The sequence below is a fragment of the Cricetulus griseus genome, chromosome 2, assembly GCF_003668045.3.
Source record: "Cricetulus griseus strain 17A/GY chromosome 2, alternate assembly CriGri-PICRH-1.0, whole genome shotgun sequence".
NCBI classification, from domain to species: Eukaryota; Metazoa; Chordata; class Mammalia; order Rodentia; family Cricetidae; genus Cricetulus; species Cricetulus griseus.
The window spans coordinates 241,173,683-241,750,398 of record NC_048595.1 but is presented as its reverse complement, the minus strand read 5'-3'; the positions used below and the strand labels follow the sequence as shown (position 1 = coordinate 241,750,398).

Sequence of the window (576,716 nt, the reverse complement as noted above, 5' to 3'; positions counted from 1 at the left end):
ATAGTCCTAAGTTTGTGTCAGCACTTTGTACAGCAACCTTTGGAAGTAATTCGTAAGAAATTTTCACAATCTCTTGTTTATCATTACATGGATGATATTCTTTTATCAGATTCTAATAAAGAAACTTTGGAACGTATATTTGAAATGGTGATATAAGTTCTGCCTCGTTGGGGGTTACAGATTGCCCCAGAAAAGATACAAAGAGGAGATTCTATTAACTATTTAGGTTATAAGATAGACTTACAAAGAATCAGGCCACAGAAGGTACAGATTAGAAGGGATCACTATCAAACTCTTAATAGTCTTCAGACGCTGCTAGGAGAAATTTCTCAATTACAGACGATTATTGGAGTAGAAGGACATGACTTAAAGAATTTAAAAATGGCCCTTAAAGGTGATAAGGACTAAGCAGTCTAAGAATATTATCCACTGATGCAGAAAAAGAATTACAATGGGTAGAAAACAGAATATTGGATGCAAATATAGATCGGATAAGCCTTGATTTAGACTGTATTCTGGTTATCTTGCCATCCAGAGAATACCATTCTGAGATTCTGATGCAGAGGGATGACACCATATTGGAGTGAATATTTCTGCCACATAAACAGAATAAAAAGTTAAAGACATATATAGAAAAATTTTGATTTGATTTTAAAGGTCAAATTAAGACTTTGTCAACTGGCTGGAAAAGATCCAGCAGAAATTATAGTACCTTTAACTAATGAGGAAATTTCCTTCTTGTGGAAGGATAATGAATATTGGCAAATAGCTCTTACTGACTTTTTGGGAACGATTAGCAACAATTATCCCAAAACTGACAGAATTAAATTCATAAAAAAGACAGTCTGGATTCTTCCACTTATTGTAAGACAAACTCCCATTTCTGGAGTTCTTACCTTCTACACTGATGCCAACAAATCAGGTAAGGCAGGTTATAAAGCAGGTGAGGTAAGTAAAGTAGTTCAAAGTCCGTATACATCTGTACAGAAGGCAGAATTATATGCAATTCTCATGGTACGCAGGGATTTTATAGAACCTATTAGTATAGTTACTGATTCTCAATTTGCAGAGAGAGTCATGTTACACATTGAGACTGCAGAATTCGTTTCTGATAATACAGAGTTAACTTCACTGTTTATACAATTACAGGAAACAATCAGAAACAGAAGCAATCCTATATACATTACACATATAAGACCCCACTAGCACAAGGCAATGATGAGATTGATCGTTTATTAATTGGAAGTGTGCTAGAAGCCTCAGAATTTCATAAGAAACATCATGTAAATAGCAAAGGTTTGAAAAAGGACTTCTCCATCACTTGGCAACAAGCCAAGGAGATATTGAGAAACTGTCCTACTTGTTCCTTTTATAATCAAACTCCATTGCCAGCAGGCTGTAATCCTAAGGGCATTTGGAGAAATGAGGTTTGGCAGATGGATATCTTTCACTTTGCAGAATTTGGAAATTTGAAATATGTGCATCATACTATAGACACATTCTCAGGGTTCCAATGGGCTATTGCTCTTAACTCTGAAAAAGTTGATTCTGTTATTACACACCTGCTAGAGGTGATGGCAGTTATGGGTATACCTGCACAAATAAAAACTGACAATTCTCCAACATATGTCTCCACAAAATTGAGACAGTTTTTCAAATATTATAACATAAAGCATGTCACCGGTATACCACACAATCCTACAGGACAAGCAGTGGTTGAGAGATCTAATAGAACACTTAAGGAGATGCTTGACAAACAAGCTTGGAAGACTAAACCCTCCAAACATAGTTTGCATAATGCTTTATTAACACTAAACTTTCTTAATGCCAATGAAAAAGGACAAACGGCTGCAGAACAATACGGAATGACGGAAAAAACTGCTGAATTCAGTCAGTCAGTATACTTCAAAGATGTACTAACTTCTGAATGGAAACCAGGACATGTGTTACATTGGGGTGGGATTTTTGCATTGGTTTCCACAGGAGAAGAAAAACTTTGGACACCATCAAAGTTGATCAAGATTTGAGTTGAAAAGGAAAAACCTCTTGACGACGAGAAATGACAGGTATTCTACTAAGGTATATCTCAAACTAAATAGAAACCTCCCAAAGCAAAGGGAAGTGTTTTGCTTTTTATCTTTACAGGAAAACTCATCTCCAGAAGTCAAAGGACACTGCATGGTAGATACTTAAGAAAAGAAGGTAGCTATAACCATCAAACAAAAGGAATGTACCATACGGTAAACTTTATAGCTGTCCCTCAGAGAACTTTATTTCTCTTTTTTTCCTAGTCCCTATTCAATTAAACCAATGCTGGATTTGGAGGTGGATTTGACTTTCTTCCTCTAAAATCCATGCACATTGTTTAACTAAACTTTAAAGTTTCTGTATTGTATCAAGGAGCCAATTGATGTAATGTAGAATAAGAGAAGAATTTGAGGACTGTCTTTGTCTTTTCTTGGCTCTTTCCTTCAAAGTGTACACCTGTCATAATTGTTATTATCCCATGGTTGCCTTTTCCAGTATGCATACAACATTTCTCTGATAACATTTATGTTTGAGTCCCACACAGTTAATTAAGACCTGCCTGACAGCAATCCCTGGACACCCTGGAAAGAAAATGGGCCACACCTCCTCCACTGCACTGGATCCAACTTTCTCCATTTCAACTGACACTCTGGGCAAAGCTTTGGGTACTGACCTCAATCAAGTTGAGGATTTCAATCAAGTGAATCCCATCTAACATGGACTGGATACAATACATTCAATACTTCCACTATACTAACATTTTCTTGCTACAGGACCTCACAAGGCTATCGCTGTCCCATTTCAGCAGGAAGTAACTTGGAGGATGCTATGTCCTTTCCCCCCGTTGTTGTCACTTAGGATAGTGTATATACCTAGTTAGGGATAGCTTCCTATTGTTTATGGTTGGGATTGGAAGGAGGTGTTCAGGCTTGGACACCTCTTCTAGATGATTTTAAGGTTTAGTTAAAATAGATAGTTAGGATGTGACATAAGCAGATTGTTGTATCTTCTTATATGTCACCTTTATGATTGTTAATTTTGGATACTTTACACTGTTAAGTTTTAATCCTCTTTTAGACTAAAAGGAGAATTGTAGGGGATGCTGTAGCCCTGCCTGCTTAAGGGCTGGATACAGGTGTGCCTGACCACGTCTGCGAGGGTGTGGTCAGTGTGAGGTAGGAAAAGGTTAAGAGTGAGGGATGCTTATGTGGTGGTACTGCTTTCGCTTTCATCTTTGGCTTGCTGTACTTGCTGCTGCCACACCAGCTGGCTAGGTTGCTCTGTAAGTGAGGCTTTTCCCTATTACATTTCCTTGTATTTTTACCTGGCTCCATATTGGTGATTTCCCACATTGGAAATCTGTTGTGGCTTTTGAAGACACACAGTAATGCAGTCTATTTAAAAACATGCGGGAAAGCTGAATACCCTTGTGTCTTCATCTAAACAAATAATTAACATCTCTTTATGTATCTTTCTCTGCCTCTGAATACATTAATGCATAGTATCATGAGCTGTACCTTGCCAAAATTAGTAATCAGACATAAAGCCCTGCTTCACATGCTTCCTCTGAGGTAATATATGATGCGGCTAATTTATCACACTTGAGAAATTAAAAGTAATTATAGAAAATCACTCTAAGTCAGAGATCCACATTTCTTTTGTCATGATTACTATCAGAATGTCTTTCTAATGATTTATGCGCAGTTTCCACATTGCAGCTGGCAGAAGTGCTATGCTGTGTGACACAGGATGAGTTTGTTGTTCTAGCCTTGGATGTGCCTCTTTCCATTCCTGGCCTATAGTGCAATCTCTCATACAGTCTTAAGTTCTGAGAATCTGAGTTCTCTAATTTTGTAGCTTACTTTTAAGGAGCATAGTAATAGAAATGTCATATAGTAATTTGACAGGACCTAATAAACCCTTGAATACAAAAGCAAAGTATTCAAGTGAGACTTTAAGTGCTCAGGAAACCTGGGCTCCCTCCCACGGAGGTTTTGAAGACTACAGGGATGATGTTACTGCGCACTACCAGGATAATGTCACTGTGTACTATAGGGAGGATGTCACTGTGTACTACATAGATGATGTCACTGTGCACACAGAGATGATGGCTGCAGATAAAAGAAATGAGGCTGCAGATACAGACTGCTTCCCAGAACAGGAAATATAACTTCCCTGACTCTACTCAGAGAGGAAAGCCTTAAATGTCTAGAATAACATCTCAGGCCAAAGTAGTGAAAAAAAGTGTTAAAAATCATTTTAAGAGCATTTCATTTTGTGATAATTTTAGGCTTTCAAAAAATTATAGAATTAAAAACTGAGTGGAGATTACTCTACACCCAGCGCTCCAGATGTTTGCTTTTGCATGGCTAAAGCGTAATAAAAACTCTTTCACTTTTACTTTAAAAAATGGTTCCTTTTTGCTGGGCATTGGTGGTATACACCTTTAATTCCAGCACTCAGGAGGCAGAGGCAGGCAGATCTCTGAGTTCGGGGCCAGCCTGGTCTCCAGAGCGAGGGCCAAGATAGGCTCCAAAGCTACACAGAGAAACCCTGTCTCAAAAAACCAAAAAAAAAAAAAAAAAAAAAGGTTCCTTTTTAACCCATAAGAAGTAGCTCCATCCAGTTTCATAGTAGACGGTCCGGCAGTCCCCAACTCTAAAATTCTGATGTCTGGTCCCCAGCTGGGTAGACATCCTCTCTCACTCTCACTCTTGTCTAAAGATAGGTCGCAACACATCTCTGGTACATTTTCTTAGAAGAAGCTTGTGAAACACTCAATGTAGGATAGGGTGAAGATTGTGCCTTTTATTTAAGCATAAGGCTTTGTTTCGGAGAACTATTATAACTGAACACATGGGGGAAAAAAGCAATAAGACCCTTTTATGGCATGGTTGGTTGCAGACTCCAGAAATGAGTGCTGGTATCTTTGCATTTACCAAGTTAGATTTAAAACAAAACAAAACAAAACAAAAACACCAAAATAAACTATATTGCCTAGGTATGCTTAGAAGGTCGTGGCTTTTACTTTCCCGTTTAAGAACTAAAATGTTCTGAAAATAATTTACATCCAAACTGCTTATTTTGTCACTTTTGAGATGAATATGTGATGTTTAAATAATGCTGAGAAAGAAGTCTTTTATTCCTGTGGCAGCTGTAGCATACGTCCATACATAAGCATTTTACTTTTTATTTCAGTGTGTTCCAGATTAAATTATGCTTAGCAATCTCAAGTAAAACATTGGTGATCTAATTGTAATTAACCTTGACTCTGTTATGATTTACAATTAGCGTGGGCCTTTCCATTACTGGGGCTGATTTGATAGGTTCTGACATGTCTTGATAAGCTAGCTCACAGACAGTCTTTTGGAAGTGGTCTTGATGAAAAACATGGCTTCAGATTTAGTAGTGTTGAAGTTCTACAGATCCATTGAGAATTTCCACTTTATTTTTCAGTGTATAATTGAGAGGTTTCAGAATTCAATAGAATGTTTTTACATGAGGTTCAACATTATGTCCATCTTCCTTGGAGCATTAGTGAGATTAGGAGAATAAGACTAACACAAAGTAAGAACCTAAACTGTGAACAGCAAACAGGCTTCAACTAGGAAGTGCTATTAGGGAAGTTGAGGGGAAAAATTAACATAGGATAGAAAGTTGTATATAGTTCTCTCTTTTTTCTTTCCTTACTTTTTTACATTTTGAGACAGGGGAAACGTTTCTTTGGTCAAAATTGGTATGGTTGGCTCTCAGTAAATACTGTGTCCTCATATTCCATGCCTGTAAGAACATGTAGTTCTTCAGGTAGAATGCTGCAGCAAACATGAGGACTAATCTAAATAGGATCCTGATGAATTGATCCAAGAGTTTGATTTATGAAGACTGTTATGACCAATTAAGTCTTGTGATGGGTAATGTGACATGTTCGCTGGGTGGGAGGAGAAAGCGGTCCCTGTGGGTGAGCTTGGAAATGATGAACCAAGAGACAGAAAACCCTGACTTCAGATGGTCTAAACAATGAGATGGCTTAGTATCTCACAGAGCACCAAGTGCAAATGTGGGGCATCTCCTCACTGGTTGATTCAGTTTTCAACATTCTAGACACCTATGTTTTCGTTTTCCTCTGTTTTGTCACCCTGGAACTGTTGGCTTAGGTTTTCCTGGTGATTTCAAGATGGCTACAATCATCACGAGCTCCACAGCAGTTTGTTTTCAGACGTTCTCTCTGCCTGTCTCTGTGTCTCTGTCTCTCTCCCTGTGAAAAGAGAACAATCCCCAGATTTCTTACACATTGTAGTAACTGGAGATATGTCACACACTCATGTGCAAAAAGGCATCTTGGCAGTAGGAGTAGGGAGACAGGATGGGGTGTGGTGGATCCTCCTTCTCTAGAGCATTTGAGCTCACAGAGGAGGAGGAGAGGGAGCTCCATCTAAACAACAGGCATTACTTTAGGGAGGGGGTAAAAGGAAGAACTTGTGTTGATTATAGCATTTCTTTTACTAAGGATAGCGTTTTTCCTCACGTTTGATTTTTTTTTTGGGGGGGGAGGTTTTTCAAGACAGGGTTTCTCTGTGTAGCTTTGAGCCTAGCCTGACACTCTCTGGAGACCAGGCTGGCCTCGAACTCACAGAGATCCGCTTGCCTATGCCTCTCAAGTGCTGGGATTAAAGGCGAGTGCCACCAACGCCCGGCTTCCTCAAGTCTGATTTAACTTAAATATTTTAACTCAGATATTGGGTGGAGGGGGGAACTAGTAAAAAAGTTTGCCGTGTATGAGCACATAAGTTCAAAAGTCAGGGTGTTCACGTGAACTCAGCTTCCAGCCACTGAAGGGAGAAACAGGAGTTGCTCCAGTCAGTGGTTAAAAGGCAGCAGTGCTCTGAGGCTGAAGCGCCTTTCTGCTGTGACCCACAAAAGAGCCGTTAACCTTGTTCTTAGCAAATCTTTCTTTAGTTATCTCTGGGAGGAAATTTCTATTTTAAACCACAGAGCCTTCAACACAATATCTGTCTGTGGAGTTTATGAAAAGGATTCAGAAAAAATAATGTGTTTGTTCTTATCTTAATAATATGTACTATCCTGAGGCTTTTGAAGTTGGTAAGCACAAATGTGGCTTCCAGAGGATATTTTGGGGTCTATAACTCTGAGAAATGTGGGGAACTTAAGGACTCTTGAAACATAAAAATATAATTCCTAACTTATCAAAGCACACTGAGGACAGAGAATGGGATTCACACTGCCTGTCCTTATTTGAAATGTTGTCTCATGGCTTGGTGCACACCCTCCTGACTTTCCACAGTGGCACAGATGATCTAACACTTCAGGCAACGTGACACATTATATCATGTTAGCTAATTGCCTGTCCATTCACACTGGAATCTAAGACACTTTCTGACTTTTTATATAGGATTCCTTTGAAGGGAAGGTTGAAGTTAGTTTTCCCAGGTCTAAAATAAATAACCACAAAAATTCAAAACCATACTTGTGAGGGCTGCCATGGTGAGTTTTAGTTAAGATTGGAACTTAGAACACAGCCAGACAATCCCTTACTTATGGTGAATTCTTCAAATGCAGATCCCGGTCTGTTTACTATTGTCTGTAGCAGCCAGTCAGTGATGCCCTGTCCTCAGCATCACGCACAGCCTCAACAGTGTGATCTGGAAGAATTCTCCAAACTCTACTGGATGTTGAAAATACTAGAATCTGTCTGTTCATGGTAAACAGGGAGACATCAAGTGACTTGTGACAGCGCTGAGTGACAGCTCTGTGCTTGCCAGCTTTGGGAGGGATGGTGGCCTGCCTTCTGTCTGAGGTCTCACTCAGATGTCCTTTTCTTTAGTCCTCATGTGGCCTCTGTGAACATGCTACAAAGGAAGAAACTATCCTCAGCCCCTTTGTGTCTGAAAATACTTCTATTTATACCCTTGCATTTGATAGGTTCCTTGGGTTTTGAATTCCAGAGAAATGATTTCCTTTCTGAATTTAAAATCTTTGTTTTGTTGTCTTCTACCATATATACACCATACATACATACATACATGCATACATACACAAATATATGTTCATATATATATATCACATAAATATGAAATTATCCAAGTCAAAGAGGCCATCCATGATTTCAAATGATTTTCATCTCTCTTTGTCACATCTCATATAGTTGAAGGGACAATAGACTTCATGTCGGAAATTCAAAATTACAAGGTCAGTACAGGCAGTAGTTTAGTGACTGTAACCTTGAACTTTGAAGTCAGACACACTTGTGTTTGAGCCCTAGCACCCCCTGTTTCTCACTAGCTGTAGTGTCTTGGGAAATGGTGATTATTTAAGGCTTTGTTTCTTCCTACATGAAATACAGGAGAGAAGAGTACTTATGTCATCATACCTGTGATCATTCAGAAAGAGTACTCATTTAGTTGTTAGCACATAAAAAACCTTACTGAAAATTGGCTATTGTTCATTATTAATATTATGTATTAATAACAGTACTTACATAAATGTCTTGACTAGGGTTTGAAGCATCCTAAGTACACAGAAGACAAATTTATTTTTCAGTTCTAAAAGCATAAGAACATTTGATAAGAATTCAAGCAATATAAGATATAAGCAACATAGAAGTGGTATTTTGCTACTCCCCAATCTTTACAGCACTTTTCAGAATAATCCACTTAAAAACTTTAAAATTAAAATTTCCATGGCATGGTAGTGCATGACCTTAAGCACCGAACTCAAGCAAGCAGAGGTAGAAACAGGCAGATCTCTGTATTTGAGGCCAGCCTGTCTACATAGCAAGTTCCAGGCCAGACAAGACTATACAAAGCAAAGCAAAGAAAAACAAAACAAACTCCAACCAAATTAAACCATAGCAAACAAATAAAAATTATTTTTATGTAAATAATTTATCAACTTTCTAAACAGTGCCAGTTGACTGCTGTGAGTCTGATGAAGGTAGTGTACATGCTTTCTTTCTAGCCCTGTAAATATTCATATAAGGGTTCTTATATTTTAATTTGTCTGCTGACTGCTCTTTATAACTGAATTATATATGCAATTACATATGCACATTCCATTTCTTGCCACCTCAAATATTAGACAGAATCTTAGTTTCCCATTATGATGTGAGAAAATTAGCCTTCCATCTTTCTTTCCAATTCCCCTACAGCCACCTCCCACTTAGGATGGGCCATGCTACTACTGTCACATTGTCAAGAGAGTGTTCACTAGTTGCTTTTCTTGCTCCTGTGACAAAACACTCAAGGGAATCCACCTAAGGGAAGAAAAATTGATTTTGCTCTATGGTTTAAGAATGGATCCATCCTAGATGGACTGAGGCAGCTTAGTCACATTGCATCTGCAGGCAGGGAAACAGCAATGAACGCTACTTGCTGTCCATCAAGCTTTTCTGTTTCCTTCTACCTTCGTGTCAGTCTGGAATCCCAGACCATGGGATGCAGGTGCATTCAGCAGTGAGTCTTTCTTTCTTAGCTAACCAGCTCTGAAGCACCATGACCAACCTATGCAGAATTGTGTCTCCTAGATGACTCTAAATCCAGTCAAGTTTACGATGAAAGGAACCATTACAACATAGCATATTTGTGCTCTGTCTGGTAATTCATCAGTGTTCTACAGGTCAACTCTCAGCATTGACATCAACCATGAGCCTTTGTAATATTAGGGCTATGTAAATCTTATTCTCTGAAGACTGAGTGATACGATTAGCTCTGTAGAGAAGATACACTCTTAAATGTCACAGAGTTTATCTTGTTGGGAAAGAACATTCTAAGTAGAAAGCTCAAGTTGATTTCAGATTTTTAAATCTGTTGTGTGATAAGAAGCATTTCAATGTTTAATTAGGTCATATACTTTTTATATATTTTTTGTCTTCCTATTTTGAATTTTCTATTTTACATAAACATAGATGTGGGGGGAAGAATAGCAGGAGAGAGAGACCAGAGAGTGACACTGTATTTCTTTGGGTTGTCTAGCTGATTAATTATAAGTTTTAAAAACATAAATAAACCACATTGGGCACATGTTAGGGCAAAGAGCAGCAGACTTTCTCAATCCTTTTTGTCTAGAGGAACCCGTGTCTCCCTTGCTACTGAATTTCAAGTTTCAAATTCCTTTCTCCACATCGCTGTTCTGCTCTCGTTTGTGCAATGGTTGCTAAGTCTGATGTGAGCCTGGCTCTTACTCCCATGAAAGCAATCTGTAATTTATTGGTTTCCTTTGTCCACAGGGAAACATTTTTCTGAACCTTCCTCTTCTTCTCAAAGTTCTTAAATTTCACAAGAATTTGTTCTGCTTGGCTTTTATGAAGCTTGCAATAGAAAGACCATATTTCCATTTTCTGGGAGAGTTCCCTCCATTGTTTATTCGATTATTTTGTCTTGTTCATTCTTTCTGGAAACTTTATGAGATGAATGTGAGCTCTTGAAGGTTTGTTCTCTGTGAATCAGCTTTTTTCATATTTTCTTTGTTTTAAGTTTGATTCTATGATGTATCATCTTTTTGTCTTATCAAGAATTCTCTCTTTCCAAGAGTACTTTGCTGTCTGCTGCCTTGTTTGACTGCCGTCTCAAATGTCCCTGGAATCGTCAGCATTCTCTGTGTTGGTCAGTTGCTTTCTCTGTTCATCTTGGTCTTTCTCTTTTGGATTGTTGGTGCACATTGGGCTCTGTAGAGGGTCCGTCCTTCTGCAAGTCAGAGAGATTGGGAAAGAGATGCAGAGTTGGCCAGAAAAAACACCGACTTCTTCACGGAAGGGTAAAAGCTTCTTCTTCATCTTTTTTTATTTTTCTTTCTGTTGCTTGTTCTACTCTACTTTTTCTCTGTTCTGTTCTTCCCTGGTTTTTCCCTTCTTTTCCCTCTTCTGGTGAGTTCCTTCTCACTACTTCCTGATGTCTTCCTGATGTCTTCCTTCTAACCTACTTTATGATGTCTTTCTTTTCCATCATTCCTTCTATACCTTTCCTGGTGTTTTGTTTCTATTTTTTCTTTTTTTCTTTATAGCTTATATACCCTAGCAGAATCTTTCAAGTAATATAAAAATTACAATATGGTTACATTCTATTTTTTAAGTGAATGATTACAATGAGTACAAGTAAAAAACACATTTCCTATTTCCCTAACATGATTACACATTTTATGTATTACGGGTGAAAAATTACCCTCAATAACCCACATACAGTTAAACATTCATCTGTTAGACTTCCCACAAATCAGGAGCCTTTCAGACATAACCGTTTACATAGGCAGTAGTTTTTATAATTGCTGGAAAAACAAGTTGCTAGTTTTACTGTTCATATTTAGAGTCCAGTCTAATCATCTTAACTAACCATCCAATTCTTTGTTTTCTACTTGTATGAAGTCAATTGTTTAAAGCTTTGTTTAGCTACGATGCGCACTGAAACCTGTGAGCACACTTTTCAATATCAGAAAGAAGTTGAGTTAACTCCTGGACTGATTGTTTTCCTAATCATTAACCTATGAGAAGGTACCATTCCCCTGTTTTAGCAGCATGACAGGCTAACATGTATTCACCTGACCTTGCCCTCTTGTCCTGGCTATTTGTAAGGAGGTCAGATGCCCTCCTGTGGCAAGGAACCAATCAGAAATTAGCTGGTAGGACTGTGCTTTATGACTCTGGGTGTGCTTTACTGACAAGTGCACAACAGTGACAGATAGAGCATAGCAACCGCCCTGGGAGGGCCTATGGGCCATAACAACCAGTTGACTAATCAACACAGGGCAGGTCATCCACAAGTGCACCAATCCTGAGCCTATGCATACCCCTAGACATTCCCCTTACGGTGCCCTATAAGATCCCTGTCTCGTGGTTTCTCAGGGTCTTTCTCCAGCCATCCGCATGGTGGATGGATGAAGGGCCTGAGCTAATGGGGTTAGCTTGTTAAACAACTACAATAAAAGACTCTTTGCTTTTGCATCGAAATGGGACTCTTGGTGATTTTGGGGTTTCAGAATTTGGGCACAACACCTAAACCACAGTCTACATGGCTCCTCAAGAGAAACTCATAAACGGTAGCTGTGTGACACTTCTTTGTTCTTATTTTCTATCCTTTGCTTTATCAAGGGCAGGGGCAACACTTTACACAGTACAGCTTAAGAGGAAATCATCTTCATAGTAATCCATAGGTAAAAGTGCCCAGTAGAACAGGATATTTCCAAGAGATAATTACATTACATTAAGGTCAGTGGGATCCCCTCCCCCATCCACATCATGCCAGATACCAGAGGAAAATGGCAGTGGCAAACAAGTAAAGGCACAGCAGAAGCAAGGGACATCCTGGGGCTGAGGTCCTCAGGGCCTTGCTGATCTCAGATTCATCAGCAGTGCCTTGCATTCTGGTAAGGCAAACTCCTGAAGCTCAATTGCTACCTGCTGTTCCTCCAACAGGGCCGCTGGCAGGGCTCTATTAGCCCTTGATTGCTCTGATTAGTGAGTGAAAAGCAAAGATTGTTAAAGTTGGAGTAGTTAAGGATTTTCCTTATTCTGTGCTAAGGCACTGATTTTTTTTAAGAAGTATTTTTAAGTAAAAATTAATTCATATAAGAACTAAAGATGAAAAAGCAAAGAATATTACAGAAGGTACATCTATTTGCCTCAAACCACCATTGTTTCAGAAGGCACAGCTGTCAATTACTGTTTCTCATTCCCTGTTGCCTTCTGAAGCCAAGTATATGCATATATGATTACAGGTATGTATGTATGTATGTATGTATGTATGTATGTATGTATGTATGTGTGTCATACATTCATCTACCCATTCTTACGGGTACTTTAAAGAGTGTGCATATGTGAGCATTGCCGCATCCAGCTCATAAGGCAGTTTGTTGCTGTGTTAATTTAGTTACAAGACTGTATTCAGTTCCTCCATAGAACCTATGATCCCCAACATTGGAATTTTTTGTTTGTTTTGTTTTTTGCAACAGGGCTTCTCTGTGTAACAGCTCTGGACATCCTGGAACTCACTTTGTAGGCCAGGCTGGCCTCAAACTCACAAGATCTGCCTGCCTCTGTCTCCCGAGTGCAGGGATTAAATGTGTGTGCCAGCCACACCTGTCTAATGTGTATGTATTTGTAGCTGATTAAAAAAAATTCCAGCCAGGTGGAAATAGAGAAAGACAAAAACCCAGAAGCAAAAGGTAGATGGGATAATTTAAATTAAGAAAAGCTGGCTAGAAATAAGCCAAGCTATGGCTGGGCATTCACAAGAAAGAGTAAATTTCCATGTGTTTATGTGAGAGCTGGGTGGTGGGCCCCTCTAAAGAGCAAAGAGGAAAAAAAAAAAAACAACCCAACAACACAGAGCACCCCTAACAAATTCCTCTTGGTTGCTGACCAGGGCTTGAAGTTTTGATTTCTTAGATGAAATCTTGCTACATTGAATTCTTGAATTCTTGATTATTCTGCCCCAGCCTCCCAAGTGTGGGGATTATAGGAATGTGTCAGCAAGAGTTTGCCATTATTGTGAATAAGCAATCTTGTTTGTGGAGACTTTTCTCTTTCCTAGTGGTAGAGTCTTATACTGACAAGAAGTTAGAGTCCATTTAATCTTTCGTATTATAAATATTGCCCTGAATATTCTTGTATAGACGTTCTGGTATTTATTTGCAAATATATTCAAATTAGGAATTTCTAGGAGACAAAGGATGTATATAGGAAACGCGGTTTAAAGAGACTACAGTTTACATACATTGTACTAGTTTTGTGAAAATCTAATAATCTCACTGAATAAATACTGAAGGTACAAAAAGATATAATACAAATTAAATCAATTTCAACTCTTCTTTCTCTATTAATCCTTCTTACCACCCTTCTTAGTGTCAGCCACTGTTCTCCCTATATGCTTGAGGGAGATGTGTGTGTGTGTGTGTGTGTGTGTGTGTGTGTGTGTGTGTGTGTCTGTGTGTGTCTGTGTGTCTGTGTCTGTGTGCTTCCTTTGTGGAGATAATTTCCTAGAGGGGTCACAGCTGAGTCAAAACTCTGGAGGCAAAGTGAGGGATATTTTCTCCTATGAAAAGTATTTGCATTTAATTTCTTTTAAATTAAGCCACCTGAGCTGTCCCTGAAGTGTGTCATGCCATATTACAAGAGGTTGTCCCATTTCTCCTTCCTCCACTTTAGCTATTCTTGGTACTGTATTCTACATGGATATGAAAGGTTTTGCAGGGTCACATTTTGTCTTCCTTTGTGTGAGAAGAGACAGGGTTTGTATGGACGTAGAATCTCTGCTTCTTCCTTCCCTTGTTGGAATCAATGGTGAATGACATTACTGCAGGAAGGAAGGGCTGATAGATGGTTCAGTGGTTAAGAGTGCTGGCTCCTCTTGCAAGGACTGGGGGTTCAAATCTCAGCACTCATAGAGTGGCTTATAACCATCTGTAACTTCAGTCCTAGGGGATCTGTCACCCCCTTCTAGCCTTCACTGGTACCAGGCATACATCTGGTGCACAGACACATATGAAGCCAAAACTTGTATACCTTAAGAATAAATCAATTAAATCAGTAAGTAATTTAATAAGGAAGGCTACTTGGGTGTTTGGGTTCTCTTTGGTAATGGACAAGGTAAATGGTGCAACTGGAGTTTTGAGGACAACACAAAGGGGCCAAATTTGATGAGCAGCTTCTTGCACAGAGCAAAGATGAGATGCTGAGAGGCTGTTTGTCTTCCCACCTCTCCGTCACTATCACTTTCAGTTGAGTCCAACGCTTTTTTAGTAGCCATCATTCCTCTGTCTGTGAATAGTCTTCAGAGTATGAGGTTTACAAAACAGTTACCTACAGAGACCTGGAAGAAAATGGTATTGAGGAAGCATAGTTTTTGTATCAATATGCTAAAAGTAGGCCATTTATTTTATTAAACTTTACCATGAGTTTTGATGATCAATGGGGAGATTCACATCTACAAATGAAGTGAGCCTGGGTAGTAAAATGCTAATTGGATTTTAAAGTCAGATCTGGGATTGAGAACCATCTGTACTCCTTACAAAATGTAGGACCTTAGCAAAATCAAAGTAGTTTTATTGGGCATCTATTTCTTTATCTGCAAATGTTCACAAGATTGTTGTGTGGATTAAGGAGATAATATAAGCAAAGCACTTAGTGCTATGTGTTACAAAAATTGCAGTCATAATGTTACTGTGAGAAGTGGGCAAGCTTATTAAAATCAGCAAAATAGATAATTATTATGATCATGTTCAACAATGCATATCATTCTGGGGCCTCAGATGTGTAAGAATTCAATGACGAGACAATGGGAACCCCAAATTATGTCTTTAGACAAGGAATTTCAGTGACTCAGATTCTTCTGAGTCTTAATAAAAATTACTAGCAGCCCACTGAGGCCAGAGCCTCACAAAGGAACAGAGGTGTAGTGAAGACAAGGCCAGAGGGACTGGGGAGAGCCATGAATGACAACTTCAAGAAGTATGGAATTTATTTATTAGCTCCTGGAAACCTGTGGGGCAGTCAAGTTGGGAATGAGATATCAAATATAGAAAGTGGTCAAAAGGCTCAACAAGAAGATGAAAAGCTCTTCAGTGACACTGAATCCAGTAAAATACTCATTTGGTGGCAACTACATATAACAGTGTTCCCAAGGTAGAGTCATGGCTTTTCAAGTTCCTAGCGAGGTCATTACTGCTGTAGATTTGATGGGAGCTAGAGACTTATGTTTTCATTCTCACTGTTTCCCAGCTTTCTCACTGTCTGCCTGACTGTGCAGTGGACCCTGGCTCCTCAGGAGTAAAAAACCACACCAGAAGAAAAGTTCATCCTACCCATGGGCCTTTATGGAAGAAACTAAGGGATGAGTGATGTACCTCACTGACCAGGTCTTTCAGTCTATTGCTACAGGGTGCAAGGAAAGGAGACACATCAAAGACTGTGGAGAAGAGGAAGAGGCTGAAACTTTGGGGTTGCCGCAGGGCAAGAATGAAGCAGCAATGTATCAGGGATGTGTATGGGGAATGGGGAGGCACAACCAGAGGCAGAAATGTGGAAGAAGAATCAGAACTAGCAAGAAGGATGGACCAAGAATCATGTTAAATTCCACACCCTTTCACATGCCATAGGCGGGGGAATGGAAATATCCTAACAGGAAATTAGGAGAAGGACAAGATTTGGGCAGCAAAGAGAAGTGGTAATGTCCCCCAGGACACTGGAAATGCAGAACGAATGCGCAGACCTTGAGAAAGAGTAAATGAGCTTGAAAGCATTATATCTGGAGGGAAAACTTAAAGCTTTGGTGTTACAAACTATACAATGAGACAAACACTTTCATGTAAAATTTATTCAGATTAAAAGGATGTGGTATAAGTAACAGTGTTCAGTGTTCAGCAGCTTGTTCTGGCTCAAATCTTGTCTTGCCTTGTTGTGGACCATGGCAGAGCTGGCGGTAGCACTTAGAAATACTTGGTGAATGGATAAATGGGATTTCTGGCAGATCATAAAGCAGCCATTTGCATTAGGTTGGACTCATTAGTTTGAGTAGACATACACTTTTTGGCCATCATGTGTTCTAGTTGGCTGAGTATTAGAATGATGGGGGGAGTTTTAAAAAGTCCCAAGGCTAGGCTGAAACCCAGACCAATGGAATCCCTCACTCACAGTTATTTAAACTTCAATCCAAGAGCAGAAACACTGGCAGATCTCCCTTTTGCATGTGATATTGTTTTCTGGACAGTTCCATGTGGAGTTACTTGATGGGGGATGTCCTTCTGTATGCTGTGAATATGTTCCTCTTATTGGTTGATGAATAAAGCTGTTTCAGCCAATGGGCAGGAAGGGTGTAGCTAGACAGATAGTATAGGCAGGGCTGTCAGACGAGGAGAATTCTGGGAAGAGGAATGCAGAGGGGAGTCATGAAGAGACGCCATGTAGCTGCTGAGGGAACAAGAAGTCTGGACATCACTGATAAGCCAAGACCATGTGGAGACACACAGATTATTAGGTATTGGTTAATAACTAAGAGATTGCTGGTCAATAAAAAGCCTGAGCCACTGGCCAAACAGTTTATAATTAATATAAACCCCTGTGTGTTTATTTGGTACTAAACGACTGTGGAACCTGGCAGGGCAGAAACTTTCATCAATAGTTTCTTGTCCAAGTATTCTCTCCATATGGACATTCCACATGTATGAATCTCTTAGTTTGGGTTTTAGTGGCTGTGATGAGTCACCATGACCACACAACTCTTATAAGGAAAACATTTAATTGAGGGGGCTTGCTTACAGTTTAGAGGTTCAGTCCATTATGGTGGAGGGCATGGAGGCATGCAGGCAGGCATGGTACTGGAGAAATAGCTGATATCTTGTAGGCAACAGGAAGTCAACTGACACACTGGACAGTATCCCGAGTATATGAATCCTCAAAGCCTGCCCCTACAGTGATGCACTTCCTCCAACAAGGACATACCCACTCCAACAAAGCGACACCTCCTAATAGTGCCAATCCCTATGAGATTATGGGAACAATTTGCAATCAAGCTAACGTAATGAATAATATAAATAGAATCATTAAAGTAGTCAGAATACAAAATGTGAAGTCAAAGTAGTTGAAGAAGGAATGGACAGAGGGAGGAAGGGAACTTGGAAAATGATTTAAGGCCGTTTGAGTAAGGCATTACTGTCAATCACTGTGCCAAATGCTGTGGCAGTGAGGGCTGATGAGCACAGGGAAGAGACCCAAGTGTCACACTGAGGTTCATTCCTTCTTTAACTTGTGGTTGCAGAACTAGGAGTTGGACACTGAGCATGTGGAACAGACAGGTGTAGGCTGTCTCATGCCTCCCACAGGTACTTTGACACATCTACATATCAATAGTTTTCAGTTTCAGAGCTTAATTTTCAATACCCCAAAGTTGAAAAGTTAGTATAAATCTTACTTATCTTAAAATAAATCAGAAATGATGATACTGGGTCTTACTGGTTGTCTATTTTAGGAATAATGTGGACCATCCGTCATAGTTCATGTCCACAGTGGTTGGCTTTTCATTCATTTGCTTGACTTCCATGGCCTCTGCAGGCACAGGATTGGGGGCTTCAGTTTGGTCTAAATGTTGATCAGATGGATTTTCACTAAAGAAAAAGGAAACCCTCTGATCATCTTTGTAGGAGGGAACAGAGAGGCAGGGGGTGAGGTGGACAAAGAAAAGGAGTTTCAAAATTAGCCTGGATCATAAAGGCATGAAGGGTATATGTGTGACGGTAAGATTTGGGGGAGGAGAGACAGGAACATGAGAGGCTGTTAGCTTCAGTAAAATAAATGCAGCATTTTGAATCGGAAGACACAACACTGGCCTGGGCAACATGGGGAGATTCAGGATAGTTGCACGGAGCCCATTGAAGAGAAAACCAGCTCTGCTGGGAGATGAGACAAGGACCCTTAAAAGAACTGACATACGACTTATTTGGAAACTGTCTTTTTCTACTTATTTGCAACAGCAAAATAAAGTAGAAAATTGTGTTTTAGAGTTTTAAAAGTCATCCTATTATGTTTAAACCAGTCTTTTTCAAGTATTTCATTTCAACAGCATTAAGGAGTAAGCCCTGAAAAGGCTATGACTAGAGCAGCGAGCTTCCCTTTCATTTGACTTCATGTTTCAAAGTTTTCAGTCCGGTCATTTAGCCAACTGTAGCACCATTTTTATGAAGTCACACAAAGGGATGTTTTAAAAGTACTTATGCAAAAGTATTCATATGTTGTGTTTCAATGCCAATATTTGTGTTTGACCGAACCTTTTCAGATAACATAAAAGCAATTTGTTTTATTGACTGGAACAAATGTTTGTTTCTTAGGGACATTTTTGTTTGTTTGTTTGTTCAGGTCTGCTTACTTTTAGAGACGGAAGGCATGCAAGCTGAAATGATGTTGCATTAAAATTATCCTTCATCAATTTGTTTTACACCACTTATTTTTAATTGATGCCAGCAAGTTCTGAGCTGCTCATGGGTAAATTTGTTTTGCTGATTTATATATTCAGAGAATGATACAGAGTATTTGGAGAGCATTTGTAAGTCCAGAATCTAAAGTTGAGAAGGTAAGACTTATAAAAAATGGGAGGGTCAAAAATCACACTGTTTTATTGAGGACTTTATGAGTTATGGAGAAAACTGATTTTCATAGTGAAAATCTACATACTTATTTTTCTGTTTCTTATACGAGGCACTAACTGGACCTCTTAATTTTATTCACAAAGGAGGAACATTTTCTGTGATTTCCAAGGTAATCTCACAAATGATGACTAAATAATGTAATTCAAGGAGATGCTAGGCATTGGGATCTGAAGAGGGTAATTAGTTCCACCTCACTGTGAATTCTGAACCAACTGCAAGGTAAGTGTAAAATAGACAATGAGAACATAACAGAAATACCCACAGAAAATTTTATTATGGATAAAACTAGAGAATGTGATGATGGAGGAGGTCCTTCTGTGTATGTTTATCTTATTGGTTGTTGAATAAAGTACTGTTGGCCAGTAGGGGAGCAAGTTAGGTGGGACTAGGAGTCGAGGAGGATTCTGGGAAATGTAGTAGAGACAGCAGCCGCCATGTGATCCCAGGAAGACAGGACACATTCTGCCAGCGTCTTCAAGATAAGTTTATAAGAATATATAGATTAATAGTTATGGGTGATACTTAAAACAGAGCTAGCAAATAAGAAATCTTAGTCATTGGCCAGCAGCATTGTACCTAATATAAATCTCTGTGTGTTACTTGGGGCCCTAACGTGGCGGCGGGCAGAACTTGGGCAGCTGCCGAAAGACTTATCGCTACAATGTGGCTTTGATGTGGTACCTCAAGGGATCTCCCACTCTCCTCCACACTTGTGACTGGTGGGACTTGTGGGCCTTATGACTGGGTGGGGAATGGGCTGGGCTTCAGAAAGGTGCTATCTTAACCATGCATTGGAATTACTTGGCTCATCCCACTGGATTCAGTGAGAGGTCACTCAAACAACAGCATCATTGGTTGCTTTCCTCCCCAGGAAACTGGCATAGCACCTTCTGTGAAAGCTAGTCCTCAGGGTAAGGCTTTCGAGTCAGATACAGATCAATCCTCCAGGACTTATGTGTTCAGAAATAGGGACTTAATTTTAACCTCTGGGAGGTAGTCAGTAGCAACAGCAATAATGTCGATTGCTGGGAGTCTCTTGAACTCCTATGGTCAACTTGAATGGGAAGGTGTTTCTTGTGCCTGGTCCTGGGATTTTTGTTAATCTGTGCTCTTTGTCAGTTCACTTGGGATAGCATCATTTGAATTACATGTGGACATGTACATACATAGAATTCTATGTATTGTATGTAAGTTAAGTAAATAAACAAGATGAATCCTTATGGACCTTTCAGATATCCTTAGTGTTATTTTTACTCTCTTTTCCTCTCCTTCTTTATTGACCTCCATTGTCCCATCCAATTAAAATGTCCCCTCCCCCATTCTACTCCGTTCCCTCTTCAAATCACTTGTATTTACCTTTTGACTCTCTAGTGGTCCTTCCTCCCCCGTGGTCCCTTTTATTTGTCCTGGTTTTTGCAGTTACTCTGTATTATATACTCACATCTGAAGATCTGAGCTAGGAACTAGAGATGAAAGAGAATATGAGGTCTCACCAGACCAGGGCTCAGGTAAGAAATTTCTACTCTCCCCCTGTCTGCCACTTCAGTTTCTCTGGTCTTCTCCTTAGCCCTGTGGCAGACTGTTTGCAGGAATTTCTCCTTCCCTCCCTCCCTCTTCCCTTCTCCCCCAACTCTCTTCTTCCCTCCTTCCCTCTCTGGGAATTCTGCCAAACCATGCAGTGGACCTATCTTTACCCTACCCATCCCTTTGTGTCAGCTACCTATATCTAGAAACACTTTCTATGTGGGTACCCCAGTAGCCATACCTTGGTTAGGTAGGTGAATCACTATCCTTCCTATGCTCCTTTTGGATCTCTTTATTCTCACCCCCAGTCTAATAGCAAACTTCTTACAGGTGCCCCCCTCCTCAGCTCTCATTCACTGGAAACTCCAACTCTTGGTATAGACCCAGGGGCCCCTACCTTTCCATCCCCGTCTCTGCAGACAATTCATTGTTTTACTGCAATGAATTGGGTCTCCTATTCCCACTGCATCCCAACTCTCTGCAGAACCCACTTCTAGGAGTGAACAGGATCCTTTTTGCTCTTTTCTCAAGCCCACCTCAGTTCCTCTGTGCTGCCTACCAAATTGCACAACTCTCTGCTACCCAGAGTCAGAACACCCAGAGAGGGTGACAGAAAACAAGGAATGGGACATCCATCCAACAAAGATAAGATCAAATATCAACACCTGAAATCATCCCAATCACCTCAAACCCATGTGCCTAAATACCAGCACAATCAAAACACAACAAAAAGCTTACAAACTCATGGAAATTGAACTATTCTCTACCAAGTGAAAAAAATAGGTCGTCATAAATTTTAAAAAAATGTTAAAAACATTTTAAAATTGAATGGCACCCAATGAAAGTGATGCAACATCATAGCACCACCACCACCAAAAAGCACACGAACAGACAGATTCAGCACGGAATGCTACCAGACCTTTAAAGAAGAATTAACACAAAAATCCTAACATAATCCCCCCAAATAGAAACAGAGGATGATTGTCCAATTCTGTTCTGAAGCCAAAATTACTCTGATATTTAAACCATATAAAGACCCACCAAAGAGAGAGAATTACAGACCAATTTCCCTTGTGGACATATATGTATTCTCAATAAAATTCTTTCAAACAAAATGCAAGAGCATGTCAAAAAGATCACTCACCATAATCAAGTACTCTTCACCCTAGGGATTCAGGGATCATTCAACATAAGTAAACTGGTAATGCAATCCACCATATAAACCTTATCATAGTGAAAAGCTTCTGTATGACAAAGGACAGCATTCTACAGAAAATGACAGGCTACAAAATGGGGAAAGATATTTACCCATTACAGTTCTTCTAATAGAGGGTTAATATACAAAATATACTAATAACTAACAACTCAAAAAAACTAGATATGGGGAACTGTGTGGAAGAGGACACAGAAGTCTTTTGGTGCACTGTAAATATGTATTACTCTCATTGGTTAGTAAAGAGCTGGCTGGCCAATAGCGAGGCAAGAAAAGGATAGGCAGGACTTACAGACAAAAGGAGAGTCACGGGAGGTGCCAGGAGACAGAGAGAAGCAAGATAAGCATGCTGTACTGAGAAAAGGTACCAAGCCATGTAGCAGAACGTAGATAAGAAGTAAGAGTTCATTTAAGTTGTAAGAGCTAGTTAGTAATGAGCCTAAGCTATTGACAGAGGGTTTATAGTTAATATTAAGTCTCAGTGTGGTTATTCGGGAGCTGGCTAGGACAGAACTGACTTGCAGAACAGAGAACTCTGCCTACATGTGAGAACCAGAGGGGCTGGATAATAGCAAGGAAATGGTGTATTTCAGACATAACCGGTCTGATATTACACAGGGACTGCACATGTTCTAGCCAGATGGGGGTTCTAGTTCCAAGAGGAGGAAGTAGACATGAACTCCCACTCCTAACCAAGGAACTATCTCTAATTAACAGTCACTTACAAAGAAAAGATTAGTTTTCTTCGTACCAATCCCAGCTCCCTCTCCCTCCTGCCCTCCTGATCCCCATTACCTTCTCCACCCCCCAACCCCTATCCACTCCCAGAGAGGGTGACATCTCCTATGGGGGATCAATAAAGTCTGTCACATCACTTGAGGCAGGACCAAGGCCCTCTCTCTACATCAAGGCTGAGCAAGGTATCCCTCCATAGGGAATGGGCTCCAAAAAGCCAGTTCATATACTAGGGATAAATACTGGTCCCCTGACTAGTGGTTGGCCAGCTCTTGTTGTATGACCTGAAGGTGTAAACCAAAGCTCATTTACACACACACACACACACACACACACACACACACACACACACACAACGACCAAGTCAATTCCTACATATTTGCAACTAAGTACTGTAATGCATGAAGGTTTGTAATTAGAGACTGATTTGTGTGGGCCAAATAGTTTTTCATTTGTTTCTGCTCCTGCAATTTAAAATAAATTTGATGGAGGGAAGGGAGTCATGTATGTGCTCTGAGGTACTGTCCTCCATGCCAAATAGCTTTTGTGGACATTGGGAAAACGTAAGGTAACATGGCACATGGTTTTTGTCCCCTCCTTCCTCCAGCTCTCTCTTTGTACATCCTTGTGGCTAGTATAGCGGAGGCAGGAGCAAATCCACTATTTGGTGGCCTTTAACAGAGGCCCAAGACTCATGTTTGCAATTTAACAGCTGGTTAATGTAACATCGTCCTTTTACTCTTGTTCTGAATATTCTAAATTTAAACTCAGAAACAAAAATTAATGATTTTTATTTGTGGAGAAAAAGACCACTTTACAAGTTTATCTTTTAGCAGAATCTTATTTTTCTAGAACGTGATCTGATGGGTCCACAAATTACCCACTAGAAATTACCAGCCAGGTTCAGACTTCTGCTTTCCTGGCCTCAGAGCTGCCTCTGACTCCTACTTCACAGGTCACCAGTAAAAGGTACTAAATCAGGGGCTGGAGAGATGCCTCAGAGGTTGGGAACACTGACTGCTCTTCCAGAGGACCCAGGTTCAATTCCCAGTACCTACATGACAGCTCTCAATTGTCTGTAACTCCAGTTCCAGGGGATCTGACACCCTCACACAGACATACATGCAGGGAAAACACCAATACACATAAAGTTTAAAAAAGCATTAAAAATTTTAAAAAGATTTATAAAAATGTTACTAAATTAGGAGAAGAAACTGAGGAAAGGCAGGACAGTGTTTAGGGTAATGGTTCCTTTGGGGCGAGGGTGAGATGGGCAGGGGTAGAATTTGGGAAGCTCTTGTGAGGGCATCAGAGCTGGAGGTATTTTAAACTTGGGGGATATATACTCATGTTCACAACATCGATGTCCTGTCTTCCACAAACATTTTAAAGTAAAATTAATACTTTATACTTTGAAATTATAAAAACAAATTTTAGAAGCATGGGTCCCCTTCCAGCTGTCCTCTAAATCTTCTGCCCAGAATCTGGGGCTGTGACATCAGCACGTGCACAGTGTGCCAGCCAGATGGCTTGGAGGATAAGGATGCTTGCTCCACGACTGACAACTGGAGTCCAGTCCCATGGAGGAGGGGAGGACTGACTCCCATCTCCCATTGTTCTCTGGTCTCTGTGCACATGCTGTGGAACTCATGTGTCCCACTCCGGGATGAACAAATGTAACAAAGTTATTAAAAACTACCCAAACTCGACCATCAGTCTTTATGAACTCAGTACACAGGCTGTGCTACTCAGCACTCCCATGATAAGAGCCAAGGATCCAACTCAAATTGTTGAAGTCTTCTTTCCCTGAAAAGGGAAAGGGAAAGAGGAATCTGTCCACTTGTGTGACAAGGAGGGACAGGCGTGCAATTATTTTGGGCCCCACCACACTAGAGAGCTCAGACACTAAACACCATGTCTGTCTCTACTCTTGGCTATCCTCTCTAGTAATGTCCTTAGCTAGACATCGGCTTGTTTTTTTGACTTATTCTTCCTCTATGATCCTGTGATTTACACGTTGTAAATTGTTTCCACTGACTGACCATAAAGTGTTTTGTGGTATATTAACTGTCTAACCATAAACCCATAACATGTACCTTTCTTGTGATCATAAAAATAGCTACAAAATTCCACTTTGGTAATCACTTGTGCATTTTCTATAAAAAGGCCCTTGTGCTTCTGGCCTTGGCTGCTTCATTCTCTTACCATGGGAGACTATAAGTTTGGCCTGGCCATAAAAACATTTTACCTTTTATCATCTTGGTGTTAGTGCCTGGTGTTCCACACCACAACAAGCAGCTTACATGGAACACATCTGCTTGTGCTTATCCCGAGTCTCCTGTAACTGCCACAAAGAGGGTGTCTGCCAGGATGCCGCAGGTAAACTGTATAACTGATGGGCTGTGCTCACTACATGCCTTAATTGTCCACTAGACTTTGTTTAAAAAAAAACTGTAAGGGTAAAATTAATGAGAATTTCAAAGCAGCATCAGAAAACTGTAGAACTAAGTGCAAGACCTTTTTAAACATGGGCGTGGTATAACCAAGGAGTCACATATGTGATGCTTAGTTGGTGATTACTTTTATGGAGATTCTGATTGTTCCAGGTTGGGCCTCCATCTGTCCTTGAACTTATCACATGACTTAAGTATATGAAACATTCTGATAGGACAGTCCTGGGTTCTATATTCCCAGCTGACACTGGGCCAGCTAGGAGGAGGGTCCCTCAAAAGAAGTAGTAATATGTAGATACATTTCACTTAAGATGAAGAACCTCACTCTGCCTCTTTCCTGACCTTTTTTATTCCCTGCTAGCATTTTAATCTCTTAATTCTCCACAGAATTTCTGGACACTCCCCGATATCCAACATCCAACCTGTTGCATCTGGCTTCTTGCAGGATCATACCTCTTTCCTTCTGTCTTGAAATAGATTTCCTCTTCTGGAAACTTCTAATTTGTCAGCACACAGTTCCAATTCACTTCTTCAGACAGAACGTTTGCTCGGATGTTAGTCAGTTACAGGGGTTTGTTTCTGGACACAGCACTTCCTACTCCTGCTCTGACTCCTGTAATTTGCTCACTAGACTCCAGACCCTCAAGAGGAAGGCTGTCTCTGACCCATTTCACTGCTCAATGAAAAGCGATTTTGTTACATAACAGGTCCTGCATAAGGCCCTTTGAATACAGAAATGAAAGCTGGTGTCAGAAAATAGTGTTTTCAAAATGTCTTATGTAACATCAACTCTGGGCCCAACTGGGCCCCTGGGCTTTCATAAATGAACCCCACATTTAGGATAACACTGGGTTCTATTTCTCAAGGATCATGCTGTCTCTTGAGGAAAATGAAGCATTTTTTTTGGTTAAAACTGTGAAAGAAACCAATTAAATACAGATCTTAGCAAAGTAGTATTTCCAATTCAGGTAGATTTCTGTGAGTCTATCCCTAAAACGGAGCTTACTGCCTTGGGTCTGTTCTTGGACTCTAGATAAGGTCAAGTGCTGTCTGTGGACGTGCCCTGGATGGCTTCTTCACCTTGCCCCTGGGCAGATCCGTTCTGGCGACATGGGATCCAGGAGCTACAAGTGTCAGGAATATGTGATTGGCCATTTACCATCTTTTGCCTCAAAACATCCTCTTAGTTTAGTTTAGTTTAGTTTTGCTTTGTTTTTTCCTGTCTGGGCTGAGGGAGAACAAACAACAAACAATCTGACCTTGTGCTCACTTACTTCAAGATCCTCTTTGCAGCACCAAGTAGTTAAAAACCTCATTCCAGCCCTTAGACTAAAACACTGCTGCTCAAAACAACCTTGCCAACTGTGCTCCAGGGAAGGAGCAGCCACTGGAACAATGTGAGCAGTTTAATCATGCTGGGAGCAGAGGAAGCCAGGGTCTTGAGGCTCTTCTGTAATGGAATGTAATCCCTGCATCCCAACAGGGAAAATGAAAAATGGGACTAAGGTGGACAACAAGAGGCAAAGTCCAAAATGGCATACAAATCAACCGCCCAACTCAATGAATTATCCACTAGATAGTGGTATAAATGTGTGTAAATTAGACACAATAAAAAGAAATAATTCAGAACTGTGGTATGAAACCTTTTTACTGCACCATAGCTGTTCTGCGTAACAAAACCTCCATCTATTTCTTTCCATTTCTCCTTCAGTTCAGTTTTTAAAATGTGGTTGTTCTCCATGGAATTGAAGCATGTACGGACCATTGCACACAGCTGTACTTAGAGTACTGTTTTCTCTGTTATAATTCATACTCCTAGTTGTTTTCAGTTCAACCTGAGACTAAAGAGCAGAAATAGCTTCGTGCTTTAATTTAGATATATGTTTTATTATTTTATAGTGGTAAAAATGAGTGGATAAAAAACACTTAGCTATAAGCCAAACTAGAGTTCATAATTAAGATTATCAGAATAAAAAAAAACCCAAAATGGTTATGTGTCTGTTCCCATTGTTAGACCCCCGAAAACTCAAGTATCCGGGGTCTCAGGCCAGGTTCGCGGTCACCCCAATCACCAGGCGGATTCGAGAGCTTGCTGCAAACTGCACGAGGCTTTATTGTAATTTAACGAACTAACCCCATGTTAGCTCGGGTCTTTCACCCACCCGCCATGGCAGACAGCTAGAAAAAGACGGCTCCTAAGGTCTCCCCAAAGATCTTATAGGGCAGCGTAAGGGGAGTGTCTAGGGGTACGCACAGGCTTACGATTGGTGTGCCTCCAGGCTTGGAGGGCTTGCCCTGTGTTGATTGGTCAACTGGTTGTTATGGCTCATAGGCCCTCCCAGGGTGGTTGCTATGCTCTCTACGTCATTGCTGTGCGCTTGTCCGTAAAGCACACCCAGAGCCATAAAGCATAGCACCACCAGCTAACTTCTGATTGGTTCCTTGTCACAAGACAGGCATCTGACTTTCTGGTTTCTAGGACAAGGTCATAGAAGCACATGTTCAACCATTATGGCTGCCAAAAGGGAAGCCGGTTCCTTCACCATACTTCTCATCCTAAATATGTGTTTTGAGCCAGTTTATTTAAACATAAAATGTTCAGTGGCCATCATACTATGATAATATCACAAACAATGACTATTGCAACCTGTATTTGATTGGTTACAATGTGGTGTCCTGGGTTAATGGCTCAATGGTTAAGAGCACTTGCTACTCTTCCAGAGGACTTGAATTCATGTCTCAGCCCCGATGTCAAGTAGCTCACAGCCATCTGGGATTCCAGCTCCAGGGGACCAATGTCCTCTTCACACATGAGGAAACACATACACACAACTAAAAAAGTCTTTTAAAAAGAAAAATTAATGGCTAATACAAACTTTGAATTTTGATATATGGTTAGGATATTTAAAAATGATTTCTCTAATCATTCTTGGTGATTCTACTAAGTCTTGAAAAAAGATGCATGTTATCTTAGTTAGTGACATCTGACTTGCTGCACCTTGTGACTAACAGTCACCAGGGAGAGAAAGTCCACTAAAGGAGGCAAAGGAAGGCATGTGACAAAAATTATTAGATTTCGGAAAGGCCAGGCTCTAAAGTGATAATAATGACTATTTTTCTTTTACATAGCAACAGCAATCTATCACCTCCCACAGCCTTCACAGATGAAGAACCTAATTGGCCTTGGAGATAGTGTCTACTCAGTGTAGTGTCAGAATAGTAGGTGGTTAGAAATGTGTTAAACAGCATACTAATTAAATTAATGTCCGTGTCTTCTCAAGTGTTTAAAACTTATCATTAAATGCTTACATATATGTGTGACTTTATTTGCAGGGGAGACATTTTAAATTCAGATATAATTGAAAGTTCTTGTTGACTTACTTAAATTCAGAGTGAAGGAAAACTCACTTTTGCCCTTATAATACTGTGTAACTAGAAGGAGAAGGGATTCTTGATGGGAAAAAAGTTTTGGCAAACAACTGAGTGCTCCAAGTTTTCTTGCATCCATGTGTATGCGGAGCACCCGTGATCAAGCAAACACCATAGTGCCACCCTGCTACTAATCTTCTTATTGGCATGGGGACCAACAGTGCATCAGAGGGCTTCTACTTCCCAACTATTCGGAACTTAGTGTGGCTTGATGACTTTGATTTTGGCAGTCCAAGTCATTCCTCTAGGTACACAGCCAAGCATGAGTACTTGCTACTGTTCTGAGGTGATCAGAACACATGCTTCAGAAGGAGGGAAACCATGTCGTTCTCCTCATGCTTGTCTCTCCTGTACTGACAGTGACGGGGAAAGTGGGGCTTTCTTCACTGGTTTTTTACACAATACCTGGAAAGGTAGTTATCGACACTTGCTTGCCAGGGAACCTTAAGAGGTGCATGCTGTGCTGTGTTCCTCTCTAAGATGGAAGTCCGCGCATGGCAGTTGCTCCATTAGACTCTATCTTTGTTCACAGGGTGGAGGAATACATTGCCCCAAACTACCTTTCCTTGTTTTAACAGTGGTCAGAATCTGAAGTGGAGACGAGGAAAGAAACACCTGTTTCTATCCCAGGCCCAGGTAACTCTCAACTCTAGGTTCAATATGCTTTCTGTGTGCACGGGATGGGCTCTGACAGACTGGACAGCACAGGGTAGAAGTCTCAGAAGCTTGTCAGGAGTGGAGGAAACTAGGGGGTGCTTGGATGTGTTGCTTCCATGTTACATTTTGACCCCCATATGACATCTTTACAGCTTCACAGATTATCCTATAATATTTATATTATTTTTATCTTTACCTCTGCCAATTAGCAAGAAGTGAAGGTCAAACCAGGATGTGCTAACATCTCTTCAGGGCTTGAGATGAAACAGGGACCAGTTCTGTACTCCAAGGAATCTGCTTCTCCTTACTGGATGAAGAGAGCTGACAACAGACAGAATCAAGACGTGCAGATGCAGTAGAGATTCATCTAGAATCCTGACACAATGCTCTCTTTATTCTAACCATCAAACACAGCAGTATAAGAGTAATGTACTCTGGGGGTCAACAGGTTCATTCATCGTAAGAGCAATACTTTTTCAGGGGTTAAAAGTTTCCTGCAAATGTTTCCAGATGTCAGCTAGGTCTTATAATTTTAAGTTAACTTAGCAGCTTGCCTTCCAGGTTAGGCCAAGCCAAGCCAAGTTGGGGTGGCACCGTACCATTTTCCTGAGTGAATCCTCTTAGAGACTCCATTTCACTCCTGTATCAGTTCTTCCCAAGCCCTTCTCCAACATTAGGGCTTGGAGTCATCGGTGAAACAATTTAACACGCCAGTATTTTTAGCAAATTAGATGTATGATTTGTACATATATGCAGATGCATTTTCTTAATCATATTGAATCGAAATCTCTAGGGATGAAGGACCTGGGACATGTGCCACATGTGATTTTGATTAAGCTGAATGGCTTCATTTTTCAAGCCAGGCACCAGGAGATAATTCACTACCAGCTTACTCTCTTTTATGTATGATTTTTTTCTGTCTTATCTTCACATGTTTGAGACTTTACACAACAAGACATGTGGCATTTGAGGAGTCAGCCCACCTTTCCAGTTTCAATGTACATTGCCTCACACCGGATACCCACTGCTTCAGTAGAACCCATTGGGTTCTATGTACACTCCTGCATCTGTAACTTTCTGTGCCTTTCCTCAGGGTTCTCTTTCTTCTGTGGGCTTGTGTTCTTTTAAGATCTATTTAATTCTAATCTGTGATATCAAAATCTCAGCCTACTTTATCCTTTCTGACCCTTCCAGCTTTTATTGTTTGAATCACCAACTTGCAATCTGCACAATAGTCACTTGTGACTCAACAGGTGTCTCAAGTCTGGGGAAGCCTTTTAAGTGACTGGCATATATGACAAGCCATTTATAACATTTTGCTACCAATAAATTCATAAGAGAATCTGACATTACTCCCTGTTGATGTACTAATCTTTCAGAAGTTCGGGAATACAGTGGATCCCCACACCACACCTATCTTGTTCCTTGGGACAGAGTTCAGGTCTCATACAGACCAATGACCATTGTGGACTCTGGTTGGGGGAAAATCATTTAATCGTCTCAAAACCTTTGGCTTATGTGTGGTAACTGCTCAGCGCCTGCTGAGAAGTATGTGAGGCTTTAATTTCCACACTTAGTTCTTTCTCTTTGCTTTCTATAGAGTAGTGGTAGTGTAACCTGCCCCTTGACTCCATGTGTAGTTTTGCCTCAGAAGGAAACTGTTTATTGTGTCTTCAGAAGGTAAGCAGAGGAAATCAAATCACTCTGTCATTAAAGTAATGCGTAGGGTGTCAGGTTACCAAACAGTTAACATTCCATAAGCCCCCTGAAACTCATTGCTGTTGCTGTCTGAGAGCCACTTTGAAACTCAGATCCTAACTTACTAGAAAAATTTGGGGTTTATTATAAAAGTTGGGGAATTGGGCGTGGCAGGTTAGGGAAGTAGGGACGAAGAAATCTCAAGGCTGCTTCCTGCTGACTTGAGGTGTTGACTGTCTTTGGGGGGGATCTGAGAAGGTTGGGGTGCTGCCATGTCCTGGGGTAGATGGTTGTTTTCATTGCAATCCGGGCTGTATGGTACTCCCTGGAGCCTTTTAGACCTAGCAAGATGTTCACAGAGCAGAGGACAAAGTTAAGTTTAAGAAAAAATTTTCCTAGGTCCTGGTATTTTAGGGAAGGGAATTTGGGACCAGGGAAAGGTTGAATATCACCTTTAGTGAATCTGACCTGTTTGGATCTGTTTCAGCTCCCTGGAACTTATAAGAATCCTTAAAGTTTGTGAAAACATAAAGATTAGACACATTAGATCATATCTAGGTTGTATGGAATCTTTCTGGTTACTTTTACCCAGAAGGCACAAACATTTGGTGGTCCTTGTATCTTTAGATCCATGGCTTTTAGGCTGGCATTCCTGTAACAACAGCTAATAGGTTGGATTAAGAGTTTTAAGTAAGTTACTGTGGGATACTTAGGAAATTGATGAGCAGGGTGTAATTAGAAGCAGAAGAGTTTAAATCAGTCTTGTAGAAATTGAGCCTTATTCTTCTGAAATGGGAGCCAAAGTAGATGATTTCAGTGTCCTCTGAAACCTAAGGGAACAGGGTCCTGTTGCAGAAACTGTGTATGAAGGGTGAGTCTCAGGTGGAGAAGTAAAGGGCTTGAGGTGGGATAAGTGAATCCAGTGGGGAAGGCCCTCAAGCTTAGCTGCTGTTGGAGTGACAAGAATTACTTTGAAAGGGCCCTTCCACTTAGGAGACAGGGGGGAGGGCCTCTGGCCTGGAGGAGAAAGAAGTACTTGATCCCCGATATTAATTGGGTAGGTACATGGGGTGGCACATGGTCGAGGTAGAGAGTGGTCAGCAAATTCCCAAAGGAGGGGTCAGAGATGATGAAGTAAAGGTGTAAGCAGGTGGTCAGGGAGAGGTGAGAGTTTAGGTGAGAGGTCAGGTGTTAGAGCCGGCCACCCATACATGAGTTCAAAGGGTCAAATGAAAAGCGGTTGTTTAGGGAGAGCCCTAAGCCTGAAAAGGGCCAGAAGCAGAAGCTTTACCCAGTCAAGGTGAAGTTCCTGTGACATTTTAACTAGAACAGTCTTTGAAGAACGGTTAGTTCGCTCTACCTTCCCTGAGGACTGGGGGTTGATATGGAATATGAAAATGCCAAGGAATATTGAGAGCTTTAGACAGGGTTTGAGAGATCTGAGAGGTAAACTGAGGACCATTGTCTGACTGAAGAGAGGATGGAATCCCAAACTGGGGAATAATTTCCCTGAGAAGGATGTCAGAGACTGTCTGAGCTTTCTTATTAGTAGTAGGAAATGCCTCTACCCACCCTGAGAAAGTATCTACTAGTACCAGGAGGTATTTAACTCACCTGACTGTGGGCATGTGGGTAAAGTCAAGTTGCCAGTCGGTCCCTGGGAGAGAGCCCCTAGCCTGTTGTGTGGGAAAAGGGGAGTTACGATATTTGGAGTTAGAGTTTGACATCTGACAGGTTTTAAAGAGGCAGTGATAGTTTTTAAGAAATTTAAGTCCTCAGAAGTAGGTTGGAGATGAGCCTTGACAAACAGAGAAAGAGCCTTACTTAATGTTAGGGTAGAAGAGCTGGTGTAAGTAGGACAGAATTTGTCTCATGTCAGGAGGTGGCTGTGAGGATGTGGGTTGTAGTGTATGAACTCCCTGTGGTGGGTGAGGTAGATCTGGGCCTCAGAGGGCTGCAGCCCTAGCTGCTTTATCAGCCCAGTTGTTGCCCCTATAGATAACAGAGCTGTCAGTCTGATGAGACCTACAGTGAATAATTCCTATAGCTTTAAGGAGGTGAGAGGCCTTTAGCATGGCCATAATATAACCTGAGTTAGCTATGGATCCACCTCTTGTAGTAAGTAGCCCATGTTCCTTCCAAATAGCTTCGTGGGACAGGAGGATATGAAAAGCATATTTAGAGTCTCTGTAAACACTTAGAGAATGTCCCTGTGCCAATTGGAAGGCACAGGTGAGGGCTATTAATTCTGCCTGTTGGTTAGTAGTGTGGGCAGGAAGTGCCCGTGCTTCCACCACCCTGGTGTCTGACACTATGCCATAGCCTGCTTTACGGGCCCCCTCATGTAAAAAGGAGCTGCCATCTATGTACCAGGTATAGGTGGCCTGAGGTAGTGTGCCCTCCTGTATGTGTGAAGGATGGGGCAATAGTTTCTCCAAGGTTTCAATGCAGGAATGAGCTGGAGAACAGTTAGTATTACGTTGAGGTAGAAGATTTGAGATATCAAGGAGTGGGCAAGATTGGAAAGTAAGCGTGGCATCTTCTACTAATGCCACCTGAGGGAAAGAACTCGGGCAGGAGTTAGAGTTTGTAAGCCTCTGTAGGTTAGGAGATGAGACAGGTTGTGGTGGGAGAGGACAGTGATGGGTGACCCAAAGGTTAGTTTCTTTGACTCACGGATAAGAAGCTCAGCAGCTGCTAAAGCACGTATGCAGGATGCCCATCCTTGAGTAGTTAGGTCTAGCTTCTTCAACAGATAAGCTACAGGTGCAAAGGAAGGTCCTAGCTGGTGACCTAAAACTCCAAGGGCAAATCCTTCTTTTTCTGTTACGTAGAGGGAGAAATGATGAGTTAAGTCTGGTAGATGAAGAACAGGGGCCTCCAAGAGAGCCTGTTTAAGTCTCTGAAAGGGCTTAGTAACAGGGTTAAGGAGAGGTTCATGTGGAGGTCCGATAGCCGCCTCATACAGGGGGTAGGCAAGGAGAGAGTAAGAGGGGATCCAGGTACATAAGAAGCCAGCTATTCCTAGAAACGATAAAATCTCCTCTTTAGTAGAAGGAACTGCAAGAGACTCAATTAAGTTTTTTCTGTCTACAGTAATAGCTTTGTGGGTTGGGGTAAAGGTTAGTCTCAAGTAGGTGACCTGAGGAGTAGACAATTGAACCTTAGAAGGTGAGACTCTGTAACCCCTGCTAGACAGGAAATTTAGAAGAGTGTAAGTGTCAGTCCAGCTAACTTCCTAGGAGGGGCTACAAAGTAAAATATCATCTATATACTGTATTGTAGGGGAATGAACTTAGATTTAGGGAAAGACAGAGAGAGCAGGTCAGAAGTCAGGGCCTGACCAAAAAGGTGTGGACTGTCCCGGAAGCCCTGAGGTAGAACAGTCCAGGTGAGCTGAGTGGAGGCATGAGTATCAGGATCAGTCCAGGTGAAAGCAAAGATGTCTTGAGACTGGGTGTGGAGGGGTATAGAACAAAAGGCATCCTTAAGGTCTAAAACTGAGAAGTGAGATGTCCCTGGGGGAATAGTAGAGAGGAGTGTGTAAGGGTTAGGAACCACAGGATGGAGGGGCACTACCGCAGAGTTAATGAGCCGGAGGTCCTGAACCAGACGATAAAACCCATTAGTTTTTTTTACTGCCATTTAGGGGTGTTAAAGGGGGAGGAGGTAGGACGAAGCAACTTTTTTCTTAGGAGGTCAGAGATAATAGGTTTAAGTCCCTTAAGGCTCTGGAGTGGGAGTGGGTACTGAACTTGACCAACGTACCTCAAGGGGTCCTGTAACTGAATGACAATGGGGGATGGTGTCTAGCCACAGAAGTGTTTTGGTTGTCCCAGACCTTGGGGGTCTACCTGAGAAGCTGGTAAAGGAAATGACGTACTGGAACCTGTAGGGTGAGTAGCTAGGAGGAGGAGGAGGAGGGGAGCCGCTGGCAAGTCTGGAGTCAGGCGAATGTGGGGAGCAAAAGAAATAAAAGCTCCTACCTTAGCTAAAAGATCCCTCCCTAGTAAAGGCACTGGACAAGTTGGTATAACCAAAAATGAATGAGTAAGGGGAATCCCCCTAAAAATACAGCTAAGCGGTGGAGTCTGCTGAGGTAAGTAAGGCTGTCCTCTACCCCGACAATAGGAAGACGAGAAGGAGAGGTGTGTTCCCAAAACTCCTTTAGGACTGAGTATGTGGCACTGGTGTCCAAAAGGAAGGAGATGGATTGCCCTGATACTTTAATGTCTACCCGGGGCTCCCATTCAGAGATGATGGTAGTCGGGTTAAGAGAGCCTGGGCCCCATCATTCATTGTCCTCGTCCATAGCCAGGGCTAAGAGATCAGCTGGAGGGCAGTCTGTGTTTGATGTTTTCTTGTCATGTGGGACACGGGGACAGTCCACTGACCAATGGCCCTCTTCCCGGCATCTTTGACACAGCTTGTGTGGAGTGTCATGGTTTGGGCAACCCTGGGCCCAATGCCCTTTCTGACCGCATTTGAAGCACGGACACTGCCATCCTCTGGCCCCAGAGGGCAAGGGACCCCGGGCAGACGCCGAGGCTGGTTGGATGGCTTCAGCTAGCATCTGGAATTTGTGCTTAAGGGCCTGGTTATCTCTCCCATGGTACACCTTAAACGCCACTCTTAGGGCCTCATCCTGTGGAGTTAGGGGTCCTGTCTCTAAATTTTTAAGTTTAGCTCTAATGTCAGGGCAGCTCTGAGTGAAAAAGTATGTCATGAGAAGTTGTCTTCCCTCTAGTGTCTCAGGGTCTAAGTTAGTATACTGCAAAAAGGCCTGTTTCAGGTGCTGCAGGAACTGAGAGGGATTCTCCGATTTGTCCTGAACTATATCTAGGAGTTTGTCATAATTTATGGTCTTTAGGGCAGCCTCACGGAGACCTGTCATGAGGCAAGTTATAAATTGATCTCTAGCAAAAATCCCACCTGGGGTGTTGTAATCCCATTTTGGTTCCTGCTCTGGGACAGCATTATTCCCAGTAGGGTGAGCTGGCTGAGTTTGATGTATCTCATCTGCATATGCCTTCACGTAATCCCAAAATTGCTTGTGCTCCTCATGTAGTAAGTTGTTACTTAAAATCATGAAAATATCATGGAAAGTAAGACTGTAAGACTGAGCAATGTACTGAAATTCCTTTATAAAGGAATAGAAAGGTTAGAGGCATAGGATCCTAATCCGTGCTGAATCTGAGAGAGCTCTGACAATGGGAAGGGAACATGGACTCTGACCACGCTGTCCACACCGGCTACCTCACGCAAGGGGAGGACTGTGGCCGGATCGGCTTTGGCAGATCGAGATCCCGTTTGAGAGCGAGTAGCAGGAGGGGTGAAGGTGGGAGCCAGGGGTGGGCGTTTGGAAGAGGCTGAGTCAGAGGAAGCTGGAGCAGGAGTGGTTGGAGCAGAAGAGATAGGAGGGTCGGGGGTCTTAGCAGTGACGTCAGAGGGCTTGGTTGGAGGTTGGAGACAAACTGGTGGAGGTTCGTCGGCTGGATCTAAGTCAATAAGATAGATTTCATAGCCAGAAGAATTGGATGAGGAGGGAGAGAGTGTTTAGCAGATAGATAGAAAAAAACCTGTACATAGGGTAACTCCTTCCATCTTCCGGTTTGCTGACAGAAGTTAGATAAATCCCGCAAAACCTCGGGGTCCAGAGTTCCGTTTGGGGGCCAGTGAGACTGGTTCTCTAAGGAATACCTAGGCCATTTTTTAGTACTGCGATATGTGAGTCTAGATGTCTTAACAAACGGCATTAGGTGTAAGGGTTTTAAGTTCTCTAAAAGACATCCCAGTGGAGTGGATGGGCTTATCTCCTTATTTGGTTTATTTCCCATCGGTGAACAAATTACAAACCTGTAAAAGCCTCTCTCTGAATGCCCGTCGGCTCATGGGGGTACGGAAGGGGCTTAGCCCCATAGATAGACCCTGGATCTGAATAGGGACTCAGCTGTCCCAAAGAATGAAAATAAAACAGAAGAACCCAACAGTCCCACAGCGGCTAACCACCGAGGGAGCAAGCAGGTACTGATGGGGTCACCCATAGGAAATAAGCCAAGAGCGATTGTCAGTGAAGGGGGTCGACCGTGACCGTGAAGACCGTGGCTGGGTGCTCCCCCGCCTCCAAGAACACCAGAAGGATGCCGGACACTTAATGGTCACTCCTTTGGGTTCAAGGAGACGTTTACTCCAACTGAAAGGGGGTAGCCTTACCGAATAGGGTCCAGTGTTGGATGCAGAGTCCCAGCAAACCAGTGAGGTGGAGTGTGGGTTGTAAGGGTCTCCTTACTTTCTCATGTGCCCACCAGCAGGCCGGGGGAGAAAGGAAAAGGAGAGAGCCTTTCCACGTCCAGGCACCAAATGTTATTATTTTGTTTAAGCTGCAGCTGCTGATATAAAGAAAGGAACAACGGATGAACAATCCACATGGAGTTTATTTATCTGAAAGGGGCGGGGAGATGGAGCTGGGTTGTCAGCCAACCCAAGAGGAGCCAAAGAGAGAGAGAAAGATGGAAGGCTGGACCTTTTAAAGGAAAGGTTGCACCTGCGCACTGGGGTTTCGCATATGCGCAGAGACCTCACGCAGGCCTCATGCATGGCGGGTGACGTGGTGATGACTTAGCAAGTTTTCCTGTTCGAGCCCCGCCAGTCATTGGGGGGCGGGGTCATCCAGGTGTATTGTCCTTACACTACCAACTGTCTGTCCCGTGACAATTACATGCACACTATGCCATGTGCAGGTTGAGGTTATAACCCAGTTGGTGGAATATTTTCATTTTAAGCATGAGGCCCTGGGTTTCAGCCATAGCATCACTACCAGGAGAGAGAGAGAGAGAGAGAGAGAGAGAGAGAGAGAGACAGAGAGACAGAGAGACAGAGAGAGAGAGAGAGGAGATCTGCTTTATATTCTTCCCAAGAACACTGACTTAAATCCTGATTTTAATTTTGTTCATGCTGTATAAGAGGCTCTGTGTTTGCTTGATATGATTTTGTGATGAGTATTAGAAGTAACCTGATTGTGCTTGAAAGTCAACATTTCATCAACTCGTACATGAAACTGGAAGAAAGAAACACTTGGAGAAGAGTAGTTGTCACATATCTGGATCTAGAAAGTTCTTTTCTTCTGCCAACTTGTCCTTCTAAATGTCCTTTGGTAAAAAACACACCTTGTGTTAATGGCGCCTAGACTTTGCTGAGCTGGAGTGGATATTTACAAGTGGGAAAGTGCTTTTCCGCACGTACATTAGACCATGTGATGAGTATGCTTTGATTCTAAAGGGATCCTTGATGTCTAGGATCTTTTTTCAGAGGTAAGGACATAGATCCCAATAGTTCAGCAGGCAGCAATCAAAGGCTATATTTGTAATATAGACAGCAATATTTTTAAAATACCATTCCTGTCAGGAGTCATGAGAGGTCCTGGTATACAAAGATAAAACAACTGTTTCTTTGCCCCAAGGGAGTGGTGGTTTTTCCAGATGGAGCTCTATGGTTGTGTCCATTCCTAGTGTGACAGTGTGCAAAATGAAAGTCTCATGCCGTGAGAGCGTGTAAACATCTTCAGCTGGAGCTGGTGAGTGGAGGGGAGCATGGGGTGAAAAGTCCTCAGAAAAGCCCTTCAGAAGGGCTCTGATTTACTCTAAGGTTTGAAGCACAAGAGGTGGAGTTACCGATGTACAAATACAACAATATGGATAGACCTGTCAAACCACATGTGGTATGCCTCTGACTCCTCCTTTACAGTGTGTTGTCACTGATAACAGGAAGAACTGTATGGTTCGTAAAAACATCACGTATGTATCTAACTTATGAAGAATTACAGTGCAGTTAAGGAAACTTCCAAGGTGGAAGGCAGGGATGTAAATGTTTGTAGAGAGAAAGACGCCTGTGACAGACTTCACGTGGGACCTCAAACCATTCATACATCATTAAATAAAGTGGAAGAAAGTTTTCTTTGGTATGTTTCTTGACATAGTGACATAATTTGACATATGATGGATCAAGTCGTATCCAATGCATTTTCAGCTGTATGATAGTGATTAGCATTTTTCGTGTCTATTGAATTAGCTTGCCTTCCCCATACATCCAAGGTATTATAGTTCAGCTAGGTATTATAGGACAGAAATATAGAAAAAGACAGGAAATCAGAAGAAAAGAACCAGACAAAAAGATAGAAACCAGACAAAAAGTTAGAAAACAGCAAATGTAACAGATTACTCTATAAAAATGTATTTAAAATCAAGTAACATTGTTTTCATTCTCTTCAGAAAGTCAAGTATTCTTTAAGAACCAGAATTATCTTATATTGGCAAGAATGGTCAAGATATGCTGATTACAAAGTGCGTATTCTTCTCTCTCTCTCAGTTTGGACTCACTAGCTCTTTGGTGTATCCATATGTAGTTCCTGTGTTGTCTGTCCCCTATAGAGGCTGCACTAGACTTAAGAGCCACAAAGTGAGCAGATACTCACTCACATTGCAGTAATTTCAGATGGTTGGAGGCTGCCATCTTCTGAGCTGACTGATTGACTTAGGCTATTGAATTTAATTCTAGCAACAGTTTTTACTCACGGGAGAACCAGGGCTTGCAGAGATTAACTAATTTGGTGAAGTAGTTATTTGAGCCAGGATTCAAATGTAGTCTAAACCCCATTTTATTATTTCTTTTAAATTAAACAAAAATGTCTCTCCCTCAAAGAAAGAGCACCTGCTTTTCTTTATTGTTCTGGATTAGTGGCTGTCTATAATACTCTGGAAAGTCTCATAAAGGTACACTTACATCTGGCATGTGCTTCAAAGAGTTTTCTAAGCTAAATGGTAAACTGTTCCTTCAAAGAGCTGAGTGTAGAGACAAAAGCTGGATTAATAATGGTTTTCTTGTTTATATATATATTAAAATTACATCTATCATTACAGTAATAAAGTTTATTTTTTCTAGAAAATTAGGAATACATGGGGCACAAGGGGAAAAATAACTACATGCCACCAATCTGAAGACAGTTGTTTTATTAAAAAATTTTTCACATTTCCTCCTAGTCTCTTCACTTTGAATATTTATTTTTCCAAATGCATTCATACTACATCACATTTTATGTTCTGCCATGGTATAATGTAGAAACCAGCTTGTGAAATAGTCACTTAATAAATGTTATCATGTTTAGAATTATTAAAAGAAATAGAAGGTACTGTAGGATGAAAGCTTTCTTTTAGTGAAAATCTCCTCTGAAAGTAATTTGCTGCAGATCAAGCTATTTGCTAGATGGGATGAACTCACAGCAAATTTCCTAGGGCAGGTTTGTGTATCATTCACAATGACTTTCAGAGAAAATTTTTCTGTGATTCAGGATGAGGCATTTTCTGATGTTTCTGCTTCTTAAGATAGGTTTGGTAGGGAAGCTTTCTTCCAGTTGGCTGGAATAAATCAGTGATTTTGGAAAATAACAAGCATATATATTTTTGTTTTAGGCAAGTGCTGAGCCACACCCCAGCTGTACTTCTTCACTTTGAATGAATAAGTATTTTATCTTGGACCTCCTGAAGCACTAATATTCACTTCCTGGTTGTAGAACAACCTGTAGTTTGACATTCCTTAACCTGTCTAGTGAGTTTGGAACACATATTCTAGATTTAGGCAGTGTGGGGTCAAATTTTCATCCAACTACTTAGGCATTATACAAATTTGATCAAGTTATTCAAATTCATATCTCATTTCCTCATCTGCAATGTGCATGTAAATATCACCTAGAGTTTTGTGGGGATTAAATAAATTACAGTCATCCTGTGGCATCTGTGGGTGCTTGTTGTTCCACGAACCTCTGTGAACACCAAAATCTGTGGGTGTAGGTTACTTACAGCGAGTACCTAATATACTTATAAGTGTTATATTAATGGATTTTATATTGTAATATTTAGGGAAAAATGACAAAAAACTCCATATGTTCAGTGCAGGTATAGTTTTTTTCTCCAAATGCTTTTGATTAGCAATTAGTTGAATTCAAAGACAAAAAACTAACAGATATGGAGGGCTGTATGCCCACAGAGATGGAGGACTATATGCCCACAGAGATGGAAGACTATGTATCCACAGAGATGGAGGACTATATGCTCACAGAGATGGAGGACTATATGCCCACAGAGATGGAGGACTGAATGGAAACCCTTTTCAGATATTATACTTACTAAACCTTTATCTTTAATATAAAAGCTGAAATTTAGTTAGCCTGGTCTTCAGTTAAAATATGCCATTTTCAATTAAAACTTGATCCATTTGGAAACACCCTGAAGTCATAGAATCTAAAACATTCTGGCGGGGCTGCTTGCTTTTAGTTCATCACTGAGTGTCGGGTTGTGTCCTTTTTTAATTTAACATTTATTCTTCTCTCATACGTTACTGCTCTTTCCTCTCCCTCCACTATTCCCCTAATCCTTCTCCCCGATTCCCCAGATCAACTCCTCTTCTGTTTCCCTTTTTGTTGAAAAAAAAAAAAAAGCAGGCTTCTTGGGTTATCCATGGGACATGGCCTAAAAAGATATGATAAGACTGGGCACAAACCTTCATACCATGGCAGCTTAAGGTGAGGAGTTACAATGAGTTTACCTAACCAAGATGAATGATAAGTAGGTGTTTATTTGGGAGTGGACTTGTACAGGTAATAGTAAGTGATCATTGACGTCCTTGCTCGAAGGGCTCTCATCCCCCACTCCCCCTTAACGGGTCACATCTGTCAGCACCTGTAACCACACCCAGAAGGCGTGGCTACTGTTACAAGTTCTCAGGCAAGATATCGCTACAGCAACCCAGTAGAAGGGAAAAGGACTCAAGAACAGGCAAGAGTCAGAGACATCTTTCTCCTGCAATACTAGAAGTCCCACAAGAACACTAAGCTACAAGGTATATGCAGGGGACCTAACTCAGACCCAAGCAGGGTCTGTGTTTATCTCTTCAGTTGCTGTGAGCATCTATGAGCCCTGCTTAGTTGATTCTGGTGTCCTTGACCCCTGTGGCTCCTACAATCCTTCCTCCCCCTCTCCTAGTGTTTGGCTGTGAGTCTCTTCGTCTGCTCTCATTGGTTGCTCGATGACACCCCTCTGTTGACAATTGGGCTAGGCATGAATCTACAAGTACAGCGGAATAGCATTAGGGATCATTTCACTGACATCCCCCACCCCGACCCCATACACACCAGTCATGCTTGGTTCTATCCTGGGTGTCTGGGCTGTCCTGCCTTTGGTTGCTAGTCATCCAGGCAGTGTCAGGTATGGGATTTCTCTTGTGGTATAGGCCTCAAATTAGACCAGTCATAAGTTGGCCACTCCCACTGTTGTGGGGTATTTGTTTAACTATGCAAAGATGTGTTACATTTGTCTAATTATGTAAACATGTGTTGCTGTTTTACCTTGTCTGCCTAAGGCACATGATTGGTCTAATAAAAAGCTGAATGGCCAATAGCAAGGGAGGAGGTATAGGTGGAACTTCCAGGCAGGGAGAATAAGTAGGAGGAGGAATTTAGGCTGGAAAAAAGAAAGAAAAGGAGATGACAGGGAGACACCAGAGGTGGTCCAGGCAGCTAGACAGGGAGGAAACAGAATGAAAGAAAAGTAAGAAGCCCTGAGGTAAAACATAGATGAATAGAAACAGGTTGAATTAAGTTAAAAGAGCTATGGGGACAAACCCAAGCTATGACTGAGCATTCATAATTAATAAATTTCCATGTCTTTATTTGAGAGTTGATTGGTAGCCCCCCCAAAAATTCCAACTACATAACCACAAGCTCTGAGTTACCATTGTCCAGGCCTGTTTTGCAGGCAGTACAGATTGTAGGTAGAATATTTTGTACCTGGGTTGATCTCCTAGTCCCACTGCTAGGAGTGTTGCCTGGTTATAGAAAATGGCCAGTTCATGCTGCATATTTGCCATTACTAGGAGACTTTGATAGGATCATGCTCATGCATTCCTGGAGTTTCCACTCCAGGAATACATCCCAAATGCCTCCCCCATTCCAATTGTCTCTCCCAGTACTTTCTCCCTCCATCTCAAGGGAGCAGGTGGAGGGTGTGAGCTTCTAAATGTTTATTTCCCAGTGATCTTTGGCCAAGTCATTATTCTGATAATTGACAATATGACTTGAACCATTTGAACTGACAATACAGGTGTGGAGATGTCACTTTAGTTACAGCTGATTCTGTAGCAGCTTTCAGCAGAATTTCTGCTGTGTTTATCTCACAATTGGAGCAAATGAGGGTGAAGACTGTGCTGGCCTGACTGGAGTAAAGTGTTCGGTGTGGAAAACATGGGATATGAATGGGCACTGTCAACTGGCATTAGATCATAGAGGACCTGCATAGCTTGGGTCAAGCCATTGAGTTCTAGTATTTTCTCTTCATATTGTTTAATTTCAAATGAATGTGTTTGTTAACTCTAAAGCAGAAAGTAAAAGAACAAATAGCAAGTAGCTAAAAATTCCATCAAATCAGGCATTTGTAATACCCAGCAGAAGCCACTGGTTTAGCCCAATTGGGAGAAAAGATGCAAGTAACAGCATCAAACCAGGGGCTTACAACCTCCAGCAGAGATGACTGGGGGTACCAGAGTTCCTAACTGAGAGATTTCTGGGTAGAGCAGCATTGTCTCCATGGATGTAATTTCATATTCTGGCTTCCTCTAGAGGCATTTTTATACCACCAAATAAGCAATAGTAACCTTCTAGGTGTTCTCCAGGGCACAATGTTTTTATGACCTTAGTTCTTTGTTTTTTGTCCTTTTCCTTGTTACAGAGTTAGGGGCCTGCTTGTCTTAGGGTAGGAAATTTAACAGGACATTGGAAATCAACATGAAGGGAGTCCTTCTGACTCTTAGAGTATGCTTTTGACAAACTGAAACAGCACATGGCAGCTTATCAATATAAAATATTTTACAAATATAGTAAAGCAAAGGATGGAAGTCAGCCCTATCATTACTCCCTGAAGTAATGTGCTATTTAGCTAACATGGTGTTTGAAAATATTAAAGACAGCTTTCTGAAAAACCTGGATGATGGGTAATCATCCACCCAGACCACGATTCCCCCAAGTCTTGTGGTCCTTGTTGCTTTCTCAATTGAGGCACATAAGCAGGGGTTCATCCAAGTAGCCTGGTCACCAAAAAATATAGTTACCCCAAACAGGCAACTCACAAAATCTGCTATATTGATAGATGAGTAACCCCTTCAGATGGCCAACTCTTTTGTTCCTGTAATGTTGATCCTGCCTCCCCAGAATTTGTTCTGACTGTTTTATTCTTTGAGAGCTGAAAAAATTTTCATTTGGCATCGAACAGGCATGATTATACATATTATTTTTCACCCCTTAGCTATAGTGGACTCTTAGGAAGAGTAATTTTCTGGGTTTTATGTACTGCAGAGACATACAAAATGGATAGAGGGTCTATCTTTTTTACGTGGCCAGAATTCCTGAGATTTGTGCCTATCGTAAGTGACTGCCTCAATGTAGAAGGTTAATCATTTTATCTGCTAAAGAGGTTCCCAAGCATCCCCTGGAGCAGGAATGTCTATGACAACATTTCTGGATAATGAGGGAAACATTTCCATAATAAGTGAGTGCAGAATGGGAGTCAAGCAGTGAGGTGAAGAGGTAGGAAGCCAGCACCAGAAGGAAGTAGTTAATGAAAAGCCCATCTAATTTTTATTGTACTTTGCAATAACTCTGTGGAGATTTTGTGTGTCACCTCAGAAAGAAAATGTTAGAAATTAATTATGTCCAACTCTGCATTTTCACAATTTGTTCATGTCTACATTTCAGCAAGTCTATGCCTAATCCAAGTCACATCTGTCTCCACCACGCTGGCTTGCTGTCACTGGCCACCTGTCTTCTGGTCTCTAGTGTCTGACATGAGCGTGGTACGTAGTGTAAACTTAGTAAACCTGGGAGATTCATGGAGTGTGATTGTGCATTTATAGAAGCCACTGTAAAATTGTAGATGATCACCACCAGATTAAAATAAACCAAGCATGATGATGGGGAATAAGACTCAGGAATGGATGCCATAGGCAATGGCAGGGACTGGAGCTGACCCTTTATCTATTCTAAGATGTAGAGGAAGATTTGTTAATATCCACAAAGAGTGTCATGCAGCACTTTGGGGTGTAAAGCAGATACAAATAGTATGAAGATGATGGATGGATGCATGCATGGATGGATAGGTGGATAGATGCAAGAATGCATGGATGGACAGGCAGACAGACGGACGGACGGACGGACGGACGGACGGACGGACGGACGGACGGACGGACGGATGGATGGATGGATGGATGCTGTCTCAGACGATCTGTGAATAAAGTCCTACAGTACTGCTCTTCCCACGGAACAGATTTCCTTGACCAGGTGGCAACGAGGCAGCAGCTATGGCAGAATTCAGTTGTGATTTTTTTCCATGGGTGACAGAGTGGCTTTCTGCTCTGATGGTTGAAGTGGGTCTGCAGAGGAAGCCCATATGAAAATAAGCCTGGCCTCCAGCCTCACTCCAGTTATTACATGCTCTTAAGACTCTCCTCGATCATGCCCCCCTCTGTGGCATAACAATACATGTCCAGCCTAACCACTGACTTACGTTTAGAGAAGATGCTTTGGCAACCACAGGCAGAGGAGAGAGAACTCAGGTAGCATGTTCTGATGGGTCGTAAATGAGATTCCCTTAATGTTTGTCTGTCTGCCTCCATCTCTCTCATCCTGTCATTATCATATCTACAGTAATGAGTGCCCACTTGATGTCTGTGCTATGTGATGTCCTTTATAGGAACTGTTCTACAGAATCTTGACAAGGACGCTGAGAAGAAACCCCTCCCCCTACCCAGTACCTGTAGAAGCTTCTTGAAATCGGTCAGGTCAGTGTGAGTTCAGGGAGCAAGCATTTCCCCAAAGAATAGCAAGGTAAAAGGCTGGAATGGAATGCTATTTGCATGACTGAATGCTGGCCGCTGAACTCCGCCCGTCTGAAGCTCATTGGGGTTAGAGAAGGAAATCCCAGTGAGGACATTTAAGCAGGAGGAAAAGCCCATGATTTATGTGCTTTCCTCTCCCCATTTACACAGTGCCAATGCTCATCTAGATGGAAACCACGAAGGGAAGCCCCGGTCTGAAATGTCATTTCTCTCCAGTCTCTTTAGTGCTCTTCCCTTCGGTTGCAAGACACACTGAAATGGAAATTTAATGCTGTTGGATTCTGAGAAGCAATCACAGGTGCTTTTGTAATCTGTGCATGCGCTTTCTGTTTACTGTTAAATAACTCCATATTCGTCATTGATTCAATCAAAGATTGATACACTGACATTGAGAAGATGGAGCAAGATTATATCGCCAAATAAAACACGAAGGCTAGGAAATGGAAACTCAGAAATAAATTCGAGTGTCTGTGAACAAGAAAGCAATTTTCAGTTTGCTTTACATGACTTTTTTTTTTTTTAGGAGCTTTCATGTTTATATTGGTGCACATTATTTCTCACTACAAAACTAAGGAATGCTTGTTTAACACCTCCAGATAAAGGTGATGCTTTACTGAGGGCCTGATTGTGCAGAAAGCCAAAAATAACAGTAACAACAAAACCAACCAACCAAAGAAAAAACAAAAAACAAATAAAAATAAAAACAATTCATTAAATCACTGCCTACACCACTTCCCAATCCCTTCCTCACTTAAAACATTTTTTAAAAAAAGGTTTCTATTTGTTGCAACCCTCCTATCAAAGGACTGATGGGCTCAGTGCAATCGTGTGTGGTGTATGTGCCCTCCAAATTATAGGCTATGGCTGTCATTTGTGTCTCTCGTGTGACATGAAACCCGCTTACAGATTTGCCGCTCCTCACTCAGCCTCTCCTTTTTGCTTTAAAATGACAAAGAAATGAGATGCAACTGTCGTTTATATTAAAAAAATGTGAGATTATTATTATTGTTTGCACAAGTTGAAACATTTCTTTTTCAAGCAGAAGTATCTGATACCACCTGTATCTTTAGGCTTCATACAGCTGATAAACAGCTCCTGGATTATACAAAACAACTGCATTTTCATTGTCACAAATTTCAGCCTGTGGGCAGTGTTGACAGTAGTGACAGAGAGCAGGCAGCTGTCTTCTTTTTAAATCCTTAAAACAAAGCCATGATTCTTGGTACTCAGTTGAAATAGAAAACGACCATGATCGGGCACAGCAGGATGCTGCAGCCTCCTTTTCTCCCTCCCTGTTCCAGCTGCAATGAGTGTGGACTCTCCCAGGACCCAGAACCGCGGGCGGGTGTGGAACTGAACCTCCACCCAGCCACCTTTTTTAGAGCCAAGCCATTGTCTTGCTTCGGGTCATCTTTTACTTTGTATTTTGATTTCATATGACAGACTCATTGTTAAGATGAGTGTGTCATGACAAGTTAAAAGGTTTTTACTTACCTACCAGTTCCATTTAATACTGAGTCTTGGGAAACATGGTTGGACAAAGAAAAGCCTGTCCTGGAATTCGCTCTGTAGCCCAGGCTGGGCTCAAACTCATAGAGAGCCACATGCTTTCTTCTGTCTCCCGAGTGCTCAGATAAAAGGCGTGGACCACCACTGCCCAACACATAAAAATCCTTTTTTCAATGATAATAATGGGTAGAAGAAGTGGATTTGACCTGGTTAATTTAGTTTTTCTCCTTGAAGAAAATATTTAATGAATGGATGTGTTAGCTATTTTTTTCCTCTCAATATTTTTATTAAGGAAATACCAGATCTTGAAGTAAATTTTAACAGATCTCTTTGACAGCATACATTAGTAAGACACCCTTCTATTTGGCTTGGGTTTTTAGAACTGTAGAATGGATTTCCAGGTTATTGAAAGAGGGGGCATGGTCAGTCTCAGAGAAGATTCCTAGGGTCCGCCCCTGCATCCATGTAACGCGACTACACTGTAGTGGGTACTCTCTGGAGGAGGCAAAAAGAAGGCAAATTCCCCATGGTTTGAGACCATGAGAGTTCTTTCTTGCCTGAAATTTCTAACTTGAATAATTAATGCTATTACAAACTAGCCCTACTTATGTGAGAGCTAAACGCCACAGCGAAGATTACCAGGGACTGAGCCGCCTCCTTAAGCTTTCTGTCTTTGCTGTTGTTACTTCAGGTAATAGATTTCCTCTCCTTACTTGCCTTTCTTCCCACATGGATCTCAAGCTCTGTGTGTTGGTGCTACCCTCCCGAATCCCCTTTTCAACAATTCTCAGAAGGTTAAATCAAATACTTGCCTTGTTGTCCCTCTCTTAGGAGCTGTGTGGCTCTGGGGAGGAGTCTTGTGGATTTGCCCAGCTTTGTCTGGACAGCCCAGGAGCAGGGGCATAGTGAGCACTCTGTGTGCACTGGTGAGAGACCTTGAAGCTCATGGATCCTCTGACTGTATGTACAACTGTCTCCCCATATCCACCCCCGACCCCCACAGGGCTATTTTTTTCCAGAGACTACAAAGAATTGCAGGTATATGGTCAAAGATATATTTTAGTCTGAAATAGACTAATGAGCCACTAAAAATGTCCCAGTTCCTCTGTGATTTGATTTTCTTAGTGCCTTTGGATTCTCTTTGGAGAGCAGGTCAAATTTCTTAACTAAAACATTTAATTAAAAAAAAATTGCTTCAAGGAGTTCATATGCATTTGGCAAACAAACCTCTGGCTAAAGGCCTTTGCTTGTGTCATTTTGGACTCTCATTTGAAGCCAGTTAAGTGAAACATAGCTTGTTCTTGGAAGGTTACAATTAACCTCGAGTCAGGAGTGTGAAGAGAAAGTGATCAAAATGCTCATCTGATTTTACTGCTTGCTCAGAACTTCCAGGACCTGGTAATGGACTTCGGTCAGTGACTGTGGCACCTATCTTGTTTGACAGCTTTAAAACAGTAATGGTTCACATGAATGCTTCAATTCATGGGGCAGTCTTAGAAAGCATGGAACTTCTATTACTCCAAAAACCTAGTGCTTGTTTTGTCCTTCATAGACAGCAGAGTAGGTACAGTCCTGGTGATTTTAATATAGGGATTTTCTTTTTTTTTAAATTTTTTTATATTGGGATTTTCAATATATAATATTTTTTTGAAGGACTGTAGAAGGGAAATGAGATAATAGTAATTTCCGACTCTGGTTTAAAGTCAACCCAAAGAAGTGATGCTCAGTGAGCAACGCCTGCACACCAGGCTGGGTGGGACAACATGCAGCCTTAGAGGAGGCTGGGCAGAGTGGGACTGAAGTCAAAGACTGCACCATGAAGAAGTGGCTGCAGATGTTTACTTCTGTTGCCATGTCTAAGCTTTTACCAAGCAAAGCTGCCCTCATTCCAGGGACTGTAAAGAACTGTAGGTATGTGGGCAAGGATAAAGAAACAATCATGTGAAGAGTCCATCAGGGTTCCTGTTGAGTAGGTCACCTGGGTGACCACAAAGACCGACAGTTCTGATATGAGATGTTACTGTGAGACCTTGGGTGACTGTCCAGGCAGCCTGCTGTTTCTGTCTTCATTTGCACCTTTAGGAAGTCTCAAGCTTGCACTTCTTGCTTAAGATAGTAATGTTGTTTTCCTTCTCAGGTCTCTGATGATGTTGAAGACTAGACAGTCACAGCTAATATCCTCTCTTCTCTTGGATAGAAAAGACTAAGCACAAGGCTTAGACTTTCCAGTTAGGACAGCTGTTGGAGTACTCTCTGTTATATGCCATTACCTGCGACAGACATGTAGAATGTGTCTGTTGCTTAATGTTGCTCTTGCTGGTTGTAGGTTTTAATTTGTGTATGATTTTACAATTCCTTCTCCTGGAATATACTTGATATTTGTTATCACTTTATATAGCTTTTGTATCTGGCTTAAAGCCTTCTTTAGAAAAAGGGGAATTGTAGTGGCATCTTGCCTTGCCAGTGAACTTGTAGTGGTAGCCACACTCTTTGGGCTTGGTGCAGACATGACCCATTATAAGGTAGAGGAGGGGCTGGTTCTCACTCTCGTGGAGAGCATCAGAAGGGCAGAGACTGCATCTTCTGGAGCAGGATGACCGAGGCAGTTATTTACTTTTATCTATGTAAGTGATTCCCTAATAAATACCTGTTTATCATTTATCTTGGGTCTTGTGGACTCACTTAAACCCTGCCTTCATACAGTAGAGGGTTACTTGGACTCCATTTAAGCAAATAAAGGTACCAACTGAAAATTATTAAATCAATCCTGTGGGATGTGAATTGGATGTCTTTATTATAATTTTAGTTGAAGTGAGATAATATTCATAAAAAGTAACAAAAGTTATGTCAGGACACCCTATTAGTTTCTGGCCCTTTTTGACAGGGTGGATGGTTCTTTTCCTCTTAGTCATCATGCAATGGTCTATGCTGTGTTCCAGCTCTGCTTGCTCCTGTTTGGGGACTGCTTGGTGTCTCTCTGCCTTCTTATTCTCTGAGCTATTTTATTCTGGTCCAATTCATTTGCACAGGAATCAGACCCTTTCTTTGCTAGAACCCATGTGTTAATTAGAGAACCTTTATTGTTTGTGTCAGAATTTACTCAAGTTTCAGGCTTGCTCTCATGCAATCCCACTTGGGTTATCTCTAGCACACAAGATACCTGTGCCATTGGTACTTAACAAGCAGCTTTCTGTTGCTTTTCCCTCTTCTACCTTTTCCTGCTTGGTTTCCATCTGAGTCATTTTCATCTCTCTGCTGAAGAGCAGAGGTAGTTTTGGGCTCCTTAGGCTCTGTAGTAGGAAGAACAATTTCCACTTTGGATTTGAACAGACATGGAGACATCACTGCATTTTGGTTTAGTGGGATTTAACCCTTTCTTTGGAGAATATATAACATGTCTGCCAAATACAGAGGGTTCAAAAATCTCATGGGCCATCTACCTGTACACACATATGTGTGCACACATATTCTGATGTTGTATGCAATATTTTCATACAAGTAGTGAATATGAACACATGAGATTCATATCTGCTTTGCTTTGCTTCCTGAATGTGGGTTTTTTTCTTTTTTAGTATGTTGTTTTGGAGAATTTGTTCTAGAAATAACTGTTCAGCCTGTTTGCCTGCCCCTGACAAGACATGTTGATTTTTGGAGACACTAGAAAGCTGTGGTCTCATTGAATACAAGTATGTTGGGCTCAAGGTGAAACCTTCATCCCTTTGCCTCAGTGTGGGTATCAGAACTACAAACCAGGCTTTATTTCAGATGTCAATTGAGAACACCTGTTCTCCCTTAATTGCATTTATAAGTAGACTCTAAAAATGCTTGGAGGTCTCTTCTCCAATTTGATGATCTAAAATTGAAATTCAGAGAACAGCTTCCAAAATCCATTAGTTTATAATAATTTCAGATTTACAGAGGGCAGGAGATGACAGTGCAGGGAATTTTTTTTTTTTTTTTTTTTGTGTGTGTGTGTAGTTTTCAAGCAGCTCCGGCCAATGATGATATTTTACATGATCAAGTAAATCTGTCAATCTAAGAAATTGACATGGAAATGCTATTCCAGGCTTGAAAGCTGGTTTAAAGATTATTTATTGTTACTATGTGTGTGTGTCTGATGTGTGTGTGGGGGCCCACATGTGCCATTGAGCTCAGAGAACAGCTCTTTGGAGTCAAATATCTCCTTCTGTTTTTATTTGGGTTTTGGGGATTCAACTCAGGCCAGAAGCTTTCACCACAAGAACTTTTCTCACTGGCCATGAAAGACCAGTTTTAAAATAATTTTTATTTATGGTGTAGAGTTATTTTTACTGCCAAAAACTCAGTAAAATGTTCTGTGTAAGATACTGGGGCCAGGAGATGAGTCTCGGTAAGAGTGTTTGCCTGCATGCACATTGCCTTGAATTTCAACTGTAGCATGGCCAAAACCAACAAGCGAACACCACAAAAACAAACAACCCCAAACAACCAAGGGATTGGACAGTCAAAGTGAAATAACATTACAATATGTTAAAATTTTTCACCTAAGCCCATTTTTCTGACCAGCATTTATACTGAAAAGGATGATAGGGTGTTTCTTTCACAGTGAACACACTTCCACTTCTATAGAAATCAGAAGTGAGACTATGAGGAAATTTCCATGGGAATTTTTCCTTTGTCTTTCAATAATCCACTGACTGTTTCACAAGCTTTTCCCTGTATACATCATAAATTTTGCACACTGTAGAAAATACCACTAATACTGGTGAAAGCTTAATTTTGTGTGTGTGTCTTAAGACAGTATAAACAGAACAAGAGGCAATCTGATAGACAATTAAGGTAATTATTTGAGTGATGACAGGATGATTTAATTGCATTGTCTTATAAGAAGATGGGTTGGGAATCCTATTTGTTCACTTTAGACAACAGCTTAGTAACATGAATGCAGTTTGTAAGACCAGTGCTGTGTCCTACTTTACTGTTTTGTTCTTACTTATTTTGTGTAGTTGTAATGCCATGAGATGGTGGGTTTTTCAGATGTTCTCTGTTCATGACTGCCCTAGCATAGGCTCAGTGGAGTACAACACCATCACGTGTGATGCCAAAAACAAAATAAATTTCTACCTTTTCAAAGCTCTTTCTGACGTAGTACTCTAGACAGGGGAGAAGGTTTCACTGGTGAAGCCTCTAATAGGATATGAGGCTTCACATGCATCTATTATTCACATAGCAAATATTATATTCTTGTGTTGATATTAAAGTGAAATTAAATATATGTACTTAAATATTTCCTGGGAGACATGCTGTAGTTTTCAATATGAATGAGTGATACCAAATGTTAATTTTGAAATGGTTCTCAGGAAGGTAAAGTGAAGGTATCAGTGAGTCAGAGATTAAAAAGTAGATCCCTAAACTTGTACTGAAACCGGCAAAGGGGACTTTAAATTGTAATTAGATTTCACCAATTGTGGATGAGGCATATGAGAGAGAGATTTACAGGAAAGGTATGCTCTTTCATTGCTTCTGATAAAACTCATTTGTAGAGGGAAATTGTAAAAGCTGGCAAAGGTGATGGCGGATTGTTAGGACCCGATTCTAATTTAAGCATCCTTACTTGGCATTCAGCAGTGCCCCAGCAGAGAGTCTGGCCTTAAATCTATGGCTGTTCCCGGAATGGAGACCTATTTAGGAGAACAGTTGATGAGAGGTTAGGTCCTGCACTGATTTTTATGTAGGCCAGTGTTGGGAGAAGAAATGAGGTGGAGGCAGGGGAATTCTTGTAGGCGTCCCTCCTTTGGCTTGGCTTCAAGTGAGGAAAGAAAGCTGTCTAAGGTCTTGTAGGGCATGCGTATGTGCATTTGTGTGTGTGTGTGTGTGTGTGTGTGTGTGTGTGTGCGCGCGCGCGCGCGCACGCATGCTCTCATGCACGTGCCTGTCTTTGTATCTGGGGTTCCTCTGTAATATTGAGCTGCCTCATTAAATTTACAAAGCCTGATCTCACTGCACTTGCTGTGGTGGAGACCTACTGTGTAGCCCCTCAGTGCTTATAGCCAGTGACAGGTGCTATATAGGGACTGTCTCTTTTGATTAGCATTGCACATGGAAGCAAGCTTGTATCGGTTTTGCAGAAGTTTCTTAGTTTTTCAAAGATAAGAAGGGATTTAAGTTTAATGATAGCTCGTCTTTGGCACACCTAAACAAGTTTTTATTACAGACATGATGCTTAATGCAAAAGTAATTCAGTTTGAATGAGAAAGTATTAATGATGTTAATTGGTTTAATTTTCTTTGCTGCTGTTAGCTGGGAGTTTATCATATTTTGTTTGCCTCTGTGAATGGTGATGTCATTAGAATCCTCTGGGGACCAAGCACAGTAGGGTGTGGCTGTGACACTCCTGGTCACTGAGAGGTTGTGGGCATGCTTCTCTTCTCTGTGTGGGAGGGAATGGTGGATCCCTTGGTTCCCTGAGCTTAGCAATACCCAAACCAGAAAATCATCAAGGTGTGACTGGCTGAGTAATTAATTAAAATTATATACAACAGATTCTTTCCTGGGGTTGTTAATTTCCCGTGTGATATTATGAGATTGAAATAAGAATGTAATGGAATTTAATGGCCAGCTGCTAATATCTTTACTTTGATGCCTGTGTACACCGTTCCGACTTGGCCCCATTCTTAGCATTTGCTCAAGGAGGCATGGGGAGACAGAATTTTACTTTATAAGCAGAGTTGGGGAAACGTAAAATGTCAAAAGGATGCAGGCCACAGCATGAAAGTGTCTTCTTTATGTGTGGATCAGTTTTCTACTGCTGAGTAACATGCTACCTAGAAACACATTGGTACCTTAAAGCACTGAAGCTCTGTCATGGCTCAGTGTCTGTGGGGAAGGAACGCAGATGTGTCTGCCTCTGCGCCAGTTTCTCTCATGATACTGCAATCAAGTGTCGGCTGGAAATGCAGTCCTTTCCAAAGGTTGCTGAGGAGGACCCCACTTCCATACTTACATGTGTTTGCTGACAGGGTTTAGTTCTTCTCCATTTCTTGCCTCAGTTTCTTGGCTTCTCCACATGGCTCAAAGAATAAAATCTGAATTCTCTTGGAGTGAACATACAAGCAAATAAGACAGGGTATGTAAGATGAAAGCCACTAGCTCTTTGTACTTCAATCTCAAAACCAATTTTTCTCTTTTCTGCCTTGTGGTGAATCTGTCTCCAGATCCAGGCCATACTCAGGAAGGAGGATTGCATAGGATTCCAGGAGATTGACATCACTGATGGCCACCCTACACCACCGGGTGTATTAGCTTTTTCTGCTGTAGGAGAAAATGAAACGACTAGTTGGTAGAATGTTTCTATAGAAGACACTCGTTAAGAAAATCCCACGTCTGAAGTGAGAGTACTGAAGAAAAGCAGGCCAAAGCCGGGGCATCTTGCTAACCATTTCAGTATATTCCCATTGCTTCTCCTTCTCTTAGCTCTACATCTGTTCTTTACTGCTCCCAACACCTCAGATCCTTCCTGCACAGTAGATAGAATCTATTTTTAGTCACATATTTCTATGAGGTGATTGGCTAAAAATTCTGCAAAAATCAATTCAGAATGAGACCTTAGAAAAATCATAATTAAAAATCCCTGTGATTTACCTATATTGTAGCCATATTTTGGTGTGGGACTTCCAGCTTGGCCCTTTGTCATTCACATATGTAAGTATGGAGATGCTACCACCTCAGTGTGCTCTATATGCCTCTGTGCTTTCTCTCTGAAGTCCCATATATCATCTTTCTAGAGCTTTCTGTTTTTTGAGATTACCATTTCATGTCTACTTTTATTCATTGCCTTTCTTCTCACTAGACACGAAGCTTGAGAGGGCAGAAACAATGAGGGCAGAGACACCAACTTTGTGTTGTGCAAACAAATGTGAATCAAAATGAAATCAAAACAGAATTATGGACATCAGTTTGGGCCAAAATAGCCTAAAGGCACTGCTGTCACACCTGTCTGCTACTATAATGACCTGGTCGTTTTCTTTGGATGGTTCTATGGTGGACGTAAATGTGCTTACTGACACATTGGCACTCCATGCTCAGAAGCTCAGGCATGTCATGGTAACCACTGCTCTGTTCATAGTCCTGGATCTCACAAAGATGTGTTAGAATGTCTCCAGCCTTTAGGTCATGATTCAAGTGTACGGCTATGGAGGAAGGAATCAATCACCCTTTGCAATTTAAGCATCTTCTATTTTTCCAATGATGAGTCTGCTCTCTTGTGCCATGGCCACATTTTGGGGCCCCTTGAGAAACTGTCAGAGGGCATGGGAAGTGACAGACTATGGACAAAGCATAAGTACAGCTCTTGATGGCGTTTGCCCATGGTGCAGTGCAGAGACTCCAAGTTCAAACTGAAGAAGAAAGGAGAGAAGAGAAACCCCGCTGAAGATGGCGGTCACCCCACCCTGTTCTTCTCTTGTTCTGGTTTCATTTTCACACAGCAAGAAGTGTGACTTGATTGTTGCTTTTCGTGGTTTAATACAACTCATCAAGTTTTTTTTCCATTGCAGCAAAGTGGGCTGAAAGCTTGAGGGATTTCTTCTTCAATAATTCCCCAGACCCCATTCCTGGCCGACACTACGCAGCTCATTTCTATTAGGGAGATAGCCTCCCTTTTTCTTTTTTGCTTCCAGACTCATAATTCTCTGCTTATCTATTCCAAACCTCATTTGCATTTATTAGCTGGGTAGGTACTTGAAATATCTAAACCCTTTTTATCTGCCTGCTTTGTTTCTCATTATTTGCTGTCTCTTCCAATTTAGTATTAACTGCAAACTTGAAATGTTTCTTCTGAAACTGTTGTTCAAATTCTTTGCATACCAATGTGGTCCCTTGAAGGGCTGTCTGCCGGGATCTGAGGCAATAACCTGTTTCTGCCTCACACAGCTATAACTCTTGCATTTAGTTTGTCTCCCTTGAATGGCTGAGTGTGAGCAGTTCATGCTGGCCCAGCAAGTTCTGTTGAATACTGTGGTAATTTTCCTCTCCACAGAGGTAGAGACTGTGTCCTCATGGAGTATACATCTGTATTGTGGATTTGAAGACTGTGCCTGCCACCCAATTTTTATAAAAAATGTTTCAGCTCTTTATTGAAAAATGTGCAAAATGACGTTGTGAAACTAGGATTATTTAAAAGTCATGTTTTTTTTCTTTCTATCTTAACATTTATGTTCTTTCTACGGGCGTCTTGAACACCACTGGTTTTATTTTGTTCTGTGTTTCAGGAAGACATTGGGCTTACTTTTGTGCTTGTGTCAAGTAGTTTATAGGCAAATGTGTAATTCAGTTCCAGAAAATTCACATGTCTTAGCACAGTGCTTTAAATGTCCCCAAGGATTCCAACTTGCCTCTTTTTGGCTTCCCTGCTTCCATTGTAACCCACAGCCCCTATATCTCAACCTTGTAGGATTCTTTATTAACTCTATCAAAATTAGTCTTTTCTTTTTAAAAAAAAACTTTTAATAAAATACTATTTTATTTTATTGTTAGTTCATAATTTTTTATCAGTTTTATGACAGTTTTAATGAAATGACCCTCATAGACTCATATATTTGAATGCTCGGTCCCTATTTAGTAGAACTGTTTGAGAAGAAATTAGGAGGTGTGGCCTTGGAGTCTTATTTTCTTTTAAGTGTTCTCCAAGCCACCCTGAGCCCTTTCTTAGAATGTCAGCAAATCACTTGGGTGCCACTGTTGGGGCTGAGGCCCACGTTAAGATCACGGGGCTCCCAAACTGATGCTCCCAGATGGACCTGTTGCTATGAAGAGCTGTATAAATTCCTTGATGCACCTGACCACTCTTGCTTCTATGATCCTTGCATGCAAATGAAAAGGATTTATTGGTTAACCCTTTAACTTTGTCTTTAGCATTGAAATTTTATTATCGAATACAGATTCGTAATATCATTAACATGCTCACTTCTCATCTTGTAACGGAGTCCACTTCTTGTCTGAATTTCACTCACTGAGTGCTAGAGGCCATGGGCAGAGGTCGAGACTCAATTTAGGAATCTTTGGTGTGTAGAGGCCTAACAGAGAATTAGAAGGGAGACTCCTTTGCCTAGGGTCTGAGGTGGCGGCCTGAACAAGCTGGGAGGGCCACACACCCACAGGAGAGGCCAGACTCAGACCTCAGGAGCAGGAGGAGACCAATAGGGGACTGCGATCACTAGGAGGTAAGGAAGCAGTCTACCATGAGGATGTAACCGCTCCCTGGAAGCTACATTTGCCAGTGTTCAAGCCAGGAAATTCTGGTTTCTGTTTCAGCAGCAGCAGTTTCGTTCCTGTGGAAAATGGATGAAGTGGGGGGTGACACTGGACAGCTAACAAAAAGTTGAATATTGAAAGGTTGTGTGTGTCATTGGGTGTCGTAGCAGCACTTGGAGAGTGAGAATGAGAGAATTGAGTTTGAGGATAGCCTGGGCTATATAGCAAGTCTGAGGCTAGGCTAGTGTATAGAGTGAGACCCAACCCCCAAACAAGCCCTCTTAACAAAGTCCTGGCCAGCAATTGGTTGGGTATGCGTGGCTGAAATCTTTGAACTTCATGTGAAGACCAAGGTAGTTTAAGGAGGGGTTCTAAATGAGGTGAAGAAAGTAAGCTGCTCCCTTTGTACAAATATGGATGATAGTCTATGGATTATCCAGCAAACAGACAACAGACAAACACAGCCCCAGGGAAGTGAGCAGGTGGAGTGGGTTGATGTGAAATAGAGTAGGAAGAAAGGAAACCTCTGCTTCAGGCGGGCTGAGTCTGTGGGCTACCGGGATATTCACATTTGGATGACCCGGTGGCTTGAAATCAACAGACACTAATAATGATTGGGTATGTACTCAGTGCCGATCCCTTCATAGGTTCCATCTTAGAGACTCCTTTCAGTATCTGTGATTTTACTCACAGATGGCAAGATTCAAGTCTGGAAAGGCTAAGCACCTTGTCTAAGGAAGAAATCCAAGCGTCAAGTAGAATCTTTGAATATTGGTGTCACCAGACACTGAGTCATTCATGGGGATGCCTGTGTTTTTCTTTTAAAACCACAGTATTACTCTGAAAGCTGTTCTTGAGTCCCGATCAAGACAGGTCTGTCAATCCTCTCTGTGGCTGAGGACCATGAGCCGCCAACAGTAACTGCTTTTCTACTTCAGGACAGAAAGGAAGGAAGGAAGTTGAGAATCGTAAGAAGGTGGTGAGGAGCTGGAATTTGCAAATGCTACAGGGAATTAGATTGGTAAGGGAGACAGCATGGCATGTGGCTTATAAACACAGAGAGTAGAGTCCAAGGATTTTAATAACTATGAAAACAGAAGGAAAACATTTCCCCCAGTCATGCATCTGCTATTAATTTTACATTACAGAGAACAAATATCCATGGTATCAGTTCTCTTCAGAATCAATCACAGTGAAGTCTGCGAATTATGAATGCCAATACCATTGAAACACAGCGCCGATCATTTATAATTACTTGAAAATAACACTGCCTCAAAAAAGCATTAAAGTTTCATCTCAGAGAGCATTAAAGTCTGTTGAACATTGATGATCAATGAGGGAACTGGACAGGTGACAAAGGGGAGTGTGGCTCAAGATTCCATTTCCCTTTGTTGCAGTTTTCTCCCCTCCCCCATCTCAGTGTCATTTCTCAGAAGTCAAGTCCTGTAGGGACTCCCAGATCTAAAGAAACCTTTGACTTTGAGTGGCCATGTTTCTCTTGGTGGAGTCCTTGGCATCGGGAGGTTGCCTGTGCCTTCCTCTTCGCAAATGTTCTCCTCTGTGAGGTTTGATTTTTTTTTAAATGTATTCTTTGTGTTTTGCACATCATGCCTCCCAATCCCAAGAGACAAAAAAGGAAAAAGGAGGAAAGAAAGAAAGAAAAGAAAAAGGGAAGAAGGGAAAATCTCATCATGAATGAAGGCTGCAGTGTGACACAGTAAACCCCTTTATCCTTATATTTTTACATGCAGGCTTTCAATGAAAAGAATTGTTGGTCTGGCTCCAGGCCCCTGGTCTCTGCTACACCATAGATGCTAAGCTTTCACTGTAACTCTTCTTGTATGTCTAGCTGCTGCCTCTGTGCAGTGAAGATCCTGTAGCCCTGGGGCCACAGCACTGCCCCCCTACTCCCCTATGCTTCAACAGATCTCAGATGGGGTGGGCCAACAAATAACCCTGGTTCAGGGCCTGGGGAGTTGCAGGGTTGGTTAGCCAGACAGCTCTCTCTAGTCTTCACTACCCGGGTGGGCTTTGCCCAGGGCATTGCCTGGCTAGTTCACCCCATGCAGTGATGACCAAGGGGTGGAGCCAGGTCTCTAGCTCTCACCTACTCCCACACCTCGGCCTTCAGGGACAGCTCTGTTGTGTTGCCCAGGTGCAGGGGCCACTGTCCTGAGTGCTACAGCTGGTGAGGGGCAGGGCAGCTCTCCTGCTCTTATGACCTCAAGATCAGCTTTCCCACCTGCCTCAGGCATTGATGGGGGCATCTCTTCCCCACCCATGCCACCATAGGACAGATGTGCAGTGGGGGCAGTGCTTCCATGCTCACAAGATGGGGACTGGCTGACCCACATCTTTGCCTTGTGTGTCTAACATGAGAATCTTCCAGTTTCAAAATCATGGCAACTAGCTAATCGAAACTACCATGGAGTGGAGCTCCTATAACACTAGCTTACCAGTGATATATATATATATATAATATATATATAATATATATATATATATGTTTCAATTTAGAAAATATTGGCCACACTCACTATGTGCTCAGCCAGGCAACCCAAAAGCCAAGCACATACATTTGGGGCACAGTTTTGGAACCAACTGAGTGTGTGTTTGTGCATGTGTGTGTAACTCAGCATTTCAGGGATTGAGAGACTATTTAACCCCAGTACCCCCTTTTAAAAGTAAAACAGCTATTCTAGAAGAGTCTAAGTCAAGGTCTTGCCTTACCCTGCCTGTTGAGTGCCAGAGTCCAGTGTTTTCTGTGGTGATGACACTATTGGAGTTTAGAGGGTGAGAGGACAATTGAGCTAAGAGCATAAATGGAGGATGGGAAAAAGTCAAAATGAGGTAATAAGTCAGTTGTCATGAGTGAGATACATGGAATAATAACAAAACTAAAACCAAGTTACAACCAGAAGGGGAGACTGCTGTGTGCTGATTCACCTGTGTGCGCTGGACAAAGCCCTTTTCTAGTTTTTGGTGAGCAGATGGACACACAAATGTTGGTTTTAAGAGAAAAGATCTTTCTCAGGAGCAGACTGAGAAAGGTAGCAATGAGTCAAATCTTGAAGCTCGAGATAGTTCTTATAGCAGAAAGGCATGACCAGAATTGCAAGGTAAATTTAATGTCAGCCCCTTCTATCATTCTGCATGTTGACATGAAGTTTTATTTGTCAGCTTTTACAGGGAAAATTATTTGCATTTGCTGGGCAAAGAAGACTGGCCTATAAATAAATGTTTAGCAGCTCTACTTATATGATACTTTATGAAACACGCAATTCCCGTGACATAGACCATGCTGTGCTTCTGTCCATGTAATGACTTCCTTACAGTTAATGTGTACTCACTGTTGGCATCACAGATTGACTGGCTGGTGAGAATAACCTTTCTACAGTTAATGTGTACTCACCGTTTGCTTTACAGATTTGATTGGCTGCAATGTCATGCAGGTTTCATCAACATGTCATTTATAATAAGATCTTGCTGCTACCTTTTTGTGTACTAAGCCAGCAAATATTGGTGATTTATAAATATAAAATGAAAAGGTTTTCCTTTTCCTTATGCACCTGTTGGTGGCTGTGGGTCCTTGGCCTTGTTCCCATGTTTCAGCTTTGGCCCAGACTGGAGAGCAGCCTTTGGTGTTTGTTCTTCACACTCAATAAGAGTTCTAGGTTTGAAAGCAAAAAATCTATGAAAGACAGAGTCATACTCATGACAAGGGGCCCCGCTACAAGCAAACTACACCACAAAGATCACCCAACTGAGTTAGCAGCTGTCCCACTGGTCAAAGAAGTTTCAAGAGCAGGAAAGTATATTCTTTTGACTGGAAGTATCAGTCAGTGAATGTTTAAACTCAAGAGGAGCATTTTCTAGAGTCTTTATGATAGCTGGTTTTATGGATCAGCTCGCCTAGGTTGATCAACTCACCCTGCTCAATTCTCTCTTAAGCAGTAGTCTTGGTACTGCTGTGTAAGTGCTTGTAGACTCAACTACATTTATAATTAGTCCACTTTAAGTAAAGGAAATTCTTTGATAAAATGGGTGGGTCTCATCAATCAGTCGGAGGATAAAGACTGAAGTCTCCTATAGAAGGTGAATTCTGTCCTAAAAGTATAACAGAAATCCTGCCTCTGTTACTAGAGCCGTGGTTCTCAACTTTCCTAATGCTGTGACCCTTTAGTATGTTTCCTTATGTTGCTACTTCATAACTGTAATTTTGTTACTGTTATGAATTATAATGTATGTGTCTGACATGCAGGATATCTCATATGCATCCCCCATGAAAGGGTTGTTTGACCCTTGAAAATGGTCTCAAAGCATGGGTTGAGAACCACTGTTCTGGCCTTTCAGCCTTCCCATAAGTTGTGGGATTTTCAGTCCCTTCTGAATCTATATGTCTATATATCTCTTTATATAGTTATGTATATCTGTTTATATTATATAATTCTTAAGATGGATGTATAAAATGCTACATGTCTATGGGGTACCATGTTATATTTTAATATAAGTCCACACTATAATGTTGAAGTCAAGGAAGGCAGATCTATTATCTCAAACATTCGTCAATTTTGTTACTTAAACATTCAAACTCCCCCCCACCTTTTTTTGCAAATTGCATGAGGCTTTATTGTTGTTTAACGAGCTAACCCCATGTTAGCTCACCCGCCATGGCAGACAGCCAGCAAAGATAGCTCAAAGGGGCTGCAGAGAGATCTTGTAGGGCAGCGTAAGTGGAGTGTCTAGGGGTATGCACAGGCTCAGGATTGGTGTGCTTCCAGGCTTGGAGGGCTTGCCCTGTGTTGATTGGCCAACTGGTTGTTATGGCCCATAGGCCCTCCCAGGGTGGTTGCTATGCTCTGTGCATCATTGCTGTGCACTTGTCTGTAAAGCACACCCAGAGCCGTAAGCTTTTTGAAACACATTGCTTTACCGTTATTTATAGTGCATTGCTATTATCTATCTATATGAGAAATTATTTCACTTAATTGAAATTTATTTACCAGCCTCCTCTCATTCTGAGTTTGTATTTTATCCAGTCCCCACTAACAGGTAAATCCATTTCTGTACTTATATTTATCAAACATTTTTAGGTTCTATATCAGCAGGATAAAATAGTTGTTACCCTTCTTTTCTTAGATTATTGTTTCTAAAATAACTTGTCACAAAGAAGTTTTCATCCCTTTAAGTCACTGAGTAGCATTTCCTTGTGTGTGTCCCACATTTTCTTCCTACCTCCATCTGCTGGATCTGCACTGCTTCCATGTCTTCCTCATAGTGAACGTGTGGGTACAGAAATCTCTTCTCCATCCCATCCCATCCCATCCCATCCCATGCCATGCCATGCCATGCCATGCCATCCCATCCCATTGCCTTTGGCTATATACCCAGCAGTGGGATTGCTGGCCATCTGTTGGTTGTATTTTATTCTATGTCATTATTAATCATTTATTGGTTGTTATTCTGAAGAGATCTGGCTGCAGTCTTATTGCTCTTGGTGAGCTTTTTGTCCTGTTTTCCCTTTTCCAGTAGAAAGCAGAGGTAAAGTATAAGAAAGAGCACTTCCCTGGTAGCAGTGGGATTCGCCTTTAAAGGATATCACTTTCTAGATCCCCAGGCAGACTCCTGTATTAGCAGTGGAACATAGAGTTAAACGATTAATAAATGGAAAAACTAAGTGAAGAACAAAACAAAACAAAACACCAACAACTCACAGGGTCTTCGTTGCAACCTAGTAGTGGGAACATGGAACAAACGGAAAACCCAAATACTTAAACTCTCTAGCAGGGTTCTGAAAAATGCTATCATGACTGGTACCTGTGAAGCTGGACTCAGCCCTCGTAGTACAAAACAACCATACAGACCACCCTCCTAAAATAACCATATAAATCACCCTCCTAAAATAAACAACCATACAGACCACCCTCCAAAATAAACAGCCATACAGACCACCTCCTAAAATAAACAACTATATGGACTATCCCCTAAAATAAACAACCACATAGACCACCCTCCTAAAATAACCATATAGACCACCCCCCTAAAATAGACAACCATACGGACTACCCCCTAAAATAAACAGCCACACAGACCACCCTCCTAAAATAACCATATAGACCACCCTCCTAAAATAAACAACCATACAACCACCCTCCTAAAGTAGACAACCATACAGATCACTCCCCTAAAATAAACAACCACATAGACCACCCTCCTAAAATAAGCAACCATACAGACCACCCTCCTAAAATAACCATACAGACCGCCCCCTAAGCCCCCTAAAATAAACAACCATACAGACGAACCTCCTAAAATAACCATACAGACCACCCCCTAAAATAAACAACCATACACACCACCCTCCTAAAATAAACAATACAGACCACCCACTAATATAAACAACCATACAGACCACCCCCTAAAGTAAACAACCATACGGACCACCCTCCTAAGATACAGATTCAGGTTTAACAAATTCATTTGGACATATTTGACACATCAGAGGCTCTATCCTTGTACACCTCTCTTGATACCTGACACAGCGTATAAATCTAGACTCTGTTATACACATATGCATTTCACCATTTTATTTACTGAGCTGGGGACCAGCCCTCAGGGTGTGGTAGGCAAGTGCTGTTATCTTGATTTACATTCTTCAGCCTTAATAATCTTTCAGTACTATCTAGTGGGCTTTGTGCAAGGTGCTTTCAGGAGGCTGTAGTTAACTAGTACGTAACAGCCACAGGGTCCCTCCCCACAGAGTGTACATTCTAGCAGAAGAATTGGAGTTGAGACTACCAGAGACCCAATCTGTTGTTTTTCCAACTGTGGCGTTGCCTAAAGAGTCAAGAGTGCTGTGTGAGAAGAGAGAGAGAGAGAGAGAGAGAGAGAGAGAGAGAGAGAGAGAGAGAGAGAGAGAGAGAGATGGAGGATGACAAGTGAGCAGAGATGTAGATTTGGGACAGATGCAGATTTGGGACAGAGCTGGGGGAGTGTTGGAGACACCTGAGGCAAAGCAAGATGGACTTTAATTCATTGTTGTTGTTTTTACTCAAGGTCTCACTATGTAATTTAGGCTGGCCTTGCAATCCTCCTGCCTCACTCTTCTGAGTGCTGAGAATACAAGTATGAGCCACAGTACCAGGTAAAATTTTTATTATTATTTTGTCTTTTGAGATAGGGTCTCTCTATATAGCCCTGGCTGTCTTGGAACTCACTATATACACCAGGCTGGCCTCAAACTCATAGAGATTCTCCTGGCTTTGCCTCTCAACTGCTGGGATTAAAGGCGTGCACCACCGTATCCAGCACATTCATTTTGAGGCAGCAATTCATCAAGTATTGTTGGAGTTCAGAGAACTCCAATTGGAGGGTGCAGTCTGAGGATGAGCAGGAGCAGCAAACCCATCACACTCTAGGTCAATAGGCAGTTGTCTGTATTCAACAGCATCTGGAGAGATGAGGCATTGAAGGGTGTAAGGAGAGGTGGGAAGTGTTGGCAAAGGGATGAATTAGCGTGTAGAGAGAGCTGCATGGGTTACAGATTTGAGAATTGTGCTAGTGCAGGGAGAGTTGAGGTTTTGATGATTCCATACAATTGTCTTTAGTTTTAGACAGTAATTTCTTTAGCAGTACAGAGTGCGTTGTTTGTGTGTGTGTGTGTGTGTGTGAGTGTGTGTGTGAGTGTGTGTGTGTGTGAGTGTGTGTGTGTGAGTGTGTGTGTGTGTGAGTGTGTGTGAGTGTGTGTGAGTGTGTGTGTGTGTGTGTGTGTATGTGTGTGTGTGTATCTGTGTTGTGAATGTGTGTGTCCACATGGAGCTATCTCTCTACAGAGGTAAATTTTTGTTCTTTTGATCCATTTCCTACACTTCTTTGGTTATGAAAATAAGGGTCAAGTTTATGATTTATATAAATGAAGAAAATAACACTAGTCACAAATAAAAACTTTTGCTAAAGAAACTGTAAAAAATGTAAGAACATAAGATAAATGAGAGAAGATTTTCCAGGGTGATGATACGATTTTTATTTGGTGAAAATATAATAACATCTTTACTGAAGTATAACTGACTAATAAAATGGTATGTTTTAAAGGTATACATTGGAAAATATTCACTGCTTCAAGTTCATCACCACGTTCTGCAATGTGTAAGGATTCTTGGTATCGTCAACACTTTCTCTATTATAAATATAATAAAGCAACATATTGCACACTGTTTATGATTCATGGTTGCATCATACATAGTTACAGCTAATCAAAATCCATTACACATGTATTTAACTCTCTTTAAACACTTTCATATTTCATACAAATAGCTGATTGAATATTTCTGCATCCATTATAGTATCATATTTCCTTTCTTTACTGTTAAGATTTCTTGAAGAGCTACTGTGTAATAGTAGCAACTATACATTATAAACATTTCATCACCTCTCTGTGGCAATGCATTTCTCATTTGTTTACTGAGAGTTATGCAGTGCTTATTAAACATTGGTTAATATTGTAGCACACATCTGAAATACTGTTTTCTTGCCTGAAAGTTGGTGATATTTTAATCTGCATTATCATGTCTTCTTAATTCATTATAAGCAATGAATATTGCCATGTTACTGGATGGGGAGAATGAATTATTCCAAGGGAAAGCTTGTTATGTACAACGAGGTGTTCCAGGGTGAGTAGCGGGCCAATGTTCTTTTCCACTTAGAAACTCATGGATTCCGGGAGTATTCAGCCCTATTTTGTCCTATTTTCGCTATACATTTTCCTTACTGTGAATCTGTCTTCTGTCAAGGTGAGTACCATCCTCTTCAGTGTTTCTAGTCAGTGACTTATATCATTCTGTTGTGAATTGAGAGAAAGATGTACTCACTATAGCAAATGGAACTCCTCCTAGCTAGTTAGTGTAAGGGTGCTGAATCACTTAATGTGGTGATTATAAATTTATATTACAATGTCCTTCATTGTAGATATCACTAATTATATAACTCTCTTTCCCTGTTTAGCATGGATTCAAGCTGAGAACAGAAACCCTGCCTCTTGGGTAGTCATTACTTGCTTACTATCGTGGGACTTTGATTACTGTCTCTAACCACACCAGAATGTCATGCTGGAGACAATGAAATGGAAGTGGAATCACTCGGTCAGTCATCCTGGGTAGGATCAGGGCTGGGTCTGCCACCCTTTCCATCTAAGTGACTGGTTTTATTCTCGTATGCAGTGTAGTGCCCTGAACTCATGATTTTAATCGTGCCACCACCTTTCCGCCTTTTCTTTCTAAACTGATACTTCCCAGAGAAGGCTGTAGATGCAATCAGTGCGAGTGCTTAGTACAGTGGAAAATTATGTCTTAAATGCATGCATATCTGATATGAATTTATTTATATGCAATTTTTACACTACAACCACTTAGTTCCAAGTTCAAATTTATTTCTAATGAGCAACTAAATGAAGGATTTTACTTTAATTAGTGAAATATTTTTAGGAAAGCAAGCGTAATTGCCTTCTTTATTTATAAAGAGGGATGAAGAGTTATACATAATTTATTGAGAAAATCTGAGACCATAGGATGTCACCTTCTCTTCAGAGAAGGGCAATGAAGGAACCATTCTGATTATGTTTAAATGGATTCTCAACTTTATAGGTCCTGAAAATAGTAATGGCCCTCCTATTGACTATAGTCACATTAACCCTCTATTGACTGTAATGATTTCTGTCTCCTGGAAGTTGGGATTATTTCTGTATACCATGTGGGACTTATTACCCTGAGGGAAGGTTAATAAGTCCTCTTCCAGACCCACTTTGCCATGAAGCCTTGTTAAATGCTGAGACCAATAGGAAGGGGAGTGAGCTAATAAAAAGACACCTAAAAAATCTTGATGAAGAACTTGAAAGGCCATTAAAGGACAACGGTCAGCATTAACTGTGGAACTCAAAATGATTATAAATATACAATTTGTTTGTCCTGATGATTTGCACATGCCTCCACGTTATCTGAATTAGCCCCATGATGAACTGTTTGGGACATGGTCATGGTCACCAGCAGTTAAGAAGTTGCTTGCCAGTCAGCACCAAGTGTGGGCAATTAACTTTCTAAGACACTCTGATTGTTGGGTGGAAAACAGACTGGATAAATTTATACCTCGTCACACAGTGTGACAAATGATGACTTGCCCTCTGATTTCAAATGTGATACTAGAAGAGGCGGAATTTCTTGACAAATATAATCCCAAAAGGACATTTACATAAGACTAATTCATTTTATAACAGTGATGACTCACTTTGAGAAAGGATGGATTCTAACAAACTTTGAGATTATTTTGAGCTGACTAGGGCTGCAAACTTGTTAATTTGACATTGTTTTCAGGGACTCTTGGGAAAATGAAATCTAAGGCACAAGAAGCCTAGGGAATTTCTGTGGCTATTTGTGGATGCCTGGGGAGCTGAAAGAGGAGAAATGTCATTTCTACAACTCATGATAGATTGGTTGGCACAAGCAGCATGTTAGGAATGTAAGGAAAATGAGAAAAAGACAGTTTCTTGTTATTTTGAAATAAAATGAAAAAATATCAGATGCTTCATTAAAAGGTTAACAAAAGTAAATACTGCAAAAATCTCTTCTCAGAGTGACAGAGTTTTAAAAATAAATTATTTTATTTTATTTTTTAATATGCAGGTGCTCTACCTGAACATAGGAGGACATGCTGGAAGAGGGCATCAGATCTCATTATGGATGGTTGTGAGCCACCGTGTGGCTGTTGGGAATTGAACTCAGAACCTTTGAAAGAGCAGCCAGTGCTATTAACCACTGAGCAATCTCTCCAGCCCAAGAGACAGATCTTTAAAATTAAAGGAATTAAATCACAGATAATGCTCTTCTTAATATATTTATTAGTCCAGTTGTGTGGAAACTAAGTCTGTTCATTTTCTTTTTGAAATAGATGTTTATTTTATGTGTATGTGTGTTCAGCCTGCATGTATGTGTGTGCACTATATTCGTACTCGGTGCCCACAATACCAGAAGAGGTCATTGGATCCCCTGAAATTGGAGTTGCAGATGGTTTTGAGCTGCACTGTGGGTGCTGGCAGCTGAACCCAGGCTCTGTGAGAGCAGCAAGTGGAGTTTGTTTTTATTTTATGTGTATGTGTGCTTTGTCTGCATACATTTTGTGTGCCACATGTGTGCCTGGTGCCAGCAGAACCCGAAAGGCATCAGATCAAGCACTTCCTTAGTGGCTGAATCATCTCTCCAGCTCCCCCTGTGGCTGTTGCTTGAACTACTACATTTTCCTTCGAATAGCAATGGCCTAAGGTTGATGGTGCAGATGGTTCTACACGGAGATAACTTTGGACATGCCACATACTGTTGAGTTTTTCTTATCTTTGTAATGCAGTCAATAGTACCTGCCCAGCTTTAGCTCCAATGCTGGGATGTCAAATGAGTTGAGACCTATATAGGGAATTGGGGATCGATGATGAGCTGGGAAATTCTATTCAGAATTTCAGCTGAACTTGAATTTTGCCTGAAGGATTGCAGTGAATTTCTCTGTGTATTCCTTTTTTTCCTAACTTGTGTTTTTTTCCCCCGGGACTCACCATGCCTGCCAAGTGTTGCCTCAAAGAAGGACTTAGCAATTATGAAATCTGAGAAGCTAAATGGTCAAATGTCTGTGAAGTGTTCTACATATTCTTCCCTGTTCTATGGTAATTCTCTTTTTATTGTTGTTTACACCTTACCTTAAAACATCTTTGAGGTGAATTTACAAACAGAAAAAATATCAGTACTTTTTGAGAAGTGAGGTCATCTACTACTTAAGTAGTGAAAAAGCCAGACAGCAGGTGTATCCTAGCTCTGAGGTCAGTTACATAGGACAAGCTCACAATCATTAAAAAATAACATAAGTCAGGGAGAAAGGAAAAGTCAACTCCAAATCTTGGTGTTCTAAAATGCAACCTTTGTGACAATGGAGTCAGTGTGGTAGAAGAAAGGGATCTGGCCACCTTTTGTCCTGCCTTCTTTACTTGTTTTTGAGTCATTCCCAGGACAGCAGTACAAGTGGCAAGTAGCCCTCAGGGCAGTGTCATGTGTGCTCTGTCAAGGACGCCTAAGGTGCAACTCATGTTTGCTATTCTAACAGTTCTGTCAGACTCCACTGTTTTACAGACTAAGGAGTGAGACTTGGGGAGACGAAACGACTTACCAAAAATATGTAGCTGGTAAGTAGAGCTGGCAGGAATATGGGGCCAGCCTGGTCAGATTCCAACAAGCCTCACAATTCAAAGCTTTCTGCTGCATCGTCAGCCCCCAGAGCTGTTAGGGCCTTTTTATTTATAGTCTGAGATACTAACTTCTGTGCAGCTTACTGGGTGGGATCCAAGTTCTACCCATCATTTCAGATTTATTTCCTTTTGTTTTTCCTAAGTCAATAACAAGAAGGAAGGAAGGAAAAAAAAGGAAAGAAAGGAAGGAAGGGAAGGAGGAGGGACAAGGGGAACGAAGCACCCACTAGGTGGAGTTAGTTTTTGAGGCCTTATTTATAAACAATATGGTTACATTTTTTTAAATCGTCTTTTCTCCTTCAGAAACAATCTGTAGATGATGCTCTGGTGACTGCCCTTTGGCACATTTCCCAGAGACTTTAAGTTGACTGCTAATGAGCACTAACAAGTCTGTGTGCTATGCGGCCCATTATTATTCATTGACAGTATTACATAGAGTTAAACTTTTAGAAACTGCACCAAACACATCGAGTTGGGGATGAAAGCAGCTGAATTTCCATTTCGTTTGCTTCTAGCTGAGCCTTCAAATTATAAAGTGAAGCAAAGCCAAAAGATTAATACAATGAAAACAAAGATTGGGAAATTAAATGACACGATGCAATTTTCTGCCTCATCGGGCTGGCACCAATAATATGCAGAGGAAAGCCTGCTTAGCGTCGGTGAGCTGCTGTATAAATGCAGAGCTATCACTCTCCTTCTCGAGGGAGACTATTTTCTTGAATCATACAGCCATTGACTCTTCCAATTACCATAGCCCCCACGCACAGCTCAGCTTTCTCTGTTTTTTTTTTTTTAACTGCTGCTGTGCTCTGCACAGCATTATTATTAGCGTTTACACAGGTACATGCGTTCATACTATCTGAAATATTTCAGTGATAGCTTCAGGGCATTCATAAAATCCTGGAGCCTGCTGCCATGTTCATAATTAAATAACAATAATATTTTAGAAAATGGATCTTTATGGGTGCTTGAAGGCCACAATGGGTTACCTTTAAATCACACCTATCCGAGGAGCATTAGTTCACGGTTGATGCCTCGCTTTTGTGCTTCTATTGACACACCACCCGTCATGTATCACTGCTGGTCATTGTCAAGATTCATTCAAAAGTGATTTGGGTGATAAGAAGCAGCTCTAAGCCACTCCTAATGCTATTTGAAATTACTTCTCTCACAGTTGTAGTCAAAGACTGTCACATCTATACTACCCAAATTTTCTAGGTGAGTCTGAAGTCCTCTGGAGAATTAAATTGTGCATTAACTTTCAATTGTCTCTCTAAATCTTCCAGACAACCCGATGCAGTCTATACCAATTGCTCTCCTGTGGAGTGTGGAGCGCCATGCTTGAGCTGAGGATGTCAGGGAAGGGTCTGCCACAGGCGTCCAGAACCTACTAGAAAGATGGTTCTCTCTGATGTCCCTTCTGGATCACTTGCAGAGTCTGAGTAGGAACCATGAGAATGGTCATTGAATTAATCAGCTTCCTGTCACTGTAACAAGTGCATGGGGTGTTTGTTCGGAGCATTTGACTCACAGTTTTTGTGCTTTCAACCCTAACCTATTCCTTTTATCCCATGGTGTATCCCATGGTGGTAGGAGGTGGGCTGGACAGCATGGCAAGAAGGCAAAGTGTAGCAAAACTGACCATCTCAAGGCTGTGAGCTGAAAACAGAAAGGAAAAGACAAGACCAGGTTCTCACAGTCACTGTCCAAGGCACACTTCCAATGACATCACCCCCCACAAGCCCAAGCTGTGCAAGTTTCTCTTTCCTCTCAAGAGCAACACAGGGAACCTTTAATGACATTCCAGAGCAATCTGCAGTGGCCAGCCATGCATCTTCTCTGTGACTCACAGCCTTCAAGAGAATGTCTGCTCACTGCTTTGAAGACAAATGTTTTCTAACGGGAAGTATGTGCTTTTGTTTGCTTTTGTTCATATGACTTTCATTAGAAAGTCAAGAGTATGAAGGAAATACTGCTGTAATCTGCTCTCTACTTGACTAGTTTGCTCCATCCACCTTGGTATTCTGTTGGGCAATTTTCTATATCAGCTTAGGTTTAGAAATCAATTTCAGTGTCTGGCCTTACTGGTACTGCATATTCCCCTAGTACTCAGGGGGCTGAGCCTGGAGAATTGCCAGTGGGAGGCCAGACTAAGATCTACTAAGTTCCAGTGGACAGCATAGGCTACATAGTGAGACCCTGTTTCAGAAAACAAAAATAAAATAAGTAACTGGTCAGATCTTGTTTTTCTCTTCGAAGATTGGTCAAGTATCTCTGATGATGATTGATTTTTGAATTTCTCATTTAATAATAACAATGTTTAAATAATCTGTAAAATGCTTATGTCTATACCTATTTTGAGGTATTTTTCTTAAATATTCCTTTTAATTAATTAGTTATTTCACAGCCTGATCACAGTTTCCCTTTCCTCCCTCTCCCCACACCCCCTCTACCTTACTCACCATCCACTCCTCCTCCTTTCTCTTTAGGAAAGGGCTGGCTTCCCATGCATATAAGCCAGCCATAACATGGCATCTCGCAGTGAGGCTAGGTACCTCCTTTCCTAATGAGGCTGCATGAGGCAACCCAGTAGGAGGAAGGGCTCCAAATGCAGGTTAATTGATTCTGTAGGTTTAGATCAAGATAAAAAAAAACCCACCAAAATATAAGAATATAACAATCCTCCCAATGATTAGAAACAGGTTTTCCAGCCTGTGAATGGTCCTTTCTATTTTCTCTACCTAATATTTCAGAGATTCTTGATGCTTTCATTATTTTTTGGTGGAAGAGAAAAGGAATGCTATGTAGAAACACAATACTCAGATAAGTGTATATTTTCTCAGAAGAAGGAACAGGGAACACCATTACAGCTTCAGTCTTCACATTGTCTACGTTGTTGAACTAAATTATAAAACACATTAATAAAGGACAAAAGATCTTGTAAGTTTCCAGACATCGAAAGGTTTCTCCAGGGCTCATAATTCTTCTCATAAAAGACAATGATATCCTGAGGGGAAAGGAAACAGCATCTTTCCTAACTTCCTAGAACATATCTAATGATGGTCTTTGACTGTTACTAAAATGGTTGTGTATGGTATGTGTAGAAATTGCTCCAATTCCCTTGGCTCCATCTGTATTTTTCTATAATTTGTCTCTATGGTCTACAACCTAACATGGGTGTGTCTATTCTCAGCCATGCTTGAGTGACCCCATTGAGATATTTTTCTATAAGGTGTGGATTTTTTTGTTTCTATGGCAGTGGTGAAGTTACCAGAACTATTCTTGAAATTGTAGAGCGATTAGGAGAAGCTAAAATTATAAGTAATTTCTGTGTAAATGAGAATATATTTTAATAACAGCTTTGCAGATGACACCAGTAAAATCAGCACTTGTTTTGGTTTGTGACTGTAAGTGGTGGCTCAAGATAGGATCATCTCAAAATCCATTCAATCTCAGAAGTGGGGCTGACCCTACAAGAGGCTACACTCTTCAAGTCTGTAACTCCAGGAACCCCAAGGCCTGACTCCCCTAAGGTTATTAGATAGTTCATTAAGTTCGGACTTTTACATCAGGAAGACTATCAATCACTGAAGGGTTAAAGATGTGCTTAGGACAGGGAAGAGGGGCATTTAGAGGCCATTTTCCCCACTGTCAGTATTCCTGCCTGGCAGGTTGAGTCACACCAGTCTTTATTAAATGATGCATAATTTGGTGATAAATCTAGGTTTAGCTCTGCCTGTTGTAAGTCAGGCCAGAGGTTTCACAGGGGTCAGTATAGAGGCACTGTGGCTGTTTCATGCCATTAGTTTTCAGCCTGCTACCATGTGTAACTACTCCAGCACATGTCTTTCATTAGGGTCCTCAACACACTCTTTGTGTGTGACCATTCTTAGATGCTAAAGGAGGATTTAGAGCACTCCCATCTTGCTTTTATGTCAGCAGACTCCATCAGACTCACACGTGTGTGCAGTGCTGGGGTCAGGCTTATTTCCCATGCCCTGCCCTGCCTATCCAGACTACATGTTCTCTCTGAAGTTAATGGATGCTGAGCATGGGGGAAGACCCTTCCTCCCTACTGGACATCAGAAAGCTCTTATAATCCCTCTTCCTTTATAAAGCTTTCTTTTGCTAAGTGGAAGACAGTGTTTTGTAACATGATACAAAACTCTAAATAAACTAACAGAGTAATTAATGCTTGGCAGTGTTACTGAGTGTGTACCAGAACTTACCTCCATTTTAATCAGGTTCCCGAGGGCACACCCAGCATCTGGCACTATTAAGCTCATTTTGTGGATTGACGACAGTAACAAGCACACAGGTGTCACCCAACATGGGTGGACATTGTGCTTTCTGTCTTAGTCTCTGGACCTCATTCTTAGAACTATCTCTTCAGTGAAGAGTAGATTTACTTGGAAACAAAGTAGTGTAAGTGCCACCGGGGAGGTGCGTGGGAAGACAGCTTTGAGTTTGGAACCATGGGTCACATCTGGCCTCTATTATTCCTTTGATGTGAAATGGTTTCTTTTTTTAACAACTAAAAAGCAGTTATTGTCACCCTCTCTTCCAGTTCTTGGAGTGTTAAATGAGGTATTGTATATAAATGTGCCCAGTGGTACTTGGCACACTGATGGTACTTTTCATTCAGTCATTTATTTATTTTTGAAGACCTAATATGTAGTATTCTAAGCATAGAGGATGAAGTGGACACAAATGATTTGTTCTAGTGATATGAGAAAGATCATAAGCTCACTAGGTAAGCATGGTATAGTAAAGATTAGACATGTGCAATACAGGAAAGCATGAAGGAAGACGGAGTGAGAAAGTACAGGGCAGTTTGGTGTCAGGAGATGGTTGTTAACTACTGCAAGAATCCTTGAAGCAAATGATAGTGACTTGGAACAATACAGGGCCATGAAGGTGATGAAAAGATATGAGATTATGAGTACATTCCAAGTAGAAAGTGAGAAGGCTATTCTAGAAAAAATGGAATCTAGAGGCTTAGAGGTAGGCGAGCAAGTGTGCATTTGGGGAAAGAGCACCCGAGAAAGAGAGTCTGGGTGTATGGTCTGAGTGGTGGAGCCGCAGCAGATGAGGGACGGGGAGCCATGTCGTGCAAGGGACTCCAGCTGTGGTGAGATTGTCTCCTTTCATATGAAGTGGAGAGTCACTGGGGGATTTTGGACAGAGGAATGAAATGATATGGTGTAGTGTCTTAACATCAACTTGTCCTGGAAACAGACTCTGGGGTGTATGGCTGCATGGAATATACTTCTCTTGGTCATGTTTTAGCTGAAGAACCTCTGAGGGAGTGTCAGCAGGGTAGGCAGAGGGAGATGCTGACTTGGGACACATCTGCAACAGAGGCCTCTGCCCTTTTCCAGCAAGTCCCAAACGAAGGCAAAAGGGCAGAACTTTTGCATGTTCACATTAATCAGGGAAGGGGATCAATCTCCAGGAGACAGCTCTCTCTGAGGGAGATTCAAATGTAAGGCATTGCTATCCAGTTCTTCCAGCTGCAGAGGCAGTGAGTGCCTGAGTTCTAATAGGAGTCTTGGTGAGGCTCTACTCGTACCCCCACCCACAGCATCTACTGTAATTGGGTTTTATGAGTACCAGCCTGGATGTTTTTCTCTGAGAACATGCTAAAGGGGAGTGGATGGAAGGCAGATGGCCAGTGGACTCTCACAAGAATTCAGGAGAGAGAGTGGATGATGGTGGCTCAGTTGTGGCATTGAGAAGCTGATGGGATACAGGATTCTGGTTCTGTTTGGATGGAATGGCATCAGGATTTGCTGATGAACTGCAAAAGTAAGGAAGGAAACACAGAGATCTCTAGAAGGAATGCAGCTTTACCTAGATTTTAGCTTATAAAATTCATTTCAAATTTCTGATATCTAGGACTGACAGATAATAATTCATACTTTTAAATGTAGCAGCTTGTCATGGTATCTGTCTTAGGGTTTCTATCACTGCGTAAGAGTCAGGAAGGTCCAATGCTCTTGGCAGGAGCAACAGGATAAAATTGGCTGTTAAAGAGTGTGGGAAAGACCCTGAGAGATGCAGGATTGGATGAGAGCCTGAGAATGAGTTAGATAAACCTACTGGTCATCCACAGGTGTATGTCAGTAGGCGTTGGATATATGAGTTTGCTCAAGAGAAGTAGTTTTAGACCTCATAGAGTATACGATGGAATTTAAGACCAAGAAACTAGATGAAATCATTAAATACGGTGAACAGGAAGAAGCCGTAGAGTTGCTCACCACCTTTGGTAACATGTTCCCTCCAGGGGAAATTATTTTTCTAGCAAGCTGTGATCATTTCTAAAGAGAGCTTGTATTGGACAAAATAATGGTTTCCCAGAGATGCTCATGTCCTAACAAGGAGAACTTCAGAATGTATCTTTGCGCATAGCCAAAGCAGCCTTGCAGACATGGTTAAGCATGTCAAGATGGGACGATCATACAGGATTTTCAGGATAATCAGCAGAGTCCATAAAAAGGAAGGCAAAACAGGTGATCAGGAAACAGAGGCTAAAGTCACGTGTTCTGAAGATGAGGGTGCCATAGAGTCAGAAATGCAGGCAGTCACTATAAGCCCTGGAAAATACAGCAGTCTCTAGAAAGAGTGCAGCTTTACCTAGATTTTAGCTTATAAAATTCGTTTCTAATTTCTTTTTTATTATTTAAATCAGAAACAAGCTTGTTCCACATGTCAATCCTAGCTCCCTCTCCCTCCCCTCCTCCCTTGCCCCCCACCTACTCCCCAGCCCACCTCCTCTCTGCTCCCCAGGTAGGGTGAAGCCTTCCATGGGGATCTTCAAAGTCTGTCATATCAGACTTTGTATGTCTAGGCTGAGAGAGTATCCGTCTATGTGGAATGGGCTTCCAAAGTCCATTTGTACACCAGGGACAAACACTGATCCACTACCAGAGGTCCCATAGATTGCCCAGACCTCCTAACTGACACCCACGTTCAGGGGGTCTGGATCAGTCCTATGCTACTTTCCAAGTTTCATTCTGGGGTCCATGGGCTCCCCCTTGTTCAGGTCAGCTGCTTCTGTGGGTTTCTCCATCCTGGTCTTCACCCCTCTGCTCATCACTCCTCCCTCTCTGCAGCTGGATTCCCGGAGTTTGGCTTAGTGGTTAGCTGTGGGTGTCTGCTTCTGCTTCTATCAGCTACTGGATGAAGGCTCTAGGATGGCATAGAAAGTAGTTATCAATTTCATTATTGGGGAAGGACATTTAAGGTGGCTTCTCCACTATTGCTTAGATTGTTAGTTGGGGTCATTCTTGTAGATCTCTGGATATTTCCCTCATGCAAGATTTCTCTTTAAACCTATAATGGCTCCCTCTATTAAATCATCTCTTTTCTTGCTCTCCTCTATTCTTTCCTTGACTCAGTCTTCCTGCTCCCTCATGTCCTCCTCTCCCATGGAACTGTAAGATAATAAATTCATACTGTTAAATGTAGCAGCTTGTCATGGCAGCTATCTTAAGATTTCTGTCGCTGTGAAGAGACACCAAGACCACAGCACTCTTATAAAGGCAAACATTAAATTGGGGCTAACTTACGTTTTAGTCCACCATCATCATGGCAGGAAACATGGTGGCATGCATGCAAGCATGGTGCAGGAGTAGTAGCTGAGAGTCCTACATATTGATCTGTAGGTGGCAGGAAGTGAACTGACTCTACAGTGAATGAACCTTGAGCAAAGGAGGGCACAGAGCCCACCCCCACAGTGACACACTTCCTTCAACAAGGCCATACCTACTCCAGCAAATCTACCACTTCCTATGAGCTTATGGGGGAGCATTTCAAACTACCATAGCAGCTAAAAGAAACAACTGAGCTGAATATACTCTATTAGTGAGAGCTAATTATTATTATTATTATTATTATTATTATTATTATTATTATTATTATTGGCAAACTATAAATAGGCAGTTTTTTGGAGTCAGAAATACTAAAGTTTGCTTGTAAATTACAGTTCTCCTATCATCTTTTGTCCATCCATCAATCAATTCATCCATCTACCCATCCGCACAGTCATCTTCCTCCATCTGTCTGTCACTATATCTGGCAAATTAAAAGGAGTTCATAATTAGTATAAACTCACTAGTGTAATTTTACTATTTTGTGAAATTTTGACTTACTTCACATTGGGTAGATTGCTATCTTCCTTTCATTTTTTATTAAAAAATTAAGTTTTAATATATGTTGATCATATTTTCCCCTTCCCAAGTCTTTCCAGATCTTCTCCCCCCAATTACTACTCGATTTTAAGTTCTTTCTCAAAATACAAACCCAAAACCCAATACAGCAACAAAACCTGTAAAACCTAGAAAACAAAACGCAATACCCAAAAAGAAACAACAAAAACCCACCAAACTGAAGCCAAATGGAAGCACTCAAACAAATCCCTTGTAGTCCATAATATATGATCATCAAGTACTCCTGAACCTGCCATTCCATTGGAGAAAACTGACTTTCCATCTCCTAGCAGGTATAAATGACATTCAAGTTGTTAACCTTTACCCTAGTGACTAGGTATTCATTCATTCATCCATCCATTCATTCATTCATTCATTCATTCATTCATTCATTCAAAGCAATAAAATAAAACATATACAGATAAATCTAAAGTATCAATTCGAAGTTGTACAAGGCAAACCAACAGTAGGAAAAGAACCCAAGAGAAGGCACAGACACCATTTGCTTACACCTCAGGAATCCCATAAAAACACTAACTGGAAGCCATATCTATAAGCAGAGGACTTGGTGCAGACTGTGCAGACACTTCCTCTTTTGTAGAGTTCCCTGAGCTCTAAGGGGAGGGATCTGATGGAGAAATCCCACTTATTCATTTTACATACCAACCACAGTTCCCCCTTTCTCCCCCTCTCCTGGTCCCATTCACTCCTCAGAGAGGGTAAGGCCTCCCATGGGGAATCAACTAAGCCTGGCATATTGGGTTGAGGCAGGACCAAGTCCCTCCCTGCTGTATCCAGGCTGAGCAAGGTGTTCCACCACAGGAATGAGCTTCAAAAAGCCAGTTCATGCACGATTATTTCCCTTTCTAGTGAGATCTATCTATTTCCTCTAGACCATGACTTTACAACTATCCTATGTGGTTCTATGAACTATAGCTTGGCTATCGTTGGCCTAAGGCAAATATCTACATGTAAGCAAGTACTTTGAGTAGGATGGCCATTTTTACTCTGTTAATCATATCAATCCATGAAAATGGCAGATCTTTCTATTTTCTGATTGCTTCTTTAATGAATTAAAGTTTTTATCATGCAAGTCTTTCACTTGTTTGGTAAGTGTTATCCCAAGATATTTTATATACTTTAGGCCATTACAAAGCTGTTGTTTTCATGATAACTTTTCTCAGACAATTATCTACTTTTTATGTAGGCTATTGATTTTCGTGAGTTAATTTTGCATCCAGCTTCTTTGCTGAAAGTATTTATCAGCTGTAGGAGTTTCCTGGTGGGATTTCTAGGGTCACTTATTTATATTATCATATTACCTGCACGTAAAGATACTTTGATTCCTTCCTTTCCAGTCTGAATCCCCTTGATCTCCTTTTGTTGTCTTATTGCTCTAGCTAGAACTTCAAGTACTATATTAAATAGACATGGAGAGAATGGACCACCTTGTCTTGTTACTGATACTAGTGCAACTGCTTTGAGTTTCTCTCCAGTTTTGGAGGTTAGCTATGGGCTTGCTGTACACTGCCTTTACTGAAGTATGTTCCTTGTATCCATACCTCTCCAGGCCTTTTATCATGAAGGTGTGTTAGATTTTGTCAAAGACCTTTTCTGTATCTAATGAGATGATCATGTGGTTTTTGTCTTTCAATTTATTTATATGATGGATTACATTGACAGTTTTTCATGTGTTGAACTATGCATCTCTGGATGAAGCCTACTTGATCATCATGGTGGATGATCTTTTTGATGTTTCTTGGATTTGGTTTGCAAGTATTTTATTGAGTAGTTTTTCATTAAGTTCATAATGAAACTGGTCTGTAATTCTCTTTCTTTATTGAGTCTTTATGTGACTACCTGGCTTTTAAATGTAACATGGCAATTCAAAACTGAGGACACAGATGGATAAAAACAATATCTATAAATAGGAAGTTTGTGATAGTTCTACTTCTTGTTCCAGTACACGTTTATACTTTCCTTATTATATTAATATGTGCATGAGCATCTGCTCTCAAAGTCAATTTTTGAAAATGTTTAACAATATTAATAATATTAAAAGTATAATGTGAAGTTCACAAAAATAATTTTGGTTGTCATTTTATTTTAAGTAAGTGAGATTCAGTTCAATGATTGGACTCTGGGAGGCTATGTGACTAAAAATAGAAATAAGGATTCATATTTTTGTAAATAACCTCCACCCTAAGAAGCATCACTATAGGAAATCATAATTTGCATTCTACAAGAATTGAAATTCTTTAACTGTAGGATACTCTGAATAGCAGTCCATATAGGGCAAAGTGGTTAATAATATGAGTTTTGAATAGAAGAAAACTGATTTAAATACATGGTCTAGTCCTTACAGTTTAGTCAGGTAAGTTGTTTCTCTGTTCTGAACCTCAATTTCATTGCTGTAAAATTGATATCAATTACTTCCTCACAGGAGTATTTCTTATATATTGAAGGAGAATGTATGTGATTCCAGTATCTGAGACATAGTATGCATTCAAGATGACACCTTCAATGCTGGCTTCATTACCTCTTCATGAGTTAAAGTAGATTTAACTGAATCTCTCTCACATATGTCCTGTGTGCCCTTCTATATAATGACCTACGTGTCCAGCAATTACTATTCTTCTACCAAAGCAATGTATAAGACCATTAACCCTGGTGGCTGGACATGCCTAGCACCATACACATCATACATGTCACAGACAGCACAGGGGAATCAGAGTCCTTGGCCTCTAAAGGCACACCATTCACCAGATTCTCTGCTGTAAGTCTGCTTATCTATGTAGTAATTCACAGTTATGCTACAGAACCAGCACCGACCATTTTGCAAAACTCATAATGCTCCCCTTATTACCTCATCTTTTCTGCTAGTTGCTAACTTACCTGAATTGATAAGCCACAACTTACGGACATATATAGTTAGAGCATTGGTTATAATAAACAGTGAACCATGCTATAGTTCACAGTATTTAAAGGACTATAGCTAGCATTAGTGAAATATGTGTTGGGCTGAGTTTGTTGTTTTCCTGGAAGGAAAAAAATTGGAAATATGTACAGATTGTTCTCAGAAAAAAAGTCCCTTTTTTAAGATTAGAATGTGGGTGTTTGTGTGCAAGTCCAGATGTGTGCATCTTTAACCCACACTATGTGTTAAAGAGGGTGTTTCATGGGATAGAACCTGGCACACATACATCCAGGTGTGTCTAGCAGCTTGGTGGTGGCATCTTATACTATGACTCTTTTTTAATGTTTGTTCCCACACTGAGAACAATTGTTAGTATCGTGAAACAGTTTTCACTCTTTGTCAACCCCTTCCTTTAACATGGTTTTCAAAGTTCTTCGTCATGATGTTGAACATTAAGATGATTCTATGATTATCATGCAAAGCAAAAACTTAAAGAGCTAATGTTTTCACTGTCCTTGAGTTGGTGGTGTGGTACAGGGAGAGAAAAAACAGCCTGATGATGGTGAGGGGGTAATGGTTTCTTCCTCAGATTTCTGCATCTTGACTGTTCAGAAGAGGATTTGAAAACCTGCCATAGCAGGTAGCTTCAACTCCATGCTTTCCCATTATCTCTTATTTCAATTTGCTCTTAGCATATGGGATGTCATGCTGGTCACTGTTGCATCTGATGGAAGCCATCTGGCTTGCAAGTATTGCTACATGGGAGCTGTTGTTTTATGCATAACATTTAAATTATTCTTAAGCCAATTCTGATGATAATTTTTATTTATTCTTAGCCACTTCCACTCCATACTCCCTATCCTGCCTTCCTTCAGCTTTCCTAACAGAAACACTTAGGAGCAGCCAATCAAAGATAGTACTTTCAGGACTAAATTTTCCCACAGTTCTCTCTCTCTCTCTCTCTCTCTCTCTCTCTCTCTCTCTCTCTGTGTGTGTGTGTGTGTGTCTGTCTCTGTCTCTCCCTCATCCCCCTACTGATCTCCTTTGTGTCTCTGCTCACATTTGATGGCTTCAGATCCATGAACTAAGTTTATAGCAAAGAAAAATCTCTTTAGTATGATGCTTTTCACTGTCCCTGAATTGGGGGTGTGGTACAGGCACATTGTTTCTCACTGTCAAGACAAGGGATAGTGACCTAACCCACATGACAGCATTTGTTCACAGATTGCATTGCACTCCCACCTGAGGGCTGAGGTGCAGCTGTCTTGGGCAATGAGACTGGCATTCCCCAGGTATAAGACATTATGGCTGCATCTGCCAGCTGAATGGATAGAATTTCACACACTATGTGGACTGACATGTGCTTCCAAGGTTTTAGTAGACACACACGGTTTTAGTAGTGATAAGAGATCTCTAGAAATGTTTTTGGGAAAACATAATTATTTCTTTATGCTGCAGAGACTTGAGCTACCATTCAGTTACCTGCTTAAATGCATGATGGGTTTTTTTTTTTTTCCGAGACAGGGTTTCTCTATGTAGCTTTGGAGCCTATTCTGGCTCTCGATCTGGAGTCCAGACTCACAGAAATCCACCTGCCTCTGCCTCCCGAGTGCTGGGATTAAAGGCCCGCACCACCAATGCCTGACACATGATGGTTTTAAGGCAGCTTTGTTTAGATGTGGATATAATTAGACATTGGGCTAGCAATCAGCATATAAATAATTCACTTTGAACATTTCATAATTAGTTGAGACATAAACAGCATGCCAAGACTTTCAGTGAGACTTTCTATTGGTGTTTTTTGCCCTTTGCTTCTTTTTATATGTGACTATATGTGCACATATAAACCTACATGCCCATACTAGCAAGGATATCATGTGCTGTGTCCAACCTCAAAAAAGGACTAAAAATTTAATGAACAGGGGCAGCCCTGTCATGGATTCTAACTGTTTCCTGGTGAGATAAACAATGACTCTTAATTAGAAGCTAAAATTTTTAATTAAGATGATTCTGCAGTAATTATCCCATTGTCTGCTTCACTGGACTTTAATGAAAAAGATTGATTAGTTATAAAACTAGAAGCATAATTTAACATTCAGGGTTGCACTGGTCACTGGGGTGAAAGTAATGTGATTAAACTCTAAAGTACATTCCTTAATAACGTGCTGCACACACTCAGGTCGGGCGTGTTGCATGTAAGCCTCATTTCTGTCTTAAGGTAAACACAGGTACTCCTACAGCTGGTTCATTTATGCAAAAATGTTTGTTGAACATTTAACTATGTGCTAAAGTAATACAGCAGTCTATAATATGAGCTGAAGAATGAGTTATATCTATTCAAAGCTTTAGTTCTTTATCACTTGAAAAAACTCCTTGAGCTACAATATTTATATTGTCTGTAAATGGGATGAGTAACCCTTTATGTGGCTGTTGAGTTGGTAAATGATCAGTGCACATTCTTACCAAAGTTCCAGCACTCAGTGCATGCTTAATCTTTACTATTGTTCTTGTTTAAAAATATTCCAAAAATTTCTTATAAATAGTGTAGTTATAGATTCTATTTATTTACAAAATCTTAAACAGAGGACCCACAAATGTTGACAGGTGTATTGGGGGGGGGCTTAAAAGCATAACAAATTAATTGCAACCGTAGTGAACAGATGTTAGACATTCAGTAACTGACTGAACTTCTGGAAAGTTTTTCTGTCTGTCTGTCTCCCCTTTCTCTTTCTCCTCCTCCCCGTTAAGCCACTTCATGAAAATGGATAAAATTGCTTCTGACATGTTTTCATCTTATTTGGTTTAGAATGAACATAGACCAAATTCCTGTATCTGCCAGCATTCATTCACATTGTTACAAGTGGTCCCCATTGTCAAGGATAGTTTGGTTGTCATGGTGAATGAAAATGTAAATGTAGTTTTGGATGGATTAATTCTACCTAACTCCATAAATACGTCCCAACACCCAACAACACCTTCTTGGCCCTGTACTCTAACCATTGGAGCTAACCGCTTTACAGACAAACATAGTGCAACTAGGTACAAGTGAAGAGATTTATAAAACTTCATGTTTTGTGAGGTAAATTATCAAAAATGTTCTGGAGCACAGAGGATGTCACATTAACTTTGAGCTCCTATATGCAGCTTCCCTGCTGTGTGTGGAGGACACATCTGTCGTCACCTGCCACCCATGTTCTGCAATGGTACCTGAGCCTTGGGAGAAGCAGGGTGGGATATAAGGTCCCATTCAGGCTGAGTACTTCACAGTCTTACTCACTGTACTATGGCCAGTGGTGGGTCTCTGTGTTACTAGCTGTCATCTGCTAAGTTGAAGTTTCTCTGACGAACACTACAAGATGTATCTTTTGATCTGTGAGTTGGATGATTAGTTGTTAGGTGTCATTTTAATACAACACCAATGACTTTTAGGCATTATAAAATGGTACTTAAAGGTATGGTGATATTTATGGCTTAGAAAGATTGTTTTGGTAGTATTGCAGACAGTAGATAAGAAATGGAGTCTGGTGACAGGAAAAAAAAACTGAGTTATAGTTTTATTACAGTTTTTTGACTATTAATACATGCCAGGTTATTCAGTGCCTTCAGAAAATGTCATACAGAACATGAAATTTGCTTTGAGGAGGTTGCACAATGTTATAATTACAGGGCTAGGGGTGTAGCTCAGTGGCAGGGTACAAGCCATCATGTTCAATCTCCAGCGCTGCCAATAGATGTGTTTGTGAAAGGGTAAAGAGGTCACTGGTAAACCTTGTTTATGAGGAGACAAGCAAACTAAACAAAAATTTGCAACTCTTTAGGAGCAATGCAGAGTGGACCTGTAGCCACAGGGCTGCTGTCTCTGGGCTCTCTTACTGGGGGACGGTGAAGAATGGACCCACAGCTACAGGGATGCTCTCTCTGGGCTCTGGCTTACAGAGGACAGTGCAAAGTGGACTCGTAGCAACAGGGCTGCTCTCTCTGCATCTGTATCTTACAGGGTCTCGTCTTCCCCTTGCTATCTTCCAGGCTTTCTTTTGGTTGCTTATCTTGGAATGCTAATATTATTTATTGTTTTCCCTTTCATTATCAGGAGAGACAAGACAAGCCATTTTGGAATGTCCAAGATGGATTCCTTTGGGTTCCAATGCTGCTACCGTCATCACGGGATCACAAGTAGAATTTAAGGAAGGGAAATGGGGGTGGCTCTGGCAAGGGCTTCTTGAGGGAGGGTGAATGTAAACAAAACACACTGTATGAAATTCCTAAAGGACCAATAATGTTTACATTAGAAAGTTTTTTGAAAGAGCTGATATTTAATTCTTTACATAGTCTGTAGTCAAACAGCTGTTGTCTCTTAGGACCTAAGAATTTCTGTGGTTTTTTACATCTGACAGTTTCTTTTAAACCTTTAAGCATTAAATATGCTTTAACCTACAACACACTATTTTATTCAAGTACATTTTATTTGTAATAATGTTCTGATCTATGTTTACAAATTGTCATTCTCTAAGTAGACCTGGGCCTTAGGGATAAGTGCTGACTGGGTCACCGATGGGAGGGGAAAGGTTGCCAAGTCCTGGAGAGCTGGTAGCTTGCTGGGGACTCGGTCAGGAAGACGACTGCGAACAACTGTGGAAAACCTGGACCTCAAAATCAGAGTTAGGTTCCTTCGCCCCAACAATATTTAACTAGAATTATACATAAAATCAGCATGCCCTACTGTAGGATTAATGAACGTTGTTCACCACACCAAGGGGCACCTTGGTCTTCACTTGAAGGAACAAAATGTCAATGAAATACTGGTGTATCACTAAAAGTAATTTTAACATTTCATAATTAATATTTGTTGTCAATATTATTCATATTGCCAGTATAATTATTTCATGTGATGGTACTGAGTGTGAAAACTTCAGTGGTCGCTTAGAGGAACAGTGCATGAGACAAGTGAACTATTTACCATAATTACTGATTATGGTTTTCTCCCATCAAGCTTGTCTGTGACCAGTAGAGGCAGTGTAGTGAACAGCTTTTTCCACAAAAATGTTTCGGTTTTTTCTTTTTTCTTTTTGATACAGGGTTTGGAACTGTCACATACCTACCTGTCTCTGCCTCTCATGTGCTGGAATTAAAGGTGTGCACCATCATGCCCAGGCTTGTGAAAAGTAATTATGTCATCTAGAAATTTGAATCTTAAAATGAATTTCTGAGTATTTATTTGTATTAAGAGATCAGAATATGATGAATTTAGGAAAAGGATCAAATATCATAGGCCAAAAAATGTCCACATTTTCCTGATAGTATAAACTAAAAGAGACATTGAGTAAAATTTAGCCATGTGAGCTTAGTGGCAAGCGGGTTTTATAGCCTGTTAATAGGTTGTGTTGACTATTAAAGAAGTTTTCTTTTCTTTGTCTTCCTTTTTTTAAATTTAGAAACAATAATTTTACATATCAATCCCACATTCCCTTTCCCTCCCATCCTCCCATTCCACCTAACAATCCCCAACCCACCCCCAAAAGATGGTGAGGCCTTCACTGGGGGATCATCAAAGTCTGTCACATCATTTGGGGGAGGGCCTAGGCCCTCCTCCATATATCTGGGCTGTAATCGTATCCCTCCATAGGGAATGGGCTCCCAAAGTCCATTTGTGCACTAGGGATAAGTACTGGTTCCACTGTAAGAGGTCCCATAGCCTGCCCAGGCCTCCTCACTGGCATCCACATTCAGAGGGCTTGATTCAATCCAATGCTGGTTCCTCAGGTTTACGACTAGGGTCTGTGGGCTCTCACTAGGTCAGGTCAGGTCAGGTCAGCAGTCTTGACTGATTTGTTCACCCTTCCTCCCTCTCTACAACTGGATTCCAGGAGTATGGCTCAGTGCTTAGCTGTGGGTGCCTGCTTCTGCTTCCATCAGCTACTGGATGAAAGCTGTCCAGGGGGCCTGGTTTGGTCCTATATTGGTTTCCTAGTTGTCAGACTAGGCTCCATGAGTTTCCACTTTCTCAGGTCAGCTGCTTCTGCAGGTTTTCCCAGCATGGTCTTGACCCCTTTGTTGGTCACTCCCTCCTTCTCTGAAACTAGATTCTAGGAGTTGGGATCAGTGCCTAGCTGTGTATCTATGCTTCTGCTTCCACCATCTACTGGATGAAGGCTCTAGGATGGCATTTAAGGTAGTCATCATTCTCATTATAGGGGGAAGGGCATTTAAGGTAGCCTCTCCACTATTGCTTAGGTTCCTAGTTGGGGTCAATCTTGTGGATCTCTGTTCAATTCCCCAGTGCCAGATTTCTCTTTAAACCTGTAGTGGCTCCCTCTATTGATGTGTCTCTTTTCTTTCTCTCCTCTATTCCTCTCCCTACTCAATCTTCCTGATCCCTCATGTTCTCTCTCCCCTTCTCTTCTCCCCTCCTCTTTCTCCTATCCCCCTCTCCCCTCTCCCATGCTCCCAATTTGTTCAGGGACTCTTGTCTTTTCTGCTTTACTGGGGGACCATGTATGTCTCTCTTAGGATCCTCCTTTGTTTCCTTGCTTCTCTGGAGGTGTGGATTGTAGGCTGGTAATCCTTTGCTCTATATCTAATATCCACATATGAGTGAGTACATACCATGTGTGTCTTTTTGTGACTAGGTTGCCTCACTTAGGATAGTTTCTTCTAGTTCCATCCATTTGCCTGCAAATTTCAATATTCCATTTTTTTCCCGTTGAGTAAGTACTGCGTTGTGTAAACGTACCACATTTTCTTTATTCATTCTTTGGTTGAGGGGCATCTAGGTTGCTTCCAGGTTCTGGCTATTACAAATATTACTGCTATGAATATAGTTGAACAGATGTCCTTATTGTATGAATGTGCATCATTTGGGTACATGCCTAAGAGTGGAACTGCTGAACCTTGTGGTAGACTGGTTCCCATTTTCCTGAGAAACCACCATACTGATTTCCAAAGTGGCTGTATAAGTTGGCACTCTCACCAGCAATGGAGGAGTGTTCCTTTTGGTCCAGCATAGACTGTCATTGGTGTTACTGATTTTAGCCATTCTGACAGGAGCAAGATGGTATCTCAGAGTTGTTTTGATTTGCATTTCCCTGATGGCTAAGGATGTTGAGCAATTTCTTAAGTGTATTTCAGCCATTTTAGATTCTTTTATTGAGAATTCTCTGTTTAGTTCTATACCCCACTTTTTAATTGAATTATTTGTTGTTTTGGTGACTGCTTCTTGAATTGTTTGTTTATTTTGGAGATCAACCCTCTGTCTGATGTGGGGTTGGTGAAGATCTTTTCCTATTCTGTGGGCTGCTGTTTTTTTCTTTCTGACTGTGTCCTTTGCCTTACAGAAGTTTCTCAGTTTCAGGAGGTCCCATTTATTAATTGTGGAACTCAGTGTCTGTGCTACTGGTGTTATGTTCAGGAAGCAGTCTCCTGTACCAATTTGTTCAAGTGTACCTTCCACTTTCTCTTCTAAGAGGTCTTTGATCCATTTGGACTTAAGTTTTGTGCATGGCGATAGATATGGATCTATCGGCAGTCTTCTACATGCCTGCATCCAGTTATGCTCATTGGGGCTGGAGCTATGGTTCATCAATTAATAGTGCTATGGCTCTTCAGAGGACTTGAACTTGGCTCCCAGCACCATGTCTGTTGTCCCACAACTTCCTGTAACTCCAGCTCCAGGATATCTAGCCTCCATGGACACCAGCACTCACGTGTATCTATCCCCTCCCATTCATGCACATAATTTAAAAAAATCTTCTAATTTTCAGATAGTAGTTATTAACTTCCTTTAAAAAGCATGTGAGTAAAACAATTGAAGTTTAAAAATCATGTAGTGTAGATATCATCTAAAAATTACTACTGGAAAAACAAAAATTTTGCTGATGGTAGAAGGAAACATGTATATGTATTCTTTATTATAGTAGCTATCTAAGGACTTAACAATAAAATGGCTTGTATGTAAATGAAGTTAAAGTAATTGGGGAACATCAAGAAACACTTTTGTGCATTTAAACAAATGATTCCCATATGATCTTCAGTGAGCTATCAAGACACAGTGAAGGATGTGTTTCAAGCAGCCACTTGAGAGAGGTTTAAAGGACTGCAGGATTTTCAGAAATGTTGACAGAAAGTGAGTTTGTGGGAGGACCTTTCTTGTTGTCAAGGTCATTAAAGACTTGGAACTAATTTTAGTTGCTTCTATTCAGATAGAAATGAAACAAGCCTTTGTGAAACCCCTCATCTTTGGGATTCAAAGGGAATTATAACCAGGAATACATCAATCTACAGTCATCATAGTAATTATACCTAGGGAGCAAAATGCTGAGTGAGATATTGCACTACCAGATTTCCATCTATTGGCCTATGCGATCTACCTAATATGAAATTGTCTCAGCAAAACAGAAGCAATGGTTGAACTAGAACTGAAATAAACATCTAGTATCTGGGAAAGTTGCTCTTTTCATACTCAACATTGGGACAATAGCAACACCATCAGACATATTACCCAGTGATACAAATATTTGCTTATTTTATCCATTGCTTATTTGATGAACATACTTTTTGCTCTTAGGCATTTTTCTTGGTGCTGGGTCATGTGATGGCTCAGGTCCTGTTGCTCATGAAGCACACTCTTTCTTAGGCAGCAGGAGATGGAGGATATCAACTGTAAATTGATATCGTAAGAGGAAGACATCCAGGGAGCACGTGGCAACTTCACATGACACACAAGGAAGTGACTCTGCTGTAAATGAAGTGCACTGCATATTAATATTACATATATACAGCATTTACTATTATCAGAGCTGGTTACATGTTGACTGAGACAGGTCATCCCTCTAGAAAGAAAAGTAGGAGACCCAGAGAAGAAAGGGTAATGAATATGATCCTCCACTTAAAATTAGCCCACAAACAAAAATCCTAAAACTCATAAAAGAGTTAATGTTATGGAGGACAGTCAAAATAAAAATGGAAATAAATCAGACAATCAGAACATGGATCAGTGAATTATGTGGCCAATGAGCTTTTGTTTAGATCTTAGAGAAGTCTGAGAAAACCCTTAAAATGATTGTTAGAATAATGAAAGTATTACACAAACCCATACTGCAGTAAAATAACACACCAGTAGATATGAAAATGATGCAATCAACTATCTGGGAAATAAAAATGTGGAGCATGAAACAAAACTGCAACACACTATACAGATTTTAGAATGGATACAGCCAAAGAAGAATAGCTAACATGAAGCAGAATTGAGTGGCCTCAGTCATTCAGCACAGGCAGCTCATAAGACATGGGTTCATAGCAACCAACACCCACATCAAACTCAAGAAAAAACAAACCAAAACAAAAAAACCCAGCAAGATCTCAAAAAAAGCAGCCTATCACTGCACGTCGAAGAGAGATGGGAGAGCAAAGGAACCCAAAGTTATTAGGAAGAAGGAAATATGGGGCAGAGAAAAACAAATGAAATAGAGACCAGGTCCAAAGGCTGATTATTTATTTATTTATTTATTTATTTATTTATTCATTCATTCATTATTTATTTATTTATTTAATGATAGCTCAGGCTTGCAACAAACTCCCTGTGTACTTTGGGGTGACCCAGAACTTCTTATCCTCTTGTCTCCACCTCACCAGTGCTGGGGTTGTAGGAGACACAACATTAAGCCTGGTTTAATGCAGGGTTGAGAATCTAATTAAATGTGGCCTAATTATAAAATTATAATTATAAAATCTAAAAATGCTATTCACTGTGGTCAAGGAGGAGTCATCCATGGGTTAAAGGATGGTTGAATATATTCAAATGATAGATGTAACACTATCCTAGCATTCTCAAAGTCTTGTATCCTATCACAAACACTGCACAAAACTGGGAGTGTGCACATGTGCCTGAAATCCTAGCACTCGGGAGACTGGCAGCAGGATCAGAAGTTCAAGTTCATCTTCAGTTACACAATGAACTCAAGGCAGTTTGGTCTATATCAGAACCTCCCAAAATAAACAAACAAAAATAAAACAAACTATGATATACCCCACTAACAGGATGAAAGACAGAGTTACATGATCATCTCTGCAGCTACAGAAAAGCATTTGATAAATTTCAAAATCATTTCATGATGAAACACGGACCAATTGGGTATAAGGGAAAACATCATTATAATTAAATGCAATATATAAAAACCTAATGTCTTACCAAACAGGGGGACCTGAAAGCTTTCCCCCAATAGCTGGACCATGTTTCCTATTTTCACAGCTTTCATTTTACACAATGGTGTAGTCCTAGCCAATGTCATCTGGGGAGAAAAATAAGTAAAATACATCTAAACTGGGAAAAAGGAAGTTAAGTTATTAATGTTTATTGTAACATGATTATAGAATACCCTAAAGACATCATTAAAGACATGATGAAAACTATATTTGAAGGCTACAAAGTCAGTGTTGTTGCTGCACATTTGTAATAAGTAAATCACCTGAAACAGAAATCAAGAAAATAGCCCAACTTACATAGCTCTGATGACAAATGTCAGAAATATGTTGTATGAAATAGGTAAATTACAATGAATACCTCAGATAATGGTGAAAGAAACCAAGGAACACACACACACACACAGACACAGACACAGACACAGACACACACACACACACACACACACACACACACACACACACACCCCACAACAAAACCAAACAACATTTTGTGTGTGTGAGGACTAGAAGAATCAGACTGTTAAAATGTCCTCCCTACTGAAGTGGTCTACAGATTTAATGCAGTCCTTTTCAAAACACCAATGACATTCTCAACAGAACTAGAAAAAATCTAAAATTTGTTTGGAAACAGAAAAATCCCTGAATACCCAAAGACATACCCAAAGACAGCAAAAAGTAGAAAGCAGCTGGTATTATAATAACTGGATTCAAAGTACACTACAAAGCTGTAGCTATCAAAGCAACATGGTGTAGCCTTTTCCTTGATTCTTTATAGAAAGACCATGCTGTTTAGCGGGTTTGCTCTTCATTTTCTGTCTTGTTCTTTTTCCCAGTCGCTTATTTGCCCCTTTCTTCTCAGGCTTCCTGGGGCCCTCACCATGGGCCACCTTGGTTCACGAGTGTTCCATTTGGAGCCTTCTTTCCATCAAAACCAAACTTCTGGTTTTGGTACCGTCCTTTGACATTGGGCCCTTTTCTCATTCGCTAGCCCTTAGCTCTTGCCTTTGCACCGAGTTCGGCAGGCTTCTGATTCCCCTCAAGGAGATCCAGTTTATCAGAGAAACCTTTCTGGTCTTTCTTTCTTTCTTTCTTTCTTTCTTTCTTTCTTTCTTTCTTTCTTTCTTTCTTTCTTTTTTTATGATACAACAGACATTTATTGAAGTTTATATAGTTCAGGCACAGTTCCAAATGCTTTGTGACTGAAAGCATTTTGCCAGTTATTCTGACAATAAATCTATGAGGCAGAGACTATGTGATCCCTCATTTTATAGCAGAAGTGAGTGGAGCAGAGTCAGACAATGCCTAAGACAACGTGGTTAAGGGGCAGCAGACTTAGGATCCAGGTCCATGCAACAGTCAAGACCCAAACATATTTATCAGGTAGTTCTACTAAGAGACTTTTCTTTATTGCTTTGATACTATCTATCCCACTCTACTGCCAATGACTGTATTAACAATACATGAATTTGAAGAGTAAAACAAGACAATAATGCTTCCTTCAATGTTTAGAATAGGGCACACAAAAGAAAAGCAGTGGAGATAAGAAACTCCTAACAAGAGATTGAATTTGAAGGAGGAGAAACAGCAGCAGCAATAGCAGCACAGGTGGATCTCTATGAGTTCAAAGCCAGCCTGGTCTAAATAGTGAGTTTCAGGTCTGCCAGGGCTACACAGTGAGACCCTATTGCACAAAAAGAAAAAAAGAAAGAAATGGGGCTGGAAAGATGACTCAGTGGTTTAAAATATTTGCTGCTCTTGCAGAGGACCTGAGTTCAACACTCAGGTGGCTCACACGACCTATTAACTCTAGTTCCAGGGGAATTCCAGTCCGGTCTTCGGTCAAGGTTTATAGGAGTAGCTGCGCTCCCCTGCTAGAACCTCCAAACAAGCTCTCAAGGTCCTTTCTGGTATTTCTTGATGGCATCCATCATATGCACTTTCTCCCGCTGCCTCTTCTGAAGGACCTCAGTCTGCACCTTCTTTCCGTACTTCCTAAGCGCTCAAAGTTGCTTGGCCTTTTCAGATTTTTCCATGGCAGCCTGTTTAGTCTGCAACTTCTGTCGAATCTTTTGCGTCTGTTGATCAGACTTGGCCATTTCTGCAAAATAGTCTGTGGGTCGCTTGGTGGAGACTTGGAGCTGATGGAGCCAGGGGTAATACTGCAAGCACTGCAGCCTGGGCCTGGTGGTAGAAACTCATATCCCTCTAGAAGTCGTCTTGTAGATTAACAGCTTGCTTCTCGTCCTTGTTCTGGGGGCTTGGCTGAGTTTAACTGACTTCTGGCACTGGACCTAGGGTAACATCAAGCCTTTCAACCCTCTCCAGATCCCGTTTGAATTCAGCCAAACACTGTTTGAGGCCATTCGCATCATTCACTGCCTTCTTTGGCCTCTCTAGCACAACACTGAGGCCTGGCTTAAGGAGTACTTGGGAAAATGCCTCCTGCAACTCCTGGTCTAAGACCAGGGATCCTTCTGACTCCTCGTCCCAGTCAGAGAGCAGAGGCGTGTCCATCTCATGGTCCTGCCCCGCGGGGTGCATCAGCCACTCCACGTGCCTTGATGACGCACCTTGCATTAAATATTTATATATAAAACATGAAACTATGAGAATTTTAGAAGAAAACACCCAATAAATGTTTCATGGCACTGTATTGGTCAAAGAATTTTTGGAAATGGCCCACCAAACAGGAAACAAAGCAAAAATATAGAAAGTATTAAAAAAAAACAGTTTTGTCCTGAAAAGGAAGCAACCAATAGATTTAGAAGCAGCCTACAGAATCAGGGAAACATATACAAACTAGAAATCTGATAATAGTCAGGAACACTAAAAAAATAACAATAGTAAAAAAATCCTCCATTTAAACTTGGGCAGAGAGCTACATAGTCATCTCTCAACAGAACATATAAGCAGCCTGCATATATATATGAAAAAGTCTCATCATCACTAACCATCAGCACAATATAAACCAAAATTATGATGAAGGCTGATGAGACGGCTCAGTGGGTAAAAGGGCATGATGCCAAGTTTGATGACGTGAGTTTGATCCCTGGGACTCACATAGTAGAAGGAAAGAACCAATTTCTTCAAGTTTCCTCTAACCATATGGTTACCTTGGAGACAATGGAATCTTGTATGTTATCAGTGAGAATGTAAATTATAAGCCTTTACAAAAACAGAATGCAGACCCTTCAAAAAAATAAAAAAATAGAGATACAATGTGATTCTGTAACTTCATCCCCACTCCAAAAGGAATGAATCAGTACAATGAAGATACATGCACTCCCATGTTTTCTATAGCATCATACATAATTATTAAAAACTAGAAAAAAACTTACATATTTGTGCATAAAGGAAACATGCTACATCTCTAGAATAGAATACTATTCAGTCAGAGAATGAATGGAGTACTGGGGCTGGGGAGTGTCTCAATTGGTAAAGTGTTTGCAGCATAGGCCTGAAGACCTGGCTTTGGAGCTTAAGAAGCCAGGTTCGGTGGCATCAAATCCTGCTGCCAAATGGTAGATCCTTGGTCAGCCAGCCTAGTTGAGTCAAGAAGCTCAGTGAGAGATTTTTGTCTCAAAAAATAAGGTGGGGAATGATTGAGAAAGACACCTGATGGGGAGTGTACTTCTTTGTATGTTTATCTTATTGATTGTTGAATAAAATACTGTTTGGCCAATGGCAAGCAAGGACTAGGAGTCAAAGAGGATTCTGGGAAATGTAGTAGAGAAGTGATGATCCAGGCAGGAAGTGACATGGCAAGGAGACTCATATCTAAGCGAGGAAACAGGAAGTATGCTCTTTCCCCTCCACTCCTCCTGTGGCACAATGTGATCCACCGACAAGGAGGGACGCCATTAAGGCGTCCAATAAGATAAGTCTTATAACATATATAGATTTATGATAATTAAGACTGAGCTAACAGATGAGAAGTCCTAGTCATTGGCCAAGCAGCATTGAACCTAATACAAGTTTCTGTTTATTCATTTGGGCCTAACTCGGTAGGCGGCTGGCTTAAAGCTCACACGTGGTGGTGGTGGTGGGGCTCAGGCGGCTTTTAGCAGAAAGATTTATCATAACAGACACCCTTAGCAGACCATGGAAACCCATGCTCCTTCATCCCCAGAACGAAAGCTTTTTGTTTATGACAATTGGGCTAGAATAACTGATCATCGTACTAACTGAAGTAAGTAAGGCATAGAAAGACAAGTACTTCGTAATCTTACTCCTCATGTGTGGACTCTAAGAGTTGAAAAAGTTACTGTCATAGAGGTTGAGAGTAGAAGGGTGAATTTTAGAAGCTGAGGAGAGTAGGAACATACAAAGAGGGCAAAAAGTTAATCAATGGGTACCTAGTTACAGGTAGATGTTGGTAAGAAGTTCTGGTGTGCTATTCCGTTGTAGAGTGCATATAGGAAGCACTTAAGTACTGTGTATTTCAGAAAGTTATGAGAGGAATTTGAAAGCTTTGCCATAAATAAATAATTCATGGTCAAAGAGATAGTTATGTTTCAGTTAGTTGAAAAAGCCAGAGTTGGAAAATCATATATTGCATGCTTTTACCCCTGTGTAGAATGTAGAAAATATTGACATGAAAGTAGAGGGGAGACTGCTAGGAGAGAGGGAGGGGAGGGAGGACCAAGGCTGAAAGATAATGATGAAAAACAAATATGATCAAGGCACATTGTATGTACATATGAAAATGTCACAATAAAACCTATTATGTTTTCTAATTAATATATTATAACACAATTATACATTGTATTCATGTACCCCAAAATCTTTTGTATGCAATTAATATACTCATGTCCTATATTTTATGAACCAGTTAAAAATAAATAAAAATTAAACCTCAAACTTCTGGGATGCAGCCTAAATCAGTATTTGAGTTAAAAAATTCAAATTAATATAGAAATTCTGACAAATGAGTCATGCTTCATCCTGAAAAACCAGATACATGAAAACAAAGTAATCAAATATAAAATCTAGAATAAAGATGAAAATAAAAATTGCTGAAGTTCTAGAATCTTCTTAGACACAGATCAATTTAGCCCAAAATGAGTGATTTGAAAGAGCTAGATGAATAAGCAAAACCTTAGCAAGACTGACAAAAAAAAAAAAAAAGAAAGAAACAAGGCATAGACACTTGGGATTTTTTTTTCAAAACAGACACTAGTAAGAAATGGATGGAATTAGCTTGATGACCAAGGTTGAATACCTGGAACCCATATGGTAGAAGGAAAAAACTGAATCCCAAAAGTTGTACTCTGACTTTCATACATTAACTGTGGCACTTTCATGTTGTGATATATTACTTATGATTTATTAAAGCTTGCCTGAGGATTCAGAAAGCAAAGTCAGCCTCAAGCTATAGAGATCAGACAGTGGTGGCACACACCTTTAATCCCAGCACTAGGGAGGTATATAAAACAGGAGCAAGGTCTCAGTATCAGTCATTCATTCTCCAGCTAGTGACCAGTTGCTTTGCTTTTCTGATCTTCAGCTTGAAGCTTGAACCCCAATATCAGACTTTGGGTCTTTTATTTTTGTGTTACACTTTCACACTCAAACACATAGTACACATATATGCCCACCTAAGGAAATGGAAAGAAAATTGTCTTTTAAAAGAACAGAAATTATCTTTAATATAAACTCATTTAATAGCTAGAATAATAAACTTTATCTAATTCATTCTTTTGAGATATAGTTATGGGGTCAAAATTGGGCAAACAATATAAAATATCTTTTAGATATTATTCACTCCCTCATAGTCGCAAAACACAAAGATAAAAATCATAAAATTATATCATAACATGATAGAATTTATCCAAAGAATGCAAGAGTTTTCAACTACAGAAAATATATTGATGCCATGCACCTGTTGAACAAGAATTTTTAATTTCCATGTGTCCTGAAACTAGAGCCAATGATTGACATTTGCTCATGCCTATTTTTTCAAGTTGTTTTAATGGTGGAGAGTCTTGAGAGTCTCCATCTGGAGACAAAGAAAGGATCTACAGTGAAGAGAGTGTCTCCTGGAATAGAAAGCACACTTATTCCTTCCCCAAGGTAAGATGTGCATTCTCCTATCTTGGGATTCCTTTCTTGTAATGCAACTGCCCACCTCTGAGCGTATCCACTTGGACCAATTTGCATGTTCTCTTTGCAGACAAGAGAGACTATACAGATGTGTTACTTTCCACCTGCTTTGTTTGGCAAGGGAAAATAATCTCCTGACTCTGATCTTAGAGCCTCACATCTTCTGCCAACATCCCTGAAATGGTGGGAGGCTGACCAGACACACTGTAGGTAGGGTGGGATGGCATACCCTTCATAGTTCCTGACTCTGATCAATATTGGCTTGCCAAAAGTCATTAATGATAAAATGTTTTAGTGAATCGGAATCAAAGGCTTTAGTCTTAAAGGAACTAGCTTGATTGGCTGAAGAATATACTTGTCAAAAACCTGTAACCAACAGTCATACTGGTTAGGTTTTAGAAATATTTCTATTTAGATTAGGATCTAGGTAGAAATTCTGCTATTATTACTTATATCAAGCTTTTATTGGGATTCTCAGACAAGGACACAGCACACACCACCCCCCATACACACCAAAGCAATTAGAATATAAGAGTTGAATATAAAGGTAATATTGTGATTGAGGTGAAAAAAGTTTCAGGAAATCTATAGGCAGATTCATAAAATAAATCAATGTTCGGCAAGTCACTCAGGCTTCTGAGCTTTTTTGGGGAGAAAGAGAGGTTGAGAGCAGCTTCCCTTTGAATGGCGGCCTCCATTGACCCACACTTCTGCACGGGTTATTCAAGCTCTTCCTCTCCTAAAATACATTGCAGTTTAGTAGGAAATCTTAGCATAGGTCTTTTATATCTTAGAGGAGCATTTAGGTGGCTTCTATAACATTCTAGAATTTGACCCTAAGTGGAAGATGATTCTGTGAAATCCATGTTCAAGTGTCCTAATGGATCAGAGATGTTATCTGGAGGATGATAAAAAAAAATGGCCAATTTTTACTGTACTACTTTTTCCTAGAACAGTAGTTCAGTTCAAATAAGATTCAGACTCGAATCTAATGGACACCATCGAGACAGCTACAATGCATTTGATCTTCAATACAAGTAGTTTTTTCCTCAAGAAAACAATTTTTTTTTTGTCTCCTGCTTGCCTTGTTCCTTTGATGCAGAATCCTTCCCTGAACCTGGAGTTCAGCTCAGCTTGCCCTCAGCAAGCCCCATTGACTCATACATTGATGTACCCTTCAGTTCTTGGGTTATAGGCATTCTTGGGATTATGTTCAGATTTTATTTATTTATTTTTAGTTTTTTATTTTTATATATTTGAATTATAAACAAGATTGAATTACATGACAATCCCAGTTCCCTTCTCCCTCCCTTCCTCCCCACCACCTCCCAACTAAAATCCTACCTATCATATGTCCTTTCTTCTAATCTACACCTGACTCAACCTTTCTGCTCCCTCATGACCTCTGCATCCTTCCTTTTCTTCCCTTCTCATTCTTGTAGCTCCCTCCTCCCCTTCCCATGTTCTCAATTTGCTCAGGATATGTTGACCCTTTCCCCTTCTCCAGGGGACAAAGTTTGTCTCTCTTAGGGTCCTCCTTGTTTACTAGTTTCACTGGCAGTGTGGATTGTAGGCTGGTAATCCCTTCCTCTATGTCTAAAATCCACATATGAGTGAGTACATATCATGTTTCTCTTTTTGTGATTGGGTTACCTCGCTCAGAATGGTTTCTTCTAGTTCCATCCATTTTCCTGAAAATTTCAAGATTCCATTGTTTTTTTCTGCTGAGTAGTACTCCATTGCATAAATGTACCACATTTTCTCCATCCATTCTTCGATTGAGGGGCATCTAGGCTACTTCCAGTTTCTGGCTATTACAAATAGTGCTGCTATGAACATCATTGAACAGATGTCTTTGTTGTATGAATGTGCTTCTTTTGGGTAAAGTAGAAGACTACAGATAGACCCAAGCCTTTCGCCCTGCACAAAACTTAAGTCAAAATGGATCAAAGACCTCAACATAAACCCAGTCACACTGAATCTATTAGAAGACAAAGTGGGAAATACCCTTGAATTAACTGGTACAGGAGACCACTTCCTGAACATAACATCAGTAGCACAGACACTGAGATCAACAATTAATAAATGGGACCTCCTGAAACTGAGAAGCTTCTGTAAGGCAAAAGACAAAGTCAGCAAGACAAAACGACAGCCCACAGACTGGGAAAAGATATTCACCAACCCCACATCTGACAGAGGGCTGATCTCCAAAATATACAAAGAACTCAAGAAGCTAGTCTCCAAAACATCAAACAATCCAATTAAAAAATGGGGTACAGAACTAAATAGACAATTCTCAATAGAGGAATCTAAAATGGCTGAAAGACACATAAGAAAGTGTTCAACAGGGAACTGCAGCAGGGAAATGCAAATCAAAACAATTCTGAGATACCATCTTACTCCTGTCAGAATGGCTAAAATCAAAAACACCAATGACAGTTTATGCTGGAGAGGATGTGGACAAAGGAGAACACTCCTCCACTGCTGGTGGGAGTGCCAACTTGTACAGCCACTTTGGAAATCAGTCTGGCGACTCCTCAAGAAAATGGGAATGAGTTTATCACAAGATCCAGCAAGAAAACAAATTTTTAATAAGGTAAGAATATGAACAGCTTTCATACATGCGATGGGTTATAGCAAGGGTTAGAAATATGAAGTATCACTGTCTTCACAGTTTGTATGACAGTCTGTCATGCCTGCATTCTTTGAGGTGAGAAATTCATTTATGAAATAATTTCAGTGCAATGTTATAGTGCTGTGTAGGTCTTTCACCTGGCTACTGATAGTTGGCTGTATTTAGAGAAAGATGTTTCTTCTGGAATGTTGACAGTTAATATGCAGATTGGCCTCCTCAAAGTCTTTACTCTCATGAAATGGCCAGGTAACACGCCTGATGCAGCCATCTGTGAGTTGCCTCATTTGTCTTAAGGGTTGTCAACTCTTCTGGCTGATGGTCCTTTCAACCTTTAAAAAAGCCAGAAATCAGTCCTAGCACTGGATCCAGGCCCAGTAAAAGGCCAGCCTTAATTTTTCTTCATTGTTGGCTCTTTGGTGGAGATAGGGAGAAAAGGGCCAGAGACCTAGAAAATGAATGGTTGTGTTCTGATTATGTTGTTGTTTTCTTATCCACTTTTCTATAGTTTTTAATTTGGCTTTTCATTTAGCTTCAGGGGAAGAAAAGGCCCAGAGAGGGACCTTTTGTTTTAGCAGATACCTGATTATTTATATGAGATGAAAATAATTATATTTTGTTCCTTTCATAAAATTCCAAATTCTTCACTATCAAATGAGCTTTCAAAATTCAGAACATTTTATCAGAACAGTAAGATTACATTCTCTTGGAAACTTTCCCATTTTAAAAGTGAGCTGTGGCAGCTGGCATTGCCCTTGTCATGCAGGGTCTCCTCTTGTCTCCAGACATGGCAGACACTGCTTTATGGTTATTCATGAATGTACACTTTCCTTCAGCTTTTAAACATTTTCTCTGGTATTCCAATTTCTTGATTTAAAAATCCTTAAAATATATTTCCAGATCCATTTCCCTGTGTTAGCTTTTTAGGTCTTTCTTACTGTACTTTGGTGTCATTTCTGTTGTCTCAGATTAGCATGTAACTTCATTCAATGCTGTAACATCTGAACATGTAAATGTCAATAATATGAACAAAGACTGTCATAGGCCGTGGCTTATATTTTAATATTCACTTTCATCTGTTGTTGTAGTGTCTTTTTAGACTTTACTTTTTACAGTGGTTTATATGTGCTTATTTTCACCTTTGAAAGCTTTATTATACACCTATATTTTATTTAACATTTTTAATTTAATCTTTTCTCATTTTACATACCAATCCCTGTTTCCACTCCCTCTTCTCCTCCTGATCTTCCTACCTTCTCCCCACACCACCCCATCCACTCCTCAGAGAGAATAAGTCTTCCCATGGGGAATCAATGAAGTCTGGCACATCTCTTTGAGGCAGAACAAAGGCCCTCTCCCCATATCTAGACTGAGCAAGGTATCCCTCCAAAGAGAATGGGTTCCAAAAAGCCAGTTCAAGCACTAGGGATAAGTCCTAGTCCCACTGACAGTGGCCCCACAGACTGCTGAAGCCACACAACTGTCACTCAAATTCAGAGGACCTAGTTGGTCCCTTACCAGTTCCCTAGCTGTCAGTCTGAAGTCAGTGATCTCCCACTAGCTCAGGACAGTTGTCTCTGTGGGTAACCCCAAAATGGTCTTGAGAGGGCTCCTCCCTCTCTTCTACTGGACTCTGGGAGCTGGGCCCAGTTCTTATCTGTGGATCTTTGCATCTGCCTCCATCAGTTGATGAATGAAAATTCTTTGATGATAATTCAGATAGTTATCAATCTGATTACAGGGGAAAGCCAGTTCAGGCATCCTCCCTACTAATGCTTAGGGTCTTAGTTGGGGTCATCTTTGTTGATTCCCAGGAATTTTCTTAGTGCCGGGTTTCTCATTAGCTCCGTAATGACTACCTCAGTGAAGATACCACTTTCCTTGCTCTCCCTCTCTGCCTTTCCCCATCTCCACCATCCAGTTCCCTCATGTTCTCCTTCTCCCCTTTCTCCCCCCCCACATTCCACTTCCATTCCTTCCACTATGCTCCCAATTTTCTCATGAGATATTGTCTATATCTCTTTCCCAGGGAGATCCATGTATGTCTCTCTTAGAGTTCTCTTGTTACCTAGCTTCTCTGGGGTCATAGACTATAGGCTAGAGTTATCCTTTGATTTACATCAATTATCCACTTATGAGTGAATACATACCATGTTTGTCTTTCTGGGCCTGTGTTACCTCACTCAGGATAGATTTTTCTAGTTCCATCCATTTGACTGCAAATTTCATGATGCCATTGTTTTTTTACCACTGAGTAGTACTCCATTGTGTTAATGTACCTCATTTTCTTTATCCATTCTTAAGTTGATGGCCATCTAGATTGTTTCCAGGTTACTGCTATGAAAAATGCTGCTATGAACATAGTTGAGCAGTGTCCATGTGGTATGAGAGTGAATCTTTTGGGTAAATGCCCAAGAGTGTTATTGCTGGGTCTTGAGGTAGATTGATTCCCAATTTTCTGAGAAACAGCCATACTGATTTCCAAAGTGGTTGTATAAGTTTGCATTCCCACCAGCAATGGAGGAGTGTTCACCTTACTCCAAATCCTCTCCAGCATAAGCTATCATTGGTGTTTGTGATCTTAGCCATTCTGACAGGTGTAAGTTGGTATCTCAGAGTCATTTTGATTTGCATTTCCCTGATTGTTAAGGATATTGAGCATTTCTTTAAGTGTCTTTTGGACATTTGAGATTCTTCTTTTGAAAATTCTGTTTATATCTGTACCCCAGATTATATCTGTACCCCAATGTGTGTGGATTATTTGGTATTTTGATGTCTAGTTTCTTGAGCTCTTCATATATTTTGGTGATCAGTCCTCTGTCAGATATGGGGTTAATGAAGATCTTTTCCCATTTGGTAGGCTGCCATTTTGTCGCATTGGTAGTATCCTTTGCCTTACAGAAGCTTTTCAGTTTCAGGAGGTCCCTTTTATTATTTGTTGTTCTCAGTGTCTGTGCTACTGGTGTTCTATATAGGAAGTGATCTCTGTGCCCATGCATTCAAGGAATCTTCCCAGTTTCTTTTCTAGGAGGTTCAGTGTGGCTGGATTTATGTTGAGATCTTTGATCCATTTGGAATTGAGTTTTGTGCATTGGGATACATATGGATCTATTTGCATTCTTCTATATGTTGACATCCAGTTATGCCAAAGCATGAAGACGCTTTGTTCCATTGTATAATTTTATCTTCTTTGTCAAAAATCAGGTGTTCATAGGTGTGTGGATTAATATCAACTTGATTCCATTGGTCCACCTGTCTGTTTTTATTCCAATAACAAGCTGCTTTCATTATTAATTTTTTATAGTAGAGCTTGAAATCAGGAATGGTTTCAGATGATTCCAGAAGTTCCTTTATTGTATAGGATTGTTTTGGCTGCCCTAGTTTTTTTCCATATAAAGTTGACTATTGTTCTTTCAAGATCTGTGAAGAATTGTATAACCAATATTTTAAATTTTCTTTATTCATGAGAATTTCATACATGTAGTCCTTTATTTCCTCCCTGCAACTCTCATCATAGCCTCCTCAAAATGTCTCACTTCCAACTTTGTGTTTTTTTAAAATTATTTCTATTTATTTGTTAATAACTCTTAAGTTTACTTAGTGTTCCCAATATGCACATTGGTGTGGGTCTATCAATGGGACCTTGAAAACCTACCACCTGCCATATCTTTACTAAAGGATTATTCTCCCCAGCAACTATGAACTCTATTAGCTCTTTGGCAAGTGGATGGAACCTGGAGATCATTGAACCCGTCTATGCTGGATTTTGTTTGGCTTTATTTTGTGCAGGTCTTATAAAGTAGCCACAATTTCTCTGAGTTCAGGAATATGATATACATGTCATGTCCAGAAGATGACATCTCACAATACTCTTTCCCTTCCATTGGCTTTTACATTCTTTTTTTTTTTGCAGATTTTTTTATTTGAATTAGAAATAAGATTGTTTTACATGTCAATCCCAGTTCCCTCTCCCTCCCCTCCACCCCTTCCACCTCTCCCAACTAAAACTCTACCTATCACATATCCTTTCTGCTCCCCAGGGAGGGTGAGGCCTTCCATAGGGGGTCATCAGAGTCTATCGTATCCTTTGGGATAGGGCCTAGGCCCACCCCCATGTGTCTTGGCTCAGGGAGTATTCCTCTATGTGGAATGGGCTCCCAAAGTCCACTCCTATGCTAGGGATAAGTACTGATCTATTACAGGAGGTCCCACAGATTTCGGAGGTCTCCTCACTGACATATATGTTCGTGAGGTCTGGATCAGTCCCATGCTGGTTTCCCAGCTATCAGGCTGTCAGTCTGGGGCCAAGAGCTCCCCATTGTTCAGGTCAGCTGTTTCTGTGCGTTTCACCAGCCTGGTCTGGACCACTTTGCTCATCACTCCTCCTTCTCTGCAACTGGATTCCAGTTCAGTTCAGTGATTAGTTGTGGTGTCTGCTTCTACTTCCACCAGCTGCTGGATGAAGGCTAGAGGATGGCATATAAAACAGTCATCAATTATTTAAGGTATCCTCACTCCTGTTGCTTAGATTGTTAGTTGGTGCCATCTTTGTAGATCTCTAGATATTTCCCTAGTGCCTGATTTCCCTTTAAACCTAAAATGTCTCCCTCTATTATGGTATCTCCATTCTTGTTTTCTTCTATTCTTCCCCTGACTCAACCTTTCTGCTCCGTCATGTCCTCCTCACCCCTCCTCTTCTCCCTTTCTCATTCTCCTAGCTCCTTCCCCCTCTCCTCCCATGCTCCCAATTTGCTCAGGAGATCTTGACCCTTTCCCCTTCTCCAGGGGACCATGTATGTCTCTCTTAGGGTCCTCCTTGTTTACTAGCTTCTCTGGCAATGTGGGTTGTAGGTTGCTAATCCTTTATGTCTAAAATCCACATATGATTGAGTGCATACCATGTTTGTCTTTTTGTGATTGGGTTACTTCACTCAGAATGGTTTCTTCTAGTTCCATCCATTTTCCTGCGAATTTCAAGATTCTATTGTTGTTTTCTGCTGAGTAGTACTCCATTGTGTAAATGTACCACAATTTCTCTATCCATTCTTCAGTTGATGGGCATCTAGGTTGCCTCCAGTTTCTGGCTATTACAAATAGTGCTGCTATGAACATCATTGAACAGATGTCCTTGTTGTATGAATGTGCTTCTTTTGGGTGTATGCCTAGGAGTGGAATTGCTGGATCTTGTGGTAGACTCATTCCCATTTTTCCTGAGGAGTCACCATACTGATTTCCAAAGTGTCTGTACAAGTTTGCACTTCCACCAGCAGTGGAGGAGTGTTCCTCTTTCTCCACATCCTCTCCAACATGAACTGTCATTGGTATTTTTGATTTTAGCCATTCTGACAGGAGTAAGATGGTATCTCAGAATTGTTTTGATTTGCATTTCCCTGATGGCTAAGGATGTTGAACACTTTCTTATGTGTCTTTCAGCCATTTTAGATTCCTCTATTGAGAATTGTCTATTTAGTTCTGTACCCCACTTTTTAATTGGATTGTTTGGTGTTCTGGTGACTAGCTTCTTGAGTTCTTTGTATATTTTGGAGATCAGCCCTCTGTCAGATGTGGGGTTGGTGAATATCTTTTCCCAGTCTGTGGACTGCTGTTTTGTCTTGCTGACTGTATCCTTTGCCTTACAGAAGCTTCTCAGTTTCAGGAGGTCCCATTTATTAATTGTCGACCTCAGTGTCTGTGCTACTGGTGTAATGTTCATTAAGCATTCTCCTGTACCAATTAATTCAAGAGTATTTCCCACTTTGTCTTCCAATAGGTTCAGGGTGGCTGGATTCATGTTGAGAAATTAAGGAAGATACCAGAAAAATGGAAGTATGTCCCATGTTCTTGGATAGGTAGGATCAACAAAGTAAAAATGTCAATCTTGCCAAAAGCAACCTACAGATTCAATGCAATCCCCATCAAAATCCCCAATGTCTATTACCTCTCCAGTTATAGGATTTTGAACAAGATTACAATAGTTTCCAGACATGTAGTTTCCTCCCATGGAGGAGGCATAAATCCAATATGAAAGGTGTTGGTTACTCTTTAACATCAGTGGCCCTATCTTGGCAGGTTGATATTACAGTTAAGGGTCCAGCATTGGCCGAGATTAATGGTGTACCAGTTACTTACAAATTTCATATCATTTTTCTTTAGAGATGAATAATATTCCATTGTGTGCATGTGCTGCATTCTCCTTATTCTCTTCTTGTATTGATTCATTTCCTAACTGTTGTGAATGAAGAAGTAATGAGCATGAATTTACATATAAGTCTCTTGGGTATATAACCAAGAGTAGTATAACTGAGCCACAGTTCTATTTTTATTTTTTTTTTGAGAAATGATCAAATTGATTTCCAAAGTTGCTGTACTATTTAACACTCCCACCAATAAAGTTTAAGGCTTCCCTTTACCATATCCACACTGGCATTTGTTGTCATTTGTATTTCTCATGATGGCCATTTGACTGAGGTGAGATAGAATTTTTTATAAATAAATATTTTATTATATTTTTGAAGTTTTATATATCTTAAAATAATATATATTTGCATTTCCCTGGTGTCTAATGATGTTAAATGCTTTAAAAGGATTTCCTAACCATATTTTTATTATTTTTTTATTTAATTGTTTTTCATTTTATACACCAACCCCAGTTTCCCCCCCTACCCTTCTCCTGCCCCCCTGTCCCCTATTCTTCCCACCCCCATCCAATCCTCAGAGGGAGTGAGGCCTTCCTTGGGGAGTCAACAAAATCTGGCATACCAAATTGAGGCAGGACTAGTCCCCCCCCCCCCGTCCCCTGTATCAAGGCTGAGCAAGGTATCCCACTATAGGGAGTGGGCTCCAAAAAGCTAGTTCATGCCCCTGAGATAGCTCTTGGTGCCACTGTCACATAACTCTCACCTACATTTAGAGGGTCTAGTTCTGTCCCATGCAGGTTCCCCATCTGTCAGTTTGTAGTCCGTGAACTCCCTCTAGCTCGGGACAGCTGTCATTGGCTTTCCCCATTGTGATCTTGACTTCCCCTTGTTTATATGATCCTTCCTCCCCCTCTTCAACTGAACTCCAGGAGCTCAGGCCAGTGCTTGACTGTGGATCACTGTGTCTGTCTGCTTCCATCAGTTACTGGATATAGGCTCTATTATGACAAACAGGGTGGTCACTAATCTGATGAAAGGAGTATAAATGGAATTACCTGTTATGCAACAATAATGGCCATATTTTTTTATACCATACGATAACAATAAAAAGCTCAGTGCCAGGAATGGGTTACTTCTTTTGGAGCTGTTGGTTGGGGGGTCTGATAGACCCACAAACATTACAGGCTATTGGCAATGCTATTGGTTACTATTCAGAACTTGGCAGAAAGATCCTATTGCTGTAGACATCACATACTTAAGTCATAGCACATAAAGAAATGGAGCTGGTGCCACCCTGGAAGCTTCATTCTTAATTGTTAGGAATGTGAAAGAATGCCATTAATTAGGTACTGTGTCTTGCTCATTGTTGGGGGGTACATACTGTGTTGAATGTATTGTCAGATCAGCCTGTTCTTGTTCAACTCATTCCAAGTAATTAGCTCTATAGAAAGCTGCCAGGTTGGCACATCCACCCCCTAGCTCCTTCTTCCTAGCATTTCCAGGAATGCTTGTCACAAGGGATAAACACATCTAGGAAATAATTACTTCAGTGCAATACTGTTCTGTGGCAAATACAGCAATCCAGGTGATGACTAATGATGGCAAAGTTATCCTTTCAGACTTCCCATCTACACTGTGTCAACAGGTTTTTCTGCCTTTGGTTTTGGCTCAACTGGACCAAGGTTCCTTTTCCTGCTTTCATTCCATCAGGAGAGTGAGGTAGTCTATGTACTTTTCCTGTGCTATCCAGAAAAGTAGCCACCCAACACCAATGGCTACCGAGTACTTGAAATATGACAACTCCAAACTGAGAAGTCCTTTCAGTACTAAATATGCAGCATAAAGATTTGATACAAGAAAGGATACACTTTTCTACATTAATGCATTTTTCTATATTGACATAGTAATTTGGATTAAAATATATTATTAAAATTCATTTCACCATTTTAAAACGTGGCCGTAAGGGAAAAATAAAACAAACGCTACTTGTGGGCCAATTGTATTTCTAGGGAGCAGCACTGATTACCAATTCCTTCTCTCTGGGTCACTCACAACCTCACTACCCCCATCCTCTTTGGTCCTATGTATATGAAACCCAGGGAGCCATCAGAGGCAGGGTCTAGGTAACACAAAATCAACTGAGTAGACAGTACAAGGCCCTCTGACCATCTGATACCAACACTGGAGTTTTTCCTACATTCTACTCAGTTGCTTATATTGTATAAGGCAGGCTAAACCACACAAGAAAGTGACCACACCTGACCAGACCATTCCCTCCCAGAGGGACATAGTACCTTTCCTGCCAAAGCCCTCTCTTAGAACAGGTATCTTTGATGCAAATGTGAAGCCCCAGATGTCTCTGAATAGCATTTTGAGATATCAAAGAACTCCAAAAACTCTACAGGGGCTTGGAGATCTTATCACTTAGTGGTGGCTGAAGACAAGGGTCTGCATGTCCCATGAGCAGCAGTAGTACTTATACACACTTAAAATGAACGAACTAGTGTCCCAGTGTTTAAGATTGCAGTAACTGGCTTCTAATGGCTATACTCTGTTCTCCAGAAGATCTTGTCTTCTGTTTCATTATCTTAGAAGGATGCCAATGACCAGCAAACACTCCCCTAATGTCAGCACTTACTCTTAAAATATGAAGGGCACATGGGAAGACATAGTCACTGTGGCATGCCTGCTCCCAACACTGGGAAGTTTCCCATGTCACCCACCAACATAATGACAGCTGCTTGAATTGGAGGTGAGCAGAACTCTAGTGGGGTGGAGTTCTTCCTGCTGTCTTGGAATGGCCCATTTTCAATCACACAAAATACCGTGGGAGCAAAATGTCCTAAAAATGAGCTGTGAGGAGAAACTGAAGCAGAGTGGGAGACTGTGGTGAAGTGGGAGGAGAGCTCAAAAGCATTCCGAGATCTGAGTGTCCGCTTGGCACTCCAACAACACTCAGCATTTGTTTCTCCTCGGCTTTGTGTTCAGTGGCAGTGTGTTGATAGCTTGATATTGACCACTGTGAGAACTTTTATGCAACAGAAAAGGGTAGCCTTTGACTGAGGTAGGAATCCATGCCATGGAACTAGGCAAAGCTTCAAATTAGCCTCATCCCTTTGAACCCTTTATTGAAAGCCCACAGCACATTGCTGTGTGGAGCACTGAGCAGCCAGTGACATATGTCCCTTAGAGGGATGCCATTGGTGCTCTGGCTGGGTGCCTCCACAGAGGGATCTAAGTCTCTGTGAGGTGTGTGTGGAACAAATGGCAGGTTCTATATGGATATCGTCTTCCTTATTCCAAATCCTGCACTCAAGGCACCCAAGGAACTTTGTTTGCTTCATGATGCCATGTTTGCTTCAGTTGACATCACTGAGTGGCATCATTTTACATGGAAGCCCTGTCCTTCAGTAAACTCAGTGTGGACATATTTATATCTCAGTCCAGTCTGGAAACTCACAGTATTTCCCTTGTCAAGTGTGCGAAACAGCAGAGCTTTGTTGTGAATGAGCCCTGTTAGTGAGGTTATTGTTGTTTTTACTTGAAACCTGCAAAACAGCCTTCAGGAAGGCAATGTGTCTTTTGGATTTGTTCTGACTACTGTTACAATAGCAAAAAATGACAGAAGCTGTGTTGGTGGTGTTGAGTACTGCATTTTTATATATAAAAAAGCCATGCTTATCATTTGTAAGCTGGTGTGAAGGTCCAGGCCTTCTGGTAGGGAGGGCTCCTTCCTTCTCTGTCACTCACCTTCCATTCTTTAGTGAGTCAAGTCTGGCTCAAAAATCCTTCTGCTCTTGGAAATCTTCCCAGTGTTGTTTAAAGCCAGCAGTCTTTAAGTATCCTCTCCCGGCCTCCTTAAAGCATTTCCAGTCCCAGTCTCACTCAGTAGCCCTCATGTGTTATTCATAGCTATAGTTTTTCCCAGTTGCATGAAAAATACTTTATTAAAAGAGAAACTGCTGTTCCTTTCTTTTTCATGATTTCTATACTTCATGCTTAATGTACAGTTATTAAGTAATTAGAGAAAAAATATTTCTAACACCTTTTAGCATTTTCATTGCCTCCTTATCTTTACAGCATTTCTTGGAGGCATATATTATTATCTCCCTTTGCACATGAGAATGTTGAAATTCATGGTAACTGAATACCTGCTTAAGGTCATATAGCAATGCCCCAGGAAAATGTGTCACCATGGAGAAAGATCAGCTTTCTTCAGCTTCTCCAGCTACACACTTCCTCTCCACACACCATCCGATGTGAGCAAGGAGTAGAAGTGATGTCTGCATAGTAGGATGACAAGGGTCTTTATCATACCTCTTCTTTCAGACTGGACAATACCTTGCCAGCTCTTACATGAGACAAGTAGGATTCTGCTCACAGCCCATTTCAGTTGGCCTGCCATGCTTTGGCTGACTTCCATGGAAGTCCAAGTCTGGTTCTATAGAATCCCGGCCCAGTCAGGGTTGTCAGTGACATTTGAGTGGAGGCGCCCTAGGGGTGGACTGGACCAAGGGTCCCTGTTCCTGTGTCCCTTTGCAGGTATTCCTTTGCTTTTTCAGCTGCATGTGGGTTCATGGCAGCTCTGGATGTTTGCCTGTGAAGTTGTGCAAGTCTTCAATGATAAATCATTGTGCTTCATATGGATCTAGGAATTGTCTATTATCTTTTAAAGTTGGAACTTGATATTATCAGAGCAAGTAAAAAGCATTTTACCATGGCTCTGTCCACTCCAAGCACAGACAGGATCTTCAGGAAAGAGTAACCTCGTTCTCCTTTTATTTTCAATGAAAGCTAGGCTTCCATATGTTTACTGTGCTTCTTTCTGGCCTACAGTTTTTGAATTCCAAATTATTTGGCTTTTGAAAACTTAAAATTTTGACTTTAAAGAGCACAGTTTCTGGAGTGAAGAGCATAGTGTTAGAGAAAGGAAAGCAGGGCCTCAAAAGCTGCTTAGTGACATACCCCATGTTGCAGTCCACGAGGTCACACTGCAGCATTACAGTGATACACTGCCTCACTCACATAGCACAACTCATTGTGCTGTTCAGGACTCACAGGGGCCTCGTGTGATTCTGAAGCTTGTGTTCCATGCTGGCCTTGGCTGCTTACATATGTAATTCTTGTACTTGGGAGCTGAGGCAGGAGGATTGTGGATTCAGTGTCATCCTGGGTTACATAGAGAGATTTTGTCTTACTCCACTCTTCTTCTCCCCAGGGGGCTTTGCTTATTATGCCTCATGACATGGAAGAACATTTTACTCTAGATCTCTGCAAAAACACATTGCTGGTCACCACCCAATATATTAAAATTGTTGAAAAAGTTGGAAGAGTAGGAATAGACTATGTGAAGGCTCACACAAGTGAGCCAAAAAGTGCTCAGTGTTTCTGACATTGGGTCTGAGGCAGATAATGATCAAGAGTAAGGTAGGGTAAGATCAGGACATGGCAGGGCAGAGCTGGGAGGGGAGTGAAGAGCAACTCTCCCTAGTAGTCAGGGTTATGTGCACAGAAGAATCCAGGTTCAAATTCCTGTACCAACATTGTCTTGTGATATAAAATTGAGCAAATGGGAAAACCTCTCTAAACCCATATCTTCTCCCATGGAATACTATAGGGAGAAATCCTGATTAGAGGTTTTCTTGGGCCTGGTCACAGGAACCGCTCACCACACCCAAAGGTAACAAGGGTTTAAGAAGGAGGGACGTGTGCATGCAACTCTCTTTCGTCTGGCTGAGCTGACTAGGAAGCATTCCAGGGTCTGTCTGGCTCTGGTGTAAACCTGGTCACTGGCTCCCTTGAGTGAGTACTTTTCCCCAATAAACTACTGTTTATCAACCTATCTCTGACTCCACTTTGTAAACATCAATAGAATACAGCTTACAACAAAGTCATGTGTCCCTCATAGGGAATGTAAAGATTTATTAAGACAAAACCATTCAGCCATGACTAGACACTTAATTTTCTCACTTTGCATTTATGAAAGCAAGTTTTGATCAACATTCTACAAGCACTGGTCAATAGTGTATGGTTGTCTTTGCCTCTGGCACTGGGTGCATACAGCAAGTCGTGAAGATCTCACTGTGAAAAACTCTTTGTTTAACAAGTGCATTTCAAAAAGCAAAAAATAGAGTAGAAATCTGAATTAAAGAGATATAAGAGAGTTAACAACTAGCCACAATGTGTAGAATCTACTGGAATCTTATTTTTTGTCTTTATTTTATTTACTTGAAAATTTATATTTAATTTTAATAGGCAAATACATAAATATATTTACCACATACTACATTTTGAAATGTGTACATTGTGTAATGGTGGAACCAAACTAACTAACTCATATCTTATGTTTAAGCAAATTATTTGTGGACATTAAGTGATTACTGTGAAGTTTTAATATAATACTGGCTAGTACTGAGCAAATATTTTTGGAAGCTTTGAACAAACTTGTAAAGCCTGGTATTTGGGATATTTGAATAGGTTATGGGAAAACATGATTGAGGGAGATTATTATATGAGGATGGGCCTTTGCAGTGGTTTATTATGCTCATTTTTCATCTTTAATGTGTGTTTAGAAATCTCCATAATAAAAAAAAACATTTTAAGAAAAAGAAAAGGAGAAAACAATTAAATGTTCTTTTCACTTACAAATCCCCAACTTTCAGAAAGATACTATTTTAAGGCATCTTACCATTCCACGTGGAACAACTATCTGCGGCCATTCTTGGATTTACTTCTCTTCAGACATATTTGCCAATGAATTCTATACTTCTCACATTGGTACCTTAAAACGCCTCAAAAAATGATTGGAACACTTCACGTTCATACCTTTACACATGTCTGGCTTTCATGTGAGCAAACTTTCATGTGATCCAAACTCAAGTGCTTGTGTTTGTACAACAAGCACGTTATCACTGAGCCATCGGCTTGTTCCTTATAAAGATACATAGTAAGTAAAGGAGACAGCACGAGCTACTGGTCTTCACAGAAGCAGAGGAAAACTGTATAAACGAGGGGGCTTTGAGATTTGAGATTTCAAAAGCCCGATCCAGGCCCAGTGTGGTGTTTTCTTCCTTCTGCTTGTGGATTTGGATGCAGAACTCTGTTACTTTTCCAGCACCACACCTGCCTGAAACCATGCTCTCTGCCATGATAATAAGGCCCTGAAACTGTAATCAAAGACCACAATTAAATGATTGCTTTTCTCAGACGTAATTTGGGCATGGTGTCTCTTCAAAGCAATAGAATTGTGTCTAAAGCAGATCCCCTCCTTCACTGTGGCCCTTTATTTCCAAATCACTCTGGGTATTCCCGACAAAAGTCTAAAGTCTTCAAGCTAACAGCTACACATGAGAAAAAGTATTTGTCTTTCTGTTCTGGCTTGCCTCATTCAGAATAATTCTTTCCTGTTCCATCCATTTTCCTCAAATTTTCATTTCTATTCACAACTGAAAAATACTGCATGGTGTAAATATATCACATTTTCATTATCCATTCTTCCATTGACAGACATACATCTAGGTTGTTGCCATTTACTGAATGTTGTGAACAGAGGAACAATAACACTGAAGAGCAAGTATCTCTGGTAAGATACAGGTCCTTTGTGAATGCATGCATGTGGAAGCTGAAGCCAGACAAAAATCTCAGTGTGGGCTGAAGATGGACACACAGTCCCACCCTTAGCTGGGATTCATTTGATAGTTTTGGAATTTTCAGATTAAGTTTTCTTTAATGTGGCCTCAACCATGTTCTAGGGCAAACTAGATCCTGTACCCAAGAGTAGTTGGTCAAGTCAAACTGTGGAGAGAGGTGGGGGGTGGGGTGGGGCTAAAGATGTGTTAGAAAGGAGTAGGGGTGGATCTAGGAGGAGTTAGGGGATGAGGTAATATGAAAAATACATTACATTTACAAAGAAATAAATAACATTTAAATTAAGTTTCAAAAGAAGATATGTAAATATTTTCTACACTTCTGAAGAAAACAAGGGCAACTTTCTATCATGTCTCCCTGAGATTCATTACAGATCTCCAAGAATAAAAGAATTACTGATACTTTCTCAAAAAGATAAACTGTGCTCTTAGTGTTTGAGTCACAATTAAATTGAATTTACTTGAGGACTCTGGTAGAATGTTAATCTGTTAGAAATAAATTTCTTCCTAAAAATCTTAAAAGTAGCAAATATAGATAGGGATAAGAAATTGTAAATAGTTAATTGAAACATTTGCAGTCTTATATATTTCAAGAAAGTGACTATTTTGGTTGCATTTAGTTTTTCACAGTAATAGCAAAACTGTATTATATTACTGACAGATTTTGACTACCCAATCATCTTTTAAAATAATATGTTCTGTATTTCTTATTTTACTGGAGAAAGTCCAGAACTGTGTTAATCTTAAATAGAGATTTGAAAATGGAAAAAAAAAATCCTTTCCACACAATGATCCTAAGCTCTGTAGATCTTAAACTGACACTTACAGATGTAATTATAGTATAAATATTCTTTAAATAGTTTTCCACTGAAATACTGCATCCCAAGAAACAGATGAAATGCACAGAGGACATCCTTCTGTCAAGTTTCCTTTGATATGGGTATTCTGTTATATGAAATGTTTCCCCCAAAACTCATGCGTTGAAGGCTTGGTTGCCAGTTTGTGAGGATGTTGAGGTGACCAAATTGTAAAAGCTCTTATTACATTCATAGAATAATCTATTGCTGACTTCGTGTCTGAATAGGCTATTAGTAGTTGGAGGATAATTCACAGGGTTAAGTCTTTGAAGGGTGTATGCTGTCTCTGGTTCCTTCTCCACCCCCTTGGTTTCCTGGCCACCATGAACTGATAAGCTCTGCCTCCCAATGCCCTTTTCAGTGTGATGCTCTATCTTGCAATAAGCCTATTAGCCATGGAGCCAAATGACAAGGGATTGAAACTTCTACAATGTGAGCCAGATCTATTTTTCTTTAAGTTTTTCCTCAGGTATTTTTGCCACAGTGCTGAAATCTGATGATCACACCTGCCATTTTCTCTAGGGTTCATTCCAAGAGCCCCAGTGGCTACCTGAAAAAGCAGATGGTCCTAGCACTTACACATGCTATGGCTTTCCTATAATACATATGCTTGATAAAGTTTAGTTTATAAATTAATTGTAAAAGACAGTGACCTGTAATAAAACCAAGAAATTATAAAAGTTTTAATGTGGCATTAACAAAATCTCTTACTACACTGTAGATCTTATAAAATTAGTATATAACTTTCTTTTTATTGAATTTTTTATTTGAATTAGAAACAAGATTATTTTACATGTCAACTCCAGTTCCTTCTCCCTCCCCTCCCCCCTGCTCCTCCCAACTAACACCCTAGCTATCCCATACCCTTTCTGCTCCCCAGGGAGGGTAAGGCCTTCCATAGGGAGTCTTCTGAGTCTGTCATATCCTTTGGGATAGGGCCTAATCCCACCCCCGTGTGTCTAGGCTCAGGGAGTATCCCTCCATGTGGAATGGGCTCCCAAAGTCCATATCTATGCTAGGGACCCCATAGATTTCTGAAGTCTCCTCACTGACACCCATGTTCATGGGGTCTGGATCAGTCGCATGCTGGTTTCCCAGCTCTCAGTCTCTCTTCCTTGTTCGGGTCAGCTGTTTTTGTGGGTTCCACCAGCCTGGTCTGGACACCTTTGCTCATCACTCCTCCTTCTCTGCAACTGGATTCCAGTTCAGTTCAGTGATTAGTTGTGAGTGTCTGCTTCTACTTCCATCAGCTGCTGGATGAAGGCTATAGGATGGCATATAAGTTAGTCATCAATCTCATTATCAGAGGAGTGCATTAAAAGTAGCCTCTCCTCCGTTCCTTAGATAGTTAGTTGGTGTCATCTTTGTAGATCCCCAGACATTTCCCTAGTGCCCGAATTCTCTTTAAACCTATAATGTCTCCCTTTATTATGGTATCTCTTATCTTGCTCTCTTCTATTCTTCCCCCGACTCAACCTTCCTGCTCCCTCATGTCCTCCTCACCCCTTCTCTTCTCCTCTTCTCATTCTCCTAGCTCCCTCTCCCCTCCCCCATACTCCCAATTTGCTCAGGAGATCTTGTCCCTTTCCCCTTCTCTGGGGGACCATGTATATCTCCTTAGACTCCTCTTAGCTTCTCTGGTGGTGTGTAGGGTGGTAATCCTTTGCTCTATGTCTAAAATTCATATGAGTGAGTACATACCATGTTTGTCTTTTTGTGACTGGGTTCCCTTGAGTATATAGCTTTCTTATAAGTTGATAATTTTCAGTTTTTCACTTAGAGAAGCACTTTATAGCTATTCTTGGGGATACCTGAACTTCCAACATCACTACTCTTGCACTTAATAAGTGCAAGAGTATAAGAATAAATATGAATACATATGAGTATAAGAGTATAAGAATAAATATGAATTACAAGGCTTGCATTAAAATAACCTTACTTTATTTAATTTATTCTTATTAAATAAAGTAAGGTTATTTTAATGCAAGCCTTGTAATATGCAACAATCTGATTACACAGATGACTCCTAAGTGGCTGACAGGCAGTTGTATCTACACATGGATGTGGTGGAAAGGGATGGGTCATATTCTGTGGGATAGAGCAGGATACACAGGGTTTAAGCATGCTTCTCAGAAGGACACACTCCTAAACTTTTGATATTTTTCACATTTTCCATTTGATGTTTTTGGATACAGGCTGACCTTAGGTAATTCAACCTATAGAAGCTGAAACCACCGATAATGGGAAAGCACCACAATGTTAGAAGTTCTCACGTCTACGGCTGACACACTCTCACACTCCCATCTCTGACTGCCTCTGAGGCTACACTAGCCTCCGTTGTCAGTCAAGGCCAGGGAGAGTGAATGAGGCTTTACTGTAAATTTTAGCTTTCAGCAAGGGAGAAATCAGATCTCAGGTTGAGACTCGAATACAAGAAGGGGAGCGTCGTCAGGTGGCAATGAAATAACATCATACTGCCCACTGACTGTGTGCTGTGACTAAATAGGATGTAGCTGGCTAAGGGGTTCTGTAGGGGAAGCTGTAGCCACGCCTACTTAGGGGCTGGCTACAGGTGTGCCTGACCACGACCTCACAAGCTTTCGAGGGCGTGGTCAGGGGACGTAGGGTGACTGCGTTTGCTCTTTAGCTTTCACTTTGGTACTTGCTGTACAGACTGCTGCCACACCGGCTGGCTAGGTTGCTCTGTAAGTAAGGCTTTTCCCTATTAAATACCCTTATATTTCTACCTGACTCTGTATTGGTAATTTCCCACTATAGGGTTCTGTGAAAGAAAGAGTGGTCTGTGAGGCAATAACAGGTCTATAATAGACATTCAGGGCATTTCCCTTTCACAGAAAATTTCATTAAGGAAGTGGTGATGGCCAAAATCGTGTGAATATGTCATGGGCAGACATAATGCCACCACTACTGAAAACCAGCTTTTTTGTTTTGCTCTTGCTGGTGTCGTTGCTTATATGTTTATTTTCTTATTTTCTCTAGAATGCAAATTCTAAGATAGCAGTAACCTTGATGCCTAAAAATCGGACCCGTCTCAATAAATATATGTTGACTTATATGGGTGATGCCATGCTTCAATCAAAAGCTTGGTCAGGAATGAGAGACAAGCACAAGGTTAACTCAAGAACTATCCTCTCATGCTTTCTAGCAAATTAAAAAACTCCTGGTGACCATAAAAGTATACTTATGGAAGTTTGTGGGTAAGATTCTTTTTCAGGAAACCTATTTGAAATATGTAAGTTTAGAGACTGAGTCTGAGAACACCAATTTGGAAGGAAGTGCTTTTTGAGTTGAATACAGATAGGGCTGAAGGGAGGGGTCTAAAGAGAAGGGAATGATTGACGAGTAGAAGGAGTGGGACAGAAAGCTAAATGTGAGCTGGGAAAACTATGAAGGCCAATTCCCCAAAGCAACACACTGGATGGTGTTGACCAATCAGGCAAGAAACTTCATTTTGATCTTCAAGGCACTGTGGAGCCAAAGGAGAGCTTTCAATATGTAAAATCATTTGCAGCAGGGATTGAATTGTAGGCAATATTTGGAACTGATTTTAAAAGCAAGGGAGGAAAGCACGATTATCATCATAGAAAATATGTTTTTATATCTGAGGACAACATTAACCTGTATTGCAAAGTTAGGTTATTATTTCAATCCTACTTTATCACTAGAAGTTGAAAAAATTGCTTCTACAACAAACGTGAAATGGCTGCGTTGGGCAAACCACAAGTATTAAATCCAGGAAACAGAAATTGGCTTTCAATATTTGTAATAAAAAATAGAACCATTTCTTTACTTTTCTCCAATCTTAATAAATCTTTAACTTCTCTTTAAGATTTTTTTTAAAATCCAGTTTACTCTGTAAATTTTCAAGTCCTACATAAGACCAAATGTATTTGAATGACGTTTCTCTGGGGTGTGGTTAGGAAAAAGGAATTGAATGGAACTGTTTCTTTGTGACTCATTGCTTCAGGCCTCTGACAGCTCTGCAGTACCTACCCTTTTTATGCAAAACTTGTGCTGGCCACTGACTGAGGGTGAAAGTTAAAGGAAGAAAAAGAAACCCAGAGCATTCGAGCATGTGCATTGTAAGCATAATTATTTACTACCAGTCAAGACAATGTTTTTAAATTATTAATGATTTACAGTACTCAGTGGTGGCCCATGAGCCAGTGCCCATGCGTGAGAGCTTTGCATACATTATTCAGTCCTCCAGAGGTTTAAAGAAGGCAGCCAGTCTCTGGACCTTCCTCCTCTCCTCCCTTTTATCTTCCAAGATCTTGCAAAATTATGGTCCTATCAATATATGGAATGTAAAACTTAGGTGTGGCATCTGGGTGTGGAACTATTTCCACATATATGAAATATTTGTACTGGTTATGACTTATTTAGCTGCAAGTTATACACTAAGTAGTTGACACAATTGCCTGTTGAATCCTCCCTCCCAATCTGCAGTATGTCAGATACATATGATGATGACAGATCTTGTCCAGATCATCAAGCTGGGCCCTGAAGTCCCCCACGCCTGACTTCAGATGCATAATTTCAGCATTAAGGTAGATGGCTTCCATCATGGCTACTCTTCCACTTAATTGATTGTTTTGTAAAAGGTCTTTCCATCTATACCAGTAGTCTCAACTTGTGGGTGACAACCCCTTTGGGGGGATTAAGCAACCCTTTCACAGGGATTACTTATAAGATATCCTATATATCAGATATTTACATTATGATTCACAATAGTAGCAAAAGTAGAGTTACACAGTAGCAACAAAATCATTTTATGGTTGGGGTCACTACGACATGAAGAACTGTATTAAAGGGTGGCAGCTTTAGGAAGGTTGAGAACCACTGCTCTAGAATCTTGTAATGAGAACTGACCTTTCATTGTATCTGAGCTTGTTATGTAAATAGACAAGTAAGCAGTGGTCTAGAGGTGTCAGTAAACAGTGAGATATCACCTGAAGACAGTTCTGGGAATTGAACAAAAGCCTTTCATCTCCCTGCCCTGGTTACCTCTGTAAAGCATTTTAGGATTAACATTTTCCCCATAAAATAGTGAATCAGTGTGACACTTACACATTACTAGCCTTGTTTGAAGGCTGTTAAATGGGGCCAACGTGCTCCAAGTCCAATCATAGAGGCATAGATTTAATGCAGAGTCCCAGGACAGACATTCAGCCTCTACAGCAGCTCTCAGAGGACAGAAGATGAAGGGAGAACCTCAGCATTAGAAATATGGTCAGTATTTCATTGAAATTTGAAGATGTAGCAAATTTAGTAGATATTTTTCCAGTTTCCATATTGCTTCCCACTGAAGCACTTATTTCTGGATGCAGCAACCCTGAAGGAAGCTTACTGATGACAGTGGCCGTGGCACCAAAGTGGAATTCTGGATAGGGGGTTAATTACTGGCTATGTAGATGTGGGAAATACTGTACACGGGTGAGCATTCACTGATGTGACCTCAGTGTACTTTCACAACAGCATGGCATCCTCGTACAGAGATGCAAAATTAAGGTATGAAGTGTAGACCTGGCTCTTTATATTAAACAGAGTTGTTTGTTCAGTGTTAACACCAAAGAATGCTTTAAAGGCAGAATTCAAGCAGGGCATAAGCAACTGGTCTGATGAATGATATTTGCTAGTCACCCATAAAAGGCATCTGTTTCTTGGCTTGATAGTTAAAAGTGGTTGTCAATCTGACAGGATCTAGAATCATGGAGGACACAGACCTCTGGGCATGTCTATGAGATGCTATTTTAGGCTAGCTTCTGGGGATGTCTATCAAGGAAAAGACCCCTTATGAATGTGGCCAGCACTGTTCCACAGGCTGGGGTCTGGGGCTGACCACAGAGGAGAGCACTAGCTAAGCACCGGCATTATTCTCTCCCTGCTTTCTTCTAATGAGAAGATGGTGGATGCAATGCCACTAGATGTCTCATGCTCCCACTGCCACGATGGACGGAACACTCAGACTGTGAGCCAAAATAAACCCTTCCTTCCTGAAATTGCTTCTTGTTGGGTATTTCTTACAGCAATAAGGATGATAACTGACATACATGTTTTCTCATGTTGCTTGAATGCTATGAAAACATTCTTCCAGTAGCTGAGTATACGCAGAACCCAGAAAGAACCAGAGGCTGGTCAGTTCTTTTTTTTTTAAATTTTATTTTATTAGTTCAAATTAGGAACAAGCTTGCTTCAGATGTCAATCCCTTCTCCCTCTCCCTCCTCTCCCCCCAACATCCCACCTGCCCCTAGCCATCCCCTCTCCACTCCCCAGGCAGGGTAAGGCCCTCAAAAGGGGCTCCCCAAAATCTACCACATCATCCTGGGCCAGGCCTAGGCCCTTCCCCATGTATCCAGGTCAAGAGAGCATCCCTTCACAAGGGATTGGCTCTCAAAATCCCTTCTTTTTTTTAAGACCTTACATATTTAATACAGTGAATTACCCCTGTACAAATGGAAAAAATTAAGTTCAACATTTCTAGACCAATATGGCTGTTAATTTTTGTACAATGCCAACTGAACGCAGTAAACTGGGATACTTTTTTCCAAAGTTGACAGCACAGCTAAAGTTTCCAAAAATTATAATATATATATATATATATATATATATATATAGTTATGCATCAATAGCAGCAACAGCTTTTGCAGGTTCTGCAGTCATTTGAACAAAATTGTAGAGACATCCAGCACTCACCATTAAAAAACAAAATCCCAGAAAAACAGCACAGTTCTGTTACTCTTGTGGTACCTGGCACCATTTTTTTTTTTTTTAAATTAGCTTCTCAATCATCATCTGGAAGGAAACCATTCTGAGCAACATCATTAAAAACAGCTCTGATAAAGCATGGTCACTACTATGTATCATAAAGCAGGTCCACATATGAGTGAGTACATATCATGTTTGTCTTTTTGTGATTGGGTTACCTCGCTCAGAATGGTTTCTTCGAGTTCCATCCATTTTCCTGCAAATTTCAAGATTCTATTGTTTTTTCTGCTGAGTAGTACTCCATTGTGTAAATGTACCACAATTTCTATATCCATTCTTTGGTTGAGGGGCATCTAGGCTGCTTCCAGGTTCTGGCTATTACAAATAATGCTGCTATGAACATGGTTGAACAGATGTCTTTGTTATATGAATGTGCTTCTTTTGGGTATATACCAAGGAGTGGAATTCCTGGATCTTATGGTAGACTCATTCCCATTTTCTTGAGGAGTCGCCAGACTGATTTCGAAAGTGGCTGTGCAAGTTGGCACTCCCACCAGCAGTGGAGGAGTGTTCTCCTTTGTCCACATCCTCTCCAGCATAAACTGTCATTGGTATTTTTGATTTTAGCCATTCTGACAGGAGTAAGATGGTGTCTCAGAATTGTTTTGATTTGCATTTCCCTGATGGCTAAGGATGTTGAACACTTTCTTATGTGTCTTTCAGCCATTTTAGATTCCTCTATTGAGAATTGTCTATTTAGTTCTGTACCCCATTTTTTAATTGGATTGTTTGGTGTTTTTGAGAATAGCTTCTTGAGTTCTTTGTATATTTTGGAGATCAGCCCTCTGTCAGATGTGGGGTTGGTGAATATCTTTTCCCAGTCTGTGGTCTGTTGTTTTGTCTTCCTGACTATGTCCTTTGCCTTACAGATGCTTCTCAGTTTCAGGAGGTCCCATTTATCAATTGTTGATTTCAGTGTCTATGTTACTACTGTTAGGTTTGGGAAGCCGTCTCCTGTACAGATTAATTCTAGGGTATTTCCCACTTTAGCTTCTAGTAGGTTCAGTGTGGCTGGGTTTACGTTGAGGTCTTTGATCCATTTTGACTTAAGTTTTGTGCAGGGCAAAAGGCTTGGGTCTGTCTGTAGTCTTCTCCATGTTTGCATCCAGTTATGCCAGCACCATTTGTTGAAGATGCTCTCTTTGTTCCAGTGTATATATTTGGATTGTTTGCCAAAAATCAGGTGTTCGTAGGTGTGTGGGTTAATTTCAGGGTTTTCAACTCTATTCCATTGGTCTACTTGTCTGTTTTTGTGCCAATACCAAGCTGTTTTCAGGACTATAGCTCTGTAATAGAGCTTAAAGTTAGAGATGATGATGCTTCCAGAAGTTCCTCCATTGTACAGGGTTGTTTTGGCTATCCTGGGTCTTTTGTTTCTCCATATAAAGTTGGGAATTGTTCTTTCAAGGTCAGTGAAGAATTGTGTTGGGATTTTGATGGGGATTGCATTGAATCTGTAGATTGTTTTTGGCAAGATTGCCATTTTGACTATGTTGATCCTGCCTATCCAAGAGCATGGGAGATCTTTCCATTTTCTGGTATCTTATTTAATTTCTTTCTTTAGAGACTCAAAATTCTTACTGTACAGGTCTTTCAATTTTTGGTTAGTGTTAGTCCAAGGTATTTTATGTTGTTTGTGGCAATTGTAAAGGGTGATGGTTCTCTGATTTCTTTCTCCACCAATGTGTCATCCGTATATAGTAGGGTTACAGAGTTTTTTGAGTTAATCTTATATCCTGCCACTTTGCTGAAGGTGTTTATCAGCTGTAGGAGTGCCCTGGTTGAGTTTTTGGGTCACTTATGTAAACTCTCATATCATCTGCAAATAGTGAGAGTTTGACTTCTTCTTTTCCAATTTGTATTCCCTTGATCTCCTTTTGTTGTCTTATTGCTCTAGCTAGAACTATAAGGACAATATTGAAGAGGTATGGAGAGAGTGGACAGATTTGTCTTGTCCCTGATTTTAGAGGAATTGAATTCAGTATCTCTCCATTTAATTTGATGTTGGCTGTTGGCTTGCTGTCTATTGCTTTTATTATGTTGAGGTATGTTCCTGTTATCCCTGATTTCTCCAGGACCTTTTTCATGAAGGGATGTTGGATTTTGTCAAAGGCTTTTTCGGCATCTAGTGAGATGATCATGTGATTTTTTTTCCTCAGTCTGTTTATATGGTGGATTATATTGATGGATTTTCGTATGTTCAACCATCCTTGCATACCTGGGATGAAGCCTACTTGATCGGGATGGATGATTTCTCTGATGTGTTCTTGGATTCAATTTGCCAATATTTTATTGAGAATTTTTGCATTAATGTTCATGAGGGATATTGGTCTGTAGTTCTCTTTCTTTGTGTCTTTGTGTGGCTTGGGTATTAAGATTATTGTGGCCTCATAAAAAGAGTTTGGTAATGACCCTTCTGCTTTTATTGTGTGGAATACTTTGAGGAGAATTGGTATTAGCTGTACTTTGAATTTCTGGTAGAATTCTGCACTGAAGCCATCTGGCCCTGGGCTTTTTTTTGGTTGGGAGACTTCTAATGACTGCTTCAATTTCATTAGAGGTTATAGGTCTATTTAAGTTGCGTAACTGTTCTTGATTTAATTTTGGAAAGTGAAATCTGTCCAGAAAATTGTCCATTTCCTTTAGATTTTCAAATTTTGAGGAATATAGGTTTTCAAAGTATGACCTGATGATTCTCTGGATTTCCTCTCTGTCTGTTGTTATGACTCCCTTTTCATTCCCGATTTTATTAATTTGCATGTTCACTCTTTGTTGTTTGGTAAGTTTGGATAAAGGTTTGTCTATCTTGTTGGTTTTCTCAAAGAACCAACTTTTTGTTATATTGATTCTTTATATTGTTCTACTAGTTTTGATTTTATTGATTTCAGCCCTCAATTTGATTATTTCCTGGCATCTGCTCCTCCGGGATGTATTGGCTTCTTTGTTTTCTAAAGCTTTCAGTTGTGCTGTTAATTCTCTAGTGTGATTATTCTCCTGTTTCTTCATGTGGGCCTTTAGCGCTATGAACTTTCCTCTTAGCACTGCTTTCAGAGTATCCCATAGGTTTGGATATGTTGTGTCTGCATTCGCATTGAATTCTAGGAAATCTTTAATTTCTTTTTTTTATTTCTTCCTGGACCCATGAATTGTGCAATTGGGTGTTACTTAATTTCCAAGAGTTTGTAGGTTTTCTGTAGTTGTTGTTGTTGTTGAATTCTAATTTTAAAGCATGGTGGTCTGATAAGACACAGGGGGTTATTTCAATTTTTTTGTACCTGTTGAGGTTTGCTATGTTTCCAAGTATGTGGTCGATTTTAGAGAAGGTTCCATGTGGCGCTGAGAAGAAGGTAAATTGTTTTGTATTTGGGTGGAATGTTCTATAGATATCTTTTAAGTCCAATTGCACCATAACTTTTATTAGTTCTTTTGTTTCTTTGTTAAGTTTCTGTCTGGTGTTCCTGTCCAGTGGTGAGAGTGGGGTGTTGAAGTCTCCCACTATAAGTGTATGTGGTTTTATGTGTGATTTGAGTTTTAGTAAAGTTTCTTTTACAAAAGTGGATGCCTTTGTATTGGGGGCATAAATGTTCAGAATTGAGACTTCATCCTGATGGATTTCTGTGATGAGTAGGAAATGACCTTCTTCATCTCTTTTGACCGATTTTAGTTTAAAGTCCAATTTGTTGGATATTAGGATTGCTACCCCCGCTTGTTTCTTGGGTCCATTTGATTGGAAAATCTTTCCCCAACCTTTAATTCTTAGGTACCGTCTGTCTTTGAGGTTGAGGTGAGTTTCTTGTATGCAGCAGAAGGAAGGATTCTGTCTTCTTATCCATTCTACTAATCTGTGTCTTTTTATAGGGGAGTTAAGACCATTAATGTTGATGGATATTAATGACCATTGATTATTGTTCATTCTTGTTTGTTTTTGATTTGGTCATGGTGGCAAGATTATGTGTCGGATTCTATCCCTTTTTTCTTTTGACTGTTGGTAAGTTGGGATTATCTATTGCCAATGATTTTCTTGTTATAGTTAACTTCCCTGGGTTGCAGATTACTTTCCAGTACTTTCTGTAGGGCTGTATTGATGGATATGTATTGTTTGAATCTGGTTTTGTCATGGAATATCTTGTTTTCTACATCTATAATGATTGAAAGCTTTGCTGGGTATAGCAGTCCCGGCTGGCATCCATGGTCTCTTAGTGTATGTAGAATATCGATCCAGGACTTCTGGCTTTCAGAGTTTCCAAGGAAAAGTCAGGTGTGATTCTGATAGGTTTGCCTTTATAGGTTGCTTGACCTTTTTCCTTTGCTGCTCTTAATATTTTCTCTTTGTTGTGTGTGCTTGGTGTTTTGATTATTACGTGGCAAGGTGACTTTTTTTTTTTGGTTCAGTCTATTTGATGTTCTGTAGGCTTCTTGTATTTTCATTGGCATGTCTTTCTTTAGGTTCAGAAAGTTTTCTTCTATGATTTTGTTGAATATGTTTTCTGTGCCTTTGAGTTGGATTTCTTCACCTTCTTCTATACCTATTATTCTTAGGTTTGGTCTTTTCATGGTATCCCATATTTCATGGATATTTTGTTTTAGGGATTTGTTGGGCTTAAGATTTTCTTTGGTTGATGAATCTATTTCCGCTAGTGTGTCTTCAACTCCTGAGATTCTCTCTTCCATCTCTTGTATTTTGTTAGTTATGCTTACATCTGTAGTTCCTGATCATTTACCCAGCTTTTCTATTTCCAGCATTCCCTCAGATTGTGCTTTCTTTATTGTGTCTATTTCAGATTTTAGGTCTTGAACTATTTCTTGTATTTTTTGGTTTGTTTTGTCTTCAGTTTCTTCAAGGGATTTTCTCATGTCCTCTTTGAGGTCCTCTATCATTTTCCTGAAGATGTTTTTAAGGTAATTCTCTTCTGGTTCATCTGCATCATGATGTTGAGGTCTTACTGGTGTATGGTTCCTAGTCTCAGGTGGTGTCATATTGGGTTTTCTGTTGTTGGATGTGCTTTTACCTTGTCCTCTTCTCATCCTTTCTTCTAGTGGGTGTAGCAAGTGTTTCTTGTTCTCCTGGTGGGTGTGGGACCATGGTTCCCTTCTGGTAGGTGCAGACAGATCCAATACTCTGATGTTGGTCTTCTTCTCGTGGATTGAGGTGTCACTGTTACCTGGGTGTCGGCAGTGTTCGGGTGTGCCAGGTCTCGCTGGGCTGGCAGTTGGAGGCAGAGCTGTCACCGGGCCTCGGGGGTGTCTGATCCAGCTGCCAAACTCCATATGGCATGTAGGTCACTTGCATCAGATGACTCTGAGCAGCGACGACGAGCAGGAGCTGGAAACAGCCCCTGGCCTACGTGGGCAGGCATACGGAGGCCGGGCTGACTCTGGGTGTTGGGTGTTTGGAACTTGCCACTGCCGAACTGGGTCCACACGCAGATCGCTTTGCCTCAGATGACTCTGAGCGTCGATGACGAACTGGAACCGGAAACAGTTCCTGGCCTACCTGGGCCGGCTGATGGAGGCTGGGCTGCGTGTGTTCAGATCCTGCTACCGCGGAACTGGGTCCAGCATGCAGGTGCTTGCCTTATATGACTTTGAGCAGTGATCCGCTGGTCAGTTCTTATTTTTCTGATCTTTCCATGCTGTGAATAAATTCTTGTTTATGCCAAGATTTTGATGCATTTTCTCTGTTTTCTGCTTCTACTATGACGATTCAGTTTTTTGATCCACACTGACTTCATTTTTTCCCCCAAAGGGTGAGAGTTATGAATTTAGTTTCATTCTTCCATCACATGTCCAAGAGCATGGTCCCTACTTCAGGCCATGGTTTTAATGCCAAAGTATCAATCTGAGACTGTCAGTGGTCCTCTTTCAAGTTATTTTTATCTGAATTCACTATGCATTGTAAATAGAGATACTTAAGATATAAATAGCTTAATATTTCTGGAAATGTTTTTATTATTCTAGTATATTATCCTTTGTTAATATTACCCTATGTTCTTCCAGGTGTCTCATTTTTGTCATGGTCTTTGATACTACCTGTCCTTCAATATTTCATGTGTTTGAAAATATGAATAATTTTAGCTCTCAAGCCCTCTTTCTCCTCCAATTCTCACTGTGTTTAAAGATGAAGAAACAGCTTTGGCCTGCTGTATATTTAGAATACAGTATTTGATTGTATAAAAACTTACCACTATTTTAACTTCCTCTTTAAAGGTCTGACAAATTTACTTATTTTCAGGTATTTGGTATTACTGTCTTTTATGGATTCTTTAAAATTTAAATTAGAAACAAGCTTGTTTTACATGTCAATCCCAGTTTTCTCTCCCTCGCCTGCCCCCCACCAACTCCTCATCCCAAACCCATTCTGCGCCCCAGGGAGGGTGAGGCCTTCCATGGGGGATCTACAAAGTCTGTCATTTTATTGGAGCAGGACCTAGACCTTCCCCCTAGTGTCTAGGCTGAGAGATTATCCCTCTCTGTGGAGTGGGCTCCCAAAGTCCATTTGTGTAGTATGGGTAAATACTGATCCACTACCAAAGGCCCCATGGATTGAACAGAAATCTAAACTGACATCCACATTCAGGGATGTCCTATGCTAGTTTCCCAGCTATCAGTCTGGGGTCCATGAGCTCCCCCCTGTTCAGGTCAGCTGTTTCTGTGGGTCTCTTCAGCCTGGTCTTGACCCATTTGCTCATCACTCCTCCCTTTCTGCAACTGGATTCCTGGAGTTCAGCTCAGTGTTGAGCTGTGGGTGTCTGCTTCTGTTTCCATCAGCTACTGGATGAAGGCTATAGGATGGCATATAAGGTAGTCATCAATCTCATCATCAGGGGAGGGCATTTAAGGTAGCCTCTCCACTGTTGCTTAGATTGTTAGTTGGGGTCATCCTTGTGTATCTATGAATATTTCTCTAGTGCCAGATTCCCTTTAAGCCCATAAAGGCTCCCTCTATTATGGTATCTCTTTTCTTGCTCTCCTCTATTCTTGCCCTGACTCAATCTTCCTGCTCCTTCATGTCCTCCTCTCTCCTCCTATTCTTCCATTCTCTTTCTCCTAACTCCCTCTCCCCTCGCCTATGCTCCCAATTAGCTCAGGAGATCTTGTCCCTTTCTCCTTTTTGGGAGACCATGTATATCTAAGTTAGGGTCCTCCTTGTTTGCTAGCTTCACTGGAGGTAACACTTTTCTCTATGTCATATATATATATATATATATTATATATATATATATATATATATGTACATACCATGTTTGTCTTTTTGTGACTAGGTTACCTCACTCAGGATGGTTTCTTCTAGTCCCATCCATTTGCTTGTGAATTTCAAGATTCTAGTGTTTTTTTCTTTTTCTGCTGAGTAGTACCCCATTGTGTAAATGTGCCACACTTTATTTATCCATTCTTCAGTTGAGGGGCATCTAGATTGCTTTCAGGTTCTAGCTATTACAAATAATGTTGCTATGAACATGGTTGAACAGATGTCCTTGTATGAATGTGTATCCTTTGGGTATATGCTTAAGAGTGGAAATGCTTGTTGTAGACTGATTCACATTTTCCTGAGGAGCTGCCATAGTGATTTCCAAAGTGGCTGTACAAGTTTGCACTCCCACCAGCAGTGGAGAAGTGATCTCCTTACTCCACATCCTCTCCAGCATAAACTGTCATTGGTGTTTTTGATTTTAGCCATTGTGACAGGTGCAAGATAGTATCAGAGAATTGTTTTGATTTGCATTTCCCTGATGACTAAGGATGTTGAGTACTTTCTTATGTGTCTTTCAGTCATTTTAGATTCCTCTGTTGAGAATTCTCTATTTAATTCTCTACCCCACTTTTTAATTGGATTATTTGGTGTTTTGGTGACTAGCATCTTGAGTTCTTTGTATATTTTGGAGATCAGCCCTCTGTCAGATGTGGGATTGGTGAATATATTTTCCCATTCTGTGGGCTGACATTTTGTTTTTTTTGAGTGTGACCTTTGCCTTACAGAAGCTTCTCAGTTTCAGAAGGTACCATTTATTAATTGTGGAACTAGTGTCTGTGCTTCTGGTATAATGTTCAGGAAGCAGTCTCCAATACCAATTCATTTGAGAGTACCACCTACTTTCTTTTCTAAGAGATTCAGTGGGTTGGATTTATGTTCAGGTCTTTTATTCCCTTGGACTTAAGTTTGTGCATGGTGATAGATATGGATCTATCTGCAGTCTTCTACATGCCACATCCAGTTATGCCAGCACCATTTGTTGAAGATGCTTTCTTTTTTTCCATTGCATAATTTTAGCTTATGTGTCAAAAATCAGGTTTTCGTAGGTATGTGGTTTAATATCTGGGTTTTCAATTGGATTCCATTGATCTACCTGTCTATTTTTGTGCCAATACCAAGCTGTTTTTAGGTCTATAGCTCTATAGTAGAGCTTGAAGTCAGGGATGGTGATGCCTCTGGATATTCCTTTATTGTATAGAATTGTTTTGGCTATTGTGGGTCTTTTGTTTTTCCACATGAAGTTGAGAGTTGTTTTTTCAAGGTTTGTGAAGAATTGTGCTGGGCTTTTAATGGGGATTGCACTGACTCTGTAGATTGCTTTTGACAACATTGCTATTTTTACTATGTTTATTCTATCTATCCAAGAGCATGGGAGATCTTTCCATTTTCTGGTATCTTCTTGAATTTCTTTCTTTAAAGACTCAAAGTTCTTGCAATACAGTTTTTTCACTTGTCTGGTTAGCATTACCACAAGGTATTTTATGTTGTTTGTGGCAATTGTAAAGGGTGATGCTTCTCTTATTTCATTCTCATCCCAACTATTGTCTGTATATAATATGACTATGGATTTTTTGGGTTAGTCTTATATCCAGCTACTTTGCTGAAGGTGTTTATCAGTTATAGGAGTTTGCTGGTAGAAATTTTCAGGTCACTTATGTAAACTGTCATATCATCTGCATATACTGAAATTTTGACTTCTTCTTTTCCAATTTATATCCCCTTGATTTTATTGTCTTATTGCTCTAGCTAGAACTTCAAGGACAATATTGAAGAGGTATGGAGATAGTGGACAGTCTTGTCTTCTTCCTGATTTTAGAGGAGTCTCATTGAGTTTCTCTCCATTTAGTTTTATGTTGGCTGTTGGTTTGCTATATATTGCTTTTATTATGTCTAGGTATGTTCCTGTTATCCCTGATCTCTCCAAGACCTTTATCATGAAGGGGTGTTGGATTTTGCCAAAGGCTTTTCCAGCAACTAGTGAGATGATCATGTGGTTTTTCTTATTTGGTTTGTCTATATGGTGGATTAAATTGATGGATTTTCTTATGTCAAAACATCCCTGCATCCCTGGGATGAAGCTTGCTTGATCATAGTGGATGCTTTTTCTGATGTTTTCTTGGATTTGATTTGCCAGTATTTTATTGAATATTTTTGCATCAATGTTCATGAGGAATATGGGGCTGTAGTTCTCTTTCTTAGTTTTTTTTTGTCTTTGTGTGCCTTGGGAACCAAGGTTATTGAAGCCTCATAAAAAGAGTTTGGCAATGACCCTTATTCTTCTTTTGTGTGAAATACTTTGAGGAGAATTGGTGTTAGCTGTTCTTTGAGTTTGGCACTGATACCATCTGGCCCTGGCCTTTTTTTGGTTGGGAGTCTTTTGATGGGTGCTTTTATTTCACTAGGGGTTATCAATCTATTTAAATTGCTTGTCTGTTCTTGATTTAATTTTGGTTAGTTATATCTATCCAGAAAATTGCCCATTTCTTTTAGATTTTTGACTTTTGAGGAGTATAGGTTTTCAAGGTATGACCTGATGATTCTCTAGATTTCCTCAGTGTCCATTGTTATGTCCTCCTTTTCATTTCTGATTTTGTTAATTTGTATGTTCACTCTCTGCCATTTGGTAAATTTGGATAAAGGTTTGTCTGTCTTGCTGATTTTCTTGAAGAACCAACTCTTAGTTACATTGATTCTTTTTATTGTTTTCCTAGTTTCTACTTTATTGATTTCAGCCCTCAATTTGATTATTTCCTGGCATCTATTTCTCTGGGGTGAGTTTGCTTCTTTTTGTTCTAGAGCTTTCAGCTGTGCTGTTAATTCTCTAAGTGTGACTATTCTCCAGTTTCTTCATGTGGGCACTTAGTGCTATAAACTTTCCTCTTAGCACTGCTTTCAAAGTGTTTGAGTATGTTGTGTCTTCATTTTCATTAAATTCTAGCCCAGCACAGGAAGATTTGGTGGACTTGGTGGAGCCCCGGTTGGGGGCCCTACCCTGCCTGGGGAGTGGTGGGTGGATGGGGTGGGGGGTAGGTTGGAGGTGGGGGAGAAGGAATGGGGGTAAGGGGAGGGAGAGGGAGAGCGAGAGGGGAATTAAATGTGAAACAAGCCTGTTCCCTAACTTGAATTAATAATAATAAAAAGAGAGAAAAAAATTCTAGGAAGTCTTTAATTTCTCTTTTTATTTCTTCCTTGACCCAGTAATGATGCAACTGTGCATTATTCTATTTCCATGAGTTTGTTGGTTTTCTGCAATCTGTGTTGTTGAATGCTAACGTTAAACCATGGTGGTCTGATATGATACAGGGGGTTATTTCAATTTTTTTGTACCTGTTGAGGTTTGCTATGTTGCCAAGTATGTGGTTGATTTTAGAGAAGGTTCCATGTGGCGCTGAGAAGAAGTTATATTCTTTTGTGTTTGGATGAAATGTTCCATAGATGTCTATTCAAGCCAATTGGGTCATAACTTCTATTAGTTCCTTTGTTTCTTTGTTAAATTTCTGTCTGTTTTTCCTGTGTAGTAGTGAGAGTGGGGTGTTGAAGTCTCCCATTATAAGTGTGTGAGGTTTTATGTGCGATTTGAGTTTTAGTAATGTTTCTTTTACAAATATGGCTGCCTTTGTATTTGGGTAATGGATGTTCAGAATTGAGACTTCATCTTGATGGATTTCTCTTGTGATAAATATGAAATGACTTCCTTCATCTGTTTTGATTGATTTTAGTTTAAAGTCTAGTTTTTTAGATATTAGGATTGCTATCCCCAGTTGTTTCTTGGGTTCATTTGATTGGAAAATCTTTTCCCAACTCTTAACTCTGAGGTACAGTCGGTTTCTGAAGTTGAGGTGTGTTTCTTGTATGCAGCAGAAGGATGTATTCTGTCTTCGTACCCATTCTGTTAGCCTGTGTCTTTTAATAGGTGAGTTAAGACCATTAATATTGACAGACATTGATGACTATTGATTGTTCATTCTTGTTTGTTTTGGATTTGTTGTTTCTTGTATTGTATGTGGATTTCCACCCCATTTTTCTTTTGGCTGTTGGTAATGTGGGATTATCAATTGCCTATGTTTTTGTGGGTGTAGTTAACTTCCTTAGGCTGGAGCTTTCCTTCCAGAACTTTCTGTAGGGCTGGATTACTGGATATATATTGTTTAAATCCTGTTTTGTCTTGGAGTATCTTGTTTAATCCATCTATAGTGATTGAAAGCTTTGCTGGTTATAGTAGTATGGGCTGGCATCCATGGTCTTTTAGTGTAGGTAGAATATCTATCTTGGACCTTCTGGCTTTCAGAATTTCCATGGAGAAGTCAGGTGTAATATTGGTAGGTTTGCCTTCATATGTTACTTGACCTTTTTCCTTAGCTGCTCTTAATATTCTTTCTTTATTTTGTATGTTTAGTGTTTTGATTATTATGTGGCATTTTTTGTGGTCCACTCTATTTGGTGTTCTGTAAGATTCTTGTACTTTCATTGGCATGTCTTTCTTTAGGTTCAGAAAGTTTTCTTCTATGATTTTGTTAAATATGTTTTCTGTACCTTTGAGGTGGGTTTCTTCACCTTTTTCTATACCTATTATTCTTAGGTTTGGCCTTTTCATGGTGTCCCATGTTTCCTGGTATTTTGTGTCAGGGGTTTGTTGGACTTATGATTTTCTTTGGTTGATGAATCTATTTCTCCTAGTGTATTTTCAGTGCCTGAGATTCTCTCTTCTATCTCTTGTATTCTGTTGGTTATGCTTTCATCTGTATTCCCTGATCACTTACTTTTGTATTTCCGGCATTCACTCAGTTTTTGTTTTCTTTATTGTCTCTATTTCAGTTTTCAGGTCTTGCATTGTTTCCTTCATCTGTTCGATTGTTTTTTTTGTTGGCTATTCTTGCTGTCTTTAAGAAATTTGTTGGTTTCTTGTATTTTTTGATTTGTTTTTTTCTTCCATTTCTTTAAGGGATTTTCTCATATGCTCTTTGAGGGCCTCTATCATTTTCATAAAATTGTTTTAAAGGTCATTCTCTTCTTCTTTATCTGCATTGCACTGTTGAGGTCTTGCTTGTGTAGAGTTCCTAGACTCTGGTGGTGTCAGATTGGGTTTTATGTTGTTGAATATATTTTTATATTGTCTTCTTCCCATCCCTTCTTTCAGTGGGTACAGGTGGAGTTTTTTCCTCTCCTGGTGGGTGCAAGTCCAAAGTTCCCTCCCAGTGGGTGCAAGCAGGCTAATACTCTGATGGCTCTCCTCTTCCAGTAGTTGGAGGCAGGACTAGTACCAGTATGCTGACAGACCCTGGATGGGGTGTTCCACCAGAACAGGTCCCCCCATGTGCAGGCCCTAAGCCTCAGGAGGGCACTGGAGGGTAGGCTGGAAACAGGCTCACTCTTACCTCGTCCCATGGGTTGAGGCCTGACTAGGGTGCTGGCAGTCACTGATGGGCTGGACTGCCAGGATGGGTTCCCCAGTGTGCAGTTCACAGGCCTCAAGAGGCTTTGAGCAGGGCACCAGAAGCTAATGGCTTCTTTTGGTAATTTAAAATTTTCATGGAGTGTATAGTTTACATGGGGAATAGATGTGATCAAGATACATTGAATACATGTATGAGACTGTGAAAGAATACATAAAAAACATTTAAAAGAGAATCCAGTTTTCAAACACAATTGCATTTATTGCCTTTAATTTCACTTTAAGTTTGTAATTACCTTTTAATTTAATTTGTTGTCTTGTTTTTATTTATAGTTTTTCTTATTAAGTTTATTATTAAGTTATCTAGTTTCATTGTTTAGTTCAAATATTTGTTCAGTTATAACACTCCTGCATCTATACTTAAAGAATTCTGAGTCCTACCATTGAGATATTTGCACATTCATTTTCATTGCTGCACTATACACAATAGCTAAGAGCTGAAACTTGCCCACATATCTATTAGTAAATGGATGGATTAAAAATGTGGTACATAGATATCACAGAAATTTTTACAGCTGTAAAAGAAGCAAAATCATGACATTTGTGGGAAAATGAATGACACTAAAATAATTATGTTCAGACAGAATCAGGGCAAATCCCACATTTTCTTTTGTATGCAAATTGTATGTGTTCATGCATGGGTATGTGTTCATGCATGTATATCTGTATATGTGTATGTCATGAAGATACAAAAAGATTTATTTGTCTTTTTATTTTAAATACTGTTTTTAATCAATTCTTTGAGAATTTTTTATGATATATTTTCATCATATTCATTCATCATCTGAAACTCCTCCCAGATCTTCCTCCATATCCCTACCTACCCAACTTAGAGTTCTCTCTCTTAAAATCCATGCCCATGAAGTCCTGTTGTGTTGGCTTACTATTCCTGGGAATGGGGCCTGCTCTTGAGTGTGGTTAATATATAAATTGTAACTCTACTTAAGAAAAATGACTTTTCCTTACCCAACAGCAATCAATTGCCAATAGTTCCTTGTGTAAGGATGGAACTTCATGCTTGCCACCCATCTCTATGCTTAGATTTTTATCTGGCTTGAGATTGGACAGGTTTTGTGCATGCTGTCAAACTCTCTGTGAATTCATATGTGCAAGTGCCCTGTTGTGCCTAGAATTTACTCATCTCCTATGACTCTTACAATCTTTCTGCCTCCTTTTTCTAGCGATTTGGGAAAAAGGGGGTTTGGGGAAAAAGAGGTACTAGGATGGGTTACCTCTTTTGGCCAGTGAGATAATATTACAAGCTATTGCTAACATTGTTAAAAGCTATCACTAATGTTATTGGTTATCCTCCACAGCTTTGCAGGAAGACCCTCTAGCTAAAACTCTGCATATTTGAACCATAGAATATGTTGAAATCTAGTAGTTACCCATCTGAAAGCTTTATCCCTACCATCTAGCATTAATTGTGCTGGAAGATACCATGCATACTACCAGAATAGAAAAACAATCATCAGTCTCACCAACATATAAACCCTGTGAACTACAACAATGACCTGTCTGGCAAGACATGATCATTGGTGCAATAATGGCATGAATGTTATAGAAATAACCAACCATATATTGGTTGTATTTAAGCCCCATCCACAAAATGAAACCAATTCTTGACACTCTCAACAATGCCAGGAACCTCAGAGTAGATACGTCATGGGCCCTATGGGAAAATCTAATACTATTATTCTGCTAAATGGACATAGTAATAAAACATCCCTTAGTACTGTGATACTCATAGACCAGTTCATTACTCAAGCCTCACCAGAGAAGCTTCTTCCTGCAGGAAGTGGCCACTTTAACTACTCTATGTCTTCACCCCCACTCTCCTGCTCTTGCTAGGCTCACAGAAGTTTAGCTAGAGGTGGTGGGAGTAGCCACCAGACCAAGTTTTGTCTTAAATTAGATTGAGAGATGTGTGTGATTTTTGTCCTGTGTGGTCCAAAGACATTGTGTTTCTTGACTATTTTGTCTGGGGGCAGTCACCTATCTACTTCAACTTATAAATGGGAACAATAGAAAACATTTTCCCATGGATATTAATGATCCTGATGCAGGATGAGAAGTCATTTCAGAAATTCATATAATTCTGTATCTTCACTATTATTTTATTTTAAAAATTATTCAACCAAGATTCTTTGTTATGTGTTTATCCCCACCTCTCTCTCTCTCTCTCTCTCTCTCTCTCTCTCTCTCTCTCTCTCTCTCTGTGTGTGTGTGTGTGTGTCCATGTGTGAGTGAAACTTGAAGTACATATAGAGGTCAAGGGATGACCTTGGGTATTATTGGCCATTCCCTTCTACATTGTTTGTTAGGACAGAGTCCCTTGTGCATGACTATCTGTGGCAGACTAGCTGGTTTATAAACTTCCAAGTGTACTCCTGTCTGAGTCCCAACCTGCCACAGAAACATCGTGCTTAGAGACTGATACTACTATACAGGGATTATGAAGATCCAAACCCAGGTCTGTATTGTTGCATAGAAAGTGCTTTACCCACTTAACTAAATCTAAGTCTGTAGTTAAAAAAATCACATTTTATGTATTTTTAAATATAATTACTGTCTCAGTCAGTGTTCTATTTCTGTGAAGAGACAATGTGACCATAGCAACTCTTTTTAAATTTTTTATTAATTTTTATTTAAATTAAAAACAATCTTATTTTACATACCAATACCAGTTCCCTCTCCCTCGGTCCTCCCATTCCCCCATCCCACCCTCTATCCACTCTTCAGGGAGGGTGAGGCCTCATATGGGGGAATCATCAAAGTCTGACACATAATTTGGGGCAGGGCCTAGGTCCTCCCCCATGTATCTAGGGTTAAGAGAGTATCCCTCCATAGGGAATGGGCTCCCAAAGTCCATTCATGCACTAGGAATAAATACTGGTCCCACTGCCAGAGGCCCCATAGACTGCCCAGGTCCCCATCTGACACCCATGTTCAGGGGGCCTGGTTTTGTCCTATGCTGGTTTCCCAGCTGTCAGACTGGGGTCTGTGAACTCCCACTTGCTGAGGTCAACTGTTTCTGCGGGTTTCCCCAGCATGGTCTTGACCCCTTGCTCATCACTCCCTCTCTACAACTGGATTCCAGAAGTTTGGCTCAGTGCTTAGCTGTGAATCTCTGCTTCTGCTTCCATCAGCTACTGGATGAAGGCTTTATGATGGCATTTGAAGTAGTCATCAATATAATTATAGGGGAAGGACCATAGCAACTCTTAATAAGGAAAGCATTTAATTGGGGCTTTCTTATAGGTTCAAAGGTTTAGTCCATTGTCAGCATGGTGGCACAAAGGCAGAGGTGAAGTTAAAGAGGTAGCTGAGAGTTCCACATCTGGATTGGCAGGCAGTGGGAAAAGAGACATTTGGCCTGCCTTGAGCATTTGGAACACTAAAACCTATACTAGGCAACATACTTCTTCCAACACGGCGCAGCTCCTAATAGTGCCACTCCCTGGTGATCAAACATTCAATATATGAGCCTATGGGGCTATTCTTATTCAAACCACTGTATTCCACTCTCTGGCCCCTATAGGCTTTTTGCCATATCATAATGCAAAAATGTATTCAGTGCAACTTCAAAAGTCTCCACAGTCTATTTACAATCTCAAATTTATTTAAAAGTCTATAGTTCAAAGTCTCATTGGAGACTAATGCAATCTCTCAACTGTAACCTCCTGTAAGATCAAAATTGAAAAGTGTATCACGGACTTCCAACATATAATGGCACAGGATATAGATTACTATTCCAAAAGGGTGCATAGGGAGGAAATATTGAACCAAAGCAAGTCTGAAAACCAGATGCACAAACTCCAAACTCTTGTATCGAGATGTCTGATATCAAAGTGTTCTTCATTTCTCTAAATCCTTTCAGTTTTGCTGACTGTAATGCACTTCTTTCTCTTGGTCATATTTCACTCCCTGTTAGTAGCTTTCCTTGGTAGGTATTCCATAACTCTTATATCTCCAACTCTTGGGATCTCTAGCAAAACCTAGGCTTTACTTTTACAGTTTCACACAAAGGCCTCTCTGGTCCTTCATTCAGGGACACCCCTGGCACATGCTTGGCTTCAGCTGCATTCCTCAGTTGCTTAGGGAGATAACATAACCCCTTTCTTCTATTCGTGATTTTAATGTCAGACCCACATGGTCAAAGCTACCAACTTCTTCTGCTTGCTAGGGCTGGAACATGACCCTCTCATTCAAATACATTTCACCAGCTTTCTGTTTTAGTTTCCTTCCCTGCCTAAGCTTTGCTGTCTTCAAACTCAATCTATAGACCAGCCTGGCCATGAACTCTGAGATATGCCTGCTTCTGCCTTCTGATTGCTGGGATTTGGGAGCCACCATGCTTGGCTCTAAGCTTTTCTTTAGTTCCTCTTCACAAGTTCGAAGCTTAGTTGGGTGGGATCTTGCTCTGAGATCACCACTCTCTTTATTCCATTTAGCATCAGGCTTTTCTTTAATCTGATTATCTCCTTGAATACCAGATTTAGCTTCATTTTCCTTTCTGGGGCCCCTTTCTATACAAACTGTACATTTTGTATTTTTTCTTGCTCAGTTTGCTCTTTTTCATTATAGATGAACACAAGACTGGCCACTAATAACTACTCAACACAGTCAATACTAGGCTGCTTTGAAATCTCCTCTGTCAATGCTGCTCATCCAAAACTCTTTAATTGAGCCTCAGGCAGATTTTCTTTTTCCTTTTTCTTTTTGGATAAGAGCAGAAAACAATCACATTCTTCACAAGTACATCACAAGTTGGATCTCTAGGCCACTTACTAATATTCTTCTCCCCCAAAATCTCTTGAGCTGGGCCCCCACAGTTTAAATCACCACCAGCACCATTGTCTTCCATGCTCCTATTAGGATGACTGATTAAGCCCAACTTGAAATGTTCAATCACTTTTCTTATCCAAAGTTCCAAAATATTCCATATTCTTCAAATACAAGCATAGTCAATAACCTGCTCCCTGGTACCAATTCCTGTTTCAGTGTCCTGTTGCTGTGAAGGGACACCATTACCATGGCAGCTCTAAATAAGGAAAGCATTTAATTGGGTCTGGCTTACAATTTAAATGGATTAGTCCATTATCAGCATGGCAGGAAGCATGGCAACTTAAAGGCAGAGATGGCGCTGGAGAGGTAGCTTAGGGTTCTACACTGGATCTGCAGGCAGCAGGAAGATAGAAACACTGATCATGGATTGAACTCATTCCCAGTTATTATTACAATGAGTCAATACACAACAGAAAAAATTATATATTTTAGTGCCACATAAAATACAATTACGGTGACATATAAAATACGGTTTTTCAGTTGTAGACATTTGACAATGGGCAGCATTAAGAGATAGGAACATGTGAGATGGGGTGATGGCCCATCAGTTAAGTCCTTGTTCCACAAGTGTGAAGACTAGAGTTGAGATCTCCAGAGATCTACATAAATCCTGTGTGAACATGGCAACTTGTCTCTAAATGCAGCCTTGGAAGGTGAGGACGGGGTGTCTTTGTTACACAGTTCTGTTGCTGTGAAGACACACCATGACCAAGGCAACTTACAAAAGAAAGCATTTAATTGGGGATTGCTTATAGTTTCAGAGGGTGAGTATATAGCCATTAAGGCAGGAAGCACAGAAGCATGCAGGCAGGCATGGCCCTGGAGCAGTAGCGGAGGGCTACATCTTCATCCTTAAATTGGAGGCAGAGAGAAGAGACTGTGCCTGGCTTGGACTGTAGAAACCTCAAAGCCCATCCCCAGAGACACATCTCTTCCAGCAAGGCCACACCTCCTCCAACAAGGCCATACCTCCTAATTGTTTCTACTCAGTCCTCCAGCTGGGAACTGAGCATCCAAATACATGAGACTGTGGGTGCCATTCTCATTTACACTATCACACAGGGGATTCCCAGAGTAAGCAGAGTAGCAAAAGTAGCCATATTGAGGCACTTTTGGCTTAACTGAGAATTCTTGCCTCAGTGAAGACAGTAGAAGAATTATGGCTTCCCAACACTAGCCTTGCTCCTACTCTGTGTACATATGCACATTCACCAACACCATAAAAACATATACAAAATGGTGGCCGTGGACCCCCAAATAAAATAATTAAAAAGTAAGTGAAGTGGTCACAAACATTTAAAATTAAAAAAGATGGCCATCTGAAGTGGTATTAATAGACAGACCTTACTACATGCCCTATGTGGTTGCCTTGCTCTTTAGTTTTGAGACAAGTAATGAAGCCCTGAAGAATTGCCTCTCAGGAGGGTTTACTTTGGCTTGTCAAAGTGTTTTTGGAAGTGCTGGCAGATTGGTAATCGGGTTTGGCTTCACCCAAGCTCAGCTTGTTTTTCAGAGATGAAAATATCAGTCCTCCTTGCCCTGGTTTTGGTTTTGCCATGAATGTTAAATTGTTTTTTCCAATTTAGATTTTAGATCATTTTCTGATTTTGTGTTGTGGCATCCTGCAACATTAATACTTTTTTCTCTTTGCATTTCTTTTCTCAAAATATATACAAAGATCCAAAGCCTGTAGGGAGTATTCAAATAAGGCAAATGCTACCCAACATGATTTGAGTAGTTTTCAAATAATGTAACATTCAGCTCCTCCAGCAAGGTTAACAGCCTCTATTAAAGCATGCATTGAAATTGCCAATTTAAAAGCTTGTTTAGTGCCCAAAACTTATTTTGTGTAATATCATTCATAAGATTGTTTTAAGTATATTGGATATATAATGTTTTCTTTTCAAAAATAACTCACAAGCAGGCAGACCCAGAAACACATAGTTACCACAGGCAATGGCTAATTAATAGCTACCACTTTTCCTTTGTAGTCTTTTATTCCCATGGAAAAATTATGGCATGTCATTGTTTTCTTGTTAGCCAGTTTTTCTCAGGATTTGGAAAAGCATACATTTCCACAGGAAATGTGAGGAAAGAGTTCCTCTTGGAAGCAAAGTCACAGGGGCTGGCAGAGAACAAACATACAGCTGCTGCTGGTCTCAGAGCCAAAAACAACTTCTCATAGCCCCGAGGAGCTCACAGTCCCTGAAGAGAGAAAAGAACTTTGGAATTTTATTCAAGTCATTGTATTTTGGGGCCTCTTGTTCCAGCAGCCTAGCCATCCCTTTATCAGAATCAGCAATATGCTATAGTTTGGGTTGAGGACTGGAGGGTATTTCCTGCATAGCTTGTTCTGAAGTTTAGTGTTACTGAAACTTTGAATTGAAACACATGGTCTGGTTCAACTATTTCATTCCATAGATAAGTTAAGTCCAAGGGATAGAAAATTGATTGTCTGGAGACACTTGGCATTTCATTTCAGATTAATGAAATTTATTCATCTATCTCTGTACTAGTTATACATCCAAAGAAAGTGACATCAGATTGTCAAGGAAACATTGACATCTTCACACTCATTGAGGTATTATTTATAGTAGATAAGAAATGGAAATGACCTGAGGCTCCATCAAATTGTGAGAGGATAATGAAAGTGTGCTACATATACATAGTGGGATGCTATTTAGCCATACAATAATGAAATCTTGTTAATTTTAACAACATGGAAGACACCACTGGCAACTTTTGTTATGGACAGTAAGCTATTAAACATGGTATTTTCAGGCATAAAATGAAGGTAATCCTGCTAATTTAGTTATTTTTCTGTGGCTGTGATAACAATACCACAGCTAAGGCAACTTGGAGAAGGAAAGGTTTTTTTGGACTTACAGTTCCAGAGGAGTAGAAGTCATCACCACCCTGGAATCAAACAGGCTCAGCAGCCTGAGTAGAAAGTTGAAAGCTCCCGTTTTGAACTGCAAGCACAAAACATAGAGAGCAAACTCTAGCAGGGTGAGACCTTAAGCTCTTAAAGTCTGCTGTCAGTGACTAACTTCCTCTAGCAAGGCTAAAGCATTACCACCAGCCTGGGAGCAAGTGTTCAAAAACCCAAGACAATTAAGGGAATTCTTCACTCAAATGACCACACCTGTCATTTGTGACATGGGTAAAACTATTGTTTATGATGTAAAATGGGGTGACACAGGCAGAGAAAGGCAAGGATTACAGGATCTTACTTCTAAGTGGATAGTAAAAAGATGATGTCATAGACATTGAGAATAAAGGGATTACTAGAGACTTAGGAGAGTAGTTGGGAGGGAGAGCCAATGAAAGTAGATTATTGTAACAAGTTCTGGTCTACCATTGCATAGAAAGTTGACTATAGGTAAAGATAATGCCCTGTGTATTCAAAAAGCTATAAGACAGAATTTTGTATGCATTCACTATTAAAAAATAAAGATTTCAGAAGATACATTTAACTTAAACATTACACATGTTAAAACATTACAATAACCATAAATATGTATATCTTTTATGTTCTTAGATACTAGTTAAAAATTAAAAAAATAATAGGACTAGAGTAATAATTCAGTGGTGAAGAACAGTTACCACACTTGAGTGGACCTGTTTCCCAGCACCCACTGACACCCCATGACCTTCAGATACCAGGGTCACACACAGTGCAGAGGCATACATAAAGGTAAAACACTGCTACACATAAAAACAAATTAATAAATATATCCTCAAAATGTTTAATATAGAAAACAATTCTACACTAGTTAATGAATAGGGATAGACATTTTCAAGTATAAAGGATGGAACTATAATTTCTTTTGCAATATACTAATATAGAGTACAATGGTAATGTTCTTTTTCCCAATTATTGTTATATGACTTTATTATTTAATCTTGATCTCATGGATAGAGGTACTTGAAAGTGAACTAAACTGCATATTAAACATTTTACATGTGTTACTTTATTTATGTAAGCGAGTCATCATGAAGACTTCAGTGTTGCCAATTAGAAGCTGAGAACTGAGTGGTTAAGAAACTTAACTGAATCAGTGAGGTGGCTCAGTGAACAAAACACTTATTGCCAAGCCTGATGAGTTTGATCCCTAGAAACCACACAGTGGATGGAGAGAACCTTCCACAAGCTATCCTGTGACTGCTACAGGTGCACCATGGCATGTGGAGGTACAATATATACACGGACATGGTCTCTCTCTCTCTCTCTCTCTCTCTCTCTCTCTCTCTCTCTGTCTCTCTCACACACACCTCACACACACAGTCCCTCCACACAAATAAATTTGTGAACATACAGAAAAGATAGGAAAGCTGGGGTCTGGGAGGGTCTCTCACAATCTATGTCTTATGCTAAGCATGCTTATTAAGAAGTACAGCTTTTTATATGCTATTTCCAGGAGAAAAATGGGTCAAAGTCAGCAGGAGACTAATCAAACAAGGTTGCACAAGGGGAACACAGGGTATCTCAAGGGCATAAGAAGCTAAGCACACAGCATCCTTGGGACTGATAACCACAGCCCCTTAGGGTTGAAGAGCTGCGTTCTCAGGATCCAAAGCCCCACCTCCATGCCCATGACCTGGCTCAGGCAAGCACTGGCTCTGCCAGCATATTCCTGGTTTTAGACAAGAAGCTACATTCCTTCTCTACATATCAGGGTGTCAGGGAAAGCCTTGGTCAGCCCAGCCCTTAACGAGCCTCGATACTCACCAAATATTTTTCCAGGGTATTGTCTTCATCTCGTGATGGCTGATTGGGTGTATACAGTGGTCCTTTACTCATTGTGAAAGTTCTGAACAAACTAGAAAATGGGTGAATGGTTCTTGATATTTTAGGTAATTTATTCTTTCCCCTTTGAACCCTATGAAATTCTCAAGTACACTGTTAGCAAAGAAATAAAAACTATTATGTACAATCTAAGTTCAAGGTGGCTTAGATGAAACTAGAAAATAGAATTATGACAAACTACAAGTGAATTTAAATGACTGTGAGACCATTATAAAGCAATATTGATATCTTGAACTCTAAGTTCCATATTAAGGTCACAATAACAGCTCAGTGTTTTATGAGCCTGTATGCTATTAGTGACATCATGTCTTTAATCTTGACTTTTCCCTGTGCAGAATAAATCTTAATGCTGTAAAGTTGTGGTAATATAACTGCCTTATTCAGTAGAGATTGTTTTTTCTCTACATGTCACTAATACCCTTCTATGGCTCCAAACAAGAACAAATAACAAAGGAGAAAAACAGATAATACTGTTGCTTTCTGCTGAAGTGATTTACATTTCAGTGGTTGTAGAAGGACTTATGTATGGAAGACTTTCCAGTTTTGCTTGTGCATTGAGTTATTGCATACTGGCGCATAAGCAACTAGGCTGAATGAGTAAGGCACATTTAAGTCATTTAGTTTTCAAATTGCCAGTGAATGTTTTCACGTTATGTTTCTATAATTTTAAAGAGGAAGCAGGCACAAGAGTTAGGCCAGAAAAAAGGCTCAACATTTCTGCAAGGATGTCAAGGCTGGAGAAATGAGCAGGCCCTTGCACAGGCTGGAGGAGTGACCAGGCCCTTGCAAAGGCTGGAGGACCGAGCAGGTCTTGGACAGGGCTGGAGGAAAAAACAGGCCCTTGGACAGGGCTGTAGGAAAGAGCAGGACCTTGGACAGAGCTGGAGGAATGAACAGGCTCTTGTTTAAGGCTGGAAGAATGAGCAGACCCTTACTGGGCTCCTGGTTTACTGAGTTGTAAACAAGAAGTTATGTAAGAGAAACTCAGCTACATAAATTCTAAATTTTCCTTCCAGTTCTTTGTACATGCCTGAATAAAGTGTACCTTAAGTTTAAGCTTTTTGGATTTGGAGAAATGACTCAGTTAAGGACTAAGGCTCACAGACAAAAAGACAAGTTTAAGCTTTTTGTGAACAGACCTAATTCACTGAGCAAGTATAGGCAGAATCCCTCTTCCAACTAAGCATGTGCTTTTCTCTCTGTGAAAAGCTCCATTTGTGAAGCAAATATCTACCTAGTCTTGGTAATCCCCAGTATTTTTCTTTTTAACTTCAATGTCTGCCAGGAAAAGACTTACTTCATTTGTTTTTGATGGAGTCATTCAGGTTTTATGCTATTAATTGTATTATGTTTGGGAAATAGTCATCATTCTTTTATAACTTAAAAGAAAAATGTTAATAATTTAGTCTTAAACTATCAAAACATGAATTGTATTTAAAGTGGCAGTTGCCTATTATAACAAATCTACAAGTTTAGATAAATAAGTAGAGTTCAGAAACACCCAGCATAAAATAATGTGTGAAATATTAGAAAGGGAATCATAGAGGAATTGATTATAATTCAACATTAGGAAAATAAGACATTGAAAACAAGTCTGGGATGGAGAAGAAGGTCTGCAAAGATCAAAGGGAGGGGTCCCCAACTGTGTTTCCCAATATACTGAATTGGTTCAGAGACAGAGGAAAAAGGCTATTGTGTGCATTCAGGAAAGATTTTGGAGACAATCTCTTGCAGGACCATGGTCATTTCTATTGCCTTAGGGTGGTCATATGTCTCTGGAAATGAGCCTCCTTGTTTTGTCTGTCAGTCAGGATCTTAATAGAATAGATGGTGCATTTCAATAAGGACCAGTCAAGAAGGTGTATGTTTAAAGTTCCATTAGGAAGGTGTGAGCAGGGTGTTAAAAATAATATAGGACTGACCAGGTGTCTAGAGTTGGTGATGCTCTCAGCACACTTGACTTAAAGAGCTCAAGGGTTGAACAGGCTATTAGAGTCTGTAAGGGGAGTCTTGTGAATAAGAGCAGTGGACATGTAGACAGTCTTAGCCAGTTGGAGGCAACTTCAAAGAGTGGGAACAAGAGAATAATATCTAGCTGAGTTGATCTCTTACTGGAGTTTCCTAAGCCAGAGGTCTTATTCTACTGATGTAATCTGTAGATGGTAAATTATATCCACAGGCCAAAGGCAGAAAATACCTCAAGTGTTATACATCTGGGGCCACTCTATCCTGGTCAGTGGAATGTAAATGTCTCTCATGAATGATTACAGTTGGATAAACATTCATTTATTTGTGAGTTTGAGAGGATGGGTTCCCTGAGTAATTCTCAGTGCAGCAGCTGTGAAAGGAGGTCAGATTTCACATTGTTATGGCTTCTGAGATCTCCTGGGAGACAGGCCACTGAATCTCTTTTTATGCATACATATCTTAATGTGGACCCTTCTGGATGACAGCAGGAGAAACATGGTAGACCTTGACTCATATTTCTCCTCAAAGCATTTATACCTAGCTCTGATTTTGAAATTTTAGTGACTGATCCAATAAAGCAAGTGCACCAATATAAAGCTAATTAATGATATGGTTTTGAACTAGAGTGTCTGGAATTTATAAAATATGTACTTACTTCACAGATATTTCCACTGTGATTTATAAAACTTAGAAATGTGAACTGATCTTTATTGGTATTTAAAATTTTGTTTTGGACATCTGGACCAGTTTTCCCTCCTTTCTCTCCTCCCAGTCCCCCGACCTCCCCTCCGTCCCCCCCTCCTCTTCTTCTCCATTTCTATTCAGAAAAGGAAAGATTTCCCACAGATGCCAACCATGGCATATCAAGTTGCAGTAAGACTAGTACTAAGGCTGGCCAAGGTGACCCAGTATGAGGAATAGGGTTCCAAAAGCCAGTAAAATAGTCAGAGATAGCCCCTGCCCCCACTGTTAGGAGTCCTACAAGAAGACCAAGCTATCCAACTGTCACATATATACAGATGGACTAGGTCAGTCCCATGCAGGCAGGCTCTCTGGTTATCAGTTCAGTCTCTATGAGCAATTATGAACTCAGGGTATTTGGTTTTGTGGGGTTTCTTGTGGTGTCCTTGACCCTTCGGGCTCCTAAAATCCTTCCTCCCTCTCTTCAACAGGATTCCCTGAGCTCAGTCTTATGTTTGGCTGTGGGTCTCTTTATCTGTTTCTATCAGTTGCTGGATGAAGACTCTCTGATGACAATTGCGTTAGGCAACAATCTATGAGTATAGCAGAATACCACTAGGCATCATTATAATGACATTTTTTTCTTGTTTTCATTTATTTATTAAGCTCATAAATAAAGTCATGCACAATTATGATACACAGTACAGTATGTTCACAATGGCATGGCTAAATTAAACCAATTAACATGTTATATCACACATATTCATCATTTTTGTTTTGAGAACACTTAAAGTATACTATCTCACAACTTTTAAAATATAGCATATTGTTATCAACCATATTTATCATGCTCTCAGTAGACCTCAAGACTTCACAGAGTCCATGCCTCTTGTCCAACTGCAGTTTTATATCCTTAAACCAATCGTTTCCCCATTGTTAAAAGACCCACATTGAAGCCTAATAGCCACAGTTCTGCTCTCTGCTCCCATAAGTTCATCATTTCTAGGTTACACATACAATTGAAATTGTGTGACATTTGTCTTACAGTGTGTCACTTATTTTTTTTGGCAAGCATATAACTTTACTACTTAGTAAAGATGAAATCAAATTTGCATGCACAGGTGTGCACTCACTGAAAAACCTTGGATTCTTCACATATTTGAGTTTCAATTAGCATATATATATATATATTTATATATAAAGAGCAATAATGGCAATATGTTATGCATCAATAGCAGCAACAACTTTTCCAGGTTCTGCAGTCATTTGAACAAAATTGTACTGACATCCAGCACACTCCATTTAAAAAAAACCAAAAAACAAAACAAAAACAAAAACAAAAACAAACAAACAAACAAACAACAACAAAAAAGTAAAAAAAACAAAATCCCAGAAAACAGCACAGTTCTGTTGATCTTGTGGTACTTGGCACCATTTTTTTTTAAATTAGCTTTCTGAGCAACATCATTAAAAACAGCTCTGATAAAGCACGGTCACTACTATGTATCATAAAGCAGGTCCACATATGAGTGAGTACATATCATGTTTGTCTTTTTGTGATTGGTTACCTCTCTCAGAATGGTTTCTTCGAGTTCCATCCATTTTCCTGCAAATTTCAAGATTCCATTTTTTTTTTCTGCTGAGTTGTACTCCATTGTGTAAATGTACCACAATTTCTGTATCCATTCTACAGCTGAGGAGCATCTATGCTGCTTCCAGTTTCTGGCTATTACAGATATTGCTGCTATGAACATGATTGAACAGATGTCCTTGTTATATGAATGTGCTTCTTTTGGGTATATGCCTAGGAGTGGAATTCCTGGATCTTGTGGTAGACTCATTCCCATTTTCTTGAGGAGTCACCATACTGATTTCCACAGTGGCTGTACAAGTTGGCACTCCCACCAGCAGTGAAGGAGTGTTCCTCTTTTCTCCACATCCTCACCAGCATTAACTGTCATTGGTATTTTTGATTTTAGCCATTCTGACAGGAGCAAGATGGTATCTCAGAGTTGTTTTGATTTGCATTTCCCTGATGGCTAAGGATGTTGAATACTTTCTTATGTGTTCTTTCAGCCATTTTAGATTCCTCTATTGAGAATTGTCTATTTAGTTCTGTACCCCACATTTTAATTGGATTGTTTGGTGTTTTGGAGACTAGCTTCTTGAGTTTTTTGTATATTTTGGAGATCTACCCTCTTTCAGATGTGGGGTTGGTGAATATCTTTTCCCAGTCTGTGGTCTGTCATTTTGTCTTGCTGACTGTGTCCATTGCCTTACAGAAGCTTCTCAGTTTCAGGAGGTTCCATTTATCAGTTGTTGATCTCAGTGCCTGTGCTACTAGTGTAATGTTCAGGAAGCAGTCTCCTGTACCGATTAATTCAAGGGTATTTCCCACTTTGTCTTCTAATAGGTTCAGTGTAGCTGGATTTATGTTGATATCTTTGATCCATTTTGACTTAAGTTTTGTGCAAGGAGATAGGCTTGGGTCTAACTGCAGTCTTCTACATGTCTGCAACCAGTTATGCCAGGACCATTTGTTGAAGATGTTCTCTTTGTTCCATCATATAAATTTGGATTGTTTGTCAAAAATCAGGTGTTCATAGGTGTGTGGGGTAATATCAGGGTTTTCAATTCTATTCCATTGGTCTACCAGTCTATTTTTGTGCCAATACCAAGCTGTTTTCAGGACTATAGCTCTGTAATAGAGCTTGAAGTCAGGGATGGTGATGCCTCCAGAAATTCCTCTATTGTACAGGGTTGTTTCGGCTATCCTGGTTCTTTTGTTTCTCCATGTAAAGTTGAGTATTGTTCTTTCAAGGTCTGTGAATAATTGTGTTGGGATTTAATGGGGATTGCATTGAATCTGTAGATTGCTTTTGGCAAGATTGCCATTTTGACTATGTGATCCTGCCTATCTAAGAGCATGGGAGATCTTTCCATTTTCTGGTATCTTATTTAATTTCTTTCTTTAGAGACGCAAAATTCTTACAGGTCTTTCACTTTTTTGGTTAGTGTTACCCCAAGGTATTTTATGTTGTTTATGCCAATTGTCAAGGGTGATGTTTCTCTGATTTCTTTCTCCACCATTGTGTCAGCGGCATATAGTAGGGCTACAGATTTTTTTTTTTTGAGTTAACCTTGTATCCTGCTACTTTGCTGAAGGTGTTTATCAGATGTAGGAGTTCTCTGGTAGAGTGTTTCTGGTCACTTATATAGACTATCACATCATCTGCAAATAGTGAGAGTTTGACTACTTCCTTTCCAATTTGTATCCCTTTGATCTCCTTTTGTGGTCTTATTGCTCTATCTTGATCTTCAAGTACAATATTGAAGAGGAATGGAGAGAGTGGACAGTCTTGTCTTGTCCCTGATTTTAGAGGAATTGAATTGAGTTTCTCTCCATTTAATTTGATGTTGATTGTTGGCTTGCTGTATATTGCTTTTATTATGTTGAGGTATGTTCCTGTTATCATTGATTTCTCCAAACCTTTATCATGAAGGGGTGTTGGATTTTGTCAAAGGCTTTTTTGGCATCTAGTGAGATGATCATGTGTTTTTTTTTTTCTCAGTCTGTTTATATGATGGATTACATTGATGGATTTTTGTATGTTGAACCATCCTTGCATACCTGGGATGAAACCTACTTGATCGGATGATTTCTCTGATGTGTTCTTGGATTAAATTTGCCAGTATTTTATTGAGAATTTTTGCATCAATGTTCATGAGGGATATTGGTCTATAGTTCTGTTTCTTAGTTGTGTCTTTTTGTGGCTTGGGTATCAAGGTTATTGAAACCTTATAAAAAGAGTTTGGCAATGACACTTCTGCTTCTATTGTGTGGAATATTTTAAGGAGAATTGGTATTAGCTGTACCTTGAATTTCTGGTAGAATTCTGCACTGAAGCCATCTGGCCCTTGGGTTTTTTTTGGTTGGGAGACTCCTGATGACTGCTTTAATTTCATTAGGGGTTATAGGTCTATTTAAGTTGCTTATCTGTTCTTGATTTAATTTTGGTAAGTGAAATCTGTCCAGAAAATTGTCCATTTCCTTTAGATTTTTGAATTTTGAGGAATATAGATTTTCGAAGTATGACCTGATGATTCTCTGGATTTCCTCTCTGTCTGTTGTTATGTCCCCCTTTTCATTCCTGATTTTATTAATTTGCATGTTCATTCTCTGCTGTTTGGTAAGTTTGGATAAAGGTTTGTCTATCTTGTTGATTTTCTCCAACAACCAACTCTTCATTGATTCTTTCTTTGTATTGTTCTCCTAGTTTCCATTTTACTGATCTCAGCCCTCAGTTTGATCCTGGCATCTGCTCCTCTGGGGTGTGTTGGCTTCTTTGTTTTCTAACGCTTTCAGTTTTGCTGTTAATTCTCTAATGTGATTATTCTCCTCTTTCTTCATTTGGGCACTTAGAGCTATGAACTTTCCTCTTAGCACTGCTTTCAAAGTGTCCCATAGGTTTGGGTATGTTGTGTCTGAATTCTCATTGAATTCTAGGAAATCTTTAATTTCTTTTTTATTTACTTAATTTCCATGAGTTCATAGGTTTTCTGTAATTCGTATTGTTGTTGAATTCTAACTTCAAAGCATGGTGGTCTAATAAGATACAGGGTGTTATTTCAATTTTTTTGTACCTGTTGAGGTTTGCTATGTTTCCAAGTATGTGGTCGATTTTAGAGAAGGTTCCATGTGGCGCTGAGAAGAAGGTAAATTGTTTTGCTTTTGGATGGAATGTTCTATAGATATCTGTTAAGTCCAATTGGGCCAGTACTTCAATTAGTTCCTTTGTTTCTTTGTTAAGTTTCTGTCTGATGTTCCTGTTCAGTGGTGAGAGTGGGCTGTTGAAATCTCCCACTATAAGTGTGTGTGGTTTTATGTGATTTGAGTTTTAGTAAAGTTTCTTTTACAAAAGTGGATGCCTTTGTATTGGGGGCATAAATGTTCAGAATTGAGACTTCATCCTGATGGATTTCTCCTGTGATGAGTAGGAAATGACCTTCTTCATCTCTTTTGACTGATTTTAGTTTAAAGTCCAATTTTTTGGAAATTAGGATTGCTACCCCCACTTGTTTCTTGGGTCCATTTGATTGGAAGATCTTTCTCCAACCTTTAATTCTTAGGTACCGTCTGTCTTTGAGGTTGAGGTGAGTTTCTTGTATGCAGCAGAAGGAAGGATTCTGTCTTCTTATCCATTCTGCTAATCTGTGTCTTTTTATAGGGGAGTTAAGACCATTAATGTTGATGGATATTAATGACCATTGATTATTGTTCATTCTCGTTTGTTTTTGATTTGGTGATGGTGGCGAGATTATGTGTGGGATTCTATCCCTTTTTCCTTTTGGCTGTTGGTAAAGTGGGATTATCTATTCCCAATATTTTTCTGGTTGTATTTAACTTCCTTGGGTTGCAGTTTTCCTTCCAGAACTTTCTGTAGGGCTGGATTGGTGGATATGTATTGTTTGAATTTGTCTTTTTTTTTTTTTTTCATGGAATATCTGGTTTTCTACATCTATATTGATTGAAAGCTTTGCTGGGTATAGTAGTCTCGGCTGGCATCCATGGTCTCTTAGTGTAGGTAGAATATCTATCCAGGACCTTATGGCTTTCAGAGTTTCCCTGGAAACGTCAGGTGAAATTCTGATAAGTTTGCCTTTATAAGTAACTTGACCTTTTTCCTTTGCTGCTCTTACTATTTTCTCTTTGTTCTGTATGTTTTGTGTTTTGATTATTATGTGGCGTGTTGACTTTTTTTTTGGTTCAGTCTATTTGGTGTTCTGTAGGCTTCTTGTATTTTCATTGTATTGGCATGTCTTTCTTTAGGCTAGGTAAGTTTTCTTCTATGATTTTGTTGGATATGTTTTCTGTGCCTTTGAGTTGGATTTCTTCACCTTCTTCTATACCTATTATTCTTAGGTTTGGTCTTTTCATGGTATCCCATATTTCATGGATATTTTGTGATAGGGATTTTTGGACTTAAGATTTTCCTTGGTTGATGATTCTATTTCTGCTAGTGTGTCTTCAACTCCTGAGATTCTCTCTTCCATCTCTTGTATTGTGTTGGTTATGCTTATGTCTGTAGTTCCTGATCATTTACCCAACTTTTCTATTTCCAGCATTCCCTCAGATTGTGCTTTCTTTATTGTCTCTATTTCAGTTTTTAGGTCTTGAACTGTTTTCTTGAGAGATTTATTGATATCTTTTTTTATTTGGTTTGTTTTCTCTTCTATTTCTTTAAGGGATTTTCTCATGTCCTCTTTGAGGTCCTCTATCATTTTCATGAAGATGTTTTTAATGCCATTCTCTTCTGGTTCATCTGCATTGTGATGTTCAGTTCTTACTGGTGTATGGTTCCTAGTCGCCAGTAGTGTCATATTGGGTTTTCTGTTGTTGAACGTGCTTTTACATTGCCCTCTTCTCATCCTTTCTTCTGGTGGGTGTAGCAGGAGTCTCTTTCTCTCCTGGTGGGTATGGGACCAAGGTTCCCTTCTGGTAGATGCAAACAGTTCCAATATTCTGATGTTTGTCCTCTTCTTGTGGATGGTGGTGGGACTGTTGCAGGGGCCTTCGCAGTGCCTGGGTGTGTTGGATCCTGCCACCAAGGTCAGATCTGAAGAGCAGACCCCTGGCATCAGATGTCTCAGAGCAGGTCCGCACTCTCGATTACAAAGTTAATAAAAGTTAATGACAGGTCTTGGTATCCTCAAGGCAAAGTAAACAATCTTGTTTATGGATAATCAAATTCAAAACTTAGATCAATTGTTTTCTATCACAATTTAAATGGATTTTTGTCACTCCACTTCCATGCAGTGCTTCTATGGTAACGTGGACACAGGTTTGGTCCAACCTCCATGGCCTATGGAACAATTCTAAATTATCTATAATCATGCATCCTTTGCATCATCAAATTACAGCAGTTAGTCCAGTTCAACTGGTGTCCACCTCAACTTCTGAGTTAACAAAGAGATTCTTACCATCTCTCACATCTCTTGTCTCAGGACAGAACTTGTGATCTATTATCATTAGTTTGTAATCTTGGAAGTTATGCTAATTTTGATCCTTTTTCTTCCTGTCATCTTTTTACAAACAAAAAAGGGTGAGATGGCATAGTCATATCTGATGGGAATGGCAAATGTCATAAGGCCAGCACAGCTGTTTGACAAAATACAGCAAAGCTGAGCCACATGATGGCTGCTGTGCCACCTTTGGTTTTCATCTCTACCTGTTGCATACTTGGGAGACTTTTAATATTTGTATAAATTAGGAATATTGGATTGATGGAAATTTTCTTTTTTTTAAGTTTTTTATTAGTTCAAGTTGTGAAAAAGCTTGTTTCACATGTAAATCCCTTTTCCCACTCCCTCCCCTCACCCCCATCCCTCCTTCCACACCCCCGACCTACCCCCCACTGCATCCACCCACCACTCCCCAGACGGGGTAGGGCCCTCAACGGGGGCTCTGTAATGTCCACCAAATCTTCCTGGGCTGGACCTGGGCCCTCCCCCATGTGTCCAGGGCCAGAGAGTATCCCTTCACGTGGGATGGGCTCTCAAAGTCCCTTCTTACACCAGGGAAAAATACTAATCCACTACCAGAGGCTCCCTGGAGTGCAGAGGCCTCCTTATTGACACCCATGTTCAGGGGTCTGGATCAGTTTGGGGTACTGGCCTCCCAGACTGCGTCTGGGGTCAATGTGTTCCCCCTTGTTCAGACCAACTGTTTCTGTGGGTTTCTCCAACCTGATACAGACCCCTTCGCTCTTCATTCCTCCCTCTCTTCAACTAAATTCCAGATTTTAGCTCAGTGTACATCTGTGGATGTCTGTCTCTGCTTCCATCAGCCACTGGATGAGGGCTCTAGGATGACATAAAGAGTAGTCATCAATCTCATTTTAGGGGAAGGGCATTTAGGTTATCCTCTCCACCATTGCCTGGATTGTCAGATCGTGTCATCCTTGTAGGTCTCTGGAAATCTCCCTAGTGCCAGATCTCTCCTCCGACCTATAGTGGCTCCCTCTAATACGGTATCTCTCATCCTGCTCTCTCTCCTCTATTCTTCCCCCAACTCAGTATTTCTGCTCCTCCATTTCCTCTCCTCCACTCCTCATCTCCTGCTCTTATTGTGGCAGCACCCTCTCCCCTACCCGCATGCTCCCAATTAGCTCAGGAATTCATGCTACTTCCCGTTCCTGGGAACCATTTATCCCTTGGAGTCCTTCATGATTCCTAGTTTCTTTGGTGAAGAGAATTATAGGCTGGTAATCCTTTGCTCTATGTCTAAAATCAACATTTGAGTGAGTACATACCATGTTTGTCTTTTTGTGACTGGGTTACCTCACTCAGAATGGTTTCTTCTAGTTCCATCCATTTTCCTGCGAATTTCAAGATTCCATTCCTTTTTTCTGCTGAGTAGTACTCCATTGTATAAATGTACCACATTTTCTCTATCCATTCTTCAGTTGAGGGGCATCTAGATTGCTTCTAGGTTCTGGCTGTTACAATGCTGCTATGAACATGGTTGAACATATGTCCTTGTTGTATGAATGTACGTTATTTGGGTATATACCCAAGAGAGGAATTGCTGGCTCTTGAGGTAGACTGATTCCCATTTTGCTGAGCAACTGCCATACTGATTTCCAGAGTGGTCTTACAAGTTCACACTCCCACCAGCAATGGAGGAGTGTTCCTTTTTCTCCACATCCTTTCCAGCATAGATTGTCATTGGTCTATTTGATTTTAGCCATTCTGACAGGTGTGAGGTGGTATCTCAGAGTTGTTTTGAGCCATTTCTCTCATGGCCAATGATTTTGAGCACTTTCTCAAGTTTCTTTCAGCCATTTCAGATTTGTCTGTTGAGAATTCTCTATTTAGTTCTGCACCCCACTTTTTAATTTCATTGTTTGGTGTTTTGGTGGCTAGCTTCTTGAGCTCCTTGTATATTTTGGAAATCAGCCCTCTGTCAGATGTGGGATTGGTGAAGATCTTTTCCCATTCTGTGGGTGGTCGTTTTGTCTTAATGACAGTGTCCTTTGCCTTGCAGAAGCTTCTCAGTTTCAGAAGTTCCCATTTATTAATTGCAGACCTCAATGTCTGTGCTACTGGCATAATGTTCAGGAAGCAGTCTCCTGTGCCAATTTGTTCAAGGGTAATTCCCACTTTCTCTTCTAGAATCTTCAGTGTGGCTGAATTTATGGTGAGATCTTTGATCCATTTTCACTTAAGTTTTGTGCATGGTGACAGATATGGATCTATCTGCAATCTTCTGCATGTCCAAATCCAATTGTGCCAGCACCATTTGTTGAAGATTCTGTCTTTTTTCCATTGTATAGATTTAGCACCTTTGTCAAAAATAAGGTGTTCATAGGTGCATGGGTTAATATCAGTGTTTTCAATTTGATTCCATTGGTCTGTCTGTCAATTTTTGTGCCAATACCAAGCTATTTTCAGAACTATGGCTCTATAATAGAGTTTGAAGTCAGGGATGGTGATGCTTCCAGAAGATCTTTTATTGTAAATAGTTGTTTTGGCTATCCTGGGTTTTTTATTTTTCCATATAAAGTTGAGTATTGTTCTTTCAATGTCTGTGAAAAACTGTGTTGGGAATTTGATGGGGATTGCCTTGAATCTGTAGATTACTTTTGACAAGATATGCCATTTTTACTATCCAAGAGCATGGGAGATCTTTCCATTTTCTGGTATCTTCTTTAATTTCTTTCTTTAAAGTCGCAAATTTCTTATTGCACAGGTCTTTCACTTTTTTGGTTAGTGTTACCCCAAGATATTTTATGTTGCTTGTGGACATTGTGAAAGGTGATGTTTCCATGATTTCTTTCTCATCAGTTTTATCATCTGTATATAGTAGGGCTACTGATTTTTTTGAGTTAATTTTGTATCCTGCTACCTTGCTGAAGGTGTTTATCAGCTGTAGGAGTTCCCTGGTAGAGTTTTTCGGGTCACTAATGTAGACTATCATGTCATCTGCAAATAGTGAAAGTTTGACTTCTTCCTTTCCAATTTGTATCCCTTTGATCCCCTTTTCTTATCTTATTGCTCTATCTTGATCTTCAAGTACAATATTGAAGAGGTATGGAGAGAGTGGACAGCCTTGTCTTGTCCCTGATTTTAGAGGAATTGAATTGAGTTTCTCTCCATTTAATTTGATGTTGATTGTTGGCTTGCTGTATATTGCTTTTATTATGTTGAGGTATGTTCCTGTTATCATTGATTTCTCCAAACCTTTATCATGAAGGGGTGTTGGATTTTGTCAAAGGTTTTTTTTGGCATCTAGTGAGATGAACATGTGTTTTTTTCCTCAGTCTGTTTATATGGTGGATTACATTGATGGATTTTCGTATGTTGAACCATCTTTGCATCCCTGGGATTAAGCTTATTGATCATGGTGGATGATTTTTCTGAAATGTTCTTGGATTCGATTCGCCAATATTTTACTGAGTATTTTAGCATCGATATTCATGAGGGATATCAGTCTGTAGTTTTCTTTCTTAGTCATATCTTTGTGTGGCTTGGGTATCAAAGTGATTGTAGCCTCGTAGAAAGAGTTTGGCAATGTCCCATCTGCTTCTACTGTGTGGAACAGTTTGAGGAGTACTGGTTTCAGCTCTTGTTTGAATTTCTGGTAGAATTCTGCAGTGAAGCTATCTGGCCCTTGGGCTTTTTTTGGTTGGGAGGCTTTTGATGACTGCTTCTATTTCATTAGGGGTATAGGTCGATTTAAACTGCTTATCTGTTCTTGTTTTTATTTTGGTAAGTGATATCTATCTAGAAAACTGTCCATTTCCTTTAGATTTTCAAATTTTGTGGAGTACAGGTTTTCAAAGTATGACCTGAAGATTCTCTGGATTTCCTCAGTGTCCATTGTTATATCCCCCTTTTCATTTCTGATTTTGTTAATTAGCATGCACTCTCTCTTCCTTTTGGTTAGTTTGGATAGAGGTTTGTCTATCTTGTTGATCTTCTCAAAGAACCAACTCTTTGTTTCATTGATTCTTTGAAATGTTTTCCTAGTTTCTACTTTATTGATTTCAGCCCTCAGGTTGATTATTTCCTGGTGTCTACTCCTCCATGGTGAGTTTGCTTCTTTTTGCTCTAAAGCTTTCAGTTTTTCTGTCAATTCTCTATTGTGACTTTTCTCCAGTTTCTTCGTGTGGGCACTTAGTGCTATGAACTTTCCTCTTAGCCCTGCTTTCAGAGTGTCCCATAAGTTTGGGTATGTTGTGTCTACATTCTCATTAAATTCTAGAAAGTCTTTAATTTCTTTTTTTATTTCTTCCTCAATCCAGGAACAGTGCAATTGGGAGTTATTCAATTTCCATGAGTTTGTATGTTTCCTGCAAATTGTATTGCTGTTGAATTCTAGCTTTAAAGTATGGTGATCTGAAAAGATACAGGGGGTTGTTTCAATTCTTTTGTACTGTGGAGGTTTGCTTTGCTGCCAACTATGTGGTCAATTTTAGAGAAGTTTCCATGTGGCGCTGAGAAAGGTATATTCTTTTGTGTTTGGATGGAATGTTCTATAGATATCTGTTAAATCCAGTTGGGTCATAACTTCTGTCAGATCCTTTGTTTCTTTGTTAAGTTTCTGTCTGGTGGTTCTGTCTAGTGGTGTAAGGGGGGGTGTTGAAGTCTCCTACTATAAGTGTGTGTGGTTTAATGTGTGATTTGAGCTTTAGTAATGTTTCTTTTACATATGTGGGTGCCTTTGTATTTGGGGCATAGATGTTCAGGATTGAGACTTCATGTTGATGGACTTTTCCTGTGATGAGTATGAAATGCTCTTCTTCATCTCTTTTGACTCATTTTTAGTTTGAGTCTAATTTTTTAGATATTAGGATTGCTACACTAGCTTGTTTCTTGGGCCCATTTAATTGGAAAATCTTTTCCCATCCTTTTACTCTGAGGTAATGCCTGTCTTTGAAGTTGGGGTGTGTTTCTTGTAAACAGCAGAAGGATGGATTCTGTCTTTGTATCCACTCTTTTAGCCTATATCTTTTTATGGGTAAGTTAAGACCATTGACAATTAGGGATATTAATGTCCATTGATTGTTGGTTCTTGTTTGTTTTGGATTTATTGTTGGTGGTGTCATTGTGTGTGGATTTCACCCTCCTGTTTCTTTTTGTGTTTGGTAAAATTAGATTATTTATTGCCTGTGTTTTTGTGAGTGTAGTCATGTTCTTTGGGTTGGAGTTTTCCTTCCAGAACCTTCTGTAGTGCTGGATTTGTGGATATGTATTGTTTAAATCTGTTTTTGTCATGGAATATCTTGTTTTCTCCATCTATAGTGATTGAAAGTTTTGCTGTGTCCAGTAGTCTTGGTTGACATCCATGCTTGTAGGTTATCTATCCAAGACCTTCTGGCTTTCAGAGTTTCCATTGAGAAGTTGGGTGTGATTCTGATTGGTTTGCCTTTATATGTTACTTGGTCTTTTTCCTTTGCTGCTCTTAATATTTTCTCTTTATTCTATAGATTTGGTGTTTAGAGTTATGTGTCAGGGGGACTTGTTTTTGTGGTCCAGTCTGTTTGGTGTTCTGTAAGCTTCTTGTACTTTCATAGGCATATCCTTCTGTAGGTTGGGGAAGTTTTCTTCTATGATTTTGTTGAATATATTTTCTGTATCTTTGAGCAGTGTTTCTTCATCTTCTTCTATACCTATTATTCTTAAGTTTGGTCTTTTCACGGTGTCCCATATTTCCTGGATATTTTGTGTTAGGGATTTTTTGGACTTGAGGTTTTCTCTATCGAGAAATGTATACTCTCTATCGAGTCTTCATTAACTGAGATTCTCTCTTCCATCTCTTGAATTCTATTAGTTATACTCACATCTTTAGTTCCTGATCGTTTATCCAGCCTTTCCATTTCTAGCATTGCCTCATTCTGTGTTTTCTTTATTGTGTCTATTTCAGTTTTCATGCTTTGAACTGTTTCAAGAGCTTCCTTCACTTGTTTGGTTGTTTTTTTTTTTGGTTTCTTTAGATTCTTTAAGATATTTGTTTATTTCTTGAATTTTTGGTTTGTCTTTTCCTCCACTTCATGTAATTTTTTGCTTGCTTTTTCTTCTATTTCTTTAAGTGATTTTCTTGTTTCTTCTTTAAAGGTCTCTATCATCTTGCTGAGATAAATTTTGAGGTCCATTTCTTCTTCATCTTTTGTGTCGAGCTTTTTAGATCTTGCTGGTGTGGAGTCCCTAGATTCTGGTGGTGTCATATTGGTCTTTCTGTTGTTGAGTGAGTTCTTATTCTGTCTTCTTCCCATATCTTCTTCATGTGGGTTCAGGTGGGGACTCTCTGTCTCTTCTTGTGACCCAGTGGTGTGTGTGGGCCGGGGATCCTCAGCTCTGGATGGTCTTGCCTCTCCTGGTAGTCTCCTCACTCTGAAGGAGTTTGGCCACCATAGGGGTCAGTTTGGTGAAATGGGAAGGAATAGTGGGGTGTTTCCAGATTCAGGGAGCTCCTCCCTGCCTGGGCGAGTCTACCCCAAGCAGGTACAGGCCCAGAGAGATTGGGGTGAATGGATCAGGTTGGCAGAACAGGAAGCGATGGAAATTTTCTTATGAGTCATTTATGCCTCCTCCCAGGAGCACTGCTTCTAAGCTTCCACAGTACAATCCTGAGCATACTGCCCCTTCCACTTTTAGGGAGATATCCTTGTCTACTTGAAGGTCTTCCTATACCTTGGAGGTTGTAGCACACATAAAGAAGCCAGAGTTATCTTTATGGGACTTTGATTCACTCTTGAAACATCTGACCATGCACTTACACAGAACAAGATATCCAAGACAAAGTAACTCAAGAGGGCCAACAGAATTTGATGGGCTAGAGGAGTAGGCCACAGCTCAGGTGACTATGTGGCATTAAAATTGGAGTTGCTGAAGTTACCTCTGTTCTACACAGAGACTTATACTGATGGGAACAGAATGATGTAGAAAGATGATAAAAGTATTCTATAAGGACATAAGATGTAAACATTGTATGCCAGAATTTGAGTAATAACTACAGCAGCTTTGGCCTGATGATATTTCTGGGGCACTCTGACCATTAAGAGTCAATACTACACTGCTTGGGACATGGTAGCATGCATGGGATGGATTGAAGATTGTTTTGGTCTAGTGTCCTTGTACCCACAAAAGCTACCAGTAAAAATGGTTATGAAAGATAACTATTTATCAATGATGCCAAAACTTGAGGAAATATGGTTGGATATGATAACTTTGTTCTGTCATGGTTTATTAATGATAAAAGAAAATGTTAAACACATGTCCAAAACCAAAAATTATATGACCTATATTTTGGAAGAGCATGAATGTATCTTTACTTACTAAATTATGTATAAAAAAAGAAGCACTCTGACTGCTAATTAGTCATGCAGCAAGATTCTCTGAAACACCATGGCCTGGCTCATTTCCTTCCCTCACCTACTCCCTACATCTCCTGTTGGGAGCTGTATCTCTAGAGGGGATGTACTTCTTCTCTGTCCTTCTCTTCTAAAATGAAACTAAGAAGTGTTCCATGTTTGATTCCTCTCATTGCCACTTCTGCATACACCTGAAGACAGAGGTCTTTATCCCTCCTGGTCCCATAGCTGCTTTACCCCAAATAGACATATGACACATAGACTTATAATAAGTATGAAATGTTGGCCAATGCATAGGGCTTCTTATTGGCTAGCTCCTTCTTAATTATTAACCCATTTCTATTAATCTGTGTATTGTCACAAGGCCGTGGCTTACTTATAATCTGGAATATTTCTCCTTGGGCAACATGGTGTCTCTTTGTGGCCTCTTTCTCTGCCTGATCTCCCCAGAATTCTCCTGGTCTGGTAGCCTTGCCTATCTTTCTGCCTGGCTACTAATCAGTGTTTTATTCATCTCCCAATAAGAGAAACATATATACAGTAGGACATCCCCCATCATATACCCATCTTTAGACCCTGCTCTCACCTGGAGCTGGACTCTGGCAGTAGAGGGCTAAGGTCTCCCCTGCAATGGGTAGACTCAGAGAAATCAGGCTTAGTGCTGCCAAAGAACAATAGAAAACACCAACTTGTCATTCTTGTGTAGAAGTTGAAGCAGAGTAATTGCTTTCAAGAACAGATACTCCATCCCAAATCCTGATTTTTATTTTTTTGATGTGAAGAAATTATTTCCTGACAAAATCATTGCTGTGTTAGGACTGAAGTAATATTGAGTGAGGTGCTGCCATTGTTTTTCATCAATACACTGGCTATTTTGAGAAAATTAGCAAAAGCCTTTAGTATTTAAGAACAAAACAACCATGATGGGAAGCAAAAGGCACTATTTTCCTGGTAGAGTCCCTGCCTACATCTTCCACTAACACTAACGACATGTGCAAGTGAACCAGGCTAAGTCACTGTCTTCTTTTTACCTCAGATTCTGCTGCTGCAAGTTTAAGAGTAGCCTCCTTATCATTTGTAAAGTTCACATCCACTCTCAAAATTTCTGTGCTAGAAGAAAAAGGGGCAAAGTATTTTACACTTGATTTCTCTCTTAATTCAGTGTAAAATACCAGAAAATTAAGGCTGACATTATTTATCATGACTTACCCTCACTTGGAATGCAAGAAAAGGTTATTATGGCACTAATACAATGGAAGGTGACATTTTCCTACAAACTGGCAGGATAATCAGAGTAAAGAAAATATGTGTGTAGGTGATATCTTAGACATCTCAAGCCTGGACTGTGCAGTGATGGCAGATGAAGGTTAAGGGCTGCCAAATTCATTGCTCTTTGAGTCAAAGTTTAAAAAAATTATGCCAGAGACAATGTTCATTTAAATAATTTATTGCAGGGAAGAAAATGATACAGACAGATATATTTCTAATGCTATAATTATTCACAGCCACAAATAATGGCCTCAGAATAAGGGTTGCATTTTTCTTTACATTCTCGTTGATATCAATGTACTTCTCAATGGTTTATGTGTTTCTCATACAGACTGAACACGTACTCAGTACACAGAGAGAAATGCTGTGAAGGCTTTGGGAGACCATGGTCTCCATCTTTCTCAGGGCAGAGCCAGGTGAGGTGAAGATGTGTTGCTGGAGTTTTCTTGTCCCACTTGCTCCGAGATCCCCTTCAGCCCCAAACACAGAGACGCTATATTAATTATAAAACTGTTGGCCAATGGCTAGGGTTTCATGTTGGCTATCTCTGTCTTAATTATTAACCCATTTCTATAAATCTATGTATTTCCACATGGTCTCAGCCTATCAGAGAATGCCTGGACCTGTTACTCCTTTGCCGGCTACATAGTGTGTCTCAGCACAGTGGTCTCTCTTTTCCTACCTTTCCCAGAATTCTTCTCGTCTCCTAGCTGCACCTATCTTCCTGCTTCTATTGGCCAAACGGTGTTTTATTCATCAACCAATAGGCGAAACACATGTACAGAAGAATATCCCCCATCAAAGATGAAATTTTTGCCTGTCTACACAGCATTTGCACATTCTAGCTCAGCCAGGACTGAGTATGCAGGCCAGGGCTGAGTCCTACCTCAGGGAATGCAGTCTAGAAATTAAAAGAGGTCTTCAATTTTGTGTCTTTTCACCTACTTTAACAAGCTGAGAAGGAGGCTACAAAGATTGAGGAATTTCAGGTGAACAGAGCAGGTATACATCAAATTGGGCTTCGCTGAGGTCGTCACTGCTGATGACAGTGTGGAGACTGTCCTACTTTTTAAATTCATCTGGTTTCTACAGGAAGGAACTAATTCCTGACTTAAGAAAATCAAGCAGGATTTTAAAGTAAGTTAAACCAAGCCCGGGCAGTTGTATCAGCCAGCAGCTTGCACTGTTTTCGTGGGTGCTGCTTCCAGTCTGGCTGGCCTGATGCTCACTTCAGTTAGAGAAGTCTGGAAACTCACCCATCTTTTCTCCGCCTGGTTAACAAGCTGCCATTGGAGGCTGAATACTTCTGTCTCAGTTTGCTCCTTAGTTCTAAAAGAATGCTGCAGGAAAATAAATGTGTTCATTTAGAAGAGTTAAAAACAACCAAATTATTTCACATTTTGGCCTTTAAAGATAAAATGGGCTTTTATGGCAATTTACTGGTCTGAGCAGACATGTAAATGTGTAGGCTAATGCAGTGACAATTTACATCTTAAGTTATTTTCTCCCTCACAATTATGGTTTTGAGTGGCAGGATTGCTCTCATCACAGCTGGTAGTATTAGTTTTAATGTTGCCAGTTTTAGGAGAGGCACAATAGACAAGCATTCTAAAATGTAGTAGGTGCATTTTCGCTTTATTAGAATGAGTACTGTGTGATGTATTTTATGTTTTATTATTCCTTATGGGGAGTGCAGTTGCTCTTGAACAGGACACATCTGGCTAGGGACTCCAGATGAATCAAAACATAAGTTTCTTCTGTAGCACTGTCTTCTTCCATAGAGGAAGTCACAAACACATGGCCATTGTCTTCTCAATGTGTTGCATACGACACACATGGCCTATATGTGTGTCACTTCTGTCAAGTGTCATTAGTGCAAAAGAAACTGTGGCAAGAGCAAAGCTGATACCTAGCAAGGGTTTGAGATTATTTCACTGTGTGTTATATACTTGTGTGTTTTATGTATGCAGGCATAGCACCTGTGAGTGCATGCAGAGGTCAGAGGGGACCTTCAGGTGTCCTATTGTCATTCTCTACCATATTCTCCCAGTCTGCCACCAAGTTGGTGGCAGCTAGTGAGCTCCAGTGGTCATCTTTCTCCATCTACCCAGTGCTGGGGTTATGGGCATGCCTGTACACATTTACCTTTCTATTTCCATGAGTATCTGAACTCACTGACATACACTTTTGAGACAAGTTCTCTTCCCCAAAGCTCCAACTCCACAGTTCTGATTATTTTCTTCCTAAATTTTGGGATACAGTGTTAGTAGTGGTTTTCTAGAGTCACAGGACTTGTGGAATGAAACTCTTTATCTCTCTTCATATACAAAGGAAATTTATTGGAATAATTTACAGGCTGTAATGTAACTAATCCAACAATGGCTAGCTGTGAATGGAAAGTCCTAATATCCTGTAGTTGCTCAGTCCCACAAGGCTGGTGTCTCAGTCAGTTTTCTGTATGTGCTGGAATCCTGAAGAAGCAGGCTCCAATGCCAGTGAAGGAATGGATGTACTAGCAAGGTGAGAGCAAACAGGCGAAAAGAAAAACTTTCCTTCTTCCAAAAGAAGATGTGGCCCAGATTAAAGGTGTGTCTTCAAGACTCAAGATCCAGGTCAGTGGTGCATCTTTCCGACTCAATGGTCTGGACTAGATGTGGATTTACCCACTTCAAACCAAGCAGAAAATCTCTCACACATGTGTCCTTTATTTCTGGATTGCAGTTCATTGCAGATATAGTTGACAACCAAGAATAGCCATCACAGTTACTGTAACTGAAGTTAACAGTATGTGTGTAAATCTAAGGCTAGGTGATCCTGTGCTATATAAGAAGCAGGCTGAATAAGCTATGGACAGCAAACCAGTTAGCAGCATCTTCCATGGACTCTACTTCCCTTCCTGCCTCCACGTTCCTGGCCTGCTTGAATTCCTGCCTTAGCTTTCCTCAATGACTGATTGTAAACTGTAAGATGAAATAAATCTTTTACTCGTCAAGCTGGTGTTTATCAGTGCCTTATCACAAGCAAACTATCACAGAATGTATTTTATTTCTAAATCATAATCTATTCCTTTTTAATATCTTCATCTCAAACATGACAAGTAGTAAGATTATCATTTGATTTTTCTTTGTCTTTGGGGAAAAATGAATGTGCAACTTAAACATATCTTTCAAAAGCTTTGCAAATATATTCTTTCCTAGAGAAGTAATCAGGGAACATGTTGTAAATCACTACACTTATAAGGAGGAAAAAGCAAAATATGCAGAAAACAAAAAGCCAAAGCATATCATGGTGAGATCTCAGAAGCAGCTTGACTAACATGAGGATATGTCAGCAAGTCTTTGTGTCCTGCGAGCATTATTTTAGTCTTTTTGCCACCTCTAGAATTGGACACTAGTTGTTTTTATTTTCTGAGAATTTCACAAGTTATATGTCTTTAAGGATGAAGTAAAGAGAAAATAATGAAATAATGGCAGTGAAACACAAATTGGTCAGTTTGACAAAAGTAGTTTCTCAAAGCTCCATGGATTTTAATGTACTTAAATTTTCTTTTTCAGAAGTAGATAATGAAACTTATAGGTATGCAGTTGGGTACAAGTTATGAGATAACTTGTTATCAGTTAAATGTAAAAATCACATTTTATCAAATGACATACATCTTTCCACAAATGAGAAAGAACATGCCTAATATCAGATCTTCCAGATTAATAAGCATCTCTGCTGTTGGCAATTACTATCTCATATTGTGGTAGTTTCTACTGTCTATCTTTTGTTAGATTCAAAAGGTTGAAGAGTTATTTGAATGTGGTTGAAATTCATCAAAATATGTTATATGAATATTGATATTAACTCCAAAATCAAAGATTATAGATGGCAATTCAAGATAGAATTTATTAAATTCTAATTATGTAATATTTTTGAAATTTATGCCTATCCATTACTACACCATAACCATTTAAAAACAGTGTCCATTTGATTTGTAGAATTAAAACTCAGAGTCTAACATAGGAATTAAAACCCCCTACTACAGGGGTTAGGGAATGAATGCAAATGCATTGATGCTAACATTTTATTGAATCAAGTTCTCAATACATAGTCTTGGTTGGCCTGAATTTTCAATGTAGTTCAGGCTGGCCTGAACTTTGCTATGTAGTCCAGGCTGGCCTCAAACTCACAGAGCTCCATCTGTTTCTGCCTCCCAAATTCTGGGATTAAAGATGCCACCATGCCTTGTTTGATGCTAGCATTTTATGGAATATAAATGCAGTAAATATTTTACTTGTAACTTTGATGATAAGTAGCAAAAGTCAAGACTAGCTAGCCCTTAGGGTATTGGGGCAGCAGCTGCTCTTGATTCTACAAATGACATCGGGAAAATGTTTCCAATGTTTTGTACTCTTTTTATTTTTCAAGAAGGCTCATGGATTGGGATTTTTATTTGAAGTATCTAATACTGGAAATATAAAAATGGATTTAAAATACTTCTGAACACTTCTCGAGAGAGACCATATTCAAACAAACACACCAATTTGATCCATTTCTGCCACTTTGCAACTTGCAGTTTATATGGTAATTTTAATTTTTCTCCTGTGCCACGCCTTCATAACCTTTAAATTAACATTTTTACATGTGTTGTTTTACTGACTCTTGGCCAAGTCTATTCCACTCACTGTCTCTCTGAAGCCCAGTGTTCTGTTCAAAGCCAATGACGTAACTGGGACCTAGCTGGGTCCTGCCATCCTACCATTGTCTCCTCCAGTCAGTCATTAGATTCTCCTAAGTCTTCTTAAGTATTTCTGTATCTTATCCTCTGTTCAGCCTCAGTTTCTGCTTGTCTGCTTCTGTGAGTGTTGTGATCTCTTCCTACTGTTCTTACCTGTCAGAGTGGTTTATTGAAAATGCAAATATAACCTTGTCACCTCACTTTTAGGTTGAAGACAGTAAAGCCCTGGATCCGTACTCCTGCTTCTCTCTCCCATGCCATGCCTATCAAATACAACCTTTCCTTCTGTTAATAGAAAATATCTTGCTTTTCTCTACCATGGATGTCCTTTTCAGACCCTGTGCCTTTGCTCATCTTGTTTGCTCTCTCTTCGAGTTTCCTTTCCCCATCCCTGAGTGACTCACACCATCTGCTCATCAGAGCCCCTGTTAGGCAGTGAGTCCTGCAGACAGCTTTCTCCCAGGCTCAGAATGGTGTGCATGCTTTTTTGGATAACAGAATTTTATTATGTTAACACAACTTGGTGATCACTAGGCTTGATCTGAAAAATGGGATCTATTTATCTTTGTTTCCTAATTCCTAGCAGATCTCCTGGTCAAGACAACACAAAGCAAAACAGGGTGGTCAAACTGAAATGCACAGAACCATACTAGAATCCCTTGGGGGAGTAACAGTAGAATATATCAGTGGTAGAGTAAAGAGCTAATTGAAATTCAGGTAAGACAGTGTAGGTCATGTGCTGGACACACACACACACACACACACACACACACACACCCTTAATGTGCAAAGATCAGGGAATTGGCTTGGCTAAAATTTTTTTTCTTTTTAAACATGACAGTTTTTCCCTATGTGATTTGCTTTCCCCCAAAGGAACCAGGAAACAATTCTTCTGGCTTCTATACACTTTTCAGTGTAATTCAGAGATGACAGTTCTTAAGGTTTAAGAACTTCCTTGCAGAGGACCCTTGGGGGTTTACTCCATGACTCTAGGTGTCTTTCACCTAGTTGTCCTGGTATACTACTTGTTCTTGTGCATGAGAGGTGACCAAATGTCCCATGTGACTTGTAAATGGTGTTTATTCCACTGGAAGATTCTCATTGGATTGTAATTGCTGGAGTGGACCAAAGAAAATGCAAGTTATTGCCCTTAAAGAGTCGACAGTCTATATATAAAGACTAAAATGTGAACAGTTCAAGAAGTTAGCTGAAGGAAGGCCAGCAGATGGCACGGAATTCTGGTGGGATGATCCACCAGAATTAACACAGTTTCTTTGTCTGGAAAGTCTGGCCACAAAAAATGTCAATGGACTTAAATGATGTTTGCAATCAATTTGAATTTAGTCAAGCTTCCTACTCTAGGTACATGGCTGGCTCTTTAGGCAGTATTGTTTTAGAAAGCTCTGGAAAGAAAACAAAATCACAATATGAGGTTTGGTTGGGAAGGTAGATTCAATGGTTAATTTGGTAATAACTTGATGACGCAAAGGGATTTACAAATAACTGGTAAGTTGTGCCTGAGTGTATCTGTGAGGGTGTGTCCAGAGTATGCTAACTGTGAATCACTAGACTGAGGTAAGAAAATGGAGTCTGGTCTTCTTAGTATTGGGGGCCATCATCCAAGGCACTGAGAGCTGGGACAGAAGAGCCGAGAAGTTCATATAGTCAGTGGTCCTCTGTCCTCAGGTCTGCCTCAGACTGAATTATGTCACTGGCTTTGCTGTCCTCCGATATGCAGACAGCAGATCATGGGACTACTCGGCCTCTGTGATTAAGGAGTTATATTAAGGAGTGATTAATCAGTTATCAAAATAAATATCATATGCTTGGATATTCTTCCAGTTCGGTATCTGTATCAACCCCCAATGCTTGGGGAACATTTCAGAGAGGAGGCAGAAAGAATCTAAGAGTGTTATGAGATATTGTCCCCTGGACATGACATGCTTATTGGGCACATGGACTCATAGTTGTTCCGGTTCATTGTGTAGGATTTTCACACTTATCAAGCAAGTTTAAACGTCCAGCCTGGAGTGGGGAAGGACTCCTGAGACCCCATGGGCAGCTGAGAAGCTGGTGCCAGTTGATGGCTGTGGGGGCAAGAAACATCATTTTGGGGTGTGTGTGGCACTAATTGGTCACAATGGATTATAAAAAGGAAGAAATGAAATTGGAATGAAGATGGACAAGTAAGGACCACTAAATAGTAGTGGTTTTTTTTGAAAAAAAAAAAAAACACCATAAAACTTTTACTTATGACAAGGAATTCAAATCTTTTTATCTCCCTGCCTTGAAAAACCTTTCCACAGTCTTTTAAACCCCCTCCCCAGGTCAAACCTCTGTTTATACAAAGTCCCAGCTGTTTCCTCAGAAATAAAGTGACTTGAGTGACTCCTTCCTGCTCTCCTCCATTTCCCTTACACAGATTCTTTTAAAATTAGGCAGTCATAAAACATTGTGACTTCAGACTTTAGCCAATGTGGAAAAAAGACTCATACCTGTGTTAGCCTAAAACCACTTGGCCTTCCTGTCCATACACTGGTACTATCGCTTCTGTTAGGTCCTTAGCCTGTGCCTGTATTCTAGGAAGAGGGTAAAATGGCTTCAGATTTAGCATTCCTCAGGCATAGGGGCATAGCAGTCACTTAATAAGATTTTCTGTAATTAATATTCATTCTTAGGTTCAGAGATATGGAAAAATCAGCTTAAGTTTTATAAAAAGATGTTTATTCTAGTAACAACTGTTAGTTCTATTTGCATGTGGAATAATTTCCTTCAACAAAATAATTTTGCCTTATTTCCAAAATAATTTTCAATCTCATAATTAAAGTAAATATGGGATGGCAAATAAATCTACCTACACTTAATATGTTTGATGTGAAATATTAACAATAACTATAGCAGGTTGCTCATTCTGAGTTCTAATCTCTTTTTATGTATTGACTGAAAAGTCTCTCTCATGTTTGTAGAGTGGGAGTGAAAAGGAATGAAGACAAAGAAAAATGCTCTAACAGTTATTGAGTGCCTGCTATTTGCCAGGAAATTCATGTCTGTTTATATCATTTTCCTGATCAATCTGGAAGGCTGGCATAGCTCTTCATTTAAAAAAAATGAAGAAGCTCAAAGCCAACAAATTAAAATAACAATGTAATTGTAGAGTAAGAGGAGTGTAAAGATGGCTGGCCTTTGTTTAAAGCAGCTGTGTCCAAGCTACCCACTTACATAAAGAAACCAATGTATTGTTTGAATGTCATGCTGATGTCACTGAAGCTTCACCAAGACTTGTTCTAAAAAAAACACCAAACCAAACCTGGTGCTGCAAGACATGTGGCACTTGCTTCAGGAATTTGATAGGAATGCCATAGACCCAGATATCAGATGCTTGCAAAGGACCTGGGAGTTAATTGCCTAGTTCATTTAGTAGTGCTCATTTTCATATCATAGATATAATCACTAATTAGAGCAATTATTTTGGTGTCATTATTGGTGGAATGGAAATACTGTCATGTTGAATATTCAAAGCCATTTCTCTGGCAGCATGAGCATAGTCCTGTTAAAGTGCATCACTACCTCCTAAATGGACTGTGAGTCTTTGAGGTGGCATCATGTTTCATTTCCCTGTACTGTCTGGACACTGTATAAGGACTGCTATCTGACAGATACTACATGTTTGCTGAATGAGTTAAGAGGAACAAAAAAGTTAAAATTAAACTAAAATTACTCATCAGACTTTACTTTAGAAATTTGTACATTTTTTACATTATATTTTTATGTAAATTCTTTAATTACTACTCATATTTACATATCCATCATCTCATTCTCTCACCCTCCCATCCTCCCATGTTCCCCACCCCCCCAGCCTTTCCCCAACTCCTCCCAAGAGATAGTGAGGCCCTCCACAGGTGACCGTCAACGTCCATCATATCATTCAGGGGAGGGCCTAGGTCCTCCTTGTTGTATGTGGGCTGCAATAGTATCCCTCCATAGGGAATGGGCTCCCAAAGTCTATTTGTGCTCTCTGGATAAACACTGGCTCCACTGTTAGAGGTCCTATAGACTGCCTTGGCCTCCTAGCTGGCACCCACATTCAGAGGGCCTGGTTCGGTCCAATGCAGTTTCCCCAGCTTTATGACTAGGGTCTCCATGCTCTCAGTAGGTCAGGTCAATTGATTCTGCAAGTTTCTCTAGCACCATCTTGGCTCCTTTGTTCATCCCTCCTCTCTCTCCACAACTGGATTCCAGGGGTATGGTTCAGTGCTTAGCTGTGGGTGCCTGTCTCTGCTTGGAACAGCTACTGGATGAAGGCTCTAGGGATGGTAACCAAGGTAGACATCAATCTCTTTATAGGGGAAGGACATCAATGGCATCTTCTCCACCACTGCCTGGATTCTTGGTTGGGGTCATCCCTGTGGATCCCTGAACATTTCCCCTGTGCCAGACCTCTCTCCAAACCTGTATTATCTCCCTCTATCAAGGCATCTCCTTTAATGCTCTCCTCTATCCCTCCCCTGTCTCAGTCCTCTTGTTTTCTTATCCCCTCCCCTTCTTCCCTTCCCACCTCCTTCCTCCCCCCACCCCTTGTGTGCTCCCACTTTGCTCAGGGGTTCTTGTCCCTCTCCTCTTCTTTGAGGGACTATGCAATCTTCTCTTGGGGTCCCGTTTGTTTCCTAGCTCCTCTGGCAGTGTCGTTTGTAGACTGGCAATCCTTTGCTCTATGTCTAAAACATGTAAACTTGGTATGGTCTTTAACAATTCAAAATGCTATTTTTCTCTCTGACTGTCCAGTTTATTAAAATTTTGCAAGTACATTATTAGAAATGTATTCCTCTTCTTATTTTTGTTTTAAGAGGTAATGATTTCATTATTTTTACCCTTGTTTTGAGAGGCAACCAAATCTGTACTGTGAGTTTAAAAGAAAGCTCTTATTTTACTGTTTTGAGTGGACTAGAACTCAGGTGCCTTAATTTGTGTGTTTAGATAAAACTACAGGTTCTATGTTATACTTTTCACATACAAAATTGTGTTTTATATAGCAGGCTTCAGATGCACTATAAATTTATTTTTATGAGGAATTGCATAACCTGTAAACAAAACCAGCATACTGTTATCTGAATGCCCCTTGTTTAGCTGAGTTTGTTTGTGATAGTAAAAATCTGCCTGGAGTGCAGGACAGAAATGTTGGATGGCTCAGAGATCTTGGATAGAACCAAACACAGCTGAAGTAAAAAAAAGATGTCAATGTAATAATAACTAATGATATTCTGATATACACATAGATTGGTGTCTACCCCAATTGTCATCAGAGAGACTTCATCTAGCAACTTATGGAAACAGATGCAGAAACCCACAGCCAAATATTATGCTGAGCTCAGGGAATCCTGTTGAAGAGAGGAGGAAGGATTGTAGGAGACAGAGGGTTCAAGGACATCACAAAGAAACCCACAGAACAAACTAACCTGGGCTCACAGGCTCTCACAGTGTCTAGATCTACATCCAGGGAGCCTGAATGGGACCAACCTAGGCACTCTACATATGTGTGACAGCTGTGTAGCTTGTTCTTTTTGTGGAATTCCAAACAGTGGGTACAGGGGCTGTCTCTGACTCTGTGGATGACTCTGGGGACTCTATTCCTCATATCATGTTGTCTTACTCAGCCTTAATACAAGACAAGGTGCTTAGTCTTATTATAACTTGATATGCCAGGTTTTGTTGATATCCACGGGAGGGCTGCCCCCTTCTGAATAGAAATGGAGGAATGGATGGGGTGGGCAGAGGGAAGGTAGGAGGAGGGCCTGGGAGGGAAGGAGGGAGGGGAAACTGGTTGGGATATGAAATAAATAAATTACCAAACTAAAAAGAACTCAATAATTAAAATAAAATAACACCTTACCCTATTCAGAATGTTAGCCATTAAGAAAACAAGGGACATCACTATCATTATAGCTAAATTATTGAAGCACCTGAGGTGCCCAGTGTACAGGAATGAGTAGAAAAATTCTAGATCTCTCTTCCTCTCTCTGTCTCTGTCTCTGTCTCTGTCTCTCTCTCACACACACAGAAACACATATACACACTGACATACATACATTTTTTCAGCTGTAAAGAAGAAAGCAGTTATGTTGTCTGTAGGAAAATGGACACAAGTGGAGGTGATTATATTAAGTAAATTAAGACAGTCTCAGAAAGATTAATATTGTATACTTTCTCTCATTTGTACTCTTGGATGTTATATAGTAACACAAAGTCATTTATGCATATATGAAATGAAATTAGGTTTGCAGCTGTCTAGTAGAACAAAGAGAAACAGCCAGGAGAGGGAAGTGGAGGGGAAAAGGGAGGTAGAGAGATATGGAGGAGAATATGCTTGTCTTACAATACATACCTGTATGGAAATGAGAAACCTCCCTATGATAGAGATTAACAGGTAGAAGTTCCCATTTTGACTTCTGGTTTTGGTCTGTGGCTGGTGGACCCCATTACTTTTGGCTGATATATCATGGTGGGAGCACATGGGAACAAGGTGCTACTCATAGCTCCTGGGACACACAAAGAGAATGACCTACAGGGTACCAGAATGACCTACGACCTCCCATCAGGTCCCACATGCGGAGGCCTCCACCAGCTCTCAGTAGCAACATGTGTAGGGGCCAAGCACCCCACTGCCTAGATTCAAGTTATAGTCCTAATCTTTCTCTTTTGAGGGGAAAACTAAAATTTCTCTACTTAGTTTTTAGTAGCGATAGTGGTAAGAAAAAAAATGAAGCTGTGCTTTATAGGTTGATAATTTTTTAATAGATTGAAAATCTAGACTCATTTCTTTATCATATTGGTCTTTGTATACTTACTCCATTTCTTTTTTGAAGCAAGGTTTTTGAAGTATTATTATGTGCTGTTGAGTCAGGGGCAAATTTGCTTACCATTCCAGTGTTGACACAGACAGGGAAATGCTGAACTGACCAGAAGCAGAAGCTTGGAGGAATTTGCTGTTTCTTTATGTAACCACAGAGGACCAGACCCACAATCACATCATGAACTCCTTAAAGCAAAGCCATGTTCTTCATTGCCATGTGGTCTTATGCACTGGGAATGGATTCTGTGAATAGATACTGGCTGTAGATGAGAAGCACTGGCAGAGACACTACTGTTTTCCCTTCGGGCATTTGAAGGACAAGTGAAAGTATTACTCTTTTCTAGAAAGTGAGGACATGAGAACACTCCCTTTGATTCACCTTGCCCTTTCATTACTTTTATGTGGTGTAGGTCATTTTCCCCCAGAAAAGTGGTGTTTTGGGAAGACAATGAGTGGAAGACCTTGTCTGCTTTATCAGCTAAGATGCTTTCCATAAATAATAGCTCAATGAATAGCAATGTTTATTATTTCTCATACGTGGAAGGCTCAAAGGTCAGACAATCAAGTAGTCCGATAAAGACATTAAGAGTGCAGATCTTCTACATCAAACAACCCAGTTAAAAAGTGGGGTACAGAACTAAATAGACAATTCTCAATAGAGGAATCTAAAATGGTTGAAAAAAACTTCAGAAAGTGTTCAACATCCTTAGCCATCAGGGAAATGCAAATCAAAGCAACTCTGAGATAACATTTTGCTTCTGTCAGAATGGCTAAAATCAAAAACACCAATGACAGTCTATGCTGGAGAGGATGTGGAGAAAAGGGAACATGCCTCCATTGCTGGTGTGAGTGTCAACTTGTACAGCCACCTTGGAAATTAGTATGGCAACTCCTCAGGAAAAAATGGGAATCAGTCTACCACAAGATCCAGCAATTCCACTTTTAGGCATATTCCCAAAAGAAGCACATTCATACAACAAGGACATCTGTTCAACAATGTTCATAGCAGCATTATTTGTAATAGCCAGAACCTGGAAGCAGCCTAGATGCCCCTCAACTGAAGAATGGATGGAGAAAATGTGGTACATTTACACAATGGAGTACTACTGAGCAGAAAAAAAAAACAAAAAAACAAAAAACAATGGAATCTTGAAATTCACAGGCAAATGGATGGAACTAGAAGAAACTACCCTGAGTGAGGTAACCCAGTCACAAAAAGACAAACATGGTATGTGCTCACTCATATATGGATTCTAGATATAGAGGAAAGGATTACCAGACTATAACCCACACTGCCAGAGAAGGTAAGAAACAAGGAGGCATCTAAGAGAGACATACGTGGTCCCCTGGAGAAAGGGGAAAGGGACAAGATCTCCTGAGAAAATTGGGAGCATGGGGGGAGGAGAGAGGGAGCTAGGAGAATGAGAAGTGGAGAAGAGGAGAGGGTGAGGAGGACATGAGGGAGCAGGAAGGTTGAGTCAGGGGAAGAATAGAAGAAAACAAGAATGGAGATACCATAATAGAAGGAGACATTATAAGTTTAAAGAGAAAACAGGCACTAGGGAAATGTCTGGAGATCTACAAAGATGACACCAACTAACAATCTAAGCAATAGAGGAGAGGCTACCTTAAATGCCCTCCCCTGATAATGAGATTGATGACTGACTTATATGCCATCCTATAGCCTTCATACAGAAGCTGGTGGAAGTAGAAGCAGACACTCACAGCTAATCACCGAACTGAACTTTAATCCAGTTGCAGAGAAGGAGGGGTGATGAGCAAAGGGGTCCAGACCAGGCTGGTGAAACCCACAGAAACAGCTGACCTGAACAAGGGGGAGCTCTTGGTCCCCAGACTGATAGCTGGGATATCAGCATGGGACTGATCTAGAACCCAGGAACCTAGGTGTCAGTAAGGAGGCCTAGGAAATCATGGGGCTTTCTGTAGTAGATCAGTACTTATCCCTAGCATAGGTGTGGACTTTGGGAGCCCATTCCACATAGAGGAATAATCCCTGAGCCAAGACACTTGGGGGTGGGCCTAGGCCCTATCCCAAAGGATATGACAGACTCTGAAGACCCCCTATAGAAGGCCTTACCCTCCCTGGGGAGCATAAAGGGTATGGGGCAGGTAGGATTTTAGTTAGGGGGAGTGGTAGGGGAGGAGGGGAGGAGGAGAGAACTGGGATTGATATGTAAAACAATCTTGTTTCTAATTCAAATTTTTAAAAAATGGAAGAAAAAAAAGTGCAGATCTTCACAGCTCTCTATCCCTCCATCCTCAGAGCACTGTCCTAGACCTTGTTCTTCACTGTCACTGTTGACTGATGGCCGCAGAGGCTCCTAGTACCGTCACAAACCCCAGATACAGAGAACATTTTCTCAGCTGTATCTTGATTTCAAAGTAAAGAAAGGCTCTCCAGCCCCACCCAGTGTAGTCTCTTCATGTTACCTTGGCTAGGGCTTCATCATGAGCAACTTAGAGGGGATTATTGTCAGCAACACACAACTATTGTGTAGTCTTTAACTCCAAGAGATTATTTTTTTTTCCTCTGACTGTCCAGCTAAGTAGATTTTGACAACTGTATTGCATTGATTATTAGAAATATAGTTCTTATATATCTCATTTTCTTTTAATGGTTAATTTGATTTCAAAAAATTTTGTGAGGCAACCAGGGATACATTGAAGAGTAAGTGGAAATGCTACCTTTATCCTCTGTTTTGGACAGACTCTTCACTACTGTTTTAGATTAGTGAAACTCTCCTGTCTCCCCACCCATCAAAAACACCTAGTCCTGTCAAGTGCTCTGTATTCTCCAATAGCCTGTGGCTACCAGAAAGCAAACTATATCAGTATTATTTTCAAAGAACTATGATTGTGTATTTATTTGTATATTGTGTATTAGGACTACTGGCTTGAACTACTCCCAAGTAACAACTAACACCTCAAATACTATTTTCTCCCAGAAGAATTAACTAAATGAAGATTTTACCCTATGAGAAAATTTTCACATATATGTAAGTCTATATGACTAGACAACCACTTTAATAAAACTGTAGGAATCTAAATAGACACCCTTGGAAATGATGTTATATAGAGAACTTCTGTAAAAGAATCAGACTCTTAACTGTTGACAGTACCAAGCATCTTTTAAACAAAGTCCCTGCTTTCATCTTCATTTTCATGGCAAATGCATGGCCACAGGAGGCTCCTGGTAGATGCTTCCCCTTTTAGGTCCTGGAGAAAGTGGTGAGTGGAGGGTCTTTATAATATGATGCTGTATTCACAAAAGCAGTGAGGAAGGAGTGAGGAACAGTCACCCTCTAGTCTAGTAACATTGAGAGGTTGACATGATAAATCGAAAAACCCATGGAAAACCATTTAGGCAGGGTGATTTTTCCACCCCAAGGATATATATCATCAAACTCTGCAGATAATATTATCTCCTGCATGCAGAGAGGGGTTCTGGACAAGAGAAAGGTAGCTTTTCCTTCTGGAAACTCATTATTGTCAGCAGCAATCAATCACTTTTTATAATTGCACATATGGAAATAAGGGATTATGTACTTAGAGATTTTTTTAAAAATCCAAGTTGCCATAGAATACTCCCAAATAATTGCACATGCACTTCTGATTTAAATGTTGTATTAATTGATTTGGGCACTCAGTCAGTCTGTGTGACACTAATGATAAATTTGGGGACGCCATCTGATAATGAAAGGAGTGGGACAGAATTGCCCTGGGAATGGGATTTGTCTGGAGCTCTAATTCCCTCCATTATTTGGGGAAATGCTTCCATGTAGATTATAGGTCTTTATTCATTTATTTTAACATATTGACAACTTGTTCAAAAATATTTTCTAGGAAACACTTAAAAATAATCAAAAAGTAAAATTATGTTAAAAATTGGAACCTCATGTTATAAATGGACCCAAGGATGGTAAAAAGGAAGATGAGTTACTTAATGATGTCACAGGTCTCCAGACCTTAGCACAACTGGCACCATGATAGAAGTATCATTCAGGCTTTGGAACCCAGGTTGTAGGCAGCACCACCTACAAGATGAAAACAAAGACCTAATAGATCAACTTCCGTAGCTCTCGTAAAGTCCATAAATGTACTAACCTTGCTTTCTGGCTTCTGTAGCTCTGCTTCTGGCTACTGCTTTTGTTAGATGAAGTATGTCAGCAAAGGATGTGGTTTTCTGCTTCAGAGCCCACCCTGAGAAAGGCTCAGGATTGAGATCCTGAGATCCTAAACAGTGAGTGTAGTTGCCAACTGGCTAATAAAGACTTTTAGATGGCTTGAACCTATGTCCAAGGGGTCTTCTCTGGTGTGATGGAGACATCCTTCTGTCTGCTGTGAATATATGTTTCTCTTATTGGTTCATGAATAAAGCTGTTTCAGCCAATGATCAGGCAGGATTTTGCTAGGTGGGAAATCTACACAGGGATAGAGAAAGGTGGTAAGCAGAGTGGTGGAGATGCCATGTAGCTGCAGAGGGAGCAAGAGGCCTGGACATCACCAGTAACCAAGACCATGTGGAGATACACAGATCAATAGAAATGGGTTAATAAGAGAGAGCTAGCCAAAGAGAAGCTTGAGCAACAGGCCAGTTTATAATTAAGACAAGCCTCTGCATGTTTATTTGGGACTAAATGACTGCTGGACCAGGAATGACAGAAACTTCTGTCTACACTGCTGAATATCAGATACAACGTCATGTGTATTTATATTTTAAAACTTGGATCCTGCCAGGTGGTGGTGGCACATGCCTTGAATGCACTCGGGAGGCAGAGACAGGATGATCTCTTTCAGTTTGAGGCCAATGTGGTCTATAGAGTGAGTTCCAAGACAGGCTCCAGAGAAAGCTGCAGAGAAAACCTGTCTCAAAAATCCAAAAAAAAAAAAAAAACCCAACTTGGATCCAATTAAAAGGACATTTTTTAATTGGGTAAATCATTGTATAGAACATTAAAATGTTCTATAATATTCATAAACATTGGAAAATACTCTGTTCTTTTACCTAAACTAAGTCATTATTTTATGCATTAGGGAATTTGTTGAAACAAGGAAGGAAGCCAGGGATGATTACAAGATGCCCAAACAGACAAAACTGGATGGAAACATGTATGTTTGTGTTGTTATTGCTTAATCATATAAACTTATGAAGTTTTCCATGCAAACATTTTAAAAAGGTCTTCCTGTCCCCCCCCAGTTGCCTGTTACCCTCACCCTTGACACCTGCTTCCATTGTGACTATAGCATGACTTTATTATAGACTGGTTTATAACAGTTTTTCAGTTTATTTCATGCTTTGGGTCAAGTGAAAAAATTAGTGAAAGTGATAAAGGCAGGAGTTGGTGTGGCTGATTTCACCTTAACAGTATACCTTGGCACATTCTTCACCCTCTTAGTTTCCATGTTCTTTTTCTTTAGTTGGTTTCTTTCTTTGCTCTGGATATTACATCTTTATTGAAGTCTTGAGCATTCCTGTTCTGTTTTGTTAGCATATAGTAGGTAATTAAGTCACCCAGAACTCTGCTCTAGAGACCAAATACTGGCTGCCAGTAACCACCATCTTTTTGTATGAAGGTATATTCAGTTATTTTCTAGGAAGAAGTTGCAAGATTCCCCATGAAGAGTGAAAAGCCCTTATTTAGTGGAGACTCCATTACAAAAGAGGATACCATAAAGGCACAAATCAGAGGTCTAACAGAAAAGACATTGGTAATACATTTTGAGTTAGGAATAACACAAATTGGTAGTGATGTTGGTGCAGCCATAGGTGATGGAAATGATAAAGGAAAGTCATAGATGGATGGGAGGGAGTTTGGAAGGTGTACAGATGAATATAATTCAGACAGGCCTGATGTTCTGTTTGAATTTTTCATCATTCTAATGTCAATATACAAGGTGCCTATGAATTCCATTTATTTAAATATGTGTTTAAGTGAGAGCTCCAATATGTCTAGTTGAGGCAATGGTCATTAGTGCTCAGGTGAATGGAGTAGAGCTCTGAAGAGAGTGGAGGCTAGAGTTGCCCTCTATAATTCCTACAATTCCTGGAATGGGGAGACCCAGAATCACCTCTCTCCTCTCCTCTCCTCTCCTCTCCTCTCCTCTCCTCTCCTCTCCTCTCCCCTCCCCTCCTCTTATCTCTTTCCTCTTCCTTCATCTCATTTTTGACTCATCATACATCTCATTATGATGTTTTCATACCCATGTTGTTATACTTTGTTATAATTCATTCCTTACTGTCACCAATGCTCTCTGCTTTCCCCAACTCCCTCTTGTCTGTGACTTTCTACCACACAAATAATTTCTCTTTGTTCTTTCATGCCTCAAGTATTTCATGCCTTAGGTATTTCATTATCCTTTCTTTCCTCCACACCTTATCTTAACCCTTAAGATATTTTCACCTTCTTGTATCTTTATGTCTCTTTACTTCACATACACACACACACACACACACACACACACACACACACACACACACGTTTCCACATATGAGAGAAACCATTTGTCTTTCTGAATCTGGCTTATTTTGCTTAAACATAATAATATTTATCAATTTTAATGAAAATATCATGATTTTAATTTTTATTATGGTTAAATAAAATTCCATTATGTATATGTTTCACAGTTTTGTTATTCATTCATCTGTTGATGTACATTTAGGCTGGTTTCATTTTCTGATTATTTTCAAAAATAAAGCTATAAACATGGATGTGAACGTGACCCTATTTGTATGTAGACTTAGGATATATAACTAGGAGTCATATATTGTGTCATACAATAATTTCATTTCTAGTTTTGAGAAACTCCCATACTGCACATGCGGCTACACAAGTTTGATGGGGAATGTACTTCTTTGTATGTTTATCTTATTAATTGTTGAATAAAATACTGTTTGGCCAACAGCAAGTAAGGACTAGGAGTCAAAGAGGATTCTGGGAAATGTAGTAGAGAAGTGGTGATCCAGGCAGGAAGTGACATGGCAAGGAGACTCATATCTAAGCAAGGAAACAGGAAGTGTGTCTTTTTTCCCCTCCCATCCTGCTTCAGCGGTACAATGTGATCCACCGACAAGGAGGGACACCAATAAGGCATCCGATAAGATAAGTCTTATAAAATATATAGGTTTATGATAGTTAAGACTGAGCTAACAGATGAGAATCCTAGTCATTGGCCAAGCAGCATTGTACCTAATACAAGTTTCTGTGTATTCATTTGGGCCCTAACTCAGGCAGGCGGCTGGCGTAAAGCTCACATGTGGCGGTGGGGTCAGGCGGCTTTTGGCAGAAAGATTTATCGTAACACAAGTTTACTTTCCTACCATCAGTCAATAAGAGTCCTTTCTCTGTATTTCACCAAGAGTTGTTACCATTTGTTTTCTTGATGATAGCCATTCTGACTGAGGTAAAATGGAATCTTGAAGCATCTGACTGACAATGAATACTAAAAATTATTTAGTGTCCTTTTTCTTTTGAGAACTGTCTATTTGGTCATTAGACATTTATAGATTGAATGATTTGGTTTTTGATGTTTAATTTTTGTAGCTCTTCATATATACTAAAAATTATTAAGTTATGCTATCAGTAGTGCATATATAAAGACTTAGTCTTTAGCATAGCTCAAATGGATTATTATTTGATTGAATAGCAACCCTATTTTTTGCACCATGCATTGATTTCGATTTGTTTTTTGTTCTCACCCCTTATTAGAATAGCTTACATTTGTAATAGGTAGTCTAGACTTTATCAGAAATGAAATCTATTTTGACTAAATTAAACACATTCACTGCAGTTTAGGTGCTAACCTTTGTTTTCCATCAATGTACTAATCATTTAATTCTCAACATTCAACTAGCAAAAATGAGAAATCAAAATGTTTTTAGAGAGAAGAAAACTCTACTTACCTCTCTGTTTCATAAATACAGAAACCAAAGATGATATAAAACAAATAGTGAAATATTACTGTGCCCATGATGTTAAACTGCTTATCCTCCTGGAGAGTTTGACGTTTCTGAAATGGACATGTGTTTTTCTCTTGATGACAGTGTAGAACTAAAAGGCATATCAATCACACATCTTTGGTTCCAGACTCCTACTACTGACCTGATGAATTCACAACCATGACTTAACAGAACTGTTAATGTAACTCTCTCTCTCTCTCTCTCTCTCTCTCTCTCTCTCTCTGTGTGTGTGTGTGTGTGTGTGTGTGTGTGTGAGAGAGAGAGAGAGAGAGAGAGAGAGAGAGAGAGACAGACAGACAGACAGAGACAGAGACAGAGACAGAAAGATGCAGAGAGAAAGAAGAGAGTAGATGATGACTCCTTCAAGACATGGCTGTTGCTGACAGCATGTTGAAAGAAAGCAGCTCTTTGGGAGGAGAATGGTTTTGCAGTCAAATGGGGAGCTCATCTTTAAATGTGTGGGGTAACCAAGAAGCATTGTGTCTATAGTTCTGAGGGTTAGGAGAAGGGCTGAGGAAGAAATGGACTTGGGTATGGTCAGCTTCTTGAGGAAAGAGCTGAAGTTATACTTTGGCCAGAATTCCAGAAGCCATCTAGAGTGGTGTGAGGAATGCCATGGGGCAGGCTTCCAAAGCAGTAGTTGGTGATTTTCCTTTTGGATCATCCATGGGCAGTGAGAGCAAGAAGAGATCAGCCATCCTGGTTTGGACTGAATTGTGGTTAAATGGTTGATTTAACCTTGTTTACATGTTTGAAGATCCTTGCTTTGAAGGGCCCAGCACTTCTGTTTCAAAGGTAGCATGTGGCTGACAGCTGAGGAGCTAGCTGTAGGATAACTGTTAAAGACAACAAACTCCAGGAAAGTTAAATGGAACACCTTCCAAACTGATGTTAGTAAAGTATCCCAAAGCAGTGCACAATTAAGGAATTAAAAATAAACACCATTTCTATCAGCCTAAGTCCATTAGTTAGTGCTGAGTTTTCAGCCTCATTCAGGGTTCAAAGAAATAATAGGATGAATAAATATAAATGCAAGCAGAATGTCAAAACATTTCAAAGATGAAGCATATCCCAGAAAGTCAACTCAGTGTAATTTGAAAACTTCACTTAGAAGGATTTTCTTTGCTTGCAATATTTTACAAACAAACATGCAAACAAGGTGGTATTAGGAACAGTTACTCCTTTTACAAATTTGTGTCTTTCTAGTTAAGTGTCTTCTGGTGTGTCACAAGGTTTCAAAGATGAATGAAAAGTTGGCAGAGTTGTGTCTTTGCATCATGACCACCATTTGGGCCTCAGAGCCTGTTCAAATGGCCTGTCTACAAGGCTATTATAATTGGATAAGTTCCACTCTTGGCCTTTGCCTTTGGGTGGTAATACTTCCTCTGGGAAAAGAAATAACTCATAGTATAATCTGCCAAGGCCACAACTTCTTCAGTATTTCAGGTTGTCCTTTCCAAAGTATAAGGTCAGGGAATAAATCTTCACTGAAGAATGTCATGAATGACATCAGCTAGTGTCCTGGTGAAAAAGAACTTGGTGTTGCACACACATACAAAGGAAGGCATAAAACCCAGTACAGCCTATATATCAACCTTGTCAGAAAGGAAAACATAAGCCACTGAAGAAAGGAAAGCATTTGCTTTCCAGTAGCCCACTTCTGTTCTTTATAGTAGCTATGCCCGTGTAAATGAGAATAACCTTGGTTTGCAGTGTATTCAAAGTCTGAAAGAATGCCGAGATTTGGAGACTTGATTTGTGTGTGGTTCTTGTTCCTTTAATTTCTTGATCAGCATATGTTAAGGTTTCTCCATTTTCAATTTTACCAAAAATTTCCCAGTCTACATGTTATGCTTACTTTCTCCATTAGGGATATGCACATATTTGGCAGAGAGACACCCTGTAACCAGTGAATCTTGGCCTTGAGCTTATTTGCTGGAAGAACCTAGGTTTCATGCGGTTCTTTTAACTTTTGATAAGTGAAAACAAATGGGAAAAGCTGGCAATACAGATACAATGCACCTTGAATGGCCATATGTTAGGAAACTTGCTGTGGCTGGCACAAAGAAGACAGAAAGCTAAATCATCCCAGCTCAGTGTGACAGTGAAGAAGAAAGAGTATTTGTTCCCAAAATAAACCTAAATTTACTTATGCCAGAAAGGCCTACCTCAGGAGCAAGGGCACAAGGGCAAGCCTATTTCAGAACGGGGGTGGGGTGGGTTCCAGTACCAAGGGAAGTCTCTGACAGTCTGTCTTTATAGCTTAGTGCCCCTTACTCAGAGTAAGGCTTTGGTTGATGGTGAGAAAATGGATGACTGAATCACAGGGAAATACTTCAGTTAAGCAATCCATGATTTAAGTAGTTTTAGTGTGTGTCTCAATGAAAGGAGAATTTTCTAAGTTCTTTGCTATGTTAAGATCTGCTTTCATCACTAATGGTTAGCGCCCTCTATACCAGTGGTTCTCAACCTGTGGGTCCCAACCCTTCTGGGGAGCAAACAACCCTTTCCCAGGGGTTGCTAAGAGCAATGGAAAACAGATCTTTGCATTATAATTCATAGCAGTAGCAATATTACATTTATGAAGTAGCAATGAAAAAAATTTTATGGTTGGGGGGGTCATCACAACATGAGAAACTGTGCTAAGGGGTTTGGAGCACCATTGCTCTATACCATGTTTGTCTGATTAATTTGAGTTTAGTTTTTAGAACCTGTATGTCTGAATGGCAAGAAGAGGACCATTCATAAAAAGAAGTGTATCATTTGGATAAGAGCTTCACAGCATGTAGAAACAGAACCTTCTGAGTTTATGTTGGCTCCATACAGCATTAGAGAAAAACCATTCCTTCCTCTAATTGCACAGCTTCTTTAATGACGCTCTGGGATACAAACTGCTTGCAGCTTAAACGAGCCCACAGCAGCTTCCCTCAGTTTTGTCAAATGAATGTACAAATGACTAACAATAAAACCAAACCATGAAACGTCTTTTTTCCCCCTTGGCATTTAATCCAAATATGCTATAGCACAAATGTGCTATTTGGACTCTTTTCACATGTAATTAAACTGCACACAGAGAAAAACCTGGCACGCTGAAGGCCAGGGAAGGACAGATAAAAGAACATGCAATTCCTCAGAGCATTTTATCAGCTTGCTGTTATCCCCTCTGTATTTTGATAAGATGAAAAAGGTCTAGCATTTAAAGGTCTGGTGAAAGGCTCCATACAACTCAATGACTGTGTTTTTAATTGTAGGAGCAGCATCTTATTTTCAAATTGTAGTTTATGCTCTTAAAAATACCCTAATGATTTCTAACACAGAGAAGACTCACCTGCAGAGCTTTGCTGGTGGCTTCTGACCTGCTCTGCATTGTTAATAGAGCCAGTCTTACTAACAGGGTTGATGTCATACCGGTTTCTTCTTTCCCTTTGCTGAATCTTTTCACAAAATTATTTAAAGATGTGTCTTTAACCACCCACACAGTGCCAAGCTGTTCTATGGATGTCAGTCCTCTGCCATTAGGAGAATTGTCTTAGATAACGTCACACCACCTCTTGAGATGCTGCTAATCTTTGTACTTTCTTGTATGTGGCCCTTCCTTTGTTCAGTTGTAGGTATTCTCACTGCTCTGGGGGACCTAGATTTTTAGCAGAGGTGTAAAAGGGAGAGTTACACGAGGAACAATACTTTTCAAAGTTCAGCCTTTTGATAGTTTACATTTTTGAGAAAAGGATCACAGAAATTCTGAACCAGAACCAGTGTCCCCCAGTGCCCTGAATTCACTGAGCTCTGCTTGAGCTACCCTTATGGATGTGTCTTTATTAATGTCTTCAGGGGCTCAGAATGATCCTGACACAGTGGCTAAGTCTCTGGCTTCCCAGAAGACAGTGATGGCTACCAAGCAAAACGTTTCCAGGATGTATTCTTTAAAGTGTAGAAAGTGTATCAACATTGTGCAAGTTTCACACTGGCCATCTTTAGCCTTCCAAAGGCAGAGTGAAAAATCAGTCTCAACAGTGACTCTTGCTTTAATTGGCAAAGAGTATATCTTAAAATAAAAACAAAAAGATTCCATCCTGGAGGTAAGTCTTCAAATGTAAAGGCTTTCTAGATTATGGTGAATCTTCACTGGTCAAAGGGAATTTGTCATAGACCCAGAGAGGACTTTAGGTTGGTTTCTTACACGTTCTACACACAATGGGATTCTGCTTCCACCTGGACCTGCAGCAGTTATCTTCTTCTCTACCCTTGAATGGCTTCCTCAAGATGCTGGTCTTTTCTGTTGTTAACACCTCTTTGCTAAGACCTTTTGGCCTATTGACACCCCACCACCAGCTTGTTCTGTGTATTTTCTCTGGAATACCATTGAAGGCCCTGTTTGGTAGTCTGAATAAGAATGTCCCCCATTAGCTCATAGAACTCTTTTAGAAGGATTAGGAGGTATGGTCTTATTGGAGGTGTGTCATTGGGGGTGAGCCTTAAGGCTTTAAAATCCATGGCCAACTCCAGCCTCTCTCCCTCCTCCCCTCCTCCTTTCCCTCTCTCTTTCTCTGTTTGTGTCTTTTTCTGTGTCTCTGTCTCTGTTTTTTCTGTGTCTCTGTGTCTATATCTCCATCTGTCTGCCCTTCTCTCTCTCTCTCTCTCTCTCTCTCTCTCTCTCTCTCTCTCTCCTCTCCTCTCCTCTCCTCTCCTCTTCTCTCCTCTCCTCTCCTCTCTCTGCTGCACCTTAAGGATCAGATATGAGCTCCCAGGTACTGCCTGCCTGCTTTGGTGCTGTGCTGCCCTCTCTGACATGCTCATCATCTCTAGCTCTCTGAAGCTGTAGGCAAATCCCAAATAAGTGCTTTCCTCTACAAGTTGCCTTGGTCATGATGACTCTTCACAGAAATAGAACAGTATTTAAGAGTAGTAAACTAGAGAAATAATTGTTTTAGGGTTCTACTGGCCATTCTACTGACATTCATTGCATTTCAATACAGCTCTTCACTAATCAAAACAAGCATTCAGAAGCCAAACAAGAATACAGCAGTGACAACAGCAACACCAAACCAAATCTAAACTACTATCGTATTTTCAGTAGATGTGTAAATTGAAGTAGGAAGAAATACATTTCACTCAATGGCACAGTCAATATTAAAGCTGGAAGAAGGCTGGAGGGGGGGGGGGCATGCCAGTGCTATGGAGGTTAGGAGTGATATTGTGGGAAGGCAATGTGTCTTCTAGCGTTTGTTTAAGGACATCACTGATTGAGTCCACCTTGGGAATAGGGAACATGATTTGCTCAGAATATCAGAAGGAATACCTAATAAAAAGAATCTGTGAATGAGTAAAGTTTTTTTTTACCAGGTCAAAACCATCAACAAGGAATAGGTCGCCATGCAGCTGAAGCTACCTGAAGGGACAGGCACCTTTTCCCTTTGGCACAAAGGCATTCCAGAGAGTTCCAGTGGTGGTTAGCATGTCAAGAGCTGGGGGCACTGAGTGGGTGGAGAGTGGGCAGCCCTGGCCTGCTCAAGAAAGCCTCCTTTTCAGCACATGTGTGGGGCTAGGGAACCGGTTGCCTCATTGCCCTGTACCCTCAGCCGGAGGGAGGGAGGAAGGGGAACACAGATTCCATCAGCCTGGGCAACCTCAAGAATACAGAGAAAGCAGCCTTGCTATTCTGGGGGTAACAGAGTCATTTTGTAATTGCTTCAATTTCTGGATTTGTGTTTTAGCCAACTGCTAGATATCCTATCCTGGCCCAGGCTGCTGCTGGCTTCCCAGGGGACACAGCTGTGCCCTGGAGAGGGACCCAAGGCTCAGGTAGAAAGGTGCTGATCTGGATCTGCTCATAGCCCACTGCATCCAGGGTAAAGGTGGAAGTCGAGGTAAACGGTGGTGTGGTGTGCTCAGCTCAGTCATCAGACAGCAGATGGAGATTAGGGAGAGAGAGATGGGCAGTCCATTGCGGGAGGGATCTCAGGGCTTTGTTTTAATGCAGCTAGTGGCTGTGGAATATGCTTTTAAATAGTGGCTCTTTACAGAAACTCTTGACCCCAGAGATGCTTGGAAATGTTGGGAGACACTTTGCTCACAATTCGGAGTGAGGAGAGTACAGCTAATACCCAGTGGGAAGGGGCTAGAAATTCTGATGAGGATCTTCAAATAATATTTAAGATATATTATCCTCCACAGACTTGGAGGGTACTGCTCATTTTGTTTCTGGGCTGAATTTCAGGAAAACTACCCAGTACTACAGATGGACTTGACTTACATTAGATTGGGGGGACACTGTATGAAGATGTTGGCACCAGTGTCGTGGTGGCTAGAGGTGATCTTGACTGCTGCTCCTGTGCTGCATGACTCCCATAGTGCCGTGGTTTGTTCACTGTCTACTCATGTACTCATGGATGCCCAATCCTCAGACTTACTTCTTGGACATAGGTGCACGCTATGTTGGAGATGACCATGCATCTAACTATGTCAGAGTTAACCTCCATCTGATTCGAAGCACATGGCTTCGGTCATGGAAGTCGATGCCCCTCTGCATTGGTCTTTAACAGAGTTGTCACAATGCAACTTGTCTGTGGTTAGTGGCAACAGAGGCACAGGCGCCTGGCTCTGAGCTTCTTGTTCCCTCAGGGCTGTTCTCTTCCCCACATGCAGTAACTGCTGGGTATGTCTGGACCATGTTCTCCCTGCAAGTTCTCGAAACTTTATTTGCTTAGTGTCTAATGAAGTGTTTATGTTTGAACCATAATGAAATGTTTATACTTGGACCACACTGTGAAAACAGATATATATTTTAAAAGCCTTATTTAAAATCACTGTGGAGAATCAAGATTTCCTGTGGTGTGAAATGGTTCTCCTTCTATGAGAAAGCGAGGAAGCCTCTCAATGAATGTGGTGAGTGTCTGTGGACCCAGGGAAGCCCAGAGCCTTCACCTCATGGGGAGGGTCCACTTATCCAGAGTGAGTCCTGTGAACATAGCCAGTACACATTTAGTCCACTTCTTTTCTTAGGTGGAAGGAGGGGTTCAAAGGTGGGAACAGGTCACCAGCGCGCTGAGGCTGGGGAGAAGTTTGGGGTAGGGGAAAGGTATAATAAATAAGTAATAAACAAACCAAGTTTTACTATTCAAATTCATCTATAGCCAGATATAGGATAAGGAATATTACGTCTGTGCTTTGTATATTTTCCTTGTATGTGTGTTGGGGGGGCAGGGAAGGAGAGGGAGAGGAAGACGAAGACAGGCAGGGAGAGGGAGATTGTTAACTTTAGAAATATCCCAGTGTTGCCAAGCACAGGGGAGATATTTTCTTTGTATGTTTTTGTTGGAAAACCAGGATATCCATGTGGCTGGAGCCTGGGACAGACAGCTTTTATCTAGGACTCTGACCAGAGTGGCATCTTAGAAATGTCAGATTCTCACATGGAACATTTCTATATCTTATTCATTCTAAGAGATTTGAGAAATTTCAGTGTGTGTTTATGAATTAGCAAAATAGAAACCCTTTTCAGTAAGCAACAGAGAGTGTGTGAATTTTTAAAAACTTATTATTTTTAGGTTGTAATTACATAATTTCTATTGGTACTTTCCTTCTTCAACAATGTAGCCCTCACAGCTCTCTTTAAAATTCATGGTGTCCTTAGTCAAAAAAGTGAATGTGGCATTCCCCTATATGTCCACACACAACCTGCTCTGCCCATTCTGGGTGTATCAACTTGTGAGCAGGTTGTCTTCTAGAAGTTCCATTCAGGTCAGGTTCTTCCTAGACACATGGTAATGGGCTTAGGAGGACCCTTGAAATCCTTGGTGTGTGGACAAAATTTGTATATATCTGTGTAATGTGTATTTAATGGCACAAAAGTCCATCTCTTACATGAATTCAAGTGGGGACCTTAGGCTCCCTGATGGCCGAGTTCTGATCATCTGCTATTTGGAGCTTTTAACACACGAGCCCAGCAAGGGAGATAAGACATGGAAATAAATGGCTTTCAAGGTTTGAAAGCATGTTCAGGTCATTTTGAGACAGGGAGATGACCCTGGGTGACACACAGCTTCTTGTGCCTTAAGAATGAGTGAGATGTGCACAGAAAAAAGCAAAACAAAACCAAAAAAACAACCAACCAACCAACCAACCAACCAAACAAACAAACCCGAAAGAAGTGAGTTCTATGCAGTTACAAACAACAGCCTGGTTATTTGCAAACTTTTACTCAAACAATATAAAGATTTCCAAGTGGTATTAATACATACATTCTGTTCACCAGGTATGAAAATCTTCAAAACAGAATGGGGCTGTGTGTCTCCCCGCCTCCTCCATTAGGCTGCATTTGTCTCGTTTGACAAGCGCATGCTGGCCACCTCTGCCTCACACCCTGGTTATGTCACACCGTGGCTGTGGGCTGTCAGCTGTCATAAAGCCTTATGTAGGCAACGAGCAGGCTGAGGTCTGCGGCACTGCTGGACTCAAGTCCTCATGTGCAGTCTTGTTTGAAGTGTCCCACACTGACCACTAGATGGCAATCGTACACAGGCCAGCCCACAGTACATTCGCCGCTATACCACAGGCTGGCTGGGATCCTCCATAACCCTGGAGAGAGTGAGTGATGCCTGAGCTTGATGAATGAGCCGACGGAAGGGCCAAAATGTCAAATACAGTTGTCTAAAGAGACTTTCAAGAAATCAAATCAATGATATCAGAGGTGACGAAAAGCCGGAACTGCTTGTCTGCTTTTTACATTTACATTGAGATGCTTCAGGCATGACTGTTGCTGGACCACAGATATAGTAGATAATTAATATAAAGCCTGAGTTCTTAACTCCCTCCAAAAGCAGGCTCTTTTCTCTCATTTCGGTTTTCCTTACTTAGCCTCCTGTTTTCCAGGCTGAGAGCTTTCTGAGTCCTGCTGTTGACTTGTCTCCTTCCCCCGCTATCGCTCATTTATCTGTCTGGCTTACTGACTTCATTCCTTTTTGTCTCAATTCCTTCATGTCTGGATTACTAAAATGATAATTACATAAAAGTTTTTTTAAGTGTGAAATAAAATTGATAAGCAAATAAAACATTTAATGGCAGTTACATAAATATGAAAGCAATAGCTCTATATTTGGTTTATCAAAAACATTTTGTCTCCCTTTCCAATAAAGAACACTGACATAAGCTGTAAATTATAGTTTACTGACAGTCGCTTATACTTACAGTGGCACGTGGTCCAGTATAATTCACTGTTTATTGGTTGATCTGGGTGATACTGAGGAATAATGCAGTTTCTGGAGAGTATGTTAGGAGGAAATGTCCAAACCCAGTCAACCTGATAACTGATGTTCATACCTAGTTTCCACAAAAGATGTCGCCTTTCATGATGGGACCTTAAGATGAACAAATTATGCTTTCCTAATATATTAGTTTACACTATATAGAAATTTATTGTTTTAAAATACCAAAAATGTCCAAAATATTCCAGAAGTCACACTTCTTTTCCTATTGTTGCACCCATGTTCCTGCAACTGTTTTTTATAATTGAGCCAATTTTTGCATTTAAAATTTGAAGTTCAAATCAGGCATGGAAATTGTGAGGCTGAGGAAGGAAGACTGTTGAGAATTTGAGGCTAGGCTGGGCTACAGAGTGATACCTTGTCAAACAAGCAAACAAACACAACCAAAACAACTTAATTAATAGAAAATACAAATAAGAAAGGTCCTAAAAGTTGAAGTAAAATAATTCTTTCCTATTGGTGACCCTTATTAAAAGCAGAAAAAGGCAACCAAATATTTGTCTTGATTGTGTGCTTGGAACAGCTTCTTTAGAACAATTGTCCAGTCTTTAGACTCAAATCTAGTATTGTTAGTAAAACTCAAATTAAGAATTTGTCTAAGTTGTTTTTATAGTTGTTCATGCAACAACTGCACTTAGTCTCATGACGTGTTACCCCTTACATGGAATCTTGGTGTAACAGTAGGTAAACAGAATGGTTTGACAGCACCGTAAGCTAGCCAGCTAGAATAGTGTCAGAGAAGTTGAGTATCCCGAGGGTTGTGCTTCTCACTCCAAAACCTCTGTGGCTGATGGGGAGAGGCAGGCAGAGACTTCAGAGGAAGGATGTACACCATATTTACCAGGCACCTCATTCCCATGTTTGAGCACAAGGGGATGTTTACATAAGAAAAGAAAAATTTAGGAACATCAGCCATATGTTATTCTTCTGAAAATTATTTTAGTTGTATCAAGTTATTCAAAATGAACACCACTCTCCCCAAGATTTTTAGTTTGTTTTATTTTTTTTCTTCTGAAAAACACTCTAATGGAACTCAATAAACTGTTTCCTTAGTGGTATAAATTAGAAGTTAACGGTGGTTGCCACCACCATGAACAACTTATGCTGCCAATGCATTTTCACTGCTGTTTGACTCCCTGCTTCTGCAGCAGTATCTTAGAATTGTTTTTCCAAGAAACAGTTAAGCCTTTTCTCACTGTTACGTATCTGAGCTGAATTGACAATTACAGTACTGCACAATACCTTGACTGTAATGATATAGAGAAGTCTTATTTAGAAAACATCTGTCTAAATTATTTTTATCAAACAAGATAATGTAAAGCAATTCTACCTACCTTCACTTTTCCTCTCTGACCCACTACTTTGACATGCCCACTGGCATTTAGCATTTGTAGCGATTCAAGAGGAGCCGATGTTTAGTAGGATTATCAAACAGAAATGTGGGAATTATGGTAACATGGATAAAAATAAGTATCTGGGTTTTGATTTGTGAAATAAAAACGGAGAAGATATTTTGATTTCTGACTTTTTCTTGGGCATATTTTGGTCTTTTTTTTTTTTTCTGAAATTGGATTTTATTTGAAGGCTTCCTTTTATTTTTAAAAGCAGCCAGCATTGCGAGCAGAAGTTGTTGGTGTGGATGTGAGACTCTTTCACATCAGTGCCTGGAATATTTTCCATGTCACTAATCCCCAGGAGGTGCATTTACCTACATTAAATGGAATATTTCTAAGCATTATCATTTCTACCAAAGTTATTTGATAGATCACTATTATTTATTGATGCCATGTAAGTCTTTCTGCCAGCATAATCTTAATAAGTCATTACAGGTCCACTGGGTAAGCTGCTTTTTCCATTTCCCAAGCCTTAGTGCCTGTGCTGTATGGATTTGGCATTTAATAAATCACTGGAGGGCTAGAAAACACATTATATTCCTGTAGTCGAGGCTGTCTAGACAAAAGTGCATGGAGAGATCTTTCCACTCTAAGTAGCGGGAGAGCATTTGTTTGCCACAAATTGGTTCTGAATCAATTGCTCAGAAACTTGGCATCTCCAGGCTTGCTTGGATGCAGGGGGAGGGCAAGACTAAGTGCTGCATGGGGTGCTTTTCTGCCTTCTAGTTTAATTGAATAGCCGAGCAGCAATGTCTAAGAAACAACATTCCTGAGGGAAAATGGCCCCTCACATTCTCTCCTTTTCAGAACCAAGAAATATCGTACCAGGCTTTCTGTTCTATGGCTTTTATTTATGAAAATATGTGAAGGGGTTTTAGAGCTGGGTAAACGATACTATTAAGGGGTGTGCAGAAGTAAAAACAAGACAGCTTCCCCTGGTAGACATGTAGTATATACACTTGCATGTTTGTCTTGTTCCCCACTGTGAAGTGTTGCGGTTTGCAAGACGGTGAGGGAGAAGGAGGGGCCAGGGAGATGGGGAGAACATTTCATTACCGAGGCACTTGAAGCATAGCTAATTGCGTTTCTGAAGGAAACTTCTTCTAGAAATGGTGTGTTCAGGTTTGATTGTGCTCTTTCAAGTACACTACGATTTACCCTTTCAAATATTGCTATTGCATTCTTAGAATAACATGTGGTTTGGTATACCCCATGGACTGATCATATTCTGTTGCTTATTCTATAAAGTTATTTTAACCTATCTACATGCCTATCCTGGCTTTGCACAGTCAACATTTTATTTTGTACATTCCATTTAATAGATCTCCACAAAGTTAAGATGATTTTGACCAAAAAAATTGATAGTACTAAGTCAAGGTCACTCATGTTTTAATGGAATCAATGACAAAATTTGAACTGCATAACTTACTAGAATGATATTTGACTCCTCCAGTAGATTTGAGTATCTTTGGTTCCATCTGTGCATAAAAAGAACAACAGCCATCATGGATGTTCTTTGAAAAGACCCCATCCTGCAGTTGGTTCTGCCATCCAAGGTTTGTTTTACATATGAACATGTTTCAGTCTATTTTATCCACTTCTGGATGTTATTACATTTGGTGTCAAAGTCTAATTTTTCATTTAAAGACATCTGAATGCCGAAGAAGCTAGGATTGGGCACTGATTACACTCAAGTCCTTCATTACTGGCGAGTGGAAGAATGTTTCTCATCACAAACTCTGGCATGCTCTTGATGTTTCGGCCAATGTAGATATTAGGTTCCACATACTGCACAGATGATCCTTTACAGTAGTGACAGTAGGATAATTTGTTTTTAGGTCTCTAGACTCCCATCTCATTATTTCTTGAAATGATTGCACACTGTCACTCTTGAGGCTTTGTGCTTCCAGTTTTTGATTAAAAAAACCTTGTTCAATCCAAAATACTGAATGCTTAAACCATGTCATCTTCTAGTAAGGTATTATACCAACAGTCATCTACTCTATAAATATGATCCAGTACTGATGTGGCTGTCTGGCAGCACATTTGATTAGCATTTCTGAGGTGGATTGGCTATATATTGTGCCTGTTTCCTCTGAGTTGAAATATTCCTGCAACATTCAGGAAGTAAACAAAACTTCCAAGACTCACGAAGCCCTTGAAACTGATAGGATTCACAAGCACCTCCCTCCAAGTAGTGTTAGTTGTTGGAGAGAGTTGGAAAGCTACCTGCAATAAATGCTGGGAGCCCTGGGGATGCCGCTCTCATGAGATGATATTTTAATGATGGATCCGTCTTCAACTCTGTACTCCTGCAAATCACTCCTTATCACCCATACTCCTGTATGGAACTAATTGGTTCACTAAACTAGACATGAAATAAAAAAACAGAATTTAAGGCCAAAATTTGGATAGTTCCTTTAGTCTCACTGATGTCTTGCCTGGGCATGGAGAGATGTTTGCTCAGATCTCCCCAGTAGAAGTCACACAACATGTCACACAATATGTCAAGTGGAGGAAAGGTACTAAAAGGGTCCACTCCTATCCAAGTGACTACATGACAAATCTTTCCCAAAAATAGTAAGAGATGTTCTTGGATTAAGTTTGGTTGACTTAATTTCTGCAATCTATATGATGTTGATCCATAAAAAGTCATCTAAGTCTTTGGAAAGCAAGATGAAGAAATAGTTATTTCTGAAAGAATTTACTAGAGGTGGAGAAAAGCAAATGAAAGATTTAAATCCTCTTAGGGAAAACTTTGTATTATCCTGTAGCATAATCTCTTTGCTTACTACTGTTTCTTGTCTTGTTTCAGTTTTCTATTTCAAATTCTCCTAGTATAAATATTTAATATTTAACTGTATATGTGCTACAAGAAGATATTGAGTTTTAATTCTTCACAGTTTATAGTTGAGAGTAGTCTTTTATCACAATGTTAAGAGAGTAACAATTTCATGAATTTATTTTTTCTTTCAGTGTAGAATATTCCATGTCAAGAAAATATTTCTCTTAGAAGTTAAATTCAAGACTACTTTGAAAACATTTCCATTTTTCTATTTTCCATATGTCTCAAGCATAAGGATGCCCAGAATAAATTCAACCTAGGGGCCATGCTAAGAAGGCAGCAAAACTAAAGAATTTTTATGCTTGATTGGCAAATCTCAAGAGTGCTAATTTAAAAGAATGCTAATAAGCAAAGATGTATCTGCAAGTTTGGAATGCTTACCTAAATATCACAGCTTCCAGTTGGAGCAGTGAACTTGAATCTAGCTCTATTGGCATCTAGCTTCCTCTTCTTTGGTCCATATGTATCAGTCCTGGGAACACAGGTGATCAGGTCTGGCGATCCTGGATTACATGGACATCACTAGTTTGAAGAAATGGGGACACTTCACAGCCTTATTTTTGCAGATTTCATACTCTTACTGATACTAAATTCCATGAAAGGCTGTTGTGTGAGGTAGGTGCCAAAAATCACTGTAGCTACAGCCTATAAAGGTAATCAGATGTTTTTTGCTATCCAAACGATATTTTAAGAGTGGATGACAGTAATATAACTGGTTTGATACATATTGATTCACTTAATTTTTGTGACATAGTACTAGGTTAATTATGAATATTATCTCTAGTTTATAGTGGAAGAAACTTATATCAACAAAGAATTTGTCCAAAGTTGTAAATAAATGTGCAGGGCCGGGTTTCAAGTCTATTCATTTGGCTTTATGTGACTGTAACTGCCATGTTGTAATACTGTAACCTGTTCACGGGGACAGTAGGAAAGATGACATGTGCCTTATACAATGTATGGTAGGGAGTATTTTTAAGAAACAAAGTACAGAGAATTGAATGTGCTGCCTGAACCCCGACAGGGACCAAAGGAGCCACATCTCACTCTGTCTTGTTCCCTACAGTGTCATTTTTAGATGTCTTATATTCACTTCAATCCCTGTACTTTCCTTATGCATTGGCCACTGAAGTCCAATTCTACATTAGAATTTAGAAATTCACCACTCTCTGAGCTCTAATGGGTGTTACAAGGCTCAGTTTTCAGAGAGGAAGGTGGAGGGTGTGAATGCCAAGGAGAATGGCATTCTAAGAAAAAGAGGCAGAACGTTTACTGTTAAAAGGCACACTGAAAAATTTAAGGATAGCAATGGTTTTTATTAGACCTTGGTAATCAAACAGTATTGAGAGTGGTTTTGCTCCTATTGAGTAGATCCATGTCTGTCCTTTAAAACTCTGCATAAAGAATTTAAATCCACTTCTATTGATTCAGTTGAAGTCACGTGACTTACTTTGGAGAGTGAGAGGCCAGTAGTAGTATTCTGTGTCACCTATAAGCCCATGTAAAAACTGGCCTATGGTTCTTTGTGTAGTCTTCCTCTTCCTTTGCTGTGGTCCTTGATTACCAAAGTCCCGACAGATAGAATAAATATGGACTGGAGGAGGCCTTCACATTCCAATGATGGATATGTAAGATTGATAAAGAAAGTAGGCATTGCCTTTGAATCCCATTGAGATTTTCAGGTAATTTGTTTCCACATCTTGGCAAACAAGCATGTCACAAGCTAAGTTATATAAAATTGTGGCAATAACAGATAAAAATGGAGAAATATTCTTTTACTTGAAAACCCCATTCCAGTAGAGATTCTATTGAATACATGGATTCTTTTAAAAAATATATATAGTGAGATAAAACAAAACCTAACATATTGAAATTTGACAAAACAGAGGTAAAAATAAAAATTCAGAAGGTATGAGAAACAGAGACCCACTTGTTAGCATACTCAGAATCCCATAAGACACTAAACTAGAAGCTATTATATATATATACATACATATATGAATATATGTATTATATGTATGCAAAGGACTTGTAGTATAAAAAGAGACAAGAAATATATAAATAAAATAAAAATAAAAAAAATAAGAAGTCAAAATTAAAAACATAAAAAGAAAAGAAGTCCTGACATGAAGTCATGAGACAAGGAAACAACAACAGGTTCATTTCCCGTTGTTTATCTATTGCTGGGCATGCAGCCTGCTGTTAAGACTAATTTGTTTCCCCTGGGATACCATTGTAGAAGGAAGGGTTTGTTGTTGAGTTGGTGTATATGTGTCTCCTTTGGTAGTGTGCAGAGTACCTTTCTGTACGAAAGACTAGAAGAATGTAAGGCACTACATGTAGGCACTAGCTTGGCCTCTCCATGTTCAATGAGTTGTATAGATGTTGTCCTTAATAATGGGGTCTTTCTATCAGTCTGTGGAGAGCAGTATATAGTCTTGGCAATAGCCTGGATTGTTTGGGTGTTCCCATGGAACCCCTTACGCCAACCACTCCATTAAATGTAACACAATCCCAGTATTAGAAGCTTTGTTTGGTGACAAGTGATGGCCAGCAACTCAAGATGTACTGGATCACACACAATAGAAGACATGAAGAAGGTGATCTTGTAGAGAACAGAAAAGAGATCAGCAGGAGAGGTGGAGGAAAGAACATACTGGGGTGAATATGACCAAAATGTTTTCTACACACATATGAAACCGTCAAATTGAAACCATGTGTTTAACTAGTATGTACTAGTATAAGATAAGAACAACAAAAAGGAAAGTCACTAATACAGCACCAGCATATGCACGGTTTGTCTGGCCCCTGGGGATGCTCTTCTCTTTTCTTCATCTGGTGGACTAATGTGACCCTAGCTTTCCTGCATAAATTCTGAATAGGTTTGGGAAACTTGCTTTAGGTGACAGAGAATGGATGCTGTGATTTTATAAAATTACGAGCTATTCCTTATCATGCTTGGCTCAGATGGTCCAAAACATAGATTACTGATGGCCCAAGTCTTGGAGGGAGGTGGCATCACAGGGCTATTGCTTGGGGTGCAGGAAGAATGGGAAGTCTCATTCTACCAGCTTGAATGTAATTGGCTCCCATAATCTCACAGGGAGTGGTACTATTAGCAATTGTGGCTTTGTTGGAGTGGGTATGGCCTTGTTGGAAGAAGTGTGTCATTATGGGGCAGGCTTTGAGGTTTCCTATGCTCAGGATACCACCTGAGTGAGTGTCTCACTAAACTTCCTGTTGCCAGCAAGATGTGGGACTCTGAGCTCCAGCAACACATCTGCCTGCACACTGCCATACTCCCAGCCATGGTGAGAATGGATTGAAACTCTGAAACTGTAAGCCACTCCAATTAAATGTTTTCCTTATTACAGTTGCTGTGGTCATGGTGTCTCTTCACAGCAACAGAAACCCTAACTAAGACAGTAAGTAGAAGGGGAAAGACAATTAATAACAAACGAGAGAGGAAGAGCCTGGTGAAGAAAATGAGACCAAACAGATGAAAACAAAACAAAGCAGTGTTTAAAATAATCCTCTAATGGCGTCTCTAAAACAAATTTAAATCGTTATACAAAGAGTAATTTAAATGATTCATAGGAAAAGTCAAGTGAATTTATCCAATCATCAGTCAGCATGCCAAATGATGGTGTTAGAAGAATTGCACATCAAAGGGGAAAATCAAGTTATTTCACATAGCAACTGGGTTGTTATCCAAATTGAATAACCAAAATGAGGAAAAGTTATGTCCTCCACAGCCGTAAATCTACAATAGTGGGCTCTACTGCATTTTTAATTGGCAGCATCCTTCCCTTCATACGCCCAAATATGGATCCAGGAAGCGTCTCTTTAGCTGCCTGGGCATTTTTATAATGCTTATCATTATAAAACCGCAGAATCAAGGGAGGTAAAAATGGGACCACAAGAGACAAAAGCTTTTGTAAGGATTGTAAATTATATGCATTAATGTCATTAAGCCATTACAAAATTCAATTTCTATGTGGGTTTAAAGCCAATTTTTAAAGTCAACTACCTACCAATTAATGCAAAAATAAATGTGTCTGCTGTGAGAATTAGTCTTCAGCTTTGAGGAAGGTTTGTTTCAAATGTCAAGGGTTTGTCCTGATGAATACTGGGGTCAACAAACATTTGACAGCAGAAAAGGAAGTGTTTGTGAAAATGACTAAAATATGTGGTCTTTATGGAAGGCAGCTTCTTTGCAATATGCAGACTTAGAAGTGCTTACTTTTTTTTGATACTTTCCTTGAAAATTGGATGAAATACATATGACTGATAAAAAAAAAAAAAAAAAAAAACCTCTTCAATTTACCCAGGTCCTGTCCTGCAGAAACAGCTGTTTCTTTCTAGCAGACCCTGAGTTCCCCCAGGAAGCCAGGGCACTCCAGGGGTGGCTGTGGTGTTTTCTGCCCTCACTTGTCCCCTGTGTGCCAAGGTGCTAAGAGGAGGCCTTGCATTTGGGAGGAAGGGGTAAAATGGGAAGTTCTGCTACTGTCCTGCCTCCTAGATGGTATGCCATCAGCAGCTATTGTATTACAACCTAAAGAGCCCATGTTAGGCCTTACCTTAGTGTAAAGTGACAGAACAGGTCATTCCATCTCACAATTAGAAGAGTATTCAAATCAGCAGAAAGTGAGGGGCTATTTTGCTGTAGTGCATCACTGCTAACCCTTCATGGGTCAGGCAGAGAGGCCAAGGGAGTGAGTGAGACTGGCAGAGGAAGCGGAGCATCTAATGCAGTGGTTCTCACCTTCCTGAATGCTGCGACCCTTTAATAGTTTCCCAGGTGCAGTGACCCCCCAACTATACAATTATTTTGTTGCTACTTCATAACTAACTTTTTTCTGCTAGGAATTATAATGTAAATATCTGATATGCAGAATATCTGATATTCGAACCCCATGAAAGGGTCATTATACCCCCAAGGGGTCACAACCCACAGAACGAGAACCCCTGATCTGGTGACATCGGTGACTTGGGTGGAATTGACTGGTCTATGTCAGACTCCAGATTTTTATGAGAAACTGTCTGATTTTCAAATATTGGTAACAGATTTAACTTACAAATGAAACAGAAAACAAACAAGCAAGCAAGCTAACAAGAAAAAGCAACTTGAGTATTTCCAATGGAAGCAGGGTGTGAAGCAGGCACTCATGGGCTCGGGTTGCATTATTGGGTTAAGACTTTGAAATGTTGTCACATTAAAGAGAAAGAACCCCCTCCCCCCCTAACGGTTTCCAGGTTAGAAAAATGTTTGGATGGCCCTTTAAGGAGAGCTTGCTTACTCATCTGTTTTTGTTTTATACAGGTCCTGGTCCAGGTCCATCTTACTTTGGATGGAGCATTTGTTTTCAGCTGTGAATCTTTTGTCATTTAAATTGTGAATGTAGACTTTATTGTAAAGCTACCTCTAATTCCTTTTCCCGAAGCCATCTCCCACTTATTCTTAAAGATCATCAATATAAATGTTCCTGTCTCTCATTTGTTTTTCTTGTTTAGAAGGGGAAAAAGGAGATTGATTGCAAGGGTCATAAAAGTAATGATGCATTTAATGAAAGCATGTATTTTATAGATAAAATAAACTTTAAAAAATAACATGAAGCCGGTACCAAAATTAATGGAATAAAATGACCTCGAGAAAGCAATTTCTTTATACTGGGGTCATTTGTACCCTTTGCATGCTTTTATTTATTAATTTTAAATGTTTTTCAAAATTTTATTTTTATGACTTTATCCTAGTTAGTTTGGATCTCCTGTAAAACCTTAAAAATTTCAGATGGGCTTTGTCACAGTCTGAAATTTAATGTATTTATGGTTTGAGCAGCATAAAATTCTATTGCTTTGGAGAAAAATGTTTTCTTATGTTAACATACCTATTGTATGCCCTATGCAATTGGATGGCAGTGTAGGCACTGATCTCCCTGTTTTTATGTATATTGCAGTGAAGGAAACACACTAAAACAATCAAGTTGTTTTTAGTTCAAGTTAAGCTGGAGTCTGTGACTTACTAGACTCCTGAACATTGGCAGTTCCACGTGGGGAGACAGTTGTGTAGCTGTTAGAAGAGATGAGGAGCTGACTACACTTGTGTGGCTACCTCCAAATTAGCAACAGGGTGATGGAGGTTGTTAGTCACACAAGAGTTGAGTGGATAACAGGAGGCTGTGGAGCCAGAAGCTGAGGCTTGCCAGTGAGGAAGGACGCCCTTCCTCCAGGCTGCCATTAGCTGCCATTGACCAATTCTATCAGAAGTCAAAGAGAGACCAGGAAAGTGATGGGGCTATAGAAGTAACAACAAGAGAAATAGTTTCCATTGGAAATGCACATAGAGCATATTTTGTGCATAGAGCAATCAGGGTTTAATAATTCATTAGCTGCTTAGAACGAAGAAAATTGTGGAGTCAAAGATGATTTCTAGGTTTGGCATCTGTGGGTTTGGGTGGATGTGCTGCCATTCACTGAGGAGGTAAAGCCCCTAGAGGAAGCAGAGATGATCCAGAAAACAAGATTTCATTTTAGACATTACAAATTTAGGATGTTCATTGCAGTTTCTGGTGAAGATTTTGCAGAGGCTGTTGACCTTGTGAGACTAGATATGGCCAGAATTCTCAGCAGACAAAAGCTAGCACATGTGTGAGTCATGTTTCTAGTTGTTTCATTAAATATCATGTGAAAAACAATCTAAATGAAAAAGGATTTATTTTTACTCAAGTTCAAGGTACAGTCATTCATGACAGGGACATCACAGTGACAGGAACTTGAGTCTGCTGGTCACATTGCATCTGCAATGGCATCCCTCACTCAACTAGCTTCCTCAATCTTAGGCATTCCTGGATCAGGTTATGGGAGTGGCCTCATGTGGAGTCTTCCTAGTTCACATAACCTAATCAGGATAGTCCCTCACAGATGTGGCCAGACAGAGGGTAAACTAGTCTCAACAATTCCCCACAGGTGTTCTGCAAGGTGTGTCTCCTAGTATTTCCATGTCCAGTCAAGCTGACAACACGGACCATCATACCACCCAAGGAAGAACAAAGGAGAGAAGGCTGAAAGTTCAGTGGATTTCCAAAAGTTACAGGAGAGGGGGTAAAAATGGATTGGGAGGGCAGGCTGGTCAATTGGGAGGGAAATAGGGAAATCTTTTTGTCCAGAAGTTGAAAATGTTCTAAGCAGATTTCAGCATCTGGCAGTGTCAGCTAAGGAGAGGGCAGGCTATTAAGATTATTATACAGTTGAAAGGAAGCAGTTTTGATTAGGCCATGGAAGTGCCTTTTGATCAGCATCAAAACTGTTTTACTGAAGTGGTGGTAAAGGAATCCTATTGAAATGAGCACAAATACAGGGAAGGAGACAGTGATTTTGAATAACTTCTGTGGGGTTTTGAGTGGAAGGAGTGTTCTGGATTATAATCATACTCATGGTTTATTTTATTTCTCTGTGTGTATGATGTGTGTATGTGTCCCTATGGTACATGCTTGAGAGACCCAAGGAAGATGTGGGGCAGTCTGTTCTGTCACTTTCTGCCTTATGCCCCTGAGACAGGGTCTCTCATGGAACCTGGAGCATGGCTGGTAGCCAGAGAGTCTCAGAGATCATCCTGGATCTGCCCTCAACACGGATATTTTACTCCCCAAGCTTTTGCAGGACTATGATTTCGAAGCCAATATTGCATGTGCATGTCAGGCCACGCCTGATCTTTTGCATGGGCGATGGTGGTCCAAACTCAGGTCCTTATCCACTAAGCCCCTTTGTAGTCCTGCAGTGATAGTTTAACCCCTCATGACAGGCTGGGAGATCATGGCAGTTTCCTTTGAAGTTGTGAGCAAAAATGATTTCCACTTTCAATGTTACATGCAAAACATATGACAATTAGGTACAAGGGTAAAATGATGACATTCTCTCATGTTCCTGGATGTATGCCTCTGACTCCCCTGTCTGGGAAAGCTATTGGAGGCTATTTTTTTTTACAAGAGCACCAAGAAAAGAAGACACTGGGTCCAGAAGAGAAGATAGAAACAAGCAAACAAGTCCTAGGCTGTATGCTAGCTTCAGGAGAAACCACACGGTAAGGAGCAGGGAGATGGCTCTAAGGCGTTGAAAGGCTGGGCTGGGTGAGAGCTGAGAGTGGGAGGGAAGAACGGTGCTGCTACACAATCTAACATGAGTGATCAAATGAGCTGCTAAAGAACCTTAGATGCGGCAAACATGGTCAGCATATACTGTCTACATGCACAAAACCATGTATGGTTTGTATATTCAACATACGGTCATGAAGGTCCATCAAAAATGAAGTTCAAAAGCATTGAGCAGATGCATTGAGCATTTGGAAAGAGTTAGACACACGGAAGACCTAGTGAAAAATGAGGTCATTTTGTAGCTGAGAAAGTACACTATACAAGAAAGCAAAGATAACTATAGTACATCTGGCTTATGTCTGCCATGAATACTAATGATTGACTTAACTAAAAACTTTGAAATAGCTGTCTTGGGGCAATTTGGGAAGTGAAATATTGTAAAGAGGTGGAGAAAACACTCATTTCTAATAAAAGGAATAAATGGATATGTTGTCTAAAGTTGATAAACTAGGGCATAGCTTAACATTATTTAGAAAAAGTATGGTCAGCATTACAATTTATCATGAAGGACTAAGAGTTGTCCCCTATAGTATAAGAACTCAGAATGGTGGAAGCCAGGGATACATTTTATCTCAAGTCTTTATCAGCTTTGTAAATATTTTTACTTCTCAATAAAAATATTGTTTTATTTATTTATTTATTGGTCTTCTAAAACATCATGAAATGTCCTAAAAAGATAATGGTGAAATGCTGAGAAGAGTCTCACTTCTATTTTGACAGTTACTGTCTCTTTCCCCTCAGACTTTGGATTTTGGTTCTGCACTCACACAAATACAATTCTTTAGCTTTATTTAACAAGAGATGGAGATTCTTCATTGTTTCATCTCTGCAGCACCTATGATCACTCATTTTTTATTTTGTCAAATTAGTTGAATACCAAATTATTTTAAGTTGTAAACAAGGCATATATACATTTTTCACTAAGACAGATGTATGTTATTATTTGGAATTTTCTGGCCACTTCTTTCTTAGTTTTTGTCTAAGTAACTTGAAGGCAATTTGAACAACTTACCTCATTTCACCAGTGGAATGATTTAGTGGTCTGGGGTGTATTTGGTGGATAAACTTCCAGGGGGTCATAAATGTTCATACTGAGTTGTGTGCTGCCTGGTTTATAGTAGAAACAAATGTTTGAGAATGCCCAACCTCAGATTCCTTAGGAAAAGGCAGTATTTTCATGTGTTATATTGTTGCTTTCCAGTGCTTTCATGACAAATTTGTCTATCAGTCTAAACTGTTCACATGTCTCTTTCCAAGGGCATTTGATGATGTTAGCAGGTATGTTCACAGCTCTTCATTAGGACAAGGCTGTCTTGAGCTAAACAGTCTTCATATTCCCCTGGGAATCTACAGATATATGACTGTTCCATGATGGTGATGGTATATTTACTCATTCACTATGTAATTATTTATTGACTGCCATTTCTGTGCTTGGCTCTATCCTACTTGGGGTTATAGGGAATGAAGCTAAATATGCTCTAGTCTAGAAAAGAAATAAGTCATATACAAGGAATACCAAAGTCAGACTTCAGAAGGATTGTAAAGGGAGAACATGACTTCTAGGCCAACATAATAAATCTTCTGTAGTAGAGTTTCATGTTTCAGGTAGCTCATAGCTGGGCAGAGAACATATTTCTGTTAAGGAGTCCTTCAGACTTCACACCTCCATATTGGTTGCCTATTATCTAAAGCAAATGGAAAATTCAATAATTCAAGTCATTTGGATTTTTAAAAAGCACAGTGATATTAGTCACGAGAACTATCTTTGGTGGCTTTGCATTTAACATCTATTTCTCCTTTCTCAACTCTAGCACTGGTCTAGTCAGAGTTCTAGAAACTTCTGTGTCTGTATCCATGAAGTGTCAGCTCTGGGTAGAAATGCTTTCACAGACTCAATATTTCACCCATGTCTTTAAGTATTTTCAAACTGTGCACAGGGGACACTATATACCTTTTTTTTTAAATAAACCTAGAGTTGAGGGATAGTGATTAATAGTTGGTTTTTACATCTCTAAAATTTAAGGTGGCAGATTTATTACAATTTAAAATTCTTTTTTAATACCTAGCCTACAGTCACTGCCATTCAAGTTTTTGTTAAATGAATGGATGGACTAATAAAAAGTAATAAATATTTCTGCATAAGTATTGGTTGATGGTAGGTTATAGCAATAATCTCTAATTAATTCATTTGATAGTCAATCTTTGTGTTGCAAAAGTCTTTAACAAACTCTTAAACATTTTTACATTTATTTACTTATTTACTCTGTGGTGTGTGTGTGTGTGTGTGTGTGTGTGTGTGTGTGTGTGTGAGTATGCACATGCCATGGCACTGGCATAAAGGTCAGGGACAGCTTGTAGGAGTTGGTTTTCTCTTTTTACCATGTGGATCATAGGGCTAGGACTCATGGCATCAGGGTTCATGGTAATCACCTTTACTCCCTGAGCCTTCTCAACAGTCCAATAAAACAAATGTTTACAAATCATTACAGCTTTCTTATTGCCTTCTCTCAGTCCATAAGCACAGCTGCACTCCTTACCACCTCTTTTCCTCTCTCCACCCCAAATGTGCACTTATGCACATAAGTGGTCATATTTCTTGTTGGAAGCAGAGTGAGTAATAAACAGGTACAGGAACTCAGGTGGAGCCAGGCTGACATGCACCTTTAATTTTTATATTCACCTATTTATTGTGCCAAGAGATTGGTTTAGAAAGGCTTTCAGCTGTTTTAAGTACACACATTTAATAAGCCACATTGAAACTTACAAATAGTTTTGAGACCAATACCAATTTGCTCTTCTTTATATGTGGGGAATTCTATTATTGGCCATAAGTGTTGTGCAGGTTATTTCAACAATAAAATGACATCATATATTCCATGATGCTGTATTTTCAGCCAATATTTACTTGGTTTCTCCTGCCTACCTCATAAATAGAAACAGCTAGGCTGATAATAAAATATGTAGATATCTTAAGCATGGAGATTGCAGCCGTATTCCCATTTAAGCTCAAGCAATTAATGCCTTTGCTTTCTTGCTCATGTACTGTGTGCAAAGGCTGTTCTCACATGCACAGCCTTTGCATGTGAAGCCTTCTCTTCTTCCTGTGTTCCCCTTCTTCAAATATGAGTTCCTTCAGATTTAGTAATTAAATTCTAATTGTTTCAGTTCTAGAATTCTTAAAGTGCCTCAGTTAAGCCAACCATCTTGTCAACCTCATGTTGACAGAGGCGATAAATTTCAGGTGGGGATTCTGGGTCTTGGGATGCTTTTCTGATGTGACATGTTTCTTACCATGTAGAAGCTGAGCCTCAACATAAATGCTTACCATCCATTAACAACTCCAGTAAGTTCACAAGGGTGTTTCTACAATGCAAAGCTAGCAAATAAAAACAAGATCTTAAAGCATCCTTCCCTTGAACTGTGAGGTAGGTTTTTTGGAAACATAAGCAAATGTGCCCTTTTAGAATTCTGGGATTTTAGATTTGCAGGTTCAAACACTTTGTTCTTTGACTTCAACCATATTATCTTATGATTTTTAGTTGGTTTTATTATTTGTCTTGAACAATGTTGACCTATGTTTTGGAAGTATAGGCAGGTAGAAACTTCAGGAAAAAATCCTTTCCTAGGAATTGAATTAGAAGTTTAAAGCTAACAAATGAAAGATTTGCTCCCCAAGCTTCTTAGAGATTTGAGGTATGAATAATTTTCAGAGTTAAATAATCCAGTAAGGGAGATCATCTAGTTTATCTCTGTCTAGTCCATCTTCTGGGAAAATCACGGTAACTGCTTTTCCTTACTTTATTGGGTTCAGGCGACCATGTGAAAAGCTGTATAATCACCGAGTAAATATTGACCCTGCAATTAGAGGTAAAGTATTATGTTATGACAAAGTAAATACCAAATATATTATTTCTGCTTCCTGAACTATTATCTCCTGGTTATGTGCCAGCATTGAAAATCAAATAATGATTATAATGTCTTTCAATATTATTTCTGATTATTATACTTTTTATAAGAGTTATAGAGCAAGTAATGTTTTCTAAATCACTGTTATTTTTTGTGTCAGTTTAATTTGGTGTTCCGTGTAATTTCTTACATGGATAAGCAAAATAGTACTCTCCATAATACCCTGGAGCTTTAAAAAGACTTTTGCATTTACTTCCTATCAGGAGGGAACAAAATGATTGTTTCCCCAAATTTAAAAGCCTAAGACTGAGAAGTAGTTCCTGAGCTTATGGGGTTGAACCTGCCAGGTGGAGGTCTATGCACCATTTCCTGATTCCTTGGCTAGTTATATTACTACTTGATCATCAGCCACTTGCAGCAAATGTGTGGAGATTAACCAGTATGTGTCAGGCCTTGTGCTAAGGGGCAGGAGAGCTGCTATAGCTTTGGGCACAGTATTCTTCATGAAGAGAAGGCAGAAGAACTGGTAGGTTAATTGCCAGCCTATTTTGAAGATCCAAAAGAATGTAGGATAGGTAAAGCACCTGGAAAAGAAAGACAGAAATGCCATGAAGAATATTTCATAGGAGGACTTCTGGTCATTCATCATTCTTACTGCCTCTTTCTCAGCAGAATTATTAATTATGTATAAGGGTAGTGCTAGCCAAATAGGAGTTTATTGACCTCAGGCAATGAAAGGTACAGAAGTCTGGTGAGCAGAGTAATATACCTCCACAGTGTAACCGCAGACAGGGCTCTCCTCATATCTAGTTTTATCAGCTTTTCTGATATTGGAGGAAGACTTGGGGCTACTGAGATATTATCTACTACTAAGTCCTGGCTCATTCCAGCCATTGCTTTTGCACATAGGCAGAAATCCATGTTTTGGGACTCCGTGAAGCTAGGTTATCAGGATTTGGGAAGCTATGCTTTAACAATATGGTCTTTCACTCTGTTCCTTTTGGGAATCAGGGAGATGTACCTTGCCTCACCCCTCTCTTAAGGACATGGCTGAAAGTAGCAAGAAGGAACTGATAATTGCCAACTTTATAGAGAACTGTTTTTCATATCTTAAGGCACCAGCATAGTGGGTGCCTGATGCTCCATATTCTGCATCTAGTTAGGTGTGTACTGGCCAAATTGTGTACTGGTGTATTTTAGTGGTCATCAGATTTTAAAGATTTCACTGAGATACTTTCATAATTCCAATGAAAAGGAGAGAGAATGAACAAGAATGCTCCCCCAATACTAGCCAGAATGAGGTTGCTAGAAGGTTCTAAGAAAACAGGAGATGGCATAGGTGTCAATAATTTAGTATTTGATTTAGAAGCACTCTGTCTGGACCATTTTATTACATTTCAGTGCTCCTGGTAGGTCACACATGGAATATACACTCTATTAAGACTTTAGACTAAACGTTAGGGATCTGAAGATGTGAGCAATGTATGTGTTAGGGGTAGGTGGGTAATAGGAGCAGTGGCAGAGTGAGGGCATATACCTATGTTCTGGAGTCATCAGAGACATTATCCAGGACTCAGCATCCCAGAAGTGCTTGTGAAAACTGTGATGACTGGACAGTGTGATAGTGACAGTTGAATCTGGCGAGAATTATGGACATTTTTGTCGATGCTCTGGTTGTTACGATTCTGCTGCAGCTATTGGTAAAGAAATAGGAAACTATGAGTGAACAACCCACGTGGAGCTTTATTGACAAGAGAGTGGGGGGAGATGGGGTTGGATTGTCAGCTAATCCAAGGAGAGATGGCAGGGGGGGAGGCTGAACCTTGTAAAGGGAAGACCTCACAGGTGCACTGAGGTTTCATGCATGCACAGAGTCCTCACACAGGCTGTAATGCGTGGTGGGTGATGTGGTGATGACATAGCACAATCTCTGTGCGTGCCTGCCCATCATTAGGGAGCAGGATCAGCCAGGTGTACATCCTAACACTGGTCACATTGCTTGGCCTTCTCATTCTTCCTTGGGCATCATTTAATGAATCCAGACTCAAAGTAACCAGTTATTAATTGGGCTTCTTTAGTTTAGCATTATGATTGATTCAGAAGGACTCATGTAATTTGATGACTGATTGAATGCAAAAAGAGAGAAGCAAAATATGACTTTATTGTAAGGCCAGGTAACTGAAGAAATGACAGCATCTTTAAGGTCTAATAGAGTTTAACATAGGACCAAAGTCAGCAAGCTGAACATGAAGTATTCTGAAACATTCCAAGGGAACCATCTACAAGACTGGTAATGACAGAGTCAGACGCCTACAAGAGAAGTGTGGTTAAGAATACAAGAGACCCAAGCTAGACAAAATCCAAAGGATTTCAACTGGGTTGTAAGCTTGAGGAGCATGACAATGGTGTTTAGCGTAGATGATTTCCATCTCATTAAAGACACAGACAGTAGAAGATGCTTCTGATAAAGATGCAGATGAGTGAATGCATTCTATTCCCTGGTATTTCCATTTCTTTTTGGAGTTGAGTGTACTACTCAGTGTTCAGCATAGCTCTCATGGAAAAATGAAATTATCCAAGTTAAAGAAGACCAGGACTGCATCCTTCCTATTTCTATGCTGCTAGGCTGACAGAGATCTCATTCGAAGTGCTAGGGTCTACCCACCCTCATCCAAGGTGACCTTGAGTGTGCCACACTAATATACTGTCATGTTCTGTTTCAAATGCATCACTGAGCCTCCAGCAAGCCTGGCTCTGGCCCATCAGAGGGGTCTAAGCATTCTGTTCAGCAGAAGTAAACAGATATCCTGACACTAGGAGATAAGGCTGCCGTAATCTGCTTAGGACCTTGTTGAAGCATTAAAGTTCAATTAATTATGAAGAGCACGAGAGCCAGAGCAAAGAGCATCTCTATTAAGCTGGCTTGGGCAGCACAAAAGAGAGAGCTGCAGTGACCCCAGAGTTTATTTGTTGGGGATCATCATTTTTCACTTTGATTCACTAGTGGCAGATCTACCAGCCTGCTACAATTTGCCCAAAGTGATAACTTCTAGACTAGATATAATGCCAGGTGTAAAATGTGAAAGCAGGCAGCTAAGAGTATATTCTGAGCTATCCAGCTGTGGTGGGGTGAGGGGCTAAGTAGATACATCGCAAACTTTTTGGGTGAAATACCTAGACTTAGTATAGTAAGATTTCATCTTTGCATAATGTTAGTATACTGTCCAGGGATTTTTCTTGATTTAATTCCCCCGAGAAATGCTTGCAGGTTTCCTATCAGCAGAGTGAATTTGAATTGGGTTTCACATTTTGACAAGAATGAAAGAGTTTGGCTATGTATTTATAGTCTGAGCTTACTTCTAGGCTGCATTCTTTGCAGTTTTGTGGGGACACTGGGAAATGATGTAGACCATTTCTATGAGAGGTCTTGGGGCCTCTCATAATGCACCCCTGTGTTTATGGAAGGATTCTGGTTTCTAAATACTGTGAAAGGCTACTCACATAGCAAGAATATCTGCACTGCCCTGTTTTATTGGGAAGAAAAAAATTTCTTTTGTGCTGAGCCACTGAGATATTTGTGTTTAAGTGTCATCTTAAGTGAAGCAGACTTCTGCAAAAATATCAACAATTTAAGGCTTTCTTTGTATTTACCTCAACTCTGTGAAGTTCATTCAGTGTTTGGTAAATCACAGCACTCTAGTGACAAATCTAATTAATCACCTCCAGCTCCTGTGGTCAGAACTGTTTACATTCTTTGCTGAGTGTTGGGCTCCATGTCTCAGCAAAGTATTTTCTTTATCTTCAGGTCTGTTAGTCACTTGGACTTAATTTCATTGCATGGGAAAATAAGGAGTAGATGTTTAATTGGGAGCTTTACGCACCTGTATAAAACTTTTTATACTTCAAGTTTACTCAAGGGTGGTACACAGAGCTAAAGGTCATATGTTGACTGGCTGAAGCAAAATTGTCAGTATATAACTGCCATCACCTTACAGAGTTCCACAAAGCTGTCATCCTATCATACAGTACAATGAGACTGTAAAAGTACCTTTCTGAAGATAGTCCATATGAACACACCTTTGAACTCTGATTTCCAAACTTAGTTTTAGAAAACTAATGGCATTGGTCCATATATCCATGAAACTAGAGATTGACAACCATTTTCTGTAATGGGCCATATTGTCTTTTCAATTCTGTGGACCAAATGGTCTTAGTGAAATCTGTTTGACTTTGTCCTGCTCTGGGAAGCCATTGACAGGAAGAAAGCAAATAGGTGTGGTTATGCTAAAAACATTTTATTTTTTAAAGGAAGTAGTAAACTTAGTGTGTGAAGACATGAAGTAGATTTATGTCTGAATTGAGCCAAATAATGAAGAGGCCAGCACCAAAGTATATTTCTTTTATTGCTTGGTATCTAGTTTACTAGACTGTGCTTGGGTAGTATGTAACTCAGATCGCCTGGACAGATATATTAGTAAGATACACAATTTGTATCTGTTTTCTGACCCTCAGTAAAGCAGTAGGTAGAGCAGTTACATCTGCGTTGAGTAGGTGATGGAGTTACTGTCTGGATTGAGTGTCATGTATCTTGTACTGCAGTATAAGGAGCTAAACTCCCATACCATAAGTGTCTTCTCTAGGGTGGTCTATACTAGAATCGTAATGACTTCTGAGCTCCTGGAAGTTCCTTCCTGCAGACAAAATAAACCTAATTCAACATGATTATGTCTTGTTTTGGTGGCAAAGTATCTCAATGGGTATTAGTCTTCCAGAAGCCCTACCTGTACACAAGGTCTTTATCTTGAGGGTTTACCAAGAGCCTGTAATAAGAGTAGGCATGTGGTGGACACTAACATTTTGGCATATGTTTTTTGATTTTAGTTTTCATTCCCCTTTTAACAAATACACTTATTTTAAGAATCACTTTATTGAATTGTACATGTTTATGTGAACTACACGAATCCTTATTTGGAATGAGGATTTCGAAAGAGATTAGGATGTGTTTTATACGCTCCAGGATATAATGGACTCTAGTCTCCTACATTCTATTTGCAGGTGTTATTTATCTAGCACTATTGATCAACCACTTTCCATGCCAGCCCTTCTTTTATAAACAGCAGGTCTGGTTTCACTGCATTGTAATATATACAAAGGGGTAACTAGGTCACTATCAATTCCTCTATTACTAGTTGACTGTTTCTTTTCTTCTGAAGAAACTTAAACATCACAAAAGAATCTGGCAGCCCTCACTCAGTAGGTCCTGTGCTTAGTTTTGAGCTCATGAATGATTTTAACCATAGTAATTTTTGCTGTGGGTCTTGAGATTTTAATACTGAACCAGAGCCTTTATTACGATAATCAAACAGGGGAGGATATTGACAAGGCAGTTCCAGGCCTTGTCACCTTGAATTAAGGGCTTGAATATGGGACTTCTGAAACCTGAGATAGGCTGTAAATGAGGTTTAGAGAATCCAAGAGATATCATATTACATGCACTATTTCAAACCATATGATGTACATAGATTGTTTACTAAATGCTGTGTGTGCTGTTTCCTTCAGCATTCTCAAAGGATATCAGGTTAAGAAGGCTTAATGCTTTGTGTCAGTGATTTTCAAATTATCTCTCTATGCTGAGGAGATTGTTTCTTTTTATTTGTAATCTAGGCAGACGCATCACTTAAAGCATAGTAGGAATGAATTACTAGAAAAAAGAAACTCTAGCTGTTGCAGCACTGTCAAATTGCTGTACAAACTTCTAAATGCCTACTCTGAGGTTGCATTTGCATATTTACGTAAGTAATTGAATATTTGAATAGGACTTAGGTTAGCAATGGTATAAATGGTGCAGATAACATGGCCAACTCTAGAATTCTACCCCAGAAAATGGGAAGGCAATGTGATGATGTCTTAAAGAGACATCTTTCAGAAGTGGTTCTTAGAAGCATCTGGCTATTGGTGGGTGATGATCACAGCATTCTCCAGAATCCGCCATGCTCAAAACCATGCCCATTGAAGACATGCTTTGACATTCACATGTACAACACCACACTAAACCCAACATTTACTGAGTTGATATAGTTAGCTGGAAATCTATCCCTCTTTTGTTAAACCTTATTGTGTTATCAGTGGCAAGCAATTGAGTCACACGAGAATTTTAGAAAAATATCCAGACATGTTTAAAGCAAAACAGTCTCCTTCTTGCCTCTGGTTCTTATCCTAGGAACTTCACCAAATATTTAGTCACTCACTTTAGATATAAGATATTTTGAAGAAAATTGTAGACTTTTCTGGTGATTTTTCTCTAATCTCTTTTGGTACAACGATGTTTTGGAGAATGATGCAACCTTAAGTTGGGCAGGAAGACAAATCATAAAAATGAAAATTATTTTATTTCTTTTTACTAAAACAAATGGGTTTTCTTTAATCAGTCACACATAAGACATATTTCAGGGGCTATTTGATTACTTTAGTATTGGACAGTCACCAGCCCTATGCTTAAAGCAATATTGATTGAAATTAAGCAACTAAGCAAATAGAATGAATGCATTTGCCACCACTCCTGAATTCTCTCTTTGGAGGCATAAGAAACATGGATATGGAACCAACATAAGCATTCTGGAATCTGGACTTGGGAGTTAAGGCAGGTGCAGATATAACAGCTTCAGAACAAGGCACCAAAGGAAATTCTAAAGCCTAAATCTGGGATGAGTCAGTGTGATGGTTAATTTTTATTGTTAAGTTGATTGAATTGAGAAACAGAAGATTAAAACACACACTTGGGGATGACTGTAAATGGAGCTCTTAATTGGTCTAGATAATAAAAAGCCAGAGTCAGGTATAGAGGGAAATTATGAGAGAACAGAGAGAAGGAACAAGCCACAACACATCTTACCTCCTAAGCATCTCAACAGAGAAGAGAGAGATTTCCTGTTTCTCCCTGCTTATATCCTGTTTCTGCCCAGCTATGTAACTTCCTGTCTGTCTGTACAGACCTCCTGACCTCTATGGTTATCTAGTGGCAAGCTCCATTCTCTGAAGCCCGGACAGGCTTTATTTGTGCAAGAAAGATATCACCACAGGTGACTCTTTCTAGAGAGAGTTACTGAGGAGGAAGACCCGCCTTGAATGTGGTCAGCCAGCACCCCATAGACTGGAGTCCAGAAGAAATATGAGGGTACAGGAGTCCTTTAGCTGTTATTATCTCTGTTTCAGTGTCTCTCTGTGTGTTTCTGTCTGTCTCTGTCTCTCTCCATCCTGGACTTCAGTCAGCTACCCTACTTGATTGAGTTCCTACCACAGTGGACTAAAATCTTTGGAACTGTGAATGAAAATAAATCTTTTTCCCTTAAATTGTTTTGCCTTGGTATTTTGTAACAGCAATGGAAAGTCTGGCTATCACAGGCAGATAGTAATGAAAATTTTGAATAGAGACTAAAGTTAAGAGCTTTACTAAAGTAAATATTTCTCAGATAGAGAGTGAAGTCACCAGTTCTTTTCAAAGAATCTTATATGTTATTTTCTATATGAAGGCTGGCATCTGTGAAGGACACTCAGCTAGCCTGAAAATCCAGGCCACCAGAAAGCTCTCCACATGGAGAACATTACTTCTACACAATGAGTAAACAGCAGTAAGAGATTGTGATTTGATAGAAGGTTTTGAATTATTAAAAGGCTGGGCAAGAAAACAAATGAATACTTGCAAAATGTCTACTGAGCACAAATTTTTTAATTAACAAAGAGGAAATATCTTTAGTGCTTAAATAGAATTTCTAAAATATGGCATCAATGACACAAAAGTTATTATGTTTCTATATCTGTTTAAAATTTTGTAAACTCATGGGGCAATGCGCTGGTGCTTTCTGTTTATCTTAGTTTATCTAAGATAAACTAAGGTTAACTAAGATCTTTCAGTTTATCTTAGTTGCAATGATCTAAGCACACAGCTTATTGTCATGGTGGGTATGCCAGTGAATAAAACAAGGTCTTTGAACCTGATGAAAAATAACAATGGATTATCTGTAATGAAAGCTGACAAATTGGGTAAGAGAAGAGTTTATGAACCTTTAATTTTAGCTATTTTGGAGGCTGAGGTAGGGTTTCTGGCATTTGAGTCTTGTCTGGGCAACACAGCTAAACCATATTTTAAAACAACAACAACAACAACAACAACAACAACAACAACAACGAACAAACAATACCCATTCCCTAAATTGGGCATACAGTGGTAACCAGGAAAGCTGAAATGTTATAGACAGGAAATCACATTTGAGTTAAACCTGATACATAAGAGCATATCAGGTTAAGTTGGGAAAGAGATATTCTAGGCACAAGGATAGCCTGCATGAACTTGGGCATAAGAAAAGCAACATGGGAATGTGTATTACAGTAGGATACAGATTTGGGATGTGTATCTAGACGGTCCATGTGAACATGCACTTGGGATTGGCTGTAAACCCTTGGCTAGATATTAGTAAATTAATGCTACTTCTCTGTTCAGGGCTTCCTCACTGAATACATTCTGGCTTGCGGAGTTATAGTAATTAGAAATTCTCTAAGCCGGATCATAGATGGCCACTTTTTCATCCATGGAGTGTCTGTCTGATTTCTAACTGGATCAGCTTGCATCCCATCTTGTTTACAGAGTCCCCATAAGCCAGCACTGAGATGGTTGGGAGGTTTGAGGAAAAAAGGTGTGTGTCTGGTCCCTGGAATCCTCTCAGCCCCAAGATCTGGTGCAATCCACATGAATTTGTGTTACTCTGGGTAATTAGAAAGTGATTATTTTCAAAATAAAATTGATTTGTCACTTTCAAAGCTGAATACAGATGCAGGTACAGCATGGTGATGGCAAGATCCAGCAAGTTATTCCTTGTGATAATACACAGCTCTTTGGTTCCAGAGAAGATTGTATAATTATTTTCTGCATGACTAATTTTCTGGGCACTTTTCATTCTTGTTAATTTATTTTCATCCCTTGAAGTCCAACAGAAATAATTATTCCTCTTTTAGGTATCTTAGCAACTGGTACCCAGTTTAGTCAGACGTATTCTTTAGGAGTCTGTGAGACATTAAATGTGCTCAGGGTGAACGGTGGGGCAAGGCCACAGAAGAAGGGCAGTGCTGCCCGGTGTTTCTCACTCTGCACCGCTCTTGGAATGCTGATCGATGGCAGCTGCAGAGGCCAGAGCTGGCTAGGCTCAGAGCCGATGCTGCTTTTAGGCTCTGGCTGAAACACAGACTTTGAATCACACTCCAAAGCACAATTACCCACAACAGTTTTATACATCATAACAGTAAAGAAAACTCAGGAAATGGCTGTGCAAAGACAGAGCGATCTTTTGAGACCATCCTACAGTCTAAGGGAAGGTCTGATAGTGTCACCTTGGGAAGCTCCTTGCCACAGCAACCCGCCACCTTCCCTTCACCTCATTGACTCTAGCTCGAGGAGGAAGCACACTTTTTACTGTGACTATTCCTCAGACAGCCAAAATATGACTTTATATTTTCTTTAGCCCTGTGGGGTCCTGCTTTGGGACAGACCAAATAAGACTATTTTCCAAAGAACATTCTGGTAACTCTGTATTTTGAAACCTATTTGATTATAATCACAAAGGAAAAGATTGTGAGGTCCCTGTGTTGGTTCCAAGGAAAACATTGACCAGACAGAAAGCCTGCCCCACAGCCAAGCTGAGCTATAATGGCTGCACTTTTTATTTCTCCCAGGAAAGGGTAATATAATTGGTCCCTGTAATACAGTAACCAGTTTGTTCAATCTTTGTTCAGTAGAAGATGTTTATTTGGGAGACATGCTGCACAGAATCAACTGACTTCAGGATAATTGCTGGGAATAGATTTGCTTCTAAATAAACCTAAGTGCTAAAGTGAACATAGCAGGAGGGATAAGCAATTAAGAATACCTTATGTACAGTTGCATACAACGATTTATGGGTGATCATTATATTAGAACATGCCTTGGGCTGATTTTCTCAAGGACATTTGTGCAAAAGGAAAAAAAAAAGGGACAACATTTTTGAATTCCATTTCTGTCACGGAATAGAAACAAGAGGTATCGCCATGCTCCCGAATATGCAGTAGAGAGATCACTCGGTCTTCTGAGGACCTGACACCAACATTCATCTTAGTACACAAAAGAGGAAACACAGAGGATAGGACTGGCAGGAGCAGGGGCTGCAGAAGCAGCTGCAGAGCCCACTGTAATTCTAACAATGCTCCATCAGCACAATATTGAATTTGGCGGGAAAGCAATGCCTAGCATTAAGACAACAATATTAGCTCTGTACTCTCTTATTAGAAAGTGTCAAAGTCTCATGGAGCACAGAAAAAATTTGAGGGTTTTATTGTTCAAGAAGCTACTGTTGCAGCTGCAAAAGCAACATCAATGTGAAAGAGATCCTACGCACCCTGGCTTGATACATTAGCTTGGCTTAGGCAGTCAGTCCTGAAAAAGCTAATATCTTGGTTGAATGACAAGCAAAGGAATGCAAAAGGATGACACTGGCCATTTTTGTTTTTGTTATTGTAGTAGCTGCATATTTCTTACTTTAAAATTAGCTGTGAAACTGAGTGGCTTTTGAAAAATCCTACTTTGAGTATCATTTCAAACAACTGGTAAATTCTCACCATTCCATTTATGATTTTTTTTTTTAAAGGTTGGATTCTGCACATTGGACAACATGCTCAAAGCAAGGAAAAACAACTAAATTTTAACTAGCAAATCTGTTTTAACACATCTTTGTACATTAAAACAGAAAGAAAACCATAAATAACCCTTGATAAAATTGTAAGAATTTGTATTTAAATTTAATTTTCTTTGCAAGTGCAGTTAGCATTTTTTTCTTACTGATCTCTGACATACTATTTTTGAGGGAGAAAAAAATGTTTTTGCTGCCATGGCAACAGTATCCTTCCCTTGCTTTCCATCACCAGCCATAGTTTCTGAGCATAACTAGGAAAATTGAAACGTGGGTAGCTGGAAATGATAAGGGCAAGCATGGTCAGCATTCATCTAAATGAATATTTGTGCCATTGTTCTTGCTCTCGCAGGGACTGGAACTTCAAGGTCAACATATTTGCTCATGGTGTTCACAGCAGCACTCATAAAAGATTATTGCTACTTACTGGGCGACTACTCTTTTCACTAAATGTCTTATTAGCATGATTTCCCAAAGACGATAGCAAATTAAAACACTCCATAGTACGGTTTTATTTTATGGTGTTAAGGAAATGTAATACAAAGAAAGGGCACATGTTCTAGGCAGTTTAAGGAAAGAAATGATCCACTACTTGACCTGGAGTGTATGCTGAGCAGAGAACAGTGAGAAGGCTGCTGGAGAAACTGATTAAGCTCATTCCATTTGTTTCGGGAGCTTCTCTCTATGATGTCCTTGCAATAACAATATTATTCTTATTTTGTTTGATCCTTCACAGGCTGTGGGTTTTTCAGCTTGCAGGGTAAAATGGTATTTTTGCTCTGTGTTGAGCTTTCAACATTTCCCCTTCTTTGCTGTGATGCCAGATTAAAAACAAACAAAACAAAACAAACAAAACACCCCTGCTATTATTGTTTTGCCTATTGGCTCTGAGTCCGGCCTCACCCTTCATATTCCTTTAACTAAGGTATATATTTATTTTGGATCTGGAACCACTTTGCTTAACCCGACTTGGAAGAGCAATCAAAGTCTATGGTGACCAGCTAGGGTTTACTTGGCATTTGCCTTAAGTAATTGAGTTTTGAAGCTACACAACACATGAAGCAGGGACATTCATGGCTACCTACAGAATCGTGTACAGACATGTTCAGACATGTGAGGTGCCACCTTGCTGGGGTCTGCTGCACTTTCTGAGTCTAGTTTGACCTTTCAGGTGCACAATGAAATGTTCTATGGCTTGCTGCAGCCCTCCTCCTGAGAAGACTTGCTTTCTCAAGTACATGGCTGTATTTTGCTCTGCTTTGTCAATAACACATCTTCTGACATTTGGAAAATATTCAGGCATGCTTCACAGACAGAACTGATGAACTTGGAGTTTACTTTCTTACCCTTTATCACAGGATTCAAAATAATCATTTAATTCTGCATAAATATAATGACTTGTTAAAAGTAGATAGTTGTTGTTCCTCTTGAATTTGCTCTTAATGTCAGAAGTAAATGGTGTGGAACACTGGTTTCAGAGTTTGTCACCTAGCAGTGGGAATTGGCTCTTGATATGGATGTTTCAGTGGCTAAGATCATATTTACAGTTTGACCTGTGGTCTATCACACACCCTTGGCTTTAGGTCCTACTAAGGATCTCATTGCCAGGATGATGGTCATGTCATCGTATCTTCCTGTCACATTGTCTTCCATTATACAAACCTTAATAAATACAGAGAGTGAAGGGGATACTCAAATATTTGTTTATAGCAGAGGAATTGAAATAATTTGATTCTAAATTTCCCCATCAAAACTACTTAAGCACTTATAGAAACTCAGTATAATATGATATTCTAGACTGTTGAAATGAATGAGGTGGTAACCTTGGTTTCCTTTTCCAGTGGTCTAGTAACTGGTAGGCAGAATAGGGCATGTTGAGGATGTGAAATGGTTGGCCTCTTGCATGGCCTATCCATTCCTCTCAGCCTTTGAAGAATTTATTTGAGTTGCAGCCAGATCGATTTGGCTGTGGCAATTGGTATTGATTGTGTTGACAGGCAAAAACAATGGATTTGCCATGTCACAGAGTAGTTCATTGTAGATTCTGGAGTAGGTCAGGGGAAATTGCACAGTGGTTAGGATCAGAAGATGATGCCTCTCAGTCTGACCCTTTCTCATCCTCATCTTGTGACGTGAGACCATCAGCTATACGGCTATATGTCAGTGCCTCGTGGGTCATTTGAAAATGATCCTCACCTCAGCTTCTCTCCAAAATGCCTCCTAATTACAAATGTTATTATTCAAACTTGAGTGCTCAATATCTTCTTTAACTGCCCCATTTCCTTTGTCAGTGTGTTTCCCACCCCTACTTTCATTCTACTTATGTAATAACTTCATTATTTACTTAGCATTCTAGCTTAACCAGGGCTTTCCATTCCCTCTGCCAGATCTCTTGTCTGTACAGTGTGTCTTCTACCGTAAATCCTGCCAGACATCACTATGCAGTCTCATTTTCCAGTGCCCATTTGCTCGCTTTATTCTATGGTCAGAACCTTCCCATATCCTTACAACCTCACCAGTAGCACCTTTAAGCATTTCCTTTACCAAGGATAACTTTATATAAGATGATTCAATTTCCTGTTCCTTTTTGGTATGTCAGAGATAGAGAGGAGTCTATACACATCACATTTCTTTATCAGAGGCCAGTCTTAACTAGTGCCAAAGCAGTGTGAGCAGTGGTGTGTCTGCCAAGATACTCCAAAACAGAGTTATCTTCACTAGATTCTCTTCTTTCTTCAGTTGGTTAGGTAAAAAAACTCTGAGGCCTCAAGGAGGAGAGCAAGTCTCAGATGGAATGATGGCTCTCAGGAAACACACCAAGCATGAATATGCTTGCTCTGTAAACCAGAAACACACCCGATGGTTTCACACCACTGAAAGTTTGGAGGTTCTCATTACCATGCCACTTCCTGCCCTTTCATCTTCCCAGAAAGCTATTTATTTTTCTCTACTAATCTCAGATTTCCCATATTTATAGATTTAGTTCAAGCTTCATTGCTAATTAACCTTACTTAATTACCCCAAACCAATTTGTTGTCTCTGGTCTTTGAATTTCTTCACTACTAGTTTTCTGTATCATTATTCAATTCCTTTATGGTAATTATGTTTCTGTGCCAACAAATATAGAAGTAAAAGTCTGCTTGGTTTCTCATTACTATTAGACGAACTTGAAAGATGTGTATGTCCTGTTCCCTCGAACACGGCATGAGCCTGTTGAAGAAAAAAAACAAAAAACAAAAAACAAAACAGTCTACTCCTTCATTGTATTCTCCAAATATCGTCATAGGAAAGGTATTATTATATGTTATTTGATTTTATTTCTTAGAGTTGGGATTTTTTCTGAGAATAAATGTGCTATTTAAAAAGTGCATTTAGTATCTTAATAAATGTTTCACAATGACTCTAATGATCAGTGAAAGGGCTACTGCTGAACTGTAGATAGGGAACATTCATAACAATTGTGGGAAGCAGCCATGTAAGATTCCAGGCCATCTCCTGGCTGGAACTCGGTGGATTGAACATACACATTGCATACACATTGCTCGGAAGCAAGAGATGGTGTTTTCCAGTTTTCACAGTGAGGGTCTTTTGAAAACCAAATATTTTGTTGTTTTATAAAATCACAGGAGATCCATACTTTTCTTGATAAAATAGTCACTGAACACAGAGGAAAGTTGGATTTTAACTTAGACTTTAAAGCTATCAGATTACTTCCTATTATTAAAATCGAAGTAGGTGGTAAGAAACTTGAGAATATGGAAGACTAATGCTTTCATTGTTTCCCTCTCGTATGATATTTGGATACCAATGCTCTCCCTTCAAGTGACTAGATAATGACTCAAATTGCCTTTTTATCTTTAACAATATCAGTACTGTTTCTTTTTTATAAGATTTTCATTTTTACTTTTGTTGTTGGATGACATTGAAGACTAATTTCGTTTTCTTACAAAGAACAATTGGAACCTTAGTGGCACAAATGCTATTAGAAAAATACAATTTAATAATGTAGAGACGGCAACCGAGTCATGTAAGACTGAACAAAGGAAACTCTTGCTCAGATTTGGACAAACTACATTTCCAAGTATAGCGCAATGAGGTACAGAAACATCAGAAAAATCTCTTTACAATAAAACTGAATAATGGTGAAGGTGGAATAAAAAAGTAAATCTAGCTTCATTGTGGCCATGCTGCTCTGAAGTTCTAGTAAAATTGGCAGAAAGAAGTCAAGCTTGATTGATTAAGTCATTAGGATAAAAAGTAAACTGGAATCCCTTATATTTTATTAGACTAATAGGAACATTATGCATGGACTGGGCATAGCACTTGGATGGGTTTAATGATGTCATAAGAAAGAGATGGAGAGACATCTAGATGCCTGACTAGGAACTGGACTTATTCCAAGGTGAGGTTTATCTATTTTAAGGAAAGATGTGTCCCAGACATAAAAGGGAAAATTCAATTTGGTGTGGAGAGTATTACTTTTCTCTGAAATACACTGTGACTTGATTTAGTTTATGGCATGCTTTAATCAGAAGGTTAAGGTACTGTTTGTACAGAATTTATGTGACTGGTACTATTTTGCATAAAATTGCTTTCCTGTTTAGGTTATGTAAACTTAAAAGTTAACAAGCTTAATCTTTGAAAATAAATGCTGAGACAGTTACAAACAGCCACTGAGAGTACAAAACTCACAGCCTGCTTCAACTGCTCTTCTGAGGCTATGGGGTGGAGAGCCACAGTTGCAACTGAGACAATAGTGTCCTTGGGACTCAGGGTGTTGTCATGATTTGGGAGGGGTCATGTCAGTCCCTAACCGATTCTTGTAAAAACAAACCAATCTACTGTGTTTGAAGAAAAAATAATAGCATCCAGACCCAAATAGCTGCATCACTGTTCATGTTTTCTAGAGGTTTTTCTTAGAGGCAATGTCTGCCTCTTCTCCTACCATTTATGGCAATGTCTATGCATGAAAAGCTCAAAAGGGAACAGTCAAATGCCGTATTCTCTTCTTAAAAATCTCTACTGCCTTCAACAGTGAAGATACAACTCACTCATGATCACCACCATCCTCATAATGGTAATTTTAGTCTTGGACATTCTCCAAAGTCTCTTTGTTCTTTGAAAAAATATCACACATTTTCAAACCCTGCAACTCTGCTTCTTGGGTCATGTCTCTAACACTCCCTGGGATTTCCCATAGGGAATTAAGAACTAGACTGAAAGTCCTCAGGATATCTCTATTTATCTTGAGCAGGAAACTATTCCAGGAGTTAAACACCACTAAAAGATTCAGTAACAAATCATCTTTCTCACTTAGGCAAGGCCTTTCAAATGCTTTCCCAGAGCCCCGAGCCACACTGTTTATCACATCAGGGTGTAATCACATCAGTGATGCATATACAACACACATGTACACACATCATAAATGCATCTCATTGTTTTTGATATTGTGCAGTCTGTTGTCTCTATGTGGCTGGAAGCTTGCTACTCATGGAACAGAATCAAGGAAGTGGAGACCATGCGCAGATTAAAACCTATAGCATGAACTGAAGTCACAAGGCTGCATGAAAACATGTTGGTTTTGTTGTTTCTGGCATCACTGTGAGGATTGTCCTGCAGAAACTGTATCTCTTGCTCATGGAGTTAAGTCAGACACCCACACCGGGCCACAGGGAAGCTGAAGACAGAAGCAGAGAAGGGAAGGCATTCATGAGTCCAACAGTGGCTTCACAAGATCAATCACCATCAGCTCCCAAAGGTGGCATCTTGCCTTCCCTTCCTTTCTTAATCCAAATCCCTGAGACCATGATGAAGAAATTGGCCCTATACTGGTCAGAGAGAGATGGAGGCTAGGAGCACAAAGTTTGCCCTGTATAGCGCTGGCAGATGACAAAAATGCTCTCAGTATTCAATGAGCATCTTGAGTTGCTCATCACTGGCTCATCTATTGTTGTTCTGCCAGTCATGTAGATTTGCCAGTCATGTGGATTCCAGCATATACCCACATCTTCCTGATGAATGTGGCTTAAAATAGCTGACAGTAATTTTAAGTCAATAATGGAAATAGATTATTGACAATAAAACGTTGTGGTTGCCCTTTGTAATACAGTTTAAATTTAGAGGCTGATTTTCAGAGAGAAAATGGAATTAGGAAAAGCAGGTGAGATTAAGTTTTTTTTTTTAAGCAAAGGAATTGTGAAGAAAGACATGGCCCTACTGCTATAAATGCCACTTCCAGTAAATCTCATTTCTCTTAGCCATAATTATGAAAATCCTCTTGAGCATTCAGTCTGTTGTAAGTTGCTTTGCTGTTTTTCACAACAGAGACAATTTCAGTTATCTCAGAAATCTGAAGCTGTCTTCAGCCCTATGCCCAGAAGAACCTGCAAGTACTGGGCTCAGGGTCAATTGTTGCTTAAACTACTTTTAGAGTCTATTCAACATGACAAGCAGATCAATCTTTTCAATTCAGAACTGATGAAATTCTACATTTTAGAAAGCATCGCCTGGAGAGTAGGAATTCAATAGATGCTTTTTAGGACCATTTGGTGTTTCCGTTGGCTCTCTTACTAGGGCTTCTCAGGATGCAGAAAGCTCAACTCACCTGGAGCTTTAAACAGACATCTTTCTCTGAACATTTGCATACTACTGAGGAGCACTAAGATTTGTTTTAGCATATCATTACACAGTTTGACTAAGTATTGAAACTGACTTCAAATAGGGCGTGTAGAAATGGAAATTGGCATTGTAGGTAAGTATATACTTTATTTTTGAAATGTATCTTACACTGAACATTGCATAAAAGAAAATGTGAGGGTGGCATCACTCTTTTCAGGCAGTGCTATGCGGGAGGAAACATACACTGCTCAAATTTATATTACAATCAAAATGCATTCATATTTTAGTATCTATCTATCTATCTATCTATCTATCTATCTATCTATCTATCTATCATCTATCTAGTATACCTGGAAACATGGGTGAGAAGGTTTGAATGAGAAATGGCTCTCAGAAGCTCAGATATTTGAATACTTGGTCTCCAGTTAATGTTGTTTGGGAGGGTGGGGCAACCCTCCTGGATTAAGTTCTTTACTGGGAGTAGATTTGAGAGTTCATAGCCTCATCTTGCTCCTAGTTTTCTCTTTGGTTTTTTTTTTGTGTGTGTGAAGTTGTGATCCTACAGTGAAAAAAAAGCTATACAGTGGGTATAACAACAGATCTACTTCAGGCAAAAAGTTGAAGGTAAAGTGACAATTGTAAGAAAAAGCATCTCAGTATTGGTTTAATAAACTACAAGAACCAGGTTAGAACTGGGTTGTATCTCAATGGCAGTGCACTTGCCTAAGATACATGAGGTTCTGGCTGGGTTAAGTCCTCAGTCACACACACACACACACACACACACACACACACACACACACAAAAAAAAAAAAAAAAAAACCTTTCATTTTTTTGTGTATGTTGCCATAATATGTTTTATCCTAAATTGTGATTTGGTTTAATAAAAGAATTTAGGTATATTGAATTTTTGGTGTGTCTCCTTATATGATTTTTAATTGGCTCGTAAACATAATGTCTCTTTTTGTAGCTTGGACTGCACTATGATGTGTCTTAAAGAATCCCTTGTATGTGAGATGAAGATAAGTGTGAAGCTAAAGCCATTTCACTTAACACAGTGTCCTCCAGTTCCATCCGTGCCATAGCAGATCATGTTTCCATCCTATGATGGCTGTAGAATTTTTTATATGCATATATATCACATTTTCCTTTTCTGTTCAGTTGCTAAGGTACACTTAGGTTTTTTCCGTATCTTGGCTATTGAGAATAGTGCAGACATTTCCCCCTCACATTGATCCTTTGACTGTACACATTGTTGGGATAGCTGTCCATCCACACTGTACTATTTATATTAATGTCAGTGCTGTACGAGAACACCATTTGATAATAGCTATTGTGAACGTGGTGAGATAACATTTCGTTGTGGTTTTGATTTGAGTTCCATAACTCTTAGTAATTGATGTTAAACATTTTTCTGTAGCCTTTTCTGAGAAATGTCTATTCTGGTCATTTGCCCATTTTTAGAAAACAAGCTATTTGACTTGTGCAGAGTGGGAAACCCCCTGATTTTAACAACAGACATTAAAAAGTTTTAATGTTTTACACAAAGGTACATCGGTTGTTTGCTTTCTATTATGTTGAAAACATCAGTGGGAAAGCATTAAGTGTGTGTCCAGCACCCCTACCCCTGGGGAGACGAGGATGGCAAACTGGTCTGTGGCAGGTGCCCAGCAGTATTTTCTTCTCTGCACTGTGATTGGCTGCTAATCTGGCCACCTTGGGCTGCTGAGCTTGCAAAAGACATTCGGAGAACTAACCAGCCACTGCATTTTTTTAAACATGGAGGGGGTCAGGGAAGCTGGGTTATTATCATCGCTCAGCAAGCACATAAAACATTAAACTCCCAGTCTCATTTTTGCAACAGGGATTTTGACAAAAGCATAAAATAAGATCCTCACAAATTCGTGCTGGTGACAATAATCATAGCAGGACTGGGGAATGGTATAAATGTCAACGTTTTTTGAATCAATTTGAAGATTGTGATCTTGCAGACCTCTGCAGACACTATAAATGATTAGAATAGATTTTCCCCACTTATGATTATATTACTGGGAGAAGTTAAGGGATTTCAATATAGCACTTGACAAAAATAGAATGTAAAACTCACTGCTAGGTTCTGAGGAGCAATTCCTCAGGCTCTTGCGACTTGTTTCTGAGCCTCATCGTGGGGACAGAAAACAATGTCAATTGTTCTTTTAAAATTCCCTAAAATAACAATGATTCTTATTGATTGAAACATATCTTACTAGTTCTTATGCAGTAGCGGCACAAGTTATTAAATATTGAAATTTGGCATCCCCCTACTGATGACTTGGTCTTGAGTTCCACTGGCTGTATTTCTTGTAAAATAGCCACACTTTTCTTTGAGTTTGGTAATGACGTCGACTCTCTTTAACCTTGCCAGAGAATCACCGGATTAATAGAAAGCCAGGGTTTTGGATGAAAATTGCATCAAATGGAAAATTAAATATTAAGTTAACACGAAAAAGCCCAAAGCAAACACTATCCTAAATATTGACTTCTTATTCCAAATTTCTTAGAAGGCAGTTTTTAAAACCGCTTATTTGGAAGCCCGGGTCAAAGAAACCACTAGGTGGCGCTGTAAGACAGTGTCCTATACACAGAGCAGCAAAGACTTTATGGTTTTGAGATTTCATCGGTCATTATAATTTCCTTAAAAACGCTAAGATTAAATATGAGGCTTAGAAAATTAGCCTTAAATAGTATCATGATCATCTATTAAAATACGAATTTCCCTGACATGTGAGTCCCTCCCCCTCACCTCTGAGATGCCTTGTAAATGAAAGTAAAATATAAAACCCTATGTAATACCAGTGCTAGCATTTATTCAATCCCAAATAACAAGGCTGAATTTGACCACTAAAACTGACTTTGTATGCTTAATTTTTCCCCAATAGGTTATTTGTTTGCTAATCATTGCTATTCCGAAACTGAGGTCTTCTAGTATCACAGGAGTGGCATCTGTTTTGTAGCTGAGAATTTCATAATAATAACAAAAATAATCGTACAGGACAGATTATTCCACTGGAATTTTGAATCTGGGTAGTGTGACACAAATTCTCACTTCTCTCCTAATATCCCACCAACCCATCTGGTACTCTGTGGCACTTGGAATACACACAAAATGACTTTTCTTGGTTCATTGATGTTTCTCCATAGTTGAAAGCGACTGTGCTGTAGTCTGGCAAATTTAGACTGATATTTGCAAAAGCCAGGATGAGGCTATTAGAAATGTTGTACTATTAACGTGAGATGGGCTAGACCAGCTTTGGGGAAGATGGTGAATGAGGCTGGAGCCTGCAGAGGAGGCTCTGTGATTCTGTATTACAAAGGGCTCTCGGGTTCTGTGAAGGAGACAAGGACAGAGGAGATATTTTAGTAAGCAGAAGGATATGACATTTAAAATGACCAGTAGCTATGTCTTTGGGAAAAAGAATTCGGTTTTCTATCTTTTAATTAATTATGAAGGAATAGAAAATGGAATTAGAATGGGCATAATGTCATTCCATTTCATTTCATTCCCGGAACAGCTGTTTTTATAAAGAGGCAGGGAAGCTCGTCACTATCAGCTTTGGCTAAGATCAGCTATTGAGTCAGGGCATCGAGATCCAAATCTTGCTTCACTGAGAAGCTTGTTGATCCAGTACATCTTCTATAGCATTGATGATTGTGGTACAACATCCCTTAATACAGTTTTCTTGAAGAATTGTAAAATGGGAAGTTAAAATATGAAAAGACTAGATTTCTAAACCATCCACTTTTGGGCTGCTTTGCCATTTGTGTATATCAGCCTCATTAGTATGTTTGGGGTAAAAATGTAATACAGAAATGCAGTTTTGTGTTCATCTTGGAAATTGCTAATTCTGAAGCTTCTTTGCAGACAGGGAGCTCACCACAGTCATGTCGTTTGCCTCTGGAATAAATGATCTTGAGCCAAGCTTCTAAGTGCCATTTCCCAGTAAGTTAACCCCTTTTAATGCTTCAGGGTCTCAGCTCTTAAACTTGGAAACTGACACTAGCAGTCTTAAGAGGCTGTTTCAAGAGCTACAGGAAATAAAACATCAGTTTTAAGCTCAGTGTCCACATGATGAAAAATGTCCATTAAACGTCATCTGGGCTCTGCTTTCTGTGGGTCTGTGTGTTTGCTCTTGTGGGGTCTTCACTGCTGTCCAGAAGTGATTGCCTCCAATAACTGAAATTTATCTCTTTGAAGGCACTAAACACGGGTCCTACTTTACTCCTGAATACAGAAACCCTTGAAAGGATAGTCATGTGTTAGCCACAGGGACTATTCCAGATACCCCAGGCTAGTGGAATGGAAACAAGCTGTAGTACTTTTGCTTTGGTAAGATTCCTATTCAGGCATGATAGACAACAGTGAATCTTTGCTTTTCTACCAGGCAGGGCACACCATGATGATGTACTTGTGGGGTTCTTATGTTTGTTTTGTAACATTTTTCTGTATTTTTCCCCATGTGAAAATCAGAGGCTAAGAGGAGAGATAAGACAGTGCATGCAAACTTGGGACAACCATTTTTTCGTTTGGGAGGCAGGGGCTGAAATGTTGTGTAAGGGAGCTGGGTCTAAATGTACCGTGTTGGCTTCTGGTGTTTTCTAAAAGACCTTATCATAGACAGAAGTAGGGTTTTATGTTCCTAGAGAGAAACAGAATTGAGCTTCTGAAGGGCTATACCTGCAGTGCAGAATGATGATGGCTGGAACTCACAGGCTTTCAACCCAGGGCACCTCAGTATCTTCAGAGTAACAGACATTCTTGCCAATCATTTATGTTGCAATCACCATAACAAAATGGGCTATGGAGAGCACTGTCCCTTTCAGTTTAATTTCTTATATCCTACTATCATCTCTTGCTCAGAGTATTCTCTTAAAAATGGGGGGCGGAAATAAAGAAGCATAATAGGGAATGGTTACTTTGGAAGCTCTCAGAGAACCAGCAGTAGTCTGACACATGTATTCGCATGGATTTCACTCATGCTCATAGAAGTTTCTGTTCTTGTTTTCGATTCTGGCTGTGTTCAGAATGTCAGGAGGCTTGGTAGGTGATATCTCTGAGTTGTGAGCTGTTATGTTCTTGTCTTATTGGACTAGGGCTGAGAGATTTGAAGTTGTATTAAGTGAGAAAATACTGCCGTTGTCTAGACAGGCTGGGCCTCTGTCTCAGAGCTCACAGTAATCCTCCCTTTTCTCTCTTCTTTTTTTATTTTCTTGGGTTTTTCAAGACAGGGTTTCTCTGTGGCTTTGGAGGCTGTCTTGGAACTAGCTCTTGTAGACTAGGTGGTTTCGAACTCATAGAGATCCTCCTGCCACTGCCTCCCAAGTGCTGGGATTAGAGGCATTCACCACCACTGCCTGGCCCCTTTCTCTCTTCTTAAGCCTCAGTGAACTTATAGGGTCCGGACCCTTCAATTTATTTTTTACTTTTACTTTTTACCAGAATCTTCCCTTTAAATTTTTTCCATCTTTAGTTTAAATATATTTTACAATCTTTTTCTTTTTTCCATTGCACTATTTAAAAAAAAGTGCTTGGCTGGTGTGATTGCTCAGTGGACAAAAGATACTAGCTGCCAAGACTTTAACTTGAGTTTGATCAACAAGACCCACAAGTAGAAAGGAAAGATGGATTCTCTGGATTGTTCTCTGACCCTGACATGCTCCCAAACAAACAAACAAGCTCATACATCCAACTCAGGCACTTAAATGGGGATGGAGAGGTAGTTCAGTGCTTAAGAGCACTGGCTGCTCTTCCAAAGGACCCAGGTTCAATTCCCTGCACCCACATGGCAGTCCTCAACCGTCGTAACTCCAGTTCCAGGAGATCCAATACCCTCATACAGACATACACTCAGGCAAAACCCTAATGTACATAAAAATAAATCTTAAAAAATTTAACTAAGTAGCAACAGAATTGTTACACTAAATGTTGAACTGTGTAGAGATGAGAGGTAATGGGCAATTAACCAATCCATTTCAGCTCTACAGATGAGGCAGGGTCCTTTGTGAAGATCAAGGATTTATGTGGCCCCAAGCACCACGTACCACACCCCACTCTACCCCCATGGCACTGACACATAGACTGCTACTTCTCTCATCTGGAAACAACTTCACATCCTGGTTCTCAGAAATTCCTCAATATTTTGAGTTCTGTTCTGTCCCAACTCTTTTATTTTCCTTATGATTAGTTGAGTGGACACCATTGTATAGTGGGAAATTACCAATACGGAGTCAGGTAGAAATATAAGGGTATTTAATAGGGAAAAGCCTTACTTACAGAGCGACCTAGCCAGCCGGCGTGGCATCGGTCTGTACAGCAAGAAGCAAAATGAAACCGAAAGAGCAAACGCAGTCACACTATGTCACTCTGACCATGCCCTCACAAGCGTGGTCAGGCACACCTGTAGCCAGCCCCTAAGTAGGCGTGGCTACAGCTTCCTCTACACCATTGTCTCTTCCCCTGCCTGGGATATTTCCCCCAGCCTTTGTTCTATTTACCATTCCCTTTCTTCTCTGTTGCATTTGAATATGGCCCTGAAGGTACCTATGTTGGAAACTTAATCCTCAAGTTGATAGTGTTGGGAGAATTGACCTTTTAGAGGTCATTGGACATATTCCACAGAGAAGACTCGAAAAGAATAAAAGGCAGAGAGGTCAGGAGACAAAGCAGGAGGAGAGATAACAGCCACGAGCCACTTGACAGAATGTAGACTAATATAAATGGGTTAATATATGTTATAAGAGCTAGTGAAGAACAAGCCTAAACTATAGGCTGAGATTTACAATTAACAAGAAGTCTCTGTGTCATTATTTTGGAGTGGGTGGGACAGAGAAAGACTCCTTTCATTTACCATAAGGTACAATCTAGAGAGATAAATGACCTGCATTCTGTAAAAAAACTGTCACAGTTGGGAATAAGAAAGAAGCTAGGCCATGCAGATCTTCCAACAAACTTCAAGCTTGTGCAATTCTGAGATTGAGATTGAGCTTGGAATATATCTTAAAAATATTTTATTAACAGTTCATTAGTAGACAATAGAAAATAATTTGTTTGGTAAAATATTGTTATCTAAGCCACAAACCTCATACAAATTGTTTTAGTCTTTCTTCATGGCACTTACCCATATATTTTACTGTAGCCTACTTGCCACCTTGAAGTACAATTAGTGATTTCATGTGACCAATCATTTTCCAGTTAATAGAAATGTCTCATTAGACATATTTGGTTTATTTATTTTTACTTTTGTATGAAAGTGCCCACATGTGTGTCTGTGTACCAGGTGCATGTCCAAAGCCCAAGGTGGGAAGAAGCCCAGAGTGAATGTCATTACTAATGGGGACTCACACACATTGGTAAAGCCTTCCTCCTTGGTGAGACTCAGAGGCCTGGAAAGCCTTTGTCTGGTCCAAGTAGTGTGTGCAAAAACTACCAACTTCCTTCCTCCTCCAGGGTGACTCTAACCTGAGACACCCCCATAGAGGCCACTTGCTGAGACTAGCTGACCCTACCTCCTCTGCTGAGGTTCAGAGTTTTCGCTAATTGGTGCAGCTCCATTCCACCCAATTCCAGCGTTTCTGAATGTATGTCTGCTATCTGTCCTCTATTCAGTCTCTTGTTGCCTCATCAGGTTCCCACCTGACTATACTGGACATGGCAATGGAGGAGGCCATAAATGGGCATTGGATCTCCTGGAACTGGAGTTACAGATGGATGTAAATTGTCATGTGGATGCTGGGAAGCAAACCCTGGTTGTCTGGAAGAGGAGCAAGTGTTCCTAAATATGGAAACATCTCTCTAGTCCCCTCAAGACAAATTTTGCTCACTCCATGGTTGTAATTTACTTCTAAGGTGTTTTTTTTGTTTTTTTGTTTTTTGTTTTGTGTGTGTGTGTGTAAGATTCTTCTAATTCTGCATCTCATCTTTTTCCATTTCCCTATCTGTCCAGATATTCTCTCTTCTCTATGTTGGGAAATGACCCTGTAGTCTGTCTACTTACCTGAATCAGAAACCACTTTAATCCTGTTTCACCTCAAATGTCTCAGTTCCTACAGTTCTGTAAATCTCTTTCATGTCTGTCTCTTTATGACAATTTTCATTTGTGTGTCTGTTGCTGTAGTTTAGCTTGTTTATTTCTTATCTGGGTTGCTTAGCTCTGCTCTCGGTTTTAGATTATGGATCTGTAAAATTAAGGAGCTTGTTGAATAGTTGTTGCATCTCCATTTATGTATGCTGAAACTGTTGGGGTAATGTTTTTGGAACAAGCACCCTAATATCAATAAGAATGAAAAGAGAGGAGATGTCATCATTGGACCAAGGCCAGGATAGCTCCTGGCCTCAGGATTGGGTCTAGCTTGCATTCTCATTTTATACTCCAAAAATCTCAAGGTGAGATGGGCAAGCAAACAAGATTTTACAGAAGCCTACATGACAGTTGGCAGATTGTTAAGAGAAACAGCTCATTGTTTTAGCTGTTTATCTAGGTCATTCTGTTCCAGGTATCAAGTGAAGTCATACTTGGCAAATAGGCAGTACAAGCAGTGCTTTAAGTAAATCACCAAATCAATCAATAAATAGTACCTAAAAATTTATCTTTTTTACCTCACTGTATTCCAAAACCTTATCCTAAGAATGATGGCTTTAGGAGGTAGGAAATTGGGGAGGTGATCAGGTCATGAGGGTGAGAGATTTAATGGGTGGAATTAATCACCTTCCACTGCATGAGAAGACAAGAAGATACTGTTACTCCTATAGGACTGCCATGTCCCAGTGGATGGTCCCACACATGTGATCATAAGGGCAGTACAAATTGGACTTGGTGGGCTATGAAAAAGACCAAAAACCAAAACCACAACAAAAACAACCCAGAAGAAAATGCCCATAATCAATGAAACAGGAAATGAGCTCCCACTAGACATCCAGTCTCTTGGAACAGCTAAAATGTGAAAAGTAGGTTGTGTGGCTCATAAAGAACTTAGTGTAAAGAATTTTGTATAGTGGCCTAAGTGGTCTGAGAGTCATCACATCCCTGAGATGCAGTTTTATAATTTGCCAAAACAGGAATGCTAATGCATGCACAAGGATTTTGTGACTATCTGATGGCAAGGAATCAATGGTAGCTGTGGTGGGAGGGTTCAGTATTGATGTATTGGTGTATTTCCTACAGCTGTTCTATTCCACAGAGGTGTACTTGTGATGCTGGATTTTAGCGTCTGTGGAGTACATCCTGCCAGTGTGTTAGGAAATAGTGGGAGAGTGCATAGATACAGGGTCAGAACATCCGTAGGTTTGGATAACAGGTCTTTCTGTGAGCACAGACTCTCTGAATGTGTTGCCAATGTCTACCAGCTTTAAGTAGTCGATACCTGTGTCAACTGCACTTTTATTTACAATGAAATACAGCAGGCACACAACTCCTTCTTGTATGCAAGTAGCTCTTCAGCTCCCCAGCTTTTCCTCCAGGTTTATCAAAGAATAGATGTGCCCTGGTGGAGAAACAGTGAGATCAATTGCTTAGCCATCCCTTTAAGCAGCAATGGAGGTGGGAGCCAGGAGCTGTGATAATACCTTGTCTTGAGCAAGACAATGCTGTGCGCTCGCTCATCTGAAAGTGCGGTCATAGCTTGGTGCTGTGTTTGCTGAAAGACTGAGTGGTTATTTTGCTGAATGGATGTTGCCGCTCTGGTGTCAGGTTTTATATAGCTAATTTAATTGTTGCCAGTAGCAACAGTGGGGGGCATGTTGGCTTCTGATACCATTTATGCTGCTGAAGCAAAGTCTGTGCCAGAATTTCCATTAGAAATCTCTGCTCAAACGAGTGCTGATTGAATAAAGAAACAAATGGCACAGAATCCTGCACATCCATGTACTTATTAATGTATTTATCAAGTATTTGCTAAACTCATACTATGTCCAAGCTTATAAATTATTAACAGGTGTGGTCTTAGATCTCCATGGAATTTGAAGCATACACACTGGAAGACAAATTGCCTATATACAACAAACAGGCAACACAATTCCTAATTGGGATTAAGAACCGTGCAGCAAATAAGCAGCTGAAGAAGAGGTTTAACTAAATGAGGAAACTACAGCAACACAGAGTTTGGTTCAGGGACACTCATGCTACAATGTTCAAACTGAGCTCAGTGAAAGAAAGTGTGATGGCACTGGAGTCCTAGCCACACGGAAGAGGGTTTGTTGAGCTCATCGAGACACCGAGCTGGTTTGCTTGGCAGTATCAGTTGCTTGTTTTTAGTTCACAAATTTATAGTGAAATCAATGTTTCCAGCTTTACTACTTTTTCTAGTATCGTTTAGAGATGGGGTGAGGCAGTCGACAAATCAGGTCACTGGTTTCATTCAGATCAAAGAAAATACGTGAGTGTGATGGCTAAGAGGGAAGGAGGGGCTTTGAGGGAAATGCAAGGAAGGACAGAGGTTAGTTTTATGAATCAGTCTTAGAGTGTAAGATGCATGGCTGTTCACCCTGAAGGGATGCTGTGGATTGAGAGTAAGCAGCAAGAAAAATGCACCGATATAATAATAGGTATTTGGTAAGAGGATGTCCACATCAATTACTAGCATGGCAAGATATAAATAAATGTTCTAGAATGGGACTCACATGTTGTTGGCAACCAACAGCTGTCTAATTGGATGTAGGACCCAGTCAACAGGAGGAAAATCATGCCTGCTACTGGAAACCTGGGCAGCTTCCTGGGGCTGGTGAGATGGTGAGCCTTAGGAAAGAATCCACTGCTGCCACTTGGTTAGACCAGCATAACTCCTTACTTCATTTTAAATCTTATTCTTAACACTCATAGATAAGCATAGCTTTACCCCTCATCAAAGAGGTTTCTCCTTATAGCAAATGACTATAGGACTAGAGACATTGAACACTTTAAAAATAGTTATCTTCCATTTATGTTTCTTCTCTTGAGAAAAGTTCATTATTTCATTAGCTCATTTATTGATGGGCAGTTTTGTTTCTTGGTGCGCAGAATGTCTACTCCCTCACTGTGTGCTCTTTGTGCTTCTGCTGGTAGTTTCTTTTGCTGTGCAGAACTGTTTTAATTTCACGAGGTCCCATCTGTTATACTCAGTCTTAGTTTCTGTGTTGTTGAAGTTCTGTTCAATACATTTTTGCCTACGCCAGTGTCTTGCCCTTACAGTTTCAGCATTTCATGTTTCAAATTAAGGCCTTTAATTAATTTCAAATAGATTTTTATGCAAGGTGAAAGATACAGATCTAACTTCATTCTTGTGCAGGTGGTTATCAAGCTTTACCAGCACAACTTGCTTTGTCTGTAAAGTATAACATTAGGATAGTATTTTCATTGAATAATTAAATGTAAATTATGATGTGTGTAGAATATTAAACAAGGTGAACCAAACTAGGACATTGAGTCGCCCTCCCCCACATTCACCTAGTTTGTGATCCTAGCCTATAGTGTGTGTGTGTGTGTGTGTGTGTGTGTGTGTGTGTGTGAGAGAGAGAGAGAGAGAGAGAGAGAGAGAGAGAGAGGGAGAGAGAGAGAGAATGAGCAGGTGTAAGTATGGGTAGAGGATAAATAGAAAGGATACCTAGAGAGTCTAACACAAGGTGATGAAAAAGAAGGGAATGCAGAGGGTGGAAAGGCACATGGCTTATGAAAGAAGACAGAGCGCATATTTTCTTCCAGCTTCAACTCTGATAATCTTGTGTGTATGATGGATATATGAATAAAAGGTAATTGATAGTGATAGTGTAGCCCCAAGGAAGCTCCATGGGTTTAGAATTTGTGAAGAAGCTCACTGAGCTGTAGGTTTAGGGGCTAGTCGAGTGAGGGTTTGAATAGTTTCCCTAATGCATCTGTGTGGTTTGATTTGTGAGTTAACTACAATACAATGACTTTATTCAAATAAACACTTAGAGACAGTGAACAGATGCCGTGTCTCTCGATACATAGACAGTTTTCTTTCCTCTGCATTTGATTCATGTATCCCTTGTTCCCTTGCAGTTTCCTGGGACAACTCTTGGCTCCCTCAGTCCCCATCATTCAGCCCCAGCAGAGTCTACCCTTTCAAACCCTGTGAGCCTTTTAGAAAACCAATTCTCATTAAAATTCATTTTGTTGCTTTTTTTCCCTGATCCTAATAACCAGCTGATATGTTAGTTAACAAGAGAAACAAATTCAGTTAAATATTAATTTGGGATGATAGTTTAATTTATTATTCCAGATAACACACTTGCATTTTAGCAAAGGCTTTTAATAGCAATGAATTTCATGTAGAAATTCAAGCCAGAGAGAGAAATATTTTGATGTAGAATGGTGTTTATATGACCTAGATGTCAACCCCTGTTGTTAGTTACTTAATTTACTTACGTGTCCCCTCAGTCTTGAAGGTGACCAGAGGGTAGAGTGACTCTTCAGTATGACAGGACCACAGACACAGGAGTAGCTCAGTCTTGTCTCTGAGTTTTGGCAGGAGTACAACTAGACTTAGAAACCAAATGAGTTGCCTCAGGTAGTTAATGCTAGAACTGGTCCTGACTGCAGTTGCAGAGTAAGGCACAGAGGTGCAGCACACTTCTCACTCACCAGAGGCAGTGAGAGTAAACCTTCATGAATAGCTAAAGCGATGTCTCAAGGTAAAGGACACTGTGAGGTGAAGAAGCCTTCTAAACAGCCCATGGAGTGTCTATTCATCCTTAGTGCTAGGAAATGAGCCACAACAACTCAGTGTTGGGCTGTGCAAAGAGAACTGAGATTGGTGTGTTCCTAGCCATTGGAGGCAGCTGGGAGATGGCTTTACTTCCTCAGTTCATGCCTGCCAGTCATCCTTTCTTGTGGAGTACAGGGTGGGCCTAGAGACTTGCTTCTCATAAGACTACAGAAAAAGCAGAGTACATTGATTATCTTATTAGATTATAAAAAGGCAGGGACTCCTATAGTGGGAAATTACCAATACGGAGTCAGGTAGAAATATATTTAATAGGGCAACCTAGCCAGCTGGCGTGGCAGCAGTCTGTCCAGCAAGTACAAAAGTGAAACCGATAAAGAAACGCAGTTCCCTGAAGGCCTCACTCTACTCGTCACTCTGACCACCCCCTCGCAAGTGTGGTCAGGCACACCTGTAGCCAGCCCCTAAGTAGGCGTGGCTACAGCTTCCCCTACTGGGGAACCTTTTTTTCTCTCTTAGATTGCTTCCTCGATGGAAGCAGTGGCTATTTTGTATGGCAGCATCTGGGAGGCTCTATTTGGTGAATAGGAAAAGCTTGCCAGCAGATGAGCTTGGGGTAGAGTGCTCCTCTTGTTTTCTGTCTCTCACTTGTTCCTTTGAGTCTTCAAATGAAGTTTCAGCCCAGGTTGAAAGTTCAGGTTCATCGCACACTCCAGAAAGACCTGGAACCAGATATACTCTGCTAAGTCATTTCCCATCAGAAATAGGAGATACAATATTTATTGTTTTGTGAATACAGAACATGTATTTTTTGTGTGAGTCCTTGTCTTTCTGTGTCCTGGTTTTGTTTTTTACTTGTATTTGTTCACTAATTGTACCAGACCATCTTTAAGGCCACTGACACGTACACAATCATCTAAAATCCTCATGTGTTAGCATAAGCAAATTTTACTAATTCTGACCTTAATAATGATGATGAATAGCCACAATTATTCAAAAAATAAACTTCTACTATTAAAAGGTAAGAAGGCCTACTGCCTTCTCTCTAACATATTGTGTGAGTGTGTGAAAATAACATGGAGCTTCTGGTGTCTAAGAATTTCCTGTTATTTTATTTGCTAGCACTAAATTTGTTTACATCTAAGCAATAACATTACATTGTTAAATTCTGTTTGACCTAAGTATTATTTATTAAATGCTTTAAGAATAAAGGTATAGATGCATTTTTGTTTATATAATACAACAGTGTTTTTAATTTAAAGAAATGCTAGGTTTTTACTTAATGGAGCAGCCACAACCACCCATAGGTAAATTAAGAGTCCTAAAGGTGGTTTCAGGAGCTTGTCCACTTTATCTACATTTTCTTTGTCTACTTAAGCAAGGCATTTCTGACCTGGGGATGGCCATGTTCTCAAAGAAGATTCCCTGTGAACTCTCATCAGAGGCCTTTCTGTGAACACCCATCCCATGGCCAATATGGTCTGATTGATTCATTGATCTTGGTCCCAGCATATGTTTTCTGAACAAAACATTAACTACTTGGTGGGCATGGTGGAGGAGTAAAGCCAATTAGCTCTGGGAGAATACTGGCTCCATTCTGTTGTCTAGTTCTATACAGCAACTCATTAAAAATAATAAGAGTGCCATGTAAAACTTTCTCAGGGTATTGATTTTTGCTTCTCAATATGTTGTATTTGAATCAGAGCCCTTATTTCCTCCACACTGAGAGCTGCCATTTCATCTGTGAAGCCAAAAAAAAATGTGTTTCATTTGGTGTGTGTGTGTGTGTGTGTGTGTGTGTGTGTGTGTGTGTGTGTTTTCGAGCGTGCTCTCCATCTGTGTGGCACAGTAACTAATTTCCAAAGGAAAGATGGTGGCGTGTCACATTAACTTTGCCATTTCTTAAAACAGCTGAAGTTAGCCAGGGATCACATTATAAGCAAATGTTTATAATCATTAACATGAAATTGGTCTCAAAACAGATATTTCAAAGCCAAAAATTACAAAGAGAGTCGACTCGAAGCAGCACATATTTCCCGTCTTCATTTTCCATTTCTCTGAAACCCTTTAAAGATGGTGGGCTACAGCCACCCAGGTACCACATGTCCTGGGTTATTCAAGCCTGTGATTCTCTCTGTGAGATGCAGAGAGGCGTTTTCCTGGCCAGCCTGCCTCCCACTCTGTGGTGTGTGCACCAGCTTTGGTATGATCCCCAGCTAGCTCGTCCTTGACAGAGGCCATGGACCCAGAATGCTAACTGCTTGCTGTGATGGCTGGGTCAGGGCCGAGGTCACCATGGCTCAAGGCTCAGGGAAGACCCCCAACTGCTCTCAGAGAGGTCAGCGACCAGCTGTCAGCTGGGAAAAGAGTCTCCTCAATGCCAGCTTCAGGGAGCTTCGGAGTGCTGACCAGAGGGCAGAGGGCAGAGCTACTCCAGGCTCGCCTTCTTTGTCTCCTAAACACAGAGAGCAGGAGTTTTGGGGAAACTGCCCTTGCCCCTAGATCGCCATCCAGATAAGCAGATGTGCACAAGGGGGTGGCGACCCTGCAAGGCAGAATTTCCCCTCTGTTGACTCACTGCCGGATGGTAATGACTCTCTAAGCACAGCAGCTTGCCTTTATTTGGAAGTGTGGCCTGGGCTTAATTCGGCATTTCTTTGATTTCTTATTCTGACGTGCTCTCATGAATCCCTCAGCCTGATAGGTAATTTGAAAATAAGAAAATAAATAACTTGGGCTTCTCTGCAGAGATAAAGAGTAGCTTTTAATCTCATAATGTTTTCCTTGTCCATCACCGAGATTAGAGAAGAAAACAGCCTCAAAAACAGAAAGCTGGGCTGTGATGCTGCAGCGGGTGTCTGAGGGAGAGGCTGCGAGTATCATAAACAGCAGGGAGAGGCGCGCCATAAATAGGTGCGCCATAAATATGCGGGTGGTTATTTATTACAAAATAAATTATGTATTGACATGAGGAATTACACCATAATTTTCTGTTTGAGATGGTACCAAAGTAAATTGGTTTCTATCTAAAAGGTCACATGGAATGCTGGCTTTGTGTTCCTGTCATGACATTGGCCTTATTGGCATTCAGGTACACTCCCTCTCCTGCGTGCAATCACTGTCTCCTTTCACTGTGTTTACAGATAATCCAGCAACTTTGTAGGCCAAATGGCTTTCTGAATATGAGCCCACAAAGCAGCGAATCCGACAAGCTCTTTCTTAGAGAGGGCTCTGCCCAGTTCAACCAAAGGCAAACATCAATAATTGCCTTAGAAGGAAAAGTGACAGGAAATTGTTCATAATTTGCCATCACAATAATTAAGAGCGGCTAGGACTGTTGCAACCACCATTTAATTTTCCGTTCTTTACAATTAACTCTGCTATTGTCACCAACTGCTCTGTGGTGGGACCCATTAACACGGTTTGTCTGAGGGCTTCTATTCCCAAGGACAAATCATTTGCTCACCTCCACGTGGAATCAAAGATGCAGTTTGATCTAAGTTATTTTACATTTATAGTAGGGATGTGCTGAGCTCTAAAAGAATAGCCCAAATGCTAAGCTGTTTCTGAGCTCTGCTCTGCAGGCCTCTCCTGAAACATACTGCACCCATATGGCTCAGAACAAACAACTGCAAATGCTAAAGCCAGGGGAAAATGGGAAAGAGAACGCGCTTTAACTATTGTTCAGTGGTTTTCATGCCTGATTTGGTAGGTAAAGGTTATCAGAAAAGTCAGTTCAAGTGTGCTTAGAAAGCTTAATGACATCACTCAGCTCCTTTGGCAGGCATCTGGTGATGGGAGCAGCTGATGAGAGGACAAAGTCAGGAACGCCATCCTTGGTAATTGGACTGCTTAGTGTCATTCTGTGTTTTCACTTCACTTAGCCAGCGTGGCTGGAGATTCTGCCCTAGATGCCATGCTTGAAGCACACCGTGGACTCCAAAATTGCCTTGCTTCCTGCATGCTTCTCATGGGGCAGCATGTCCAAGCCCTTCTTGAGTCAATTTATGTGCTGACCTCATTTTTTATTAGAATTTGAGTAATCAAATTTGAAATTTTGAATGGTCACGGTATCTTCCAGGTAGCCTTAAAAATAGGTGCTAAATCAACATCTGTTGACTGACTGGCAGAGTGGCTGGATGATTGGCAATACTCCCACCGCTCTTTCCTGGGGATCAGTGTGCTGTGATTAACTGCCCCACACTATGAGCATACTGGCTGTAGAACAGGAAATCTGAACCCTTTGATAGCATATGGAAGCCTATCACTGCTAAGTGAATTATTTTCTAAACCCCTCATTATTAATTAAGCATCATTTGTTGAGTGTCTAGCATCTTCTGGGTATGTCTTTCAGGCATTGAGATTTATTGGTGAGCAGAAGAGTTCATGCAGCCAGAGCGCTAAAGCTAGTGCAGGCAGCCAGACAATGACTGAAGAGAAACAGTGACTCTCATCAGACGCTGGGACGGATGCCTGCCTTGGGAGCAGCAGAACAGAATAGGCGCCAGTGGAGGGCTCAGCGTGGCAAGGAGTTTGAGTGCCATTCTTCCTCAATCTTAAATAGTTTTTGCAAGATGGACTCTACTAGGATGACAGCAGGTGTACCAGAGTGTTGCTGCATGCTGTTAGGATGAGAAAATGGAGTGGGAACTGCTTGAGCAAAGGGCCTCAAGTGGGGAGCATGCATGGAGTGTTCCAGCAACATCTGGGGCACCTGGTTCAGGATGAATGACAGGGGTGAAGTAGGAGATGGGGGTCACAGAGATAATGGAGCACCTGATCAAGGTTTTGGTACACCACTGTAGGGCCTTTTACTTTTACTCTGAGTGACAGAATTAATTTAATTCACTCCCTGCTTTGTATTTGGAACTCCCATAGCACATTTGTGCTTGTATCTATATTAGCCAAGGCACACATCATGTTAAACTGTTTGTGTCTTTTTCTCCTGCTACACACTATGGTCCTAAATGTTATTTTCCAATCTTATTCTTCTCTGTATGAGGCCTAGAGAATGAGTACACATTAGAAACACTCCATTATTGTTTTCTGAATTGAATTATAACAGTAGCCAAGTCACAGTTGCAAGAATCGTACAATATTGTAAAATGAGCATAACTTAGACTATAGATGAATTGTGGGGCAAATGTCTTGGTGTCAGAGTGATGCAAACTCAGATAGCGGCTGGTGTTTTCCTCTAAAAGCCACCATTTGTTCCCTAGCTCTATCTTTGCTCCTATAAGTTAGCTGAAAAAATCATGTTGACTGTGCCCTTCTCTTTAGGGAAACTCTGGTAGTTAAGTTTCTGGCTTCATTAGTTGGACTATGGCTCTTGAGATGCCCAGTAGAACCACTGGGTAACTTTTAAAAAATGCAGTGACTTCGTCAAGTAGCAGTTGAGCCAGAAGTTGTGAGTATGGGACACTGGGTATGGGCATGTCCAGTAAGCCCATCATAAATCAAAACTGCAATGAGCTGAAAATGTGCCTGCTCTACTCAACATCATAATTTAGCAATATATGCAGAGACTTGGTGACCCTCTTATGTTTGTACGGCTGACAGGGAGCTGGGATGTGATGCTTTCTCTCCTGAATCAAGAGAAAGACCAGGTAGCACATTGGTAGTCTGTATAAAAACCTAAATTCAAAATTGTTTATTCATTTTCTGCTAAGTGCAATTTCCTTTCATGCCACCATAAGGTCAGAAAATCATGTTGAACCATGACAGGCAAATCTCTCCAGGCTAGTTAGACTGATCAGTGCCTGAAGATGCTTGCTACTAAACCTTATGGCTTGGGTAAGATATGTAGAGTCCACATGGTAAAGGGAGAGGCACACATTAGACAGTTTTTTTTTTTTTTTTTTTTTTTTTTTTACTCTGTAGCTCAGGATGACCTGGAACTCACTGTGAAGCCTGAGGTAGCCTTGAACTAACAGAGAGTCTTCTGCCATAGTCAACATGGTTCTTTCCCTCCACCATGTGGATTCCAGGACTGAACTCAGGCCATCAGGCTTAGTTAGAAGTTCCCAGATATTAGAATTAGAAGCATAAGCTTCTACACTTGGCAGTTATTCTTTCTTAATATTTAGTTTTTAAGACAAAGTCTTTGCTAGGGTAGGGCCACACATTATAAGGTTATGTGAAGAGATGATGAATTTAATTCTTTCATATCTTGATATTTCTTTCACGTGTCATTAAACATATTTCTTTTGAGTTTTAAACATGTACTTTCCTACAACCTAGGAATATAAAGAAAAATAGACATCTTCTTTAAGCTTACCTTCTACTTGAGGAGATGGACATATAAACAAACAATCAAAATAATATATAAATTCACCACACAGGGAGGGGATTGAGGAGTAGAAAGAGGAACTTTCATGGTGTAAGGCCCGTGATGGGAGGAGATAAAGGGAAAGGGGTGAGAAAAATGCACAGGAGTGTGAAACACAAAAAGTGGGTGGTAATGGAGATGGGGCTGCAGGCATAGACTGGGGTGAGGGTGTACAGCTGCAAGGCACATTAGAGAATGTAAGCCTAGTTGAGGAAGGTAGGTGGATTGAAAGTGGCTCTTCCACCTACTAATTATTTAGTCTTTTGTTGATAATGGGACATAGCTTTGTCTTTGGTCTTCATATGTCAAAATGAATAGCTTCTTACAGAGCTAGTGTGACAGATAAATGAGACCGTGGTAGGTTCTAAAGTTAGGTTAACCTGCACAGGAGCTGCCATATGGGCCTGAAAGTTAATTAAAATTCAAATCAATGGCACAAACACTGATTCCTGAGGTGTGCGAGCTACATTTCCAGGATGTAATAGCTGGATGTGGCTGATGTGTACTGCATAGGAAAGGACACCAAAGAATTACACTGGCAGTTCCTCGCTAAGCAGTGTTTCCCTTGCTCTCCTGAAACTGGAAGCATTCTGAACCAAGTAGTTAATTTGTTGGTAGCATGCATTTATGAAGTCTGTAAAACAAAGTCTGAGAATGCACTTACATTAGGAAGGAATTTCCTTTTGGGATGTCAGTCTAGCTCCCATAGCTTTGAGCTGCCCTGTACTTGCCATCTTGGCTTGCTATTGCAATGCTTTCTATCCTGACTCTCAGCTTGGAATTGTATTTGGTTCCCTTGGAAATGCCTAGTGTGATGAGAAAAGTGCTCTTAAGATGAGATGAATGGTTCTCTGGGGAACTTACCCTGGGATCTGAAGCACATCCTCTGAGGGATTGCACACAGCTCTGACTCATGCCATTTCAAATAACAGCTTAATACATCCCGTTTCCTGTACTAAGATTTTGTAACCCAGAGCATCAGGGATGATGGCCATTTCTGGTGACAGGCAGACACCTGCACCGAATCCTCAATTCACTTCAACTTAGATCACTTGCTCAAGAAGAGTTCATTGACTTCCAGTTTCTACTTAGCTTTATTTTTCTCAGGGAGTTGGGTTAAAGTTCATGTACAGTCCTTTCCCACATGAAACTATTTACAGGTTTAGAAAATTTAGAAAGCTTGTTCAGAGGATTGAAGACATAAAGCTTGGCTGGTAAATTAAAATAAATATGTAAATAAAGATTTTCTTGATCACCATGGGAAGAAAAAAGGGCTCTGTCTGGCAACTGCATGCTACTACTCTATACTATATAACTCATTTCGTGTATACAATTGGCTTTTATTTGGGGAGCAAGAAAGCCATGTGAAAATATTGTTTCAAAAGTCATCTGGAAAAAATTAAATCCACCACTGTGCAAATGTAAGAAGGGGGAAGGACCTGGCATGTATTACATGGTATAAGCAAATGTAGGAAGTTTCCAGAAGCAGAGTTCTCTGCACCTGCAGTGACAGAGGGAATGGTGAAGAATTAGAGCCCCACCGGGTTATCAGCAGTGACTGGAATCAAGGCCAAAAGTTGTGAATGGTTTTGGACTGGGTGAAGGAGTTCAAGGCTGTCCTCTATCATGGGAGGTAAATTGAGCATCTCTACCAGACAGGACTCTAGGGTGTGGGTGATAAATGCATGAAAGTAAGTTTAGATGTCCAGCTCAGGCTAGGTAAAAAGGAACCTTGAATGATGGTGTAATAATTAAACTCCAGTTGACTTATTGCATATTCTGGGTTGGGCAATGGCTAAAACATTTTAAAACACATTATCTAGTGTAATATTTCTGATAACCCAATGAGGTAGGCATTACTAATCATGTTTTATAGGCATGGCAACTTAAAGCTATTGACTCAAGAGTTACCTTTCAGTTCTTTGTACAAGAATATAGGCTTTGTGTTTGAATGGTAAACATCTTTGAAATGGGATAATATATAAAATGGGTTTCACTTGGAGGCATCAGTCAAGACTTTGTAATAACCCCATGCTGCCCTGTGCTGGCCATTCCTGGCTGTCTTGCATTCATGCTGCTTATACTGACTTGGGGCTTGGTATTTATTTGGTTTGTTGGAAATGTTCATTGTGACAAGCAAACTGTTCCTAAATGGAGATACAGATTTACCCTGGAGCCTGAATTGTATTCTCAGGAAAAGGAAAGATAGATTTATTATTTGGCATCATGAGGTGTCTTTCTGATTGGATGTTTATTGTAAAAGATGCAGGTTTCCCTTCTGGAAAGTGACTCATTGCATGTATAGGAGTCACCTGACTTATTACTCAGTTGGAATGGAGGCTCCAGAAGTAGGATGACATATGGCGCATTGGCTACTTGCTGCTGTTGCTCTAAGCACTGAAGTACTTTGTTTCTAGCCCAGAGGTCTTACATCTTTTCTCAGCATTTATAAAACAGTGACTAACTTGCAAGGAAGACAGTTTCTCATAGTGCTGTGGTAGTTTTGCAATCAAGGTAATTTCTCAGATCATTCACTGTTTTGGATAATTATAATTCGGTGACACAATCTTAAAAGACCTTAAAAATCAACCATTAAGGTGTGGGGATTGTCCTAGAGTGGCTTGAAAGGACAAAATGGATGCAGTAAGTAATGTTATTGTTTTGTTTAAAAAGAAGAAAAGAGAAATTGCTGAGACATGAGACATAAGACTATAAGTTTATTATAAGGCCCGACAGAATGGGGAGACTAAGAAGAGGAACAGGGTAAATGGCTGACCGCCATGGCCGGTCGCCATAGAGAGACAGATTGGGGAAACAGAGAGACGGGAGAGCACACACACACAGAGAGAGAGAGAGCGTAAAGGGGCAGGGGCCTATCTTTTAAAGGGGTCCTCTGCACCTGTGTGCAGACTTCTTTCCCATGGAACCTTGAGCTGACCAGGGTATTGCCTGAGTGGATTCCACCAGGTAACAGGGGCAGGCCAGCATAATGCCTAGGTAACAGGGGCAGGCCAGCATAATGCCTGAACCTTTCAAGTAACAGAGAGGAAGTAGAAAGAAGCATGATTGGGACAGATTATTTTGGGGGGAAATATAAAGCAAGAGGCAATAAATATTATAAAATGTCAAAAGAGATGTTAAGATTGTGACACTGAGCAGATGAAAGTACCAATGAATGGAGTGAGGAGCTGGAGTAAGCTCTTGGAAGAAAAGGTAGAAGTTTGTTTTGTGCAGTTTGGAATTTTACTTCTTTGAATTTCAAAAGCTTCTCTTTTGAGAGGGGGTTGGGTTTCTGAGACACTGTTTCTACATGTAATAGCTCTGGCTGTCCTGAAACTCAATTTGTAGACTGGTCTGGCCTTGAACTCACAAAGATCTGCCTGTTTCTGCCCCCCAAGTGATTAAAGGTGTGAATTATTATGCCCCACAAAAAGCTGAATTTTTAAAAAATTCTTTGCATAGAATATTCCAGAAGGAACATTACAAAATAGGTTTAAAGGGTCTCCTCTCTCATTTCCTCTCATATCTGGGTGGGTAGAGTTGGTGACAGGACTTGGGAGGTATCTGGCAACTATCAGCGCTTGTGGGCTTACAGATCAAAGGTGGAGAAAGGCTAGAGTGATGGCCTTGGTCCTGGAGGAAGGGACTTGGCTCCCTACCGCTGCAAATGCTGTTTGGCCAAAAGGAGGAGTTCCTTCAGTTCTTACTGTTGTCATGGATGAACGAAAGCACAGAATGGCCTCTAGCACTGACTGCTCCACGAAGTCACTTATGATTACAGTGCTTTGAGTCCCTTTTTTCCTATACATATAGACAATAAAGATGAAAATATTTATTTCCCAAGAAACAATGAAAAATAAATTAAAAGAGAGGCAAATAACCACCATTTGAATATCATCAACTTTAAGGCTCCCTGCTCTAATCAGTTGTCAGTATTGAATATCAGATCAGGTTATATTAAAAATAATAATTAATCCCTCAAGAGAATTCAAGTCAATGGAAACTGAGAGGCTCTGCTTCAAGCTCGGCATATTGAGATCCTTAAGGGAACAGAAATTTGCTGTGTGTTTTTTGTTTGGAATCATTTGCTGATGTGTGCAGACCTCATCTCCTCTAAGGCTTTTCTTTAGTAGTGGCAAATTATACAGCAGCAAGATTCTGTTCCTCTTCTGTCCATGAAGTCAGTGGAGGCTACATTTGATGCATTTCTGACTGGACCCCGGGTGACTTGAAGCCTAACTAGTTCCAGCTAGTGTTGGAGTGATTTTAATACTTAAAAATGTGTCCTGGCCTTTGTAGATTGCCCAGTGCTGAATGTGCAGTGTAGGCGTGAGCCAGGCTTTCCTTCTTTCTTTCCTTGCACGTATCATTTTTAACATCTCTTGTATCTATGGATAACAGGTTCTCAGGTGAAGTGCAGAGTATGTCGGTGAAAGCCCAGTGGAGTTAAGTGTGAAAAGTCAGTCTGAACACATGCTGTAATGGATTTGACCTCAAAGAGCAATACAAAGGGAAAGTGCAGATAACCATCTGAGCTGACTTCTACAGCTTATCCTTCTGACTCCTGAGATGCAGAGGGAAAGGGGGACCAATGCATTGGAGAGAACAGCCCACGGGTCATGGAGTGAAGACGAGTCTGACTTTCAGAATAAATAGAATTAAACAAGGAAAGATCTGCTGTCCAGCTCTTTTCCATGCACTTTCTTTGAGACCCTAGCTGCCCATGCCATATAAAAAGCAATTTGCAGAACATGTCACACTTTCTTCAATGATTTTAGTGTTTGTTAAGTTTGGGGTAGACATGCAAACATGTACATGCTATGCTTATCTCTGAAGCCTTGCTGTCTAAGTAGGTGACATGCAGCAAAGGCAATGCAGTCTTATCCATTACTCAAGACCAAAACAATCTAGATAACAATGGTTTAGGAATAAGACTCAAGTGGTTTCTACAGGGGGCACCTCAGCTACTTGTGGTAATTCTCAGTGTTAATGATGGAGTATTTAAGTACCAAAAAAGCACCTAAGGTTGCAGGTATTAGAAAATATTTGTATTAGTTACTTTCCTGGGTGCCGTGAAAAAACACCTGGCCAAAACAATGGGAGGTTTCATTTTATTTCACTTTGAGGGGAAGGCATGGTGGCAAGACCCCAAGGAAGTTGATCACATTCCAACTGTCAGGAAAGAGAAGGTCAGGCTGGTGTCTCTCTTGTTTTCCCTGTTTTATTCTGTCACCTAAGCTTATGTCACTATCAACAGGATCCAGGGTGGAATTTCCTGCTGAGCTAAACCTCTCTCTCTGATAGACCCAGTGGTTTGTTTCTGAAGTGATTCTAAATCCAGTTATGTTGATACTGTTAGTCATTCCAGGTTTTTAAGAATCATCTAAAATGGCAGACCCTATAAAGTATTATAGTATTATTTACACAATTTTACCACCATCATACCACTGATTGTACACAACTGTATTGCTGAAATTGATTGATTTTTTGCAGGTTTTGTTTTATATGGCCATTTACAAACATGTAATATTCACAATACAGCCAGTTGGACTTAAGGCTGAAGCATGTTGTCATGAAATAGCCCCTGGCTAAGTGGATTATGTGGAGTCCAAGTCTGTGACCCTTATTTCTCTGTTACTCAGGTGTACAAACAGCATGCTCTAATTAGCTAGTTCACTGTAAGTATTTTATTCAGCTCAGCATAGGATACAAAGACTTCTCTGTTGCGATAGTTAGTCAAATGGTGTTGAGGATGAGCTGTAGAAATCATGGACTGTATGATAATGATTTTTACTATAGTATATATACAATCACTAATACATTTTACATACTAATGGAGATACAAACATTAGAGTCAAAAGTCCATATATCACAGAAAACAGTATTTTCTCAGGAAAGCATCAAAATGTTAACTTCACTGAATTTGAGGTAGCAATGAACATTGTCATTTCCCTTTGTTTTAGATTTGTTTCATTTAGTAGTGAAATGCTTTTGTTTCCACATGACACTGTTTTGAAAGCACTTACAGCAATACATTTTTGTCAGCTCAGAATATGTGCTAGTGGTTATAGCTGCTATATTGAACAGTTATTTCTAAACAGTGCTTGCAAAATATTCCACTGCACACTTTGTTGGCATAGTTACAAACCTAGTGTGATGGCTATTCTTGGTTGTCAACTTGACTATATCTGGAATTAATTGAAACTCAAGAGGCCCAGTACACCCGTGAGGGATTTTTTTCTAAATTAAATCATATGAAATGAGAATACCCATGTTAATACAGATCTTTTGAGGCTGAAGGTCCAAGTTTAATCTGGGCCACATCCTCTATTGGCAGCCTGTGTAAAGGATATGGAAGAAGGAAACTTGCTCTCTTTACCTGTTACCCTGGATCTCACTGGCAGCTCCATTGCTTCACTGGTGTTAGAGCCTACTTGTTCAAAATTCTGACATATACTGAAGACCAGCAAGACATCTAGCCACATGAGCTGAACAACTACTGGATTCTTGAATATTCTGTTGTTAGACAGCATTGTTGGGCTAGTTGGGCCACAGCCTGTAAGACACACTAATAAATCCATATATATATATTCATTCATTCATACATATATATGCATATATACATATTCATTTTATAGGTTCTCTTCCTCTAGATAACATTGACTAATGCACCTACCTATGACATCCTTTAGAAAAACATTTCTTTACAGTTAACTTCCCTTGTGAAGATGGAGCAAAGAGATTTTTAAGTTCCCTTGAATCGTGATTTCCCTATTCTTCTTCTTGAGCTAACCCTTCCTTTTCTGTATAGTCTGACAAGAGCACAGACAAATGTCCATGACAGAAGTATGACAAGTGTCATCAGGCCCAGTTTCACCTATAAGAGATGTACAACCCCAAGTCACCACTTTTGTGTTTTGGTTTATAAATGTTTACAGGCAAAATGTTGAGTGCATTGTTGTGAACCTGAATTTTGTCTTGCTAAAGTAAACAGTTAAATATGTTAACCTGGAAAAAAGGGATGTTTTGTATGCTACTCAACAGAAATAGTTAATGTTATATAAAACAGCATCATGAAGGCAAATGTATTTATGCCTAGTACTATGTGGAAAATGTGCATGTGTGTCTGTGTGCTTCTAGTTTTAGAGACTCAAGGCAAACTATGGGCAGTATACATAGATGCATTTAAAACTGACAGTTAAAGTTTTTTTGTTTGTTTGTTTTGATTTTCATGTCTGAGAATGAAACTTTGTTCCAATGATTATAATTTTGCTATATTTTAAAATTGTTTTCCCTTGTTTTTTGGGGACACACCAAACTGAGTACAATAGTGTGAAATACAGTGCTTATGGGGTTGAAAGTTGAAATCATTGAACACTGACTTGACCAGTGTGTTTCAGTAGCAGAAGCTCTGGTGCTAAGTGTCTGTGTATGTTCCACTGAGAAAATGCAGTGTTCGATAGCTGTCTGCATTTCTCATTTTACTCCCATGGAGAAGAGTTTCTGCTTCCGACTACTTCTCTCTACTGTGAAACATACACAGATGGTCTAGTTCAAGGTTCTTTAAAAGGCACAGAGGGGAGATATTTTTGTTTCGGCTTATTTTTCTTATCTTGTGTACATCATTTTCCTTTAAAAATGTGTATTATGCATGTTTAGACTGTTATGATTTTACTTTGATTTTAATGTAGGGAGAACATGAAAAATTTAATAATTCTTTAAAAGGATTAAATACAAGGGGGCTGGAGAGATGTCTCAGGCTCAATCTGAGGTTGAACCAACCCCTCAAATGTGTGAACAATAAGATTTTTTTTTTATAGTCTCTTCTGGATAGTGCTGAGCTTTGTTCAAACCTAAGACCATAGTAATGCTATTGAGCAACTAAGCTAGACTATAAGTTGAACTTAGATTGTGACTTTCTGAAAATGAGCAAGTATCTGAAAGCTGAGTGACTACTCTTTTGAAAACAGTGTCAGCAAAGGCCATTGTTAGTGGACTAAAGAGTAAATGGACCCCACAAAGATCTCTGCCGACAATACTTTTAAATCCTTCACAGAATTCTGGAGAATATTAGGTTCCTGTTTTCAAGAATCTTTGGGCATGCTATTTTTATTTCCTAGCTCATTTGTTAAATGGCCAACCACTAAGGTAAAAAACATCTACTTGATATTTCATAAACAACTTTTGGCAAATGCTTTATTTTCCCATCTTTATTCCAGTATCCAAATTTATTATTGATTGGGGACATAGCCTTCAGCTAGTAAAGTGAATCTTGCTTACCTTTAAGTGAAAAAAGCCTTCTCCTAGAAGAAGAGAAATTGTATGCAGATGATTTCAGTTTCCTGGCCAGGAAAGTTGGATGGTGTGTGACAGTTCTGTCAAGTATATGAACATAGAGTTCAGAGGCCCACATGTGCCTGTGTGTCTACCCCTTGAACTACTTCCAGTTACTAGAAAGGTGAGTGATGACTAATAGAACAGAAAAGGAAAAGTGAATGCTGGGTCTGTTGAGATAATCCTGTGATTTCTGTCTTTTAGTCCCTTTGTTTGATATATTAAATTTATTGGTTTAACATAGGTTTAATCATCTCCAACTGTTCTGGAGTAGAGTGCATGCGGTCATGATGAATACACAATCAAAATTCATGGAGAGGGTAGGAATAGAGGGAGCCTACCAAAGCCAAACTTGCTGCCAGTGTCATCCTAATTCAATCTCTTAAAGTCTCAGCTAGAACAATAAAAGGAATAAAAAAAAGAAGCTAAGTATCCCTAATTGCAGATGATATGACTCTACACACCAGACCCTAAGGATGCCACCAAAAAATGTTTACAGTAATACAGTCAGTAAAATGGCAGGATAAAAAATTACCCACAATAATCAGTATCCTTGTCAGACACCATGAGTAACACATTGAAAAAAGGAATCAGGGAAGCAATCCTATCCACAGTAGCCACAAAAATTACTTAGGAGTAAATGTAACCAAGTATGTGAATGATCTCTACAATGAAAACTTTAAGCCACTGAAGAAAGAAATTGAGGAAGACACTGATAGATGGCATGAACTTTCATGTTCATGGACTGTCAAAATTATTGTGAAAAGGTGACTACAGATTCAATCCAATATCAATAAACATTATAGGAACTTTTTTCACATACACAAAAAAATAATCTTAAAACTTATAGAGAAGCAAACACAACAACAAACAAACAAGCAAAAACCCCATACTTTGTGGGGCCAGACCAAATCTTAAGGAAAACAATACTTCAGAAGATACAACCACACCTGATTTCAAATTATACTTCAGAAGTATAGTAATGAAAACAGCATGGTATTGGCACAAAAATAGACACATAGATTAATGGGATAGAATAGGGGAGCCAGAAAGCAACTCCAGCTATCTGGCTTTGTACAAAGATGTCAAAAAATGCTCATTATAGAAAGAACAGAATCTTCAACAAATGGTACTAATAAATATGGAATTCAACATACATAAAAGTGAAAACCACTATATTAATGTTTTTCACATTGCACAAAATTCAACTCCAAATAGATCAAGGATCTTAACATAGAATCTTGTGTTCTTTTCAAAAATTTTGATATTATGATAAAATGTTTAATATTAGAAAGCCAGAATTATCATTTTCTTGCTAGTGCTTTCAATTCTCATTGGTAAGAACTAGCCGTGGACAAATCTTTGTTTGTATCTCCAAGGAATAAGCTTCCAATGTGGTGTCAGGGTAGAGATGTCTCTTCTGCAGAAGGTGATGTGAAGTCATCCCACCGCCAGTTCCTCACCTGTTTAGTCTGGAATCACAACACACCCTATCAGCCTTATTTTTCATAGCTATGCATGAGACATGCACAGCTGGTATTTCCTGTCTTAAGAAAATAAAATTTACTTTAATAGGAAACATAGAAAAGTTGTTAAACAAAGTACTTGGCTGTATTTTGAAGCTATATCACAAATATAGAATTGTCTTCTTGTTTTTGAAGAAAAGCAGAGTTTTAAAGCATTCCAGTAATCATTTATGAAGTGCATAATAATATACTTATGGAGTGTTTATTAATTGAAATTGCGAAGAAAGAGCTAACATTTGAAATTACTTGTGGATTTTAGAAATTTGTCTCCACAGACAATGCATGACATTTGCTTAAGAAAAGTACACTTTAGTGTGGGGCTGGAGGAGCATTCAGTGATTCAGGGATCCTCTTGCCTCCAGAGGACCCGTGTTCAGTTCCCAGCACTCACATTGGGCAGCGAGCAACTGTGGATAACTCTATCTCTAGGGGATTGAATGTCCTCTTTGGGCCTCCATGGGGACCTATATGAGTGTGAGCATACACACATTGATGCCCACATACACACGATTAAAAATAAAACAAATCTTAAAAGAAAGGAACAAGGATAAAAAGTAAAAATAAAGTACAGGAAATCCCTTTAGGAGTGAGCAGTGCAGAAAAAGAATTCTGTGCCATAGCTGTACAAAAATAAATGATATATAGATGTAGTATATGGTGTACACATACACACACTCACACTCACACACACATACACACACACACACACACACACAGACAGATGAAGAGAGTTTAGTGTTTCTTGATTATTAAGTGAAATAAATAGGCTTGTCTGTGCAATTATGTATTATTGTGACAAAAACATTGCTCGTATATTTCTAGGTTCTTTAAGGACAGATGTGAATGGGGTGGGCCAGAAGAAGAAATTTTCATATAAACTTAGACTCTCTTACTCCATGTCCTTTTTATTCTTCTAAAGTTATGCAGATGAAGAAGATAAATTTGTAAAAGAATTTCATAGCTACTTAAGGAGTTTGGAATAAAGTTGTGTACTGAAATTTAAGTGTTGTAAAGCTTTCATGTGGAAAGTGTATGATAACAGTTTCTGCATCCATAAACTGAAAGGCTCATTAGTTAATAGGCTTTCATAGAAGCCAAACACATTGGCACTTTGTCAGATATTGTATGGGCTCCACCATATTTTAAGTAGTACTGTTGTAGGAAGAGATTGCAATCTCTTCATGGATGACCCATACAACCCACATTAAAGAATTTAAAATTAAATTGTGGCACTCATTCGGAGAGCAGAAGATCTTAGGAGAAGAAGTAATTAAGTGTTATTGGATGGGGGCAACTTCTTGCAAACTATAATTGGGCTTTCAAAATGAGCAAGATCTAGAACCAAGTAGCAGTAAGAGAACATTTTGATGGAACACACAAGGAAGGAAGACAATGTTTGTAGGTGGAGATGGATCAGGTTTGTATTGGTCTCAGAATTATTTAAATTATGGTTCTTACTTCTGAAGCTTTTGCATTTGTATTTTTGAGAGATAACATATTTGTATTTTTGAGAGATAACATGTGGTGGCACACGCCTTTAATCCCAGCACTCAGGAGGCAGAGGCAGGTGGATCTCTGTGAGTTTGAGACCAGCCTGGTCTACAAGAGCTAGTTCCAGGACAGCCTCCAAAGCTACAGAGAAACCCTGTCTGGAAAAACAAAACAAAATTGTAAGGCAACAAATAAAAAATTCTTCACATTGTTAAAGTTTAAATGAAAATATATTCCTGAATGCAGTATTTTAGAATTGGAAATGACCTTAAATAGATGTCACCTTCTCAATTTACATGTGAAATTTACAGAGATTTGGCTGGTGATCCACCTTGCTATTATTCTTAGAATGAGGACTAAATGTCAGAACTCTCCGTTCCAAGTTGGGGCTCACTCAGCTGAAGCCTGATGGAATTCCATGTATGAAATGGAAAGGCAATTTTGATTCCCTGATTTCAGGACCCTTGAGTGGCTTTTGTGCAAAAGTGAGATTTGATGGTTACCAACTTTTGAGAAACATTCTGATAAAATCTGAAAGTAGTCCCTGATTTTAAGTATTTATGCCCTTAATCCACTGAGATCACTCAGGGCAAAAAGTTCCCTGCATTACTAGTTAGCCTTTTAATCAAGCATTCTAAGGTTGTCATTGAGCACAGAAAAATGAGCTTTAGAGTTCTTTTTATTGATGCACATTGATTGACCTTTTAACTCTACTGATTGACAAAGTCAGCACAACACACACTTTGTTGTGTGGCTTCAGCCCTGGCTGTGTTTCAGCATCATGCCAAAGGTGCTTTGCATTCTGCTGCAGCTGCCATTTCTCACCAGCTGGCAATATGCTTGCTTGCCTGTTAATGTTTTAGAAGATTAATAAGTTATCCAACCCCAAACCATTAACAAATGCACAGGGATGAATTTATGAGCAGAAAGCAGTGAACTCCTGTGCTCCTGTGGCCCCCAAAGCACCCACCTTTACCTGACATAGATAATGATAATGCAAAAAACACATAAGTGTAAATCCAGTCTGTGTGCACTGCACTTTAAGTGTTGTTTTTATAATTAAAATTAAGACTTGAGACATAATAGACTAATTTAAGGGTTTTTCAGTGGCTTCAGTTTTTTTTTTTAATTTAATATTAATGTCAAGTGCTATGTTAAGGAACATTGCGACCAGAATGACCTTTTCGTTTCATCTTCACTGACAGACAACTATTCCTTTGGTTTTATTAAAGAAAGTATTATTTCATGTCCTAAAAATATTGATTTTTTTAGACAGGGTTTCTCTGTGGCTTTGGAAGCTGTCCTGAAACTTGCTCTGTAGACCAGGCTGGCCTTGAATTCACAAAGATCCTCCTGTCTATAAAATAGCATATATTTTAGAGAAAGTTTCATGGGCTGCAGAGAAAACGATATATTCCATAGATGATGGAGAGAATAAACTGTAGATTTCTGTCAATTCCATTTAATTTATATCTTAATTAAACTCTGAAGTTCATTTGCTTAAATACGTTATTTTGCTCACATATTATACCCCAATTTAAAAAAGAGAAAGAGCAGATGCTTAAAAACAAAGTACAAATCAATTCCTTTAATCTAAAGCATCTACTTGACACTTCAGTTCTCTATGCTCATGGACAATGGTTCTTACATGACATGTCATACCCTTGAGTGGTGCTCTACCTCATTTAAAGCATTGAAAAGTATGTTATATTTAAAGAATTGAAAACATATGATGAAAATGATACAAAACATGTGGTCAAGACCAATTTCATAGATAATTGAAAAACTATTTGCAAACCTTGTGAGACCAGATTATCATATTTTAAAAATGTTGGGAGCTAGGGTGATGATGTAGTTAATAAATGTTTTCCCTGCAAGTGTGAGTGCAGATTAGGATCCCCCAAACCCACATGAAATCTAGGCAGATATTGTCTATATGTGATCCCAGTACTTGGGAAGCAGATACAGGGATCCAGGAGGCAAGCTGGCTAGCAGGAGTAGCCAAAATTGGCGAGATCCAGTGTTAGCTCGTGAGACCTTGCCTGAATAACAAGGGGAGCGACACTGAGGAAGATACCCAACATCAACTCCAGACTTTACAAACATGGGCACACACATCTTCATACAGACATGTACCCATACACATGTTAACACGAATACATACGCTTTTGCATGCCACAAACATATACACGTACAAGGTTACTTTTTAATTAAATTAAATACTTTGAAATATTTACTACTGAAACAACTGAGGAACTATTTTAATTCATCTCAGTTGACAAAAATCTCTTAGTTGCTTTACAGTCAATAACAGGAGCTATTTGGTTTGCTGAGAAATGGACTACATGAAATGTATGGGATGAGTTATCCTTATTGAAAAGGAACACAACTGTACACAAGATATGGTTATTGATAATATATTATAAATAAGAACAACTCAAGAGAAGCTGATAACCAGATTGGCACTTTGAGAAATCCAGTTTCATATGCACTCTGAGACCTGGCCAGAACCCAGAAAGGGCAAGAGCCTCCTACTCAGTTCTTTTATTCCATCCCTTCTGTGTACCTGTGGCCATGCCCAAATGGGTGTATGTAGTCAGTGCTACAGGTATATGGGAATTCTCCCTACACTACATGGCTGCATACTTCACTTTGGAAATTACTGTTATATTTTTCTGTTTAATAAGTATTAGCACATATTTTGGGGGGCTGAGTGCACAGTGAATAAAAACGTGTCTTGGGAACATATCCTCACTCTTGTCCCAGGGACACTGCCATATAAATGCAGAGAGAATCATGTTACACATTGAGACTGCAGAATTCATTCCTGATAATACAGCATTAACTTCACTGTTTATACAATTACAGGAAACAATCAGAAACAGAAGTAATCCTATATACGTTACACATATCAGATCCCATACGGGTCTGCCAGTCCCACTAGCACAAGGCAATGATGAGATTTATTGTTTATTAATTGGAAGTGTGCTGGAAGCCTCAGAATTTCATAAGAAACATCATGTAAGTAGCAAAGGTTTGGAAAAGGACTTCTCCATTATTTGGCAACAAGCCAAGGAGATAGTGAGAAACTGTCCTGCTTGTTCCTTTTATAACCAGACTCCATTAACAGCACACTGTAATCCTAAGGGTATTCTGGGAAATGAGGTTTAGCAGATGGATGTCTTTCACTTTGCAGAATTTGGAAATTTGAAATATGTGCATCATACTATAGACACATTCTCAGGGTTCCAATGGGCTATTGCTCTTAACTCTGAAAAAGCTGATTCTGTTATTACACACCTGCTAGAGGTGATGGCAGTTTTGGGTATACCTGCACAAATAAAAACTGACAATGCTCCAGCATATGTCTCTACGAAATTGGGACAGTTTTTCAAATATTATAACATAAAGCATGTCACTGGTATACCACATAACCCTACAGGACAAGCAGTGGGTGAGAGACAGAATAGAACACTTAAGGAGATGCTCCATAAACAGGCTTGGAAGACTAAACCCCCCAAACATAGGTTGCATAATGCTTTATTAACACTAAACTTTCTTAATGCCAATGAGAAAGGACAAACAGCTGCAGAAAGACACTGGATGATGGAAAAAACTGCTGAATTGATTCAGCCAGTATACTTCAAAGATGTACCAACTTCTGTATGGAAACCAGGACATGTGTTTTGATGGAGTAGGGGTTTTGCATTTGTTTCCACAGGAGAAGAAAAACTTTGGATACCTTCAAAGTTGATCAAGATTTGAGTTGAAAAAGAAAAACCTCCCGAAAAGCAGAGATGACAGGTATTCTACTAAGGTATATCTCAAACTAAATAGAAACCTCCCAAAGGAAAGGGAAGTGTTTTGCTTTTATCTTCAAAGGAAAACTCATCTCCAGAAGTCAAAGGATACTACATGGGTAGATACTTAAGAAGAGAAGGTAGCTATAACCATCAAACAAAAGGAATATGTCATATGGTTAACTTACAGATGTCTCTCAGAGAACTCTATTTCTCTTTATTTTCTAGTCCCTATTCAATTAAACCAATTTTGGATTTAGAGGTGGACTTGGCTTTCCTCCTCTAAAATCCAAGCATGATGTTTAATTAAACTTTAGAGTTTATGTATTGTATCAAGAAGCCAATTGATGTAATACAGAATAAGAGAAGAATTTGGGGACTGTCTTTGTCTTTTCTTTGCTCTTTCCTTCAAGGTGTACACCCTGTCATAATTGTTATTCTCCCATGGTTGGCTTTTCCAGTATACATACTTACACAAGCAAACATTTCTCTGCTAACACCTATGTTTGAGTCCTGCCTGATTGATCTTCAATCAAGCGAATCCCATCTAACATGGACTGGATACAATCCATTCAAGACTTTCACTATACTAATATTTTCTTCCTACAGGACCCCATGAGGCTATCGTCATCCCATTTCAGTAGGAAGTAACTTGGAGGATGCTACCCCTCCTTTCCCCCATTGATGTCACTTAGGGTAGTATATATACCTAGTTAGGGATAGCTTCCTATTGTTTATGGTTGGGATTGGAAGGAGGTGTTCAGGCTTGGACACCTCTTTCAGATGACTTTAGGGTTTAGTTAAAATAGATAGGACTGCTGCTCTGTCAGCTGGCTAGGTTGCTCTGTAAGTAAGGCTTTTCCTTAAATTCCTTTGTATTTTTACCTGATTCTGTATTGGTAATTTCCGACGTTACACTGCCATAGAGGAAAGTATTTCATGCTTAAAATTTAGTTTTTAAATAGTAAATTTTCTTTTATTTTTAAGTGAGATGTTTTATTAGAAAGGAGGAGGAAAGAGACACAGAGACAGAGAGAGGACAGAAGAGGGAGACAGGAAAAGTCCTGTTTGCCCCAAGAGAACCACAGGGAAGAGAGGGGAAAGAGAGAAGCGGGAAAGAGCTTAAATTTTCTTAAAAAGGAAAAAACATCCAAATTCAAAGGGCAGTAGAAACAAGAATATTCTGGAAATGTTGTAGCTTCTGTAAAACAAAATGAAATGATCTAGTAAATTTCGTTTTCTGAAGTCAGCATACCCATAAATGAAATAATAGTTTACATAAAAATCAATTTAAATATATTTAAATCTTTAAAGTATTCAGTAGTTCTTACTTTTTTGATTAATGCAGTCTATATAATAATAATATATATATTACCATGACTCTAAAACCCCCAATATGTTTCCTTGTGCTAAAAATCACAAGGAAACATATTGGGGGTTTTAGAGTCATGGTAATCTAGGTAGAAAAAATGTACCCTCTGGTATTTTCCAGAGATTTTTAAAAAGATTTATTCATTCATTCGTGTGTGTGTGTGTGTGTGTGTGTGTGTGTGTGTGTGTGTGTAGATGGTCTTGCATTTGCAATGCAGAGGCCAGGAGGGTTTAGATACTTGGAATATAGAGTAACAGAGACTCTTGACTTGTCATGTGGGCTCTAAATTCTCATCCTTATGACTGTGCTGGTCTTTACCCCTGAACCATCTTTCCACACCCTTTCTTTAGTTTTCATGGAGAGTTTGGCCAATTTCCAATACATCAACCCTCTTCCCTGAAAAATCAAGACAGACATTTATAACATATAGATATCTACAATGAAAACCACACATGGTTGATACTTTGAAGGTTTAGATGCAGATAGTTGACTCACTGGTATTACAGGAATATGGATTAGTGTCAGTATATTTTTCTTTGTCTCTTTGGGGAAGGTAGGTGTGGGAACCCCAGGGCTCTGTGCATGCTAGGGCAGCTACTCTGTACTGAGCTATTCGCTAGGCCTAGGATATTTTCAGTAGTTGTTTTGTAATATCTGAACTGCTTTTCATGTTTGTATTTTCTTCCTCTGATTTCCTAGCATCCACATTATTCCTGCTCTATTTTTGTCCCTGAATTTGATGTTGGAAGCTGTGGGGAACTCCCTCTCTGAGGAAGCTTCAGGCTTGTGTGACCTTTGTCCTCCTCATTGACCAAAAATGTTTTTCTTGTTTTCTATTGCTGTGATAAAATATTCCAACTAAAGCAACCTTGGGGAGAAAGGGTTTATGTGGCTCACAATTCCAGGTCACAGTCCATCAATGCAGATGAAATCAAAGTGCTGGGAACTTGAAGCAGCCGGAGACATTTCAACCATAGTTAAGAGCCAAGAGCAGGGAATTAATGCCTTTGTGTTAGTGTTTGGCTCAGCCCAGGATCCCAGGGATGGGCTTGCCCATAATTAGGATGTGTCTCTCCCAGTCAATTAACTGATAAGATAATCCCTCACAGACATTCTCAGAGGCTAGCTCTAACCTAGATGAGCTCACAGGTGTGTATCAAAAGGCCTGCATCCTTGGCATTAGGCTGACGGTTAATGTTCCCAATCATAGCTCACTCACAAGCTGCATCATGGGCCATGTGGCAGGTGGCAGCAACGTGCTTAAGGATATATCCAGTCTGCTTTGACTGTTGGGTTTGGACTTAAAGGTTTGTCTTTCAGATATTGAGTTTCCTGGCATGAGTTCCTTTTTTCTTAATTTTAATTTAAATTTTTACTTCCTTTTTATTTATTCTTTGTGTCTTTACATCATGCATCTCCATCCCATTCATTTCCCTGTCTTTGTATCCACCCTCTGCCCTTGTATCCTCCCCTCCAAAATAAAATAAAATTAAAGAGAAAAAGACAAAAGAGAAGGAAAAATCAATCATGTCATTGAAGCTGTAGCATGACAGAGTGAGTGACACAGTAAACCCTTTTATCCATATATCTTGTAAGTGTTCATTCCAAAGAGCCATTGGTCTGTTTTCTGGTGGTTTCTGCTATACTATTGATGCTAGGCCCTCACTGGAACTCCTCTTAGATATCCCGCTGTTGCCTTGTATTGCGAAACTCTGCAGCTTTGGGTATTCAGGGTTGGTTTCTTCACAGATGACAAATCGGTAGATGTTGAGGTAGGTCAACATATAATCCTGGTTCTGGGCCTGGGTAGTTGCAGGGTTGTCAGCCCATAGGCTCTCTCTTGTTCTCACCACCAGGGTGAACTCTCCTGCACTGCCCTGTCTAGTTCACCCCTTGCAGCCATGAGTGGGGGGGGCAGTTCTCCTGCTTTCATGTCCTCAGGGTCCCTTCTCCCACACCTAACACCTTCAGGATGAGCTCTACTGTGTTTCAGAACCAAGGATCAGGGGCCACTCACCCCAGTGCTGCAGCTGGTGAGGGGCAGGGTTAATTCTGCTCTTATGACCTTAGGGACAGCTCTCCCACTTTCTTCAGGCATTGATGGGTGTAGGCATGTGGCATTTCTCCCAGTCCCATGCTGCCCAATGACAGATGAGCAATGGATACAGCTCTCCCATTCTCATGATTTGGGGGCTGGCTTACCACACCTTCACCAATGGGGCTGGCTCTATTGTGCTGCCCAGGTGAGGTTCAGGGCCTGCTCTCCTGAGTGTTGCAACTGGTAAAAGGCAGATGCAGCTCTCCTGCTTTTATGGCCTCAGGGCCAGCTCTCCCACCTGCCTCAGGCATTAATGGGCTTGGAGGTGATGAGGGCATCTCTCTACTGTAGGCATGACTTTCTTGTCTTTTAGTTTATAGGAACTGGATTTAAACTGAGTGTGTGTGAACTCAATTGGGGAGAAGAACACGAGAATATGAACATTTTAAAATCAGACAAGAGATCTTGGATTTTTCAAGATACATTTTGTAGTTCCAAGAACAAAAGGGTTTTTTTTTCTTTTTCTTTTTGTAAAACTGTGAAATTATGGTGTTCTCTAATTTGAGACATCAGAGGCAAACCCAGAGATCCTGGCTCTACTGTCCACCTTATGTACAATAACAGTAGCTGTACATTTGGTATACACTCCATGTCTTCCCTGACTCTTCAGTGGACTTGGCCTGTGATATAGTACATAAAGAATTGAACATGTACACACAGCATTGCTTGTATAAGAAAGATACTGAGCATCAAAATGAAAATTGAGATTTTTTTCATTGTAGCTTTCGGGGCCCTGACTAAACTTACTATTTTCAGGAAAACATGTTATAGACATACTTTTTCATGTATGTTGAGGACCGACTATAAATCAGTCACTGTTCATGTTGTTAGAGAACACAGTTATGAAAATCAAGTCCCAATTACTGTCTGATAAGACCACTTCAAGTCTTGTTCCTGTAGAAATGAAAGTTAAGTGATAATGAGACTTTTGGTTATAAGCTGTCATTTTCACTTAAAACTTTGATAGATCTCAGGGTAATATCCATTTATTTATTTTACCCATCACCATTATTTGGGGGGATGCCATATTGGACACTGTACACTTTTTCTTCCCTGCTCACCTGAATGTTATAGACTCATGAAGAACCAATGACAGTTACCTTTGAAGGTTCATCACATCATGTAGATTCACACAAGAGATGATTTATTTCTGTTTTGTTCATATTAGGGAGAGGAAATTCTACATCACACCTATGGAAGCCCTGTAAAACAACAATGACAAAAACATTCTGGCGAAGAACTTTGCTCTTCAGTTTTGGATTCACTTAGAATGCATGGAAAAGTTGATTTTAGATGAGGTTTTAACGTTTCTCTCTGTGAATTTACTAATCTACTTGTTGAGTTAGATGTTTGTTATATAATATTGAAGATGCACAGAATGTGACGTTTTACACTTTCTGACACGTATGCTCATAAAAAGAGAGCAACTGTGGACACACTCCATGGCTGGGAAGGAGAGCACACCCAGAGACAGCTCAGCTATCTCTGACTTTTTCTGGTCTAAGTGATTTGATTTTATGCCCTTGTCGTGGCTAGTTAGGGAACAAGCTTGTTTCACATGTAAGTCCCCTCTCCCTCTCCCTCCCCTCACCCCCATCCCTCCTCCCCACCCCCAGCCTACCCCCCACTCCATTCACCCACCACTCCCCAGGCAGGGTAGCGCCCTCAACGGGGGCTCTGCAAAGTTCACCAAATCTTCCTGTGCTGGTCCTGGGCCCTTCCCCATGTGTCCAGGGCCAGAGTGTAACCCTTCACATGGGATGGGCTCTCAAAGTCCCTTCTTGCACCAGGGAAAAATACTAATCCACCACCAGAGGCTCCCTGGAGTGCAGAGGCCTCCTTATTGACATCCATGTTCAGGGGTCTGGATCAGTCTTGTACTGGCCTCCCCAACAGCATCTGGGGTGGATGTGCTCTCCCTTGTTCAGGCCAACTGTTCCTGTGGGTTTCTCCAACCTGGTACAGACCCCTTCGCTCTTCATTCCTCCCTCTCTTCAACTAAATTCCCGATTTCAGCTCAGTGTATATCTGTGGATGTCTGTCTCTGCTTCCATCAGCCACTGGATGAGGGCTCTAGGATGGCATAAAGAGAAGTCATCAATCTCATTTTAGGGGAAGGACTTTTAGGTTATCCTCTCCACCATTGCCTGGATTGTCAGATGGTGTCTTCCTTGTAGGTCTCTGGAGATCTCCCTGGTTCCAGATCTCTTCTCGGACCTATAGTGGCTCCCTCTGATATGGTATCTCTCATCCTGCTCTCTCTCCTCTATTCTTCCTCCAACTCAATATTTCTGCCCCTCCATTTCCTCTCCTCTACTTCTCTTCTCTTGCTCTTATTATAGCAGCTGCCTCTCCCCCCTCATGCTCCCAATTAGCTCAGGAGTTCATGCCACTTGCATTCCTGGGGACCATTTATCCCTTAGAGTCCTTCATGTTTCCTAGTTTCTTTGGTGAAGAGGATTAGAGGCTGGTAATCCTTTGCTCTATGTCTAAAATTCATATATGAGTGAGTACATACCATGTTTGTCTTTTTGTAACTGGGTTACTTCATTTAGAATGGTTTCTTCTAGTTCCATCCATTTGCCTGCGAATTTCAAATTTCATTGCTTTTTTCTGCTGAGTAGTACTCCATTGTATAAATGTGCCACATTTTCTCAATCCATTCTTCAGCTGAGGTGCATCTAGGTTGCTTCCAGGTTCTGGCTATTACAAACAATGCTGCTATGAACATGGTTGAACATATGTCCTTGTTGTATGAACATGCACTATTTGGGTATATGCCCAAGAGAGGAATGGCTGGATCTTGAGGTAGACTGATTCCCATTTTGCTGAGCAACCGCCATACTGATTTCCAGAGTGGTCTTACAAGTTCGCACTCCAACCAGCAATGGAGGAGTGTTCCTTTTTCTCCACATCCTTTCCAGCATAGATTGTCATTGGTATTTTTGATTTTAGCCATTCTGACAGGTGTGAGGTGGTATCTCAGAGTTGTTTTGAGTTGCATTTCTCTGATGGCCAATGATTTTGAGCACTTTCTTAAGTGTCTTTCAGCCATTTCAGATTCCTCTGTTGAGAATTCTCTATTTAGTTCTGCACCCCACTTTTTAATTTCATTGTTTGGTGTTTTGGTGGCTAGCTTCTTGAGCTCCTTATATATTTTGGAAATCAGTCCTCTGTCAGATGTGGGATCAGTGAAGATCTTTTCCCATTCTGTGGGTGGTCGTTTTGTCCTACTGACTATTTCCTTTGCCTTGCAGAAGCTTCTCAGTTTCAGGAGGTCCCATTTATTAATTACAGACTTCAATGTCTGTGCTACTGGCGTAATGTTCAGGAAGCGGTCTCCTGTGCCAATTTGTTCAAGGGTAATTCCCACTTTCTCTTCTAGAAGATTCTTTGTGGCTGGATTTATGGTGAGATCTTTGATCCATTTGCACTTAAGTTTTGTGCATGGTGACAGGTATGGATATATCTGAAATTTTCTGCATGTCCGAATCCAATTGTACCAGCACCATTTGTTGAAGATGCTGTCTTTTTACCATTGTATAGATTTTGCACCTTTGTCAAACATAAGGTATTCGTAGGTGCGTGGGTCAATATCAGGGTTTTCAAGTCGATTCCATTGGTCTATCTGTCTATTTTTGTGCCAATACCAAGCTGTTTTCAGAACTATGGCTCTATAGTAGAGCTTGAAGTCAGGGATGGTGATGCCTCCAGAAGATCCTTTATTGTAAAGAGTTGTTTTGGCTATCCTGGGTTTTTTATTTTTCCATATAAAGTTGAGTATTGTTCTTTCAATGTCTGTGAAAAACTGTGTTGGGATTTTGATGGGGATTGCATTGAAACTGTAGATTGCTTTTGACAGGATTGCCATTTTTACTATGTTACTTTTACCTATCCAAGAACATGGGAGATCTTTCCATTTTCTGGTATCTTCTTTAATTTCTTTCTTTTAAGTCTCAAAATTCTTATTGTACAGGTCTTTCACTTTTTTGGTGTCCTGGCTAGTTTTACCTCCACCTGACACATGCTAGAGTCATCTGAAAGGAGGAAATATTTCCATAACATTCAGCTGTAAGGCATTTTCTTAACTAGTGATGAGGGAGGGTCTATTGTGGGTAGTGCCATCCCTGGGCTGGTAGTCCTGGGTTCTATAAGAAAGCAGACTGAGCAAGTCACAAGGAACAAGTCAGTACACAACACCCCTCCATGGCCTCGGCATCAGCTCCTGACTCCAGGTTCTTTTCCTGTTTGAGTTCCTGTCCTGGCTCCCTTGTGGAAGTGTAAACCAAATAAATCCTTTCTTCTGCATCTTGCTTTGTATATGCTGTTACATCATGGCAAGAGTTGGCCTAACTTGCATAGTCCCCTTGTTGCTAAATGCTTTAGATAAACATCTCCACCATTGCCAGCTCCCATTTGAAAGTGCTATTCTTGTTACCACTGAGTACATAGAATCTCTGATTCCTTTTCTACATCTTCTTACACAGTAGCAAATACTATTGTGATGTGTACATAATATCTTTACTTTAAAAAGTATATATAAATGCATTTACCATACAGGGTATTTGTGCCCTTGTTTTATTTCTTATTTTTTTTAAAGGTTGGATCCTAGCTTGCTGTGGTAACACACACTTGTAATCTCAGCACTTAAGAATCCAAGAAAGGAGGTATATGTGTTTGAGACTGGCCCGAGCTGCATAGTGAGTCTCTATCTCAGAAGGAAAAGCTAAAGGGACAAAGAAAACAGAGCACCACAAATGCATAGATGCTTCATACATCTGTGTGCAGCTTGCCATCCTCACTCAGGTGGTAGCATTCATGGAGGATGCTCTGGGCAGTAGGGGAATGTAGAGTGTCAGTGTTCAGTACTGTCATTTCCATCATCAATCACCTTTCTTTACATCATATGGTCTGCTTCTGGCCTTTCCATTCTATTCTCCTGGGTCAAATTTTGTTTTGTGATTGCCTCCTCTAGCATGACATTGCTGCAATTGTTCTTTATATGTGTCGGTGGCGTACTTGAACAAGAATCCCATTTTGTACTAATTTTCCAATGAGTATCTTGGCAGTTCTTGAGCTGTTTTTATTCTGCAAAATTTCCAAGATCAGTTTTTAAAATCACTTGAAACAAGCTTGGAAATTAATTCAAATTGTGCTCAGTTCAAAACTAATTTTGGAGAAAATGGATGCTTATAAAATGATGCATTCAATAAGAAAATAATATTAGGAGACTGATTGCAAGGAGTAGGCTTACAGGGTCACGACACTGTAAGGAAGGGCAGTGCTATATTCACAGGTGGAAATTTCTCCTTGGATGGTTCTCCTCTTTTAGGTTGTTCTTTTGACTGGTAGAATGAGGCCCACCCTGAATATGTAGAATAGTTTCCTAACTTAAGGTCCTTGTACTATACATCTCATAAAATACTTTCATACCAATACTTAGTTTAGGCTCTGATTGGGTTCCAGCATTTAAGTCAAACCAATCTGATACATAAAATTCACCTCACATTCACACTGCTGTCAAACACTATCGTGTTCTCTCTTTATGTGTTTTACATTGTGCTTGGTAGTGTTTGTCAACCCTAGATACCCTTGGGAAGAGGGACTACTCTCAGTTGAGGGATGACTTCATCAGATTGGTCTGTGGGCATGTTGTTCAGGGCATTTTCTCAATTGCTAATAGATGCAGAGGGCCCAGTGCCATCTCTGTTCTGGTGGGCCTGGATTGGTTAAGAAACCATGCATCTTCATATGGGATGCCTTTATCAAACCCTTTCCCTAAAGGCTCAGGGATCCATCTGCAAAAGGAGGCAGCAAGATTTTAAGAACCACAGGTGATGGATGACTCCAAGGGAGCAGTGTCTCTGGACACAATAGGACTGACAGCCACATGAACTCACAGACTGTGTCATCATGAACAAGGCCAGCATGAGCTTAAATCACACCAAATCCAAGCACTAGGGCAAATGGGCAGAGTGCTGCCCTTAACCAGGAAGCTATTTGTAATTTTATCTGTTTGGAAAGAGAGCATTAGTTTTCTCCAATGGAGTATCACTGGGTATATCAACTACACTCCAGGGTAGGCCTGTGCCTAGGAGTAGGTGGCCAACACAAAAATTACTTAATGTTTTGCTGTTTTTGCTTTGCTTTGGAATTTTTTTTTGTGTGTGTGTTTATGTGTGTGTGTGCATATATGACATTGTCCATCTCTGACTTACAAATTCCCAAAGGTTCATGTTGACATGCAAAACTTTTCTTCAATATATTTAGAGATAAGGAAATGTTTCTATCTAGATTCAATGCCATGATGTGAAGGGCACCAGTATTACTTTTTTTTTTTTTGCTAAAAATACCACATGGAATACAGTGTTTTGCATAATTTGAATTCAATATATCTTCACATGGATACTGAGGGGTGTTCGTATCCTATTTCTATAGTACAGGCTACAAGCTCAGAAAGCTGGAGCCCAAACTATCACACACCTAGAAAACAGAGGTATCAGATGTACCCAGCTATGTTTTCAATGACTTTATGGAATCCAGGGGTGATTCTACTTGGTAAATCTCTAGCTCCCCTTTTACAAACTAGCAGAATTCTTGTTATTATTGAGAAATAATCTTCCTTGTTTTAGAGAGCTCTCGACTTAGTCCAGAGTCCTCAGTACTAAAGTTTTGGTTGAAGTGTGGAGGTTGGTGTGGATCAGCTTTTGTTTACATTGCTCTGGCCAACAATTACAGCTCTGTCAGGCCATGGAGACACAATGGCCATGACACTGATGTAATAAAAGAGGGCTAATGAAGTCCCTGTCTCCTATAGTCACAGAGGGATCTACCTTGAGGAGAGCTATAAAAAGACACAAAAATCAAACAACTGAAAGTCGGGCTTGTTTACTCTCAGCAAGGAAGATTGATTTTTACTTGTTCTGTTTGCAATTAATTTACCTAATTTAACCTTTAGAAATGTCACCTTCTCTCTCAACCTCAGTAATAAATATAATTTTTTTCATTGATTTAATTTTAGAAGCCTCTCCATTTTCTTTCCACAGCTGCTGCCCTTCCTTTTGGGTTGAACTGGGAGACAGTAGGAGAAAAAGGAAACACATATGAAAAGACAGCTTTGTGGACATGTGTTTGTCTTTATTTAAATGTTACTTCCAGAGCATGTTGTTGTGTTAAGTATATACAGATGTATTCCTCAGTGTTGGGGTACAGAGGATGGGGTTAGGGAGGAAAATTAATCAATGAAAATTTAATAAAACCAAACACCATAGTGATAGTAGTAGAGGAGTTAGCAAGCTTGAAACAGGTAAATCATAGGCTGAACATTTCCTTTGCTTTGACGCTGTCAGAAACTAGTGCGTACTCACTGCACGTTCACATTGGCTGAACAGACCAGGGCTTTTCAGATTTGTATCTGCAGCCACAGTCCTTGGGGCTCTTGCATATGGGATCACAAAGTGTGGGGTGGAGTTTGTGATGTCTGTGCATGCCTAACATTCTCCGAGGTGATGCTGGTCCTTGGCCTGCCTCAGCCTGTAAGTTCTTGGATCCCTGCATTTGTAATCTTATTAAGGTCTCTCCATGTAAAACCAGGCTTTTTTTTAACATTTGGTTTTATTTCAAAAGGGATTCACTTTGTAGCTCAGGTTGTCTGGAAGCTCCTCTGTTGCCCAGATTTCTGCAAACCAATATTTCTCCTGTTTTAGTTTCCTGAGTACTAGAATTGCAGGCACTTGTCACCATACCTGATTTAAATGTTTTTGGATGGATGGTTTTAAGAAATAAAACATGAGTTCATATAAACAAGAAGTTTGCAAATATTGTGGTATTTCTCATTTTTATATTCTTGATGAGAGTTATAAATTACTACTCACATTGTATATAATCTAAGGACTAAAACTCCCTGTCTCTACATGGCTACATAGGGAACAATTGATAGAGAGTACATTACCACTTTGATTGTTTCCCTTTAAAATCTGTGTTACTAATCACTGCCATATTATGAAATGAAGGGGAGAGGGAGCATGAAACACAGTCTGATGTGAGGCTATTTAAAGTCCTCCATTTATTGGCTGATGCTGAGACTTGATATATTAAGTTCCTCATTTGAAAATGGAAATGTGGGGAAGGGCCCAGGCCCAGCACAGGAAGATTTGGTGGACCTTGCAGAGCCCCATTGAGGGCCTTACCCTGCCTGGGGAGTGGTGGGTGGATGGGGTGGGGGTAGGTTGGGGGTGGGGGAGGAGGTATGGGGGTGAGGGGAGGGAGAAGGAGAAGGGACTTACATGTGAAACAAGCTTGTTCCCTAACTTGAACTAATAATAAAAATTAAAAAAAGAAGTAGCTTTAGATTTTCAATGTTTTTACAAATTAATTATATTGATCTTGGAAAATTTAAAAAAAAGAAAATGGAAATGATGCTTGTACTGCTCTTCTGTCTATGCTGAACTTCAGAAAACACAAAGAAATGTTTGGGAACCTGTGGCAGACATGAATTTTTCTTCCTAGCTGTTGCTTGTCAACAATACACATGGTATGATAGAAGTCCTGGAGAGATTAGGCATACAAGGGACACACCTCAACACAATAAAGACAGTTTGCAGCAAGTCCAAAGCCAACATCAACTTAAAAAGGGAGAAACACAAAGCAATTCCACCAAAATCAGGAACAAGGCAAGGCTGTCCACTCTCTCTATACCCTTTCAATATAATACTTGAAGACTTAGGTAGAACAGTAAGACAACTGAAATCAAGTTAAATCAAGAGAATATAATTTGTAAAGGAAGAAGTCAAAGTATTGAAATTTGCAGAAAATTCCAACAGGAAACTCCTATAGCTGATAAACACTTTTAACAAAATAGCTGGATACAAAATTAACTCACAAAAAGCAGAAGCCCTTCTTTATACAAATGACAAAATGACTGAGAAAGATATCAGAGAGACAACACCTTTCATAATAGGCTCAAATAATACAAAATACCTTGGGATATCTTTTACCAAGCAAATGAAAGATTTGTGTGATAAAACCTCAAGTCATTGAAGAAAGAAATGAAAGAGAAGGTATCAGAGGATGTAAAAATAACCTATGCTCACGGATAGATAGGATTAACGTAGTCAAAATGGTCATCCTATCAAAAGCAATCTACAGATTCAATGAAATCTTCATTGAAATTCCAACACAACTCTTGGCAGTTCTTAAAAGGGGAATCTTTAGCTTCATATAGAAACACAAAAGCCAGGCTAGATAAAATAATCATGAATGATAAATGAACTGCTGGAGGTATCACCATCCCTGATTTCAAGTTGCATTACAGAGATACAGTAATAAAAACAGCATCGTATTGACAGAAAGCAGACACATTGATCAATGGATTGTAATTGAAGACTGAGACAAATATTCACACACCAATGGACAATGTATTTTTGATAAAGATGTTAGAAATGCACACAGGAAAAAAGACATCATCTTCAACAAATTGTTCTAGTCAATCTGGATGGCTGCATGTAGAATAATTCAAATAGATCCATACTTAACATCTTGTACAAAACTCTCTACTCCAAATAGATCAAAGATCTCAACATAAAACCAGATACAGTGAACCTGACCGAAGAGAATGTTGGGAATATCCTCAAACTAAGTGGTGCAAGAGAAGACTTTCTGAACAGAACCCCATTCACACAGGCACTGAGATCCACAATTAATAAATGAGACCTCATAAGACTGAGAAACTTCTCTAAGGCAAAGGAGGACATCATTCAAACGAAGTGGCAGTCCACAGATTTTTGAGAACTCCACATTCTATAAAAGACAAATATCTAAAATATATAAAAGACTCAGGAAATTAGTTATCAAGAAAACAAATAATCCAATTAAAATGAATTCTCAATAGAGGGATCTCGAATAGCTGAGAAATACTTAACATGCTCAACATCCTTATCCAAGAGGGAAATGCAAATCAAAGCTACTTTGTCATTTTATCTTAACCTGTCAGAATGACTAAGATAAACAAAACAAGTGACAGCTCATATTGCCAAGGATGTGGAATAAGAGAAATACTTGTTATTTCTGGTTGGAGTATAAACTTTTTATAGCTACAATAGAAATAAGTGTGGCAGTTCCTCGGAAAAATATTAATCAGTCTACCTAAAGACGCAGCTATAATACTCTTGGACATATACCCAAAGGATGTTTCACCCTACCACAGAGACACTTGTGTAAACACGTTCATCAGTGCTCTCTTCATAATAGTCAAAAATTAGAAACAACTTAGATGTCTCTAAACAGAAGAACTAAAAAAAATAAAATATGGCACATTTACACAATGGAGTATTATTCAGCCATTAAAAATGACGTCACACCACCAATGTCCCTGGTAAATGTTTACACCAGAAGCCTGGTGGATGTCCATGGTCCATGCTATCACTAGACACCATGTGAACATCCATGATCCATGCTCCTGCTGACTGTAAAGAACAAAGAAGCTTCTCCTGTAGTGCTGTTGATGATTGAGGACTCACTGCTGAGAAGAGAGACATACAAGTTTTCTGTAATGACCCCCCTGCCCCCAAATATAGCAACCTAGACAGGAAGCCATCGAAGAGAACTTTTAAAAATCATGATAGGAACACTGAAGTATAGCTCTCCACATTGAGGGCTGCTTTCAGGGGTGGGGGTGAGGCTGGCTACTGGGAGTTTGACCAAAGGACAACACAAATTAGCCTTTTGCAAAAAGTTTTTCAGTAGTCCACAAGAATGGGTGTGTGGATCTAGGAGGACAGGGATGTAAAGGTGATTGGGTGTATTATATGAAATTCCCTAATAAGCAAGAAAAATATTTTGTTAAAAATGACACCATGAAATTCACAGTTTATGAACTAGAGAAAAAAACACCCTGAGTGAGATAACTCAGACCAAGAAAGAAAAAAGTATGGTATATATTCACTTATATGTGGATACTAACTGTTAATTCAATTGCAACCATTCTATAGCCCATAGATTCACAGAGGGTAGGTATATAGTAATAGACTATAGGGAACAGAAAGATCCAACGAGGAAAGGTAAGTAGATATTTGTGGAGGGATAAGTGTTCTGAAATGGGAGGTTCATGTTGGGGAAGGAATATGGAGAGAGAACACTAAAACTAAGGGGTATTTGAAGGGGTAAGTTAGAAACCTAATACAGTAGAAACTTCCTAAAAATTAATACATATAGGAGGGCGGTCTGAATAAAATTGCCAAACAATGTGGGAGACAGAGTCCCATCTAGACAGTTCTGTCACCAAATGAAGCTTTCAGTGCCAGGTCTGGGTTACATCTACTTGAGTTGCTGGACAAAGGAGCCCACAGGAATACCCAAACAACTCAGATTATTGCCAAGACTATATTATTGCTAAAAACTGCTATTAAAGCTCCATTGATGAAGACAATATCTACACAACTCATGGAAAACAAAGATGTTGAGCTGGTGCCTACAGGGAGACTTTACCTCTATGTTCTAGTGTCTTTGATACAGGAAGGTATTCTGCATTTTGTCAAAAGAGAAACATAAGCACCAAGCCAGCTGCAAACACTTTATTTACAATGTTGTCCTGCCTGCAAGATATACTAGGGCAATGTTGGCACAAAGCTTGTGGGAGTAACCAACCAACACCTTATTTGACTTAAGACCCTCTTCACAAGATGGAATCCATACCTGACACTATTGGGCAACCAAGAACCAGAGATTAGATAGCTCATGGACCTAGGATAAAATCAAATAATATTGGTGTAAACAATGTAATGATAATGACTCCTAATGATATTCTGTCATACTCACAGATGGCCTTGTTTAGCCATCATCAGAAAAGATTCCTTCTGCACCAGTGGGCACAAATACAGAGACCAACAGCCAGAGACTATGCAGAGAGTTGGATACTCAGCTCTAAGTGGGTTTCTTTATCAAATCCTGACACTCCCTCAGAGCTCACAGAGCCTGGTAATAGAGGAGGTAGAAAGAGTATGTGAGCCATATGGAGCCAAGAAAGAAGGCCTTTAAATCATCATGAGCAAAGCTCACTGGAACTTAAGAGACTGAAGCAGCATTATGGACCTGCAAAGGTATGCACCAGGTTTTTATCATGGCTTCCAGTTTCGTGCTTTTCTATGGGTTTCCTGAATGTGCAGATGAGTGGGTCTCTGACTCTGTGTCTTCACTTGGGCTCTTTTCCCTGTGCTGGTTTGCCTTGGCCATCTTTGCTGTGATCAGTTTTGTTCTATACTATATTTTATTTTGGTACATATAAAAATGAGTGTTTGAATGAATGAACACCAAACCACTAGGGTAAAAGTTAACAACTAAACTGTTATTTATACCTGCTGGGAAAGGGAAAATCAATTTTCCCCAAGGAATGACACTGGGTATATCAACCACTCCAGGACAGGCCACATGTTCAGGAGTAGTTGACAATCATATAATGGACTCTACAGTTTTTTTTTCTTTTAAGTGTTTTATTTGGTTACAGTTTTATTTTTTTCTTTATGGGTGTTAATGTATTTTGCTCCATAGGTTATGTAGTTTTGTTTTTGTATTGAGTTTTTCATTTATTTTTGAGGTTGAAGTTAAAATTAGGTGGGTAGCAAGTAGGCTAAGATTTGAAAGATTTGGAGGAGGGGAAGAATATGAGCAAAATATATTTAATTCTAAAAACTGTTTTTGATAATGAAAAATTAAAGAGAAAGAATAGACTTGATGAAGTTTACAAAAAATAAGTGTATCTCCCAGGCTGTTAGATGCCTGAGATAGATGAATTTTCATACACAAATGGGACTCTGTATTTTTGTCACAGCTCTGAGTTCAAATAGAAGCAGCTGAGGGTTCTCAGGCCTCCATGCCCAGTCTGGCACCTGACGACTTCTTCCAGTTTCAAACCAGGAAGCCTGGATTCTCTAAATCCGCCCTACCAAAACACCAGCTCAGTTTAGAGATTTTCACTTTTTATTTGCATATAATTGAGGGCCAGTCAGATGTTTGACAAGATTTAAATACAATGATGTATTATTGTATTAAATACAAATAAAGATTAAATACAATGAGGATTATTTTGGGACACAACTTCTGTGAAACAATGTACAGCTTTCGGCTAGTTTTTAGTGGGGTATTTGCTCCATCAGTGTACAGTATTTTAGAGGCCTGTGCTAGAAAAATGTGACTTGTATTCATACTTTAGCAGGCCTTGCAAATCTCAGAGGTGAGGAGTTATATGTGGTCTGCTTGTATGAGTCAGGGGCAAAGCAAGACAGAACAGAATAATTTTGTGAGCTCTACAGGGAGAGGTGAGAAGTAAAAGTTGGCCATGATTGAATGGAGATACGGAAGGCAGACAGTGGCTTCCCAGGAGAATTGAATGACTCAGCAGGGAAAATATGAGGACAGGCCATGGCTTTCCAAACACTCACTGATTTAATCCTTTCAATGTTTGTACTGGCACCGATAACACCACATTTTATTCTAAAAACCATTCCCTCGAGGAAGGAATATGTGACTCCATTCTACACATGAAGAAATTAAGCAGCAGAGACTTTCATTTATTTCCTCCTGAGGTGGGAAAACTAGAAACTCTAAATTCTGTGTGTTTCTTGTCATGCTCTGGAGCCTCTTTTGAGGGAGATATATTGGAATTAATTTGTTCAACAAAGCAATAACACTATCTATTAAAATTATTTCACAGGTACTTTCTCAAAAAAAAAAAAGAAAGAAAGAAAAAGGAAACCACAGCTATGTTACATGAGGCTCATTCCTCAAGTCTGCTGTATTGAAAATACCTCCCTTCCTGAACTTGAGTTCATATCCTCTGGCCATCTGATTCTTGGCTGCCTCTTGAGGGCTGGGAAGAATACTGTGTTTTTGCTGGGCAGAGGAAAGACTCCACCATCTGGTCCTCAGGGACCTTCTCAGAATATACTCTCCACTGTCTTTACTAGGGGCTTGTGTTGTTACAAGTCTGCTGTGGTTTGACTGAAACTGTAAAATACGATGAACAATATATGTGAGAATAATAAAATGGCTAAGAACCAGGGGCTGTCACCTCATCTTGGATTCCATGTCTTCTTATTCGCTGTCCAGGAGGCCTTTTCAGCACTACTGGTTGTGTAAGTTACTCATCTCTCCATTATTTTTTTTACTGTTTATTGGACATCTTCCTAGCTTAGGTTTGGTACAAGCCAGTAGACTGATGTTTCTTGGAGAAATGCTTGACTGGTGTGTCTGTGTCAGTGACTAACAATCTATCTATCTGTCCCCCACACGGCAGTTAAAGGCTTACTGACATTTGTAGGCAGGATCCATCTGTGCTCTGAATCTGTTTCTGCCTGCATCTCACTGAGGAGGAAGAAGGTCATACCAAGGAAGCACGGCAGGATGCTTGCATATATGAACTCACAGAGGCTGTGGCAGCATGCATGGGACCTGAATGGCTCTGGACCTGATGGATCCAAGCATAAGAGGAGAAGTAGACACAAGCTCCCATTCCTAACCCAGAAGCTGTCCCCAGTGATAACTACTAGTAAATGAAAAAATAATTTTCTTCAAGGGAGTCTTCCTGGGTATATAAACCACTCTTAAGGTCATGTCCCCAGGGTCACCAGTAAATGACCAAGACAGAATGAACTTAATGACATGTTTGGAAGTTCTTTGTCTCATATTGCTTTGTCAGGGATTTTTTTCTTTTTTCTTTTTAACCTTACAGGTCCTTTGTGTATATATTATGGTTTCTAGTTTTGTGTTTTTATTGGATGTCTGTGTGTATGTCTGTGTCTTGTGTCTATAGTGTTTCATGAGCATTTTTAAGCTCCTTTTTTTCTGTTTGATTGTCTTATTCTGGTTTACTTTTATTTTACCTAATTATTATTACTATTACTATTTTTATTTAGATGCCTGCTTGTATGCTAATGAGCGAGAGAAAGAATGTGTACTTGAATGGTTGGTAAGAAGGAAGCAAGCAGCTAGCAAGGGAAGGAGAAACCATAATAAGTGTACTCCTAAAAAAAATCTACTTTCAATCACAAAAGATTCTGATGTATAATATCCATCAAGACATAGCATGTCATTCAACACTTTCTAAAGGCTAGTGCAACATATTTAGTGAGATCTTGTTCAAAAATGACAAAAGAGGAGAGCTGGATATGGTTCAGTTCAGTGCCAGTGTTTCCCCATATCTGTGGGGAGTGGGACCCAGATGCCAAGATTCAAGAATACTGCTCTTTTGTAAAACATAGGGTGGAATTTGTATATAATATTCATGTATCTTTTATCCTGTCTAAATTAACTCTAGATTATTTAATAATACTTAATGCAATATAGTGTAAATAGCCCTCATAAGTGTTGAAAAATCTGTACATATTTAGTCTACTTTTAACAAAAAAATTTTTGATAGAAAGTTGGTTGAATTGAAGTGGTAAATGATACGTGGGTCTACTGAAGAATTTCAGTGTGTCTTGCAATGGCAAAAATAAGGCATTGAGAGACTGAGGTAATATTAGTGGCTTACATGTCTGCCACGGCTTGGAGTTGGAGGAAGCCTAAGCGAAACTTCAGAAATAACATTATGCTTTGATTGTGGAGTGATTAAATGACATGCAAGTTTAGAGGGCCACTTAGTGTTATTTTTCAATTTTCTGTGTATGCTATACCTTTATATAAAAAGGGAGAGGTTGTTCCTAAAGACCAAAAACAAACAACGAACAAAAAACCTAGGGATGGAGAGATGACTCAGTGATGAACATGACACAGTGCCCTTGTAGAGGCTGAGTTTAGTCCCCAGCACCCACACTGTAACTCCAGCCCAAGGGTACTCTGATTCCTTCAGCTTCCACAGACACGTGCACTCCTGTGCATGTGGCCCCTCCCCACACACAACTGAAAAATAAAGAGCAAAGTTACTTGAAATGAATTAGTTCATCTTAGCTGGAAAATAGCAACTTTTTCTTTTATTTGTTTTTCCTTGTCACCTACTTTCCTATGACCTATAGAAAAGTTTGTACAGCAAAATGAAAAGAACACCCCATAAGATATTCTGAAATGAGATAAGAAAGGCTTTATGTAATTTAAGTGCAAATAGGTAATAAAAACTGATAAGAAAATATTAATATTCTAGAATTAGAGTGGTAAAGAACAGGAAATGAAATTTCACCAGAGGGAATTCAATGATCAACAAACCAATGAAAAACATGTAGAACTCATAAAAAAGCACTACAAATTAAAGGTGATAAAGTTTTATTTATGAAATTGATAAACAAGATTGAGAGATTTTAATATATAATATTGAAGGCAATTTTTCATATTTAATATATTTGAAAACAGTTAGAAAAAATATGCTTTCCAGAAAGTAACACAACTGGTAAAATCAAACTCTTTGAGTTCTATTATGTGAGCAAATTCAGACGGTCCCACCCCAGATGAAGAATGATAGACACTCAATGGCTACTGATGGAGGGAAGAATCAGTTTTTCCCAGGGACAAGCTCCCAGATTGGCTGCCCAATCCAAAGTAGCCAGACCTAAACACATAAACAAGTGGGCAACTCTCCAAGGGACTTGCAAGACTCAGCACATTATATATAGCTGATATATATGGTACAGGATACATATATGATATGTAAGTAACACAATAATTACAGAGTAAGAGGTTATGAATTTGAGATGTGGTGAGCAGACAGGAGAAGAATGGAGGCAGAGGAGAGATGAAATAATACACTGACAGTGTACTCATGTATGGAAAATAAATTAAGAGCTGACATATGGATTTATGTTTTCAGATGGAGAAAAGGGTAATTGGTAATTTTACAGTTATAACACAAAAAAGTAAAATATAAAGATGAAAAAATAAAAAAGATAATTTTCATTGAATTAAATTTTGTAGTCTGACATACTTAAGAGTTTTGAATTCTTAAGATTACATTTTATTTAAGCTTGAGTTTTGTGTTATTTCCCTAATATCCAGGTGTTGAGTGTTGAACAGCCCAGTGCTCCTGCATTGCTGGGCTGAAATACTATTTGATGATGCCATTTGCCCTGGACACAAAAACACTGTCCCTGTGAGTTCCCCTTGCTGGTTCCCTCAGATGGAATCACTGGCATAATTCACACAGGTGTGTAGAAGATTCCAGAAGTGCAGCATCCCCACATTGATGTGGTCAAGAAAACCAGTACGTCATGGGCATGTCAGACCCTAGCATTGCAGATAAAGGCAGAAACCTTGTGCTCAGGACATGGTCATTGTGTCCTGGATTTCTTTCCTCAACTGTCTCAGGCATGTTCATCTCCCAGAACAGCTTGTTTCTTCTAGGAGCCTATCCCTTTCCCTATAGTCTACACAGTGAACTGATTGGATAGATGGCAGACATGGAGTTGCAGCTCCATTGTTGCTCTGCCTGAGTGCTCCTCCAGAGAGCTCACTCAGCTCTCTCAACCTGTCTTTTCTGTGCTGTCCTTAGTCCTTTAACACCATGAGCCACTTGATATTCATGGACAATGTGTTACTTAAGTGTGGGCTCAATGACAGTTACTGCTTTGAATGCCTAGGATCTGAGTGGGTTAGTGTATATGTATGGAATGGGTCAGAATAACTAAAATCATACTGGAAGGCAAAGTGGAAGAGTAGAACTCCTGTAGAACAAAGGCACAGATCTGCTATGTGTGTTGATTGCTGGGTGACCTGGGAAATTGTTTAATATCCCTGAACTTTAGTTTCCATGTATTCAAAATGCAAACAATAATCTATCAATTTAAATAATGAGAATGAAGTGATACAAATGAAAGAGAGAGAAAGAGAGAGAGAGAGAGAGAGACAGACAGACAGACAGACAGACAGAGATGCAAAACACCAGTGTTTCCACAGCATTCTCCTGCATTCACTTTCACTTTTCTCACTTCCAGGACTTCAATTTCCTTTTTTTTTGTAAGTTATCATGAGTCTATGCAAAGATAAGTCTACAATGTTTGCAAATGGATACATGCTTGCACACATATACACATGATGGGGGTCTAAATACCGTTTGTTATAGAGACTATTTCTACCCAAGATCCACTTTATCTATAATTATGTGTATGTGTGCATGTCTGCATTAGTATGTGTACATGAGAATGGAGGCAAGAGAACACAGGTCCTTCAGAATTTAGAGATACAGGTGGTTTTGAGCTTCTAATTGTGGGTTCTGGGAACTGAACTGGAGTTCACTCCAATAATAATGTGTGCTCTTAACCACTGAGCCATCTCGCTAGTCCCTAACCTGGATCATTTAAATGATGTTTAGCAAAGGATATAAACATTAATCTAAACTCAACTAAAAAGATCTGATAATTGGGCTGCAAAATGATTTGGGGAGAGTATTAATTATTATTTTTCCAATTCAAATTCTCAGGGTATTTGCCCCACATACAGCATACATAATCTCAGTGCTCTTGCTAGTAGGCCATTCTTCATCTGAACATTTTTATTATACATTCTGATTCTTAACCTTGATGGTTTTGAATAGAGCTATATGAATTTGCCTCAAGATGACATGAAATATTAGTCCACCATCGTCTATACAAGTCCGTAATACCTCAGAACAGATATGGCGGGAACCCAGGAGCATGTCAAGTCAATGCCTCTGCTCATCAGATGAGAGTTTTATTTTTAAAAGTGTAAAGATTATTTTTATTTTATGTGGATGAGTGTTGGGTCTGCATGTGTGTCTGCGTACCACATGCATGCATGGTGCTGTGAAGGTCAGAAGAGGGCATTCTTCTGGGACTAGAGCGACAGGCCTGTGGGTCACCATGTGGCTGCTGGGAATTGAGTCTAGGTACTCTGGAAGAGCAGTCAGTGCTCTTAACCGCTGACCAACATGTTTAGCATCCAAGATTAAAATAAAATTCTGCATTTTAATTACATGGAGTGGGATTAGTTCTTCTTTTGACTGAGAGTGTAGTAACTGAAGGTGCAGGCTGCCACATATAATCTTCAGGTATCTTTGACATGGTAACCTAAGTAAGTCTGTTAAAATTTTTCTAAACCACTTCTCTGTAATAAGCTGCATTTTAATCCATCTTAGCTCTCATTTGACACTGTTGTTGAGTTTTTATTTGCAGAAACAGGGCTTTTGGTTATAAATGTCCTTCTCCTGATGACACACATCTTGAATTCCTCCTTGTCTACTCTATTCTCCCAGCTCCTCGCATTTCTCCCTCCCAGTTTGCCTGTATTCACACCACCACATTGTCTTCCTTCCTTGACAACATGGGCAGACATTCTCTGTGAGTCACTCTTTGATTTTTCCTTTCCTTCTTATTCCCCCGACACCTTTACTTTTGTTCCTGACTCGCTATTGCCAGTTTTCATCGGAAAGGGACATTTATTTTCATCCATTTACTATGTCTCTGTTAAGTTCCTTCCATACACTAAGTAAGAGCAAGGTGTTAGAACACAGTAACCATGTTTCTGTATTCTTGCTATTTTAACATTTAGAGGGGAATTTCCATGCAGGAAAGCCTGATCCTTACTCCGGGCCCCATCTTCTGCTCCACAGACCCTTTGCTCATTGCTAAATGGTTGCTAGGCCTTGCTGTCTGAAGTGTTCTCAGCTGCATTCCCAGGAAGCCTGATGGAGATGTCCTATTTCAGTGCTGAATTTCTAGTAGAATACAAGGTGGACAAAGGAAACATGGAAGCCCTTCCTGGTAGACATCCCCGTTGGAGGAATGCTGACTTCATAGTAAGTCGTCAGCCTTTGAATTCTAGAGTCCATCTCTGCTTCTCTCAAGTGATGATTTTTGTCTTGTCTTGAGTGGCCCGCTGACTACCCTATCTGGTTGTCTGTTAACATAAATCTCCTACCTGTGGCTGCACAGAGAGAAGGCACTGGCTGAAGGAAGTTTAAGCGTAAATTGGACTTGTAGTTTCATAAACAAGATTGAATTTCATAAGTCATCAAATAAATGTTTGTCTAATTTGCATGACTTTTTGTCATTCTCTCTCTCTCTCTCTATATATATATATCTATATATATATACTATATATATATAGATATATATATATCATATGTTCTCCAGCTGAATGACTATGACAATTAGTGGGATAATGAATTTAAGTCAGTAATGTTTCAGAATAAGATGATAGGAATAGTTGCATATGCCTTACTCACCATTTTCCACCTTGCGGTGTTTTGTCAGCCACCAGTGATGGATATCATTGGTGATATTTTGGCTTTTTAAATGCACCAGATTATATTATTTTCATTTTTTAAATATAAAGGTGACAGCTTCAGATCATATCATGGGTCTTCTGAATAATAAATCATCTGCATCAAAAGAACATTTTTTAAGAGTTAAGTTTCTTTAGATAGTGTGTTACAACTGTGGTTATGAACATGACATTTGGAAACAAGTAATTCTCAGTTTGGAACTTGACTTTGCCAAACACTATCTGTGTAATCCTAGGGAAGGACTTAAAGTTTCCAAGCCTGTTTTTGTTTATAAAATGAACAAAAGAGCATCTAGTTTACAGAGTATTCAAATGATTAAATTACATAGAATATATAGATGACCTTGAGGTAAATCATAGATATTATTTTACCCACTGCATTTCGGCATGTGCCACTAAAAGACAAATCTTGCAAAAACATAAATGGGAATCATTATTATAGCCCTTTAAATGACAATTATAAGATCAAGTAATCACAGAGTATGAATTTGATGTTGTTCACAAAAAAGTTGTTTTAATAGTTATCTTTTTGGGGAAATGTTATAAATCACCTATTGTGAGAATATATCAGGTAATTCAAAAACGAGCTAGGCTTTTGAACTTCTAGCCTCACAAAGTGAACATATTATTCTTGTGTATGTGTGGAATGAAACATTGTGCATCTTATTCTCTTAGTGACTTGGGCTATGACAATTTGTCAAGATGTACGTGTGTGGAAAGTTCCTGCCAGAGATCATAACAGAGATTGGGAGCTAAGATCCCTGAACGTTGTTCTTCTGTTTAAATAATTTAGCTGCTGCCTGCTGCTTATGTGGTTCCATCAGTCCTCAGCCTCTCTAAAGATGACATTGAAGATACTGTTAGCTTCTCCTGGCATACCTCTGCCATTGGCAAGATTAAAGTTTAAAAATGATTATCAGCAGTTACATTTTGAACTTTCTGCCTCTACTCCAAGTAAGAATCTTATTTTGAAAGATTTCTGACTTTGTTTCATTGTTCCACCAATCCTCATATCTGTTCATGTAGCATGCGGGTTTATATATGCATTTATGTTGCTTAAAGAAGTGCTAAAGCATCAATCAAATTAGGTAAAAATTTATCCAATAACATTTAAAATTCAAGCCTGTGTATGAATCTACAAAGTCCAATATGTAAACTAGCCATCTCCTTCCCCATTGCCTGACCCATCTCACCATCCTTTGGGCATTTACTACCAGGGCTAGCACTGGTAGATTTTGGGATGGAATATATAGGGCATGGATGTGGCCTTGTCTCACTAGGAGCTTATCCCCTTGCTGGGGAGAAAACACTCATGTAGAAAATGACAATAAAAGTCTCACACCTGCAAAGCAAAGACCTGACAGAGTTCCTAAGCTCTGAAGGGGTCCAGTCACCCAGTCAGAAGAAAATCAAGAGGGTTTAAATGAAAAAGGCTTTGAAATAGGGGATCTGCAATTCAGTTTGGAAGGGGTTGATAGACATGGATTTGAGTTGAATGAAAAAGACATTCTAGGTGAGAGAAAAGACAGTAGCAGCAATATGGAATCATCAGTTGGGATTGAGTTTCAGATGAGAGGGTCTTGTATTAAGTTTTGATTGCATTGATTTGAAGCAAATGTAGAATGCATATTGAGCCATGAACGGATAGGACTTATGTCAAATTGTGAAAACACCACTTTACCATTACAGGACTTTTCAAATGTGTGTCTATAGGAGTGATTGTTGTGTAGAATTGATGATCTGGAAGTCAAGATGAGTCTGTCATAATAGCTCCAAAATGAAACACTCACAACTTGTGGGTAAAGTGTGCATCATGGAGGAAGCAGACAAATTCTAGTTTATGTGTGCTATCTGGTAGCTGTTAGGATTTTCTTTACTCATCCTGGAGGTAGATAACAGTAATGGAGCCCTAGATATGTTGAGCTCTGGGTGTGACTGCAATTCAAATGCATGCAAAGAAATTATGAATTCTTCTGTGTGTCAAGTTTAATGTTTATGATTCAAATTCATATTTCTCATAATTTATTTTCTTTGTCATTTCACTTGTGTGCTGATTGGCTTCCAGTAATCAGAAGAGGCATTTGTGTGAGATGTTAGCTGTGAGGTAAGTAATCTGAAGGGAGAAGTTTGTGTGCACACCTTTTTCTGGGAGAAGATGCAAAAGCCCTTAGGTTTGCAGGAAGCCATGTCTGTAAGACAGAGACTCTGGCCAGAAGAGTTATAGATTCTAGACTTGCACTAGAATTGAGTTATTGCCAGAATGCCATAAAAAATACTACAGAAGTAAGAAGTCTGTTGTATAAGCCATTTTAAAGGACAGATGTTTTCCCTCTCAAAATGTTGGAAGCTGGAATTCTAAGGTTAAGTTCAAACTCTGGCAGAGTTGCATTCTCTAACTTTCTCCTTGATACCTATCTTCTTGTGGTGTGTGTGTGTGTGTGTGTGTGTGTGTGTGTGTGTGTGTGTGTGTGTGTGTGTGTGCACGTGTGTGTGTGTCTGTGTGTGTGTGTGTGTGTGTGTGCACGTGTGCACGTGTGTGTGTGTGTGTGTGTGTGTGTGTGTTTTCATTTCCTCTTCTTAACACTACACCAGGCATTTTGGATTAGGGATGACCCAAATGACCTTATTTTAACTTATCTTTAGAGAATCCATCTCCAAATACTTCATTCTGAGGTACCAGGGCTTAAGGTTTCTGCTGTCAATTGCGGGTCACTTAACTCAGGCCCAAAGGGTGTCTGAATTCTATTGCTGTATGTTTGCTTGCTTGACCTCTGGGTGTAGAAGCTCTGTGAGAACAGGGCTCCCATCTTTTAAATCTTTTCATCCACAGCATGTAGAAAGGTTTGACTACATAGTAGGCATTTAACATGGTTGCCTTTTGAATTATATCCTTCCTACAGCATAATTCACATTAGACTTTTAAAGCCTACTTAAAATATAAATTTTGCCCTGAGATTAAATGACCAAGAGCCCTGCTATCATTTATTGCATGCACCAATGATCTGTGCAGCATTTCCTCTGGTGCCTTCCTGAGCTGGCAGGAGCCAGCCATTCATTTAAATTGGCAACAGACATGGAAATGAATTTGTGTGCTGTCTTACTTGGTAATAAAACTCAAAGTGCAGTGTAATTTGTGATGGTTTGAAGCAGTAATGCAATTTTGGCAAGTGTGCTATATCTCTACAAGACTTACTGTTTGAAGATTTTCAAATCAGTGTGCTATAGACTCTCTTCCTAAAAACAATTGATTAAAGCCATCTTCTTCTGGACTTGGTCCAATCTCCACTAGAAATAACTAAAGCATAAGTTACATGATTTTTTTTGGTTGAGGTTTTCCTGACCAGATGTATTTGGCCTGTGTCTCTAACACTTTCTCTGCTTTGCTTTTCTAACAGGTATACCTTTCTCTCCTATTAGGAGGGTTTGAAGGTAAGAAGAAGAATCACCATACAAGTTGCATTTTGAACTGATGCAACAAAGGAACTACACTACGACCCAAGGGGCAAAATGGTGGGGAAAATGGCATAGAACCATTTCATCTTCTCAACCTTCTCTATGGAAATATCCTCCTATTCTTCGGTATGTAAATAAGAAACAGCTGGATGCCTGTATAGTAGATTTGATAGCCTTTCAATAGCTAGTTCTACCTGGGATTTTAAACTAGGGGTGTAAATATTCCTACATGTAGTTTCACTCAATCCAAAATTTATTTCAATAAAGTGAATTCTAAAGACAATTCTTGGTCCTAATAAAGATTTTTCTTAAATGATTACCCTGCTTTCTATTGTGTTCATGCCTTTCTAATGATCACTCTTAAAAATGATTTATGTCTTAGAGTAGCAAACCAAGTTTACTAGAATCCTTCCTTTACTGCTGGATAAAATATATTAGGCTCCTATGACATATGCTTGTGTTTATCAGTGGGGTAGATTTATGAGCTACCCTATGGGAGCAACTTGCAGGGACAGAGTAGTTCTGGTAGGAGTCTCTTCTGGGAGGTTTACAAGAGAGAGCATGCAAATAGTACCTGATTTAATTGAACTCATAAACAGATGTCATTATATCTTTAAGAGACTTGCTTTATCAGGGGCTCCATGAAGTCATAATTTTCATTAGGTACAATAAAGCAGTTGATACATTTTCTCCCTTCTAGCTGCTCAGCTGCTTCCCTGGTTTATTCCCTCGGCTTTCTGTCCCTACTGTCAACAGCTCCATCCTTTCAACCCATGTCATAGCTTGCATGAGAAGGCTTATGGGTAAAGAACCCAACCACTTCAGTTGCCATCGCCTCCTTTCTCCTCTCACATGACATTATGTAAGTATCAGTGGCACAACTTTAAGCTATCCCATCAAAATACTACTAAGGAGAAATTTCTCAGTTTAATCCTTGACCATATTTTCTTTCATTTGCTGTGATCACAATTCTAACATTGTATTAAATTTCTCAATAGCCTTAATTTCACTTTGTCATATTTAGCTGTCTATTTTCCTCCTAGTTCACATTAGGAAAAACACAACAAACAGTAAACAGAGGTGATGAGATGTGAACTACAATACTTTCATATTTGACCAGCCTCACTTCCTGCTCATCTCAAAGAATAAGAAGGTCTTCATAAAATTGAGCTCTGCCATCATCTTGAACGCTACATCCCTTTCTTCCCCCTTTCAGTCCTTAAACTTAATACTTCTCTAGTCTGTCTTTTTCATCATTATCTTTCATCTGTGCAAGCCACTCCCACCCAGAGTAGTCAGGAACTCTAATGCCAAACTGTGATGTTCAATATCGATTCACCATATATGACTTCTCTTCCCTTTGAAGTTATTTTTTCCTGTATGATTTGTTTGGGCAACACCTAGCAAGCAGAGTGATAAGTTTTGCTGATGACCGTAAGCTTTAAGGACCAAGGTGTTGGAGCCATGGTGCTCCTAGGTGCCTGAGGCCTGCAATGAGCAGAGCAGTTCTCTGCTGACCACGAGAGAAAGGTACCTTGAGAATCTTGGAGTTGCTCATTCCTATACTACAACTTAATATATACAGACAGACCCTTCTTCTCTTAACCAGCTTCCTTGAAAGAAACTTTCCTTAATTCAAATTTTACTTCTCTTTGATTCCTTAGTCCTTACATGCTTTGTGACCCATCCCTTTATCACAAGCGTTCTTGATAAGTTCCCAATGACCCCTTGTTTTCACATCCAGGGGAGTGATTTGTCATCTTACTTGACCTGTGAACTCCATGTAGACTATTGACTTCTAGAAACATTCCAACTTCCTGTCACAATCTCTTACTTGTCTTCCTTTCTTTCCCCTCAACCTTTTGCTTTCACCTGGGCATTCCTCTACTGTCTATTGCTGAGATAACCACGTATTTAGCTATGGTTCCAAATCTATATGTGGTAAGGAAAATATTTTGCAGCATTAACTCTGATACTCTCATTTTCACACTAAGGTGTAAGATTTGCTCTGTTACACTGAATTTTGCAGAAGTCATTTCCATTATAATAAGGAAGACTCATGATAATCTTCTCTAAACATTTGCAATTATGACACATTTAGATCCAGAGAATGACGAAGTTCTCTGAGGACCCACTCTCATCTTCTGCCATGATGCCACATGAACATTATATTTTTACACCCATGAGTTGTAGGGAAATAGTTAAAGGACAGGCAGCTAGACAAAAACCCACAGAGTTAATAGTGATGGAGCAATTTATGGTTGGAAATTGGTTGAAATCCTGCAGACAATGTGGTTCCTCCCCATTATCCCTGCTTCATTGACTCATGTAGAACTTGTGAACAAAACCAATTGTGTATAGAACAAATAACTTAATGCTGTGTGTTCATTTAAATTATCAAACCTCTCTATGCACACACACACACACACACACACACAGAGAGAGAGAGAGAGAAAGAGAGAGAGAGAGAGAGAGAGAGAGAGAGAGAGAGAGAGAGGAGAGAGAGAGAGACCTTTTTCTTCCATTCTATAATCCAAATCTCAATTATTTGTAGTTAGAATCTTGTCCTGTTTGGGCAAATTTTATGTCTCAGACAATGGCATAATAACACACACACTACAGTGACATGTTATTCCCTGGATTGTTCTTGGATGTGATTTCCTGTCTCTTGTGACAAACATTTACATTCAAGCTGTAAGATATGTTTATTTTTGTTGAATGCAGGAACATAGCTATAGAACCCAACTGGTGAAAGGATATGCTGAGTGCTGTCCTCAGTGGACCCTGAATGGATATGACCTTCTGCCTTGCTTTCATAGTATGTGTCAGGCAATTATGTTTAAATGGCTTTATCCTGAGAAAGTTCTGGGAAAGGGCTGCTCTGTTGATATTCATTACATGCTTACCAACACTTAGTTACATGTTTTTCTGATCATGAGTTTCTGAACTCAAACAGCCTTCCTTGGTTCACTACTTTCTTTGTTTTATTCATGAATAAAAGTACATTGAAACTGAAAGTTGTCTACAGCATTAGACTGTAGTTCACCTCATTTTTTAAGGTCTTCGAATCCCTGCTCACTAAGGCAGATCTATACAGGTCCATGAAAGTTGACAATATCCACCTTTGAATGGTCATAATACAGAGACCAGGGTGTTGTAGAACAGGGTAAGGGACATTCGTTTTTTCTCTCACAAAAATGTGATCATCATCAAGTGCTTGGAGGAAAGTGTTAGAAGGAAGGGAGGCCTCTATGAAGTCTGTCATGAGGAACAGAACAAAGCAAAGTTTTAGAGATGCATTTGCAATAATAGAATGTAAATCAGACATAGTGGCTACCTCCCAGAAAAATGCAAAGGGGTGAAGTTTAGTGAGACAGTATTCTGATCTTCAATGAATAAGAAAAAGCTGATGGGACACAATGTTTGCCTATGTTAAATCCAAGTGATGACACAGCTGTCTTTCATATTAGCTAATGCATAATTCATTGTGCCAGAAGATTTCATAAATAAAAATATAAAAAATTGATATTGAATTATTGAATAATCACAGCTTTAAAGATAATTACCTACAATTACTGTTAAACAATGGCTACAAAACTTATCATAACATTTGGCTGACAGGTGTTAAATAAAAGATTATGTAGTGTGGATAAAGAAATAAGCTTTTAAAGTTTGGGAGGATATGAGATTCAGGAAGGCTGCTACCTTTCCCAGGGTAATCTGATATGCAAAGGTAACAAGTTTTTCCCATGAAGACCTGGTTTTGAAACTCAGTGTGACCTATCACTTACATGAATGACCTCAGCAAGCTTCCCTGAGTTATTCATAAAGTATTCCTTAGGAGAGAGATTTATGAGAATGGGGCTGAGAAGCTTAAGCATATATTCCTTCCATAGTTCTCTTACTGAGATGAGAATATAAATAAATTGTTCCCCAACAGTTTCCTTTTTTTTTTTTGAGGCACCCAAGTAGCTAGGAAGGCCATGGCCCCTTAGAAAAAGAATGCTGATTTTATAGTCAAGTATTTATTTTATTGGGGTTATTTTAAAGTTAATTATGTAGATTACATAGTATAACTTGGCTCAAGTGATCTAAATGGGTGCCTTTGTTTCACTGGAGTGTTCCTGATAGAATTCCCCAGGAACAACACAGAAGTCTGGTTTAAACAGACTCAGATGCCAAGGCCTCTTCACTGACATCCACATTCAGGGGGTCTGGATCTGTCCTGTGCTGGTTTCCCAGATATCAGTCTGGGGTCCATGAGCTCCTCCTTGTTCAGGTCATCTGTTTCTGTGGATTTCACTAGCCTGGTCTACAAGGCCTCTGGTAGTACATCAGTATTTATCCCTAGCATACCAATGGCCTTTGGGAGCCCATTCAACATAGAGGGATACTCTGTCAGCCTAGACACACACGGGAGGGCCTAGGCCCTGCTCCAAATGATGAGACAGACTTTGAAGATCCCCCATGGAAGGTCTCAGCCTCCCTGGGGAGCAGAAAGGGGATATGGTAGGGAGTTAGTGGGGGGCAGGGGAGGAGGGGAGGGAGAGGGAACTGGGATTGACATGTAAAACAAGCTTGTTTCTAATTTAAATAAAAATAGAAACAACAGACTTAAATGAGACTGCTATTCCCTTTGACTTCCAGAGAAACCAAAGTACCTTTTATTACTGTGATGTAGCTTCTTTTTTCACAAAGCATGCCTGAATAGGGAATGGCACATGGATTTCAGAGTCCAACTTCCTCCTTCAAATACTTAAGATTCAATAACTACCAACCTGAGAATTCTCATTGTATCCTAGCAATATACCACGAACTAAAATATGGAAATTTCTCAGATTAAGAAACTCTTCTGTCTTTTAAAACCAGATTAAACCCATCATTTTCCTGCTTCCCTTTCTCCCTCCCTTTCTTTCTTTTTCTTCCTTCCTTTCTTCCTTCCTTTTATGCCTCCCTTCATTTCCTCTTTCCTTTTCTCCCTCTCTCCCTTTCTCCTTCCTTCCCCAGCTTCCCAAGGAACTGGCACCATAATATAATGGCTGGCTAAGATCCTATTTCTTTACCACTCTAAATTTCACCAGTAGTAAATAATGATTCTTACTTGGTTTTGGCATACAACAAAGTGCATGACTGAGTTTTGACTCAGTGGCTTGTGTTGACATTTCCAGGGTCCCAAGGCTACCCATCAAAATGCCTAGTTATCCCAGAGCCTTATATGAATTCGCATTATGGCTACATAATCCCTGCCTGTGTGTGGTGTTATGTAAGCCCCCCCACACATGTGCTCAGTGACCTTTAAAGGCAGACATGCCTTACTCACTTTCTCTCTCGCCATGTTTCTTGGAGCAGGCCTGGGCACACTGCCCCTCCCTACTCCTTTCTAATAAAACTCTTAAAGCGGGTTTTGCTGTATATCTTGTGGTCTGTTCTCGAGCATGGTAAATAACAGCGTGAATGACTGAATGAACAGAGCAGAAACAGTAAGTTCAGTGTCTTGGTTCCTTTCTACTGTGATAAAACAGTATAATCAAGACAATTTACAAAACAAAGCCTTTAACTGGGCTTACATTTCTCAGAGTGCTGGAATCCATGATGGCATGGTGACAGGAACAGCTGACAGCTCACATCTGGGACTATAAGTACAAGGCAGATAGCACCCTGGGAATGACAGTCTTCTGAAACCTCAAAGCCTATTCCAGGGACACTCTTCCTCCAGCAAGGCTACACCTCCTAATCTCCTCAATCAGTTAACAACTGTTGCAGATTGAAGGAGCACCTCCTGCAAAGCACCACAGGCAGGTATATGCTAACACTAGAAAAGGGAGATAAAAAGAAACCCAGGCAGCCTATCTTTTGCAAATGGTGGCAGAAACAGAATCCTGATGCTGGGCTAGTGGCCAAATACTCGTTTAGTATATATTTATGTACACCTTTTATCTTCATTTCAGAATCATAAGATTGAAGATAATAACTGAAAGTGTTCAGCGAATTCTTCCTTATATGGCTTACTGGTGATATTTACCCAGGATTCATCATTCCTTAGTCTCTTGTTAATATTGACCAAAAACCAGGTTGCATATGTGGAAAAATGCACCAGGTTTCTGAAAATTCCCTCAGTCTTTCTCATTGAACTCATCCTCCACAGTGTCCATTCAAAACAGTGTTCTTAATGTCCCCAGACATAAACAAGAGGGCCAGAGAACTCTAAGACAAATGGAAAGATTATAACGGAAAGCAACCACCAAAAGGCTAGTATTTTCCAGACCCTGGATAAAGTATTACTTTCAAGCATTATGTTACTTTAGTAATGAGAAAAAATAAATGTATTTGACAGTCCTCCACTAAGGTTTTAATTGGGGCTCCTGAATGTCACTCTCATGGAATATTTTTCTTAGATATTTGGTCTACTCCTTGCAAAGTCCACATTGTTTTGCAGATGGCAAGATAAACCTGTTTTTGAAGGCAAGGGAGGACCCCTGAACTGATTCCTCCCACAGAGACCCAGTAGCTACTCTTCCCAAGCATTCTGTCCTGTGTGCCAGGATGTTTCTTCTTGGAACTTGCCTTTTTTTTTCTGGGGAGCATCTATTTACAGATGATCTATCTTCCCCACAGCAAACTGCACCAAAGCCATGTTTCTACCTATCAGTGGACTCTCTCTGGACTTGGCCTTGTCTGCTCTGCTAGCAGCTCACAGCTCTTCATGACAACTGAGAGCAGCTTGGACTGCTACACAACCATTCAAGAAGCGACACAGTTTTTCAAAACAAGGCAGTTCTATTAATGTAAGTTTATTTACAGTTATAATAAAATTAATTGATTTTTATGGTCTTGCATCACAAAAGTTAATATCCCTATCTCTACTGAGAACACTCAAATAGGATCCTTTATGTAAATTGTGTCAGTGGGAATCATCATTTATGTTGGAAACATTCCCATCTCCATTTCAGACAATGGGCCATGGGTTCACATGGTTGAAACAGCCTGTGCAATTGTACCTCTGTCATAACTTTTAACAAGCATCCTTTTTTAGACAGAAGGAAACTTTAATGTATCGACATGAACCTGAACTGTGCCCTTGAAACGTTTTAGAAAGATGTGCCTTTGAGAATTGAAATGAGGTGGAATCCACGATTAACTACTTAATATGTAAATTATCTTCTCTCCTGTACCACCTGTAATGACTGCTGACTGGTATTAATGAGGTGGCGGTAGGTAGGAAACAAGGGTGCCCTTTCAAAGCCATAGGTGGTAGCAGCACACTGATTTATGATCTAAGGCTTATCTTTCTCCATTATCTGCATCAGTTGACAAGCCTTCCTTCCCCCACCTGTCTGACTGTTGCTTCACATCTGACAGCTAAGCTTTTCTCCACACCCACAGTACCATTTGCTTCTGTGCAAAGACCTAATCTCAGCCCAGTGATCCAGAAGTTGCACTCAGTCATTCTGCACAATAAAGATAACAGCTCCTGGCCAGGGCCCTATCTGCAAGCTTTCTAACCCAGTCATAAACTGTAGACTGGGAGCTTCAGAATCCTTTTCATTCAGCCTTAGTCTGTGTACTTGTTCAGCAGCGATAATAAACCTCGAGTAGAGATGCTTCAATGGTCAAACAGAACAGCATGTGACTTTCAACAAAGCCGAGATTGCTGTGGGGTTTTATTCTTTAAAAAATTTACACCGAAGCTTCTTCATCATCCAGCATCAAGCACAACCTATGACAAACTCAGAAGTCATATTTAATCGAAATATCATTTAGAAAGTGCTCCAGGAGGAGGAGGGGTGTGGAGTGCGGAGTGAATCCAGGCTTGTGCTGCAGTTAGAAACATGCACATTTTTGCATCACCTTCAGAAGGGAATTTTCTAAAATCTAACCCAATATTTAGCCTCATCTGCACTGAATGTTCTATTAGTGCCTGGGGTCCAGCTTTGCTTTGGCTACCAGCACTTGGATTAAATGCAAATATAAGGTTCAGCTCCAAACATACCTCCCAGGCCTCTGTGATTACTTCAGCAGGTGTCCTTCGCTCCTTGGCAGAAGTTTGTTAAGCCATAGGTTTGGGCTCAGTTTTACCTTCCCTCCCCCACCTACTTTCACTCACATTCCAGAACCATCCTACATCTAGGACGACATTGTCAAGCGGTTCTATCTGGCCACTGGTAAATAAGCCTGAAATGAGGTCTTCTAGCCCAGAAACAAAGTGTTTTTCTATCAGAATGCATTTTAGGCAAATAATAGTATTTCATTAACTATGTAGCCCCCAAGAATTGCCAGTGCTCAGCCTGAAAACAGACTGCACTTTCTGACAGTTAGACTATCTTATTTTTTACTATTACATTTAGAATGTGTTCTAATGAATGTGAAGGCAGCTTCCACATGGCAAAACAAGACTAAGCTGGGAACTGCTGCCTCCTGTCCCAAGGCTGACTAGTCCAGATCTATGCCAGCAACTTCATGCTCTTTAACTGAGGGCCTCTCTCTTGCTATCAGAAACCTACAGGTGTAGAGAAGACCTAATTACCAAAACTTTACTTGGCTACTGGACTGACCATTTCTTTTGTCCAACAGAGAAAAAAATCAGCTAAGAACCAGGAAGAAATTAGGATAAACAAAAGATACTTGGGAGATGGTGGGGAGGGAGGGGGATAGGGAGGTGGAGAGAGAGAATCAGAGAAGCAGAGAGACAGAGAAACAGAGAGAGGCAGCTAAAGAAAGCCTATAGTCACCATCCCCCATTTTTTTCTAATTTTCCCCATTTGTTCGCTCATAGGAATGCTGGGAATGTTTGCTGATGGGTAATCTTCCATAGAGTCAATGTTATTCACAAAGGCAACTGTTGTGCCCAGACTCTGAATTCCCCAAACCACCCAGAGACCAGATCCAATGCAAAACGCAAAAGCAGAGTCTTTTTAATTAAGAGTTAACGTGGGTCCTCTGTCCATCCCACACAGCTAGTGGAGTAAGAGGGACCCCGAATGGCAGTGGGGCAGGACATATATTGGGCATAGAGCAATGGGAGTATTTGGGGTCCACTAGTTGCATAGCAACAATCTCAGGGTTGGTGCACCTCTGTCTGGGGGAATCTGTCCTGAGTTGATTGGTCAGCTGCAGCTGCAGAAAGGTTGTTATGTTTAGAGACCATCCCAGGGCAATTTTCTAGTCCTGCATTCCACTATTACCAGTCAAGCATATCCAGAGCCGGCCAGCTGACTTTTGATTGGTTCCTTGACAAATGGAGGCTATGTGGCAGTTGCTTCCTAGTAATTAGGGCAAGATAGGGCAAGGTGGGGAGGGGGCCTCAGTACATGCTTCTGAGTCAGGGGCCTATGTCTTTTCTACAGCCTGTCATGACTGCCGAAGCATGGGCTGTGTAAGGGTCTGGGCCTGTCAGGAGGCACACTTTCTGGTGTGGGGTGTGTGTCCATAGGAGGTGACTCTTTCATTAGGAGCAGAAGCAGATCTCATTACTTGGGTGTCCCATCCTTGCAGGACTTAGTGGTTTTGTTTTAACTATTACAAAATAAATAGCTCTGTTGAAGAAATATTTAGTGTTGGGAAATCTGAAGATTCTTGGGGTTTTCTAGGTGTGCCTTTTGTGAATCTACTGAGATAGAGCTCACGTGTGGTATCTCTTCTCGAAAGTATTGCTTTACCTGTGTGTGTTTGTGTGTGTGTGTGTGTGTGTGTGTGTGTGTGTGTGTGTGTGTGTGTGTGTGTGCATGTGTGTACCACAGCATGCTCATGCTATAGAATGAGCATAGAGGCCAGAGGATAACTTGTACGAGTGATTCTCTCCGTCTCCCATTGAAGAACTAGTGAGGGAACACAGGCCATTAGGATTGATAGCAAGTGCCCTTTTACCTGCTGAACCATCTTTACAGCCTTTGATGTCTATTTTTTAATATTCCTTTTAGTTCTTTAGATCATTATATAATTGCATCTTTTCCCCTTTTTCCTTCTTCCCTCCCCCTATCCCATATATCACTCCTTGCTCTTATTCCAACTCCATGGCCTCTCTTTTTATTACTTGTTCACATACACACACACTCACACACACACACATACCTACACACACACACTCATACACACATACCTACACACACACACACACACACACACACACACACACAGACACACAGACAGACACACACACACACACACACACACACACACACACACACACTATTTGGGATAGATTCATAGGGCTGTGATATTCATGGGTATAGATTACTGGGGATAGATACTTAGATTATAGTGTGAAGTTTCTTTGCTCATGCATTAGATAATTTTCCTGCCTTCCTCTCACACATCCACAGGCCAGGTGCAAGCTGTCTAGTACTTAAGGAGGATCCGGTCCAGCCATTTGACAATGAACTCCCTTCTATCTGTGCTGACTATATTTTGTGGTAAATGTTATCTTCAGTTTTATTATAGCTAAATCTATCTAGATAAGTATTGGCTTAATAGACTCTTGGAGCTCAATGTTCTATGTGTACATTGTAGAAATTTGCTACCCAAATATTCTTTTGAATTCTTATCACTTTGGTTTTTCCATCTCTTCCTCCTCTTTTCATCTCAATCTTCCCAGAAGTTCTACAGCAGGAATGAGATAAATGTGTATCCATTTAGGAGAGGGAGAGAGTACATTACAGTGTAGTCTGCAAAAGTAGCTGACTGGAACAAAGGGGAAACTTTATATTTCAGGTATGGTTAAAGTCAAAACACTAGATCATTTCCTTATTTTTTTTCAAAGTGAAGCTGTTCACAGCTTTGTATTATTTGCTGTTTTGGTTATTACTTATTTTGGCAAATTTCTATTAAGAAATCAAATTAATATTGAGGTAAAAAACATTCCAAATATAGTAGTCATTTTTTGTACTGCTTGTTCTCAGGATCATTTATCGTTTGGGCCTCTCCTTGCATATGAATAATAAAATCACTAAGCAGACCCAGAATTAAGATAAGATAGAGCTGTCTGTGGAAACCAAGGCACAACAAAGTAGGCCATTCAAGAGATGCTGGCTGCTGAAGGGTCAGGACATGAATCCTGTGCTGGTTTCAATGCTTGCTTGTGAGATCTTCTCTGTATTGTTTCTCAAGTGCTATGAATTCAACGTGTGTGTTTTAAAATGGTTCAAAAGCACACAGAGAGAGGCTTTGTGACCATGTAGTGTCTGGGCTCCCCATTCATGTAAGATCAGATCCCACTGGCCTGGGGGCAATGCCTGGGCTTCCCATTCATGTAAGATCAGATCCCACTAGCCTGGAATAGGTGTCAGGAGACAGGAGACTTTTTTTCTTTTCTTTCACAATAGTTTTCATTAATGCTGAGGGTCATGGTCTGTGGACAGTGTTTGAGAAACAGTAGTTTATGGTCAAGTGAGAAAATATAGTGAAGCTATGAAGAGCAAAGGCCCAGGAACTGGATAGCTTAAGCTGCGTTCTGTTCACTCTGGCTGTGGGCAAGGTGTTTAAACTAAGGATTCTAACTTCTACAGTGTGGGCTTTTGATGATCATTAAGCTTCTTAAAACCTTTCAATGGTAAATAAATGGTGGGTGCATAGTCACTTCTTAGTTTCCGTTGGTTCTCAGTGCAGCTTAGTAACTCATCATTAGTTCAAGTGTGTCCGCAGACACCACAAACAGATCAGAAACCTGTCTCCCTTGCTCAGTAAAGAATGACCTGTCCTTTGTTTCTAAAATCTGTTAGTTTCCCTTTTCATTTTAACTTTACAATCATTTTCCAAATCTTCAACTGTAGTTCTTGGGCTCCTGCCTTCCTCCCTCCATTTGAAAGAACAGTAATCTATTTTTCTGTCATCTGTATTCCCCACTGAGGAGACCTGATTGTAGAGCATTAAATTGGGTCAGTTGAGGGAAAGGAAAGGAGTGTGGGGAAAGATAAAAGGCTTTTACTGAAATCTGAGATTAAATTCTCACCGGTTTGTGGTTTTGTGGAAGTGTCACCCAGCCCTTTGTTCTCTGCGTTTTCTTCAGCACTAATGTGTTTAAGTGACATAAAGGTGATGTTATTTCTCTCTTCTTGGCATAGTTGTCGTTCTTTCTCTTCTTTCCAATGATGACAGACAAGCGCCTCAGAGAATATTCAGAAGCCTTTGTAGTAGAAGAGAACTGAAAATGAACCAATACCTCTTGTTAAAAGAAATAGTGACTGAATAGCATGGGGAGAGTGAGGAGTTCACCTTTAGATGTTCTAATACTTGATTTATTAACCAGGGAAAGTAAATGCTCTAATTTATATCTAGAAATTTAGTGCCTCAGTCTGGTGCAGGAATAAAATTCAAAACGGGACTGGAAAACAATGTGTTCTGCGTGGTGAATCCATTTCACAGTGCAGTTGTGTCCCCTGGGTCCTTGGCCATGCATGTCTGCTCCCCTGATTTGAAGACTATGATGATGAAAGGGCGGTGGGATAGATAGTTATTGTCTTGTCAGAGCAGTCTGGATCTGCCCAGGAGATTCTTTCCACTCCAAGATGGGCCCCATCATAGCTGCTTTTTAGTTTGTCTTCAGGATAACATTCTTTGCCCTTCCATGGAGTCAGCATTCTACCTTGTGGGAGACCATGTCTTTGTCACCACGGTACACACCAAGTTAACTGACCCATACACTTCCAGGGATGCCCCTGTCTCACATGTCACTCGAGGAGAAGTTGGATTGCAGAGGCTACCATATCTGGGTTTCTGTGCATTGTAGGCATGTGAACCATCTCCACAGTCATAACTTTCAATGTTAAAAGAAATTTATACTGAAAACAAATGCTGAATCCATCTGCTATATCTCATTAGTCGATGTTAACCCTTGTTTCTATCAACCAAAAAATAAAGTCTTAAAATTTGCCAATCAGATACATCCTAAGTTTTGTTTGAGTTCTTTATGTATTCTGGTTACTAATCCTCAGTTGTGCGTGTAGCTGTCAAATACTTTCTTCCGTTTTGTAAGCTTACCCTTTACTCCATTAACTCCTTTGCTGTACAGAAGTTTTTTAGTTTTATGAAGTCTCATTTGTCAATTGTTGATTTTATTGCATGAGTTACTCAAGTCCTATTTACAGAGTCTATTCCTATGCCTTTATGCTGTAACATTCTTCCTACTTTCTTTTAGCAGTTACAGGTTTGACAAGGCAGATTTTGGTCCATATGGAGTTCATTTTTGTGCAAGGTTAGGGAAAAGGGTAGATTAAAATGAACATGCAAAAGCATATAAGCTACATACTAATGCTTATGCTGATTTAAAACATATAGAAAGTTTCAGCATAGTCCAACACTGGAACTTTAAAAGTATTTTGTCTTTTCTTTCCTTTTTATTGAGGTATAATTCACAAATAACAAGATTAATAAAGCAAGCTCAGTGACAAAGAATAAATAGTTTCCTTTTTAACCTTTTCATTTCTGTTATTTTCTTGAAACTTAACCTGAGTGTTGGGGTTGTGTTTTATTTCCATTGGACTGATTTGTGCGAAGGGGTGGATGTTTGTTGCCTATCCTGAAGCAGAGTATGTCCCATTTCTTCCTCCTCTCCAGGCTGCTCAACTCTGCACTTTCCCCTCCTAGGACTTTACATCAATGTACCATGGGGCAAGGCCTTGTGAACAGGTGTCAAAGAAATTCAGAAAAGCACAGGGGTATACTTGGAAAACCTATATTCCACTAAGGTGGAAAATTTCAAAGAAATAGATAAAGTCTTAGATACACAACACACCTAAGTTAAGCCAGAATGAGATTGGTAATTTAAACAGTATATAACAAGCACAGAGGTCGAGGCAGCAAATGAAACAATTCTGCCACCTGAAAAGAATTCCATGTCCGGATGGTGCCAGCTGAATTCACCAGCTCTTCAATGAAGAGCTACAACCAGTGCTCCTCAGATTAATTTATTAAATAGAAAAAGAAGGAACACTTCTAAACTCTTGATTTAAATACATACATATACATATTAAATATATATCTTTATAATAATATATTACTATTAATACATACATAAACTAAAACACTTATATGAATTTTTATCATGTAAGTCTTTCACTTGCTTGGTTAGAGTTTAAGATGTTTTATATTATTGTGAAAGGTGTTGTCTCCCTGACTTCTTTCTCAGTCCATTTGCCATCTGTATCTAGTAGGGCTACTGATTTTTTGTGAGTTAATCTTGTATCCAGACACTTTGCTGAAAGTGCTTATCAGCTATAGGAGTTCCCAGGTGGAATCACTTTTTTGAGTCACTTATGTATATTATCATAGTATCTGCATGTAGGATATTTTGACTTTTTCCTTTCCAATTTGTGTCCTCTTGTTTGCTTCAGTTGTCTCATTGCTCTAGCTAGAACTTCAAGTACTATATTGTGTAGATATGGAGAGAGGGGAGAAACTTGTATTGTTCCTGATTTTAGTGGAATTGTTTTTGAGTTTCTCCGTTTAATTTGATGTTAGTTACAGGCTTGGTGTAAATTGCTATTATTATGTTTATGGATGTCCATGTATTCCTAATCTCTTTCTATAAACACAATGTAGCTCCAATATTAAAGCCAGATGAACATACAGCAGAAAACATAACTGCATCATAGCTTTCTTCTCCATCATCTGGCTTTTACAACCTTTCTCCTCCCTCTTCTGCAATGTTCCCTGAATCTGGGAGGAGGAAGGTTTTTATATAGATGTCCCATTTAGGCCTGAGCATGCCACAGTCTCTTGTTCTGTATACTTTAACCAGTTTGACTTTGTAGGTTACTGTGCTTGCTTCCACTTACTGTAAAAAGCTAATTTCCCCCAAGTGTGCATTGTAAGACTGTAAACTACAAGTGTGTCATTTTGTATATATATTTTCAACATGGATGAAAGTGAAGATGATCATGTTAAACAAAGTAAGCCAGATTCAAACAAAAAATATATTTTCTTTTGTTTGTGGAATCTAGTTTTAAACACACACACACACACACACACACACACACACACACACACACACACACACACACGACATTAAAGCCTAAGAGGGGATATTTGGGGAAAGGAAGATGACCAGTAAAGGAGGAAAAGGACCATAGTTGTAATGGGGAAGAAGACAGCAAAGTACATTCCGTAGATGCATGAAAATGTCATAATGGAAGCCATGTACAGTGATTATGTACTAGTAATAAATTTTCTAAACTCTATATGGTTACTACAATATGGGTTTTCCATGATGACTGGTAGTAGCTATCATCTTTTAGCATACTTATTGTCTATTTAATATCTTTTTCAGGGAAGGGTCTTTTAATATTTTTGTTCAATTTTAGAAAATAGGTTATTTGGTTTGTTGTTACTTTTTGTATATTATAGATATTAAAACTATATTAGATACATGAGTTACAAATAGTTCCCTCCCTTCCACATGTTGTCTTCTCAATTATTTATTTTGTTGTGTAGAAGCTTTTAATATTTGATGGAATTGATTTGCCTATTTTTTGTTCTTTTTTTCATATAAAAATGTATTGCCCGATACAATGCTATGAAGGTTTTGCAGGCTTCTTTTTATAAGTTTTACAGTAATGGGTTTATGTCCTTAGTCTGTCATTGAATTAAGACGATATAATATCCAACTTAATTTGGCTGAGGGTTGTTTGACCCTATGCAGGAGGGCTAATTTTCTCCTGTCGCGGTTGTCTACATTTCTATCTATACTGTCCCATATGGTTTTGGTTACTATAGGTGTTATACACTGTGTATTTTTTATCTCTCAAGGCCATGCACTAAAGCACTTATCCCTGGTGTGAATGTTAGAGGAAAGACCTGTTTAATAGTAGGATGAGTATCAGGGATGTCACACTAACCAGACATGGGTGGCACTCCTGTAAAAGGAATGGTGTTGCTTTCCAGATGTTAATAATGAATAAATCATGAAAATACATTGGGACGTCATGGCTGCCTGTAGGAAAGGAAAAGGACTTTGAGCAGGACATGAGTGGCTGGCACCAAGATCTTAGGTGTCACAAACTCTAGAACTGTGACAAAGCCAGGGTTTATCTTTTGATACAACCTATTTTGTGGTATTTTGTTCTATCAGTTCGTACAGTCTACAGCAATGTTTGGAAGACAGGAAAAGTAGGGCCTCTAACTTTATCTGTCTTAAAACTGCTTTGCAACTGAAGGTCCTTTGAGATTACAGAGGAATATTAGTATGGTTCTCATACTTCAGGACGAAACCATGTCTCTGGTATGTTGTAGAATCAGTACTGAATCTGTAACTCTCTGGGTAGGCTGGGCTTGTCAACAGTATTAAGTCTTTCAATCTATGAACTTAGGATCCCATGCCATTCAGTAATGTCTGCTTCAATTGAGTTCAGAAATACTTTATAGCTTTCAGGGTACAAGCCTGTTACATTATTGTTAATTCTTCAGCTTCTTTTCTTTTTGAAGCTATTATAATGGGGCTGTTTTCTGATTTCTTTTGATTTTTTTTTATTTTCAACTTTTAAAATACAATTGGATTTTGTATGCTAATGCTCTGTCTTACAATGTTGCTGAATCACTTGTTAGTGATTATAGTATGTATGAAACCTTGAAGTTCTTCTATGTATGAGACCATGCTATCTGTGAACAGACAGCATTTTGACTTAATCTCTTCAGTGTGAACATGGAAATTCTTTTTCTTGATAAGTGTCTCATAAACATCATTCAGCACAATATTGGTTTGAAATGGCAGTCATGGGAATCTTTGCATTGTTTATAATCTAAGTATCTCAGGCCATTATCATTCTGCCTTTATTTCCTCCTGTTTCTGAGTGTTTCACTAGCAAAGCTACAACACTGTTACTTTTGAAGATGAAGGAAGGACTCCTAAGTGAAGGATGTAGGAGGTTCCTAGAACAGTGAAGGCAGTGAGAGGATTTCACCTGAGATTTTCAAGAATGTGGCCAGGCCTTGGCCAAAATAAAAATGGAAATCTAGTGAGACTGTGATGAACTTCTAAGTCATAGCACTGTGTGGTGATAACTTGTGGTGTTAACAAATTCTGGTGTAAATTGTTGTAAAAGTAAAGAAAATGAATATATTTTTGTTTGTCTCCATATTGATAGTTTTTCTCCAAATGACCAGACTTGGATAAAATGGAATCACAGTTCACACTTCTTGACAGTTTGCAGAGCCCCATGTATTCCCACCTACCGCTCCCACTTGGCCAAGAAGTATTTAATACTGTCTCCTAAAACTTTTTACTAAGCTCCAGGGAAGTGAGGTGAATGAAAAACTAATTCCCTAATATACATTAATTCCATAATATACATCTGTTAAGTTTGGTGGCTTCCTCAAGGTAATACAATAACTTTTTCAATTCAAATTCAGGACTGTTTCCAATAAGAAAATCTTAGAAAAACAGCAGATTTATTTGATTGGCTATCAGTTTTGATGTAATTTAAAATCCCACTATCACTTTCTATTTGTAACATAACTGTGGATATGTCACTGTGATTTTAATGTCTATGTTTCCTGCAAAATGAAAAACAAATGAATAACTAGATGATGAAAGGGTGAGTGAAACATGGACAAGCACCCCTACAAGTCCTGGGAAAAGTTTATAAACAAATGCTAAGATAGCATCTATTATTCTAGAGACAGGATCATCTGGTCTAACGATACATTGATTGTAATGGACATGATATTTAGCAAATAACCGTTAATAGGCAGTGGTGTCAGAGCTGTTGAGTACACAGAACAGTTATAGTAGCAGACAGTCTCTGGCTATACAGAGTGCTGACCTCAAGTATCATCTGCTCGTTATCCTATTTGCTGAAAAGTTATTCTCCTTGCTACAATTGCACAGATGTTTCACAGATGTCTTTAAGGATATATTTTATAGCTTGTTATTAAGCTAACTTCTGTGCACGATGGGATTTTACCATAGCATATTAATGGGAACATTATAGAATTGTAAATAAATATGTTTGTGACAGTCAAGATGAAGAACAGAACTATGAAAATGGTTTAAAATCTAATTAACATTTTAACAATAAAATGCTTGCTGCCTTGATACCACAAGTCTCAGTTAGTAGATAAAATGAAGAATTCCCAAGTGGGTTGAAGAGTGAATGAAACTCTGTCATTAATATTTAATGGGATATGCCAGATTTTACCACCACTTGAAAGGAAGCAAATAGGGGTTACCATACGAATAACCTTGATTGGAAAATGGGCAAAATGCAACACAAACTGTTCTTCAGACAGTCTTGCAAGTATTAGTGAGATGTTCAGCTATTGTTTCTAGATAACCTCCTGACAGCAGAGGAAAAATGACAGTGTGTTTATGTAGGAGTAGCCACGTATGCCTAATACAATCGGAAAATTACAAGAATGGCATAGAAATTCTGCAGGTAAATATATTCTTATTGCCTTATAGCAGAATTACTCCTTGAAAAATCCGCAAATGCTCATGCTATTTATAGCTTTAACAAAGCATCCAGTCCCACTATGTAAAGATATGATGGCCTCAGTGATACTCTTACTATTTGAATTTAATATGCTATTTTGCATTTTAGTGAAAGGGCTCTTTTGTGTCTTGGCTCTAGCATATTTAAACATTGCATTTTGGTGACCTGATCTTGCACAAATTAGAATAGTTTTTTTTTAAATAATTTTCCATTGTTGTTACAAAAAGATACTTTAATCCCTGAAAAATATCACTCACACATACTCGTCTTTATTCCACATCAAGAACACAAACAGAAAGCTGCAAGGAGATTACACTTATTACATGGACTCTTTAAGTACAAGGAGGCAGCGCTGTAGATTTCCTTGCCCATTGAAATAGGGAGAGCTGTAACATGGGGTTTCAAAGGATTTTAAGATATCATTATTTGTTGAAGTGCAATAAAAAGGAAACAGTTGTAGGTATGTAAATGTAAAAATTACAATATCAGTCTGAGAATGTAGAGAAAAGTCGTGCATAATTTTTTATTATTTAAAACGATTTGGCAATATTTAAATCGAAAAACAAATACCCAGTATTTTAATCACCCAAGTATAAAATCAGTGAAAATGCTCAAACTGCACTTTATAGCCAGTTAGCACAGAAGGAAATCAGAAATGGCAGGAGAAGAAGAGACAAAGAAGGGGAGCGCTAAGAAAGATAAACAAGTGCACTGAGATTTGTCTCAGAAGAGATGGCATGTAGAAGAAGGGTAAATGAGGAAGGACGGAGATGCCCGTCTGCTGAAAATGCTCTCAGATTCCTATTCTTCTGAGATAAAAACAAAATGAAGCAACAGCAAAAAACAGACTTAAAAGAAGAGATCCAGAGAAAGAAGTGGCCCTGTCTGTTGTCACCCCAGTCCTTTGTGTCTCATGTCATGACATCAGGCCTTGGTTCTTATGGTTTATAGCTGTGCCTTCAGCCCTCTTCAGTGTTCTATAAACCCTAACTCACTTCTTAATCTCTGAAATTCAACGCTCCTAACCACAAAGAGTTGAAATACCCAAGGAAGAAACTATAAAGAGAAACTGACAAACCCACAAACACAGGAGGAGTTTTAATGTACCCTTCTTTGAAACTGGAAACAAACAGACAGACCTGAAGAATCTGAGATTTGAATAAACCACAGGAAGCATATTTTAATAAATATGGATAGAAGCTTGCATCCACCACAGACAATGAACATTATTTAAGATACACACAAGTTAGTTTCAAAATTGTTCTTGTGCAGGGCTACAGTGGAAATATCAATAAATTAAAATATTTGAGAAACCCAGGAATTGGAAATTTCCTCTTCCCCATTATGCAGGATGATTGGTTTTGACATCATGATTATAAACAATTAAATGGAAAATTAATTAGAAATCAGGAGGTATTGATAAGTCAGCAATTTCAATTATTATATACAAGGCTTTAGAGGACATAGTTAAGATAGATCTCAAAGAATAGCACTAGTTTATATATCCATATGATGACAATATGATTATTTAAGATACAATTTAGTTATTAATTTAAAGTATGTATGAAACATACAATGAAACAACAATGAAAATTAGGAAATGAGAGAGAAGGAAATTAAGGAATTTGGAAAAATTAATGAAGTAGGAAAAAGTTTCTCAAAAAATATCATTAATAAAATTGAAGCTAACTGAAAAATTAATGATGACATAGTCAAACATCTTCCCAATATAATTAAATGAGTAACTAATACAGGTTCAAGTAAACAGGTTTTCTGCTGAATGAGATAGATGTAAGTTCAAATATAAGTTATAATTAGATGATTTTCCACAATCACAAGAACTTCCAATAATCCTCACTTCCATAGAATTTTTAACTCAAAAAATGTAAAAATATTCAAGATTATAAAGTATAGTGACTCAAGGTAAAATTGAAAACAAGGTAGAAATACTACAGTTGTTGAAAACTCCTGGCCATGTATCCAACCACCCACATGATTTTTATGAAGGCTTGTTCATTGTTACATTATTATCAGTATTTATTATTTAGCTATATAAGTATAGAAAAATCTTAGGCAAACTTCTCATAATATGCACAAGGGAAATTTTCCAAACAATATGGCTGTGGCCATCTCATTGGTTAACTTACAGAAAAGAAGGTAAGACTCTATTGCTGAGTCACACTCTTCAGACACAGGCATTTGGAGCATCAAGGAGCTGAACTGGCACTGGCATGGAAGCCTCCATACTAAGGACTAACTCTCACAGCAATGGATGGAGCCATGGAAACTGACAAGGGAGGAAGGCAGTCAATAATTCTTATCCAGCTATAATGCCTTTGAACTAGCAAACATGGCCACAGCTAAACACTGAACTGAACTGAAACTCAGTTGCAGAGAGGGAGGAGTGATGAGCAAAGGGGTCAAGAACAGGCTGGTGAAACCCACAGAAATAGCTGACCCGAGCAAGTGGTTGCTCATGGACCCCAGACTGATAGCTGGGAAACCAGCATAGGACTGACCCAGAACCAACCCCCCTCCCCCACACACATAGATGTAAGTTTGGAAGTCTGGTTATTCTATGGGGCCTCTAGTAGTGGATCAGTATTTATCCTTAGCATACAAATGGAATTTAGGATCCCATTCCACATAGAGGGCTACTCTCTCAGCCTAGACACACAGGGGAGGGTCTAGGCCCTGTTCCAAATGATATGGCAGACTTTGAAGATCCCCCTGGAAGGCCTCACCCTCTCTGGGGAGCAGAAAGGGTATGGGATAGGTAGGGTGCAATTGGGGGCATGGGAGAAGGGAAGGGAGAGGGAACTGGGATTGACATGTAAAAAAAGCTTGTTTTTAATTTAAATAAAAAATAGAAAAAATAAAAAAATAGAAAAAAAATACTAAAGGTATAATAATGACACTTATCCTGGGGGTAACCAACAGCCATCTACTTGACCAAAGGCTCACTCAAAAGGAGGGAATTCATGCCTGGCACTCTAAACCTAATCCACTCCCTGTGGCTGATGAGGCCATGAAACCTAGAGGAGAACCTACCACTGCCACTTTCCTAGCATAATTTCTCATTGCATTCTAAATGTACCCTTATACCCAGAGATAATGTGCAGCTCCCACCTCTTCATCAGAGAAGTTTTACTTTTTCTTGTCCCCCTTTATTTCTTCAGTAGGAGACCACTATAGAAAGCCACAGTTAGTAAAAATACAGAGAAGTGACTGTGGGGTGCCCATCCCTAGTTGGTAGGTACATCTATAACAGATCCTACATATTATAGTGACATATTATTCATGATTTATTAAAGCTTGCCTGAGGATTCAGAAGACAAAGTTAGCCTCAAGCCATTGAAGCCAGGCACACACCTTTAATCCCAGCAGCCAGAAGCTAGGAGGTGATGGTACCCACCTTTAATCCTAGGAATCAGGATTAAGAGGTAGATGAATTTTTCTGCATTCAAGGCCATCCAGGGATACATGAGATTGAATCAGTCTAAAACCGTAATGGAGCTCACATCTTTAATCCCAGAATTAGGGAAGTATATAAGACAAGAGCAAAGTCAGTATCAGGTGTTGGTTCTCCAACCACACTGAAGATAGGAAGGTTCAGTATTAAGGATTCATTCTCCAGCCACCTTGAGGATAGGAAGATATTGAAGTCTCAGGATTCTCCAGTCACACTGAGGAGAGGCAGTAAGTCAGCCCATTCATCATCAGGTGGTAGAAAGAGCTAGTGGCCAGCTACTTTGCTTATCTGACCTTCAGTTTGAAGTTTGAACCCTAATATCAGTCTCTGGATCTTTTATTTTTCCTGTTATACTGCCTAAGGCTCACGGGGAGTAGAGAGATAATAAGGGTCAGGTTATCAGAATTGGAGGCTTGCTGAGAGACAATGTCTTCTCAAAACAAAGGCAGGTGAGAGGCAAGGGAGGGCAAATATGATTAAAATACAATATATGAAAATTTCAAAAAATAAAAATATCATATTAAAAAGCTACTAAATTCATTATGTTAATGTCATGTATGCACTGTAATTTAAAGAGAGGATAACAGGTAAGAAACAATATGATACCATTCACAATTAAATTTTAGCATGAAGAGTTGAGTAATATATCAAGAACAACTGTTTCATGGTTACATAGGTTTTATTTCTGGAATGTAAAATCACTAAAATTCCTAAAGGAACATCCAGTTAAAAAAATGTATACAATGATTTCTTCCCACTAGCTCTAAAAATCATGTATTAAAATACCAGTGACAGGGAAATTAAAAACACAGAACGATGTTGCCAAGGCTGACAAGAGAGAAGCAACAAGGAAAACATCAGCGAAACTTTCAAAATTGAGAGTGATTGAATGCTCCATGACCTCTAGAAGACAGCCGGAAGCAAAACTTGTGTGGATGAGAGAAACAGGCTAAGCCAAGTGGGTGAGCTTTTAAAATCCAAAAACTGCTTTATACCCCTCCTCCAAGTTTACCCAGGAGATAACTATTTCACCTTCCTGGGGCCCTCCATGTGTGTCCATCTTATGGTCCCTCTTTTTATGTAGCTTCTCTGGGGTTGTGGATTATTAGCCTGGTTATCCCTTGCTTTACGTCTAATATCCACTTATGAGTGAGTACATACCATGGATTTTTTTTTGTGACTGGGTCACCTCACTCAGGATGGGTTTTTCTAGTTCCATCCATTTGTCTGCCAATTTCAAGACGTCATTTTTTTTTTTTCCTGCTGAGTAGTACTCTATTGTGTAGATGTACCACATTTACTTATCCGTTCCTTTTGGCACAATCATACTACAAGGCTATTTGCTCAAGAGTGTTATTGCTGAGTCTTGAAGTGGATTCATTCTTAATTTTCTGAGAAACTGCCATACTGTTTTCCAAAATGGCTAAATAAGGTTATACTCCCACCAGTAATGGAGAAGTGCTCCCTTTACTATAATCCTCTCCAGCATACAATGGGAACATGAGGGACCAAAAAGACTTGAGTTGGGGGAGGGGCAGAAGAGGGAAGCAATGAAAGAGACATCTTGATAGAGGGAGCCATTATGGGGTTAGGGAAAAACCTGGTGCTAGAGAAATTCTTGGGAATCCACAAGGATGACCCCAAGCAATAGTGGAGTGGGTGCCTGAACAGTCCTCCCCTTTTAACGAGATTAGTGACTACCCTATTTATCATCGTAGAACCTACATACAGTAAGTGATGGAAGCAGATGCAGTGACCCACAGCCAACCACTGGGCTGAGCTGCTGGAGTTCAGTTGATGAGAGGGAGGGAGGAGGGATCATGTGAACAAGTGGGGATCAAGATCATGATGAAGAAAACCACAGAGACAGCTGACCGGAGCTAGTGGGAGCTCACTAACCATGGACTGACAGCTGGGGAATCTGCATGGGACCAACTAGATCCTCTGAATGTGGGTGACAGTTATGTGACTTGATCTGTTGGGGGGGCACTGGCAGTGGCACCAGGACCTATACCAGGTGTATGAACTGGTTTTTTGGAGCACACTCCCTGTGATGGGATAGCTTGCTTTACCTTGATACAGGGGAGAGGAGCTTGGTCTTGCCTCAGCTTGGTATGCCAGGCATTGCTACCCTCTCTGAGGAGTGGATGGGATGGGAAAATGGATGACAGGAAAAGGTGAGGCAGGGCAACTTGGGTTGGTATGTAAAATGAAAAACATTTTTTTTTAATAAGGAAAAAAATCCTAGTACTGGGCTTGCTAGCTATTGGTAAACCTTGAAAATTGGCTCAAGGACTATTCCAGAAGGAAAGCCACATATCACCTCCCCTGCTCCACCCAGCCTCCTACTCAGAGGGGTTCACAGGGAGTGGCACTCCTCTTCAGAGCTGCTTTTCAATTACAGAAGCCAACCAGGCTTACCTGAAAGTTAGGGTTAGTCAAACATAGCCCCCCAAGTGAGAGACTCTTACTTCTCACTTCCCCTTTTGTTTAGGAAATACTGTCAGTCAGGATTACCCCTGTCTGACTGGAAGATGGAAAGAAATATTGATTTAGACATTGACAACTGTGTGTGTATTCACCTATGCATGTGTGTCTCTGTGTGTGTATGTGTGTGTTGGGCATGCATGTAACCCATGTGTGCACAAGTTCATGTATTTTGTGCTTTCCAAAGGCAACACACCAAATATTATGTTATTTAACAATAGACTAAGGCAATAAAGTGTGAAGCAATAGTCAGAAGATTAAGAATTTATTTTGTGACAATATATGTTAAGTAATTAAGACGATTCTTTAAAAGGTTAAAAGGCATTATTCACTAATTCTTGAAATAGGCAATAATTGAGCCTGTAACAAATGCAAATTTATTAAACTGTGGTTGGTGTTGCTTTTTAAAGAACAATTGACATGCTTTTATGGGGAGAGAACTGGAATTATGGACAGTTGTGGGCTGCCTTGTGGGTGCTGGAAATGGAACCTGGGTCCTCTGAAAGGGCACCCAGCGTTCTTAACATCTAAGCCATCTCACCAGCCCTCACTTTGTTTCTTTTAAGAGCATAGCATAATGGAAACTAATTGCAAACTTTTGTGTAGTCACATTCTTTAAAGAAAAACAAATTAGAAATGCAGAATTATTTATCAATAATTTATTTATCAATCAAAAGAATTGTGATTTTTTAAAACACAGTAATACCACGTATTTGTGGGCAACTGGCACTCCTTCTAATTCAGATTAATCACAAACATGATCCAGTTTGCTTCTTACAAGACCATCCATATATATCCTACTGCATTCGGTGCTGTCATAACCCAGAACCCTGACTAGGGATTGAGAGGGAATGAAAGAACAGATACACAGACACATTTCAAAAGTGCTTTCTGTATCATGAAGATTCCTCTATGGCACCTTTATCATAACTTAAATATTGCTATTGAATGTTTTGTTGGGGAAGCCATCTTTTCCTCCACATTCCCCTCTAGATATTGGGGCATATCTCTGTTCCCATGACAGCACCTATTATGCCTAGAAATCTTGACTCTTCTTATTGCATTCATTTCTCTCCCATTTAGATCAATATTCCTTCCCCTTTGTACTCACTACCTAATGCCCAACCTAGCAGTGGCACTTTTCATACCTGTTCACCTCTCTCTCTCTCTCTCTCTCTCTCTCTCTCTCTCTCTCTCTCTCTCTCTCTTTCTCTTTCTCTCCTTGGTTTTTCTAGACAGGGTTTCTCTATGTAGCTTTGGAGCCTATCCTGTAGAACACTCACTCTGTAGAACAGGCTGGCCTCGAACTCACAGAGATCCACCTGCCTCTGCCTCCCAAGTGCTGGGATTAAAGGCGTGCACCACCAATGCACCAATGTTCACTTCTCTTAAAGTCATTTATTTACAGGTTTCTGGAGTTGAGCTCTCCCCTCCCCTGTTTGTTGTTCCCTCCCAGTCTCCCTCATTTTGTCATCTTCTTTCAAACATTATCCAGGGCAGTGCTTCAGCATGTGTCACTGTTCTTGGATTAAGTTTGCAAGTGTTTTAATGAATATTTTTGAATCAATTTTCACGAGGGAAATTGGTCTGTAATTCTCTTTCTTTGTTGAGTCTTTCTGAGGTTTGGGTCTCAGGGTGACTGTGGTCTCATAAACTGAATTTGGCATTGTTCCTTCTGTTTCTGTGTTGTGAATAATTTGAGGAGTATAGGTCTTCTTTGAAAGTCTGGCCCTGACTTTTTTGATAGGTAAACTTTTTTTCCCATTTTTTATTTTTGATTTTATTTTATATTCCAACTACAGTTCTTCCTCCAACCCTTCCTTCTACCCCCTCACTTCCTCCCACCCTCCTCATTTCCCCCCCAGCCTACGCCCAGACGATTCCTCCTCATAGGTAAGGGCTCCCAAGAGGAGTCAACATAGTCTACTACAATAGGTTGGGTCAGATCCCAGCCCTTCTCTCACACATGAAGACTGAGTATGGCATCCCACCATAGTGAATGGGCTCTAACAAGCTTGCTCCTGTACTGGATTATATCATGGTCTTACTGCCACTGAGCATGGCATCTTTCTATAAGGAATGGATTCCAACAAGCTATTTCATGTACTAGGTGTGTATACTGGTCCCACTGCCAGGGGCTCCCTTATTGTCCAGCCTTCACAACTGTCTCCCACATATGGGAGTCTCCACATTGTAATTCTGGAGTTTATGAGTTTCCACAAGCTTGGTTAAGCTGTCTCTGTAGATTTCTCCATTATGATCTTGACCTCCCTTACCCATATGTTCCTTCCTTCCCTTCTTCACCTGGATTCCTGGAGTTCAGTCTGGTTCTTGGTTGTGGATCTCAGTGTCTGGTTCCATCAATTATTGGATGAGGGCTCTATGATGATAGTTGGGGTATTCATCAATCTGATTACAGGGGTAGGCCAGTTCATGCATTCTCTCTACTATTGTTGGGAGTCTTAGTTGTGGTCCTCCTTGTGGATTCTTGGGAGTTACCCTAGAACCAGGTTTCTCCCTAAGCTCATGGTGGCTCTCTCTATTAACTTATCTTTTTCATTGTTCTTCTACTGCATCTCTCCCTGCCTTGGCCATCTAATTCCTTCCTGTTCTCATCCCACCTCCTTCTTACCCCCTCCATCCCCAGTGTGATCTCTATTCCTAGTGTGATCCATGTGTCCCTCTTAAGGTCCTCCTTGTTACCTAGCTTCTCTGGAACTGTGGACTTTGATTATCCTTTGCTTTACATCTAATATCCACCTACTGTGTTTGTCTTTCTGAGTCTGTGTTATGCCACACAGAATGTTTTTTTTTCTAGTTCTATCCATTGATTTGAAATTTTCATGAGGTCATCAGTTTTTACTTATTAGTACTCCATTGTGTAAATGTATCACTTTTTCCTTATCCATTCTTCAGTTGAAGAGCATCAAGGTTGTTTCCACATTCTAGCTACTATGAATAATGCTACTATGAACATTGTTGAGCAAATGTCCTCATTGTCTGAGTGTCCTTTGGGTAAATGCCCAAGAGTGGTGTCGCTGGGTCTTGTGGTAGACTGATTCCCAATTTTCTTGGAAATCACTATTTCCAAAATGGCTGTAAAAGTTTTCACTCCTGCCGGCAGTGGAGGAGTGTCCCCTGATTTCACAGTAGTTTTGATCTTAGCCATTCTGACCAGTATAAGAAGGTATCTCCAGTCATTTTGTTTGGCATTTCCCTGATGATTAAGAATGTTGAGCATTTCCTTAAATGTCTTTTGGTCATTTGAGATTCTTCTGGTGAGAATTCTGTTTAGCTCTGAACCCCAGTTTTCAGTTGGGTTATTTTGTCTTTTGATGCCTAGTTTCTTGAGTTCTTTATGAATTTTGGACATCAGCCCTCTGTCAGATGTGGGGTTGGTGAGGAACTTTTCCCATTCTGTAGGCTGATGTTTTGTCTATTTACAGTGTCCTTTGCCTTTCAGAAGTTTCTCAGTTTCAGGAGGTTCCATTTATTAATTGTTGATCTCAGTGTCTGTGCTACTGGTGTTATATTTAGGGAATAGTCTTCTGTGCCAGTGCATTCCAGGCTCCTGCCCACTTTCTTTTCTATCGGGTTTAGTGTAGCTGGATTTATGTTGTGATCCTTGATCCACTTGGATTTGAGTTTTGTACATGGTGATATATATGAATCTATTTGCAATCTTCTGCATGTTAAAATCCAGTTATGTCAGCACCATTTGTTAAAGAGGTTTTTCTTTTTCCTTTGTACCATTTTGGCTTCTTTGTCAAAAATCAGGTGTTTGTAGGTGTGTGGATTGATATGATGGTCTTCAATTCAATTCCATTGATCCACCTGTCTGTTTTTATAACAATACTAAGCTGTTTTTATTACCACATCTCTATAGTGAAGTTTGACGTATGGGTTGTGATGCTTCTAGAAGGTTCTTTATTGTACAGGATTGTTTTAACTATTCTGTTCTGTTGTTGTTGTTTTTTCATATGAACTTGAACTTATTCTTTCAAGGTCTGTAAAGAATTGTGCTGGGATTGTGATGTGGATTGCATTGAATCTGTAGAATGGTTTTGTTAGGTTGCCATTTTTATTGTGGTGATCTAACTTATCCAAGAGCATGGGGGATCTTTCTATTTTCTAATATCCTCTTCAATTTCTTTCTTTAGAGACTTAAAATTTTTGTTGTACAGGTCTTTCACTTGTTATATTTGTCTTACCCAAGAATGTTATATATTTGTGGCTAATGTAAAGGGTGATGTTTCTCTGATTTCTTTCACAGCTCCTTTATCATTTGTATACAAGAGGATTACTAATTTTTTTGAGTTAATCTCATATTGTGCCACATTCCTGAAGTTGCTTATCAGCTAGAAGTTCCCAGGGAGAGTTTTTGGGGTCATTTGTGTATACTACCCTGTCATCTGTGAATAGTCAATGTTTGACTTCTTCCTTTCCAATTTGTATCCCCTTGATCTTTTTTTTAATTATCTTATTGCTCTAGCTAGAATTTCCAGTACTATATTGACTAGGTATAAAAAGAATGGGCAGCATTGTTTTGTTCCTGATTTTAGTGGAATTGTTTTGAGTTTCTGTCTGTTTAGTTTGATGTTGATTGTTGGCTTGCTATATATTGTCCTTATTATGTTTAGGTATGTTCCTTGTATCCCTAATCTCTCTAGGACCTTTGTCTTGAAGGGGTGTTGAACTTTGTTGAAGGCTTTTTCAGCATCTAATGAGATGATCATGTGGTTTTTTTCTTTCAATTTGTTTATATGGTAGATTACATTGACAGATTTCTGTAAGTTGAACCAACCTTGCTTCTCTGGAGTGAAGCCTGCTTCATCATGGTGCATGACTGTTGATGTTTGGATTTAGTTTGCCAGTATTTTATTGAATATTTTGCATCAATGTTTATGAGGGAGATTTTTCTGTAGTTCTCTTTCTTTGTTGCAACTTTGTATTGTTTTGGTAGCAGGGTTACTCTAGCCTCACAAAAGAAGTTCGGCAATGTTCCTTCTTTTACTATTGGGGGCAGAGTGGGATTTGTAGGTTATTGGGTCTCATGGGGGGCTTTGGTGTAGCCTGCATGCAGGGGTCTATCCTGGTGACCTGTTAGTGAGGCTGAGATGGATGGGGGAAGGGTTTGAGTTTTTATCTGAGGGCCTGGTCGATGTGTGATCCAGGTGGGAAGCAGATCACACACCTCTCAGTCCTCTGTGAAGCAGTCTGGTTGGGAAATTTTAATCACTGCTTCTATTTCCTTAGGGTTAATAGGTTTACTTAAATTGTTCGTCTGATCTTGATGTAACTTTGGTAGGTGGTATCTATCAAGAAAATTCCCCAGTTTTTAGATTTTCCATTTTTTGCATATAGGATTTTGAAGTATGAAGTAATGATTCTTTTGATTTTGTCACTGTCTGTTCTTATATTCACGTTTTTGTTTCATTTCTGATTTTGTTAATTTTAACCACTTAGCCATCTCTCCAGCCCATGATTTGGTTTATTTTAATGTCTTCCATCTCTGTCTTTTATTTAGTTTGTATATTTGTTTGTCCTTTTTGTTTATTTTCTCAAAGAATCAAACATTTGTTTCATTGATTCTTTGCATTCTTTCCTTTCTTTCTTTTTTATTGATTTTAGCCCTCAGTTTATCATTTCCTGGCTCTTGGGTGTGTTTGTTTCTTTTCTAGAGCTTTCAGGTGTGCTTTTAAGTTGCTAGTATGAAATATTTCTAATATCTTTCTGAAGGCACTTATTGCTATGAACTTTCCTCTTCATGTTGCTTTCGGTATGTTCCATAAATTTGGGTATATTGTGTGTTAATTTTCATTGAATTCTAGGAAGCCTTTAATTTCTTTCTTTATTTCTTCCTGGACTCAGGAGAAAATTGTTTAGTTTCTTTGAGTTTAGAGACTTTCTCTTATTTCTGCTGTTTTTGAAACTGGGCTATAATCTGTGGTGGTCTAACAGAATGCATGGGTTATTTCATTTTTTTTCTTTTTTGTATCTGTTGAGATTTGCTTTTTGACAAAGTATATGGTCAGCCTTGGAGAAAGTTCCTTGAGAAGCTGAAAAGAAGGTATTTTATTTGGTATTTGAGTGAAATGTTATATAGATAGCTGTTAGGTCTTTTTGGTACATGATAACTGTTATCTCTCTTATTTTTTTGTCTGGATGATCTGCCCATTGGTGGGTGTGGTGTATTGAAGTTTCCCACTATTAATGTGTGAGCTTTGATGTGTGATTTAAGCTTTAGTAATGTTTCTTTTACAAATGTGCGTCTCTTGCATTTGGGGCATAGATGTTAAGAATTGAGATGTCACCTTGGTGGGTTTTTCTTTGGATAAGTATCAAGTGTCCTTCACCATCTCTTTTGATTAATTCTGATTTGAAGTTTATTTTGTTAGAATACCAGCTTGCTTCTTGGATGCACTTGCTTGGAAAATCATATTCTATCCCTTTACTCTGAGGTAATTTCTATATTTGAGGTTGAGTTGTATTTCTTGTATGCAGCAAAAGGATGGATCCTGATTTCACATCCATTCTGTTTGTCTTTGTAATGGGGAATTGGTCCACTGAAATTAAGAGATATCGATGGCCAATGATTGTTATTTAGTAGTAGTAGTAGTAGTAGTAGTAGTAGTAGTAGTAGTAGTGTGTACTTCCCTTATTTTGGTTTTGTTTGTGTGAGACTATTTATTTTCTGCATTTTCAGGGGGTGTAGTTAACCTCCTTGTTTTGTATATTTCCTTCTAATACCTTCTGTAGGGCTGGATTTGTGGGTAGATATTATTTTATTTTACTTAGTGATGGATTATCTTGTTTTCTCCATATATTTTTATTGAAAATTTTGCTACATCTAGGCTGGCTTCTGTGGTCTCTTAGAGTCTTTAGCACATCTGTCCAGGCACTTCTGACTTTTAGAGTCTTCATTGAGAAGTCAGGTGTAATTCTAATATGCCTGCCAGTATATATTACTTGGCCTTTTCCTCTTGCAGATTTTAACTTTCTTTCTATGATCTCTGTGTTTAGTATTTGGTTATTATGTGTTGAAGGGAATTTCTTTCTGGTCCAATTTATTTGGTGTTCTGTAAGCTTCTTATATTTTTATAGGCATCTACTTTGGGTTAGGAAAATTCCTTCTGTGATATTCTTGAATTTATTTTCTGTGCCTTTGAGCTAGGAATCTTCTTCTATTTTATTATTCTTAGTTTTGTCTTTACATAGTGTCCCAGATTTCCTGGATGTTTGTGTGAGGAGCTTTTTATATTTAACATTTTTTTGACAGATGCATCAATTTCTCCTATTGTATCTACCACTCCTGAGATTCTCTTTTGCCTCTCTTATATTCTGTGGGTGATGTTTGTGTCTGTAGTTCTTACTTGCTTACCTTGATTTTCTGTTTCCAGAGTCTTCATTTTGTATTTTGTCTACTGCATTTATTTCCATTTTCAGTTCTTGAACAGTTTTATTCATTTTCTTCACCTGCTTGTTTTTCCTGGTTTTCTTTAATGGTTTTATTTGTTTCCTCCAGTTGTTTGTTTGTCTTTTCCTTTATTTCTTTAATGGACTTATTCATTTCCTCTTTAAGGAGGGCCTCTGTCATCTTTATAAAGTTGATTGTAAGGTCATTTTTCGGTGCTTCAGCTGTACTGGAATGTTAAGGGCTTGCTGTTGTATGATAGTTGTGTTTTACTGGTGTCACATTACCCTGGCTGTTATTGATTATATTTTTTATGCAGAATATAGGTCTAGGTGCTAATTTCTAAGATTTTTAAAATTTTTTAATGGCTGTTTTGTTTCTTGGTTTGGTCTTCTGGTCTTTCTGGTCTGTATTTCTGTTGGCTAGCATGACCTCTGGTCCAGCAGGGAGTCTTTATTAGTGTTTGGAACTGGACTTCTGGCAGCTAGCATGACTTTTGGTCCATCAGGGGTCTCTGTTTTTCTGACTGGCAAGGCTTGCTCTTGAGCAGCAGATATCCATCCACAATGGGACAGGGACACTGCTGTGACTGGCATGGTCTGGACCTGAGCAACTGATATCTGCCAGAGGTTTTGCAATTTTTTTTAAGTGTAGGCACTTAAAGCTATAACTTTCTCTCATAGGACTTCCTTTATTGTGTCCCAGAACTTTTGTTATGTTGCAGTTCAATCTAATTTAGTTTCAGAAGCTTTTAATTTATTTTTTGATTTCTTATTTGACTCATTCACCATTTAGTAATGAATGATTTGATTTCCATGTTTCTTACCAGAGGTTTTATTCACTGTTCATTTTAAGTTGTATTGTGAATTCATCTCAGGTTTACTGAGCCTCTTGAGATTGTTTCTGTGTCTCAGAATGTTTTCTATCTTAGAAAAACTCCTATTGGGCTGCTGAAAACAGTGTGCATTATTTGGTGTTTGTATGGAATTACTCTGTATACAACTGTTAGATTAATGTCTGGTATTTGTTGTTTGGTTCTGATTCTTCTGTTTGATTTTTGTCCATATGACCTGTGTACTACAAAAGAATGGTGTTGAAATAACTTACTACTACTGAGGTTCACCAGTCTCAGAATTAGATACATTATCGTCAAGCTGTCCCTAGCTTCATTGTGTTAATGTTATACATTTATTTTTATACTTTTATATGCTTACTGTAATATTCAAAGATTTTTATTTTCTCTATTTTTTAGAGAAATTTATTACCATAATTTCTTTTAGAATCTTTTGTTGGGAAAAGCCCTATATCTGTGTTTTTAATGTAGAATGTGTTTAAGACTCTCTCTGTTTAATAGACATTTGTGTTCATATGTCAAACATAAATTAGATAGCCCTAGACTGAATGTCATCATCTCCTGCCTCTCTTTGTAGGAATTCCATGCTAACCCTATCTTCTCTAACACACATATTTGTTTCCTTGAATTTCATTACCATTGGATGTCCTTCCCACCACTAAATCAATGAAATACCACTTTAGACTTTCTTTATGATCCCTGAAAGTCCCCATGCTCGTAGATGCTGTTAACCTTTGTTTTATTTTCCTTTTTTATTTCCCTTACTCTCTCTCCTCCTTTTTCTCCTCCTTCTCCTTTTTTGTTTATTATGCCTTAAATCACGTTCTCCCACTGCTTTCTTTGGTTACTATAATAAATGCCTATGTTGTGTATCTAGTACCCTTCAGGAATTTTGCCTCTCTTGTTAAAAAAGTAAATCTTGTTGAGCTTCCCCTTTTCTTATATATTTAAATTAATCTCTATTGCTTCTAAGAATAAAGTTTTAATATGTTACAGATTCCCTGCATTATTTGATGCCTGCTAACCTTTATAGGCACATTCCCTTGCTGCAGTCTTCTCATTCTTGCAAGTGAGATGCTCTGTCTTCCAAGAAAAGTCTATAAACTGTCTCCTCAATTCCCAGAATGAATTCATTGTTGCTCTTATGTACTCTCATTGTGCTTCTGAGGTATCTGTAATAGCATCACTGAAATTCATTGTGGTTGCCAGGTTACCTACTGAAAATTTCCATATGCCTTGTTTATTCAGCATTTAGAAGGATTTCTGGCACATGGATATTAGCTGTGGAAAGGACTGAATGAGACATTTGCAGAATAGTATCTTTTCTGTTCACTGTCACACAGCATAGTTGATAATAAGATAATGACTATAAAAGCTCATCCTTTAATGTGTGTCTTGCCCATATGTGTGTCTGGCTTCAGTGAATTACTGATATTGATTATAATGTTTACAGTCAAATTATCATCACCATTTTATAGAATTAAATTTTTGCATAATATTTGCAGCTACATTAAAATGAGAACCCATATGAAATTTATAAAATTAATGACAAGATTTATGAAAAAAAGAACTGAAGAATAGGGGAAAACAGATGCATACAAGTATTGTATAGCAGATTGTTCTGAATTGAAATGGCCCACCTGGAGGGACTAGGGAGGCTCATGAAACTCAGGAATCACACAAATTTCACATGGCAATGTGGAAACTTGCAAGATTCATTAAGACCCTTCCTCTGCTTTTGGAAACATTCAAGACTTAATTGAGCCAAAGATTGGCCATCTGAGCTGAAGATGGGGCATTCCTGGACCTGTTCAGCTGCTTGTGGGGTGAGCAGAGAGTTCTAAGGATACAACTTTCTTGAGCCAACACCAGTGTTGTGGCAGGATTTTGGTCATCCCTGGTCTTGGAAGTAACCCCTCAGCTATTCTCATGCTTACCCCAATAAAAACTGGTTCATCATTGAATTTTGTACAGTTATTATTTTGGTCTGTTATGGGTTCCATTTCTAGGGTCAAAAGTCTGCCATGCAACACTAATGACACACACACATAATAAGTCATGAACAGAGTATTTGATTGCAACCCTTCTGGATCTTTGATAAATATTTGCAATAGTTAGTGTTAACTCTACACAATCTATAATGAACTGGGAAGGAAGTTTCAATGAGGGACTATCTAAATTAAGTTGGCATGTGGGCATGTCTGGGGAGGATTATTTTGATTATACTAATTGATGTGGAGAGATGCTGTGGACTCTGAACAGCATAAGAATGGGGACAAGAGACTGAGCAATGGCATGCATGTATTCACTGCTCTTTCCTTTTGACAGTGGTGATATGACCAGCTGCTTATGTGACCATGTGCACAATGTGACTGTGCTATCACCATGATGTTTCTGATGATATGGCCTGTAACATAGGTCTGTGAGACAGATAAACCCCTTTTCTTTTAAGTTGCTTTTGTCAGGTATTTGATCATAGCAACATGTATCATGTAAGCATCCCTATGTCACTTTCACTTAATCTCCCTTGATTACAGTGTTTAGAAGTCAGCCTTTCAGGGACTGGACCGATGGTCAACACCTAAGTGCACTGGCTGATCTTTTAGAGGACATAGGCTCGATTCCTGTCACCCACTCAGAGTTCACAACCCCCTATACCTCCAGTTCTAGAAAAATCTGAACTTCTCACTTCTTTGTGCACTAGGTACACACATGGACACAGATATAAATGTGTACAAAACACCAATACATAAAAATAAAAATAATTATGAACATGATGTCAAAAAGTCAGTCTCTTCCTTTTATATATTCCTCAGTAATACAGAGGAAAATATTTCAAAGGAAGCCCCCAGGTCTTCCTAGAGTGTAAGAAGAAAGTAAAGGAAACTAGTGTCATTTTCATATATTGATCTCATTAATTTAAAAGATGATGGAAGAAAGAGGATAAAATATAAGAACAGAGAAGGACAGCATATAAGATAATTCTTTTACCTATCAAGGGATATAGTTATTTAGTATTTGAAGATTTAAACTATAAACACCAAATTGTTCTTAATTAAAGCTTTACTCATTTGTCCCCACATTCAGCTTTCTGAAGTGTCTTTTCATATAGAATGAAGGTCAGTTGTTAGTTGGCTGCTCTGGGATTTTAGAATAGTGGTAAGTTGAACCCCAGAAAACACATATGAAACTCTGTTCTTTTTTCTTTTATCAAGGTTTATTTAATGTGCATTTGTATATATGTGTGTTTTTGCTCTACTTACTAAGTGAGTGCATGTGTCCATGGAAGCCAGACACATGGGGTACCCTGGAGCTGGAGTTACAGGAGACTGTGAGCTGCCTCTTGTGGGTGCCAGAAACCCAGCCCAGGTCCTCTGCAGACACAGTAAGTTCTCATGAACTTTTAAAAATGTTTTTTTTTTTTATTTAATTAGAAACAAGTTTGTTTTACATGTCAATCCCCATTCCCTCTCCCCCCCTCCTCTCCTGGCCCCCACTAAGACCCTACCTATCCAATACCATTTCTGCTCCCCAGGGAGAGTGAGGCCTTCCATGGGGGGAATCTTCAGAGTCTGTCATATCCTTTTGGATATGGCCTAGGCTCTCCCCTGTGTGTCTAGGCTGAGGGAGTATCCCTCTATGTGAAATGGGATCCCAAAGTCCATTACTAAGCTAGGGATAAATACTGATCTACCACAAGAGGCCCCATATATTTAGGAGGCATCCTCACTGACTCCCGCATTTATGGGGTCTGGATCAGTTTCATGCTGGTTTCCCAGTAATCAGTCTGGGGGCCAAGAGCTCCCTCTTGTTCAGGTCAGCTGTTTCTGTGGGTTTCACCAGCGTTTCTTGACCCCTTTGCTCATCACTCCTCCTTCTCTGCAACTGGATTCCAGTTCAGTTCAGTTTTTAGCTATGGGTATCTGCTTCTACTTCCATCACCTGCTGGATGAAGGCTCCAGGATGGTATATAAGTCAGTCATCAATCTCATTATCAGGGGAGGGCATTTAAAGTAGCCTCTCCTCTGCTACTTAGATGGTTAGATGGTGTCATCCTAACTCTGTTCTTATTAGACATTTTTTAAAGGGCAGATTTATTTTTGGTTTTAAAAATTATACAAAGCTCACAGCTGAGGACACAGTCAAACCTTTGTTGTATTTGTAGTCACTCAAAGGTTAAATCAACACTTTGCATTATTTCTACGTTTTTTTTTTCTTTTTCATAGTTGGTGCTGCCACCCACAGCAGTGGATAGCCACTGCCTCAATCAATGTTAATGAAAGCTTTAGCCTGTTAGAAATTGGACCTGGTCATTTCTCTGGGATCTTAAATCCTTTAGCATCTCTTAGTTCACAGCCCAGTCTTAGTAACCTGGGCACCTATTATCTTAAAACATTTTCACATTTCTGAACAGATCTTCAACTGGTTTTTGCTGTGTGTTTGAAGAAATTTTATTTATGTAAGAGAAAGTATATTAAAGGAAGTGAGCATAGAGCCGGTAAGAATTAGGTGTATGCATACACAGTGAAATAAGTGATGTGGAGACTTTTCCTCTATTTATTAAAATTGCAAACTGCTGATTATAAAATGATGCTATGTGTAATTGGCCATCAGATTGCCTAATAACTGAAGTGGTGATGCACTTTCATATTTTATAGATTTATTATTGACAAATCATTATCATTTAAGACTAAGATAGATTTATGAAATTATTCACATTAGGGGAAACATTTCAATGATCTTTGACTTGGAAAAATGTATCTTTAATTGTCTTTTATTAAGAAAGCATGTCTTTATTTGTTGTTTGGAACAATGATTAGGTAAAGAAGCTAATCCGTGCTACTGGTGAATCAATACATTCTACCGTATTCCTTCTCATATTCATCTAGTAACTACAGTTCATTTAGTCAGTACTAAAAATAATTTGACTAATTTTCTAAGAAGTGTATGCCAACCTGGAGGGTCATTTACAAGAAAAATTTCCCCAGCACTAAGATTTATTTGTTTTTGTTTTATGTGTTTGTGTGTGTGGTGTGTGTATTAGATTAGTCAGTTGTCTCCAGCACAGAGGTTCTCACCTGGGGGTTGTAATCTTTTAGTGTCAGATATCCTGCATATCAGATATCCTGTATAGCAGATATTTACATTTCTATTCGTAACAGTTACAGTTGTGAAGTAGGAACAAAATAATTTTATGCTTGCAGTTACTATAACATGAGAAACTATATTAAAGGGTTGCAGCATTAGGAAGGTTGAGAACCATACTACTCTAAAGGAAAGGAATTAAAAAAATCTCTATCCCTCTTTCCCTCCTTCCCTCCCTCCCTCTCTCTCTCTCTCTGCCCCCCCCCTCTCTCTCCCTCTTGCAGATTTATTAAACTGGCTTAGAGCCAGTCCCAACAATGGTTGTCTACTAACTTAAATGTCCAAGAATTCAGCAGGTGTTTAGTCCCTGATGCTGATGTGATCCTCAGTACACACCACAATCCCCATGAAGTAGAGTCTAATGCCAGTGAGGGCGTGGACTTGCTAGCAAAAGCAAGCACTAAAGAGAGAGATACCTTACTTCTTCCTGGTCCTTTTCATAAGCTGTCAACAGAAGGTGTGGTCCAAATTAAAGGGGGGTCTTCTCACCTCAAAGACTCAAAGAAAGGTCTTTCCACTTCAAATTATTTAATTAAGAAAAAATCCTTACAGGTTGGCCCTGCCATCTGGGTATTGGTTTATTCCAGGTGTAGTAAAGTTGATAACCAAGAATAGCCATCACAAGTCCAAAAATAGCTGCTACAGTGTGTGTTCCTGTGTGCATACATGCATATGTGCAGGTACCTCAGAGGACAGAAGAAGGCCCCGGAGACCACAGAGCAGAGTTCCAGGCAGTTGTGAGCTATCTAACATGGGTGTAGGGAACTTATTGCTGCTCATCTGCAAGAGCGGTAAGTACTCTTAACTGCTGAGCTAACTCTCCACTTTTTCAGCACCCATTTTAACATGCTATACATGACTATAAGGTGAATCTAGTTTCTGTGGTTGCTGAATATATCCAATAATCCAAATTGTATTTGCATTCCTGAACTGTTGAATCAGAGATGTAGAGTAGGGTCAATAAGTTAGCATCTATTAGTAAGATATACAAATTGAGAAGAGCTATTTAAATAATATATACTGGGTCTCAGATGATTTTTTTGATCAGCATTATTCCTGTAGAGTTTCAATATGTTACCCTGATTATTGATTAGTTTAGTCGGTGGGTGCCTGATGTTGAGATATTTAAAATATCCCTCCCATAGGAATTTAGCTTTGAGGAAGGTATGAAGGTGGAGGGTCATGTGAACAGGATCATTTGGTAGCACAATCTGTATCAGTTCCCTCAATGTTAACTCTTGAGAGGTACTTACACAATCCCTTCTTAAAGAAGGAGAAACAAATTCTCTCTATTGAATTTTTGTTAATGTAATTGGGTCTTCTTCCCTTACTTAAAAACAAAAACTACAACAACAACACACTGATTTGATCTATCCCATACTGCAAGAACTAGGTAAGATATATAATTTATTCATAATTACAAAATATTTAAATTTGCAAGAGATATTATCTTCTGGCAGAATACTGCACTGTAGGACAGTTAGTCATAGAATTAGTTATAAACAAATTTATAAAATAAAATAAATAAATGTCCCTTCTTTCTGGACCTTTGATTATTGAAATTTTCTCTCTTTAACTACTTTATGTTACTCTTCTGCTCACTCTGTAAAGAGTGATTACACATATCCTTCTCCCCATGATAGTCCAGGCTGATTTCAGTTCTTCTAGAATAATTTCTAACAACAACTCCCCTACTCTAAATGATGTATCAGTTTGCAGGCACTTTATTCAAATGTTTTCAATAGCATTGATAAATACATTTTTCGAAAGAAAAGGTGAGGTGATCAAGTTGTCAAAAATAACTGAGCTTTCTTATTATCTTTTATCCCTTTGGAATAAGAAGATTTGCTATTTAATGAATATAAAATTTGAGCTGTTCAATATGAATAAATTGTAGAAATCTGCTGTGCAAGTTATTATTAACAGTGCCATATTATGTTAGAAAGGTATATCTAATACCCTTAAAAGTTCTTACGATCATAAAAAAATGACAAGTTGTTAAGATATATTTATTTGCCAGGTGTTGGTGGCACATGCCTTTAATCCCGGCACTCGGGAGGCAGAGGCAGGTGGATCTCTGTGAGTTCTAGGCCAGCCTGGTCCCCAGAGCCAGTGCCAGGATAGGCTCCAAAGCTACTCAGAGAAACCCTGTCTCGGAAAAAAAAAAAAAGATATGTTTATTTAGTTCTTCTTTCCACATCTTTTATATGATCTTTTCCTTTTAATCATCCTTTCTTGGTCTTGCTTATTGTCTAAGTCCATTTTATATTGTTATAAAAATGCCTGAGATTGGCTACTTTAAAAGACTAGAAGTTCATTTTGGCTCATTGTTCTGGAAGGTGGGAAGTCAAGGGCACAGCAAGAATGCAGGCTTTATGTGGCTTTATCAGAGCAGAAAGTGGAAAGACAAACAGGTGCAGACAGAAGGAAGAGAAGGCAAGAACTACAGCTGCTGACCACATTTATAGAATCCATCCTTATGGAAAACCTGTCTCAGTCTCTATGGCTTGACTCAGGTAAAGAAGAAATAAAGAAAGGGAAGATACAAGACATACATATTGATAGTCAAGAACTGGTGGGTCATGAGCCCAGAGACTCAGCACATTTATTATATAGTGCAGAGTGAGAAGGTGGGATTATTGTAAATAGCCAAATGAGAAGGCAGGACTTAACTATATTTGTATATCTCAAGGAGCCTGAGGTGAGTAGGAGATCTCTGTAGGGGAGCATTTTTAGGTTACAGTCATCCTGGAGGAGGAAGCTGTGGTTGGACAGAAAGAGTCTGCACTCCCGTGGTTCTGAGGCATTGGATCCTTAATATATCTGTGCTCAAATAAAAAATAGTCACTCAATAACTCATCTTCCCAACTCTATCGATTTGGAATACTGTTAACTTGGAGTTCAAATTTACACAAGTTTTGGAGAGAACAAACAATAGTCTGTAGGGGAAGCTGTAGCCACGCCTACTTAGGGGCTGGCTACAGGTGTGCCTGAACATGCTTGTGAGGGCGTGATCAGAGTGACGTATTGTGACTGCGTTTGCTCTTTCGGTTTCACTTTGCTTCTTGCTGTACAGACTGCTGCCACGCCAGCTGGCTAGGTCGCTCTGTAAGTAAGGCTTTTCCCTATTAAATACCCTTATATTTCTACCTGACTCCGTATTGGTAATTTCCCACTATAATAGTCAAACTGACAGTTGTTTGCAATCATCCTAAACTGTTGATTATTATTACTTTATTGCCTAAACCATTCCTGTGTCTCCTCCTTCTTTACTGGTCCTTCAACCTTCTCACTGGAACAACCCGTGAAACTAAGGGCAGAGAAAGGCCAATGTTATTTTCATCTAGTCCAGACATCTTGGCCATAGGGTGCTACCAGCAAAAGCAACAGATACTTCAATAAAACTGGCTCTTCCAACTGACATCAAGTTGTAATACTGCTAGTTGATCCTTTTTATGCCTGAAGGGAACTTAATTTATCATCCCTGTCTACAAACTAATTTCTCTGCTTAGTACCCGCCTGCTGTCCCCCATTCCAAGCCTGCCATATTCTTGCAGACAATCCTCACTGACAAGGCAGAGGCTGCCAGGCAGAAGCTGTTTGAATGTCTCACTGCATGTAAACACCTCCTCACATTACTGATAAATACTTCTATCCAAAGCCCTCTTTCCCATGGAATCAGGGAAAACATCATTTGCAACCTTTCAGATTAATTTCTCTGCTCCATATCTTTGATTCTGGTATATTTTCTTTTTTATTTAAATTAAAAACAATTTTTTAATTTTATTTTTTTATGAGAAACACGCTTCTTTCTTTCTTTCTTTCTTTCTTTCTTTCTTTCTTTCTTTCTTTCTTTCTTGTTTTTCGAGACAGGGTTTCTCTGTTTAGATTTGAAGTCTATCCTAGCACTTGCTCTGGAGACCAGGCTGGCCTCGAATTCACAGAGATCTGCCTGCCTCTGCCTCCAGAGTTCTGGGATTAAAGGCGTGCACCACCAATGCTCGGAAGAAAAATTTTACATGTTTTTTTTTGGACATGTCTTTTACATGTCAATCTAACTTCCCTCTCTCCCCTCCTCTGCTGTCCCCCCATACCAACTCCTTTCTGCTCCCTAGGGAGGGTGAGGCCTTCCATGTAGGATCTCCAAAGTCTGTCATATCATTTGGAGCAGAGCTTAGACCCTCTCCTGTGTGTCTAGGCTGAGACAGTATCCCTCCATGTGGAGAGGGCTCCCAAAGTCCATTCCTATACTAGGGATAAACACTGACCCACTACCAGAGGCCCCATATTTTGCCCAGGCCCCCAAACTGACATCCTCGTTCAGGGAGTCTGGAACAGTCCTATGCTGGTTTCCCAGATATCAGTCTGGAGTCCATGAGCTCCCCCTTGTTCAGGTCAGCTGTCCCTGTGGGTTTCTCCAGTCTGGTTATGACCTCTTTGCTCATCACTCCTCCCTCTCTGCAACTGGATTCCAGAGTTCAGCTCACTGTTTAGCTGTGGGTGTCTGCTTCTGCTTCCATCATCTACGGCATGAAGACTCTAGGGTGGCATGTAAGATAGTCATCAATATGGGCTGGAGAGATGGCTCAGAGGTTGAGAGCAGTGACTGCTCTTCCAGGGGTCCTGAATTCAATTCCCAGCAACCACATGGTGGCTCACAACCATCCATTATGAGATCTGGTGCTTTCATCTGGTGTGCTGATATACAGGGAAGCAGAATGTTGTATACATAATAAATAAATAAATAAATAAATAAATAAATAAAATCTTTAAAAAAAGATAGTCATCAGTCTCATTTTCGAAGAAGGGCATTTAAAGTATCTTCTGAACAACTGCTTAGATTGTTAGTTGGGGTCAAATGCGTAGATCTCTGGACATTTCCCTAGTACCAGAATTCTCTTTAAACCTATAATGGCTCCCTCTATTGTGGTTTCTCTTTTGTTGCTCTCCTCAATTCTTCACCTGACTAAATGTTCCTGTTCTCTTATGTTCTCCTCTGCCCTCCTGTTCTCCCCCTCTCTTTCTTCTAGCTCCCTCTCCCCTTTCTCTCATGCTCCCAATTAGCTCAGGAGATCTTGTCCCTTTCCTCTTCTCCAGAGGACCATGCATGTCTCTCTTAGGGTTCTCCTTGTTTCTTAGCTTCTCTGGCAGTGTGGATTGTAGGCTGGCACTCCCTTTCTCTATGTCTAAAATCCATATATGAGTGAGTACATACCATTTTTGTCTTTTTGTGACTGGGTTACCTCACTCAGGATGGTTTCTTCTAGTTCCATCCATTTGCCTGTGAATTTTAAGATACCATTTTTTTTTAAAACTGAGTAGTACTCCTTTGTGTAAATGTACCACATTTTTCTTCATCTATTCTTCAGTTGAGGGGCATCTAGGTTGCTTCCAGGTTCTGGCTATTACAAATAATGCTGCTATGAACATGGCTGAACAGATGTCCTTGTTGTATGAATGTGCATCTTTTGGGTATATGCCTAAGAGTGGAATTGCAGGATCTTGAGGTAGACTGATTCCCGTTTTCTTGAGGAACCACCATACTGATTTCCAAAGTGGCTGTATGAGTTCTCACTCCCACCAACAGTGGAGGATATTTTACATACCAATCCCATTTCCCTCTCCCTCTCACCATCCCACTTCCCCCCAGCCCTCTCCCCATCCAATCACCCATTCACCCTCAGAGAGGATGAAGCCTCCCATGGGGGGCTTAAATTCTGTCACATCATTTGGGCCAGAACCAAGGCCCTCCTTGCTGTATCTAGGAAGAACATCCTATCCCTCTACAGGGAATGGGCTCTAAAAAGCCAGTTCATGCACTAGGGATAAATACTGTTTCCACTGCCAGAGGCCCCATAGCCTTCCCAAGCCTCACAACTGACACCCACATTCAGGGGGTGTGGGTAGGGCTTATGCTGCTTCCACAGCTATTAGTCTGGTGTCCTTAACCTCCCACATGCTCAGGTCAGCTGTTTCTGTGGGTTTCCTCAACATGGTATTGACTCCTTTACACAAAATTCCTCCCTCTCTACACCTGAACTCTAGTAGTTGGGCTCAGTACTTAGCAATGGATCTCTGCTTCTGCTTCCACCAGCTACTGGATGAAGTCTTTAGGGTGACATTTGATGTAGTCATCAATCTCATTATAGGGGAAGGGCATTTAATGTAGCCTCTCCACTATTGCTTAGATTCTTAGCTGGGGTCATCCTTGTTAATTCCTAGAAATTTCCCTATTGCCAGGTTTCTCATTAACCCTATAATGGCTCCTTCTATAAGGTATCTGTTTTCTTGCTCTCTTTTCTCTGTCCTTCCTCCAACTCTACCTTCCTGATCCCTCATGTTCTCCTCCTCTATCCCCTTCTCTCTCTCCTCCCTCCCTCCCTCCTCCCTACACTCCCAATTCATTCAGGATCCTCCTTCTTGGAGAATCCAAATATGTCTCTCTTAGGGTCATCCTTGTTTCCTAGCTTCTCTAAGGCTGTGTATGGCTGGTTATCCTTTGCTCTATGTCTATTATACATTTATGAGAGAGTACATACCAGGTTTATCTTTCTATGTCTCACTTACCTCACTCAAGATTGTGTTTTCTGGTTCCATCCATTTTCCTGTGAATTTTAATATGTCATTTTTTAACACCGATTAGTAGTACTCCATTGTGTAAATGTACCACATTTTCTTTATGTATTCTTCAGTTGAGGGACATACAGGTTGCTTCCAGGTTCTGGCTATTAAAAATAATGCTGGTATGAACATAGTTGAACAGATGTCCTTGTAGTATGAATGTGCATCCTTTGGTGTTGCTGGATCTTGAGTTAAATCAATTCCCAATTTTTTGAGAAGCCTCCATACTGATTTCCAAAGTGGCTGTACAATGGAGGAGTGCTCCCTTTATTTCACATATTCTCCAGCATAAGCTTTCATTAGTGTTTTTGATTTTGCCCATTCTGACAGATGGCATCTCAGAGTTGTTTTGATTTGCATTTCCCTTATGGTTAAGGATGTTGTGCTATTCCTCAAGTAGTGCCTTTTGACCATTTGATATTCCTGTGTTGAACATTCTCTATTTAGATCTGTATCCCATTTTTAAATTGGATTATTTGGTGTTTTGGTGTCTAGTTTGTTGAGTTCTTTGTATATTTCAGAGATCATTCTGCCAGATTTGGGGTTGGTGAAGTTCTTTTCCTATTCTGTAGGCTGCCATTTTGTCTCTCTGAAGACCTGCTTCTCTGGTACCAGCAGGTGCGTTGCGGGGGTTACGAAGATGGAAACAGCCAATAGACCTGTCTAGCTGTGACACCCATGCACAAGCATCAGCATGGCACAATAGCTGAGGGTGCAGTAGTGGCATGTGGTAGCCAACATCTCTCTAATTGGACTTAGAAACGCTTCTCAGTTTCAGGAGGTCCTATTTATTAATTGTCAGTCTCAGTGTCTGTGATACTGGTGTTATGTTGAGGAAGTGGTCTCCTATCCCAGTGTATTCAAGGGTACTTCCCACTTTCTGTTCTAAGAGGTTCAGTGTGGCTGGATTCATGCTGAGGTTTTTTATCCATTTGGGTTAAGTTTTGTGCATGGAATTACATATGGATCTATCTGTAATCTTCTACATGTCAGCATCCAGTTACACCAGCACTATTTGTTGAAGATGCTCTCTTTTTTCTATTGTATAATTTTAGCTTCTTTGTCAAAAGTCAGGTTTTCATAGGAGTGTGGATTAATATCATCAGGGTCTTTGATTAGATTCCATTGGTCTGTCTGTTTTTGTGCCAATACCAAGCTGTTTTCATTACTATATCTATATAGTAGAGCTTGAAGTCAGGGATGATGATGTCTGCACAAGTTCCTTTATTGTGCAGGATTGTTTTGTCTATTCTGGGTGTTTGACAATGACCCTTATGTTTATATTGTATGAAACAATTTGAGGAGAGTTGTTATTAACTCTTCTTTGAATTTCTGGTAGAATTCATTAATGAAACTATCTGGCCTTGGTCTTTTTTGGTTTTGGAGACTTTTGATGATTGTTTCTATTTTATTAGGGGTTATAGATCTATTTAAATTGTTCAGCTGTTCTTGATTAAATTTTGGTATGTGATACATATCCAGAAAAATTGTCCATTTCTTTTAAATTTTCCAGTTTCGTGGAGTACAAGTTTTTGAAATATGACCTGATGATTCTCTGGATTTCCTCACTGTCTGTTGTTATGTCCCCCTTTTAATTTCTGATTTTGTTAATTTGCATACTCTATGCCTTTTGGTTTGTTTGGATAAAGGTTTGTCAATCTTGTTGATTTTCTTGAAGAAAATCTACTCTTTATTTCATTGATTTTTGTATTGTTTTCTTTGTTTCTATTTTATTGATTTCAGACCTTACTTTGATTATTTGCTGGATCCTACTCCTCCTGTGTGAGTTTGCTTTTTTATGTTCTAAATTTTTCAGGTGTGCTGTTAAGTCACTAGTTTAGGAGTTCCAGTTTCTTTTTGTAGGCACTAAGTGCTACGAACTTTCCTCTTAGCACTGCTTTCAAAGTGTCCCATAAGTTTGGGTATGTTGTGCATTTATTTTCATTGAATTCAAGAAAGTGTTTTATTTCTTTGTTTATTTTCCTTGACATGGGGTGATGAAATTGAGCACTGTTCGATTTTCATGAGTTTGTAGCGTTCTGCAGTTTGTATTATTGTTGAATTCTACTTTTAAACCATGGTGATATGATAAGATACAAGGGGATATTCTATTTTTTTTGGTATGTGTTGTGGTTTTCTTTGTTGCTGAGTACGTGGTCAACATTAGAGAAGGCTCCATGTGACACTGGGAAGAAGGTATATTTTTTTGTGTTTGGATGGAATGTTCCATAGATGTCTGTTAAACCCAAATTTGTCATAAGTTCTGTTATTCCCTTTTATTTCTCTGTTAATTGTCTGTCTGGGGGACCTGTCCAATGGTAAGAGTGGGGTGTTAAAGTCTCCCACTGTTAGTGTGTGGGGTTTTATGTATGATTTAAGTTTATTAATGTGGGTGCCCTTGTATTTGGGGCATAGATGCTCAAAACTGAGACTTCATTGTGATGGGTTTTTTTCCCTATGACCAATACTAAATGACCCTCTTCATCATTTTTGATTAATTTTAGTTTGAAGTCTACTTTGTTAGACATTAGGATAGCTGCACCAGCTTGTTTCTTAGGTCCATTTGATTGGAAAAAATTTTTCTCAACCCTTTACTCTGAGGTAATGTCTGTCTTTGAAACTGAGATGTGGTTCTTGTATGCAGCAGAAGGCTGGATTCTGTCTTCATATCCATTCTGTTAGCCTGTGTCTTTTTATAGGCAAATTAAGGTAATTGATATTAAGAGATACTAATGATCATTGATGGTTGATTCCTGTTATTTTTGAATTTGTTGTTGTTCTTTGTATGTGTGTGTCTTTTTTCTTTTTGGACTTTGATAATATAGGATTACCTATTGCCTATGTTTTTGTGAGTTTAGCTAACTTCCAATATGTCCTAGGGCTGGATTTGTGGATAGGTATTGTTTAAATATGGATTTGTCATGGAATATCTTGTTTTCTCCATCTACACTGATTGACAGCTTTGCTGGGTATCTTAGCCTGGGTAGCTAATCCTTGGTATACTAGTGTATGTAGCAATCTGTCTAGGCCCTTCTGACATTCAGAATTTCCATTGAGAAGTCAGATGTAATTCTGCTAGGTCTGCCTATGTATGCTACTTGTCCCCTTTTTTTTTGCAGCTCTTAATATTCTTTCTTTATTCTCTGTGTTTGGTGTTTGATTATTATGTAGCAAGAGGACTTTTTTTTTAGTCTAGTCTATTTGGTGTTCTATAAGCTTCTTGTGCTTTCATAGGCACATCCTTCTTTAGGCTGTAAAAGTTTTCTTCTAAGGTTTTTGAATATGTTTTTGCCTTTGAGTTGGACTTCTTCGCCTTCTTGTATATCTATTATTTGTAAGTTTGGTCTTTTCATGGTGTCCCAAATTTCCTGGATATTTCATGTTAAGTGTTTGTTTGGATTTAAGATTTTCTATGGTCAAATGAATCTATTTGCTCTAGTGTATCTTCAACACCTGAGATTCTCTATTCAATGTCTTGCATTCTATTGGTTATGCTTGCATGTGTGGTTTCTGACCATTTACCCAGATTTTCTCTCAGTTTGTGTTTTTTATTTTTATTGCCTCTATTTTAGTTTTCATGTATTGAACTGTTTGAAATTTCCTTCACCTGTTTGATTGTTTGATTTTTTTTGTTGGCCTTCCTTGCTTTCTTTAAGGGATTTGTTGATTTATTGCATTTTTCTTGGTTTGTCTTTTCCTTCATTTCTTCCAATTTTTGTTTGTTTTTCCACTTCTTTAAGGGAGCTTCTCATTTCCTCATTAAAGGCCTCTATCATCTTCATGAGTTTACTTTTAGGGTAGTTTTTTTTTTTATTTGGTTTTTTGAGACAGGGTTTCTCTGTGTAGCTTTGGAACCACCCTGGCAATGGCTCTGGAGACCAGGCTGGCCTCGAACTCACAGAGATCCACCTGCCTCTGCCTCCCGAGTGCTGGGATTAAAGGCGTGCGCCACCAATGCCAGGCATTTAGGGTAGTTTTATTCTGCTTCAACTTTGTTGGGATGTTCAGTTGTTGCTGGTGTAGAACCCCTAGACTCCTGTGGTGTCATATTACTCTTTATGTTGTTGAATGTGTTCTAATACTGTCATCTACCCATCTCTTCCTCCAGTGGGTGTAGTTGGGGCATGTGGCTTAGGTGGTCTTCTAGTGGGGTCTGGGCCAAGGCTCCAATGGATGCAAATGTGGTGGTGGATGGTTTGGAATATGTGGAGGCTTTCCCCCCAGTCTCTGGGGCTTTGGTGGGCAGGATCTAGGGGTTAGGGGGGCTCAGTTTGGGGGTAGGCACTTATCTCTCCTGGTAGGTGTGACACCAAGGTTCCACATGGTATATTTTCTATGGTAACTATTTTATTATTATTATTATGACTACTTTCTCTTTAGCGTATGTTATGTCCTGCATGCTGGGAACCTAAGGGATGGAGAAACAATGAAAAGAGAGACATACAGAAAAGCTGGGGTCAATTTGCCTATGAGCCATATGATGGAATGGTCCTAACTACTGCAGCAACCAGAACACCAGCAGGCTGATTATATATGACACAGTGGATGGTGCTAGCTAGTTTAGTTAGGAGGTCTCTGTAGGGAAGCAGCCTCAGACTGTAAACATCCCAGGGGAGGAAGTGGCAGTTTTTTCATACTGTGGTCAATTGTTTGTAAACACTCATATTTGGATTAGAAAAAGGCTTTGCCAATTCTGAGTGTGACCCATATGGAGAAGCCTCTGACAATTCAGCTTGGATCCTATATGGCCTTGGTCCTTAATGTCCATCTTATGTCAAACAATATACATTTACTCAGGAATTCATTTGATCAGGACTTTGATGACTTCACTCATTACTTACAAGTGTGTGTGTGTGTGTGTGTGTGTGTGTGTGTGTGTGTGTGTATGTGTGTGCATGTGTGTGCATGAACACAGATACACACATAAGAGAGAGAGAAATAAAAGTCTTCAAAAGAAGAAAGATAAAGGAGTGCCAAGTCTTTGTATAGCTTCAAGAACTTGAAAGTGATTAGGGGTGGTGAAGGAATGCAGAAATGTTCAAGGACTCAGGGAAGCACAACAGCTGGGGGCTTTTGAACTTAGTTCTCTAATGGAGAAAATACAACATCCATGAAGTTCAGCATGTTTATTAAACACAGTTGAACAGAGAGATGGGGTCATTGCATACAGCTGAATACAAAGGTGAGGTAATACAGATTACCAAGGAGGCAGGGTTTACAGTATATAGCTACACATTTGACAAGTGGACAGGTTTAATCTCAGTAGGAGCAGCCTTGTGGGTGAGCAGTCTTCAGGTGATAAACACTGGGGATTGGAGAAAGCTATGGTTGCCATTTTCTGCACACACACTATCAACATCTATACTTGGATCAAAGGGTTAGGTTTTGCCATATACCTCTCGGTCTGAGGCTACTATCCTTGACATGGTCATGCCCATGTCATCAACACACACTCTGGACCCCACACTCTCGGGGCTTTGTCTGATCTTTACAGAGGAGAGAATAGAATTATAACTATACCTTCATGCACACAGTTTTTTGATGTATTAACTGCAGAGTACAAATAGAGTACCTGGGACCCAGATTGGCAAGCAACATGTTCATTGTCACATAATATGTGGTGAAGCTGGAATCTGAGGCCAGGAAGGCAGACTTTATAGATATTTTTCTTTTTTTTCCCCTCTCAACTGCCTATTCTCTAGTCCTATAAAATATAGAAAAATCATAATTAAATGTAAATTGTCCTATTTACTAAAAATCTGTGGTGTGTCTTCCCCTGTGGAAAATGGGTTTTTACTCCTTTGAAAAATTTTCCCACTAGCTTAAGTTACAAACATGTCAATGTTTTATATAGTTTGATAATGGTTGTATAATATATGCAGGTCTAGTTATCAAATCATTGAGTTGGGGGGAGATCATTTTTTCTTTGACAATCCTTATTTAAAATAATCAAAATGACTGTACCTTGAAAAGCACCCATGTTTGATCATCTACCAAATTAATCCCCCTGACTTCATTCTGCTTTAGTGGATTTCCTATACTAAATGCACACTAACTAGAAATGCTGCTGCCTTGCTCTCCAATATAGCCTGTCTTATGGAAGATGTCTACCTTTAAGCACAATTGATGAATTTTGTGAGATTTTGATTTTTCACTTCAAAGAGACTATTGAATTTTTGATCACCTTGTGTGGGAGCAGTGTTTTCTTGGTGGGCTCTCCATTTCTCTTTTATATGGTGAAATCATACACATTTTTACTAAGTCATCAATTTCTAGTTGAAATTCTTACTTCAGTTTCATGCATGCATGGTTTTATAAAAGTGCGATAAGTTTTTTATGCTTCAGGGACTGTGCAGTGAATGTAGAGTCCTGCAGAGATTTGGCTCTATTCGACAAATGCCTGCTGTCAGATTTTCCCTTCTCCTCTGCTTGACTTGATGGGATCCCTTACAAACATGTCGATTTACACCAGCATGCTGCATACTAAATTATGAAAACAGTACTTGCATATTAGCATCAAAAACAGTGGACTCATCATGTGGCATTTTTTTGAAGCAAAACCTTGGTGATGAGACTAGCAATGCAGACCATCCATCAATTATCTCCGTGTTTTAAAGGCCACTCACAGGGTGGGTGTTTGACTCTTGCTGTGGGACCGCAAGTTTGCTGTGATTTATGTGGATCCAAGTATATGGTTCTGGTTTTGATGACAGATGTTTCAGGAATAATATTCAATTTTGCGATGGGTTTTAATATCCTTAGGGTAAAAATGAATCTACATCGAACTGAATAATATTGAAGTTGTATTTGTTAATTGAAGTTGCTGTGCTTTGTACTTTAGTTCAGAACTCATGCCTGAACAGACACAGAAAAGAGCAATTATTTTTAGCAAATGTGGTACTGGATTGCAGAATTCCTGGCATGTGGCAAACCTCTAGACACACAGAGAAGGAGGAGGGGCAGGTCACAAGCTGGGATCTCACTTGCAAGAGTTTCTTGTCATTTCTGTAATCCAATAATGATTTATGTGTATTTTACTGCAACCTCTGATAGCAATAAGCTGGATTTAAAAGTGATGAAGTTAAATAAAGTTTATGTGTCAATCATAGTGGTAAGTTAGATAGTTGTTCTCTTTCATATGGTTTGATAATTTAGGTTGTTTCATCTCAGGTTATTATTATATATCAAAGATTATACCTTTTTGTTCTACATTGATACTATAAATCACTAGAAGGAAAAGAGTGGTTTCAACAACACCCCCGAAGGGGCTAATGACATATAATAGAAGGACAGTCCCTGGGGAGTGAATACTTTTAAGCAAATATCCTGAAAATAGAAAAACCACGAGATATTCTTTAAAATAGCAATGGGAAATAAATTCATCAAGATATTTTTGCCTGAACAACTTTTATACCATTTTAGATTTGAATTTCTCAAGTTGATTTTAATCATATCACTGTATTGTAAAACAACATAAACATCCTGTCCTTCCATTGCCTACATGACAATGACCACAAGGCAAAATGATATCAAGGTCCTTTTCAAACTCGCTGAGAGATTCAACTCTTAGGTCGAGTATGTCCCAGCATTTGGGCAGCTTTTTAAAAACTGTTCAATTTGTTGTCTAATGTATTGGAAGAAATCTTCAGTCTCTTTCTTATCTGCTATTAGTAGGGATTGCTAGTAGGGAGAACCCTTTATGAGGTAGATTTGGACTGAGTGTTTTTCATATATTATCTCACTTACTTCACACAAAACCCCTGTGCAGTGGGTCCTAGCATTTTTCCCATGCTGGGAGTTAGGCACGCAGTAGAACAAACACCCTCTGGCTTGCAAAGCTAATAAGAATCCAGTCTTAGGTGTGTGGGTTAATATCAGGATTTTCAATTCAACATCATTGGTCTATCTGTCTCTTTTTGTGCCAATACCAAGTTGTTTCAGGACTATGGCTCTGTAATAGAGCTTGAAGTCAGGGATGGTGATGCCTCCAGAAGATCCTTTATTGTATAGAGTTGCTTTGGCTATCCTTGTTTTTTTTTGTTTTTCCATATAAAGTTGAGTATTGTTCTTTCAAGGTCTGTGAAGAACTGTGTTGGGATTTAGATGGGGATTGCGTTGAATCTATAGATTGCTTTTGGCAAGATTGCCATTTTTACTATGTTGATCCTACTTATCCAAGATCATAGGAGATCATTCCATTTCCTGGTATCTTCTTTAATTTCTTTCTTTAAAGATTCAAAGTTCTTGCTATACAGGTCTTTCACTTTTTTGGTTATTGTTACCCCAAGGTATTTTGTGATGTTTATGGTAATTGTAAAGGGTGATGTTCCTCTGATTTCTTTCTCCACCATTGTATCATCGGCATATAGTAGGGCTACAGATTTTTTTGAGTTAATCTTGTATCCTGCCACATTGCTGAAGGTGTTTATCAGCTGTAGGAGTTCCCTGGTAGGATTTTTCAGGTCACTTATGTAGACTATCATATCATCTGCAAATAGTGAAAGTTTGACTTCTTCCTTTCTGATTTGTATTCCCTTGATCTCCTTTTGTTGTCTTATTGCTCTAGCTAGGACTTCAAGTACAATAATAAACAGATATGGAGAGAGTGGACAGCCTTGTCTTGTTTCTGATTTTAGAGGAATAGCTTTGTGTTTCTCTCCATTTAGTTTGATGTTGGCTGTTGGTTTGCTATATATTGCTTTTATCATATTTAGACATGTTCCTGTTATTCCTGTTTGCTCCAAGATCTTTATCATTAAGGGATGCTGGTTTTTATCAAATGATTTTTCAGCATCTAGTAAGATGATCATGTGCCTTTTCTTTTTCAGTTTGTTTATAAAGTGGATTGCATTGATGGATTTTTGTCTCTCAAACCAACCTTGCTTCCCTGGGAGGAAGCCTACTTGATCATAGTGGATGATTTTTCTGATGTGTTATTGGATTTTATTCACCAATATTTTGTTGAATAATTTTGCATCTATGTATATGAGGGATATTGGTCTGTAGTTCTCTTTTTTAGTTGTATCTTTGTGTAGCTTGGGTATCAAAGTGATTGTAGCCTTGTAAAAAGAGTTTGGCAATGTCCCTTCTGCTTCTATTGTGTGGAACAATTTGAGGAGTACTGGTATTAACTCTTGTTTGAATTTCTGGTAGAATTCTGCAGTGAAGCCATTTGGCCCTGGGCTTTTTATGGTTGGGAGGCTTTTGGTGACTGCTTCTATTTCATTAGGGGTTATAGGTAGATTTAAACTGCTCATTTGTTCTTGGTTCAATTTTGGTAAGTGATATCTATCCAGAAAATTGTCCATTTCCTTTAGATTTTCGAATTTTGTGGGATACAAGTTTTCAAAGTATGACCTGATGATTCTCTGGATTTCCTCAGTGTCTGTTGTTATATCCCCCTTTTAGTTTCTGATTTTGTTAATTAGCATGCTCTTTCTCTGCCTTTTGGTTAGTTTGGTTAGAGGTTTGTCTATCTTGTTTATCTTCTCAAAGAACCAACTCTTTGTTTCATTGATTATTTGTAATGTTTTCCTAGTTTCTACTTTATTGATTTCAGCCCTCAGTTTGATTATTTCCTGGTGTCTGCTCCTCTATGGTGAGTTTGCTTCTTTTTGTTTTAAAGCTTTCAATTTTTCTGTCAATTCTCTAGTGTGACTATTCTCCAGTTTCTTCATGTGGGCACTTAGTGCTATGAACTTTCCTCTTAGCACTGCTTTTAGAGTGTCCCAAAAGTTTGGGTATGTTGTGTCTACATTTTCATTAAATTCTAGGAAGACTTTAATTTCACTTTTATTTCTTCCTTGACCCAGGATTGGTGCAATTGGGTGTTATTCAATTTCCATAAGTTTGTAGGGTTTCTGCAATTTGTGTTGCTGTTGAATTCTAATTTTAAAGCATGATGGTCTGATAAGATAAGAGGGTTATTTCAATTATTTTTGTAACGTGGAGGTTTGCTATGTTGCCAAGTATGTGGTCAATTTTAGAGAAGGTTCCATGTGTACTGACAATAAGGTATAATCTTTTGTGTTTGGATGGAATGTTCTATAGATGTCTGTTAATACCAATGGGGTCATAACTTCTGTGAGATTCTTTGTTTCTTTGTTAATTTCTGTCTGGTGGTCCTGTCTAGTGGTGGAAGTGGTGTGTTGAAGTCTCCTACTATAAGTGTGTGTAGTTTTATGTGTGGTTTGAGCTTTAGTAATGTTTCTTTTCCAAATGTGGGTGCCTTCAGATTTGGGGCATAGATGTTTAGGAGTGAGACTTCATCTTGATGGACTTTTCCTGTGATGAGTATGAAATGCCTTTCTTCATCTCTTTTGATTGATTTTAGTTTAAAGTCTAATTTTTTAGATATTGGATGCTATACCAACTTGTATCTTAGGTCCATTAGATTGGATAATCTTTTCCAAACCCTTTACTCCGAGGTAGTGCCTGTCTCTGAAGTTCAGGTGTGTTTCTTGTATACATCAGAAGGATGGATTCTGTCTTCATATCCATTCTGTTAACCTGTATCTTTTTATAGGCAGGTTAAGACCATTGACATCGAGGGTTATTAATGTCCATTGATTGTTGGTTCTTGTTTGTTTGGGATTTATTGGTGGTGGTGTCATTGTGTGTGGATTTCACCCTCCAGTTTCTTTTCCTGTTTGTTAAAGCGGATTATCTATTACCTATACCTGATTTTCAACAAAGATGCTAAATCTATCCAATGGCAAAAAGATAGCATCTGCAACAAATGGTGCTGGCACAACTGGATTCAGTCATTTAGAGGACTGCAGATAGATCCATATCTGTCACCATGCACAAAACATAAGTCCAAATGGATCAAAGATCTCAACATAAATCCAGCCACACTGAATCTTTTAGAAGATAAAGTGGGAGATACCCTTGAATGTATTGGTACAAGATACTGCTTCCTGAACATAACACCAGTAGCACAGACATTGATATCTACAATTAATAAATGGGACCTCCTGAAACTGAGAACCTTTTGTAAGGCAAAGGACACAGTCAGTAAGACAAAACGACAGCCCACAGAATGGGAAAAGATTTTCACCAACCCCACATCTGACAGAGGGCTGAATTCTAAAATATACAATGAACTCAAGAAGCTATCCACCAGTCACTGAAATTAAAAACTGGGGCACGAACTAAATAGAGAATTCTCAACAGAAGAATCTAGAATGGCTGAAAGACATTTAAGAAAGTGCTCAAAATCCTTAGCCATCAGAGAAATGCAACTCAAAACAACTCTGAGATACCATCTTACACCAGCCAGAATGGCTAAATTAAAAAATGCCAATGACAATCTATGCTGGAGAGGATGTGGAGAAAAGGGAACACTCCTCCATTGTTGGTGGGAGTACAGACTTGTAAAACCACTCTGGAAATCAGTATGGTGGCTTCTCAGCAAAATGGGAATCAGTCTACATCAAGATCCAGCCATTCCTCTCTTGGGCATATACCCAAATAGTGCATGTTTATACAACAAGGACATATGTTCAACCATGTTCATAGCAGTGTTGTTTGTAATATCCAGAACCTGGACGCAACCTAGATGCCCCTCAACTGAAGAATGGACAGAGAAAATGTGGTACATTTACAAAATGGAGTACTACTCAGAGGAAAAAGGCAATGGAATATTGAAATTCACTGGCAAATGATTGGAACTAGAAGATACCATCTTGAGTGAGGTAACCCAGTCACAAAAAAGACATACATGGTATATAGTCACTCATATATGAATTTTAGACATAGAACAAAGGATTACCAGCATACAATCCTCTTCACCAAAGGTACTAGGAAACAAGAAAGACTCTAAGAGAAAAATGCCTGGTCCCTGGAGAATGTGAATGGCCAGGTTCTCCTAAGCTAATTTGGAGCATGAGGGTAGGGGAGAGGGAGCTAACAATGTGAAGAGGACAAGAGGAGGGGAGAGGAGGAAATGGAGGAGCAGAAAGGTTGAGTTGGGGGAAGAATAGAGGAGAGAAGGATGAGAGATATGATAATAGAGGGAGCCATTATAGATAGGTTTGAGGAGAGATCTGGCACTAGGGAGCTTTCCAGACATCTACAAGGATGACACCAACTGACAATCTATACAAGGGTGGAGAGGCTACCCTAAATGGTCTTCCCCTATAATGAGACTGATGACTACTTTATATGCCATCCTAGAGCACTCATCCAGTGGCTGATGGAAGCAGAGTCAGACACCCATATCTATACATTGAACTGATCTCTGGAACCCAGTTGCAAAGAGGGAGAAATGAAGATCAAGGGGGTCGGGACCAGGCTGGTGAAACCCACAGAAGCAGCTGACCTGAACAAGGAGGAGCACATGGACCCCAGACTGCTGTCTGGGAGGCCACCAGGGGACTGATCCAGACCCCTGAAAGTGGATCTCAATGAGGAGGCCTCTGCACACTATGGGGCCTCTGATAGTAGATCAGTATTTTTTCCTTGTTTAAGAAAGGACTTTGAGAGCCCATCCCATGTGAAGGGATGCTCTCTTGGCCTGGATGCATGGGGAGGGCCTAGGCCTGGCCCAGGATGATGTTGTGGAATTTGAGGAGCCCCTGGGGAGGGCCCTACCCTCCATGGGGAGCAGAGGGGGGAGGGGCTACTTGAGGTTGGGGGAAGAGGAGAGAGGGAGAAGGGATTGACATGTGAAATTATAATTTTTTAAAAATTAAATAAAAAGAGAAAAAAGAATTGAGTCTTACTTTACACTTGGTTAGGTAAGCTGCCTGGGTTTACACTTGGTTTTGCGCCTGATCTTGATCTTATTCTAACTTAAATTTGGGTTGCATGCTCCCCAGTCTGTAAGCTGCCCACTTCCTTCAGTTCTTGTCTGCCCATCATTGCCTGTTGGGTTCCTCTCTGTCCGTCTCCCAAGAAAACATCACAATAAGTCACTTCTGCATCTTTATTTATACCCACTGACTCATCTTCCTAAACATCTTGGAAATTTAACCCATCTCCAATTGCTTAAATTTACTCATGGCATTTGGCAACAGCAAAATTCCTTATTTTCTATATTCTAAATGTTTTCTATGCTTGTTAGCAGCTTCCCTCTTCCTTGACCCCCTTTATTAACCACTTTTCACCCCCTTGACACAATACCTGAAAACAAACAAACAAACAAACAAAAGCAATTTAAGTTGAGAGGCATAGTTTGGTTCATGACTTAAAAGTCATGAACATCATGATTTAACATCATCATCACTGAAAATCACAGTCCATCATTGTGAGGAGACCCTGCAGAGGTCATGGTCATGGGAGCACACAGCTGGGGCTCCTCATAACCGCAATGACAGGAAGTGGGGAGCACTGCACCACAGTTTTTCTTTTTCAATTTTTATTCTGTCCTGGGATGGTGCTGCTGACACTGAGGCTGCGAGTTCCTTCCCCAGGTAAGCTGCTCTGTAGTAAGTTAGGTAGTTATTCTCTTGTTTTCATGTGATTTGATAATTTAGGGTTTTTTCATTTCAGGTTATAATTGTATATCCAATATCACACCTTTTTGTTTTACAATGAGACTAGAAATCACTAGATGAAACAGACATTTTTAACAATTCCCCATGGAAGGAACTTAATGACATATAATTGATGGACAGTTGCTAGGGAGCAAATACTTTTGAGCAAACATCCAAAAAATGCAGAAACTACAAGTCATTTTTAAAACATTCTTTAAATCTAGTGATGGGAAATGAATTTAACAAGACATTATTTGCCCAAACCAGTTTTACATCACTTTAGGTTTTAATTTCTTAAGCAAATTTTAATCAAGTCACTATACTAAGAAAACAACATAAGCGTCCTTCTATTGCCTTACAGATACAACCAGATATGTGCTTCTTAGATTCTTCAGGATCCCAACAGATAGACAATGATGATGAACTCTCTTACCCCCAAGCCTGTGTACTGGAAAAGGGTCTATGTAATTATCTTTCTTCACTTTCAGTTTGCTCTAGAATTCTTACTCTTATAGGTTGTTATTGTTCAGGATATACAATTCTAAAGCATGTGGTTTTCTTAGGACATATTAGGCTATAATTTTCTCTTGTCTGTCGAGTATTTCCATATCAACTGAATACTTTTTTAACCAACATAACAGGACTTCCTCTTGTAGCCTTTTAAATTATAAAGTCTGCTTCTGCATCTTTATTGATTTTCTTTTCCAGCTTTGTCAGCAAACCAGGTTTTGATTTCAGTAATGTTTTTGGTTTCTCTTTATCTCTGCTATATCATGCAACAATAGTAACAAAGCTACTTCATGGTTATTTTATTGTTACTATATACAAGGCAGTATTGTAAATTACTTCATGCATTACTTAAATATACATTAAGTATTCATTCAATATTATTCCTATCTTGTAGGGGGAGGGGAGAAACCTTCTCAGTTATATTGTTCCCTCAATTTCTTGATCAGACGGGCCTCTGTATATTCCTGTTCTCTATGATATAGGCATCAATAGTTTCTATAAGCATTTTCAGAATTTGGAGTTGTCATTCTTTGTCTAGACCTACCTCTCTTCTTCAATACATTTGCAGATTTGCTGGGGTTATTCTTTCCCAATACTATTTTCTTTTGTAGCCTTGAGATGTTTCAAGACTTCTTTGATTTGTGTATTAAACTCTATGATCTTTTCCTCACATTCAAAGCTGCCAAATATGTGTTCAAATTTATTTTCTATTGCCATGCAATGCAAACTATAGCCATCTGTCTTCAATTATCTTTCAAATTTCAAAGTTATTTCTTTCTAAGCTTCCAACTCTGGTTATCTCATTGTTGGAATCCAACTGCCAATCATGTCCTTTGCCACTCCTGTCTCTGCTGTAGAACTCTGACTTAGTGTCAAGGCTTGGCCCAAATGCTACTTTTCACTATTTTCCAGACACAAACCAAGGTGATCTCTGACATTTCATGAACATTTATCTGTGATACTCACAGACACTCATTTGTAGCCTTGTTTTCGTGATTTTGAATGTTTCTTTTCTTCCTAGAAGGCTCTAAAGCATCTTGGAGAGATACGGCCATTACATCTGCCCTGCATTCCCCTGGGTATAAGAGATACTTTTATGGGGGAGATCCTTAGAATGCATTTGATGTAGGAATGGGTGAAGAATCCTCTTCATGATGTGTTGATTTCCTTGGCTTTCAGTTTTGAGAGACATAGCTACTTTTATAACCCAACAAAACTGAGAATTTTGAGCCTACAAATAAAGACAAGAATTTGTTTGCTTTCTGAACTGTAGAATGTTTGTTGGTCCCCAAAAGTTAGTCTAGAATTTTTCATCCATCACATGCTTTATTTTCCGTTATTTTGTAGTACAGTACCAAGGGCCACCCAAACCTGGGAAGCTCATTTTGTTTTCCTCTATAAAGATTTCCAAGCTATAAGCAATAATGATGGGTATGGAATCAATGTGTCTGAGAGTGTTCACTGGCATGGATACCTGGGAGTCCAGATTTGTGAGACACTCTATTAGGTATTTGATTCATGATAAAGATAAAAACCACACGTTGTTTGTTGCCATAGTTTTCATACCTCATTCAGACACAGAGCTGAGAGCTGCAATTACACCTGGAAAGCACATTTGTGTTCTTTCTTGTGTATAAGGCTCTATGTATGTTCTTCCATTTGTATATAAGGCTCGTATGCTTGCACTCCACAATTCTCGCTTCTAAGGTACTTAACAAAAAGAGGTAGAGGAGTTACTCACCTTGTGATCATACACAATGCTCCCTATCCCTGCATTAAAAGTCCTTGTCTGTATTTTTCCGAGAAGTTGCATTGGATATGAACTATAGCCATAACTGTCAGCCCATCATACTATCAATGTAGAAGGTGAGAAGATGGCCCAAACTTCAAGATAAACAGAAAGCAGAATGATATTCCAGCCTGTGCCTCTGCAGGTGGCTGGCCATCTGACATCTCAAGTGAGGGCCTTTTCAATTATGCCTGGTCTTCCCGGGAACAGGCACACTGTGACTACCTTTATGACTATCTGAAACTCCCTCCTACTGTTTTTTCCATTGCTTCTGACCTCCCAGGAAAACTTCTTTAGAGTTTATGCTTGTAAAGATCATTTGTGAAACCCAAGCATCAATTTGACAACAAGAAAAGGTTTTTGTCTCTAAGGTGCTTAGAACCTGGAAAATGTGGCAGAAATGCCACACACAATAAATAACAAGAAGTTTATGAGAAAACCGGCTAAGATTCCCTGGGCATTGTGGGAGTAACAGAGGAGCAAACCAAGCTGTGTAAGTCAGGGAAGAGTTTCTTAAAGAAGCCACTATCATTGGATGCATACATGCCATTCTGGTGTTGTATTGATTTTACCGATAATAGAACACAAAATGGATACAAATAAACACATTCACACTAACTTAAAACAAAATATAAGACAAGCATTTTTATGACCATAGCACTTTGCCCAGCAGTGAAGGCATATTCCCCTGGTCCCGCATCTGTCTGTTTAATTCTTAAGTTCTGGGTCAGTTTGCAAATAAATGTCTTAATTAATGAAATGTTTATGATGTCCACTGGAAATGGACTAAAGCCACTAACTTATTGCCACACTCAAGATCAATGTGGCTGCTATAATATAGGTTTAACTTCTGCACTGATGAGCTGATATATGTGTGTGAGAATGCCAGTATCACTTTCTGATTCTGGAACCCTCTATAGCACATTTTTTTCAACTACAAAATTCTGAAAGAGTGATTGTAATTATTCTACTATTTCACAGAGGTTTACTGTTACATACTTGGCAGGAGGTATGCTTGAAGATTCTGTTTCCTTTCTTTAAGTATCTTTGAAGGGAGAATTGTGGAGTGCATATATACAAGTGCATATATACATATATACAATGCATATATATGTGCATATATACATACAGAGAACAGAAGTCCACAGATATTGTAATAATGGAGTTGAAAGTCATCTATGAGCTTGCAATTATATTAATATGAATAACAAGCATCCTCATTTCCAGTAATAGCAACTTTCAGTGATTTTGTCTTCCTATATTTCTGGCAGATGAAATATTCTGGTTAGAGAATAGACCTCTGGCATATTCTTAATTATGCCAAATTATTAGCAAATATTCTTACAAACTTTTAGTTAAAGATAGAAATTTTGGTGTAATAGGATGGGAATATATATATATATATATATATATATATATATATATAATATATATATCAATTAAACTTTAGAAAAGTAGCCAGAATCAAATGATAAATTTGGTTATTATAGTGGGGGAAAATACAGCTCAACTTATTCATAGTGTGTCTATAAAATCCTTGCCTTACTGATTTTATTGCAAGTTCTGCTACTTGCTACTAAGTTGAGGTATTATTTCCCCTTGAGACATAAACTTTCTTTTCTTTTCTCTCTCTCTATCTTTTTTGTTTGATGGCTTGCTTGATTTATATATGTAAATGCTGCCTACTATATATTACAAATAGTTTTGCATATATAAATTTGGACCTATAATTTGTAATAATTTTAAAATAAATCAGTTAGAATGATAATGTTCAGTTGTTTTTCATTATTTTTTAAGTGAAACTGTGAGTTAGAGTTATCTCTTTGACCTTGCCTCTTTTCTAATTTTGAGATTTTCATTTGAACTTCAGATAAGTAGAAATGAACAGATTTACAATTCAGTCCTCCAATTTTTCAAATATGAAGACTATAATCATAACAGATTTATTTCTGATGATATGGTGCTGGGTACTAAGAAGGGACAGGACAGTTTCCATGCTATATTTTCAAGTGGGTATAATTCAAAAGCTTTTTAGAGCAGAACATTGTGCAGTTGACAGTAATTGTGACTGATTTTCATAATGCACTGCGGTAGCGTGTCAACGCTTATGCAGTTAGTTAAATTCTGGGGAAGATATTAAATTTGGCAACATTGGAATTTCTTCTCTCTGCAATTAAAGCAGGCTCTTCTTTCTACATACACATCACTTTCTTTAGCATCTCTTAGAGATACTCTAATTTCCTGTCAGATTCCAACAGACCTATTTTATCATTGTTGTCAGTTTCCATTTTCAACCCTCTTTCTGCCCTTGAAACACTCGTGCAACCCAACACAGAATCAAATGCATGAAAGAAACCATTTTCCTCTTATGTTCTATTTTAGAGACTCATTTTTTTTATTTTTATTTTTTTAAACATGTTGCCCAGAGCAAGTTTTGTAACAGAACATAACATAATATGAGCCAGGAGCTCTTTAAAACATTAAACATTTTCCATTTCCTGGACAGTGTTGTTAGTTACTAAACAGTTAATGAGGGGAACTATCCCAATAATTTTCATATTCAGAGGGGCACTTATATCATGCATGCATTTTAAATAAACAAAGAGGTATTGAAGCTTGGAGGTTTAGATTTTAAAGTATATCTAGAGAACCACATTTAGAATTATTTGTCAATAAAATATAATCTTTTTCTATGTGTGCATGCGTGTGGTGTATGTCTGTATCTGTCTGAGTATGTGCACATGTGTGTGTTGTCACAGAGTATGGAAGCCAGAGAGAGGTACATTTAGATTTCTGCCTCCCTCCATGCCTCCCTCTCCCCCTCCCTTCCTTCCCTCCATTTTCTACCTTAGTTTTTGAGACAGGATCTCTCACTGAATCTAAACTCCCTCAATGGCTAGGTTGTTGGCTAATGAGCTTCAGGAATCTGCTTGTCTCCCTTCCCCCAAAGTGTAGAAGCAAAATACTTTGCTCAACTTTTTGTGGGTGTGAAGATCTTAATTCATGTCATCTTGCTTGCATGGCAGGCACTTGACTGACTGAGCCATTTCTCATCATCAAGAAAACAAAATTCTTAAAATATATTTCTCTTAACCTCCATTTTTGCATGCTCTGTGAGTTATAGAAGGTGCACACAGCACAAGTAGTTACAGTAGGGCAGGCAGGTAAAGTTGGTGCAATACAGTGACATGACAGGACTTTATTATAGTAAGTAATACAATTCCAGAAATAACCTATGTGGAACATATTGTGCCTGCTACACATGTCAGAAAATGGACTTTGATGGATGATGTTGCAACACAAAACCACATACTAAAACTTTTTAATTATGATGACAGTGTAGAAGTGTGCACAGCCTTGTCAGCAATGTTAGTGGCTTACACAATTAGCAAATGGACAAAACTCATAAATTCTGCACATGCCTTATAAGTCTTGTTGATTATTGCCATCAGCATGTATGCAAGTGAGAATGAATGACAGGGATTGGCCATCATCACCTCTGAGAGGGGAGGCATTCGGTTGGGGGGATTATCTATGGATAACCACACCACCTGGACTTTCCATATTGCTGCTCTAAAATGCATTAATGTGTGAGAAAAACATGTCCATTTGTGCTAGAAAATGAAGTTAGCAGTTTAGAATGCTAAGCAGTGTATCCTGGGCTTATACAAATCAAACCCTATAGATCACTCACCACTAACTTGAAACACTTTGTCATTTAAACAACTTCATAAAGTTAGGGGGAAAATACAGCCAGTGACTATTTACAGCCTTTCTGTAGGAACATTTGCTGACAGAGAAAAGTGGCAACATTGTGGGTCTACAGCAGTGGTTCACTTGAGAGTGAGTGATCTGACTTAGAAAATTTTGGCTTGGAATGAGGTTTTTCAAAAACTGAATTTGTGAATCCAAGTTAAAACATATGGGACATTTTTATTCATTCATTCATTTTGTTTACTCCAAGCTGTTCCTATACAGAAAATTAGGGAAATGAAGGGCACAATTTTCCCACTATTTCTTTGCTTCTTTATCAAATGTCTATTAAAATGGATACCACCCTAAAATTATTAGGATTGCAAATTATTTCTATGAACATATACTTTCTATAAATAAAAAGTAGGTCCTATAATTGAAAGTTCTTTGTGACAGGTAGAACTCTTTTCTTCAAAATCAAACTCACTGATTATTTTAACATCTTGTAGAAATATCCCTGGCCACAATGACATCTTTCTCTTTCCCATGATATTTCTTTCTCTCTGAATTTTCAGTTGTATATAAATGTAAGGATTTTATATGCCAAGAACTTTAACCAGAGTATCTAAGTATAGCAAAAAATTTTATGCATTGGTGCTAAGATTGACTTTTTCCCTTTAAAGATGGAATCTAGATTTATGAAACTTTAGACATATTTTAAAAAATTAGCTCAGTTAGAAGATAGAAGATAGTAAATGAACCTTTCTAAACATTATCTTTTAAAATTTTATTTTTGAGATTATAAAAGTATTACATTTCTCCCTTCCTATTCTTCTATTCAAACACTCCTTTATACACCTCTACACTTCCATTCAAATTCAGTACCTCCTTTTCATTGCATGTATTATCATTGCATGTATTTATGTGTATACATATACATTCCTAAATATAACCTTTCTAGTTCATATAATGTTACTTGTATGTATGTTTTCCCAGCTGACCATTTTATGCTGGACAACCAATTGGTGTATTCTTCCTTTGGAAAAACCAAGTCTCCTGCTCTCAGCTTTCTTCGGTTGGCTATAGTTATTTGTTAAGGGTTGGGGTCTTGGGCTTTTCCATGCTAAGTTTTGTATGTCAATTGATGACATCCATGTTCTGCTCACATTTGAGCAGTCATGTTAATGAGATATTATGGGTGTAGCTTCTGATATTACTAGGAGACAGAATCTCATATCAAACTCACTGGTTCTTTGGCTCTTCCAATCTTTCTGACCCTCTTTGGCAGCACTCCCTGAGCCTCAGGTGTGGGAGCGCTGTTGCCTTCATTTAGTCCACACAGGTAGAAGGTAAATCCCTATTGGTGAAGACAACTTGCAGCTCAGAGACAGAGACCAGAGATCCTCCAGCTAGAACTTGTCTGAATATCCCCTTCCTGACTATTAGCTTTCAGGGTACTAGAAATCACCATGCAACTTTTCAGAGGAGGAGGCAAGCAGAGGACCTACAGAGCTATGATGGCCACAAACCACATTAATGGTCAGAATGACATGGAAATCCAAAGGGTGCAGTAGTGCCACATTTTTGTTGATGGTTGCCAACAGCTTTTAAATTGTACTTAGTATCTTCTCAAGAGGGAAACCATATCTGGAGCTGTAAACCCAGCTAACTACTCAGTGGTAATGAAGTCATGGTTACTAGAGGAGAATCTAAATCCACTAATTTACTAAACCAGCATAATCCATAATGAGCATTTATAAATAGTTATTTTTATACCCACAGATAAGTGTAATCTTCACCACCATCAAAGAAACTTTTCTTACAACAGATGGAGATCACTGAAGAGAACAGCAACCAATTAAAATTCAGAGTTGTGATGCCCAGACCAACTGGTTACATTAGTTTCTTTAATTTTTTTTCTTACTCAGACCAAGAAAGTCAATTATCAATTTTTTTGTCTGATATTTTCCCCTGAAGGTGGTTTATTTTTCCGCATTATTATTATTATTATTATTATTATTATTATTATTTTGGTTTTTCGAGACAGGGTTTCTCTGTGTAACTTTGGAGCCTATCCTGGCACTTGCTCTGGAGACCAGGCTGGCCTCGAACTCACAGAGATCCACCTGCCTCTGCCTCCCAAGTGCTGGGATTAAAGGTGTGTGCCACCGATGCTGGGCTATTTTTCCCATTTTTATTTCATTTTACATTCCAACCACAGTTCTCTCTCACACCTCTACTCCCACACACCTTGCCTCTTTCCACCCCCTGCCTCCTCCCACCCCCTTACCTCCCTGATAGCTCAACCCCAGTCCACTTCTCCTCACAGGCAAGGGCTCCCATGAAGAGTCAACATAGTCTGGCACAATAGGTTGGGGCAGGACCAGGTCCTTCTTCCATGCGTTAAGACTGAGCATAGCATCCCACCATAGGCAATGGGCTCCAACAAGCTAACTCATGTACCAGGTTTGTATCATGATCCTACTACCAGGGGCTGCTGTGATAGTTTAGGCTTCAAAACTGTCTCTTACATATGGAAGGCCTAGTTGGGTCCCCTGGAGTCTCCACAGTTGTAGGTCTAGAGTTCATGAGTTTCAATGAGCTTGGTTCAGCTGTCTTTATAGATTTCTCCACCATGATCTTGACCAGTCTTGCTCATATATTCTCTCTTCCCTCTGTTTGTCTGGATTCCCAGAGTTTGGTTTGTTTCTTGGTTATGGATATCTGCATCTGGTTCCATCAATTCTTGGATAATAGTTGGGGTATTCATCAATCTGATTATAGGGGTAGGCCGGTTCAGGCATCCTTTCTACTATTTCTAGGAGTCTTTGCTGAGGTCCTCCTTGTGGATTCTTGGGAGCTACCGTAGCACCAGATTTCTCCCTAAGCTCATGGTGGCTCTCTCTATTAAGGCATCTTTTTTATTGCTCTTCCACTGCATCTCTCCCTGCCTAGGCCAGCTCATTCCCCCTGTTCTCATCCCACCTCTCCCCTTACCACCCCCACCCCCAGTGTTCCCTGTAAATAGCATCTAATTTCTATTCCCCAGGTGATCCATGTTTCCCTCTTAGCTTGTTACCTAGCTTCTCTGGAGCTATGGTTATCCTTTGATTTACATCTAATAACCACTTATGAGTGAATAGGTACCATGTTTGTCTTTCTGACTCTGTGTTACCTCACTCAGGATATATTTTTTCTAGTTCTATCCATTTGCCTGAAAATTACATGAGGTCATCATATTTTTTTTTATTAGTTCAAATTAGGAACAAGTTTGCTTTACATGTCAATCCCTTCTCCCTCTCCCTCCCCTCTCCCTTCCCCCCACCAGCCCCTCACCCCATCTCACCTCCACTCCCCAGGGAGGGTAGGGACCTCCATGGGGGCTCCCCAAAGTCCACCACATCATCCTTGGCGAGGCCTGGGCCCTTCCCCATGTGTCCAGGCCGAGAGAGCATCTGCCTCTGTTTCCATCAGTTACTGGATGAGGGCTGCTCATGCTCCCAGTTAGCTCTGGAGATCCTGCTCCTTCCCATTCTCCAGGGGCCATGCATTTTTCTCTTAGAGCCCTTCTTGTTTCCTAGTTACTTTGGTGATGAGGATTGTAGGATGGTAATCCTTTGTTCTATGTCTAAAATTCATATATGAGTGAGTACATATCATGTTTGTCTTTTTGTGACTGGGTTACCTCATTCATGATGTTTTTTTTTTTTTTTCTGGTTCTATCCATTTGCCTGCGAATTTCAAGATTCCATTGCTTTTTCCACTGAGCAGTACTTCATTGTATAAAGGTACCACATTTTCTCTGTCCTTTCTTCAGTTGAGGGACATCTGGGTTGCTTCCATGTTATGGATATTACAAACAATGCTGCTATGAACATGGTTGAACATGTATCATTGTTATATGAATGTGCATTATTTGGATGTATGCCCAAGAGATGAATTGCTGGATTTTGAGGTAGACTGATTCCCATTTTCCTGAGCAACTGCCAGCTATACTGACTTCCAAAGATCAGTAGCCCTACTATATACAGATGATAAATGCAATGAGAAAGAAATCAGAGAAGCATCGCCCTTGTCAATATCCACAAACAAAATAAAATATCTTGGGATAACACTAATCAAAAAAGTGAAAGACCTGTACAGTAAGAACTTTGAGTCTTTAAAGAAAGAAATTAAAGAAGATAACAGAAAAATGGAAAGATCTCCCATGCTATTGGATAGGTAAGATCAACACAGTAAAAATGGCAATCTTGCCAAAAGCAATCTACAGATTCAATGCATCCCCATCAAAATTCCAACACAGTTCCATACAGACCTTGAAAGAACAATATTCCACTTTATATGGAAAAACATAAAACCCAGGATAGCCAAAACAACCCTGTACAATAAAGGATCTTCTGGAGGCATCACCATCCCTGACTTCAAGCTCTATCATAGAAACATATTCCTGAAAACAGCTTGGTATTAGCACAAAAATAGAAAGATAGACCAGTGAAATCAAATTGAAAATCCTGATATTAACCCACACACCTATGAACATCTGATTTTTGACAAAGAAGCTAAATCTACATAATGGAAAAAAGAAAGCATCTTCAACAAATGGTGCTGGCACAACTGGATTTGGACATGCAGATGATTGACCATAGATCCATATCTATCACCATGCACAAAACTTAAGTCCAAACGGATCAAAGTTCTCAACATAAATCCAACCACACTGAACATTCTAGAAGAGAAAGTGGGAGATACCCTTGAGGGAATTGTTACAGGAGATGGCTTCCTGAACATAACACCAGTAGCACAGACATTGAGATCTACAATTAATAAATGGGACCTCCTGAAACTGTTTCTGTAAGGCAAAGGACACAGTCAGGAAGACAAAACAACAGCCCACAGAATGGGAAAAGATCTTCACCAACCCCACATCTGACAGAGGGCTGATTTCCAAAATATAAAATGAACTCAAGAAGCTAGCCACCAGAACACCAAACAATGAAATTAAAAAGTGGGGTGCAGAACTAAACAGAGAATTCTCAATGGAGGAATGTAAAACATTGAGCCGGGCGTTGGTGGTGCACGCCTTTAATCCCAGCACTCGGGAGGCAGAGGCAGGTGGATCTCTGTGAGTTCGAGGCCAGCCTGGTATAACTGGATGTTAACATGCAGAAGATTGCAAATAGATCCATATCTATCACCATGCACAAAATTCAAGTCCAAATGGACCAAGAACCTCAATGTAAATCCAGCTATGTTGAACCTGATAGAACATAAAATGAGTAGTAGCCTGGAATGAACTGGTACAGGTGACCACTTCCTAAATATATCATCTGGTATTCTTACCACTAAATCATCAGATGTAAGTCCATAACCTGGATTAACTGCAGAAACCATGAAAGTAAAAGCCAACCATCGAAGCAAGGGGGCCTAAAAGAAAGGGGAATAGCAGCGTATTTGTGAAATGAAAAGAAATGGAAACAATAGGGAGCTTCAATGAGGGAGAGGTGAAGAATATAAATACTGAAGACAGAGGGAGAAAGATAAAATAGCAGTAAGCATGGCTGAAAATTCGGAAGGAAACACAGTTATATAAATATATAAGCATAGCTACACTATATATGTACACATATATAGTATAAAAACCCATCTAGGCTGACAATGGTCCCCCTAGGAGCTATAGACTATCTAACAAAACTGCAACACCAGCAGGTATGAGAAGCTCCCTTTGAGGTGTTGGTCACAATTGTCTAAAGAAACTCCCCAAAACATTATAGACTATTGATTTTGTGGTGGGGGAATGTCCTGCTGTATACATGTTTCTCTTATTGGTTGATGAATAAAACACAATTTGGCCACTAGAGGCAGGAAGATAGACTGGACTAGGAGACAAGGAGAAGTCTGGGAAGGTAGGCAGAGAGACACCATGAAGAGACACCATGTAGCCAGTAAAAGGTATAACAGGTTTGAGCATTCTCCAGTAAGCCAAGACCTTGTGGAAATACATAGATTTTTAGAAATGGGTTAATAATTAAGACAGAGCTAGCCAATAAGCACCCCTAGCCATCGGACAACAGTTTTATAATTAAGATGTCTCTGTATGCTTATTTGGAGCTGAGAAGGATGGTAGGACAAGAAAAATTCTAGCAACAAAATGGTGCCCACACTCGGGGTGAGAATTTCCACATAAAACCTGATGAAATCTTAAAAAGAGATTTTAAATGAAAGAATGGAAACAGGCATGGCTTCTGGGTTGGAACATTTTCTCAGGTGGGCTCTGTTTGCTAGAGATAAGCAGAGTCTAGAGTCTTTTGTAGAGTGTATTCCTGACTCAGCATTAGCAGCAAAAACCACATGACTCTTTTAAGAGGCCCTGCTACCAAACAGGTAAATGGTTGGGTATGAGCAGCTGTGGGTAGCAGTGACCACATCTCCAAGCTGCATATCATGCTGCATGGCAGATTTAGGTTTTACTCATACAGACAAAAAGGTTTAAGAGTAGAGGCATAGAGCACAGCTCCCAGCACTGACATTCAACATACTCCAGCCATTTTGGAAAGCCAGCAACTAAAATACACACTTTAATTTTAGCTATGCTGTTTAGAAGATTAAGACTCATGTGGCTAGATAAGGAGATATACAGTAAAGACAGATTCTGATGAAGAAAACCTCTAAAGTGTTACAGCATGTTTAAAAATATACATAGAATTGGGAGAGAAAAGAAAAAAAGATAAAGTGGTTAAAAAGAAATAGAACAGCTAGGTGTGATGGTATGCACCTTTAATACCAGCAATCGGGAGGCAGAGGTAAACCAATCCTTTGGGAGGCTTTTATTTAGTTCATGAGATATACCTCAGTAAATACCTGTCAGTCATCCTTGTCGCGAGGGTTGTCTTTTTCAATTCAAATCTTGATCAATTTTGATGGTATCCAAAGATTTTCTTCTCCTGTGGAAACAAATGCAAAACCCCTACCCCAACATAACACATGTCCGGGTTTCCATACTGAGGTTAGTACATCTTTGAAGTACATGCTGTTATACTCACAGATAAGTGCAGGCCTCACCTGTCAACAAGGAAACTTCTTTTTGCAACAGATAGATACCATTAAAGAAAACCACAAAAAATACAAAATCCAGAATTGTACAGCTAGTCACAATTGATCCTTCTACCATACAAGAAGGTGAAAGATGGTGACAGCCAGGGAGACAGGAAGTTTGTGAGAATGTGTCTTCTTCTGATGTCAGAAAAGTTACACTTGTTAAGTGTCATTGACATGACTGCCCAAATCTGAGCTGCATAAGGTAATATGGATGTGGGGAAGCTCCTGAGGCCTCAACCCTAGACAAAGTAACAATGGAATGCTGAGAGTGGGAAAAGCATTGGTTATTCAATACCTAATGGTCAGTTCCCAGACATACATACATATAAAAATTGTACAGTCTGAATGAGTTATATTCAGAACATGCATAAATATATACACATATATAAAAATTGACAATTTAAAAGAGAGACCTTAAATTTGAGAGAGTTAGAGGGAGGAAAGGGTACAATTATATTGCAAACCACAAAATTAAAAAATATAATTAAGAGAACAAAATAAAGAAATCATTTTATTTTATTTTCTGAAAAACATCATCTGCTTTGTTTCTTCAAATTTTAAGCTGCTGACTTCAGTTTTAAGCATTAAGCAGCAATACTGCACTCAGTTTATTTCCCAGTTACTATCTGTTAACTGACAACAAACACTTAAAACTCTGTATATTGAAAGACTGTGTATTTTGTTTAGCATTATTCTTCACAACAATGTTTAATGTATTTTGGTAGACCATTTTGTGCCAAAGCATAGCCGTGTACTACCTTGTGAGTTCAAGAGATCATTACTGTCTCAGCACAGCAGAATTGAACACTTTAGTTCTTACCAATCAGAAGAACTGCAGTGTCTTTCTCTTTGCCTATGGCATTTATATTTAAAAATTTTCAGAAAATTTTATTTATTTTGTGTGTCTACTTATATATGTATGCATGTATATACATGTGGGCATTTGGGTGTCATGGTGTAATGTGGAAATCTGAGGATAACTTTTAGGAATTGGTGTTCTTACTCCACCATGGCATAAAAGGATTGAATCCAGTTTCTTAGGCTTGACAATGAACACCTTTACCTGTTGAGGCATCTTGTAGACCTGAAATTCACATTTTATTAGAGGCAAATCAAATAACAGCCAAAGACATACAACTTTCTTAGATATTGAAGTTATTTTCTTATTGTTTAGATGCTTCTGTGACCAGATTATGGGTAACTTCAACAAAACTGGCCTTTATTCATTTTCAATGCTCCCTTTAACTAATGTGATCAATATGTGCTTATTTAGACTCCTATGCAATTTGTCTACAATTCTTGTTCTTAGAACAGGCCCAGACACAAATCTTATTGCCAGCTGGGTATACATGACATATTTTTATGAAAAATCTAAAAGTAAAGTAACATTTAATCAATATCAGAAGTACTTATGTATAGGAAAGTATTCATTCCAATTTCACGCTTGTTCATTTTCATGTTGTTTTCTTTTTGCTTCTATTCCTAGTTTATATGGTGTTCCATGTGATAGTGAGAAGGAGAGTTAAATGTGGATAGAAAGTAAATAATATAAGCTCAATGAGAGAAAAGCACACTCTTGGGGCTGGTCATAGCCCAGGAGTAATAGAGCATGTTGCTCTTGCAGAGAAACTGGAGTTTGGTTCCTAGTACCCACATCAGGCCATCTGCAACTTTCTGCAATTCCAGGTCCAGAAGATTTGACACCTTCTTCTGAACACTACAGGCAGGCACATATACTCACAGGCCCATAAATCCTCCTGTGCACATATGTATAATTAAGGTAAAAATAAATCTCAACAAGGAAAAAGCACACTCTAACAAAACTACTACCTACTTAATCCATGCTTGAACACACACTTGTTTTATCTTTTGTTGAACTGCTAAACAAGGCTGGCGAACATGGCGCCTGTGGAGGACCATGACGAAAGTGCGCTCTGTTTTCTGTTGGGTCATTTCCTGCTTACAGAGATGTTCTTCAGAAACATCGGGAGTATCAATTTAGAAAATAGAAACTGACATTTAAATAAAAGTAGGTGAAGGTTGGAATTATTTTTCTATTGTTTTATTATTCCTATATTAGCAGAGCCTACACTTACTGTGTAGGAAACATTGCAGCAAAGTAAAAAAGACAAAGGGGAACTGTTTCAAACAGATTCCTAAGCCATACAGGGCTAGAAACAGGTGATGTGCTTCCGGTGTCCTGAAGTGAGGAAGGCTGAATGAGGCAGGACTTCCCACCGAGTGGACATCTGAACTTTAATCAATTGTTCTCACATCTGCATGTACCATTTGTTAAGAAGGTGCCTTGTAGGCAACCAGTGCAGGTTACAAAGAAGACAGACCAACCTTCATCTATACTAAGTGAACTTTCCACAAAAGTGAAGTTTATTGAAGAAAGATTGCTTCTGATTTTCTTCATATCTGACATTCAAATAAAGACATTAATAACTCCAGGGACTTTTTAATAATTCACATTTTATTGGGAAAAATCAAAGTCAATTCTGTTTTTCTTAACCTAATAAAATGTGGCTCTCCCTTGGATTACTCTTCATTCCACAACACAGGAAGAATTTGATGTCACTAGAAATGTTACCAGACCCAGCAGAAAACATTTTACTATTCTCCGTTCTTCCCCAAATCATGCTCTGCTGGAAACTTATGGTTTATAGTCCTTTCCTCTCCTGAGAGTACTAGCTTTAATGTGTTCTACAAAATGTCACGTTGTGCAAAAACTGTTTTCTTCCAGGTTTGGGGAAGATTATATGGTCCTTGGTTTCTGCCTGGGTAGTTTTTCCTCACTGTACTTCAGGGCTCATGGTGAGCATCACATCCTGCAAGCAGATCTCTTTTGATGGTTGTTAGTACATTTCCCCAGTGACTGATTTTTATTAGTGTCAAATGACAAAGAGTATATGCATGCACACATGCTGATGTTTCTGAAGGGCATTGTGATGAAAGACTGCAATACCTTCTGTTGTCTTTCTGATCAAACACCGTGTCTTAGAGCACATGGGCTCATTTATTCTTGTGTCATAAAAAGAATAAAATCCATTGATATTGTTACTGATCACTCAGCTCGAACATCTCTTGTTTGGTCAGCAAAGGATGAGACCACTAGGTAAGTGCATAAAATTCAGGTTTCTAAAGGTAATGCTAGTCTAGAAATCACTTAAAAGTAAAAGAGTAAGAAGCCTATGATTAAGTCACAGGTGTTTAATGGCCATCTCAGTTTCATTACCTGTTGCTGTGACAAAATACCCAGACAACAACAACTCAGGGAAAAAAGAGTAGATTCTAGCTCACAATTGCAGGTTACAGTCTATCACCCTAGAGACTGCAAGACAGCAGGAACTCAAAGAAGCTGGTCAATCCACAGTCAAGAGGAGCTAGAGAGTGAAGGCATACATGCATACACTCAGATCACTTTCTTCTCTTAAAAACAGCCAGGCTCCAAATCAAGCAATAGTGCTGGATTCATTCCCTATTTACTAACATTTAAGAACCAACCCACCCCATAAACACAGGTCAACCTGGGATAGACAACCCCTCACTCTTACTCCCTGGCATGGTTCTAGGTTGTGCTGAGTTGGCAATAAAACTAACCATCACAATAACCAACTATGGAATTAGATGCACAGTGAAAAACTATACAGGCAAAATTGAAATCAGCACAAAGTATAAATCAGTATTTAGTATAATGACTAACAATGAGAGAACAGAATAAGTAAGTAAGTAAATAAGTAAATAACATATTTTCCTCAGGTGTACTTGACCATTTACATATCATAGAAAACAGCACACACATCGGAAGTGATGTCAAACAATTAGGAGTCACCGCTCAACCGAATCTCCGTAGCATCCATCTTGTTAATGAAACATATTTCTCTATTTTCTAAGTAGAACATACTATAGTTTCCTCTTAGAAACTGACACCTAAAGGATATTTCTACTTTTTATTCTATCTCTAGCTATTTATACCAATATACAAAACAGCCTGAATGTAACATCAGAAAGCATTGGCATTGCCAAAAACCAAATGAATCTGAGAAGTCTGAAAGCCCATCAGCATTTCATCGGAGGTGGGGACATCTTACCTTAACTTAGAACATGAGGAAATCTTCAGATGTTCTGTTCATTTGACATACAAGTATGGGGCTTAAATAGTGTGTTGAATTCCATCAGTAGCGAGACTGTCACTAATCAGAACAAAATGCTTTTGTGTAGGTTTTTCAGGTAAGCTAGTTATGTCCAAAAGTATTGAATAATTTTATTACCCTTTGACTTGATTGTTTTGGCTTTGTGCCCATGTTAAAAGCCTTTCCACATAGCTTCAGCAGAGCAAGTCTAAGATGGTGCTGCAATGGGCAGAGAGTTTGGAATTCACAACTTGATAGAATCACTGAAGACTAATGATTGTTTGTAGATATCTTTTGATGTGAAGGAAATACTTATGTTTCATTTCCACTGGTTTTATCATTGATATTTTCCACATTGTGCTGAGAAAGGGTGGTGGTCAAGATGATGATTCATGAACAAGTGTTAGAAAACCTAATACAAATAAATGTAGAGGGAGCACAGGCATGACTGGCTCATTATGTGATGAATCTACAGCCAATTCTGGATACAGCACTGAGCCCTTCCTCATCTGCCGACTCTCTTTTCCAGAGCTCTGGTTTCTGGACTGTATTTTATATAGGAACTACTGGTCCAAACTTAGAGGGATCACAGAATGCCATCAGCAATCAGTTACTACTCAAAAATGATGTCACTGTATGTGTCATCCATCTTTTATGTATCTCACTTCTGACTCATTATAGCTGACTGTCACTTATGCCCCTGGTGGCCTGGGATTCTGGGAATTGTAGTTTCCAAGGCCATCTATTGAAAAATCCATCTTCACCCAACATGGAAATGGTTGAGTGAATTATGAAGGCAAATGCAATTCAGAAGCCATGGAAGCTTTAATACCCTGAGGTGAGCTCTGAAGCCTAGTGTACCATGGCTGAGGCAAAGAGACTGCCATCTCTATCACTCAGAAAGTCACATTATGAAACCTCCTTAATGCTGTCTAACCCTTGCCAAGCCAAATTTAGTTGAGCAGAACATCCATTAAGAAATACAGTGTTTTGTAATATATTGTGATGAATCCTATTTACAGTATATTTTATATAATGCATATTAATTATATACCACATATTATAATTATAACTAATAATCACTGGAATTGACTCCACACACATGAAGACTGCTTTTCTGAAAGAGCTAACACTTATACTATAAAACTTATACTTTTGGACACATTATTAAGAAAGATATTGTCTTCCTTACTCACTGCTATTATTTCTAATGCTTTACAATTTCTTGCCTGACAGTGAGGATATTGGTGAGAAAATTAATGAATTGGAAAGAAAGAATGAATGCTTGTTGTGACAGAAGTTCTGTCATTTTGTAGGAGGAGAACCAATGAAACAGGGACCAAACAGTTTATTACAGAACTGTTTCTGGATCAAGATAAAGCATTAGTAGTAGGGAGTGTGCACAGACATCTTTGAGACAAGGGAACAACCTGGCAACACATTTGAGATGACTGTGGGTCACATCAAATGAAGTCAAGGATTATATAAGGAAAACGACTTGAAATTCATCTACTTCTTGCAACCGGAAAATAAATTGCTTGTAGCAACGTTTAAATCAGGATGCAAAACTGTAATCAAAAAGGTCAAATACCATACTGAGTCAACTGACAAATAGATAAAAATGTTTTATTTATTTTTCCTGTTGCCTTTGGAAAAGCATCTTAAGGATAAATTTATTCTGGATCACATTTGAGAATCCAGTCCACCATGGTGGGGAAACCAGAACACAGCAGCAGTAGCTTGAGGCAGCTGGTCACATTGAGGCCGCAGTGTAGGACAATGAGTGCTTGTTCAGGGAATAGTGTTATTCACAGTGAGCAGGGCTTTCTAACTCAGTAACCTAATCAAGTTAATCTTCATAGACAAGCCTAGAGGCCTATCTCCCAGGTCATCCTAAATCTCATTGAGTTACTAAATGAGGTTAGCCATTATAGTCGTTAAATAACCAAGAAGAAATCTTTAGATAGAAAGGCAAAAATGATGGGTTTCCATTAAAAGTTAAATATAAAATATTGAGAAACATAGGTCTGGAATGTAGCTGAATTAATAGACTTCTTTCTTAAAGTGGGTGTGGCCCTGGGTTTGATTCTCAGTAGAGCAAAATGAAGAAATTAAATATATGATGAAATTATGATCTAGATACTGAGTAATAATGTTACATGTTTAGTAAGAACTAATAATAGCCACAACCAAACATACTGATAATGCTGTACTATACTCCTTATGTCAAGTATGAGGTGTAATGCCATTTCCCTTTTTGTTGGCTTAACTTGATGTTTCACTGAACATCCCAAAGGTTTCTGGTGATCACAGTCAACATGCCACTGGAAATCTTATTCTGTCTCCACACTCAGAATGGATGTATATGACATATATTTATTTTTCACATGATAAATTGATGTTCAGTATAGTAGCTAAAGACGCAAGTATTATTTTCAGATTACTTCAACTATACAACTTACACATAAACCCAGCTTTTCCTCATGAGGCAAAGCAGATGATAAAATCTAGGTAACAAAAGCTTTCATGATAGAAGTAACTCTCAGACATAGGGAAAGATTATTAGTAGTGAGTTTGGCATATTGGAAAGCTACAAGAACTCCAAAATACGTGGGGACCATGTACATGCAGTTGACAGTGACACTTACAGGTGTAGATGAGATCAACAAGGCATGGCTATTGTTGGAGAACAGAGGAAAGGAGAGCAGAAGAAAACAGAGAAATTACTAAGATTACTAATAATTTTGAGTATATATTTAAATGAGAAATTATTCCAAAACAAAAATCAGTTTTGATCTTTATGTAGTATTTCAATAATCTTAAAAAAAACACTAAATTTGTGTTCCCTGTGCTTGACAGTGTAAAAAGTACATATTGCTATCCATCTTATTTAATGGGATTTACATTAAACTTTCACATTTTTAATTTGTAAAAAAAATGGCATATGCTTGTTGTCCTGAATGTGTTGTAAATTTGATTGGTGTATTAATAAGCCACGGTAACTGTGACTTACATGAACATAAACCTTATACTTCTCAAATAAAATTGAATGACATAACTATAATATTGTAGATTTAATTGCTCAAACAATCATGGAAACCAATCTTCTATGCATTTTCACTTCGTGTATCTAAGCATCTTAGTTTTCCCATTTTTGATGACATTATGGTCAGAGAAGAAAGGGGGACTGGTAAACACCAGGAAAAATAATTTTTCCTTCAGTGAAATGATGTTTTGTAGCCACCGGTAGCTGCAAGGGAAACTGAGAACAAGCGGCAGGTGATTGAAGAAAGAGAAAGTAGTTGAAAATGAGTACAAAGTTGGCCAAAATTTCTTGTATTTTGTCTTTTGTGAATGATTTGTGTAAGATGTTTATCTAGTCATCTATTAAATTGTCAGTCATTCTAAAATTTTTATATGCTTATGAATACAATTATATTAGAATTTCTATGTTTGTTCTGTTTTACTCATTTCTTTTTAATTACGTTTATGAAGTTATTCTAAATGGTCAAAAATAACTTTTTTGAAACATTATATCACAGTTGTTTATTGTACTAAAATTCTCCTAGGGTAACCAAATTTTGTTTCTAGCTTTTCTTGGTTGACATATTTGTATATTTTTACATTAAAAGTATTAAAAATCATTTCTTCTTCGTTGAGAGCATTGCATTATACACTAAACGTTGTTGGTTTACACTCACTGATGGACATAGGAGCTGCATCCACTTGTTTGCTATGACTAGCACACCTTTGTGTGTAAAAGTGCATTTTCATTTTTCTTGAATAAGCGAATAAAATCATTGGCTATAGTACATTTTTAATGCTATATGAATCTGTCAAGTTAATTTTCATTGTGGTTTTATCATTTTATACTCCCAGCAATGCATAGCAATGCCAGTTTTCCTTTATCTCCTACATATCTGGTGTGGTCATTTTTTTTTCTTCTTTTAGTGATTCTAGCATATGAAAAACTATGTGTCTATGTGGGACCTATTTGCATTTTCTGATGCTAATGACTTTAAACACTTATGTGTTATTTGTCATTTGTCTTGTTTTGACAAGTGTCTCTTTGATTCTTTAGTACATTTTTAATTGGTTATTTTCACTATTCATTTGCAGGAGCCTTTAAAATCTTCTAGGTTCAAGTTGTCGGTTGCTTGTTTCTGCGAACATGATCTTTCAGCTTCTGGTATGCTTTTAAATTTATTCATCTAACTTGCAAGGTTAGACGTATTTTTATCAAGTTTTGGTATTTTTTATCCCCAATCACCATAGCTTTTTTTTATGGCTAGGAGACATTTGTTTTCCTGAGGTAATAATGATTTTTTCTTATTTCTTCTTATAATCCATTTAGCTTTAGCAATAATATTTAAGTTTAGGAACTATTGTAAATTAATTTTGTGTAAGACATAAGGCAAGTGTTGGGTTATACTAGTTTTCATGTTTTTCTCCAGGTGGTCTATCATCATTCATCAATTTTTTCTTTTGTACCTTTACTTAATTTGTGCATGTCAAAAGTCAATTTATGGAGTATGTATACCTTGATTTCTAATTTCACTGTTTTTCATTGATAGATTTTCGACCTTCACTCCCTAGCCATGCTATCTTAATTACAATGGTATTTTAAATAATCCCTCCTATCAGCTAGTTTGCAATGTAGTTTTGAATTTATTTTGAAAAGATTTAATTTGAAGATTTCTAATCATAAATTGGAGTATGTGTAGTTTTCTTTAATCTTTCTACTAATTACAACCCCAAAGCCCAACTTTGTTTAAATGATACAAATACAAGAAAATTTTGAAAAGAGAAGAAAGAGTATATACTGCTTATAGACCTCTAGCCCAAGGAGTACAGTGTTGTGAATTTCTTGAGTTTTTTATTTGTTTATATTTATCTATATTTGCAACACTTAAGGTAAAGTTATACCAAGAACTCAGTGCCATGTTCCACTATATAACAAAAAGCAATCCACTCATCTGCCAACAAATAAAAGTCTGGTAGGAAGACTCAAATTTATCTTTACCAAGGTTTGTGGTTCCATTTCCTATGAACTATGGTCAAATGGTTAATCATGAGTAAAAATCACATTCCTCATATGGAAGACAAAAGCCTGCTACCATCCCCTTGCTATAATGGCAGAAGACTGTTGGATGACTCTCTGTGCAGTAAGGAAGCATCCCTTCCTCTCACTCCTTGAGAGGTGTCAGAAGAAGCTTGGTGGAGGGTCTAGACTTTTGTTTGTCGTCTAGCATTTATTAGACTGTGTTATCTGTGGAGGCCACACTGAGACACAGGAATCTTATTCCAACCTACAGTAGCCAAGAGAACCAAGACACAAAGCAGAGGAGCTAGACACCAGTCCCAACCATGTAAAGAAATAGCATACCGCACTCTTGCCTGAGTTGTTTCAAAGCAAGATATCTAGATGGAACTGTAAGTAAAACCTAGGACCTCAGAAAGCACAGGCACAATACTTAGGTTCTAGGATGCTCACCTCACCAATAGCAAGGCTCATGGAACAAGCAGTAGCACCAAATAGGTGACAGCCTGATGTAGAGAAAATTTTGGCATTTCATAACAAGGATTTTAAAAGCTTTCACAACAGTAAACATTCTAATACTTTGTGATGGGAAAAACATAAAGTCTAAATTTTATTAAAATTAAACAAATAGAGAATTGTTTTAGAGGGGGGTAAATGAAAATATGACTATTCTCCCATCCAAGTATTAACCAGGCCCAACCCTACTTAGCTTTAAAGATCAGATGAAATCAAGTACATTCAGGGTGGTATGGAAGCAGAAGCAGGCACCCACAGCTAAGCACTGAGCCATAATCCTGGAATTTAGTTGTAGAGAGGGAGGAGGGTTGAACAAAGCAGTCAAGAACATGCTGGAGAAACCTATAGAACCAGCTGACCTGACCTAGTGAGAGCACAAGGACCCCAGTGGTGAACCAGCATTGGCCTGAACTAACCCTCTGAATGTGGGTGCCAGTTAGGAGGCCTGGACAGGCTATGAGACCTCTAACAGCGGAACCAGTATTTATCCCTAGTGCACAAATGGACTTTGGGAGCGCAATCCCTATGGAGAGATATAATTTTAGCCCAGATATTCCCAGGAGGGCTTGGTCCTCCCCCAAAATGATGTGACAGACTTTGATGATTCCCCATGGAAGGCCTCACCATCCTTGGGGAGTGGGTGGGAGATGGGTTGAGGGAATTGATAAGGTGCATGGGAGGATGGAAGGGAGAGGGAACGGGGGTTGGTATGTAAAATGATTGTTTCTAAATTAAAAAAAAACAATAAAGAAAATATGGGTATTCAAGTTGTCTTTATTAGGGTTGCTATGGCTATGCTGAAAACACCATGACCAAAACAACTTGGAGAAAAAAACAAAAGTTTGTTTGGCTTACATTTCCATATCATACTTCATCATCAAAGAAGTCAGGACAATATCTCAAGACAGACAGGAGTCTGGAGTCAGGAGTTGTTGCAGAGGCCATGGAGGAGTGTTTGCTCTTCGTGGCTTTCTGAGTCTGCTTTTTTATATAGAACCCAGGAATATCTGCCTGGGGCAGCCCTCCTTACCAGGGGCTGGTTACCCTTCTTAACCAATTACTAATTTTAAAAAATGCCCTACAGGCCTGCCTGCTTATAGCCTGATCTTATTTTGGCATTTTCCGAATTGATGTTCCTTTCTTTCATATAACTCTAGCTTGTGTCCAGTTAACACAAAACTATCTGGCACACAAGTCGTGGTATCCCAACTTCCAATTCCTCCAGGCACCTCCTGCTCACCCACAGATCTAGTCTGCCAAAAACCAGGTAGGCTACCTGCAGATAATTTCCCCCATCTCTCTCTTTGCCCTTATAACCAGTTCATCCTTAGAGCTGAAGCAGATCACCAGCCTCAGCTTCCCTCCCCGCTGCCCACATCCCTTGTGGATCCCACAAACCATCCCCTCCAAACCTTGCTTCCCCAACTCAACGCTGTGTCCCAACCTCCAAAAACAGCAGGCATTCCCTGTGAACATACCAACGGAACAGGCCAGTACAAAAGGCAACATGCAGTCATTACATACTCCAAAATCCAGGAGAAATAGAAACCAAGGAACAAAACACTCAACCAAGAAAGAAAAACCCAGAAATCTGCAACTAGACCTATAATCACCCAAAATCCACATGCCTAAATGCTAGCATAAAAACAACAGCCAGGGCAATATGTCTTAGAGTCCACCTATCTTACCCTAGCATTTCCTGAATATTCCAACATAACTAAAACACACACCAAAATACAAACACAAGCATCAAACAAACAAACCTCTGAAATCAAGTACATGAAGATGATAGAGGTCCTTAAAAAGGAAATAAATATATCCCTTAAAGAAAGACAAGAAAATATAAACAGTTGAAGTAAATGAAAATTGAAAAACCTGAAAATGGAAATAGATGCAATAAAGAAATACAAACTGAGGGAATTCTGGAAAGAAAAACTTTAGGAATTTGAATAGGAACTATAGAGGTGAGCTTTATCAATAGAATACAGGAGAGGGAAGAGAGAATATCAGGCATTGAAGATACAATAGAAGAAATAGATACATTCATCAAAGAAAAATTTAAATCTAAAGAATTCCTGACAGGAAACTTCAAGGAAATCTGAGACACTATGAAAAGATCAAACCTAATAATAATAGGAATAGAAGAAGAAGAAGAAGAAGAAGAAGAAGAAGAAGAAGAAGAAGAAGAAGAAGGAGGAGAACAACAACAAGAAGAAGAATCTAACCCAGGTCAATGGCCCAGAAAATGTCTTCAACAAAATCATAGAAGAAAATTTTCCTTACTTAAAGATGGAGATGCCTATAAAGGTACAGGAAGCATACAGAACATCAAATAGACTGGACTAGAAAAGAAAGTTCCATTGTCACATCATAATCAAAACACTGAACATATAGAACAAAGAAAGAATATTAAAAGCTGAAAGGGAAAAAGATCAAGTAACATATAAAGAAGGCAGGTTAGAATTATAGCTAACTTTGTTATGTAGGTGCTAAAAGCAAGAAGGTCTTGGAAAGATGTACTGTAGACCCAAAGAGACCATAGATGTCAGCCCAGACTACTATACCTAGCAAAACTTGCTATCACCATACATGGACAAAATAAGATATTTCATGATGAATTCAAATTTAAACATTATTTATCTATAAATCCAGTGTAACAGAAAGTGCTAGAAGGAAAACCTAAACCTAAGGTGGTTAACTGCATCCATAAAAACACAGGCAACAAATAATCTCATACAAGCAAAACCAAAATAAGGGAAAACACACACACACACACACACACACACACACACACACACACACACACAGACAGACACACACACCACCACCACCATCATCACCACTGCCACCATCAGCACTACCACCAAAATAGCAGGAATCAGCAATCATTGGTCATTGATACTTCTCAGTATCAAGATCTCAATTCATCAATAAAAAGACATAGTCTAGCAGAATAGATGAGAACACAGTGTCCCTCATTCTACTTCAAGAAGAAACACAACTCAATGTCGAGGATAGACATTATCTCATGGAAAGGGATGGAAAAGCATATACCAAGAACATAGACCTAAGAAGAAAGCTGGTATAGCATTTTAATATCTACCAAATAGTCTTCAAAACAAAAATAATCAAAAGGGGTACAGGAGGAGAATATATATTCATTGTAGGAAAAAGTCTACCAAGGTGATATTTCAGTTCTTAACATCAATTCTGTAAACACAAGGGCACCTAAGTTTTTAAAAGAAACTCTACCACAGGTCAAATCATATGTTGACCCTCACACATTGACAGTGGGAGACTTCAACACCTTACTATCACCAATGGACTGATTATCCAGTTAAAAACTAAACAGAAATACTGGAGCTAACAGACATTATAATAGGTATCTACAGAAAATTTAACCCAAACACAAAAAGTATACTTCCTCTCAGAACCTTATGGAATTTTCTCCAAAAATGACTGTATACTCAGATTCAAAATCAAGTTTCAATTTATACAATACAATTGAAATAATTCCACTATGGGTTTAACTTAGATATCAACAACAGAAACAACAGAAAGCTTCCAAACTCATAGAAATTGAACAACTCTCTAGTAAATGAAAAATGGGTTGACATGAATAAGAAAGCAATTCAACACTTTAGACTATTAAATGAAAATAAATACATGGCATATCTAAACTTATGGGATGCAGTGAAAGTAGTGCTAAGAGGAAGTTAAGAGTATTGAGTGCCTGCAAAGTAGAAAGACCTCATGTTTACGATTTAAGAAGGCATCTGAGGGCTCCAGAACAAAAAAGAAGTAAGAATGCCCAAGAGGAGAAGACAGCAGGAAATAATTAAACTGAGGGTTGAGGTCAATAAAATAGAAACAAAGAGAACAATACAAAGAATGATTGAAACAAAGAGTTGGTTCTTTGAGAAAATCAACGAGATAGACAAATCCTTATTAAAAGTAACTTAAAAATGGAGACAGATAACCAAATGAACAACAACAAAAAAAGCTCCTCACTATGGCTGCTGTTCCCTTGATACCAGCAGTCACTCTTTCCAGGGGAATGCCTAGTTACTACCAGGATGAGATCCAGAGAGTCTGGATGGTTGCAGGCCTGGAAATGACTCTCTACGAACCAATTGATAACATGCCTCGAGACTCTTTGACTGTCACTTTGTGGCAGGTGGACAGATGCTGTAATGATTTTTGCTTGCTTCTTCCGGAGTGTGGTGTGTCTCCCCAGTATGTGGCAGACACAGTTTCAGGTTTCATACACAGGGACAGACTCAAATTCCTGGATAATAGTGGACCATTACAATATTTGTGACAGAGAACACCTGATCCTGAAGATGGAGCTCAGGGATGGTCTCTAGTCTAGTGGTGACTCCTTGGCTCAGCCCTGAACTTCAGATGATCTGCTTCAGTGAGCCTGGCTGTCAGTGTCCTGAGCCTTCTCCCTTTCTGAGTATAGTAGTTTTACCATTTTTGTCTCCATTTTTCTGTGATGCTGGCCTCCTAGATCATCCTTATTAGAGACTTACTCACTTTGAATACCTCTCTTGGGCTCCTAGAGCATCATGAGCCTCAGGTGACACTTTATCAGGAGGTGCCTGTGCAGCAGATCCTTGCCATTGGATCTCTGAGCTACCGATGCTGGCTAGAAGTTGACCTAATGCTGGGCCGAGGACTCTGTGCTCAGTGGCTTGAAGGCACAAGGGGGATGAATGCAGGGAACATCTGGTGTAATTTTCCCACATGCTTAGTACTTGGCTCTTAGAATTGATGCTTCCCCTAACCCCCACCCCAAACTTATGTTTAACTAATTAAATGTACTGCCCTTACTTTAAAAAAAGTAACTTAAAAATGGAGACAGATATCCAAATGAACAAAATCAGATATTAAAATGGGCACATAGCAATAGACATGAAGGAAATCCACAGATTCATAAGGACATAATTTAAGATCCTCTACTTCATGTGGCACATTTACACAATGGAGTAATACTCAGTGGGTAAAACAACAATGGAATCTTGAAATTTGCAGGCAAATGGATGGAACTAGAAGAAACCATCTTGAGTGAGGTAACTCAGTCACAAAAAGACAAACTCACTCATATATGGATTTTAGACATAGAGTAAAGGATTACCAGCCTACAATCCACACCAACAGAGAAGCTAGGAAACAAGGAGGACCCTAAGAGAGACATACATGGTCCCCTGGAGAAGGGAAAAGGGACATGATCTCCTGAGCAGATTGGGAGCATAGGGGGAGGGGAGAAGGAGGCAGGAGAATGAGAAGGGGAGAAGAGTAGGGGAGAGGAGGACATGAGGGGGCAGGAAGGATGATTTGGAGATAACAGAGGAGAGTAAGATAAGAGATACCATACTAGAGGGAGCCATTATAGGTTTAAAGAGAATTCTGGCACTGGGGAATTGTCCAGACATCTAAAAGGATGACACCAACTAACAATTTAAGCAATTAGTGGAGAGGCTACCATAAATGCCCTCCTCTGAAAATGAGATTGATGACTCCTAGAGCCTTCATCCAGAAGCTGATGGAAGCAGAAGCAGACACCCACAGCTAAACACTGAACTGAACTGGAATCCAGTTGCAGAGAGGGAGGAGTAAGAAGCAAAGCTGTCAAGACCAGGCAGGTGAAACCCACAGAAACAGCTGACTTGAACAAAGGGGAGCTCATGGATCCCAGACTGATAGCTGGGAGACTAGCATAGGACTGATCCAGACCCCCTGAATCAGTGGGTGTCAGTGAGGAGACCTTGGAAATCTATGAGGCCTCTAATAGTAGATCAGTATTTATCCCTAGCATAGGAATGGACTTTGGAAGCCCATTCCACATAGAGGGATCCTCCCTCAGCCTAGACATAGGGGAGGGCAATTGTCCTGCTCCAAAGGATATGACAGACTCTAAAGATCCCCCATGGGAGGCCTCACCCTCCCTGGGGAGCATAAAGGGAATGGGATAGGGAGTTAGTGGGGATCAGGGGAGGAGGCGAGGGAGAAGGAACTGGGATTGACATGTAAAACAAGCTTGTTTCTAATTTAAATAATAAATGGGAAAATATCCTCTACTTCATCAAAATAGAACATCTAAAAGAAATAAATAATTTTCTTCATAGGTACCACTTATCAAATTTAAATTAAGATCAGATAAATTTAAATAGACTATAACTCATAAGTAAATTGAAGAAGACATTAAAAGTCTCCTAAACAACAACAACAAAAAAACCCCACAAAATTTAAAAAAAAGCACAGGGCCAGATGGCAGATTTCTATCAGATTTTCACAGAAGTGTTAATGTCAATATTTCTCAAGTTGTTCCACAAAATACAAACAGAAGGAACATTACCCATTCAATTTATGAGGCCACAGTCACCCTGATACCCAAACTACACAAAGATTGAACAAAGAAAGATAATTATAGACCAATTTCCCTTTTGAACATAGATGCAATAATAGTCAATTAAATGCCATCAAAAAGATAATCCATGATGATCAAGTAGGTTTCATCCAAGAGATATAGGGATGCTTCAGTATAAGAAATTCTCTCAATGTAATCCCCTACATAAACAAACTGAAAGAAAAAAAAAACACATGATCATCTCATTAGATGCTGAAAAAGCCTTTGACAAAATCCAACACCCTTCACAATAAAAATCCTGGAGATATGAGGGATGCAAGAAACACATCAAAATATATAAAGCAATATAGAGCCAGCATCAAATTATGTGGGGAGAAACTCAAAGTAATTCCACTAAAATTAAGAGTATGAAATGTCTATTCAATGTAGTATTGGAAGTTCTTGATAAAGCCATAAGACCAAAGGAGATCGAGGGGATACAGATAGAAAAGAAGAAGCCAAAATATTACTTTCTGCAGATGATATGATAGTATACATAAGTGATCCCAAAAATTCTATCAGGGAACTCCTACAATGGATAAACATGTTTAACAGTGAACTGGTTTGATACAATATTAATTAAAAATCAGTAGCCCTCTTATATACAAATTATAAAAGGTCGGAGGAAAAAAAACAAAGAAACAACCCACATCACAATAGCCACAAACTATATAAAATATCTTGGGGAAACTCTAACCAAGCAAAAGAATGCCCTGTATGTTAAGAACTTCAAGTCTTTGAAGAATGAAATTGGAGAAGGCATTTGAAGACAGAAAGATCTCCCTAACCTTATGGGTCAATAGGATTAACATAGTAAAAACGACCATCTTACCAAAAGCAATCTACAGATTCAGTGCAATCCCCATCAAAATTCCAACATAATTCTTACAGACCTTAAAAGAACAATACTCAAATTCACATGGAAAAACAAAACAAAACAAAACAAAAAACCTCTCAGGATAATTAAAACAGTTCTGCACAATAAGGGAACTTCTGGAGGTATCACCATCCTTGATCTAATGCTCTAATACAAAGCTATAATAATAAAAACAGCACAGTATTTGAATAAAATGAGCAGATTGATCAATGGAATTGCATCAAAGAGACAGAGATAATTCCACACACCTATGGACACTTGATTTTTGACAAAGAAGCAAAAATTATACAATGGTGAAAAGAAAGTGTCTTCAACAAATGGTGCGGGTCTAACTGGATGTAGGCATATAGATGAATGCAAACAGATTGATATCTATCACCCTGCACAAAACTCAAATCCAAGAAATTCAAAGACCACAACATAAATCCAGTTACACTGAATAGAAGAGAAATTGGGGAAGACCTTGAACTCATTGCCACAGGCAGTAGCACAGACACTAAGATGGGCAATTAATAAATGGGACCTCGTGTAACTGAAAAGCTTCTGTATGGCAAGGGACACTGTCAATAAGATAAAATGTCAACATACAGATTGGCAAATGATCTTCAGCAACCTCACATCTGCCTGAGGGCTGGTCTCCAAAGAAACTAGACACAGGAAACTAAATAATCCAATAAAAAGGGGTATAGATCCAAATAGATAATTATCAACTGAAGAATCTCAAATGGCCGAAAAGCACTTAAAGAAACCTTCAGCATGCTTAGCTACCAGGAAGGTGAAAATCAAAGTGATCCTGAGATTTCATTTTATACCTTTCAGAATGGTTAAGGTCAAAAACACAAATGACCACTTGTGCTGGAGAAGATGTGGAACAAGGGAACACACCTTCAATGGTGGTGGGAATAAAAACTTTGGAAATAAATATGGTGTTTCCTTAGAAAATTTGGAATCAATATACATCAAGACCCTGATATACCACTGTTGGGGCATATACCCAAAGGATGTTCAATCATACCACAAGGACACTTGCTCAACTATATTCATAGCAGGTTTATTTGTCATACCTAGAACATGTAACAACTCTAGTTGTCCCTTAGCTGAAGAATGGATACAAAAAATGTAGTACATTTACACAATGGAGTAGTACTCAGCTGTTAAAAACAATGTCATCAGATAATTTGAAGGCAAATGGATAGAACTGGAAAAAAAATCTTCCCGAGTGACATAACAGACCCAGAAAGATAAGAATGGTATGTTTTCACTCATCAGTGGATATTAATTGTAAAGTAAAGGATAGCCATGCCACAATCCACAGACCAAGAGAAAGCAGGTAACAAATGCAAATGAAAATAAAATCTATTTTGAGATTTCATCTTAGTCCTTATGTCCCTAGTCAGAATGGTTAAGATTAAAAAAAAAGTGACAGCTCCTGGTGGTTAGGGTGTGGATCAAGTAAAACGTTCCTTCATTGCTGGTGGGAGTGAAAACTTGTACAGCCACTATGGAAATCAAAATGGTAGTTCCTCGGACAGTTGGGAATTAGTCTACTTCAAGATCCAGCTATACCACTCCTGGGCATATATCCAAAGGACACTCTATCCTGTTACAAGGACACTTTCTCAACCATTTTTATTGGGGCTTTTTTCATAATACCCAGAAACTGAAATCAACCTCAACAGAAGAATACATTAAAATGTGGTATATTTTTATATGTGGAATATTATTCTGCTTTTAAAAAATAACACCATTGAATTAATGGGCAAATGGACAAAACTAGAAAAAAATTATTGTGAGTGAGATAACCCAGGTCGAGAAATGCAAATATGACATGTATTAACTTGTAAGAGGATAGTAGTTGTTAAAGAAATAAAAACCAAGCTACAGTGTCTTGATGCAGTGCGGTAAGATGAAGATCTCTAGGAAGGATACATGGATATCCCTAGAAGGAGAAACAGAATAGATTTTATAGGTCGACTGGGGGAGGTGGGGACAGAAGTCAGAAGGATCAGGTTGGGATTTATACAGTTGAGAAGAATCAGGTTGGGGTGGAGTGATAGAGTATGGGAAGAAATGGCTGGAATAATGGGGTATTTGTGGGGGTGCTGTAGAAACTTAATGCAGTGGAAACTTACTGGAATTTATTAAGGTGACCTTAATGAGGACTCCTAGTAATGGAGAATATGGTGTCTTAATGGGTCATCTCTAGCAGGCAGCTGAGGCTCAAAGTGGCAGGAATGGTTGCATTTAACTGAGTTGTTGGCCAAGGGGAGCCAATGGAAATGCCCAAACAATCTATGTTGATGCAAAGACAAAGGGCTGTTCTCCTCAGATTAACAACATGGTATCATTGCCAAGGACAAAACTATACAACTCATTGAACATTGAGTAATTGAGCTGATGCCTACTTGGAACTTTCACCCCTGAGTACTAATCTGTTTGGTGTGGGGAAGGTACTCTGCAGGATACCAGAAGAAAAAGATGGACACCATTCCAACCACAAAACATTTTGTTATGATAAAGCTTGTGAGCAACCTTGGCAGATTCCAAATGGCATGTTCCATGGCAGGCAAGTGGGACAAACATGCTAGGCAGACAGACCTTAGTGAGAAGTTTTATTAGAAAGGGAAGGAAAGGGGAAAGGAAAGATGAAAGAGATAAAGAGACACAGACAAAGAGAGGACAGAAGAGGAGAGGGAGACTGGGAAAGTCCTGTCTGCCCCAGGGGAACAGCAGGAAAGACAGTGGGAAAGAGAAGAACAGAAAGTGGGCTGAGGTCTGTCTTTTAAAAGGGTCCTTTGCACTGAGACTGTACTCATGGGACCCTGGGCTGACCAGGGTACTGCCTGAGTGCATTCTGCCAGGTGACGGGGACAGGCCAGTACAATGCCTGAATCCTTACACCTTTGACCTACAATCAGTCCTGCCTGCAAAATATACTAGACAAATGATGGCACAGAACTTGTAGGACTAGCCAACCAATGTCTGATTTGATTCAAGGCCCATCCCCCCCACAAAATACCCAAGAATCAATAAAATGATTTTTAATGATATTCTGGTACACTCAGAACAGTGCCTTATCCAGTTATCATCAGAGAGGCTTCCTTGTCAGCAGACAATAACAGATGGTGAAACCCACAGTCAGACATAATGTGGAGATTCTAAATGGAATCTGTCCGTCAAATCCCTCCCCTCAGATCTCAGGCAATCCTGTAGAAAGGGAGGCAGAAACATTGCAAAAGTCAGAGGGGATGGAGGACACCAGGAGATTAAGGCCCTCTTGATCAAGTAAGCAAGGTACATGAGCTCAGAGATGGAAGCAGAAAGAACAGGGCCTACAACACACACACACACACACACACACACACACACACACTAGCTATTAGCTCAGTGTTTTTATGTGATTCCTGATTATGAGAACTCGTGTATGTATGACTCTATTGCCTGCTCTTTTCCTCCTGTTTGGTTGCCCTCTCCAACTTGGATATATATTATAGTTTTTGCTTCATCTTACTATGCTTCACTTAGTCAGGTTTAGTTATTACTTTCTCATGAGAGACTGAGATCCAGACAGGAATGGAGGTGGAAGAAACTGGGAGGAGTAGAGGGAAGAAAAACTGTAAGCAGGGTGTATTGTATGAGAAAAGAACCTATTTCAATAAAAAGATAGATTAAAAATATTTGCTATTATGTCTCACATCTTCCAGATCAGTGCTGATTTGTGTATTCTCTGTAATTTGCTGAGAATGAATTGATGTGAGTAACAATGGTTGAAAAAAAGAAAGAAATGACATGCCACTTATTCGGAGGCATATAATTGACAAGACAGGGTTGAGAGTCAGATGTGATATCATAAAAATCGTATGATATTCGTAATTATTAATACTTAGAAACTAGACACTGTGGTAGGTAGCAAATATTCCTCATATTGTTCTCTAGTAAATTCTGAGATGTAGACACATTTACTATAACCATTTTTCAATTTTAGACAGCGATTTGCTTAACTATGAGTAATAAACAAAGCTCATTTCTAAAATAACAAACCTCCAATGAACAATACTTAGGACTGTATCTCTGGGTATGAGCAGGCCTGTCTCCATAGGTGATGCTGTCCCTTGAAAGCCAGGACATGATAAGATTCCTCTTACAAGCTGCTTCACAGTGAGGTATCTCTATTGGATGTAAGCTGCATTCCCTGCAATAGGTCAGCAAGATAATGAACACATACAACTCAGCACAGTGCCTAGCCCTTGAAAGCACAAAAATAAACAGTAGCTTTATTACCAATATTGAACTCTTTCTCGGTGTGACAGTGAGGTTTTTCTGACTTTTGAATCCACACATTAAACTTTACATTGTTTCCCAACGTGTGATCATGGGAAAGGAAAGTGATTTCTTTGAATTAGCTGGTGTCTTTCAATAGGGTAGTTTTTGCTTATGCTAAGATGTAAGACAGGATAAATGAGAGGCAGAAACATACAGTGTGGGCTGTTATCTATCAGTAGTTACACAGGGAGCCTTTGGCCATCACTTGGTGAGAAGAACCCCAACCAGCAGTGATATGGAACTAATTTTTCTTCTTTACAAATCAGACTTAACTAGGTCTTGAGTAAAACAAAAGGAATTTTTTTCTTAAAACAAATGACTGCTTGGTCCACAAACACCTTACCAACTTCAAAGATTCACTTCTGTAGGAACTAAACAGCTTGAGCAGAATGCTGCCAATTTACAGAGAGTTTGAAGATTCTTGGAGGTTCTTTGATGGCAGCGAATACTTGTTCATTAATCTGAAAGTTTATTTTATGGATAGTTGACAGTTTTAAGGAAAAAAGTTAAAGTGAAAAATACTTTGACAAAAGTTTGTTTTCTTCTTTTAATTTCTGGGATGATGGTGCCTAACTCTTTAAAATTTCTTAGCTCCTGTATTCTTGTCTATCACACACACACACACACACACACACACACACACACACACACACACACACACACACACACACACAGAGAGAGAGAGAGAGAGAGAGAGAGAGAGAGAGAGAGAGAGAGAGAGAGCAGTGGATTGAATCGCTGTCCATCTATTGTGTGACTTCTATTACACCGAGCATAAGTTAAATGCATGGTAGGAATGATATGGGTTTTTTATTTGTTTTATTTTATTTAGAATTGCCTATCTCACTTTTGTATTTTTAATACCTGATACTGTGCCTTACATATCAGTAAGTATTTGCTGATTGTTGATTAAATGAATTACTAAAATAGAAACCATTAGTTTGTATGAAAGTATAAAACTAGTAGTGTTTGATCTCAGTTTTAGTTCATGCTGTTGGCTGAATGAACAAAGTATATTTTTTAAACAGCTTCTATGTGTGATAGAAGTAGAAGAAAGTTTCTACAACTTGGCTAAACAATTTGCAGTATAGACTTAGTGAGTTCAATTTATTTCTCAGTGTATTACAACAGTTACTGGTAAATTTAGTGCACTTGAGGGTTTCTCTATTAAACAGATTTGCTAGTGTGCTACATTGGTGCTTGCTATGGTCATATATGTGGAGTTTTAATAGTTCTGAATGGACAATGCCATGTTGCTAGTATTTTAAGAATGAATTAGAAAGGGTTCGTGTGTTTAAGTTTATAGTTACTAATATCAGGAATATATAAAATGTCTTTCCTTTTGTGAAACAAAAGAAATATTACAAAAAAGAGGAAGAATAGGAGAAACAACCAATCTTATTTAACCATTAGTATTTAAGGGTCTGTTTAGTAACTGGTGCTGTGTTGGCTATTGGATTGTGATCTCCAATCATAACAACATCTTGTATGGTAAATTATTATTATGACTTCACAGATGAGAAAAACCCTTAGAGAAGGTGCTTGTTTAATCATGTTGCACTGCCTTTAAATAGGACTGTGACGTTCACACTGAAGTCTGCTTCCTGGGACTTTGTTTCATGGCACTACTTTGATATATCAAGAGTGATATCACACAGCCAGGAATGCTTTAGGTGACATGAAGCCCTTGCCATTTCATTCATTTCCTGGAAGGTCAAGATTATTTACTTAAGTCCCAATTTTATTATTCTAAAATGTGGTATCTGTACCAAAGAATCAGGAAGATAGTTTACATTTTAAAAAATCCCAAAAATGTTAAGTTCTAAATATCTAAAGCATAGACATTAAATTGAAATTTGGAATGACATAGCACCTATGAAGCCTATCATTTTATCAAATAGTGTACAAAAATAGAGGTGAGATTTTCTTTATATTTTGCCTCAGCTTATCCAACTCATACATTTAAAAATAATTTATTTCTAACTTCTAAAAATATGTCCTTTATTCTTTGATCTTAGTCCTGTTTTTCATTCATATGGAAGTGATATTTTTATGGGCCAGTGAAGCATATATACCATTGAGTGACATTTAGATAGTGGAGTTATTTCCATGCAAGGAGAATTAATCTCTTCAAGAAAAAGACTCAGAATCATTCCTCTATTCCTGGGGCCATCATCAAAGAGTCTCATTGTAATTGCTGAAGAAGGGGCACACCCTTCAAGAGAGTCTTAAGTTTCAATGTGGATAATTTCTCTTTGAGAGCTGACATTACATATTGTTTGTTCCACCACCTTTGAATCATATTCTGTGACAGATAATTAACAAATATATATATTGTTTTGAGTAAAGTAGCTTCCATGAGAATTGAAGCTCCCTTGTCTCATAGAATTATGAAAGGAAAGGAACGTAATAATATTATTTGAGAAAATGATTTAAAATTCTGCAGCTGTAAACAAATAAGCATGTCATAAAGAAATGACCCAAAGACACTAGAAAGAAATTAGCTTTTACATAAAATTTTAATTTTTCTGTATTCCCTATGTCTGGTTGATTGTGTTGAAACATTAAGTTGATTTTGTAATCCTTTGGTTTTATTTTCAGTGTTGACTTGGAAGTATTTTTCCTGTTTTTAGTCAATTCTGATTCTCCTCAGGTGGAGCTCCTCAAGCTAGCTAAAACTGTATGTTTTTCTTCCTTTATCTGTCTTTCCCTTTTTCTCTGACTCTTTTCTTGAAGCCATAGTCCTTACTTTGTCTGCAACAATACACTTACTACTGATGGTGAAAGGGACAGAATATAAACAATGCTGGGAAGGTTTTAGTTTTTTTTTTTTTTTCCTCCTGGGGTTTTCAAGTTTTTTGTTCTCCTGTGTTTTTTAGTTGAGTCTTTGGCAGAGGTCCATGAAGGATAATGAATTACACTATGAAAAATGTTAGTCTGTTGGTGGGTAATTGGGAGTGGAGTTGACCCCACAGACTTATTTCACATTTCCATAGCACACAGAAGCCACTGTTTCCATTGGAATTAAATTGTCACTGAGCACAGAGTTGTCTGCTGCAGACAACCCTTGGATATCTTTGTCTGCTTATTTGCCTCTTGGTATCAGTTTTTATCACTGTGATCACCAAGCTCTGTGGGAAATTTTAATATAACTGAGGTGGTAAGATTAAAAAAAAGGAGGAGAGAAAGAAGAGAGAGCCCTGCCCCCATGGTGAAACCCCCAAGGAAACTCAAATTCAGCAGCAAGCACATTTCCTTGTTAGTATTCAGCTCCTAGATAAATGACAGCGGTAGGATGTTTGAAGCAGAGTGGAAGAAGATGACGGGATCTTCCTAATCATCAAGGCAGGAGACAAAACAGCAGAAGAGGCAAGTGGCTCTGCAAGCTGCAGGGCGCTGAGGCTAATATGTCTGTTTTGACAGTTGAATACATCAGGTTGCACAAATGGTAGGCTTTTACTGAAAGAATTTTGATGCAAGATTAAGGTTTTAATATGAATTCCTTGTGGTGACGATTATCAACTTGAAGCAACTGTATTGTACATTGCAGGAAGAGGGCACAGAACTCGGGTCATTGAATGCTTGGTCTTTCGTTGAATTAGGGCCATCATGTGTGGCAAAATGCATGGCTGGTTTAAATGACAGAACTGATGGTAGAAAGGCATTTTCAGAACAAGAACATGGAGATGACTACAAGCTGTTAAGACTCAAGTCTTGCTTGGATTTCAGGGGGGAAATAGCTCACCCACAGAAACGAGAATGTCACACTGTTTACACATATGTTTTAAAATGTAATTCCTTTAGATTCAGGTTTTCTTATAGCTGGAGTAGTTCTCCATCACTGGCTCAGCCACACCCCTTTCCTCATTTTAGTCACTTAGTATGTGTAGAATCATGACATGCTTTCAAGCTTAATCTCTCTTTTTGTGATTCTTTTATGGCTTCAAAGCCAAAGGACATGTTAAGTTAAATTATTTTATATTGTATATTCTGACATTTCATAGGGCATGTGTATCTTGCAAGATGATTAAATGAAAGGAGCTACAAGCACGACAATGGAGTGGAAGGTGTTACCTTTGTGGGGGAAAATGGGAGGTTGGAAGATGAAGAAAATCACTACTGTTTTTCCCCAGTCTCTTGAGTCAAAGAATTATTTTAATAACTAGAAAAAATCTAAGGACATAAATACAAGGCGTGCTATAGGCATAGTGAGGATGTGTGTGTGGGGGGGGAGAGGGAGAGAGGGAGGGAGGTTGTGAGAATGCTGTTCCTGAACCATACTTCCTCCACTGAGATTCCTAAAGCTTGTCTTTGTTCTCTTCTTGTGTATCCCCCACCTTTGAATACAACTTTTGGTTTCTTTTAAGTTTCTCATGATTTGTTTGCACAAGTACAATAAGGAGGACATCCTCAAAGTGTGCCTTTTTGTTGTTGTTGAAATTATAAAAGATTGAATTCAAGGTTGGGAGCAAGGGACTTCTGTTTCTGTTCCAAACAATGAAGTTCAGGCTGCATTTTCCAGTGGGCTGCAGACCCTGTGTTTTGCAGCACATGAACCCTATGTGCCAATTTGCTTCAGCCTGGAATTTGGCTCTCATGTCTAAGGTCTGGGCTCCTTTATGAAGGATAGTAAGATCTGACTCATCCATGTGGTTTTCTTTATGGTCTGTCCAAATAAAATGTCAGAACATTATATTCACTGGTATGAATATAATAGCATCACAGGTTTGGGAGAGCATATCTTTCATCTTTGGGAGCAACCTAGCATGGTGCTGTATACCATGTCACTGTGGAAACCAAGAGAGTTTGTGCTACCCAGAAGCAATGTAGCCTCAAGAAGGCCACAGTAGCAACCAGCCTCCAGGCCCAGTATCACTACACTTGGGGGTAGGTGCTACTATCTGTGAGAGATGTGTTTGGTGCTTTCAGCAGTTCTTCAAAGCACTGCTATGTCCAGACTCCCAGATTAAGATCTCTCTTTTGTTCAGAGAGCTCTTATATGATGCAAGGGTTGGAATAAACCTTATGTGAAAATAGTGCATCAGACTTCCAGGTCAATTGCTGATATGGTGAACTGTGGGTCTCTGATGCTTTGGTATGTATTACGTGTCAGGTATGTTAAGTAGCAATCTGGGTCACATGAACCATGGAAACAGATATCATTGAAGAGAGTAGAATCAAGGGAGAAAAAAATTATATGCCATGTAGTGGTCTAAAGGGATCGTGTTTACACATTTGGGATTTTACTGGAAACTGCTGAAGTAATTGGAAGGAGATCGATGGGCATAGGGTATTGTAGGTAGGGTATAGCATGTGAGTCAGTGATGAAAGTCCTCCGGCCAAATGACTGCATACACATTCCTGCTCCTTCACCTGCACATGATCAGAGACACCCTGCAGGATGTGCCATGTGTAACACTGGTGGCTTGGAGAGAGACTCCCACTGTGGGTGGGAAGTGCCTCTCAAATGAGCTATAGCATCAGGAAGAGTTAGAAAATTAGCTGCTTGAAGTTTTCCATTTCTTCCAAATAACTTGTTTCTGACAAGGATTCCCCTAAATAAGCAGTTAGATAGGATTGAGGAATTCTTTAAAACACATTGATCAGCAGATTTTAGGTACAAAAGGCAGGCAAAAAATATTTCAGGATTTTTTTTTTTCATTCAAAGAATGGCCTACTGCTCAGTATTAAGTGTCTGGGGACCTTTGTCTCAGACAACATTAATTTGATCCATATAAAGCACACAGACAGCTTATCTCTTCTTTCTGAAATTACAGCTTTGCTAAACCAAAAATATTACTGGAATATTCGCCTTTAATTAAGAGACTTTCCATACGATAAAATTATTAGAGAGAACATTATAACTTTGCCATCAAGGCAGAGTAAGAATTAACAAATTATTGACTGTTTTCTGGGAACTGCCTGTCATGGAAGGGATGAACACATGCTAGATAGACAGTTGAATTGTTTGCTGTTTTGGCTCAAGAACAAGCACTGATGTCTCCCAGGAGGCTGAGTGATGCTCACAAGCTGTCCAAAGGGTGATTTATTTTTATGACTTCCTGACATATGTTATGGGCAGTGGAGTGGTATGTCTTCCTTTTTCCCTGTGGCTTGTTAAGTATTTAAATGAGCAGACAGAACCATGCATCTCTTTTCTCCCAGAGCCCTGTGGGTCATGCTTTTTCATTTTTTATCTTATTGAAATAGACAAGAATGGAAATGTTTGCAAATGGGACTTTTGTCCTAATTTAGCAAGGTTCAAGAAAGTGCTAAGTTCTTTGCAAATACCATCTCAAAATGCTCTTTGATTTATTTTCTTACTCCATACTTTGTAGGGAGACAGCCTGGGGAAAAAGTTTGTTGATGTTCAGAAATCCCTACCTGCACTCTCATGCTGGCATGCTTTTCTCTGATATATCCCATTCATAAGTTGCTGATTCTCATCTTCCAAAACTTCAGAATTAGAAAGAAAAAATAATAAAACCACTTAGATAACATGCACCTTAGTGAGCCAGTGTCAATTAAAGGGTCTATCTGGTGCAAATATCTCATTAGCAGCAATTTTGTTATTTAAGAATTTCAAGATCCAAAGCAAAAACATTCAATATTACCTTGTTTTATGTGTCTACCCTTCATAGCCTTGGCTAGTAAGTCAGTGGGCACCATAATTTACACTGACATCTAATTTCAGTGAATCTGTACCCAATCTAGCAGAAGATGGAGATACCAAACGGAGAGGGGTCCAATGTTATCACCAAAGACATGAAGATTCATTATTTTTGCCAATTTCAAAAGTGAGCTTTATAAATATCCATGCTTTCCCCCTGCTTTGCTTATCTCATTACTTAATTAATTCATGCTTTAAACAAATGATTTCTGCTTAAAACTAGATGGTTATACACCTGAACAGGAAGCACCCAAGCACAGAGTTAGCACATACTCCAGATATCGGCTTTTCTGTTTCAGAAAATTTGCTGAGAAAGGCAAAGAACAAAGACAGTTTTTTAAAAGAATAGGCACCAAGGAGGTTCAGTTTTGCAGCACATGCCATTTAGAATTCTCTCCTAGCTTTGCTCAGCCTTCCCTCTCTAGGCATGACACACTACAAGGAAAGGGCTCTCTGGGGGCCTCCCTGCTCATTGCTATGTTGTTTGTAATTGACTCAAATCAGTCTAATTTGATTCCTTCTGAAACAACTTTTATGAAATGAAATTTAGGGACATTGAAGTCTGTCCTAATGGTGAGGCATCCAGATGAGTGACTTGGAAATGAGAGTCTCTAGTTTTGAATCATTGGAAGGAGTAAGTGTGGGGCAGATTGGAGTTTCTGGATTTTAGGGCTGTTGAATTGTGAGAAAAATTCTTTACATGTGTGTAGAGTGCTTAACAACATTGACAGCCTCTATCTATATGATACCACCAGAGTTTTTCTGTTGTGACAACCAAAAAATGTTTCCAGGCATAGTTAAATGCCCCTAAGAACACTCTCCCAGACAGGTCTACTAGAGTAGAAACAGAACACCTGGGGGAGGCAGACACTACCAGTGTCTTACAGATGTTGTCTTAAAGACCACTAACCCCCCACTTTTCGGGGTGTGTGTGTGTGTGTGTGTGTGTGTGTGTGTGTGTGTGTGTGTGTGTGTGTGTGTGTGTGTGTGCCCGTGTATGCATGTTCATGGTATGCACACATGGATGTGTGCATGAACTGGGTCTCACCTGAGGAGTTTAAGGGATGACTTTGTGGAGTCAGTTATTTTTCCATCTTATGTGAGTTTCAGGGATTGAACTCAGGTTACCAGGCTTGCGCATCAAGGATTCTGTCCTTTGAGCTATCTCACTGGCTCAGGAAATTAATAATTAATTTAAATTACTATGCTTCCTAATCACCATTCTAGCACTGGGGATCAAGCCATGAATCTTAGCACGTGCTGAAAAAGAGCTCCACCACTGATTTGCATGATGAATTCTAATAAGTTTATTTATAAAGGTAATTATAGATAGAGACTGGAGTGGGATGTGAGTGTTTCATGGGTACAGCTTTATTGTCACAGGATGATAGGAGTTCTGTGGAAACAGCTCTGCAGTTAGGAATACTTGTTGTTCTTGCAGAAGACTGGGGATCAGGAGGCTTGTGAACACCTGTGAACACCTGTATCTCCAACCCCAGAGGCTCTCCCATCCTCTTCTGGCCTCTATGGGCACCTGCACTTACATACACTGAGGAATGTATACGCATGCACATTCAATAAATAATTTCTCTAACCATTCTGTGGGTAGCCTGAGTAACTATGGTACAAGAACAATGTGAGTATACTCAGTGCCATGTAATTACAAATTTACAAAGGATAAAGGTAGATTTTAGGATGTGTTTATATGTCCACAGCTTTAAAGACAGTGTGCAGTCAGGAGAAAGGAAAGAAGAAAGGCTGGTCTTGACTTGGGTGCTGCTGGCAGCTTTGTTGGTCAGCAATTCGTCTTGTCTGGATCCCCACCCACAGCTCACCAGGCTGACAAGGTTTTGCTTCTGCTGTGATGTTATTAGTCTTTGGTTAGCTGCTTTTGAAGAAGATGTATTGAGGCACAGATGAAAACCTTCATAATCATTTTATGTCAGTTCCTCTGTGCTCTAAATCAGCTGCAGGTCACCTTCAGAAGCTGCTAGGCCTGACACTAAATTCAAAGTGGTGTGTTTGCCTTGGACTTAAACTATTTAGGATCCTACATCTTAGGATTTTTATTGTGAGGATATCCTGCCCCCAGAATGGCTTGTCTTATCAACCCAGAGGTTAGAGAGCTACAGGCACTTAAACATGTAGCAAAACTGAGGAGGGGTGTTTGCTCATCTGTGCTCTTCTGTAGACCACCTTGATTCTCACTGTGAAGAACACCATGGACAGGAACAGATGGGCCACCAAACTATGGAGAAAGGTGTGACTGTAGGAACCCTGTACCTTAAGTGAGGGACAGACTGCTTCACTCTGAATTTGTTTCTAAAGTGTTTTGCTTTGTTAGTGCAACTTGAAGTTTAGTTTATAATTTTAGTAGATACACATTTTAAAGAACAAAATACACATGCAAATTCTTTATTTCGATTGGCTGATTTTAACATCATTTGAATTCAATAGAGATGTGAAAAATCAAGAGTCTAAATGAAATTTTTATTGTTATTTTTTAAGGCCGGAAGTAGGGAGGCATGTTTCTGACACCATGCAATGTCCTTTGACTCCTCAATCACTTGGACAGATAGTCAATTCTCTAAGAACAGGCCATATTTTGCCCTTAACTTTGTAGATGAAGTTCATGACCACAGAGTAAGACTATAAGAAGACCTTTTGCTTCAGAAGAAAGTGAAAACATACAATAAAATATTAAAAGTAGAAATTAAAGATAAGAAAATGAAAAGAAATATGGATTAGATAATCAAGTCTATGATGCCTAACTATGGGAAGGGAAGCCTTTTGGATAACTGGAGTGTATTCTGTGTATTCAGTATACTACTGTAACAGTGTTAGGACTGACTCTGCCCCCCCCATGATGGGTGGGGCATGCACAGTGACATGTCACTCTTGATGCATTGCCGATCTGTGTGAGGACTCTGTGCATGTGTGAAGCCTCAGTGCTCATGCTCAGTTTTCCCTTTAAAAGTTTGTACCTCCCCCCTACCCCTCTTTATTCCCTTCCTTAGAGTTTTGGTGGGGGAAGTGATAGTTGTGTTTGATTCATTTTAATAGTGAAAGTGACAGGACACAGGGTGTGCTCAGTGAAGGACAGTGGAGGTAAAGAAGCAAAAACTCCTTTCACTTCTTCCTCATGAACTTCAAATTCATAATGCCGGGTCATTACATGTATTTGATCAACTTCCTTGGTGATTTCACACACACACACACACACACACACACACACACACACACACACACACACACACACACACTCTGTAGGGGCAGGGCCAGGAAGGATTAGAGCTTACTGATTCCTCTAGAACCTGGGCTTTCTCATGAAAGACTGAACTGTAGTAGTGCCCTAACACCCCATTTTACCCCTGCAGAATTCTTGGGTATTAACAAAAGAAGGCAAACCAATATTAAACACACGTTAAGAGTTTTGGAAACTTAATAAGAATGTCCACAGGTTTATAGTGTAAGTGGAATAGAAGGTGAGGCTTCTTTAACTGAGGAAAGTGTTGTGTATAAGTTGAGGATTTGACTGCCTATGCAATGTCCTGCAAACCAAAAGTGGAAGAGTCTTCATATCCATAGGAGATCAGGGCCATGGTGACTCAGAGCTGATTCCAAGTAATGAAAGGAGGGAGAGGAATCTCCAGTGATTTTTTAAATTGAATACCCAGGGTGCAAATACTCTGGCCCAGTAGTACTGAATCTCTCCACAAGATGGCAATCATGGGTTGACTCCAATATTTGAGTTCTCGATAAAAATATCCATGAAGTTTACACTTTGGCAGGAAAAAAATAAAGAGCCGTGACTTATGTTTCACTGTCAGATTTTGTATTATATTATCTGTGGATGAGTTATATTTCCCCAAACCTCCATCTCCACTTATAGGTTTTTTAAACATATTATTTCGTTGGGCTGGGAGAGGCATGTTGCTGTATTAAGGTGGCAAATATCCCTTCCTACTCATAACTCGACATTGGAACATTGATCTTCATGGAAAGCTCTCAGAACAAGAACGTTCCCCATGCTTTAGAAGTCTGAGAGGAGATATTGCTAAAGCCTGGTATTAGAGAAGAAAGTCAGTTAAAATCTAAGTGTTCCCTCACACAGTAAGTAATAAGTAACGATTGAGGTCAAGGGAAGAGGGAGTACAATCTTTTCGAATACACTTAAAGAGACATTGTTTCTTTAGGAAACAAAAGAAAATTAAGCATTTTCATTTGACACAGAGTCCCTTCAACTTAAATTTAGGGCAGAAAAAAGTTTTTTCCCTTTTCACAAAAGAAATTAATTACTTTTCTCCTTTTGAAGATATTATAAAACCTAGGATATGACCTTGGGTACTTATTTCCTCTTTATTAATCTTGTATCTATATTTTCTTCAATGATAACCCCACAAAAATTATGTCTATGACAAGCAAGTTTTACTATTTCAGAATTGCCTCCATTGCCTTCTCTTGACTCTGGCATTTGTGCACGTACCTCTCTACTCTTGGTATTGACATTGGTGTTGGTGTTCACTGAAAGTCATGCTTCTTACTGTTTTCTTTGTTACACAATTCATTGCCTATCTCTTGCAATGACATTCTCTCATGGGTTTGGACTGCCTATTGGAAAGTCCTTTCCTAGCCAATATCCCTGAATTCATTGTTACAGAAAACATGAATGTCATTCCACAGGTCTTGGGGCCTCTCAAAGGTTAGGTTGTGTGTCCTCTGTTCAGCTCAGGTCACTGCAATGCCCATTATGTCATGTGTGTTCTCAAACTGCATATTTGCATGTGGCCCGTGTTTGGGTCCTGCCTTTATGATCTCCATCTGAAGACTTGAGGCACACACCTCAGAAATACAGATGGCCATGATGCTTTGTCTTCTGTCCCCCACTCTGTCTTCACTGCATGAACTCTTTCACTGAGACATCTGTATATCACTATCAGTTTCTGGTTCACAACTGAGAAAATCCAGACACATGGAAGCAGGTGGTAGATTGGTTTGTCAGTCCTCATATGTCTGGGAAATAGCTGATGGACTTTGTGAATGTAGGACTTTGGAAAAAATAGTAGAAATTATCAATGTCAGCCCAGATGAGTCCAGAATCCTTCAGTTATTAGTTGGATTGGGTCACAGCCAAGTCTTTCAACTTCATAGAAATTATAAACCCAAATCTGGGCTCTAGAAAGTATCACGTGAGAATTATATAACATGTGCATGACGTAAATTTGTGAACTGCTGCATTGTGGAGCTTTCCCTTACTAAAGTGTGTTCCATAAAACTCAAGAGAAACATACTTAAAGCCACGGGCTTCAATAGTTTAATTTAATTGGTTTCATACAAAAGTTCCACAGTCTTAACAGAGGAATGCTTAATTCACTCATTGTCGAAGGTCCAAGTCCAAATGTGTGTACATGAATCCAAGGATGTACTATATTGTTCTCCACTCAAAATTAATTAGTATTGCAACATTTTCACATTGAAAACTATACACTGTTCGAATGCATGTAGGCACATTACTAATTCCCATTTCTTTAATAAGGCCTTGAAAACCAAGAATCTGGAAGAAGAAAACATTGGATAAATTTAAATATAATGAATGAATCAAAACTATAGGAAACACTGATTAAGACTTGTACAGATGGCACTATAGATGTTGAGAGGGTTCTCAATATAAATGTTTAAGTTTGAAACATTGTACATAGCTAATATATGTTAGAATAATTACAGATTGCAATAGCACTTTAGAAGGTTAGTACCCAGTAGTCCTCTTTAAAGGACACTTAGTGCACAACTCTTCTTTTAGATTAAAATGTCAACATAGGTTTTGTGGTAGATGCCAATGGGGACGCTTACAAGTGTTTACAATATGCCAGTTTCCACTTGAGCTCTTTCCCACTGTGCCTATGCATTGTGTATGTGCCTGCTTCTGTAGGCACAGCAGCATCACAGTCGTGAGGGGTGAGCTGCCTGCCCAGCTTGATGTAAGTGCCAGCTCAATGGGGTTTCACTTGAATGTTTTTAAGGTTTTAGAGAATGGTCACTGCCAGCTCCAAAGACAATTACAATAAGTGAATTTTGTCTGAAAGCCAAGGAGAAAAAAATCTATCTGGCATTGAGATAAAAGAAGACAACTTTATTGTTTTACCAGACTTGTACTTCTGGTTGGAGGCTGTGGCAGCAGTGGGAGATGGAAATCGCACTCTCCTCCCATGCCTTTCTGAACCCAGAGCAAAGCAATTACATTTTTAGACGAGACTATTTAGAGGACAACCAATTTCACTGCAGCATCCCGGAATCCAGCAGCTTTACATGGCTCTGGTTGGAATGACATCTTTTAAATTGTGTCTCTGCTGCTGTGAGACTCCTAGTGTTTACTATAATTTGGTGGCAGAGACCATATGACTTAGTAACTACTGTGTACCATCTTCCATGGTGGGCTGTCACACATGGTCCTGTGGCTACACAGTAGTAGGGACTGAGCCTCAAAGCAGGTTCCCTTGGGAGGAGGGAACTATGGGAGAGAAGTTTCCTTCTCACAAGGTAGACAAGGTCAAGATTGTTCCATGACTTTGATTGTCTATGTATTCCTTTTGAAGCAAGATTCCTCATTCCTTTGAAAAAAGACTACTGACTTTGTTACCAAGCAGAATTTTTTTTCTGCAAAGTTAGTCTAAAGATATGGCATATTAGTAGTTTGGAAATAAATTCTGATGGCATAATTAAAGTTAATGCAACATCCAATTTCAGTTTTCAGTGCATTTCTGCCTCGGTAGAAGTGGTGCTTGGTTCTAAGTGGCAGGCAATACAAGTCAGTTTTGAGGGTACAGGGACAATATGTGATATGGAAGGTTGCATGGAACAGTATCTTTGTATTGATTTGTTGCGATTATTATTACTACTACTATTGCTATATATGAAGGCTCCTGTTTTAAAGGGAGTGCCATGCAGACCATTCAGGCATTAACATAGCGAAAAGATAAAAGCTGAACGGAAATCACTGTGGCTGGAGCATGGTGGTTAGACCAGCATACGGGAATCAGGAAGGAGAAAGATGCTGTGAAGTACCATACTGGAAGCTTGGATTTTGTTCTGCATTCAACACTAGTGTGTTGAGTGTTTTAAAGCAAAACAATGTGGTCTTAGTGTGTTTTGCTAGGCCACACTTAGCAATAGGAATGATGCAAAGCTAAGAGTTCTGTTTCAGCTTTAACCACCTTATGTTGCCCAAGCTATTGACATTTGATGTAGATAATCTGGGCACTGTCTACACAAAGACGAAATTTAATGACAATAAAGTGGATTCTATTACTTATGGGGGGAAAAGAAAAAAAGACAAGTTGGGCCATACCAAAGGAGAAGCATGATGCTTAGAAATTAGAAGCTACAGCAGTTTAAGGAAAACAAGGGGAGCCAAGCATAGTGTTGCATGCCTTTCAAGCCAGCTCTGGTGGGGCAGAGATGAGGGGATAGCTAGTTCAGACCACCCAGGAAAACATAGTAAACCCTTTCTTAAAAAATGGAAGAAGGATTGAAGGAAGGAATAAAGGAAGGAAGGGAGAGGGTAAGGAAGGAGGGAACCAGGATAATGTTATCAGGAAGTCCAGAAGGCAGAAGTTCTTGTGGGGAGTGGAGTATGACTGTATCTGTGTGTGAGAAGTTGAATATCTGCACACCCATTCAACTCAACAACATTATACAGCCTTACCCAGAAAAGTTTTAGTGAAGTGGGGCTGTGGCAGCCATGCTGACTTGGATTCTGAAGAAATAATTGATGGGGTTTGCTCTTCTAAAAATCATAGTTAGAACAGAGACTAGAGAAGACATTGGGGGAAACTGGGCATCAAGAGAAAGTTTATTTTTATTAAAAATATTATAACAAACTTTCACCTAACTAAGGATGATCTTGTAGAGACCCAGCATTTCATAACATAAGAGAGTTAAGAGAGAAGTTGAGAGGTTGTTTTGTTCCAGTAAAGGCCACACCCACTACATCAGCCAAAGTTTTTCTCAGTGAGTATCAAGGGTGTTTACAGGATCTCTAGGAGAAGTAAGGGATAGACAGATGAAAAACTTTCCAACAACACCTGAGGTTTTTGGCAAAGTCCTCGATGCTCTGAGAGACTGGCCCATGTTTAGACACAGAGAACAGATAGTTGGGATTGATGGCTGCCTCTGCCGTCACCTTTAACAAAGCTAAAAAGTTCAGGCTTTCTGCCTCCTGACAACTGTCTTTCAAACTGAAGTAAGCATGGTGGTTTACTCAGAGGCAACTCAGAAATCCATGTTTATCAGAAGCCTGGAATACCCCATGAATATGCCTTGTCTAACCCGTCCTGAAATAAAGCAGCCCTCTATGATACGTTCTGTCAACCACATAAACATGGGAAGGGTAGAGTGGAGTTTCTTCAGAAACCATGAGAGATGACAGACATCAAACAGCAAGTGTGCTGCAACTGCCCCATCAGGAAACACACATTTTCTTGATGGTATGTGGACAACATTTCAGAACTTCTGTTATAATAGACAGAAGATGAAATAAAAATGCTCCCTTCCCCATTTTAGCATATTTTGTAATTTTTAAATGTATAGAATGTAATTAAAGTCTCAAAATGTGTTGCCTTTTAGGTGTAGCTGTCCTCATTGGAATATAGTTTTTTTTTTAATATTGCCTGAAATATTTATTTATTTAGTAAAGTTTACTTTTTTTTCTTCTTTTAAGGACAGAACTCTGAAATGTCTTTATTATTTAGTTCGGTGTAGTGGTTCTCATGTAATGTAAAAACCTGTAGCATTAAAAAAAAATACTCACGTGAATGCTAAGAGTTCATATCATGTTAGTTCACAAATCAAAACTAATTTATGGTATCTAATGACATGGCTCACTCAGAAGCACACTCTCTGTGCAAACATTAGGACCTGAACTCAGATCCTCAGCACTCCCATAAAATCTAGGCATGGTGCCACTATCTGTCATCCCAGTTCTGGTGGGCAGAGACAGGTGTATCCCATGACTCCATGCTTGCTTTGGATGTGTGTGTGTGTGTGTGTGTGTGTGTGTGTGTGTGTGTGTTTGCAGAAGCTTCACACAATTCTCTTTTTCTAAGAAACACACAGAGAAGGCAATAGGCAGAAAATTGTCCTCCACAAAAAACACAGTAGCACAGAGTATTGTCAATGGTGGGAATGTGGTGGGAGAGAGCAAGGATATGAGCTGCTTGCAATTAAGGCAGCAAAAGAGTAGCTGGAGTATTTTGAGCACTTCAGTTTATTTCTGCAGCTGTAGGGAAGCAGAGCTGGGGAGATGGCTCAGAATGTAAAAACACTTGCCACACAAATAGGAGGACTTGAATTTAGACACCCAAAACTCACATAGATACTGGATAGATTAGTGTTCATCTATAATACCAGCACTTCTGCAATGACAGGAGAATTGGAGACTGGAGCATCCTGGGAAGGCCACATACCATACAGTCTGGCCACATACCATATAGTCATATATATTATATTGTATTTTACATATATATTCTTTGATTTGTTTTGGATGTCAAGATATTCCTAGACACCTCATCATTAAATGAGTTTGCCTTACTCATAATTTCTGTTTCAACCTTAAATGCACTATAAACTCTTTGTATTTACTGTGAATAACCTTAAAGAAAGTACACACAGCATTTCTACTTCTTCAAATTCATAAAACATGCTAAGAGAGACTGCACTTGACCCCAGAAATGGGAAACAAAGAGGATGTTTGTCAACTGCTGTAAACTGAGAATTCACAAAAAATAAAAAAAGAATCAAGCCATCAGGACAGTGGGTTCAGATATTGGCAGAGTGTTATAGAGAACCAAGGTTCAGAATATGAAATGCTTAACTCCTTTTGATAAATGTTGACTCAAGTGTAATTATTGGTCTTGTTAGCTTAAGAAATGAGAGCAAGAGACAGCTCTGTGGACAGAAAATTTCACAATGAGGCTGTGTTGGCTAGTTGCTTAAAACTAGCTTTCAATTTTCAGTCACAGATTTATATCTAGTGGGAGGACCTGGCATGGCTGTGAGTCTGTCTCATGGACATTTGGATGCAATTTGATTTTGACTAATGGAAAAAAGGAGAGGAAGGTTTGAGGGTTGGGTAGTGACACAGTGTACTGTACTGCACATTGTGTTTCTTGTAGCTGCTGCAGCTATTGTGATACCATACACCAAGTCATGCTTCCAATACCTCAGCTTCTACTTAGCAAACTCTGTCTTTCTGGGTGGCTTTCACTTGCAGAGTTTGGTCTCTTACTCCCCATTCTGTCTCCAGGTGTAGGGATGACAGTCTTCTTGCTGCTAGTCTTTGGCTGCCTTCTTCCACATCTGGCTTTACTGGGTAACCTATTTCTTGCATTCAGTGTCTTGTGTTTGAAATGCTGTAGTTGTGCCCGCTTCTGCCTTTAAAGTCCCATGTCTTTCCTGTGAGTAGAGAGTATTGTTACAGGACCATGAGGGTGAACTTTCAAAATTAATAATGCATTTGGCCAACACTCAAAACAAATTTGCTTATAAACTCTTAGTCAGTCTCTAGTTTTGGATGATTTGCATTTCCCACCAAACTCCTCATTCTTATGTGTGTTTCCACTCTCCATCTTCCTTACTGTTTGTGAAATACTGCTTCCTCTCTGTGTCTCCTGCTGACATTTGCCTCTGCATTTATTTTAGGCAGAGAGACTCTGGTGACCCATTTCCACTCTTCCTGGTATCTGATCATAGTCTTCTTCCTCCTTTGTGGAACTCAGTGAAGGCATTAACATCTGACCAAAAGCAACCCTTCTCCTGTACCGAGAGATCAGACCTTTTAAATATAACAAACGCAATGACCACTTGGTGAACTACTGAGAAACCAAGTGCTAATCTGCTTATTCCTTAGCAGTTAGTATATTTTATAACCTCTTGAGTGACTTAATAATATCGATATAGTGTTTGCATGTATGGGTGTGTAGCTGTGGGAGACTCAATGAAATTTCTTACTTCTTACCTCTATCTTTTAATAGACACATGACAAAGGAAAAAATAAAATAAAATGACCCTTTCACCTAGCTAGATTTTTCAGCAGACCAAATAATAGCTCAATAGTAAATGATATTATAGCTTCTTTATTTAAATATTAATATATATGCTCATGACTCCAGACAAATTTTTAGTCCAGGTGAAAGACTTGAAGCTGAGAGAGGCCAAATGACTTGCCCCTGGCCCCACATAAAGTGTGTGGAATGGTCAGAATCCTCACCGTTCACCTTCAGTGCCAATCTTCTTTCTACTTTATGCAGGTGCCTCTGGGTGTGGAAAGATTATTAATCAATAAGTATTTTATAAGCTATACAAATTATGAAATTATGAAGAATAGTCTTCAGCATTAAACTTCTTTTAATTAAGGCATTTCCTACCAGAGAAACAATCAATTATTCCTTTTTTTTTCTTTTTTTTTTTGAGACAGGGTTTCTCTGTGTAGCTTTGGAGCCTATCCTGGCACTCGATCTGGAGACCAGGCTGGCCTCGAACTCACAGAGATCCACCTGCCTCTGCCTCCCGAGTGCTGGGATTAAAGGCATGTGCCACCAACACCCAGTTCAATTATTCCTTTTGCACTGTTTGCATATTTAGCAACCATGTGAGGTTTACATTTTTTTTTTGAGGTTTACCTCTTTTGAGTCAAAGCACTACATTAGACAAATTTGTGGTGTTCCACTCTCCCTAGGGATGTAGTCTTTCTCCTCAGTTCTTCATCGAGTCCCACTAGGTGGGGCAGCATCCGCTTAGCCTCTTGTACTGTCTGCAAATCCACTTTGCTGTGAACATGTGTTCAGATGACAGGTTTTGTTTTGTTTGTTTTTTTGGTTCTATTTGGTAAATTAAGACCATCTAGCCATTACCTTTAGAGTTGTACAAAATATATTGGCTTAAGCTTTCCGTTTGTTGCATTATAAAAGGAACACTGAGAACTTCCAAAGAAATGCTGAAACAGTTATTTTCCTGGGTCCAGAGACTTCTGACAATGTGGCATGTGGCATACTGACAGCCACTCTATTGTGCTTATTATCACTTATTTGGATTATAGTTTAAACCAAGATGCTCACAGTGACACGGCAAACAGATATTAGAGGGTGGGCAGCTTCACTGTATGTCTGATGGGAAGGGAAATACCTTTATTTCATACGCATACTTTTTACCTTGAACATGCAATACACAAGCAAAGATTACCTCTGAGTACAAAATCATGATAGATACTCAGTTTAACCAATGGCTGTATGCTGCTGAAACTCCCTGCCTGCTTATGGCAATGAAGAACAGCCTAGCTGTCAGCCAGTCTCCGTGAGAGGGCTTTGTTTATGTCTTCATTTTGCAGGGAGGAGAAAGCATTGCAGCTTCTGGGACTCTGTCATAAAACACTGATTTCGCTAGTTCAGTTGTTAGCACATGCAGTTACCAATGACAATTGCAGGTCTCTTGACCATACACTTATCAGTTTTATATTTTTATAATTAGGTTGGAAGGGTGTTTCCAGAATTATTACTATTTTTCTGTCTTATTTGGGGGGTTCACTGAAGATTTTGCTGTCCTGTTAAGTAGGAGCGTTCTGGAGTCGCTTGGAGTGGGCAGTAAGGGAGGCTGCTGTGCAGCTTAGACAACGGGCCTAACATCCTCATGGATGTTTCTCTGCTTCACCCATACCATACGTCCATGTGTCTTTTGACTTATGTTCACAGGTAACTACAGCAGTAATGGGGGTTGACATGCCTCTTGATCTCAGATGGCAGGATGGCAGGTGGCCTCAGGGCTGGCGCTTTTCCTAATACTGACGGGAAAGAAGCAGTAGAAACCTAGAGGGGCACAAACAACCTAGCAAGAAAATAGGAGGTATATTTAGAAGGCTTGCTCACGGCCCACCAGAAACAGTCAGGCCAGCAGCACATTTCCATAATAGTCCCGAGAGTGAAAACTGCAGGCTGATAGTAGTCATTCTATCTCTGTTGTAAATATTAACTTCTATCATAGAGTGGGAACCTAGATGACACTTAAATGAAATGAATTTCTCTTGGTCAATTAGCAGAATGATAGGTTTACTTGATTTCTGACAAAAACAGTTTCTGTAAATTTATAGGAGGAGTACTAAGGGTGATAGTACTTGGTAATAGGTTATGGGGTGATAGCAATGTTTGATTCATATAGTATAACTCTCCAACTATGTTCAGTGAAAGATCTTCAGTTATTATTCATACCACACCCTCAACCATGAGTAACTTGGTTATTTGTAGATAAAATCCGACTTTAGAGACATGTTGTTTTAGTGTCAGGGCTCCAAATATCTATTATGATCTTTCAAATACAGGCCTCAGCTCAATTCCAGGAGCTTGAATCTCCCTTTGTCTTTTAGATGTAGGTTGGTTACCTCCAGATGGCCTGGCCAAGGTGAAGAATGGCTCCTAGTTTGTATAACAATAGACCTAGGCCCTGGGTGGGCCCATACCTATTCTGAGGCTTAGTGAAATGTGCCTGGTGGAAGGCTGGGGCCCTTGTTGAATGTCTGAGGGCTTTTGTAAGTGCCTTGAGGATTAAAAGAAATATTTGATATCATCTCTATACATTTTAATAGATGTCTTTTGCCAGCACCCTGACATTTGGAAATCTATTTAAGAGGATGCTTGAATAAACCGTGGACTCCAGCATGGACTGAGAACCCTCCTGAGATGGCAAGACGTCTCTGTCTGGTCCTTAATGCCACAGGGTAGCTAGGAGTTTCCCAATTCACACTCTCCCACTTGGGATGGACCCGGGGCTGTTCGGCTGCTTCTGATGGCAGCCCCCAAGACATCAGTCCAGAATAGATGGCTTCTGCAGCCTGGGACTGATACAGGCCAGACCCAGCATTTTAGAATATCTATTTACATTGTTTATTGATACACAGTTATTTCTTGAATCGTTTTTCCACCTTTATTACTAGCTTTTAGATTTCTGATGACTCATTTCTAGAGTTCTGTTACTCTCTGTCTTAACCTTTAATATCTCCTCCCCCCTTGCAGAATACAGTACAATTTTCTCAGCCTGCCATTCAAAGACTTTCATAATTGGAAGCAAACCTGTCTTTCCAATTTCATCTCTAGCTTCTCCATATGTCACAAGCTTGTATTTGCCACCGCCCTGAGCTGACTTTGACCTCTCCATCTTTCATTGTTATTAAGCTGATTCTTTCACATATCCTGCTCTAGCTATTTGGAAAAGCTACGTCTTTCGGTTAGTTTCCAAAAGAGGTAATGATACCACAAGCACTACATATAATTATAACTAATTACTAGAAAATATTAGGAAAGTTATCTTTTCTTTGCACGTATATATACAATTTTAGGCTTATATTTAATAATAAAACCAGAGAGCTCCAAATTATAGCAATTTAGAGTGTCAGATTTGGCCTAATTGAGCTCACAAGGTATAATAAAGATATCATACTGATTTCAGCAAATTGCACAGTTTTTATCTATTAACACCTTCGTAGTGTGAAATAGGCACCTCCTGAGCACTGTTAGCTTTCTGCCATTAGTAATTCAGACTGGGACACTGCAGTGCTGTGAGCACTTTCTGCTTAAGTAATAGTAATAATCATGTTATCCAGATGCACTTGGAGTAACAACACAAAGAAATAGAAGCATACATACTTATGACCAAATGCTTTATTTCTACAAAACAAATGTGAGTTAATGACAGAGCCCTCTTCTCTCTTCTCCATTCTTAGTGAATATGAAAGTGAAAGCAAGGAATTTCAAAGGACAAAATGTTGGCATTAAACTTCAAGATCTCTTATACATTGGGAGAATAACAAAAATCTTCACAAAGGTGGTATCATTTGAACTGTACAATGAAAGACGGCTTGCATATAAAAGTATATAAATATATGAAAGAACAAGCAAAAACAGACTCGGAATATGGATGTGGAAAACTAGAATATGAGCATGGCTTAATATGGCAATGATTGTGTAAGAAAATAGTAGGAAAGTAACTTGATTTGTGAGGTCAATATACTAGCTAAATTATCTAAATCCTTGAACACTGACTATCATGAGGAGGCAATAGACAGGTGACATTACTGACAGGACATGGAAGGAGGACATGATGTTCTCCTGAAGAAACTTCCAACAGCTTATGTCAACTGAGGTTCCTTGGAAGAAAGCTTTTGTCATGTTATGTTGAAAGATCCGCATTCATTTACATTAATTAGACATTTGGAAAAGATTTTGTAAAGTATTTTTTAGGGGAAATACAGAAAGGTAGAACGAGCATGTGAGTCTCAGAACATGAGGGTAAGGGCTGACTTTATCTTCTGGGAAAACACTATACCAGTAGACATGACTGAGGACATAGAATCTTCTTAGACATCTTAATAGTCCTGAACTTGTTCTCTGGTTAGAAGAAAGATGACCAGTGGAAATTTCTTGAGAATTAGGAAAGTGGTAAGCTGGCTCAATGGTTGAGAGTATGCACTCTTTTGGCAGAGAACTCCAGCTGAGTTGCTGGCTGGCAGCCAAGTTGGGCAGTTCATAACCACCTCTAACTCTAGCTCCTTGGGATTTGATATGTACTCCTGGAAGTGTGTGCACCTGAATGCACATGTATGTACACACACAAATAAGAGACGATACATATAATTAAAAAATAAAAAAGGACCTTGTGAACAGTGAGTACAGATGAATAGCCATGAGAGCCGATTCTGACACAGGTGCAGAAAGATCCTTTAATTTACTGAGCAAAGGTGGGGAAAGAGAATACTTCTGAGAGAAAATTGAGAATTGGAAGATAACGTTTCATCCTCATCTCCAGGAAACTATCCTAAAGCATAAAAGAAAACTAGGAACCAAAATGAAATCTCTCTTTGTGAACAGGAGGATACGTAAGAATATGGGCTAGAAACATGAAGGAAAAATCTTTTGCACTTGAAGTCAGGAGCAGAGAGTTTCAGGAGCTGCCCTCAGGCCCCAAGACCGGATAGGAAGTCTGAAGGACCAACCCTCTGCCTCTTGATAACAGTTACAGAAAAGAATCTAAAGTAATTTTTCCTATACATGCCTCCCAGAAACAGAGTCTAGAAAAACCTTTAAAACAGGTGTAATAACAGAAGAATAATTGCTAGCATTTCTAAGCAATGCATGACATAAAACAAAAGAACAAAGGAGCAGGTCAAAACTGATAGCATGCTCCTAAGGATCCTGCTTCCATAAAAGAGATGACTGCATGTTGCAATGAGATTTTTTAAAAAAATATTATTTGTCAGGATTAAATTCAAACACAGGAAAAAGCCCCAGGAGACACAATGGAGGGACTATGGGGTGCTGTGAAAATAAAAGAAAATGAATTACCATGGAAATAAAAATTAGAGGTAGAGTAAAAAATATGTTACTACTAAAATCATATTGGTGCTCATGGATAGCTAGGCTTTGGGCTGTGTGTTTTAGGCAGGAGAAAATATAAGGTATAGTATTGCTCCCAGCAAAGCAACAAAATAATGGAACAAACACATCTTTAGATACAGAACAGCTTCAGATGCTGAATTTTAGAGGCAAATCCAAACACCTGGTGAAAAGAGATTAACATTCCCACAAAAATTCACAGAAGGCATCAATGAACAAAATGGTTTTGTGAAGTAGTAGATTTCAAAAAACAAAGAGAGAAGAAAAGAAAAGAAAAAAAGGAGCATACAGACTGGAAGTCACCTGAGAGGGAAGTGCAGAGACTGTTTTCAGACTGCCCATCTGTAAGGTTCAGTTTTTAAATACAGTTCAGCAATGGCTACAAACTGTTTGGAAGGGGATGGTTTTAACAAGCCAAATGCTGGTTCAAATGTGAGAGCTAGGAACACATTTTCAAACTGAAAGAGGCTGAGGAATATTGTTCCAATTAGACCTGACATCCAGTGAGAACTAAGGATGCGTTCCTTCTCTGCTGCCCCAGTCACCCTATGGCTGTGGAGCTATATGGTTTCGCTTGCTCTCTGCTAATTGTGCTGTCATACCCTCAAAATCCTTCTGTCTCTAAATCTGAGTCCTTTATATATGTTTGCTGCCCTATTTGAAAGTTCTCTGTACTATTTCATTTAACGCTACCATTTGTTCTATGGAATCTTTGTCTAATTAAATAAAAATATTTCTAAGTATTACAAACTCACATTTGGCTTTTGTGCTAACATTAGATTCTTATCTGGCAGCCCAGTAGCTGGGATATGCTCTTTTAGCCTTGCTTCAACAATTTTCTTAATATCAGCTGTTACATCCACACCCACAGACCAGGCGTTCCTTCTATCTCTTGAGCTGATCTATTAATAGTTTCCTAAGCCAGCAGCAGTGGCCCACACTCATGAGGCAGAGAGGCAAGGGCATTATAAATTTGAGGACATTCTGAATACTTTAGATCCACAGTTTGTTGAATGTAGGGTGCAGAACCCTTGCATCCTAAAGGCTATTTTCTTTTGGCAAAATCTGTAACTTCAAATCATCCATGTCTGCCCACTTTTCCCTGGAGTAATATTTGAAAGTTGCTGCAAATCTAATAATAAAATACAATATAAATATAAAAAACAATTTTATAGTATTGAATCAGGAAAAATTATTGTCTTTGATATACACCTGTCAACCTAGATCACAGGCACCTTTTGCAGGGGTTTTCCCAAGTTTGAGACCAACATGAGAAACATAATACACACACACACACACACACACACACACACACACACACACACACACACAGAGAGAAGAGAGAGAGAGAGAGAGAGAGAGAGAGAACAAAACATACACACATGCATACACACACACACACACACACAGAGAAACACAAACACACACACACACACACACACACACACACACACACAAACACACACACACACGCACACAAACAACCTCAAAAGCTGATAGATAGTATTGTAAATGAGTTTGGATAATGACCAATGTAGAGTGTTGTCTCTATCACTACAATTACACTGCTGGATCTGTCTCATATTACTTAGGAATATAAATAAAATATGTAATTTCTAAATTTGAAAATACATAAAAAATTAAGTTATAACTCAATGCTTTCATCTGTAAATGGGGAAATAATTTTAGTATGTTAATATTCACATGAAGTTTTATGCTGGGGTGTGCTACAGAGAATGGAGAAGGTTAAGGAGTGAGGGCTTGACCAAATGTGGAAACAGCAGGTCAGAGGCACTTAGCACTCCCTTCTGCCTCCATAAATCTGAGAAAGATAAATAGAGTGCTAGACACATAAGGTGGAAAAGCACCTGTTCAGGAATTTCTAAGCCCCTGTCTACTGGCAGAGCATATCTGACTGTTAAGTCAGAGCTCAGATGGTAGAACCAGAAGTTTCCATGTCACCAGACCTACACACAGAAATCATCGGCAGGGATTACATATACCAGTGGCTATAATATCATGCACCTTGGGAAAGAGATCAGGTCTCAGCCTGCACTCATTTCCTTCTTGTCTAACCAGTGATGAATAACTCAACACTTCATCAGTCTTGCTCCATGGACTCTATAAAATGGAAAGCTTGTCTAAAGGCATCTCCGTCCTCCATCTGCCGAGGAAAGAAGCCATACTAGCTTGTTTCCGACCCCAGCGTTGTTCTCTTTTGCTGTACATTTATTTATTGTGTTTCCCCCTCACTGTTGTTTGATCCTTCATCTCATAGCCTGGTCCTCATTTTTGCTTTATCTTTCTCTTTTTGGTTAATGATTTTAGATTTTCTTATTTTTAGCTATTCTAGATCATTCTTCCCCATGTGTATATTGGAATGCAATTGTCATATTGTTTTTATAAGTTACACATAAATACCTAGTTTATTTTTAAAAGCAGGTTCTATTTTTAAATTTTGGTTGTTTGTTTTTATTGTATGGCTGTTTTGCTGCATGTATATCTGCTATCATGTGCATGTGATGCTTGCAGAGGCTGGAAGAGAGATGGTTCTGAGCCAACATGTGGGTGATGGAAATGGAACCCCCGTCCTTTGGAAGAGTAGCAGTGTTTTTAACTGCTGAACAATTTCTTCAGCCCTAAAGGGTTCCATTTAAAATAAAGTTATAACTAGTTTTAAATTTTATGTTTGGAATTTGTTTAGGAATAGTATTAAAAACAAAAGTATAATATACTTTAAATTCATTTTGCTCATTTTAAAATAAAAGACAAATCTTAACACATTTTTTATTTGTTTTGAGTTGTATTAAGCAAATGCATTTGTGTTAACAATGACATTTACAAAGTAATATTTTGACTGCCTTCCTACATCTTTGTAAGCTACAAGAAACTGCCAAATTTCATTTTCTTTCTCTTCTCTGTGTTAATATTTTATAGGTGAATATATTATTAAATTCTAAAGTCCAAGAAGCGTTCACGTCTAGAATACCCTATGAAGCCATTCAGAGTCAATTACGTGTACTGCAGAGTATGTGTGTTTGCCATTGAGGTCCATCACTACGATCTTTTCATCCCAATGCCATCAGTTTTCTCCTCCCATCCTATTTGGAAATAGAGTTTAGACATCTATAGCATTCAAAACTAATTCTTGCCTCCAGATGTACGTCAGATTTTCCTGTTGTCAATGCAGTGAGTAGAGTCTCCTGATGGTGGTATTTATTTTGGGAAAGATGAGAAATTTGTGTACCTCCATTCTCTTTAACAGTCATCCTAGGGAGACAAATCTTTATGAAATAAATTATAAAAAAGGATAAAAACATATTTTATACTCTGAAGTAAATTTTAGGGTTTGTGCAGTTACCAAGACTACCCAAAGAGTAACAAATGTCTTCGTTCTATCTAAATAAACACTGATTTCATATCTGGTTAGTCATTCTGTGTCATCATTGGAAATGGATAAAATGATAGCATAAACCAGTGTCAACTTTTAAAGGCAAATAATTTGGTTTTTCTTTATGTTTGATTGAACAAAAGTACAATCCAAATACTGATGTGTCTAAAGATGTTTATGACAAAAAGCAAAGTAAATGGTTTTCCCATCCTAGGAACAAAATGTGCCAAAAATGTTGGATGCACTCATCCAATGACACTGTAATCCACGGAATCTTTGAAAGGATTGTACAATTGGAAAATTCAAATGAAAATTTAAGTTTGAGAAGTGTAGATAATGTTTTACTCTAGAAAAAGATAATTAGATACCCTGCAATTTAAATTGAAATTAAGGAAATTCTGAAAAGGTGACTCTTAAACCTTACCATTAAGCATTGCAGCTTTCCTACTGTGATCCAGGTGTGGCAACATGATATATTAAAGTACAGATATCAGCATTGAGCCATTCCCTACTTAGGATGAAGCAAAAAAGCAACCATCAGAATTGGACATACCAATACTCTTACTCTGAGCAGAAAGAGACAGAAAATTGCCTCTGAGAACAATGTGGACCAGGTCTTTGATATCCATCCCTTTACTGATAAAAATCAACCTAGCTGGTTAATCTGTCCATAATCTAACCTATCATTCTTGTCATGGGGAAATTCTGTTATATCTGAGATTTTCTGTGCATGTGACAACCACAATATGCCCTTGAGCACAAACTCTCCACTGAGCCCTTAATGAGAATATCAGAGTTGCAAGGATAGAATTTAGCTTCCTCCACAAAGGACATGTCTATGCACTCTGAGAACATGTTGCTGACTCTGAAAGTAAACCTTTCAGATCACTCCTCCCTGAGTATCTGAGCAATAGAAGCATCATGATAGTAATTATATCCCAAAGCAATTACTTCAAAGGGGGCAATACTCATCTAACATATACTTTTGGCTACAAGGAAGCCCCCCCACAAAATGTTATTCAAACACAGTCATAAAATTAAATGCATGTGTGAATGATCAGGCTTAAATATGCTTTGATTGAGCTGAGACTTTTTTACCCCAAGTCTGTTTTTCTGATATTACAAAGGCTCTTGCATTCATTGCCTGCCAACTTTTCATTTGAATTCCATTGTCAGTCTCTACCCATCAATTGAACGACAAATGTAGCAGTCATGTAATGGTTTTCTAAAGATGGTTATTATGCTGTCTTTGATCTGTAGCCACATATGTCTTTTCTGTGATGATTATTTGTTTTTCTGTATAATTTGGAAAAGTTTCAGATGTGAGGTTTTACCCTAAGCAAATGCCATTTTCTTGGCTTTCTTTCTATCTGAATTCTGAAATGTCAAGAACTTATCCCCAGTATTTTCTTTGTTCACTGTATCAATAAAGTGCATAAGGTCCAGTTTCCAAACAATTTTTTTTCCAATCTGCTGCTTCCCTTTCAATTATCATGGACTCTGTCTATATCTTCATAATCTTTTGATTAGCATATATTCCTGCAATACATCTTTAATAATTTTTCTATCTCCCCTCTTCATATTTCCAACTCACTGTCCACAAGCACCAGGCTTCAGGATGCTCTGGGAATGGAGCCCAGGTTACATCATTCTACTGCATAAACCCCTCCAGGGCCTTCTCTTTACAATTGGAAATAAAAACTCTCTTAGGGCTTTGCTTTCTTCTTTTCTCTCAAATCTAATTTCCTGCCAATATCCATAAAATTGTTCACAGTGATGTCAGTAGATTCACTCATCTTTTACTTTTAGATTTGGTCTATATTGTTCTGGCTCAACTCTTTTTCAACCAACTAGTCAGTACTGGCTACATATTTTCCTTCAGACGTCAGCTTAAAAGTCACCAATTTTTCAAAAACTCACTCCATGATGCCAAAGCAAATTAGGCAGCTAGTTGCCACAACACATCATCAGCCTCAAGTTTGGGCACTACAGTGACACACTCTGATTGTTTATTTGCATGTATGCATTTTCTGTGGTTTGCACATAAATGTAAGGTGACAGGAGCAGATGACTGGATAACTACAGGGTTCTCAGCCTCTCCATTTGAAGACAGCATTATAGCAGCACCTCCTTAATATTGTATGAGATAATCTAATAAGTTTCTCTTTAGTACATATTCATTCTTGTGGTGATATCTTGCTTGTACAAATAAAGCCTGTCTGAAGGTCAGAGAATGTAGCTTGCCACTAGCTAGCCATATTGGCCTAGCATATCTGACAGACATTTCTGTGAACCAGGATAATCTGAAGGGCTGGACTGCCTTGTCTTGGCAACGTTTGCAGTTACTCCTTTTGGTATCCTGTTTGCCCAGTTTGGACAGCATACTGCCAGTAGTTGAGGCAATGGCACTTTCTTGCCCAGTGGCTTACCTGGTGATGCCAGAACCTCTTGTTTTCTCAGCAGTGACCTTTCAAAGACCTACAGAATATGACTTTTAAAATGGTTTATTGGGTTTTTTCATGACAATTAGACACAACTGTTCCTGGTAACACCAATTACGTCAGAGAGGAAGATGGGCATTGAAAAAACTCACTATGAAGTTTGACTTCAACACATTCTATTCTTTCTGAATCCTAGAGCATTCCAAGTGGTACAAGTGTCACTCTGAGTGCTATGACTTAATGTGGCTCTTCTTCTGTGTGACTTTGCAAAAGCAAATTAATGTCTGTAACTTTATTTTCCAGTGTGTATAACTGGCCTCAAAGAGTGCTGTCAAATGAGTTAGGAATGGCTACATGTGAGATTTGCATAGTTTTATGAGACTAGGCCAATACTTGCCCTGCAAGCATGAAGACTGGGGTTTAGGTGTCAAGAACACATAAAATCATTGACAAGTGTGGTGAATACTTATAACTCCAATGCCTAGGATATTGAAAGTGGGGATTTTTGGAGGCAAGACAGATAGCTGAATTAGATGAAATCAGTGAGCTTCAGGTTCACCAAGAGATCTTGCCTCAATAAATAAAAGACTGGAGCCCCTACCAGGAAAATACTTCCAAACGAATGCATACATTTGTGCATTTATAACTGCATATGTTTCAGCACATGCAAACATGTTTACAACACACATGGAATATAAAGAGACTACCAAATGTGTAAAGTAATATTTGGCATGCAGTAAGAGGAATGTTATCTCTGATGAGTTCATATTCTTTATTTCTGTGATTCAAATAATCCTTTTTCTAATAGATTCTAAAGATTCTAATTTATTTGTTGTTATAACTTCACCATGAGTGGGAAGTTTAGTAGTTTTAGCATGGGAAATTTGCTTTAGCACCAACTCAAAAAGGAAACACTTAAAAGGTTACTTTATTTTTCTGGGATGAAGATTCTACTTTGTAGAATTAGTGTACTTAAATAATATTCATTGAAGGACTGCTTAAAATGAGTGATTTGGTAATACATGGATTTTATACATGTATACAAAAGTCTAATTTTAACATTATAAAGTAGATATTTTCAGGTTGAAAAAAATTCAGACACAGAGGGTTGACTTAGTCTTTCTGTCTTTCTTCCCTTTACCCCACGTCATCTTTGATTTTCTTGTTCTTATTTTTATTATGCCTCTTGTGTGTAGTGCCTAATCTCCATCATTGTGGTTTTCAGCCAATCATAAAAACACTGGTTTTCCAGCCAATCACAATAGAAACATTTGGGGAAGATACTATGTCTGCCAAACATGGGAGGATTTCCTTTATTATCCTTTAAATTGTAGAGAACAGAGAACAGCACCTGTTTACAAAGCATGCACATTATATTACTATAAGTAATATTGGCTTTGTTGAAACTATTTGATGGGACATGCACAGATTATATGCAAACACTATGTCAGTCTATACAAAGGACTTGAGAATCTACAAATTTAGGTATCTAAACAGAGAGTTTCAGAACCAAATCCCATATGGATACTGAGATACCAAGGGATTAATGTATTTAGGCTTTAACATTAATTTGGAATTCAATTTTACTGCTTAGAAACTGCTACCTTCCCTTCACATACACAACTGTAGGCTTCCTAACTGACATACATTTCAATTCTCTGTATGTGAGAAATTGGTTTTCAGTTATGACATTACTTTGGTTGCCTTTCTTTCTTCTTATTGGTGGCAATGTTGAATGGTGATAACCTTTTTTTTTTTTTTTTGCATGTTCTTTTTTTTCCTCTCCATTTTTTTAAAAATTAGAAACAAGATTGTTTTACATGTTAGTCCCAGTTCCCTCTCCCTCCTCTCCTCCCCTGCCCCCCACTAACACCCTACCTATCCCATACCCTTCCTGCTCCCCAGGGAGGGTGAGGCCTTCCATGGGAGATCTTTAGACTCTGTCATATCCTTTGGGATAGGCCCTAGGCCTCCCCCCCCCCGGTGTATACTCAGGGAGTATCTCTCTATGTGGCATGGGCTCCCAAAGTCCATTCCTATGTTAAGGATAAGTACTGAACTACTCAAAAGGCCCTACAGATTTCTGAGGCCTCCTCACTGACACCCACGTTCATGGGGTCTGGATCAGTGCCATGAGGTTTTCCAGCTATCAGTCTGGGACAATGAGCTCCCCCTTGTTCAGGGATGATAACATTTTTAAGAGTAAATTTTTTAGCAGCTGACTTACCATAGGGAATCTTCATGAGTATTTTATAAAATCATAGGTTTATATGTAAAATTTTACATATTCTGTTGCCATGAAAAACACTTAGAAAGTACATTTCTACCCAGACTGTTCATGACATGAAGATTGTGATTTACTTGGGAATATTCTTCCCTCGCTGCTTTTCTAAATTCTCTCAGTAAGCATTTCACACTGAGGAACATGCCCTTTGGATTCAGAAGAATCTGTGGCTTGGCCAAGTTTTATTTGGGAAAAGCATCCACTGAATTCTGTACCTTAAGTAAACTTGAAGCAAGTGTTTGAGAGCAATGAATCCTTTCATTTTTAGCACAAAAAATAACTCCTCATGATCTAATTTTCTGGACTGAGTTTCTATGTATTCAGCTTTCTTAAAGCAGGTGGACATGAATATTAAGTATGCCTTGTCTCCCTCCTTTGTTTCTGACCTTAATTCTTTTCCTTTGTTGAGTAGAAGCTGTGACTAATGTGTCCCCATGCCTGCACTATTATTTTCAATGTTGTTCTGAATTTTAATTAAAATTTCCTTTGAAGTGTTTTACCCTCAAGTTCTACATAGATTTTAGATGCCTTTCATGTGATGGGCAAATAAATGTTGATGCAAACATTTCAGTTGGAAACTTCAATTCTATTGGTTTCTCTCCACTACTTTGCTTGGAAGCCTTTGTGTTCTACATCATTGTAAATTTCATAATAAGTAAAAGTATAGTCATCTTTTTAAAACCCCAAGTTTTAGGGTGATGGCTTTGGAATGTCTGAGTGCTCCCACAAGGTCATAGTCTCCAAAACATCTGCATACTTGCAGCCATGACTTGCCATAGAGACTGTCTTATGGCCCACCACATCTGTTAGAAAGTACCTGGGTCTCATATGGTTTCCACACAGGCATGGTTCTATCATGGTTGCCCAGATTCTTACCAGTTGCACTCTGCCACCAGAACTCACACTCTTTTTGATATTGATATATTTCATAACATACATTTGTCACTTGTATATCACTTCATCCATTCCCCATTTCTCAGTTAGATTTCAGGTTCCAGGTAAGCTGACATATTGTCTGTTTTTCACTCCTTTATCTTTAGTTCTTTATCAGCAATAAAGAGCAGAAATATCATATTTGTTGAAAGAATGAGCTGTTAGGAATTCCCCTGTTGTCTATTACTCTCCTCTGTAACTCCTTTACCAGTGAATTTCTCTAGGTATTTTTTTCTGAGAGACAGTGAACTAACTAACTCTTTCATCATTTGTCTCTGTCCTCTGTAACACATGATTATAAGGTTACTGAGAATAAGCCAGTAGTTGGGGGAGGATCATGGACCATGACCCAGTGCCTTTGTTCACATTCTATCATACAGAACCCACTTTCTCCAGGTCCCACATAAGACGAACAGATTTGGCAACCAACAGGCCAGTCTCTGCCTCAGATAAGAACATCTGGATGTGGAGTTTGGGGAATGAAGTAAGACTTGCTCAACTACAGAAGTTCATCCCAGGAAAGTCCACCCTACAGGGCTATGTGGCCATATTGCTAAGGAGATAGCTTCATCCCTGCCCCTGAGCCTCAGCTCACAACACAGTCTTCACTGATACTGTATTAAATTTATCCTTCTTTGATTTTTGACATTATATATTTGTATCTATCTATACCCCTCTCTCCATCAACTATCCACCTACCAACTATCTCTAATTAGCAATTTTACTTTCAAGGTACCATAGTCTCAGACTTTGAACTGTAAAACGTTATTTCATGCTTAACATCTAGGCCCATTTTTAGATTTTTCAATTTTACTTAACATGTGGTTAAGCAGTATCAAGTATTAATTTTGGAAAGGAAAGTGGGCCATTTTCAAATAAACTTACAAGTTCCCACTGAATGGGTTCTGTTCAGTAACAAACAGCAAGCAGGTTTGGGAATGAAGGCTAGGGTGTGAAGTTGTCACCCAATATCATGCTAAACAGAGTCTAGATAATTATAGTTTATTTCAAAATGTTAAGTGGATAAACCAGATGTTTGCACATTGAAGATGCATTTTTAAATGACAGCTTTTAGAAGTTTATTAAACTACGTGGGAGTAAGATGTTACAAGAGTATTCATTCAAACAAATAGTAAAAAAAAAATACAAGAAAATCAACACAATTTTTGACAGATTAATTTTGAAAAAGAGAAGACCTTTCGAAAAATAGTATGGAAGGCACTAGGCAAGAGGTAGATAAAGATCTTCAGTGAACTAAAACTACTAATTGTGGCTATAAATAGTCCTGGGAAGTTGGAGAGAGTGCTAAACTCAGCTTTGTAACTCATAGAGACTTCATTCATTTCATTTTAGGTGAAAATAACAGTAGTTTTTCTCTTCCTATTGTCTTCAGGAAGAGTGAATGCAGACTCAGATGACCTTTCATGCCATTTTATGTATCTTTTAGGGGTATCTCCCTTATGAGAATCTTTTGAGCTTTGTAAAGCACCTTTGAAAGTTTAGCCCTTCATTCCACACTGTCTCCAGATCTAGAGGCTCCACAGACAAACAGGAAAGGGTCTCCCCTGAAGAAGTTTTATGTCTATCAAGAAATGCATACATCAAGGAGCATCTGATGAGCAAAACATAGGTCTACACAAGAGCTGTCCCTGTAAGACAGTGTCAGCCTTAGTGGCATCAAAGAAAGATAGGCCCTCTTGGACCCTAGCCTTCTGCATTTCAGAGGAAGAGTCCTTTTCATTTTGCACCCTCTTGGTGCTGAAGAGAAAGCAGCAGGCAAAAAAGATGGTTCTGTCTTTACATTCTGAAGAAATTCTATTCTTTCTTCTAATAGTCTCAGGGAAAAACCTATTAAAGAAAAACCAAAAAATGTTGTTACGCCCATCTTTGTCAACTTTGGTAAGCCCATGTGTCAAAACAAGGATGCTCAATATATATATCTATGGATAATTTGTGCTGAGAATTCATTGTGAAGGGCTTTCCTGGGAACTGGAGGGTGCGTAATTACAACTCTGGATTCTGCTGAGTACCAGTTGCAATTCCCTTGTTTCTCAGTGATCAAAATTCTTTGCAGATACTTCACAGTATACGTTGGAACAGGGACATAGTACTCCTTCAGATCAACTGCTTCAGTAGATTTTTTTGCAGTTGTCCCACTTTCCTTCTATTTACTATATTCACATACATAGGATACTTTTATTTCACTACTTATTCCTAAACATTTCTCAGTTTTCCCATGTTAAATACTGCATTAAGTATTAGATACTATAGAAGCAGAGACAACATCTGATGTATCTGTGTTGATTTGTACTACTGTACTTTGTGGTGCCTCATGTTATGGGGGACTAGTTATAAGCATTCAACAACGAGTAACTGAAGATGGACACTGTAAAAATGGTTTCAGGTTTCTCCCTTGTATCCACAGCATCAAGAGGTGAATTTGTGTTTCTTCAAGGAAGAGGCAGATTATTTTCATTTACTGGGATATGGTTCATCTGCTTAGTTTTGTGACTTGATTTGATTAGTGGGACAACAGCAAGGGGCACATAAAAATGCACTTGTGAGATGGCTCAGAGTGTAAGGACACTTGAAACTCTTCCAGATCATCTAGGTTCCGTTATGAATACCCATGTGGCAGCTCACAACTGCTTTTAGCTTAAGTTCTGAGGGATCTGATGCCTTCTTCTGTCTTCCTCAGGCATCATGCATGCAAATAGTGTACATGTACACATGCCTGCAAAACAGTCATATGTAAAGATGAAAGGGCATGCTTGAGAAGATCCCTTGTATTGGAACTCTTACATCTTGAAAATCTTGGGCTGTCCTGTTAGAGGATCTGAGACCATATGTAAAGACAGATGTTAGACTCTCAGACATCACAGCTGAGAGAAAATTGCAAACCAGATGGATGACTCTTAATTCAGGAAGTGAGTCCGGGTGAAGATGTTTGAGCCTAGAGCAACCATGTAGCCGAGCAGAGCTCAATTTCTGTTCTGTGAAATTCTGACCTATGGAAATGACTCCATTTTAAACTGTTTGTTGGGGGTGGTCTTCTCTCCCTCTCTCTCTCTCTCTTCTTTCTCCCATTTCCACCCCCTTTTTGAGACAGGGTCTCTCTGTTATATAGCTCTGGCTTCCTGGAATTAGATATGCAAACCAGTATAGCTCCAAACCCACAGAAATCCTTCTGCCTCTGCATCCAGATTGCTGGGATTAAGGGTGTTTACCACCATACCCAGTTGGTGACTGCTTCTTACTTAAAGCCGCTAAATCTTCATATCTCCATTCACTGGGGATAGGATAGTGTGGTGGGAAGTAATTACAGTGATCTACTAGCTTTCCAGGGCTGCATAGCCTATATCACTTACACAGAAGAAACTGTCTTCCAGATCTCAAGTCTGGGTGTTGGAAATAAAGGTGCTGACAGGATGGGTTCCTTCTGAGAGTTTATAGGAGGGATCTGACTATGGCTTCCTCATCTCATTGTCTTCAAGTTGTGTTCTTGTATGTATGTCTGCATCCAAGGCCCCCCTTTTGTAAATGTGCTACTCAATCTAGAAGAGATACTACATTTAAACATTTTCTTTAAATTAGCATATTGTTATGGCACTTCAGACAAAACATCTTTCCAAGGATTAAATTTTGCTGATGGTGATGTGGAAAATGAGTGGTCACTGGAAACTGAACTGTGGAGTCGCCTTTATCTCATTGTTATATGCTTCTGTGGGAAAACGTGGAGCAGGGTAAGGACTAGAGTGCTAAGTTGTCCAGTAAGGAGGCTGTGTGGCCTGGCGATGAGGGCTTTTACTGTGGAAGATGAGTGTCAGGAGATGTTTCTGCGACTTTCCTGCTGTAAACATGCTGAGCTGTTGGTAGCAGCTGAACATTTGACTCATTCTGGGCATCTCTCTTTAAAAGACTGATTGACAAGGTGGGGCACACACAGGTGAGTGTGATCAGCAGGGAGAAGGTCTTGATAGCATGTCATATGGCTTAAGCTACAGCTAAAGAAAATAGAGGAATGCTGATTGCTGGTTTCAGCTGTTTGAAGGTTTGTCATTGAGGAGAGGGCTTAAACCTGGTCCTTTGTGGCCCAACAGAAACAGAACCCTCAAGCTAATACTTTCCACAGACAGCTTGGAGGTGTAACATACAGGGTGACATCTTCAGTCTGAGAAATACGTTGAGGGAATATCGTGCTGTTTTTTCTGGTTCTGAACTTTCAGGTTCTGTTTTGGGCTAGTGAGAACTTCTAATGTCAAGGTATTGGGGATCTGTGGCATTGTGTCACTTTTATATAGACAAATCAGATTTCTTTTGTTTGATCTTTTCTAGAGACAGATGATAAATCATTATTCTTTCAGGTAATCAACTGATATCAACATCTTTTTGTGACTTCTCAGAAACCTCATGACCTCCCAACCACAGGACATTTAAAAACAGTTTTATGCGTAAAGATTAACTTTGAGTCATTTTCTCTATTTTACATCAGTGGGTTGTCCCACACAAGCAGTGCTGTTTCATGTGGCCTTTATTTTCCTGTTTATTTCAAAGTTACAATTCATAATTTTAGTCAATAATTACATGACATACCACCTCAAAGTTTGTTTTTTTCTAGTTATTTGGTGTTAATTTTGTTTTCCTAATTAGGTTTTAAGTTGCTTTTGAACAAGGAAAAAAGATGTCATATCATGATTTTTATTTAAATAGCTTTTGAAATAACTTTCAAAGCAATCTCTCTGGTCTAGTAAATATTAAGAATAAGATACAACTTGAATAGGTCATTGCTTTAGTCTCTAATCATTCAAAAAGTGGAGACATATATATATATATATATATATATATATATATGTGTGTGTGTGTGTGTGTGTGTGTGTGTGTGTGTGTGTGTGTATTGGCAGATTGTTAAATGAACAAATATGCAATTCCAACAATAACATTCACAATGGGTTCATTCTCCTCTGATTGGCTGCTGGTTATGGTGTTCTATGATTCACTTACTCTGTAATGCTCAGAATCTCACTTGGAAGACATTACTGAGATAAAAAGATACATTAAGAAACATCAAATTTTCAGCTTTCTGACAATTTAAAGAGAGATTAATACAGAAATTAAGTCAGGTATAAATGGTAGAAAATAGAAATACTGACAATAGAGTGAAAGAAGGAGGTAAGAAAAAAAGCAGAGTATAGGGGAGAGAAGGCAGGGAATGGAGTGGGAGGGAAGAGAAGAGGGGACTCCAAGACCATGGTGACCACTAAATGGAAGCATATTTTGTGTGTTGCACATGCCCATGACGTCTTAAAAGATGCATTCAAGTCCTCATGCATTTATGACCACACCCATGAGTGTGAGCATTCCTGTGAGTGTGACCTGTGAGTGTGACCTGTGAGTGGGTCATCCAGGATTAGGAAGGAGCCCAGCTCTGACCCAAGGGTATCAGGCACGTGTAAGGCTGGGGCTGCATGGACAGTGAAAAGATGCTATGTGGTTAGGGAGGCAGTGATTCAACATTGCCTCAGCTAGCACTGGAACACCGACAAAAGCAGCAGCTTCCAAAACCAGAGAGAAGCCTGCAGCAAGCAGATTCTCCCACAGGGTGCTAGAAAGGACTGCCCCTACTGATGCTTTGATACATACTTCTGTCTTTCAGGACTTGGAGATAATCCAGTTCTCTGGTCAAAGCCTGAAATTGTGGTGCTTTGTCATGGTAGTCTTAGGAAATGATGGTCAAAAACAGAGAGATGTAGGAGCAGAGAGAAGACATACCTGTGTAAATCAGAGGGTCACAGAGGTAAGGAAAAGAGCAAGGCACATGTGAAATTATGAAAGATCATTCCAAAGAAAATGTACCTAATGCTTCTTTGTAACAGTATTGCTAGGTAACATTACAGAGCTTTATAGACAACTATGCCATTTAAGCTCAAAGCAAACCTCGGGGGGAGCTTTTCTACCTTGTTCTGTGTCTTAGTGTATGCACTTAAAGAGAACCTTAATCCTAGCACTTTCGAACCAGAGGCAATGGGTCTCTGTGAGTTCAAGGCCAGCCTGGTCTATATAAGGGGTTTAATTTAGCAGACTACATAGCAGAGACTCAAAAAATATGAGAGAAACTTACTGTGATTTCACAGTTGTGGAAATGGAAGTTATTTGGTGGTTAATAAGTTGCCCCAAGGTGCTCTTGTCAAGATTAGAGCCCATAGAAATTCATCTATGGACATAGGACCTGGAAAGAACTGTAGTACAGGGATTATGTTATCCTTTGGATGTGGACACTGATAGGTAAGTCACTTACTTTCCTTTCCTTCCTTCACAAACCCATGCCATTTAAAATTTAGGCTCTTAAAACATTGGCCATAAATTATATAACAATGCTTTCTTTAACTGTATGTGAATGAGATTAGTTTTTTTCATCTTGTTACATTTCATTTTCACCATATCATTTAATAGGGAAGTTAGTTCCTCTTTGTGTCAGGTCACCTAGCCACACTAAATTTGCTGATTTCTTTACTCTTGTCCAAGAGTATGTTAATTGCTTCAGGAGTCACAATTTCCCCAGCATGGGTATAATTAATTGAGAAGACAAGGCCTGGATAACCAAAGCAAAATTGCTTCTTGTCATCCATAGTAATTCTCCCCTAAGGATTTTCCCAGAGTGTTTCTAATTAGAGGAAAATGAGCCAGCACATTAGATAGCCCCAATCTGGCTTCCAAGAGTTTCTTTAAAATGACTTTGTTTCCTTCAAGTTTATAAAGCTACTTAATAAAAGTTTTAAATGTAGTGTTACATAGCTACACATGACAAGAGATTTTTCCTTCTTTCATAGAGTTTAAAAATAAAATTCATATGGATAAAAAATGTGACAGTCTAATCTGTACACAATAGGACATAACCTGATTTCATGTAGTGTTTAATTAAGATATGAAACAAATATGCATCATGATAGTATAGGTAGAGATAATAATATACCTAAAACTAGTGAGAAAAACATTTCAGAGTAATAAGGCAAAAATAATTCATAATAAAAAGCAAAAGAGTAAATTTATCTCCAATGAGGTCAGAAGAAAATTAATTAAAATGTTATTTTTATGACTTCTTGCATGTTATAAATTAAGATTAATTCAAAAATAATGAAAAACTTTTAGCATGTTCCCTCATGGTTCCGTGAATCATGGAAGAGCAGATATGCAAATAGAATTTCAAACATTATAATGCTTATGGCTCATAGACCGCCTACATTAAGATGATACTATCAATAATTTATTGATATAAAATTATGTTTGTCTGCCAATTGACCTGTTTTAGAGATGGTTGGAAAGATCTCGGATTTTGGTCGAAGATAAATTTTCTATTATAATTGACATAGGAGAGTTTGGATTGCCAGATCATCTGTGGACCACTCTTGTGATTTGATCATGTGAGGAAGTGGTTTGCAGTGACAGGGTACAGAAATTATGTACAGACTGCCACAAGGTCAAATGTCTCTGCATTTGTGTCTAAGGATGACAGATAACAAGAATTTATATTTTTGTAATCATGAAATAAAAGGGTCAAAGTTTAATATGGCAACTTTTAAAATTACTGATACTATGGTTTGAAAACGATATGTCCCCTGAAGGCTCATCTGTTGACTATTTCCTTCCCATAATAGCAGTGTTTAAAGGTCAGGTCTTCAAGGGGTGACTGGATCACAAGGGCTCTAACCTCATCAATGGATTAATTCATTGATGAATTTACAGCTCAATGTCTATTAAGATATTGCAGGGGTATGACTTGAAGGATTTATATTGTTTCTTTCCTCTTTCTCTCTTTTCAGGTTTTGGATCTTTTATGTTGTGTCTCCTTTACCTTGATGTTTTCCCTTGTCACAGGCTAACAATGTTAAGGCTAAGGAAAATAGATATAAACACTTGAAACTGGGAGCCAAAATACACAAAGCATGTGTCACAGCAGCAGAAAGATGATGAATACAGGAGAAATCAAGAAATCAATTGTAAAACTTTAAATAAGTAATACATAGTAGAATTACAGTTTAACAATATTTGCCAATTAACTGTAAAAATATCCAGGATGGACAGTATGAACCTGATAATACATTTTTAACTTTTGATTTATATAGTATATACAAGAGAAGTAGAGAAAAATATGTTTTCCTTAGTATTATGTTACTTAATGATACATCTAAAAATGGAATTGTACTTGCAGAACTTGGGGAATGGAATGGGATGGCCATCGGTATGGAGTCTGATGGGGACTTACTGATGGGGACTGAGAAAGAATGGGTTTTTCAGCATGTAATGAGATAATCTTGTGGAGCCACCATGGGACCAAACTAGGCCCTCTGCATGTGGGAGATATTTGTGAAGCTTGGGCTATCTGAGAGGCCCCTGGCATCAGGACCAGGATCTACCCCTGGTGCATAAGCTAGCTTGCTGGAGCCCATTCCCTATTTTCAGTCTTAACACAGGGCTGGGAGTGGAGGTTCTGTCCTGCCCCAACTTAATATGTCAGAGTTTTTCGACCTCTCATGGGAGCCCTTAACTGTGGGGAGGAGTGGATGGGGAGGTTGGACTGGGGTAGAGGTGTGGGTGGGGCAGGGGGAAGAACTTTTGTTGGAATGTAAAATGAAACTAAAATTAAATTTAATAAACAAAGTAAGTAAATGAATCCAAAAATTTAATAATAAATACATAGAGAAAAAATGAAAAAAAAGAATGGGTTTTTCTTTCTAACTGCTGTGAAGTAAATGTGGTCAAACTAACTCTATGAGGTTCTGAATCTTCTGAACAATATTCCAAGTTATTTAAAGGTTGGTTTCAAAAGAGAACAAATGAAGCTTTGCTCTTCTTATCTCAATCACTGGAGGAAAGTGATTTCAATGTCAAGAACATCCCATGTCCATCCACCCTGTAAGGTCTGCACCATTGAGAACTGTGGCGGGATTAGACTTGCATCTAAGTGGTGTTATTGATAGTTAGGTTACTGGTAGTCTCATCATCCAAATTGGAACTGTGTCATTGTAAATAATTTATTTCTCATAATAAACTATTGGTCAGGTGTTGTTGTTTAAAATTTTTGCTGCCTGTGGTCAAATATAGGCTGGGAAGATGTCATGTGAATATTAGGACCTAACTTTGTATCTCCAGAATGTACCTAAGAGTCAGTTTATTTTTGTTTCCCAGAACAAGGGGAAGTAAAGAGAGCAGTATCCCTGGATTGGTGACCTCAGATGAATTATTGATTTCCAGGTTCAATGAAAGTCTCAGCCTCAAAAAATAATGTGGAGAAAAATGGAGGAAGACAACCAATGTTCACTTCTGGCCTCCTCATGTGCCCACACACAGATAAAACTTCATATATTTCATATATGGAATCATATCTACTTTTCTCTCAACAGAACTGGATTTATATCACATAATTATATTTAACCTTTAATTTCTCGTAAAAAGTTGATGCTATAAGTTAATATTAAAGTAAACAGGCATATAGAAGGGAGGGATGCCATGAAATTGATTTTCCTAGGGTCACTATGCTCACTTTATTTCCTCTTCTTGTAGTAAGTCCTTAGGAATTTAGTTTTATTTCTTGACTTCTGTAGGCTCCCAGTTGGTTATCCTGTCCCTCCATGTTGAAATTGTTTGGATGACAGTTTCTCTAAAGCAGAGAGCAGCTTCCTCATATCCTCCAAAAAGAGGATTCAGCCACCTCTGTTAAAATGTGCTATCTGAAAACCCTCTCTTATACTTGAGACTACCTTCTTTGATTTACCCTCCTTTCACCTTCAAAGGGCCTGTGTTTTTCTACTCATCTGCCTTTGTCGGTGAAGCCCTGTCACTGGAATCTGTGTCATTCTTTCTCCCAACCCATGTGTCTGGGTCTGACCTCTGCTCTCTTCACGTCTTGGTCTTTGTTAAATGTTTTAGAGATCAAATTAAATTTCATGACAGAATCCCTCTGGTATTTAAAGTTAAAAAATATCTATCTGGATAGAAGGTAGAAAGTTTTGAACAAAATTTCAAATTGACACCTTACTATATGATTTTGTGACATGTTATTTCCTCATGAAGAAAAATTAATTTCCCTTTAAACATTAAGTTTTTACCTCTAGCACACCCTTTGCAGAAATAATATGATCACTGTCCTGAGAGGTCTCATCAAAGGCCTTCTAACTCTGCACTTGGGTGGGCTTCCAATGCTTTGGGAGGGGTTCTGTCTTAAACATGTGATGGAATTCTCCTTCTGTAGTTCCATCTGTCCACGTGGCCTTGGCTTCTGTTACTTGGTTGACCCTCAGTAGCAGAGGGTGCTTTTCAAGTGCAGTTTGTGTTAAGCATAACTTTCAGAAATAAAAATAAATGATAGGGCTCAGAACTGAAACTTTTATTATGGGATTTGATTAATTACAGTGAGCAGGTATACATTTCCCATAAGTAATTGTGTCTCAGCATTTGAATAGTTCTCAAGAAAGCTGATTGGAAAGATATCTATCTATCTATCTATCTATCTATCTATCTATCTATCTATCTATCTATCTATAGAGAGATGCCTTGAGGTAGCAATGGAAGAGGCTCTACTACAGGAAGAGTTGCTTCACTCTTTTGTCACCATATTGTCTCTCTATGTCCTTCTTTTCACTCTGTGAAAATATTTACTTTCTGCTTCTCTCTCCTTGGTCTTTTCTTTTTTTTTGTTTTTTTTACATTCATTTATTTAGCTCATAAATAAAGTCATGCACAATTATGATACACAGTACAGTATGTTCACAATGGCATGGCTAAATTAAACCAATTAACATGTTATATCACATATTCATCATTTTTGTTTTGAGAACACTTAAAATATACTATCTCACAACTTTTAAAATATAGCATACTGTTATCAAGCATATTTATCATGTTCTCAGTAGACCTCAAGACTTCACAGAGTCCATGCCTTTTGTCCAACTGCAGTTTTATATCCTTAAACCAATCGTTTCCCCATTGTTAAAAGACCCACATTGAAGCCTAATAGCCACAATTCTGCTCTCTGTTCCCATAAGTTCATCATTTCTAGGTTACACATAAAATTGAAATTGTGTGACATTTGTCTTCCAGTGTGTCACTTATTATTTTTTTTTGGCAAGCATATAACTTTACTACTTACTAAAGATGAAATCAAATTTGCATTTACAAGTGAGCACTCACTGAAACACCTTGGATTCATCACATATTTGAGTTTCAATTGCTCTCTCTATATAGAGAGCAATAATGGCAATATGTTATGCATCAATATCAGCAACAAAATGGGGTACAGAACTAAATAGACAATTCTCAATAGAGGAATCTAAAATGGCTGAAAGACACATGAGAAAGTGTTCAACATCCTTAGGCATCAGGGAAATGCAAATCAAAACAACTCTGAGATACCATCTTACTCCTGTCAGAATGGCTAAAATCAAAAATACCAATGACAGTTTATGCTGGAGAGGATGTGGAGAAAGAGGAACACTTCTCCACTGCTGGTGGGAGTGCCAACTTGTACAGCCACTGTGGAAATCAGTCTGGCGACTCCTCAAGAAAATGGGAATCAGTCTACCACAAGATCCAGCAATTCCACTCCTAGGCATATACCCAAAAGAAGCAAATTCATATAACAAGGACATCTGTTCAACCACGTTCATAGCAGCATTGTTTGTAATAGCCAGAAACTGAAAGCAGCCTTGATTCCCTCAACTGAAGAATGGATAGAGAAATTATGGTACATTTACACAATGGAGTACTACTCAGCAGAAAAAAACAATGGAATCTTGAAATTTGCAGGTAAATGGATGGAACTCGAAGAAACCATTCTGAGCAAGGTAATCCAATAAAAAAAAAGACAAACATGATATGTACTCACTCATATGTGGACCTGCTTTATGATACATAGTAGTGACAGTGCTTTATCAGAGCTGTTTTAATGATGTTGCTCAGAATGGTTTCCTCCCAGATGATGACTGAGTATCCTTGGTCTTTTCTGGTCAAGCCCTCAACTTGATGCTCTTGAAATTAATTAAGAAATTTCTTTAATTGCTTCTTGGAAAAATTTAACCATGCACAGCCATGATTGGCTCCCTCTTTTCTCATAGGGTTCTGCTCAGGTATGACTTTCAGAGGACCCAAGGACAGATTGCTTTGCACATGCCATGCATAAAAGTTCCCCCTCCTTCTTCTGTCACAGCTGCTGTTTTGTACTCATCCCCACCTCACTTAGTGTGCAATATTCTCATTCATTTTCCTTTCTGTTCTTTCTAGATCTAAGCTCCACTAGAGTAGGGATTTCTGATTGCTTGACAATTCCCTCTTAATGGCAGAAATCCATTTTAGACAGCTATGTGCTCTTTGTGAATATGTTAGCTGGAAATCTATTTCATGCTATTACTAGGGGAAAAGGTGATGTGTTACTATCAACTCAAACCACACACCCAAATTTCTTGATATAAACCAACATGTAGCAAAGCATCTATATACAAGGAAAACACTGTCTTAATACATAGCTAAAATGCAGCTAAACATCTATATACAATGAAGAAAGACACTCTTCATATGAACTAAAATGAAGCTAAACATCTACATACAAGGAAAAAAATCATCTGATAAGAATGTCAAATGGATGAGAAATGATTGTTGTTCTTTGAACAGATAATTTGGTATACAGCATAAGCAGTTACAATATATGCAGAAACATATAATTTCTCAGTGTCAGAAAGACCTTAGATCCCTAGATGAATCTCTGCTGATCACACAGTTTTCAAAATGTCCACATGTGATTCTGATATTTCACTAGTGCTTTCTCAATAACACTAGACCTATATGTGCATTCAGTTAAAGTACTGTAATTGAATTTTTAGAGAGATAAAGTATTTTCAAAATTCTTTTCTTTCTTAAATTAACAATCTATTTTAATCTAAATATAATTGCATAATTTCTTCTCTCACTTTAGTCCCTTCAGTCACTCCCAAAAACTCATTTCCCAACCCTTCCTTGCCCCCCTCACTCTCAAATTGATAACTTCCTTTTCTTTGATTATTATTGTTAATACACATGTGCTTATATGTTTGTGTGCAATTATATAAATACAACATGCTGAGTTCAAATTTTTGCTTATGTGCAAATGATCATGGCTGTCTACTCAAACTGGATAGCCAGTAAAGGGGGAACATCTTTTGGAGATGCTAACTCTCATTCTACAACACATTTTACTGGAAGCATGTTTGTTTATAAGATGTTTGGATATCTAAGGCCTAGAGATGTTCTATTTAGAAAATACGAACAAAGAAAACTTTTCCAGGAAGGTCAAGTTTGTGCTGCTGCTCTAGTAATGTCTCTTCAAACTGTGCTCAGTATGTCATTAAGGATGCAAGAAATATTTGACAGCTAAGTAACAACATTTATGGTTTACTAGGCTTTTGTCTGTGTGTGAATCAGAGGTCAGAGTGAAGGTACTGATAGGAAATTTGTCTAAAACACATGTCCAAGAAAAGCTTGGGAGTCTCATTGAACCAGGAAGGCACCTAAATATCTGAGACTACTCAACAGGGCTTTGCTGATGAGATCTGAGAAAAGTCAAGTCAAAACTGTCTGGTGTCAAGATGTTTCCTGTTGAAAATAATAGGGCCAAACTTTAACATACTCAAGGCCCATTTAAACTTCAACATGCTACCATCCAAAAAACAGAAATGAAAATATCATTTCTGGTGCCCCCTCCATCCTCTGCCCTCCACCTGCCACCCGAGAAGAGAGGGAGAGAACCTACCTGTACCCACTGGAAGAAGGGATGGGAGGAAGACAGAATAAGAATACACTCAACAACAGAAAGACCAATATGACACCACCAGAATCTAGGGACTCCTCACCAACAAGAACTGAAAAGTCCAAGGCAGAGGATGAAGAAGAGAGGGACCTTAAAATTATCTTATGATGATGATACAGACCATTATACAGGAAACAAGAAAATTCCTTTAAGAAATAGGAGAAAAAACAAGCAAAAATTACATGAAATGGAGGAAGAGACAAACCAAAAAGTTCAAGAAATAAAAAAATCTCTTAAAGAATCTAAATAAAGCAAAGAAAAAACAGCAAAACAAGTGAAGGAAACAAATCAAATAGTTCATGGTTTGAAAGAAGAATTGGAAACAATAAAGAAAACACAGAATGAGGAGATACTGGAAATAGAAAACCTGGGCAAATGATCAGGAACCACTGATGTAAGTAAAACCAATAGAATAAAAGACATGGAAGAGAGAATCTCAGGTGTAGAAGACTCAGTAGAGGATATACAGTCATTGACCCAAGAAAATCTCAAGTCCAACAAATCCCTAACAAAAAATATCCAGGAAGAATGGGACACTGTGTAAAGATCAAACCTAAAATAATATGTATAGAAGACGGTGAAGATATTCAGCTCAAAGGTACAGAAAACATATTCAACAAAATCATAGAAGAAAACCTCCCCAACCTAAAGAAGGATATGCCTATGAAAGTACAGGAAGCTTACAGAACACCAAATAGATTGGACCATAAAAGGAAGTCCCCTTGCCACATAATAACAAAACACCAAACTTACAGAATAAAAAAAGAAAAAAGAACGGCAAAGGAAAAAGGCCAAGTATCATATAAAAGCAGACTTATCTGAATTTCATGAGACTTCTGAATGGAAACTTTGAAAGCCAGAAGATCCTAGATAGATGTTCTACAACACTAAGGAAACATGGATACCAGCCCATACTACTGTATCCAGCAAAGCATTCAATCATTATAGATGGAGAAAACAAGATATTCCATGACAAAACCAGATTTAAGCAATACACATCCATAAATCCAGCCCTACAGAAATTACTGAAAGGAAAACCCCTATACAACAAAGATAACTATGCTCAAAAAATCATAGGCAAAGACAATCCCAGTTTACCAAACACCAAAAGTAAAAAAGGGGAAATCCACACATAATAACACCAGCAACAACAAATCCAAAACAAACAAGAGTCAACAATCAATGATTATTAATATCCCTCAATGTCAATGGTCTTAATGTGACTATAAAAAGATACAGGGGTAACAGAATGGATACAAAGAAAGAATCCATCCTTCTGCTGCATACAAGAAACAAATTTCAATGTCAAAGACAGACATTCGAGCAGAATAAAGGGTTGGGAAAACTTTCCAATCAAATGGACCCAAGAAACAAGCTGGTGTAGCAATCCTAATATCTAACAAATTAGACTTCAAACTAAAATTAATGAAAAGAGATGAAGAAGGGCATTTCATACTCATCTCAGGAAAAGTCCATCAAGATTAAGTCTCAATCCTGAACATCTATGACCCAAATACAAAGGCACCCACATTTGTAAAAGAAACATTACTGAAGCTCAAATCACTCATAAAACTCACACTCTTATAGTAGGAGATTTCAACACCCCACACTCACCACTAGATAGGACCACTAGATAGAAACTTAACAAAGAAACAAAAGAAGTAACAGAAATTATGACCCAATTTGGATTAACAGATATCTATAGAACATTCCATCCAAACAGAAAAGAATATACTTTTTTTCTCAGCACCACATGGAATCTTCTCTAAAACTGACCACATACTCGACAATGTAGCAAACCTACACAGATAGAAAATAAATTGGAATGACTCCTTTTGCTGCCCTTCCTGGACAGAAGTAGCACATGTGGTACACAGTCATACATGCAAGCAAAATATCCATGTGAACATACAAGAATAGAAGAAATCATGTAAAACTAGTGTGGGATTTTCTTTTTTGTATGAATAAAATATAAAAAATTCTATGTGTTAGGAAGGAGACTACAAAATGATATGCCATCTGACACAGAAGCTGGCCACATATATACAGTGAGTTAAATTCTACTGTCATATAACTTTTGTATGGCTCATGAGATGTGGATGATTTTTACTCTCTTATTGATTAAAGGGAAATATTCACAAGAATAGATAGTATTCATAACATTTAAAAACTTTATGAAATTCAAACTTCAGTATCCATACTTAAGTTTTTGTTGGAGCACAGCCATGTTCTATTGCTTATGCATTGTCTACAGGTACTTTGAAAGCACAAAATGGAGTGGATTAGCTGCCATGGGAACTGTATGGTTTGAAAACTCTAAAGTATTTACAATGAACCACTTCATAGATAACATTTGCTGACCCTGGCTTAAAGAAAGACACAGCCTGTCAAATAGTGTTTCAATGTCAGGGACTAGGCTTTGCTTAAATCTAAGCATTTAGAATTCCTCAAATTTTTATTTTTAGGAAGCATTTAAACACCTTAACTCAGTAAGTACTCAAATTTTCTATTCATGCCATAGATCTACTATGGTTTTCTACAAGCACTCCAACTACTTCTAGGAGCAGTGCTCAGTACTCAACTGTACTTTTGTGTAAGTACCAGGGATTGTAAAGTCACTGTTATAGATCTAAGAGCATATATGAAATGATTGTCATATCCCAACCTGGCTTAGTTGGTCTTTGTCATATCTTTAATAATATCTCTCCAGTAATAGGATCCTTGCCACATGCTGACAGATTATCCTAATGTTGCCTGCTTGCCTGGTTTAATTTTGGACAATTGCCTGAGGCTGATTTCATTTGTCATTAACTTCTTAACTTTCTTCTGTCACCTCATAGGTGCCTTCTCAGAATTCTTTCTCTAATTATCTGAAACGAATTCGTTAACATGGCTGTTCAAGCTTTACTTCTGATGGATTTTGGGCAATAGATAAAGCCAATATTTTGCAGTGAGCCTTATGGGAATGATGAACCTTATCTATATAAACAGCAATTCAGAATGATTGCCTGTGAGTCTAACACTCAGTCCTTGGAACAGCAGATAAAGAGGTAGAGAGGGTACTTGGGGTCTGCATTCCACAAAAAGAGTGAACATGGCTGCACAAGGAGAAAAGAAAAGTTCGAGCTTTTGGCAGGAGACTCAAACACATTTTCATAGATAGTGTTGAAACTTGAAAATGAATCAAAGAAGATTAGGCTATTTGATCCAAGCCAAGCAATGGCCACATTTTGATCGATTTATTGTGGAAAGTTGTGTGTCTTGAAAATGTGACATCTTGACCATTTCTTTGATATTTTTCTGTTGCCTTCCTCCTGTAGTAGCAGAGGAAGAAGAATCATACCCACCAAAAGGGGCATTCTAGTTATGCCAGTGTAAGCTTACATAATTGGCTTTTACTTTTCAATCACCCAGTTTCTCATGTCTAATATTGGTCAGTGCCTGCCTCATTAAAAACTTAAATTAAATGGATTAATCCACAGGTACTACATAAATGTTAATTTATTTGTAAAAGGCATACCTTTTTCTCCTTCATGGATTCAAGAAACAGACTTTCCCACCTTCATCATAATAATGAGGCAAGCAAACTTCCCTTACAAACTTTGCATTGCTAAAATATTAAGCATTTTACATCATAGTCCCGGGGGAGCTGGGATAAACTCGAAGGCAGAAGAGGGGAAAAGCATGGATTGCTGATACACTTGCACCTTCTATTCTTCACATCCATGATCATCTCTAAAGCACTTTTGCTATGTAAAGTAAGACTAAGGAAGAAAGTAGGACAAGATAGATTCCCATGAGGGGTGTGATTTCTGAAATCAATGAACTGTAAGACTCTTGCCAATGGCAGATTCAGTCGGTGGGCAGATGAGTTGAGAACATCCAGGAAGTGTAGAAACAAGGTGGGATTTCCCAAAATAACATTGCAATAAAAATCAGATGGTGAAGTTAGGAAAATCCTTCAGTCTCCCAAAGGACTTAGAGTAGCCCTGATTCCTTCTGAATAGCATGGCTTTGAGTCACTGTTGCCATAGGAGTCTTAAGAGAATATTGAAGTCATCAGAGGCTAAGGAACATTCTCTGGACAAAAGTCTGTGCTCTCTAAGTCTGGGCATTGTGATAGCCAAATTTCTATCTGATATTTGGAAGCATCTTGAGAAGGTAACCTTAGTTCAGCTGAAGTTCTTATGTTCATTCCACAGTCAGCAAAGGTTTTTCAAATCCACAGGCTGTAGATAAGATTCATAAAATGATAAGGAAAGACATGAAATCTCTGCTATTTGTAGTTTTATGTTAGGGAATATACTTAACTCCTATAGGCTGATCTATACATTTTATTCTTGTTAATGTTTAGGAAAAATGATACCTGCGAAAATGCTGTGAAATATTTAATATTCCAATTTAAGACTTTAAATTGCTTTTACATAACTCACATTAACTTCTAAAGAACTCTTCTTGTGTTTGCTTGTGTGTAATATATCAGACATAAAATTCTTTTATGAGGTACTTAATGAAACAGAAAAAATAAAAACATATTTATATGTAGTGTAAATGTTTTTATTGAAAATAGATTCTTTTCTTGTGCAATATACCCTTACCCAAATTTCCCCTCTCTCCTCTCCTCAAAGCTCCCCAACCTCACCTCTCCCCCAGATCCATTACCCCTCTGTTTCCCTTCAGAACAACACAGGCTTCCAGGAGACAACAATCAAACATAACAATACAAGATAAAATAAGACAATGCAAAACCCCTCATATTTAAGTAAATTTATTTGAAAATATAGGTTGTTTAAATACTCTCAATCACTTTGGCATGTGAAAGCAACAGCATAATCACATACCAAATGAAAAAAAACTCATTATTTTGAAGTACACATAATTCTATAATACTTTAATAGCATAGATAGCATTCTGACAATACACAGATTTTGAAAATATGGAAATCATGCTGCTTACTGATAGAAATGGAGTTAAATGAAAAAAATCAATGATATTAAGATAACAAAAATCCACCAAGCGTAAGAAAATAGAACAATTGATTTCTAAATGGTCATTGATCCAAGAAAAATCTATAAATGAAACTAGAACCCGTTGTGAACACCATGATTCTAGACATGCAGCATGCCTGCCTCTATGGGCTTTGAAGGTGGTTTATCGGGCTGTCCACGTCTCCTGGAAGATGGAATAGAAGGCATCCTAGTTTCTTTCCTATTTCTGTGAAAAAAATACTCTGACAAAAGCAACTTCAAGGAGAAAAGTTTATCTAGCTCAGGGTTTCAAGTTATAACCCCCATGGCAGGGAAGTCCCACTGGAAGTCTTGGAGCAGTCTATAGATTTTTGGAGTTTAAGTGACTGTTTGGCTTTTCCTCTTTGTTCTCTCAGCACAAACTAATCCAGTTTGCAGGAAAAACATCAGTCTGGTGACCGGAGCCCTTAAAGGGAAGTATTGTCTTGGAATTAGTCTGCGATACCTGTTTTTTTTTTTTTTTCTTTCTTTTAGCTTTTGTGTAGGCTGGAGGACAGAAAATGACCATCCAGATGTAAAAAGGAGAGATGGTGAGGCAGGGGATCACTGGACACATATCCTGGAGAGGCAGGAGCAGCTGGCTATGGGAATTCGATTACAGGATTCACTATTTAACTGGGAGGAAGTGGAGAGATATTCCTTCTCATGCCCAAGAGACAATGAAGATCTAAAAGAAATCTGTACACTGAGGAATTGCAGGTTGCTTTGCCTAGTCTTTATTCTGGCAGGCACAAGTTCTATTTCTTTAGTTTCCAATCACTTGCCAACAATACCCATCTTTTTTCCATTCAAGAGCTTTCTGTGAGTTTTGCCAAATGAATTAGAGTTTTTCCTACATGGTGCTTCATATGGTTCCTGCTGGTTGTAGTAGGGAGGAGACAATGTTGAGCACAGTCTGACAGCACAGAGGCATGGCTGATGACCTGGTGGGTAGTTAGTGAACTGAGTGCTTGCTTCTATGGTCTACTGAATAGCTGGAAAGAGGGGAATCCAAGCTTGTTTCTTTGATACTTCAATCTGCTAATCTAATGTCCATCTGCAACTGTGGACTCTGGGATCTTCTTCTTCCTACATTTTAAAGCATTTTATTTTTACATGAAGCTTCACAGGACACATTTGATACTAATTGTCCCATTAAATCCAGTACATTTTAAATCTTCCAAAGGCCTAGGCTTCATAGTCATGGGAAAGTGAGTCTTAGTTTGAATTTTAGCCTTCTGACTAATAGTGAAGAGTGAATGTGACAGGGTATGGGAAAGGCAGATTGGGATCTCCCAATAAGATCTAATACCTTAAAATATAATCCAGAAGGAAGAACAAAGGCTAAGTGAACACTCAGAAAAATTAACTAAGGAGACAGGAAATGCTGGTGTTTTGGTGCTTGCTTTTGAGAACAGTCAAGGTGATTGGTTAAAAATGTGAGTGAGGAGGTCCTGGGATGACTACAGAGGCCCAAAGAGTATGACAAAAACATGATAAAAACATTCTGTTTGAGCTGGGTGGTGGTGGTGCACACTTTTAAACCTAGCACCTGGGAGGCAGAGGCAAGCATATCTCTGTGAATTCGAGACCAGCCTGGTCTACAAGAGCTAGTTCCAGGACAGCCTCCAAAGCCACAGAGAAACCCTGTCTTGAAAAAATAAACAAACAAAAAAAACAACAAAAAACAAAACAAACAAACAAACAAACAAGCAGAAAAACCGATTTTGTTTGAATTACTCCATAGATGTATTGTGTGATAGAAGAATCTATTTCCAATAAAAAAATAAAGAAGGAAAATGGAGAGATCAAAAGAATCATTCTTGATTGCTTTTTTTTTTTTTTTGCAATTTTGTTTTTATGGAATCTCAAAGAAGTCCTGATTTTGCAAAAGACACTCATTGGATGGAAGAAATAAACCCTTCATTTAAGTGGAGTTTAAACCCATTATTGATAACATCTGAAATAAAGAAAATTGTCAGAAAATTGCAATGGAATAGTGAGCCTCAGAGTTCAGTGCTGTCTCAAGTTGCAAGAGTGCTTTGCTTGATCTGAAATCCCATAGGGAAGAATAGAAAGACACAGTGATGTTCGACAATCTAATTTGACAAGGGGGCTTTTTTTGGTGGTTCACTGTATTTGGTGTTCTGTAAGCTTCTTGTACTTTCATTGGCATGTCTTTCTTTAGGTTGGGAAAGTTTTCTTCTGTGATTTTGTTGAATATGTTTTCTGCACCTTTGAGTAGGATTTATTCACCTTCTATACCTATTATTCTTAGGTTTGGCCTTTTCATGGTGTCCCATACATCCTGGATGTTTTGTGCTAGAGATTTGTTGGACTTAAGATTTTTGTTGGTCAATGAATCTATTTCTCCTAGTGTATCTTCAATGCCTGACATTTCTGTCTTCCATCTTTTGTATTCTTTGGTTAAGCTTGCATCTTTAGTTCCTGATCATTTACCCATCTTTTCTAATTCCAGTATTCCCTCAGAATGTGTTTTTTATTGTTATATATTTCAAACCTTGCACTGTTTGAATTGTTTTTTACAATTTTTGGTTTGTCTTTTCTTCCATTTATTTGAAGGATTTTCTCATTTCCTCTCTTAGGGTCTCCATCATCTCCAAGAAGTTGTTTTTAAGGTCTTTCTTGTCTGCCTCATCTGTGATGGGGTGTTGAGGTCTTGCTGGTGTAGAGTCCCTAGACTCTGGTGGCATCATATTGGTTTTTCTGTTGTTGAATGTGTTCTTATATTGTCTTCCCATCTCTACTTCCGGTGGTTGCAGGTGGTATCTCCTCCTCTCCTGGTGTATATGGATCCAAGGTTCTCTTCCAGTGGGTGCAAGAGGGTTTGATACTCTTATGGGTCTCGTGGCGGGTGCAGGTGGGTTTGAGACACTCCCTCTCCAGGTTGGTGGGAGAGGGACTAGCCCAGAGATGTCAGCAGACTCAAGGTTTCTTGGTCCTCTGGAGCCAGCAGAAGTTGGGCCCAAGGCAGGGGCTGAAGCTCACCTCTGCCCTGAGTGGGAGTAGGAGTAGCCCAGAAATCTCAGCAGACTCATGGGGACTGCAGGCATGTCAACGAGGCCACAGCAAACCATCTATTTTGAGTTAAAGTTTGCATACCAGAATGGGGCTGTAGTTTAGTGTTAGAGCATTTGCCTAATGTGTGCAAAGTTCTGGGCTTGATCCTCAGCACCAAATAAATAGCTGAATGAATGAATAAATAATAAATAATGTAGAAACATATGTGTGGTATTTAACCATAAGTCTCAGTGCAAGAAATGCCAATTTGTGGTTGTAACTCCTTCTGTGGGCAGCAAACCGTCCTCCTTCTCTTAATCATTTTACATAGCTCCACCTTGTGCCTACATGTGCAATGATTCAGGGACAATGTGTTACCTAACATTAGAAGAAAGACTTGTCTTTGTAGCTTTAAAAGGACCATTGTTAGAATGTTATGCATGGATAGAGTTATCTCATGAGGGGAAATTTTATAAGTTTGGCAATAGAGAATACAACGTACTAATTTACAGAATGCTTGAAGAAGTTGAACAAATTATGTCTTGTCCAGTTTACCTTCACCTTAAAACATGCTAAGAAATTTCCAGGTATGGATTCCTATGGTCATCAATGTTAGAGAATATACTTAGTTGACACATCAATCACTCTCTGGTTGACTCTTTTTTCTCTATTCTACAAAGCTGATTGGCAGCCTTCCCTGAAAGCAGTTTCATAGAAAATGAACAGCAAATAAGGTTCACTCCACTCTTTTCCTTTTCTGCCTCTTCTAGTCCTGTTCTACCTTTTAAATTTTTAAATGTATATATATATATATATATATATATATATATATATATATATAATGCACAATGTCACACACACACACACACACACACACACACACACACACACACACACACACACACACAGTCTATGCTTGGTACCAAAAGTGTTGAGAAGATGCCATCATCATATCTGCTGGAACTAGAGTTACAGGTGGTTGTGAGCCACCATCCCTAGTTGTCTGCAAGAGTAGTAAGTGTCCTTAACTGCTAACCATCTCTCAAAAACCATTATTTTTAATTTAGACTACTTTTAGCAGTTACTTACATTTCTTGACAAATACTTTCAGACTCTGCATATAAAATTTAAATTTGATAAATATATTCTTTATTCATCATTCCTCAAAGTTGTGTATGACAGAACCATTTCTACAAACCCTTTCAATGCCAAATGCAGCAGGTATTTGACTTGAGATATCTGCTGGGCAATTCTGTGTTTGTGTGTCTACTTCCCCAACCACAGGTTAAATTGGATATTAGGTGGTAATGCTTTAGAGACCAGTCGTATCATTGAACTGAATGACACTTATTACTGCAACTTCTTAAAAAGGTCCTTGGAGAAAGAGAGAGAGAGAGAGAGAGAGAGAGAGAGAGAGAGAGAGAGAGAGAGAGAGAGAGATGAGAGCACTGATTAAGATAGTTTCCAGTTTCATCTCAGTGAATTGGCTCTGCTGAGAGAAACTGGACACTCAATTACAGCCATCTCCACATCACCAATACACTACACACTACAGATAATTTGTGCAGCATTCAATTCGTCATTAAAAAGCTTACAAAGAATTGAATATTTACTGTTCTGCAGATAAAATGGTAATTGAATGTTGAGTTCCTGACTGCACAGTAGGCATTATGGACAGGTAATCAGAGCCAGGTAGGTTCAATAAGATTTGTAGTAGTGAAAAGACATTTACTTTTTTCTGCCATTCTTTGTTCCTTGTCTGCAGTGTCCTTATGCGTGTTTAACTGTTTTTAGTAAACAAGGTAGTGGTGTTCTATGTAGTCATCAGTTTTTCTTCTGTAGTTGAATTTTAATTGTGGGGCCTCTGACCTGGTATAACATATTGAATTCATTGAATATTTCAAAATCATAGTTATTCTTAACAATTTTATTATAGAAAATTGAAATGATAATTTTGTCCTGCAAAATTATTGTATATGTATATGATTGAACTTTAATTTCAAGATTCATAATATAGTGATGTTTAAAATATACTTAGTATTTTATATGTGCTATTTAAATCTTATGTCAACAGTAAGTATAAATTAGTTATTCTTTCTCAATTATTATAACTAGATAAAATACTTGAGATAATGGGTTTTGAGAACATCACATATGTCTTCAAAAATACATTTCAATTACCTTAAGAAAATTATTTCAGGCAAATGTAATCTTTCTTTTTCATATAAAATATGTATCTGATTTTATTTTACAGTGAAACAATGCCAAATTGTTTTGTATTCTGGAGCAAAATGCTTCTAAAATAGATGTCTAAGTACAGATTGATCTCATGGGATTTTCTGTGAAACTGTTTTGAAGAAAAGTGACTTCAAAGATGTTTAAAATATAAAATAATACAGAAGAAATATGATTTAAGACTTTAATTTCTTATTGCAAAGAGAATGCTTTTTTGTCAGCATTATAGTCTTTTGAAAACTGCTTTTTAAAATTTTGTCATGTTTAGAAATTATATTTATTCCTTGTATCTTATTTTTTGAGGAGTAAAAATCTTGAAACCTGTTGTTATTTTTTTTTTCATAATTTAAGCCTAGTTACAATACAAAATTATTCCAAGATTATGCCATTGTTTTAGGATAACTCTCTAGATTTTTAATTTTGAATAAAAATCAATTTCTGTATCAGTTGTGAATTCTGTATTGACTAAGGATGAGACACAAAAAATTGTGGAAAAGGACCTTTGATTCCAACCTGAAAAAGACTGCTTTCAGAACTTTTCTTGAAAAGAGATGCTCTTTAGTTTGGTTACACAACTTTAATCTATATTTACTTTTCAAATTACTCATTGAGATTACCTTTCCTTGTAATCTGTAGTTGCTGCATACATAATGTCTTAAACATTCTCTGAAGAACAATCAATAGGTGAAAATTCAATCCTACCTTAATTTTGCTCAGGGTTTGTTTTCCTTTCTGTCTCTCTGGGTACCAACTCTATGGGACAAATACAGTGATTAACACAGACATGTTAATAATATATTATTTATTGCCAAAGATGTCAACTCAGATGATTATTAGTTTTGGTTTGATGCCAAGAATGGACCTAATGCCTCACTTTTACTAAGAAATTTACCACTTAAGCACTACTCCATCCCTGGATGATGCCTAATAAGATTTTCTTATAGCAAATTCTCTAGGTTTTTTATATTTTTGTCCTTTTAAAGTAAATTTAATTAAGGCGACCCATTTAAGTTTACCACTGAGTCCAATAGTTACTTCATGAATGTTCTACAGTGCTCATATTCTCTCAATTTTAGCTTTTAAACATAAAGTAAGCCACTTCCTCCACTTTAATATACTTCAAAGCAGTTAGCATCTACTATACTATGAATGTCATAAAGTGAACAGACACAGTTATGGAACATGATTGTACTAAGGTATGTTGAATGTCAAAAACATTATAAAAAACACACCTCAGAAATGGTATCCATTTTGACTCTGATATCTGGAAGAGTGCTACAAAGTGACATGAGGTAAGTGGCTAATATTTCAAAGTTAGTCGATAGTACTCCACTGGACTGTAATAGATTTGTTAACCTGTTAATAAAATGAAATCCGATGAGATTTTTAAATGACTGTATAGACAAGAGGGAAAGTTATAGTCTTGCCATAGCAGCTGGCAAACTTGTCTCAAATGCTTTTAAGGAGAAAATTGATAACATCCATGATTCGCTACAGTTCAGGGTACCCAATTCCAATGTGCTGTCAGCTGTATTTTGGTATTGATTAACACTCTAGCTACATTCTTTTCAGACATTTTGATGTAGAAAAGTTATTTTATTTTAAGAACATCATTCACGTGTGCTTTATAAGATCAGTTGAAAATATATGAAAAAGGAGCCGATGATTAAGTTCTCATTGTTAAGGTTAATATTTCTGCAAATCATATTTTATGAATCTAAGGAAAATCTTTTAGAGTCAAAGCAAAGCCAATCAATTTTACTGAAAACATTTGAATATAAAATGTAGATTACTAGTCTAAGCAGTGAATGAATATGGAAATAACCCGTGACCTTCTATTTAGAAGCCACATAACTGTATGACATATGTGAAGGCTGAAATTACAGATACCAAAATGTATATAGTCTGGTACTGTAAGTATATTGGAGAAAAACAAAGCATGATATGCAATGTGACCAAAGAAAGTTTTTGTGAAACCTGTATGTATAAAAACTTAGGTAAAAGAGAGGGTAGGTGACAGCAGGCCAGTGGAAGAGCATTTTAGCAGAGGTCTTGCCTTCTAAGGATGCTAGCTCTTTGTTGAATTTTTGAGATCAGTGGGGTGCCAGTACCATTGAGAAATGTGAGACAATGGTAGAATAAGTCACCAGAGGAATTACAAAGGAGAAGTGAAAATTATTTAGTGACTTCTTGGCTTTGGGTTAGAGAGATGGCTCTTGGGTTGAGAGCATACACTTCCCATCATCTCCATCATTGCTTGCAATGGTCAGTAATTCAAGCCCCAGAGGATTTGATGCCCTTTTCTGGCCTCCACAGTCATTGATCACACATGGTGTATAGACATACATGCAAGCAAAACATTCATACACATAAATAAAAGGTTTATACTGTGCAAGTGTGAGATTGGGAAGTGGTAAGGAGACTCAGGAAAGGAGTGATGTTGGGATCTAGAACAGGAGGATTGTGACCTTCAGCTGAAATTGGTATGTGGGGATCAGTACTACAATGAGCCAACAAGGAGTAATATTCTAATTGAGGCAATTGGTAACTGTACACATTAGTGAAAGGAATAACTGTCCAAATCTAGTTGCCTGAAACTCTTCTGCCTAGTGATGAGTTCAGGTCTTAGAAGTGGTTCTTTGTGTTCCATGTTCCACTTGACACTGCCCTCCACCTTTGAAAGTAAAATTCTCATTTGTCCCAGAGAATAAATAGGAAGGGCCAGTTCCACTTATTATCCCTTCATCTGTAGCCCATGAGAGACTGCTCTGAGGGGGAGACTCTTATTCTACCATACGGCAGATTGATTCTGGGACCCTCTTAGTGATCCACTTCTTCTCTATCTCTTCACTTGCATATTTATCTGAGATTTTCAGTTTGGAAAAGATGGTATCCTTGGGTGTCTTTATTAAAACAGTAACTTAGTCTGAAAACTCTGACTCAACTTTTCAGATAGTTTAATTTTGGGCTACTGTTTTGATAGAGCATTGATTTTTGAAATTCCATTCATACTTTTTAAGTGTGGTTAACTGTATTAGTAGCTGTGTAGCTTTAAACAACAGTTAACACATGCTTAGAGGCTGGCAACAGAAATACTTTAATATAGAATTTTGTTTTTCTGAAGTTATTTAGAATATAATTATTTTGTTTCAATAGTGTCTTTTAAGATTGTATTTGGTAAAATTGGTTGTTTCTGACTGACAAATTATTAGTGACAAGGCATGGAAGGAAGATAGATCTCTATGATTTTGAACTCTCTCAAGACTACATAGCAAAAACTCTATCTCAAACAAGGCAAAAATTAATAAGTATATTGTACAGCAACTTAATAAACATTTGGGATTCTTTCTGAATAAGATTTCAATGAATTATATAAAGGTCTACAGGGGTGGCAAGATTGCACAGTGGATAGAGGCCCTTGCCACCAAATCTAATGACCTGAGTTCTTCCTCTGAAATTCACACAGTGAAAGAAGAGAACCAATTTCCCAAGTTTTCTTTGTCTTCCACATGTATGCCCAGCATGCAAGAGAGTGCACTCATGTGGGTATACACAGTATAGACACAGTATACGCACAGACATACACAATAAACATAGAAAGGAAAATACTAAATGTGGAGAAGCCAATGACTACTCATACACTTAGGATTGATAGTTTATATTTTGTATTTGACAAAGATATTGATCAGTTGACAGATACTCAAAAGAATCATTGTGTCAGCTCTCTGTTGCTCCCTCTTTCAGAGACAGCTGCATCTCCTTGTATGGTGCTAGCCTAATCCATGAGACATGATGGGGAAGGTCAGTGCAGCATGAAATAATAAAAGACTCAGAGATTCAAACTTCAAACCGAATCTCAGAAAACCACACCAGTTGGCCAATAGCTTCTTACAACTACCTCTGGCTAAATGGGCTGATCTGTCTCCACAAGCTCTCTCCAAGCCTCAGACTGTAACCTCTCCTCAGAGAGCGAATGCCTCTTGAGACCCTGCTTCTATCTTATATACTTCCCTAATGTTGGAATTAAAGGTGTGAGTTATAATTCTCTTTTACACTGATTCACTCTTGTGTAGATCTGGGTGGCCTTGGATGCACAGAGATCTGTCTAACTCTTAATCCTGAGTCCTAGGATTAAAGTTATGTACAACCACCTCCTAGCTTCTGGCTGCTAGGATTAAATTTGTGTGCCTGGCTTCTAAGGCTTGTGGCTGTCTTTGCTTTTCTAAATCCTCAGTCAAACCTTAATAAATCATAAATAATATATCATCACAGTCAGAGCAAACACATTTGGCTGTGTTGGCTGCCTGGTTATCAGGGCTGGTGCCAGTTCTGGCAAAGTGGAGGTTATTGCCACCAATGACCCCTACATTGACCTTAACTACACGGTCTACATGTTCCAGTATGACTCTACCCATGGCAAGTTCAATGGCACAATCAAGCATAAGAATGGGAAGCTTGTCATAAATGGGAAAGTCATCAGCATCTTCCAGAAGCAAGATCTCACTAACATCAAATGGAGTGTTGCTGGTCATAGAGTCTATTGGTGTCTTCACCACCATGGAGAATGTCAGGACCCACTTGAAGGGTAGGTCCAAAAGGGTCATCATGTCCACTTTCATGTTTGTGATACTATGAGCCATGAAAAGTTTGACAAGCCAGTCAAGATTGTCAGCAATGCTTCATGCACTATCAAGTGCTTAGTCTGTTAGCCAAGGTCATCCATGACAACTTTGGCATTGTGAAAAGATTCATGACCTCAACCCACCCCATCACTGCCTCTCAGAAGACTGTGGATGGCCCCTCTGAGAAGATGTGGCATTATGGCCATGACACTGCCCAAAACATCATTCCTGTAGCCACTGGTGTTGCCAAAGCTGTGGACAAGGTATTCCTAGAGCTGAATGGGAAGCTCACAGGCATCCCTTCTGGGTTCTTACCCCCAATGTGTCCATCTTGCATCTGACATGCCCCCTGGAGAAGGCTTCCAAGTTTGATGACATCAAGAAGGTGCTGAAGCACACATCCAAGGGTCACTGAAGGACATCTTGGGGCTACATTGAGAACCAGGTTGTCTCCTGTGACCCCCACTCTTCCCCCTTTGATGATGGAGCTGGCATTTCTCTCAATGACAATTTTATAAAGTTCATTTCCTGGTATGACAATGAATATGGCTGCAGCAGCAGGGTGATGGACCTTATGGCCTACATGGCCTCCAAGGAATAAGAAGCCCATCATGGACCAATCTCCCACCCCCAACAAGAGAGAAGCCACCTGCTGCTCAGCAGTCCCTATCTTAATTCAGACCTGACACTGAGCATCTCTGGCACAGTGTCCATCCCAGACCCCCAGAGTAACAGGAGGGGCTTAGGGATCCCTACTCTCTTGAATACCATCAATAAAGTTCATTGCACCCAAAAAATTTATTATGTCAGACCAACATGAATTTTTGTTATAAAATTGAAATAAATTTCAGATATTTTAAAGACTGTATTGCAGCCTATTTATTTTGTTAACATGTCTCTCTAGTCATACTGGTATCTAGAAAAATAATACATTAAAAGTGAATTGCTACTAAAATTTATATAGTCTGTATGAAGGCTCTAGGATGGCATATAAGGTACTCATTAATCTCATTATCGAGGAAGAGTTTTTGGAAGCAGAGGCAGACACCCACAGCTAAACACTGAACTGAGCTCCTGGAACCCAGTTGCAGAGAGGGACGAGTGATGACCAATGGTGTCATGACCAGGCTGGTGAAACCCACAGAAACAGCTGACCTGAACAAGGGGGATCTCAGGGACCCCAGACTGATGGCTAAGAGGCCAGCATGAGACTGATCTAGACCCCTTGGATGTGGGTGTCAGTGAGGAGGCCTCGACAATCTATGGGACCTCAGGTAGTAAACCATTATTTATCCCTGGCACACAAATGGACTTTGGGAGCCCATTCCACAATGTGGGATGCACATGGGGAAGGGCTTAGGCCCTGCATGGGATGATGATAGACTTTGGAGATCCCCCATGGAGGGTCTCATCCTCCCTAGGGAGCAGAGTGGGGATGGGGTGAGATCTTGGGGGTGTTGGTTGGAGTGGGGGAGGAGGGTAGGGAAATGGAGCTGGGATTGACATGTGAAGCAAGCTTGTGACTAAAAAATAAAATAATAAAAAGAAAACTCAAAAAAATATATAGTCTGTAAAAGATCATCTGCAGGATGCTGAGGTTAAATCATTATGACATTGTGATTCTATGGCATTTATGTAAATGGAAAAGTCATCTTAGCAATTGACTTTAAGCCATAATGAAATAGTTAGATTCAACAAAAATAATTAAGCACTTGAGCAAGCTTCTAGCAATACTTCTAGAAGCTTTTTTAATACCCAATGCGATGAGGGAAAATTCTCACAATTCAAACACTGTAGAAGTCTGGATATATCTTTAAGCTTCAGGTCATTAATCCACATTTTTTAAGACAAAGGAAATGCAGAAATGATTTCCTTCCAGACTTGAAAATATTGCTAGTGAAAGCGACTCCCTTGGATTCTTATCAGGAATATATAATGCTGAAAACCTGCATTAGATTATAGAGATTATTACAATGAAAGAGAACCTCATGCTGGGATGGCTTTCCAGGAGGTAGAAGCCCTGTTCTTGCTAAATGTCAGCGCCACTGTGACTTCTAATAATGCTTAAAGCACAATAGCAAGATGTCTTGTGTGGTTTGGCAGGCCTTCAATCTGTAACTGTGAACATTTTCTCACCCTCCTTAGGATTGCTTCTATCCTATGTAGGACTCTTTCTAAATTATAGTTTGGTGCCCAGTCTGTCTGGTATTATTTTTCAAACACTCAATGACTACCACAGAAAATTGGAGATGACACACACATCAGATAGTTCTATCCGATTCGGCTTTGGAGTTCTGTAGACAGACAGCAGTTTAAGTGATTTGAAATTGGGTTGTCATCCAATTCTTTTCAGGTTGAGTGCTTTCAAGCCTGAGCTCCTTCTCACCAAAGCCTCTGAGGAAAGATTAGAGCCATTCCTTTCTCATGATTTCTGTTGATCTTATTTCTCCCCGTGGGATTTGTAGTCTTTCTAGAAAGATCTCCTTGGGTGGTGAACCTCTTACTTATCTTGGTGTAACTGAACTTGGAGCCTTACTTATTGCCCCTGTACAGCAGGCACCTCTTTGAAGCAGTAGATAGTATACAGAATATAGCCTTGATCACATTCTGTTGCTTCAGGATTTGGAGAATTACAGATTTTGTTGTTTTTTTTTTATATAAAAATCCTCTTAGACTTACTGTAGTCATGATTTATAGCCACTGCCAAATTTCCTCTAATGTTCACAATTTATTATTTCTGTGAGTCAGAAACTCTTAGTATTAGTGGTAATATCTCTCTTAAAAACATAAAATTCAATAATATTAGCTTTGACTTGTTTTCAATCCCTTCTAATTATTTTTGATAATTTCATTCATGCATATAAAGTGTTTTGGTCAGATCCATACTTCATTTCTCCTACCCAATTCGTCCCCAGTCCTTGCTGGAATTTTGGCTAGCTTGACACAATGCCTCTTATTTATAAGGTTCAGTAGAGCTTATAAAATGGATGCTTCCTTTGTCTTTGCTTGTCAAATGGAAGGAGTCAACTTTGATGTTTAGAATTGAGGCTTTTATTGACCCCCTAGTAAGGAGGCAGTATGAAAACCACTCTGGTATGAAATGAAGTCAGTTTTGGTCATGTATTAATAAAACCCGGGATTAGACACAAATATCTGATGAGAGCTTTGTCCTAAGACATTTTATACATACTATGATGTTCTTGACCTCTTCCCATTCCCTCGCCTCCCACCCTGACCCTGCAACCATCTCCATTACACTTTCTTGGCACTCCTCCCTTTAGGTTTATCCACCCCTTTCATGGTCTTCTTTCTACTTTCATAACCTACATTCCCAACTTTACAAATATACAAAAATCAAAATCTACGATCTGTGTACATGAGAAAACGTGCAATGTTTACCTTTCCCAGTCCAGGCTAGGAAATTACATTATTTTGTAGTTTCAGTTCTGTCTCTGTACATAACAATATCATGATTTCATTTGTCTTATGGCTAAATAAAATTTTACTGTGTACATATGCAATATTTTCTTTATTCATTCGTCTGTTGTCAGGTGACTCTAGGTTGGCTCCATTTCTTAACTACTTTAAGTGGTGTAACAATACTTGGATGTGTAAACACTTCCATGGTAAAACACACATACTGATGTACATAATGGCCATACAAGCTCACAATCCCTCCAACAGTGAGTAACAGTTCCTTTCCTTTGTTCCTACATCCTTACCAGCATTTGTTATTGGCTCTCTTGATGATAGCCATTTAGCCTGGTCAGATGTAATGGGAAGTAGTTTCAGTTTGCATTTCCTTTATCTTTTTCATTTTTATTTTTTTGGTTTTTTGAGACAGGGTTTCTCTGTGTAGCTTTGGAACCTATCCTGGCACTCGCTCTGTAGACCAAGCTGGCCTCGAACTCACAGAGATCCGCCTGCCTCTGCCTCCCGAGTGCTGGGATTAAAGGCATGTGCCACCAACACCTGGCTTGCATTTCCTTTATGACTAACGGTTTTGAACACCAAAATAAATATGTATTGAACATTAATATTTATTATTTTAAGAACTGTTTAGTTTATTTATTGACTGAAAGATTAATAGTTTCACAGATTTTTACATATTCTAGATTTTAACCATCTTCTGGAATTATAACAGGTAGCGAGAATTTCCTTTCCATTCTGTAGGCATTTTCTACAATGTTGATGTTTCTTTCACTGCTCCAAAGGACAGTCTTAACTTCCTGTAATCTCATTTGTTAATTCTCTGTGTTCTTTAACTCTGCTATTGGAATTACAGAAGGCTTTTTGAATGCCTTTGTCTGGAAATCTTTTCCCCTTACTATAAATTTTTGAGCCTGGACTGATCCAGATTTTCCCCTCACTATAAATTTTTGAGCCTGGACTGATCAAGACCCCCTGAACCTGGGTGTCAGTGAGGAGGCCTCGGCAATCTATGGGGCCTCTAGTAGTAGATCAGTATTTATCCCTAGCATATGAATAGATTTTTGGGAGCCCATTCCACATAGAGGAATACTCTCTCAGCCTAGACTCACAGGGGAGGGTCTAGGCCCTGCTCCAAGTGATATGAAGATCCCCCCATGGAAGACCTCACCCTCCCTGGGGAGCAAAGAAGAGATGGGATAGGGGCTCCATGGGGGTAGGGGAGGAGGGGAGGGAGAGGGAAGTGGGATTGACATGTAAAACAAGCTTGTTTTTAATTTAAGTAAAAAGTCACAAAAAAACAAAAAGAGCCTTAAAGTTTTGTAGAGTAAAACTATGTTTTTATTTGTTTTCCTCAAGGTGCAATATTTTGTTTTGGCAGCAAAATTTGTTTTTTGGGGTACCATATTTTTTAAAAATTAAGATTCTGTTTGTTTTGAGATATATTCTTCCCATTTATACTTGTTCTAGCTGATTAAGTGATTTTAACTATTTTTATACAATTTCCTGCTTTGTGCTATACATGAATGGTATAAACCACATAAATAGCAGGGTCCATATATAAATTATAAGCCATGTACATTTTATACATGGAATAATCTATAATATATTCTAAGTACACAGCTATGTGATATGCATATTATCTACAAGTTATTCAACATATTTCTGTATATAAATGATAAGTATGTCCTTCATAAATCTATAATATCAGGAAATTTGAAATGAATAATTAGTTTTATGACCATACTAGCTGCAACCTCTGATTCAAGTATATCTTACGAAGATAATAATACAAAATTATATCATATAGAATCCATTTGTCTGGTGGGAGGAAGTGTGTTTACAACCACATGGAGACTGAATTCTCTGGCTAGAATATCTATTTTCTAAACTATTGATACCATAGATCATTTACTTAAAGGATATGTTATAACCATTACTTTTAAGCTATGTTTTTGGTGAGAAGAATAGGATTTTCTACTGAAATTGAATACATGTCTATCAGGTTCATACAAAATTTCAGTTACACTCATGTGTACCATAGTACCACACACCATGGTACTATGAGAATTCTGCCAAACTGTTCAATTTTTATCAGGAATTCTCATATTTACTCATATTTATTGCATAACAGTTCTGTGCTAGGACCTTTGGTAGCAGAAGAATGGAGATGTGGGGGCTGGTTCAATCAATAAAATCCTTGACTTTCAAGGACAAAAATTTGAGCTTGATTTATAAAGTACATGTAATACCCAGCATGCCAGTATGGTGGTGTGTGCTTGTAATCCTTAAGGGATGGAGACAGAAGAAATCCTGGAACTCAGTGGTCATATAGTCTAGCCTAATTAGTAAATCACAGGCCAATGACAGACCTTGTCGAAAGGGAGGTAGTGGTGATGAGGATGACACTGGAGGAGGCCATTCTCCAGTCTCTATCCATGAGCACACATGTGTACCTAAACCTGTGCATATATCAACAGCATGTCCACATGCACAGACTCAAGTGCACAAACATGCATACATCCCTGCGGAAATATGAACAGTATGCCCACATGCACGAACATATGAATGCATACACACACACACACAATCATACGTACATTCATACAAACATACATTAAAAAATAAGCTAGAGTCATGACATTTAGTTATAATTATATAGCTAAAACATGAATCTACAGGAAAATGTTATCAAGTAAACTAATTGCTATATTTGCCCCATAATTTTTGCATACTGCAAAGCAGAAGTTATAAACCAACCCCTGCTGTATTTAATAACTCATATTAACCATTATTTAAAATAAAAAACATTACTCACAGCCTTTGGATACTATATTCTGATATTACTAACATTAATCAAAGTTAAGAATGACCTTGACCTTGGTTAGTAAGAATTATAATAAAATGAGTATTTTAAATCATGGCTTTTAAAGGCTAATTTTAAAATCTCATGGTTATAAGTGTAATTGAGCAGATTTAGATTTGAACAACTCTTGCTATTTTAAAAATAAAATTTACCCTGTGAAGGAAAATGATTTGCTTCATTTAAGATGATTATGAGGTAACTTAGAAAATAATCTTCCAGAATATTTTAAGTAATGTGCCAAGTGAAGTCTCAATACCATTTATAAACATAAAGCCTAAGATAACAGAATCTCTAGGCGCCCATGTGAATTCATCTTCAAAAATAGTCTGCTGTCATCTCAGTCCCAATAGCTTGGCCAAATGCATCATGAAATCAGAGATACCTTCGGGAATAATTTCAATGTACCACTCGATACCTCAAGTCTTACTTTGACTGCAGAACCTCCAAAAAGCGTATGAACATCTATATTTATCTACCCAATTATAGACAATTACATAAACTAATATGTGACACTGGTACAAACTTCCCTTGGGAGGACACCCATCTCTCTTATTAAGTGAAGCGTTTGATTGTAATTTTAATCTCATAGGATGTGGTGAGCTTCGAGCTTTTAGTGTCTATTCTTTCAAAAGGCTATGTTTATCTTTTCTTTTTTCAGTTTCTTTCTTTTTATCATCATAGTTGATTTATCTACCTTTGGGTATATAGTCACTGTGCATTGCAACTTACAGTTATTTTATTAATGTACTTATAAATGGCATTTGTAGTCTTTTACAGTTAAATGTGCCTTAAACATGTATTTCACACTAAGTACTTTAAAATTAATGAATAGACCAAATGTAGACCATTCAAAACAGCACTTTGTGGAGATAATATTTTGCTCTGTTTATAAAATGTTCAATTCTGGAAACTTGCAAAATCACTCAATATTACCAACTTGTGGCTCCTTTTTACTGCCCATGATAACAAATTTCTGTAAAGCACACAGTTAAGCATTTGTGAGCCTAGCTTTGACACTCAACCCCATACAAAGGCTAATGCGATTTAATGGCATGTGGAGGAACAATGATGTCAAAGCCACAGTGTCTTCTCCTTTGAACACTATTATAAGGGTTCTCCTATACTTTAGTGTCTTGTGTTTCTCTCCTGTAGACTTTGGGTATTCCAGAGTCATTTCAGTTTAAATGTCTCTCACACAGGCTGTGTGCTGAGCAGGACAGGAGCCATGTTTTTCTTTCATTGTTGTATTTTTAGTATTTATAACACCTATAAATAACCTGAAATTTAATGAAATTTCCCACAAATGGTTTTGGAGTGAATGGAGAAGCTGAAATCCATGTCAAGTCCTTCCTTTTAACTATGTATTTGACAAAATTACAAGTGTAAATTTAGAGAAACAACTGAAGTAGATCAAGATATAGAGATTTCCTTAACTTTGATTAAAAGATTCAAATAATTTTTTTTATGAATTTAGAATATAATAATATTATCTACATTGTTCTCTTTTGTTGGGTGAACTTGTTCACAGTTCTGTAATAAAAAGGGAAATTAGTATAGTAGCAATGATGTGTGCTAACATTTCCAAGGAAGAATAATAGTCCAGATATCTCCATCAGCAAGTATGATATCATTCTTCATATGGATGTAAAATGGATTTTTGACCTCTTAGTATATGCATGCTTCCTGATAAACTCCAATATCTTCTACAGCAAATTCTTAGAAGATATAAAGATGATGATTCTCATACTCCATGCCTTAAAGAGCGAAAGAGAACCAGCAAGTGCACATGCTTGTGCCCTCTGGAAATTGGTTGTCAATTCTTTATCTTGGAAAGGTGGGCTTAGCCATTGTGATACAGCATGGTCCTGAAGCAAGAAAAAGTACCCCTCAACATTTATGACTGTGCTGCTTCTCAACTTTTTTGAGTGCTTCCAGCACATGTGTGGTTCTCACTGTGACAAGATTGGATTTGGCATAGCTGGAATTGCTTCTGAAAGGACCACATTGTGAATAATGAATGCTACTCAAGCTATTCACGGAATGGTATATGTTGTACATATAGAGACACTGATGAGAAACCTTAGCTCCTTTGCAAATGGCTTACTGTTTCCAATCTGATGCCTTTCTGGGGTGTCCTCATTGACACCAGCTCATGGAAGGATTTTAAACAGAGAATTTAGACTTTTAGGTCCGGCTTACTCCACTGACCACAGACAAGTATTAGGCAGTATCCTGTCAGGACTTGAAATCAGATTTGGGGACACTTTTACTTTAAAAGCTGTGTTTATTATAAATAAATACATAATTGGGTTCCTTTGATTTTATAGTGGATTTTTTTGGTTTTTTTCTGATATGGTAATGTGTGTGTTCCAATTGGTAGATATTGGAAAATGTTGATTTACTTTCTTTGACATGTAGACTGGCTTTGCTATCATGAAACTCTAGGTCTTAATGGATAACTTATAGTGTAGGTGAACTTGGACTTAATTGTGATCTTCAGAGTCTCCTTCTTGCAAACAAGTTTAAACTGTAGTATTCAGTAGAAATAAGAGCCACAGAAAATATACTTGCAAGGCAAGTGATAGTGCATACCATTAATCCTAGCACTTGGGAGGCAGAAGCAGGCAGATCTCTGTGAGTTTGAGACTAGCCTGGTCTACAGAGTAAGTTCCAGGATAGGCTCAAAAGATACAGAGAAACCCTGTCTCAAAAAAAACAAAACAAAACAAAACAAAAACAAAAACAAAAACAAAAAACAAAGGGAAAAATATATACTTTGAGTCACAAGTTCCAGAGATGTCAGAAGGGAGTGCAGGATTCTCACAATATGAACTAGTAGAAAATTATGTACTATTAGATAGATTTCTCCCTTACTTTTGAATAATGTATTTAGTCTCAGTTTGGGTTAGTTATTTTATTTATCTGTAAGAAGCCACAGTTTGTTGTAAAAGGAGTTCTTAATTGGTCTGGATAATAAAACTCCAGAGTCAGATATAGAGGAAAATGCTGAGAGATCAAACAAAAGGAGCAAGTCATAGCACACCTGCTTATATCCTGTTACTGCCCAGCTACATCACTTCCTGCCTGTCCTGCCTGTCTGTACAGACCTCCAGACCTCTATGGTCAGCTAGTGGCAGTTTCTTCCCAGCTATGTCACTTCTGTCTGTCTGTACAGACCTCCAGACCTCTATGGTTAGCTAGTGGCAAGCTCCATTCTCTGACCCACAGACAGGCTTTATTTGTGTAAGAAAGATATCAGCACAGTGTATGGGAACATGATTTTGGCAAGTGTAGGAGAGCATATTATTAATGCCATGGGATATGGCACATCAACTTGCTTACTTCACAGTCATTAGGAAAGCCAGGGAGAAATTTTCTTTTCAGTAAGGGTGTATGTTCTGAGTACTACCTAATTTTGTCTAGCCAGGCATGAGAACAAATGTGGATTGTTACCATTTTACTTATTGTAGCAAATATAATTCATTTCTGTCACAAACTGGCAGGAAAAAAAGCTTTATCTATTTATATACCCATTTATTTGTTTTAATCTTAAGATATTTTTGAATTTAGGTGGTATGGAAAATTCCATGGCCATTTCCAATGTGAGGATTTTTAGATATGTTTTTCTATTAGGGGTCCACCAAAGTTGTGATAATGAGACAAACTGAATCTTTACTTTAGCCTTTCTCTAGGAAGAGACACCTGGGAAGTGTTCATGAATCAAAAGGACAAGGGAATGGATGCTCTCTAACTCATGCTTATCAGTTACAATAATTAGTGCATTTTACATATCCACTTTGGGATAATTTATGTATGTATAAAAATAAACCCATTTCTAGTTAAATGAATTCCTGACAGAAGAATGATGTTGAGCCTGTAAGCAAGGCTTTTGTCTGTTATTAAGAAACTACTTCATTAAGAAGGAGGACTAGGGCATTAAAATACCTGTAGTAAAGAGAAATCATTTCATTAAAATGAGAAATTTTTAAATTGTTCAGCCAAGATCAGGAAAACACTTCGCATTATAGCTGTAAGTATCTGCACATTCTGCAGGTCCAGAGAGGTATAGAAAAAGCTTACATTTGCAAGTTTCTGTTTAAGAAAAATGAAAGTGATGGAAATTTGATTTCTTTGTGGCCACATGAGCATGATTTCATTCTTGATGAGGTGGAAAACTTCGCAAGAGTAAGCTTTTTTATTTTTCTTGTACCTGAAGTCACATCTTGAACTTGAACCCTCACACGCACAAACAAACATTCTCTTTGAAATTTCTAGAGGCCTTTTCTAGGCAAAGGTTAAGGCAGTGAAATTTTCCTCCTCCAAATTTCCCATGATGTTTTTATGTGGTAAAATTGAAAGTTTTTAATAAGGAATAATAATATAAGTATCCTTTCAATGACAATTAGTGAAAACATTTCCCAGTGTCATGTGTTATTATTTTTGAATTAATTTATTTTTACGTTATGTTTATTGGTGTTTTTGCCATGGACGTGGGGTTCCCTGGAACTGGCATTACAGAGAGTTGTGAACTGCCTTGTGGGTGCTGTGAATTAAAACCAGGACCACTGGAAGATTAGTCAGTGCCCTTAACCACTAGGCCATATCTCCAGCCCCTGTCATGTATTATTAACAAAACATTCTAAGTAGATTTTTCCACTTTCCTAAAAACAGACATTTATAAATGCTTATGACCTGCCTGTTCTTAGAGCCTTGAGCACACACACACCATCAGCTCCTAAATCATGCAATGCTTCCTCAGATTTATTTTCCTTGATGTTTCTCTTCTTATGTATAAGCTTATGAAGTACATTATTAAACTGTCTAATTTCTTCAGAAGTTTTTTAGGGTTATACATCAATAGTTGAGCTAGATCAGAGCTCTAATTCCTATAACAGAACATTTTATGATCAGAATGGTAACCTCAGATAAGCTCATGACACACACATTTGCTTCATCAAAGTTTGACTCCTTTTTTTCAAGAAGAGTTTCTCTGTGGCTTTGGAGCCTGTCCTGGAACTAGCTCTTGTAGACCAGGCTGGTCTTGAACTCAGAAATCCGTCTACCTCTGGAGTGCTGGGATTAAAGGCATGCGCCACCACTGCCGGGCTAAAGTTTGACTCTTAAGCCAACTTCTGAGAGGTCAGATTCATGGGCATCTGACTCATTCTACCAGCCACTCCCACTCACCTGATTGCAGGAGCACGAGAATATTGTCAGGAAATGGCATCGCCGACTGGTCATTTTGCCAGTACCATTACAAATGGAGATGATCAAGTGAAAGAGAGGTGGAGGTGAGTGCGTGGCAATCTAGCCATATTGCATTGATCCAGAACAAACGGAAGGCAGGGACAGACGCATCTGAAATGCACAGACCACTTCACTTGGCTTCATAGGCCTTAAAGATGAGTTTGACAGAAAGGATCACTTATTCTGACAGAAAACTGCCTTCTAAGTGTGAGCTTTATAAAACCCTTTCATGAATGAAAAGAGGGGCAGTACAGTGACAGGGAAAGTCAAACTGAAATTCTGTTCTAGAAAACCCTTTAAAATATCCTCTGCTAGAGGACATTGCAAAAGTGAAGATGGCAGGAAATTAGATGTTGGATTTAGAGGAATTTATTTCACTGTATTTTGTTTAAAACAATTTACCCATCTAAACTCTAAGAGCACAGTGTAAATTAGAACACTTGTATATGACTGTTGGGGGTTAAAGTAGTACAGACATTGTTTAAAATAGCATAAAGATCCCTCAAGAAATTTAAAATAGAATACGGTATAACTCAGCACTCTTTCTTGATAGCTATTTACACAAAAGAACTGAAATCAGAGTCTACAGGGGACATTAATGCACGGTCTTGTACTGATACCTTACTCAGTATTATTACCAACAGCTAAACTGTGTAGATCAGAGGGATTTTAAATGTGATTTGGTGTGTAAAGCACACTTACAGGTGGGTTTGAAATACCTTCTGCATGGCACCAGTCCATAATATGCTGGGAGGAAATGGGCTGAGCTGATGGCTCAAGTTTTCAGGGTATAGGGCAGGGATGAGAACTGAAAGTCAGTGCAATAAAGACATTTTTTCAAGCTTTGGCAACAATGTGACAATTCAAACTAGAAGGAAGGACATAGCCAAGGATGCAGAGCACATCTAGAGGGAGGATTCTGGGTAAATATAGCACACATGCAGGAAATAATGGGAAGCATCAAGCATATTGAGGCATTCCGGGTGAAGCAAGGCAGAGAATAATGCCGTCCAGCTTCTGAGAAACAGTTGGCAGGAATGAAGAGGAAAAATACACTCTCATGAATAGATTGAACACAGGCAAGGCATCACAGGCTTGATTGACACGGATGGGAGAAGCTCCTTTGCCTCTTAGTTCTGCTGGAGGCCTTGCAGCTTATCTCTAGTACCTCAGCCTCCAAGACAGGACCCAATGGTGACTTTTTTCTTTTTGCTCACTAGTTGTATGGAATGCTCACTGGTATACAGATCTCAACTAGTGTGTAAGTGAATGCAAGATCATAATCCACACAGAGTTTGAGCTCATGAATAAAAATGAAAGAATAGTCCAATGAGCTAGTCTCAACTTGAATATTTTAGAGTGTACCCCTCTCTCTTCTTTCTCTACCCTTAGTGACAATCATAACAAACTAAACACTGATGTCCATCTTATTCTGTGGATATAGGTTTCTCTTATTAGTGGATGAATAAATACTTCCTGGCCAATAGTAAGGCAGGAAGTATATAAGCAGAGCTACCAGAATAGGAGAATTCAGAGAAGAGGAAGATAGAGAGAGTCGAGGAGTGAAGGTAGGACTCCTGGGCATTCCCTGGTAAGATAAGGCCATGTGGAAATACATAGATTGATAGTTATGGGTTAATAATTAAGAAAGAGCTATCCAGGAAGAAGCCCGAGTAATCAGCCAAACAGTTTATAATTATTATAAGCCTCTGTGTGTATATTTGAGACTGAAGTGCTGCAGAACCAGGCTGGGCAGAAACATCCATCTACAAATATTCAATAAAAAGATATACTGTCATTTGTGGTTAAGCATTGGGCAGCTGAGCCTTATATTTATTTGACTCAATCCTGCTTCAGGATTCCCTGTATCCAGGTTGATACTCAGAGACGCAACATAAAAATTCTGGTAATACGTGAGTCACTTAAAAAGCAGCAAAATAATTTCTAAAGGCAAAATATCAAACCAAAAATAACATGGAATTCTTCTTGTTTAAAATATTCTTTAAGACACAGCTAAATACCACAGGCAAAAAACCCCTCTAAATTCTGATGGTTCCCGTCCTATATGTAAGTATATGGGTAGAAGTAGAGGCCTGTAGTGAAGGGACCATCACTCCTCAAATTCCTATATACCAGTGAGTGTGTTTGTTAGGCATGCCACTGGAAAAGAGGAGCCTCTATTAAAGTATCCCGAAGAGGAAAGAGTGTAACAATAGGGTACAGAATGCTAACACCTGGGAATGCCTCTTTCTACAAAAACCATTCATAGCTATTTCCCTTCTCTCCATGGGAGAATCTTTGTTCTCTATGTCTAGGTGATTTGATGTTAAAGATGTACTTGTGGAAGTTGTCTTACATTTCCTATAACCTCTGAGTTGCCCCCTTTCCTAAGAGGAGATAATAATTCTCATTAATAGTATTCTAGAAGACGCAACCAGTTCTACAGTGTGATTTACTGGCAAGCTTGTTTGCTATACACCCCATCCAGTCCAGCAGATCTGGTAGGGTCAGTTAATCTTGGTAGAATAGACATTTCCCACTAAAGTGGATCAAAAGTCTAGCTTGGGGATGGCATGCCATTCCCAAAATGCTCAGCAAGAAATTCCAAATGAAGTCCCTGAACGGATTAGCCTGCTTAAGTGCATCTTTACAACAGATTGCCTTTTATTTTTATACTTCTTGTGTAGGCTGTTTTCTCTCAGCAGTTTCTTTTGGCTCCTTGTTCTTAATCTGAGGCAAGTTCAGTCTTTGTTGACTGTTTTTATTAAGCCCTCAAATTCTCATGTCTGTGTTATGTTCTATAGCCAACATTAACCAAGAATTAAGAATTGAAATATTTAATACGTCAGGAGTTTGGAGTTTAATATTTTTCTATCAGTATGCTATACATCTATCAATATTATTTAAATATCTTTTGCTTTTAGTTTTAATTATGATGCTTGTTTTAGTGTGTATTATTTCATGCTAGTGAGTTTCACAAGGAGGCCAGAGTGGCATGTCAGAATACATGAAGCTAGCCAAATAGGTGGTTATGAGCTGCCTGATATTGATACTGGAAACAAACTTGTGTTGTCTGTAACAGCACTGCATTTCTCTAGCTCCACTATCAATATTATTATTCTATTTTTAGAATTTATGTTTATTAAGTGTTTTGCCGGCATGTATGTTCACCAAAAGTGTGATTGGTATTTGAGGAGGACAGAAGAGGGCACTGTGTCTTCTGGATCTGGAGTCAAGGGTGGTTGTGAACTACCATCTGGTTGCTGAGAACTGTACTTAAGCCCTCTGCAAGAGCAGGTGCTCCTACTGAGCCTCAGTGTATAGGTACCAAAGCAAATGGAAAAGAAACATGTGTGTATGTAACTTTGAGGACTTAAAAAAGAAAGCTGGTGAGTAATGAAGCAAGGAAGGGTAGAGCATCATTTAAATAGAGAACGTCACATGCAACCCTGAAGTTTAGAGAGAGGAATTGTGAAACCTGATTTTTGATCTGAGCGTCTTCAGAGATGCTAAAAAGACAATCAGTCCATGTTTGAACTGTGAACATGTTTGAAAGGAAACACCAGGATCAACAGACACAGTTTTTTTCTTTACAAGCAATTGGTGCAGCAGGAGAAAATGTGCAGTCAATGACTGGGGTCCAATAGACACACAGGTGCAGGCTTTACAGAGTACTTATTTGCACAGGATACACACTCTCTGAATACTGCCAAGTTCACGTGTGTGGCATTTAGGCAGATGATCCCACTGGGCTTTCATGTCCCTAGGCCCTAGAGTCAAGCCAGGCTGAGGAGATGCACTCTGTGAATCAATTCATCAGTAAAAATGTCGTCCTGCAGGTTTTTGGGAAGCATGGGGATTTCACTGCAAGTCATAAATGCCCCCTGCACTCCTCTCCTCTGTAGGTCAAGCTAACGACCGTTCCCCACAGAAAAGCCCCATGTAAGCTGTTGCTGTTTTACACAGATTCTTATTGTTCACACATCCGAGGAAGAGGGATTTGAGTATATATTTAATATTCATTGGGCTGACCTCTTAAGGGAAGTAGAAGTGAGCATCCCAGAACCTCCAGCCTTGGAAGCCGAACGAGAACCTAAAATTGGGTCTGTTGTAATTAATTTTGCCATTTGCTCTCCAATCTGGAATTTCTTGTAGTTTAAAATAAGAATTCATTCCTTTCAAGACTAAAACTGGCTCTGGTGGGACATTCCCATGCTGCATAGACCAAAACGGAACCCTTCAAGAACTGTATCAAAAAGCACAGAAACACCATTATAGGACAAGTGCTTGCACCATAAAATGAATACTATTGTGTTTTATTTGTATTACTAAAATAGAATTGTATTATTGGTATATCTTATATTATTAATAAAATATCCTTATGATTACATTATTCAGATAAAAGTTAACATGTAATAACTTGCATTTAAGAAACTCTCCTTACTGTAAAGATAGTGAGTATCTGATATAGCAAAGTGTGTCTTTGGTCTTAACCTCTACCCCATTGTTTAGCAGCACTAAGGTTATGGCAGAATGTATGTATGGTTTTCTGTAGTGAACACTAGGGACTTGGATACACTGGAATCAACTATGGCCTCTTGAGGTCACTCAACAGCATCAAGGTGAATCCCCAACCATTATCTCTGGAAAACTGATATGATTTTAGAAAACTACTGGTGTGGAACCATGCTTTTATTGAACAATAATAGTCAAAATGCACACTTATTTTCTAAAACATTGTTCTTAATCCTATGAAAATCATAAAAGGGTATACACTTCTAAAAGAAATGGTATAATGCCAGGGAACTAAAATTATGTTTGTAGCACATGTTATAAGAGGGCTTTTTCTTGTTCAGATGTTTATGTGTTAAGTATGTTTTGTGTGCATGTATGTAATATATATACACACTTATATATGTTGTATGCATGCATGTGCTGTACACACACAGAGACACTTGTGTGCATGTACCTGTGCCCTATTTTATGTTGCTTTGTCACTTTAGCTGTCTCTAGAAATTGGGAAGAAATTAGCTTGGAGATTTCATGCTGTAAGAAACCAGGCCTCACATAGATCTGTGTCACATTTGCTTAATTTCTGAAAGACAAATGGTTTATTTTTAGTAATGAGAAGTTTGTTATTGGAATGTGACCTTGCCAGTTAAGAAGGGAGAGTGAAATGAAGTGCCCAGCATAGTTATCATCAACATGAGCATTTGAGATAATGACAGGAGCATTTTTCCTTCTGATTAAGCTGCTTTTCTTCCTCCTATTCAGCTTTTTCTGGACAAGAAAACAAATGATCAATTTAGAATCACATTACATTCACAAAGAACAAAACTGTGAGATCAGGCTTCGTCAGGCAGTCTAGTTTAGAGGATTCAAACTCTAGAGAGAGCCTACTGAAAAACAATGAACCTTTGCACAGGTGCATATTTTTCTTGAAATAATGTGGAAAGCAAAGTGGTCATGCGGAACCACAATGCAAGAGGAGACAAGGTAAGGGAAATGGTTGTGTGGAGTCTGTTGTTGAGATAACTGACAGCTCCACAGGGATAGAGTGCATTTTCCCAATCCCATGGTTGTCAAATGACAACTTCAGAAATGGCTACACTGTGGATGAGGGTGGATTGCACTATTAAAGATAGACTAGTAATTTGTTGCTAGGGCCTCACCACCTGTGTACTTGTGTCCTGAGCCAAGGAAATGCAGACCGCATTGTATGTGTCTATCTCTGTGAAAGCAATGGTTGCCATTTCATGGAATGAGAGCAGAGATTCTGGTCTATTAATTTCTTCCAGCCATTCTAAGGATATCACCTCTTCCCTGATTGTATTACCTGATAGCAAATCACTGCTGAGATTATGTTGTGCGATGATCCCAGATCTTTGTAGAACATTTTAGTTACAATTTGGTTCATATTTTTACAGAGGTTGAACTCTTATGAAATGAAAAGAATACAGAGATTTATGAATTTTCATAGCCAGACATGAAAGAATCTGAATTTATGGACCTCATAGGATGATGTCTTAGTTTGTGTTCTATTGCTGTGAAGAGATATCATGACCACAGTAACCCTTATAATGAAAACATTTAATTGGGGTAGCTTACTTACAATTTCAGAGGTTCAGTTCATTATCTTCATGGCAGGAAGCATGGCGCCAGAGAAGGAACTGAGATTTCTATATCTGTAGCAGCAGGCAGCAGGAAGAGAGAGACACTGAGCCTGGCTTGAGCATTTGAAGATCCCCTCAAAACCTCAGGATCTTCCCCAAGTAACACACTGCCTCTAGCAAGGCCACACCCACTCAAAAAGACCACACCCCCAAATTATGCCATTTCCTATGAACCTATGGGGGAATTTATTAAATCACCACATGTATCTTTTCTTTGCTTGGAAAGTTGTGATTTGCTGCCAAGATGTAAACATGTGCATCCTTTATTTTAGACTATGATTTCAAGCTTCTCTGAAGAATTAAAGCACCTCTTCAGCAAGCACCTCTCTTGCCTTCCACAGTAGAGGCTTTGAGCAGCCTCTTGCTTTCAGTGGCCTTGGTTTTCTATCACTTGTCCTTCTCAGGACTCTGTGTCCATCTCAGTTTTCACATTCTCTGCTTCAAGCAATTATCTCATTTCCCCAGCTGTCTCCTAGCTCCTAAGCAAAGCACTATGCTCAGAGGTGACTTCCAGCCTCCTTCTGTTGCTGTTTTTCAACTGTTCGGCAACTCAACCAATATAAACAATGCATAGACAGTAAAAGCTATTTGAGAGAAGCTGTTACGGGGATCAAATATTACAACACAGATGCTGTAAAGAAGGGAAGCCCCTTGGACTGCTCTGAAGACTGAGAAGGAGGCTGATTACCTATAGCTAGAAAATGGGTGTGTCAGGAACAGCTTCCACCAACCACCAATGTCTCCAAACAGTTTTCTTTCTGCCAAAGGGGGGCGTTGCTGATTAAGTGTGGAATGTACTTCTTTTTTCTTAGCCGAGTGAAAACAGCTATAGGCTGAACAGGACCATTTGTAGCTACTGAGGTTTGTCTAGGGCAATAGGAAGTGTCCAGGAGCTGCTGCAAGTTGTCTGGAGAAAGCCATATAAGAAAAGCAACATGGGCTGCAGTCACAGCCATTGTCACAATGGTCTTTACAGCTAGAGTGGAGTTTGCTGGAGATCTCTGTGAAGTGCTCAAACCAAACAGTCTGCTAAGATGAAAGTCCACACAGTCACCAAAGCAGGGCCTTCTGAGTTCAGAGTCCCGGTTCAAGGCTGCAGGGCACAAGAGTAGGCTTTGAAAGCTGTCCATCAAGTAGTCTAGCATCTGGCTATTAAGAGCTTCAGTGTTCCAGAGGGACAAAGAAAGAAAGACATGAACAATAATAAATACATCAAGCAGTATTCACAACAAAGATGTCCTGTTTTCTTCACATTGTATCTTATAAACATCTCTCTGCCTCACACTCTTAGAAAGTGTTTTTCTCTGTCCATCTCAGGGAGGCTTAGTGTACAGATGCACTGAATGTCAGAGATTTATTATACCCAAACCCAAACCAAATAAAGTCTCCAAAGAGGTGGATATATGGGGGAAAAGTCAGGAATGACACAAACCCAAGCAAGCAGAGGTCTCTACTTCATGGAGTAACTTGGCTGTCAGATTTTGATGATTCAGGGGTATTTTGTCTATTACAGGAGTTTGTTAGAAAATCAAGCTCCTGGACTTTTCCTGGTGGATCTGGCATGAAAATTACAGACTCCCAGGAGGAATGCCAGTATTTAGTAAAGTCCATATGGTTATATAAACAGTCCACATAAACACACTCATCTGTTAGGATACAGTAAGAACACATTTGAAGTTCCAAAACAGAATTTTAAAGGACAATCCTATAAGTAAAATTTCTGATGAAACAAACCAGGCTTGCTTGTTAACTATTTTCTCCAGGAAGCCAAATAAATTTTTATTCTCTTATAGGCAAATATTTTTGAGCAAGTAGTTTGTATAAAAAAACACTACGCAGTTGAGAATTCTTACCTGTTTCCTCTGGTAAACAGCTAGATATTGAAATAAACCCTACCATTTGTCTCTGTGGGGTCTACTAAGTATTAAACAACATAACAGTTCCTACTGAGTTATTTGTGCTCTCCCTGTCTCTTTGTCTTTCCCTCTCTCCACCTCTCTCTTTCTCTGTGTGTGTGTGTCTAGTGTGTGTCGTGTGTGTGTGTGTGTGTGTGTGTGTGTGTGTGTGTGTGTGTGTGTGTGTGTGTCTAGTGTGTGTTCCTATGTTTGAGTCTTGTGTGTTCTTATATATTGGATGTGTTCCTATGTGTCCCCGTGTGTGTCTCATGCATATGCCTGCGTGTCTCATGTGTGTGCCTGTGTGTGTCTCATGTGTGTGCCTATGTTTGTTTCTGTGTGTGTATGTGTTCCCGTATGTGTTGTGTGCGTTCTTGTGTATGTGTGTATGTGTCTTGAGTGTGTGCCTATGAGTGTTTGTGTTCCTGTGTGCCTGTGTGTTCTAGTGTGTGTGTGTGTGTGTGTGTGTGTGTGTGTGTGTGTGTGTGTGTGTGTGTGTGTATGGGGGGGTGTTTGGCTCAGGAGACTAATCTGAGGGCCATGAATATACTGAGTACCACTGAGCTAGAAAGTCAGAACTTTTTTCTGTATGATGGCCTCAAACTTACTCTGTAGCTACTCAGATTCTCTGCCCTCAACCTCCTGAGTATTTGGGCTAATAGGCATGTACTCCCAGGTCCTGTTTGTTTGCCTGATAAATTTCACTCAGCACTTGTAAAGCATATGGTCCTCGGGATGCAGCATTGCTATGACCATAGAGCAGTTTGCAGTGAGTTTATGAGAATACTAAATAAGTAAAATATATAGTTTGTTAGAAGCTATTACTTTTGAAAAAGAAAAAAAATCATGTAGAACAGAGGGGGTGGTTTTTATAACCCATGTAGAACTGTAGAAATGATATCAGTATTCAATATAAAAATCTATAGCTCCACCAGTGTCCATATTTATATGCCTTATTCCCACTAATAAATTCTCTCATATATCAGAAAGGGCCTTGCAGATGTGATTAACTTGGCTTTTAGTTGAAGAGATTATTTTGAATTATCCAGGTGGGCTCAATTTAATTACGAATCTTTCAAAAAGAAAGTGGAAGGAAGGATCAGAGGAGTACCTTGGGGCAGGTGTGAGCCACAATCACTGCCTTTGAAGATGGAAAAAGAAGGCTAAGAGCCAAGTGCTATATCAGCTTCAGAAGCAAGTACTTGACCTCATCTAGCAGCACACTACGAAATGATGACCTCAGTCCTACAGGTGGAAGCAGATGAATTTTGTCAGCAACTTGATTGTGCAAGGGAATGATTCTCTTTGGAGAGTACAGCAGAAAACACCTTGATTTTAGTCAGTGAATATGTTAGGATAATGTCTCATCCTCCATAAGTGTCAGATAATAAAATCATGTTGCTAAAACTGGCACTTGAGTATTTTTGCTATGATAGCCAGAGAAACCTAATGTAGAGTCTTTTGTTGTATCTATTTGCTGAAAATTCCTCTTACACTGTGCCTCTATTTTACTCTTAATGCTATGAGCTCAAGAATCTAATTATGTTTTAATGTAGTTTTTTAAGAAGTCTAGGTCTATATCAAAGTAGAAGAACATTATCTTCCCTTTTCTATCTATTATTTGCTATTTTATTGTTAGAATTTGCTTAATACTTTAATTGTAATTGTATATTAATTTATAGACTGATCTAGGGGAAAGCTGCTGGGGGATATCTGACTGAAGTAGAATAGGGCCAGAAATTGCTCTCATTTTCCATTATATTTAATAACTTTTATTGATAGTGTTCATTTGTTTCATAGCACCTGTAAGAAATCAGATAACAACATATTTGATTCTGACCTATATGACCCTGTATTCTGGTCATTGGTCCACCTATTAATATTAACACAAATACTTTAGTACTGAGTTATAGTTTTTATAATTACACTGAGTACTTTTCTGAAAATTTAAGTCATACACCTGTTTTCCTCTTCACAACATTATTCTAATCTATTATCTCTTCTCTTTGTGTTTTTGTGTCAGTTTTATAGTCTATAAATATTTACACAAAAGTTGCTTGCATTTTGACTGAAATTAAATTTAACTTGAAGATAAATTTAAAAAACACAACAGTGAGTAAGTTTATGAATATGATGATATATGCCTGAATTTATTTATTTTGTCATTATTTTTCAAAATTTAATAGCTTGTTATTGTGTAGGCTTTGCATGTTATTCAATACTTTTTCCTAGATATTGATGTTTGAAAAACTGTTGTAAAAAGTGTCTTTGTAAACCTCATACTTTTGTTGATACATAAAAGCAGTTTTTATATTGACCATTTATCAAGTGCCACTGTGAATTGCATTATTTCTATGTTTATATGCGCAGTCATACTGTCTTTGAATGATGGTGGTATGTTTATCTCTTACTTTCCATCCCTATGATCTCAGGCTTTCTGTACTGCTGACTTTGTCTTAGGTCAGAGCATTTTTAACAAAATAGAAAGAAATCATTTTTAAAATTTTCATTTAATTAAAAACAATTTTATTTCACATGACAATCCCAGTTCCCTCTCACTCCTGTCTTCTCTTTTGCTCCCCAGCATGCCCCATCCCACCCCCATCACGCCTGAGGGAGGGTGAGGCCTCCCATTGGGGATCATTAAAGTCTGTCACATCATTTGGGGCTGGACCAAGGCCCTCCTCCATGTGTAGGCTTAGAGTGTATCCCACCATAGGGAATGAGCTCTCAAAGCCCATTTGTGTACTAGGAATAAATACTGGTTCCAATGCCAGGGGTTCTATAGATTGTCCAAGCCTTCCAACTGACACCTATGTTCAGGGGGCCTGGTTTGGGTCTTATACTGGTTCCCCAGCTGTCAGACTGGGGTCCATGAGCTCCACTTTCTGAGGTCAGCTGTTTCTGCGGTCTCCCCAGCATAGTCTTTACCCGTTTACTCATCACTCCTCCATCTCTACAACTGGATTCCAGGAGTTCAGCTCAGTGCTTAGCTGTGGATCTCTGCTTCTGCTTCCATCAGCTACTGGATGAAAACTCTATGATGGCATTTAAGGCAGTCATCAATCTCATTATAAGGAAGGGCATTTGAGGTAGCCTCTAAACTATTGCTTAGATTCTTAGTTGGCGTCATCTTTGTGGTTACCTGGAGATTTTCCTGGTGCCAGGTTCTCCATTAAGCCCATAATGGCTCCTTCTATTAAGGTATCTCTCTCATTGACCACCTTCTCTGTTCTTCCCCTAACTGGACATAGAGCAAAGAAATAATTTCTTTAAATGAAATTTTGAAAATCAATATGCAAGAGATTACCCTAGGCTTCAGAGTTATATTAACTTTATAAAAGAGTTTTAAGAGCATGTAGAGAATTGTTGTTTGAAAAGATTCACTAGTGAGGGCAATTATACCAAAAGACTTGTTCAGAGGTTTTGCTTTTTGATAGTTCTGAATTTCTTGTTTATTTAATGAAATTTTTCCCCAAGGAATTTGTCAATTGTATTTAATATTTCCGTATGTTGACAGAATTGTATGAAGTTTACTCTAATGTTGGTAACTAGTGTGTGAGTGTTTGTTTTTAAAGAAGAAGAGAGCAAGATAAGAGATACAATAATAGAGGGAGACATCATAGGTTTGAAGAGAAATCATGCACTAGGGAAATGTCTGGAGATTTACAAAGATGACACCAAATAATAATCTAAGAAACAGAGGAGAGGCTACCTTAAATGCCCTCCCCTGATAATGAGATTGATGACTAACTTATATGCCATCCTAGAGCCCTTATCCAGCAGCTGATGGAAGTAGAAGCAGACAAACCTTGAACTGAACTGGAATCCAGCAAGTTGCAGAGAAGGAGGACTGATGAGCAAAGGAGCAAAGGAGCCCTGACCAGGCTGGTGAAGCCCACAGAAACAGCTGACCTGAACAAGGGAGAGCTCTTGGTTCTAAGACTGATAGCTGGGAACCAGCATGGGACTGATCCAGACGCCACGAACATGGGTGTCAGTGAGGAGATTTTGGAAATCTATGGGGCCCCTTGTAGTGCATCAGTGCTTATCTCTAGCATAAGAATGGACTTGTGGAGCCCATCCCACATGGAGGGATACTCCCTGAACCTACACACAAGTGGATGGGCCTAAGCCCTATCCGAAAGGATATAACAGACTTTGAAGACCCCATATGGAAGGCCTAACCCTCCCTGGGAAGCAGAAAGGGTATGGAATAGGTAGGGTTTAGTTGGAGGCCAGGGGAGAAGGGAAAGAAGAGGGAACTGGGATTGACATGTAAAATAATCATTCTAATTCAAATAATTTTTTTTTTAAAAAAAGCCAGGCCTTGGTGTCACATGCCTTTAATCCCAGCACTCGGGAGGCAGAGGCAGAGGCAGGTGGATCTCTGTGAGTTCGAGGCCAGCCTGGTCTCCAGAGTGAGTGCCAGGATAGGCTCCAAAGCTACACAGAGAAACCCTGTCTCGAAAAACCAAAAATAAAATAAAATAAAATAAAAAGAACATTTTTTTTTCATTTTACATACCAATCCCAGTTCCCATTCCCTCCCCTCCTCCTACTCCCCTTACCTTCCCCACTCCACCTGTCATCCACTCCTCAGAGAGGGTAAGGCTTCCTATGGGGAGTCACCAAAGTCAGGCAAACCACTTTGAGGCCAGATCAAGGCCTTCCCCCTATATATAGGCTCATCAAGTGTATCTATCCCTAGAAAGAGAATGGGCTCCAAAAGCCATTTCAAGCACTAGGCCACTGCCAGTGGCCCCACAGCCTTCCCAAGCCATATGACTATCATTCACACTAAGAGAGCCTCATTTGGTCATATGTATGTCCCCCCATTGTCAATCTAGACTCAGTGAACTCCCATTAACTGAGGTCATGTTTCTGTGGGCATCCCCCAAATGGTATTGAACCCTTTGCTCATGTAATCGGATTGATGACTACCTTAATTATCATCTTATAACCTTCATCCAGCAACTGATAGAAGCAGATTCGGAGGTAAACAACAAAGCACTGGGCTGAGCTCCTGGAGTCCAGTCGAAGAGAACAAGGAAGTGATAATATGTATAATGCTTTCATTGCCCTGTCTTCTTCAGGCTTCATAACATTCTCTAATCTTTTCCAAATTTAACTTTGATCTTGGCCAATGTTTCTCATGTTGTTTTCTTTTTTATCATTAGAGGTTGAACATATAATAATAACTAGAACAAAACATTTGTGTTTGCAGATTAGCTGTGTGATATGGCAATTGGAAGGGAATCAAGGATAAATCAACAGAGAAAACAGGAAAATAAAACAAACTTTGAAAAACAAAAATGCACTTCTATGTATGTTTTGTGAATATTTAAATTAACTAATAAGCAACATATTAATTTCAGGACCTAGAGTTCAGTGGCAAATGACAGCACACTTCAAGAAATTCTGAAGATGGCATTTTTTTGCACACTTCCATAACTTCATGATAGGGTCAACTTTTTACCAATATATATTAATTTTGAATAGAAAAAATTCCTGCAAAAATATGTGTAACAAACTTTATACGTTTTTGTGTACAAAAACCGGTTGAAAATGATTTAGTTGATTAACTTTATTTCCTGTCATTCCTGATAAATGAAGCATGAATTTCTGGGTACAGATAAATACATCAACTTCTGGCCATCTCTAACAAAACTAGACAAGCATATCAAAGGATGTGTGTTTTGAAAACATAGAAAGACAAGCATATTGATCATATGACAGTAAAAATCCAGAGAAAGGAGGAGCCCAGACCTTCTGCAGCTACATCTGGAGAAATGTGAAGAGCTCCTCTCCTCCAGTAGTGCACATGCACTTGCCCTCGTAAGTTGACCTCACCATCTGCATTTCATATTGCTTAAATGCATGGTTGTAAGCAGGACCACATATGTACACCCAATTGCTATAAGAATTTTTTGTAATATGTATGCAAAAACCTGATTCTTAGAACTTTATACATTTAAAATATTAATAGCAATTTTGTGAGTGGCAGAAATATTTGCTATGTCTTATTTTTCATAACTTCCCATATTGTCTTAATTTTGCCACAAATGTGACTCATACTTTTAATTAATCTTAATACATTTTTCATTACCAAATCTACTCCCAAAGTGGATGTTTTTACCTTCTAAAGACTGTTTTCCTTCGTCACCATATTTATGTATGCTGATTGGTATATTGGAACACGATGCATTCTTTTTTCCTCTGTTTTTGAAATTTCTTTTTTAAATTTTATTAAATAGATTTTTCTCATATTACAATTTCCCTCCCTCTACTTCCAGTTCTTCCCACCACCCCTCCCATGTGGATCAAGTCCCTTACTGTCTCTTATTAGAAAACAGAATTCTTTTTTTTTAATTTTGCAAAGAAATTATTCTATCACTTCAGTGAGGACTATTTTGCTTTGATTCCAAAGCAACTCTGTTTTTCTATTTCTTTACTTTTTATTTCATTTTACATAGCAACAACAGTTCTCCTGCCCTTGCCTCCTCCCAATATCCTCACCTCCCCCATATCCCTCTTCCAGTCCTCTCCTCCTCACAGGTAAGGGCTCCCATGATGAGTCAACATAGCTAGGCACTAGGTTGGGGCAGGGCCAAGCCCCTCCCATGCATTAAGACTGAGCATGGCATCCCAACAAGATAGCTCATGTACCAGAATTATTTTGTGGTCCTACTGCCACTGAGTATGGCATTCCATGCATAGGAATGGGCTCCAACAAACTAGTTCATGTATCAGATTTGTATCCTGGTCCTACTACCAGGGGCCCATCAGATAGTCCAAGTTTCTCTCACATATGGAGGTCCTAGTTCAGTCTTCTAGAGTCACACAGTTGTAGATCTAGAGTTCAAGAGTTTCCAAGAGCTTGGTTCAGCTGTCCCTGTGGATTTATCCATCATGATCTTGACCACCCTTTCTCATATATTCCTGCCTTCCTCTCTTTGACTGGATTCCCAGAGCTTGATCTGGTTCTTGGTTGTGGATCTCTATATCTGGTTTCACCAATTACTGCATGAGGGCTCTATGAAGATAGTTGGTGTATTCATCAATCTGGTTACAGGGTAGGCCAGTTCAGGCATCCTCTCTACTATTGTTGGGAGTTGTAACTGGGGTCCTCCATGTGGATTCATGAGAGTTACCCTAGGACAAGGTTTCTCCCTAAGCCCACAGTGGCTCTCTCTATTAAGATACCTCTTTTATTGTTCTTTCATGGCACCCTTCCACCAACAATTTAATTAAATGTAACTGAATCCACGTACTGGAAACTTCATTTAGTGACAAGAGATGTCCAAATTGGACTGTCTCTTTCCCAGATATAAATCTGGACATAATGAACACATGGTTTTTGGTAAAGAAGACAGAAATACACACTGAAAAGGACAGTATCTTCAACAAATGCTGCTGATCAAACTGGACTGCTACCTATAGAAAACCCCAAATAGATTCAGCTTTACATGGATCCAGGATCTCAGCATCACCATGTTCTTTGCTACTCAATATTTAATTACTACTAAAATATTGAGAAGTTATAACTCTTATTATTTGGCAGTAGTAAATTTTATTATCCAAAAAATAAAGAAAAATAAATGTGTGCAATCTGTATTCAATGTAGTATATTAATATTATTAATGGTTAAATAATATGCTACTTTTAATTTTTTAAAATTCTTTCCAACTTTAATTCCAAGTGTCTAAGAGTTTTCAATGGAAAGCAGGTCACCATCTCTGGAGAGATGGGTTATATGTTCATTTTAGGGTCTTAACACAGAATGTTGGTTGTAAAAATGACAAAAATTACAGTTTGCTGAGTGTCTTCTGTTTTTATAGATTTGAATTTGGCATTTTATGATGCTATTAATTCAATGCTAGGATCCAAAAGTAATTTAATTTAAATGATTTAAATTCTTTCAATAGCATTAAAGATCTTGAACAAGGAATTTTGTTCACATATGCTTTATTGCATGATCATAGATATAACACTTAATTTACTATATAGTGTTTTATACTCTTAAGTCAATTAGAATTCAAAATTCTAACTATGTAAAAATATTAATAAAACCACAGGACGAACATTAGTGTTGCATAAGGTTCAACCCACGGAGCATGACTATGTGTGTAACTTCTCTATATCTCCTAGAGAAAAGAAGCAATAGCGCTCTTTAGGCAGACTTGGGATTATCAAGACTTTTTTTCAGGGTGGCAGCCTGAGACTCTAGGGTCAGAAGATAGCATTTTGAGGAAATATACCCAAAGATACTTTTTTTGTTGTTGTCCTTTTTGTCCTTCCCAGAGGTATTCTCCCCAGTGTTTTTGTTGGCGCCTGGCACTGTCCGTGGTTCCCATCCCTTAAAACGTGGAGTTTCCTTGTGCTCTTACCTTTCATCTGTTGCTTCACAGTGTCAGTCTCAAAGCTCTGGCTAGAGTGATGGACAGACTCAAAATAACACAGTTGTCAGCTTGATCTTGAGGACACAATACCAAGTCTTTCAAGCCCAGAAGCCATTCTTACTGTTTGCCTTAAAATCTTCACACAGTATTTCTTTTCTTTTTTTGTTGGCCATTTTTAAAAATTGAACATACAACCCAGTGAGACTTTTGTCACAATTTGTCAGAGCTTTTTCACCCAAGCATACACTAAAACCTTCAACAGTCCCTTTAGGAACATTGAATCTTCCACTGTAAAGATGTCTTTGCTTAACGATCTTCAGAGACAATTTCTTAACTATGAGAAACAGTTTCTTTTGTTAATTTATTGGCAGAAAAACTCATTCACATTCTTTGCTGTCCTCTCTGTCTTCCCTCTTAATTTTCTACTTCCCTCTTATTTCATGTAATCAAATATTTAATTATCCTTACATTCAAATCATTCATTAACGAATATCTATTAGATTACTTGTTAATATTAATTCATTCTTTCCTGGGTTAAATTAATTTTGTGCTCTCATTTACCCCCTTTTGGTTAGAGGTATCAGATTAGGATGATGTCAATCTTGGTACAAGAAATTCCTAGGAATAAGATTGATCATAACTTGGGAATGAATCATGGCGTCAGACATGTATACTGAAAACCAACAGTAATTCACCTTAGGGAACATTTGGAAATTGTTGATGTTGATGTACAAAGGGTTAGGTGAATTACAGTGTCTCTAAATACTTACCTTAAAGCTCAGACCAAAGGACTCTCTCTGTTGAAAATGCTCTCCTAAATTGATTCATTGCTCTAACAATATTCTTAGGGAATGTTTTCTTTTGCCTTTATATTTTTCCTCTTGCACATAAGTTGCAACTTAATTCTTTACTCTTTGCCTGACGCACATAACTGCAATGTGCTCAAGAGGACAAGTGTGTCCTGTTAACCTCAGCAACTTTGATGTGTGTTGCATGTTAGATGTCCAATACAGGTTTATAGAGAGAATGGAAAAATAGATGATTAATTTTTACAATGCCAGCACCGAGCTTCTGACTGAAGTCATTCTCATTTGCTTCAGTAAAGGATTGCTCCAGGTCCTCCTCTGCTACCAGTCTGAAACATCATCACAACAGAGTTCTCAACAGGGAAAATTTAAGTATGTTTTAAATATGAACTGTAAGAGAATCTGTTCATCTGCTTGTTCATTTTACAACATATGCCAGATCAAGTGCAAGAATATGGTGAAGAGAAAGCCCTGACATCTGCTTTTCAGGAAAGCATCACTTGAATGCCAACCAGGGAGACTGGTGCCTTAGAGACCCACAAAGGGCAGAGTTTTCTGCATCTTGTTACAGGTGACAATGGATGCTAGGTCCTTTATAAGTGCTAAGGAACACATGTCAATAGTTGGGCCCCAAATACAGGCAGTACTTCTACACAGGAGACCTTCTAATATGTCTTATCAGACTGTGATGGAATGTAGTTCTGTGTTTGAGTTTTTGAGAGAAATAAACCTTTAAGAGATAAATAGATAAATAATTATCCAGACATAGATCTAATATGGTGAATTTTGACTATATTATTATAGAAGTTGAGTGTGCCACAATCCAAGAGAAAGGTATAGAAAAACAGGGACTGGCATGATTATAGGCAAGACTGATGACTCCATTCAAGGGAGCCAGCTGAGAAGGTGCCTTTCCAGCGTGGGATTGGCTGACTTTCTAGTTCAGAGAGGAAAGGGGGAAGATTAAGTCTGCAAATAATTTTTCCTTTGCATTTTGTCTTTTTCTGGCTCTCAACGGATTGCATCTTGTCTATTCACATGAAAGATGGATTAATTTTATTGAGTCTACTGATTCTAGTGCTAATATTGTGGGGAATCTTCATGCAGACACCTCAAAACTGTGTTTAACCAGATATATCAGCATCTCCTGATCTAGTCAAGTCACATACTTTGACCTTAATGGTTTATGTTTCAATTGTTAGTTGCCATGGGGAGGGCTAGGAAAGTTTCTGAGAGTTAATTCAGATTTGGTAGTTCAGAGAAGGGTCACCTCTACCTCCGCCTCCCTATGGATTGAAATAGAGCACACATTCTTTCCTCCACACAACAAAGCTTCTTGAAAGGCAGCATTACTCCTCGGTTTGTACCTGTTGGGTATGTTTTAAGATGCCTAACCCATAGAGGTATTCTTTAAAAAATCTTTGTGTTCTGAAGAAAATATGAAGGATGTATGTGGTATGAGAAACCAGTAATTACCACAGAGAGTGGGAACATGGAAAAAGGATTTCTGACTAGAATTTTTACAAAAGAACACATAAAGCAATTTGAAGCTTTCTAAGAAAGACCTAGGGAAGCCTCTGAACTTCCAAACAGTTTCATTGCTTAAAATATCTTTTATGAGGTATAGTCATGGACATGAATATTTTTAACAACTTAAAGTAATTTACATGACAGTCCTAATTAAATGGTTGTGAAGTTTAAATCACAAGAAAAATATTCTAAAGAAATGAGAGATATTAAGTAAGAATCACATGTGAAAAGAGCTGACCAATATGTGAGGAATTCATAAACAAAGACAAAACTTAACTCAGCGCTTGTGGATTTCCAGAAACAGGATGAAGAAAGCAATTTCATTTGTTACAATGTCCCAAAATTCAAAGATGCAGGCTAGGATTGTGTGGGATAGTAAAGGAAATCCCACATCCATGTGATAACTGAAGGTGTGAAACCCTGAAGATGATACTTACGATGATTCTCCTAAATGCATGATCCATGTCAGGGGTCAAGAGGGTCACTGTGATGTTGGTTGCTGTCCCTTACCCATAATTCATAGGTTCAGCACAAATCAGGCTACCTCCTAGATAACCGTAGTTCATATCTCTAGTATTTGTTTTGTGACTTAGAGGTGATAATCCTTTTTTGAAATTCAAACCTACAAGTTATGACCAGATAAAATCAATATCATACATGTTTTAGCCACCCTTGTGAACCAAATGAACAACTGTTGGTCTTTGGGCATGGATTTGTGACTTGGATATGCAGAAGGAAAACACAATGAAGCACAGATCTGAATTTATTTTTGGAATCCTGTTCTTGGCTTCTAGATACAACTCTGAATCCTATGAGGAATGAAGGGAATTATAACTTTAAACTGAGCGAGGTAAATTCCTTTTTTCACTAAGAACTCATTCTTTTTATTTTTTTTAACCACTTTTGTTTTTGGTGAAATGAGTCAAGTTTATATTCATTGGCAAGTACCTGGAGAGCAGGTTTTATGTCAGTCAGTGCCAAGAAGAAGGTTTTACCAATCAGCTAACACAGGCATGTTCTCATGAAGAGTGAGGTTACCAGAGAAGACTCTACTCAGACTGAATTCAACTCCAAATTCGAACTAAGTAACTATAACCTGTCTGTACTAGGGTTCTGTCTTATTTCAACTGGAAGTTGGGTTTAATATTCACATTGGGGAGTTTCAGGACCACAAGATGAAAAATCCTTATGAGTGAAATTCAAACTATTAATGGGGAAAACATTTTCCTCTGTTTATTTTCTTAGAACAATTTGTGGAATGTTCTGTTGATGCATGATCTTGAAAGTCAGTAACATGTATGTATTGTCTTTTCATATCTCATAGGTATCGATTGAATTCTCGTCACAGAACACACTCAGTAAGAATCCCTGATGCTTTTACAAGAAGAACTTTCTAGAAAAGCTTGCACTGATATTGTAATAGTTCTTTTGTGTTAAGAAACAGGGTGGCCTTGATCTTTCTTATAAAAGGGCACCAAGTATCTTCCTTGGCTGAGGCATCTGAGTTTCTTACCCTGTTGCATTAAGACCATACTTTCAATGGTTTTTCTTGGACATCCAGAGGCCAGTGTACCTTCTCTTTATGTTAGGGAGGACAACTGATCCTTTACTGTAAGTAGATGCCTCTCTTTTATGTTCCTTTGAGGGAAGAGGCTGTTCTAAGTATGTAGGGCAGACACTATTTAGAAAGTGTGTCTATCAACATTTGGCCAAAGGATACTTCTCCTTTACTTACAAGTCTACTTATTGTGTGCACTTTGGACATAATGAATACTTGCCTCTGGCGAAAATAAAACGGCAAGAAATTTTTTTTTTAGGAGAATGTAAAAGTTAATAAAGAATCAAGGCAGAGAAATGCTTGCTGAAGCCACCACTCATCTGTACTCTCCAAGACTGGGGGTCTGGAACTTTTGATATATTTTTTCTGGGCCTTCAGGCTTCATTGCTCCAGAGCTGAATGCCTAAGCATCCTTCCAGTAGGCAAATGATAGAAAAGATCAGTACATCCTCATGAACTTTTTCTCATGGCTCAGCTTGGGTGAAGATTATCTAAAAGTGACATTATTTTTTACAACTAATGCATACAAAGAGTTTCTAATCTACAAATACATTCTTATGCAGAATGCTGACTCGAATCTGAAATAGCAACAACATATATTTAGGGACATTTCCCCTGCTATGAGGCAAACCTCATTATGATGCAATCACTTTAAACGAGAGTGCATATGGGTTATTAAGTATCAAACTGTGTGTGTTTATTGCTCATTACTATATTTAGAGGTTTAAATGGCTTTACTGCTTCAAGAGGTAGTTGTAAGCTTTCAAATATTTAAAATTGAAACAAATAAAACATTCATTTATTCCAAGTTCATTATTTTGAACATTATTTAGACAGGAACAAAACATTTTTTATGTACAACTTTCCATCAACGAAGAGAAATTCAGGTATGGAATTTAGGAAAGACATTTTCTAAATTAGAGTTATCAGTGGGAAGAAAGGCATTGTGGGGTAAAATGCTGAAGCTCTTATCTGGATCGTTCAGGCTTTTGAGGAAGCATTGAGTGGGTTTGGGGGGTTGTGACTGCACGATTGATAAAATCTGGAGCCTTCGGGATAAATAACTAGGCTGCTTTCCTCTCCAGACATCAGCGTCTAATGCTGGAGGGCAACAGGTCCTTTGGTCACAATTCTTAATAACGCATTTCAAAGTCAAATTCACAGAAGGTGAATATGAGACTAATAGCTTGCCACAAATCAGTTGTAATTATTTGAATTTAGTTAAAGATTGAGAACTGTACCAAAAATATGGTAAAACTCTAATAGTAAGTTGGAACACATTGAAAATCTTTAGGAGACAGTTTAGCTTGAATAATTTTGTTTTTTAAAAATCAAAGAGTAAAACAGCATTCAGAACCCCTGAATGTGTATGTCAGTTAGGAGACCTGGGCTGTCTATGGGGTCTCTGGTAGTGGAACAGTATTTACCCCTAGTGAACAAATGAACATTGGGAGCCCATTCCCCTTAGAGGGATATTCTCTCATCCTAGACACACAGGAGAGGGCTTAGTCCCTGCCCCCAAATGATTTGACAGACTTTGATAATCCCCCATGGAAGGCCTCACCCTTTCTAAGGAGCAGAGGAGGGATGGGATGAGGATCAGTGGGGGTGGGCATGGGAGGATAGGAGAGAGAGGGAACTGGGATTGATCTCTAAAATAAGATTGTTTCTAATTTAAATAAAAACTTAAAAATAGAAATCAAACCATAGAATAAATAAATAGTGGTTGTCACTGTAAGATATTTAAAGTTATGGTTTTAAAAGTGCTGTGACAGGTTTCTTATACACCTGGAAATAATCATTGCTGATGATCAAGTTTCTCCTTTGGAACTGTGCTTTGTATAGGTACTTTTTTATTAAAATTAGAAATAATATTCATTTACAAGTCAATCCCAGTTCCCTCACCCTCCCCTCTTATCCCTGCCCACCACTAATCCCTATCTCATCCCCTTTTTGCTCCCTAGGGAGGGTGAGGCCTTCCATGGGGATCTTCAAAGTCTGTCATATCATTTGGAGCAGGGCCTAGAACCTCCCCCATGTGTCTAGGCTGAGAGAGTATCCCTCTATTTGGAATGGGTTCCAAAAGTCAAGTAATGTACTAGGGATAAATACTGGCCCACTACCAGAGGCCCCAATTTAACCAGACCTCTAAACTGACTTCTTTCTTCAGGGGGTCTGGAACAGTGCTATGCTGGTTTCCCAGCTATCAGTCTGGGGTCCATGAACTCCTCCTTGTTCAGGTCAGCTGTTTCTGTGAGTTTCTCCAGCCTGGTCTTGACCCATTTGCTCATCACTCCTCTCTCTCCTCAACTGGGTTCCAGGGTCCAGCTCACTGTTTAGTGTGGGTGTCTGCTTCTGCTTCTGCTTCCATCAGCTACTGGATGAAGGCTCTAAGATGGCATATGAGGTAGTCATTAATCTCATTATCAGAGAAGGGTTTTTAAGGCAGCCCCTCAACTATGGCTTAGATTGTTAGTTGGGGTCAACATTGTAGACATTTGGATATTTCCCTAGTGCCTGATTTCTCTTGAAACCTATTAGGCTTCCTCTATTATGGTATCTCTTTTCTTCCTCTCCTCTATTCTTCCCCTGACTTGATCTTCCTGTTCTCTCTTGTCCTCCTCTCCCTTACTCTTTCCCCTTCTCTTTCTTCTAACTCCTTCCCTCCCACCATGCTCCCAATTAGCTTAGGAGTTCTTGTCTCTTTTCCCTTCTGCGGGGGGGGGGTGTCTCTCTTAGGGTCCTCCTTGTTTCCTAGCTTCTCTGATGGTGTGGATTGTAGGCTGCTAGTTTTTGCTCTAGGTCTAAAATCCATATATGAGTGAGTGCATATCATTTTTGTCTTTCTGTGACTGGGTTACCTCTAGTTCCATCCATTTGCCTGTGAATTTCAAGATTCCATTTTTTTCTGCTGTGTAGTACTCCACTGTGTAAATGTACCACATTTTCTACATCCTTTCTTCAGTAGAGGGGCATCTAGGTTGCTTCCAGTTTCTGGCTATTACAAATAATGCTACTATGAACATAGTTGAACAGATGTCCTTGTTGTATGAATGTTAATCTTTTGGATATATGCCTAAGAGTGGAATTGCTGGATCTTGTGGTAGACTGATTCCCATTTTCCTGAGGAACCACCATACTGATTTCCAAGGTGGCTGTATGAGTTTGTACTTCCACCAGCAGTGGAGGACTGAACTTCTTTCTCCACATCCTCTCCAGCATAAACCGTCATTGGTGTTTTTGATTTTAGCCATTCTGACAGGAGTAAGATGGTATCTCAGAGTTGTTTTGATTTGTATTTCCCTTATGTCTAAGGATTTTGAGCACTTTGTTAAGTGTCTTTCAGCCATTTTTGATTCCTTTATTGGGAATTATCTATTTAGGTCTGTACCCCACTTTTTAATTGGATTACTTGGTATTTCAGTGACTAGCTTCTTGAGTTCTTTGTGTATTTTGGAAATCAGCCCTCTGTCAGTATATGTACTTTCACATGAGATGCCTCAGACAATGAGAGACATAATTTTGAACAATGAAAATATGGATTGTGAACCTCTAATTTCCATACTACATTTAAGTAGTCTTTGCCAATCCCCTTATCTATATTTTTAAGACCGAATCCATAGCAATCATGACTGATGCTCTATGGAGGAAGCTCTGTCCCTCTTCTGGCAGGGATCAGGCACTTTATGGAACCTGCTCTGTAAGCACTGCTTACAGCATGTTGTCCCTTTAATCACCCTTTACAGTGTGGTAGCTTTGCAGAGTAGGCTGTGTTGAGTAGAATCATGCATTGGTGAGTAGTTTGATACACTGAAGGTTGTAGTTTAGCTGTTGTTGCTGTTTGTTTTCAGATACTAGAGAGTATACTACTTAGGATGTCTACCATGTGAGACAAGTGTTCTGACATTGAGCTACATCCCCATTCCTTGGTAATTAAGTTTGAATCTTCCCCATAAGTTCACATTAAGGGCAAATTACTTCAGATAGTCTAACTGATAAGTGCACACTTTCTTGATAGTCTTTTCAAGTATTTGTAAGAATAAATCCATTTAACAATGTTAATAGTTGGATGCACTCCTTTTTGAAAAGTGAAATGTAGCAAATGTTTGTTTACTCAATCTTATTTCTTTGTGCATTTTTTTCTTACAATAAGAAGCTTTAGATAATATAGTTGTTTCTGAGAGCACCATTTCCTGACATCCACAACCTTCACCAGTGTCAGAGTTTTGAATATATAAATCTCTGTAGGGAGATTAATATTTGGCTTTTGTAAGACTCTATGTGTAAAATCCATTGAGAATAATTTTTTTCTCACTTTGTATCTAGTTAACAGCTTATCTGTTCATTTTTACTGTATCTCATTCAGTGTTTTTTTTTTTAAACATAATTCTATTGTAAGCCAGGACCTAAGCAAGTTCGTTTTATGAAGGATCTAACATGACCTCTGTTATTAAAACATGACCTCCTCCTTTTATTGAAAAATTACTAAATTATTATCCTTTAAAATAGGTTGTTTCAGAAACAATGAAAGATAGATTCAGTCTTCAAAAGGAAAGTGTTATGCTAAGGAAGATTAAAATGTAAAGAAACTACTATACTACAAAGCAAGATTTAAGAAAAGTCACATTTTAAATAATGGGCAAGGAGCAGTTTACTCAAAAGATCATGGTAAGTACATTGGTAATGATAGTGTAAACCTTAAGTTTTTTCTGAAATTATATTGTGTTTGTGTTTAACATTTGTGTGAATATCTGTTGCATATGAATGAACATGAGCAAGTCTTTTCAAGTTCCTATCATTTTAAACAAGGTAGTCTACTTTCAACACTTTATAAATAGTTGTAATTTTAGGATACAAACATACATAACATAATTAGGAGAACTAAAAGTCAATATGTAAAATTACATTATTTAAAAAAAAACAGGAATAATGTAAAATTCTTTGGTTGTGAAATTCAATTAATATTTTATTAATTACATGAAGAAAGCCAGAGGTATTTTAACCAAACCACATAGGACAAAGAGAAAATTTGGGAAATAATGAAAAATGTTACAACTGAATAATAGTAACCACAAAAGCAAAATTAGCAAGAAAATATGTCTAGCTGCTCCAGAGAAAATTGTATGGATGATGTAAAGCACATAGTACTGTGGTCTACACATCTTAGACAAGTGAAATTTAAATTCACAAAGAAACAAGAGGAAATAAAGAAAGTAATTGCATTCAATAAGTACAACAACATGTCTTAAATATCTAGAAACAAATTTAATAAAAGACATGAGTGATGATTACAGGAAACAAATAATTGATGAACACATTGATGAGGAAACAAAATGAAAAATTGAAAGATATCCCATGTTTATGGATTAGAATAATCCATACTGCTAAAATATCCCTACCACTTAACAGTGCAGAGATCCAATGCAGTCCTATTAAAACATCAATGGCAGTCTCTTCAGAACTGGAAAAATAATACTGGAACCTATTTAGAATCATAAAAAACAATCCTTAGAGCTATTTAGCAAAAAGAACAAAGTATGAAATTCTACAACATGTGACCTCTCAGATTCTAACAAAGTCTTTAGATCACAATGATGTTAATATATATGTGGTCATACAGACATCTAAACGAAGTACACCCACAACCAAATATCTAAGTCTTCTCCAACTGACTGATTTTTGACATTGTTGGGATGAAGGACAGACTTGCAATAAATGATGACAGGAATATCAGATCACACATAGAGGAGTTACTGTTGACTTCTATTCCTCACTGGTTACAAAAATTAATTAATGCCAGGGGTGTAGCTTGGTGATAGAGCACATGGTTAACATGCAGTAAGTCCTGAGTTCAATCCTCAGCATTGCCCAAACTAAAACAAAATAAAACTCAGAAAGGATTAAGTACTTAAATATATGGCCTGCAATTATGAAAGGACTGAAAAACTTGAGGAAAATCCTTCAGGACTCTACAATATACTATGATTTTTAGAATGAGATTCCTAAAGCACAGGAAGAAAGGAAACATAAACACATAAGAGAATGCAAACCTGAAAAACTTTTTGCAAAAGAAAGGATACTACTAGTCAATAGGCAACTAGAGAATTAGAGAAACTACTTGGAAATGATGTGTTTATTAAATGATGGGAATCCAGAATATTCAAGGAGATCCAAAATATAGTTTAATAATGGAATGATCAAGTTAAAAATTAGAACAATCTGAAAAGGAAAATCTCTACATACGCGCACACACACACACACACACACACACACAGAGAGAGAGGGGGGGGGTCCCCAGAGACCTGCTGGCAGCCCAAACAATCCAGCAGCTTCTGCCCCACACCTGCCAGGAGAGGTAAGCTCCAGGCTTTCTTTTGCCCCGCCCCCTGTTGGAGTTCCTTGCCTGGAGCACTTCCTTCCCACCAAGTCTCCAGAGAGCTGGGGGCAGCCTTGCACCCACCAGGAGAGCTACAGTCATTGGAAACTTGGGCCCACACCCTCCAGAAGAGGCTCCATGTGCATGCACTGGAAGAAGAGATATGAAGACAACAGTATAAGAACACATTCAAAAACACAAAGAGTAACATGACACCACCTGAGTCTAGGGGTTTTATAGCAGTGAGACCTGAAAAATCCCAATCAGATGAAGCAGAAGAAAATGACTTTGAAAACAAAAAAATGGAAGAAATGGAGGAAAAGACAAACCAAAAAATTTAAGAAATAAACACATCTCTTAAAGAAAGCAAGGAAAGCCAAGAAAAAAAATCAAACAGGTGAAGAAAACAATTCAAACAGTTCAAGATTTGAGAACTGAAATAGAGGCAATAAAGAAAACACAAACTGAGGGAATGATGGAAATAAGAAATCAGTGTAAATGATCAGGAACTACAGATGCAAGCATAACCAACAGAATACAAGAAACAGAAAAGAGAATCTCAGGAGCTGAAGACACACTAGAGGAAATAGATTCATCGACCAAAGAAAATTCTAAGTCAAACAAATCCTTAACACAAAATATCCAGGAAATATGGGATATTATGAAAAGACCAAACCTAAGAATAATAGGTGCAGAAGAAGGCAAAGAAGCCCACCTTAAAGGCTCAGAAAACTTATTTAGGAAATCATAGAAGAAACCTTTCCCAACCTAAAGAAGGATATGCCTATAAAAGTACAAGAAGTTTACAGAACACCAAGTAGCCTGGACCAAAACAAAAAGTCCCCCTCACCACCTAATAATAAAAACACCAAACATACAGAATAAAGAAATAATATTAAGAGCTGCAAAGGAAAAAGACCAAGTAACATATAAAGGCAGACCTATCAGAATTATACCTGACTTCTCAATCAAAACTGTAAAAGTCAGAAGGTCCTGGATAAATGTTATACAAACAATAAGAGAGACCATGGATGCCATCCCAGACTACAATACCCAGCACAGCTTTTAATCATGATAAATGGAAAAAAAACAAGATATTCTACAAAGAAACAGATTCAAACCATACATATCCAAAAATCCAGACCTACAGAAAGTACTGGAAGTAAAAACTCCAACCCAAGGAATTTAGGTACACTCACAAAAACATAAGCAGTAGATTATTCCACATTACCCAAAGCCAAAAAGAAGAAAGAAAGAAAGAAAAGAAAAGAAAAGAAAAGAAAAGAAAAAAAGGGGAAACCACACACAATATCACCAATGCAACCTATCAACAACTAACAAAAATCAACAATCAATGGTCATTATATCCCTTAATATCAATATCCTTAATTCGCCTATAAAATGACACAGGCTAACAGAATGCATATGAAGACAGAATCCATTCTTATGCTTCATACAAGAAATACACCTCAACTTCAAAGACAGACATTACCTCAGAGTAAGAGTTGGGAAAATATTTTCCAATCAAATGGACCTAAGAATCTGTCTGGGATAGATATCCTAATATCTAACAAACTAGACTTCAAACTAAAAATAACCAAAAGAGATGAAGAAAGGCATTTCATATTCTTCACAGGAAAATCCATCAAGATGAAGTCTCAATTCTGAACATCTATGCCCAAATGCAAAGGCACGCACATTCACCACAGAAACATTACTAAAACTTAAATCCCACATAAAACCTCACACACTTATACTGGGACACTTCAACACCCCACTTCCCCCACTGCAGACAGAAACTTAACAAAGAAATAAAGGAACTAACAGAAGGTATGACTCAATTGGGTTTAATAGACATCTATAGAACATTACCTTCTTCTCAACACCACATGTAACTTTCACAAAAATCGTCCACATACTTGGCAACAAAGCAAATCTCAACAGATACCAAAATACTGGAATACACCCTGTATCTTATCAGATCACCATGCTTTATAGTTAGGATTCAACAACACAAATTGCAGAAACCCTACAAACTCACAGAAATTAAACAATTTGCAGTTGCATCACTCCTGGGTCAAGGAGGAAATAAAGAAAGAAATTAAAGACTCCCTAGTATTCAATGAAAATGAAGGCACAACATACCCAAACTTATGGGGTACTTTGAAAGCAGTGCTAAGAGGAAATTTCATAGCACTAAGTGACCATATGAAGAAACTGGAGAATAGGCACATTAGAGAATTAACAGCACAACTGAAAGCTCTAGGACAAGAAGAGACAAATTCTCCTAGCAGGAGTAGATGCCAGGAAATAATCAAATGAAATCAATGAAGTAGAAACAAAGAAAACAATACAAAGAATCAATGAAGCACAGAGTTGGTTCTTTGAGAAAACCAACAAGATAGACAAACCTTTTTCCAAACTAACCAAAATGCAGAGAAAGAATATCCAAATTAACAAAATCAGAAATGAGATGTAGCTCCACCTGCTGGTAGGATTGCCCATCTTTGTGCATGAACATGTAAATTACTATAGGAGGGCCCCTCTCTGGGTCATGGGTATGTGAACCAATGTTGGCCTGTAGGGTTTAGTGAGTTCCTAAGATCCCCCTTCTCTGTGTTAGACTAGGGAAAGGCAAGTTTTCTGCAGTAGGGGGAGAATGAACAAATTTCCTTTCTCCACTTTTCCCCAGGGTCCATGAGTGATTAATTCACATGTAGCATCTAAAAAATTTATATCATAGAAATTGATAGTAGAATTAGTTACCAGAGGCTAGGAGCAGTGGCAGGAAGGAGAGGGAAAGGTTGGTAGGTGATTATTCAATTATGTAAGATCTAGAGTACATTTATGTAAAGTTGTGATTATAGGTCAGTTATATACTTCAGAAAGCTTGAAAAGAGCATTTTGATAGTTTTTTTAAACCAAAAATTAATAAATGATATAGTGTAATGTTCAATTTTATTTAATCATCACATATTTACATGATCAAAACATTGTATATTGTCCCCTCTAGTGTGTAGAATTCATAAGATTTTACATATCATTTATGAATTAAATTTAATAACAATAAAATCTGAGGAGAAAATTATGTCTCATTCATTAGAATGCATAAGTCTAAATATATGGATATTATCAACTCTAGGCAGGGATCTATAATATTCAGAGATCCTATATTGTTGGTACAAAAGCAAATGAATTTAATAACCATTTTATAAAACAATATGAAATTCTATTATAAATTTAAAGATATATTGTAGACAGAGTTTTCTGTCCCACCCAGTCCCACAGCTGTTTAGTACCAAATAAACACACAGAGGCTAATATTAATTATAATATTATGATATTATAATTATATATATTCATAAATATATATAATTATAATATCATAATATTATGTTTGGTGGCTCAGGCTTGTTATTGGGTAGCTCTGTCTTTATTATTAACCCATTTCTATTAATCTATGTATCTCCCTATGGTCTTGGCTTACTGGAGAATGCCCAGTGTCCTATCTTCCTGGTAGCCACATGGGGTCTCTCTGGTGACTGCTTCTCTGCCTTTCTTCTTCCCAGAATTCTCCTAGTCTGGTAGCTGTACCTATACTTTCTGCCTGGCTAGTGGCCATTCAGCATTTATTCATCAACCAATAAGAGAAACATATATTCCCAGCATACAGAAGGACATTCCCCATCAATATATCTACCCCATGTCCTTCCTCTTTTCTAGATATTTACCAAATGTGAATTACACATATGAAACAGAAAGATTTATATGTGAATGCTAATAAAGTGAAAAAAATCTTAAAGCTTTCAACTGTTGAATGGATAAATAAACAAGGGCCAGTGTTGTCTAGCTGTATTCTCTGAATTGAAATGTTCCCTCCAGAGAGACCTTACACTTTTCTCTTTCTATTGTTGAGCATCAAGACCCTATGCGACAGTAAAGGGCACTTAATTTTAGAATCTTGTGTGTCTCTAGAACACGACTCTGGCTCTAATACTGGTCTTACCTCCATTGTGACATCAAAATACTTGTTTTCTTCACTGTGCTGCTTTGTATTCTAAGGATCATGGAATCTCACAGAAAAGGTGGAAGGAGGAATATGAGGACCAGGGGAAGGGGTGGAGAGGTATGCAGTCATTTCATTGAACTAAATCAATCTTTTCTGGGTGGGGGGGTTCCTTAAGACTCAAGCTTATTTAAGACTTAGCACTTATATAACAAGGTATCTACATTTTGAGATTCAAGAAGTTAAATTACATGTGCATGTGTATATGTGCGTCTCTTTCTCTCACTGTGTGTGCGTGTGTGTGTTATTAAGGAAGCTCCTAAAATTTATAAGACTCTGAAAACTCCTCCTCATTATTATGTAAGCAGTAACAATTGCTGGAGTGTGGAGACGCTTCAGCTAGCAGAGCTGCCTACATTTTGTAGTGAGCTGTAGCAATGCATGTGTTGTCAGGCACAACTTCGACTGAAGGGGGCTTTATGCCTTTGAGCCATTCATGCTTGTGGTGGTGCAAATGATAAATGTCCCTCATAGGTTCCCACCATGATAAGACTCTTATTATTGATCTGGAACTGTAAGCCCAAATAAACTTTTTCATAAATTCCCTTGGTCATGGCATTTCATCACAGCACCACAAAAGTGACTGACACAGAAACTGGCGTCCGAAAACAGAATATTGCTGTGATGAATCTGACCTTGCCATCTTTTGCAGGAATGTAGAAAACTTGGGAATGCTGACCTACAAAGCCCGAAGAGTGCTGTAAACAGAGCTTTAATGGCTGTTCAGGTACAAACTTGCAAGAGAAGTGTTCTGAATGCAGTGTGGACTGTGGAGGTCCAGCTCAAGAGGTTTTAGAAAGGAACAATATGAACAACTGGGCTCGAGGCATTTCATGTATAGTTTGGAAAATAATCTGGCTGCATTCTTCCCTTGTACTAAGATCATGCCTGAGACTAAATTAAATTCTAATGGACTGGTTTCCTTGGAAAAGGTAGTCTAAAGATAGCATCATGCTGAATTTATGGTGTGGTTGTTCGTCATAAGAGTTATTCATATCTACAATGCAAATGAGCAAGGAGGGCAGAACGAAATAAAAAACCTACAACCTGGAGACAAAAAAGGACAGGAATTTTGATTTTTTCAGCCCAGACATGTGCTGAAAGAGATGCTATGATAGTTAGGATGACTGCCATTGAGAAGTAGCATTTTCTGACTGGAATAAGGAGAAAGTGCTCTCAGGGAAAGACCCTATTCGGTTTAGCTTCCCAAAAAGAACCTAAAGATTTCTGCTGACCAAAAGCGTGAATGCAAGGGTACATTTCAAGCTGGCAGCCGTCTTTGTCATGTGGTCCATTTGGTGCTGCCTTCAGAGGCGTGGAGGGTGTACAAATGAAAATATCATAGAGTCTCCCTCTGAGGTTTCAGGTTATGTCAGGGGAGTCTCTAAATGAAGGCACCAAGAGGCATTCCTGAAGCATTAAGAGTCTAGTTTAGGTTGCATTCAGAAGACGTTGGAGATGCCAGTGTCATGTGACTTCTACCAAGGAGATCTGCGCACAGGGAGTGAGAACAGGCAGATGTACACTGCAGGCAGCAGAGCTGTAAAGGCAGAGCCATCTAAGAACTCTAAGAGCACCAGAAAAGCAGGCACAGAACTACAGAATTTGTTTTTTGTCCTGCTGGAGTTTTGGGTATTTCTCTGAACCAGTATTTCCTCACTATAATCCTTTTCCTGAGTTTTTGAATAGTAATGTGTATGCTGTACCATCCCGTGTTGTGAAGGGACCAGCCCCCCATTTCGGCAGCCATAACAGCCGGACACGTGCTTTTCTGACCTTGCCTTAGTCACTAGAGGTTAGGTGCCTGTCTCGTGACAAGGAACCAATCAGAATTTAACTGGTGGCGCTATGTTTTACGGCTCTGGGTGTACTTTATGGACAAGCGCACAGCAATGACATGCAGAGCATAGCAACCACTCTGGGAGGGCCTATGGGCCATAACAACCAGTTGACCAATCAACACAGGGCAAGCCCTCCAAGCCTGGAGGCACAACAATCGTGAGCCTGTGCATACCCCTTGACACTCCTCTTACGCTGTCCTATAAGATCTCTATGTAGATGCTTCGCAGTGTCTTTGCTAGCCACCCGCCATGGTGGGTGGGTGAAAGACCCGAGCTAACATGGGGTTAGCTTGTTAAACAACAATAAAGCCTCATGCAGTTTGCAGCAAGTTTTCTAATCCGCCTGGTGATTGGGGTGACCCCGGTCCTGGGCTGGGACCCCGGATACCTGAGTTTTCCGGAGGTCTAACAGTTGGAAATATATATACTTTTTATTTTAATGGGGGCTACAATTAAGAGATTTCCTTCAGTCTCAGAAGAGAATTTGGACTTTGAGTTTTGAAACCAATGGGGACTTTTGATTTTTGAAGTAAATGCATTTTGTATAATGATATGGCTATGAGGTCTGTGTGAGTCAGCGAGTGAATATGGTAGTTTAAATGATAAACAATGCCCACAGGTTCTGGTATCTGTACACTTCCTTCCACGTTTGTGGTGCTCATGTGGGCTAGCCTTTCCAGGAGAAGTATGTCCCAAGGTGCAGGCCACTTTCAGTTCACTCTGTGCTGTGCATGCTATTAAGTAGGTGAGTGTTCAGCTTCCTTCTCCTGTCACCATGTGTGCTGCCTGCCGCCACGCTTTCCTGCCACGATGGATGCTTATTTCTCTGGAACTGTAAGAACAAGTAACCTTTTTCTTCAACAGGTTGCTTTGGTCATGGTGTTTTATCACAGTAACAGAAAAGTAAGTAATACGGTGATTTGTAAGTAACCCCTTATTTTCGTCCTGGATGTAATGCCAAAAAATTTGTAGACAGACTTAGGTGGAATTGCTTCTTTGGTCTAGTGTTAGTGCCATATCTGTAGTGAACTTTGCATCCCCCTAGTAAAATGCATCAGTTAGAAAAGAGACAAATAATGATAGATATAAACATTAGTATTTTTTTCTGAGTAAAGTATTCCAACACAAAAGACCAAATCCTACCTGTTTCTGCATATCTGAACCTCTAGGCTGGTAAAACTTGGATAAATGCAGAGCAGAACAAAGACAGCAAATGGCTAGGAGCCCAGAGAAGGCAATGGCTGCGAAGGCCAGGGGTGAAGCCATTCAAACCCCAGAGCAGTTAGATGATTTCCCTATAACAGTGGGCACACGATGGTCTGTAATTACCAGATTTTCTCAAAGTGCGTAGCTAAATGGGGAGTTTTATTGTATATAAATAAATTTAATTGAAATTTTGAGATTCAACATTTTGAGTCATTGGGAAATGCATGGGATTTACAGCCCATATTTTGAGACATGTGCTACTTCACAACTGTCACTTTATCTCCTTGTCTCAGATTTGACGTTTTTTAGAATAATTGAAAACCTATGAATTTCTGAATTAACCAGTAGAGTGTTCCTCGTCCAGGGTTTTAAAAAGCTGAACAGCTGGTGCCCATCTCTGCCTGATGAAGTCAGTTGATTCTCTTCCAGTTTTAAAGCAGTTAATTTTTAGCAGCTTTTGCTCGACATTAGGAACCCTGCTCTAAAGAATGTATTTTCCTGCTTTTGTTTCCTAGTCACACATTTCCTGTTCTCAAACTTTCTAAGTTTCTCAAGACTTCTTTGGAATTTTTAAGTCTTCATAGAAAATTTTTGCAGAAATAGAAAACAATACTTTAGTACACGTTATTTTTCTGCCTCTGCAATGAAAATCCATCAGCCTCAGATGTATGCCAGGTATAATGCATTGAGCAAAGTGCTAGGAAATGTGAAGTAATATAAGGCAGACAGGCAAAATAAAGGATTCTTAAAGTGCCTGAAATTAAAGTAGTCACACCTCAGACAGCTTTTAATATGCATTTTGTAATGAATGTTCACTTTTAGAATAAAGATTCAGAAATTCTTTTTAAAATCTGAGCTCTCAACCTGCTTTGTGCTTTGTTCATGGACTTTCTGGATTTTGCCTAACCTCTGGTGCTTCTCTCTACTGTCACTCCCTAACCTAGCTTTTCTTCTCCACTTGTTCTTCTCTCTGGGATACATATTCATTAGACAGAAGGTGAATGGGCTAGAAGATGCTATTGTCTGGAACAAAATAATCACTCATTTTGTGCTTGGCATGACTGAGGAGGGGTGTCCAGCTTGTGAATGGGCAATTCATACAGTTATTATGAGCCCAGGTATACACAGGTATAACTTGTTTCTGAGATGTTTCTACTGGGAAGCACCTATATGATAAGAAATAACATTAAGAATAGATGTTATTTTTTATTTTTCTTTGGAACAGACTTACAAACCTGAACTGCCCCCATTGATTTAGATGGGTTCCAGTCTGAAAATGTGGTTCATTTTGTTGGAATAATGTTAGCTAGCACAGAGTAGTCTATAAGTGTTTAGACATTTTTAGATATTTTTAAGAATTGTATTTTCAACACTTTTATGTGCATTGTTGGCTTGAAAACAGTGCCTTCTTTGGATGTGCAGGCAAACGAAGCCTACCCTGCACTGTATCTTTTTCAGAGATGGCAACCAAAGAATGGGAGTTCCACTAAAATCTTCCAGGTATTAATTTTAACCATCTAGGTGCCAAGTTGCAAGACAAAATTTTATGCCTAAAACCCTGTCACAACCTGTAAATGGAGTCATGGATCCTGCTGTGCTGTCTGGGCTTAAGGAGTACTTGAGAGACAGACCTTTGCCCAGCTGCACTGAAGTCAGAAACTACTTGGGTCAGACTCAGGAGTACACCCAAACACTTACCATAGCCAGGAACCACATAGCCTCAAAGTCATTTTTTTCCCTTTGGGGCACAGATCTCTGTCTGTGACACAGCAGTTCTAGTCCTCAATCTGGAGCAGTAGCTGGATGATGATGCATTTGTGGCTTAAGGCTGAGGAGTAGAAATGGTTCCTCCAGCCTCCTAATCGACACTGAGTTACATTTGAGTCTCATAGTTTCAAAGACCTGGACTATGTTAGAAGTAGTGGTTGTTACTAGGCTGCCTGACCTTAATAAGGAACCTGTGTGACAGAAACTCCTTGAAGGTAAACAGGTTTGACTTGATGCTTGATTTGGTCTGAAGGCTCTGTATGTGACCTCTGCATGGATATGAGGCTTCTAATTTTTATTGGGTACTTGGTCTTATTTGTAGTGGGCTTGAGACTAGGCTCTGAAACAAATCCCTGTATTTAGCTATATGTCTTCTTTCCCAGTGGGTGGAGTCCTGTTCCCTATCCTGCTGCCTATGGTTGGAGAAGGACCACAGATGCATGTTGCTTTCTGACTGATGGTTGCAGAAACTCAGTTTTCAGGTATTGGCTTAGTAGGAGGAGTTTGTAGGGGCTTGCTCAATACTGGGTTCCACTATCATGGTCCTGTTAACAGATTTTAAATCTAAGGTTTGGCAAAGTCTTCTCTGCTGGTCAAGTGTCATCTTTCTCCATGCTGGGCTACTTGGAGTTATGGAGATAGGGGGAAAGTGATATTAGGAATTTTGGTATGCAGAAGCAGGCACTATTTTCTCTTATCTCATTTCCTGGTCATCTGATGCATGAGCAGCTGTTCAACATGATACTCTTGTGGGGAATGATAGTGGGAGGGTCTTACTTACACATCATTTTATCTATCATCCTAGTTTATGACACCCCTTATATTATTCCATCGTTGACAAGGACATTTGATTTTACCAAAATATTAGGCAACCACAATTATATTATTTTTAGTATACCAGAGGAAGTACAAATATAAGAATTTACTGAAAATTCAAAATAATTCAAAGATTTTTATTTTGCTTTAAAAAAAGAATGCAGGCAACTACACATGATATTCTACACAGTGACTCATGTCCTAATATGAGGAATGAATTCACTAGTCATTTAAAGAGATTTAGTTACTCACTTTTATTGTGTTGTCCTTCTGATCCTCTGAATACTATTACTATAAATAATAATACCATAAAAACTAACATATATTCATTGTGCAAAGCAATGGGATTCAAAATGGCATTTCTGTTCAACCAACTGTATCACACACTTTGATCATCCGCTCGCTCTTTCTGTGCCCACTTGTCTTCCTTGTTTCTTGTCCCATTCATCTTCCAAAATAATCCTACTTCTATTTTAGGTCATGATTGTATATGAATGTGTTTGCATGCATGTACACATCCAAATATGAAAGAAAACATGTAATGATGTAATATTTGTCTATCTGTGTTTGGCTTGTTTCACTTGATATGATCTATAGTTTCATTTCTTTTCTGATAAATGACATAATTTCATTCTTCCTTATGGTTTGATAATGAAATTCCATTAGGCATTCCATTATAAACCACTAAACCACCTTTTCTTTTATTTTCACTTGTTGAATGACATCTAGGTCGATTCCATACTTAGCTATTGTAAATAGTCTCTCTCTCTCTCTCTCTCTCTCTCTCTCTCTCTCTCTCTCTCACACACACACACACACACACACACACACACACACAAACCCCAATAATCACAACAACAAAACAAAACCTCAGTAATGTCCAGATGTTTCTATTGTATGCTGTCTTAAATTCATGTGGATTTCTTTTAAGGCTGTGATTGAAAACAAACAACCAAGGCTGATGAATATGTAGGGTGAAAAGAACTCTGCTGGTGGGAGTGTAAACTTCTACAGCCACTGTGGGAGTCAGTATGGAGATTCCTCAAAAGATTAACAAAGGAACTACTATATGATTCAGTGTTACCTTCCTGTCTGATACGTCTATCTAACCCTAAGATCTCGTCAGGTTGCTCCAAACTTCCCTGTTTACTCTAACATGACTTTGGTAATTGTGAACTCTGACTGGGCCATTTGGTAACAGCTGTAGTCTGTTAGTCTTTGACCTTTCAAAGCTTACTGCAGGCTCCCTGGCAACCAAGCCATGCTGTACTCCAGTGTTCAGGGTGCTTTGTTGCTTCCGAAGAATTGAAATACTTAGATAAGATGCTTGTAAATTGTATTTTCCTCTTCTCCTCCCACCCTCTGCCCTTTCTGTTTTCGGATCTGGACCACTACCTTTAAAGTGGTAGATGACTCTGTGTTTCCCTTGTGGACCCTTTTCTAGACAAATTTTCACTTTGCTTTTTGCTTCTTTTCTATCTCCTCCCCTGATTTCTTGTACAGCAACTCCATTACTCATCTCTTTCTTTCTCTTTCCATTATCTTGAAAGCATCTTGAAACAAAGAGAAAATGAGAAATCTCACAGCTCTATGATTGCTATTTCAGAACTCAGAAACATGAAAATTTAATGATGAATGCCCAACTTCTACAAGTGTGTATTTTTTATTCAATGCACCTTAATATCTTGATACTCAAGTGTATGAATAAAAGAGTTGCTTCCGATCATGGCATTTAGAATCAAAGATTATAAATTACTTTCTGGTCATAAATATCAAATCCATAATCAGCAATAAAGCTGTATTCCTTAATTACTTTGCTTTTACCATCTGCCAAGAATACATTAAAGAATGTAGTAAACAAAAAGAGTGAGCTGTAAGCCCTGACTGGAATTCTAGTGAAACACCCCATAGGACTTCTTTCTTCCAGTAAATGACACATTACTGCAGTGTAAGATTGGAGGGAAGGCGAAATAAAGGTAACTGTCAAGAAAGATTGAGAGGGAAATGCAAGATGGGTATGAGGCAAACTGCTTTTAAGCTATCTCAAATTTAACTCGTGGTTGGATTTTAACACAACATTGATGCTGTTCCCACTCTCAGTACACAATTACACTTGTATAAAATGGCATTTTTCATGATAACTTGTTATATTTGAAAGGTAAATAGCCTTACATAAGAGAAGCAAGATATGACTCTGGGCAAAATTTCAAAGAAGTAACTGTGGGGTTTGAAAAGTCTGATGTATTTGAGCCTGAAAATTGTTTTCTCTGCTTGAGCAACACACTGTTTTCTATCAGTTTGAAGCACATGGAATGTTCAAGTTGGAAGGATCTTGGAAATCATCTAATCTGAGTATTCATTATACAGATGAGTGAATTAGAATAAAGATTATAAAAAGTGTAAAGATGAATACATGGCCTGTCTCTGATGATTCAATTGTTTCACATTACTGAAGCTGTTAATGAATGAGACTAAGCCAAGGGGATAATAAACCAGCCAACCAATGAACAAACAAAACCCCTACTGATAAGTGATAGGATTTTGAATAAAAAAGGAGAAAACATAATAAAGGTTGCATTCATTCAAATGAAAATCATATGAGCCATGGCAGAGGTTGTTATGCCTTGAGACAACTGCCAAGATTGAGAGGAATTTGGCAACCACTCTAAATAAAAAGAAATAATTAAATTTTAAAAATGTTCAATCAACTCACTGCTGAAGAACAACTTAGTGTTGGATAGTATGGTTATTAGCATTAAACATTTGAAGTTTGCTATCAGTGACTTAAATGATGGGTTTTAAGACAATTTGAGATGTGGAATGTAAGTTTTGTAATATTATAATTATATTTTAAAAAGTAGTAATAGGCAATATTTTATATTGATTATAATAATAGTGATCATCATAAGAATGTCTATTTTTTTATTAGAAGAGCTTCATAGTCAGACATTTGCTTTAGTTTGACATTTTGTTGCTAATCTTCACTTGTAAAAACTGTTCAGGTTCATCTGAAAAGATGTATCAGTGAGCAAAGTGCTTGTTGCATAAGCAGGAGGACATGGGTTTGGATCACCAGCTCCTATGTAAAAGCAGAGGTATGCTTCTGAAAGCCTAGCAGGGGTGTGGTGATCAGGGAAGGAGAGCAGGTGAGTCTAGAATCTCCTTATTTCCCAGCCCAGTCAAAATCAGGATTAGTAAGAATCCTTGCATCAAAATGAAGAGTGGTATAGAGGAGGGCCTTGGCCCTGCTCCAAAAGATATGACAGCATTGAAGATCCCCCATGGAAGGTCTCACCCTGCTGGCGAGTAGAAAGGGGATGCGATAGGGGGACGGTGGGAGGGGGGAGGGGAAGGGAGGGAGAAGGAACTGGAATTGACATGTAAAAGAAGCTTGTTTCTAATTTAAAAATAAATAAAGACTCTAACATAAATGAGGTAAGCCTTTAGACTACAAAAAAAAAAATGAAGAGTGATAAAGATGCCCAACATTGGTGAATGCATCTGCAAACACAAGTGCACAAATACACACACAACCCTACGAAATTAAATAAATTATCTGGGTCAAAACAGCACACAAAGACATACATATTAACACCAGGAAGATGAAAATAACAAGAGATAGTTTTAAAAGTTTTCAGTTTGAGCCATGAATGAACAAAATGCATATGATAATATAATAAATAAAAACAGAGACTGTAATGTATGTATACATATTTTATGGATTTAGCAGTGAAAAATCCCCATAGTAGTTACAGTCTGAGATATAATGAAACCCAAATAAAGTCCAGAGGATGATTCATTAGAGCCATGAATTTGGTTTTTAATCAATGATTACATTGAGTACATGGCAAACAAAAACAAAATAATAAACAAAGAAATGAGATAACTTCATCAAATCAGGTACTCACAACATCCATCAGAGATGGCTAGAATAGTCAATCAAGAGGACAGAGGAAAGGTGGCCTCATCAAACCAGGGGCTCAGTAACACCTAGCTGGAAAGGACTGGGGAGGGTAGGCAGTCAGGGGCAGTTTCCCACTGAGCTTCTGCTCCATGGATGAACTTCTACAGCTGGACTTCCAGCTTCCATTTCCCATTGCAGACATTTTTGTGTCTTGAGATAAGAATTAGTAATGCCTGTTGGAAATTCTTTTCTTTGGAGCGTTTTCAAATGCTAACAGTTCTTTAACACCCCCAACTGTGTGTTCCTTGTCTTTCCCCTTACAGGGCCAGAGTACCAGCCCAGTCTCGCCCCAAACAGAGCTTGGGAGGACATTGAACACAAACAAACTAGGGTCTGATGTGTAGGTTCAAACTCCGCTTCAAGAGCTGGCTTCTCACCGTGCTTTGGTGGCACACGTCTTTAATCCCAGCACTTGGGAGGCAGAGACAGGCGGATCTCTGTGAGTTTGAGGCCAGCCTGGTCTCCAGAGCGAGTGCCAGGATAGGTTCCAAAGCTACACAGAGAAACCCTGTCTCAAAAACCAAATAAATAAATAAATAAATAAATAATAATAATAAAACAAAAAAAAGCTGGCTTCTCATACAGTGGAAACAGCACATGGCAATTTATCAATACAAAGTACATTGCACCTAGTTAAAAACCAGACAAAATTTAAGAATTTGGCAAAGTAACAATGCTGCAGTGTGTCTGGGTGGTAGAGGAAAGCAGGGAATTCAGTCAGTGCTATTCCAATTCAGCCACATTTTGGCCATATGATAGTGGGAATACAACTTTAAACATCTGAGATTCAGCTTTAGGTCTCTGTCTTAATGGTAATTGCTGCAATGCATATAAATGGCTGAGAGTGAGGTAGGGACAAATGCAATTTCTTCATCTCTGAGCCCCTAATAGAGGAAAACTCATGAGTTAGAGCCAGGGCATTGGCTGGTTTATTAAAGATAGAGAACAAAGAAAGGAAAGGCAGTTGAAAAAGACAAGAATGAATGGGAGATTAGTCCTTCTTCCCTTTTCCTAAGTAAATATTGCAAAGGAGACCTAGGAAATATTAAGTTCAGCTGATAGTCTAAACTAAAATGCTCACACTTGAGCATTTATGACAGCCAGCTAGGTGAGGAGCTAAAAACCTCTACATCTTGGAGTCTAAGAGGATCTAATCATGTCCAAGGATTATAGCTATCGATAAAGATGATAGGAAACATTTTGTCTATGACTTTCTTATTTCATTAATTTGTAACAGTTTCATGAGAAACATGGAATAACTTAATGGCATAATACTTGTGGATAATGCATATATTTTAATATTGATGAGTTTTAGTTGATTTTCTTTCTACCATATTTTGTGACAATGAAATGGAGTCTGATGCTTTCTGGACAAACACACCAGAAGAAGAGCATCAGTGAATTGTGAGGGCTAGAATTAGGCACAGGTCCATGGCTTTCCATTTGGGGAGACATAATTTAATAGTTTTAGGCCTCCTTTTTCTTGTCAGTAACACAAGGCTACAAACAGGACTCACTTGATACGGGAAACATGTAAAGCAGTAAGCAGTGATCTCAGTGTAAACTCAGTGTTTTAGTTACCTGTCTGCACAAGTCATGACTGACTAATAGAGAGAAACTATGCAACCTTGGAGAGAGGGAAAGACTCAAGAGATAGAAAGAGAAAGACAGATGAAGGTAAGAAGAAAGGAACAATGCACAAAAAGAAGCAATCTGCTTATGAGAACTAATGTTGTGTCTATGTTTAAAAAAGGGTCTCTGTGGACATTGCACATGGCATGAGTTAAATGGCACAAAAGCTTTTCTTTCTGTTGAATTTAATGCCTGTGAGACATGTTTAGTTGATATTGAGAGATTCAGAAGTGCATCCCTGACACAAAAGAAGAAAACAGAGGTTCTCCGCTGCCACACCGTGCCCATCAGTTTCTTTTTCTGGGCTTTTAAATCAAATTAAATTGCAAAGGAGTTTATTAATAAGTAAAATAATTTATTTGCCAGCAGAAATGCAAAATAGAGTCTAAAATTAAGACTTATTTCTGTACTGGTGCCAAGGTGATTAAAATACAGCGTCCTTAAAATGTTTCATGAAAGTTGTTACACAAGGTGGTATACAACAAAGGGATGAACCAGAGAAAGCAAAGATTTTGCCAGTTTGTCCATATTTGACACACAATTTAAGAAATTTTAGGTTTCACTTTTAGATGTATTTGTGTATGTTTCAATATCTTTTGCTATCTACCTCCACATCTCAGGATGATTTTTACATGATTTTTTTTATTTGGAGAAAATAAAGAGAAAATTCCCATTATGTTTTCCATTTCATATATGATTATCTCATTTTTTGCAGACTTTTTTATTTGAAATAGAAACAAGATTGTTTTCAATGTCAATCCCAGTTCCCTCTCCCTCCCCAACTCTCCTACCATCCCCCCAACTAAAACCCTACCTATCACATATGCTTTATGCTCCCCAGGGAGGGGGAGGCCTTCCATAGGGGGTCATCAGAGTCTATCGTATCCTTTGGGATAGGGCCTAGGCCCACCCCCTTGTGTCTTGGCTCAGGGAGTATCCCTCTATGTGGAATGGGCTCCAAAAGTCCACAACTATGCTATGGATAAGTACTGATCTACTACAGGAGGTCACATAGATTTCCAAGGTCTCTTCAATGAAAACCAAGTTCCTGGGGTCTGGATCAGTCCCATGCTGGTATCCCAGCTATCAGTCTGGGGACCAAGAGCTCCCTGTTGAGTTCAGGTCAGCTGTTTCTGTGGGTGTGTTTCACCAGCCTAGTCTGGACCTCTTTGCTCATCACTCATCCTTCTCTGCCACTGGATTCCAGTTCAGTTCGGTGATAAGTTGTGGGTGTCTGCTTCTACTTCCACCAGCTGCTGGATGAGGGCTATCCGATGGCATATAAGTCAGTAATCAATCTCATCAGAGGAGGGCATTTAAGGTAGCCTCTCCTCTGTTGCTTAGATTGTTAGTTGGTGTCATCTTTGTAGCTCTCCAGACATTTCCCTAGAGCCTGATTTCTCTGTAAACCTGAAATATCTTCCTCTATTGTAGGGGAAGCTGTAGCCACGCCTATTTAGGGGCTGGCTACAGGTGTGTCTGACCACGCTTGTGAGGGCGTGGTCAGAGTGACATAGTGTGACTGTGTTTGCTCTTTTGGTTTCACTTTGCTTCTTGCTGTACAGGCTGCTGCCACGCTGGCTGGCTAGGTCGCTCTGTAAGTAAGGCTTTTCCCTATTAAATACCCTTATATTTCTACCTGACTCCGTATTGGTAATTTCCCACTATTTCCTATTATGGTATCTACTTTCTGGTTTTCTTCTATTCTTCCCCCGACTCAATATTTCTGCTCCATCATGCCCTCCTCCTCTTCTCCCCTTCTCATTCTCCTAGCTCCCTCCCCCCTCCTCTCATGTTCCCAATTTGTTCAGGGGATCTTGACCCTTTCCCCTTCTCCAGGGGACCATGTATGTCTCTCTTAGGGTCCTCCTTGTTTACTAGTTTCTCTGGCAATGTGGATTGTAGGCTGGTAATTCTTTATTCTGTGTCTAAACTCCAAATATGAATGAGTACATACCATGTTTGTCTTTTTGTGATTGGGTTACCTTGATCAGAATGGTTTCTTCTGGTTCCATCAATTTTCATGCCAATTTCAAGATTCTATAGTTTTTTCACTGAGTAGTACTCCATTGTATAGATGTACCACATTTTTTCTATCCATTCTTCAGGTGAGGGGCATCTAGGTTGCTTCCAGGTTCTGACTATTACAATAGTGCTGCTATGAACATCGTTGAACAGATGTCCTTGCTGTATGAATGTGCTTCTTTGGGTATATGCCTAGGAGTGGAATAGCTGGATCATGTGGTAGACAGATTCCCATTTTCTTGAGGAGTTGCCATACTGATTTCCAAAGTGGCTGTACAAGTTGGCACTCCCACCAGCAGTGGAGGACTGTTCCCCTTTCTCCACATCCTCTCCAGCATAGATTGTCATTGTGTTTTTGATTTTAGCCATTCTGATAGGAGTGAGATTGTATCTCAGAGTTGTTTTGATTTGCATTTCCCTGATGGCTAAGGATGTTGAACACTTTCTTACGTGTCTTTCAGCCATTTTAGATTCCTCTATTGAGAATTGTCTATTTAGTTCTGCACCCCACTTTTTAATTGTATTACTTGGTATTTCAGTGACTAGCTTCTTGAGTTCTTTGTATATTTTGGAGATCAGCCCTCTGTCAGATGTGGGGTTGGTGAATATCTTTTCCCATTCTGTGGGCTGCTGTTTTGTCTTGCTGACTGTGTCCTTTGCCTTACTGAAGCTTCTCAATTTCAGGAGGTCCCATTTGATAATTGTTGGTCTCTGTGTCTGTGCTACTGGTGTAGTGTTCAGGAACCAGTCTTATGTACAAATTAATGCAAGTATATTTCTCAATTTGTCTTCTGATAGGTTCAGTGTGGCTAGATTTACTTTGAGGTCTTTGATCCATTAGGATTTAAGTTTTGTGCATGGTGATAGACATGGATCTATCTGCAGTCTTCTACATGCCAGCATCCAGTTATGCCAGCACAATTTGTTGAAGATACTTTCTTTATTCAATCATATACATTTAGCATCTTTGTCAAAAATCAGGTGTTCGGAGGTATATGGGTTAATATCAGGATATTCAACTCTATTCCATTGGTCTACCTGTCTATTTTTGTGCCAATACCAAGATTCTTTCAGGACTATAGCTCTATAATAGAGCTTGAAGTCAGGGATGCTGATGCCTCCAGAAGTTCCTTTAATGTACAGGGTTGTTTGGGCTATCCTGGGTCTTTTTTTTTCCATATAAAGTTGAGAATTGTTCTTTCAAGGTCCTTGAGGAATTGTGTTGGGATTTTGATGGGGACTGCATTGAATCTGCAGATTGCTTTTGGCAAGATTGCCAATTTTATTTTGTTGATCCTACCTATTCAAGAACATGGTAGATCCTTCCATTTTCTGGTATATTCCTTAACTTCTTTCTTTAAAGACTCAAAATTCTTCCTATACAGGTCTTTCACTTTTTTGGTTAGTATTGCCTCAAGGTATTTTATGTTGCTTGTGGCAGTTGAAAAGGGTGATGTTTCTCTGATTTCTTTCTCCCCGAATGTATCATCTGTATATAGTAGGACTACAGAGTTTTTTGAGTTAATCATTTATCCTGCCACTTTGCTGAAGATGTTTATCAGCTGTAGGAGTTCCCAGGTAGAGTTTTTTGGGTCACTTACGTACACTATTATAGCATTTGCAAATAGTGAAAGTTTGATGTCTTACTTTTTGAGTTCTATCCCCTTTATCTCCTTTTGTTGTCTTATTGTGCTAGCTAGAATTTCAAGGACAATATTGAAGAGGTATGGAGAGAGTGGACAGCATTTTCTTGTCCCTGATTTTAGAGAAATTGCATTCTCTAAATTTCTCTCCATTTAATTTGATGTTGGCTGTCTGCTTGCTGTATATTGCTTTTATCATGTTAAGGTATGTTCCTGTTATCCCTGATTTCTCCAAGACCTTTATCATAAAGGGGTGTTGGATTTTGTCAAAGGTTTTTTCGGCATCTAGTGAGAGGATCATGTGATTTTTTTTTCCTCAGTCTGTTTATATGGTGGATTACATTGATTGATTTTCGTATGTTGAACCATCCTTGCATCCCTTGCATGAAGCCTACTTGATCATGGTGGATGATTTCTCTGATGTGTTCTTGGATTCATTTTGCCAGTATTTTATTGAGTATTTTTGCATCAATGTTCATGAGGGAGATTGGTCTTTAGTTCTCTATCTTATTTGTGTCTTTGTGTGGCTTGGGTATCAAGGTAATTGAAGTCTTGTAAAAAGAGTTTGGCAATGACCCTTCTGCTTCTATTGTGTGGAAAACTTTGAGGAGAATTAGATTAGTGTTAGCTGTTCTTTGAATTTCTGGTAGAATTCTGCACTGAAGCCATCTTGTCCTGGGCTTTTATTGGTTAGGAGACTTTTAATGACTGCTTCTATTTCATTAGGGGTTATAGGTCTATTAAAGTTGCTTATCTGTTCTTGATTTAATTTTGGTAAGTGAAATCTGTCCAGAAAATTGTCCATTTACTATAGATTTTTGAATTTTGAGGACTACAGGTTTTCAAACTATGACCTGATAATTCTCTGGATTTTCTCTGTGTCTGTTGTTTTGCCCCCTTTTTCATTCCTGATTTTATTAATTTGCATGTTCACTCTCTGCTGTTTTGTAAGTTTGGATAAAGGTTTGTCTATCTTTTGTTTTTCTCGAAAAACCAACTCTTCATTAAATTGATTCTTTGTATTGTTCTCCTATTTCCCACTTTATTGATATCAGTCCTCAATTTGATTATTTCCTGGCATCTGCCCCTCCGTGGTGTATTGGCTTCTTTGTGTTCTAGAGCTTTCACTTGTGCTGTTAATTCTCTAGTGTTACTATTCTCCTGTTTCTTCATGTGGTCACTTCAGGCTATGGACTTTCCTCTTAGCACTGCTTTCAAAGTGTCCCATAGGTTTGGGTATGTTGTTTTGCAATCCCATTGAATTCTAGGAAATCTTTGATTTTTTTATTTCTTCCTTGACCCAGGAATTGTGCGATTGGGCATTTTTTAATTTCCATGTGTTGTAGGTTTTCTGCAATTTTTTTTTTAATTCTAAGTTACAGAATCGTGGTTGGATAAGATACAGGCAGTTCTTTCAATTTTCTTGTTCCTGTTGAGGCTTGCTATGTTGCCAATTATGTTTTTGATTTTTGAGAAGGTTCCATGTGGCGCTGAGAAGAAGTTCCATTCTTTTGTACTTGAATGGAATGTTCTACAGATGTGTGTTAAGCCCAGTTGAGCCATAACTTCTATTAATTCCTTTGTTTCTTTATTAAGTTTCTGTTTGGTGTTCCTGTCCAGTAGTGAGGGTGGGGTCTTGAAGTCTCCCACTATAAGTCTGCGGTTTTATATGTGATTTGAGTTTTAGTAATATTTCTTTTATGAATGTGGATACCATAATTTTGGGGGCATAAATGTTCAGAATTGAGACATTGTCCTGATGTATTTTTCCTGTGATGAGTAGGAAGCAACCTCCTTCATCTCTTTTGATTGATTTTAGTTTAAAGTCCAATTTGTTTGATATTAGGATTGCTATCCCTGCTTGTTTCTTGGGTCCATTTGATTGGAAAATCTTTTCCCAACCTTTAATTCTTAGGTACTTTCTGTCTTTGAAGTTGTGGTGTGTTTCTTGTATGCAGCAGAAGGATGGATTCTGTTTTCTTATCCATTCTGCTCACCTGTGTCTTTTTATAGGTGAGTTAAGACCATTAATATGGAAAGATATTAATGACCATTGATGGTTCATTCTTGTTTGTTTTGGATTTGGTGTGGTGATGAAATTATGTGTTTGTTTCCACCCCATTTTTCTTTTGACTGTTGGCAAAGTGGTATTTTCTATTGCCTATATTTTACTGGTTGTAGTTAACTTCCTTGGGTTGCAGTTTTCTTTCCAGAACTTTCTGTAGGGCTGGATTAGTGGATAAGTATTGTTTGAATTTGGTTTTGTCATGAAATGTCTTCTTTTCTCCATCTATACTGATTGAAAGTTTTGCTGGGCATGGCAGTCTGGGCTGGCATCCGTGGTCTCTTAGTGTAGGTCGAATATCTATCCAAGACCTTCTGGCTTTCAGAGTTTACATGGAAAATTCAGCTTTAATTCTGATAGGTTCACCTTTATATGATACTTGACCCTTTTCCTTTGATGCTCTTAGTATTTTCTCTTTATTCTGTATGTTTGGGGTTTTGCTTATTATGTGGTGGAGAGACCTTTTACTTTTGTCCAGTCTATTTGGTGTTCTATAGGCTTCTTGTACTTTCATTGGTATGTCTTTCTTTAGGTTGGGGTTGTTTTCTTGTATGATTTTGTTGAATATATTTTCTGCGCCTTTGAGTTGGATTTCTTCACCTTCTTCCACACCTATTATTTTTAGGTTTGGTCTTTTCATAGTATTCCATATTTCCAGGATGTTTTTGGTAAGGATTTGCTGGACTTAAGATTTTCTTTTGTTGATGTGTTTATTTCTCCTAGTGTATCTTCAACTCCTGAGATTCTCTCTTCCATCTCCTGCATTCTGTTGGTTATGCTTGTATCTGTAGTTCCTGATTGTTTACCTGCAACTTTTCTATTTCCTGCAATTCCTCAGGTTGTGCTTTCTTTATTGTCTCTACTTCAGTTTTTAAGTCTTGAAGTGTTTCCTAGAAGTATTTGTTGATATCTTCTACTTTTTGGTTTGTTTTTTCTTCCAGTTATTTAAGGGATTTTCTCATGTCCTCTTCAAGGCACCTATCATTTTTATGAAGAAGATTTTAAGGACATTCTCTTCTGCTTCATCTGCATTGTGATGTTCTTGCTGGTGTATGGTCCCTAGTCTCTGGTGGTGTCATATTGTTTTTTTTTTGTTGTTGTTGTTGTTGAATGTGCTTTTATATTTTCTTCTTCCCATCTTTTCTTCTGGTGCATGTAGCAGGAATCTCTTCCTCTCCTGGTGGGTATAGGACCAAGGTTCCCTTTTGGTAGATGCAAATAGTTCCAATACTCTGATACCTGTCCTCTTCTGGTGGATGGAGTTGGCACTGTTACAGGGCCTTGGTAGTCTCTGGTTGTCTTGGATCCTGCCGAGTTCAGATCCTGCGAGGAGTTTCCAGGCCACAGGTGTCCCTTAGCAGGGCAGCAGAACCCTAACCAGCAACAGCCCCTGGCCTTATATGATTTTTCATCTGCTGTTTGAAGACATTTGCCCAGAGAAAAATCACCAATTTAACACAAATATAAGAAGCCATAAAATTTAGAAAAGACCCATAACATAATTTTTCTTTAAATTTTATCATGGACAAAGCAATAGATAAATATGAAGGTGGTTATAACCATACAGGTCATGCTGTCTCTCCAACTATATATTGTTAACTTTCTCTAAGTATTATCTTCAAGGAGGTCATGGGACTGATTACATAGATAACACAACCTGACATGTATCAAAATTCCAGATTCTTAAAGGAAACCCCCCTACCACATGTTATTCTTTGCAGGAAAATTGTAGCCACATGTAGAATGTCCTAAGAATGACAAGGTATGTTGGAAATATTCCCCAGATCCAAGTCTTCAAATACCAGAGATTGACTAACCTGGCAAATGTGTCTTCCTAACGATGTGTGTAACCTCAGTCCCCCTGTGTTAGCATTGCTTTTGCAAAGGTTATATCTAGAATATCCTGAGAAAAATGAAAAAATTATGTATTACAATGATTTGTTCCAGAAAAGACAATTAAGAATCAAGAAATTAAACAATTTGATAAAATTTTTCTCTTTAATATTTACCTTTTGTTATCCATTTAATTTGTCATCAGATAGTTGGTTACTTGTCTGAGATAAACATATGAAAATATTATTTAATTCTTTTTTATTAAAGTAAATTTTTTCTGATTAAAATCTTGGTTTTTTTTTTCCAATATCCTATACCCAGTATTTTGCTTAGGATCTTACTTATAGCACTGGCTTTCCTTTTAAAAATTGCCTTGTAATTTAACACATTGTTAATGTCCCAGTTATATTCCATTTCCCCCTTTACAATTATTTTCTGAGCCAGGCATTTAGAAGTTAACTTCTTCTATTTTTAGTTACATTTCCTTTTATTTGTATTTATTAATCCTCTTGGGACTCCTTAAATAATTTTAAGATATGGAATGTCCTTGGATTTTATGACAGCTACTGAGCATTTGAAACCTCATGTATGATGCTTGCTCTCAGCTTCCCTGAATATTTGAGACAGGCCCGAGTTCTGTCCCGGGATTTCATGTACCCAACCAGCTTCTTGTTGGTTTTACTCCATTTCACTTTTACTCCAGGCTTGGAGCTGGTTTAGGACACTAGTGTATAGACACAACTCTCAGCTCCTATAGTGCAAACTAGAAAGACAACCACATGGAAATTATCAAATCACTCATTGATTACACATATTTGATCCAAAATTTAAATAAATAGCTCTCTGACATCATTTATTCCTGCTAGTAAAAGTCTAACTGAGACAATACAATTGTTAAGAACAATTTTTTTCCTTATAATTATTGAGTCTCAGAAGTCTAAAATTAAGACACTAGTAAATTATCTTATGAAGGCTTAAGTGTCTCTGATCCCAATATGGCACAACATCGCTAGAGCTGTACATGGCAAAAAAGATATAAGATCCAGGTGGATCTCTGAATACTGTCATGTAATGCCCTTGATTTTATTCTTCCACTCCTAAGGGTGGAGAACTCATGATCTAACCAATTTAAAGACTACTTCCTAATACCATCTTAAACTTTGTGACTTAGGTTTCAACATGTAAGACTTGAAGGAATGCACATATTCAATCCCTACACTTCTTTAAGGTCTATTGTGAGTGTCTCTCTTCAAGTGTGATTGTAAGATGTACAATTCTGATATACTGTGACCTTTAAGTAGCCTCATTTGTAAACAAATACCCTAAATTCTTCTATAATCTTTAGGATTGATAAATATAAATATGAAAGCAGAGAAGAAAACATATACCTGATAGATTCTAAGGAAAATCAGAAAACAAATGACTTTGTAGTGGAATCCAAATTATGACTATCTTGCTAGGATTATACTCATGCTCAATATGTCAGAAGAGAGTCTATTCTAAAAGCAAGAACAAAGACAAAAGTTTACACACAATACTAACAAAATCAGGTAGCTAGAGTGATGACTAAGTGGTTAAGACCATTTGTTTTACTTCTAGGGAACCTGGGTCTTCTGCCGGCACCCACATGGTGGTTCACAACTGTTGCTAGGCTTTCATATGTGCAAATACATATAGAGATGTAAAACACTCTTGTGTATGAGATAAAAACATTAAAAATATTAAAATCAGACCAGATACTACACCTTAACATAAAAGATTGTTTCAGAAATGTCTAAATTAGTGCTTTGATAAGTAAGCTTAGTAGTGATACAAATAGAACTTATGTAATAATAATAATAATTAATAATGCTGATAAATAGGACATTATGGAAATAACCAAATTAACTTTCTAGAAAAATTCAGAGAAATTAAATTGTAATAAATGGATTAAATAGTGGACTGAAGACAAAGAAAAAAATGTGAAAAAATAATAGAAATACATATATTCCTTAAAATTACTTCATGGAAACAAAAAATATAAAAGGTTAATTAAGAGAAACCAAATGAAAATAAGTCTCAAATATTAACAATCAATAAACATTAGGAATGCAGAAAATATAAAACAGACTTGAAAGCATAATGTATTCATATATCCAACACTCCTCATTTCCCATTACTGAAGAAACACAAATATTCTCTCTCATTCAATTGTCCCAAAATATCAGGTCATTTTATTCTTTGCTCACAAACAGTGATGTGAAAATCATTTATCTGAACTCTCAATTCTTTGCATAGAAATTCTGAATCCTTTGTAATTCCCTGAAGTATAGGAAAGGAGAGCATGTTCGCTATGTCTATGAAGTGACTTTCAACCTCATTGAGTTTGTATAAATGGCTTGAGTCTTGCAGGGAGTAAAGACAGCTGAGTGAGCCTCAGTATGAGCTGTTTGCCAGAAGAAACAATTATTATCCTAGAAACAGGATTCTCAGACCCAACTTCTGTGTTCCACAACATGCTTGGAGATTGTGTTTTGTTCTCAAAGGCCAATGACTTAATCAAGCATACATGGCTACATATGATTCCCCCTAAGTCCCAAACAACTGGACTCCCAGAGCTTTTTGCATTGGTGAGCTCCTTTGCATGCTGAGGATGTTTTCTTCCACTCAGTGAGAGGAAAAACTCCTACACTGTATTAATCGGGGTTCTCTAGGGGAACAGATTTTATTTTATTTTATTTTTTATTTTTTCAACACAGGGTTTCTCTGTGGCTTTTGAGGCTGCCCTGGAACTAGTTCTTGTAAACCAGGCTGGTCTTAAACTCACAGAGATCTGCCTGCCTCTGCCTCCCGAGTGCTGGGATTAAAGGCATATGCCACCACCACCCGGCTTTCTTGTTGTTTTATTTTTTTATTTTTTCGGAGGAACAGATTTTATATAATGAATATATATGCATATGCATATGCATATGAATAAATAAATATATGTGTAAATTATATGTAAATACACACATATATAAAATATAAAGGGATTTTATTGGAATGGCTGTAGACCAGCTAGACATATAATGGCTATCTACTAACAGATTGTCCAAGATTCTAGTAGTTGTTCAGTTGATGAGGCGAGATGCCGCAACTGTTCCTCAGATTATGTCAGAATTCCAAAGAAGTAGGCTTTAATGCTAGTGTGAGGAATGGACTTGCTACCAAGAGCTACATTATACAATCAGACAAAGAAAGCAAGTTTCCTTCTTTGATGCCCTTTACATATACTGCCAGCAGAAGGTATAGCCCAAATTAAAGGTGGATCTTCCTACTTAAAAGATACGGATTAGCAGCTCAAATTATTTTATTAAGAAAGAAAAAAATCTCTCACAGGTGTGCCCAGCTGGTTGGATGTTTATACACCATGAGGATTTGTACACTTGTGTGTACAGTGCAGAATAGGGCATCAGATGTTTGTGAGTCATTCACTATCAACACTGGGAATTGAACTCAGGTCTTCTGCAGGAACAGTACTTTCCAGATGTAGCTGAGACATCTCCTAAATCTAACAAAGGCATTGGTATTCAGGTGACACTAATATATACCAGTAACCTATGCTCTTGAAGGAATGACAACACAGATGATACAAGTCTAAACCAATTACCATATTGTTGGCTTGGCATGGGTTTGGTGACAGTCCATATTCAGTGGAAGCACAGTCACTGTGGATGCTTAGGGAAAATTCCTGATAGCTTTTACCTTGAGTTCTGAAAGTTGATTTTTCCCATGTTTTAACATTTGTGAAGCTGTGAATCACACTGTATTACCAGGGGTCACCCAGTATCACTAGAGGTCACACTGTATCACTTGGACTCACACTGTCTCACTGAGGGGGTCACACATTGTGTCACTAGGGGTCATTCTGTATTACTAAGGTCATACTGTATGTCACTGGGGGTTACATTTTCACTAGGAGTCACACTATTATCACTCAGACACACTGTATCTATGGGAATCACACTATTATCACTGGAGGTCATGCTGTATCACTGCAAAGTTATAATGTGTCACAGCAAAGTCCCACTATATCACTGGGGTCCCATGGTATCACTGGAGGTCATACTGTACCACTGCATAGTTATACTGTGTCATTGCAAAGTCACACTTTATCCCTGGGGTCACACTGTATCACTGGAACCTTGTACAGCTCTGTTTACTAGGGACTTTAAAACAAAGTTCGTCTTTCTTAAGAGCGTCTTAAAAATTTGATCATTTTTCATTCTGTTGTGTGTGAGCAGAGGCACAGCTAGAGAGATGCTTATATCAGGAACTTTGGAAGGAAGACATTCATAACATTTCAGGTGGGATCAGTTACAGTGGCGGGTGTCAGTGAACCTGCCATCTTGCAGAGTCTGAAGTAATTGTTGCTTGCCTAAGGCTTCCATAGTTCCTTGGGTGATAGATACTGACAGGGAGGAAGAGACTTGTAAAGAATTCCTTGATGATTTATGGACATCCCAAATGGTGCCTGTGTGCTTCTCTGTGTGTTTTGGGGCGTGATGTATTTCCATGTTACAGTCTGCTTACCTTGTGCTCACAACTGTGCCACTTTCTCCCCAAAGATCAATGCATCTGAGGAGTAAGAGAGACTGATGATCTGCTCCAAGGAGGCTGCTCACAAATGATCCCTCAGAGTCACAACAGAGCATCAACGAACAATGAACAGTGTCTATGGGGACTTGGTTCTTTCAGGTCTGCTTTAACTTATGCTTGCAAAGCACAGACCTCAGGACTGACTCACAGAAGGCTCTTCTCTGACAGAACAACAGCTTTCCACAATTTGGGAAAGCACAGACCACCTTTATCTAAGATTTCAGCAGAAGGACCTATTACTGTTCATTCGATAATGGGACATTGTAATGAAACTGAGATAATAAAAAGCATATGTGTTTGGAACTGGTTCAAATGGGGCAATGAATTTATTCTATTTTTTTCTGAGTGAGATCAAGCTTTTAGAATTAAAGGAGATAAGGAGCAGAGAAGTCAAAAAGCAATGAATGTAGGATCTAGATGTTAGAACAAATAGACTTTAAAAATGTTTTACAGTAAGTAATAGAGCATTGGCCAAATAAGGTAAAGTCAGATAATTATTCCATTTCTTATAGACTGTTCAAGTGCAAACATTAGAACATGCATTCAATAGAGCTGTTGACCTTCCCCACCCTCACAATGGGATCACAAAGAAGAAGATGTGATGTAGACTGCAAAGAAGTGTAATCTGTTTCATAAAACAAGGCTAACCAATAACATTTGCTTCACCGTTTGGGGATACCTCTGTGAATTTTGCCATTTAATTATAGACAACTCTATGTGCTTTTACTCCTTCTGATTTTTAACCCTCCTGATATTTATATAGGGCAAAGGCACATGTGTGAATTACAAAGTCAGCCACTCAATACTAAAACATCACAGCATATCTGTGCATTTCTGCTTCAAAGTCCAGTGAACATTTGTTCCCATCCTGTTGAAGACTTAGTGGAAGAGACCCTTGTACACACAGGCTTTATTCATATATCACAGCTAGAAATCCCAGATGTGAGCTTCTCTTCAAGCTCAATCACTGTCATCCAGGGGCCACCCATACCTTGTACATTGGGAGCCAGACCTCCCTTGAATTGCTGAATTATTATTATAGCAGAAACTTGTGGTTACTGCCTCATTAGGATTTGGAATGCTAATACAGAAGTAATTAGTAATTTAGTGCAACTAAATTTCCACAGTTGTGACTCTCTCAGAGAAGTGACTGTAGTATGAACCAGTTCCCTCTGTTCCTTATCTAGATTTTCTTATGCTCCCCTAAAGCACTACCATGCCAAAATCCCAAGGAAGGTCAGTGATCACCAGTTATGGATGCTTCACACTTGCCTTGTGCTAAAATAAAATAATCTGTGTTAGTAAAACGTACTTGTAAGTAGCTTTCCTCTCTCTACTTGAAAACCTAGAAATAGCTGACCTATTTTGATTTTCTGTGTCCACTTTCATAAAGCATTGAGTAGCAAAGCTGTCTTGTGCTTTGTATTTGTGTTGTGTTCTCATCGCTTTATGCTCTTGTCTCAACTCAAGAAGTCTTTCTGTGCCCTTTGTGCTCCTTTCCTGCTGGCTCGGAATTGTGGACTAACCAGTGAGCTTGTGTTTGAATGCCTAAGGAAGAGGAAAAGACCAAGGTGAATACTGGATTTTAGGGCTAGACTTGGTAAAATATCTAAAAACATAATCAGACTAAAAACAGAGCTAAAGTAATAGCCAAAGTGTTGGATTTCTGAGTCTGGGAATCTGTTTGTTCATGAGTCAAGCCCCACTATCATGGAGGTTACAAGCTGGGAGATTTCTTTCTACGTGGAGTTATGGAATCCTACTAATGTAGCCTGGAGGCTCCAGTGTTGCTCCCTCCCAGGACAAATCTAGCCTAGATGAGAGGCATATATAGACAAGGAGCGAGGCACAGTCTGGAGTTCATAGAAGACTAGGAGGTTAAGAGTCCAAGACTATAATTTTCAATCCTGAGAAAATCCCAGTAATGATTGTAAACTAATATCCCAATGTCTTCTCTAAAAGGTGGATTGAAACACATTAAATATTCCTAAAAATAACCTGGATTTATCCTTGTATCATGTTATTATACATTAAAACTATATTTGCTACTACCAAAAGTAAACTTTTTCCTAGGGAAATTTACAGGGGACACAATAGTTTTCAGAAGATCTTAGTAGATGAACAGAATTCCAGTATAGGAGTTTTTTAGAGGAGGAACTATTCAGAAGAAGGCATTAAACATGGCACCTTAAAGTACTTTACAAAAGAGTAGATAGCTCAAATCATCCCTGTAGCTTTCATTTTAAAATCAAAATATAATTATATATTTTTCTTTCTCTGCTCTCTCCAACCATTCCCATGTACCTTCACTCAGATTCATGTTAATTTGCATACATAGATATAAATGCACAAACATGTAAGTACAACTATATATATATATGTTTCAGTATATACTTACAATATATATATATTCAGTATATACTTACAAACATGTAAGTACAACTATATATATATATATATAATATATATATATATATATATATATATATTTCAGGGATGACCACTTGATATTGGATAAACAATCAGGGGAATACTAATTCTCCCTCTCTGGGCTATCATTAGTTTCCTTAGGTGCCTTGAAATGGGGCCCTATTAGATTTCTGTCTTCAGTGTTAAAATGTCCACTGGTGTTCTCATGATTCAGAGTTCTTATTCAGGTAGCCATATTATTGAGGCATCGTATTATATTTATCTGGTTATTTTTAAGAGACCTACATCCTCAAATCAGACTTTTGAGTCATCTAGTCCTGCTGAGGACCCTGAGCCTTAGATGCAAGAGTTATATTATAGAAGTACCAGTTTTGACTGGGCAACAGATGATCACTTTTTCTTTGCATTTTGATTGGCTGTGATTGTCTACAATGGTCTCTGTGTGTTACTAAAAGTTGTTTCTTTGATGATGGATGGAACCTATACTTATCTATTGGAATAAAGACAGGTACTTATAATGCAGTTAGGAATTATTCTGGTCTAGGAAAGTGGTGGTTATAGGTTTTTAAGATTCATAAATTAACTAAGCCTGTGCAGTTTCCTAGATTTCCAGTACTAGGCATGTTTCCTGTTTTTGATCTTGCACTAAATCCAGTTATGCAATGTATGCCTTTAAAAGATGGCCCCATCAAGCATGAGGAGAACTCACTGTAGAATCAGGGATGGAAGCTGGGACACTGGTTGGGATGAAGCTGAAGTCAGACAGTCTGAAGAAGTGACAACAGTGTAGAAAGAAACAAGGCCCAGAGGCAGGAGTGAGGTCAGAAGCCTTTTTCATAAAACTGGCAAGCGGTTCATCTGCAGTCTTCCCATATAGGCAATAGGGACCCAGCTGTCCAAGAGAAAATAGAAATGCCACCACACTCTTTTAAGAACAAGGGAGCACTAGAGAAACCAATGAAGAAAACACCCACCCAACAAAGACAAGACCAAAAATTAGCACCTAGAATCACAATCACCCCAAACCCAGATATCTAGATGCCAGTGTGAAAACAGAATCAATAATAGCCATGAAAATGTGTCTCTAGTGTAACCCAGCAACCAGTAGCATGGTCTGCATATTATAACATAGCTGAAACACAATAAAAGACCTTAATATATCCTTTATGAACATGATAGAGGATTTAAAGAGGAAATAAATATTTTCCTTAAAGTAATCTAGGAATATGCAAACAAACAATGGAAGGAAATGAATTAAAAGTTCAAGGTCTGAAAGAAGAAGTAGAATTAAGAAAGAAAACACAAACTGAGGGAAATCTAGAAATGAACAAATTACTAACTTGAACAAGAAGCCTCAAAGGTAAGCCTCACCAGCAGAATAAAAGAGTCAGAAGGGAGTCTCAGGCATTGAAGACACAATAGAAGAAATGGACACCTCAGTCAAAGAAAAGGATGAATCTTTAAAAACAGCCTTTGCACCAAAAAAAAATCTAAGAAATCTTGGATATAGGAAAAGATCTAATCTAAAACTAATAGGAATATAAGAAGAGATTTTCAATAAAATCATAGAAGAAATTTTTCTTAACCAAGAGAAGAGGTACTTGCCAAAGTAAGAAGCATATAGAATGGAAAGTAGATGAAAGCAGAAAAGAAATTCCTCTAGCCACATAATAATGAAAACACTATATGTACAGAGCAATGAAAGAATGCTAAATGCTGCAAGGAAAAAAAACAAGCTGAGTATAGGAGCAGACCTTTTAGAATAACATCTGACTTCTCAATGGGCACTTAAAAAGCCAGAAAAGCTTGGGCAGAAGATGTTCTAAAAAACGACATATCTTAGATTACTGTACCCAACAACACTTACAATTACAGTTACAATACATGGAGAGATAAGTCATTTTGTACAACACAAACCAAATATAAGCAATGTCTATCTACAAACTCAGACCCACAAAAGGTTCTAGAATGAAAATTCCTGTCTAAAAAGTTTAAACTCACCCAAAAAAAACACAAGGAATAAGTAATACTGGGCCAGTAAAGCAAAAGAGGAGAAACACACACACACACACACACACACACACACACACACACACACACACACACACACACTGCACAGCAACACAACAACAAGAATCAACAAATACTGCTCATTGATAACTCTCAAATCAATGGTCTCAGATCCACAAAAGAAAGACACAGTCTACCCAGGAGAGCTCATCTATTTCCCTTTTCCAGGGTGATCCATGTGCCCCTCTTAGGGTCCTCCTTTTTACCTACCTTCTATGGTGTTATGGATTGTAGCCTGGTTATAGATGAGGTCCCCTGGGTAAACTGAGGTGGTAGAGGGGGCGGGATGAAAGATAGGAAGATGAGGTATCTGGATGACCAAGTTGGGGGAGGGATGGAGAGGGAGAGCAATGGAAGAGATATCTTGATAGAGGGGGCCATTATGGGAGTTAGAGAGAAACTTGGTGCCAGGGGAACTCCCAGGAATCCACAAGGATGACTCCAGCTAACACTCCTAGCAATAGTGGTGAGGGTTTCTGAACTGGTCTTCCCCTGTATTCAGATTGGTGACTGCCCTAACTGTGATCCTAGAACTTGAGACTAGATAGCCCAGGGACCTTGAGGAAAACCAAATACTGCTGTTCTACTAAAAAAGCATAGCAATAAAATGACTCCTAATGACATTATACTATACTCAGAGGTCAGTTGCATGCTTAGCCATCATCAGAGAAACTTCCTAAAGCAGATGGGAGAAAATACAGAGTCCCAAAGTCAGACAATACTTGGAGTGTATGAGACCTAGGAAAACAGCCCACAACAGGCTGTCGTCATCAAATTCTCCCCCAAAGAGTTCAGGGAGTCCTGCCAAAGAGGAGGTACATAGCTTTAAGAGCCAGAGAAAATGGAGGAAACTAAGGAAACAAGGCCTAATCAACAAGACTGAAGCAATATGAGCTCACAGAGATGGGAGGCACCATGAATAGGGCCTGTATGGGTTTGTGCTAGATGGGGTTTTAGAGTTACAAGAAGTGGACACAATTCTTCCACCTCTAACACAAAAGCAATTTCCAACTGATAACCACTTGTAAATGAAAATTTAGTTTTCTCCAAGGAAGTCTCACTGGGGAGAAAACTACTCTTAAGGGTAAACCACAGGCACAGTAGATGAACTCAATGGCATCTCTAGAAGTTCCTTCTTTAACAATATTGTGTCAAGGATTGTTTTTAATTTTGTCTTATTTTTTGTTTTAATTCAATTTTATTTATATATTTTAAATATTTGTCTTATTATATCATACCTATACATTATATTTTTATCTCTTTTTTTTTTTTGAGACAGGGTTTCTCTGTATTGTTTTGGAGCCTGTCCTGGAACTTGCTCTGTAGACCAGGCTGGCCTGGAACTCACAGAGATCTACCTGCTTCTGCCTCTGGAGTGCTGGGATTAAAGGCATGTGTCAACAGCGCCCGGCTGTTTTTACCTCTTAGAAGTCTATTTTTAATGAGAGGCAAAAAGCGAGTAGATCTAGATGAGAAGGGAAGGTAGAAAGAACTGGGAAGATTAGAGGGAGGGGAAACTAAGATATATTATGAGATAAAAAATATATTTTCAATAAAATGAATAAACCCACTAGGAAAACAATTGTCTTTAAAAGAAATATCATTTGTCAAGGAAATCTACTAACAATTCTCAATTTAAAATTATTTAATAAACCATTTTTTCTTGTCATTCCCCAAAATAAAATAACATGAGACCCATCTTCTAGTCCCAGCTTCTACCCTGGCTTTAGGATGTTCCCATTCAGGCTGCACAGTGGCACAGTGAGACTGTCTTCCAGATTGTCCTATGCATAGATGTCCTAGTGTGACAACCTTTTCAATTCTTTATATAAGATGTGTAAAGCAAAAAAAATAAAACAGAAAATTTAAAAAGAAATGAAAAAAATGAGCACAAATGCAAGTGTACATTTTTCCTAGGTCTGTTTTTCTTTGTTTTGCTATGTAGGTTATTATTTCTTGATTCAGTGGAAGAAATGGTCTAAAAATGACTACTTAAAAACAAGGTAAACAAGACAGATTTCATGACACAGCCTGTCATCTCAGTGCCTGGAGTCTAAGACAGGATAATCAATGATTCTAGGAGAGCCTTGGCTATACTGTAATACTAACCAAGTACTAAATAAAAAAGAAATATGTAAAATAACATGAAATATAAAAAAGTTATAAATACATAAAATCCAGTTTACTATTAAATATGCTGGTGGTAAGTTCTCAACTATTCTATTTTATATAACTGACCTGAATGGACAGAAGTATTCAGTGCAACACAATCATTTTCAAAGACAATATCACCTTTTTGCTGATTTATAGCCAAATGTTTGAAAAGCTAAGAGCATGCTGATTGAAAACGCACATATTAAAAAAGACGTGAGGTACCACATTGATGGTGAGCTTGTAGCAGGGTGTTGTTAGTGACTCTTAGTGATGCTGTAGACCAGTGAGTTGGGAGGGAAGACCAGATTTTGATGAATGCAGCAAGACTATACTCAGTCCTGAGGTAAATAAGCTCAGTTGGGCTGTGGATTTTAGTGGTTTCTGGCTGTATGTGGGAAGCTTATGCTCACTCCTCCTAAGTTTCCACACCACAAGTTGAGCATAGACACACAGAAAGAACAGAAAAATGTTCTCACAGTACAACATTGATTCTTATGGTTGGTGTTCCACCACAGCTTCATTTAAAACAAACAAATAAATTTGAACCTATAATTAAAAAATAAAGTAAGAGGGCATGAGACTATGTATTTTGAGACACAGTAATAGTCACATGACTTTACATCTCATTTATTTTGACTACTTTATTCCATGATATGAATAAGTTACAATGTATTTTCTTTCTTTTTATTCTTCTCTCATATGTTTCTCTCTGACTGCATTTTCTCCTCCTCCCAGTCCACCCCACACCTCCACTCTCCCCCAGATTCTGTTTCCCTTCAGAAAAGTGCAGACCTCCCAGGCATATCAACCAAACACAGCATAGCAATAAGAATAGGCACAAACCTTCATATCAATGCTGGACAAGGAAAACCCAGTAGGTGGAAAAGTGTCCCAAGAGTAGGCAAGAGAGTCAGAGACAGCTCTACTCTCACTATTAGGAGTCCTACAAGAACGCCAAGCTACACAACCATAATATATATGCAGAGGACCTTGCACAAACCAATGTAGTCTCTTGACGCTTCAATCTCTATGAGCTCTTATTAACTTGCTTAGTTGATGTATGGGACAATGTTCTGATATCCTTGACACCCCTGGCTCCTAGAATCCTTCCTCTCCGGCTTCTGTGGGGTTCCTTGAGCTCTGCCTAATGTTTGGAAGAGTTTATCTGCATCTGTTTTCATCTTTTTCTGGATGATACCTCTATGATGACAGTTCGGCTAGGTACTGATCTATGAGTATAGCATAATATCATTTGAAATCATTCATTGAATTTATTTGTTTGTTTGTTTGTTATTTTTGGCCAGTCCTGTTTTGTTCTACTCCACGTTTCTGGGCAGTCCAGCCTCTGGTTCCTGGCCATCCAGGCAATGTCAGATATGGGTTCACTGTCTTGGCAAGGGCCTCAAATTGGACCAGCTATTACTTGGCCCCTTCCACAACCTCTGGCCAACATTATCCCAGAAGATTCTATTCATAGTGGATAGACTGGAGGTTCTCAATCTGTGGGTCCCAATCTCTTTGGGGGCAGAATGACTCTTTCACATGGGTCAAATATCAGATATCTTGCATATAAAATATTTACATATGATTCATAACAGTATTAAAATCGTAGTTATGAAGTAGCAACAAAAATAATTTCATGATCGGGGTCACCACATATGAGGAACAATATCAAAAGGCCATAGAGGTAGAGATGTTAAGAAACAGTGAGGTAAACAGTTGGCCACATTTTCGTTATCTTAATATGAACTACAAAGACTTATGAAAGTGTTCTGTGGTGTGTGTGCGTTATTGGGAATAAGCCTGGTGATTGCCCAGATGCTTTCCAAGAACTTCCATGCAGCTCCCGTGCACATGCTTCTCTCTTCTCGTTGCTGACTCTTCCTTCTCATGCTTTTCAACTATAATTAAAGGAATGTTGATTACTGAACTCTAAATTAAATTCTCAAACATATAGAAGATGTAGTAATTGAAACCATTTGTGACTCAGAGAACTGAGTAGTGGGTTCAAATGGTTCTTAGTAAAGTGTAAACAGTTTTCCATGTGTCCACTGGTCTGGTGAAATTGCATTTGAACTATCCCAGTGAATTGCCTTTCCCGAATTTTCATTGGTTTGGAAGTATTTTGTTTTTTATCAAAGGTTCTGAAGTATCTCATAGATGAACTTTTATCTGTGTTATGTTTAGGCTTTGGCTACTCTGAAGTTTGTCATGTTTAGGTTTTTTCTACTCAGAAATTTGGCATGAATCTGTGATCATTTACTAATTTAACACAATGAGTTTCATCATTTCTATATTGTTAATGTCCCAGAAGTGTTGTTTAGCCAATGTTTTTTATATTAATTGATCAACTATGTTTTCTACTCTTTAACAAACTCCCAGTTAACTACATATTTTACCAATAGCATTTTATTCTATTTTCTTCTATGTCAGAAGTTGTGTGATATTTTGTTTGTGTTCTGACAAGTAAAGCTTGCCTGGAGATCAGGCAACTAGTTAACCATAGAGGTCAGGGGGTGTGACTCATTATTTTATTTAGTTTTGTCTTTTACTTACTTTTACCAACCCCAGTTCTTCCTCCCTCCCTTCTGCCCACTCTAACTCCCTCTATCACACACCCCCATCCATTTCTTAGAGGAGGTAAAGCCTCCATTGGGGACTCAACATAGTCTGGCATACCAAGTGAGGCAGGACCAAGCCCTTACCCCCTGTATCAAGGCTGAGCAAGGTATCCCACCACAGGCTAAGGGGTCCAAAAAAAACAGTTCATGCATCTTGGATAAGTCTTGGTCCCACTGCCAGCTCTCCCCAAAAGATCAATCCATGGTAATTGTCACCCACATTTAGAGGGTCTATTTTGGTCCAGTCACATGAAGGCTCTGCAACTGTCAGTGCATAGTCCCTGAGCTTCCACTAACTCAGGTCAGCTGTGCTGTCTCTGTGGTTTTCCCCATCATACTCTTGACTTCCCTTGTTCATATAATCCCTCTGCTTGACTGTGGGTCATTACATCTGCTTCCATCAGTTACTGGATGTATGTTTTAGAAATGACAATCACATCTTTAATCCCAGTACTTGGGAGGCAGAGAAAGGAAGTGATAAGGTGTGAGCAGAGACAGGATCTAGACCTTTTTGATCAGAGCATCTGGAGAGGTAAGAGGTCACTGGTGGCTGCTCCTCCATTTCTGTGATCTTTCAGGTTGTTACCCTGATATCTGAATCTGGGTTTTTATTAGTAAGATTAATTAGACTTATGCATAAGTCAGCTTGAAGATTTTCTGCTGTTTTACAACTATTATTATATTTGTTCCAGTTCAAAATACCCATCTGACTTAAAAAATCCTATATAAATAGTATCCTACCTCTTCTTTGAGTAAAACTCTAAAATATTTTAGTATTATTTATTCCCGGTCAGTTTAAAAACATACCATGTATAAACCTCAAGTCTCACAAAATTTAATATTAGTATGCTATAAATGCTGTTAATATTCGATGACATATTTTATTCAACCATTCTCTTGTTCATCATTCTACTATATCCCTCATTTCAACTAATGTTACTTTTTATTCTCCCTGAAAAATAGCCCCTGGCATTTCTTTTAATGTAGCCTACTGATAATGTATTCTGTCAGGATTAGTTTGTCTCAGTTTGTCTTTGATTTTGATCTTTGTTTCTGAAAGACATTCTTCTTGGTAAAGAATTAAAAGTGTACTTATTCTTCTAGAAGTTGCCATTTCATTAGTTTCTGGTTTCCACTGTTTTTCTTGAGAAGTCAGCTATAAATTTGATTTAAACTCCACTGCAGGTCATACGTATTTTTGCGTGTGTGTGTGTGTGTGTGTGTGTGTGTGTGTGTGTGTGTGTGTGTGTGTGTGTGTGTGTGTGTGTGTGTGTGTGTGTGTGTGTGTGTGTGTGTGTGTGTGTGTGTGTGTGTGTGTGTGTGTGTGTGTGTGTGTGTGTGTGTGTGTGTGTGTGTGTGTGTGTGTGTGTGTGTGTGTGTGTGTGTGTGTGTGTGTGTGTGTGTGTGTGTGTGTGTGTGTGTGTGTGTGTGTGTGTGTGTTGGTGGGTGTGTGGCTGTCTTTAAATTTTCATTTGGGTTTTCTCTTCATTTTACCACACTATAAGTAGACATGTGTCTTTCACATGGATACTACCTGTCTAATTATTATCTACTTATCTACCATTTATAATCTTTTACCTATCCATGTACAATTCTCGTATGTCTTAGTGTCCATGGAACACAGTGGAATTTGTGGAACCAGCTCCAGTATTTCATGTTCCTGCTGAAATCTCAGCATTAGTTGGAAGTCCTAGTTATTTCGGCAGTCAGGTAGTTTTAGGAGAAATAACACCATTTGCCTCACAGAGTTTCCGTTTTCCCTAATGTCTTTCCCTAGACTTCTTTACTGCATTAATGTGTCTCTGAAAGAAATAAAGACTGTAATCAATACTACCCATTAAAAACACAATGTGGTATTATGAGATGAATTGTATTTTTTCCTTTAGGAAGAAGAATATAAATAAATCATTAGTTTTTTCCTTTAAAACTTCCACAGTTTCATATTCTGACATAGTTTCAACATGTCTCTGAAAATGTATAAATAGATAATGACTGGAAATATATCTCTTGAATACTAATAATTATCTCTGAATTTCTTTCTATATTATCTTAAAAAATTATATATATTTCACAGAATTCTTAGTGAGTCTCCAGGTAAATTTTCAGGATATGCTTTTCCTAGTACCTTTTAAAAATTATGTCATTCTTTACATTGGAATTGAACTGATATCTGCAATTTAATCAAATAAAATAACTTATAGGAAGAATTCTTCAAAAACTCCTTTGGTAAATTCATAATTTTGTGTCTTTGGAGACTTATTTCTCACCTACTACTTTCTGTAGCTATGAATAACCTTCACTTATATTACATTTCACTTCAAAATAATAAAGTTGTATTTCTAGATAAATCAGTGGGAATCTTGAGTAACTGCTTTCAAGGCAATTTGATAGTGGAATATGATGTGGTATCTGCCATTCAGATTTGCTTCTGTTTGTGAGTTCACATGTGAGACCCATGACTCAGTGCCATTGATCTTTTACAAAATTAGAGAAAAATTACTCATGAGAAAATAGGAGTCAAATGTAAGGATTGACAGTTTGTAGCTCTGTTTTCAATTATCTAAGAAGAAACCCTCCATTGGGCTGAACTTGATACTGTAAGGAAAGATTCTGATTTTGACATGTATTCCTACTGGAGAGATACTTCATATAACTCCAAAAATATTATGTTCTTAATATTTTCTAAACCTGTTTTTTTTTAGAGTAAGTAAACATTTGGCAGTTTATTTAACAGTTGAAATATGATGCCTAAGGGAGGCCAATATCTTACTAAAATGCTTAAAATTAATGGCAGTTTACATCCTCAGTCAGGGTTAGGAACTCTTATCACGAAAAATGAAAAACAACCACAATAATGTGCAGAATAAAGGAATCAAAAAAGAGAAGCATCAAATTAGTCCACTTCAAAGATTATCCTTGATCTTTAACCATGAACTTTCAGTATAAAACTTCGTCACGGTGTAATTTTCTTTATTTTATAAGCAAAAGGCTAATTATTTAAATTTTTACTTTTTATATTTATACACAAATAACCTTATGAAATGAGAAGAATTAGAAACTTTTAAAATTAATGTTGTGCTATTAATTTTGAGGAAAGTATAGTCATATGACTAGGTTGATGCTATAATTTTAAAGAGTTAATATGTCACTCATGAACTGTGTTTCCAAAATTCATTTGTAACCAGAGTATTTGGAGTTAATAACATATTTTGATGGCATTAACTTTGCACACAAAGCATTTAAATTCTTTTCCGTATCTATGTATTTACTAATTAATTTTTGTGTGTGTGTCTGGGGATCAACATGTGTATTGAATGTATGTGCTTGTCTCAGAACAACTTGCTGGAGTGGGTTCTGTCCTTTTGTCATGTGGGTTCCAGAACTGAACTCAAGTTACCCGTCTTGGCACCAAGCTCTCTCCCCACTGAACCAACTGGCCAGTCCCCATGATCTCTCTGTTTTTGAGTATACTCACAATACTAAATTGTTTTACTTTAAGATGTCAGCTTTCTTTTTCTGGAAAATGAGCTGTTTAACTATGTAAGTCATGTTCTTGCTCATCCCTGAGCAACAATATACCAAGCACTTAGTTAGTGGTCAATAAACAATGACTAAATGAACTAAAAAAATGAGCTTTAGTTCAGGTCATAGTAGTAAATATTTGCACCATGAATATTTATACCATTGTTCTTTAAAAGCAGAAAGCACAGAACTCTGTAATCACAGAAAGGAAGAAGAGGAAAAACCTATGGAAGGTAATTTGCCTCTGCTATCTTGGGTACAGCACCACTATGAATATTGTCTTGAAATAGAGGTTGCTAATCTTTGTAGTCATCAACACTCTTTCTATCCCTACGGCAGTCTCTTACTAAGATCCTGGTAATTCCAACTTATTATGATGTTTGAGAACTTTAACTTGTGTCAAGCTTCCAGCAAGATTTCAAAGCATCAAGAATGCAAGTTCTTCCATCTTTAGACTTTGAAATTATATATATTTAACATTTATAGGAGACACTCAGAAATATAAAATTAATATCACTTATGCTTAAAACAAATTCTGAATCCACAAATGCAAACATGAGTTTAAGCTTCACAAACACCTTTAGATTACAATAAATAGGCAATAAATTACACAGTGAGATTTATTTCTTGAAAATGCAAATGAATCCATCTGGAAAATATGATAAAATCCTAGTAATTTAATAGGAGAATGAAGCTTGGAAAGCAGTCATGGGCTAAGTGTTGTCTCTGTGAAAAATGGCTGGTTCCGGACACTGAATTAAAAATAAACGTACAAGTACTGAGAAAAATAGCCTATATTGGAAGTTATTATATGGGTATAGTTTCAGTTTGTGTCACTAGTGCTGAGAAAGTTTGGGTCAGTCAAGGGTAATGTAGAGTGTTTTGAAGATGATAACAGGAGTAAGTAACTATGCCCCTGTGATAACTAACTTTAGAGGAAATGGCAAAATAATAATGTAGCTTAAGTTACTTAAATCAAATTATGGTTCTCTTTATTTCAATGTAGGTTATAAATCAAAATAGTAGAAGTAGCCACAACAATGAAAGTTCTTTTATTTTCTTTAAAAGTCCTGGGAAATGTAGAAACAGGAGTTGTTTTACAACAAGGTATACTATTTGACAGTTGTGAAAGTGCTATAAAACAGTTTAGAGGTATGACTGTGCACTTTCTAGAGGGCACTGAAAGATTTTGTCTATAGAAAAACATAAATAAAATTCAATTTATGTGTGCAAAATGAAATTCTTCTTTTAAGTATGCCTTAATACATTTGTAACCCTTCACCTCATCATCTTTTCAACTATCTTGACCATGGGCCTTGTTTTCTCCTGAAAATAACAAGGTATTTACGACATTTCTAAGTCAATGGTGCTCTTAATGTTCTCAAAAAGTGCTTAGTGAAAAACATAAATCAAGGTTAATGTCTCATTTAAAATGTTTAAATTAGGTTAAGTATGTTTCTGTACTCAAATATTATCATTTCTTTATGATGAAAGCTGTAAAACTCCATTTCTGTAGTCTTTTGAGACATGCATGTTTAGTTATCTGTAGTCATTCTGCTTTGCTGTCGTACACCATAGCTTCTCCTTCCTTTCTGACAATGATCAGTTTCTATTGTTTGATCTTCCCCATTCACATGCCCCCCTCCACTTTCCAGCGTCTGGTACCCACTACTCTAAGTTTCTATGAATCAACTTTTTAATACTCTGCACATGTGCTGTTTGCCCTTCAGAGTCTGGCTTTTTTTTTTTTTTCTAATACCGAGTCTTTGCAAACTTCCCTTGGGAAGAATTATTTGCTAAAACACTGGCAAACAAAGTGGGATCTAAATTGTGTTAATGTAAATACTTGAATTTTTCATTTCATAGAAAAAGTCATAAGAAAATGTATAGCTACAGTTTTTGCTGCTGCCCATTGAATATGTCCATTTTTTTTTTTTTTTTTTTAGTTTTTAATCTTGTGATATGGAAGATATTTCTGTTTAAACCAGAGGTGTTAAAAGGATAAAAGATTGGTGTTTTACAGGCTACAAAATGATTACTCATAACCAGGATAAGTGAAGCTTCCATCTCATTCTATACGTATCTTAATAATTAAAAACAATTGATTTTATCTTATCTTTGTTATTAATTATCCTGTTGCATTCATTGAAATGTCTATCTTCCTTTGTTAATCAATTAATGTGTCTTCCTTGAAAAGTATGAGTTGCTAATTAGATCTTCCATTGTCAAGTAAGAGAGGATTTCCTCTATAAGTTTCTCTGTCTGACTGTTAAGTAAAACCTCTACAATCTTTGTTCCGAAGGTTATTTTTATTTTGTTTGCTTGCTTTAATTTCATTGAAATGTATTTATTTTCAAACTGCTAGTTTCAACTTTTGAAATAAAAGAGGAAATACACTCGTAATGAGAATACTAGAAAGCCTTTAATGTTATTGAATCTTTCATGCTTCATTTCACTCATAGATGAATGAAGTGAAAATAAAAATTGCTGAAATAGTATTTAAACACACATATTTAATGACTTACTTACAAACTTCTCAGTGGAATACAATAGTTAAAAGTCAGCCTTCATTTCAAGCAGTTACTATGCAAGATTTCAAATTATTTAACCAAAGAGAAGTTCATGAATTGAAGATCTGAGACATGAAAAATTGAGGCTAATTAAAATATCTGACCAGGATATGTGTCAAATACTTGAAGGCAGGAGTGTGCTATTAAAACACGTTTCTGTGTAGATGTCAGTGGATTTTGATATCATAGCTTATGTTCTCACATATATTGTAGGCATAAAATACATATGTATTTTTCATGTCATTTCTTTATTCATAAGCACCTCCAGGGCATGGCCAGATTGCAGGGATTTTTCCACACCCAGAGGTCACAGTAGCTTTCATTATGAGAGGTATAAGTGTATAAGTGGCATATTCACAAGAACTAATGTTCTTTAGCATATTGAGACAAATAGACACCAACCGAAAGCCAGAATCAGATTGTCTATGTTGTGAAAATGAAGTAAGGAAGAAAGAAAAACAAGAAGAAAGCAGGGCAAATTTAATGAGTTGACTCCTGTCAGGATTTCTGCTTATAGCAAACATAGCAACAGTGATCAAAAGACCTGCCACACTCACACAGCTCATCACCAGCTGAAGAGACCAGAATGTGTCCATTACCATGGTGACTTTTCAGTTGTGAGGAGTGTTTGACAACTTGATTGGTTGTTGTTTTATACTTGGATTGCAGTTGGAAAAAATTCTAGAGGAAAGAAAAAGTGTCTAGAAAGCCATCAGTCTTCTGAGGGTTGCTGAAGAAGAGTTTGAACTTAGATCTACATACTGTGAAGATCAGCATTCTTGTTTGAAGTTTACCTTTTTCAAACTGCATCGCTTGGCTGTATTTACAGAGTGGGGTATGAAGAATTAAACATAAAATTAAAAGTTGCTCTAGTGCTCATTTGAATATCAGAAATGTAAGGAAAGCACCTTCATGGACTGAAGCAGCCTAGAGTATGCTTTCTCTGTAACAGACACACATCGTGTACACTACCTTTCATTGTCTCCTAGTGTCAAAAAGATGCTGGGAGAAGAGGTAATTATCTCGGCCATTGAAAGCTGATAAACTCCTACTCCTTTCATATCTGGTTTCATTATGCCAGTACTTCGGAGATTGAATTTTCACTTTTACCTAAGGGGATAGTCAGTTTATAAAGTCATAGGATTTTCTCCAAACACCTTTGTAGGGTTAGGGAGTGGCATCTCCACTCCTTTCTACTTCTGAGAGGTCTTCACTGTCTTTTGCACCTGGTGTCTGTGTCCCCAGCTTTTGAAACTAGGTAGGGAGAGAGACAGGATATGTCTTCACAGCTACCCCATGGTTGAACACTAGACACCAGCAAGGAGGCAGAGGCCTATCTTCAAATGTAGTTGCCTCAGTCTTGACATTTCCAGGACATTCTGCCATTTCCAGATTTGCTGTGATGAGATTCATAAACATGTTAACTCAGAGGCCTGTCCCTCAAACCTCCTTCATCTACCAGACTGGTATTTGGGCTAGCCTGACTCCTTTGTCCCAGTGTTGGTTTCTCTGAGATACCATCTTACTCCTATCAGAATGGCTAAAATCAATAACACCAGTGACAGTCTATGCTGGAGAGGATGTGGAGAAAGAGGAACACTCTTACATTGCCGGTGGGAGGAGTGCAAACTTGGACAACCACTTTGGAAATCAGTATGGCAGTGTCTCAGGGAAATGAGAATCAGCCTACCTCAAGATCCAGAAATTCCTCTCTTGGGCATATACCCAAAGAATGCACATTCATACAATAAGGACATCTGTTCAACTATGTTCATAGCAACATTATTTGAAATAGCCAGAACCTGGAAGCAACCTTGATGCCCCTCAACTGAAGAATGGATAGAGAAAATGTGGTACATCTACACAATGGAGTACTTCTCAGCAGAAAAAAAAAACCAAAACAAAACAATAGAATCTTGAATTTGCAGGCAAAAGGATGGAATTACAAGAAACCATCCTAAATGAGGTAACCCAGTCACAAAAAGATAAAGATGGTATGTACTCACTCATATGATTTTTAGACATAGAGCAAAGGATTGCCAGTCTACTATTGACACTGCCAGAGCAGCTAGGACACCAAGACAAGATTGCATAGTCCCTTGAAGAAAGGGAGGGAAAGAAGAATCCCTGAACAAATGGGAGCATGGGGCATGGGTGGAAAGGAAGGAGGTGGGAAGAGAAGAAGGGGCGGGGGGAAGAGAACAAGATGACTGAGGCAGGGGAGGAATAAAAGAGGGTAAGAAAGTAGATGCCTTGATAGAGGGAGCCAGTACAGGTATGGAGAGATGTCTGGCACGTGGGAAATGTTAGGGGATCCACAGGGATGACCCCAACTAATAATCCAAGCAGCGGTGGAGAAAATGCCTTTGATGCCCTTCTCTTATAATGAGATTTGTGTCTACCTTGGTTACCATTCCTAGAGCCTTCATCCAGTAGCTTTTCGAAGCAAAAATAGGCACCCACAGCTAAGCACTGAACCATTCTTCTGGAATCTAGTTGTGGAGAGGGAGGAGGAATGAGCAAAGGAGCAAAGACTGTGCTGGAGAAACCCCAGAAACAGTTGACCTGACCATGGAGACCCTAGTCATAAAGCTGCAGAAACAGCATTGGACTGAACCAAGCCCTCTGAATGTAGGTGCCAGCTAGGAGGGCAGGGCAGTCTATGGAACCTCTAACAGAGGAGCCAGTCTTCAAACCTAGAGAACAAATGGACTTTGGGAACCCATTCCCTATGGAGGGATACTGTTGCAGCCCAGACACAACAAGGAGGGCCTAGGCCGTCACCCAAATGATATGATGGACTTTGAAGGTCCCTGGTAGAGAGCCTCATTTTCCCTGGGGAGGAGTTGGTGGATGGGTTGGGGGATTGGTGGGCAACTTGGGAGGATGGCAGGGTTAGGGAATGGGGGGATGGATATGTAAATATGAGTGGTAATTAAAGAATTTAAATAAAAATGATATATATATATATATATATATATATATATATATATGCAGTAGTATTTTTATGGCCCTCTGAGTCTTAGCATTTCACCAATATATCATGCATTGGACTTTCAGTTTTTAAGAAGGCACACATGTATAACCTTTTCTGTTAAGGTTCTTCACAGGAATTGAACCAATACTGCAATACACCTTCTGCAAGCAAAGCCCGAGAAAGCCTGCCTGATGACCTATATGTTAAAGGCCTGAGAACCAGAAAGCCAATAGGCATATCCCAATCTTAGTCTGAAAAGCCCAAGGGGAGGAGTTCTGAGGGAAAAACAAGATGAAAGTCTGAGCTTCCACCATCAGGAAGCAAGAAGACAATCCTGTTTGCCACCACTGTGTTCCACTAAGCCGCTCCACACACTCAATGAGCATTGCTGTCACTCAGTGTGAAATGAGCAATATGCTTTACTAATTGCATTAGTCAGAGTTCTTGAGAAATAGAATCTGTGTATTTATTTGCATATGCACCAAGAACTAATTGTTCTGGGTATATTACATAATAACCCCTACTAATTGCTGTTCCTAGAAAAGGTCTTAAATCTTCTTTAGTCTTTCTCTGTCCAGCTCTATGAACCTCCCAGAACCTCCCACACTGTGTCATTGGAAACAGTGTTTTTCTATCCTGGCATCACCTGGCACACCAAATCTAGTAGATTCTGTGTGACAAGTTCCACAGACTGAGGCGATAACTTCAAAAGAAGGAGGTCTCCTGGAAACGGTTGTGGAACTCTCAGCTGGAGAAAAATATTGGGCTGTGATTCTCATGGCAAATTCTGTTTGTTCTTCTATTCCTTCTTTTTCACATTAACGAAATGTTCCTAAAAGCTAATGCTGACATTTTAAACAAAAGAAATAGGTCAGAAACCATCCCCTAAGATGGGGTCACTAGCCGTGATCTCATCTCAGGAAGAACCAACGCTTTCCAAATCATTCACATCATTCACATAGGTACAAATACTAAAAACTTTCCCAACAATAAAATTTCATATGGCTGTACATGTGTCATCGAACATGGGCTTAAGTGTCTGGTAATGAAAGCTTTTAATAAGAAAGAGTCAAAATAGTTAAAAAAAAACCTCAATATTATAAAAACTCACCAGAACTGGGTAATAGATGTTAAACAATAGCTGACCATAAAAATATATTAATTTGATTTAAGAAATATGTGATTATCCTTGGATGGTCTAATGTTTTGACTAATGAAGGACAAATTTTATGTTTTGATTAACCCTGGATGATTCTAGGTTTTGGATTTCTGCATCACTTTGCCAAGTAACAATAATGTCATATGTTTGGGTTTGTTTAACAAAAACATCCCCTGAAAAACATCTCTATAAACAAACCTTGTTTGAGAACTACAAAATACACTCAGATTCAAATGGCCTCTGTGCTTGCTTCTGTTTGTCACCACAGAATCCTTACCCACCTATTATTCGAGAACCCTCATCCCAGGGTTTCCCATACCTGGCTGAGGTGGTCTATGGCAATCACCAAAATCCTAGGCCCACTCTTTTCTTGATTGTTTAGAAAAAAACACTGGTTACCCAGGGAATCTGTGTTTAACCAAGTCCTTTCCTAGCCATGAAGTTAGATATGGTTTTCATATACCCTTAGCTTTGTTTTATGCTCTGAGTTTTATTAATATTGTGTGATATATGTGTGGGAGAAACTGAGTTTTTATACTAGCTTTGTCTGAGTCACAGCTCTGTTGACACAGCAAGATTTGACCTTTACTTTCATTCTCTTCTAGTTTCATCTTTCTTGGGATTTTCTAATACTGTAATCCTTTTTCTTTAAGGCTGCTGTTGATATGAATGTTTTGGATCATTGATTAACTTTTATAAAGCAGTTATTTATTCTATAGAAAAGAGTAGTCTTGGCAATGGGCTTTTGTTAATCAGTTTCTAAAAATCTGGTTAGCATTAAAAATAACACACACTTTAGAAAAAATAAGCCCACTGTATGGCAAAATTCATTAAGTTTTGTCGTCATTACATTTTTCTGTGTGTGGATTAATGAAATTTAACTGGAGAAAATATATAACTTGATAGATTTTGCCCAATACAAATCTGATCCAAGGCTCATCACATGTGTGCAAACAATTGTTAATTTCTTGTTCTGCTCTGTTCCCATTTTTCATATCACTTGAGATACCTTCTCTACTTTTGAGGACCTTGCATCAAAATGGCTTTATTGAATTGTTTCCATCCATCATGCTTGCAGGTTTTGGAGGCTAGGGAATCTGTTGCCTTTGTTCATTGCTGTAATTACAGTATTTTTAAACACCACAGGTCTTAAAAAGAAGCTGAGCAAAGTATTTCTGAATACCAACTTTGTTTCTTCCTAGAGAAAGGAAGAATTTCTGTTGTCAACAGAGGAGGAATTCTAGGGTCATTCTCTGCAGCTTTTCTTGTGATCCTCTGTGTCCTAGCTAAATTCCCCTTACATTTCAACCTCTTTTCTATTTCCTTTTTCTCTGCTTTAAAACATATATCAAGTCACTGCAAAAGTTAAACATAATTAGATACAAAACTGTTCCTAGTGCCTAGTATGTAGCTACAGCTTTTCACACGCCCCCACCCACTCTTTTTAGATGCTGCCAAACAATTCTTTTTCCCTGGGTGTTTATATCCTTTGTTCTCTGGGAATCCATGCTCCCCTCTGCACTCCGCTGGCTGGTATCTATCTGTTTCCCTATGTCTGTTTCTAGTATTTTTTTTTTTTTTTTGCTCACATCATAGGCATTCTCAAGGTCTCTACTTAATGAAGGCCATACCATTTTTTAAAGCTTTGATCCCATAATTAGTTTAACCACTGCCATCCTGTAGGTAATTTAAATATATGTCCTCAATGGTTTTATTCCTATAGTTTTGTTAAGACATTGTTTCTATGTCCTGGATTTTACACAAATACATGACTACAACATTGTAAAACAAATATTTCTCTCTGGGGAAATCATCAAAAAAAGGGAAAATAAGCTGTGTATTCTTAGGTATAGCCACAGCAAGAATTCAAACTACAGGACTGTTGTGAGTGTTGATATCTATATATTTTTATACATTAATTAAAATATTACAGCATGTTGGCATGAGCATATGTGATCTTTGCAATTGATATGTGATATTGTGAAGAACAGATGGTCTAAATGTTAATACCCATTTATCTGTTTGTAAGTGTAGTCCCCTCTTCCTAAAAAGGGAGACTCTAAAGAGAAACAGTAATAGTGGAGGTTCCCTGACTTGCAAGTAGAGTAAGAAGCAGTCATCATTCTTCTAATTTAGTGGATCATTCCTAGTAAATCCCTTCATTCTGAAGGAACACCATCTTTACAGTTGGGAAAACATCTTCATACAGCAGTCTTTTTTGAACTCACCTTGACATTTAGACTTAAGCCTTATTTTTTTTTAAATTGCAAATGACAAAGTAATAACCTCACAGGAAAACCATAGTGCCTAAACACAGTAAGAGTAGGGCATTTGGTACATCACTTAATTATCCAAGATACATTTATTGAGCACCTGTAAGGTGCAAGTTTACTAGTAGAGCCAAGCAGTCAGAGTATAGATAAGAATTTCCAGTATGAGAACCTCATTCTAGGGTAAGATTGATGTTTTGCCATGTTTTTTTTTTTTTATTAACATCATTAGTTCTTCTATGCTTCTTTGTCTCCCCATGCACTTCATCTGTTACCATAATCTGTCTCTTTCTTTCCATCTGGCATCTTTGGCTTCAGAGCTGTAATGTTGAAATTTCTTCTGTTTATGTCTGTTTCCATTATGGCTAATCCTTTCCACTGTGCTGGAGAAATGCATAGATAGTGTGCTTTCTTTATTAATTCTCTAAAGACTAGTTGTTACTGAAGTTTTAGCTTTCAACATGTTAAGTGGTTGTCTTCCTAAAATTTTGGCTTACACAGTCTACATCCTCAGTAAGTTTTATTGCTGGTTAATGAGTTTAACTCCCAGGAAAATATTTTGCTATAATTCAATTGTAGATGCAGACCCTGTCTCATAATGATATTTTTATTTTACAAAAGAAACACATCTTAATCTTAAAAAAAGACCCCCTTTTAACTATATGCCTAAGTAACTGTATAGAAACATAGTTAATGAAACAAATGCAAACTCATCTTCTGATCAATTTTCTTGGGGTAAAGTACCTATCTGGCTGTCCTTCTGTTGTTTCTTTTGTGAGAAAGACAAAATGAGAACAAATACTTGAGATTTTGTTAAACTAGCCCCTATAGGTGCAGCTCCTCTACCTGTCTTTGGACTTCCTGTGAAATGGAAGTTTGTTTTAGAGGTGAAGACGTTCTATTCTGAATTGAATGAAGGAAGAACATTCAAAAGATGAATTTGTAGAAGTCAAACCAGCATAAATGCCCATGAGAGGCTATTGCCTTACAGTGGACACTGGAGGCTGAGATTCTCCTACTCCACCCCAAGATCTCTATTGTTGCTATTCCATATACCTCACTGTAGAGCAGACCTGTAGCTAGTGAGCCCCATTCATTTATATTCTTCTTTTTTGGTTCATCATATTGTTGCTCTTTTAGTGAGGTTCATATTTTATACATCTTGAAATCTATACTGGTTCCTTAAATACATCTCAATTTCAGTTATGCATTGTTGTCACTATACTGTGAGTGGCCAGCAGTCATATTCAATATAAAATTCCAGGAAGCTGCTAGAATAATTGGGTGGAAAGGAAATTTTACTTTTTAATTTAGCAACATTAAAAATGTTAAGGCACCACTGAAAGAATATTCTCCTTTTAATTAAACCATACACACTATTTGTGTACTAAATGCACCATATAATTACTATGGTTTTATATTCACAGGAAGAAAATATGCTTTATGTAATAGTTTTACCTTAGTAAATACTGTAAAAGATGATTAAAAGAATTAATTTAGTTGCAGCCTGGGTAGCTCCATAAAATCAGAAATACCCTTATAAAATATTCTCTGCAACAATAGGAACATGATAGTGATTACTGTTTCTCTTGTGTTATTTAAATCTCAATGGTTGGCAAACTTGCTAGAAGAGTAAATAAACTGATTTCCTGTTTGAAGTCGGGAGTGTTGTAGAATACCACCACAAAGGAGAGAAGGCAACAAGATAATTTTTCTACAATATTGCCTTTACTTTCAGGATCCATTTCATCACCATGCTTACATGATAGGAGTAGAGCCTTGTTTTCCCATGGGAAGTTGTTTTATGTGCTGTGGAATTTAGATACACAATAAAACCAATTCTTTCCCAATAAATGTGATTATAAAAGTTACCAGACAAGCATGAAACCACAATGTGAAAAGGCAGCGGGCACAGAAACTAATGGAGTGCAATTCACAGGCTGTCTCCTTCACTTCTGGACTAATATTCTTATGCAGGGAGGTTTCTTCAAAGAATTTATCATAACCATAGCCAGGAGCATACATACACCCTACGCAGCTGTGTGGTCTGATCTAAGAAATGCATTTGCTTTGGAGAGTGCAGTTTTTGATTTGATTCCCTCCGGTGTATATCATCCTTTTAACAGCCACTTCCTAAAATAGTTGTTTGTGTGAGTACCATGGCAGTTTATAAGACTTTTTTTTAGAAAGAAAAAAACTGGAAAAAAGTTTTAGGACAAATTTATATTTCCCTGTGCAATTGAAGAAAACACATATGTTTGCCTTCATTTGGTAGAAGGACTTGGGGGTTCCTTGTTGTTAGAAAAACACTGTTTTAGAGACAAGAGAGTTCACAGCTATCCTATATTAGTCCCTTAAGGACCATCCAGAGCTCCTCAAATTTAATTCATCAGTACATTATAAATAGAAAAGCAAATGGCCCTTAAAATGTCTGCATGTTACAGACTTGTAGCATCCATAACTGTTGCTATGTGGCAACCTGATGATTAAAATGATTACAGAACAGGTGGCATTCAGCATTACCAGAGAGACCACACATCAGTCATTCAAGAACAGGAGTCAATTAAGCTTGTCTATTAAAATGAGGAACTGTCAGCAGTCTTGAGCTGCTTCCCAAATACAGTTTAAAGGCTGCACATTCTCTGGTGCTTTGGGGCATAAGAAATAATTCTAGAGTGTTAAATATCCTTTTTATCCCATAAACAAAATTAAAGTAACAGCAGACATCAGTCCATCCATCTAGTCCAGTGTTCTGGACTTTTAGGGTAACTTTTACAATAACATTCCTATAACAATTTTTTTTCTGCGGAGGTTGGGATGCATTTATTTACTTACCTGATACATGGCAGGACAATTTTGGCCATAGCTTTCATCTGGGTGTGATGTTCCAGCTGATGACTGGGCACACCATTCCACTGAGGATGCCTTACCTCAAAACTCACTGTCCACAGTTTACCCATGTCCTCCAGACCTTTGAGGATTTCCCCTAGCATTCCTGATACAGCATATTTTTCAAGCATTAAGGACTGAAACTACTGTTAGCCTCTATTTACTGGGTGACTGAAACTTTTCCTTTGGATTGAATTTCAAATTTGTACATAACTTTTGCAAAGTAACTTTTTTGCTCTGGTGATTCAAATTCTCGACTTCTTTACATTTGCCTTCCTTCAGTATTTTTAAAGTATGAGAGAGCAATTCATAGTGCTGTCTTTCTGTGCTTCAAAATACTTCATTATGTATTTTCTAAGATTAAGTACATTACCATATCCTAAACATTATCACAGATGATTCTATGTGCTGTGTAATGTTTCCTGTGATTTGACAAACCTTCTTGGGAGAGGAATGTGTCTCACAAAACTCAGTAACAGGAGCCTAAGTAGCTCAGGAAAGTCCTATAAGTTCCGTGATTTGAATAGTTCTTCCCCAGAATTGCAAAATTAGTAAATAATTGCTGAAGAAAGGAGATTATGAAAGATAATTGAGCTGCCTGCAAGTTTTGCAGGGAGCTCCATGATTGCAGCTTTCAGGAGTGCTAGGTAGGGTTGGTTTTTTGATGTAGTTGCTGATGTTCCTGTAAGTAGCCCCAATATACTCATTGGTTTACCAGGATGGACTTGTATGTGATTACTTTTAATCTGTACTTGATACTTTCACCTACCTGGGGTGAAAAGACATTCATTTATGTGCCCCCAAACAGTCTCAAAACTCTTTCCTTTGCCCTCCCTTTTCCTGCCTCTATGTGTGTACATTAATGTTAAACGTAATTACTAAATGGAAGTTAATATTAACACAATTCTACTATTTGCTTGTTCCATGCATTCCCTGTGCTGGGATCTATTCTGAGGTATGTTTATGTTTCCTCTCCCTCTTTAGCCTCCTTAAAAAATGCTGTCCTTCTTAGTGCTGGAATAGCTCAGAGCAGAATACTTCTACTGCATAAGTGTACTCCAGGGTAAGCCATTTCCTCAGGCTGAAGTCAGATTTCATTACACTAAGAAGTGGGAAAAGATACAATTGAACGTTTTCTGAATCTTCTTATATTTATCTGTGAACCCCACACATCCACAGGGAGAGGCTTGGGGAATTGAGAAGTGGTGGTTCTATGAAAAGGGCAGATGCAGAACAGGATGGGGGATTAATTCTGAGATGGAACCAACTGGCATTTCCTACAGACTTTGGCATGAACAGATTTCCACCACTGAAGACACATACACAAACTAATCACAGAGACCAGAGGCATAAGGAAAGGGTTAAGATAATGAGTGTGAAGAAAAGAAGCAACAGGTCCTGTCAGGAACTCCAGGAAGGGGCAGAGCTGAGGTAGCCATAATACCTCACTCTCCCTAATGATCTCTCAAGACAGTAGAAGTGAAAATGTTTACACCATTGTATTTAAGAATGTATAAAAGTGAATCAACTTTTTCATTTTTAGTATGACTTTATCTCCTTTTCATTCAAAGAATAATATGGGTAGTTAAAAAGACAGTTCCATAGAGCAGATGCATATTTCCTGATGATCATAGTAAGTGCAGAATGTATATCACCTTGACAACTAAAACTAGGGCATTTTATCCAAGCATTTTAATGACACAAATCACTATTCTTTCTAGTGAAAGTCCATTCTGATTAAGAACAGCAAGAGCTACTTCAGGTCAGGAAGAAGTGCTTAACCCTCCAAAGGAAAACAGATTTGTCTTTTGACAAGGAAGCAGCAATATAAACTATGTTTGCATAACTCACTTGCAGGGTGGACTGTATAAAGTAAGCTTACTTAGACTATGGGATGACAAAGTTTGTGTTTATAGACATAAGATTGATATAGACAAAAGGTAAAATAGCATGTGGCAACTATAGTACTTTAAATTTACATGAATAAATATGTTTATCTGCATGTTAGAGCAATTAAGATTTCTCTCTACATACATGAATTACTTATGATTGTATAATTATGCCATGTCAGCATTATAGTTTGGAAATAAGTTCGGTATGCCCCCAAGGGTTTATATGTTGTCAATCATCCTCCTGTCTGACTCTACTGACATAGTCTATGAGATGTCTGGAAGTATGATGCTAGTAGGGATTTGGAGTCCTCATATTTTCCTCCTTCCTGTCTGATGATGTGATCTCTTTCTTTACATGTGTTCTTAACATCTTGATATCACTTACCCCCTGATTGTTAGCAAAACCAGACAATACCCCTGAATCTATAGAGATGTGATCTAAATAAACATTTTAAAGAATCAAGTCACCATTTTCCAGGTATTCTATAATAGTAATAAAGTAGATTAACACAGAATGAACTAAAGATGAGGAAGCAATGAGATTACATATTTTACAAATGTAAAATTACATAAATTATGAATTACATATGTATTTATATTTCATATTTCTTTACTGTGTTGATATGCATCACCCTTTCATTAAAGGGACAATAAACTAAAATTTTTCTTACTTTGTACAAATAACTTATTTTGTTACTTAAAAGTCTTCAGTGCCCACTGCTTTTGCTTCATTTCAGTTTATTCTCACAATAAGTCTGTAAAGATGGGTTGCTATTTATACATTCTTATCTTGATTCATCTCCATTTCTAAATCAAGGTCTTGAAAGCTTGAGCAGCTTGTTCATAATCACACCAGTAGACATGCAGAATAAAAGACTCTGCAGCCTCTTTTAGAAGAAACTGTCAGAAACTCCCCTGAGATGGGGGCCAGAGCCTTGTGTTGGTGTGAAAACAACACCAACAATGAAAGTTAAAGCTGAAATCCCCCATTGTCATGGTGCATGAAAGAGTCTGAGGTAGCACCAACTCCTGTCATTCTCTTTTTCTGTGGCATAACTCCACTCAAGGCCAAGTGGATCAGTGTTAGATGTTGGGAATTATCTCATTTTGAACTCGATAGTAGTTTAATAGCCTGTGGAATGATGGGATTCAGGGAGCATTGAGGAAATATTGAACTCAATATTGGGTGAAGGAGACAGTGGTGCCCAAACCTTCAATGAAAAGACCCAAGAAATGTGGCTTGGGCAATGAGGAATGTAAACATATGAATCCAAGACTGAGTCCATGAGTTTAGTGTCTCTTAGCACCTGCAGTTTCTAGTTATGGAGCATGATTTGCACAGCACAGTAGTTTTCCTCTGTGAGGCCTGCCTGGAAAAGCCTTTCTAACAATCTGTGGTCACATCCTCAAGTTCACACAGGGCTTTCCAGAATCCATGTTCCTCACGATACCGATATCTTTGGTAGAGAATGCAGAATCATACAGACTTGATAATACGGCTAGCCCTGCAGTATCCCTACCTCTTGCTTACACTTCTCAGGAGAGCAGTCTTGCCACCTCCTTTCCAAGTCTGGCTCTACCACCCATCTGTGCACTTCAGTTCCTTCACCATTCCAGAGCCTATGTATTACCTCCCTTCTCATATTTAACTCTTTCTTAGCACATAAATTAATTCTGATTGCCAATATTTGATGGTGGTGATACATCTGTCTTCATAAAAAGTAAACGAATAAGCAGCCATACATGCATCATTTGCCTTGGGCATGCTGTTTCTTACTAATGAGAAGAATCATTTCATCTTGGTCCATGGGTTATACCTTAATTTTTCTGAATCTTCTAAACTTAGAGTTATAAAGAACAGGGTTGTGCTTAAAAAGAACAGCATTTAAATACAATTAAAATAAAGGACTATTATATTATTTGTGTACTTTACTTAGAAATATGTGAACATCAAATAATTGCTAATTTCCTTTTCATAATTGTCCTGGGATTTAATTCCCCAAATTTTTACCTCTGAATTCCACAGTTACATAATTGCTGTCTGGATTCTATGTGGCTTAAGGATCTGTCTCTCTAGGACAACCTTTGCATTTTTCACCCTTTAAAGCAATTTTTAAAGAAGTTTTGAAGATGATGAGTTAGGGCCCCAATTAATGCTCAGAGAGATTTGTAGTAGGTACAATACTGCTTGGCCAAGGACTTTGATTCTCATCTGTTATCTCAGTTTCAATTATCATAAATCTATATATTTTATAAGACTAATCTTATAGAGGATGCCTTTCGCTGGCGCTGTCTTTTGCCGGTGGCTCACATCCTGCCGCTTGAGGAAGAGTGGAGGGGAAAAGAGGGACACTTCCTGTTTCCTTTGAGTCTCTTGGTATGTCACTCCCTGCCTGGATCACCACTTCTCTACTACATTTCCCAGAATCCTCTTTGACTCCTAGTCCTGTCTAACTTGTTGTCTCATTGGCCAAACAGTATTTTATTCAATAATCAACAAGATAAACATACAAAGAAGTACATTCCCCATCAATTATGTTTGCAGATTACTGAATCTGGAGCATTTTCCTATGTCCCTCTACTGAATCAATGCCCCCAGCCCACAAACATAACTTTGCTTTTGTTCATTTAATCAAGGTAATAGCCCCTATCAAGTGTTTCTAAATGGAAAAAGGTCTAACTGCATTAAATAGTCCCTTCCACTGTGCTAGCTCATTACCATGGATAATTTCAAAGGACAGTTCTCTGCATAGGAGAGACCTACTCTACAGACAGAGGGTGTGAGAGATGAATATCTACCGTTTGTAATGGAGGTAGAGGGTGACAGCCACAGAAACTTTTATTTATAGACATTGCAGAAACATCCATTTATTTATTTATTCATTCACTTATTTATTTATTTATTTAACTTTAATATTAAGTTGGATTGTCAGACTAAATATGAACTGTCTTATTGTTCAAAGTTGGAGTTTTACCCTTGAGAGAGGATACTGGACATGAGTTTTGGTTACATGCTGGACTTCCATGATCCTGTTGACTTTGAAAGAAAACTTGGAATTCAAAAGGTCTATCTGAGCCAATGTTGGTCAGGAAGGAATGGAGACATTGCTATGAAACTTTGTTGAATTTTAGTAATTTTTGATTAAACATGCATTAAATTATTATTTTTGAATTTGGATATTCGATAATAAGTGATTGTTTTATTCAGATGATAATCGAGGTGTTAACATCTATTATTTGTTACCATGTTGTTTGGTTGTTTAAAAGAATGATAGTGTTCTGTGGAAGTCAGTCAGTAGGAAGAAGAAATGCTTTATTGATTCCAGCTGTAGCTATCAACTGATGAATGTTCTATTTTCATCCCCCCTTGGCTATTTCTGCATAAAAGACATTTGATCTGGGATAATTCCTTCATGTCCACAATTTTTTAGTGCTATTGAAAACCACAAAAGTTTCATCATGCTCATATTTATATGTTTGGTTCCATGCCTTTCTTGAAAGAATAAGAGTACTTGGAATGAGAGATATCTGACAACAGCGATCTGTGTGTCAGATCCGAGTTCGGTGGCGGGATCCGACAAGCTGAGGCATGGTGGCAGTTCTGTGTCCATCCACCAGCCCAGCAGGACCCAACACACCCTAGCACTGCTGAGGTCCCAGTAACAGTGACACCTCCATCCAAGGGAAGAGGACAGACATCAGAGTATTGGATCTGTTTGCATCTACTGGAAGAGAACCTTGATCCCATACCCACCAGGAGAGCAAGAAACTTCTGCTACACCCACCAGAAGAAAGGATGAGAAGAGGGCAGGGTAAAAGCACATTCAACAACAGAAAACTCAATATGACACTGAAGGAACCAGCTTCCCTTTTGGCAGCCATAACAGCCGAACACGTGCTTGCCATAAACCTGCCTTGGTCACTTAGAGGTCAGATGCCTACCTCGTGACAAGGAAACAATCAGAAGTTAGTCACTAGAAAGTCAGATGCCTGTCTCGTGACAAGGAGCCAATCAGAAGTAAGCTGGTGGCACTATGCTTTACGACCCTGGGTGTGCTTTATGGACAAGCGCACAGCAATGACGTAGAGAGCATAGCAACCACCCTGGGAGGGCCTATGGGCCATAACAACCAGTTGACCAATCAACACAGGGCAAGCCCTCCAAGCCTGGAGGCACACCAATCCTGAGCCTGTGAGTACCCCTAGACACTCCCCTTATGTTGCTCTATAAGATCTTTTGGGAGCCCCTAGGAGCCGTCTTTTCTAGCTGTCCATCATGGCGGGTGGATGAAAGACCCAAGCTAACATGGGGTTAGCTTGTTAAATTACAATAAAGCCTCGTGCAGTTTGCAGCAAGCTCTCGAATCCGCCTGGTGATTGGGGTGACAGCGAACGTTGCCTGGGACCCCGGATACTTGAGTTTTCGGGGGTTTAACAACACTACCAGAGACTAAGAACCATACACCAGCAAGACCTGAACATCACGATGCTGATGAACCAGAAGAGAATGACCTTAAAAACATCTTCATGAAAATGATAGAGAACCTCAAAGAGGACATGAGAAACTCCATTAAAGAAATGGAAGCAAAAACAAACCAAAAATCCAAGATATCAACAAATCTCTCAAGGAAACAGTTCAAGACCTAAAAAACTGAAATACAGACAATAAAGAAAGCACAATCAGAGGGAATGCTGGAAATAGAAAAGCTGGGTAAACATTCAGGAACTACAGACCTAAGCATAACCAACAGAATACAAGAGATGGAAGAGAGAATCTCAGAAGTTGAAGACACAATAGTGGAAATAGATTCATCAACCAAAGAAAATCTTAAATCCAACAAATCCCTAACACATAATATCCAGGAAATATGGGATACCGTGAAAAGACCAAACCTAAGAATAATAGTAGGTGAAGAAATCCAACTCAAAGGCACAGAAAACATATTCAACAAAATCATAGAAGAAAACTTTCCCAACCTAAAGAAAGACATGCCAATGAAAATACAAGTAGCCTACAGAACACCAAATAGACTGATCCAAAAAAAGGTCTCCTCACCACATAATAAGCAAAACACCAAACATACAGAACAAAGAGAAAATATTAAGAGCTGCAAAGGAAAAAGGTCAAGTAACCTATAAAGGCAAACCTATCAGAATACTAACAAACTACCTTGACTGCTGATATAACATTATGTATGGATGGCACACCATCTAGTGTGAATATATGACAGTAAGTCAGCCATTTGTGGTTGGATTTTCTGGTGCTCAGGTGGGTATGATTTTCTGTATCCCTACCATTTCAGTGGTATATTTTTTACTTGTATCTATGTATTTTTTTTCAGAACATGATTGTGAAATAGGTAAAGATCCATGCTTTCAAGTCCTCCTCTTGACTGGAGCAGAGTCTTCATATCCAGCCTTAATCAAATAACTGTAAAATTGCAATACCAGGGCTTTGCACATTATCTACTCATTTCTTTTTTGTAGATTTATTCCTTGAAACTTTCATACAATTATATCCTTCCCATCCCTTCTTCTACGTATCCCTGTGACTCATCCAAAAGAAGAGTTGTAAAGGAGAAAATATAACTGTATTGTGAAAGTGTTTTATTCACATTATTTCAGCCAAATTATTTACATGAACAAAGATATCATGTGCATGTATTTCTATATGCATGTACACACACACACACACACACATGGTTTTTGTATGTGTGCATGGTCAGCTATGGGTGGGTGTACATAACAATACATATGTGACATTTGTGTGTATACACACACACACACACATATGTATTTACATATACATGCGTGTATGTGTATGAATATATATAGGAAAAGGAGGTTGTACATAAGGATAAACATACATTTACATCTATATATGCATGTAGGTATATGTACACATATTTGCATGTATACATGTTCACATGCATGTGGAAGCCAGATGCCAGTTGCAGAGATTGTTTCTCATGAGCTTTCACCTTGTTTCTTAGATAAGATATTGTTCTGGGGCCTGGGTGTCATGAAATGGACTAAGCTAGGCAGTTATTGAGTCAGGGGATCTGCTTGTTTCTGATCCCCCATTGTTGAGTTTACAAGAATGTTTCAACCATACCTGGATTTTATGTGGGTCCTGGATTAGAGACAACATCTTGATCACTGGACCATATCCTCATGTCTATAAAGTCATATCAATAGCACATATGTTTAGTATGGTAAGGTGAGAACGTCCCTTCTCATTTATGATTTTTCTCCCCACATTAACAAAAATCAACAGGAAGACTTAATGAAAGGAAATCCTAGGGAGTTCTTGACTAGCACTTCCTAAGTCTCTAGGTCTTCACTGTCACCAGCACCAGTGTCAGTGACCGAAGAACCAGACCAGGCAAGAGTCTGTGGATTAAGAATGACACAACTCAGGTCATTCGGTAGAAGCAAATGCCATCGGTTTATTGCATCCAGCAGTTTACATACAATCGTAACAAGAGGGAATGGAAAATTACCACCAGCTAGCAGAATGCATTCCCATGCCCTATCTTCAACAAGGAAACCACAGGCCCTGCCCAAGGCCAACGAAGCAGGAAGGGGATGTGGCAAGGCACAATGTTTCAAAACAGAAAGAAACAAAAGGTCAGCACAGGCCTGAAGGTCAGGTTTGTACCCAACAGTAAGGATTCACAACAGGAAGTTGACACTAGTGGGGTGAGGCCAGAAAAACAGGAGGTACCTGTGGTTATGCTGGAAAACAACTCCGGTTGTTCCAGAGACCCCATGGGGGCTGGGTCCCAACACTTCACAAAGTAGAAGTTTTAACCATTAAATTTCAAAGGAGCCAAGCAGACATAAAGCATAACCATTTCATGATATTCAAATTGTTTTTCGAGGTAAGTTAGTTGGTTTTGTCAACACACACCTAGACAAATCTGGGAAGAAGGCATCTTAAGTAAGGAAAGGCCTCCCTCAGATTGTCTGTAGGCAAGTCTGAAGTACATTTTCTTGATTAATGACTAATTGGGGGTAGAAACTCACTGAGGTTTGTGCTAGTCTTGAGCAGGTGGTCCTGGGGTACTTAAGAAAGCCCAGCTATCAACTAATCAGTGAGGAAAACACAGTACTCCTTCATGACATCTGCATCGGTTCCTGCCTCTAACTTTCTTCTGTGTGAGAGTCCTGCTCCGAATCCCTTTGGTGATGTATTAAGATGTGGAACTGTAAACTGAAAAAAACCCTTTCCTCACCAAGTTTCTTTTGGACATGGTGTTTTATCAAAGCAATAGGAACTATCCATTGCAGCTTTGTGGTCTTCACTGAGTACACAACTGAAGGCAATGACTCCCCTTTTCATGGATATGTTAGTAGTATACATGTGCTCAGTGAGGGCTTGAGTTCCCAGGTTATTTTTAACCCGAGGCCTTTTAGTTTTCTCTTCCAAGACCCCATGTGTTTTTAGGTCTTTCTTTCTTTCTCTTTTTTAAATAACAATGCTTATTTTTCCTTCTTTTTAAAATTTATTCTTCTGTCATAGAATACAACCCAACTGCAGCCTCCCTTCCCTCCAATGACTTCCCACCTCTGCTTTCCTCCGAGGTTCATGTCTCCTCTTTTTCCCTTCAGAAAAGAGCAGGTCTCCCAAGGATATCAAGCAAGCACACTATTTCTATTGTCAAATATTGAAACAATGGTAAATAAAGATTTGGGCTTCAAAGCCTCTGCTACTTGTCTTCCCTCTGGTCATCAAAGTGCTTCCAGTGAGACTGCTGGCTGGTCCCTCAGTATACGTCAACCAGAGGTCCAGGTGCTGGCACAAAAGTTTCCCTAGGACCCACCCAACCACAACAAAGTGTTTTTGAGGAAAGCCAGGGCCTACATGGGCATTAGTTGTGAGGGCACTAATCTTTAAGGGCTGAGGTATAAAAAGAACTTAAGAGAAAAGAATATACAAACATAATACAGCTATTTATGTACTTTCTGTATGCACCTGCACACACAAATATCATTTGCATAGCAGTTTTATGAGAAATAAACTGGAATTTCTAATGAGGATATTAATCAATTTTATTTGTTTCTTTCCTTTTCTTTCATATATCTAAAAACTTCAAATGATAAATCTGTTGAAAATTTCATTTTTATATTCTAATTTTTCTAAGATATTAAAATATACTAATTTGAAACTGTCCAGTTTAAAGTTTGCAATCTTACAAATACATTTCAAAATTTTTTCTTTTCTTTTATTAGTTCAAATTAGGAACAAGCTTGTTTCACATGTCAATCCCTTCTTCCTTTCCCTACTTTCATCCTCACCCCTCCTACCCCACCCTAACCTACCCACAGCCCATCCACACTCCACTCCCCAGGTAGGGAAGGGCAAATCCACCACATCATCCTGGGCTGGGCCTAGACCCTTCCCCATGTGTCCAGGAAAAGAGTGCATCCTTTCACTTGGGATGGACTCTCAAAGTATCTTCTTACACCAGGGAAAAATACTAATCCACTACCAGTGGCCTCCTAGAGTGCAGAGGCCTCCTCATTGACATCCATGTCCAGAGGTCTGGATCAGTCCTGTACTGGCCTCCCAGACAGCATCTGGGGTCGATGTGCTCCCCCTTGTTTATGCCAGCTGTTTCTGTGGGTTTCTCCAACCTGGTACCGACCCCTTCGATCTTCATCCCTCCATCTCTACAACTAAGTTCCAGAGTTTAGTTCAGTGTGTATCTGTAGATGCCTGCCTCTGTTTCTATCAGCCAATGAATGAGGACTCTAGGATGGCAAAAAAGTAGTCATCAATCTCATTTTAAGGAAAGGGCGTTTAGGTTATCCTCTCCAACATTGCCTGGATTATCAGTTTGTGTCATCCTTGTAGATCTCTGGATCTCTAGTAGATCACTAGTCTCCCTATTGCCAGATATCTTCTTAGACCTATAATGGCTCCCTCCATCTAATATCATATCTCTCATCCTGCTCTCCTCTATTCTTCCCCCAACTCGATATTTCTGCTCCTCCATTTCCTCCTCTCCTCTCTTCCTGCTCTCATTCTGGAAGCTCTTCCTCCCCTCCCCTCCCCTTATGATCCCAATTAGCTCAGGAGTTCCTTCCCCTTCCCATTTATCCCCTACAGCAATTCATGTTTCCTAGTTTCTTTGGTGAAGAGGATTATAGGCTGGTAATCCTTTGCTCTATGTCTAAAATTCATATATGAGTGAGTACATACCATGTTTGTCTTTTTGTGACTGGGTTACCTCACTCAGGATGGTTTCTTCTAGTTCCATCCATTTGCCTGCGAATTTCAAGATTCCATTGCTTTTTTCTGCTGAGTAGTACTCCATTGTATAAATGTACCACATTTTCTCTATCCATTCTTCAGTTGAGGGACATTTAGGTTGCTTTCAGGTTCTGGCTATTTCAAATAATGCTGCTATGAACATAGTTGAACATATGTCCTTGTTGTATGAACATGCACTATTTGGGTATATACCCAAGAGAGGAATGGCTGGATCTTGAGGTAGACTGATTCCCATTTTGCTGAGCAACCACCATACTGATTTCCAGAGTGGTCTTATAAGTTCGCACTCCCACCAGCAATGGAGGAGTGTTCCTTTTTTCTCCACATCCTCTCCAGCATAGATTGTCATTGTTATTTTTGATTTTAGCCATTCTGACAGGTGTGAGGTGGTATCTCAGAGTTGTTTTGAGTTGCATTTCTCTGATGGCCAATGATTTTGAGCACTTTCTTAAGTGTCTTTCAGCCATTTCAGATTCCTCTGTTGAGAATTCTCTATTTAGTTCTGCACCCCACTTTTTAATTTCATTGTTTGGTGTCTCCACGACCTTTATCATGAAGGGGTGTTGGATTTTGTCAAAGGCTTTTTTGGTGTCTAGTGAGATGATAATGGGTTTTTTTCCTCAGTCTGTTTCTATGGTGGATTACCTTAATGGATTTTATTATGTTGAGCCATCCTTGCATCCCTGGGATGAAGCCTACTTGATCATGGTGGATGGTTTCTCTGCTATCTTCTTGGATTTGATTTGACAGTATTTTATTGAGTAATTTTGCATCAATGTTCATGAGCTAGATTGGTCTCTAGTTGTCTTCCTTAGTTATGTCTTTGTGTGACTTGGGTGTCAAGGTTTTTGAAGCCTCATAAAAAGAGTTTTGTAATGACCCTTCTGCTTCTATTCTGTGGAATACTTTGAGGAGAATTGGTTTTAGCTGTTCTTTGAATTTCTGGTAGAATTCTGTTCTGAAGCCATCTGGTCCTGTGCTTTTTTTGGTTGGGAGACTTTTGATGAGTGCTTTTTTTCATTAGGGGGTTATAGGTCTATTTAAGTTGCTTATCTGTTCTTGATTTAATTTTTGTAAGTGGAATCTGTCCAGAAAATTGTCCATTTCCTTTAGATTTTTGCACTTTGAGGAGTACAAGTTTTCGAAGTATGACCTGATGATTCTCTGGATTTCCTTTGTGCCTGTTCTTATGTCCCTGTTTTCATTCCTAATTTTATTAGTTTGCATGTTCACTCTCTGCTGTTTGGTAAGTTTGGATAAAGGTTTGTCTATTTTGTTGATCTCAAAGAACCAACTCTTTGTTTCATTGTTTCTTTGTATTGTTTTCCTATTTTCACTTTATCGACTTCAGCCCTCAATTTGATTATTTCCTGGCATCTAGTCCTCTGGGGTGTATTGGCTTCTTTGTGTTCTAGAGCTTTCACTTGTGCTGTTAATTCTCTAATGTGATTATTCAGTTTCTTATGTGAGCACTTATCCCTATGAACTTTTCTCTTAGCACTGATTTCAAAGTGTCCCATAAGTTTGGCTATGTTGTATTTGCATTCTCATTGAATTATAGGAAATCTTTGTTTTCTATTTTTATTTCTTCTTCAAGCCAGGAATTGTGCAATTGGTTGTTAATTTCCATGAGTTTTCAGATTTTCTGCAATTCATGTGGTTGTTGAATTCTAACTTTAAAGCATGGCGTTCTGATAAGATACAGGGTGTTATTTTAGGTTGTTTTGTACCTGTTGAGGTTTGCTATGTTGCTACATATGAGTTTGATTTTAGAGAAGGATCCATGTGGTGCTGAGAAGAAGGTATATTGTTTTGTATTTGGATGGAATATTCTATAGATTTCTGTTAAGCTCAGTTGGGCCATAACTTCTATTAGTTCCTTTGTTTCTTTGTTATGTTTCTGTCTGGTGTTCCTGTCCAGTGGTGAGTGTGGGTCTTGAAGTTTCCCTCTATAAGTCTGTGCAGTTTTTTTGTGTGATTTTACTTTTATTAATGTTTCTTTTAAGAACTTGGATGCCTTTGTATTTGGGACATAAATGTTCAGAAGTGAGACTTCATCCTGATGGATTTCTCCTGTGATGAGTAGGAAGTGACCTCCTTTATCTCTTTTGATTGATTTTAGTTAAAGTCCAATTTCTTGGATATTAGGATTGTTTCTTGGGTCCACTTGATTGGAAAATCTTTTCCCAATCTTTAATTCTTAGGTACTGTCTGTCTTTGAAGTTGAGGTGAGTTTCTTGTATGCAGCAGAAGGATGGATTCTTTCTTCTTATCCATTCTGCTAACCTGTGTCTTTTTATGGGCAAGTTAAGACTATTAATATTGAGGGATATTAGTGACCATTGATTATTCATTCTTGTTTCTTTTGCATTTGGTGGTGGTGGTGAAATTATGTGTGGGTTTCCATCCCTTTTTTTCTTTTGGCTGTTGGTAAAGTGGGATTTTCTATTGACTATATTTTCTGGTTGTCTTTACCTTCCTTGGGTTGCAGTTTTCCTTCCAGTACTTTCTGTAGGGCTCGATTGGTGGATATGTATTGGTTGAATCTGTTTTTTTCATGGAATATCTTGCTTTCTCCATCTATATTGATTGCAAGCTTTTCTAGTTATAGTAGTCTGGGCTGGCATCTGTGGTCTCTTAGTGTAGGTAGAATATCTATGCAGGACCTTCTGCCTTTCAAATTTCCATGGAAATTCAGCTAATTCTGATAGGTTTGCCTTTATATTTTACTTGACTTTTTCCTTTGCTGCTCTTGATATTTTCTCTTTGTTCTGTATGTTTGCAGTTTTGATTATTATGTGGAAAAGGGGCCTTTGGGGGGTCCAGTCTATTTGGTGTTCTGTAGGCTTCTTGTACTTTCATTGGCATGTCTTTCTTTAGGTTGGGAAAGTATCCTTCTATGATTTTTTGAATATGTTTTCTGGGTCTTTGAGTTGGATTTCTTCACATTTTTATACCTATTATTTTTAGGTTTTTCTTTTCATGGCATACTATATTTCCTGGATATTTTGTTTTAGGGATTTGTTGGATTTAAAAATTTCTTAGTTTGGTGAGTCCATTTTTCAACTCCTGAGTAGTGTATCTTCAACTCCTGAGATTCTGTCTTCCATCTCTTGTATTCTGTTGGTTATGCTTGCATCTGTAGTTCTTGATCGTTTACCCAGCTTTTCTATTTCCAGCATTCCCTCAGATTGTGCTTCCTTTATTGTCTCTATTTCAGTTTTATAGGTCTTGAAGTGTTTCCTTGAAAGATTTGTTGATATCTTTATTTTTTAGTTTGTTTTTTCTTCCATTTCCTTAAGGGATTTTCTCATATCCTCTTTAAGGCCCACTAACATTTTCATGAAGATGTTTTTAAGGCCATTCTCTTCTGCTTCATCTGCATTGTGATGTTCTGGTCTTGTTGGTGTATGGTCCCTAGTCACCGGTGCTGTCATATTGGTTTTTCTGTTTTGAATGTGCTTTTATATTGTCTTCTTCCAATCCTTTCTTCTGGTGGGTGGAGCAGGAGTATCTTCCTCTCCTGGTGGGTATAGGACTAAGGTTTGCTTCTGGTATATGCAAACAGTTTCAATACTCTGATGTCTGTCCTCTTCTCCTGGATTGAGGCAGGACTGTTACTGGGGCCTTGCCAGTCTCTGGGTGTGCTGGATCCTGCCAGCTGAGTTTGGATCCAGTGAACAAAACTCTGGTGTCAGGGGTCCCCCATTAGGTAGGGCAGGAGAATCCAAACCTGAAGACTTGTCTCAGTTTTTTATCATTTGTAATGCATATATTGAATATATATTAAATATATTTAATAATATGGATTATTATATATATCATGATAATTTATCATAGTATTTATAAAGTGTGACTCCAGACTGATCTTGAGTATTCTTTGTTATAGCTCCTTCTAGTAACAATATTTTCATTATTTTTAGGTTTGATACATTGTAAGGTATTTTTTTAATGTTTTCTACAATTCTGTGTATGATTTTAATTGACTATGCCATTCAGATGGCATTGTTCAAACTACAAATATAAAGCATTCATAAATTTCTTTTGGATAAAATAGTGCAGCACAGCACTCATGCCATTTCTAACTCTACAAAGGCAGGCAACTTTAGCAAACATAGCAGTTCTTAAGCTTTCAGGGCTCTCAGATTCTGGTTTAATTTGATATTAAGGGAGTGAACAAAAATTCTCCATAATTGAGTAGACTGCAGTTACAAAGCCATAAGTGAAATATAACTAACTCATACAGGTACTGAGCATTTCCTCAAATCTTCCTTTGATATAAACTCAGAAAATCAAAGAGGCTCAATATTATATGAAAAAAAGAGGCAAATACCACAATGAGATATTCATCTATTAAAGGCTGAGCTGGCAAATAAAACTCTAGGACTAATAATACTATACCTTTCAAATATATAGATAGATGATAGATAAGATAGACAGATAAGAAGGAAATAAAGATAGACAGACAGATAAGATAGACACTGACAAATTGTCTAATGCCATATTTAATGAACATGTTTAAGGAGGCATTTTAGAAAGTAATTCACTGTCAACTGTTTTCAAAGATTTTAGATATACCCATGTGTACATATTATCACAATAGAATCAAATATTACCAAGAATTAAGAAAATGAGGCATGAAAGAAAATCCCACTGGACCATGGTTGTACAAGAAATAAATTTTTACCATAGATATTTTATTCATTGTGTTCAGTTTTCTTCATAGACATTCTTATCTAGAGAATCTTAGCAAACTTACAATATTTCATCTTTCCCTAGTTAAGGAGAGCATAAAACTCTTCCTAGTCTCAAGGATTTTTTTTTTTTTTTGGTTTTTACGAGACAGGGTTTTTCTGGATAGCTTTGGAGCCTATCCTGGCACTCGCTCTGGAGACCAGGCTGGCCTGGAACTCACAGAGATCTGCCTGCCTCTGCCTCCCGAGTGCTGGGATTAAAGGCGTGTGCCACTAACACCTGGCAAGGATTTATTTAATACCATGTTGATTTAATATCCACATTGTCTCATATATTTTCATGTCTTCAACAATGAACAATAAGTGAAAGACAAGTAGCTCACTAGTCAATGTGTCTATCATTCTGCCAGAATTTCCCTTTCAAACTGTTAGCCTACCTTTTGTATCTCAAAACATACTCCAGTGTTTTTGTATCTCTGCTTCTAAAAGTCTCTTTCATTTTACCAGTAACTAATTAGTTTATATTGAGTGGTCATATTATGGTACTCCCCACTTCTGTTAAAAGGAAAACAGTCACATGACAGACATCACATAATAAACAATTTGATTCAGCTTTCTTAGAACCTAAAAAGACTTCCAGTTAACCCATTCGCATTATTTACATTCCATTCCTTCTCAACACATACAAATAATTGTGTTTACCTGTGCACTATTCTCAATGACCTAAAACTGTGAATTTGAGTCACATTAAATGGTTAAAGATAGGGTCAAAATATCTTCCAGCCTTAATCAATTGTTTATTTAATAATATCCTAATATTCTATTCAAATCTACCATGATAACTTTTTATTTTTATTTTTTTGGTTTTTTGAGACAGGGATTCCTCAGTGTAGCTTTGGAGCCTATCCTGGCACTTGCTATGAAGACCAGGCTGGCCTCGAGCTCACAGAGATCTGCCTGCCTCTGCCTCCTGAGTGCTGGGATTAAAGGCTTAGCCTGGCTGATGATAACTTTTTTAAATGATCAACTACCAAGCAAATACATAAAATTGGGAAGGTCTTCTCAATGGGAAATCCCTCAGGTAGAAGATATTTACTTTCTACATAAAGTACATCTCAAAATTATTTTAACTCTTGGAAGGTTTGTTTCCTTATTTATTGGCACAATAATACCTAGCTATCTCATAGGATTATTCTGAATAGGCAATGAGCTACAGTGTATTTGCCAAATTTTCATGTCCCAACGGCAGAGTATGCTTTTTATTGCCCATAAATGAATGCTTTTTCATGTTTATAAACACTATTTTGATGTAGTTTTCAGAATAGGGGAGCAAGAAACATTTCACAAATAATGAAAGTTGATATGCACATTGCATTCATTCTGCAACATGGGTGCTGGCTGCCACTTTCTTAGTGTGGCTGCTACATGACAGGCTGATGGTTTCCACGGCAAGCCTTCATGGTTTTGCCATAGGTTTTGCCCTGTGGTCATTATTGACTGTGGGATATTTTGAACAAATTTCCTTTGTGAATAAATAACAGCAATTTTGGTTCAGATGTTGCTTTTGTATTAAAAAAATCCATCCCATTCAGCCTATTTACATTTCTGTTAGATTTTAGTAGATATCCACTGTAAACACTTAGAAGAAATAACCAAAATAATTGATTCACATTTGAATTTACTTTTGTTCAAGCTTTAACTATAATACAAAAGTAAGATTATTGAATAGAAGTAAACATTTATTATCCAATCATATATTAAACAGGAATTACCATTAGTATTTGTGCTCATTATGGCCATGTTATATCTTGGTGAGTTTTATTATTTAAGCATTGTTTTGTATTTTGAAAATAAAATTTCAGCTTGGAAATGAAAGAAAATACATACTCCAGGATACTCAATATGTATAAAATGTTGAGTTTGAAGTAGTGACTATGGCTTCATTCAGTCTTCTATGTAACAATACTTCATAAACATGAGGATGTGCATATACAATCTCCATATTGGTGTCTAACTAGTGCATGAAACACCAGTAGAAAAATCTTAAGAAAACGATGGATTAATAGTTCTTTTACCATCATAAGTTAGGGATTTTTGACCAAAGAAGTGAGCTTTAATGGACTCAAATGGAAGGAGCCTGCTTTCTAATTATTATAATTGGTTTCACTTTTAAAAGAGCATTTGATTGACAGTTACTTTCAACATAATTCAAGGACAAGTTTAGTCATGGATTAGTAAAATAATTGAAGTTTTTCTAATATCTCAGCAGGAAAATAGGAATTGTATCATGCTTACTACATAGGTAGCTGCTTTTTTATTTGTTTAACTCACTTTCTGAACATTATAACTTAAGCATAATTTGATTTTGCAGATTACAGGTGACAGGAGATTTAAGAGAAATGAATGTCCTTAACAGTTCCTTATCAACACAAATTTCTCAATCACACAATTCAGTCTTCTGGTAAATGACTGGTTTATTTCATAATCCCTCATATTACTGTGAATGAAGAACATTGTCAGAGTAACCTTTGGGAAATAGCCTAAAAGTGCAGGTTTGCACTGTCTTTAACTGAAACACTGAAACACTCACTATATATATATATATATATATATATATATATATATATATATATATATATCCATGCAATTATTTAATCAACTATATTTTAAAGGGCTAACGAAGTAAAGCCACACTATAAATAACAATCAATACTCACAGGCTCAGAGTTGAAGCAAGGCTTATTTTATGTCCTCTAAGATGTCAGTTCATAATGGACTAATATGACAGATAAGCACATATCACGTAAAGTTGAATTTATAGTTAGGATATGATTTGAGCCTTTCAACTTTAGTTTTAAAAGTCCACAAATGTACAATAAAGCATATACCTGATCACTCAAATTCCCTGTGCCAGGTTTTGCATTATCCATTTAATGACAACTGTCAAGTAAGATAATTTTATATTTTAAAATTTATAAATCCTCTGTATGTAAACAAGGACCATTTCACATGGGCTAAGGGATAGTGGTTGCAAATAAAAAATAGCAGAAATCCCTTCTTGGCTGACATCAGTGCACATTTGGTTAGCTACCATCTTCTGAGTGTGATAATAATGGGAAGAATGGAGAATAAAACAACACTCTAAAAATTGACTAGCAATTACACTTTGATATACACTGTGTATCTCTCCTTTATCCAGCATAAAAATCATATCTGTCAGGAAATATGAAGTTTTGTGCAATCATTTATTGATTCATGACTGTGAGAAAGCTGTAGAAATAAAAAACAAGCAAATAAAATGTGGCTCCATAGCAAAATGTGAACGTTGTCTAGGCATCAACAAAACAAAATATTCTGTTAATGTTGAACTGAAGAGAAAATATCTTTGACATTAACATTAAAGTTATTAAAGATTTGGTTAGAATAGAACAGGGTGACAATTAGCATTTTAAATATGTATTATTAATTTAAAGTCTATATACAGAGTATTATATATCTCCAGCTGAATATCCATTTACTCATGAAATATTGAAGCTTTAGCTATTCTTTTTAGTATTTTATCACATTGGATTGATTTGTCCTGTGGTTTATTTTCTCCAGTCTAGTCATATGATTTTCCATGTTGCTCTGTAGTACCTGGAGGTATTCTAATTGGATTACAAGGAATAGAAATGTAGGAAGTATGTACTTTTTAAATTATTGTAGATGAGTGTCAAGTCTTGGCAGACACTTTAGATTTAGCAAATTTTTATTAGCAAGTGAGTGGATGAGAGAAAATTCTTAATTTTGAGATAGGATTTATTTTAGAAAAAGCTACAATTGTCAAGCATGTTGGTACATGCTTTCAATTTCAACACTTGGGGATTAAAGCAGAAGGATCTTGTATTTGAGGGTATCCTGGGTTATGTCATATTATCCTCTAAGAAAAATAAGCCAAATAGAAAATCTATTGCTATAGATAAACTGAGTATGCTACCTACAATTACCATCAATAAATTACCACCAGTTTAAGCAAATATTTTATGCTACATGCATTTGACTGATTTATGAAACAAATTCTCTGGCATTTTATGGTTTAATTTTGTGTATTATTAAGTATTAAAGCAATGCATGTCTGTTCTTACTATTGAAGGCACTTCTGACTGATAAAAAGAAACAAAAATCTTTTCCAAACAATGCCCATTTACCAGTTTTCACTTAAATTCTATTTTGTTTCATAGGCCTACATGAAATCAGCTTTTTACCCAAGCAATAGCTTCCAGTCAACATGTTCTTTTCCTCTTCACACTATTCCATGAAGTCTCTTTATTTTGTAATGTAAAGATTCCTCATGTGAGCATTATGGAAGAGAGAGGTTTACAGGTTTTGTGAGCTGGAGGATTAGGACATTAAATGAGAGATTGTGTCTCCTAATGGCAGAAGCTACAGCCATGATCTCTCACCCACACAGCTGCCCCAATATGAGCTTAACACGGAGGATTCCAGAGAGCATTCCAGACTGCAGGAAGAAAACCCCATGAGGTCTCAGGCTACACAAATTACCATAGACAAACAAGAAAAGCTGAGAATGAGAGAGGCAGACTTCTCCCTGGAAAGTCATACTGATTGGTTATTCAGTGCCAGCTGGCTCTCAAGACATACATACTTGCACATGATATGAACTGGTTATATTTAGGAATATATGTGCATATGTTGTGATAACTATTGGTGAAAAAAAAGGAGGCCACAGATTTGAAGGAGGTTGAGAATGGATATAGGGGAACCTGCAGGGAGGAAAGGGGAGGAGGAAACATTGTAATTAAATTATATTTGCAAAAATAAAAAATAAATAGAGAACAGACTTAAGCTAGAATGCTCAGTCTTTATTGGCCAGTGATGCCTTGCACTGTTAAATGCCCACCAAATATCAGGATCTTTTCAGGTATACTGACCAAATAATGAGCTAGTAAACACTCTTTTTTATACATAATAATAAAAATATTTTCATAAATCAATGGAAAATATTCTGTAATTGTTCTCTATACGATAAATAAAATACCATTGTGTAACATGAGTTCTCTTGGCCCAGCAGGCCCTGCACCCCTCTTGGACCCCCAAAGGAAGCACACACAGACTTATATTAATTATGAACCTGTTGGCCATTGGCTATCGTTTCTTATTGGCCAGATCTGACTTAATTATTAACCCATAACTATTAACCCATCTATTTCCACACGGTCTTGGCTTACTAGACCTGCAACTTATTGCCTGCTACATGATGAAGTCTGGCTTAGCGTCTCCACAGAGAGGAGGAGAGCATGATTTCATATTTTTCCCTGCCGGGCTACGTCACTTCCAGGGTCACATGACAACTCCTTTCTGCCTATACTTCCCCAAACCTGCTTGTCTCCTATCTATCCTATCTTGATAGTCCTACCTATCATCCCACCTGACCAGTCAGTGCTTTATTCATCAACCAATAATACAAACATATACACAGAAGAACATTCCCCATCATCTCCTTTTTTCTTCAAAGTAAAAAGGGCTTTAACTTTAATATAGTAAAAATATATAACAGAACAGGTATCTGATAAGATCTATAGTTGACAATATTTAGTTCATTAACATTTAGCAATATTTAAAGAAAAATATTCTATTATCTACCCTATCTTTGTGAGTCTTATATGTAACTAATAACTAATGAAACCAATACCATAACTATCTATCTTCAACTACATCAAAGACCACGGAAGGATAGTATATAAACTCTAGATTAGACAGAGACATCTTGCTACCTGGACAGTCACTGAAGTTCCTCTGTAACGTTAGGGCATCCATCTTTTAGTCTATAGGCCATAATGTGTCTGGCAGTCTTCTCAGTGAAGCAGGCAATTTTAAACTGCCTCCCCTGTATGGCAGTTTATCAGTCATTTTTCTCTGTGTCCTTCAGAATGTCTGGCAGTTTCTTCCATGAAGCAGGAACCCTTCAGGACTGCTCCATCTTGCTCTGCAATTTCAGCAGTCACTTTCCTGTTCATCCTGTATTTCTACTTTATACAGATTGCAAGTTTTAACATGATGAGAATGTGTATAAGAAATGACAGGGATCACATGCCTGTAGAAATGGATGGATGTAGAAATATTGAGAGGCTGGGATTGCTAGTTTATTATAACATGCTTTATAGGAACTAACTGGGATCCTGTGAGAATTATATAAGTTCTTAAGGCTCAACTATGGTTACTAGACAATTTTCCAACAGGTCTTACCTATTAGAGATTTTATTGCTTTGACCTTATCATATGGCCGATCAAACTTTCAGATTATAATATAGCTCCAGAAGAACTTACCTACTTAAATCTTCATCATGCAAAGAGAAAAATGCTAAGTCATACACCCTAAAAAATGTCTTTATACTCCTTCAGTTAAGAAGTCAGTTTTCCCCAAGAGCTAAGTTTTTCTTTTGTATTTCCTTTAAAAATTCCTTTAAAAGCATTTATCAACTTAATTTTACACGTATAAAATATTTGATATGGGGGAGTTATATTTAGTGAAGGATTTTTGTGTCAAAAATAGTCTTCACATTATGACCATCATTGGCAACTTAGAAATATATAAATTTGAAATTTCAGATATATTACTGTTTTGTTTTTATTTATCATGTAAATAGGCTGCAGATATGCCCATATCATGGCATGCATGCAGAATTCAGCAGAGATATTGTGAAATTCCACCTTCTACTTCTATCACATAAGTCTCTGGAAATAAATTCAGGTCACCAGGGTTGACTGCAAGTGCCCTCTTCAATTAGCCTTGCCAGCTTGTACTTAGATTGATTCTTAAAGCAAATATAATATGTAATACAGCAACAGTTGGTTCATGCTTAATGCTGCAACTAACCTATAAAAAGTGAAATGATGTTTTCATTTTGAAACTGACTTGATGGCAGTTTCTACCCTCAGTGGGTAGATAAGTATACCAAAGTTTCATAGTTGTGAGGATGTGCATTAGTTTAAATAATATTGTTACCTAAGGCTTTAAATATAAGCTTATGCTAAATATTTTAACCCTTTACATATTTTTGAGTATTGAAATGAAGAGTTTTGCATATGGTTGTTTCAAAATTTTTATCATTTACTAACTATAATCAAATTATAATATATTTACCTTAATTAGCCAAGTCTGCCAGCTGTATTTGACATTTTATTTTGCATTTGAGTTCATAAAAAGTTAAATATATGAAAAAATACAATGATGTCTAATTGTATCAAAACATTTAATGTTCATTAAAATGACAGATTTAGGTTCTATTGTATCTCAAAGATTTTTTGAAACTACATTTTTAATTTCATAGTTGTGCCTCTCCTTTGCCAGAACATACCTCTATTGTGAAAGAATATTGTGCCATTAGGTGCAGGTCATTGCTTCTTTATTTTACATCTTTTAATCTTTCAATACAATAAAACTCTTGACTGCAGATGTGATAGCAAAGATGCCTGCAGCTCATTGACATTCAGTGAAAGTCTACTGTTGAATGACTGCTTAGCTAACTGTTGGTTTGTTCTGCAATCCATGAAAACATCACTGGAAGTGGTCTGTGCCCGTCAATAAAAAGGGAGATGTAGCTAACCAGAATTGCTATAATGATAGGTGACTGCAGGGGATTGGCACAGTGGAATGCTGATGTGCATAAAAATAAAACCAGACATGATGTGCACATTATTATTCCTAAATACCAGTCCTTTACAAAAATGATATCAGACCATGTTCCTAGGAATATATAAGTGAGAGGAATAATAATTTCACATTGCTACAGGGAAGTCTTGAAATACCTGTCAGGAAATCATTGCTACAGAGCTTCAAGCAATTAAGAGATTTATTTTTTAAGGTGAATGAGTTTCTGTTCCAGTCATAGCAAACATATTAAAAAGGATGTAGTCAGCATGAACATTCATATGTACTTTATGTGTACTTGTTATGCATGGTCCTATAAAAGTGCATCAGGGAAAGACATTACAACCTCAATTCCTTGTAAAGACAGCAGGATTTAATGGGCCAGAAAGCAGGTGTGCAATCCAAGGAGAAATTGCTCTATAACACTGCTGTACCATGCTTGGGCAAAATCATGGTTCTGTTTTTCTTTCACTATCATTGCACAGTCTATTTAGATGCATCCTATAAAATTATGCCCAATGATGCATGTTTGCAGTTGTTTCAGAATATATTATTAACAATAAATCAAAGCTCTGCCAAAACTAGAGAAGTTCCTTTGAAATGTTCATGTAGAGATGTGGGTATCACATATATTTTATGGAATAATTCAGTTACCTCACAATTGAAATATATTTTATGTAATATTTTTAATGAATGTTTAATAATACTAGTATATACAAGTGTGTTGAAATGGATTGTGATTTTGTGAAATATTTAGACATAGTTCAAAGCATTTCCACTCCAAAGAACTTCTTTTGAAGCTAAGCCAAGTAATACTTCCAGAACAATCTACTCTATATTGTAAAAAAAGTAGAAAGGTGTTTTGAGTTTACATTATTTTAATAATGAATATATACTTATAATTACATGTTAGGCACATGTACATCAAGGCATAAACATTAGGATCATGTTTTAATAGTTACGAAATTACAAAATATAACCAAGTATCAGGAGACAATTTCCCATGAATAACAACATGAAGTTAGTAGTACAAGAGTTTTTGTACATCTTAATTTTGTTGACAGAATTTCAGAAAACTCTAGGAATCAAAACAATAAATATACCTACAATGAAAACATAAACAATGAAATAGCCTTTCACCAAAAATCACTGACAACGTTAAAGTATTATAAACAACAGCACCGGTAGATTTTCATAGACATCACACAACTGATAAGAAAATAGTATGTCACTTCCAGCTCAACAGAGACCAGCTCCCGGAAAACTAGGTAAGACAGCCCCAATCCCAACTCTACTCTGCCTTTCCCCAGTCAGCATAATCTTAAATCTCCTACTCCATCAGAGTCCAGGCCAGGATCCTGAACCCCAGATAAGAGTAGCCCCTCACTATACCTATGCTTGCCCAACATAATTCCAACTATACCTAGTTTCCTTGTTAACATTTCCACTCTGGTGGAAACCTTCTAATGCATTAGAGGCCTGCCTGTGCCCATCCAGCTTAACCCCAAGTACTCTTCCTTTCTCTGTCACCTTGTTCATGGGTCCAAACCTCTGGTGAAAGCCTCCTGCTCTACCAGAGGACAGGTCACCATTCTCAATCCCAGGTAAAACTGTTACTTATACCACTCACACTTGGCCAGCATAACTCCAACTGCCCCTACATCATCATTTTCTGGCCCATACCTCTGTCTGGTGGGAATCTTCTACCCCATCAGAGGCCATGCAAACACCCTGAACTCCAGAGACCAGGCCAACTCCAGAAAACCAAGCAGAAGCTTCCTATACTACTAGAAACAAGGCCAAGATTCTGAACCCCAGAGGATCCCTGGGCAGATCAGAGACCATACAAATAGCCAGAACTCTAGACCCAAACATTACAGCCATCCCCTGATTGACCAGAGGCCATCCAGACTATCAGAAGTCCATCCAGGTCTTAGTTAGGGTCTCCGTGCTATAAAGAGACACCATGACCAGGACAACTCTTATAAAAGAAAAACATTTAATTGTAGTAGCTTACTTTTTCAGACGTAAAGTCATTTTCCTGGTGGTGTGATATGGTGGTGTATAGGCAGACATGGTGCTGCAGCTGAGAGTCCTACATTTTAACAGGTAAACAACATGAAAGTGATCTAAGATACCATGCTTAACTTGATCATATATGAAATTTCAAAGCTTGATGCCACAGTTACAAACTTCCTCCAAAAAGGTCATACCTACTCCAAAAAAGACAAACCTCCTAATAATTCCATTCCATTTGGAGGTCATTTCATTTTCTTTTAAACTACAATAATACCCTAAAGCAGGTGGAGATATTTTACCCAACCACAGAACATGGCAGCCAGAAGTCCAGAGAGAAAACATAAACCAAGAAAGAAAATACCCATTTAACAAAGACAAATCCATAACATGGCTCCTAAACTTATAATCACTCCAAATAACAACCATAGTAATATGTCACCATGATAGACCAGCCACACCACTACAGCAAGCCTGAATATTGCATCACAGTGAAGCATAATAAAACAACGTTAAAGCCCACTTTATGATGATGGTAGAGATTCTTAAATAGGAAGTGAATAAATCCTTTGAAGAAATCAAAGACATTGAAAAAATGGAGGGAATAAATAAATCTCTTAAATGATGTCAAGAAAACCAAGAGAAAAAAAACAAGCAATAGTTAACAGAAATGAATAAAACGTTTGAAGATCTGAAAATGGAAATGGAAGCAATAAAGAAAACACAAACTAAGGGAATTCTGGAAATGGAAAATTGAGGTAAGTGAGGTATAGATTCAAGCATTACCAACAGAATAAAATTGACGGCAGAGAGAATCTCAAATGTTGAAGACACAATAGAAGAAATTCATTGGTTAAAAAAATGTTAAATCTAAAAAAATTCTGACACAAAGCATGTAGAAAATCTGGGACACTATGAAAAGACCAAAACCAAGAATAATAAGGATAGAAGAAGGTAGAGATTCCTAACACAAAGGTCCAGAAAATATTTTTAACTAAATCATAGAACTTTTTACTAACCTAAAGAAGGACTTGCCTATAAAGGTACAAAAAGCTTGCAGAATACAAAATAGATTGGACCAGAAAAGAAAGAACCCTTGCCACATAATAATCAATACACTAAATGCACCGAATGATAATACTGACAGATGCAAGAGAAAGGCCTAAGAACATATAAAAGAAGACCCATTAGAATTACACCTGAAATCAAAAGATGCTCCTAAAGCTAGAAGGGCCTGGACAGATGTGTTGCAGACTCTAAGATACCACACATGCTATCACAGATTTCTATACCCAGAAAAACTTTCAATCAGAGTGTTTGGAGGAAACAAGGTATATTTCCTTACAGAAGATATTAGAAGGAATACTGCAGCCTGAAGAGGTTTACTACACCCACAAAAACAAGGTAACAAATAATCTTGCCCAGCATAATATGAAGAAAGGAAACACACACACACACACACACACACACACACACAAACACCATGAAGAAATTCATCAAAATAACAAGAATTAACAATCATTGATCATTGATGTCTCCCAATGTCATTGGACTCAATTCTCCAGTAAAAAGATTCAGACTAACAGAATGGATGTGAAAACCAGATACAACACCTGCTGCATACAAGAAACACAACTCAATATCAAAGATAGAAATAACCTTAGAGTAAGGAGTTTTTCAAGCAAATAGCCCCTTGAAGTAAGTGGTGTAGCTATTCTACTATTTAACCTATCTAACAAAACAGATTTCATATCAAAATTAATTAAAAGATATGGAGGATATTTCATACTCATCAAAGGAAATATCCACCAAGATGATTCTCTTAATTCTCAACATCTATGCTGCAAGCACAAGAGCACCCATATTTGTAAAGGAAACTCACTAAAGCTTAAATCACATATTTACCCTCATATTACCCTCCCATTACCCTGCATTACCCTCCCATTACCACATATTGATAATGGGAGATTTCAATAAAACTAAGCAGAAATACTAGAGCTTACAGACATTATGACCCAAATGCACCTAACAGATATCTATAGAACATTTTATCCAAATACAAAAGAATACACTTGTTTTTCTCAGTACCTCATGAATCATTCTCCAAGACTTAGCCACTAAGCAAATCTCAATAGATGCAGGAAAATTGAAACAACCCTCTTTATCTAGTCAGACAACCAAGGATTAAAGCTGTGTTGCAACAACAGAAAACAGAAAGCCTAGAAATTCATAGAAAGTGAAGAACTCTCTACTGAATGACCACTGGGTCAAAAAGAAATAAAGAAATTAAGACTACTTAGAATTTAATGAAATTGATTGCACAACATACCCACGCTTATGAGACACAATGAAACCATGTTCATAGTACTAAGTGTATTCATAAAGAATTACAAGAGATTTCATACTAGTGACTTAACAGCAACCCAAAATCTCTATCAAAAGGAAACAAACACACCCAAGAGGAGTATATAGCAGGAAATAATCAAACAGAGGGCTAAAATCAATAAAATAGAAACACAAAGCACAATACAAGACCCAATAAAATGGAGTTGCCGTTTTGAGAAAGTCAACAAGATAAAGCAATCCTTATCAAAATTAAGTAAAGACAGACTAATAACATAAAAATTAACAAAATCAGAAAAAAGGGGACATAACAACATGGAAACAACCTAGATGTCTGTCAGATAAAGAATGGATAAAGAAAATGTGGTACAAGTATACAATGGAGTATTACTCAGCTGTTGAAAACAGTGACATCATAAGGTTTGCAGGCAAATGGATGGAACTAGAAAAAAAAATCGTCTTGAGTGAGGTAATCTAGACCTAGAAACACAAACATGTTATGTACTCACATGTGGCTATTTGCTATAAAGTAAAGGATAACCATGCTATAATCCACAGACTCAGGGAGACTAAGTAATGAGGATAGCTCAAGAGGAGAAGCTCAGATCTCCCTGGGATGAGAAAATAGAAGAAATTTTTTGAGTGGACTTGGGGCAGGTGGGTATTGCAACATGATTAATCGGGAGGGGGAAGGTGAAAAGGGAAAGTACTGAAAGAGAAGACTGGAAACGGCATTTTATGGTGAGGTACAAACATGGTAAAGGAAAACTGCCAGGTATCACCATGAATGATGCTACCTAAGATTCCAAACAATAGGGGCTACATAGCCTTGATCTGGCTACCTTCTGTAACCCTGTGAGTCTTCAAGTGGAGGGGTTTGAACACCAATTAACCACAGAACCTTCCATCACAGTCTGTCACCCCACCTATGGAATGTATTGGGTAAGGGTGGTACAGAGATTTTGGGACTTGCCAATTAATGGCTGGTGCAGCCTCAGAGCTACGCCACAAGAGTGAGGCCAACCCTGACACTGCCAGGAGCAAAAGACCCAGAGGCTGGATGTCTCAAAGCCTTAGGATAGAAACAAACATGACACATGAATGGAGGGGGAAATCAATGTAATGATGCCTAAGGATGTTCTTCTATACTCAGATTGGTGCCTAGCCCAATAGTTACCAGAGAGGCTTCTTCCTACAACTTATGGAAACAGAAGCAGAGAACCACAACCTGACATTAGGCCAAGCTCAGGAAATCCTGCTAAGGGGAGGCAGGAGTGATTGTAGGAACCAGAGGGGTCAAGGACATAAAGAAAACCCACACAATCAACTAACGTGGGTTCATAGGAGCTCACAGAGAATGAACTGACAACCAGAGGGCCTTCACAGGACTGACCTAGACGTTCTGTGTATATGTTACAGTTGTGTAGCTTGGTCTTCTTGTAGAACTCCTAACACGGTGGGCAGCGACTGTCCCTAATGGTTTTGCTGGCTTTGGGGATTCTATTTCTCATACTGGTTGCTTTGCCCAGCCTTAATATAAGGGGAGGTACTTTGCCTTACTGCAACTTTATATTCAACTTGATATGCCATGATGTTTTATTGATATTCACAACAGGCCTGTCCTTTTCTAAATAGAAATGGAGGAGTGGATTTGGGTGGTCAGAGGGGAGTTTGTTCGGGGAGAGATTCAGAGAAGAGGGGGAGGAACTATAGTTTGTATGAAAAATAATACATTTTTAAAAGGATACAGTATGTTAGTATGGTTTTCTTTGGGGAAAGTTTGAGAATTAAGGAAGATGCTAAAATAATTTGTACTTTCTGATTAAAGTGTCATGAGAATTATCCTTCAAATAAGTGAAGTGTGTCTGAAGATTTAATTTTAAAAATGCTGATCACTATGTGTGGTGGTTTGAAGAGGAATGCTCCCAGCAGACAGAAGCATTTGAACATTTGATTCTTAGTTGGTGGCTTTGGTGGGGGAGGCTTAGGTAATGCAGTCCTGCAAGAGGAAATATGCCACCAGGGTGGGCTCTGACAATTTAAAGCCTCATCTCATTGTACTCTCTGCTTCATGCTTGTATTTCATCTCTCAGCTTCCTGGTCCTGCTGCTGTGCCTGCCACCTCTGTTATGTCTCTATTCCATAATAGATGCTTATCCCTTTGGAGTCATTATCAGATAAACTCTTCTTTGTATAAGTTGCCTCTGACTATAGTGTTTTTTCACAGCATGAGTAAAGAAACTAATGCATATAGTGACAAAGACAGCAAATGACTTGTCCAAGGTTTGAAACATATACCAGCATCCACAATAAAGGACCCATACATAAAAAGTACACCCATGGTATTTAATGTTTGATAATTGTATTGTTTCATTAAGACATAAATGAATGCCCATCAACCTTAGATGAAACACAGATGACAGAACACAAGATAAGTCTACCAATGTTCAACTTTGTAAGCCAGTGAATTTATTGTCACACTTCATGTATGGAAAGTGTGGATTAGAGATTATGGACACAAGTATGAGTGACTAAAAACCAGTTGATTCACTATAAAAGTCCACCATTATGGATAATAATTGTATGGACAACTCAAGATAAAAATTCCCCCTTCAGTTAACTTTCTACTTTGCATAAACTGTAGCTCATTTGTGACTGAGAGAGTTTAGGAAGCAAAGTGCACCTGACTCTTGGTTAGTATCCTGAGATGATCACTTCCTCATTCTCCAGGTTAGTGCAAAGGGCTTCATTGCCATCAGTATACCTGGTTACTACTGCTTTTCTCCTTTTATTCATTGTTACAGCTCCCAGATCTAGGAGAAATCTAGTACATAGTGGCAACAAAATAGACATGTTACACCCAGAAGAAAAATAGGCCATAATGTAATAGGTATTGCACACATATACCTGAAAATTAAAAGGCAGCCTAATCAACAACTAGTACTGTTAAAATTAGTTATCAACCTGCAGAAAAATTAAATTACAATTACATCTTTCACTTTGCACACAAAAAAACTCAAAATAGACCGAAGACCACAATTCAAAACCTGAAATGTTAAAATTGCTATGAGAAATTGAAATAAAAACATTTCAAGGTTTTGGTATTTTATTTTCCTCATTTTTGTGATAAAATATATTGACAAAAATAACTTCAGAGAAAAGGTATTTATTTTGGTCATAGTTCTGTGGTATAGTCTAAAATAGCGTGTGATCTGTGTGTTGTGGGGAGTTTGAAGTTGCTGGTTACACTGACAGTAAAGAAACAGAGGACAATGAATGCCTATGTGCAGCTCATTTCTTTTTATTAAGATCATGATCCCAGCCCAAGTTCTGGCACTGCCTAAATATAAAGTGAGTCTTTGCATCTCAATTAGAGTAATGTAGCTAATTCCTCACAGGCATGCACAGAGGCTAACCAAATCTATATAACTGCAGGAGGAACAAGAAGCTTGTGTTCTAGGTTATTCTATTTGCTGTCAAATTGACAATCAACATTATCATTTAAACTCTACCCCTTGTCAACTTGACATTCAAACACATCACTTTTAGTTCACAACCTTCTTGCACTTGTCTCCATCGTTTCATGGCCATCTCATAATGCAAAATACAACCTCCAAACATTAAAATTCTCCATATTATTTTAAAGTTCCAAACATCTTTTTAAAAATCATAATTTCAAGTCTTTTCTTTGACTCCAGGTAATTTCTCAATTGTAAACTCCCATATGATATATTATTTATGATTTATTAAAGTTTGAAATAGGATTCAAAAAACAAAGTCAGACTCAAGCTTTAGAGATTGGTCAGTGGTAGCACCCACCTTTAATCCCAGCAGCCAGAAGCTAGGAGGTGTTGGTACATACCTTTAGTCCTAGAATTCAGGATTAAGAGGTAGATAGATAACTCTGAGTCCAGTGCCACTCAGATCTACACAAGATTGATCCAGTCCTAAAGAGAAACAGCTCACACAGAGATGATCTCAGTACCTGGGATCACATGCCTTTAATCCCACCATTAGGGAGGTTTATAAGACAGGAGCAAGGTCTCGGTATCAGGCATTCATTCTCCAGCCAAATTGAGGGTAGGAAGACTTTGAAGTCTCTGGATTCTCCAGCCAAGCTGAGGAGAGGCTTGAGTCTGAAGTTTGGTAGATCCAAGATCCCATTTCACTCTGAGGTAGAGGTAAAAAGCTAGTGGCTGGCTGTTTTGCTTTTTTTGGTCTTCAACTTGTAGCTTGAACCCCAATATCAGCCTTTGGGTCTTTTATTTATCATGTAACATCTATAAAATAAACAAAAATTAGTTCTGCAGCACCAATGTACACTGTACCAAATAAACAACCCCACTGCAAAGAAGGGAGGCAAAGCAAGGAATGACTGAACCAAAAGCAAGAAGAAATGTAGATCATATACTAAATCCTGCTGTGTTAGGTATCTCATGATAGAATCATCCTGGATCCAAGGGTTTACTAAATACTGCTCCATCAGTTCTTCTGGTGCAGTTCATGTAGATTTTCTCTTGGGCTGACCCCCACACCTACAGTTTCCTCTGTTGATGATCCAATGAGAGCTGCAATATTCCAGGTCTCGATTTCAGGCTTCACCTTCACTGTTTCATGTACCGGCTGCAGAGTTTCCATGTAGCACCTATGACTCTGCCACACATTGTCTAGATTCTACTTTTCTGAAACCATGGTCTAATACTTGAGGACACAATTAGCCTTTGGGATTATATGTAAAATCATCACTACATGGAACTTTCAGGTTCCTTTGTGAGACTGAAATAACTCAACTGGCAGGTAGGCTTTGTTGGCCGACTAGGCCATTATTTTTCAGTACATAATATTCTGAATTTCATTCTTATTCCATGCTTTCTTTTTTTAAAGCAAGTTTGTGTTTCCCCAATTGCAGCCTTTAGAAGGGTGTGGCTCTTATGGGGCACCTTTCCTATTGTTCCATTGTAAAGTAGGGGTTTCCTCCATAACAATTACACCTGCTTTATTTCAGCCTTACATAAAACTTTAAACTTTCTCATGGCCTTTACTTTGACAGACTAGAGGTTTTTTTTTAATATCTTTCTTTCCAATATCTTTCTGTTTCTCAATACAAGTTTTAATGAATACAGAAAATATTATCCATGCCACAGCCTGAAAAATCTACTGTCGCTACCTTAAAATTCAACCTCTTCCAGGTTCTTAAGACACAAACAGAATGCAGCCACACTGTGTCAGAGTATCAGAGAATCACATAAAATGTGTGGTGCCTTGAATCAGAATGACCCCTCATAAGCTCATATATTTGAATGCTTAGAAAGTGGCACTATTTGAAAGGAGTAGAAAGTGAGGCATTCTTGGGATAGATAAAGTCTTGTTGGAGGACATATGTCCCTGGGGTTGGGCTTGGGGGTTTCACATGTTCAAGCTAGTCTCTCTCTCTCTCTCTCTCTCTCTCTCTCTCTCTCTCTCTCTCTCTCTGTCTGTCTTTCTGTGGCCTGAGGATTCAGATGTAGATCATCATTGTAGTGCATATTCTATTAGTTCTCTTCCTCTAGAGCTAGAGAAGGCTGACTAATTTAGGAAGATAAAAGAAGACATTGCTATGAAAGTAGAATACCAAAAAAGTGTGCATAAAACACACTAATAAAACCTGTATATTACATGCTAATTAAAACATATATGTATACACACACACACACACACACACACACACACACACACACACACATATATATATATATATATATAAACATTTTTAGAACAAACCTATGGAATACATTGATATAAACTTTTAAAAATATGAACATTATTCCTTTTTTGCAGCATTTATGGATATTTGTTATATAAGATGTTTTTCAGCCTGTTGACTGTTTACAGCAAGTGATTACCATAGCACATATGCATTACTCTGAGTTGATGGCGTGGAAGAGTACATAATTTAATAGTAAAGCTGTACTTTAAATTGGATTGCAAAATCTGATTGCATGGAAAATCCATAGCCTAAGAAGTAAGGTTGTCACATTGTTCTCTTATAGACAGGCTAAATATCAGAAGTCTGAGTACACAGTAGGGCTGCAGGTTAAGTATTAAGTGACCCCAAGAGGTGCTATTCATTTGACTGTGTAGTCCAGCAAGTTCCGTGTCTCTGAATACAAAGTATATTTTCATAGAATTGTATCCTACAATATTACTGATTCCATCAATAGGTTCCCTTTGTTTATTTATGGTTTTTGTTTGTTTTTCTCTTTTCTTTGATTGAAAATGGATTTTTTTCATACACTATATCCTGATTAAAGTTTTTGCTCCCTCTACTCCTACCACTTCTTCACCACCTTACCTCCTATCCAGATCTACCCTATCTCTGTTGTTGGGAAACAAACAAAACATGCTAAAACAAAAACGGCTGTGAGGCAATTCCATCAGAGAACACAAAAGGACATACTTAAAGCCAAATAGAAATCTGGCTGGCAGCTGCTTCATGGGAGTTTACCAAACTCATACAGCCTAGGGTTTACCATTTTTTTAAACCACATCCTGGTTAACACATGGGAGTGAGCAAGAACAGTTAGTGAGAAGCGTAACTCTAGAAACCAGAATGCAAGGTTAGTACACTTAGAGATTTTCCTAGATCCTGGAACAATGGACTAGGTCTTTGACGAATTGGGTCTTTGTTCTTGTTTTGGCAGGTTTTAGGCTCTATATGCTGGATTCTAAGGTCAGAACGGTGCCTCTAATATGGCAGGAGTTTTACTAAGGTCTGGGGGCATTTTAAGAAACAAACAAATAACAGAAAGAATGGAGCCAAAGAAAAGGCACACAGGGCAGATACAGATACAGTAACCCACTTACCCAACACAGTTCTGTGATCCCAAAGGGGTGGGACTTGATGGAGACATCCTTGAGGGTTGAGTATTCCAAGGTCTGTACTGTCTGAATATTAATTGACTGTAGGTCTCTGTATTTGTTCCCATTTGCTTCTGATGAGGGCTGAGCAATGCACTGCTCTATGAGTATAGCAGGGTATCACTAGCAGCCTATAGTATTTATAGTATATATAGTATATATAGTATATATCACTAGTAGCACAGTAGTATTTAGTTTTCTCCTAGGTCCTTGTGTTCTCTATTCTCAGTTTTTTGATCATTAAAGCAATGCCAAATATTGGATTCCTTCTTGTGGAGTAGGTTTTAAGCCAAATTAGATATTTGGTGGTTACTCTTATAAACTTTGTGTCACCATTGTACCATTGCAGCCAGGTCACTATTGTAGACTGAAGCTTTTGTATCTGGGATGGTGTTTATATTTCTTCTTTGGTAGTTTGCAGAGTAATTTCTGATACCAAGAACAATAATTCATTAACCCATAGCAGTGAAAGCTCTACGCAGGAACCATTTAGACTTCTCCATCTTTAGTGAGTAGTGTAGATGTTGTCTTTCCCATTGGGGCCTTACCAAAGTTTTATGGCAACCTATAGCCCTGGCAACAGTTTGTGTTGTCTGGGTGTTGTCATATGACCCCTTTGGCCAACAGCTATAATTTATAGCTGAAAAGAGGACATTTTGGAGAAAAAGTCAAATAAATATGAAATAAATAAATTTACTATACTTATGAATTAGAATATTTATCACTTTAAAAAGTTAACTTCACATCAGTTATGTATTTAATACAACACATTGTTTAATACAAAAATACAGAATTTTCTTATGTCCTTGATACACTAATGCTAATGTTCAGGTGGAGAAACAAATGAATTAGATTGGTTGATTTAGTGTGAAAAGAAACAAAGAGGACAAATACTTGTACTACAAAATTTCTACACTAGACTCAAGGTCACATTAGTGACAACCATGTCAGTTTGTGAAAGGATAGCCTCAGCAAGCAAAGGAACTAAATATAAATTCAGAAACTGATCTACACATGTGCCAACTGATATTTGTATAAAAGAGAAAAAGATAAGCATAGGAAAATTATATTAGAGATGAATAATGATTAAAAATGAACTCAATCCATGCTTTGGAGTTATGGTTATTAATCTTGATTGTCAATTAGACAGAAGTAGGGTTGTCATGGAAACAAGCCTCTGGTTATATCCATGAGGGTGTTTCCAGATAGATTTCTTTTTAATTTTTAAAAACTTGTTTTTAATTATATTATTTTGTCACTTCCTCCATCTCTCACCAAACTCCTCACATGCCCCCTACCTTTGTTGCTTCTCAAATTTATATCCATTTTTCTTTTAATTATTATAGCTACATACTTGCATGCATACATATACACAATACATGTGTGAACATATTTGAAAATACAACCTGATGAATCTGTTTACTATTGCTTGTATACATGATTTTAAAGCTTATGACTTATTGAATATCTAGCTAGGGTATTTATCCATGGGGAAGACTGACTCTCCATCTCTCAGCAATCATTAATTACTTGAAACTCTTAACCTATGGGTGGGACCATGTGAGTTTTCCCTCATCCACATTGGGATGTCAACTGGTATTAAATTTGTTTTGGTCTCATTTTTTTGCAGCCATAATTTTGCAATTTCCTGCCTGTACCTTCTTTACCCTGTATAGAAGACATAATCTCCAGGCAAAATTCCTGGAGATATACAGCCTTTCTGTCTGTGTTCATTGATGTTCAATGAGCTTTACATTTAGGAATTCTATTGTAGATGTATTGACTGGGGCTGGAAAACCATGGTCCATGGTTTTCTTCATTTTGACCACTTTTTGTTGTCTGTAATGGTCTACATTTGAAATAAAAGGAAGCTTCTTTGACTAGGAATGAAAGCTAAACATATGTGTCTGGAAAATTTTAACAGAGGAGAGAAGAACCATCTTAAATGTTGTTGGCTGTATATCATAAGTGGGGGTCCTTCATCCACTAAAAAGGAGAAAGTAATTGAGCACAATCCTTCATTTCTGCTTCCTGTGTGGACTCAATGTAACCCAAAAGCACAAATGACCTTGGCCACCTGATACAATCAAAATTAGCCTTTCTTTTGTTTTGTCAAGTATTTTGTCACAACAGACAGAATGACAGTTAATATACCACAATATATATTTAACTTAACATGGGAGGAAGACTTAGATGTAACGTCAAAACCATCATGGCAGTGGTAAGAAATTAATAGGACATTTTGCTTTAAACCACAGATCAATGCAGTCAAATGCTGCTTTACAAATGGAATTATATTCAGTATTTTAAAGTGTCTTGTTTTTTATATTTCAGCTGAGATATGAGAGGATACGAGAATTTGGTGCCTGTAATTCAGAATCATATATTTCTCTTAAAGAGAACCTGTTTTGATCTTTTAGTAGTATATAAGGAAAATATAAAAGCAAGCCTCCAGGTTCAAACTTGGCAGCAGTCTCATTTGGTATTCCTTTCCAGTATTTTGCCTTATCCTAATTTAAATATGTCTATGTTAAATTTTCTGTGATCTACAGCTCATTGTATATATAGAAGATGTGATTTCCTCATCTCTTTAGAAGAAATTTTATCAGTACTGACCAAGGGAAATTGTTGTTGGTTAACCTCTGTAATCATCAGACTACTGTTAGCAACTTTCATACCAGCAACACAAATCTGTCATTGAGACATTCTTAGCTCCAGTCTGTTCTCACTCTCATTTTTAGCTCCAGTTGTGTGATCTGAAACATTTATTGGTTACCTGTTCAGGAGATGCAATGACATAAATTAGCGATCAGTAGGAATGTCATTCTTCTGTTTATCTATTATATACCTTTTCAGTTACCTCTTTCCATATTCTTGTGAAATATAACTAGTATAACTCTGAAACAAAGGACAGAAGTAAGTAGAGATAGTTAAACAGAAGAAAATCCATCAAGCAGGCTATGTGCGACGTTACAGCATGTGTCAGGCAGGAAATTAATAATGGAGTCAGAGCCCTGATGGAGATTAAACTGCAGTCCTCACCATGCATCAGAGGAACATAAAGACCTAACATCTGAAAAGAAAATAAGGGTCAGAAATCAGAATTATGAAATGGCCTAATTTGAAATAAAGTATTTGGTTTGGGAATATAAACTGAGACATTGTGCATGGCTTCAGAATATATGAGACCTCAAAGTCCACCCCCACAGTGACATTCTTCTTCCAACAAGGTCATACCTGCTCCAACAAAACCACATCTCTTAATAGTGCCACTCCACAAGAGCTTATGAGGGCCATTTACATTCAAACTACCACAGCCTTTGTTCTTAGGGTAGCATATAAATATATATGAAAGATTAGAAAAAATATACTCATATACAGATAAGAATGGGGATATAGGATTGTAATGCTTTATACTTTTGGCAATACATGTCTGATTTACACATTCTGATTTTTCCAAACATGTTGGCAGCACTGACTCAAATCTACAGTCTCTGCCTGAAAGAATTTTGCTTGGGTAATTTTGAAAGAATCATTTCAAGGACTTCCTCTAGAGAGCCTATTTCACAGTCTCATACTTAGCTCATTTAGGTTTTCCTTACAAACAATCAGCACTTTCTTCTGTTTAATTTAACCTTAATGAAGAAATTACAACAAACATTTACTTTGTGTCCTGTAGATTTTCAACCCTCAGATCTTTGAAATTAAAGAAGCTTCTGGAAAGATAGGTACAGTGAAATTACCAACAGTCTTTGTGCTTGAGACCTGACTATAAGGAAAAAACACAAAGGAAGTATCAAAATGATTGTAATGTATATTGTAATATCTTAAAATATACATTAAGTGACTGCTGTGTAGCTTGTTTATTTACTGCATAATTAATAGTATTAATAAAAATAATGCTGAAGTTACTAAATGTTGTCAATTAATGCATATTTGCATTTGAACAATACTCTTTCTGTTTAACTATGTGATTATGTCTTACTACATATAGCTTCTGTACCATGTCCTTGCTTCTAGCTGACTCCATAAAGGGCATTAGAGTATCATCATGATGGTATGAATTAGGAACTTCAGAGAAAGGATGGCCAGTTATACCTGGTCAGACAAAGGCAAAGACTTTGAACAAATTACCCCAAAATGAGAATCCCACCAAAAATGAATTGGATATCTCTGTGGCTCTCAGTACCTCCTTTCACCTCCTTGTATAACCATTTATTTATCACAAAATACAACTAAGTAAATGGTAAATACGATTTTCTTGACATATTTGATTGGCTCAATATATATATATATATATATACATATATGAATTAAATAATGTAAATATTATTGTGTAATGTAAATATTATTGTGAGCAGAGAGAGAGAAAGAGAGAGATGAGATTCATTTAAATCACAGGAAGGAAGAAAAATTAAACCAAGAATAGAGAGATACAAAGGAAAGAAACTTCAGAGGGAGCCCTTGAATGATATAATAACAGTAGTGTCACCTAAGGCCCTCTATCTACCATGCATTTCTTTAGCTTGAATGTTTTGTTCCTTCCTGAGTTCTATTGTTCAATAACTCATGTATTTCATCTCAGCTAGTTTAACTTGCTTTGCTTTGGCTTGATAAATTTTCAGCATATATTCAGTCATCCTCTTAAAGGTATACCTCAGCTTAATTCACATGCTGCCATAGAAATATGTGCTAAAAATTAATAGTATGACCCATAGCCAAAACATTTTGTAATTGGAATAATGGAATATTACCAATTAATATAAGCATATATGTATAATTTCACAGTGTATAAGAACAAGTAAATGCCTAAATGAAATAGAAATGAATTTGTATCTGAAATGAGCAAAGTATAGGTTTTAGACTCCATTGACTAGAGAAGATCTTGAGGTAAATATTAAATGCATGCAGTTTATGCACCACTATGTGCAATAAAAAAGAACAGGGGATGGAGTGGAGGTGAATTTGGCTGTTTTCAGTTGAAGTAGAACTTCAGGCTGATCAAGTGGGAAGTTTTATATAAGCTGTTAAAAGCATAGGCATTCTGAAATATGAGAATTAGAATTAGACTTCTGTGTTCCTCTTTCAGTCAGTCAGTGACTATGGCCTTCACCATTACTCCATGGAGTTGTGGTTTTCCAGGTTAAAGATTTGCTGAGAATGTTCTCCAGAGTACAGGGGTGCTATGAGCCATTAACAACAGTGGGAGAGCCAGGTAATTGAGGACTTGCCATTTGGGAAGATCAATAGCTTCATCTATGATAAAAAAGAAAACCTTGGGAAGGAAAACATGGTAAAATTAAGTAAATTAATATAAATTGAGTTAAGTAAACCTGAAAATATAATAGGCTTAAATATGGACTTAAATAAGTGAAACAGAGCAACATTACCATTTCCCTTCATCTGTAAATATCTACAAAAGACACAAAGGTTTTTTTGAGGTTGTAAATATAAAAAGGCTGGATCATGAGCAGAAGCCTATTCTTGAAATTTTCATCTTTCTAGTATATTCAACCCGTTTCATGTGTGCTCTGTGCCATTAAAAAATACCTTGGTGAAGAAAAGTGATGCATGCTTAAAGTAAGGCATCTGGTGTGCATGGAAATGATAAGTGCTGAGAGATGCTTACAAATCATTGAGTGATTGACTGGATAACTAGAAAATTAACCACCAGTCTCTCACTTGCCTCCTTTTCAAAGACAGACCTTTGTGGTTAGATTTTCATTATTATTTAAGTGCTCCCTGAGGATTATGATTTTTGTTGACCTTTTAGAAGTAATTTTCACTAGTTTAATTCTAGTATTTTATTGAGTATTTTTGCATCAATGTTCATGAAAGAGTTTGGTCTGTAATTCTCTTTCTTAGTTGTGTCTGTGTGTGGTTGTGTACCAAGGTAATTGTAGCCTCATAAAAATAGTTTGGCAATGACCCTTCTGTTTCTATCGTGTGGAACAATTTGAGGAGTATTGGTATTAGCTCTTTGAAATTCTGGTAGAATTCTGCACTGAAACCATCTGGTCCTGGGCCTTTTTTTTTGGTTGGGAGACTTTTAGTGACTGTTTTTATATCATTGGGAGTTATAGGACTATTTAAATTGTTTATCTGTACTTGATTTAATTTTGGTATGTGATACCTATCCAGAAAAATGTCCATTTCTTTAAATTTTCGAAATTTCTGAAGTACAGGTTTTTTAAATGTGACCTGGTAATTCTCTGGATTTCCTCAGTGACTGCTGTTATATCCCTCTTTTTATTTCTGATTTTGCTAATTTGGATATTACTTCTCTGTCTGTTGGATAGCTTGGATAATGGTTTGTCTATTGTGTTAATTTTCTTGAAGAACCAACTCTTTGTCTCATTGACTCTATATTGTTTTCTTTGTTTCTACCTCACTGATTTCAGACATCAATTTGATTATTTGCTGGCATCTACTCCTCCTGGATGAGTTTGCTTCTTTTTGTTCTAGAGCTTCCAGGTGTGCTGTTAAGTCTCAATTTATTTATGTAGGCACTTAGTGCTATGAATTTTCCTCTGAGCACTGTTTCAAAGTGTCCCATAAGTTTGGGTATGTTGTGAATTCATTTTCATTGAATTCTAGTGAGTCTTTAATTTCTTATTTATTTATTTCTTGACCCAGGAATGATGCAATTGAGCATTATTCAGTTTCCATGAGTTTGTAGGGTTTCTGAAATTTGTGTTATTATTGAATTCTAACATTAAACCGTGGTAATCCAATAAAATACAAGGGGTTCTTCCAATTTTGGGGGTGTCTTTTGAAGCACTACTTTAATTCTAAATGTGGTATTTTAAATTTACTAGTGTTTGAATTTCTTAGTAATTGAATTTCATTAACTACATGTTTCATAGACAAAACAATACCAATAATCCCAGCAGGCCTTGCTAGCAATGCAAGTTCTCTAAAACAGGAAAATAATATTGGTTACAAATAGTTATACCCCAATCACAAGTCTAATACTAGACAATATTACTAGGCATATGAAGAAATAGGAAAATAAAACTCAAATTAAATAAGAAGCAATTACTATAATAGATTCCAAAGTAACCAAGACTTTAAAATCATATAAGAAATATTTCTAAGTACTAAAAATGTCAGCATTAGAAATAAATTATATATAATACAATAGCAAAGTGGTAACTGTCAAATAAATTCAATAAATTTTCTGAAATAATGAATCATTGAATGACTTTGACTGAATGAGGACTATAAAATAAAAGGAATCAATGAACCACAAAGCAAGCCAATAAAATTGTGCAATTGAAAACTCAGAAGAAATCATTCAATTCAAATGTATATTTATAGAATAAAAACTACCTCAATCTATTTGTAAATGGATAAGTAGGAATGTATTAACAAAAGTATATAAGGACAGAAATAGAAGTGGGTAGAGAAGAGAGTTGAAAACAAAATATATGTATATACATACATAAACACACACACACACACATACACACATACATACACATATATCACCAAATTTGAATATGAGAAGTGATTGATTATACATGTCCTGTAAATTCAACTGTTTAAGGGGTCAAGACCAGGCTGGAGAAATCCACAGAAACAGATGACTTGAATGAGGGGTTGCTCATGGACCCCAAGTGATAGCTGGGAAACCAGCATAGGAATGTTCCAGACCCCCTGAACAAGGAGGTCATTTTGGAGGTCTGGGCAATCTATAGGGCCACTAGTAGTGGATCAGTATTTACCTCTAGTACACAAATGGACTTTGGGAGCCCAGTCCACATAAAGGGATATTCTCTCAGCCTAGACACATGGGGGGAGGGTCTAGGCCCTGCTCCAAATGACATATTTTGAAGATCCCCCCATGGAAGGCCTCACCCTCCCTGGAGAGCAGAAAGGGGTTGGGATAGGGGTTCAGTAGGAGGCAGGGGAGGAGGGGATGGAAAGGGAATGGGGACTGACATGTAAAAGAAGCTTGTTTCTAATTTAAATAAAAAAGAAAAGAAAAAAAGAAGATAACTACAAAGAAGACAAAAACCTAAAAACTTTTAGTAAATACCAAAATCAAATTCAGGGTAAGATGTTTTATTTATATAAAGTGGGAAATTACCAATACGGAGACAAGTAGAAATATAAGGGTATTTAATAGGGAAAAGCCTTACTTACAGAGCGACCAAGCCGGCTGGCATGGCAGCAGTCTGTACAGCAAGCTGAAAAGTGAAACCTAAACTGCCCAGCCACCTGACCGCCTCTCACTTCATGTCACTCTGACCACGCCTTCGAAGGCATGGTCAGACACACCTGTAGCCAACCCCTAAGAAGGCGTGGCTACAGCTTCCCCTACATTTATATTTAATTTTCAAAATTAAAACATAAATACTTCATCTTTCCACTTCTGTTTTCTCAATCTAACCCATCCCATGTACAGCCCCACTCTTTCTCTAACTAATTGTCTTTGGCCTCTTTTTCTTTAATTGTTGTTAGATACATTCTCTCTCTCTCTCTCTCTCTCTCTCTCTCTCTCTCTCTCTCTCTCACCCCGTGTGTGTGTGTGTGTGTGTGTGTGTGTGTGTGTGTGTGTGTTTGTAAAACCAAGGCCACTCAGTGAAGAAAGGGATTATTAGCGCTTTCAGTTTCTGAGGGTGAGTCCATGAACATCATGGCATGGAGCATGGTAGCAGGGAGGCAGATAGAATGCTGGAGCAGTAGCTGAGAGCTCATATTTTTATCCACAATCAGGAGATAGAGAAGATAACTGGAAATTGTATGGGCTTTTGAAATCTAAAAGCCTAGTGGCACACCTCCTCATGCAAGGCCAACTTGTTCATACTTCCCAATCAACTCAACGAGCTAAAAGCCAAGAATTCAAACATAAGAGCTTATGTTAGCTATTCAACACACAACATATATGTTACACACACAAACACACACACACACACACACACACACATATGTACCACACACATATATCTAAATATAAGTTAGTACAAGCTGCTCAATACATTTGTAATAGATGCTATGAACTCTGCATAATTTCAGGTCACAATTGGGTAGATATTAAAGTAGAACATGATATATTAAATAAATATTAAGAATAGGAATACTTTTGTATTTTTATTAATATTGGATAAAATAAACAATGTGCAAAAATATTACAAATATAAAAGAAAGTTTTGAGAACCTAAGCATTATTTTAGCAGTAAGACATACTACTAATCATGTATGTCACTAATAGAGCTTGAAAATATGTGATATAAACCCTGCAATTTTTGGACACACCTCACCCCTGTCTACACTCTGCCCTGTGTCCTGCAGCAGGTGCCCGAGCCTCAGGTGGGTCTCAGAGATGCTCTACTCCCCAACCTCCCCCACCAACCCCTGTTCATTTCTGCCTGAGCCCACCTGGGCAAGAGTGGACCTGCCCAGACTGGGAAGTCCCACCCTGAGTCTGGAAACACCCCATCCTTGTCCACCCACCACCCTCTGTCATCTGGCTGCCGCCAGAGGCTGAGCCCTCTGCCTGCCACCAGAGAGAGGAAGAGACCCCACCTGCACTCACTGCAAGAAGGGATGGGAAGAAGACAGAGTAAAAACACACTCAACAACAGAAAAACTAGTATGACACCACCAGAATCTAGGGACTCCACACCAGCAAGATCTAAAAAGTCCAACACAGAGGATGAAGAGATGGACCTCAAAAATTATCTTAGGAAGATGATCGAGACCTTTAAAAAGGAAAAAAGAAAATCCTGTAAAGAAATAAAAGAAAAAACAAGTAAAAATTACATGAAATGGAGGAAAACACAAACCAAAAAGTTCAAGAAGTAAACAAATCTCTTGAAGAATCTAAAGAAAGCCAAGGAAAAACAACCAAACAAGTGAAGGAAGCACTCAAAACAGTTCAAGGCATGAAAGCTGAAATAGACACAGTAAAGAAAAGATAGAATGAGGGGAGGCTGGAAATAGGAAGGTTGGATAACCGATCAGGAACTAAAGATGTGAGTATAACCAATAAAATTCAAGAGATAGAAGAGAGAATCTCAGTTGTTGAAGACTCTCTTGAGGATATACAGTCATCAGCGAAAGAAAATGTCAAGTCCAACACGAAATATCCAGGGACACCATGAAAAGACCGAACCTAAGAATAATAGGTATAGAAGAAGGTGAAGAAATACAGCTCAAAGGTACAGAACACATATTTAGCAAAATCATAGAAGTAAACGTCCCCAACCTACAGAAGGATATGACTATGAATGTACAAAAAGCTTACAGAACAACAAACAGATTGGACCACAAAAAGAAGTCCCCTCAACACATAATAATCAAAACACCAAATCTACAGTATAAAGAGAAAATATAAAGAGCAGCAAAGGAAAAAGGCCAAGTAACATATAAAGGCAGACCTATCAGAATCACACCCGACTTCTCAATGGAAACTTTGAAAGCCAGAAGGTCCTGGATAGTTATCCTATAAACACTAAGGGAGCATGGATACCAACCCAAACTACTATACTCAGGAAAACTTTCAATCACTATAGATGGAGAAAACAAGATATTCCTTGACAAAACCAGACTTAAACAATACATATCCACAAATCCAGCACTACAACAGAATGTTCTGGAAAGAAAACCCCAACCCAATGAGGATAACTACACTCACAAAAACATAGGCAATAGATAATCCAAATTTACCAAACACAAAAAGAAACAGGAGGGTGAAATCCACACACAATGATACCACCAACAATAAATCCAAACAAACAAGAACCAACAATCAATGGATATTAATATCCCTCAATGTCAATGGTCTTAACCTGCCCATAAAAAGATACAGGCTAACAGAATGGATACAAAAACAGAATCCATCCTTCTGCTGTATACAAGAAACACACCTCAACTTCATAGACAGGCGTTACCTCAGAGTAAAGGGTTGGGAAAAGATTTTCCAATCAAATGGACCCAAGAAACAACCAGGGGTAGCAATCCTAGTATCTAACAAATTAGACTTTAAACTAAAATCAATCAAAAGACATGAAGAAGGACATTTCATACTCATCACAGGAAAAGTCCTTCAAGATGAAGTCTCAATCCTGAACATCTCTGCCCCAAATACAAAGGCACCCACATTTGTAAAAGAAGCATTACTAAAGCTCAAACCACATGTAAAACTACACACACTTATAGTAGGTGACTTCAACATGCTGCTTTCACCACTAGACATGACCCCAGACAGAATCATAATAAAGAAACAAAGGATATACCATATTAAAAGGAGCCATTATAGATCCGAGGAGAGATCTAGCACTAGGGAGATTTCCAGGGACTTAGAAGGATGATACAAACTGACAATCTAGGCAGTGGTGGAAAGGATAACCTAAATGCCCTTCCCCTATAATGAGACTGATGACTACTTTTTATGCCTTCTTGGGGCCCTCATCCAGTGGTTGATGGAAGCAGAGGCAGACACCCACAGATAACTGAACTGAACTCTGGAACTTATTTGGCAGAGAGGAGGAATTAAAATCAAAGGGGTCAGTACCAGGCTGGTGAAACCCACAGAAACAGCTGTCCTGAACAAGGGGGAGCACATGGACCCCAGACTGCTGTCTGGGAGGCCAGTACAGGCCAGATTCAGACCCCTGAACATGGATGTCAATGAGGAAGCCTCTGCACTGGAGGGGGCCCCTTGTAGTGGTCTATTATTTTTCCCTGGTGTAAGAAGGGATTTAAGAGCCCATTCCATGTGAAGGGATGTACTCTCGGCATGACACAGGATGATGTGGTGGATGTTGGGAAGCCCCCATCGAGGGCCCTACCCTGCCTGGGGAGTGGAGGGTGGATGGGGTCGGGGGTAGGTCAGGGGTAGTGGGGAGAGCGGTGAGGGGAGGGGAGGGATAGGGAGAAGGGATTGACATGTGAAACAAGCTTGTTCCTAAGTTGAACTAATAAAAAAAATTACAAAAACCTGTAATTTTTACAGAGAGAAGTTATCAAACCTATGTGATAATCTGATGTTTTAGACAAAATTTATAAGGATATAGAATATTTTAAGATAGCTTATAATTTTAGTTAATACATATGATTTATACTGGTAACTGTGGAATTTTCTTTTATAGTCCATAGGTTTTTACCAAATATTGTCATATTTTGGAGAATTAAACATATCTTGATATATTTCAAATCCTAAATTCATATAGAACTTGATCAAATAGAGAATTATACAAATCTCCCCTTCACTTCTATCTCTGGCTCTGATCCCTTTTTAACCTTTTCTGGGTCCAGGGTATGAGATTGGTAATTTTGAGCAGCAACCAAGAAAATGTTCCTTTAAACTGGCCATGATCTGATCCCTCTAAGTCAATATTATTGCTTCATTGATTAAGAGTGGCCTACATTTGTGATCATGTATTTATAATCCAGACCCCTGAACATGGATGTCAATAAGGAGGCCTCTGCACTCCAGGGAGCCTCTGATGGTGGATTAGTATTTTTCCCTGGTGCAAGAAGGGACTTCGAGAGCCCATCCCACGTGAAGGGTTACACTCTGGCCCTGGACACATGGGGAAGGGCCCAGGACCAGCACAGGAAGATTTGGTGGACTTTGCAGAGCCCCCATTGAGGGCCCTACCCTGCCTGGGGAGTGGTGGGTGGATGGGGTGGGGGTGGGGGAGGAGGGTTGGGGTGAG

At 38.8% G+C, this 576,716-nt stretch overlaps 3 long non-coding RNA genes and 2 pseudogenes across 13 annotated transcripts; 4 read left to right on the top strand and 1 right to left on the bottom strand.

Annotated features, from left to right (window-relative positions):
• Positions 1-91,884: 91,884 nt before the first annotated feature.
• LOC100760432 lies at positions 91,885-93,664 on the bottom strand (annotated as a pseudogene).
• A 1,496-nt stretch (positions 93,665-95,160) lies between these two features.
• On the top strand, positions 95,161-418,698 carry LOC103162901. 11 transcript variants are annotated; one of them, XR_003482822.2, is made up of 12 exons: positions 95,161-95,339; positions 97,114-97,222; positions 273,858-274,136; positions 275,747-276,167; positions 281,585-281,770; positions 283,052-283,212; positions 284,324-284,362; positions 285,654-285,837; positions 292,327-292,496; positions 364,943-365,012; positions 415,795-415,935; positions 417,959-418,698. It is a non-coding gene; the product is annotated as an uncharacterized LOC103162901 (long non-coding RNA). The 11 variants fall into 11 exon arrangements; XR_004768415.1 differs by lacking the exons at positions 95,161-95,339; positions 97,114-97,222; positions 273,858-274,136 and adding exons at positions 195,092-203,096; positions 286,412-286,573; XR_004768414.1 differs by lacking the exons at positions 95,161-95,339; positions 97,114-97,222; positions 273,858-274,136 and adding exons at positions 195,094-202,117; positions 203,003-203,096.
• A 19,798-nt stretch (positions 418,699-438,496) lies between these two features.
• On the top strand, positions 438,497-439,639 carry LOC118238187 (annotated as a pseudogene).
• Positions 439,640-469,291: 29,652 nt separating this feature from the next.
• Positions 469,292-482,911, top strand: LOC107977236. The gene is made up of 4 exons (XR_004768410.1): positions 469,292-470,054; positions 470,529-470,562; positions 475,272-475,430; positions 481,857-482,911. It is a non-coding gene; the product is annotated as an uncharacterized LOC107977236 (long non-coding RNA).
• Positions 482,912-493,970: 11,059 nt separating this feature from the next.
• LOC113831251 lies at positions 493,971-504,920 on the top strand. Its single transcript, XR_003482830.2, has 2 exons — positions 493,971-494,027; positions 504,583-504,920. It is a non-coding gene; the product is annotated as an uncharacterized LOC113831251 (long non-coding RNA).
• Positions 504,921-576,716: the final 71,796 nt, after the last annotated feature.